Source organism: Bufo gargarizans, chromosome 3 (assembly GCF_014858855.1).
Source record: "Bufo gargarizans isolate SCDJY-AF-19 chromosome 3, ASM1485885v1, whole genome shotgun sequence".
In the NCBI taxonomy this organism is placed as follows: Eukaryota; Metazoa; Chordata; class Amphibia; order Anura; family Bufonidae; genus Bufo; species Bufo gargarizans.
In genome coordinates, this window is record NC_058082.1 from 101,170,366 (window position 1) to 101,727,260 (window position 556,895).

General features: G+C 44.1%; 2 protein-coding genes across 2 annotated transcripts; one reads left to right on the forward strand and one right to left on the reverse strand.

Annotated features, from left to right (window-relative positions):
- Window positions 1-80,543: 80,543 nt before the first annotated feature.
- NCKAP1L (NCK associated protein 1 like) lies at window positions 80,544-424,796 on the reverse strand. The gene is made up of 31 exons (XM_044285109.1): window positions 424,483-424,796; window positions 376,995-377,105; window positions 375,219-375,311; window positions 371,836-371,892; window positions 371,076-371,218; window positions 367,791-367,881; window positions 365,806-365,943; window positions 363,643-363,691; window positions 347,727-347,883; window positions 347,075-347,131; window positions 346,590-346,686; window positions 346,390-346,499; window positions 345,053-345,185; window positions 344,709-344,790; window positions 340,232-340,290; window positions 334,110-334,255; window positions 330,309-330,441; window positions 327,907-328,026; window positions 326,703-326,842; window positions 318,675-318,806; window positions 316,173-316,391; window positions 314,973-315,109; window positions 308,337-308,434; window positions 275,609-275,702; window positions 273,836-273,918; window positions 271,110-271,190; window positions 195,595-195,688; window positions 180,579-180,695; window positions 180,311-180,420; window positions 106,617-106,706; window positions 80,544-81,251 (listed from the first exon to the last, which is right to left on the reverse strand). Exons 1-31 carry the CDS (start codon window positions 424,582-424,584, stop codon window positions 81,132-81,134), a joined length of 3,393 nt encoding a protein of 1,130 aa, XP_044141044.1. The 5' UTR covers window positions 424,585-424,796; the 3' UTR covers window positions 80,544-81,131.
- A 38,259-nt stretch (window positions 424,797-463,055) lies between these two features.
- Window positions 463,056-506,657, forward strand: LOC122932904 (protein D7-like). Its single transcript, XM_044287575.1, has 9 exons — window positions 463,056-463,143; window positions 467,675-467,772; window positions 470,371-470,497; window positions 485,429-485,503; window positions 485,590-485,683; window positions 497,539-497,612; window positions 497,983-498,043; window positions 500,296-500,354; window positions 506,525-506,657. Exons 1-8 carry the CDS (start codon window positions 463,065-463,067, stop codon window positions 500,333-500,335), a joined length of 648 nt encoding a protein of 215 aa, XP_044143510.1. The 5' UTR covers window positions 463,056-463,064; the 3' UTR covers window positions 500,336-500,354; window positions 506,525-506,657.
- The last annotated feature ends 50,238 nt before the right edge of the window (window positions 506,658-556,895 follow it).

Genomic DNA, 556,895 nt, shown 5'->3' on the forward strand with positions numbered 1-556,895 from the left:
CCGGGTAACTGCCACCAGCTTCTCATTTGATTTAAGCCTGGTCCGCTAACGGGATTATATAGGGTGAGAAACCAACCCGCGGTAGCTTATAACTAGGCCAAAACACGGACGTGGGGATTTGTGATCGAGATACAAGATAACACTAGATTGAATTGTATATTTAATCGCCTTAAGGGCACACTAGATGACACAATATATACAGAGAATATATACAGTGGTCTAAGGTTACAGATACAGGTGATATAGGTACAACAAGGTTAAGCAGAACAATAAGTCAGTTTACCAGATATATGAGTCCTTTGGGTAGTGTTGAGTTCTTAACTGTATTCACGTCAGAGGCAGTGATGTCAGCCGGTTGCAGGTCCCTCCAAACACATTGCACGATGTGACCACCTTTCAGAGAAAAGACCCGCCAGCTTGCTAGCACAAGCCTTTTAACCTGTAGCCGGCCCCTCCCCTCCCGACCTTTGGGAGGGGTCTACCCCCCCTCTGCTGGACTGGGTGCAAATGACCCATACTTTAGGGTTTATAGCTCCAGTTTAAAAGGTCACAGGGAGATGGTTCTGGGACTAACAGAATCCGCCTGGGTTCCGGCTACAACTTGAGTCCAAACATGGTGCCGCTATTGGGTTTCTGTGGGGAGATATGGATATATCCCTTCCCTGGCATCCCACCCTCAAACAAAGACCATGGGCATGTTCATCGTGGCCACCAGGAAAAAAATATGTATCTGGTTTGCGCCTGCCATGGCCGGGCGATTCATAATTCCTTATGAAATGTAGATGCCAACATGTCTTGGAGGTATCATTGATCCTGGCAAGGGCTGATACCTCCTGCTGGGGGTTTTCCTGCAGGATCCGTGCTGTCTGACTAGAGGTGTATAATGTAACCAAATTTGGCCTGCTAGGAGTTTTCTGCTATCTGGCTGCGACTTTGAAGCAAGGCCCCCCTGTGGAGCTTGATTTCCTCTGCCATCTTTCAGCAAATGGTGGGTGTGAGGACATGGCTGACAGTAAATATTAATCCATATTACTCACACACATATGGGAGTTTCTCCTGACCAGTGATAACCAAGGGCTATAAATAGGGATGTGCAAACCCATGGAAGTTCGGGTTCACCAGGATCAGCCGAACTTCCGGTCAAAGTTCAGTTCAGGACCCGAACATGACCCCAAATCCAAACCACCTTAAAGTCAATGGGAACCCAAACTTTACTTTATTATTTTCCGATACAACATGGTTATATCGGAAAATAATATCATTCTTAAGACAGAATGCAAAACAATATGGGCATTTAGGGGGTTAAAAAAAACTCATGGTCAGGAACAGGCTGAGGGCAGGGCAGGCAGAATTTGTGCATATCTCAAAACAAATCTGAGGTCAGGGCAGGCAGCAGAAGATCAGAGTTGGTAAATAGGCAGAGAGTTCATACATGGGCAGACACACAGCAAAAGCACACCCTTACTAGGGCTAGCAAACACTAGAATACCTAAAGCTCTGGCAAAGGGGTGGAACCACATCCAAGCATAAATAGAATAGAATTGATCAGCACTTTGGTCAGCAGGTGGACATGGAGCAAGCTGGAAGATTAACTTTATAGTTTATAAGGCCAAAAAAAAAGACATCTGTCCATTGAGATGTCTGCTCACTTCTTAGGGTAGAGACACATAATGAAGGCACAGAAAATAATGCACTATAGTAATAGATACAAACATGACATATGGACTAAGCCCTCACTCTAATGTTAAAATCTGAGACTATTAGCCAATACATTTTGATCAAAACACATCTAAGCCCACCTATCCAGCGCCAAGGTGGTCTCAGTTCAGGCAAATCCTATGCTAAACCTACCTGTGCCGTTATGCATTAACTGAGACCACCTTGGCCCTAGGTAGGTGGGCACAGATGTGTTTTGATCAAAATGTATCGGCTAAGGCCTCTTTCACATGAGAGTGACGGATTAGATTCGGATGCGCTCAGGAAAACTTACACGATTTTGCAAGCAAGTTTAGTCAGTTTTGACTGCAATTGCATTCAGTTGTTCATTTTTTTCCACGCAGGTGCAATGCGTTTTGATGCACCTGCAACTTCTCTTAGCTACCATCAGTGAAAAACACATTGCATCTGCACTTGCTTCCGGATGCAATATGTTTTTCACTGAGGCCCCATACACATCTACAGGGCCAGGGCTGCGTGAAGAACACAGAATATAGAACATGCTGCGTTTTTCACGCAATGCAGAACTGAACAAAAACAGTCATGTAAACACAACAGCCATTGAAATGAATCAGTCAGGATTTAGTGCGGGTGCTATGCTTTCATGTCACGCATCGCACCCGCGCGGAAAACTTGCTCGTGTTTGAAAGAGGCCTAAGAGTCTTAGATTTTAACATTAGAGTGAGGATTTAGTCCATATGTTATGTTTGCATCTATTACTACAGGTGAAACTGAACTTTGCATGATATTCTAATTTTTCGAGTTTCACCTGTATAGTGCATTATTTTCTGTGACTTTATACTGTAAATGTAGCTATGCACATCCGCATATTTACTATCATATCGTGCAGGATGATCTCTATGTTTTTTCCGTGATTTGTTTAATTTGTCTTGAGGGAGTGGCACCTTCAGGTGTGAATGCGCTCCTTTTCTGGGAGTAGCATTCATGTGTACTTTTGCCCTACCTATCTAAAAGGCGACCTTGATTATGGTGGTAGTGTTGATCACGAATATTCGAATTGCAAATTTTTATCGCGAATATAGGTACTTCGAAAATTCACAAATATTTAGAATATAGTGATATATATTCGTAATTTCGAATATTCAAGATATTTTATTGCGAATTTTTATAATGCTAATTTTTATTGCAAATTTTTCAATTGCCGAGCAAAAACATGATTCCTCCCTGCTTCTTGCTTGTGGGCCAATGAGTCATAGCACTATATCGAATATATTTGTTTTTTCAAATATTCGTAATATTCTAAAACAAGAATATATCGCAATATAGCGAATATTCCCCAAAAAAGAATATAGACAAATTTAGCTAATATAGTGCTATAATCTTTTTTTCAATAGTAGAGATTCTTTTTCAATCTGAACTTCAGATGAGAAAAAAATTACAACTATTAGACAAAGAAGATTATAGCACTATGTTAGCTAAATTGCCGAGCAAAAACATGATTCCTCCCTGCTTCTTGCTTGTGGGCCATTCTAAAAAACTAAAATATAGCACTATATCGAATATATTAGTTTTTTCAAAAATTTGTAATATTCTAAAACAAGAATATATAGCAATATAGCGAATGTTCCTAAAAAAACGAATATAGAGCAATTTAGCCATCTGAACTTCAGATGAGAAAAAAATTACAACTATTAGACAAAGAAGATTATAGCACTATATTAGCTAAATTGCTCTATATTCGTTTTTTTTGAATATTCACTATATTGCTATATATTTTTGTTCTAGAATATTCGAAAAAACAAATATATCCTTTTTTTCGAAAATTCTTAATATTCTAAAACAAGAATATATAGCAATATAGCGAATATTCAAAAAAAATAAACGAATGTAGAGAAATTTAGCTAGTATAGTGCTATAGTCTTTTTTTTCAATAGTTGAAATTTTTTTCCAATCTGAACTTCAGATGGCTAAATTGCCCTATATTCGTTTTTTTTTTATATTCGCTATATTGCTATATATTCTTGTTTTAGAATATTATGAATTTTTGAAAAAAACAAATATATTCGATATAGTTCTATATATTAGTTTTTTTAGAATATTTATAATTTTTCCCATTTAAAGTTATGATTCCTCCCTGCTTCTTTTTTTGTGGGCCAATGAGTCATTGGCCCACAAGCAAGAAGCAGGGAGGAATCATGTTTTTGCTCGGCAATTGAAAAATTTGCGATAAAAATTAGAATTACGAAAATTCGTATAACGAAGATTTGCATATTACACGATCATTACCTTGTCGATTTTTCCAGTAAGAAAAACATAGAATATAACGAATATTAGAATTCACAAATATTCGGTGAATATTCTACAAAATATTCGCGAAATATTGCGAATTCGAGTATGACCCCTTCCGCTCATCACTATAAGGTGGTACATATAGGTGTGTGTGCTCCTCCTCCCACCGGTTGCTGATTAACATAGAAGTAACTATGGCCTCTTTCACACGAGCGTGTCGGATTAGGTCCAGATGCGCTCATTTTGCAAGCAAGTGAAACTCGCACTATTTTGCAAGCAAGTTCAGTCAGTTTTGTCTGCGATTGCGTTCAGTTGTTTATTTTTTTCTGCGCGGGTGCAATGCGTTTTGATGCGTTTTTCACGCGCGTGATAAAAAACTGAAGGTTTACAAACAACATCTCCTAGCAACCATCAGTGAAAAGCGCATCGCACCGCACATGCTTGCGGATGCAATGCGTTTTTCACGCAGCCCTATTCACTTCTTTGGGGCCAGGGCTGCGTGAAAAACGCAGAATATAGAACATGCTGCGATTTTTACGCAACGCAGAACTGATGCGTGAAAAACAACGCTTATGTACACAGACCCATTGAAATGAATGGGTCAGGATTCAGTGCAGGTGCTATGCGTTCACATCAAGCATTGCACCCACGCGGAAAACTCGCTCGTGTGAAAGGGGCCTATATGTGTGGGGTCTGCACTCCTGAACATAAATGCATAACAGCATAGGTAGGTTTAGCGTAGGGCCTGCCTAACTGAGACCACCTTGGCGCTGGGTAGGTGGGCTTAGATGTGTTTTGATCAAAATGTATTTGCTAAGAGTCTCAGATTTTAACATTAGAGTGAGGGCTTAGTCCATATGTTATGTTTGCATCTATTACTATAGTGCATTATTTTCTGTGACTATAAATGTAGCCATGCACATCCACATATTTACTATCATATCGTGCAGGATGCTCTGTGTCTTTTTTCCATGATTGGAGACACACAATGGCCATAGGTGGCCTAGGTGCAGCAACAATGCATCAAAAAAACATGTGATATACAGTTTTATGTAAACTGGTTTGGTTTTTAGATTGCCAGCGATCGTGCAGTTTGTGGATAATATGATGGTTTATCCACAAAACCTTGTAGCTATTAAAAAAATCAACCACATGTCATGGCAGTTCTGGCTCTTTCGTAGCTGCACCTAGGCCGCGCTGTGATGCCTATGTGTTTCTCTACTCAAAAACCAAGACTATATGTAACACTTTTTACTTCTCTATGTTTGCCAAGCACGACACCACTTTGTAGCAAAGACTGAAGTGTTCCTGTCATTGTATCAGTAATCTTTACTTATGTATTACAGAGCTTGGAGCTACATAAAGTTCTGCTTTCAAAATGTATAATAAAGGAAACAGACATCTTATGCAAAAATCATCCAAATTGTTGCAATTTAATCGCTTTTAACTTCTAACAGACACATTCAGCAATAATTGCAGCCTGTCATCATAAAACTGCTTTCACAATGCATCTCAGGATTCACGTTCACGCCATATCCATGAAGACAACATTATTTCCTCAAATGAAGTGTTTCAGTAAACCCTGTGCTACCTGGACTTTTTACGTGCCTCAACTGCTGTCAGATGAATTTCACCGCATAGATGGAAATGGTTAAATTTCCAGAATCGGCTCACAATTTGTAATTGCTTTTCCTGGAGCATTTTACAAAAGAGGTGAAACTTGGAGGGCAGAGCTGGCAATACTTAGCCTCCAGGCGAGCTCACACAAGTGGCCAGTATCCAGGCTCATGTTTACATCTACAGACTAGTATAAGAAGGAATGTAGAAGGAAATAAAATTGTAGAAAAATCTGTAGTAAATAAAATGAGCAGCATTACCCTGCGGGGTAATCATGGTGGGCACCGTTTGCTGCTGTTTAGACTGTCTAACAACTGGACTGTTGCATTTGTAATAAGATACATATGTTCATTATTTTCTTGAATCTTAACACTTTATATTTGAAATAGATGATAGGTAGATAGATAGTAGATGGAAAGATAGAAAATAAAAAAGTTGCAACACTCCAAATTGAGATCAAATATGGTGGTGTTCCTTGCTCCATGTACATGCAACGTTTCATCTTTGATAAGAGCTTTTCTCAAGCAAAGTGCTGCTAACTTATAGAGATAGATAGATAGACTCATAGATAGATAGATAGAATTTCTTAGTACCATCCAGTGAAGCATACATGTAAGGTGGTCTATACACGAGATACCCATAGGCTGTCTCTTCCATTCCCCACATATACATGCATGGTCGGCCTTAAAGAGTTTTTCCGGGATTTTAATACTGATGATGACTTATCATCTGGATAGACCTTCAGTATCTGATTGATAGAGGCTGACACCCAGGACCCTGGCAAATCAACTGTTAGGGAAGGCAGCAGCGCTCCTGAGAGTGTCGCAGCCTTCTTGCAGATTTCCCTAGGGCAGTGAGAACACGTTCAACAGTCACGTGGCCTAGGTGTAGGTCAACCCCATAGAAGTGAATGGTGCTGAAAGCGATACCAAGCACAGCCGCTATATAATGTAGGCGCTGTGCTTGGTAAGCACAGAGAAGACCATGAAGCTGTCATAAGCACCACTGCCTTCTCAAGCAGATGATCGGTGGGGGTCCCGGGTGTCGGACCCCTACCAATCAGATACTGATGACCTATCCAGAGGATGGACGAACATCGGCCGGGATGATTCGCGAACGTGATCAGATGTTTTTCTAACCGCAAGTTTGCGGCGGGCCCCATTCACTTTAATGGCAGGCAAACCTGAAAAACCAACAGGTCATTATTGAAGCCACCAAATACTTACAAGAAGTGCACAAATCTTTTCACAACATGGACAGTGACATACCAGAGGGGGATCAATGGCAAAAATTCCCACAAAAAAAATGTATTTTATGCGTCTTAAGGGGAAACTGTCAAAAATGTAGCCTGCTGGAGCCTAGAAAAAATTTATTTTAGGCCAATGTAGTACAGGCTCCAAACATTAGGCATTCACCTGACAAAAAACATCAAGTGATTATGTGGCTAAAGGTATATTAGATGGTCATTGGATATCAACTTTACTGCAAGCCAGTACAAATAGATGTCAAATACATATGTTTAAAAGAACAAAAAATATAGCATTGGATTATAAACATGGCTGACGAAATCCCCCCTCTTGAAAAAAAAAACGAATGATAATAGTTGAAATTCGATAACACGTGGTCGTCGTCAACAGGTGTTGAATTCCTCCGAGGTCCCTCCGAGGCATTCACTGGACAGAAAAGAACAAGTAATTATGTGGCTGGAGGTATATAAAAAGGTCATTCAATATCAATTTTACTGCAGGCCAGTGTAGTACAGGCCCCAAACATTAGGCTTTCACCGGACAGAAAAGAACAATTGATAATGTGGCTGGAGGTACATTAGGCGGTCACCGTATAACAATTTTACTCTTGGCCAATTAGATTACAGGCCCCAAAAATTATGCATGCAACGTACATAAATGATTAAGTGATTATGTGGTTGGAAGTATATTAGACTGTCAATGGATATCAATTTTACTGCAGGCCAGTGGACTACAGGCCCCAAACATTAGGCTTTCACCGGACAGAAAAGAACAATTGACAATGTGGCTGGAGGTACATTAGGCGGTCCCCGTATAACAATTTTACTGTTTGCCAGTTAGATTACAGGCCCCAAAAATTATGCATTCACCGTACATAAATAATCAAGTGATTATATGGCTGGAGGTATATTAGACGGCCATTAAATATCAATTTTACTGCAGGCCAATGTAGTACAGGCCCCAAACATTAGGCAACCACGGCACTCGTTTTAGTAGTTTTGAAAATTTGGGTTGAACGGCACTCCTCTGGTGTCCTTTGGTACGGTGCTCAATGGTACTTGAGGTAATATAGTAAAAGGAAACCATGGCACTCGTTTTAGTAGTTTTGAAAATTTATATTTTCATTTCATTTCATTTTTCATTTCATCATTTATCATTTCATTTTTGTCAGCATCCAGGAATGAGATATGCACAGCGCATCCCACAGGCAACATGCAAGAAAAGACTAAGGCCGTGGTTTCCTTTTACTATATTACCTCAAGTACCATTGAGCACCGTACCAAAGGACACCAGAGGAGTGCGGTCCAACCCAAGCTATTCCAAACATTAGGCATTCACCAGACAGAAAAGAACAAGTAATTATGTGGCTGGAGGTATATTAGATGGTCATTAAATATCAATTTTACTGCAGGCCAATACAAATAGATGTCAAATACATATGTTTAAAAGAACAAAAAATATAAAATTGGATTAAAAACATGGGTAACGAAATCCCCCCTCTTGAAAAAAAAACAAATGATAATAGTTGAAATTCGATAACACATGGTCGTCACAGGTATTTGATTTTCTCCGAGGCCCCAAACATTAGGCATTCACCAGACAGAAAAGGCCCTTTTTATTGCTGTATTTACCTAAGACAGGGACCATTATTTGTTCTAGGTGGTCGCAGAAATGTATGGGCTGTCATGAGGAAATTCAATTAAACGTGGTCATCATAGGTGTTGAATTCCTCTGAGATCCATGCCTCATTCATTTTTAGAAATGTGAAGTAGTCCACACTGTCGTGAGCTAGGCGAGTGCACCTATCGGTCACGATCCCCCCTGCCGCGCTGAACGCCCTTTCAGACAGGACACTTGACGAGGGGCAAGCCAAGAGTTCCATGGCAAATTGTGCCAGCTCTGGCCACAGGTCAACCCTGCACAGCCAGTAGTCCAGGGGTTCCTCACTTCTCAGACCATCCACATCTGCCGTTAACCCGATCTAATCGGACACCTGTCAGTCTACACGTTTCCTAAGGCTGGATCCGGAGGGCGGCTTTCGATGGGTTGGCTGCAAGAATGATCTCATATCTGAAGTGACCAACACATCTTCAAACCACCCTCTTCTTGCTTGCGCTGTAAGATTGGTACTAGAAACTGTTTCTCTGTGGGTGGAAATTCCTCTGCCAGCGCCCGCAACAGCAGAAAGCAGCATCTCTCGCAGCAAGGCCTGGAAATGATGCATTCTGAAAGCCCTCTGTGATGCTGGTAACATGTCTGCCATTTTGTGTTTGTACCGGGGGTCTAAGTATGTTGCCACCCAGTATTGGTCCTTTCCCTTTATGCATTTTATACATGGATCCCTCTTCAAGCACTGGACCATGAAGGCCTCTATTTGCACTAAATTGGAAGCGGTGGAGCGTCCTGGCTCCTGCTCATCGCCCAGGAGAATGTCGTCCTTGGTCTCTTCCCCCCATCCACGAACAACACCAGGGATCTCAGAAAAGTTTAAAGCCTCCTCTTCAGACTCCTGCTTACTTGTCTTAGATGAAGTAGCCCCCCTGGGAATTCATTCAGCATTGCGACTTTCTCATCTTCCTGCTCCTGCGCCTCGACGGCTAGAATAATGACATGACACAATACATGCTCCAGAAGGAAGGCATAAGGTACGATGTCACTGATGGCGCCCTTGCTGCGACTGACCAGTTTGGTGATCTCATCAAATGGCTGCAGAAGTCTGCATGCGTCACGCATGAGCAGCCACTGGAAAAAAAACAAGCTCCCCAGAACCTGTCCTGCCGCAGAGTTCTTTGGGGGTGCACACAGAAGAGAGTAAGGAGGGTGCAGATACAGAGGATGAGGAGGGTGCAGAAGTGGAAGGCTGAGTGAGCCACTCAACCAACTCTGGTCCGTCCTTTGACGTGCACCTTCCCCAACTTCCCACTTAGGCTCCGGCCTGGTGCACCTGCCCGACCCCTACCACCCCGGTGGAATGGCCGGCCTCTTCCTCTGCCTGTCATTTTCAAAATGACCCTGTGACAAAGTCCCTATAGAAGAGAAGTATTTGTGGAAGCAGGTATATAGAACCGCTTAATGATTATTTGCTGGAAGCAGGTATATCAATGGGGCAACTGGTATATCACACCAGTTTAAATTATTTGTTCCAATAGCGTTTGTCCCTCTTTATAGCTGTGGTATCTCAGCAGAACCGCAAACAACTACTGCACAATACAAATGCACTATATGGAAAGTATATTATAGGTATATCACACCGCTGCCTCAATCAGTTTTTTGGGGGGGGCAACTGGTATATCACACCAGTTGCAATTAGTTATTCCAATAGCGTTTGTCCCTCTGTTTAGCTGGAGTATCGCAGCAGAACTGCACACAACTGCTGGTCAATAGAAATGCACTAAAATATACTTTCTATGTTAGAAAGTATATCATAAGTATATCACACCCCTCAGTATGTCACACCTATCAATAGCTCACCTATACCAGTCCTTAAAAGGACTTTTGTGGCCAAGTTAGCTAGCATTTGGTGTCTCTATACTCTCTAACAGTCTGTCCCTGTTCCACTCAGCAACCTCTCCCTACACTGGAAAAACACTAAATGTAAAATGGCGGCCACATCGGGTTTATTTATAGGGTAAGGGGTGTGTCCATGTGCTGAAATGTCTCAATTGGCTGTCCTGTCCCACCTGATGGATGTGTCATGGGTCAAAATTCGGCGCTATGCAAAAAAATATGGCGCATGTTCGGCGAATCATGAACGAGCAAAGTTCACTGCAAAACGATCGCCGGGCGAACCGCAAGGCTATGTCTAATCCCCAAACATCTACCATTGGGGAACATTCAGAAGGCCCCCATACACATCAGATGGTCAGCCGCTATATATGGATCTAATAATAATGGCTTAGTTTTTTTTCCACTGTTTCTGCATTTAACCTGTTCACGCACACTGATCTGCTGACTAGTCCATATCGGTCAAAACAATAAATAGTAATTTTAAATAGAATTCTGTGCTATTCCCTGCAGTCAGATTGTATCTACATATCATACATAAAACACCGCACCCAGTGTTGCTAGGTTAAAACATTTGGTGCCTGGGCCCCTGATGTTTTGTCCCAGGCCCTGAATGTACTGCCTGCCAGATAGATCGAACTGTATTGCTATCCTCAGGATGGCAATACAATTGAATCTAATACCCAGCAAGATCTGAAGGACCTGTGATGACATCACAGTCCATGTGATCAGTTCTGAATGCAGTAGCTTAAAAGGACCTGCGATGATGTCACCATCAAGTGACCAGTGCAGGAAAGGATGGCTCAGCAGTGAAGAGAAGTCCTGGGAAGAAGGTAGATTACTCAGTGTGAGAGGCAGAGCAATGTTGGGAGTTGTAATCATTTAACTGGGACTGTATGTTAGGGTTGAAGGGAGGGAAGTTATTTACGTAGGACAGTGGGGTGGAGTGATGTTATTTACATGGGACTAAAAGTTGAGGGGGCAATGTTATTTACATGGGAATGCATGTTGGAGGTGGTTGGAGCAGGGTGATGTTTTTTACATGGGACTGAAAGCGGCTGTGGGAGGGAGTGATATTATTTACATGGGACTGAATGTTGTGGGGTAATGTTATTTACATGGGACTGCATGTTGAAGGTGGCTGGGGAAGGGGGGATTTTATTTACATGGGACTGTATGTAGAAGGTGTCTGGGGAAGGGAGTGATGTTATTTACATGGGACTGAATATTGAGGGGGTGATGTTATTTACATGGGACTGTATGTTGAAGGCGGCTGGGGAGTGGGTGATGTTATTTACGTGGGACTGTATATTGGAGGGGGCAGGAGAGATGGTGTGAAGTTATTTACATGGGACTGTATTTTGGAGGGGCTGAGGAATTATATTGAGGACAGTAAACTGAGGAATATAACTACAGGGGGCACTGCAGGGGGCACTGCAGGGGGCATTATAAATACTGGGGGTGCTTCAGGGTGTTCATTATAACAGTAGGGGCAATATAAAAACTGGGAGCACTTCAGGGTGAGCATTATAACAGTAGGAGGCAATATAAATACTGGGGGCACTGTGGGGGGGCACTATAACAGTAAGGGGTGATATAAATACTGGGACACTTCAGGGTGAGCATTATAACAGTAGGGGTCATAAAAAAATATTGGGAGCAATGTGGGGGGCATTTTAAATCCAGGGGACATTAGGAGTTCTTATTACTACTGGGGGCTCTATAGGAGGGACTTATAGATCTGAATTATTTCTACTAAGAGCACTATGGTAGGCCTTATTACTACTGAGGGGTCTGCAGAGAGCTTTATTACCACTGGGGGAACAATAGGGGGCCTTATTTCTACTGGGGACTCTGTAAGGGCATTATTAATATTGGAGGGCTTTTCTACTAATGGAGGCATTCTTGGGGAGCACTATCACTGTTGGGAGCACTGTAGGGGGCAGTATTACTAATAAGGGCACTCTAGAAGGGAGTTCCTATTGGTGGGACTATGAGGAGTACTGTTACTATGGGGGGCACTCATTTTTCTTTAGAATAGTATTTGGGGGTACAGAAAAGTGAGGAAGCTAAGATGTCTGTGTGTCACACTCTTCAGAGACGAGGCACGGCTGAGAGAAGTTGTACAGACAGAATGGAGAAGATGATGAAAGAGAAGATCTACATCAGAGGAAATGTCACCTGGTAGGCACTGAGTGTGAGAGGTACGTGCTGCTGTATAGCTGTATAGAAAGTACAGTAAAATATCTTCAGTGCTAGTGTTTGGGGCGTTCGGTCAACTTAGAGAATTGGGCCATATGCATTGGGGCTGGGGCCCTGGATCTTTGGAGACTCTAGCAATGCCCATGCACCCAACATCAGCTACCTGCTAGCAGCAGCCTAGACATCATGTGATTGGGACTGATATGGTAGAGTACAGAAGCAGTGAAAAAGTCTGAAAACCATGCCCTGAATATGCATGGATACGAGTTTATGGACCAGAACCACATGTCATCAATTTACAATAGTACTTACGTGACTGGTTAAGTCCAAAATGCTTTATCCTTTGTTCTGATAGAAGATAATCTTCTGATAAAAGGTGCCTGGGAGCTCCCCACTGAAATAAGCTTGCATGGTGAGCAAGCATGCAGTTTTATGGGGAGGTCAGGGGCGATAGCTGTTAGCTGAATTCGTGTATAACCAGCTTTACCCAGTGCACATTCCATTAACTGTGCTTCCGTCATACAAAGGTCCACATTTTCTGGTTTCCAATGAATGACTTTGTTGCGGCTGTCATCCCTTTGACAGCCAAGTTGATATTTCCTCATTGGTTTGGTTTATTTGTGGTTGGAAGGGCTGTTTTGCAATTTAATTTTTAACCTACTGGATAGGTCATCAGAATCTGATCGGTTCCGAAATCCAGGACCACTGCCGATTAGCTGTTTTGAGAAGGCAGCGGTGCTTCTGTAAGCTCCAGCTCACCAAACACAGTGCTGTACTTTGTATAGCGGTTGTGCTTGGTATCGTGCTCAGCGCCATTCACTTGAATGGGGCTGTGAGGCTCCTAGGCCACGTGAACAATGAACGTGACGTCGCTGGCCTAGGAAACACTGGCTCACAGGACCGCTGCTGCCTTCTGCAACAGCTGAACAGCGGGGGTCCCGGGTGTTGTTCCCCCACAGATCAGATACTGATGATAGGTTATCGGTATAAAAATAAAACTCTTTCAATTGTCTGAGCAACATAGCTTAGATCCTATCTTGTTCCCATATAAATGACAGGAATATAGCCAATATTTCACCAGTGATGGGCACCGTTCTGAAGGGCTCTCAACTTTCTCATCTGTTTCCTTCAAAACTGCTCTATTATTGTAGGTGAACAGCAATTTTTCCAGAATGCAATTTCAGGTTATTTGTATAATATTCTAAGGTTGGCTCTGAAAATTGCACTTTATAAGTGGCCAAAGGCCATGTTCACTGGAGGTTATCATCTAGCCAGATTCTCCTATATTGTAGAACAATTGTTGGTCCCATTCATATGGTAATGACTATGATTGGTTATCATTTTGGGACTAGCCACATTTTTACCCACTTTAGCATGAAATAACTGATAACAGCTAAGTTACTGGATACTCGGCTGTTAGACCATGGCAGTCACCTTGAAGCTAAAAGATTCAGATTAAGTCCATGCTGTTTCACTTACTGTATATTAAACCTGCTGCAATAAAGCAAGAACACATCACAAACACTTTCTCATGATTAGATGTTTCCTCTCAGTTCACCACTATTAGATGTTTCCTCCCAAGTTCCGACTCTTATTTCTCTAATGCAGTCCGGATGTTTCATGCAAGGATATTGAAGGTCCTCTTTCTTATGCAGAACGAGTGATAATGTCATCACACCTCATCAGAATGGATAGTGTGTTAATGTCATGGTTAGATTTTATATCACTTTGTGAAGCCGGGAAACAAATACAATCAGTTCTTATCACTGAACATTCAAGTTTTTTTCCATCAGTCCATTGACCAATGTGCTGCTGTTTCTGGGGAAAAAAATATATGGCCAACCCCCTCAATCCTTCATGTAATTCCTTGTACAATGTATTTCTAATGAACATTAAAGGGGTTGTCACAGTTCAGCAAATGGCATTTATCATGTAGGCAAAGTAAATACAAGGCACTTACTAATGTGTGGTGATTGTCCATATTGCCTCCTTTGCTGGCTTGATTAATTCTTCCATCACATTATACATTGCTCATATCCAGGGGTTACGACCACCCTGCAATCCAGCAGTGGTGGCCTTGCTTGCACACTCTAGGAAAAAGCTCTATGCACACTCTCACTGTAAATTGTGAGTGTTATATATTTTTTTGGGGGGTGTAGAAATAGGAAAAATAAATAAAAAAATAAATGTCATAATTGGCATTCAGTGGTGAAATTATATTGTACTACAGCCATTTATGTGGTGTAGAAAAATGAAATATACGTACGTCCCATTAGCCGTTCTGAATTTGATTGTTAGATTTCTTTTTTTGGGGTGTAGTTATAGGAAAAAGAATACGTCTTAATTGACCTTCTGTGGTGAATTGTGATTATTATAATTTTTTTTTGGGGGGGGGAGTTTATTAATTATAAAAAAATATATATGTCTTAATTGCCATTCAGCAGTGAAGTCACATTGTCCTACAGCCATTTACGTGGTGTAGAAAAAGGAAATATATGTAGTCCTGATAGAGATGTGGACTACATTCTTTGATTCAGCTAAGAAAGCTCCCACATATTTTAGCTCTCAGACAACACCTTATCTTCTCCAGAGCACAAAGGTTCCATTGTACCCAAAATAACACGCCTCCTTGCTACGTCATATGTGCTTTTTCTGCTGTTAGAGAACTCCATTACAAGATGGCGCCTATAGCTAGATATTTACATAGTTCACATACCACAGTTAGTAAAACAATGCACAATGGGCAGATGCTAAGTGTTATCTCATTTCTTATTTTGATATGTTAGCCAATGTAATAATGCCACATGCCTCAGGGGGAATGCTCCTTTGATGACTTTATAAACCGCTGTACTTCCTGAAATAAATGAGAATTTGCTTTGACTCCAGTGTGTGTGTCATAGTTTTTTTCTTCCATGCACATAAAACCCTTGGGTTACTACTAATTTGCAGTAGAGCAAACGTGATCGGCCCTGATTAGGGGCAGCTTTATCAGTTAGCGCCCAACGTTGGGCTTGGGAGAAGTAACGTCCCTAGCCGAAGTTTGGGGTTCCCAGAGCCCGGTGGACCATGCTTGAGGAGGAGGACTGCAGCCTCAGAGACAAGGTGAGAAAATGTGGTTACCTTATCTGCCTCTTGCTGTGCTCCACTGTGCTGTGGTAATCTGTTCTGCTATTGAGATTATGTACGTAGTAGAAACTTCAGTTGATGTAAAATCCTGAGTTCCTAGGATCCAAATTTTGAGTTTGCTCTCCTGTGTTTGTGTTTTGTCTGAGGGTGTTTTGACAGAGGGTGCAGCCCCAGGGTGCTCCGCGATGGGGCTTGATTTAGGGGCTACTGATTTATCTGTCCTAGTGACGGAGGGTGGGACCCCGGGTAGCCCGGATGGGACTCAAATTAGGGGCCACTAAATTATCCTAAAGACGGAGGGTGTGGCCCCGGGGAGTTCCCAGGAGGACTATAAATTATCTACCTGGAGTGGCGGAGGGTTAGTCCTGAACTGGCGGACCAGACGTGGTAGCCAGGGAATTCACAGTTAATTACCTGCACAGGAGTGAGCCCTTCTTGGGAATTTGAAAAAGAAGGTGCCTGCTTTTGTCTTGATTATAAATGTTAAATCCATGGGGCAGTCGTGGTCACTGCCAGAGGGTGAGTATACAGCTCATCAGCTAGTAGCCCAAGAAGAGTAAGCATATCAAACATTACAAAAAGCTGATGAAGATAGCTGGTGGTCATGAAAATGAAAAGTCAAATTATGTAATGTGGAGGAAAGTTTTGGCTCAGTGCCGTGGAAAATTGTGTGATGAAGGCTTACTGAGTGCTGCGCATGCTCTTGGCAGCGAATAGCAGACCGCCTGGCTGCTAACGGAGGATCAGAGAGATGGGATGAAGGTCTGAAAATGTATGTCTTTATAATGACCCTATAATGGCGCCGGTGGAGCAGTATCTGGTGATTTGCACTCTGAGAGGCCCTGCCCACCGAGTGGGTGACAATGAGGGGACCAGCAGGATGGACGTACATACATTGTATTCAGCAGAATCCTGATGCCCGAGATATGTGTCTTGCTTGTGGTGCCTCCCGACCCCACACTTCCAGAAGTGGGAGGGCCTTGGTGATAACCCAGCTCCGGTCCGTAGACACAAAATCCCTGTTCAGACAGTCCTCTGCCCTGTCCAGCCCCACAGCAGGGTGACAGACAGTCCACTCCGAGTTTCCCCGGCCCTCCGTTTATAACATTTGATGAGACAGTGCAGCCCTGTGAAAGACACAGCCAGACAGACTACAGGGACAATGCTGCAGCCAGTACTCAGCCAACTCCCTTGTATACTGTGCTGAATCCAGATGGCACATATTATGTGCCAGGGAGTTAGGTTGCCCATTCTGCTGCACCCCTAAATACCTTCAATGTGCTCATCATGATAGGAGTGGAGACGCGGGGACACAAAGAGCAGAAAGAGCAGCAGGAGGAGGAAGAGACTAAACCTTCACAAAACCCAGCAGTCAGCACTCCTGTTAGCCCCCCTTCCTTCATGCACCTGTGTCACAGTAGGGAGTGGGGAAAACCCCCCACTGTATAATGGAAACTGTTACTAGGCCAGACAACAATAAAGGGAGCAGGCCACAAACTACAGCCGCCCTAATCCTGACCCTGATCTCCTGACCGCATGAACAAACCCTGAAGGTGGGAGGGTTCATGCACTGGAACCTGGATCCTGCTGACCCTGACGGTCCCTGGCATAGGGGTCAGGAATAGGAGACAACCGTTTCCTCAGGGACTCAGACGAACCGGAGTCTCCAGCTTCCTAGTAACAGATGGAAGGGAAATGACCATATGCAGCATCTGGATCGGCAGGTAAGAACACCGGAAAACTCACTTACCTGCCACAGCCACCACGACTGGAACCCGAGCATAGGTACAGGTGCCCACACACCAAACAGGACACCGTACAGACAACACACACAGGTATCCAGCACTCCTGATACTGCCTGGACCCCATGCCGCAAAGAGCACGGCAGCCCCAGGCAGCACTGCATACAGACTAATGGTTAACCCCTCCGGGAAACCAGCCCCCTCACGGAGGTATCAACATACCGGGTGACGTATAGCATACATGCAGGGACCAACACCAACAAAAGCCCAGACATTTAAAAACCAACAAAACTCTAAACACACCCAGAAAATAAACCCACACCACATAGCCAACAACTGAGGGTAAAGGTACAAGGAGGGTACAAAAGGGAGGACAATTTATGTTCCATAAGATGGCCCTCAAGGACTGGGCAGAAACACCCAGGCAAGGAGCAAAGCTCCAACACCAAGCAAGGCTGTAGTACAACCGCACCCAGCCAGCAAGCCACAGGTTTATATCAAGCTTGCTGCCACACCCAGGAAACACCTTAATCACCACAAGCTAGAAGATTAAACCCTTGCTCACCAAACAGCAGAAAGGCACACCTTAAAGAGGAAGTGCACGTGCAAACCACAAACTACCCATTGCCCCTGGCAACCTATCTGCACAGCAACCGCGTCACGGTTAAACACCAATATGACCGTGACAACCTGCCTGGAGAAGCAGCGGAGAGTGGAGAGGCAGGGGCGGTGTGGAGTGTAGAGAGGGAGGGCGGATGGAGAGAGAGAGAAAGAAACCTGAAGGTGGCCAGGTTAGCTGGGCAAATAGAGGTCCTGACCAGACAAGCTCAGATCCCTAAGCCTCCCCTGAAATGAGTCATCAGGGGAGATACGTGACTTTCAACCCTACACAGGCTACCAATCTGGTGAACTCTCTCCCCGACCCGAACAACATCCCATGCCCTTCAATAGGGCATTAGAACAGATCAGAAAAACGCATTCTGCCACATGGCGAGACCTCTCTGGACTTACTCAAATTAAGGCAGGGGATTATTTTTGGCCAACTATGACTAAGAAGCTGCCAGCCCCGAACCATGGGGATGAAGTATACCAAAAACCCTACCAATCTGGAGTGCATTTCTGTGAATTATTACAGACCTGGGCTAGGACCAGACTAGCCGATCAGGCGATCCAAGTTCAGGATATGAAACAAGATAAGGCAGAGCCAGTGGAAAAATTTGCAAACCGAATGGAACAAATGTTTAAGGACCTGGGGTTCTCTAAACAGGACCCAGTGCAAAACAGAATGCTGTCTAGTGCCTTTGCTGATGGATTAAAACCAAACCTCATATCCCAAAAATCTCTAAAGACTGCTCGCTCATAGTATTGTACTGTTTCTCTTGGCACGTTAACCACGGTGGCTAAGGGGATAGAGGCAGCTCCCAGGGCTAGTGTAATGCTCTCAGCTGAGGGTTACCGCGCCCAAGAGGCGATACCAGACCTGCTCGTCCCTGCTATAGGTGTGGCCAGCCTGGACATTTCAGAAGAGAGTGCTCGCATAACCCCCCTCAGCGAGGAAGAAGGGGGCTGCCCCATGTGTTTACATGGGCTCCCCCTACTTCCCCTCCTCCTCCACCGCAACAGGGAGGGGAGGGGTACCACGCTCCTTAGGACAGGGGCTAGCCAGATCCACACGTTGGAGGAGCCAACCACACCATGGCCCTCCTCCCGCCCCACTGTGGACCTACACCTACAGTGCAGATGCAGATAGGGGGAGACGTACACACTTTTCTTGTGGATACTGGTGCAGCCAGAAGTGTAATCCGACGTGATGAGATCCCCGACCTCTCCTTCCTGGACAATATTACTCTGCAGTGCGTTGGCATTGATGGCCATGCACGATCCTCTCCCTTAACAAAACCGCTCAGTGTTTCTTTTGGACCGCAGCCATCCAAATTAAGTGCTTTCACAGTTTGTAGTCTCCACTTAACCTTTTGGGTGCAGATCTGTTACAGAAAATGAAAGACACTATATAGTTTCAGCCCGATGGTACAGTCACCCTTTCCACTCCCCTTCAGCCAGAAGAGACAGTCATGTTGGCCGCTCTTATGTCCCTAGAAGACTGTCCACCTGAAGGTTCACTTCCAGCTGCTGTTTTATCTGTCATACCTTAGACGCTGTGGGCAAAAGGACCACAGGATGTAGGCAGGCTACGAGTGCAGCCTGTGATGGTACACCTAAAAACAAGGTTCTGTTCTCCCTCGCAAACCACAGTATTCTCTGTCTGTAGCGCAGATGAACACTGTCATTCTACAGTTATGGCTTTCTTAAAACCTGGTGCCATAATTCACACCACCTCTCCATGTAACATGCCCCTTTTCCCAGTGAGGAAGAAAGATAAAAAAGGACACCCTGACACTTACAGGATGGTTTATGATCTTCGGGCTGTGAATAAAGCAACCGTCTTGGAAACTCTGATTGTACCAAACCCTCACCAAAACCTCTCTACCCCTTTCAAAGGATCCAGATTGACTACATATAGGTGCTCCCCACACAGGGATTCCAGTATGCTCTAGTGGTCATAGACATGTTCTCTGGATGGCCTGAAGCCTATCCCGTGAAATATCAGACAGCGAAGACAACAGTGAAGAAGCTGTTAAATGAGATTGTCTGCAGATTTGGGGTACCTGAAGTGAAGAGAGTGATCAAGGAACTGCCTTCACAGCTGAAGTGGCCCAGGAGATATGGGACGCACTGGGGACTCACCTTGTCTTTCATACCGCGTACAGACCACAAAGTAGCGGCAAAGTCAAAAGACGGAACGGCACAATGAAACTAAAAATGCTGAAAATGGCTCAAGAGACTGGTAAACCATGGCCAGAGACTCTTCCAATTGCCATATCCAGTGTCAGACATACTCTTAGGGCGAAGGAAAAGCTATCCCCTTTTGAGATTTTGTTTAGGAGTGCCCCCAAGTTAGGACAGTATTTTCCCCAATAACTTGCTTTGCAATATGATTGCTTGTCTGCCTATGTATCTGCTCTGTGTAAACACCTGACTGATCTACATTTTCGAGTATTCTCTTCACTTCCAGATCCCAGACAGATTCCTGGAAGTCATACCCTTCATCCAGGAGATTGGGTTGTGGTGAAAAGGCATGTCAGAAAGACTCTGGAGCCCAAATTTGATGGCCCATTCCAGGTTCTGCTAACTACTCCTACGTCTGTGAAACTCGAGGGGAAGACGTCCTGGATACACGTTTCACACTGTAAGAAGGTTCCAGCCCCCCACCCGGAGGACTGCTGAGAATGATGTCCTTTCTGGTTTTCCTGTTGGGAGGGGGTGTGGGTCTTGCGGGAGCGTATACGGCCCAAAGTTCATACTGGGTCTCAGATGCCTCGAGTGGCACATGGGTCTTCTGGGTAAATACCACAGAGCCAATAGAGGTCTTTGAATTTGACTTCTGTGATGTTGCTGATGCAGACGTCATGACAGTTCAATGTTTGATTTTGCTTCAATGCAATACTAGGTATGTGTCACCAGGACCAATAATGAGTACTGTGCAGCCTGGTCCGATGTACTCATTAATACAGGAGTCAGCTGGGGATTCAAACCAGCTGAGGAGATGCAAAGAAAGGATAAAAGAGGAAAATCTCTTGTAACCAGAATGTATTTAAATACCAAGAATATGGGAAAAACTTAGCTCAGAACATGTCAAAAATATCTCACAGATCAAGGGGGCCCCTGGGTTGTCATCCATTGATACTGACAATATAATCCCCCCCAACCAACAGACTTGGGAATGTACGTTTTGAGAAAATATCCACCTGATAATTATGGGCCTTGGGAACAGTTCCACCTTAAGGAGACATTGGCAGTGGAAACAGGATTTTCTGATCGTAATTTTTGGATGAAATGGATGAAGTACACGGCATTACAGGTAAACAGATCTGGGTGTATCACCTGTGCCACAGCCAGACCACACTTAGGAACTATGCCCTTTCACCTGTCCCAGCCAATATTCATGCTTTACAAGGATTTATGTGAATCAGACTGCCAACATGACTGAATGCAAGGATTTGGAAAATAAGTTCCCAATCTTAAGAGAAACCCCTGAATGTGGGGGAGGGATAACCATATACAAAGGGAATTACACCTGTTTCGAGATAGAGGGAAAAAAAGGGAAAAACATGGGCAGGTTTCTTGAAGGATATTGTGGAACTGTGGTGAATACCACCGGTGAACCCTATCAAAGTAATTTGATGAACCAGACTCAAGCATTAGGGCAGGCATCCTCAAAGTGTGGCCCTCCAGCTGTTGTAAAACTACAACTTCCACAATGCCCTGCTGTAGGCTGATACCTGTAGGCTGTTCGGGCATGCTGGGAGTTGTAGTTTTGCAACAGCTGGACGGCCGCAGTTTGAGGATGCCTGCATTAGGGGATGTGATCTGGCTGTGTGCAGATATGGAACTGAGGACAAAGTTCACAATTGTCTGGCATGGGCAATGTGCCTTAACCCTAGTATTGATGCCATTCCATGTATTTAATCCCCTTGACTGGGAGAAAACCATTGAGAAAATAAGCCCGGGGTTAGGATTTGGTTATGCCCAAGGAGAGACACTGGTGAGGAGAAGGCGGGATACCAGCCCAGGAGGCAGCCTAGATTCCCACGTCTATATACATGCTATAGGAGTGCCCAGGGGGGTCCCAGATGAGTTCAAAGCCAGAAGTCAAGTGATATCAGGGTTTGAATCTTTAATCCCTATAGTTACTATAAACAAAAATGAGGATTGGATCAACTACATCATTTAAACTCAGCAGAGATTTGTGAATTACACCAGAGATGCATTAATGGGTATAGTGGAGCAACTGGGGCCCTCTAGTGTTATGGCATTCCAAAATAGAATAGCCCTGGACATGCTACTAGCAGAAAAAGATGGTGTGTGCAAAATGATTGGTGAAGCCTGCTGAACTGTAATTCCTGATAACTTAGGACCAAATGGTCAGGTCATGAATGCCCTGAAGGGATTTACTTCTCTTTCAGAAGAGTTAAAGAGAAATTCTGGGGTGGATAATTCATGGGAAAATTGGTTTGAAAACTGGATCAAGAATTGGAAGCAGACTTTGTTACAAATTGGAATGGTTATAATCATGGTATTATTGATCCTTGCAGTAATTGGTTGTTGTGTCATCCCCTGCATTAGGAGGCTTCTGCTCAAAGCTGAGGCTACCCCGGAGATAATCATGACGATGGGAGACAAAGTCCACTCAGCTCTGTTGGTTCCCCCCCTGCTTACGACGCCACCTGGAGATCATCGACCATAGGGACTGACATGTCACTTTCCCATGCTAAGTCCAGTGTCATGGGAGTCTATACACTAGGCTAGGTTGTCATGGAAGCTGGGGAAGAGAATTCGAAGCATGGGGACAGATGTGCTAGGCTTTCGTTAGGGAAAGAATGAGGTCCAAGGGGGGGGGGGGACTGATAGAGATGTGGACTACATTCTTTGATTCAGCTAACAAAGCTCCCACATATTGTAGCTCTCAAAAACATCTTCTCCAGAGCACAAAGGTTCCATCCTACCCAAAAGAACACGCCTCCTTGCTACATCATATATGCTTTTTATGCTGTTAGAGAACTCCATTACAAGATGGCGCCTATAGCTAGATATTTACATAGTTCACATACCACAGTTAGTAAAACAATGCACAATGGACAGATGCTAAGTGTTATCTCGTTTCTTATTTTGATATGTTAGCCAATGTAACAATGCCACATGCCTCATGGGAAATGCCCCTCTGATGACTTTATAAACTGCTGTACTTCCTGTAATAAATTTGAATTTGCTTTGACTCCAGTGTGTGTGTCATAGTTATTTTCTTCCCCTTGGGTTACTACTAGGGATGAGCGAACTCGAACTGTATAGTTCGGGTTCGTACCGAATTTTGGGGTGTCCGTGACACGGACCCGAACCCGGACATTTTCGTAAAAGTCCGGGTTCGGGTTCGGTGTTCGTCGCTTTCTTCGCGCTTTTGTGACGCTTTCTTGGCGCTTTTTGAAAGGCTGCAAAGCAGCCAATCAACAAGCGTCATACTACTTGCCCCAAGAGGCCATCACAGCCATGCCTACTATTGGCATGGCTGTGATTGGCCAGAGCACCATGTGACCCAGCCTCTATTTAAGCTGGAGTCACATAGCGCCGCCCGTCACTCTGCTCTGATTAGCGTAGGGAGAGGTTGCGGCTGCGACAGTAGGGCGAGATTAGGCAGATTAACTCCTCCAAAGGACTTGATTAACTGATCGATCTGCAGCTGTGGATCATTGAGCTGCTGATCCTCAATTGCTCACTGTTTTTAGGCTCCACAGACCGTTTGTCAGTCTCATTTTTCTGGGGTGATCGGCGGCCATTTTGTGTCTTGTGGTGCGCCAGCACAAGCTGCGACCAAGTGCATTTAACCCTCAATGGTGTGGTTGTTTTTTGGCTAAAGCCTACATCAGGGTGAAGCTGTCACACCAAGTGCATTTAACCAGCAATAGTCTGTTCATTTTTTGGCCATATACAAAATCAGGGGCAAGCTGCGCCTGTCACCAAGTGCATTTAACCCTCAATGGTGTGGTTGTTTTTTGGCTAAAGCCTACATCAGGGTGAAGCTGTCACACCAAGTGCATTTAACCAGCAATAGTCTGTTCATTTTTTGGCCATATACTAAATCAGGGGCAAGCTGCGCCTGTCACCAAGTGCATTTAACCCTCAATGGTGTGGTTGTTTTTTGGCTAAAGCCTACATCAGGGTGAAGCTGTCACACCAAGTGCATTTAACCAGCAATAGTCTGTTTATTTTTTGGCCATATCCCAGTCTAATTCTGTCACTAAATCCATACCGGTCACCCAGCGCCTAAATACTAGGCCTCAAATTTATATCCCGCTAAATCTGTCCTTAGTGCTGTAGCTGGGCGAGTTATTTAGTGTCCGTTCAAGCACATTTCTTGTTCTGGGTTGAAATACAATTCCCAATTTAGCAATTTCATAATTTAGTGGTTTCTGCTATATCAGAGCTATTTGAAATCTATCCCTAAAAGGGTATATAATATTCAAGGTGCACATTGGGTCATTCAGAATAACTTCACACACACCCGCTACTGTGTATTTCCAAGTCTAATTCTGGCACTAAACCCATACCTGTCACCCAGCGCCTAAATACTAGGCCTCAAATTTATATCCTGCTAAATCTCTCGTTACCGCTGTCCTGTTGTGGCTGGGAAAGTTATTTAGTGTCCGTCAAAGCACATTTTTTGTTCTGGGTTGAAATACAATTCCCAATTTAGCAATTTCATAATTTAGTGGTTTCTGCTATATCAGAGCTATTTGAAATCTATCCCTAAAAGGGTATATAATATTCAAGGTGCACATTGGGTCATTCAGAATAACTTCACACACACACGCTTCTGTGCATTTCCAAGTCTAATTCTGTCACTAAATCCATACCGGTCACCCAGCGCCTAAATACTAGGCCTCAAATTTATATCCCGCTGAATTTGAATACAATACATTGGGCCAAATAATATATTTGTTGTTGTGGTGAACCATAACAATGAGAAAAACATCTAGTAAGGGACGCGGACGTGGACATGGTCGTGGACATGGTCGGACATGGTGGGTGACGTGAAGCCTCATTCTCTGCTATGACATGCAGACTGATTCTCTGCTGTCATGAAGCCAGATTGTCTGTTACGGGACCTCTCTGCTCTGCCTGTGTGCTAGGCCTAAATATATGCCAATGGACTGTTGCAGTGGTGGCTGACGTGAAGCCTCATTCTCTGCTATGACATGCAGACTAATTCTCTGCTGACATGAAGACAGATTCTCTGTTACGGGACCTCTCTCCTCTGCCTGTGTGCTAGGCCTAAATATATGCCAATGGACTGTTGCAGTGGTGGCTGACGTGAAGCCTCATTCTCTGCTATGACATGCAGACTAATTCTCTGCTGACATGAAGCCAGATTGTCTGTTACGGGACCTCTCTCCTCTGCCTGGGTGCTGGGCCTAAATTTATGACAATGGACTGTTGCAGTGGTGGCTGACGTGAAGCCTGATTCTCTGCTATGACATGCAGACTGATTCTCTGCTGACATGAAGCCAGATCCTCTGTTACGGGACCTCTCTCCTCTGCCTGTGTGTGTGCTGGGCCTAAATATATGCCAATGGACTGTTGCAGTGGTGGCTGACGTGAAGCCTCATTCTCTGCTATGACATGCAGACTGATTCTCTGCTGACATGAAGCCAGATTCTCTGTTACGGGACCTCTCTCCTCTGCCTGTGTGTGTGCTGGGCCTAAATATATGCCAATGGACTGTTGCAGTGGTGGCTGACGTGAAGCCTCATTCTCTGCTATGACATGCAGACTAATTCTCTGCTGACATGAAGACAGATTCTCTGTTACGGGACCTCCCTCCTCTGCCTGGGTGCTGGGCCTAAATATATGCCAATGGACTGTTGCAGTGGTGGCTGACGTGAAGCCTCATTCTCTGCTATGACATGCAGACTAATTCTCTGCTGACATGAAGACAGATTCTCTGTTACGGGACCTCTCTCCTCTGCCTGGGTGCCGGGGCCTAAATATCTGAGAATGGACTGTTCCAGTGGTGGGTGACGGGAAGCCAGATTCTCTGCTATGGAACCTCTCTCCAATTGATTTTGGTTAATTTTTATTTATTTAATTTTTATTTTAATTCATTTCCCTATCCACATTTGTTTGCAGGGGATTTACCTACATGTTGCTGCCTTTTGCAGCCCTCTAGCTCTTTCCTGGGCTGTTTTACAGCCTTTTTAGTGCCGAAAAGTTCGGGTCCCCATTGACTTCAATGGGGTTCGGGTTCGGGACGAAGTTCGGATCGGGTTCGGATCCCGAACCCGAACATTTCCGGGATGTTCGGCCGAACTTCTCGAACCCGAACATCCAGGTGTTCGCTCAACTCTAGTTACTACTAATTTGGAGCAGTAGAGCAAACGTGATCGGCCCTGATTAGGGGCATCTTTATCACTCCAATTTGCAGTTCGGCGGTGAATTGTGATTGTTATATTTCTTTGTTTCGGATGTAGAAATAGGAAAAAATATATGTCATAATTGGCATTCAGCGGTGAAGTTACATTGTTCTACAGCAATTTACGTGGTGTAGAAAAAGGAAATATACATATGTCCTTTTAGCCGTTCTGCAGTGAATTGTGGTTGTTAGATTTTGTTTTTTGGGGTGTAATTCTAGGAAAAAGAATACGTTTTAGTTGACCTTCTGCAGTGAATTTTTTTTTTTGGGGGGGGGAGCTTATTAATCAGAAAATATATATATATATATATATCTTAATTGCCATTCAGTGGTAAAGTAACTTTGTCCTACCGCCATTTACGTGGTGTAGAAAAAGGAAATATACGTGAGTCCCATTAGTCATTCGACAGAGAATCATTTTTTTGGGGTGTAGAAATAGGAAAAAAAAGGAAAAAATATACATGACATATATTTGCCATTTAGGGGGTGTATTAATAGGAAAGATACGCACGTCCTACTAGCCGCCCTGCGTTGTTATTACATTGTTTTACTTATTTTTTGGGGGGAGGGGTGTATCAATAGGAAAAAAAGGGAAACATATATGTCATAATTGCCGTTCGGCGGTGAAGTTACATTGTACTACAGTTATTTAACCTCTTCAGGACATATGACGTACCGGTATGGCAGTTTGTCCTGGTACTTAAGGACACCTTGGCTAGATGCGCCGGGAGGTCCTGTGACCCCCCCATGTCGGCAATCACAGCAAACCGCAGGTCAATTCAGACCTGCGGTTTGCTGCGTTTCCGGGTTATTTGGGTCTCTGAGGACCCGATAACCCGGAACAGGATCGTGATCGGTGTTGTGATTTTACACCACCAATCACCATCCTGCGATCCTGAGAGGTGATGTGACATCACCTCTCAAGATCGCCCCTGATTGGTAGGTGGGCGGGAGATTCAAATCTTGGCAGCGCTCCTCTCCTCCTCCTTTTGTGTCCGGGGAGCAGAGGAGAGCGGAGAGCTGCCTGCACATTGTCGGATCTCAGCCAGCATCACCCCATCTGTGCCCCAGCACCCATCCTTGCCCCAGGACCCGATCTGTGCCCCAGCACCCCCCATCTGATCAGCCAGGTAATTAGGGAAAGGCTAGGGAAAGGTTGGGCTAGGCAGGGATATAAAAGGGAAAGTTAGTGGAAAAAAAAAGTTTGATTGCATCACCCTAAGTAGGGTGTCTGGGGTCCACAGCACTGTGTGACCCTAGACCCCCCAGGGGTACTGCCACTTGCCCCTGCCCCCCCTCCCACAACTTTTTTGCGGCGCAGGCATTTTTTTTGTGTGCGTACGCTGACTGTGGCTGACACTCTTAGCGCATCGCACACCCCACAGCTGATCAACTTCGGACGGTTGATCAGCGGTTTTGAATATTTTTTTAATTTCTTTTTTTCTGTTAGTTTTAGGGATAAGTCCGCAAACACCCGTGCCCCCACACACACGCACACCAAATAAAGATTTACACGCACGCACATACACACGCAGACACACACTCACCTATGGCCTGCCGGATGTTCTCGGTCGAGGAGGCACACGCCCAGCTTGCCTCCAAGTCCGAGAGTCCCAGTAAGGACGAGGATGACCCCACTTTCCTGTTGTCATCCACGTCCTCCTCATCATCTAGCGATGATGATGACCCTCCAAGCTCTGGGGCTCGTAGTAGTTTTCCGGCCCACCAGTTAAATCCACCAGAGCACCCTGCCGGTGAATTTTGTAGGCCAACCAGGAATCCAGATTTTCACAGTGGGCTTCACTGAATAAGACTTTTTTAGTCATTTTTTCAGTGACCAACTGGTAAATCTAATGGTGGAGCAGACGAACCTGTACGCCCAACAGTTCGTTGCTCCACACCCGGGCTAGGCCCGGTGGCTGAACGCCGGTCAGTGCAGCCGAGATGAGGACATTTTGGGGCCTCGTGCTGCATATGGGCCTAGTCAAGAAACCTAGTGCCAGGCATTACTGGAGTGGGGACGTCCTCTACCAGACCCCACTTTACAGTACGGCCATGACATGCTCCCTGTTTGAGGCCACCCGGTTTGAGGCAGAAAAATCAATGCGGCCTCCCTGCCCGCCCCCTCCAGGTACCTATCCCCAGGGGTGAGACCCGTGCCCTTACCACTGGAAACCTGTTACTGGTCAGATATAAGGACAAGAGGGATGTCCTTGTACTGTTCAAAATTCATGGTAACGGCATCACCCCGTCCCTGAGCGAGGTACCGATGCAACGGTCCTCAAGCCCGATTGTATCGTCGACTACAATCGGTATATGGGAGGAGTTGATCTCTCTGAGCTTTGGCAATGGCACGGGATTAAGTGGAGAGCCTTATATTATTTAGCCACTAAGCTAACCTTTGGGTCTAGAAGCAGTCCCTGGATTTTTGATCAGTTGGCAAAAGCGTTACACTGGATTCTCGAGAACAAGTTCGGCTGCGAGTATGTCATACATTACCTAGACGATTTCCTACTGATCGAATCTCTCCAGGGCATCCAGGAAGATTTACAGAACCTCTTAGCCTGTTTTGCACAGTTAGGGGTTCCAGTTTCTCCTAAGAAGGTGGATGGTCCTTCTACCACCATTACCTTCCCAGGCATCGTTTTAGATACCCGGAGCATGTCCGCCAGATTGCCGGTAGAGAAATCAGTAAGGGTCAAGGAAGTCATTCACCAATTTACAGTTGGTAGGGTCACCACTAAGGTCGAGTTACAGTCACTATTAGGCATGCTCAATTTTGCCATGCGCGTCATTCCTCAGGGTAGGTCTTTTGTGGCACGTTTATTACAACTCCTCTCTGAAGCTCCCTGTCAAGATAGTCCTGTGTTCCTGGATAATCAAGCACAAGCAGATCTAGTCATGTAGGATCCGTTTTTGAGTCACTAGAACGGCGTATCCATGTTCATTCCAGCAGTTTCGACGAACTCCCCCATTATTTTTTCTAAAGGTTTGGTCAGTACTGGTTTTGCTGTCATTTTTGGCCCCCATTGGCTGAACGGGACATGGCCAGTAAAGATATTGAATTATATCCCATGGTGGCTGCAGCTTATGATTGGGGTAGTTCTTGGGCAGACCATACCATTGTATTTGCTTCTGATAGTCCCATCATCATTAGTATTTTAAGCAGTGGTAAATCCAAATCACAACTTGCAATGTCATTCATGAGGCGTCTTGTTCAATTATCGTTAGTGAATCATTTCCATTTTTGTGGCACCCTTGTACATGACTCTCAGATGGTAGCAGTTGACCATTAGCTAAAGATGATTCCTCTCTGTTTTTTCAGGTTTACCCCGAAGCCGATGCCTCAAGAACACCGTCTCCTCATCTTGCCTCACTAATATTGGGTTAGATAAATATTTAGCCACTGCCCATGTTTTATTTGCCAGGTCACTCTCAGCCAACACAGCTAGAGCCTATAACACCGGTTGGCGTTTGTTCCTTAGGTTCCAACAGGCACATTCACGAGGCGATTTAAGTCTAATAGACTACATATTGTCCTTCATCGGATATTGCCATGTACAAATTAACCTCTCTTATACTACTGTCAGAACTATCTTGCTGGTGTCCAACCTCATTTGTCAATCACACATCCGGAGAGAAGGTCATTGTTCTCAGTTCATGTTGTCAAGGCTACTTTGCAGAATAGTAGTCCAGGTTCTAGCTCCCGTAGACAACCCATTTCCGGCACGGTATTTAGAGGCATGTCCGACTTACTGGATAGGAGCCCCTTCGGTGTACTATCATCAAAGCTGCCATTTACTTGGCTTTTTACGGGTTCATGAGGCCGGGGGAGTTCACTCGTTCATCACCTAAAAGCAATTTTCTTGCCCTTTCATCCTGTCCTTACCGGTAACCAAAACTTCTCAGTCAGGTCCTCCCACACAGATCAAATTTTTTCGCACCACGCACCAATGGTGTCCAGTTCAGGTGTTGCAGAAGTTGTCATGCTCGTTGGCTGGCCGCAGTGCAGATAGTGCTTTGTTACCCTTCGGCTCGGCGCCTCTATCCACCTCCCAATTTGTATCTCATGTGCGTGTTTTGGCCTTAAATTTAGGTATCAACCCGGTTATCAGCTGCTTTCAAGAATCGAGTCCCTGCGCATATTATTCATAAATTGGGCCGCTGGCGCTCATCATGTTTTAATAGGTATATTCCTAACCCTGGCCATGAAATTTCATGTGCCTTCCAGAGTTTGGTGTTGTAATGTCATAATAAATGTGTTTGAACTTCATGCTGTTTTTTTTGCCTCTTTCAGGTGTACCTTCGACGAGAACGGTTATGGCACAACTCAAACCGTTAGTAGTATCTTTTAGGAAAAAGGGGGGAGGGTGGGTTCTTGTGACAAACTCCCCTCTTTTGAGGTTGCCACAAGTGCTTGGAGAGGACTACTTGCCAGCCTCTTACCATGTGACTACGGTCCCATGTTGTATGCACCGGTTTTATGCAATAGCGGCATAGTTATATAAGTTCATGTATTTTTCTGTCTTTGGAATTGTATTGTATGTTATGTGAGGGTACCCAGATAGCTAATTTTAGTGTATTCGTGTAGTCTGAGTGCCATTCACCTAATAATATGCACTCAGACTTCAGCTATCTGGGGATATGTTAAATGTCTGTGTTTACTGTAAGGGTTGTGACATTGTATGTTTAAATGGTGATTTCTTTCCTGTTGTCTCCACATGTGTATTGGCGATTTCCCTTTGTCCTGAGAGATAATTGAATTGCTCCTCGGGTGTCTCCAGAGCAGAGAGGAGGAAACCATGATGCATTTTGGGGATGTATTGTGTCTGTGTATCCTGAATTGCTGCATATCTGTCCTGTGTCACAGTCTTTCTTCTGGTCCCCTAGGGGCGTGTCCACCAGATGGGGACCTGCATAAATACAGGGGTTGGTAGCCCTCAATAAAGAGTTCCTGTTTTACCCTTTACCATGTTGAGGCTAGTGTTTGAGTAACTGATCGACACTGGGGGATTGCTATACGCTGGAGATTTGCTATACTCCCCTGGCATAACTACTAGCTCTTGTAAGAGCTGTTCCTGCTCTCTGGATGTAGGAGAGGTTTACCCACTGGAGCCTGGAGCCTTGTCGTAGGTCCAGGGTAGGTAGGAGACTGTGAGACCTCAACCACGCTTCGGCGGTTCGTGGGGTCTGCAGCGCTTACGGTGTCAAGTGGAGTGCTTGGAGTCCTCGGGAAGCACTAGGAGCATCATTCGACGGAGGTACCCAGTCGGGGTGCCAGGAGTTCCGTTACAGTTCTTTTACTGGTAGCCCCGACCACAAGTATAAAGGCCGATTTATTGGCCTGAATATGTGGAAGGGGCGCCCTGACGCTTTTATTAGCTGCTGGCTTACCACACGGATCACGGACGTCATCAGCGCTCCCTCCCTGCCCACCCTCATTCTCTCTATTCTCCTACAGGGTATACCCTCTTTCAGGTGTACCTTCGACGAGAATGGTTATGGCACAACTCAAACCATTGGTAGTATCTTTAAGGAAAAAGGGGGGAGGGTGGGTTCTTTTACTGGTAGCCCCGACCACAACCATATTTAGCAACAACTCTATGATGCCACAAGTTTTATTGGGTTTGTTGGTAGAGCTTTACTGGGGACAGCAAGCAATTATAATGTCTGTAAATCACTGCGGAATGCGTTAGCGCTATATAAGTGAGTAAAATAAAATAAAAATGTATTGATGGATGTTTTTTTTACTTTTTATTGTGTACCTTTAATTTTACTTTTGAGTATTCTAATACTATACCTTTACTATTTACATTTACAAGAGATTTCCTACAATACACATCTATCTATATAATACATGTGGCGGACTGGGCTGCCATGAATGGGTTGAAGTCTGCTTTCTTGTCTCTCTTCATTTCGTTGTTTAATAAAACTAGGAAACTCATTCGGAAAATCTCATTATTCTTCATATTTACTGCCGTTCAGACTATACAGTGCACTTACAGAACACCTGATGAACCTATGGTTGCTACCTTCTGGCCCCTGTCTGCATACTGTATCCACCTGTCACTCAGTAAAGGATGAGGTGTATTAGCCATGGTGCATTCTTGCTGCATAGGCTGTTTGATTCTTCATCAGCTAATCCTTCTTTATTACCTGCTCTTTCACACTGGGAAACTAATCCCGGATTATCTGTAATTAGTACACCTCACTGTTCACCATTAAAACAATATTAAGCTTTACAAAGATTTGGAACCCCTGATGGCTTTCATGTAATTTATAGCAACTAATTTATAGCCCCTCACCCTTTAAGTCAAAGGAAATAAACTGCATACCAAGCAACTGCCAGCGTTGACCATTGCCCCATGTTTGCCACATGGTGTTTAGCCTAGATTTTGTGGTCATACAAAGAATACAGAATCGAGACTGCTGTAGGTTTTGTGGTTAATCAGTTTAATGTGTGATCCAACCCACATGTAGGTGGCAGAGAGTCTTCAATGACATTGCATTCAAAGTTTGTAGAAAATTGTGGTGTCTTGTACGTTTAGTATTTGTACCAAGACTAAGGTATTTTAGGTCTTGGTGCTACACTGTAAAGCAGATCCAGACTGTTCTTTGTCTATTAGTTGTATCCATTTTCTTTAACACCTATATGGCTCCACAGAGATCACACATTTCTGTATGTGAACGTGTCCCACTTCTGTTTACGAACAGTTTAATGGATTGCTGAGTGTCCAATTCTGAAAGGCCCAAGGCTACCATGAAAAGAAAAATAACAGTGGTCCCTGCTGTCTATAAGATCACAATAAAGCCTATCCCAGGAATGCATATACAATAACTGTTAGATCATTCAAAATATCAATTGGATTTTTTAAATAACTGCTGTTACATACTTGTTTTAGCGAAATCACCTCAAAACATCCCCCTAATACTGGTGGTCACACATGCTCAGTAGCTCAGTCAGACCACCTGGATCCTCTTGTACATGAACGGTGGAGTGATACCTGCAATTGTGCAGGCCAGCCAGTAAGAATCGTCGCACTAGAAGTGGTTTCTTCTCATTGATACTGGACACATTAGGTGGACATTATGAGAGGTAATCAAAGGAACAGCAGGGGGTGCCATAAAATGTATGTAACAGCAATATCTAGTCACAGGAGCAATTTTATAAAATGATTACAATTGAAAATGTATGCGTTACAGGTTCTTACAGAATAAAATAATATGTAATCAAGGGAAAACCCCTTTAGATATCTATGCATGACTTACAATCACTGGAGGACTGGTACAATAGTTGTCAGAGGATTAATGAATAACATGGAAATCAAAGAGCTCATATATTGTTTTTGCGCAGGGATTCTCTGTTGTTGGTGTCTGCCATTGGACAAGCTACTGTATTGTAAAATGTTTTAGTTTGGAATGCTGATCTGACATCTATCACAAGTGCCATCCTGTTAAGTAACTGCTATGAGATCACAAATGTTTTTCTGTCAGATAACTGCTGTGACATCACAAGTGTTTACCTGTTAGGTAACTGCTGTGATATCGCAAATGTCTTTCTGCTAAGTAACTGCTGTGAAACTGTAGCTTTATTTAAAAGATCGGTTTGGATCGAAGTTGCTCCAATTGCCCTGAAAGTTGGAATATGACCTCCTCTAGCCTCCTAGGACTGATGATGTTGACGAAAACTTATCTCTTTTTCTTCATTTTTTTTATGAATTCCCCTACCCCCTTCTTATCTCCCCAAGCTCTGGAGCGCAATGACAGCAATAGTAAATGATGTCTGAGTAACTCTGACATACATAGCTATGGGTAAACAATTTTTTTATGACAATAACATACCGCATATTTAAAAACATACTGTGCCAGCACATGTGTAATGCTTTTTCATATTCCAAAGCTTCCAAAAATTGTGCATTATCAGAGGCAGATGATATTTAAACACACACAGTGTCATGAGAAAAAATAAAATAAAAAAAGTGTACAAAAATGATGCCTTGACAGTGTCAGAAGGCCTGCCCATATGGCACACACAAGTGTTGATTGTCAGAAGAAAAAGTGGTTTGTTGTGAACAAACCTAAAAAAAAGATCTCTTTTAATTGGGAGCAGCTTGGATGTGAAAAAGGAAGGTATGGTACAGATATAGTGGCATGCGGCTGCAATAATAGTGGCAGCAGGATCAGCATAGCCTGGAACATGCAAGGCTGTCTATGGGTAGTAGTGGCAATAGTAGTAGTGATAGTGGGGGTAGATGCTTGAGATAATAGTGGTGGCAGTAGGGTGGCTAAATAGTTGCCATAGTAAGTCGGTGATTGTTTAGCAGTGTCTTTAAATCTGTGGAGGTCTCACCCACATATAGTAACTTGCAGGGACATGTTAGTATATAAATAACAAAATTCAAATTGCATGTAAGATGGAAGCAAATCGGGTATATCACTCCCGTATCTGGATGTATAAACCTACTGCCCTTGCAACTATAACGACAATTGACACAGCACAGGCACGGAAAACTTCCTAAGCCCGGCTGTGTCATTGTGGTTTGTGTAATTTCCTTCTTGGGGCCAATATCGGCCCTCATCAGCTGGTCACGTAGATTTCTCGAACGATTAAATGAGAACAGTGGGGGAGAATTTAAATTCTGCAATATTGCCCAGACACCCTTGCAATATCCCCAATGGCGTCTGATGATCCAATTAATGTCCATACTACATTCCGTGTACGTAGAAATAAACGGAATTCTAGTATGCATTTGTCTAGATTGTTTATTGGTTAATGGGTCCTTCCTTTCAATTTTTCGTACCTTTTCCATTTGTGTTCTCAATAGATCACGTGGATATCCTCTTTTCCTAAACCTTTCATCCATGATATCCAATGTGTTATCAAGTGTATTAGGTTCTAAAACTATACGCTTTGCCCTTAAAAACTGTGAGTATGGAAGATGCTTCACCATACTCCTAGGATGGTTATTGTCAAAATGTAAAGTCATATTTTTGTCTGTAGGTTTAGTATACAATTGAGTATACAATCTCCTCCTCAGACTTTAGTGTACTCAAAGAATGCTCAATGTCTGTCAGATCAACATTATTAATAGATAATTCATGTTGCAGATATTCTATATTGAGAAGGATAAAATCCAAAGAATACCTGTTAGAGAGTGTCTCAAACCTCTTGCAGAATACCGGATTACCTGAAAACAAGTTAGGGTGTAGATGTGACCTCATCCCACGTGGTATCCGTTGCGCTTTATGGTATTCTCCAAGGGTGGTCATATGCTAATGTTGATCTGACAGACATTGAGCTTTTCTTGATAGAAATTCATATTTCTTCTTTAACTCTTTAACCGAAGGAGTGTTCAGAAAGGTGGCATCTCCCTCAAAGCCCTGTAAAATGCACTCCGTTTCCTTCTGAGTATGCTCAGTTACTGAGCATTTTTTGACTACACTAATGTCTGAGGAGGACATTAAACATTTCAAGGACAATTTAATCACACAATTGCAGAAATTCCAGAGGGAATCTGAAGAAGTGAAACGTTCCAAATGGAATAGGGACTTGGATGATTATAAAAAGGGCAATGTGTATATATGGCAATCGGACAGTAGTAACACAAAGGGATGCTAGAGAGCGGAAAAGGAATATCCCGCCATCTACATCTGAACAGGTTCCTTTTTTAGGCAAAAGATCCAACAAAACATTCAGAGACAAACTCGGACCAGAAGGGGCGGCCGCAGATATCGAAGAAAATTGAGGAACAACATAATACGCACAGCAGTCAGCAAACCCCAGGCATCCAGGAAGAAATTGCAGTGGTCAATCTGTCCTCTAGGATACTTACATGTACATATATATATATATATATATATATATATTATATATATACAGCTTAATTAAATTGAACACTCCCTACAAAAAAAAAAGAAATTATTGCAACATGTGGACAATGAATATTCGTAAACAGACGATTGAGGCTTGGCGCTCAATTTTACCTTAAAGGGGTTCTCCAGGAATTAAGAAAATGAAAATTCTTAAATATTACTTTATTATAAATATATTCCCAAATACTTTTTAATTAGTTATAATGGCTCATTTTGTCTGCGGGGAAAACATCAAGGGATATAAAATGGCCGCCGTCCTATTAGTACACACACAACCTGTCCTAATCACACAGCAGGACAAGTTACTGCCTCATCCTCCTCTCTGCTCTGCTTGTCAGGGGTTGTGATCCTGATTACAGCTAATAAGATCTTCAGCTGAATCTCTGTAGGAATGGAGTTCATGAGGAGACATGAAGTACAGAGAGGACAGACAGGACAGACTGTGGTAATGGAGACTGCATAAAAGAGCTGCTGCTCATTAGTCACACCCCACCTCCTCTCTGTACTTCATATGTCCTCTTATCAGCGTATTTGGGATCATAATCCCTGACGAGCAGAGCAGAAAGGAGGATGAGGCAGCTCTTTAGCTCTGTGTTGTAAAGTAACTTGTCCTCCTGTGTGATTAGGACAGGTTTTGTGGGCACTAATAGGACAGCGGCCATTTTATGCTGCAGTAATCACGTATATATGCAGCTTAATTAAATTGAACTCCCTCCCAAAAAAGCATTTCTGTAAAAATGGGGGGGGGGGGGATGACGGTATTTGCTTGCAGTTAGAGACGTATTGGAATAGGCAGCTCTACCTATATCCTAATGGATGGATTGGTGCTCACTAGAGTTGAGCGAACACCTGGATGTTCGGGTTCGAGAAGTTCGGCCGAACATCCCGGAAATGTTCGGGTTCGGGATCCGAACCCGATCCGAACTTCGTCCCGAACCCGAACCCCATTGAAGTCAATGGGGACCCGAACTTTTCGGCACTAAAACGGCTGTAAAACAGCCCAGGAAAGGGCTAGAGGGCTGCAAAAGGCAGCAACATGTAGGTAAATCCCCTGCAAACAAATGTGGATAGGGAAATTAATTAAAATAAAAATTAAATAAATAAAAATTAACCAAAATCAATTGGAGAGAGGTTCCATAGCAGAGAATCTGGCTTCCCGTCACCCACCACTGGAACAGTCCATTCTCAGATATTTAGGCCCCGGCACCCAGGCAGAGGAGAGAGGTCCCGTAACAGAGAATCTGTCTTCATGTCAGCAGAGAATTAGTCTGCATGTCATAGCAGAGAATGAGGCTTCACGTCAGCCACCACTGCAACAGTCCATTGGCATATATTTAGGCCTAGCACACAGGCAGAGGAGAGAGGTCCCGTAACAGAGAATCTGGCTTCATGTCAGCAGAGAATCAGTCTGCATGTCATAGCAGAGAATGAGGCTTCACGTCAGCCACCACTGCAACAGTCCATTGGCATATATTTAGGCCCAGCACACACACAGGCAGAGGAGAGAGGTCCCGTAACAGAGAATCTGTCTTCATGTCAGCAGAGAATTAGTCTGCATGTCATAGCAGAGAATGAGGCTTCACGTCACCCACCACTGCAACAGTCCATTGGCATATATTTAGGCCTAGCACACAGGCAGAGCAGAGAGGTCCCGTAACAGACAATCTGGCTTCATGACAGCAGAGAATCAGTCTGCATGTCATAGCAGAGAATGAGGCTTCACGTCACCCACCACTGCAACAGTCCATTGGCATATATTTAGGCCTAGCACACAGGCAGAGGAGAGAGGTCCCGTAACAGAGAATCTGTCTTCATGTCAGCAGAGAATCAGTCTGCATGTCATAGCAGAGAATGAGGCTTCACGTCAGCCACCACTGCAACAGTCCATTGGCATATATTTAGGCCCAGCACCCAGGCAGAGGAGGGAGGTCCCGTAACAGAGAATCTGTCTTCATGTCAGCAGAGAATTAGTCTGCATGTCATAGCAGAGAATGAGGCTTCACGTCAGCCACCACTGCAACAGTCCATTGGCATATATTTAGGCCCAGCACACACACAGGCAGAGGAGAGAGGTCCCGTAACAGAGAATCTGGCTTCATGTCAGCAGAGAATCAGTCTGCATGTCATAGCAGAGAATGAGGCTTCACGTCAGCCACCACTGCAACAGTCCATTGGCATATATTTAGGCCCAGCACACACACAGGCAGAGGAGAGAGGTCCCGTAACAGAGAATCTGGCTTCATGTCAGCAGAGAATCAGTCTGCATGTCATAGCAGAGAATGAGGCTTCACGTCAGCCACCACTGCAACAGTCCATTGGCATATATTTAGGCCCAGCACACACACAGGCAGAGGAGAGAGGTCCCGTAACAGAGAATCTGGCTTCATGTCAGCAGAGAATCAGTCTGCATGTCATAGCAGAGAATGAGGCTTCACGTCAGCCACCACTGCAACAGTCCATTGGCATATATTTAGGCCCAGCACACACACAGGCAGAGGAGAGAGGTCCCGTAACAGAAAATCTGTCTTCATGTCAGCAGAGAATTAGTCTGCATGTCATAGCAGAGAATGAGGCTTCACGTCACCCACCACTGCAACAGTCCATTGGCATATATTTAGGCCTAGCACACAGGCAGAGCAGAGAGGTCCCGTAACAGACAATCTGGCTTCATGACAGCAGAGAATCAGTCTGCATGTCATAGCAGAGAATGAGGCTTCACGTCACCCACCACTGCAACAGTCCATTGGCATATATTTAGGCCTAGCACACAGGCAGAGCAGAGAGGTCCCGTAACAGACAATCTGGCTTCATGTCAGCAGAGAATCAGTCTGCATGTCATAGCAGAGAATGAGGCTTCACGTCACCCACCACTGCAACAGTCCATTGGCATATATTTAGGCCTAGCACACAGGCAGAGCAGAGAGGTCCCGTAACAGACAATCTGGCTTCATGACAGCAGAGAATCAGTCTGCATGTCATAGCAGAGAATGAGGCTTCACGTCACCCACCACTGCAACAGTCCATTGGCATATATTTAGGCCTAGCACACAGGCAGAGCAGAGAGGTCCCGTAACAGACAATCTGGCTTCATGTCAGCAGAGAATCAGTCTGCATGTCATAGCAGAGAATGAGGCTTCACGTCACCCACCACTGCAACAGTCCATTGGCATATATTTAGGCCTAGCACACAGGCAGAGCAGAGAGGTCCCGTAACAGACAATCTGGCTTCATGACAGCAGAGAATCAGTCTGCATGTCATAGCAGAGAATGAGGCTTCACGTCACCCACCACTGCAACAGTCCATTGGCATATATTTAGGCCTAGCACACAGGCAGAGCAGAGAGGTCCCGTAACAGACAATCTGGCTTCATGTCAGCAGAGAATCAGTCTGCATGTCATAGCAGAGAATGAGGCTTCACGTCACCCACCACTGCAACAGTCCATTGGCATATATTTAAGCCTAGCACACAGGCAGAGCAGAGAGGTCCCGTAACAGACGATCTGGCTTCATGTCAGCAGAGAATCAGTCTGCATGTCATAGCAGAGAATCAGGCTTCACGTCAGCCACCACTGCAACAGTCCATTGTCATAAATTTAGGCCCAGCACCCAGGCAGAGGAGAGAGGTCCCGTAACAGACAATCTGGCTTCATGTCAGCAGAGAATTAGTCTGCATGTCATAGCAGAGAATCAGGCTTCATGTCAGCCACCACTGCAACAGTCCATTGGCATATATTTAGGCCTAGCACACAGGCAGAGGAGAGGTTCATTCAACTTTGGGTAGCATCGCAATATAATGGTAAAATGAAAATAAAAATAGGATTGAATGAGGAAGTGCCCTGGAGTCCAATAATATATGGTTATGGGGAGGTAGTTAATGTCTAATCTGGACAAGGGACGGACAGGTCCTGTGGGATCCATGCCTGGTTCATTTTTATGAACGTCAGCTTGTCCACATTGGCTGTAGACAGGCGGCTGCGTTTGTCTGTAATGACGCCCCCTGCCGTGCTGAATACACGTTCAGACAAAACGCTGGCTGCCGGGCAGGCCAGCACCTCCAAGGCATAAAAGGCTAGCTCTGGCCACGTGGACAATTTAGAGACCCAGAAGTTGAATGGGGCCGAACCATCAGTCAGTACGTGGAGGGGTGTGCACACGTACTGTTCCACCATGTTAGTGAAATGTTGCCTCCTGCTAACACGTTGCGTATCAGGTGGTGGTGCAGTTAGCTGTGGCGTGTTGACAAAAGTTTTCCACATCTCTGCCATGCTAACCCTGCCCTCAGAGGAGCTGGCCGTGACACAGCTGCCTTGGCGACCTCTTGCTCCTCCTCTGCCTTGGCCTTGGGCTTCCACTTGTTCCCCTGTGACATTTGGGAATGCTCTCAGTAGCGCGTCTACCAACGTGCGCTTGTACTCGCGCATCTTCCTATCACGCTCCAGTGCAGGAAGTAAGGTGGGCACATTGTCTTTGTAGCGTGGATCCAGCAGGGTGGCAACCCAGTAGTCCGCACAGGTTAAAATGTGGGCAACTCTGCTGTCGTTGCGCAGGCACTGCAGCATGTAGTCGCTCATGTGTGCCAGGCTGCCCAGGGGTAAGGACAAGCTGTCCTCTGTGGGAGGCGTATCGTCATCGTCCTGCCTTTCCCCCCAGCCACGCACCAGTGATGGACCCGAGCTGCGTTGGGTGCCACCCCGCTGTGACCATGCTTCATCCTCATCCTCCTCCACCTCCTCCTCATCCTCGTCCTCCTCGTCCTCCAGTAGTGGGCCCTGGCTGGCCACATTTGTACCTGGCCTCTGCTGTTGCAAAAAACCTCCCTCTGAGTCACTTCGAAGAGACTGGCCTGAAAGTGCTAAAAATGACCCCTCTTCCTCATCCTCCTCCTCCTCCTCCTGGGCCACCTCCTGTTCCATCATCGCCCTAAGTGTTTTCTCAAGGAGACATAGAAGTGGTATTGTAACGCTGATAACGGTGTCATCGCCACTGGCCATGTTGGTGGAGTACTCGAAACAGCGCAACAGGGCACACAGGTCTCGCATGGAGGCCCAGTCATTGGTGGTGAAGTGGTGCTGTTCTGTAGTGCGACTGACCCGTGCGTGCTGCAGCTGAAACTCCACTATGGCCTGCTGCTGCTCGCACAGTCTGTCCAGCATGTGCAAGGTGGAGTTCCACCTGGTGGGCACGTCGCATATGAGGCGGTGAGCGGGAAGGCCGAAGTTACGCTGTAGCGCAGACAGGCGAGCAGCGGCAGGATGTGAACGCCGGAAGCGCGAACAGACGGCCCGCACTTTATGCAGCAGCTCTGACATGTCGGGGTAGTTGTGAATGAACTTCTGCACCACCAAATTCAGCACATGCGCCAAGCAAGGGATGTGCGTCAAATTGGCTAGTCCCAGAGCTGCAACGAGATTTCGCCCATTATCACACACCACCAGGCCGGGCTTGAGGCTCACCGGCAGCAACCACTCGTCGGTCTGTTGTTCAATACCCCGCCACAACTCCTGTGCGGTGTGGGGCCTGTCCCCCAAACATATGAGTTTCAGAATGGCCTGCTGACGTTTACCCCGGGCTGTGCTGAAGTTGGTGGTGAAGGTGTGTGGCTGACTGGATGAGCAGGTGGAAGAAGAGGAGGAGGAAGCCGAGAAGGAGGAGGTGGCAACAGGAGGCAAAGAATGTTGCCCTGCGATCCTTGGCGGCGGCAGGACGTGCGCCAAACAGCTCTCCGCCTGGGGCCCAGCTGCCACTACATTTACCCAGTGTGCAGTTAGGGAGATATAGCGTCCCTGGCCGTGCTTACTGGTCCACGTATCTGTGGTTAGGTGGACCTTGCTACAGATGGCGTTGCGCAGTGCACACTTGATTTTATCGGATACTTGGTTGTGCAGGGAAGGCACGGCTCTCTTGGAGAAGTAGTGCCGGCTGGGAACAACATACTGTGGGACAGCAAGCGACATGAGCTGTTTGAAGCTGTCTGTGTCCACCAGCCTAAATGACAGCATTTCATAGGCCAGTAGTTTAGAAATGCTGGCATTCAGGGCCAGGGATCGAGGGTGGCTAGGTGGGAATTTACGCTTTCTATCAAATGTTTGTGAGATGGAGAGCTGAACGCTGGCGTGTGACATGGTTGAGACGCTTGGTGACGGAGGTGGTGGTGGTGGTGTTGGTGGTACATCCCCTGTTTGCTGGGCGGCAGGTGCCAACGTTCCTCCAGAGGCGGAGGAAGAGGCCGAGGCGGCAGCAGCAGAATAGGCCGAGGCGGCAGCAGCAGAAGAGGTAGCAGGGGGAGCCTGAGTGACTTCCTTGGTTTTAAGGTGTTTACTCCACTGCAGTTCATGCTTTGCATGCAGGTGCCTGGTCATGCAGGTTGTGCTCAGGTTCAGAACGTTAATGCCTCGCTTCAGGCTCTGATGGCACAGCGTGCAAACCACTCGGGTCTTGTCGTCAGCACATTGTTTGAAGAAGTGCCATGCCAGGGAACTCCTTGAAGCTGCCTTTGGGGTGCTCGGTCCCAGATGGCGGCGGTCAGTAGCAGGCGGAGTCTCTTGGCGGCGGGTGTTCTGCTTTTGCCCACTGCTCCCTCTTTTGCTACGCTGTTGGCTCGGTCTCACCACTGCCTCTTCCTCCGAACTGTGAAAGTCAGTGGCACGACCTTCATTCCATGTGGGGTCTAGGACCTCATCGTCCCCTGCATCGTCTTCCACCCAGTCTTGATCCCTGACCTCCTGTTCAGTCTGCACACTGCAGAAAGACGCAGCAGTTGGCACCTGTGTTTCGTCATCATCAGAGACATGCTGAGGTGGTATTCCCATGTCCTCATCATCAGGAAACATAAGTGGTTGTGCGTCAGTGCATTCTATGTCTTTCACCGCTGGGGAAGGGCTAGGTGGATGCCCTTGGGAAACCCTGCCAGCGGAGTCTTCAAACAGCATAAGAGACTGCTGCATAACTTGAGGCTGAGACAGTTTCCCTGGTATGCATGGGGGTGATGTGACAGACTGATGGGGTTGGTTTTCAGGCGCCATCTGTGCGCTTTCTGCAGAAGACTGGGTGGGAGATAATGTGAACGTGCTGGATCCACTGTCGGCCACCCAATTGACTAATGCCTGTACCTGCTCAGGCCTTACCATCCTTAGAACGGCATTGGGCCCCACCATATATCGCTGTAAATTCTGGCGGCTACTGGGACCTGAGGTAGTTGGTACACTAGGACGTGTGGATGTGGCAGAACGGCCACGTCCTCTCCCAGCACCAGAGGGTCCACTAACACCACCACGACCATGTCCACGTCCGCGTCCCTTACTAGATGTTTTTCTCATTGTTATGGTTCACCACAACAACAAATATATTATTTGGCCCAATGTATTGTATTCAAATTCAGCGGGATATAAATTTGAGGCCTAGTATTTAGGCGCTGGGTGACCGGTATGGATTTAGTGACAGAATTAGACTTGGAAATGCACAGAAGCGTGTGTGTGAAGTTATTCTGAATGACCCAATGTGCACCTTGAATATTATATACCCTTTTTGGGATAGATTTCAAATAGCTCTGATATAGCAGGAACCACTAAATTATGAAATTGCTAAATTGGGAATTGTACTTCAACCCAGAACAAAAAATGTGCTTTGACGGGCACTAAATAACTTTCCCAGCTACAACAGTACAGCGGTAACGAGAGATTTAGAGGGATTTAAATTTGAGGCCTAGTATTTAGGCGCTGGGTGACAGGTATGGGTTTAGTGACAGAATTAGACTTGGAAATACACAGTAGCGGGTGTGTGTGAAGTTATTCTGAATGACCCAATGTGCACCTTCAATATTATATACCCTTTTTGGGATAGATTTCAAATAGCTCTGATATAGCAGGAACCACTAAATTATGAAATTGCTAAATTGGGAATTGTACTTCAACCCAGAACAAAAAATGTGCTTTGACGGACACTAAATATCTTGCCCAGCAACAACAGTACAGCGGTGGGTAACGAGAGATTTAGAGGGATTTAAATTTGAGGCCTAGTATTTAGGCGCTGGGTCACCGGTATGGATTTAGTGACAGAATTAGACTTGGAAATGCACAGAAGCGTGTGTGTGAAGTTATTCTGAATGACCCTATGTGCACCTTCAATATTATATACCCTTTTAGGGATAGATTTCAAATAGCTCTGATATAGCAGAAACCACTAAATTATGAAATTGCTAAATTGGGAATTGTACTTCAACCCAGAACAAAAAATGTGCTTTGACGGACACTAAATATCTTGCCCAGCAACAACAGTACAGCGGTGGGTAACGAGAGATTTAGAGGGATTTAAATTTGAGGCCTAGTATTTAGGCGCTGGGTGACAGGTATGGGTTTAGTGACAGAATTAGACTTGGAAATACACAGTAGCGGGTGTGTGTGAAGTTATTCTGAATGACCCAATGTGCACCTTCAATATTATATACCCTTTTTGGGATAGATTTCAAATAGCTCTGATATAGCAGGAACCACTAAATTATGAAATTGCTAAATTGGGAATTGTACTTCAACCCAGAACAAAAAATGTGCTTTGACGGACACTAAATATCTTGCCCAGCAACAACAGTACAGTGGTGGGTAACGAGAGATTTAGAGGGATTTAAATTTGAGGCCTAGTATTTAGGCGCTGGGTCACCGGTATGGATTTAGTGACAGAATTAGACTTGGAAATGCACAGAAGCGTGTGTGTGAAGTTATTCTGAATGACCCTATGTGCACCTTCAATATTATATACCCTTTTAGGGATAGATTTCAAATAGCTCTGATATAGCAGAAACCACTAAATTATGAAATTGCTAAATTGGGAATTGTACTTCAACCCAGAACAAAAAATGTGCTTTGACGGACACTAAATATCTTGCCCAGCAACAACAGTACAGCGGTGGGTAACGAGAGATTTAGAGGGATTTAAATTTGAGGCCTAGTATTTAGGCGCTGGGTCACCGGTATGGATTTAGTGACAGAATTAGACTTGGAAATGCACAGAAGCGTGTGTGTGAAGTTATTCTGAATGACCCTATGTGCACCTTCAATATTATATACCCTTTTAGGGATAGATTTCAAATAGCTCTGATATAGCAGAAACCACTAAATTATGAAATTGCTAAATTGGGAATTGTACTTCAACCCAGAACAAAAAATGTGCTTTGACGGACACTAAATATCTTGCCCAGCAACAACAGTACAGCGGTGGGTAACGAGAGATTTAGAGGGATTTAAATTTGAGGCCTAGTATTTAGGCGCTGGGTGACAGGTATGGGTTTAGTGACAGAATTAGACTTGGAAATACACAGTAGCGGGTGTGTGTGAAGTTATTCTGAATGACCCAATGTGCACCTTCAATATTATATACCCTTTTTGGGATAGATTTCAAATAGCTCTGATATAGCAGGAACCACTAAATTATGAAATTGCTAAATTGGGAATTGTATTTCAACCCAGAACAAGAAATGTGCTTGAACGGACACTAAATAACTCGCCCAGCTACAGCACTAGGGACAGATTTAGCTGGATATAAATTTGAGGCCTAGTATTTAGGCGCTGGGTGACCGGTATGGATTTAGTGACAGAATTAGACTGGGATATGGCCAAAAAATGAACAGACTATTGCTGGTTAAATGCACTTGGTGTGACAGCTTCACCCTGATGTAGGCTTTAGCCAAAAAACAACCACACCATTGAGGGTTAAATGCACTTGGTGACAGGCGCAGCTTGCCCCTGATTTTGTATATGGCCAAAAAATGAACAGACTATTGCTGGTTAAATGCACTTGGTGTGACAGCTTCACCCTGATGTAGGCTTTAGCCAAAAAACAACCACACCATTGAGGGTTAAATGCACTTGGTGACAGGCGCAGCTTGCCCCTGATTTTGTATATGGCCAAAAAATGAACAGACTATTGCTGGTTAAATGCACTTGGTGTGACAGCTTCACCCTGATGTAGGCTTTAGCCAAAAAACAACCACACCATTGAGGGTTAAATGCACTTGGTCGCAGCTTGTGCTGGCGCACCACAAGACACAAAATGGCCGCCGATCACCCCAGAAAAATGAGACTGACAAACGGTCTGTGCAGCCTAAAAACAGTGAGCAATTGAGGATCAGCAGCTCAATGATCCACAGCTGCAGATCGATCAGTTAATCAAGTCCTTTGGAGGAGTTAATCTGCCTAATCTCGCCCTACTGTCGCAGCCGCAACCTCTCCCTACGCTAATCAGAGCAGAGTGACGGGCGGCGCTATGTGACTCCAGCTTAAATAGAGGCTGGGTCACATGGTGCTCTGGCCAATCACAGCCATGCCAATAGTAGGCATGGCTGTGATGGCCTCTTGGGGCAAGTAGTATGACGCTTGTTGATTGGCTGCTTTGCAGCCTTTCAAAAAGCGCCAAGAAAGCGTCACAAAAGCGCGAAGAAAGCGACGAACACCGAACCCAAACCCGGACTTTTACGAAAATGTCCGGGTTCGGGTCCGTGTCACGGACACCCCAAAATTCGGTACGAACCCGAACTATACAGTTCGAGTTCGCTCATCCCTAGTGCTCACCTTTCGATACCCCCAATACCGTGGATCATGAATAGCAGTAAAATGTAATAAAGATTAAGGGGGCACTTTACACCCAGAAATGCATGGAATGTGATAGATAGAAAATACACCTTTATTCAGCAGACAGCGATATCAAAATTCCATATCATAATGATATGGCATTTTGATATCGCTGTCCGCTGAATAAAGGTGTATTTTTTATCTATCACATTCCATGCATTTCTGGGTGTAGAGTGACCCTCATCTTTATTATAATTTTCTTGCAGTTAGCTGCTTTTGAGGTCTGCTACACTGCAGGATTTGCAATTCTGATAGCAGGCACAGCCAGCCACATCCCCTGTCTTCCCTCTCCCTGTCTGTCCGCTGCCCTGCTTGTCTTGTCCATATTCTACATAACACAAAATTCTTCTTTGAAATCCTAGCCTTTCCCTTCACTTTCCCTGGTAATAAGCTTGATTGATTTCTGACTGTTCCTGATTGATTTTTAACTCTTCCTGACTCCCTAAGATTGTGCGACGGCCCGGTTAAGCATCTTGGGTATCCCTCACCCCTTAGGAGGTTTCTACGAAATATGTCCCTCTTATACAGCAAGTAAACGTGATGCCAGCTGCGGTTAAGCAGCGGAAGCTCAGGGCTCCCTTTATAGATGGTAATGTTAGTACCCAGAGGTAGGATTGCCAGAGTGGTGCAGGGTGGCTACAGTATCTGTAGATGTTATGTAAACATGTCGCAGTGTTCCTACCTGGATATCCGTTGATCCCAGATGTGATGTGGTCCAAAGCAGTGTAAAAAGGGTAGTTGAACTTGGATGATGAGTAAGTAGAATAAATGGAGTCCAGACCTTGTAGTAGCATTGAACATTTGTTTTTACTTGGTAATAAATGGTATTCCATACAGTTTCCAGACTTTATCTTGGTCATCAGCAGGTATTAGCTTAACTTTGGCAGGCAAATACTTCTCTGCAACAATCTCAGCACTCTTATGCGGTAGCTCTCTAAGCTCTGCTATGCTTGGCTGGATAAATAGGAAACTCTTCCTCTTCTGCCCACAAATGTCCTCAATTCCCGAACATTGGTAGGCTCAGTCAGCCTAGCAACTGCCTTCTTACGATATGGTGTTATGTGTTTTGTCTGTTGAGAAATACAATGTCCCAAAAACACCACTTTAAATCTAGCAACTTGCAGTTTATCTTTTAAAACTCTACATCCTGTTTGGGGCTGCCTAATTCCTAATCACTTAATTTTTTGTCTACTGAGGCTAACTGGATTTGTGTACTGTTAAGATTCTTTGGGTTGCTTTGGTTATTTTGCAGTTTAGAGGGATAATCCCTCTTTATGTGCCCTTGATCCCCACATCCAAAACATAATTCTTTCCTCCTGAACTTCTTTACATTCATATTTATTCAGTTCCTGGTTTCATAAGCTCTTACTTTTTCATTTCCTCTCCTCTGTGTCTGTCCCCCTACTTGCACAGCCTGCTGCTGGTCAGTATACACCATTATAGGGATAACTGCCTGTTTTGTTGCATACTTCTTTTTCCTCTTATTTAACTGTTCTTCTATGCTGCAAACAACAATCAGTGATTGATCAAGAGGGGTATGCACATATTCTGGATGGATTTTCAACTCTGTTCTTAATTCATCCCTCAATCCCTTAATAAAACAAGTCCTGAGTATCTGCCCATCCTTTTTCAAGAACATATCTCCTGATTTCTTTACCCTTGCATCAGTATCCCTTGTGATATCTTCTATCTCATCACTAGTTAAACCTTTCTTTATCTATTCTACAAAAGGGGCACCTGCTGCTGCACTATGGAGTTCATTCAGGTCATCCCAAACTGCATCATAATTTCTTTGAATCTTTGTCAAAGCCTTATCAAACCCTACCTGCTACGTAGTTATGACTGGATTGCCCTGCTCGTTGCAAGCCAAAATAACTTGAGTTACTACCGGATAAGTCCCAAATGTAGGGGTAGGCACTACTTTAGGTATAACTGCCCAACATTTTGCACATCCTGGACTGTCATTGTGCCTGTTAGAACCCCACATTTACAAATCCATATGGCCAATCGTAAGTTCGTAGTTAGTCTCTCTACATCTGGTTCCTCCCTTACTGCTCGCCACTGACTCCCTCTTCCTTTACCCAGGTTCTAACTTTCACTGTATACTGGGGAGTACTATGAGCAGGAGTACATAGAACCATTCTGTGGAGAGCTGGGCAGAATACCCAGAGATGAGTCTACAGACGTTGCTCCCCTCCAGCAATTCCTTGAAAACTCACTTCGAGGAGTATTGCAGTTCTCACAGAGATTTATATTCAAGGGATTACATTGGCTACAATATTTACATTGACAGCCATCCTCACCCTCCCTCACAGAGGGAGTCGATGGAGTTAATGGCTGAGAAGATCTCCACTGCTTTGTGCTGGTATATGTCGGTGGTCCAGTATATGTTTTTTCTAATCTTGTCATATCAGCATATTCAGTACTACTACTGGGCATTGTCAATTCTGACTCTGGCAGATCTGGATAAAGTCTGCTTTGTGTACTTGATATGGGTGAAGAAGCAGTCGCCGCAGGAGAAGTATCAACACTAAAACTTCCTCTCCTGAGAACCTGCCTTATTATCCCCCCACCCCTGTATTCCTCCCCATCCTCATTTGTATTATATAGGGTATCATGCCTCATTCAAGTAGTCAAGCATGCATTCACCTGGGCTTCATAAATATGTTTCTCTATCCACTCCTTTTCGTCTACCAAAAATTTCCTCCATCTAGTGGCATTTAGGCAGCCAGCCTTTGGTATCCCTGCTTTCTTAAGAATAGCAGCAGCATCTTTAATTGCCCATTTCCCATTTCTACCTTTATCAAGTCCTTCATCATATCTAGGGAATAACCTCTTCTTCCCTTCCTGGCCTGGTAAACATAGTTCCCATAGCAACCTGATCAGGGTGGTGATCACTGAATGTTTTGGTTAATCTGCTATGTATAATCCTTTAGGTTAACAGATTCTTTAGTTTGGTTAGGCTAGATATATGTGAACATCACATAGGAAATGAGCGGAACTGCAGAATGAGGAGCTTCTCTCTCTTGCTGACAAATTCTATACCATAATATATGCACACAAAGACATATAAGGACAACCCAATACTAACTCCTATATACTCTTCAGAGTTGTTTAGTAGTAGATTTAAGACAAACAACAAAAACTGGATCCTGACCCAATGCCCCCTTTTAAGGTTTAACGCCGGGAACTGCAGGATCCCTATCCAGACTCACATGGATCTCTTCTGTTTTCCAGGAGCTGCCACTTCACTCACACACTGCTCAGAGTTTACTGTAATCAGTTAACCCTTCATAGGATGACAAGACAAAACACGTCGTCAAACACATACCTTCTACAGTTTGTGCAAGTTAGTAGCAAAATCATATACACAATAACAATACAATGACATTTCAAATCATTTAAAACATTGACTTAAATCAATTAACCATAATTCAATTAATTACAATCTACCTTAAATGATATTGGAACCTCACAAGTTGGACCAATCCTAAAGCACCTACAGCTTCTGGAAAGCAGTGAGTCAATGGCTTACTTACCTAGGACCTGTGGGTACTGCTCCCCTGTGGTTCAGTCCTGTGCAAGCAAAGATTGTATATATCGCTGGGGCCTCCAAAATGTCAGAGTAGTTCGATTTTCAGGTACAAAGCAATTAAGTCGGCCGACGCATAGACATAGACACAATGCGGTATCTATAGAGATCTGAATGATCCCTCCCAAATATTTTTATTAATATACCTGTAAAGGATTTCCCGCCACCCCGACCGCGTACCTCCGTTGATGGATGCTCCCAGTGCCTCCCGAGGACTCCAAGCACTCTGCTCAACACCAATACCACCACAGGAACCAGGAACAGGAACAGCTCTTACAAGAGCTAGAAGTAATGGCCAGGGGAGTATACACGTATAGCAATCCCCACACACATGAGACGAGGCTCTATGTTGAATGTAATGCAGCAACTCTTTTTGAACACACAGCATTGATTTTTACACATCTTACAACAAGGTTACCACCCACAGGGTTTTGTAAAAACAGCCAATCACATGCATTTACAGTATTGACACCTTCCCAGCAATTGTACACAAAACCCCCTTCTCTCTGTCTGTAACGCAATCAACTAAATACAATGAGCATTGTCTTTGACGCAATTAACTGGCATTGTCTGAGATGCAATTAATTAACACACTGGCATTGTCTGAGACGCAATCAACAAAATACAATTACCAAACGTAATGGGCTACCTTAATCACTCACAGACAGAAACCACACATTTTTCCCATAATGTAACACTGAAAAAAACTCAAAACCCCACATATCCCCATAATGTATACATCCATCGATAGCTCTGATCTGGGTGAACAACATATCCAAAAATCACCCAGATCCAAGTAGGGGTTCCCGAATTCCATGGATGTCACATTTGGCCGGCTGCAAGCATGGCTTTCCTGCCCAAAACATTTCCACAGATTTAAGCTGTGCCGCCGGACTCTCTTCTCCTTCAAAGTTAGTATGGGCCATAATCCTGAGGCAAGAGGCTGGCAACCAGGCCCCTCCAAAACCCAGTGGCGAGGTTGGTTTCGCCACCATACCTTTATGATAATGGGAGTAACTGGGTGTTTCTGGGCGGTTACAATACTTAATAATTAAACGTGGAACATTACATAATTGCACGTGATAACATATTGGCAATATCTTGCAGTCCTAAAACTGGGTAAAAGTTCATTTCCAGATTCTGGGAAATATTTGGACACGTACACTCACCTAAAGAATTATTAGGAACACCTGTTCTATTTCTCATTGATGCGATTATCTAGTCAACCAATCACATGGCAGTTGCTTCAATGCATGTAGGGTTGTGGTCCTGGTCAAGACAATCTCCTGAACTCCAAACTGAATGTCAGAATGGGAAAGAAAGATGATTTAAGCAATTTTGAGCGTGGCATGTTTGTTGGTGACAGACGGGCCGGTCTAAGTATTTCACAATCTGTTCAGTTACTGGGATTTTCACGCACAACCATTTCTAGGGTTTACAAAGAATGGTGTGAAAAGGGAAAAACATCCAGTATGCGGCAGTCCTCTGGGCGAAAATGCATTGTTGATGCTAGAGGTCAGAGGAAAATGGGCCGACTGATTCAAGCTGATAGAAGAGCAACGTTGACTGAAATAACCACTCGTTATAACCAAGGTATGCAGCAAAGCATTTGTGAAGCCACAACACGCACAACCTTGAGGCGGATGGGCTACAACAGCAGAAGACCCCACCGGGTACCACTCATCTCCACTACAAATAGGAAAAAGAGGCTACATTTTGCACAAGCTCACCAAAATTGGACTGTTGAAGACTGGAAAAATGTTGCCTTGTCTGATGAGTCTCGATTTCTGTTGAGACATTCAAATGGTAGAGTCCGAATTTGGCGTAAACAGAATGAGAACATGTATCCATCATGCTTTGTTACCACTGTGCAGGATGGTGGTGGTGTAATGGTGTGGGGGATGTTTTCTGGGCACACTTTAGGCCCCTTAGTGCCAATTGGCCATCGTTTAAATGCCACGGGCTACCTGAGCATTGTTTCTGACCATGTCCATCCCTTCATGACCACTATGTACCCATCCTCTGATGGCTACTTCCAGCAGGATAATGCACCATGTACCAAAGCTCAAATCATTTCAAATTGGTTTCTTGAACATGACAATGAGTTCACTGTACTAAAATGGCCCCCACAGTCACCAGATCTCAACCCAATAGAGCATCTTTGGGATGTGGTGGAACGCGAGCTTCGTACCCTGGATGTGCATCCCTCAAATCTCCATCAACTGCAAGATGCTATCCTATCAATATGGGCCAACATTTCTAAAGAATGCTATCAGCACCTAGTTGAATCAATGCCACGTAGAATTAAGGCAGTTCTGAAGGCAAAAGGGGGTCCAACACCGTATTAGTATGGTGTTCCTAATAATTCTTTAGGTGAGTGTATACCAAAAACATTTCCCAGAATTTCTGAGACCATAGATAGATATCTGCTCACATCACCTACAGTATTTCTCAACCTCCTCCAACCATGGTCATTGTGTCCCAAATTGGATGAAATACTCATGTCAAAGCACAATTTACCAGCAGAATTACAGATGTGTCAGCACAATTACAGATGGCCTTCAGAACATGTTCTAAGGCCTAGAAATTATGAACAGTGGAATAAATGATAAACTTTACAGTGAATATAATTTTGCAGAAATGGTTTACCTATATAAATATATATGCATCATATAATCATTCATGTTATAGAGAATTTCTGACAATGACCTCATTACTCTCACACACGCAAGCAGGGTTTACTATTAAGACTGGTGTAAGAGACACCAATCTTAATACATCTCTCATGTCTACTGTGCCCTTAAGGACACTAACAACATAATGTCTTCACATTTGTCTATTTGTGTAAAGGAAATATTTACAAAAGTGGTGTACAGCACGAGTTGAATTTAGGACAAACTATCACATTCTGACTTTTTTCACCTCTCACAGCTTCACCAGGTCAGGAGTGGAGTGCAGTTGAGAGAATTTTTGGGGACTTTCCGTATTCATAGTAGAGACAAAAACAATATGCTCCATAGGAACATCCACAAAACAGGTGGATTTCTGAAACTGACTTAGCAGATATTAAAAATAACTTTGACCTGTCATAGGCTATTAATACATTTGTTGCACTGCACTGTGATATACATGTGTATGCAAGCAATGTGAAACTTCTGAACTATATATGTATATGTTGTAAGTAACACTGTGGTTAGGCTGCCATCCAGTCTCCAATTGTGGCCTTGCTGGTGGATAATATACTGACCTTTTAATCACATGATCTAATTGGCCCTGATAAGCCATAATGAGAGCACCTGAAATGAAATGATAAACAAACAGTAAGCCTTAAAGTGAGTGGCACATGAGAGTGAGAGAGAGAGAAAGAGAGAAGGCTGGGAGACACTTTGTTGTTGGAGAGAGAGAAAACCACCATAAGCCTGCATTTTAGTTATCTGGCAAGTGGAGGTGTGTTGAGAAAAGCTAATTATGAATATAAAGACCAGCCAGCTTGAAGTAAGAACATCACAAATGTAAATTGTAGTGTATGAACTGTGTATGTATAGTGTGTCATTAGGAGAGAGATACCGCAACTGCATTTTATATGTTGTCATTGTTTGACTTAAAGAAGCGAATCCTTGAGCCATAATTAATTTATCATTGCTAAATTTAGGCATGTAGTGTAAAAACTATCTCTGTATTCTACACCCCTAACACCCACAAGAACATATGGACTTTCCTGGTTGGATTTCCATGTCACAGCCCCTCAGTGTAATCACTGATTGGTGGTGCAGACACGGCAAGAAATGTTGGGAGTGGAGGCAGATGCAAAGTCACGAACAAAGACTGGGGACATCACCTGGGGAGCAATCAGGATGAGACAAAAATGTATGTAATCAGAAGATAGGGAAGAAAACATTAATGTCCGGAATCCAATACTTTGGTGCTGCAGGATCTGAGAATTAGGCCACCTTCACCGAAAACAAGTTAAAATTTTCAGATCTACGCTGCCAATATCAGGTACATAAAAATCCAAAGAAGCAATGTGGACTCTGTTCATCTTCCTTTCTGCTCCACACAATCACACACATAATCACTGTAGATGGACTTCAATGCTTTCCACACTCCCAATCTCTTCCAAGAAACACAACAGAGGGAATCCAAATAGTGAATCAGCCAAGGTAACTTATTATACTCACAAAAGATGTATAAAATCACGCATGTCGTAAAAGCCAGTTGTCCCGGCAAGCCCGACCCAAGTTTCGCCTCCCATTTTCAAGGGCATAAACTCTATATATATTGTTCAATCTTAAATACCGCCCTTTATTTGGGTGTGTCTTACATTTATCCTTATAATATCAAAATGTATATCAAATAAATATATCAAACACTCCTATCTCAAGTGGTTCATAATATGATGTAAAATCCAGTCATTATATAAAAACTTCACTATAAGGTTCCAATAGACCAACATTTAAAACTTCACTGCTACATCATTTCTTTAACTAGTCAGGTAATATATGCAACCACTCCTCTTCAGGGTTCCTTCTTTAGTTCTTGCTGCCTTATTAGGTCTTACACATAGACACGTCCCCCTCACCATTCATTCATTCAACTGTAGATCAGTTATTTGATGCATTGCTGCAAAAAATTGTTTTAGTTGTAAAAGGTGAATGAAAGATCACCTGTAATTCATGAAAAAGGCTCTTGGTAGGTTATCAGGAATTAGAGGTCACTGGATCATCAAGGATAACAATGTCCCTAGAGAGTAGGAATCATCATTCTATAATTAGTTTCACCATGCTGCAGTATTAGAGAGCATTGCAACTAGAGAGAAATAAATCTCCAAAATATTGTGCTATATGGAGGCATCATACAGCACCTTCAAGAGTTCCTGTGGTTTCACAGAGTGGCCCCATACATGGACCTTATGACATGATGTAATCACTAGTGATGAATGGCAGGGGCTATATTCGAATTTGCAATATTTCACAAATATTTGGGCAAATATTCGTCATACATTCGCAAATTCAAGATTATTTTCTTGATTGCGAAAAATCGGCAATGTAATATTCGCGTAATGCGCGCAAAATACAGGCGTGAGTCACTTTTGCTACATTTTTCAAGCTGCTAGAAGTTTCCTGAGACTGGAGAAAATGGTTGGCACGGCAGAACATTAAAAATGGCTTTATATGCAGTTAGGGGGCTCCTATATATTTACAATTGCGCTAATTGCCACCAATGATGCGAATATTTTGGCGCAATATGTGAAACTTCACATTTTAGCAGGTCTGCATGTATGTATGGACAGCAGAACCTACCTAAGTAACACCTTGCACTGCAACATCTACACCAAGCATGCTCAACCTGCGGCCTTCCAGCTGTTGCAAAACTACAACTCCCAGCATGCCCGAACAGTCTATAGCTATCAGCATACAGCAAGGCATTGTGGGAGTTGTAGTTTTACAACAGCTGGAGGGCCGCAGGTTGAGCATGCCTGATTCTACACTCTATCAGGATATAACCTACACTGACTATCTCCCACTATCTGTATTATATATATATAAGCTAACTAGCTATCTAATGTAGTGTGGAAAGCACAGAGCATAGCAATGACACGGTGGTCTCTCTCTCTCTCTCTCTCTCTCTCTCTCAGAACTTTAAAAAAACTGTAGAAAATGGCTGCTGGGAGGTTCTTATATAATAAGGGGTAGGCAGCTTTCCTATTGGTTGCTAGGGATGTTGCTAAGCTCAGACAATGACATTGCAGCCTTCTCATTGGCCCACAAGCAAGAAGGGAGTGATCCACTTTCAAATATAGCATAAACAAAATGGGAGTACTCAAAATATCAATACATAACCAAGAAACAAATGAGTAACATCATATCCCTTTAAAAATATTACTTTATTTAAATAATCATAAAATATATCAAATATATACAGTAGGGAGTCAATAGTAAGGTGCCACCTCATTTCTACTGGTATACATACATAAACTGATAATGGGCTCAATATATTTAGATCCTGACAAATCTATATAATAAATGAACCAATGACCGCTGTCGCTAATCTGACGGCGCAGGTGTACATAAATTAAATAACAGGGTGTTGGATGCGTCCCCCTATTAGCTATAAACACTGGGCCTAATGAAAAGGACTGGACAGTGGCCTATGTGAATAACATACAAGAGCAGGATCAAACACACCATATAATAAGAGCCTAAACTGACATTACCTCTAAATAATGGAAGAGATACAGATGGCTCCTTTCCCTCTTGGTTATGTATTGATGAAAAAATACATTTAGAATATTCGAAATTACGAATATATATCACTATATTCCAAATATGTGCCGATATTCACGATTAATATTCGTCTTTTACTTCCTTCCAGTACAGCACAAGTCAGAATGGGGTACCACTCCATCATGACCACCTTTAGCTGCAGAAAATGAAAAGCTTATCATTATACCGTTATTCATTCCGTCATAATAGAAGTCTATGGCCTGTATAACGGATCGGTCCGGTTTACGTTATGCAGGAGAGGACTTTAGCATAACGTAAACCGGACGGATCCGTTATGCAGCCCATAGACTTCTATTATGACGGAATGAATAACGGAATGCCTCTAAAGACACTTCCGTTATGCATTCCATCATGGAATTGCCTTATGGTCCGTGGCAACGGAGTCCATAACACCATTCAGTAAATACCTCAACACAAACTTCACAATATGAAATTCGCTCATCCCTAGCAGTGATGTCACAGCACAAGAATATTAAAGTAATGCCACAGAGAAGGGTTAATGCCCTCAGCAGGGGTAACCATGAGGCATGGCCACTTCTGCACTAATCACTAGCTCCAACATATGTCTAAGTGGAAAAGGCCTTTTAAGTTGTTGGGCCTCATGACAACAGATATGTCTACACATATCCCGGCAGTTATGCCCAGGCTTCCTTCCTCTTTCATGCCCAGATTCCCCCCCCCCCCTCTGATTTGCATGTTATCCCCATGAAGCACAGAAACTAGTTGTGTCTATAATACTGAATAACATAAGCTGCATAAATAATCGTGTTGAACTTTTGACATTTGCTCTGACATTTGGATAGGGGGCCTTTCGGGATTATACCACAAGTTCTATAATTGACTTATAATAATTTCTTTACTCAGTTGAGATCCGTGCCAACGGGGACTTAACTTTTAATGAAGACACTAATTGCAATCATTTTTATTTTTATTGGAGAACATTTAGAATGTGAAAATGTTACACAGTTTTGATTTTTATGTCTAAAATATTGTGAAATTGAAAAAGTGAAAGATTCCCATAGACATGCTTCATGTGCCTATGACAATAATGGAAATGCGAGTTTCTCTCCAGAGATATCGCAGGTCATTTCTATTCTTGGGGTGGAAGCGCTGTCATACATTTTTCTCAGGTGTAATAAGAAAGAAAAAAATATTTTTCATGCGCTGTTAACTTTAAACTTGAAGCAGGTTTTCTATGGGGATATCTCTGTAAAGACTAACCCTTCTTGCTGCTGCCAAGCCCTTGCATTAATTCTTCTTACATGACATGGCGTACATAGAGAAAGACTGGCAGGACTTTCGTCAGGTTTGGATTAGGATTACAGTATTTCCATTCTGATATAATACTAATCTATAACGTGGAAATAATGGGGTCATTTATCAAACTGGTGTAAAATAGAACTGGCTTAGGTGCCCATAGCAACCAATCAGATTCCACCTTTCATTTTGGACACTGCCTTTGGAAAAGGAAAGATCTAATCTGATTGGTTGCTATGGGCAACTAAGCCAGTTTTGCTTTACACCAGCTTGATAAATGACCCCAATGAGTGTTTGTAACACCTGTGTAGTCATCTGCTCCATAACTGACTCTGCCAACACTTAAAGTATGTTTACACTATTTTTTTATGACGCTAAATTGAGATCCGCTTCTGAAGTAGTGGGGTGTTACTTCTTAGAAGTAGATTGCTAGTGGATTTTTGTGTTGAAGTCAAAGGGGAAGCAGAAAATAACACTAGCGGTTTTAGAAGCGTTGACACCACCAAAAATGCTGCTGAGTTTTAAATCTCATCCAAAAGGGGTGTTAGCTCCACAGGCTCCATTTTGAGAGGAACGGCCAACTCTGTTATAATTCATTTCAATGCACTCAACAGTACTGTTGTTTGCTGTATGGTTGATGCATACTGTAGTTATATGCATTTTGCAAACCTTATCACACCTGATTACATCATATTTAAAGGAGTTGTCCCACAAAAAATATTCTACAATTTTCAAACCAGCACCTGAATCTGAATACTTTAGCAATTACATGTAATTAAAATTTAGCATAGCCACTGAGTTATTCAATAAAATGTATCTGTATAGCGCAACCTGCAGTTGGATTTTTTCTTATTTCTTTGACCTGCTCACTGAGATGGCCGCACATGCTCAGTTTCATCCTTCAGCTGCCTCCTCAGCCGTGATAGGGAGAGCATGGACACGCCTCCTGAGCTGCAGCAGAAAATACACTCCCCTTAAGCTTTCAGCTTGATATAAATCTAGCAGAGCAATAAATTGGGAGATCTCTGGATCCATGTGAGGTACAGGGCTGGTTAGAAAGAGGCTGTCATGTCCTACATGATGTCTGATCTTAATTTTTCACATTTGTCATTGGATAACCCCTTTAACCCCTTATGGACCCGCAACATACATGTACGGTGCAGCTGGACGTGACTTAAGGACCAGCACCGTACATATACGGTGCAAGGTCTGCTGGGTTCTGGGGGAGGATCTCAGGGGAACCGGGGCAAGATGGCTGCTCTTACTAGCAGGCATCCATGCCGGGTAAGGGCAGCATCGTGTATTTCCGCCCGCCTGCAGCTTCAAGCGCTGCAATTGGCCGGTCAGTGAAGACTAGCACATCGCAGCATCATAAGCAGTATGGAGCTGCAGGGGGGCCAGGGGGGGGGTCATGTGGAGGTGACCGGTGCTGAACTAGTCAGCATCTGTCTCTTCTGAGGTCAGGCAGGGGACTCCAGTGTTTGGCATCCCCTGCCATCTCTGCGATTGACTGGAACAACACTACAGCCAATGGCAGCGCTACTGCAGCAGAGGGAAACTGAAGAATCCCTCTGCATGCTGTAATTCTAGTTGGCGACTGCATGCAGAGTGGACCTGTGCCCTTCTGTACTGTAAATCTGCTTGCTGGGACTTGTGGGGCACCACCACAGCTTTCTACTACCTGTGAAAAGAAGATCATCTGGAACATCTGCTGCAGTGATTTTTTATTTTTTGAGCAGCAGCAGAAGTTCCAGAATGCTAATCCACCCCCCCTTCCCAAACCCTAATTCCTGTCCCTATCCCCCGACCCCCCGTCCGATTTTGCCTACGGCAAACAAATTGTGACTTATGTCACTTTTTTATCCGGCTTTTTTTTTTTGCTCTGCACCACTTTTTCTGTGTGCGAGCTGTGAACGCCAAGCGCTGATCAGTCCGTACTTCACTGTTTAGCACCTGGGCTAATTTTTTGGGTATTTTTCTCTAGTTTGAATTTTTTTTTTCATCTGTGCCTTTTTTTTAAGAAGTAATAGTTAGAATCTTATATATCTATAAGTAAATTTTTAGGTAGTGTTTTTTTTTTGTATCTGCAGTAAATTTTTATACTGCAGTGTCTGCACGGACGCACCAAACGTCAGCTTGTGTGCGTCCTGCAACCCTGAGCACCAATAAGTACCATTTTTTTTACTGGTCTTTTTTGGGCTGTTTTCTTTCTTTTTTGGTCTATTTTGTGTTACATAGAAATCAATTTTAGGTAGTGTTAGCGTAGATTTTTGCACACACATAATATCTGTGTGCGTGGGTGTGTCCTGCACGTGTTGAGCGCTGATCAGAAAAATCTGCTCAGTTTACAGTTATGGCCAGACTGGAGGGGGAGCCTTAGGGGAGGCCAGCATGACGGGGGGTTGGGTTCAGGGAGACCCCCTTCCCCCCCCTTTCTTCCTTTTTCCCTTCCTTCTTTTCCCTGGGGGGTTAGGGATAGGATTATTAGCTAGTGGGGTGGGCCTGAGGTGTTTTTCAAGGGGGATAGGAATTAGCCGAGTTGAATTTAAGGGGTGGAGGACAAGGGGTTAAAAGGATGCATCTGGGTGAAGAAGGGTGCCATTTTGGAGAAAATCGGGAAAGAGTACCTGAGTGTGCTTACGGAGGAAAACTTAGAAGATGCTATTAGGAGGCTGAGAGATGCTGCAGAAGTTCGGTCCTCGGCGTGGGAGGAATCCGGTAAGCAGGCGGAGCCCTCAAGGTGGCCGGGCCCGGTCACCTCGTTCTACTTACGGATGCGGCGGGGGATCTGGAGCAGGTACAGTGGGCACCTTCCTGAGTCCTGGGGAAGGGGGGGCCCCCCAGTGTGATCAGGAGGTCGAGAGGAACGGGTCTGCTGCAAGTCCAGGAGAGCCGGGCATCAGGCCCCCATCACCAGCTTCAAGACTGCAGTCAGAAGCAAGCTCCTACCCCTCTGTCCACTCCATGGTGGAAAGCAGCAATAACGTTCCTGGCAGGAGCGCAGCCGGGCAACAGCACGGGGAGCAGTTCTGGTCGGAACCTGGAGGATCATCGCAGAGGACCGAACGTCTGGATCCAGGACCTTCGGTTGATGGGGTCACAGCACCCAGGCAGCCAGGTGAGATTTCTTGTGGACCCTTAGCGCAGTTAGTTGGCGTGCAATGGGGGAAGCGGGAGGGCCCCAAGTGAATTTAGGTAGGGGTTTGAGGCCCCTTTTGGGGGGTTCATCTGGTCTTTTAGCGGCTTGGAGCACGGGTGGAACGTCCCCGTTCCCGGCTTGGAGTGGTGGGGGGCCAGGTGGGGTCTAATTTGGCGAGGGGGGGTAGTTTGGGGATGGGGAGTTCAGTTGCGTCAGTACAAACGCAGGTGGGAGGGGCTGCGGAGTAAGAAACGGTGCAGTTAGATGACAGAGCGAAAGGGGAGGTGTACGTGTGTTTTGAGGGAGTGTTAGGAGCCCACTTGAAACAGGAGGTGAGGAAACGTATATGGAAAGGGAAATATGTAGAGATTTTTTTGCTGCTCCGCTGGACAGATTTAATTTGGATGCGGCTCGGTAGGAGGAGGGAAAAAAAAGAGAAAGAGAAATGTAGATATCACCTAATACCAAGAACTTTTCAGAATTGGTTGCAGGCGTTTGCAATATTGGCAAGTGTAATTGGGGAGAAACTGTTGCTAGGCGCTGTTTTGTTATTTAGATGCGTATCAGGTTTTTGGGGGATTGCATGGCTGCGGAATGACAAGCAGTTCAGGTAGCGTAAAGTGGTACGCCCAGAGATGAGGTGGGATCACAAGGAGACAGCCTTGTGGTTGAAAGTGTCTGCGCCCGTTAGGCCGGGGCAGTCCTTTCGGGGGGACTCAGGAAGCGGGAACGAATCCAATGTCACAGTCGCGTCCGCTAGGGGTTTGTGCTTCTTATTTAATGATGGGAACTGTAAATTTGGAGTCAAGTACAAATTCAAGCACGAATGCTCCGATTGTGGGGGATCTCATGGTGCCGCACAATGTTTTAAGGGGAATAGGCAAAAAGGGGGAGATGGTAAAAGATAGGGGCCCTGGCTAGATAGGTATCCGGATGAGGCTGCGGCGTTTTTGTTGCGGGAGGGTTTTTCACAAGGTTTTAAAATTCAGTTTATACCAGGGGATGCAGTATTGGTGGAGAAGAATTTAAAGTCGGCCAGGGAACACCCGGACGTGGTGGCGAAAAAACTTAAAAAGGAGGTAGGGCTAGGCAGAATGGCAGCGCATTTAGTGCTATGGTCTGTGGGTGGGTGGGTGGCTAGGTATTTGCGCTTGCGTTCAAATGCCTGGGAGTAAGGACATTTGTACGTTGCGCTGGGACACAGAAGTGGATGTGGTCACTGATAGTGCTTGCAAAGGTACAGGTGCAGGGTGGGAGGCATCCGGGCCTGCGCCTTCAACAGGAAATCGGCCAGCATGTAACACAGGGGAAGAGGAGGCAGTGGTGTGACCCGCAGACACAGATTATGGACCCAGGCGTTCAGCCCACCTATTACGTTACTTTGATGCCATGTGGCGGATCATGCTCGTGGTGGTGAAGTTGCTAGTGTTCATGCCCCTGCTCATTTTTGTATGGCACAGTTTGCAAATTACAATTCTTCTGTCATCCGCACTTTCCTCAAAAAAGCACCAGACTGGTAAACAGCGCCGGGGCCTGTTTGATGTGGCCCGCCTTCTCCCTTTTGCCACCCTACTGCCTCTTCCAGCCTGTTGTGGTGCATCAGATCCCTTTCCCTCTGTACTGCTGTCCTCACTCTGCTTTCCACCTTCCCAGTTTGGGTCAGTGACTTCATCATCCACCACCTCCTCTTCTACTTCCTCACTCTTCTCATCCTCCTGACTTGTTGACCTAACCACTACTTCAGTGATTGACAACTGTGTCTCATCCTCGTCCTCAACCTCTTGAGAAAGTAATTGCCATTGAGTTATTGGCAACTGTGTCTCATCATCATCCACCACATTAAACAGTAATTGCCGTTCCCCACCGTCATCTTCTTGTGATTGTGGATGCTCAAGAGTTTGGAAATCAGGGCAACAAATCTGTCCCTCTTCAAGCGTGCTAGCGAGAGGGCCAAATCAAGAAATGGCGCTGAAAAGAGCTCCTCGGAATATCCGAGTGTGGGATCACTTGTTTGCACAGACTCTCCACGGTGGGAGGAAGGAGAATCAGGGTGAGGATTGTGTTGAGCAGACTCTTGGCTGAGACTGGACCTTGTAGAAGACAGGGTGGTGCTTAACCGGCTAGAAGTATTATCTGCTGCAATCCAACCGACCACCTGGTCGCACTGGTCTGACTTCAAGAGTGGTGTCCTGCACCACCCTGCAAACTGGGACATGAAGCTAGGTCCCACCAACAGCATCACGGCCACTGACTGCTCACCTTCTTCATATTAAATGTTATATATGATTAAAAGTCTGTCATACGTACAGTAGCGTAGTATTTGGAAGTGTATGCGCAAAAAAAATTAAAAAGATATTTGGGATGTGGAAACATCACACAGGAGATACTGTATCCCGCAGATAATGTCAATGCTGTCACCAGTGGCTAATGAAAAATTTCAGGGAATGTCATAAGTATTTGGAATGAGGAAATGTTATACAGGAGAGGTACCATCGGTAATGTCACTGTACGCAGCGTCTACGCAAAAAAGTACACTGTATGTCACAGATACATTTTTTCTGCGCACACGTCTATTGAAAAAGTACACTGTATGTCACAGATATTTTTTGGATGCGCACACTTTACACAAGAGATGTGGCGCAGCTAATGTCACTGTCAACAGCGGACACCGTCTATGGAAAAAGTACACTGTATGTCACAGATACATTTTAGAAGTGCACACGTTACACTGCAGATGTGCCGCTGGTAATGTCACTGTCATAAGTGGACACCGTCTATTCAAAAAGTACACTGTATGTCACAGATACATTTTTTAAGTGGACATGTTACACTCCAGATGTGGCACTGGCAGGGGCGTTGCTAGTTTAAAACATTGGGGGTTTGGGCCCCTGATGTTTTGTCCCAGGCCCTGAATGTCCTGCCTGTCTGTGACCAGTAAAACAGTCATTGTTTGAGAAGGACCTGCGATGATGTCACCATCATGTGACCAGTGTAGGAGAGGGTGGCAGTAAAGAGGGGAAGAAGCTGAGGTGATGTCTGCTACATCAGGAGAGGTAAGTGAAGGGAGTGGCAGAGCAATGATGGGAGTTGTGGTTGTTTAACTGGCACTGTACTGTTAGGGCTGAAGGGAGGGATGTTATTTACATGGAACTGTGTGTTGGAGGTGGCTGGAGAAGGGGCCATGTTGTTTACATGGGACTGTATGTTGATAGTGGCTGTAGGAGGGAGTGATGTTATTTACATGGGACTGTATATTTGAGGGGGCTGGGGTAGGGTGATGCTATTTACATGGGACTGTATGTTGAAAGCGGCTGTGGTAGGGGATTATGTTATTTACATGGGACTGTATGTTGGAGGGTGCTGGGGCAGGGGGATATTATTTACATGGGACTGTGTGTTGGAGACGGCTGTGGGAGGGAGGGATGTAATTTACATGGGATTGTATGTTGGAAGGGGCTGTGGGAGGCAGTTATATTACTTAACTGGGACTGTATGTTGATGGCCGCTTTGGGATGGAATGATGTTATTTACATGGGACTGAATGTTACAGGGGTCTGAGGGAGTGATGTTATTAACAAGGGACTGAATGTTCAGGGGGGGGCGGTTATTTACGTGTGACTGTATGTTGAAGGCGGCTGGTGGGGTGAATGATGTTATTTACATGGGACTGAATGTTGAGGGGCTGATGTTTACATGGGAATGCATGTTGGAGGCATCTGGGGAGGGGGTGAAATTATTTACTTGGGACTGTATATTGAAGGCGACTGGGTAGGAGGTAATGTTATTTACATGGGACTGTATTTTGGAGGGTGCTGTAGATAGAGAGGGATGTTATTTATATGGGACTGTATATTAGAGAGGGCTGTAGAGATGGTGTGATGTTATTTACATGGGACTGTATGGCGGAGGGAGGGAAATAGTGTTATTTACATGGGACTATATGTTGGAGGGAGTGAAGGGAGGGGTGTGATGCTATTTACATAGGACTGTATTTTGGAGGGGGCAGAAGAGATGGTTGTCTCGGCAAGTTGGGATAAGAGGAACACCACGAAAACAAACAGCAACAGGTAAACAGACTAGGTCCCAAAGGTAGGGAAGAGGGAATGGTAACCTCCTAACAATTCCTGAGCCTCTCCCTGATTGCGTTCGCGGCGGGCCCCAATGACTTTAATGGTAGGTGAACCTGAAGAACCTTCAGGTCATATTTGCAGCCAACAAATAAACCAAAAAAAGGGCAGTGACATAACAGAGGGGGATCATTGGCAAAAATTTCCACAAAAAATATGTATTTTATTCAGGGGACATTTTTATGCGTCTTAAAGGGAAAATCTAAAAAATGTGCCCTGCTGGAGTCTAGAATTTTTTTATTTTAGGCCATGGGAGTACAGGCCACAAAAATTAGGCATTCAACCAACAGAAAATAACTTGTGATGATGTGGCTGAAGGTACATTTGGCGGTCACTGGATAAAAATGTTACTGTAGGCCAGTACAGGCCTCAAAAATTAGACATTCATCTGACAGAAAAGAACAAGTGATGATGTGGCTAGAGGTACATTAGGCGGTCACTGGATACAAATTTTACTGTCGGCCAGTACAGGCCCCCAAAATTAGGCATTCCCTTAACAGAAAAGAACTTGTGATGATGTGGCTGGAGGTACATTAAGTGGTATTCTACAGGCCAATACAGGCCGCAAAAATTAGGCATTCACCTGACAGAAAAGAACTTGTGATGATGTGGCTGGAGGTACATTAGGCGGTCACTGGATACAAATTTTACTGTTGAGCAGTACAGGCCCCAAAAATTAGGCATTCACCTGACAGAAAAAGGTATTTTAGGCCGCTGTATATACATAAGACAAAGACTATTCTTTGTTCTGGGTGGTGGTGGATATGTGTGGGCTGGCATGAGGAAATTCAATTACACGTGGTCGTCACAGGTGTTGAATTCCTCAGATATCCATGCCTCATTCATTTTTAGAAATATGAGGTAGTCCACACTGTCGTGAGCTAGGCGAGTACGCTTATCGGTCACGATCCCCTCTGCTGCGCTGAACGTCCTTTCAGACAGGACACTCGACGAGGCGCAAGCCAAGAGTTCCATGGCAAATTGTGCCAGCTCTGGCCACAGGTCAAGCCTCCACACCCTGTAGTCTAGGGTTCCTCGCTTCTCAGAGCATTCAGATCGGACGTTAACACGATGTAGTCGGACACCTGTTGGTCCATGGGTTCCCTGAGGCTGGATCCAGAGTGCGGCTGTCGATGGGTTGGTTGAAAGAATGATCTCATAACCGAAATGAACAACAAATCTTTAAACCGCCCCCTTCTTGCAGGTGCAGTAGGATCGGTACCCGCACCTGTTTCGCTGTGGGTGGAAATTCCTCTGCCAGTTCTCGCAATGCAGCAATACCTGGAAATGCTGCATTCTGCCAACCCTCTGTGATGCTGGTAACATGTCCACCATTTTGTGTTTGTATTGGGGGTGTAAGTACGTTGCCCTTGCCCTTTATGATTTTTATACGGGGGTCCCTTTTTAAACACTGGAGCATGAAGGACCCCATTTGCACTAAAGCGCCATGGCTCCTACTCATCGCCCAGGAGAATGTCGACCTCAGTCTCCTCCCCCAGACACAGACAACACAAGCTATCCCAGAAAAGTTTAAAGTCCCCCTCAAAGCCTGCTCTTCTTGTTCCTCCTCCTCCTCCCCCCAGCCACCATCCTCCTCTGACTCCTCTTCTCACTCCTGCTGACTTGTCTCAGATGGAGTAGCCCCCCTGGAAATTCATTCAGCATTGCGACTTCGTCATCTTCCAGCTCCTGCTCCTCGACGGCTTGATCAATGACAAGATGCAATGCATGCTCCAGAAAGAAGGTGTAAGGTTAGATGTCACTGATGGTGCCCTGGCTGCGACTGACCAGTTTGGTCATCTCATCAAATAACCGCAGAAGTCTGCATGCGTTGTGCATAAGCAGCCACTGGCGCGGTGAAAAGAAACCAAGCTCCCCAGAACTTGTCCTGCTGCAGAGTTAGTGCAGGTAGTTGTTAACGGCCCGTTGCTGCTGGAGCAGCCTATCAAGCATATAGAAGGTGGAGTTCCAACGCGTCAGACTATCACAGATAAGACATCTGACGGGCAGGTGGTGTCGTTGCTGAACGTCAGCAAGGCGAGTCATAACCGTGTAGATCTTCTAAAATGGCCAGAGCTTTTCCTGGCCTGCAGCAAGATGTCCTGGACCTCGGGGTATTTGGCAATGAATCACTGCACGACTAAGTTCAGGACATTTGGCATGCATTCCCTGTTTCAGTGCGCTCTGCAGATTGGCACCGTTGTCGCACACCACTTTACCAACTGTCAAATTGAGTGGGGTTAGCCAATGATCGGCCTGTGACCGCAGAGCTGAAAGCAGTGCAGGACTGGTGTGGCTCTTGGCTTCCAGGCACAACAGCTACAGCACAGCATGGCAACATCTCACCTGGCAGGTAGAATAGGTTCTTGGGAGCTTGGGGGGAGCAGCGGAAGAGGCGTTAGCAGTGTAAAAGGAGGAGTCAAACTAGGAGGAGACGGAGGATGGAGTAGGAGGAGAAGAAAAGGCAGGCCTGCATGCAATCCGTGGCGGTAAGACTAAATCCACATGGGAGACACGAGTTACATGCTTGACGGCCGTCAGAAGGTTCACCCAGTGGGCAGTAAAAGTTATGTACATTTTTGCTAGACCACGTGTCTGTGGTCAGATGTATATTGGCACCCACACTGTGTGCCAGAGATATATTCACTTGCCGTTGAACGTGACCATATAGCTCTGGGGTGCCCTTCTGGGAGAAATATTTTCTTCTGGGGACGTTCCATTGCAGTGTGCAGTTTCTTAAGGCCTCCAAGTCCACCAGTTTATATGGAAGTATATATTGGTGGGCTAGCAGTTCCGACAAGCCAGCAATCAGCCTTTGGGCAAGAATGTCATCAACATTTGAGCCACGGAAGCCTGCCTTGTGCCAGATGAACGCGAAAATGGCACGGTGGAAGGTGGAGTGGAGGACAAATGGGAAAAGAAGGAGAAGAGGCAGGATGTGGAGCACCGGGAGTGTGGCTTTGTGGATTCTGACGGCGTTGCTACCACTGGGCTCGGTGATGGGAGGCCTGGTTCCTTCTTAAGGTGGTCGTTCCTATGTGAGTGTTGCGCTTACCGCAACTTATGCGATGACAGCACAGGCTGCAAATGTGGCAACACTATTGTCAGCAGCTGACATGGTAAAAAAAAGCCCATACTGTGGAGCCATGTGTCGGCGTCCTGGGAGAGCCAGATGATCATGCATGGTGGATGGCTCGCTCCAGATACATTTGCAGTCTGCTTTTTGCCTCCTGTGCCCTGCGAGCTCTGGCTGCTTCTCCTCCTTCTCCTCCCTCTCTGCTGCCCCATCTCTCCCTCTAAGCTCCCCTCCTTTTCCTCTCTTGTGGGCACCCACGAGAAGTCCATCGACACGTCATCATAGTCACCTTTACCACCAATGACATTTGAGATCTCAGCTGATCTGGGTACTGTCGTTAGATGGCTGGGAGGCGGCCGTTGCTACTTCCTCTTCCTCATCCAATGTCAAAAATGGCTGCGCATCGGTAAGGTCTGGGAATGTATGGAAAAATAATTCCTCCTCTAAATCCTGACTCGAGTGGAGGGTCTATGGTGGTGGTGGTGTCTTTGGGAATGCACACAGCAGAGAGTGAGGAGGGTGCAGATACAGAGGATGAGGAGGGTGCAGAAGCGGAAGGCTGAATGAGCCACTCAGCCAACTCTGGTGTGTCATTTGAAGTAATCGCACGCGTCTTCTCCAACTTCCCACTGGTGCACCTGCCCGACCCTCGCCACCCCTGCCGAAAGGCCTGCTTCTTCCTCTGCCTGTCATTTTCAAAATGGCCCTCTGCCTAAGTCCCTTTAGAAGAGCAGTATTTGTGGAAGCAGGCATATCGCAGGCCTCAATCAATATTTGGTGGAAACAGGCATATCAAACACTTTAATCAGTATTTAGTGGAATCAGGTATATCGCAGCCCTCAATCAGTATTTTGTGGAAGCAGGTATATCAGTATTTTGTGGAAGCAGGTATATCGCACCCCTTAATTAGTATTTTGTAAAAGCAGGTATATCAATCCCCTTAATCAGTATTTTGTAGAAGCAGGTATATCGCAGGTCTCAATCAATATTTGGTGGGAACAGGTATATTAATTCCCTTAATTAGTATTTTGTGGAAGCAGGTATATCGCAGCCCTCAATCATTATTTTGTGGAAGCAGGTATATCCGTATTTTGTGGAAGCAGGTATATTGCAGTCCTCAATCAGTATTTTGTAGAAGCAGGTATATCAATCCCCTTAATCATTATTTTGTGAAAGCAGGTATATCGCAGGCCTCAATAAATATTTGGTGGAAGCAGGTATATCAATCCCCTTAATCAGTATTTTGTGGAAGCAGGTATATCACAGCCCTCAATCAGTATTTTGTGGAAGCAGGTATATCAGTATTTTGTGGAAGCAGGTAAATCACAGCCCTCAATCAGTATTTTGTAGAAGCAGGTATATCAATCCCCTTAATCATTATTTTGTGGAAGCAGGTATATTGCAGGCCTCAATCAGTATTTTGTGGAAGCAGTTATATCAATCCCCTTAATCAGTATTTTGTGGAAGCAAGTATATTGCAGGCCTCAATCAATATTTTGTGGAAACAAGTATATCACACCCTTTAATTAGTATTTTGTGGAAGCAGGTATCTTGCAGGCCTCAATCAATATTTGGTGGAAGCAGGTATATCAATCCCCTTAATTAGTATTTCGTGGAAGCAGGTATATCACAGTCCTCAATCAATATTTGGTGGAAACAGGCATATCAAACTCCTTAATCAGTATTTTGTGGAAGCAGGTTTATCGCAGGCCTCAATCAATATTTTTAGGAAGCAGGTATATCAATCCACTTAATCAGTATATTGTGGAAGCAGGTATATTGTAGCCCTCAATCAGTATTTTGTGGAAGCAGGTATATAAATTCCCTTAATTAGTATTTTGTGAAAGCAGGTATATCAAACCCCTCAATTATTATTTTTTTGCCACAACAGTTATATCACACCACCCTGTTTATTTGGGGCAACAGGTATATCCTAGCCCTGAATTAGTATTTTGTGGAAGAAGATATATCACACCGCTCAATCAATTTTTTGGGGGCAACAGGTATATTACACCTATTGCAAATAGTTGTTCCAATAGCGTTTGTCCATCTGTATAGCTGCGGTATCGCAGCAGAACCGCATACAACTGCTGCACAATACAAATGCACTATATTCTTTCTATTTTAGAAAGTATATTATAGGTATATCACACCCCTCAATTAGTTTTTTTGGGGGCAACAGGTATATCACACCCATTGCAATTAGTTGTTCCAATAGCATTTGTCCCTCTGTATAGCTGCGGTATCGCAGCAGAACCGCACACAACTGCTACACAATACAAATGCACTATAATAACATTCTATGTTAGAAAGTATATTATAAGTATATCACACCTCTCAGTATATCACCCCTATCGATTGCACACCTATACCAGTCTTTAAAATGACTTTTGTGGCCCTATTTGCTAGCATTTGGTGTCCCTAACAGCCTGTCCCTGCTCCACAAAGCAATCTGTCCTTACACTGGCAAAACACAGAATGAAAAGTGGCTACCAGATCGGGTTCTGTGATAGGGTGGGGGTGTGTCCATGTGCTGAAACATCTCAATTGGCTGTCATGTCCCACCTGATGGATGTTTCATGGGTCAAAGTACGGCACAGTGCAAAAGAATATGGTGGCAGCAGACATCGCCATAAGTTTGCATGTTCGGCGAATCGCGAATGCGCAAAGTTCGCCACGAAACGACCGCCAGGCGAACCGCAAGGCCATTTCTATTCATCTCTATGTCCCCTTATTTGAATTTACAGATATTTTGATGATACAGTGATATATTGGGGAATATACTTCAACACCACATGATCAGACAATGTGTTTGATAATTATATACTATTAGTAGGCAATACAGTTTGGAGGTGGCAGCAGCATCAGGAGACCACAGAGTGGCAAGGTGACATAGTGTGGAGGTGGAAGCAGCATCAGGAGACCACAAAGTGGCAAGCTGACATAGTGTGGAGGTAGAAGCAGCATCAGGAGACCACAGAGTGGCAAGGTGACATAGTGTGGAGGTGGCAGCAGCAGCAAGAGACCACAGAGTGATCCGGTGACAGAGTGGGGAGGTGGGTGGCACTAACAGCACCCACTGACGATGGTGGGTGTAAGAAGGAGCACTTGGCATCAGATGTGTGGCATCAGGCGGGTGGCAGCATCAGAATAGTAGTCGAGGCAGGAAGCCAGAAGAAACCAGTCTCTTTTATCAAGGTTTGGGTGAGGCAGCATGGATGATCTAATCTTATGCATCAGGCATTGGTGGGTGGAAATCCTGGCTCATCCATGCCTGATTAATCTTGACAAAAGTCAGTTTCTCCACAATTTGGGTGGACAGGCGAGTTATCCTTGGGGTAACTATAGCCACCGCTGCCCTAAACACCCGCTCTGATGCCACACTACTGGCTGGGCAGGACAGCTTTTCCAGGGTAAACTCAGCCAGTTGTGGCCAAAAATCCTGTGTGGCTGCCCAGTAGTCCAGCGGATCTTCAATGACAGCTGGCACTCCTAGTATGCCACCACCTGCTGGTTCAGATTCTGCTCTATGTCTAGCTGCTGGTGAGTAGTTTCTTCACTATGCAGGTGAAGAAAGCTGCTCATCAGCGACTCTAGACTCAGGCTGCTGCTGATTGATCTGGTATTGCTCCTGCTACCCCCCTCCCCCAGCAGCTATGGCAGTGGAACTTGAGCGCAGAGGGTCCACCCGAACCTGCGAGATGATGGACGATGGCGCAGATAGGCAGCGGCCAACTGAATACATAGGATGTCTCTATAGTAGTTCAGCTTATCCTCCCTCTCAGCAGGTGTAAAAAAAGGCCCCCATTTTAGACCGGTAGTGAGGGTCTAACATGGTGGAGAGCCAGTAGTCATCCCTCTGCCAAATGGTGACAATTCAGGCTGTCACTACGCAAGCAAGTGAGCATGCAGCGGGCCATTTGCGCAAGTGACTTGGAGAGACTCCCTGCCTCCATCTCCACTGCAAATTGCCACGGTGTGTCTGGGTCATCTGCCTAGTCTTTCTCATCTCCCTCTTGCTCCTCCGGCTGCTTATGATCCTCCTCTCCTGTCACCTGTGTAGAAAAACCACCCATTTCACTACACATTGATTGTGATCCAATGTCCTCCTCCTCCTCCTTTTCCAGTTCAGCCACCACAGGGCTCATGTGGCCGTAAGATGTAGGCGACACGTCTCCAGTCCCTTGACCAGCCATATTTACCAACATTTTTTTTCAGGATATGAATCAGTGGAATGATGTTGTTCATCCTGTAGTCCTGGTGACTGACAAATAAAGTGGCCTCCTCAAAGGGCCTGAGCAAACGGCAGGTGTCTCACATGAGCTGCCACTGGCTAACATCAAAGTTACACAGGGGAGTACCTCTTTCTGCTTGTATCAATAAGAAATCATTTATGGCCTTTCTCTGTTCGTACATTCGGTCCAATGTATGGAGAGTGGCATTACAATGGGTGGAAATGTCGCATATCAGCCTATGTTGGGGGACGCAGTTCTGCCACTGTAGCCCAAGGAGGGTGTGCTTGGCAGTGTACGAGTGGCTGAAGTGCATGCAAAGTTTCCTGGCCATTTTTAGGATGTCTTGCAGATAGGTGGAAGACTTCAGGAAACGCTTGACAACCAGATTGAACAAGTGCGCCATGCAGGACGCATGGCTCAGCCCTCCTTGATGCAGCGCTGACACCATGTTTTTCCCATTGTCGGCAACCATGGTTCCGATTCTGAGTTGTCGCCAAGAAAGCCAGGATTTTATTTCTTGATGAATGACGTGGAACAGTTTCTCCCCTGTGTGACTCTGTTCTCCCAGGCAAACTAGGTGCAGAACTGACTGACACAGGCATTTCCTGCACATGTGTTATGCTGGTGGGGCACTGTGAATTGTCCCTGCAGTGGAGGCTGAGTACAAGATTGAGGATGAGGATGCAGAGGTGGACATTGTCGCAGGATCAACGGCGTGAGAAAGTGGAGGCGGAAGCGGCATCACCTGGCCAATTTGCTGGTTTGGCTAGGCAGGAACCACATTTACCCAGTGGGCCATAAAGGACATATAGTTTCCTTGACTGTAGCTACAACTCCACATTTCGGCACTGCTGTGCACTTTGGCAGACACCGACAGGCTCAAGGACTGGCCCACCTTCTGTTCTGCATATGTATGGAGGGCTGGTACTGCCTTTTTGGAAAAGAAATGACGGCTTGGGACTCCACCTCGGCTCGGCACAAGCCATCAGTTCCCTGAAAGGTGCAAAATCCACCTCTTGGAAAGGGAGGTACTGTAGTACCAGCAACTTTGCCAGGAGCATGTTCAGCTTCTGCACCGTTGGATGAGTGCACGCATACTGTTGTCTCTTGGCAATCACTTCAGTGATTGATTGCTGACGGAATGACTGACTAGAAGGAGGAGCAGGAGCATCAGGACCAGCAGATGATGGTAAGGACAGACAGCTTCCTTTGCCTGAGGTGGTGGAGCCTTGAATGCCTGAAATCGAGTGTGTGCCACTGGGTGATGCAGCGGTTCCTGCGGCAGGCTGGACCACCACATCTGAGCCATGGTTCTCCCAGGCCACTTTATGTCGATGCTGCATATGTTGACGCAGGGCCATGGTGCCAACTTTAGCACCCTGGCCACGCTTCATTTTCTGCCCACAGATTTGACAAATGGCCATGTTCACCTCCCCCGGTGGCTTAACAAAAAACTGCCACCTTGCTGAGTAGGTGATTTTACCCCAACACTCCACACTGATTGACTGCTACTGCCACTGCCTCCGTGAACCCCTGCACCACCCTGGGCCCGTTTGGTTCACAATCTCCCACTGCTGCCACCCTGCTGACTCCCAGCCACACTACCGACTTGCTGGCTCCGCCGCTGCCTCACGGGAAAGCTGCCACCCTCTTCGCCCGATAATAATGAAGCCCCTAATTCACCCGGCTTCTAAGTGTGATTGGCTACATCATCATGGAGTACTGTCTCCACGTCACTGATGTTCTCCTCAACAGTCTCTGAGCTAGGAGCCTGACCGCTCGCAACACCAGCTCCCACGCCACTCTCCTCACCACTACTTACCCACCTACCTGAGGATCTTTTCCGGATCTTGGCTGAGCTGTAGCTGCTGACTGTCCTCTAGTAGCTCGTCCTCGCTGTATAGTGGAGCTGAGCCCACAGCATATAGTACTTCTCTGGCTAAGGGAAGAGAAAAGGACAGAGGCAGGTTGAAGGACAGATGAGGGCACAGGGCCTGCTCCCAGGTCATGCCAACTAAGGGTTGTGTCTGACGAACCCACCGACTCTTGGCAATGGTTGTCTGATGTCACTTGTGATGAAGTCAAAGATAGAGTCAACCATTCAAGAACTGCTGGGTTGCTGGTCAAGACACAACCGCTAGCTGACACTGGGAGCTCAGGCCTCTCAAAGTGACCCCTGCTTCCACGCCCCCCTTACTCTGCTGCGACCTGTGACTGCGCCATAAACATTTAGGCCTGTGCCCCTCCCCTGTGCAGTGCCTGTCACTTCTATGTCTGACATACTGTTAGATCAAACAAGTAAATAAAAAGGAAATTAACAAATGTCAAAAAGGGCTGTAATTTTCTCACTTTAGCACACAACGGCTAATAAGCCAATTTTTTTCCCCATTAATACACGCCCAAAAAATGCTTTAGAACATATATCTGCGGCCGTGAACGGCAAATAAAGGTTTTTTTTGCCACTAATACACGCCAAAAAGGGCTTTAATCTTTTCACTTCACCACACAACGGCTAATAAGCCCCCTTTTTTCCACCACTAATACATGCAAAAAAAAAAGGCTTTAGAACATATAAATGTGGCCGTGAACGGCAAATAAAGTATTTGTTTGCCACTAATACATGCCAAAAAGGGCTTTCTTTTTCTCAGTTCACTACACAACAACTGATAAGCCTTTTTTTTCCCCCACTAATACACGCCAAAAAAGAGGCTTTAGATTAGAACATATACTGTAACTGCGGCCGTGAAGGGCAAATAATATATATTTTTTGCCACTAATACACGCCAAAAAGGGCTTTAGAACATATAACTGTGGCCATGAACGGCAAATAATACTTTTTTTTGCTACTAATACACAACACCAAAAAGGTCTTTATTTTTTTCACTTCATCACACAATGTCTAATTAGCCCTTATTCTTTTTACCCACTAATACATGCCAAAAAATGACTTTAGAACATATAACTGCAGCCGTGAATGGAAAATATATATATATACTTTTTTGCCACTAATACAGATATAGCAGGGTTAACACTCAAACTCTTAACTCAAATTTCTTAACTCATCGTGTTATCTTGAAACAAACGCCATTGAAAAGCAATTGAAGGTGTTTAACGCTTAAACGCATTTAGTTTAGATAACACATCTCATAAAGTATGAGTGTTAACTCTACTACATCTGTGCACGACAAAAAGGGCTGTAATTTTCTCAGTTCACCACACAACGGCTAATAAGCCCCTTTTTCCCCCCACTAATACACGACAAAAAAAGGCTTTAGAACATATAACTGCGGCCATGAACTGCAAATAATCCTGTTTTTTGCCACTAATACACGCCAAAAAGGGCTGTAATTTTTTCTCTTCACCAAACATCGGCTAATAAGCCCTTATTCTTTTTCCCCACTAATACATGCCAAAAAAAGGCCTTAGAACATATAACTGTGGCTGTGAACGGCAAATAAAGTAATTTTTTTTGCCACTAATACACGCCAAAAAGGGCTGTAATTTTTCTCACTTCAACACACAACGGCTAATAAGCTCTTCTTTTCCCCCACTAATACACAACAACAAAAAGGCTTTAAAGCATATATATATAACTGCACCGCACAAGGGCTAATAAGACCCCAATAACAAGAATGGTTTGCTGTAATTACAGAGCTGTATAATGGCAATTTGGATCGACAGTCAGTGCAGCAAAGTGTAATAGGATTGTTCCTATTACCCAGGCTGTAAACACCCCTATTGAACCCTGTTCTGCTTCAATACTGTGGAATAATTCCTCCCTGTCTTTTCCCTACACTTCTAATGCTCTTTCCCTGAACTTCTATTGAGCAAAATAAAAGCTTTCAAGGTTTTAAAATTTTGACTTTGAAGCTCCATATCTAACCATCCACTACAGACTATTTTATAGACAATCATCTTGGCTATCTCATACATAAATTGGGCTTGCAAATATTTAGCATATGATTAGTTATGCCAAATTCTTGTCATGTAACTGCATTGTTACTGTTTTGCTCCTAAATTTGAAATTTTTATTATTTTTGGCTTTCAACCTGAATCCTTCTGGGCATGCTCTCGACTGAAATCTGTTCCCAGGTCTCTTCTACACGTTCCCAATGTTGGCGCATACTGGTCGACTCGCTTGGTTACGAATACAACTTTTGGATTGGGTTGAGGTCTGGGGGGGCAATCCAGCACCTCTACTTCATTGTCATTCAAACATTTATTCTCCTTCCTAAGCATATGCTTCGGGTCATTGTCCTGCTGGAACACTATGTTATCCTTTTCATACCCATAGTACTCAAATGTACAAAGGATCTCATCTTGAGACCACCATTGATCCTGGTCAAGTACCCAATGCCTTTAGCTGTGAAACAACCCCATATCATCAGGCTTCCTCCACCAAACTTGACAGTTCCTTTAATTTCTCAATCCATTAGCCCCCTTTTCCCTAGTTTATTCCAGACATATTTGCACCCATTAGAGCCCAGTCTATTGACTTTCATATCATCACTCCAAATCACCCATCTCTAATTTTCTACTGTCCACTGTTCGTACTTTTTTGCAAACTCAAGCCGACACTTCTTATGACGATATTGAAGTCAAGACTTCTTCACATTTTGTCGGGACTCGGGTAAGGCATATTGGACAGTGCTTGCATGGACGTCTGTGATCTCACTATTGCACAAAAAATGCCAACACAGACTGCAAAGCTGACATTAAAAAGTCCCCATATGTCCCCTGTGTGTGAAGGAAGCCTATATGTATGCCACATGTCCCAATCACATGAAAAGAGGTTGGAGATATTTCATAGACATACATTGAAATGTAAAGAACAGATATTTGCAACAAATCTCATCTTTGGGATGCTTTTATGCAAAGTCAGTAGGTTGTGAGAGGAAAGTGAATAATACATTATTGTGGAATATTTAGAAGCTACGGAAATAAAGGGTAATCATCAAATCATAGTATCAGTGGTAGCTACTAATAAAGACTGTGCAGGAATTAATTGTAGAATCCAGGATTGAGGTTCCTAAATACCCTGCAATCCAGCTATTCTCTGCAGCTTCAGCTTTCTGCTCTTTTCTTTCTACACAGTGTTCAATCTAACATTTATAGAACGCCAAACAGATTTCGTATTGGAATTGGAGAATCAATTGTTTATACCACATGCTGTTAAGACATGAAAAGATTGTTTCTCCGTGAATGCAGGGATCTCTTTATGTGGCTGAGACCTGGCTCTTTCAGAAAATAAGTATCCACTGCAGGGAAAAACCCAAGAACTGATAAGCGCTGGTGTATAGAGCAGCAATATTATTAATTATATTATTCTGAGATATGTAGGGCATTGATAAAACACTGCAACATGTATTAGATATTAAGGATAGATAGATAGATAGATAGATAGATAGATAGATAGATACACTAGATTATAGTTTTTAGATTATAGTTTTCCCCCATCATTCTGTACTCAGTACCCTATAATGTCAAAGTAAACAAAGTGCTCTGTCAGGTTGGATTGGGACCCTTGGTGGACAGCCATTTCCAGGTCTCTCCAGAGATGTTTGATTGGGTTAAACAAGTCAGTCCTCTGGCTGGGCCACTCAAGGACATTTACAGAATTGTCCCTAAGCTACTCCTGTGTTACCTAGGCGATGTGCTTAGGGTCATTGTCTTGTTGGCAGGTAAACCTTTGGCTCTGTCTGAAGTTTAGAGCACTCTGGATCAGGTTTACATTAATAATATCTCTGTACTTTGCTCCATTCAGCTTTCCTTTAATCCTAATCACTGACCCTGTACCAGCCACTGACGTTCAGAGCACTCTGGATATAGTTTTCATTAATATCTCTGTTCTTTGCTCCATTCAGCTTTCCCTCAATCCTAATCAGTCACCCTGTCCCACAGACTGAACATCCCCACAGCATGATGCTGCCACCACCATGCTTGACTGTAGGGATGGTATTGGGCAATTGATGATCAGTGCCTGTTTTCCTCCAGACATGGCGCTTAGAATTGTTGCCACAAAGTTGTTTGACAAAGTCTGAAAGTCCTTTAGGTGCTTTTTTGCAATGTCAGACAGGCTTTTATGTGTCTTTTACATTTTTCTTTCTGGCCACTCTGTCATCTGTTATAGCGATTAAGTTGAATAGTGATGAGTGGCAAGGGCAATATTCGAATTCACAATATTTCGCAAATATTTGGGCGAATATTCATCATATATTCGTGAATTTGCAATTATTTTCTTGATTGCGAAAATCGGCAATGTAATATGCACGTATTGCGTGCGCAATACGGGTGTGGGTCACTGTTGCTACATTTTTCAAGCTGCTAGAAGTTTCCTGAGACTGGAGAAAATGGTTGGCACGGCCGAACATTACAATAGTTTTATATGCAGATAAAAGGCTCCTATATACTCGCGATTGCGCAAATCGGCAATTAATGATGCGCATATTTTGGCGCAATACATGCAACTTCCCATTTTGGCAGGTCTGACTTCATATTACTGATTGGTGCACTAAGTATTGTTGTGAACTTGTGACATCACAGTACTATGTCTGTAACATGTATGTACAGACACCGGAACCTTTCACACTACCTAACACCCTGCACTGGAACCTATCAGCCACACTATATCACGATCTAACCTACACTGACTATTCTCCCACTGACTATCTGTATTATATATTTAAGCTATCTAACTAACTATCTAATGTAATGAAACAGCAAAGCACAGATCACAGCAATGACTCTGCTTTCTCTCCCAGAACTCCATAAAACTACAGAAAATGCCTCCTGGGGAGGTTCTTATATAGTAAGGGGTAGGCAACTGTCCTATTGGTTGCTAAGCTCAGACAAAGACATTGCAGCCTTCTCATTGGCCCACAAGCAATAAGGGAGGTTACTGATGAAAAAAAAAAATCTAGAATATTCGAGAATACGAATATATAGCACTATATTCTAAATGTAAGCGAATTCTCAAAGTGGCGATATTCGCAATTAAAATTTGTGATTCGAATATTCGCGCCCAACTCTAATGTTGATTGGCTTATCTTGTTCTTATTTCGATTTTATTGAAAGACATACTTTGATTATCAGTATTTAAATGGTGTGTGGTAGATTTTTAAAAGAGTCTCAGTAGTAGCAGCACTGTGGACATTTGGTATTTGATACAGATGCATTATTTTTGGTCCCAAATATGTGGGAATTGTCTTTCCTTATGGCCATTTACTAGTATCAGTTTGGTATTACTACAAGAATATAATCTGATTCGCACACATTATTGCCTCCATTCCTGTATTGTTTGTTTTTTGGAGATTTTTTTTGTTATATGTGGTCCCCTGATGAACTGACCCCAGAGAACGGTTCAGAGAAACGCATTGGGACAAAATTTGCATTCCTTTACATTTGGTATGTACTCCTTTCTTTTCCACTGGTGATCAAAACCTGGACGCCAATGGTTTATTTGGGAGCATATATGTATAATGTGCGATTATTTTTGTTGTAACTTTATTATTTTCTGATACTTGCATTGAATTATGACATTACTATTGGACTGTAGTCATATTGGGTCTCTTCTCGGGTGGCGGTATCTATCCCTTGTCAGGGACATATATGGCCTACCAGGAGGTTCCTGACACGGAATCGCCCTTATCGGGGCGGCCATTCTGTTTTGCTAGGCAGGGCCTATAGCTTGATAGGGCAAGTGTGAGGGTGAGGCAATTTTCCTTTCCTTGTCCTGCCTAGCCTGTGTCAGTGACTGACAACCTTCCCTGAATGATTTTGTCTCTGGATGACCCACTGGACTCCTATGCCTAATGAGCAGAGATTTTTAAAGTTATGCAGAATATTTTCCCACAATATTATCAGTCTGCTCAGCTCCTTCTGATCTATAAAATACTACTCACATATACAATAGAGTTGCATGTTCAATGTGACAAGTTCACTTTAACTTATCTGCAGAGCGGATATATGCAAACAGATTACAAAACAGCAAAAACAAATAATAATGCCTCTTTACAGCTCATCAATCCATTGATCTTACAAGTACCTTTGCTCAGCTAGTACAATTTATATTGTTTTAATACACGTAACTCTGTGTATCAGATTTCAGTGAAGTGTCCAGAAAAACAAATGAGCAGACAGAAAAACAATGACAACTTTGACATTTTAAAAGCGATGCAGTGTGTGATTTACGCTGGCTGCAGGCAACAATAATTGGCAGCAGAATCCTTTGTGTTTTGTTCTGTTGTTATGCTGTTGCCTTCGCTTTCTCTGAAAACGTTGGTTTGGTTACTTTATTATTAAAAGTAATGTATAAAAATATCTCACAGCGGGAGTTATTTGAAAATGATAACATTATTCTGCACACTGTGTAAAATAAAAACATTGTCCTATAGCTTTACTGATCATTGATGAGCACTGATGGTCCTACAAGCTTGAAAACTGTATGGTGGACACCTCTTGTAAGCATACATATATAATAAGAGGCACACAAATTTAAGTTAATCAGGCTGACATGATGGCAGGCGAGGTTCGTTGGACTTCATGATAGGCGTTCCGGAGCAACACGTAAGGAAAGCAGGATTCCAGCATGTCTACAGTGAGGAACGAAGACTCCTCTACAATCTGAAATACAAGTAATCACAAAGGTAGTTAGAAGTAACAATATAAAATTCAATGTCTGTAGCATGCTTCTAAAAGCCCTTTTGCACGGTCTGACATAGAAGGTAATTATTGTGAATTATCCATTTGTTCCCAATAATTGCCTGCTCATCAGAGGAGGTGGGAGCTGTCTTGCAGCAATTATCTGCTTTTTATGGAGACGAGTGATCACTATTTCTTTTATTCGTCACCACAGAGAATCGTTGCTTCGGGGCAGAGATCCCTGTTTAGACAGCACAATTTGTTCCCCAAAAATAATGATTTAGGTGACCCTCTCAGCAATCAAGTGCTACTGAATAAGCAAGTTTGACTGATCGGGGTGATCAGAAGCACCTTTACACTGAATTATTATTGGAAACAAGCATTTATAAGAGCACTCCTTCCCAATATTTGCCCAAATCATTGGCATGTGTACGAGGGCCTTAAAAATTATTTTCATGTGTAAGAGGGCCTTAAGAATTATTTTTTGTTTTGTTGAAGAACTGTGAAGACCATAGTTGTATCTTATGTATTTACTGTCATAGCTCACCTGGTCTTCAAAGGGCCTGTCTAACAGACACCACAGCAGTACCTCTTTGTATTGTTATATAGAGGCTCTTATTGTACAGTTTCATCAATGGAAATTATGATCACAGTCAGATATTTTAACCCCTACTGTTTAGCACAGGGTTTCTCAATCAGTGGATTAGGAGCAGCATGTGGCTCTTTTGGCCTCTTACATGTAAATCTTTACCTGTTGATAGAGATTGGTACTGTTGTGTACCAATTACAATGGGATGTTACAGAATTAACAAAACCAAGTTAGAATCATATGACCAACAGTTGGCACCAGGATGAGAACCATACAAACACTGGTAAAGCGGTTGTATTGGATTTTAAAAACATGTCTGCTTTCCGCTTGAAACAGTGCCTGTCCATGGATTTGCAAGAGGTATTGCAGCTCAGCTCCACTAAAGTGGATGAGCTGAGTAGTAATACCACACCTTGGTGCTGGATTTTTATATGGAGCACCGTATATGTACGGAGAGGAATTAAACCTTCTGCAATCTAGCAATCGGGTCCTGGTCTGTCAGTACGTTTATTAACGCTCTCAGGACCTAAACTAGGCAAAACATAGAATAACAGCTTTTCCTGGAGTGCTTCTTTAATTTATTGCTATAATGTTAGTAAGAGGAGAATCTATGTCAGGAGTATCTACAGAAAAGTTTTAAAAATTTGAATTACAAATTTACGGTAAGGATTAAAAATGTTATTGAACTGTAGCATGTATGTGGCTAGGGTTATGACAGTCTGTTGATGTGCTCATGTTAACCCTTTGAGGACCATAAGATTACCGTCATCAATATAAAAATAATTATATTTTTTACCCTTTAAGAATGTATTTGAACAATAAATAAAGTTTTTAAGTTCTTAATCAGATGATACAGGCAATTAAAAACATGGGTCAAATACGTCCCTTGGTCCTCAAAGGGTGCATCCAATATTGAACATGTAAAACCTTACATTAAAGAGACTCTGTCGCCAGGATCAACCCTATTAAACTATTAAACCAGACATACTGCCTAGTAGGGCTCATCATGTTGGAACCAAAGATCTCAAATTTGGCCCATCAGACCAAAGCACAGATTTCCACTGGTCTAATGTCCATTCCTTGTGTTCTTTAGCCCAAACAAGTCTCTTCTGCTTGTTGCCTGTCCTTAGCAGTGGTTTCCTAGCAGATATTCTACCATGAAGGCCTGATTCACACAGTCTCCTCTTAACAGTTGTTCTAGAGATGTGTCTGCTGCTAGAACTCTGTGTGGCACTGACCTGGTCTCTAATCTGAGCTGCTGTTAACCTGCGATTTCTGAGGCTGGTGACTCGGATGAACTTATCCTCCGCAGCAGAGGTGACTCTTGGTCTTCGTTTCCTGGGGCGGTCCGCATGTGAGCCAGTTTCTTTGTAGCGCTTGATGGTTTTTGTGACTGCACTTGGGGACACTTTCAAAGTTTTCCCAATTTTTCGGACGGTAATGATGGCCACTCGTTTTTCTTTACTTAGCTGCTTTTTTCTTGCCATAATACAAATTCTAACAGTCTATTCAGTAGGACTATCAGCTGTGTATCCATCTGATTTCTCCACAACGCAACTGATGGTCCCAACCCCATTTATAAGGCAAGAAATCCCACTTATTAAACCTGACAGGGCACACCTGTGAAGTGAAAACCATTTCAGATGACTACCTCTTGAATCTCATCAGGAGAATGCCAAGAGTGTGCAAAGCAGTAATCAAAGCAAAAGGTGGCTACTTTGAAGAACCTAGAATAAGACACATTTTCAGTTATTTCATACTTTTTTGATAAGTATATAATTCCACATGTGTTAATTCATAGTTTTGATGCCTTCAGTGTGAATCTACAATTTTCATAGTCATGAAAATAAAGAAAACTCTTTGAATGAGAAGGTGTGTCCAAACTTTTGGTCTGTACTGTACATATTACCAGCACAATTGATTATAAAGACCCAGAGCACAGGGGGTGTAACAAAGCAGGATTCCGTCCTGCCTTCTAGTGCTCGAATGTCTCATTTGCATATGAATAAAAACACAGATTTCTCTGCAGCTGTTTATTGTACAGACAAAAGAAAGGTATAGTTTTAATCAACATGATGAGCCCTATCAGGTAGTGTGTCTGGTCTAACCCCTTCTACCCCGGGCCAGTTTTCACCTTCCTGCCCAGGCCATTTTTTGGAAATCTGTCACTTTATGTGGTATAATAACTTTGGAACACTTTTATTTATCCAAGCCATTCTGAGATTGTTTTCCCGTGACACATTGACACTTTTAAACAGAAAGTGATACCTCCTAAAATATTTATTACTTAACATTCCCTATATGTCTTCTTTATGTTTGCATCATTTTGTAAATGTCATTTTATTTCTTGGGGACGTTAGAAGGCTTAGAATTTTAGAAGCAATTCTAAAAAAAAATAAGAAAATTTCCAAAACCCACTTTTTAAGGACCAGTTCAGGTCTGAAGTCGCTTTGTGGGGCCTACATAATAGAAACCCCTCATAAATGACCCCATTGTAGAAACTACACCTCTGAAGTTACTCAAAACTGATTTTACAAACTTTGTTAACACTTTAGGTGTTACACAAGAATTAAAGGAAAATGGAGATTAAATTTATACATTTCAATTTTGGCAGATTTTCCATTTTAATCCATTTTTTATTTATTTATTTATTTTATTTATTCTACACATTGAGGGTTAACAGCCAAACAAACTCAATATTTATTACCCTGATTCTGAGGTTTACAGAAACACCCCACATGTGATCGTAAACTGATGTAAGAGTTGACTTTTTTATTGGTACCATTTTTGGGTACATATGATTATTTGATCATTATTACACTTTATAAGGCAAGCTGGGCTTCCTCACCCGCCGCAAATCCCTTCTATGCCGCGGTCAGCGCTGATCCTGGCATAGAAGTGGTTAATCCACCGGCATCGGCTTGTACAGCGATACCGGCGGATACATTAGGGGCATGGCTACCAGGGACTGCCGGGCCCCTGCAGTGATCAGGCGCGCACCTCTCCGGTGCCCGCCTGATCACCATGACGTAATAGTACGTCAAAATGCGGGAACGCACCTGCCGCCATGAGGTACTATTACGTCATATGTCGGGAAGGGGTTAATAGGGTTGATCCTTGTGACAGAGCCCCTTTAAGTTGTTACAAGCAACCAAAATGTCCTATATACAAAATCTGTTAAAATGAGTGCATATACATTTTTTCCTAGCTTACAGATCACGATGCTGACTCTAAGTAACACATAATAATAAGACAGTTACAGTGCATGGTTTCATACATGTGAATATTGATATGCTTCATGGATTTACAGATATGCCAGTATTGTCTATAATATGAATATACAGTATTCAGTTCCATATAATGAAGGTGATCAAGGTTTGTCACCTTTGCTACTGTACCAGCGTTATGCAGACGCATGGTCCAAACATAAAAAATACTATTCATAAGAATCATAACACATCTATACTCATGAGTTACGACAAATGCAACTCAGGCACTCAGGTCTTCTACATCTGTAAAAATGACCACGCTTGTCATAAAGAAACCACAGTATTTCATTACAATAACGCACTTGACACCTTAGTGTGTTACACACCAATAAGTTGATGGTGTAACATTCTGCAGATAATATAATATCTTTGATCCGTACCACAAGGTTGTAGAAAATATATTAATAGAAAAAAGAAAGAAAATAAGGAGATTGAAAAGCATTGCAGAAGTTTGACATGTGCTGGGAATACTGCGTAATGGAAGTATGGAACAATGATCATTGCTATGTGGACGAGAATGTGCTTAATATATAACCCCTGCTGTGCATTGATGAGAAGTTGCTTGCTATATTTCCCTCTGGACTATGCATAGTCCCCGGTAAATGGGTAATATGAATTATCAGTGTCTACATAGACAAATGAAGCAAAGTTTGGTAAATGCATGTATTGATTTAGACAGCTTTGGTCACTCTCATCCCCACTGTGATAATATAGAGCTGCTAAGGAACTAGCCCAAACTTCATTAAGTCTGTCACAGCGAGTGCACATCAGCGCTCAGTGCAGGAAAACACCCTCATGGAATTAGCTACATAATTGGCTTTGCTGAATAAATCTAACCATGCAAACAGAAAATAGTGAAATTATTTAACTTTATTAGAAATTGTTATTTTTCTTAGATGTTATCAGATTTATTTGTTCTGATAATACATTTGGCTAAGGCAGCTTAGCAATACCTTCCCTTAACTGGAGCTAAATGTGGGTTCATATTTACCTACTGGGGATATATGGCTGCTGTTACCTGCAATATTGCCTAAAGTGATTTCCTATCAATGTGTCTGACTTGCAGCTGCTCAATACACCTCCCTCCATGGAGGTAATGTGGATAGTGAGTCTAGCACACTAGGGGAATTGATGTATTAAAAGTGTCATCCTATGAAGTTTTATTGTAATACACATGCAATGGAAATATAGTTTTTTTTTCTGTACATTACATTTTCCTCTCTGGTAGCGCCCGATGCTGTTTATCCTTGTGGTCTACCTTCTCCTGCATTTAGTGGTGGACTAATATGCTCAGTAGTCAGTACTATGCACTGTTATTTAATCCTGGTTACTGTTGAGCGAAGTAAAGCATTTAAAGCGGAATTCGGTCTGAAGTTTACAAAAACTTCAATTTGCAACAAATACGAATTTTCTCACACCTCATGGTAATGATAATTTCCTAAAATGGAAGCTGCACGTGTTACCATGCGAAATGGAGTGTAGAGTGTAGAAATTAAGAAAATCCCGGGAACGCAAGATCACCCATAATGGCGAGCATATAGTCATCCCCGTCATTTCATAGCCCTATAAAAGCCTGTATGGCCTCCCACATTGTCCTTTGAGCTGAGCATAGGGAGAGACATGTCAAGCGCTCATGTGCTAGGGATAGTGTTGCTGAAAATGATTAATAGAGGAATATTGGAGAGAAAGCGTGCAGGGGAGAGCGTAGGGAGAGTGCAGGTAGAGTGCAGGGACAGTGCAGGTAGAGTGCAGGGACAGCGTAGGTAGAGTGCAGGGAGACTGCTTCAGTTTTATTTATTCCTCCATTTACTTATTCCTACATCAGCTGTAAACTAAGATATTTATTCAATACAAATAAGATGGAACTCTATTATTCCACTGATAGCATGCCAACCAATACCATCCAGTCTGCCCCCCTAAGGGGGGCTAGGTCTTAAAGAGGTATTCCCATGGCGCCTTTTCATACTTACCTGCTGCCAGCGCACCATTCACTTCCTGGATTCTGGCTGGGGACAGGCTTCATCTTGATTGATGTCTTCTCCCGGCCGGGCCACGGGCTGGACTGAATGCGCATGCCTGGCCAGTATAGTAAAGAGCTGGCGTGCGCGTTCGCGGCTCTGTACTATTCTGGCCAGGAAGAAGTCACGATGATGCATGCGCGGTGGCGTGCGCGCTCAGGACAGCGAGCGGCCCGGCCGAGAGAAAAGAAGGAGTCTTCTGCGCAAGTGTAGCCACATGGATTCTGGAGAAGAGCGGTGGCCGTAACCAGGGGAGACTGAATGACAACAATGAGGTAAGTGGGGATGAATTTTCTCCTATAGGGTGGTAATTGGTTAATCAAATATATTTACAAAAATGATCACTGTCAAATGATTAACAGATTTAACAGTGATCATTATGATGGGAATATCCCTTTAACCACTTCAACCCCCCTAGCTAAAACCCCCTTCATGACCAGGCCACTTTTTACACTTCTGCACTACACTACTTTCACCGTTTATCGCTCGGTCATGCAACTTACCACCCAAATGAATTTTACCTCCTTTTCTTCTCACTAATAGAGCTTTCATTTGGTGGTATTTCATTGCTGCTGACATTTTTACTATTTTTTGTTATTAATCGAAATTTAACGATTTTTTTGCAAAAAAATGTCATTTTTCACTTTCAGCTGTAAAATTTTGCAAAAAAAACGACATCCTTATATAAATTTTTCGCTAAATTTATTGTTCTACATGTCTGATAAAAAAAAAATGTTTGCGCAAAAAAAAAATGGTTTGGGTAAAAGTTATAGCGTTTACAAACTATGGTACAAAAATGTGAATTTCCGCTTTTTGAAGCAGCTCTGACTTTCTGAGCACCTGTCATGTTTCCTGAGGTTCTACAATGCCTAGACAGTAGAAAACCCCCACAAATGACCCCATTTCGGAAAGTAGACACCCTAAGGTATTCGCTGATGGGCATAGTGAGTTCATAGAACTTTTTATTTTTTGTCACAAGTTAGCGGAAAATGATGATTTTTATGAAAAAAAATTTTTTTCTTACAAAGTCTCATATTCCACTAACTTGCGACAAAAAATAAAAAATTCTAGGAACTCGCCATGCCCCTCACGGAATACCTTGGGGTGTCTTCTTTCCAAAATGGGGTCACTTGTGGGGTAGTTATACTGCCCTGGCAATTTAGGGGCCCAAATGTGTGAGAAGTACTTTGCAATCAAAATGTGTAAAAAATGGCCTGCGAAATCCGAAAGGTGCACTTTGGAATATGTGCCCCTTTGCCCACCTTGGCTGCAAAAAAGTGTCACACATCTGGTATCGCCGTACTCAGGAGAAGTTGGGGAATGTGTTTTGGGGTGTCATTTTACATATACCCATGCTGGGTGAGAGAAATATCTTGGCAAAAGACAACTTTTCCAATTTTTTTATACAAAGTTGGCATTTGACCAAGATATTTTTCTCACCCAGCATGGGTATATGTAAAATGACACCTCAAAACACATTCCCCAACTTCTCCTGAGTACGGTGAAACCAGATGTGTGACACTTTTTTGCAGCCAAGGTGGGCAAAGGGGCACATATTCCAAAGTGCACCTTTCGGATTTCGCAGGCCATTTTTTACACATTTTGATTGCAAAGTTCTTCTCACACATTTGGGCCCCTAAATTGCCAGGGCAGTATAACTACCCTACATGTGACCCCACTTTGGAAAGAAGACACCCCAAGGTATCCAATGAGGGGCATGGCGAGTTCATAGAAATTATTTTTTTTTGCATAAGTTAGCGGAAATTGATATATATTTTTTTTCTCACAAAGTCTCCCTTTCCGCTAACTTGGGACAAAAATGTGCCCCTCACGGAATACCTTGGGGTGTCTTCTTTCCGAAATGGGGTCACATGTGGGGTATTTATACTGCCCTGGCTTTTTAGGGGCCCTAAAGCGTGAGAAGAAGTCTGGAATATAAATGTCTAAAAATGTTTACGCATTTGGATTCCGTGAGGGGTATGGTGAGTTCATGTGAGATTTCATTTTTTGACACAAGTTAGTGGAATATGAGACTTTGTAAGAAAAAACAAACAAAAAAATATATATATTTCCGCTAACTTGGGCCAAAAAAATGTCTAAATGGAGCCTTACAGGGGGTGATCAATGACAGGGGGTGATCAGGGAGTGTATATGGGTGATCACCCGCCTGTCCTTGATCACCCCTCTGTAAGGCTCCATTCAGACGTCCGCATGTGTTTTGCGGATCCGATCCATGTATCCATGGATCCGTAAAAATCATACGGACGTCTGAATAGAGCCTTACAGGGGGGTGATCAATGACAGGGGGGTGATCAATGACAGGGAAGTGATCAGGGAATCTATATGGGTGATCACCCGCCTGTCATCGATCACCCCCCTGTAAGGCTCCATTCAGACGTCTGTATGATTTTTACGGATACATGGATACATGGATCGGATCCGCAAAACACATGCGGACGTCTGAATGGAGCCTTACAGGGGGGTGATCAATGACAGGGGGTGTTCAGGGAGTGTATATGGGTGATCACCCCCCTGTCATTGATCACCCCCCTGTAAGGCTCCATTCAGACGTCCGTATGATTTTTACGGATCCATGGATACATGGATCGGATCCGCAAAACACATGTGGACGTCTGAATGGAGCCTTACAGGGGGGTGATCATTGACAGGGGGTGATCAGGGAGTGTATATGGGTGATCACCCCCCTGTCATTGATCACCCCCCTGTAAGGCTCCATTCAGATGTCCGCATGTGTTTTGCGGATCCGATCCATGTATACATGGATCCGTAAAAATCATATGGACGTCTGAATGGAGCCTTACAGGGGGGTGATCAATGACAGGGGGGTGATCAATGACAGGGAAGTGATCAGGGAATCTATATGGGTGATCACTCGCCTGTCATTGATCACCCCCCTGTAAGGCTCCATTCAGACGTCCGTATGTGTTTTGCGGATCCGATCCATGTATCCGTGGATCCGTAAAAATCATACGGACGTCTGAACGGAGCCTGACAGGGGGGTGATCAATGACAGGGGGGTGATCAATGACAGGGGGGTGATCATGGAGTTTATATGGGGTGATCATGGGTGATCAGGGGTTCATAAGGGGTTAATAAGTGACGGGGGGGTGTAGTGTGGTGTTTGGTGTGACTTTACTGACCTACCTGTGTCCTCTGGTGGTCGATCCTAACAAAAGGGACCACCAGAGGACCAGGTAGCAGGTATATTATACGCTGTTATCAAAACAGCGTCTAATATACCTGTTAGGGGTTAAAAAAAATCACATCTCCAGCCTGCCAGCGAGCGATCGCCGCTGGCAGGCTGGAGATCCACTCGCTTACCTTCTGTTCCTGTGAGCGTGCGCGCCTGTGTGCGCGCGTTCACAGGAAATCTCGTCTGCGTTAGGCGGTCCGGAGGCGGTTAATGATGACCATCCTTCAAAGTCTCTAAGACCTAGAAAAGTCATTAAGATGCAGAGAGAGGAGGAGCTGGATGTTCCTGAAGACATATTGTCATTGATGTTAGATGATATGGAAAAGGAGGAAAAGCAGATGTCAGAAGAAGGGTTCCCACCTGTAGGGCAGGAGAGCGATGGGGGTTGGAGAAGTGGGTACAGCTCCTGTTTAAAGGTGCATTAAAGGTTCCATGCGGCCATTAACAATGAAGACCGACTGTACAGTAAGGTCTTCATCATTAAATGAAAGGCAGCTGCGGGCTATTTGGCTGTGCGGTTCGTCACCGCAGCATGGTCGCAACCCACGCACAGCGCGTCCTCCATGTGGTCGTACACTAAGGAAGAGTGGCCTGGGTATACCTGATTTATAGTGATTCGAGACAAATTAATTTGTTACAAATGGAATTTCTTGTGAATTTTCGGTGAAGCTGCCGAAACTAATTTTTAAAAACATCACTCATCTCTAATCCTGGTATGACAAAAAGGCTGTCAATCGTGTATTTTGTACATATTATAAAAGCAGCTTTTGCAGCTTCTATGGTGCTTTTTTAGATTAGGCCCTTAGCAGAGCTTTTTCTTTGTCAAGAGTGGCGTGACCCTCATGATGTACCCTCAGCAAGGACACGGCAACATTTGCAAGTAAGTAGAGCAAAACCAGCATGAGTTGTGTTGCAATTCACTATTACAATTTACAAGAGGATGGGAGAGATGGGTAAAATTGATGTTTAGTAGCATTAACTAGAAAAGGAGCTCTTTATTGACTTTTGGTGGGCCTAACTTTCCTCCATGTACATCACATAGAGAGGTTATACATATTAGATGTACAAAATATTGTTCACAGTTAGTGAGGAATAAAAAAGTATTTAGGGCTTTAAATGGTCACAAACTTAAATCAGTAGTACAGGTGAATATAAAAAACATTGCAATATATCTTATCAGAGAAAAGGGAGATGTTGCTACAAGGGAGATGTCATGCAGTTAAACACTGAAGAGGATGCGGCATGTTCATGAAAGCAACGACCCATTAAAACAGCTGATCAGTGGGGATGATGGGAGTTGGACCCCCACTAATCTGATATTGATGACATGTTCTAAAAATTTGATTTACAGCGAATTACGTAATAAAAACAGCTATTTCCTAGCTGCTGAGAGGCCTTATAGTGGTGTAGAACACTGTGCCTTGTAGTAACACGCATAGGGAGTCTGCTTTGATAGTGAAATAATACTGTGAGTCAGTATGACATGCAGATAACAGGGGTTGCTCTTAGAATCACTGCACACTTCACTTATTTGGGCAGTCATGGGGCCAAAGATGACCAAATACCCTCAAGTATGAACTCAGCCTTACAGGTCCATGTTAGCGCTAAGAAGAATCACACTCCTTTTACACCGTTGCCAGCTGAATAGTAGAGCCCCCCTGACATAGTGGAGACAGTGTCAGTAGTAAGTTTGTGTTGACATCACTGATTAATTTGCCCTTCCTCTGATCCTTTAGAACAATAACCCACAAAAAATGGATCCTGTCTGTGGAGCATACGCTTTTACTTGGTCAGCATTTGCTTAATAATCCATCAGCATTGCTAAAGCAAAAAAAAAAACAGGAGTGGATGTAAAACAGAAGTGAATAGAATATTTGCATGTCTTCTGTGTTTTGTACCTTCTCCTGCTTTTGGCTACCAAATCATAAGCCAATTCTGATGGGACCATACAGGCCTTACAGCTGCTACACAGACAAGATCCATTGTGCATCTAATTTTTCCTTCCTTCTGACAGATCAGAAGAAAGGTCAAATAAATAATGATGTCAGCCAGGCCGAAAGCCAAAAAAGTGGACCAGTCATGAAGTGGGGAGGATGGGAACAGCATGAGAAGTCCACAGAATGGACCTATGACATAGTGGTGAGGTGGAAGCAGCATGCGGAGACCAAAGAGTGGCAAGGTGACATAGTGTGGTTATGGTAGCAGCAGAAGGAGACCACAGAGTGGCAAGGTGACATAGTGTGGAGATGGCAGCAGCAGGAGGAGGCAACAGAGTGGCAAGGTGACTTAGTGTGGATATGGCAGCAGCATGAGGACACCACAGAGTGGCAAGGTGACATAATGTGGAGATGGCAGCAGCAGGAGGAGACCACAGAGTGGCAAGGTGACATAGTGTGGTAATGGCAGCAGCAGAAGGAGACCACAGAGTGGCAAGGTGACATAGTGTGGAGATGGCAGCAGCAGGAGGAGGCAACATAGTGGCAAGGTGACATAGTATGGATATAGCAGCAGCAGGAGGAGACCACAGAGTGGCAAGGTGACATAGTGTGACTATAACAGCAGCAGGAGGAGACCACAGAGTGCCAGGGTGACATAATGTGGAGATGGCAGCAGCATGAGGACACCACTGAGTGGCAAGGTGACCTAATGTGGAGATGGCAGCAGCAGGAGGAGACAACAGAGTCGCAAGGTAGCATAATGTAGAGATGGCAGCAGCATGAGGACACCACAGACTGGTAAGGTGGCATAGTGTGCATATGGAAGCAGCAGCAAAAATACACCACAGAGAGGCAAGGTGATATAGTGTGGATATGGCAGCAGCAGGAGGAGACCACAGAGTGGCAAGGTGACATAGTGTGGAAGATGGCAGCAGCATGAGGACACCACAGAGTGGCAAGGTGACATAGTGTGGAGATGGCAGCAGCAGGAGGATACCACAGAGTGGCAAGGTGACATAGTGTGGAGATGGCAGCAGCAGAAGGAGACCACAGAGTGACAAGGTGACATAGTTTGGAGATGGCAGCAGCAGGAGGAGGCAACAGAGTGGCAAGGTGACATAATGTGGAGATGGCAGCAGCAGGAGGAGGCAACAGAGTGGCAAGGTATTTTAGTGTGGATATGGCAGCAGCATGGGGACACCACAAAGTGGCAAGGTGACATAGTGTGGATATGGCAGCAGCAGAAGAAGACCACAGAGTGGCAAGGTGACATAGTGTGGAGATGGCAGCAGCAGGAGGAGGCAACAGAGTGGCAAGGTGACATAGTGTGGATATGGCAGCAGCAGGAGGAGACCACAGAGTGGCAAGGTGACATAGTGTGGATATAACAGCAGCAGGAGGAGACCACAGAGTGCCAAGGTGACATAATATGGAGATGGCAGCAGAATGAGGACACCACAGAGTGGCAAGGTGACATAGTGTGGGGATGGCAGCAGGATGAGGACACCACAGAGTGGCAAGGTGACATAGCGTGCAGATGGAAGCAGCAGCATGAGGACACCACAGAGTGGCAAGGTGACATAGTGTGGAGATGGCAGCAGCAGGAGGAGACAACAGAGTGGTAAGATGACAGTGTGGAGATGGCAGCAGCACCAGCATCAGGATACCACAGAGTAGAAAGGTGACATAGTGTGGATATGGCTGCAGCATGTGGATATGGCAGCAGCAGGAGGAGACCACAGAGTGGCAAGGTGACATAGTGTGGATATGGCAGCAGCAGGAGGAGGATAACACAGAGTGGCAATGTGACATAATGTGGATATGGCAGCAGCAGGAGTATACCACAGAGTGGCAAGGTGACATAGTGCGGAGATGGCAGCAGCAGCAGAAGGATACCACAGAGTGGCAAGGTGACTTAGTGTGGATATGGCAGCAGCAGGAGGACACCACAGAGTGGCAAGGTGACAGAGTCTGGAGATGACAGCAGCAGCTGCATCAGGAGACCACAAAGTGACCCGGCAACACAGTGGAGCGGTGGGTGGCAATACTAGTAGGTGGGTGAAATAAGGAGCAGTTGGCATCAGATGTGTGGCATCAGGCGGGTTGCAGCATCAAAGTGGTAGCTGAAGCAGGTAATAAGAATAAACCGGTCTCTTGTATCAAAGTGTTTGTGTGGCACCATGGATAATCTAGTCTGATGCATCAGGAATTGGTGGCTGGAAATTATGGCTGATCCACGTCTGATTAATCTTGACAACGGTCAGTCTCTCCACATTTTGGGTAGACAGGTGAGTTCTCCTTGGGGTAACTATGGCCCCCGCCGCACTAAACACCCGCTCTGATGCCACACTACTGGCCGGGCAGGACAGCTTTCCAGGGCAAACTCTGCTAATTGCGGCCACAAATCCAGTCTGGCTACCCAGTAGTCCAGCGGATCTTCAATGTGGGGTGGCAGGGTGCTGTCCAAGTATGCCACCACCCGCTGGTTCAAGTCCTACTTCAGGTCTACCTGCTGCTGCTGCTGGTGAGTAGTTTCTTCACTATGGGGGTGAAGAAAGGTACTCATCAGCGACTGTAGTCTCAGGCTGCTGCTGATTGAGCTGGTACTGCTCCTGCCACCCCACCCCTCTCCATAAACATAGAAACATAGAATGTGTCGGCAGATAAGAATCATTTGGCCTAACTAGTCTGCCCAATATACTGAATACTATGAATAGCCCTTGGCCCTATCTTATATGAAGGATGGCCTTATGCCTATCCCATGCATGCTTAAACTCCTTCACTGTATTTGCAGCTACCACTTCTGCAGGAAGGCTATTCCATGCATCCACTACTCTCTCAGTAAAGTAATACTTCCTGATATTACTTTTAAACCCTTGCCACTCTAATTTAAAACTATGTCCTCTTGTAGCAGTTATTCTTCTTTTAAATATTCTCTCCTCTTTTACCTATATTGATTCCCTTTATATATCCCCTCTGTCTCGTCTTTCTTCCAAGCTATACATGTTAAGGCTCTATAATCTTTCCTGGTAAGTTTTATCCTGCAATCCATGTACTTCTCTGAACTCAATCCAAAGTATCAATATCCTTCTGGAGATATAGTCTCCAGTACTGCGCACAATACTCCGAATGAGGTCTCACTAGTGCTCTGTAGAGCGGCATGAGCACCTCCCTCTTTCTACTGATAATGCCTCTCCCTATACACCCAAGCATTCTGCTCACATTTCCTGCTGCTCTATGACATTGTCTGCCTACCTTTGAGTCTTCTGAAATAATGACCCCTAAATCCCTCTCCTCAGATACTGAGGTTAGGACTGTATCACAGATTTTATATTCTGCTCTTGGGTTTTTACGCCCCAGGTGCATTATCTTGCACTTATCAACATAAAATTTTAGTTGCCAGATTTTTGACCATTTCTCTAGTTAAGCCATGGCAGTGGAACATGAGCACAGAGGGCCCCCCGGTCAGACCTGCGAGAGTATGGACGATGGCGCAGATACTGTAGGAAGCGGCCAACTGAATACGTAGGATTTCTCTGTAGTAGTTCAGTTTGTACTGCCTTTTGGTGGGTTTAAAAAAGGCCCCCATTCTGGACCAGTAGCGAGGGTCCAACAAGGTGTAGAGTCAGAAGTAATCCCTCTGCCGAATGGTGACAATTCGGCTGGTGCTACGCAAACAAGTGAGCATGCATCGTGCTATTTGTGCAAGTGACTCGGGGTGACTCCCTGCCTCCATCTCCACTGCATACTGCCATGGTGTGTCTGGTTCTTCTGTCTCGTCTTCCTCATCGCCCTGTAGCTCCTCTGGCTGCTCCTGCTCTTCCTGTCATGTCAGCTGAGTAGAAAAACTACCCATTTGGCTACATATTGCTTGTGCTCCAATGTCCTTCTCCCCCTCCTCTTCCAGTTCAGCCCTTACAGGGCTTATGTGGCCATGAGATCAAGGTGCCACATCTCCTATCCCCTGACTAGCCATTGTTACCAGTATCTGTTCCAGGACATGAAGCAGTGTAATGACGTTGTTCATCCTGTAGTTCTGGCGACTGACAAATAACGTGGCATCCTCAAAGGGCCTGAGCAAATGGCAGGTGTCACACATGAGATGCAACTGGCTGACATCAAAGTTACACAGTGAAGTACTCCTACAAGAAATCGTTGGTGGCCTTTCTATGTTAGTATAGTCGGTCCAACATATGGAGGGTGGAATTCCAACAGGTAGAACCTTTGCATATCAGCCTATGTTGGTGGATGTCGTTCTGCCGCTGCAGCTCAAGGAGGGTGTGCTTTGCGGTATATGAGTGGCTGAAGTGCATGGAAAGTTTCCTGCCCATTTTTAGGATGTCTTGCAGATGGATGGAAGACTTCAGGAACCGCTTGACAACCAGATTGAACACGTGTGCCATGCAGGGCGCATGACTCAGCCTTCCTTGATGCAGCGCCGACACCATGTTCTTTCCGTTGTCGGTCAACATGGTTCCGATTGTGAGTTGTCGCGGAGAAAGCTAGGATTCGATTTCTTGATGCATCACACAAAGCAGTTCCTCCCCTGTTTGACTCCGTTCGCCAAGGCAAACCAGGTGCAGAACAGTGTGACACCGTCGAGCCCTGCACATGTGGTATGCTGGAGGGGCACTGTAACTTGTCCCTGCAGTGGAGGCTAAAGACATGGTGGAAGATGGGAAGGCAGAGGCAGACATTGTCGCAGGACCAACGGCGTGACGTGGAGGCGGAAGCGGCGTGACCTGTCCAAGTTGCTGGTGTGGCTGTGCAGGAATCACATTTACCCAGTGGGCGGTAAAGGAAATGCATTGTCCCTGACCGTAGTTACAGCTCCCCAGTCGGAGCTGGCGTGCACTTTGGCAGACACAGACAGGCTCAAGGACTGTCCCACCTTCTGTTCTACATGTGTGTGCAGGGCTGGTACTGCCTTTTTCGCAAAGAAATGACGGCTTGGGACTCTTCACCTCGGCTCGGCACAAGCCATCAGTTCTCTGAAAGGTGCAGAGTCCACCACTTGGAAATGGAGGGACTGAAGCACCAGCAACTTGGACAGGAGCACGTTCAGCTTCTGCGCCGTTAGATGCGTGCACGCATACTGTTGTCTCTTGGCAATCACTTCGGTGATCGATTGCTGATGGAATGACTGACGAGAAGTATGGGCAGGAGCATCTGGACCAGCAGAGGATGGGATTGACAGACAGCTCTGTCCAGCTGGGTTGCTGGTCAAGACACGACCGCTAGATGACACCGCGAGCTCAGGCATCTCTCGCTACAACTACTGCTGCCACCACCCCTTACTCTGCTGTGACCTCTGCTTGTGCCAGAAACATTCAGGCCTATGCCACTCCTCTGTGCATGGCCTGGCACTTCTCTGCATAGTTGTATCTGAAATAAACCAATGAAATGGAAATTAAAATACCCCTAAAAGCAACTTTTTGTACTGAAATAGGCCACTAAAACGCTTTCACCACAGTTAACAGCGGAAATGCACTGAGAACATATTTTTCTTGATGTACTAAAATATGACCCTATCCACTTTGACCAGAAAAAAAGTAAAGATTGAAGTGCATATATATATATTTCTTGAAGTACTGAAATACGCCCCTAAAAGCTTTCACCAAAAATCACTACAGCAGTACAATGAGAATATATATTTCTTGTTGGACTGAATTAGGCCACTATACGCTTTGCAGTCACAGACTACCACCCCTAAAACATAGCATTTACTATATATCATTAAAATAAAAAATAACCCTAGTGATAACATAAAGACAACAATGAAAGAAAAAAAATGATGATTTAAATTAGTCAATCCTCTACACTTAGGGACACGGATAGGCAGGTGCAGGCCAAATATAATATCCTATGGGCTCTGACCCTCAAACTGGCCCTGACTCTATAATGCCCTGCATAAGAACGGAATGGCCGCCCTGATAGGGGCGATCCCGTATCAGGAACCTCCTGAACGTCCTAGGATGGCCCTGAATAGAGAAAAAGTTAGCAGCTAGTATATGCTAACTGAAAACATTTCACTACCACGATTAGTAGCTCAATATACTCTCAAAAGTAAAAATAAAGAATATACACAGAAAATAATAAATTGATGAAATAAATAAAAGAGTCAAAGTTTGTATATCACTACTGTAATCCGATCCTGATTATAGATAGCTGTAAAATTGATATTATAGCAAAACATGCCGTGTTAGTTTATCACGTCATCATCCCGACGCGTTTCACCCATACATAGTTGTCTCATCAGGGACCCTTTGGGTAGATACCTGACCTGGCCATATTTCAGCTTAAGGACCAGGCCATTTTTAGCAAACCAGTGTCACTTTATGTGTGAATAACTTTAAAACGCTTTTACTTATCCAGGCCATTCTGAGATTTTGCCATTTTATTTTTTGGTGACGTTACAAGGCTTAGACGTTTAGAAGCAAATCTTGAAATTTTTCCGAAAATTTCTAAAACCTACTTTTTCAGGACCAGTTCAGGTCTGAAGTTTCTGAGGCTTACATAATAGAAACCACCCAAAAATGACCACATTTTACAAACTACACCCCTCAAGGTATTCAAAACTGATTTTACAAACTTTGTTAACCCTTAAGGCGTTCCACAAGAATTCATGGAAAATAGAGATAAAATTTCAAAATTTCACTTTTTGGGCAGATTTTCCATTTAAATCAATTTTTTTCAGTTACAAAGCAAAGGTTAACAGCAAAATAAAACAAAATATTTATGGCCCTGATTCTGTAGTTTACAGAAACACCCCATATGTGGTCGTTAACTGCTGTACGGGCACACGGCAGGGCGCAGAAAGAAAGGAATGCCAAATGAAGAAAACATAATTGTGACCAAACAATTACATTTTTGTTTCATCTGATTATTACACAGAAGACCAGAAGTCTTCTTCCTTGTCCAGATGAGCTTTTGCAAAGGCCAAGCAAGCTTTTGTGTGCCTTATCTGGAGAAGTGGCGTCCTCCTTGGTCTGCATTGTGCAGTGTCCGTTGGATTGTCTGCCTTGAGACATTGCCACCAGCAGAGCCAAGATTCACCAGGATTCACATCTCTAACTATCCTCCTAGCCAGCACAGGTGTCACTTTTGGCTTCCGACCACATCCTCTGAGATTTTCACAGTGCGGAACAGCTTGTATTTTTTGCTTAATTGTAAATGATAAATTTTATACAATAATGCCTCTTGTACATCGTCTTATTATCTTTTGGGAGACACCTATGTCATTTCCCATAAAAAAATTACTTGCTGGTTTAATAAAAGTAACTTTAAGTCAAAATTTGCCAGGTGTATGAATAATTACGGGCAGCACTGTACTAGCTGTTAGCTATTAGACTATTCAGGGCCATCCTAGGGCGCTCAGGAGGTTCCTGATACGGGATTGCCCCTATCGGGGTGGCCATTCTGTTCTTAAGCAGGGCATTATAGAGTCAGGGCCAGTTTAAGGGTCAGAGCCCATAGGATATTATATTTGGCCTGCACCTGCCTATCCGTGTCCCTAAGTGCAGAGGATTGACTCATTTAAATCATCTTTTTTTTTTTCTTTCATTGTTTTCTTTATGTTATCACTAGGGTTATTTGTTTATTTTATTTTAATGATATATAATAAAGGCTATGTTTTAGGGGGTGGTAGTCTGTGACTGCTGATAATTATATATACCACCTGTCATAATATTATACCAACAGACGGGTTTCTGTCTGATCTGTGAGTCCTACTATACGCTTTGACCAGAAAAAATTAAAGAGTGAAGTGCTTATATATATTTCTTGCAGTACTGAAATATGCCACTATACACTTTCACCAGAAATAACTGCAGAAGTGACCTGACAATATATATTTCATGTTGGACTGAAATAGGCCACTAATGCTTTAACCAGAAAACAATTAAATAGTGAAGCTCATTTATATTTTTCTGGTAGTACTGAAATATGCCCCTATATGCTTTCACCAGAAGAAATGCAGTGTGTATATACTGTATTTGTCTTTTTTTTTTTACAGAAAAACGTCCCTGTATGCTTTCAACAGAAATAACTGCAAAATTGCAGCGCGTATATATTTTTCTTTTTTTAATGAAATACGCCCCTATACGCTTTGACCAGAAATAACTGCAACAGTACAGTGCGTATATATTTGTCGTTTTTTACAGAAATACACCCCTATACCCTTTAATTGAATTAACTGCAACAGTGTAGTGCATAAATATTTTTCATTTTTTTACTGAAATACGCCCCTATACGCTTTCACCAGAAATCACTGCAGCAGAGCACTGAGAATATATATTTTTTTGTTGGACTGAATTAGGCCACTATACGCTTTGACCAGAAAAATATTAGAGAGCAAAGTACTTATATATATTTTTTGCAGTACTGAATTACGCCACAATACCCTTTTACCTGAAATAACTGCAACAGTGCAGTGCATATATTTTTGTCTTTTTTTACTAAAATATGCCCCTATACGTTTTCAACAGAAATAACTGCAACAGTACAGTGTGTATATATTTTTCTTATTTTACTGAAATACGCCCCTATCTGCTTTCACCAGAAATAACTGCAACAGTGAAGTGCGTATTGTAGGAAGGCGCAAGGGGCCGTCATTGATGGAATGTATGTGTCACCGGGAATTCCTGGCCTCGGTGATGTAAGAGCCGGTAGTTTTAAGTGTCAGCGGCAGCTAGTGCTGACTGACACTGTTTGTTGTTAGTATGGCTGTAAAGCCGATCCGGGCCGGCTCTCACTAGGGAGTAGCCAAAGTGCTGGGCGGGTGGCTTCTCCCCAAGCTCCAGGCCGGGTCTTTTTGGACTATATAAAACCCAGCCAGCAGTCTCAGCTGGGGGTGGTTTATCCTCCATCTGACAGAGAAGCTGGGGAGTCTCTGTGTTTTGGGACCTGTGAATTTGTGCCGTGCTAAAGGGCTGAGAGCCGCATGCTGGGAAACAGGTCCCTAAAGCCTGCTGTGGACTGCGAGTGGAAAACTGCTAACCAGGTGAAGATTTTGTTCTATGGACATTGCATGGTGTGAACAAACACCAAGACAGTTAACGGTCATTTTGTTTTTCTTTATGTATAAATAAACACCGAACTGTTTAAGTTAAAGACTTTGTGATTGCCTCTATAGTGCGTCTGCTAGCCTGTCTACCAGAGCAAAACCCCACAGTATATATGTTTCTTTTTTTACTGTAATATGCCTCTATATGCTTTGACCATAAATAACTGCAGAAGTGAAATGCGTATATATTTTTCTTGTACTGTAATACGCCCCTATACGCTTTCAACAGAAATAACTGCAGAAGTGAAATGTGTATATATTTTTCTTGTCGTACTGAATAGGATACTAAGATATAAGCCACTAAAGGCTTTCCAGCATAACACTTGCAGCCCAATAACAAAAAGCTGGAATGACAGAGCTGTCTAATGACTATTTGGATCCCCAAATAATCTATCCCTGCACTTGTAAATCTCTTTCCTATCAAAGTCTATCCCTGCACTAAGATGCTGTGAAATGATTCCTCCCTATCCTTTTCCTGCACTTATAAATCCCTTTTTTAGTTTTTTTTTGTTAAACATAGAGGTTTTGCCATTAGCTGTCCCTGCACTCTGAACAGCTGGAAAATGGTAGAATCTAAAATGGCTGCCATATTTATAGGGCTGTGACATCACAGGGCTGGCTGGCTGCATGCAGGCATGTCAATCTGGGTGATCCAGCCTTCCCATAGTTCCATGTCCTCAGTCCTCACAAGTGTAGCCGCGAATCAAGTTTTTCCAGAAATTCTAAATGAATTCCACTTCATCAGCTTCGATTCGCTCATCTCTAATCCTAAGGATAGGTCATCAATATTAGGCCACTCCACAACCCCTTTAACTGTTGCCCACCAATTATTTTCCCATTAGAAAAGCCCTTTAACATGATAGCCTTCAAACACCCAGATTACTTTGCATTGCAGGTGCTAATTGTCCGTTTTTCAGCTACTACAGAGAAAATTTTGTATTGCATGCGGTTATTCAAATTGCTTGTACATGTATAGACAAGGTCTACCAGAAAGTACGGAGGGAGTTGGTGAGATGAGACCTTCCCTTTCATTTAACATAGGAGCAATGGATATGTACAGAGCTGAAACAATGGAATATTGGTGCCATAGCTTAAAAGTACCCCATACACAGACCTGTGTGTGCCCTAGCAATCTTGTCTTGGCAATGTCTCAGAGTGCTCCATGGATTCCTATGCAATGCAAGTGTTCAATGTTCCTAATTATAGTATATAATTCTCTGCTGATAATGAAATGTGCATGTTATTTTCTTCAGCACAGCACATTTTCCTTCTGTCTCCTAGCAGCATCCTGGATACTCAGGAAGAAATGTCAATGTATTTTCAAATATCTGATTCATGTTCAGTTCTATGAAGAATTTAACCTTCTCTTGTCTGAATATATTTCCCTAGTATGGTAGAAGGATGGGATATCTGAAGAGCTGGGTCATAAATAACGATTTATCCCATTTACAAGGTGACAGCGATCAGACTGTGAACAGCTGGAAAATTGTCAAATTGCCAAAATGCTTCAGAAATTGAATGCAATGAAGTAATTTTTATAAAAAAAAAAAAAAAGTTTTAGTCCCTCTTACGTTTTTTGGCAGGAGAAAATACCGCAGCATGCTGCAGTTTTCTCTCTGGCCAAAAATCCTGAACACTTGCCGGAATGCAAAAAAAATGCAAAAAAAAAGAAAGGAAGAAAAAAAAATAAAAAAATAAATGGATCAGTTTTTCCAGATGACACCAGAGAGACGGATCCGGTATTTCAATGCATTTGTCAGACGGATCCGCATCCGGATCCGTCTGACAAATGCCATCCGTTTGCGTCAGGATTGACGGAACTGCCTGCCGGAATCCTCTGCTGCAAGTGTGAAAGTACCCTAAGGCTACATGCAGGCCAATAGCAGGCAGTGATGGGGACGAACCTTCCTAGCACTGCAGGTGACGCTAGGGAAGCTGGTCACCGTCATGCCCTGCTATTTGCCGACTCCTCCTGCCGCTGGATGTTTTGATCCACGGGATGTGGAGATGCAGCAGCGGCCGTGCGGACATCAGAAGCGAGGTGGGTGCCGGGGATCAGGGTAAGTACAACCTGTGTGAGGGGTCCGGGCATTAGAAGTGGCATTACTCCTTTAAAAGACCTTGAAATGGGTTGGATACAGTCCTACAAGATCCAACATTGCCATTCAAGACTCCTCAGGGCAATCTGAAAACTTTTGATTTGGGTGGAATTAATTTGCCAACAGAATCGGACCCGAAACAAATTTAAATAAAATTGACTCAACTCTACCAACAACCCCCAAGCGCTACATCTCAACAGCATTTGCACCCATCTAATGTCAATAGCCACTTACAATAAATATGAAATATATAAAAAAAAGAACTGGTTTGTGATTGTTTTGCTGCCAATAACGCATATACATATACGACATACAGCATATCCAGGGCACTGCAACTGCCACACCACCCACAGGCTATAAGATTGTTTCTGTGCTCGTATCTGTTGAATATTACTGATAATATACCTTGTGTTCATGTTTGGCATTCCCTATTAATCCCAGTTTATAACAACACAATGTACTGGTGGCCCATTCCGCCACGCTAGGTTTTAAGACATCTGGCAGGAGAGATTAAGGGCCCTCTGCCTCTTACCATTTTCCTAAGCATGGCTGAGGGGCCGAGCACATTAGTTCTTAACCTTGTGCTACCTCCTACAGTATCAGCGCTGTCCACTCTCATTAAAGGCACCGACCCTCTGCAAGCATTTGCATTTAAATTGCTTTTGCCTGTAAATCTCTATACACTTTCCGAATAAAAATCTGGAAAGCTAGAAGTGATATAGGAAAATTCAGAGTGGACAGAGCAGACAAGGCATAAATCATGGGAGGAAAGAGTAAATCACCGCTACTATGTAACATTCATTTACAGCATGTACCAATGTTAATTAAATACTGTACCAGCTACTGACTAGGTTATAATTAAATGTATATATGGCTTCATTAATGGATGTACTAACAGTTTTCATGGCACATTGGCTGTGTCTCTATTCATTGTAGACCAAGTCCTCATGAGAGGGACCAAGTTCTATTATTTAAAGGATTTTTATATTAATGGAATATCCCCAAAATAGGTCATCAATATCAGATCGTGGGGGGGGATTTGAGTCTTGACATGATCAGCTGTTGGAAGAGGCTGCAGTGCCACATGAGCGCTTAGGCCTCTTCCTAGGCCAGTGACATCACTTTTATCGGTCACTGCCGAGGCGCAGTCCAGTCCTATTCAAGTGAATGAGGCTGAGCTGCAATACCAAGCACAGCTGCTGCTATCCAATGGACGGCAGTGTGCTTGGTAAGCTGCTAGGTGGCTGCAGCGCTCACTGGTGCTCTAGTGCGTGCTGCATCCTTTTAAAAAATCTGATCGGGTGGGTGCTGGAAGTCAGGCAACAACCAATTGAATACTGATTACCTGTTCTAGAGATAGTCCATAAATATCAAAATCTTGGATAACCCCTTTAACACCCATAGAAACAGGGCTACAAGTACATTAGAGTAGCTACAGATTACTTTGACTCCCAAATGTACGGGCATGAAAACGGAAAGGAAAAGGATTCCAAAGACTTTGAATGACTCCCAGAATGCATAAAATCATATAATTTGATAAACAGTACAAAATTTGCCATAGCATTGAAAATCTGCTAGTTAACACCTAAAAGGGTCCTGACTCCCGACTATAGATGAACACTTTTTTCATCCAATTTAAGTTCTTCTTGTTTATAAAGTATTAGGGCTGTCATTTTGATATTGGTGATAGGCAAATCCATTATGCTGTAATATTCTATGGGCTATCAAATTAGCAAAACAATATGCTCATCCTCAGTCCTGACATAACCGAGAACAATAGGATGTTTTCAGCAGGTGTCCACTACTAATGAATGGTAATGCTTTGGCTAAGTCCACTTTGCATTTTTCATCTCCCTTCTGTGCATATGCTGCGATATTCTAGGATTTTAACAGATACATTGCCCATATGATTTGCCAAAAGAGTGTCCTTAAGGAATAAGTTTGTTTGGTATATGCTTCACCCCAGGGGCATAGCTAAAGGCTCATGAGCCCTGGTGCAAGAGTTCAGCTTGGGACCCCCTTCCCTTAGTGCTTTTTGGCCAGGGGCAGGGAAGCACATAGCCTTTGTGCTGTCTTAGGCGAAAAATTTGCCAAGTTCTTGACCTAACCCTTTCCTTCAAGCCAGACGTATAACTTGACCTGAATGCACTTTCTATAATACCAGTGTCTTCTTTTGAGGCACAAGGGTCTTTGTGCCCCCTCAGGCTCCTGGGCCCAGTAGCGGCTGCTACCTCTGCACCCCCTATATCTATGCCCCTGCTTCAGCCATAAGGAAGTTTACCGTGTGTATATATATATATACACACATAACAAGGAAAAATGGCAGCACCGACTGGAAAAAATGAAAAAAGAAGGTGAAAAGCCCAATGGGAATAAGCTTACCCAATATACAGAAGACAAAAAGCGGGCAGCACTCCAATTTGTAAAATAGTGAACTCAAACTTTCGTCTCAATACCTGAGCCTTTCTCAAGCAAAGATACAGGACAAAATGACCAGTATACAAGTGAAACTCGAAAAAAAATGTATATCGTGCAAAAGTCAATTTATTTCAGTAATGCAAATTAAAAGGAATTGCATTAATGCAGCTTAAAATTAGAGTTTAGCGAAAAGGTTCAATATTCTAGGCTCAATGTGTCACACTGTAGTCAGCTAATTAGTCCATACCCTCTGAGCAAAGGGTACCTGAGATTGTGACTTTGGGGTTTCATAAGCTGTAAGACATAATCATCCAAATTATAACAAATAAAGGCTTGAAATATCTCGCTTTGCAGTGTAATGAGTCTCTCATATGTTAGTTTCACCTTTTAAGTTGCATTACTGAAATAAATGAACTTTGCACGATATTGCAATTTGTCGAGTTTCACCTGTATGTGACCTTTTATCAGCAAGACAATTCATTCCATGAGCAAAAGCATTTTCTTCCTGACTGTTTCAGCTAATCCTATGATTAAGGAGATGGTGTTTTCCTCGTTGTGATTTTGTGAAAGTTAAAATAAAATAACCTAATCTTTTCCTCATTGGCGGAACGCTAGTAAACAAACTCCTGTAGTGCCTTGTTACTGTGACAGCTGCATGAAGCATCTTGATGCGGGATGTTGTTGCAGATTAAGTGCACTGCCTGCCAATAGGGTGCAGGCCAAGCAGTATAATACTTACAAGATGAAGGAGAAGTAAAACAGACTCTCGGTTCCTGGCTTTTAGTTTGTCTGTTTCTTCCCCGAGGTGCAGCAGGCTCCCTGATGCCATCTGGAAAAGGGAACACACAAGAAGAATGAAGGAAGATTGCACTCCGCCAATCACTTACATAAAAACTATTTATGAAAATGATTTCTTATTTTAGATGATGCATGTATCTTTATGGACATCAAATCAATGTGTACAGCAATTTAGGGTAATTGTGGACAGAATTTAAAGCTCTCCCTGTACTGAGAAGATTAGAGCTATAACAGGATGTTCCTCATATGTTGTGTATATGTGAAAGGCTTGAACTGGTCCTATGCTCAGCAATAGGAGAAATACTGTATTTTTCAGATTATAGGACACACCAGGTTTTAGACAACAGAATCTAGGAAAAAAATATTTCATACTACACCTTCCCTGGTTGTTTAAGATAGTGAAAGAGTTGACATCACTAACTGGTATAGGGTAGTGTTTAGGGTAGGTTCAGGGTTAAAATGATATTATAGTCTGCAGAGGTAAAGCCACCAGTCTTCCTGTTAATATACAGTAGCAGTAGCAGATGTATAGGTGACTGGAATAAGTGACATCAGCAGTAGTCCTAACCAGTGGTATCAGTGGTTTAGTTATTAATAGTGATGACATCATTAAACTCTGTCGGATATATATGCATTAAAGGGTTTCTGTCACCTAAAAAATGGGTATTAAGCTGGCTGACATTAGCGATGTGCTAATGTCATCTGAACATAACTATATTAGTGCCATCTCACTGCCTGCCGCCGTTATTGATAAAAATTAACTTTTATAATATGCTAATTCGCCTCTAGGAGTAGGGGAGGGCGTTGCCCCTGCTCCTAGAGGCTCTGTTCTCCCACCTCTGACCTTCACTCACTGCTCCTGCACCGAATACTGAACGGCACGAGATTTACACTGCAGACAGAGCCGGAGGTAGGAGACCAACAATGCTTGCACCTGTCAATCTTGTGTAGCAGGGCGTGGCCAGAGGTGGGAGAACGGAGCCTCTAGGGGCAGGTGCAACGCCCTCCCCTACTCCTAGAGGCGAATTAGCATATTATAAAAGTTAATTTTTATCAATAACGGCGGCAGGCAGTGAGATGGCACTAATATAGTTATGTTCAGCTGACATTAGCACATCGCTAATGTCAGCCAGCTTAATACCCATTTTTCAGGTGACAAAAACCCTTTAATATGTGATATGTTATTGCACACATTATTATTGTATTGAGACACAGTTTAGCTTAGTAGTGATCTTCTGATGAGCATCAAATTGGGTAACAGGCTGGAAACAAACAATCAGGGGAAGAGAGGGGTATAGCAGCCAGCACTGGGAGGAGACCCTCACTCGCATGGGGGTAAGTGACTGTCTCCTTTGGAGCTCTGTAGTATGCCACAAGTGCTGTCCAGTATTATGGCTGAAGACACTTGGCAGCATTGGCCTTTTTCATGTTGGTCTTAGATGAGTAACGAAGTTGCAAGGTGAACAGTGAAAACCAACTGTACTGCTGGGCTGGAGTGAGACCCTGTCTTGACTGCTCTTTACTATGACACCTGTGAGCAGACAAAAGGAGGGTCTGTTATGAGATCGGGGATTTTACATGATTTCCTCTTAGCTCCAATAACATTGAATCATCCTGTCACCTTCAACACTGAAGACACACAATAAACAGCATTCACAGAGAAATCTGGGAAACTGCTCTACAATGCCTGCTTCAGCGGCACTAAAAAGAATGTTAAGGCAGTTGAAACATTATATTGTATGTTATACGAGCACTGTAGTCCAAGTGTGAGCTCAGAATTATGCCAGATCATTAAGGAAGTGCTCAGGGGGTCATGATCTGCAAGGTCCCCTTGACTTTGGACTTTAAGACGTAAGATTTTTTCTAGCTACAAAGGGCATCACATAGCACTATTAGAGATGAGTCAATTTCAAAAAAATTTGATTCAGTCGGTTCGCGAAATTTTCCAAAAAGATTTGATCAGAATTTATTTGTGGCGAATCGCGTTAAAAACAGCAATTTCCTGGCTGCAGAGAACAGTAACATACATAGGGAGTCTGCTGTGGTAGTGAAACAATACTGTGAGTCAGTCTGATACACACATGACAGCCGTCGCTCTTATAATCACTTCAAACTTCCCTTATTTGGGCAGTTACAGGGCCAAAACTGACCAAATAACTCAAGCGTGAACTCAGCCTTAAAGGTCAATGTTAGCGTCAAGAAGAAGCGCACTCCTTTTACACCATTGTCAGCTGATTCCACATAGATGTCTACAGAACCTGTTCTATTAGACGCTTATACAAGTAGAGCCCCCCGACAGAGTGGAGAGGATGTCAGCAGTAAGTTTGTGTTGATGTCACTGATTATTTTGCCCTTCCTCTGATCAGTCAGAACAATAACCCCCAAAATACGGATCCTGTATGTTGAGCATCTGCCTTCCCTTGGTCAGCATTTGGTCAGTAATCCATCAGTATTGCTAAAAAAAAAAAAAAAGCAGGTGTGGATCCAAAACAGAGACACGTGAATAGAATATTTGCATGTCTTCTGGGTTTTGCACCAACTCCTGCATTTGGATACCAAATCATAAGCCAATTCTGATGCAAAATAGGGACCATATCATGCAGGCCTTACAGCTGCTATATAGACAGGATCCGTTGTGCGTCTCATTTTTCCTCGCTTCTGACAGATCAGAATAAGGGTCAAATAAATGATGATGTCAACCAGGCCAAACAGTCAAAATAGTGTCCCAGTCCGGGAGTGGGGAGGATGGGAACAGCATAAGTAGTCCACAGAGTGGCCCAGTGACATAGTGGTTAGGTGGCAGCAGCATGAGGAGACCACAGAGTAGTGTTGTTGCAGTAGCATGAGGAGACCACAGAGTGGTGAGGTGGCAGCAACAAGAGGAGACCACAGAGTGGTGAAGTGGCAGCAGCATGAGGAGACCACAGAGTGGTGATTTGGCAGCAGCATGAGGAGACCACAGAGTGGTGAAGTGGCAGCAGCATGAGGAGACCACAGAGTGGCACAATCACAGAGTGTGGAGGTGGCAACAGCAGCATGTGAAGGCCACAAACTGGCAAGGTGACATAGTGTGGAGGTGGCAGCAGCAGTAGCATGAGGAGGCCACAGAGTGGCCCAGAGACAGAGGTGTTACTTGGCAGCAGCATGAGGAGACCACAGAGTGGCAAGGTGACATAGTGTAGAGGTGGCAGCAGCTTGAGGAGGCCACAGAGTGGTAAAATAACAGGGTGTGCAGGTGGCAGAAGCATGAGGATACCACAGAGTGGGCCAGAGACAGAAGTGTGAGTTGGAAGCAGCATGGGGAGACCACAGAGTGGTGATTTGGCAGCAGCATGAGGAGACCACAGAGAGATGAACTGGCAGCAGCAGCATGAGGAAGCCACAGACTGGCAAGGTGACAAAGTGTGGAGGGGGCAGCAGCAGCAGCGTGAGGAGGCCCACTGTCACGGGGTAGTGTCACTGGTATAAAGATAGAGTGGGGGTGCACCCCCTGGGTGACAGTCCCTGACCTGAGTAAGTGCAAGCAGAGAGATAGAGATGGCAGGGAAGCGAACAGCCAATGAGAGGTAGCACAAGAGTGGAAAGAGAGGTGGAACAAGCAAGGTACCACCAAAAACAGAAGGGCGAGGCGGTTCAACTAGCCGGGGTCAGTCCAGGAGCTCACGTCAGTACAATAGAAGAGGCAAAGACAAAATACAAAAGCAAGCGGAGGTCAAAAAAGGTAGCGTCAAGGTTCAGGGAGCAGGCAGAAGAGGTGTCAGGAAGCAGATCAAGGGTCAAATCCAAAGGTAAGCTAAATAACAATAATACACAGACTAAGGGACCAAAATCACAGATGACTTGTAGCCAGCAGATTGCCTGTATTTATAGTGGGGAGTGAGGGTCATGTGACGTGGCCAGCGTCACATGACCGACAGACAAACAAGTCGAGCACCGAGCGATCAGCTCGGCGCTCAAGGCAGACCTAGGAGCAGGGAGCCTCCCAGCTAGCAAAAGCCGCCCTGGGAACGAGGCTGGACACAGAAGATCCTCGCTCCCAAAGCTAAGCAGCATGAGGAGACCACAGAGTGGCACAATGACAGAGTGTGGAGGTGGTAGGAGCATCAGCAGCATGAAGAGACCACAGAGTTGCCCAATGACAGAGTGTGGAGGTGGCAGCGGCAGCAGCACGAGGAGACCACAGAGTGTCCCAGAGACAGAGTTGTGAGTTGTCAGCAACATGAGGAGACCACAGAGTAGCAAGGTGACATAGTGTGGAGGTGGCAGCAGCATGAGGAGACAATAGAGTGGCACAATAACAGATTGTGGAGATGGCAGCAGCAGCATGAAGAGACCACAGAGTGGCCCAGAGACAGAGTTATGAGTTGGCAGCAGCATGAGGAGACCACAGAGTGGCAAGGTAACATACTGTGGAGGTGGCAGCAGCATGAGAAGACCACAGAGTGGCAAGGTGACATACTGTGGAGATGGCAGCAGCATCAGGAGGCAACAGAGTGGCACAATGACAGAGTGTGGAGGCGGCAGCAGCATCAGCAGCATGAGGAGAACACAGAGTGGCACAATGACATAGTGTGGAGGTGGCAACAGCAGCATAAGGAGACCTGAGTGGTGAGATGGCAGCAGCATGAGAAGACCACAGAGTGACCTGGTGACAGAGTGCGGAGGTGGGTGGCAATAACAGTACCCGCTGACGATGGTGGTTGTAAGAAGGAGCACTTGGCATCAGATGTGTGACATCAGGTCGGTGGCAGCATCAGAATAGTAGCTGAGGCAGGTAGCCAGAAGTAACTGGTCTCTTTTGTCAAGGTTTGGGTGAGGCAGCATGGAGGATCTAATCTGATGCATCAGGCATTTGTGGGTGGAAATTCTGGCTGATCCACGCCTGATTCATCTTGACAAAGGTCAGTCTATCCACATTTTGGGTGGACAGGGGAGTTCTCCTAGGGGCAACTATGGCCCCCGCCACACTAAACACCCACTCTGATGCCACACTACTGGCCGGGCAAAAATCCAGTTTGGCTGCCCAGTAGTCCAGTGATCTTCAATGTGGGGTGGCAGGGTGCTGTCCAAGTATGCCACCATTTGCTAGTTTAAGTTCTGCTCCAGGTCTAACTCCTGCTGCTGGTGAGTAGTTTCTTCACTAGGGGGGTTCAGAAAGCTGCTCATCATCGACTCTAGACTCAAGCTGCTGCTGATGGAGCTGGTACTGCTCCTACCTGTCCACCCAGCCACAGCAGCCATGGCAGTGGAACGAGAGCGCATAGGGCCCCCCCAGTCAGACTTGCGAGAGGATGGACGATGGTGCAGATAGGCAGCGGCAAATTGACTACATAGGATGTCTCTATAGTAGTTCAGTTTGTCCTCCCTCTCAGCTGGTGTAAAAAAGGCCCCCATTTTGGACCAGTAGTGAGGGTCCAATAAGGTGGAGAACCAGTAGTCATCCCTCTGCAGAATGGTGACAATTCGGCAGTGCCCTGTGAGAGGCCGCTGGACTAAAAAGTTGGACATGCAGTACTTTAAGTCCGGCGGCCTTTCACCATGCACTGCCGTCCTGCGCCGGAGATCCGCCCCCGTCCCTTTATAGTCAATGGGGACGGAGCGGCGGTCCAGCGGTATGGCGAAATAGCAGCAGGATGGATACGACAGGGTGAACAGCCTGTCGGATCCGTCCTGCCTCTATTCTGAAAGTAGCCTTATCAGGAACCTGATCAGTAAGAAAAATGCATTGCAATATCCGTTTTTCCAGTGTTATCCGGCAAAACTGATCCAGCATTTATTTTTTTTCACATTTTTAAAGGTCTGCACATGCGCAGACCGGAATACCGGATCCATAAATACGGCACTAATACATTCCTTTGGGAAAAATGACGGATCCGGCATTCAGGCAAGTGTTCAGTTTTTTGGGCCGGAGATAAAACCGCAGCATACTTCCGTTGCCTGAACTGCCTGCCACATGCTGCGGTATTATCTCCATCCAGAAAAGTCAAAAAGACTGAACTGAAGACATCCTGATGCATCCTGACCTGATTGCTCTCCATTCAGAATGCATTAGGATAAAATTGATCAGTTCTTTTCCGGTATAGAGCCCCTAGGACGGAACTCTATGCCGGAAAAGAAAAACGCTAGTGTGAAAGTACCCTTACAAGTCTTTTTTTCCCACTAATACACCACAAAAAAGGCTTTAAAACATATAACTGCACCACTGAACGGCAAATAAGACTTTTTTTCCACTAATGCACCCCAAAAAAGGCTGTTATTTTGTAATTTCACCGTACAACGGCTAATAAGACTTTTTTTCCACTTATACACCCCAAAAATGGCTATCATTTTGTGACTTCACTGCACCAAGGCTAATAAACCCTTTTTTTTTCAATAATACATCCGGAAAAAAAAGGCTTCAGAACATATAACTGCACCACTTAACGGCTAATAAGACTTTTTTCCACTAATATACCCCAAAAAAGGCTTTAGAACATATAACTGCACTGCTGAACGGCAAATAAGCCCTTTATTTTCCACTAATACACCCCAAAAAAGGCTTTAGAACATATAACTGCACCACTGAACGGCTAATAAGACAATTTTTTCCACTAATACACCCCAAAAAAGGCTTTAGAACATATAACTGCACCGCTGAACGGCTAATACGACTTTTTTTCCACTAATACACCCCAAAAAAGGCTTTACAACATATAACTGCACCGCTGAACGGCAAATAAGCCCTTTCCTTTCCACTAATACACCCCAAAAAAGGCTTTAGAACATATAGCTGCACCGCTGAACGGCTAATAAGACTTTATTTTTTTCACTAATACACCCCAAAAAAGGCTTTAGAACATATAACTGCACAGCTGAATGGCAAATAAGCCCTTTTTTCCACTAATACACCACAAAAAAGGCTTTAAAACATATAACTGCACTGCTTAACGGCTAATAAGACTTTTTTTTCACTAATACACCCCAAAAAAGGCTGTAATTTTGTCACTTCACCGCACAAAGGCTATTAAGACTTTTTTTCCCCACTAATACACCCCAAAAAGACTTTAGAACATATAACTGCACAGCTGAATGCAAATAATCCCTTTTTTCCACTAATACACACCAAAAAAGGCTTCAGAACATATAATTGCACCGCTGAACGGATAATACTTTTTTTTTCCACTAATGCACCCCAAAAAAGGCTGTAATTAGTAATGGACGAACATCGTCCAGGATGTTTCACAAACGCGAGTTCGCAATCAAATGTTCGCGAACCGCGCGTTCGCGGCGGGCCCTAATCACTTTAATGGCATGCGAACCTGAAAAACCTTCAGGTCATATTTGCACGCACCAAATAATTTCTAGAAGTGCAAAAATAGTCCCACAACATGGACAGTGACATACCAGAGGGGGATCAATGGCAAAAATTCCCACAAAAAATATGTATTTTATTCAGGGGCCATTTTTATGTGTCATAAAGGGAAACTCTCAAAAATGTGCCCTTCTGGAGCCTAGAAACATTTTATTTTAGGCCACGGGAGTACAGGCCCCAAAAATTTGGTATTCACCTGACAGAAAGGAACAAGTGATTATGTGGCTGGAGGTACATTAGGCGGTCACTGAATAAAAATTTTACTGTAGGCCAGTGGAATACAGGCCCCAAAAATTAGGCATTCACCTGACAGAAAAGAGCAAGTGATTATGTGGCTGGGGGTATATTAGACGGTCAGTGGATACCAATTTTACTGTAGGCCAGTACAGGCCCCAAAAATTAGGCATTCACCTGACAGAAAAGAACAAGTGATTATGTGGCTGGAGGTACATTAGGCGGTCATTGAATAACAATTTTACTGTAGGCCAGTGGAATACATGCCCCAAAAATTAGGCATTCACCTGACAGAAAAGAGCAAGTGATTATGTGGCTTGGGGCATATTAGACGGTCAGTGGATAACAATTTTACTGTAGGCCAGTACAGGCCCCAAAAATTAGGCATTCACCTGACAGAAAAGAACAAGTGATGATATGGCTGGAGGTATTATTTTTTACAAAGATCACAGCAGATAAGTGAGATGTTCTTTGTGTTTTTCTTTTTATTTTGTTTCAAAGTAAAGTATAGTGACATACGGCAGTACGTGTGTAAATGTTTTTCGGCTATGCAAAGCCTTCCTCAGAGACTGTGCCGCAGTGTGATGTGGGTATGGTGAAAAGAGGGTAATAGTTATGCCAATAGAAATGGAGCTGTGCTCCAAATACACCAAAGATATGGCTGGAGGTACATTAGACAGTCACCGGCTAAAAATTTTACTGTAGGCCAAAAATTAAGCGGCATTCACCTGACAGAAAATAACTTGTGATGATGCGGCTGGAGGTACATTAGGCGGTCACCGGATAACAATGTTACTGTAGGCCAGTACAGGCCCAAAAAATAACTAGTGATTATGTGTCTGGAGGTACATTAGGCGGTCACTAGATAAAAATTATACTATAGGCCACTGGAGTAGAGGCCCCAAAAATTAGGCATTCACCTGACAGAAAAGTCCTTTTATGCCGCTGTATATACATAAGACAAGGACCATTCTTTGTTCTGAGTGGTGGCGGATATGTGTGGGCCGGCATGAAGAAATTCAATTACACATGGTCGTCACAGGTGTTGAATTCCTCCGAGATCCATGCCTCATGCATTTTTAGAAATGTGAGGTAGTCCACACTGTCGTGAGCTAGGCGAGTGTGTTTCTCGGTCACAATCCCCCCTGCTGCGCTGACCGTCCTTTCGGACAGGACACTCGACGAGGGGCAAGCCAAGAGTTCCATGGCAAATTGTGCCAGCTCTGGCCACAGGTCAAGCCTGCACACCCAGTAGTCCAGGGGTTCTTTGCTTCTCAGAGAGTCTACATCGGCCGTTAACCCGATGTTGTCAGACACCTGTCGGTCTAGGCATTCCCTGAGGCTATATGGGTTGGCTGCAAGAATGATCTTGTATCCGAAGTGACCAACATATCTTCAAACCGCCCTCCTCTTGCAGGCGCGGTAGGATTGGTACCTGCACCTGTTTTGCTGTGGGTGGAAATTCCTCTGCCAGCGCCCGCAACAGCAGAATGCAGCATCTCTCACAGCAAGGCCTGGAAATGCTGCATTCTCCAGCCCTCTGTGACGCTGGTAACATGTCCACCATTTTGTGTTTGTACCGGGGGTCTAAGTACACTGCCACCCAATACTGGTCCTTGCCCTTTATGCTTTTTTTTACGGGGGTCCGTCTTCAAACACTGGAGCATGAAGACCCCCATTTGCACTAAATTGAAATGGTGGAGCGCCCTGGCTCCTGCTCATCGCCCAGGAGAATGTCATCCTCGGTCTCCTCCCCCCAGCCACAGACAACACAAGGGATCCCCAAAAAGTTTAAAGTCCCCATCAAAGCCTGCTGTTCTTTCTCCTCCTCCTCCTCCTCCCCCCAGCCACCATCCTCCTCTGACTCTTCTTCACACTCCTGTTGACTCGTCTCAGATGGAGTAGCCCCCCGGGAATTCATTCAGCATTGCGACTTTCTCATCTTCCAGCTCCTGCTCCTCGATGGCTTGATATGACGTAATGCACACTCCAGAAAGAAGGCGTAAAGTATGATGTCACTGATGGTGCCCTGGCTGCGACTGACCAGTTTGGTGATCTCATCAAATGGCCGCAGAAGTCTGCATGCGTCGGGCATGAGCAGCCACTGGCGCGGTGAAAAGAAACCAAGCTCCCCAGAACCTGTCAGCTGAAGAGTTCGTAGTCAGTAACAGCACGCTGCTACTGGAGCAGCCTATCAAGCATATAAAAGGTGGAGTTCCAGCACGTCGGGCTGTCACAAATCAGACACCTGACAGGCAGGTGGTGTTGCCGCTGAACGTCAGCAAGGCGAGCCATGGCCGTGTAAGATCTTCTAAAATGGCCAGAGCTTTTCCTGGCCTGCTGCAAGACATCCTGGACCCAAGGTATTTGACAACGAATCACTGCACGACTAAGTTCAGTACGTGTGCCATGCACGGCACATGTCTCAGTTTGTCTCAACCAGTATTTTGTGGAAGCAGGTATATCACAGGCCACCAAGGTGTATACAAGTCTCAAAGGAAGAGAAAAACCGCAGCATACAATCTGCGGATCATCTGCGAACTTTTAGAGCGCTCCCAAATGTCTTATAGGAATAAGAAAGAGTCCAGCCGTGTCTAGAACAAATAGACACGAGGTAACGCTGATTACTAAAGAGAGTCTAACCATCTACAGACCCCGGCATCTAGCGGACTGTTCCTAACCTTAAAAGCTTCTTCACTCACCTTAGAGCAAATCGGAGGTAAGACTTTCTGTGCCGCAACACGTGGGACACCACGCTAGGCACGAAAACCTAGAAACACTATTGCCTCAAACAGTTAGTAATTTAGCCTGAATTAACTTTGGTGTAGTAGCAGATGATTATGATATAGCTACGAATACACATCTAACAAATTGAGAGAAAATCATCCTCATTTGTAAAGTATCAGTTATACCGGAACTTTTTACACTGACAAGTCGCTGCAAAAAAACGCAGACATAAATGGGAACCACGCATATCATAAGCGCATTAAAACCAGAGATCTAACAAAATAACATATTGGCCACGGTCCGGCAGCAACCTATAAGACTGTTGGTAACCATATCCAACTACGGCATCATAATTGTGCACATTTTCTATTTCCTAGATTGGTTACATTAATTTTAGAAGTTATTAACTTATGTATACAGTGTTATATTATTGTTATTTTATGTGATATTTTATAGAGGTACCGTCAACTTGATTTTTATGGTTATATGCAACAATAAACAATTCAGCAGTATCAATAGCTAGTGCTCTGTTTTTTCCGGATGCAGGTGTGCCCCTCTAACTAATTCTTTCAATTTGTTTTCTTTTAAGATTGGGGTATATCTTTTTTAGGGGGAGCACCCATTCCTTGTTAGTTGGAGGGATAGCCATCCCAACCCATTATAACAGGTATATAGAACCCCTTAATCAATATTTAGTGGAAGGAGGTATATAGCAACCCTCAATCTGTATTTTGTGGAAGCAGGTATATCACACCCCTCAATCAGTATTTTGTGAAAGCAGGTATATCAATCCCCTTAATCAGTATTTTGTGGAAGCAGGTATATCGCACCCCTCAATCAGTATTTTGTGGAAGCAGGTATATAAAAAACCCTTAATCAGTATTTTGTGGAAGCAGGTATATCGCACCCCTCAATCTGTATTCTGTGGAAGCAGGTATAGCGCAGGCCTCAATCAATATTTGGTGGAAGCAGGTATATCGCACCCCTCAATCAGTATTTTGTGGAAGCAGGTATATCACACCCCTCAATCAGTATTTTGTGGAAGCAGGTATATCGCAGGCCTCAATCAATATTTGGTGGAAGCAGGTATATCGCACCTCTTAATCAGTATTTTGTATAAGCAGGTATATTGCACCCCTCAATCAGTTTCTTTTGGGGCAACTGATATATCACACCCATTGCAAATAGTTTTTCCAATAGCGCTTGTCCCTCTAGATACCTGTGGTATCGCAGCAGAACCGCACACAACTGCTGCACAATACAAATGCACTGTATATTTTCTATGTTAGAAAGTATATTATAGGTAGATCATACCCCTCAGTATATCACAGCTATCAATAGCACACCTATACCAGTCCTTAAAAGGACTTTTGTGGCCCTATTAGCTAGCGTTTGGTGTCCCTAACAGTCTGTCCCTGCTCCACAAAGCAACCTTTCCCTACACTGGCAAAACGCAGTCTGTAAAATGGCTGCCAGATCAGGTTCTGTTATAGGGTGGGGGTGTGTCCATGTGCTGAAACATCTCAATTGGCTGTCCTGTCCCACCTGATGGATGTGTCATGGGTCAAAGTTCGGAGCAATGCAAAAAAATATGGCTCATGCGAAAATCGCCATATGTTTGCATGTTCGGAAAATCGCGAACGCGTAAAGTCCGCCGTGAAACGAGCGCCAAGGGAACAGCAAGGCCATCTCTAGCTGTAATTTTGTTACTTCACCACACTATAGCAAATAAGCCCTTTTTTCCCCACTAATGCACCACTAAAAAGGCTTTAAAACATATACAGGTCCTTCTAAAAAAAATTAGCATATTGTGGTAAAGTTCATTATTTTCTGTAATGTCCTGATAAACATTAGACTTTCATATATTTTAGATTCATTACACACAACTGAAGTAGTTCAAGCCTTTTATTGTTTTAATATTGATGATTTTGGCATACAGCTCATGAAAACCCAAAATTCCTATCTAAAAAAATTTGCATATCATGAAAAGGTTCTCTAAACAAGCTATTAACCTAATCATCCGAATCAACAAATTAACTCTAAACACCTACAAAAGATTCCTGAGGCTTTTAAAAACTCCCAGCCTGGTTCATTACTCAAAACCGCAATCATGGGTAAGACTGCCGACCTGACTGCTGTCCAGAAGGCCATCATTGACACCCTCAAGCAAGAGGGTAAGACACAGAAAGAAATTTCTGAACGAATAGGCTGTTCCCAGAGTGCTGTATCAAGGCACCTCAGTGGGAAGTCTGTGGGAAGGAAAAAGTGTGACAGAAAACGCTGCACAACGAGAAGAGGTGACCGGACCCTGAGGAAGATTGTGGAGAAGGACCGATTCCAGACCTTGGAGGACCTGCGGAAGCAGTGGACTGAGTCTGGAGTAGAAATGGGCTACAGGTGCCGCATTCCCCAGGTCAAGCCACTTTTGAACCAGAAACAGCGGCAGAAGCGCCTGACCTGGGCTACAGAGAAGCAGCACTGGACTGTTGCTCAGTGGTCTAAAGTACTTTTTTCGGATGAAAGCAAATTTTGCATGTCATTCGGAAATCAAGGTGCCAGAGTGTAGAGGAAGACTGGGGAGAGGGAAATGCCAAAATGCCTGAAGTCCAGTGTCAAGTACCCACAGTCAGTGATGGTCTGGGGTGCCATGTCAGCTGCTGGTGTTGGTCCACTGTGTTTTATCAAGGGCAGGGTCAATGCAGCTAGCTATCAGGAGATTTTGGAGCACTTCATGCTTCCATCTGCTGAAAAGCTTTATGGAGATGAAGATTTCATTTTTCAGCACGACCTGGCCCCTGCTCACAGTGCCAAAACCACTGGTAAATGGTTTACTGACCATGGTATTACTGTGCTTAATTGGCCTGCCAACTCTCCTGACCTGAACCCTATAGAGAATCTGTGGGATATTGGGAAGAGAAAGTTGAGAGACGCAAGACCCAACACTCTCGATGAGCTTAAGGCCGCTATCGAAGCATCCTGGGCCTCCATAACACCTCAGCAGTGCCACAGGCTCATTGCCTCCATGCCACGCCGCATTGAAGCAGTCATTTCTGCAAAAGGATTCCCGACCAAGTATTGAGTGCATAACTGAACATAATTATTTGAAGGTTGACTTTTTTTGTATTAAAAACACTTTTCTTTTTTTGGTCGGATGAAATATGCTAATTTTTTTAGATAGGAATTTGGGGTTTTCATGAGCTGTATGCCAAAATCATCAATATTATAACAATAAAAGGCTTGAACTACTTCAGTTGTGTGTAATGAATCTAAAATATATGAAAGTCTAATGTTTATCAGTACATTACAGAAAATAATGAACTTTATCACAATATGCTAATTTTTTTAGAAGGACCTGTAACTGCACCTCTAAACGGCGAATAAGCCCTTTTTTCACCACTAATACACCCCAAAAAATGTTTTAGAACATATAACTGCACCACAGAAGGGCTAATAAGACATACAAATATTTCCTAGTAATACACCCTATTAATGGCTGTATCACACAACACTTTCACCCCAATAACAAGCAATGTTTGCTGGAATTACAGAGGTATCATTTATTGCAAACCTGAAAGCAGCAGGATAATGGCAATTTGGATCCCCAGTCAGTGCAGCAATGTGCAATAGGATTGTTCCTATTACCCAGGCTGTACACTCACCTATTGGACCCTGTTCTCCTTTTATAGTGTGGAATAATTCCTCCCTATCCTTTCCCTACTCTTCTTATGATCTTTCCCTGAACTTCTATTCATCAAAATAAAAGTGTGGGTGGGTGATCCCTTGTTCATATTCTGGGCCCCCTATGCTGAATATACTTACCCGGGTCCCCACTCCCTGCGCCACTCCTGGTCCCTGCACCGCCACTGCTGCTTATCCCCATGCACGGATGAAAACATCCGGTGTCAGGGGGGAACAGCCAATGGCGGGCGGGAAGGGGACGAGCCTCCCTAGCATCGGTGCAAAGGGAGAAGCAGCTGCGGCGGTGCGGGGACCAGGAGCGGTGCACGGACTGGGAACCTGGGTAAGTATATTCAGAGTGGGGGTCCGGCATATGGGGGGGATTTTTGGGGGATTGGATAACCCCCTTAAAAGCAACATGACATGTGTAAACCAATCCATCAAAATCTGTACTGTAAAATCCAAAAGGTGGTCTTCACTTGTGAACCCTGCAGGGTACCAAAGAAGCAGTTAATGTCCACATGTATGGCATTTCCGTACAAGTTAAAGGGTGTGGTGTGTCACAGATGACACCAGGTGGGAAAAAGATATTGGGCACTGAAATGCCATATCTGAGGAAAACTTGCAATTTTCACATTGCATAGTCCGCTGTGCATTCATTCCTGCAAAATAACTGTGGTGTCAAAATTATCACTCCCCCCCCCCCCCCCCCATCACCACATTGGGCCTCATATTGTGCTTGTTGCTCCTGTACACCTGAAGCCTCTCATATGTTCAGTTAAAAAATAGGGCCACATGAAGGAAGCAGGAAGTACACTATAATAATAAGTGGGCTGACTTTTTACACTGGCACACTATGGGCACACTATGGGCACAAGATATTGGGCACTAAAATTGTATATCTATGGAAAACTTGCAATGTGCAATTTGCAATTTTCACTTTGCACCATCTGCTGGGCATTTATTTGTGCAAATCACCTGTGGGGTTAAAATGCTCATAAAACCCATTGAAAGTTTTCACTGTAGGGGTACCTCAGGGTCTCTTCATATGCAACATGCTGCCCATAAAAATCATTCCAGCAAAATCTGCCCTCCAAAAGCTAAATGGTGCTCCTTCCATTCTCAGCAGTTTATGACCACATTTAGGGTATTGCCATATTCAGGACAGAATGGGTAAAAAAATGTGGGTACTTTTTCTCCTGTTATCCATTTTCAAACTTGGGTGGGGGGACAAACTAACATTTTATTGGAAAAAATGTAATTTTTCATTTTTACAGCCAATCGCAACCATAAAGTCTGTTTTTAACAATTTCTGAGATGTTTTTTCTAAAATGGGCAGATATGAGGTGGGCAATATGGAAGCTGCTGTGCATGTGCACTCCCACAGTCCTGGCCACCAGAGAGGCTCGTGCTTGTTCCTTCAGTGTGCAAGCACCGTCACTGTTGCTGGTCGACATAGTCCATAGAAACAAGCAGTGTATAATGTGATAGAAAAATTTATAAAGCCAGCAATGTGAACAATCACAATACATTATTAAGTGCCTTGTATTCACTTTGTCTACATGATAAATGCCATTTGCTGAAGTGAGACAACCCCTTTAAGGTGAAAAATGGCTGGGTCCTAAAGGGGTTAAAACAGTAAATCACTTACAAACAAGACGCAGTCTCTATGTACATCTCTCTGCCTGTCTGCAGCAGCCCCTCCCTTCTCCCCCTTCTCCCCTCTCCATAGGCTTCTATGAAATCTAATCCTTCAGTGAGCAGGCAGATTTCTTATGTTTGTCTTTACTAACCATTTATGAAAAATCGGAGTAACAACAGTTACTCTTTAAAGAATATTGTATTCATACACAAACTACCGGGTGGATTATGACTGAGCTGCTTGGTAGGCATATTGTCACTGTTCGGTGCAATTAGCATTTGTAATATTTCCTATGCATGTGGTTAGCCAGCTCAGGTGTCAACTGCGGCCTAGTAGAGGAGAGTGGAGGGTAAATTAAATTTTTGAGGCAACGAGAGCTCAATTAGTCTGGCTATAAATGCTAATAAAGAGAGAGCATTTGCAGAGTGCATAGTTTATTAGCAACTGAACTTCTTCATGTACTTCATAGCAGGGGCTTTGCTAGGGTCTCAAAAGATCGGGTGCCCAAGCCCCAATGCATATTGACCAATTCTCTAAGTCGACCAACCGACCCCAACCCCCATCACCGTAAACACTAGCACTGAAGACATTTTAGTGTACTTGCTATACAGCTATACCTCTCACATCCAACGCCTCCCAGGTGACGTCTCCTCTCATGTAGATCTTCTCTGTCATCTTCTCCATTCGGTCCGGACAACTTCTCTCAGCCACCTAGTCTCTGCAGAGTGTGACACATGGACATCTTAGGTTCCTCATTTTTCGGTACCCCCAAATACTATTCAGAAGAAAAATGAGTGCCCTCCATAATAAGTGTTCCTCATAGTCCCACCAAAAGTAATTCCCTTCTAGAATGCCCTCATTATTAATACTGCTCCCTACAATGCCCCCAACAGTTATAGTGTTCCCAAGAGTGCCCCCATTAGTAGAAGAATCCTCCAGTATTAATAATACCCTCACAGAGCCCCCAATAGAAATAATGCCTCCTATTGTTCCCCCAGTGGTAATAAAGCTAGCTAAAGAAACCTTAGTAGTAATAAGGCCCCCACAGTGCTCTTAGTAGAAATAATGCGGATCTCCTATAGAACCCCCAGCAGTAATAAGAACGCCTAATGTCCCCTCCCCTGGATTTAAAATGCCCCCACAGTGCCCCCATATTTATATAGCCCCCTACTGTTATAATGCTCACCCTGAAGTGCCCCAGTATTTATATGGCCCCCCTATTGTTATAATGCCCCTACAGTGCCCCCAGTATTCATATCGCCCCCTAATGTTATAATGCTCACCCTGACGTGCCCCAGTATTTATATCGCCGCCTACTGTTATAATGCCCCTAAAGTGCCCCCAGTAATTATACTGCCCCCTACTGTTATAATGTTCACCCTTAAGCACCCCAGTATTTATAATGCCCCCTGCAGTGCCCCCTGTAGTTATATTCCTCAGTTTAGTGTCCTCAGAAATTATAATTCCTCAGCCCGTCCACCATACAGTCCCATGTAAATAACATTATTTCCCTCCCTCCATCATAGAGTCCCATGTAAATACCATCACACCACCTCTCTAGCCCCCTCCAATATACAGTCACATGTAAATAACACCCCTCTCTATCTACTGCCCCCTCCAAAAAACAGTTCCATGTAAATAGCATCACACCTTCTCTCCTGCCCCCTCCAATATGCAGTCCCATGTAAATAGCATCACACCCTTCTGAGCCACCTTCAACATAGCATCACCCCCTTCTGAGCCGCCTTCAACATACAGTTCCATGTAAAGAACATCACCCCCTCCCCAGCTGCCTTTAACATACAGCCCCATGTAAATAACATTACCCCTCAACATTCAGTCCCGTGTAAATAATATCACTCCCGTCCACAGCCGTCTTCAACATATAGTCCCATGTAAATAACATCACCCTGCCCTAGCAACCTCCAACATGCATTCCGATGTAAATAACATCACCCCCTCAATTTCAGTCCCATGTAAATAACTTCCCTCCCTTCAGCCCTAACATACAGTCCCAGTTAAATAACCACAACTCCCAGTATTGCTCTGCCTCTCCATTCACTTACCTTTCCTCATGTAGCAGACCTCACCACAGCTTCTTCCCAGGACTTCTCTTCACTGCTGAGCCGTCCTCCCCTGCACTGGTCACATGATTGTAACATCATCGCAGGTCCTTTTCAGCTACTGCATTTAGAGCTGATCACATGACCTGTGATGTCACCACAGGTCCTTTAGCTCTTGCAGGGCATTAGATTCAATTGTATTTCTGTCCTGAGGATGGCAATAGAGTTGTATCTATCTGGCAGGCAGGACATTCGGGGCCTGGGACAAAACATCAGGGGCCCAGGCCCTGAATGTTTTAACCTAGCAACGACCCTGCTTCAAAGTCTGTAGTAGAAACAGAATTTTTCAAACACACACCTTTTTCAATGTAATACAAATAAGAGTAATCATCCACAAAAGTATAATGACTTCTACACTGTCTTATTATAAGAACATTAAAAGTTCTTTTATAATGTTTTGTAGCTGAAAAATATTAATCTGCTTCACTTGTTACAAATGTCATAGAATAATTCATTCAAACACAATAATGCGTGAATTAAGACAGCATTATTCCACCAATAGAAGGCTTCATCAAGCAGAAAAAAAGCCAGATTTTAGGCACAAATTATTGCCAGGAAATTTATTACAACTATTATTGTTCTGCCACTGTAATCAAAAATTCTAGCAGGAGATTAGAAATTGATGTAATTGATTCTCAGCTGTGAGCTTATTGTTTCGTGGGAACTTGTCAGCTCAATATTTCATTAAAAAAACTTTTTTGTATCTAATGTGGAAGGGAATGTATTAGAATTAACTAGATATTAACTAGTAAAAATGAATTTCAGCAATGATAATAACTATTCTTTATAAAAATGCTTGTGTTCGGTGTTCATTCAAATACAGTCTGACTCTCAACAAGATTAATTCCTTTATATTATATATTGTCAGTGGTTGGACAGGATTTTCAGTAGTATTGATCGAGCACCAAAGTGCTTGGGTGCTCTGGCCGAACACATAAGGATGCTCGAGCACCCGAGTATAAGGGAAGTCAATGGGAGAACCCGAGCATTAAACCAGGCACCCCCTGCTCTGAAGAGGGGAGGGTGCCTGGTTCATAGGAAAAGGTCAGAAATTGATGGAAACACCACCAAAATGGTTCAGGAACAGCATGGGGAGAATGTCTGGATGCATCTTGGACTCCCAGGTCGCTGCTGGGAACGATGTTGTCTGAGTAGTACGCCACTTTTACAGACTGACACAAAACCGAAGATAAAATCGATTTTAGAGGAAAAATTGATAGGAAACATTCTTTCCTGTATATTTACATGTATATAAAGTGCAAGTGCTACCAAAAAGTACAAGGAAGAGGCACTCCAATACAACCTGTATATCACATAAAGGAGGGAGTCATTCACATTGTGGTACAATTGTTCATGTAGTGGGACTACTACACTCATAAAGCCTATGCACTAAATGAAAGGGCTGCCAAAAATTACAAGGAACACTGCAATACACCCCTTGTTATGAAGGAGGGCATCATACACAGCTTTGAAAAATTATGATTAATGGCCTACTGGTGGCCCACAAAAACATTATGGGTAAGGGCCTGCTGCCGCTTTGGTGACTCTAGATAACCTGAGGCCGATCGCAAGTCCCCGTGACAGCGACAATCCATTCGGTTGTCTCCCCTATCAACTTTCAATGGTGACCACGGGTTACGGTGAATCAGTGTTTGATTCCAGAGAGGGAGACTGAGAAACGGCTACGTCTATCACATCCAAGCAAAGCAGCATGCGCGCAAATTACCTATCAGTTATAATTAGGTGCGGGCCTGCAGGTGAGTTGACCCTGTAAAAGATTTTAGGTGCGGGACTGCAGGTGAGCTGACCCTCTAAAAGGTTGTAGGTGAGGGTCTGCACGTGAGCTGACACTCTAAAACATTACATGTGAGGGCCTGCAGATGAGCTGACCCTGTAAAATATTGTAGGTGAAGGCCTGCAGGTGAGCTGACCCTGTAAAAAATTATATGAGAGGGCCTGCTGGTGAAACTGACCCTGTTAAACATTATATGCAAGGGCCTGCTGGTGAGCTGACCCTGTAAAATATTTGAGGTGTGGGCCTGCTGGTGAGCTGACCCTGTAAAATATTTTAGGTACGGGCCTGCTTGTGAGCTGACCCTGTAAAAGATTGTAGGTGAGGGCCTGCTGGTGAGCTGACCCTGTAAAAAATTATATGTGAGGGCCTGCTGGTGAGCTGACCCTCTAAAAGGTTGTAGGTTAGGGCCTGCAGGGGAGCTGACCCTCCAAAAAATTATATGTGAGGGCCTTCAGGTAAGTTGACCCTATAAAAGATTGTAGGTGAAGGCCTGCTGGTGAGCTGACCTTATAAAAAAATTATATGCGAGGGCCTGCTAGTCAGCTGACCCTGTAAAACATTGTAGGTGAGGGCTTGCTGGTGAGATGACCCTCTAAAACATTATATGCGAAGGGCATATATGCGAGGTCATTATATGCGACAAATAAGCATGTTGATATGTTGGGAAAGGAGAAGGAGGATGAGAAAAGGAAGATTCAACCATATACTCTTGTTTGTGGTGGAAGGGGTGCATGGGAATACAGTGTATTCAGTACATTATAAACAACACATTTAAAGTGCCTTTATGTTCATCAGCTTTCTTCTGGTGGATCCGAGAAGTCATGGTCAATCCAGGCCTTGTTCATTTTTATAAGAGTCAACCTGTCAGCATTTTCATTTGACAGGTGGATACGCTTATTTGCTATAATGCTACCAGCAGTACTAAATACTCACTCAGACAAAACGCTGGCGGCAGGGCAGGCCAGCACCTCCAAGGCATAGAGTTTGTGCCAACCGTTTAGCTTGAACACGCAGTAGTTGTAAGGCACTGAGGGATCATTGAGGATGCTGACACGGTCTGCTATGTATTCCTTTATCATCTTCCAAAATGTTTTCTTCCTTGTGACACTAGGCCGCGCATCAGGATGAGGCTTTGGAGAGTGTTGCCCTGCCTCTGTTGGAACTGCTGTGTGTTCCCCTTGTCTCCCCTCCTCGGTTGGCCAAGGAACTACGGACTCTGCCGCCAGCGTTGTCAGATGGAAATTTTTGGAGCAATTTTTCAACATGGATCTTCTTGTATTGCACCGTTTTGCTCGTCCTCTCCACCAGAGGAGTGATAGATGAGAAGTTCTCTTTGTAGCGTGGGTCGAGAAGGGTGAACAACCAGTAATCGGTGTTGTCTAAAATGCGTATTACACACGGGTCGCGGGAAGGGCAGCCTAACATGAAGTCAGCCATGTGTGCCAGAGTACCAACAGGCAAGACTTCGCTATCGTCATCAGCAGGATCACTCTCAATCTCCTCTTCCTCCTCTTCTGCCAACCCACGCAGAACAGGTGGAATTAAACTTCCATGGATTCTACCCTCTGTAGAGTAGGCAACCATCTCCTGCTCCTCCTCCTCATCGTCCAACTCACACTGAGAAGATGAACTGAGGGTGGTCTGGCTATAACCTATTTAATGTCTTCCCCCATTTCCACCTCTTTTACATGCAAAGCATCTTCCTTAATTGTGAGCAGCGAGTGTTTGAGTAGACACAGAAGTGGGATGGTTACACTGAGAATAGCGTTATCGCCGCTCACCATCTGTGTTGAATCCTCAAAGTTACTTAAAACCTCACAGAGGTCAGACATCGATGCCCACTCCTCGCTTGTGAATAGCAAGTGGAAAGGCGATGACCATGTTGCAGCTGGTATTCCACTACTGCCCTCTGCTGCTCACAAAGCCTGGCTAACATGTGGAACGTAGAGTTTGAGGGCGTGCTCATGTCGCACAACAGCCGGTGAGCTGGCAATTTCAAGTGCTGCTGCAGCGTTGACAGACCAGCTGAAGCTGTCAATGACTTTTGGAAATGTGCACACACGCGGCGCACCTTCACCAGTAGTTCAGGCAAATTGGGGTAGGTTTCGAGAACCACTAAGTTTAAGACGTGGGCTAGGCATGGGATGTGTCTGAGCTTGCCGAGCTCCAAAGCCGCCACCAAGTTACAGCCATTATCAGACACAACCATGCCTGGTTCTAGGATGAGTGGCGAGAGCCACAGCTCAGTCTGGTCTCTTATCCCCTGCCACAGCTCTGCGGCAGTGTGCTCTTTGTCCCCTAAGCATATCCTAGGCCTGTTGCCGCTTCCCCACTGCAGTGCTACACTGCTTCCAGCTACCGACTGATGACTGACTGGTGCTCCACGCGGATAATTCGGAGGTGGAAGTGAAGGAGGAGGCGGAGGAGGAGAAGTGCGGGTTGGAGGCAATAACGTAGGTGGTGGCTGAAACCCTGATGGAATTAGGGCCCTCAATCCTTGGCGTCAGTAGCACCTGTGCCATCCCAGGGTACGACTCACTTCTGGCCTCCACAACATTCATCTAGTGTGTCATCAGGGAAATGTAGCTTCCCTGGCCAAATGCACTTGTCCATGTGTCCGTGGTTAAGTGGACCTTCCCAGTAGTGTTGAGTGAGCATGCTCAGCCGAATACCTGTTCGGCTCGAGCATCGCTATGCTCGGCACATGGCGGTACTCAGCCGAGTACCACATGTGCTCGAGCGCCATGCTCGAGTCTCCTCCCTGCTAAGCCGCCAATAAACGTGCAGGTAAGTACTGCTATCACTGTAATGCCAGTAGCTATGTTGGCTACTGGCATTACAGTGATTGGCTGTCCGGAACGCATCATCGGGTGATATATATGCCTATAAATGGTGTCTGCAGTAAATTGTCACATCTGCGCTGCAATAGCTTGTGTCAGGGCCAGATATTGGGAAAAATATTAGCGAAAACAATTATATTTTTTCCATAATTTATCCACACTTTGCCTATAAACGGTGTCTGCAGTGAATTGTCATATCTGCGCTGCGATAGAGTGTGTCAGGGCCAGATATTGGGAAAAATATCACTGACGACATATTTTTTCCATAATTTATCCACACTTTGCCTATAAACGATGTCTGTAGTGAATTGTCACATCTGCGCTGCAATAGCGTGATTCAGGGCCAGATATTGGGAAAAATATTACTGACGACATTTATATTTTTTCTATAATTTATCCACACGTTGCCTATAAACGGTGTCTGCATTGAATTATCACATCTGCGCTGCAATAGCGTGTTTGGGCCAGATATTGGGAAAAATATTAGCGAAAACAACTATATTTTTTCCAAAAAAAAACCATACTGCGGAACACCTACCCCTTGACATGGGTGATTTCCGCAAGGGGGTGATCCGTGGAACAGTTGCGGGCCTGTTTGGTGTGACCACCTTCTCCCTCTTGCCACCCCACTGCCTCTTCCAGCCTGTTGCAGTGCAGAAGACCCCCCCCCCTCTGCACTGCTGTACTCACTCGGCTTTCCACCTTCCCAGGTTGGGTCAGTGACTTCATCGTCCAGCACCTTCTCTTCCACTTCCTCACTCTGCTCATTCTCCTGACTTGTTGACCTAATCACTACCTCAGTTATTGACAACTGTGTCTCATCCTCATCATCAACCTCTTAAGACACTAATTGCCGTTGACTTATTGGCAACTGTGTCTCATCATCATCCACTTCATCCACGCTTAACTGACTGGAAGCATTATATGCTGCAATCCAACCGACCACCTGGTCGCACTGGCCTGACTTCAAGAGAGGTGTCCTGCGCCGCCCTGCAAACTGGGACATGAAGCTAGGTATCGTGGATGATTGTTTTTCTTCTGCTCTGGCAGCAGGCACAGTTTCACCGCACCCAGGGCCACGGCCTCTGCGTGCACCATCAGCATCACGGCCACTGCCATGTCCCTTACTGCTCGCTTTGTACATATTAAATGCTATATATAAAAGTCACACGTACAGTAGCGTAGGATTTGGAAATGTATGTGCAAACAAATTTAAAAAGGTATTTGGGATGTGGAAACGTCACACAGGAGATATACCGCCGAAAATGTCAATGCTGTCACCAGCGGCTAATTAAAAATTACAGGGAATGTCACAGGTATTTGGGATGAGTAAACGTTATACAGGAGAGGTACCACCGGTAATATCACTGTCCACAGCGTCTATGCAAAAAAGTACACTGTATGTCACAGATACATTTTTTAAGCGCACACATTACACTGCAGATGTGGCCCTGGTAATGTCTCTGTCAGAAGCGGACACCGTCTATTGACAAAGTACACTGTATGTTGCAGATATTTTTGGGATGTGCACACTTTGCACTGGAGATGTGGCGCAGCTAATGTCACTGTCCACAGAGGACACTGTCTACGGAAAAAGGACACTGTATGTCACAGATACATTTTTTCTGCGCACATGTTACAATGCAGATGTGGCACTGGTTATGTCACTGTCTGAAGCAGACACCGTCTATTGAAAAAGTACACTGTATGTCACAGATATTATTGGGAAGCGCACACTTTACACTGGAAATGTGGAGCAGCTAATGTAACTGTCTGCAGTGGATACCGTTAATGGAAAAAGTACACTGGATGTCAGATATTTTTTGGATGTGCACACTTTACACTGGAGATGTGGCGCAGATAATGTCACTGTCCGCAGTGGACACTGTCTACGGAAAAAGTACACTGGATGTCACAGATTATTTTGGAAGCGCACACTTTACACAGGTGATGTGGCGCAGCTAATGTCACTGTCCGTAGTGGACACAGTCAATGGAAAAAGTACACTGGATGTCACAGATATTTTTTGGATGTGCACACTTTACACTGGAGATGTGGCGCAGCTAATGTCGCTGTCTGCAGCAACCTAACTATTGCACGCTATTTAACGCAGGATGCGCTAAAAATAGATATTGCTGCCACACACAATAGTCCTTAGAAGGACTTTTGGGTCTGTAAAGTTTTAGCAATTTAGCGCAGGTTGCGCTAAAATATAGGTTGCTGCTGCCACACACAAGGTTACTGCTGCCACACACAATAACCTGAGCTTGAGAAAGGCTCCTGCATAGAGTCGAAACGTTGCATGTCCCATATGGGTAAATAAAGCATTTTATGCATTTTTACTTCCTGGAGTGCTGCCCTTTTTTGCTATTTTTATATATAAATATATATATATATATATCCAGAAAATGGCAGGGCAGCGCTCCTAGCTTCAAGTGATTCTGGTGCCAGCGTTTTCCCCTTGGTCCTGGGGTCCAAACACAATCAAAATACATGTAACGCAGCACTCCTTGGATAAAAATTGAAAAAATACGATATTAATTTAACACATATTGATACAGGCAACGTTTCAGCTCTCTCACAGAGCCATTATCAAACCAATGCTGTGCTGTGCACGCCTATGATTGGCACCTTCTCCTGCTAGCTGACTGCTGGAAACTGTGCCTTGCCAGTCCATCAAACCAAGACCCAAATGTACACAGGTTCAAAGTTATTTTGTTATTTTGTCTATCAGAAGTGATATATGATCAGTAACCTGGATGAAGGGAGAAGAGATCCAGCTAAAGTGTCCACTACTGACTGTCTGTCACAACCAGACATCTGAGAAGCTCTGACAGATGCCTTTCAGAACCTCCTCCTTGAGCTTTCTTTGTGTTGGTTTTTAGTTCCTCATCTCGTTAGCCTTTCTCAGCTGTCTTGTAGTTGGACTGATTGCATCCCTTTAAATTCCTCCCCATAATGCATTAGTGTGCGGCTTATACAACTTCCTGGAGTGTGTGTGCATGCTGATCCTATTTCCCTGTCTTCTACAAGATAAGTGTTACATTCATTTGTGATTTTATGTTTGCTGGATCCCAGGTGACCCTGACTCCCTCCGTGTCTAGTGTAGGGAGCCGGTGGTCGTGTCCCCTCACTATTATAGGGTGTTCAGGTGTTATACAGTCGAGGTACGAGGATATGCGATCATCTACCATTGGGATCTTCGCATAGGCTGAGCACTCAGGGAGAGTGCCAGGTCTTATGCAGGGGTCTCCCTTTTGTTCCTTAGTTTTGGATCCAGTGAGTCATATCTTCATTTTGTATTGTCTTGTTTCCTGTACACCTTCCGTGACATTATAAGCCGCCAAAACCGTCTCAAGCATGGATCTGGTTTCACTTTTGACTGAACGCTTTCAGGGTCTTTCATTGGAGGTAGCTGATCTCCGTAAGACTTTTTCTCAGTTTCTAGTGACCGGTTCAGCTTGCATTCATGGAGTTTGTTCTGAGCCTAAGATCTCGCTCCCGGATACGTTCTCCGGGGGTAGTGAGAATTTTGTGCGTTTCAGAGAGGCTTGCAAACTCCATTTTCGCCTTCTTCCCCATTCCTCTGGTGATGAGGAACGGAGGGTGGGGATCATTATATCGCTGCTCAGGGGTAACGCTCAGTCGTGGGCCCTTTCGCTGCCGGTGGGGGCACGGCCCCTCCGTTCAGTGGATGATTTCTTTTTAGCCCTGGGTCAGATATATGATGATCCGGATCGTATTGCTTTGGCTGAGTCTAGACTACGTCTCTTATGCCAGGGCAAACAATCCGCAGAGATATACTGCTCAGAATTTCGGAGATGGGCAGCTGATACTGGTTGGAATGATACTGCACTCTGAAGTCAATTTTGCCATGGTCTTTTAGAGGGATTGAAAGATGCATTTGCCTTTCATGAGAGGCCTATCTCCTTGGACTCTGCTATGTCTCAGGCCGTTCGTATTGACAGGCGTCTTAGAGAGAGAGGAGAGAGCACTCCTTCCTGTCAAACTCAATCCCAGGACAGTGCAGCGGTCTCATTCTGTGCGCAGGGGTCTCAGTCGCTGTCAGTCCCTTCTGAGCAGGAGCCCATGCAGCTGGGTTTGATTGCCTTTGACAATAGAAGATTCAGCCCGCATGGGAAAGTTTGTTTTTGTTGTGAAGGTATAAATCATTTGGCAAATGTTTGTCCCTCTAGGAGATACAGGCAGTTTTTTTGGGAGTAATAAAGAAACAAAAAAGAAAAAAATCTTTTAAAAATGTTCCATCTGTTACTATTGGCAGGGTTGAGGCGGAGATTGAGGGTTTTCCGTTTGCTTGTAGTTCACGTTTTGTCGTGCCTGCCAGGGTGGCGCTAGAGAGCAAGAACATTTTTTGTGAGATTTTTGTAGATAGTGGAGCAGCTGTCAATCTCATTGATAATCAATTTGTGATAACTCATGGTTTCCAGGTATGCACTTTGGGAAAGGATATTCCTGTTTTTGCTATTGATTCCGCTCCACTTTCTCAGAAATCATTAAAGGGCATAGTTCACAATATCCGTTTAATTGTGAGTGATGCTCATGTTGAGGATGTGTCATGTTTTGTCCTTAGCGGATTACCTACTCCTCTTGTGTTGGGGCTACCCTGGCTCACTAAACATAACCCCACCATTGATTGGCAAGCGAGGCAAATAAATGGTCGGAGTGACTTTTGCAGAGAGAATTGCCTCATGACATCTGTTTCTGAGGTTTCTACTAAGACTGTACCACCTTTTCTCTCTGAATTTTCAGATGTCTTCTCTGAGAGTGGAGTTCAGGATTTGCCCCCGCACAGGGAGTACGATTGCCCTATTAATCTCATCCCAGGCGCCAAGCTGCCTAAATCTCGTTTATACAATCTTTCCCAACCTGAAAGGGTCGCTATGCGTGCTTATATCTTGGAGAGTCTGAGAAAAGGACACATACGACCCTTGAAGTCACCTGTTGCCGCTGTTTTTTTCTTTGTTAAGAAAAAAGATGGTTCTTTAAGACCTTGTCTGGATTTCAGGGAGCTGAACAGTATCACTATTCGTGACCCTTATCCGCTTCCTCTGATCCCGGACCTGTTTAACCAGATTGTTGGGGCTAAAGTCTTTTCCAAATTAGATCTAAGAGGGGCATACAACCTGGTCAGGGTCAGAGAAGGAGACGAATGGAAGATGGCCTTCAATACCACTGAGGGCCATTTTGAGAATTTGGTTATGCCTTTTGGTTTGATGAATGCCCCAGCCGTTTTTCAGCATTTTGTGAACAGCATTTTTTATCATTTAATGGGAAAATTTGTATTAGTGTATTTGGATGCCATTTTGATTTTTTCTCCTGATTTCAAAACTCATAAGAAACACTTACGTCAGGTCTTGCTCATTCTGCGGGAGAATAAATTATATGCGAAACTGGAAAAATGTGTGTTTGCGGTTCCAGAAATTCAATTTCTGGGGTTTCTTCTCTCCGCTTCTGGTTTTCGCATGGACCCCGAGAAGGTCCGCGCTGTGCTTGAGTGGGAGCTTCCTGAGAATCAGAAGGCGCTGATGCGTTTTTTGGGCTTTGCCAATTATTACAGGAAGTTTATTTTGAATTATTCCTCTGTTGTTAAACCACTCACTGATATGACCAGAAAGGGGGTAGATTTTTCGTCCTGGTCGGTAGAGGCGCGTAAGGCCTTTTCTAATATCAAGGAGAGTTTTGCTTCCGCTCCCATCTTGGTACAACCTGATATTTCTCTACCCTTCATAGTTGAGGTTGATGCTTCTGAGGTGGGTGTGGGTGCGGTCTTGTCTCAGGGTTCCTCTCCTGCCAAATGGCGACTGTGTGCCTTTTTCTCGAAGAAACTCTTCTCCGCAGAGAGAAATTACGATGTGGGAGATAGGGAGTTGTTGGCCATCAAATTGGCTTTTGAGGAATGGCGCCATTGGCTAGAGGGAGCCAGACACCCTATTACCGTGTTTACTGACCATAAAAATCTGGCCTACTTGGAGTCAGCCAAGCGTCTGAACCCGAGACAGGCCAGATGGTCTTTGTTCTTTTCAAGGTTTAATTTCATTGTCACGTTCCGCCCTGGGGTTAAGAATGTGAAGGCAGATGCCCTGTCACGTTGTTTCCCGGGAGGTGGGAATTTTGAAGACCCGGGTCCCATTTTGGCTGAAGGTGTGGTGGTCTCTGCTCTTGTTCCTGAATTGGAGGCAGAGGTGCAGGTAGCCCAGTCAGAGGCTCCTGATCTTTGTCCTCCTGGGAGGTTGTTTGTGCCTCTCGCTTTAAGACACAAGATTTTTAAGGAACACCACGATACTGTCCTTGCTGGGCACCCGGGGGCAAGAGCCACAGTGGATCTCATCGCTCGGAGATTCTGGTGGCCTGCGCTTCGTAAGTCGGTTGAGAGTTTTGTGGCTGCTTGCGAGACTTGCGCTCGTGCCAAAGTCCCTCATTCATGGGCATAAGGTCGGTTGAGAGTTTTGTGGCTGCTTGCGAGACTTGCGCTCGTGCCAAAGTCCCTCATTCATGGGCATAAGGTCCTTCCCTTACCCATTCCTTCCCGTCCTTGGTCTCATCTGTCCATGGACTTCATAACGGACCTGCCTCGTTCCTCGGGGAAGACTGTGATTCTGGTGGTGGTGGACCGTTTTATCAAAATGGTGCATTTCATCCCTTTTCCTGGTTTGCCCAATGCTAAGACGCTGGTGCAGGCATTTATTGATCATATTGTCAAATTGCATGGTATTCCTTCAGACATAGTCTCTGATAGGGGCATGCAGTTTGTTTCCAGATCCTGGAAGGCTTTCTGTTCTCGCTTGGGGGTTCGGTTGTCATTCTCTTCTGCTTTCCACCCGCAGTCGAATGGCCAGACAGAGCGCGTCAATCAGAATCTGGAGACATATCTGCGCTGTTTTGTGGCGGAGAATCAGGAGGATTGGTGTTCTTTTTTGTCCCTTGCTGAGTTTGCTTTAAATAACCGTCGTCAGGAGTCCTCTGATAAGTCGCCATCTTTTGGTGCATATGGGTTTCATCCGCAGTTTGGGACATTCTCGGGAGAGGGTTCTTCTGGTTTACCTGATGAGGACAGATTCTCCTCATCTTTGTCATTGATTTGGCAAAAGATTCAGGATAATCTAAAGAGCATGAGTGAGAGATATAAGCGTGTGGCAGATAAGAGACGTGTGCCTGGTCCGGACCTGAATGTTGGTGATCTGGTGTGGTTGTCTACCAAGAATATCAAATTGAAGGTTCCCTCCTGGAAGTTGGGTCCTAAGTTTATTGGGCCTTATAAAATCCTGTCTGTCATCAATCCTGTTGCCTACCGTCTTGATCTTCCTCAGACTTGGAAGATCCATAATGTTTTTCATAAGTCCTTATGTTCAACCCATTGTACCCTCGCCTTTGCCTCCTCCTCCAATTATGGTTGATGGTAATTTTGAATTTCAGGTCTCTAGGATTGTGGATTCTCGTGTTGTCCGCGGTTCTCTCCAGTACCTCGTTCATTGGGAGGGTTATGGTCCTGAGGAGAGGATGTGGGTCCCAGTGACGGACATTAAGTCCACTCGTCTCATCAGGGCTTTCCATAGGTCCCATCCTGAGAAGGTGGGCTCTGAGTGTCCGGAGTCCACTCGTAGAGGGAGGGGTACTGTCACAACCAGACATCTGAGAAGCTCCTACAGATGCCTTTCAGAACCTCCTCCTTGAGCTTTCTTTGTGTTGGTTTTCAGTTCCTCATCTCGTTAGCCTCTCTCAGCTGTCTTGTAGTTGGACTGATTGTATCCCTTTAAATTCCTCCCAATAATGCATTAGTGTGCGGCTTATACAACTTCCTGGAGTGTGTGTGCATGCTGATCCTATTTTCCTGTCTTCTACAAGATAAGTGTTACATTCATTTGTGATTTTATGTTTGCTGGATCCCAGGTGACCCTGACTCCCTCTATGTCTAGTGTAGGGAGCCGGTGGTCGTGTCCCCTCACTATTATAGGGTGTTCAGGTGTTATACAGTCGAGGTACGAGGATATGCGATTATCTACCATTGGGATCTTCGCATGGTAGATGAGCAGTCAGGGAGAGTGCCAGGTCTTATGCAGGGGTCTCCCTTTTGTTCCTTAGTTTTGGATCCAGTGAGTCATATATTTATTTTGTATTGTCTTGTTTCCTGTACACCTTCCGTGACACTGTCCTTGCAATTTCGGACCATATTGCTTGTTTTACTGCTACAACACTTCAATACACACTACACTACATTCTGCTCTTTCTGCTCTAAGCTAGACACACCCCAAGCTATATAAATGAGTGCCACCAGTACCACCTAGGGGCGAATGGGTGTAATGACATTGCCAGACTGATAAATAGGAAATACCATACATTGCAAATACATAGGCAGATGTTTAAGGTGTACCTTTTACACATATATGTGGGATGCTGCATATACCTCTAACTAAATGCAAGCAGGGTATTCAGACCTGCACAGCCTGGCTTTGGCAAGTCTAAGTCCTATTGTAAGAACATAGATACCGCGCAATCAGTGGTATACCTTCAATGGAAGAAGACCACATGACATCTAAGGGGGGTAGCCAGGTGTTTAAAGGGATTTTCCATTATATTTTTATTGATGACCGAACCCCTGCCGATAAGCTGGTTGAAGAGAAGACCATGCACCGTGTCAGCGCCGCCTTCCCTTCATTGTTTACCTGCTCGCAGTCGACATCACTTAATTGGGATGCCTCATTCCTGCACACTGAAGTGAATGGGATGTAGTCTTGTAATTACACCTGCTCAGCGCTGTGATGTCAACAGCGAGCAAGTAAACAATGAATGGAAGTCTGTCCTGGCTCGGTGTGTAGCCTTCTCTTCAACCAGCTGCCCAACGGGAGTGCCGGGTGTGAGATCCCCGCTGATCTGACATTGACGTCGTGAGAATAGGTCATTAATAGAGATGAGTGAATCGAAGTTGACGAAGTGGAATTCGATCCAAATTTCAGGAAAAATTCAATTTGCACCGTATCCGAATTTCATCACGTATGGAGCAAGGAACTCTGTGAACGAGGGATCACCCACAATGCCATGCATGCGGTCTATCAGCAGTCAGCCAGCCCTGTGATGTCACAGCCCTATAAATAGCTTCAGCCACCTTGAATTCAGCCATTGTCCAGTGTGCAGGGAGAGACGTGAGCAGGTGCTAGGGACAGTGGTAGAAAAGACTTTAAAACTTTTATTTTGCTGTATAGATAGTATTCAATGATGATGATGTAGCTGATCGCACTTGAGAACCGGGTGACGAAGGGGCTTCATCATCATCGGGAGAAGAGGGTGGCAGCTTGCAGTGAGGCAGCGGCGGAACCAGCAAGTTGCTAGCGTGGCTGGGAGTCAGCAGGGTGGAAGTAGTGGTAGGTCAGGAGCCTACCTGCCTGGAAAGTAGTGGTGCAGGGGTTCACGGAAGCAGCAGTGGTAGCAGTCAGTCAGTGCGGAGTGTTGGGGGTAAAATCATCTACTTGGAGGTGTAGCAGTTTTTTGTTAAGCTCCCGGAAGAGGTGAACATGGCCATTTGTAGAATCTCTGGGCAGAAGGTGAAGAGTGGAAAGGGTGCCAATGTTGGCACCACGGCCCTGCATTAACATATGCAGCGTCACCATAAAATGGCCTGGGAGAACTGTGGATCCGATGTGGTGGTCCAATCTGCCGCAGCAACCGCTGTATCACCCAGTGGCAGGCACCTGATTTAAGGCAGTCAAAGCTCCACCACCTCAGCCAAAGTGAGCTGTCTGTCCTTCCCATCATCTGCTGGTCCTGATGCTCCTGCTCCTCCTCCTCGTCAGTCATTCCATCAGCAATCGATCGCCGAAGCGATTGCAAAGAGACAACAGTATGCATGCACTCATCCAACGGCGCAGAAGCTATATGTGCTCCTGGCCAAGTTGCTGGTGCTGCAGTCCCTCCCATTCCAAGTGGTGGACTCTGTACCTTTCAGAGAACTAATGGCTTGTGCCGAGCCGAGGTGGAGAGTCCCAAGCCGTTATTTCTTTGCCAAAAAAGGCAGTCCCAACCCTGCACTAGTATGTAGAACAGAAGGTGGGCCAGTCCTTGAGCCTGTAGGTGTCTGCCAAAGTGCATGGCAGCGCCGAAGTGTGCACCCATAACTACAGTCAGGGACAATACATGCCCTTTATGGCCCACTGGGTAAATGTGGTTCCTGTGCAGCCACACCAGCAACTTGGCCAGGTGACGCCGCTTCTGCCCCCACGTTCTCGCGCTGTTGTTCCTGCGACAATGTCCGCCTCTGCCTCCTCATCCTCCACCGTGTCCTCAGCCTCCACTGTAGGGAGAATTCACAGTGCCCCTCCAGCATACCACATGTGCAGGGCACGGCAGTGTCATGCTGTTTTGCACCTCGTTTGCCTGGGCGAACAACGTCACACACGGGAGGAATTGCTCCGTGTCCTTCATCAAGAAATTGAATCTTGGCTTTCTCCGCGACAACTCAAAATCGGAACCTTGGTGACCAACACCTGGAAGAACATGCTGTCGGCGCTGCGTCAAGGAGGGCTGGCGCACGTGTTCAATATGGTTGTCAAGCAGTTCCTGAAGTCTTCCAACCATTGGCAAGACATCCTAAAAATGGCCAGGAAACTTTGCATGCACTTCAGTCACTCGTACACTACCAAGCACACCCTCCTTGAGCTGCAGCGGCAGAATGGCATCCAGCAATAAGGCTGATATTCCACCCGTTAGATATTCACCCTCCATATATTGGACCGAATGTACGAACAAAGAAAGGCCTTAAACGATTTCTTGATGATCCAAGCGGACAGGAGTACTCCCCTATGTAACTTCGATGTCAGCCAGTGGCAGCTCACGCGTGACACCTGCTGTTTGCTCAGGCCCTTTGAGGAGGCCACGTTATTTATCAGTCGCAAGGACAATGGGATGGACAATGTCATTCCACAGCTTCATGTCATTGAACAGATGCTGGTAAATCTGGCTGGTCAGGGGACTAGAGACATGGTGCCTAGATCTCATGGCCACATGAGCCCAAGAAGAACTCGCCTGTCCACCCAAAATGTGAGGAGACTGACCTTTGTCAAGATGAATTAGGCGTGGATCAGCCAGGATTTCCGACCCACCAATGCCTGATGCATCAGACTAGATCATCCATGGTACTACACCAACACTTTGACAAAAGAGACCGGCTTCTTCTGGCTACCAACCTCAGCTACTTTTCTGATGCTGCCACCCACCTGATGTCACACATATGTTGCCAAGTGCTCCTTCTTTCACCCACCATATTCAGCTGATACTGGTATTGCCACCCACCTCCCCACTCTGTCACTGGGTTACTCTGTGGTCTCCTGATGCTGCTGCCACCTCCACACTATGTCACCTTGCCTCTCTGTGGTCTCCTGATGCTGCTGCTACCTCCACACTATGTCACCTTGCCAGTGGTGTACATAGAGAAGTAAGGGCCCCATAGCTAGGATCAAACCAGGCCCCCCACACAAGACAGAAGGGTTTCTGCCTAAACACTTTTCAATGACCCTTGGGCCATTTTCCACTTCATTTGCTAGAGGGTAGAGCAGGGATCAGCAACCTTCAGCACTCCAGCTGCTGTGAAACTACAACTCCCAGCATTCAAACTTACTTGCGTCTTCTTGTAATTCCCAAAGAAGTGAAAGGAGGATTCTGGGAAATGTTTCAGAACATCTGGAGTGCTGGAGGTTGCTGATCCCTGGGGTAGAGGCCTGACCAAGCTTTCACCCCCAGTAGAAGAGGGGATAATCCCAGCTAAGACTGGGCCCCCTCTTGCCCTAGGCTCCATAGCAGTCGCATGGTCTGCCGCTAAAGTAGTTACGCCCCTGCACCTTGCCACTCTGTGGTCTCCTGATGCTGCTTCCACCTCCACACTATGTGATCTTGCCACTCTGTGGTCTCCTGATGCTGCTGCTTTCTCAACACTATGTCACCTTGCACTCTGTGTCCTCCTGATTCTGCTGCTGCCACCTCCACACTGTCATTGTGCCATCCTGTGGCCTCCTCCTGATGCTGCTGCCACCTCTACACTCTTTCATTGTGCCACTCTGTGATCTCCTAATGCTACTGCTGCCACCTCCACAGTGTCATTGTGCCACCCTGTGGCCTCCTCCTGATGCTGCTGCTTCTGCCACCTCCACACTTTGTCATTGTGCCTTTCTGTGGCCTCCTGATGCTGCCGCCACCTCCACACTGTCATTGTGCCACTCTGTGGTCCTTCTGATGCTCCTGCCACCTCCACGCTCTGTCATTGTGCCACTCTGTGGCCTCCTGATGCTGCCGCCACCTCCACACTGTCATTGTGCCACTCTGTGGTCTCCTGATGCTGCCGCCACCTCCACACTGTCATTGTGCCACTCTGTGGCCTCCTGATGCTGCTTCCACCGCACCACTATGTCACTGGGCCACTCTGTGGACTTCTCATGCTGTTCCCATCCTCCCCACTCCATGACTGGGCCACTATTTTACCTGTTTGGCCTGGTTGACATCATAATTTATTTGACCCTTATTCTGATCTGTCAGAAGGAAGGAATAATGAGACACACAACAGATCCTTTCTATGTAACAGCTGTAAGGCCTGCATAACATAGTCCCTATTTTGCATCAGGATTCGCTTATGATTTGGTAGGCAGAAGCAGGAGTGGGTACAAAACACAGAAGACATGCAAATATTCCATTCACGTGTCATCTCTGTTTCGGATCCAATCCTGTTTAATTTTTTGCTTTAGTAATACTGATGGATTACTGACCAAATGCTGACCAAGTGAAGGCGGATGCTTCACAGACAGGATCCGTTTTTTGGGGTTTATTGTTCTGACGGATCAGAGGAAGGGCAACACAAACTTACTGCTGACACCCTCTCCACTTTGTCACGGGAGCTCTACTTGTATAAGCGTTTAATAGAACAGATTCTGTAGACATCTATGTGGAATCAGCTGCCGACAGTGTAAAGGAGTGCTCTTCTTCTTGACGCTAACATTGACCTGTAAGGCTGAGTTCACACTTGAATTATTTGGTCAGTTTTGGCCCCGTAACTGCCCAAATAAGTGAAGTGTGCAGTGATTCTAAGAGTGACGCATGTCATCTGCATGTCATACTGACTACAGTATTGTTTCACTACCACAGCAGACTCCCTATGCATATTACTGCAAGGCACAGTGTTCTACACCACTATAAAGGCTCTTTGCGGCCAGTAAATAGCAGTTTTTAACGCCAATCGCCACGAAGAAATTCGGATTGAACCGAATTTTTTCGAAAAATTCTGCGAATCGACCAAATCAAATTTTTTTGAAATTCACTCATCTCTAGACATTAATAGAAATATCTCAGGCAACCTTTTTAACTCATATTCATGCAGCCCCCACACTAGGGAGCTCAGGGCAAACAAGATTACAGCTTCAATTTCAGTCAATCATAACTGCATAAATTCCTATGCAGTGAGCTCCCCTTAGTTGTTGCAGCAGACAGCTAGCTTTGTAATAGAAGAGCCAGTTGTTTGGTGTAAATACACTAAGACATATGGTGGTAAGAATCAGAACCATATTTATGAAGCATCTGTTCCACTTTACTGACATAGAAGTTAGTCACGGTGACTGAAGCCAGGTGTAACTTTTTTGTAAAAAAAAAAGTAAATTCATCAGAAGTAGAGTTGAGCGGACACCAGGTTCGACGGGTTCGGCCGAACTTCACAAAAAAGTTTGAGTTCGGAACCCGAACTTGAAGTCAATGGGGACCCAAACTTTTGAGCACTAAAATGTCTGTAAAAATGTCATGAAAAGGGCTAGAGGGCTGCAAATGCCAGCAAAATGTGGTTACGAGCATGGCAAGTGCTCTGCAAACAAATGTAGATAGGGAAATTACTTCAAATAACATAAAATACGTAAAAATAAAAAATTATAATCTTGATCTAGGAGGACGAGGTCCATATGGAGTAGGAGGTTGAGGAGGCAGTGGATGTAGCGGTGTAGGTGGAAGTGGCGGTGGAGGAAGAGGTAGCCTACACTGGTTTTTGGTTTTAAATTTTATTTTTTAAATTAGGGTACACCCCAAAACATTGGGAAATATAACCTGTGATAACCCCCTCCAGCCGTGCTAAACAAACGTTCAGACAATACACTGGCTGCCGGGCAGGCCAGCACCTCCAAGGCGTAAAGGGCAAACTTAGGCCATGTGCCCAATTTGGAGACCAAGAAGTTGCAGGGGGCAGACCCATCAGTCAGTTTGTGTAGGCGTGTGCACACATACTGCCCCACCATGTCGCATGTCCCCGTGAGGTTCACGATCCAATTTGATATCTGCTCTATCAACTTTCAATGTTCTTTTCTGCGCCTACAATGTTGATCACGGTTAGCGGCAAATCAGGGTTCCACGCCGGAGAGGGAGAGTGAGAAAGGGATAGCACATCCAAGGGAGATCAATGGATGAAATTTAATTGTGATCGAGTGGAAATGTGGGAGTTATTAATTGTTATTAAAGGGAGTCTTTCACGCCGATTGACCCTATTAGCCTATTAACACACTTATGTCCACGGCATCCCCCCTATTAAAACTGTTCTTACCGTTAGTTCCCTGCTAGCATTGTTTGTCCCAAAAACACTTTTATTCCGTATGCAAATGAGGCTGTGGTCATTTTCATACCAATTCACTCCCCCTCCTCCGCGTCTGCCCGGCCATCCGCCGCATTTGCCCGCCCTTGGTCTCTTCTCTATCTTTCCTCCTACTGTACGTAATCCCGCGCATGCGCTGATGACCGCAATATCAATGCATGCGCATTGAATGACCACAGTCTGGCCGGGGCATCACAGTTTACTGTGCGCATGCGCCGGCCTGGGCCTAACTTACGTTCTTGCCATGATGCTGTGATCACGGCAAGAACGTAAGTTAGGCCGGGGCCGGTGCATGCGCACGGTAAACTGTGATGCCCCGGCCAGACTGTGGTCATTCAATGCTCACGCGCCGATATCGTGGTCATCGGCGCATGCGCGGGATTACGGACAGTAGGAGGAAAGATAGAGAAGAGACCAAGGGCGGGCAGATGCGGCGGATGGGCGGGCAGACGCGGAGGAGGGGGAGTGAATTGGTATGAAAATGACCCAGGGGCCTGGGCAACGGCCGTTGTAAGGCCGCCCCTGGGCACCTTCACAGCCTCATTTGCATATGGAGTAAAAGTGTTTTTTGGACGAACGATGCTAGCAGGGAACTAACGGTAAGAACAGTTTTAATAGGGGGGATGCCGTGGACATAAGTGTGTTAATAGGTTAATAGGGTCGATCGGCGTGAAAGACTCCCTTTAAAACGGAAGAATCAAATGAAAAGGAAAGGGCGCACTCCCGACTTGGGGAGGTAGTGACGATAAATAAAAATACAGGACTCTTAAGATACCCTGTTATTGAAATGATTAATAAAAATCATAGGGAATGTCACTGGGGTACGGATGTAGTAGAGTTAACACTCCTGTTTTCTGAGATTTCTGAGTTGTGTTATTGTGTTATCTAATCTAAGCAAACACCTTCAATTGCTTTTCAATTGCTTTTGTCTCAAGATAACACGATGAGTTAAGAAATTTGAGTTAAGAGCTGGAGTGCTAACCCTGCTACATCTGTATTTAGGATTTGGAAAAGTTAGAAAGGAGAGACCCTGCTGCCGCTTTGTTGACTCTAGATAACTTCTGCTTGATCGCACGTCACCGTGACGTCCACGATCCATTTGGATATCTTCTCTATCAACTTTCGATGTTCTTTTCTGATCCTACCATATTGATCACGGTTATCGGCAAATCAGGTTTCCACACCGGAGAGGGATCGTGAGAAAGAGAGACCACATACAAGGGAGGTAAAATTTTTTAATTAAATACGATCGAGCGGAAAAGTGGGACAAATTATTGAAGCGCAAATGTGGGACAAGTTGTTAAAGTTTAAGCATTGAATGAAAGGAGGGGGCGCGCATCAATTAAAAAATATTTTTGAAATTTAATTCCCTGGCTGTCACCTATGCAGAGCAGGGGTTTGTATACGGCAAAATTGGTAAAATGTCACCTGACAATGTAACATACGATTTTTTGAAATTTATGTCCCTATCACCTATGCAGAGCAGGGGTTTAATCACGGCAAAAATGGTCAAATGTCACCCAAGAATGTAACAGACAAATTAGTGAAATTTGTTTACCTGTCTACTAGGTACAGCAGGGGTATATCACACCCAAAAATTGGTGAATTTCACCCGAATATGTAACAGACAAATTAATGAAATTTATTTACCTGTCTACTAGGTATAGCAGTGGTATATCACACCTAAAAATGTGTGAATTTCACCCGAAAATGTAACAGACAAATTAGTGAAATGTTTTTACCTGTCTACTAGGTACAGCCGGGTTATATCACACCCAAAAATTGGTGAATTTGAATGATCTTGAATAGAATGTGAGCAACTCGGCGGTCGCTGCGGAGACACTGCAGCATGTAATCACTCATGTGTGCCAAGCTGCCCAGAGGCAACGAAAAGCTGTCCTCTGTGGGAGGTGTATCGCCTGTGTCCTCTGTATCCCCCCAGCCACGCACCAGTGATGGCCATGAGCTGGTTTGGGTGCCACCCTGCTGTGAACACGGTTCCTCCTCCTCCATCTCCTCCTCCACCTAGTCATCCTCCAGAACTGTGCCTTGGCTGGACAATTGTGTAACTGGCGTTTGTGGGTGCAGGAACCCACCCTCGGAGCCACTTCTGAATGTACTGGCCGGAAACCCTATGAAATGATCCCTCTTCCTCCTCCTCCTCCTCCTGTGCAAGGAGGCATAGAAGTGGAATAGTAACGCTAAGAATGACGTTATCGGCACTGGCCATGTTGGTGGAGTACTCGAAACAGCGCAACAAGGAACACAGGTCTCGCATGGAGGCACAGTCATTGGTGGTGAAGTGGTGCTGTTCCGCAGAGCGACTCACCCGTGCGTGCTGCAGCTGAAACTCCACTATCGCCTGCTGCTGCTCGCACAGTCTGGCCAGCATGTGCAAGGTGGAGTTCCACCTTGTGGGCACGTCGCATATGAGGCGGTGAGCGGGAAGGCCGAAGTTACGCTGCAGCGCTGACAGGCGAGCAGCAGCAGGGTAAGAATGCTGAAAGCGCCCACAGACGGCCCGCACTTTATGCAGCAGCTCTGACATATCGGGCTAGTCCCAGAGCTAGTACGATATTTTGCCCATTATCGTAGTCCACCAGGCCGGGCTTGAGGCTCACTGGCACCAACCACTCATCGGTCTGTTGTTCAAGGCCCATTCACAGCTCCTGTGCGGTGTGGGTTTTTTCCCCCAAACAGATAAGTTTTAAAACTGCCTGCTGTCGTTTACCCCTGGCTGTGCTGAAGTTGGTGGTGAAGGTGTTACGCTGACCGGATGAGGAGCCGGTAGAGGATGAGGAAGTGGAGTAGGAGGAGGAAGCAACAGGAGGCAAACTGAAGCGCCCTGCAATCCTGGGTGGTGGAAGGACATGCTCCAAACTGCTATCCGCCTCAGGCCCAGCCCCCACTGCATTTAACCAGTGTGCTGTTATGGAGATATAACGTCCCTGACCGTGGTTACTGGTCCACGTATCCGTAGTTAGCTGATTTTGTCCCCCACTTGGTTGTGCAGGGAAGGGATGGCATGCCTGGAAAAGTAGTGGCAGCTGGGCAAGACGTACTGTAGGACAGCCACCGCCATAAGGCTTTTAAAACTCTCCATCTCCACTAGACGGAATGACAGCATTTCAAAGGACAGTAATTTTGAAATGCTGGCATTCAGGGCCAGGGATCGCAGGTGGGTAGGGGGGTACTTCCTCTTCCGCTCCAGTGTTTGGGAGATGGAGAGCTGAACGCTTCCATGGGACATTGTGAAGATGCTTGGTGACACAGGTGGTGGTGTTGCTGGCAGATCCTCTGTTTGCGGGTGGCAGGTGGCACTATCAGTCCAGAGGTGGATGAAGAGGCTGAGACTGCAGCAGAAGAGGAAGCAGGAGGAGCAAGAGACCTTTCTTGGTTTTTGAGGTGTCTACTCCACTACAGCTCGTGATTTGCACTTAGATGACTGGTCATGCAGGTTGTGTTCAGGTTGAGAACATTTATGCCTCGCTTCAGGCTCTGATTGCACAGCATGCAAACCACTCGTGTCTTGTCGTCAGCGCATTGTTTGAAGAACTGCCATGCCAGGGAACTCCTTGGAGCTGGCTTTGGTGTGCTCGGTCCCTTGCTGCGGTGGGCAGTAGCAGGCATACTGTCTAGGGGACGGCCGCTCCGCTTTTGCACCCTGCTCCCTCTTCTGCTGTGCTGGTGGCTCTGTGCGACCACTGCCTCTTCCTCCGAACTACACAGGTCACTCGCATGACCTTGATTCCATGTGGGGTCGAGGACCTCATCGTCCTCCACATCATCTTCCACCCAGTCTTCACCCCTGCCCTCCTTGTCGGTCTGCACACTTTCAAAAGCCACAGCAGTTGGCACCTATGTTTCGTCATCATCTGAGACGTGCTGCAGTGGTCCTCCCATGTACTCATCTTGAAACATAAGTGGTTGGTCATCGGTGCACTCAATCTCTTCCACTTCTGGGGCAGGGCTAGGTGGATGGCCCTGGGAAACCCTGCTAGCAAAGTCATCAGAAAGCAGAAGAGACTGCTGAATGACTTGGGGCTCAGACTGCTTGGCTGATTTGCAAGGGGGTGAGGTGAAAGACTGATGGACATCGGCTGCAGGTGCCAACTCTGATCTTTCAGCAGGAGACTGGGTGGGAGACAATGTAAAGGAACTGGAGGCACTGACAGCAACCCAATCTACTATCGCCTGTACTTGTTCTGGCCTCACCATTCATAGAGCCGCATTAGGCCCGACCAAATTCCGCTGAAGGTTCTGTCGCCTACTCGCACCTGAGAAAGGTGTTTCACTTGTGCGTTTAGCTGGCACAGATCGACCACGTCCTCCCCCTGCAACAGGAGCTCCACCAGCAGCACCACGACCAGGGCCACGTCACTTATTTGCCACTCTCCTCATATTTCTCAAATTTAGGATCTTGCCCAAAATGGGTGTTTTTTTTATATTATAATAGAACAACAGTATCTAAAGGGTGTATCTCACAATGACAGATGCAGCAAAGGCTGTAAAATTACGTACGTTTTTTCCCCAAAATAGGTGTTTTTTAATAGCATTATAGAACAACAGTATCTAACGGGTGTATCTCACAATGACAGATGCAGCAAAGGCTGCAAAATTACGTACGTTTTTTCCCCAAAATAGGTGTTTTTTTAATTGCAGAATAGAACAACATTATCTAATGGGTGTATCTCACACTGACAGATGCAGACAAGGCCGCAAATTTAGTTTTCTGTCCAAAATGGGTGTTTTTTTTAAATAACAGAATAGAACAGCAGTATCTAATTCATGTATCTCACATTGACAGATGCAACAAAGGCTGCAAATTTTGTTTTTTGCCCAAAATGGGTGTTTTTTTTATAGCAGAATAGAACACCAGTATCTAACGCGTGTATCTCACAATGACAAATGCAGCAAGGGCGGAAATATTAAGTACTTTGGCCAAAATATGTGTTTTTTAAACACAGAATATTATTGCTGTATTTCAAGCTTGTATCTCACACTGACAGATGCAGACAATGCCACAAATTTTGTTTTTTGCCCAAAATGGGTGTTTTTTTAATAACAGAATATGACAGCAGTATATAACGCTTGAATTTCACTGACAATTGCAGCAAGGGCAGAAATATTAAGTACTTTGCCCAAAATGTTTTTTTTTTTTAAAACCCAGAATATTATTGCTGCATTTCAAGATTGTATCTCACACTGACAGATGCAGACAATGCCGCAAATTTAGTTTTTTTTTATAAAGTTACATGCTTGAAAGCAATAAATAAATAATTATATTATAGATAGCTCATCATCACAGATGTCTGTATCCTACTGAGGCCCATAGAAGAGACCAACAGATTTGTCAGTTAGGACAACTGCAGCATGAACGATGTCATACCCTTGATATTTATCTCACAGCAGACGCTCACGCTGATTAAATAGCTTACATGTCTTGTTGGCAGCCATGTAGCTGTTGAGGACCCACACAGAGAAAGTCCCAAGTGGAGTGGAGGATGAGCAGCTGCCACTGAAGGAAAAGGAGGTGAAGGTGATGTAGGAGCAGGAGGATGATGATGACAAGAACACCGGCCATGATGACTACAGATGAGTGAATTTTTCAAAAATTTTTGAAAAAATTTGGTTCGACCAGAATTTATTTGCCGCAAATTTAGTTAAAAAACTGCTATTTCCTGTAGAGAGCCTTTATAGTGGTGTAGAACACTGTGCCTTGCAGTAACATGCATAGGGAGTCTGCTCTGGTAGTGAAATAATACTGAGTCGGTAAGACTTGCGGATGAAAGGCGTCGCTCTTAGAATCACTGCACACTTGACTTATTTGGGCACTCACGGGCCAAAACTGACCAAATAACTCAAGTATGAACTTAGCCTTACTGGTTGATGTTAGCGCCAAGAAGAAGTGCACTCCTTTTACACTGTCGTCAGCTGATTCCACATAGACAAAACCTGTTCTATTAAACGCTTATACAAGTAGAGCGCCCGACAGAGTGGACAGGGTGTCAGCAGTAAGTTTGTGTTGACGTCACTAATTATTTTGCTCTTCCTTTGATCCGTCAGAGCAATAACCCCCAAAAAACTGATTCTGTCTGTTGAGCATCCGCCCTTACTCGGTCAGCATTTGATCAGTAATCCATCAGTATTGCTAATGCCCAAAAAAACTGGAGTGGATCAGAGATAACACGTGAATGGAATATTTGCATGTCACAAGCCAATTCTGATAGGACTATGCAGGCCTGACAGCTGCTACACAGACAGGATGCGTTGTGTGTCTCATTTTTCCTTCCATGGCACTCTAAGTTCTGTTACTTGAACTTCTTATTTTATTTTGTTGACATTTTTTTGTAATCCATCTATAGGAGATAATATTAGGTCACTGGCCAACGTTTCGGTCCAACCTAGACCTTGTTCACGGCCTTAGACATGTGGAATGGTGGTGTGCAGGGTCTAGGTTGGACCGAAACGTTGGCCAGTGACCTAATATTATTTCTTATGGATGGATTACAAAAAAATGTTAACAAAATAAAATAAAATAAAAAGTTTAAGTAACAGAACTTAGAGTGTGGTGGTTTATTCTGAAAATTACGAAGATTTGAAGTACCACTGAGCACGACCCTTAACTTGGAGGTGTGCCAGTCAACCCTTTCAACTAAACTCATTTTTCCTTACTTCTGACAGATCAGAAGAAGGGTCAAATAAATGATGATGTCAGCCAGGCCAAAAGTCAAAATAGTGGCCCAGTCATAAAGTGGGGAAGGTGGGAACAGCATGAGAAGTCCACAGAGTGGCCCTATGACATAGTGGTGAGGTGGAAGCAGCAAGAGGAGACCACATAGGGGCCCAATGACAGATTCTGGAGGTGGCAGCAGCATCAGGACGAGGCCACAGAGTGGCACAATGACAGTGTGGAGGTGACGGCAGCATCAGAAGACCACAGAGTGGCACAATGACAGAGTGTGGAGGTGGAGGCAGCAGCACCATCAGGAGGAGGCCACAGAGTGGTACAATGAAATTACAGAGGTGGTGGCAGCATTAGAAGGCCACAGACTGGCAAGGTGACATAATGTGGAGGCAGCAGCGGCATCAGGAGACCACAGAGTAACCCGTTGACAGACTGGGTGAAAGAAGGTACACTTGGTATCAGATTTGTGGCAGCAAGCGGGGGGCAGCATCAGAATAGTAGCTGAGGCAAGGAGCCAGAATAAACCAGTCTCTTTTGTGTTGGTGTGGTACCATGAATGATCTAGTCTGATGCATCAGGCTTTGGTGGGTGGAAATCCTGGCTGATCCACGCCTGATCCATGCCTGATTCATCGTGACAAAGGTCAGTCTCTCCACATTTTGGGTGGACAGGCGAGTTCTTCTTGGGGTAACTATGGCCCCCACCGCACTAAACACCCACTCTGATGCCACACTACTGGCCAGGCAGGACAGCTTTTCCATTTGCAGCCACAAATCCTGTTTGGCTGCCCAGTAGTCCAGCGGATCTTCAATGTGGAGTGGCAGGGTGATATCCAGGTCTAGATGCTGCTGGTGAGTAGTTTCTTCACTAGGCTAGTAAAAAAAGCGTCTCTAGACTCAAGTTGCTGCTGATGGAGCTGGTACTGCTCCTATCCCCCCACCCTACCACAGCAGCAATGGCAGAGGAATGTGGGCGCAGAGGGCCCCCCGGTCAAACCTGCGAGAGGATGGATGATAGCGCAGATAGGCAGTGGCCAACTGACTACATAGGATGTCTATAGTAGTTCATGGCTGACATCGAAGTTACACAGGGGAGTACTCCTATCCGCTTTATTGCCTTTCTTTGTTCGTACAGTCGGTCCAACATATGGAGGGTGGAAACGTCACATATCAGCCTATGTTGTGGGATGCCATTCTGCCGCTGCAGCTCAAGGAGGATGTGCTAGATGGTGTATGAGTGGATGAAATGCATGCAAAGTTTCCTGGCCATTTTAAGGATGTTTTGCCGATGGGTGGAAGACTTCTGGAACCGCATGACAACCAGATTGAACACGTGTGCCATGCAGTGCGCATGGCTCAGCCCTCCTTGACGCAGCGCCGACATCATGTTCTTCCCGTTGTTGGTCACCATGGTTCCGATTTTGAGTTGTCGCGGAGAAAGCCAAGATTCGATTTCTTAATAAAGGACACGGAGCAATTTCTCCCGTGTGTGACTCCATTCTCCCAGGCAAATGAGGTGCAGAACAGCATGACACTGCCGTGCCCTGCACATGTGGTATGTTCGAGGGGCACTGTGAATTGTCCCTGCAGTGGAGGCTGAGGACACAGTAGAGGATGAGGAGGAAGATGCGGACATTGTCGCAGGACCAACAGCGTAATGACGTGGAGGCAGAATCGGCGTCACCTGGCCAAGTTGCTGGTGTGGCTGTACAGGAACCACATTCATCCAGTGGGCCGTAAAGGACATGTATTGTCCCTGACTGTAGTTCCAGCTCCACATGTCTGCGCTGCACGTGCACTTTGGCAGACACTGACAGGCTCAAGGACTAGCCCACCTTCTGTTCTACATGTGTGTGCAGGGCTGGTACTGCCTTTTTGGCAAAGAAATGACGGCTTGGGACTCTCCACCTTGGCTCGGCACAAGCCATCAGTTCTCTGAAAAGTGCAGAGTCCACCACTTGGAAAGGGAGGGACTGCAGCACCAGTAACTTGGACAGGAGCAAGTTCAGCTTCTGTGCTGTTGGATGAATGCACGCTTACTATTTTCTCTTGGCAATCAGTGATCGATTGCTGATGGAATGACTGATGAGTAGGGATGAGCGAACTCGAACTGTATAGTTCGGGTTCGTACCGAATTTTGGGGTGTCCGTGACACGGACCCGAACCCGGACATTTTCGTAAAAGTCCGGGTTCGGGTTCGGTGTTCGTCGCTTTCTTGGCGCTTTTGTGACGCTTTCTTGGCGCTTTTTGAAAGGCTGCAAAGCAGCCAATCAACAAGCGTCATACTACTTGCCCCAAGAGGCCGTCACAGCCATGCCTACTATTGGCATGGCTGTGATTGGCCAGAGCACCATGTGACCCAGCCTCTATTTAAGCTGGAGTCACATAGCGCCGCCCGTCACTCTGCTCTGATTAGCGTAGGGAGAGGTTGCGGATGCGACAGTAGGGCGAGATTAGGCAGATTAACTCCTCCAAAGGACTTCACTTGATTAATCGATCGATCTGCAGCTGTGCATCATTGAGCTGCTGAAATTCAAATGCTCACTCACTGTTTTTAGGCTGCCCAGACCGTTTGTCAGTCACTTTTTTCTGGGGTGATCGGCGGCCATTTTGTGTCTTGTGCGGTGCTGCGACCAAGTGCATCCAAGCTGCGACCAAGTGCATTTAACCCTCAATGGTGTGGTTGTTTTTTGGCTAATGCCTACATCAGGGTGAAGCTGTCACACCAAGTGCATTTAACCAGCAATAGTCTGTTCATTTTTTGGCCATATACAAAATCAGGGGCAAGCTGCGCCTGTCACCAAGTGCATTTAACCCTCAATGGTGTGGTTGTTTTTTGGCTAAAGCCTACATCAGGGTGAAGCTGTCACACCAAGTGCATTTAACCAGCAATAGTCTGTTCATTTTTTGGCCATATACTACATCAGGGGCAAGCTGCGCCCGTCACCAAGTGCATTTAACCCTCAGTAGTGTGGTGCGTCAAGCTGTGACACCAAGTGCATTTAACCAGCAATAGTCTGTTCATTTTTTGGCCATATACTAAATCAGGGGCAAGCTGCGCCCGTCACCAAGTGCATTTAACCAGCAATAGTGTGGTTATTTTTTGGCCATATCCCAGTCTAAGTCTGTCACTAAATCCATACCGGTCACCCAGCGCCTAAATACTAGGCCTCAAATTTATATCCCGCTAAATCTCTCGTTACCGCTGTCCTGTTGTGGCTGGGAAAGTTATTTAGTGTCCGTCAAAGCACATTTTTTGTTCTGGGTTGAAGTACAATTCCCAATTTAGCAATTTCATAATTTAGTGGTTCCTGCTATATCAGAGCTATTTGAAATCTATCCCTAAAAGGGTATATAATATTCAAGGTGCACATTGGGTCATTCAGAATAACTTCACACACACCCGCTACTGTGTATTTCCAAGTCTAATTCTGTCACTAAACCCATACCTGTCACCCAGCGCCTAAATACTAGGCCTCAAATTTATATCCTGCTAAATCTCTCGTTACCGCTGTCCTGTTGTGGCTGGGAAAGTTATTTAGTGTCCGTCAAAGCACATTTTTTGTTCTGGGTTGAAATACAATTCCCAATTTAGCAATTTCATAATTTAGTGGTTCCTGCTATATCAGAGCTATTTGAAATCTATCCCTAAAAGGGTATATAATATTCAAGGTGCACATTGGGTCATTCAGAATAACTTCACACACACCCGCTACTGTGTATTTCCAAGTCTAATTCTGTCACTAAACCCATACCTGTCACCCAGCGCCTAAATACTAGGCCTCAAATTTATATCCTGCTAAATCTCTCGTTACCGCTGTCCTGTTGTGGCTGGGAAAGTTATTTAGTGTCCGTCAAAGCACATTTTTTGTTCTGGGTTGAAATACAATTCCCAATTTAGCAATTTCATAATTTAGTGGTTTCTGCTATATCAGAGCTATTTGAAATCTATCCCTAAAAGGGTATATAATATTCAAGGTGCACATTGGGTCATTCAGAATAACTTCACACACACCCGCTACTGTGTATTTCTAAGTCTAATTCTGTCACTAAACCCATACCTGTCACCCAGCGCCTAAATACTAGGCCTCAAATTTATATCCTGCTAAATCTCTCGTTAACGCTGTCCTGTTGTGGCTGGGAAAGTTATTTAGTGTCCGTCAAAGCACATTTTTTGTTCTGGGTTTAAATACAATTCCCAATTTAACAATTTCATAATTTAGTGGTTTCTGCTATATCAGAGCTATTTGAAATCTATCCCTAAAAGGGTATATAATATTCAAGGTGCACATTGGGTCATTCAGAATAACTTCACACACACCCGCTACTGTGTATTTCCAAGTCTAATTCTGTCACTAAACCCATACCTGTCACCCAGCGCCTAAATACTAGGCCTCAAATTTATATCCTGCTAAATCTCTCGTTACCGCTGTCCTGTTGTGGCTGGGAAAGTTATTTAGTGTCCGTCAAAGCACATTTTTTGTTCTGGGTTTAAATACAATTCCCAATTTAGCAATTTCATAATTTAGTGGTTTCTGCTATATCAGAGCTATTTGAAATCTATCCCTAAAAGGGTATATAATATTCAAGGTGCACATTGGGTCATTCAGAATAACTTCACACACACCCGCTACTGTGTATTTCTAAGTCTAATTCTGTCACTAAACCCATACCTGTCACCCAGCGCCTAAATACTAGGCCTCAAATTTATATCCTGCTAAATCTCTCGTTAACGCTGTCCTGTTGTGGCTGGGAAAGTTATTTAGTGTCCGTCAAAGCACATTTTTTGTTCTGGGTTTAAATACAATTCCCAATTTAACAATTTCATAATTTAGTGGTTTCTGCTATATCAGAGCTATTTGAAATCTATCCCTAAAAGGGTATATAATATTCAAGGTGCACATTGGGTCATTCAGAATAACTTCACACACACCCGCTACTGTGTATTTCCAAGTCTAATTCTGTCACTAAACCCATACCTGTCACCCAGCGCCTAAATACTAGGCCTCAAATTTATATCCTGCTAAATCTCTCGTTACCGCTGTCCTGTTGTGGCTGGGAAAGTTATTTAGTGTCCGTCAAAGCACATTTTTTGTTCTGGGTTGAAATACAATTCCCAATTTAGCAATTTCATAATTTAGTGGTTTCTGCTATATCAGAGCTATTTGAAATCTATCCCTAAAAGGGTATATAATATTCAAGGTGCACATTGGGTCATTCAGAATAACTTCACACACACCCGCTACTGTGTATTTCTAAGTCTAATTCTGTCACTAAACCCATACCTGTCACCCAGCGCCTAAATACTAGGCCTCAAATTTATATCCTGCTAAATCTCTCGTTAACGCTGTCCTGTTGTGGCTGGGAAAGTTATTTAGTGTCCGTCAAAGCACATTTTTTGTTCTGGGTTTAAATACAATTCCCAATTTAACAATTTCATAATTTAGTGGTTTCTGCTATATCAGAGCTATTTGAAATCTATCCCTAAAAGGGTATATAATATTCAAGGTGCACATTGGGTCATTCAGAATAACTTCACACACACCCGCTACTGTGTATTTCCAAGTCTAATTCTGTCACTAAACCCATACCTGTCACCCAGCGCCTAAATACTAGGCCTCAAATTTATATCCTGCTAAATCTCTCGTTAACGCTGTCCTGTTGTGGCTGGGAAAGTTATTTAGTGTCCGTCAAAGCACATTTTTTGTTCTGGGTTTAAATACAATTCCCAATTTAACAATTTCATAATTTAGTGGTTTCTGCTATATCAGAGCTATTTGAAATCTATCCCTAAAAGGGTATATAATATTCAAGGTGCACATTGGGTCATTCAGAATAACTTCACACACACCCGCTACTGTGTATTTCTAAGTCTAATTCTGTCACTAAACCCATACCTGTCACCCAGCGCCTAAATACTAGGCCTCAAATTTATATCCTGCTAAATCTCTCGTTAACGCTGTCCTGTTGTGGCTGGGAAAGTTATTTAGTGTCCGTCAAAGCACATTTTTTGTTCTGGGTTGAAATACAATTCCCAATTTAGCAATTTCATAATTTAGTGGTTTCTGCTATATCAGAGCTATTTGAAATCTATCCCTAAAAGGGTATATAATATTCAAGGTGCACATTGGGTCATTCAGAATAACTTCACACACACCCGCTACTGTGTATTTCCAAGTCTAATTCTGTCACTAAACCCATACCTGTCACCCAGCGCCTAAATACTAGGCCTCAAATTTATATCCTGCTAAATCTCTCGTTAACGCTGTCCTGTTGTGGCTGGGAAAGTTATTTAGTGTCCGTCAAAGCACATTTTTTGTTCTGGGTTTAAATACAATTCCCAATTTAACAATTTCATAATTTAGTGGTTTCTGCTATATCAGAGCTATTTGAAATCTATCCCTAAAAGGGTATATAATATTCAAGGTGCACATTGGGTCATTCAGAATAACTTCACACACACCCGCTACTGTGTATTTCCAAGTCTAATTCTGTCACTAAACCCATACCTGTCACCCAGCGCCTAAATACTAGGCCTCAAATTTATATCCTGCTAAATCTCTCGTTAACGCTGTCCTGTTGTGGCTGGGAAAGTTATTTAGTGTCCGTCAAAGCACATTTTTTGTTCTGGGTTGAAATACAATTCCCAATTTAGCAATTTCATAATTTAGTGGTTTCTGCTATATCAGAGCTATTTGAAATCTATCCCTAAAAGGGTATATAATATTCAAGGTGCACATTGGGTCATTCAGAATAACTTCACACACACCCGCTACTGTGTATTTCTAAGTCTAATTCTGTCACTAAACCCATACCTGTCACCCAGCGCCTAAATACTAGGCCTCAAATTTATATCCTGCTAAATCTCTCGTTAACGCTGTCCTGTTGTGGCTGGGAAAGTTATTTAGTGTCCGTCAAAGCACATTTTTTGTTCTGGGTTGAAATACAATTCCCAATTTAGCAATTTCATAATTTAGTGGTTTCTGCTATATCAGAGCTATTTGAAATCTATCCCTAAAAGGGTATATAATATTCAAGGTGCACATTGGGTCATTCAGAATAACTTCACACACACCCGCTACTGTGTATTTCCAAGTCTAATTCTGTCACTAAACCCATACCTGTCACCCAGCGCCTAAATACTAGGCCTCAAATTTATATCCTGCTAAATCTCTCGTTAACGCTGTCCTGTTGTGGCTGGGAAAGTTATTTAGTGTCCGTCAAAGCACATTTTTTGTTCTGGGTTTAAATACAATTCCCAATTTAACAATTTCATAATTTAGTGGTTTCTGCTATATCAGAGCTATTTGAAATCTATCCCTAAAAGGGTATATAATATTCAAGGTGCACATTGGGTCATTCAGAATAACTTCACACACACCCGCTACTGTGTATTTCCTAAGTCTAATTCTGTCACTAAACCCATACCTGTCACCCAGCGCCTAAATACTAGGCCTCAAATTTATATCCTGCTAAATCTCTCGTTAACGCTGTCCTGTTGTGGCTGGGAAAGTTATTTAGTGTCCGTCAAAGCACATTTTTTGTTCTGGGTTTAAATACAATTCCCAATTTAACAATTTCATAATTTAGTGGTTTCTGCTATATCAGAGCTATTTGAAATCTATCCCTAAAAGGGTATATAATATTCAAGGTGCACATTGGGTCATTCAGAATAACTTCACACACACACGCTTCTGTGCATTTCCAAGTCTAATTCTGTCACTAAATCCATACCGGTCACCCAGCGCCTAAATACTAGGCCTCAAATTTATATCCCGCTGAATTTGAATACAATACATTGGGCCAAATAATATATTTGTTGTTGTGGTGAACCATAACAATGAGAAAAACATCTAGTAAGGGACGCGGACGTGGACATGGTCGTGGTGGTGTTAGTGGACCCTCTGGTGCTGGGAGAGGACGTGGCCGTTCTGCCACATCCACACGTCCTAGTGTACCAACTACCTCAGGTCCCAGTAGCCGCCAGAATTTACAGCGATATATGGTGGGGCCCAATGCCGTTCTAAGGATGGTAAGGCCTGAGCAGGTACAGGCATTAGTCAATTGGGTGGCCGACAGTGGATCCAGCACGTTCACATTATCTCCCACCCAGTCTTCTGCAGAAAGCGCACAGATGGCGCCTGAAAACCAACCCCATCAGTCTGTCACATCACCCCCATGCATACCAGGGAAACTGTCTCAGCCTCAAGTTATGCAGCAGTCTCTTATGCTGTTTGAAGACTCCGCTGGCAGGGTTTCCCAAGGGCATCCACCTAGCCCTTCCCCAGCGGTGAAAGACATAGAATGCACTGACGCACAACCACTTATGTTTCCTGATGATGAGGACATGGGAATACCACCTCAGCATGTCTCTGATGATGACGAAACACAGGTGCCAACTGCTGCGTCTTTCTGCAGTGTGCAGACTGAACAGGAGGTCAGGGATCAAGACTGGGTGGAAGACGATGCAGGGGACGATGAGGTCCTAGACCCCACATGGAATGAAGGTCGTGCCACTGACTTTCACAGTTCGGAGGAAGAGGCAGTGGTGAGACCGAGCCAACAGCGTAGCAAAAGAGGGAGCAGTGGGCAAAAGCAGAACACCCGCCGCCAAGAGACTCCGCCTGCTACTGACCGCCGCCATCTGGGACCGAGCACCCCAAAGGCAGCTTCAAGGAGTTCCCTGGCATGGCACTTCTTCAAACAATGTGCTGACGACAAGACCCGAGTGGTTTGCACGCTGTGCCATCAGAGCCTGAAGCGAGGCATTAACGTTCTGAACCTGAGCACAACCTGCATGACCAGGCACCTGCATGCAAAGCATGAACTGCAGTGGAGTAAACACCTTAAAACCAAGGAAGTCACTCAGGCTCCCCCTGCTACCTCTTCTGCTGCTGCCGCCTCGGCCTATTCTGCTGCTGCCGCCTCGGCCTCTTCCTCCGCCTCTGGAGGAACGTTGGCACCTGCCGCCCAGCAAACAGGGGATGTACCACCAACACCACCACCACCACCTCCGTCACCAAGCGTCTCAACCATGTCACACGCCAGCGTTCAGCTCTCCATCTCACAAACATTTGATAGAAAGCGTAAATTCCCACCTAGCCACCCTCGATCCCTGGCCCTGAATGCCAGCATTTCTAAACTACTGGCCTATGAAATGCTGTCATTTAGGCTGGTGGACACAGACAGCTTCAAACAGCTCATGTCGCTTGCTGTCCCACAGTATGTTGTTCCCAGCCGGCACTACTTCTCCAAGAGAGCCGTGCCTTCCCTGCACAACCAAGTATCCGATAAAATCAAGTGTGCACTGCGCAACGCCATCTGTAGCAAGGTCCACCTAACCACAGATACGTGGACCAGTAAGCACGGCCAGGGACGCTATATCTCCCTAACTGCACACTGGGTAAATGTAGTGGCAGCTGGGCCCCAGGCGGAGAGCTGTTTGGCGCACGTCCTTCCGCCGCCAAGGATCGCAGGGCAACATTCTTTGCCTCCTGTTGCCACCTCCTCCTTCTCGGCTTCCTCCTCCTCTTCTTCCACCTGCTCATCCAGTCAGCCACACACCTTCACCACCAACTTCAGCACAGCCCGGGGTAAACGTCAGCAGGCCATTCTGAAACTCATATGTTTGGGGGACAGGCCCCACACCGCACAGGAGTTGTGGCGGGGTATTGAACAACAGACCGACGAGTGGTTGCTGCCGGTGAGCCTCAAGCCCGGCCTGGTGGTGTGTGATAATGGGCGAAATCTCGTTGCAGCTCTGGGACTAGCCAATTTGACGCACATCCCTTGCTTGGCGCATGTGCTGAATTTGGTGGTGCAGAAGTTCATTCACAACTACCCCGACATGTCAGAGCTGCTGCATAAAGTGCGGGCCGTCTGTTCGCGCTTCCGGCGTTCACATCCTGCTGCTGCTCGCCTGTCTGCGCTACAGCGTAACTTCGGCCTTCCCGCTCACCGCCTCATATGCGACGTGCCCACCAGGTGGAACTCCACCTTGCACATGCTGGACAGACTGTGCGAGCAGCAGCAGGCCATAGTGGAGTTTCAGCTGCAGCACGCACGGGTCAGTCGCACTACAGAACAGCACCACTTCACCACCAATGACTGGGCCTCCATGCGAGACCTGTGTGCCCTGTTGCGCTGTTTCGAGTACTCCACCAACATGGCCAGTGGCGATGACACCGTTATCAGCGTTACAATACCACTTCTATGTCTCCTTGAGAAAACACTTAGGGCGATGATGGAAGAGGAGGTGGCCCAGGAGGAGGAGGAGGAGGAGGAGGAGGAAGAGGGGTCATTTTTAGCACTTTCAGGCCAGTCTCTTCGAAGTGACTCAGAGGGAGGTTTTTGGCAACAGCAGAGGCCAGGTACAAATGTGGCCAGCCAGGGCCCACTACTGGAGGACGAGGAGGACGAGGATGAGGAGGAGGTGGAGGAGGATGAGGATGAAGCATGGTCACAGCGGGGTGGCACCCAACGCAGCTCGGGTCCATCACTGGTGCGTGGCTGGGGGGAAAGGCAGGACGATGACGATACGCCTCCCACAGAGGACAGCTTGTCCTTACCCCTGGGCAGCCTGGCACACATGAGCGACTACATGCTGCAGTGCCTGCGCAACGACAGCAGAGTTGCCCACATTTTAACCTGTGCGGACTACTGGGTTGCCACCCTGCTGGATCCACGCTACAAAGACAATGTGCCCACCTTACTTCCTGCACTGGAGCGTGATAGGAAGATGCGCGAGTACAAGCGCACGTTGGTAGACGCGCTACTGAGAGCATTCCCAAATGTCACAGGGGAACAAGTGGAAGCCCAAGGCCAAGGCAGAGGAGGAGCAAGAGGTCGCCAAGGCAGCTGTGTCACGGCCAGCTCCTCTGAGGGCAGGGTTAGCATGGCAGAGATGTGGAAAACTTTTGTCAACACGCCACAGCTAACTGCACCACCACCTGATACGCAACGTGTTAGCAGGAGGCAACATTTCACTAACATGGTGGAACAGTACGTGTGCACACCCCTCCACGTACTGACTGATGGTTCGGCCCCATTCAACTTCTGGGTCTCTAAATTGTCCACGTGGCCAGAGCTAGCCTTTTATGCCTTGGAGGTGCTGGCCTGCCCGGCAGCCAGCGTTTTGTCTGAACGTGTATTCAGCACGGCAGGGGGCGTCATTACAGACAAACGCAGCCGCCTGTCTACAGCCAATGTGGACAAGCTGACGTTCATAAAAATGAACCAGGCATGGATCCCACAGGACCTGTCCGTCCCTTGTCCAGATTAGACATTAACTACCTCCCCATAACCATATATTATTGGACTCCAGGGCACTTCCTCATTCAATCCTATTTTTATTTTCATTTTACCATTATATTGCGAGGCTACCCAAAGTTGAATGAACCTCTCCTCTGCCTGTGTGCTAGGCCTAAATATATGCCAATGGACTGTTGCAGTGGTGGCTGACATGAAGCCTGATTCTCTGCTATGACATGCAGACTAATTCTCTGCTGACATGAAGCCAGATTGTCTGTTACGGGACCTCTCTCCTCTGCCTGGGTGCTGGGCCTAAATTTATGACAATGGACTGTTGCAGTGGTGGCTGACGTGAAGCCTGATTCTCTGCTATGACATGCAGACTGATTCTCTGCTGACATGAAGCCAGATTGTCTGTTACGGGACCTCTCTGCTCTGCCTGTGTGCTAGGCCTAAATATATGCCAATGGACTGTTGCAGTGGTGGGTGACGTGAAGCCTCATTCTCTGCTATGACATGCAGACTGATTCTCTGCTGACATGAAGCCAGATCGTCTGTTACGGGACCTCTCTGCTCTGCCTGTGTGCTAGGCCTAAATATATGCCAATGGACTGTTGCAGTGGTGGGTGACGTGAAGCCTCATTCTCTGCTATGACATGCAGACTGATTCTCTGCTGACATGAAGCCAGATTGTCTGTTACGGGACCTCTCTGCTCTGCCTGTGTGCTAGGCCTAAATATATGCCAATGGACTGTTGCAGTGGTGGGTGACGTGAAGCCTCATTCTCTGCTATGACATGCAGACTGATTCTCTGCTGACATGAAGCCAGATCGTCTGTTACGGGACCTCTCTGCTCTGCCTGTGTGCTAGGCCTAAATATATGCCAATGGACTGTTGCAGTGGTGGGTGACGTGAAGCCTCATTCTCTGCTATGACATGCAGACTGATTCTCTGCTGACATGAAGCCAGATTGTCTGTTACGGGACCTCTCTGCTCTGCCTGTGTGCTAGGCCTAAATATATGCCAATGGACTGTTGCAGTGGTGGGTGACGTGAAGCCTCATTCTCTGCTATGACATGCAGACTGATTCTCTGCTGACATGAAGCCAGATTGTCTGTTACGGGACCTCTCTCCTCTGCCTGTGTGCTAGGCCTAAATATATGCCAATGGACTGTTGCAGTGGTGGGTGACGTGAAGCCTCATTCTCTGCTATGACATGCAGACTGATTCTCTGCTGACATGAAGCCAGATCGTCTGTTACGGGACCTCTCTGCTCTGCCTGTGTGCTAGGCCTAAATATATGCCAATGGACTGTTGCAGTGGTGGGTGACGTGAAGCCTCATTCTCTGCTATGACATGCAGACTGATTCTCTGCTGACATGAAGCCAGATTGTCTGTTACGGGACCTCTCTGCTCTGCCTGTGTGCTAGGCCTAAATATATGCCAATGGACTGTTGCAGTGGTGGGTGACGTGAAGCCTCATTCTCTGCTATGACATGCAGACTGATTCTCTGCTGACATGAAGCCAGATTGTCTGTTACGGGACCTCTCTGCTCTGCCTGTGTGCTAGGCCTAAATATATGCCAATGGACTGTTGCAGTGGTGGGTGACGTGAAGCCTCATTCTCTGCTATGACATGCAGACTGATTCTCTGCTGTCATGAAGCCAGATTGTCTGTTACGGGACCTCTCTGCCTCTGCCTGTGTGCTAGGCCTAAATATATGCCAATGGACTGTTGCAGTGGTGGGTGACGTGAAGCCTCATTCTCTGCTATGACATGCAGACTGATTCTCTGCTGACATGAAGCCAGATCGTCTGTTACGGGACCTCTCTGCTCTGCCTGTGTGCTAGGCCTAAATATATGCCAATGGACTGTTGCAGTGGTGGGTGACGTGAAGCCTCATTCTCTGCTATGACATGCAGACTGATTCTCTGCTGACATGAAGCCAGATTGTCTGTTACGGGACCTCTCTGCTCTGCCTGTGTGCTAGGCCTAAATATATGCCAATGGACTGTTGCAGTGGTGGGTGACGTGAAGCCTCATTCTCTGCTATGACATGCAGACTGATTCTCTGCTGTCATGAAGCCAGATTGTCTGTTACGGGACCTCTCTGCTCTGCCTGTGTGCTAGGCCTAAATATATGCCAATGGACTGTTGCAGTGGTGGGTGACGTGAAGCCTCATTCTCTGCTATGACATGCAGACTGATTCTCTGCTGACATGAAGCCAGATTGTCTGTTACGGGACCTCTCTCCTCTGCCTGTGTGCTAGGCCTAAATATATGCCAATGGACTGTTGCAGTGGTGGCTGACGTGAAGCCTCATTCTCTGCTATGACATGCAGACTAATTCTCTGCTGACATGAAGCCAGATTGTCTGTTACGGGACCTCTCTCCTCTGCCTGGGTGCTGGGCCTAAATTTATGACAATGGACTGTTGCAGTGGTGGCTGACGTGAAGCCTGATTCTCTGCTATGACATGCAGACTGATTCTCTGCTGACATGAAGCCAGATCCTCTGTTACGGGACCTCTCTCCTCTGCCTGGGTGCTGGGCCTAAATTTATGACAATGGACTGTTGCAGTGGTGGCTGACGTGAAGCCTGATTCTCTGCTATGACATGCAGACTGATTCTCTGCTGACATGAAGCCAGATCCTCTGTTACGGGACCTCTCTCCTCTGCCTGGGTGCTGGGCCTAAATTTATGAAAATGGACTCTTACAGTGGTGGGTGACGTGAAGCCTGATTCTCTGCTATGACATGAAGACTGATTCTCTGCTGACATGAAGCCAGATTGTCTGTTACGGGACCTCTCTCCTCTGCCTGGGTGCCGGGGCCTAAATATCTGAGAATGGACTGTTCCAGTGGTGGGTGACGGGAAGCCAGATTCTCTGCTATGGAACCTCTCTCCAATTGATTTTGGTTAATTTTTATTTATTTAATTTTTATTTTAATTAATTTCCCTATCCACATTTGTTTGCAGGGGATTTACCTACATGTTGCTGCCTTTTGCAGCCCTCTAGCCCTTTCCTGGGCTGTTTTACAGCCGTTTTAGTGCCGAAAAGTTCGGGTCCCCATTGACTTCAATGGGGTTCGGGTTCGGGACGAAGTTCGGATCGGGTTCGGATCCCGAACCCGAACATTTCCGGGATGTTCGGCCGAACTTCTCGAACCCGAACATCCAGGTGTTCGCTCAACTCTACTGATGAGGAGTATGAGGGCAAGGAGCAGGAGCATCAGGACAGCAGATAATGGGAAAGACAGACAGCTCCCTTCAGCTGAGGTGGTGGAGCCTTGACTGCCTGAAACCGGGTGCAAGCCACAGGATGATGCAGCAGTTGCTGCGGCAGGCTGGACCACCACATCAGAGCCACAGTTCTCCCAGGCCTACACCGCTACTTCCCGGACAGATAGGCTCCTGCGAAGCGGGTGGTCTACTCCGGGCATGTTTGGCTCCCGACTTCCCACTGCGGCCACCCTGCTAACTCCCGGCCACGCTAGCGACTTGCTGGCTCCGCTGCCTCACAGGCAAGATGCCACCCTCTTCTCCCGATGATTATGAAGCCCCTTCATCACCCAGCTCCCAAATGTAATCAGCAACATAATTATCATTGAGAACTCTCTGCATGTTACTGATGTCCTCCTCAACCGTCTCTGGGTCAGGAGCCTGACCGCTCGCAACACCAGCTCCCAAGCCAGTCTTCTCATCACTACTGGCCCGCCTAGTGGAGGAAGGGTCGGATGTCTCCTCCACAACTTGGCTGGCCAGTGGCTGCTGACTGTCTTCTAGTAGCACGTCCCCCCTGTATAGTTGAGCTGAGCCCACAGCATACAATACTTCTCTGGCTGAGGGAACAGAAAAGGACAGAGGCAGTTTGAGGTCAGGTGAGGGCACAGGGTCTGCTCCCAGGCCATGCCAACTAAGGGTTGTGTCTGATGAACCTGACTCTTGGGTCAGATGTCACTTGCAACAAAGTCTAAGATCTAGTCAACTATTCAATAACTGCTGGGTTGCTGGTCACGACACAACCGCTAGCTGATACCGAGAACTCAGGCCTCTTGCTGCAACTCCTACTTCCACATCCCCTTACTCTGCTGCAACCTGTGCCTGTGCCAGAAACATTTAGGCCTTTGCCACTCCCCTGTGCAGGGCCTGTAATTTCTCTGTCTGAAATAATGTTAGATCTAATAAATAAATAAAAAGGAAATTAAAACACCCCAAAAAAGTCTGTAATTTTCTAATTACACCACACAACGGCTAATAAGCCCTATCTTCTTCCAATAATACACACAAAAAAGGGCTTTAAAACATATAACTGCACCGGTGAACGGCAATTATATTTTTCTTTTGCAACTTATACACACCACAAAAGGCTTTAGAACATATAACTGCACTGGTGAATGGCAAATATATTTGACTTTTGCCAATAATACACGCCATAAAAGGCTTTGTAACATATAACTGCACCGCTGAACGGCAAATATATATTTTCTTTTTCCACTAATACACGCCACAAAAGGATTTAGAACCTATAACTGCACCACTAAACGGCAAATATATTTTTCTTTTGCCACTAATACATGCCACAAAAGGCTTTAGAACATATAACTGCACCGCTGAACGGCAAATGTATTTTTTATTTTTCCATTAATTTATGCCATAAAAATTTTTAGAATATATAACTGCACTGCTGAACGGCAAATATATTTTACTTTTGCCACTAATACACACCACAATAGGCTTTAGAACATATAACTGCAATGCTGAACGGCAAATATATTTTTCTTTTTCCACTAATACACGCCATAAAAGGCTTTGTAACATTTTCTGTTTCAGGCTTTAGAACATATAACTGCACCGCTGAACGTCAAATATATTTATTCTTTTTCCACTAATAGACTCAACAAAAGGCTTTAGAACATATAACTGCACTGCTGAACGGCAAATATATTTTTTCTTTTTAAACTAATACATGCCACAAAAGGCTTTAGAACATATAACTGCACTGCTAAACGGCAAATATACTTTTTCTTTTCCACTAATACAAGCCACAAAAGGCTTTAGAACATATACTGCACCGCTAAACCGCAAATACATTTTTTCTTTCTCCAATAATAAACGTCACAAAAGACATTAGAACATATATAACTGCACCGCTGAACGGCAAATATATATATATTTTTTAAACTAATACATGCCACAAAAGACTTTAGAACATATACCGTAACTGCACCGCTAAACCGCAAATACATTTTTTCTTTCTCCAATAATAAACACCACAAAAGACTTTAGAACATATATCTGCACCGCTGAACGGCAAATATATTTTTTCTTTTTAAACTAATACATGCCACAAAAGACTTTAGAACATATAACTGCACTGCTGAACGGCAAATATATTTTTCTTTTGCCCTTAATACACGCCACAAAAGGCTTTAGAACTTATAACTGCACCGCTGAACTGGCAAATATATATATTTTTTCCACTAATACACACCACAAAAGACTTTAGAACATATAACTGCACTGCTGTATGTCAAATATATTTTTTCTTTTTACACTAATATATGCCACAAAAGGCTTCAGAACAAATAACTGCACTGCTGAATGGCAAATATATATTTTTCTTTTTCCACTAATACACGCCATAAAAGGATTTAGAAAGTATAATTGCACGGCTGAACGGCAAATATATATTTTTTTCACTAATACACGCCACAAAAGCCCTTAGAACATATAACTGCACCCCTGAACAGCAAAAATACTTTTTCTTTTCCACTAATACAAGCCACAAAAGGCTTTAGAACATATAACTGCATCACCAAACCGCGAATAAATTTTTTCTTTTTACACTAATACACGCCACAAAAGGCTTTAGAACATATAACACACTGCTGTACGGCAAATATATATTTTCTTTTTACACTAATACACGCCACAAAAGGCTTTAGAACAAATAACTGCACCGCTGAATGGCAAATATATTTTATTCTTTTTCCACTAATACACACCATAAAAGGCATTAGAACATATAACTGCACCGCTAAATGGCAAATATATTTAACTTTTCCACAAATAAACGCCACAAAAGGCTTTAGAACATATCACTGCAGCGCTGAATAGCAAATATATTGTTTCTTTTTCCACTAATACACACGACAAAAGGCTTTAGAACATATAACTGCCTCGCTGAACCGCAAATATTTTTTTTCTTTTTGCACTAATACACACCACAAAAAGCTTTAGAATATATAACTGCACTGCTGAACGGCAACTATATAATTTTTTTGCCCCTAATACACACCACAAAAGGCTTTAGAACATATAAATGCACCGCTGAACAGCAAATATATATTTTTTTCACTAATACACGCCAGAAAAGGCTTTAGAACATATAACTGCACTGCTGAACAGCAAATATATTTATCTTTTGCCACTAATACACCCCACAAAAGGCTTTAGAACATATAACTGCACCGCTGAATGGCAAACATACAGTATCTTTCTTTTGCCACTAAAACACACCACAAAATGCTTTAGAACATATAACTGCACCGCTGAATGGCAAATATATTTTTTATTTTTTCACTAATACACACCACAAACACTATATAACATATAACTGCACTGCTGAACAGCAAATGTATTTATTCATTTTCCACTAATACACTCCACACAAGGCTTTATAACATATAACTGCACCACTGAACGGCAAATATATATATTTTTGTTACACTAATATGTGCCACAAAAGGCTTCAGAACATATAACTGCACCGCTGAACGGCAATTTTTGTTTTCCACTAATACACGCCACAAAAGCCTAGAGAACATAAAACTGCACAGTTGTCCAGCAAATATATTTAATCTTTTTCTACTAATACACACCATAAAAGGCTTTAGAACATATAATTGCACGGCTGAATAGCAAATATATATTTGTTTCCACTAATACACGCCACAAAAACCTTTAGAACATATAACTGCCCCGCTGAATGGCAAATATATTTTTTCTTTTTCCACTAATACACGCCACAAAAGGCTTTAGAACATATAACTGCACAGCTGAGCCACAAGTATATTTTACTTTTGCCACTAATACATGCCACAAAAGGCTTTAGAAGATATAACTGCACTGCTAAATGGCAAATACATTTTATCTTTTTTCACTAATACACAGGGGTTTAGAACATATAAGGTATATGTTCTAAAGCCTTTTGTGGCGTGTATAAGTGGAAAAAGAAAAAAATTATTTGCCGTTTAACGGTGCAGTTATATGTTCTAAAGCCTTTTGTGGCTTGTATTAGTGGAAAAAGAAAAAATATATTTGCCGTTCAGCGGTGCAGTTATATGCCCTGAAGCCTTTTGTGGCATGTATTAGTGGCAAAAGTAAAATATACTTGTGGCTCAGCTGTGCAGTTATATGTTCTAAAGCCTTTTTTGGTGTGTATTAGTGGAAAAAGAAAAAATATATTTGCCATTCAGTGGTGCAGTTATATGTTCTAAAACCTTTTATGGCGTGTATTAGTAGAAAAATATAAAATATATTTGCTGGTCAGCTGTGCAGTTATATGTTCCAAAGGCTTTTGTGGCGTGTATTAGTGTAAAAAGAAAAAATATATTTGCTGTTCAGCGAGGCAGTTATATGTTCTAGAGCCTTTTGTGGCGTGTATTAGTGGAAAAAGAAAAAAATATATTTGCCGTTCAATGGTGCAGTTATTTGTTCTAAAGCCTTTTGTGCCGCGTATAAGTGTAAAAAGAAAAAATGTATTTGCCGTACAGCAGTGCGTTATATGATATAACGCACTGCTGTACGGCAAATATATATTTTCTTTTTACACTAATACACGCCACAAAAGGCATTAGAACAAATAACTGCACCATTGAACGACAAATATATATTTTTTCTTTTTCCACTAATACATGTCATAAAAGGCTTTAGAACATATAACTACACCGCTGAATGGCAAATACATATTACTTTTGCCACTAATACACGCCACAAAAGGTTTTAGAATATATAACTGCACCACTGAACGGCAAATATATTTTTTCTTTTTCCACTAATACATGCCACAAAAGGCTTTAGAACATATAACTGCACCTCTGAATGGCAAATATATTTTACTTTTGCCACGAATACACAACAAAAAGTGCTGTATCTTTTTCAGTTCACTACACAACGGCTAATAAGCCTTTTTTCCCACTAATACAAGCCAAAAAATGCTTTAGAACATATAACTGCACCGCAAAAGGGCAAATAAGACATTGAAATATTTCCTTGCAATAAACCCTGTTAATGGCTGTAACACCCCAATAACAAGAACGGTTTGCTGGAATTATAGATCTGTATAATGGCAATTTGGGTCCCCAGTCAGTGCAGCAAGGTGTAATAGGATTGTTCCTATTACATATCACTGCAGCGCTGAATGGCAAATATATTTTTTCTTTTTCCACTAACACACGCCACAAAACAATTTAGAACATATAACTGCCTTGCTGAACTGCAAATATATTTTTTATTTTTACACTAATACACACCACAAAAAGCTTTAGAATATATGACTGCACTGCTGAATGGCAAATATATAAAACAATTTTGCCCCTTATACACACCACAAAAGGCTTTAGAACATATAACTGCACGTGAACAGCAAATATATTTTTTTCTTTTTCCACTAATACACGCCAGAAAAGGCTTTAGAACATATAACTGCACTGCTGAACAGCAAATATATTTTTCTTTTGCCACTAAAACACGCCACAAATGGCTTTAGAACATATAACTGCACTGCTGTATGGCAAATATATTTTTTCTTTTTACACTAATACACTCCACAAAAGTCTTTAGAACAAAAAACTGCACCACTGAACAGCAAATATATTTTTTTTGTCCACTAATACACGCCATAAAAAGCTTTAGAATATATGACTGCACTGCTGAACGGCAAATATATAAAACAATTTTGCCCCTTATACACACCACAAAAGGCTTTAGAACATATAACTGCACGTGAACAGCAAATATATATTTTTCTTTTTCCACTAATACACACCAGAAAAGGCTTTAGAACATATAACTGCACTGCTGAACAGCAAATATATTTTTCTTTTGCCACTAAAACACGCCACAAATGGCTTTAGAACATATAACTGCACTGCTGTATGGCAAATATATTTTTTCTTTTTACACTAATACAGTCCACAAAAGTCTTTAGAACAAATAACTGCACCGCTGAACAGCAAATATATTTTCTTTGTCCACTAATACACGCTATAAAAAGGCTTTAGAACATATAACTGCACCGCTGAATGGCAAATATATTTTACTTTTGCCACTAATACACGCCACAAAATGCTTTAGAACATAACTGCATTGCTGAACGGCAAATATATTTCTTCTTTTTACACTAATACATGCCTCAATAGGCTTTAGAATATATAACTGCACTGCTGACCGGCAAATACATATATATATTTTTTGCCCCTAACACACTCCACAAAAGGCTTTAGAACATAATTGCACCGCTGAACGGCAAATATATTTTACTTTTGCCACTAATACACACCACAAAGGGCTTTAGAATATATAACTGCACCACTGAATAGCAAATATATTTTGCTTTTGCCCTTAATACACACCAGAAAAAGCTTTAAAATATATAACTTCACCGCTGAACAGCAAATATATTTTTTCTTTTTCCACTAATACACACCACAAAAGGATATAAAACATATAACTGAAATGCTAAACCGCAAATATATTTTACTTTTGCCACTAATACATGCCACAAAAGGCTTTAGAACATATAACTGCACCTCTGAATGGCAAATATATTTTACTTTTGCCACGAATACACAACAAAAAGTGCTGTATCTTTTTCAGTTCACTACACAACGGCTAATAAGCCCTTTTTCCCACTAATACAAGCCCAAAAATGCTTTAGAACATATAACTGCACCGCAAAAGGGCAAATAAGACATTGAAATATTTCCTTGCAATAAACCCTGTTAATGGCTGTAACACCCCAATAACAAGAACGGTTTGCTGGAATTATAGATCTGTATAATGGCAATTTGGGTCCCCAGTCAGTGCAGCAAGGTGTAATAGGATTGTTCCTATTTCCCAGGCTGTAACCTCCCCTACTAAACCCTTTTCAACATAGATGCTGTGCAATGATTCCTTCCTATCCTTTCCTTACTCTTTGAATAATCTTTCCCTGCACTTGTAAATAGTTTTTTTACTCAAACTGGGTTACATATTCTGACGATTATAGACCTGACTCTGGGCTTGCTGAGCTGCCTCCATATTCTCCCTAGCAAAAGGCAACACTGTCTCTATCCGATCTTGCATCTGGGTAACATACTCAATGACACTTTTATGTGAAGTGGGTTGTTGTTCCCATGCCTCTTTGGCCACGTCCAAGAGACTGCGAGGGTGTCTGCCATATTGCAGTTCAAAGTGCGAGAACCTAGTAGAGGCCTGGGGTAACTCTCGCACTGCAAATATGAGATAGGGGCGAAGGAGGTCCCAGTCCTTCCCATCTTTAGACACCACCTTTTTCAACATATTTTATAATGTTTGGTTAAACCTTTCTACCAGACCGTCCATTTGCAGATGGTAAACAGATGTCCGTAGTTTGTATATAAAAGGTACTGCGCAACGTATACCCCCTTAGTTTTCCCTGCCTCTCGGCACTTGAAAGATCAGCAGTGTATATATACAGAAGCTTGCAGATTTTAGAATACCTTATCTTGGGTTTTCATCTGTGAGGGCTGTTTCTCCTGCGTCTTTCTTGATTTTCTGGATCTTCTTTTTTTTCCTTATTCTTTAGTGCCGTTCGGGATGGGGAAAGGTGTAGGGGGCTGGACCCTAGTAGTTATTAGATATTTTTTTGTTAATTGTATGTAGACTTCAGAGCTTGCCCCGGCCGGTGGCAAAGCTCGCTGTTTGAAAAAAACGCTTTCTCGCGCTCGCATGGAGCGCTGCGTGACGTCACGGCAGAAGCTACGGTAGGCTAGGAGGACCAGAGTTTCTCCAACGCATTTCGATTAGTTCGCTAATCTTCGTCAGGGATGCTGCTACTGGTACCTGATGCTACTTTTAAAGGTCCGTATCTCCTCCCTTCATTAACCCCTTCATTCCTGGCATTTTAGTTTATTGAAAGGCGAATAATTCTATCTCTGAGTTTAGTCCAGAGGGTACCAGAGTGTTTAAATTAAATATCCACCTGCTTTCTGTTCTAGACATTTTTTTGATATAGTCTCCTCCCCTTGTGTCTTTTTTAACCATTTCTATTCCACAAACGATGGTGCCGCTATGATTTCCCCCATGTTTTTCTTTGTAGTGTCTAGAGAGTGGGTGACCCTCGTATTTTCTTCCTATATTACTAGATGTCCGTAGTTGTTTTATGTGCAGCAACTTACAGAGTTCCCTCATCACCTTGGACATAAAAGGGGTCCCTTGGTCGGTCACAACCTCTTTAGGTAGTCCTACTCAAGAGAACATCTCCATTAACTCATTAGCTATGAGTTTGGCTGAGATATGTCGCAGTGGCACCGCATCCGAGTACCGAGTGGCGTAGTCTAGAATGACTAAGATGTGTTGATATAATATAATGTAAAGCGAAGGAGAGAAGAGAAAGGCAGCGCCAATTGTGTAGTACAGTATATAATGATAACAGTAATGAAAAAGTAATGCGCTTACCAGATTCTGTTGTGAAGAGTCACAACGCCTTTGACGAGCCTGGCTGGTAAATGGACCAGCGGCCAAGGGTGCCTTGCTGCAGCCTAAGTTCCATGGCGCATTTAAGAATTAAATGCGAAAACGAAGTAGGATAAACCAAAAAGAAGGAAAAACTGGAACTGCAAATAATATTTGCTTTTGGGCGCTGTTCGGCTGAATATATAACGCAGGAGGTGAATAACTTTTTTCTTTTTATTCACCTCCTGCGTTACATATTCAGCCGAACAGCGCCCAAAAGCAAATACTATTTGCAGTTCCAGTTTTTCCTTCTTTTTGGTTTATCCTAAGATGTGTTGATGCCCTCTGGCGGACTTCAGTACTGGGCCTATGAGGTCCATAACTATTCAGTCAAACAGTACTTCTATAATCAGGAGAGCTACTAATGGACTACGGAAATGTGGCTGGGGGCTAGTTATCTGGCAGGTCGGGCAAGACTTACAAAACTCTTCCACTTCTTTGTCTATGCAAAGTTTTTTGCAGCCCCAGGTGACCCCCGAGAATGTGTTGGTGGGCTAGATCTAACAAGATTGCGATAAGCCTTGGGGACCACCAACTGTTCAATAGGCTCACCCTGTAGTTGGTTTACCCGATACAACATATCCTGATGAACCACAAAATGGTGTTGTGGTTCACCATCACTACTCCCACCATCACACGTAGCGGGGTTGTCTCCCCCTCTTCTACAGAAGTGTCGGTCACCCCTACCGCTGGCCCTTTGGTCTCAGATTCCAAGGGTTCTGTTCTCCCCCCCTGAGCCGGGCCATTCTGCTAGGGTTACCCCTGTCTCATGGGTATCAGTCACTCTCATAGCAGACCACAGTGTCGGGAAGCCCGGGAAGTCTCTCTGTATTTTAAGTTTGTAGTGTAAATTTTGGGGGAAATGCCACTTTGTGAGTCTATATGCCAGCCTCTGTGGCTAGAGACAACAGGGCGGTGGGATAGTCTTTTACATCTCCATGGATGCACATGACCCCGACTTTCCAGCCAGTATACGCTGACCGTACCAGGGGAGCCCTTACTAGGGACACCAGACTCCCTGAGTCCAGCAGAGCCTCTGCTGGAGTGTCTCCTACCTCCACCTGGCACAGGTGGATTAGAGGTTTTGTGGTACCTGCTGCACACAGCTTCTTGGCATATACCGACTGATAGTAGTCATAGTTAGTATTCATGGGTTCCACCTGATGGGGATAGTCAGCCTCTACATGGTCCGGCTCCTGACACTACCAGCAGACTATCAGTGCCAGGTCCGTAGAGGGCACACCCCAAGTGGGCTTGGTTGGTACAAGTCGCCGGGTCTGGGATGGAGATTTATGGGTGTGACTGCCCCCCTCCCAAAAGAACTCCCTGTAACAGTCTTAGTAGCCTCATAGCGGTCCAGCAGGTCCACCATTTCTAGGGGGCATTGCAAAGAGACCCCTGGCCGATCCAGTGTTGGAGAGGGGGTGGCAGATCCCTCCAGAACGTATCAGTCAATAGTCTATCCAGCATGGTTTTTGGAAGGCAGATTTTGCTGGACTGGTTTATTTACACCATGTCCCATTTGAAGCCCCCCTGATGCACCCCTAGAGTAGAAACTCCATAAAAGTGACCCCATCTAAGAAACTACACCCCTCAAGGTATTCAAAACTGATTTTACAAACTTTGTTAACCCTTTAGGTGTTCCGCAAGAGTTATTGGCAAATGGAGATGAAATTTCAGAATTTAATTTTTTGGGCACATTTTCTATTTTAATCCATTGTTTCCAGTAACAAAGCAAGGTTTAACAGGCAAACAAAACTCTATATTTTTGCCCTGATTCTTTAGTTTGCAGAAACAACCCATATGTGGCTGTAAACTACTGTACAGACACACGGTAGGGAATAGAGGGAAAGGTGCGCCGTGTGGTTTTTGGAAGGCAGATTTTGCTGGACTGGTTTATTTACACCATGTCCCATTTGAAGCCACCCTGATGCACCAATAGAGTAGAAACTCGATAAAAGTGTCCCCATTTTGGAAATTACGGGATAAGGTGGCAGTTTAGTTGGGACTTTTGGTTGCTCTATATTACATTTTTGTGAGGCAAGGTTACCAAAAATAGAAATTCTGAAATTTATCTCCATTTGCCGTAAACTGTTGAGGAACACCTAAAGGGTTAATAAAGTTTGTAAAATCAGTTTTGAATATCTTGAGGGGTGCAGTTTTCTTAGATGGGGTCCCTTTTATGGAGTTTCTACTCTAGGGGTGCATCAGGGGTTCTTCTAATGGGACATGGTGCAAAAAAAAAGGCCATCAGAAATCCAGAAATCATATGGCGTTCCTTTCCTTCTGTGCCCTGCTGTTTGGTCATACAGCAGTTTACGACCACATATGGGGATTTTCTGTAAACTGCAGAATCAGGGTAATAAATATTACGTTTTGTTTGGCTGTTAACCCTTGCTTTGTTACTGGAAAAAACGGTTTAAAATGGAAAATTTGCCCCAAAATTGGCACAGTTTTTAATTTAAAAAAAAATTGACCTAGGGGTTAGGTCATGGGGTATTATAGAGCAGATTCTTACGGACGCAGCGATACCTAATATGTCTCCTTTTTTACTTATTTTAGTTTTACAAAATAATATTTTAGAATTTTTTTTTTCTTTTAGTGTCTTTTTTAAAATTTATTTAGGTTTTACACTATATTATCCTTTTTTAAACAAAAAAAAACATTTTAGTATCTCCATAGTCTAAGAGTCAGTTTATTTTTTATTTTTTAGCCGATTATCTTAGGTAGGGTCTCATTTTTTGCGGGATGAGAGGACGGTTTTATTGGCACTATTTTGGGGGGCATATGACTTTTTGATCGCTTGCCATTACACTTTATGTGATGTAAGGTGACCAAAAAATACCTTTTTTGGTTTTGATTGAATTTTTTTGAGGGGTTAGGACATGGGGTAGAGCAGATTCTTATGGACGCAGCGATACCTAATATGTCTCCTTTTTTTTTTAGGCTACTTTCACACTTGTGGCAGGACGGATCCGACAGGCTGTTCACCATGTCGGATCCGTCCTGCGGCTATTTCACCGTGCTGCTGGACCACCGGACCGCCGTTCCGTCCCTATTGACTATAATGGGGATGGGGGTGGAGCTCCGGCGCAGCACGGCGGTGCACGGCGAAAGGCCGCCGGACTAAAATTACTGCATGTCAGGCATTTTAGTCCGGCGGCTTTCGCCGTGCACCGCCGTGCTGCACCGAAAGCTCCGCCCCGTCCCCATTATAGTCAATTGGGACGGAGCGGCGGTCCAGCGAAATAGCCGCAGGACGGATCCGACATGGTGAACAGCCTGTCGGATCCGTCCTGCCGCAAGTGTGAAAGTTGCCTTAGTTTTACAAAATAATATTTTAGAAAAAAAAAATATTCCTTTAGTGTCTCAAGTCTGAGAACCATAGTTTTTTTTTCAATTGTCAGTGGCTAAATGGAATTAAAATTGGGCAAGGGGATTATAAATTTAGTACTCCATGGAAGTGTGGTACTCCCTGACGCAACCAATAATGCAGAGGCCCGGATGATCGGGGCACGTGTCACACTGAGTGGTGGTGTCCTTTTGTATCCCCCTCCTGTGACACATTCTGCACCTTTTTTGGGTCCGTCCCTTCTTTCCAGTATGGGGGACCACACCTGGAAAGTGTTGGCCAGGGACGATCCGTGCGCCTCCAGTTCCTGAGGTACTCCGGCTTGCTCTTTCCCAGTCAGAAAAGATCAGGGCCTTGAGGACTGCCTCATAGAACTGGAGGAATTTCCCTGTGTTCCCTGTGTACCAAGTAGACCGGGTTTTGCGCATGGCATTATATGGCTTGAGGACTTGATCAGAGACATCAACTCCTCCCATATACCAACTGTAGTCGATGATACAATCGGCTTGAGGACCGGTGCCACAGTACCTCGCACAGGGACAGGGGTGATGCCGTTACCGTGAATTATGGACAATACAAGGACATCCCTCTAGTCCTTATATCTGACCAGCAACAGGTTTCCACTGGTGAGGGCATGGGTCGCACCCCTGGTGATAGGTACCTGAAGGGGGTAAGTAGGGAGGCCGCGTTGATTTTTCCGCACGGTCCCACAAGCGGACGTGGATCTGGCGGCGAGGGACTGGAACATGGGGATACTAGTATAAAAGTTATCCACGTACAGGTTGTAACCCTTATCTAGCAGTGGGTGCATAAGGTCCCACACAAGTTTCCCGCTAACACCCAGAGTGGGGGGACATTCGTACACACGAAACTTGTAAGTGTACCCTGAGGTACTCTCACAAAGTTTGTACAGCTTCACACCATACCTCGCCCACTTAGAGGGAACATACTGGCGGAAAATGAGTCTCCCCTTGAAAGCAATGAGAGACTTATCAACCGCGACCTCCCTCCCAAAGTGATCGATGACCGGCCTGATTTTGTACAGGCGGTCATAGGCAGAATTACTTTGGGGGGGACATGCTGCATTATCTTCATAATGCAGGCATTTCCGGATGGCCTTAAACCTGGTATGTGTCATGGCCGTACTGTAAAGTGGGGTCTGGTAAAGGATGTCCCCACTCCAGTAATGCCTAACACAGTTTTTTTTTACTAGGCCCATGTGCAGCACGAGGCCCCAAAATGTCCTCATCTCGGCTACACTGACCGGAGTCCAGCCACCGGCCCTAGCCAAAAAGGAGCCCAGGTGTTGAGCAATGAACTGTTGGGCGAACACGTTCGGATGTTCCACCATCAGATTCACAAAGTGGTCACTGAAAAAAAAACCTAAAATAGTCATATTCAGTGAATCCCACTGTGTGAATCTGAATTCCTGGTTGGCCAACAAGGAATCAGGAATCGCAGGCTCAAAATGCTCTGGGGTACACCATGCAAGTTCACCGGTTGGGGGCTGCGGTGGACTTAACTGGTGGGCCAGAAAACTAGTATGAGCCCCAGAGCTGCTCGTACTAGTGTAGGCCACAGGGTCCCTGGCATGGCGGTCCCCTTGCTCCACCTGGCGGCGTCTCCGCCGCCTTGGGGGCTCATCATCATCGCTAGATGATGAGGAGGACATGGATGACAAAAGGAAAGTGGGGTCATCCTCGTCCTCACAACCTTGGTGTCCTTGCAAGCTGGGCGTATGCCTCCTTGACCAAGAACATCCGGCGGGCCTTAGGGGAGTGTGTGTGTGTGGAAATCTTTATTTAGTGTGCGTGTGTGTGGGGGCAGGGGTGTTCGCATACTTATCCCTAAAAAAATAACTAAATAAAAAAAGCCCCAAAAATTGAAAAAAAAAAAACTCGCTGATCAGCCGTCCGAAGCTGATCAGCAGTGGGGTGTGCGATACGCTAACAGTGGCCGGACACTAAGAGTGTCGGCCACAGTCGGCATACGCAGAAAAAAATAAACTGCTTGCTCCCCAAAAATTTGTGTGTGGGGGGGCAAGCTGCAGCACCCCTGGGGGGTCTAGGGTCGCACATTGTTGCATAACCCGTGTAGGGTGATGCAACAATCAAACTTTCCCCCCCCCCCTAAACTTTCCTTGAATATCCCTGCCTAACCTAACCTGTCCCTAACCTTTCCCTAAGTACCTTTTAGTGCCAGATGTGGAGGGTCAGAAGGGGGGTGCTGCGCACAGATGGGGGTGCTGGGCACAGATCCGATTGCAGGCTCCTCTCTCCTCGCTCCCGGACACAGAAAGGAAGAGGAGAGAGGAGCTGCAGCAAGTTAAACCTCCCGCACACCCTGCAGCCAATCAGAAGCGATCCTGAGAGGTGATGCCACCATCACCTCTCAGGATCGCAGGATGGTGATTGGTGGTGTATTATCACACCACCGATCACCATCCTGTTCCGGGTTATCGGTTCATAAGAGACCCGAATAACCCGGAAACGCAGCAAACGGCAGGTCTGAATTAACCTGCGGTTTGCCGCGATCGTCGATACAGGGGGGGTCACAGGACATTGATTTCAACAGGCACCCAGTTCCGATAACCGCCCGTCGCGTGGCGGTGATCGGAAATACACATGACGTAACAGTAAGTCATGTGTCCTTAAGTACCAGGACATCATGACATACCGGTAAGTCATGTGTCCCCAACAGGTTAAAAACAGGGTGCCACATGTAAAGGAGCTAAAACTCCTAAACTCTTCATCCAATTTTAATGTGGATACCCTCAAATAAAAGCTAAAAGTCTGGACTTTATGTCTATTATATAACTATAACTTGAATATATTTTAGTAAACAGGTAATAATCAGGGGCGTAGCTAAAGGCTTACGGGCCCTGGTGCAAGAGTTCAGCTTGGGCCCCCCTTCCATCAGTGCTGTTTGGCCAGGGGCAAGGAAGCACATAACCTTTGTGCTGCCTAAGGAAAAAATTGATACGCCCCCCCCCCCCACATGCCAAATTCTTGACCTAACCCCCTTCCCTCCAGCCAGAGGTGCAACTTGACCAGCATGTACTTTCTATAATACAGGTCTTCTCATGTGACACAAGGGTCTTTGGGCCCCCTCAGGCTCCTGGGCCCAGTAGCGACTGCTACCTCTGCACCCCCTATAGCTATGCCCCTGGTAATAATAACAACATTTATGTCAGTGTCCACATATATATGGATCTAACTGTATTCTAACCTAAAGTTCTTCTTCTTCCACTCAACATGAGATAAAAACTGCAAATGAAAACTGAAATGCATCTTGAGAACATACTCATCTAATAGACTGAATAGGGCATATTAATGTCACACTTAAAGGGCTTGTCTAGGATATAGATATTGAATGGAAGCTGTGCTGCAATAATATGTCACAACCACTGCACAGTGGATGGAGCTGTGCTTCCAACTCCATCAAATGTGTTATTCCTGGCACCCTGGTGAGGCTTTTAAGAACAGCTGATTGGGGATTGCCAGGTGTCATAACCTGAACAACCCCATTCATTTATAAGAAGAGATTTGCAATGAGAAGCTATAGTATCTGCTTACCAGTAGGAATTCCTTGAGATGGGTCTCTATGTTCTTGTGGTAGATAGTAAAAAAGGCAGCAGATACTTGAATGATAGCCTTGGCCAGACAATGAATATTGTTATTATAACCTGCAAAGGAAAGTACAGCTTCATAAGCATTTATTTTGCTTTTATAGTAACTACTATACCATTTGTCATTGGACAAATTAAATTATTTCAGGCACACTAGAATGTGTTTGAAGGACTTGGGTAATTTAGTATCTTAGTATGTTGAGAATAATTCTTACCATCATTCTGAATGTTGTAAACCGAAAGGGAATCAGCAGCTAGGAGTGGGAGGGAGACAGCTATAAACACTTGAAGAAGACAGGCCAACTTGTATTCTTCCTCCAGCGATGAGCTTTCTGTCAAATAAAGAATGTAAATGCAATTGTTGGGGCACAATATCTCATCAAGAAAACTGAAAGAAAACTTAGAAATAAATGTGGAGAAGCAGCATATAATTCAGGTAATTAAATTAACATACAGTTTTGGGAGTACTCAATTACCTTCCCTTCCAGATATCCAAGATTATCCCATATTTGCCACAGCAAATTGTTTCTAAATCCAGAGGAAAAAAGCAGTCTGTTTTGAAGCTGTTTGGGAGCTGCACTTATACAAGCAGGCAAACAACGTGAGTTTGTGAGTGTTCGCATGTTTGATTTCTAGTGTGTGTTTGTATTAAGTGTGTGACTTTAGATTACGTGACTTGAGATTCAGGGACTTTAGGAGGGGACTACAGTAAATCAGTTTCTTATCACTGCACTGTATTGTATTTTTTCTCTTTTCTTGCGCAATCCTCATTAGTATGTGTTCCATTATTGACAGCGCAGTCCAGTGCACATCTTGTCTGATGTATGCAGTCCTGGAACAGAATTACTGGGATAGGCTGGAGAAGATCCAGCATCCATGGTCCATATCAGAACCAATTACAAAGTTAGAGGTAGGTGGAGCGTCTTTAAAAATTATTTTAGGGATTTCGGTCACAAGCTTAGGGCTTAGGTCGTGTTTTCCGAAATACTACCTGTACCACGAGCCACACAAGAAAGTCAGCGGGAGATTAGGGAGGTTAACAAGCGGCTCAAGAACTGGTGTAGGAAAGAGGGGTTATGGTTCCTGGAGAACTGGGCCAACTTTTCTGTCGGCTACAGGGTCTATCGTAGGGATGGGCTGCACCTCAATGGGAAAGGGAGTTTTTGGGAAGAGGATGGCTAGAAGGTTGGAAGAGTCTTTAAACTCAGGACTGTGGGTAGGGTAATTATGTTATAGGAGGGGAAGATAGTGCAGATAGAAACCTGGGGGAGGAATGGAAGGAGGGACTAGAACAGTTCATAAGGAAAGGTATAGGGTAACAAATACACATAAACCTCTTAATTGTATGTACTGTATACTAATGCCAGAAGCCTGACTAATAAAACTGGTGAACTGGAATTAGTGATGTGTGAGGAGGACTATGACTGGGTGGGAATAACTGAGACATGGCTGAATGATATCTATGACTGGGTGGTTAATGTACAGGGCTGCAGTTTGTTTAGAAAGGATCGCTTAAACCTGAGAAGGGGAGAGGTTTGCCTTTATGTAAAGTCCTGTCTAAAGCCCACACTCTGGGAAGATATAAGTGAGGGACATGAACATGTGGAGTCACTGTGGGTAGAATTACATGGAGGAAAAAACGATAATAAAATACTAATAAGAGTTTTTTATAAGCCACCTGATATACCAGAGTCCACAGAAAATCTACTTCTAAATTATATAGATGAGGCAGCAAATCAAAATGAGGTCATTTTTATGGGGGGACTTCAACTACCCAGATATAGACTGGGAAACTCAAACATGTACATCTCATAAAAGAAACAGGTTCTTGGCAATAACCAAAAGCAATTACCTTTCCCAACTGATTCAGGACCCAACTAGAGGGATTGCCACACTGGACTTAGCATTAACCAATAGACCTGACAGAACAACAGATGTGCAGGTTGGGGGACACCTGGGAAATAGTGACTATAAAGTAACAACCTTCCAATTGTCATTTAAAAGAGTGTTTTTTCAGGGAGGAGCAAAAATACCAGACTTCAAAAAAGCTAAATTTAGCCAACTAAGAGAGGCCATAGGCCTAACTAACTGGGACAAAGTGCTCAAAAATTAAAATACAGCCACAAAATGGGATATAAGGTTCATACCTTATGGGAATAAAAGGTTAAGGAACAAAAAAAATATATGGATAAATAAAAATGTGAAGAAAGTAATACATGACAAAAAGAAAGCATTTAAATCACAAAAACAGGAGGGTAGCAAGGAACCATTAAAAAAAATTAAAAGACAAATAAAAGCAGCCAAACTAGAGACCGAGAGATTAATTGCCAAAGAGAGTAAAACTAACCCTAAAATGTTCTTCAATTATATAAATAGTAAAAAGTATAAATCTGAAGGTGTCAGCCCTTAAAAGAGTAATGAGGAGGGAGTTGCAGAGAGCGATGAGGAGAAAGCAAAGCTATTAAATATATATTTTTTTTCTCCATGGTATTCACCAGGAAAATAAACTGTCAGATGAAATGCAGAATATAAAAGTAAATTCTCCATTAAAAGTGCCCTGTCTGACCCAGGAAGAAGTACAGCGGTGCCTTAAAAAGATTAAAATAGACAAATTGCCAGGACCAGATGGCATACACCCCGTATCCTAAGAGAATTAAGTAATGTCACAGCCAGACCCTTATTTCTGGATTGGCGAATAGCAAATGTGGGCCAATATAAAAAAAAGGGTCCAAAAACAAAGCCTGGAACTATAGGCCAGTAAGTTTAACATCTGTCATGGGTAAACTGTTTGAAGATTTTCAATAAGATGCTATCTTGGAGTACATCAATGAAAATAAGCAAATAATGCCATATCAGCATGACTTCATGAGGGATTGGTCATGTCAAACTAATTTAATCAGTTTCTATGAGGAGGTAAGTTCCAGACTTGACTGCGGCAAATCAATGGATGTTGTCTATCTGGACTTCTCAAAAGCATTTAAAACTGTACCACATAAAAGGTTGGTATATAAAATGAGAATGTTGGACTGGGGGAAAATGTCTGTATGTGGGTAAGTAACTGGCTCAGTGATAGAAAACAGAGGGTGGTTATAAAGGGTACACACTCAGATTGGGTCACTGTCACTAGTGGGGTACCACAGGGGTCAGTATTGGGCCCTATTCTCTTCAATATATTTATTAATGATCTTGTAGAAGGCTTGAACAGTAAAATATCAATTTTTGCAGATGACACTAAACTGTGTAAAGTAATCAACACAGAAGAGGACAGTACTTCTACAGGTGGATCTGGATAGATTGGAGGCTTGGGCAGAGAAGTATCAGATGAGGTAACACTGACAAATGTAAGTTTATGCACATGGGAAGGAATAATGCAAGTCACCGATAAATACTTAATGGTAAAAAACTGGGTAACACTGAAATGGAAAAGGATCTAGGAATTTTAGTGAACAGCAAACTAAGCTGTAGAAACCAGTGTCAGGCAGCTGCTGCCAAGGCCAATAAGATAATGGGTTATATCAAAAGGGGCATATATTCCCGTGAGGAGAACATAGTCCTGCCACTTTACAAATCACTAGTCAGACCACACATGGAGTACTGTGTACAGTTCTGGGCTCCTGTGAACAAGGCAGACATAGCAGAGCTGGAGAGGGTTCAGAGGAGGGCAACTAAAGTAATAACTGGAATGGGTGGACTACAGTACCCTGAAAGATTATCAAAATTAGGGTTATTCACTTTAGTAAAAAAGACAAATCTGGGGAGAAACTATGTATAAATATATCAGGGGTCCGTACAGAGATCTCTCCAATAATCTATTTATCCCCAGGACTGTGACTGTGACGAGGGGACATCCTCTGCGTCTGGAGGAAGGAAGGTTTGTACACAAACATAGAAGAGGATTCTTTACGGTAAGAGCAGTGAGACTATGGAACTCTCTGCCTGAGGAGTAGGTGATGGTGAGTTCACTAAAAGAGTTCAAGAGGGGTCTGGATGTATTTCTAGAGTGTAATAATATTACAGGTTATAGTTACTAGAGAGGGGTCGTTGATCCAGGGAGTTATTCTGATTGCCTGATTGGAGTCGGAAAATAAATCCCCCCCCCCCTAAAGTGGAGAAAATTGGCTTCTACCTCACAGGGTTTTTATTGCCATCCTCTGGATCAACTTGCAGGATAACAGGCTGAACTGGATGGACAGATGTCTTTTTTCAGCCTTATAAACTATGTTACTATGATATTGAACAAACACACAATATACTTTTTTTTTTTTACTAGCACATTTATTTGAAAAGTTGTCTTCTCTAGGCAGTTATTTTTTGTTATAAAGTTTCCTTTCCCTAATAAGTTATATGCACCCAAAAATAGTGACTATAACTCAGGATATAAAATTATGGATATTGGAATGCTGTTCTGCAAAAAAACTGGGTCATGAACGCCCAAGACAGAGATATCTAAGTTACACTATGCCTTTGGCTGATTACTATATGTTGTATTTTGTATTCTGGCTTTTCTAGAAAGCCCACTTTTAAACCTGCAAGATTAGAGCTGTGTGGGCATTTTCTGATGGTCTTTCTCTTGCCCCCTCCATAGTCTGTGTTCTTTTATCTCGTGCCCCTGCAGCGGGCCCTCTGTGGGAGAGCCAGTGGTTGATGTGGCACTGGTAGGAGTGGTGGTTGTTCATGGTAGCTGGAGGGGTGCAACCATTCGTCCCTTCAGGGTACACCCTGGTATTGGAGCTCCTGCATGATGGTGGCTGAGGCGACTTTGATATGGTTAGAAGTCTGTGATAATGGGGTGCAAGGGAGAAGGCCTGGGCCATATGATGGCTGATGGCAGCGCAAGACATTAACCAGGCCATATTTGACAAATCCAAGGCACTTTACATAGGTAGTTTTGACAGTTCATAAACAAAGTCACTGACAGTAATAAGTTCAGTTCTCCAGAGTACACAAACCAAGTTTCCAAGGCTGAATATGGGATAGCAGGATGTAAGACGGCTGCGTCACAAACTTACCTGTCCGGGCTCCAGCACTACGGTCTCTGGCTTTGGAGCAGATGCGCTGCCGGGGCAAACCCCTTGTGATGCGCTGCATCACCACGCCTGATGTGACTCGACAGTGTCCTTAGCAACAGGAGCGGTGTACTGGAGGAAACTAGCAGTGGGCTGATTGCTCAGATGATCTATTCCTGTGTGCTAGTGTTCTGTCTAATGGAGTGCCAAGTCATATTGTATGAAGTTCTGATCCTGATAGTTTGCGACTCCCTAGGTGTGCTGCCGGTCCCAGTACTTTTTTGCATTGCTCATATTATTGACCTCAGTTTGCTTTTGACCACTCTGTCTCGTGTTTCTGGTACTGTGTCTCCAGTTCGGTTCTGATCTTGGCTTGGCCACAATGCGGTGTTCTGGGAAGCGGGGACGGCGGGGCGCGCTCGCGTCATCAGCGCGCCCGGCGTCGTCTGTTCCCATGACAACTGCAATAGGGCTGAGCGCCAAGCTGATCACTCGGCGCTCGGCTGCATCAGAACTCAGGAGTCATGTGACGCTGGCCATGTCACATGACTCCACCAGCGCTCTTTTATTTGACTATTATTGAGGTCCTTTCTGCATGATACTCACCTGGTTTGTTTGTTCCTGCTTGGCTTCCGATTTCTCATCCGTCTCATCCTCTGGTCTTGGCGTGCTCTCCTGGTTTGACTTCGGCTTGTCCTGACGATTCTCTGCTTGCCCCTCCGGTACCTTTTCTGCTCTCTTGGTTTTGACACGACTTGTTTGACCTTTCTGTTTATGTGTTGTTTGTCTTTCCTGCACTATCCTAGCTAAGGGTTTATCGACCCTTGCGAGGCAAGTAGGCAGGGACAGGGGTGAGGGTGGAGTTCAGTGGTCACTACCCCACCCCTTTTGTGTGTGACAGGTACTGTATCATCTTCCTGGTTCTGACCCATTCCTATATGACTCTGATTTTGTGTGGTTTTGTCTCTGTGTTCATTTGTCTTTCACCTTACTAAGGTAGGGAACTTCAACCAGTTGTACTTGCCACCGAGTGCTTGCACTGCACATAGGCAGGGAAAGTGGGCAGGGTTCCAGTTAGGACTCACTATCCGTGTCTTCCATACCGACTGCTGTAACAGTATCACTGGCCCTAGTTTTTTCTCAGTGACTTTAGTTATGGACGCCATTGGCAGCATTGGTTAATCAGATTTAGAGGATTGCCCAATTGGTTCATGACCTAGCAGAGAGGGTACAGCAGCAAGAGTCCCACACCCTAGTTATTTCAGCTCCTTCACAAGTGGAACCTACAGTGAAGCTTCCTGACCATTTCTCTGGTGATCAAAATACATTTGTTACATTTCGGGAGACCCGTAGATTGTATTTCCACCTGAGGCCTCACTCATTTGAAACAAGGCTCAGAAGGAGGGCATTATTAGGTCGCTACTTCAGGGGGACCTACAGGAGTGGGCATTTTCCCTGTCGCCCAATATCCCTGAATTTATTTTCGGTGGATTGTTTTTGTTACAGGCCCCTGTATGATGAGCCAGACAGGGCGGACTATGCAGAGAGCCAGCTTTTATCTTTGTGCCAGGGCAAATGACCGGTGGAAGAGTACTGTTCAGAATTCTGCAATGGGTGGAATGACCCAGGTCTTCGGTCACAATTTAGACTAGGCCTTTTTAACATGCTGAAAGATCTTCTAGTTAGCCATCCTACCTCTGATCCCCTTGACAAGAGATATTTGACTCTTAGGGAATGTAAAAGAGAGTTCTGTCTATGTCCGTCCCTCTTCTGTTTACTCTGTCCCTAAACTTTCTGTATCCAAGGCCCCTGAGGAGACCATGCAAGTTAGTGCCATGTCATCTTAGCAGAGGAAATAACATCACCTGAATAATGGATTGTTCTTCTACTACGACAGCCCTGCTCATCAATTGCGGTTCTGTCCTACTAGACCAAAGGCAGCAAACTTCAGCATCCGAGTGACGATCGAGGATGCACAGGTACCGATGTAGTAGAGTTAACACTCCTGCTTTCTGAGAGTTCTGAGATGTGTTATCCAAACTAAGCAAACACCTTCAATTGCTTTTCAATGGCTTTTGTTTCAAGATAACACAATGGTTTAAGAAATTTGAGTTAAGAGTTTGAGTGCTAATCCTGCTACATCTGTATTTCCTGAAAGATATGATAGAATTCTCTTGCCTTCACAGGGAAGTTCTGTGTCGGTCGGCCTTTTGCTGATTTGGGGTCCGTGGCAAATTTTGTTAATTTTGTATCTACTTTGGGCCTCCTGGTCTGTAAATTATCTGAGCCCATTCCAGTGTCTGGGGTGGATACCACTCTATTAGCCAGGGGGTTTATTGAATATCAAACTATTGATTTGGTTATGATGGTTGGGTCTGTTGCTGGTCTGGGCTTACCTTAGTTTAGAAAACATTGTCCAGTTTTTGATTGGAGTTCTGTAGAATTAACTAAGAGGGGTCCTCCGTTCTCTAATCATTTCTTGTCTGGACAGCTCTCTGGTCTAGATCTGGAAGAGGGTCCTATTCCTGGGTTCATTAGGAAGTTCCAGGATGTATTCTCCAAGGAGGCTTCTGAAGGTTTACCTCCACATCGGAAATATGATTGCACCATTGAGCTGGTGCCTGATGCTAAACTGCCCAAGAGATTAATCTTTCTGGGCCTGAAAGTCAGGCTATAAAAGACTATATTTAGTGCAGTCTAAAAAAAAGGGCATATCCAACTGTCTATATCTCCAGGGATCTCAATAAAATTACTGTCCAGAACCATTACCCCTTCCTCTCATTTCTGAGTTATTTAATCAAATTGTCGGGGCTTAATGGTTCTTCAAAATTGAGCCTACAATTTGATCAGAATCAGGGAGAGGGATAAATGGAAGACCGCATTCAACACCCTCGAAGGGCACTTTGAATAACTGGTGATGCCCTTTAGGCTGTGTAATGCCCCAGCTGTTTTCCAGAACTTTGTTAACAACATTTTCCAAAAGTTCTTGGGTGAGTTTCTAGTTTCTTGATGATATGCTAGTGCTCTCTCCAGATTGGCCATCTCATGTTTTGCATGTAAAGACGGTCCTGCAAAAACTGAGGGACTATAAATTGTTTGCAAATTTAACCAAATGTAAACTTGGATTAAGAGCGGTCTCATTTTTGGGTTATATCCTGTCATCCGAAACATTCTGTATGGATCCCACTAAGGTGCGAGGCATTGTTGATTGGGCCAGGCCTACCCCTCTCAAGACTCTTCAACGGTTTCTTGGCTTTGCAAATTATTATAGAAAATTAATTAAACATTTTTCTGTTATTGCCAAACCATTGACTGACTTAACCAGGAAGGGGGCTGACCTTATCCATTGGTCTCCTGAGGCTCTGTCCGCGTTTGATACATTGAAACAAAGTTTAGTTAAGGCACTTGTACTCATCCACCAGACATAACTCAACCTTTCATCACTGAGATGGATGCCTCTGAGGTTGGAGTAGGTGCTGTACTATATTAGGTGTCGTCTTCCTTAACTAGTTTGAAACTCTGCGCCTGTTTCTCTAGAAGATTCTCCTCTGCTGAGAGGAATTATGATATCGGCAACCGTGAACTGTTGGCCAATAAGTGGGCCTTTGAGGAGTGGCACCACTTTTTAGAGGCAGCTTAGCACCAAATCACTGTGTTTATGGATTACTGTGTTAATGTGTTTAGATACTGCCAAGCATTTAAATCCCCGGCATGGGTGATGGGCACTGTTATTTACACGGTTTAACTTTGTAGTCTGGTAACATGAAGGGTCCTAGTAACCCTCCCTCTGATAAATTGTTTGTGCCTCCAAACTTTCACCTTAAAGTTTTGGAGGAATATCATTGCTCTGTTCTGATAGGTCATCTGGTTATTGTGGGGTCTAACATCTTGTCTCGCGGACCTATTAGTGACCTACTTTGTCACACGATGTGGGTGCCTTTGTCCCTGGGTGTGATGTGTGTGCTAGGGCCAAGGTACCCAGGAGACGTCCTGCAGGTTTACCTTGTCCTTTGCTAATTCCACTGAGATCTTGGACCCACATTTTATGGACTTTATTACAGACCTTCCGCCTTCCCAGGGTAGGACGTGTTATTAAAGAAACTTTCTAACACAAAAGGTGTGCCATGCAATCTAAGGACAACATCCTTAGATTGCATGGCACTCCTGAGTCCATTGTCACAAAGGTGTTCAGTTTGTCTTGAGATTCTGGAGAGAGTTTAACAACAAACTTGGGATCAAACTCTCCTTCTCATCTACGTTCCATCCCAAGACTAATGAATAAATGGAAAGGGTCAACCAGGTCTTGGAGCAGTTTTTAAGGTGTTTTGTTTCTGACTGCCAAAATAAATGAGTTTGCTATTAACAACCGTGTCAGCTCCTCTAGTGGCATCTCACCGTTGTATTGTAATTATGATTTTAATCAGTTTTTCTTCTGTTTCTGGGTCCAGTTCTGTGAATCCTGCAGTAGATGCTATCATTGACGATCTGTTCACAGTTTGGGCCCAGGCTCACAAGAGCCTGGAAAAAGCTCAAAGCATCCAATGTAAACAAGCTGATAGGAAGTGGTCTGTAGGTCCAAACTTTGTGTTGGGTGAGCTCGTCTGGCTTTCTAAAAATAATTTGCATCTGAGTGCATCATATGACAAACTTGCACCTAAGTATATCGGACAATATAAAATCATATCTATGATTAACCAGTATATTTTCGTCTACAGTTGCCTTCCACGCTCAGGATACATGATGTCTTCCATAAGTTATTGGTTAAAAAATATTTCCCTCCTGTAGTAATTTCTCCACCAAAACCTCCTGATACAATGGCAATTCTGGGTAAGCTTGAGTACGAAGTGGAGAAAATTCTTGACTCACGGAAAGTTCAAGGTTTAGTGCAGTACTTAATCCATTGGAAGGGGCATTTTGGAGAAAAAAGTCTCCTAAGGAATATATACCATGGTGTATGTGAAATGAATATAGTACTGATGTGCCCAGATGTCAACAGTAAGAATAAGAACGCAAAAGTATTGGAGAAAACTGCTGCAGGTTGGTCAACTGGACAGCAAAAAATGTATTGACAAACTGAAAATATATTTCACTGTTTAAAATGTTAAACCTATCTGTAACCAAAATGATGTCTATCACTAGCATGTCAAATGTATTTTCTGTAGCATAATACTGGTTACAGCTTACACAATTACCAAATCCAATTTCAAATTGACAGATTACAGTTTATAATGTGCATGGATATGTACATTTCTCATATTTATGTGAACCTCCTCCTAAATATCCACTTGCCCGTCGTATATGTGTTATGGATCAGTATGTGTGAATCCACTGTGACAACTAACCGGTTTAGTGTAGGGCTAACCCTAAGGGTGTTATTCTGATGCTTCCCCGGTATGCACTCTTTAACCCCTATATGAGGATTTGGACTTCGCTGCAGGTTAGCAACCAGGTTGCTACCTTCTGGGATAGCCCCAGTGTAGTTGACAGCTGACCCACTGGGGTCAGGGACTCCGGTGAAAGCACTGGGAGCTTTGCATAAAGAAAACACACCAAAAACTCAAGAAAAGTGCAAGTACAGTCTGAACAGACACCAACAATTGAATGTTGGTTTTAGAGATCCAGGCAGTGTACAACTAACATAAGACTTGCGAGCAGGGTGAAATGAGGCAAAAACAAGGCAGGCAGGCGGGGAACTTGACTGGGGCACAGGCAGAGAATACAGACTGGGTTAACTTAAACACAAACTGAACAGAAATTGGACTTGAAAGTGTAGGAGCACACACTTAGGATAGAAACAGAATTTTGAGCATGGCTGGAACAGAGGCAGGAAATAATGCTGGATAAACGCAGGTAGATTGCAATAGCACTTTGCTGGTCAACAGGGAACCTAAAGTTTTTCCTAAGCTATCTGACTTATATACACGTATAACTTAATCACTTTATTATTTATTTTAGGTTTTCTAATTTGTCCATAAAATTGTTGGCTGCTATCCAGAAACTGTGAAAAAGAAAATTCACAACCCTAGTAATGGGATAGATAGATAGATAGATAGATAGATAGATACAGTGCCTTGCAAAAGTATTCACCCCTCTTGACTTTTTTCGTATTTTGTTACATTACAGCCTTAAGTTCAATGTTTTGTTAATCTGAATTTTATGTGATGGATCAGAACACAATAGTCTAAATTGGTGAAGTGAAATGAGAAACATATATAAATAAAACTATTGTTTCGGAAATAGAAAACAGAAAATTGGCATGTGCCTATGTATTCACCCCCTTTGTAAGCAAGCCCATAAAAAGCTCTGGTGCAACCAATTACCGTCAGAAGTCACATAATTAGTGAAATGATGTCCACCTGTGTGCAATCTAAGTGTCACATGATTTGTCATTACATTTAACCGCCTCCGAACCATGTAACGCACGCATGCATCCTGGAGGCGGTCGATTCATTCCTCCTGGACACATCCGTGCGTCATCTCGCGAGACGCGAGATTTCCTGTGAACACGCGCACACAGGCGCGCGCGTTCACAGGATCGGAAGGTAAGCGAGTGGATCTCCAGCCTGCCAGCGGCGATCGTTCGCTGGCAGGCTAGAGATGCGATTTTTTTAACCCCTAACAGGTATATTAGACGCTGTTTTAATAACAGCGTCTAATATACCTGCTACCTGGTCCTCTGGTGGTCCCTTTTGCTTGGATCGACCACCAGAGGACACAGGCAGCTCAGTAATAAGTAGCACCAAACACCACTACACTACACCCCCCCCTGTCACTTATTAACCCCTTATTAACCCCTGATCACACCTGATCACACCATATAGACTCCCTGATCACCCCCTGTCATTGATCACCCCCCTGTCATTGATCACCCCCCTGTAAAGCTCTATTTAGAAGTCTGTATGATTTTTACGTATCCACGGATACATGGATTGGATCCGCAAAACACATACGGACGTCTGAATGGAGCCTTACAGGGGGGTGATCAATGACAGGGGGGTGATCACCCATATAGACTCCCTGATCACCCCCCTGTCATTGATCACCCCCCTATAAGGCTCCATTCAGACGTCCGTATGATTTTTACAGATCCACGGATACATGGATCGGATCCGCAAAACACATATGGACGTTTGAATGGAGCCTTACAGGGGGGTGATCAATGACAGGGGGGTGATCAGCCCATATAGACTCCCTGATCACTTCCCTGTCATTGATCACCCCCCTGTAAGGCTCCATTCAGACATTTTTTTGGCACAAGATAGCGGAATTTTTATTTATTTTTTTTCTTACAAAGTCTCATATTCCACTAACTTGTGTCAAAAAATAAAATCTCACCATACCAATCACGGAATCCAAATGCGTAAATTTTTTTAGACATCTATATTCCAGACTTCTCCTCACGCTTTAGGGCCCCTAAAATGCCAGGGCAGTATAAATACCCCACATGTGACCCCATTTCGGAAAGAAGACACCCCAAGGTATTCTGTGAGGGGCATATTGAGTCCATGAAAGATTGAAATTTTTGTCCCAAGTTAGCGGAAAGGGAGACTTTGTGAGAAAAAAAAAACTAACTTGTGCCAAAAAAAATAAAAAATTCTATGAACTCGCCATGCCCCTCATTGAATACCTTGGGGTGTCTTCTTTCCAAAATGGGGTCATATTTATACTGCCCTGGCATTTTAGGGGCCCGAAAGCGTGAGAAGAAGTCTGGGATCCAAATGTCTAAAAATGCCCTCCTAAAAGGAATTTGGGCCGCTTTGCGCATCTAGGCTGCAAAAAAGTGTCACACATGTGGTATCGCCGTACTCAGGAGAAGTTGGGTAATGTGTTTTGGGGTGTCTTTTTACATATACCCATGCTGGGTGAGATAAATATCTTGGTCAAATGCCAACTTTCTATAAAAAAATGGGAAAAGTTGTCTTTTGCCAAGATATTTCTCTCACCCAGCATGGGTATATGTAAAATTACACCCCAAAACACATTCCCCAACTTCTCCTGAGTACGGCGATACCAGATGTGTGACACTTTTTTGCCGCCTAGGTGGGCAAAGGGGCCCACATTCCAAAGAGCACCTTTCAGATTTCACCGGTAATTTTTTACAGATTTTGATTTCAAACTACTTTGCACGCATTTGGGCCCCTAAAATGCCAGGGCAGTATAAATACCCCACAAGTGATCCCATTTTGGAAAGAAGACACCCCAAGGTATTTCGTGATGGGCATAGTGAGTTCATGGAAGTTTTTATTTTTTGTCACAGGTTAGTGGAATATGAGACTTTGTAAGAAAAAAAAAAAAAAAGTCATCATTTTCCGCTAACTTGTGACAAAAAATAAAAATTGTATGAACTCACTATGCCCATCAGTGAATACCTTAGAGTGTCTACTTTCCGAAATGGGGTCATTTGTGGGGTGTTTGTACTGTCTGGGCATTGTAGAACCTCAGGAAACATGACAGGTGCTCAGAAAGTCAGAGATGCTTCAAAAAGCGGAAATTCACATTTTTGTACCATAGTTTGTAAACGCTATAACTTTTACCCAAACATTTTTTTTTAATCAAAGACATGTAGAACAATAAATTTAGCAAAAAATTTATATATGGATGTCGTTTTATTTGCAAAATTTTACAACTGAAAGTGAAAAATGTCATTTTTTTGCAGAAAAAAATGTTAAATTTCGATTATTAACAAAAAAATTAAAAATGTCAGCAGCAAAGAAATACCACCAAATGAAAGCTCTATTAGTGAGAAGAAAAGGAGGTAAAATTGATTTGGGTGGTAAGTTGCATGACCGAGCAATAAACTGTGAAAGTAGTGTAGTGCAGAAGTGTAAAAAGTGGCCTGGTCATTAAGGGTGTTTCAGCTAGGGGGGTTGAAGTGGTTAATCACCTTTTTTGAAAGGCCCAAGAGGCTAAAAAACCTAAGCAAGAGGCATCACTAACCAAACACTGCCATGAAGACCAAGGAACTCTCCAAAAAGTAAGGGACAATGTTGTTGAGAAGTACAAGTCAGTGTTAGGTTATACAAAAATATCCAAATCTTTGATGATCCCCAGGAGCACCATCAAATCTATCATAACCAAATGAAAAGAACATGGCACAACAGCAAACCTGCCAAGTGACGGCCGCCCACCAAAACTCACAGACCGGACAAAGAGGGCATTAATCAGAGAGGCAGCACAGAGACCTAAGGTAACCCTGGAGAAGCTGCAGAGTTCCACAGCAGAGACTGGAGTATCTGTACATAGGACAACAATAAGCCGTTTGCTCCATAGAGTTGGGCTTTATGGCAGAGTGGCCAGAAGAAAGCCATTACTTTCAGCAAAAAACAAAAAGGCATGTTGCGAGTTTGCAAAAAAGGCATGTGGGAGACTCCCAAAATATATGAAGGAAGGTGCTCTGGTCTGATGAGACTAAAATTGAACTTGCTATGTCTGGTGCAAACCTAACACATCACATCACCCAAAGAACACCATCCCCACAGTGAAACATGGTAGTGGCAGCATCATGCTGTGGGGATGGGACTGGGAAACTGGTCAGAGTTAAGGGAAAAATGTATGGTGCTAAATACAGGGATATTCTTGAACAAAACCTGTCCCACTCTGTGCGTTATTTGAGGCTAGGACGGAGGTTCACCATCCAGCAGGACAATGACCCCAAACACACTGCTACAGCAACACTTGAGTGGTTTAAAAGGAAACATGTAAATGTGTTGGAATGGCCTAGTCAAATCCCAGATCTCAATCCAATAGAAAATTTGTGGTCAGACTTAAAGATTGCTGTTCACCAGCACAAACCATCCAACTTGAAGGAGCTGGAGCAGTTTTGCAAAGAGGAATGGGCAAAAATCCCAAGCTCATAGAGACTTATCCAAAGTGACTTGGAGCTGTGATTGCTGCAAAAAGTGGCTCTACAAAGTATTGACTTTAGGGGGTGAATAGTTATGCACATTGACTTTTTCTGTTATTTTGTCCTATTTGTTGTTTGCTTCACAATAAAAAAATAATAAACATCTTCAACGTTGTGGGCATGTTCTGTAAATTAAATGATGCAAATCCTCAAACAATCCATGTTACTTCCAGGTTGTGAGGCACCAAAGTACGAAAAAAGTCAAGGGGGTGAATACTTTTGCAAGGCACTGTAGATATACACAAAACACGGATTTGTGCATATAATGTATGCGCAGTAATAACATGATGTGATCATAGTCTATAGAAGTATTTTTATTACCTGTTTTCATGTTTGACAGAGCTGCCACCAGACTGGGATCAACATCACATGGGATACCGGCTGAGGTTGCCAACTCAAATATACTGAGAGTGACCTGGGAGATGGAATGCACCATTTTACTGACATATAAATGACATTTTATGCTTCAATGTCTCACTGGTTAAGAAAGTAGTATTTATATTTCCACAGCCGAAAACATATAAATAAAACACAAATTGCAAAAAAGAACCCTACCCCAGGAGGCTGTGAACTAATTGCTTAGTGGTAACTGCTGTAGTCAGCTGGGGATGGAAAATCACACTGTGCCATTGTTTTTACTCAAACATATAATAGGCTGGAATAACATGAGACTCAGTAAAACAGGTCAGTCCTAATGTGCCACATGGGTTTTTTTTTTTTCCTCCTGCCTTGTGGAAAATGAGTTCATTACTATTAACTGACAGCCCACATTTAATTACCCATTAATGCCTTACGACTGAGCATTTGTTTTTTAGTCCCTCAAGCAATGATGCTACAAAATTATGGAAATAAAGGACAATATAATGGAAAATAAGTGGCTTTTCCAAGCAAGTAGTTATTTTCTGTTCTATATTATGTAGCAGCATTTTGCTTTGGTTTTCAAATAGCATCTAACGCCAAACTAATTCTATCATTGCTACCAAACATGGACATTTAGATGAAAGGGAAATGTGAGAAAGGCTTGACACTTGACTCATTCTGAAAGCATTTAGGAATGGAGTATATCAATGTCCAGTATATGTCAAACACAGCCTTTTTATTATTCATTTTCAACAAAACTTTGGTTATTCAAAGAATTCCATGGACAAAACCTAGCCAAGGACTACCTCTCTTTAGAGCTGGAGAAGCACAAGTATGAGGAGTCCTAATTCTATTTGGTCCCATTCCTCTTCCACTTCCTTTCCAGGGCACCACACCATTAAAGGGATTCTGTCACCTCTCATAACACAAATTCAGATTTTAAACCAGTCATGCTCCACAGATTACCTTGAATCGGCTTTGCTGTTCTATACTGTAATCCGTCCAGTAGTTTTGGAAAAACGACTTTTATAATTATGCTAAATAATCCTGAAGGTGCCCAGAGGGGCGTTATGTTGCACTTTGTGTGCCCAGTAACGCCCCCCGCAGTGCCCAAAACGCCTTCCTCCTGAATCCCCAACCGCCCACAGCGTCTCATCCCTCTCCTCCCCCTCCCTGACGGCCGAGCGAAGTCTCGCGCAGACGCAGTACCCACTGAGGGCTGCGCCAGTGCGATTTGCTGGAGACTGAGGGAAGAGCGAGCATTTGACGTCACTGGGCTCGGCGCATACCCAGGGATGAGGTGACGTTTTCATTGTTACCATTTTGGGGTACATAAGATTTTTTGATCGCTTGATATTACACTTTTTGTGAGGCAAGGTGACAAAAAATTGCTGTTTTGGCATAGTTTAAAATATTATTTTTTTTTTACAGCATTCACCTGAGGGGACATATCATGTGATATTTTTTATAAAGCAGGTTGTTACGGATGTGGTGATACCTAATATGTTTTTGTGTTGCCATTTTCTGAGAGCCATATATATTTTTGTTTTGGGTGATTGTCTTAGGTAGGGGCTCATTTTTTGCGGGATGAGATGGCAGTATGATTAGTACCACTTTGGGGTACGGGTACATAAGACTTTTTAATCACTTGGTGTTACACTTTTTGTGAGGCAAGGTGACGAAAAATGGCTGTTGTGGCACATTTTTTTGTTATTTTTTTTTACAGCAATCACCTGAGAGGGCATCTCATATGATATTTTTATAGAGAAGGTTGTTATGGATGCGAAATACCCAATGTGTCTATTATTTTTATTTTTGTTAAGTTTTACACAGTAAATGCCTTTTTGAACACAATAAAATCTTTTCTGAGAGCCATATTATTTTATTTTTTGAGCAATTGTCTTAGGTAAGGGCTCATTTTTTGTGGGATGAGATCATGGATTTATTGGTACCATTTTGGGCTACATACGCTTTTTTGATCACTTGGTATTACACTTTTTATGAGACAAGGTGACCAGAAAATAGCTGTTTTGGCACAGTTTTTTTTATGGCATTCACCTGACAGGGTGGATCATGTGATATTTTTATAGAGCTGGTCGATTGGGACGTGGTGATACCTAATATGTCTATTTTTGTTTAGACACAGTCTCCTGCGCCGTACATGTACTGTATGGGTTAACACTGAGGGTCTGGTCTAAGGTCTGATTGGTAACATAGTAACATAGTACATAAGGCCGAAAAAAGACATTTGTCTATCCAGTTCGGCCTGTTATCCTGCAAGTTGATCCAGAGGAAGGCAAAAAGAAACCTGTGAGGTAGAAGCAAATTTTCCCCACTATAGGGGAATAAAAAATTCCTTCCCGACTCCAATCAGGCAATCAGAATAACTCCCTGGATCAGCGACCCCTCTCTAGTAGCTATAGCCTGTAAATATTATTACGCTCCAGAAATACATCCAGGCCCCTCTTGAATTCCTTTATTGTACTCACCATCACCACCTCCTCAGGCAGAGAGTTCCATAGTCTCACTGCTCTTACCGTAAAGAATCCTCTTCTATGTTTGTGTACAAACCTTCTTTCCTCCAGACGCAGAGGATGTCCTCTCGTCACAGTCACAGTCCTGGTGGATTTGGTGGATTTATTAACATAAGGGGACTGATCTGAGGTCTGATTGGGTAACTTATTAACATTGGGAGACTGATCTGAGGTCTATATATCTTGAATATCTGTAGAACTAAATTTGATTTTTTTTTAAATGTCAGTTTGGATATAGATTCAACTGATCAGGCATTCCACTTTGATATACTGTATACAAGTGCCATTTGTCATGCTGAGGTTTACCACAGGTTTGTCACTAGGCGACTGATACTCTATATAGTTGGTTTGATTTGTGCAATAGTTACTTCTTCATGTAAAAGGAGATTTCAGTGAGCTGCAGAACCTAGCTTGTTGATATGTCTTGTCAGTTATTACTTAATACTATCCCTATAAACTTCAGGGGAGAAAAAGCTGCCAGTGCACATCTTCACTAGGGATGCTCTCCTCAAAGAAGCTTAGCATAAGGCAAGAGAAGCTGCTTAGTATTCTTTCAAACCCTAGCCCTTGAAAAGACATGTCTGCTATCTCTTAGTCACGTCAAGTTTAGAGTTGAGCGAACACCTGGATGTTCGGGTTCGAGAAGTTCGGCCGAACATCCCGGAAATGTTCGGGTTCGGGATCCGAACCCGATCCGAACTTCGTCCCGAACCCGAACCCCATTGAAGTCAATGGGGACCCGAACTTTTCGGCACTAAAACGGCTGTAAAACAGCCCAGGAAAGGGCTAGAGGGCTGCAAAAGGCAGCAACATGTAGGTAAATCCCCTGCAAACAAATGTGGATAGGGAAATTAATTAAAATAAAAATTAAATAAATAAAAATTAACCAAAATCAATTGGAGAGAGGTTCCATAGCAGAGAATCTGGCTTCCCGTCACCCACCACTGGAACAGTCCATTCTCAGATATTTAGGCCCCGGCACCCAGGCAGAGGAGAGAGGTCCCGTAACAGAGAATCTGTCTTCATGTCAGCAGAGAATTAGTCTGCATGTCATAGCAGAGAATGAGGCTTCACGTCAGCCACCACTGCAACAGTCCATTGGCATATATTTAGGCCCAGCACACAGGCAGAGGAGAGAGGTCCCGTAACAGAGAATCTGGCTTCATGTCAGCAGAGAATCAGTCTGCATGTCATAGCAGAGAATGAGGCTTCACGTCAGCCACCACTGCAACAGTCCATTGGCATATATTTAGGCCCAGCACACACACAGGCAGAGGAGAGAGGTCCCGTAACAGAGAATCTGGCTTCATGTCAGCAGAGAATCAGTCTGCATGTCATAGCAGAGAATGAGGCTTCACGTCAGCCACCACTGCAACAGTCCATTGGCATATATTTAGGCCCAGCACACACACAGGCAGAGGAGAGAGGTCCCGTAACAGAGAATCTGGCTTCATGTCAGCAGAGAATCAGTCTGCATGTCATAGCAGAGAATGAGGCTTCACGTCAGCCACCACTGCAACAGTCCATTGGCATATATTTAGGCCCAGCACACACACAGGCAGAGGAGAGAGGTCCCGTAACAGAGAATCTGGCTTCATGTCAGCAGAGAATCAGTCTGCATGTCATAGCAGAGAATGAGGCTTCACGTCAGCCACCACTGCAACAGTCCATTGGCATATATTTAGGCCCAGCACACACACAGGCAGAGGAGAGAGGTCCCGTAACAGAGAATCTGTCTTCATGTCAGCAGAGAATTAGTCTGCATGTCATAGCAGAGAATGAGGCTTCACGTCACCCACCACTGCAACAGTCCATTGGCATATATTTAGGCCTAGCACACAGGCAGAGCAGAGAGGTCCCGTAACAGACAATCTGGCTTCATGACAGCAGAGAATCAGTCTGCATGTCATAGCAGAGAATGAGGCTTCACGTCACCCACCACTGCAACAGTCCATTGGCATATATTTAGGCCTAGCACACAGGCAGAGCAGAGAGGTCCCGTAACAGACAATCTGGCTTCATGTCAGCAGAGAATCAGTCTGCATGTCATAGCAGAGAATGAGGCTTCACGTCACCCACCACTGCAACAGTCCATTGGCATATATTTAGGCCTAGCACACAGGCAGAGCAGAGAGGTCCCGTAACAGACAATCTGGCTTCATGACAGCAGAGAATCAGTCTGCATGTCATAGCAGAGAATGAGGCTTCACGTCACCCACCACTGCAACAGTCCATTGGCATATATTTAGGCCTAGCACACAGGCAGAGCAGAGAGGTCCCGTAACAGACAATCTGGCTTCATGTCAGCAGAGAATCAGTCTGCATGTCATAGCAGAGAATGAGGCTTCACGTCACCCACCACTGCAACAGTCCATTGGCATATATTTAGGCCTAGCACACAGGCAGAGCAGAGAGGTCCCGTAACAGACGATCTGGCTTCATGTCAGCAGAGAATCAGTCTGCATGTCATAGCAGAGAATCAGGCTTCACGTCAGCCACCACTGCAACAGTCCATTGTCATAAATTTAGGCCCAGCACCCAGGCAGAGGAGAGAGGTCCCGTAACAGACAATCTGGCTTCATGTCAGCAGAGAATTAGTCTGCATGTCATAGCAGAGAATCAGGCTTCATGTCAGCCACCACTGCAACAGTCCATTGGCATATATTTAGGCCTAGCACACAGGCAGAGGAGAGGTTCATTCAACTTTGGGTAGCATCGCAATATAATGGTAAAATGAAAATAAAAATAGGATTGAATGAGGAAGTGCCCTGGAGTCCAATAATATATGGTTATGGGGAGGTAGTTAATGTCTAATCTGGACAAGGGACGGACAGGTCCTGTGGGATCCATGCCTGGTTCATTTTTATGAACGTCAGCTTGTCCACATTGGCTGTAGACAGGCGGCTGCGTTTGTCTGTAATGACGCCCCCTGCCGTGCTGAATACACGTTCAGACAAAACGCTGGCTGCCGGGCAGGCCAGCACCTCCAAGGCATAAAAGGCTAGCTCTGGCCACGTGGACAATTTAGAGACCCAGAAGTTGAATGGGGCCGAACCATCAGTCAGTACGTGGAGGGGTGTGCACACGTACTGTTCCACCATGTTAGTGAAATGTTGCCTCCTGCTAACACGTTGCGTATCAGGTGGTGGTGCAGTTAGCTGTGGCGTGTTGACAAAAGTTTTCCACATCTCTGCCATGCTAACCCTGCCCTCAGAGGAGCTGGCCGTGACACAGCTGCCTTGGCGACCTCTTGCTCCTCCTCTGCCTTGGCCTTGGGCTTCCACTTGTTCCCCTGTGACATTTGGGAATGCTCTCAGTAGCGCGTCTACCAACGTGCGCTTGTACTCGCGCATCTTCCTATCACGCTCCAGTGCAGGAAGTAAGGTGGGCACATTGTCTTTGTAGCGTGGATCCAGCAGGGTGGCAACCCAGTAGTCCGCACAGGTTAAAATGTGGGCAACTCTGCTGTCGTTGCGCAGGCACTGCAGCATGTAGTCGCTCATGTGTGCCAGGCTGCCCAGGGGTAAGGACAAGCTGTCCTCTGTGGGAGGCGTATCGTCATCGTCCTGCCTTTCCCCCCAGCCACGCACCAGTGATGGACCCGAGCTGCGTTGGGTGCCACCCCGCTGTGACCATGCTTCATCCTCATCCTCCTCCACCTCCTCCTCATCCTCGTCCTCCTCGTCCTCCAGTAGTGGGCCCTGGCTGGCCACATTTGTACCTGGCCTCTGCTGTTGCCAAAAACCTCCCTCTGAGTCACTTCGAAGAGACTGGCCTGAAAGTGCTAAAAATGACCCCTCTTCCTCCTCCTCCTCCTCCTCCTCCTGGGCCACCTCCTGTTCCATCATCGCCCTAAGTGTTTTCTCAAGGAGACATAGAAGTGGTATTGTAACGCTGATAACGGTGTCATCGCCACTGGCCATGTTGGTGGAGTACTCGAAACAGCGCAACAGGGCACACAGGTCTCGCATGGAGGCCCAGTCATTGGTGGTGAAGTGGTGCTGTTCTGTAGTGCGACTGACCCGTGCGTGCTGCAGCTGAAACTCCACTATGGCCTGCTGCTGCTCGCACAGTCTGTCCAGCATGTGCAAGGTGGAGTTCCACCTGGTGGGCACGTCGCATATGAGGCGGTGAGCGGGAAGGCCGAAGTTACGCTGTAGCGCAGACAGGCGAGCAGCGGCAGGATGTGAACGCCGGAAGCGCGAACAGACGGCCCGCACTTTATGCAGCAGCTCTGACATGTCGGGGTAGTTGTGAATGAACTTCTGCACCACCAAATTCAGCACATGCGCCAAGCAAGGGATGTGCGTCAAATTGGCTAGTCCCAGAGCTGCAACGAGATTTCGCCCATTATCACACACCACCAGGCCGGGCTTGAGGCTCACCGGCAGCAACCACTCGTCGGTCTGTTGTTCAATACCCCGCCACAACTCCTGTGCGGTGTGGGGCCTGTCCCCCAAACATATGAGTTTCAGAATGGCCTGCTGACGTTTACCCCGGGCTGTGCTGAAGTTGGTGGTGAAGGTGTGTGGCTGACTGGATGAGCAGGTGGAAGAAGAGGAGGAGGAAGCCGAGAAGGAGGAGGTGGCAACAGGAGGCAAAGAATGTTGCCCTGCGATCCTTGGCGGCGGCAGGACGTGCGCCAAACAGCTCTCCGCCTGGGGCCCAGCTGCCACTACATTTACCCAGTGTGCAGTTAGGGAGATATAGCGTCCCTGGCCGTGCTTACTGGTCCACGTATCTGTGGTTAGGTGGACCTTGCTACAGATGGCGTTGCGCAGTGCACACTTGATTTTATCGGATACTTGGTTGTGCAGGGAAGGCACGGCTCTCTTGGAGAAGTAGTGCCGGCTGGGAACAACATACTGTGGGACAGCAAGCGACATGAGCTGTTTGAAGCTGTCTGTGTCCACCAGCCTAAATGACAGCATTTCATAGGCCAGTAGTTTAGAAATGCTGGCATTCAGGGCCAGGGATCGAGGGTGGCTAGGTGGGAATTTACGCTTTCTATCAAATGTTTGTGAGATGGAGAGCTGAACGCTGGCGTGTGACATGGTTGAGACGCTTGGTGACGGAGGTGGTGGTGGTGGTGTTGGTGGTACATCCCCTGTTTGCTGGGCGGCAGGTGCCAACGTTCCTCCAGAGGCGGAGGAAGAGGCCGAGGCGGCAGCAGCAGAATAGGCCGAGGCGGCAGCAGCAGAAGAGGTAGCAGGGGGAGCCTGAGTGACTTCCTTGGTTTTAAGGTGTTTACTCCACTGCAGTTCATGCTTTGCATGCAGGTGCCTGGTCATGCAGGTTGTGCTCAGGTTCAGAACGTTAATGCCTCGCTTCAGGCTCTGATGGCACAGCGTGCAAACCACTCGGGTCTTGTCGTCAGCACATTGTTTGAAGAAGTGCCATGCCAGGGAACTCCTTGAAGCTGCCTTTGGGGTGCTCGGTCCCAGATGGCGGCGGTCAGTAGCAGGCGGAGTCTCTTGGCGGCGGGTGTTCTGCTTTTGCCCACTGCTCCCTCTTTTGCTACGCTGTTGGCTCGGTCTCACCACTGCCTCTTCCTCCGAACTGTGAAAGTCAGTGGCACGACCTTCATTCCATGTGGGGTCTAGGACCTCATCGTCCCCTGCATCGTCTTCCACCCAGTCTTGATCCCTGACCTCCTGTTCAGTCTGCACACTGCAGAAAGACGCAGCAGTTGGCACCTGTGTTTCGTCATCATCAGAGACATGCTGAGGTGGTATTCCCATGTCCTCATCATCAGGAAACATAAGTGGTTGTGCGTCAGTGCATTCTATGTCTTTCACCGCTGGGGAAGGGCTAGGTGGATGCCCTTGGGAAACCCTGCCAGCGGAGTCTTCAAACAGCATAAGAGACTGCTGCATAACTTGAGGCTGAGACAGTTTCCCTGGTATGCATGGGGGTGATGTGACAGACTGATGGGGTTGGTTTTCAGGCGCCATCTGTGCGCTTTCTGCATAAGACTGGGTGGGAGATAATGTGAACGTGCTGGATCCACTGTCGGCCACCCAATTGACTAATGCCTGTACCTGCTCAGGCCTTACCATCCTTAGAACGGCATTGGGCCCCACCATATATCGCTGTAAATTCTGGCGGCTACTGGGACCTGAGGTAGTTGGTACACTAGGACGTGTGGATGTGGCAGAACGGCCACGTCCTCTCCCAGCACCAGAGGGTCCACTAACACCACCACGACCATGTCCACGTCCGCGTCCCTTACTAGATGTTTTTCTCATTGTTATGGTTCACCACAACAACAAATATATTATTTGGCCCAATGTATTGTATTCAAATTCAGCGGGATATAAATTTGAGGCCTAGTATTTAGGCGCTGGGTGACCGGTATGGATTTAGTGACAGAATTAGACTTGGAAATGCACAGAAGCGTGTGTGTGAAGTTATTCTGAATGACCCAATGTGCACCTTGAATATTATATACCCTTTTTGGGATAGATTTCAAATAGCTCTGATATAGCAGGAACCACTAAATTATGAAATTGCTAAATTGGGAATTGTACTTCAACCCAGAACAAAAAATGTGCTTTGACGGGCACTAAATAACTTTCCCAGCTACAACAGTACAGCGGTAACGAGAGATTTAGAGGGATTTAAATTTGAGGCCTAGTATTTAGGCGCTGGGTGACAGGTATGGGTTTAGTGACAGAATTAGACTTGGAAATACACAGTAGCGGGTGTGTGTGAAGTTATTCTGAATGACCCAATGTGCACCTTCAATATTATATACCCTTTTTGGGATAGATTTCAAATAGCTCTGATATAGCAGGAACCACTAAATTATGAAATTGCTAAATTGGGAATTGTACTTCAACCCAGAACAAAAAATGTGCTTTGACGGACACTAAATATCTTGCCCAGCAACAACAGTACAGCGGTGGGTAACGAGAGATTTAGAGGGATTTAAATTTGAGGCCTAGTATTTAGGCGCTGGGTCACCGGTATGGATTTAGTGACAGAATTAGACTTGGAAATGCACAGAAGCGTGTGTGTGAAGTTATTCTGAATGACCCTATGTGCACCTTCAATATTATATACCCTTTTAGGGATAGATTTCAAATAGCTCTGATATAGCAGAAACCACTAAATTATGAAATTGCTAAATTGGGAATTGTACTTCAACCCAGAACAAAAAATGTGCTTTGACGGACACTAAATATCTTGCCCAGCAACAACAGTACAGCGGTGGGTAACGAGAGATTTAGAGGGATTTAAATTTGAGGCCTAGTATTTAGGCGCTGGGTGACAGGTATGGGTTTAGTGACAGAATTAGACTTGGAAATACACAGTAGCGGGTGTGTGTGAAGTTATTCTGAATGACCCAATGTGCACCTTCAATATTATATACCCTTTTTGGGATAGATTTCAAATAGCTCTGATATAGCAGGAACCACTAAATTATGAAATTGCTAAATTGGGAATTGTACTTCAACCCAGAACAAAAAATGTGCTTTGACGGACACTAAATATCTTGCCCAGCAACAACAGTACAGCGGTGGGTAACGAGAGATTTAGAGGGATTTAAATTTGAGGCCTAGTATTTAGGCGCTGGGTCACCGGTATGGATTTAGTGACAGAATTAGACTTGGAAATGCACAGAAGCGTGTGTGTGAAGTTATTCTGAATGACCCTATGTGCACCTTCAATATTATATACCCTTTTAGGGATAGATTTCAAATAGCTCTGATATAGCAGAAACCACTAAATTATGAAATTGCTAAATTGGGAATTGTACTTCAACCCAGAACAAAAAATGTGCTTTGACGGACACTAAATATCTTGCCCAGCAACAACAGTACAGCGGTGGGTAACGAGAGATTTAGAGGGATTTAAATTTGAGGCCTAGTATTTAGGCGCTGGGTCACCGGTATGGATTTAGTGACAGAATTAGACTTGGAAATGCACAGAAGCGTGTGTGTGAAGTTATTCTGAATGACCCTATGTGCACCTTCAATATTATATACCCTTTTAGGGATAGATTTCAAATAGCTCTGATATAGCAGAAACCACTAAATTATGAAATTGCTAAATTGGGAATTGTACTTCAACCCAGAACAAAAAATGTGCTTTGACGGACACTAAATATCTTGCCCAGCAACAACAGTACAGTGGTGGGTAACGAGAGATTTAGAGGGATTTAAATTTGAGGCCTAGTATTTAGGCGCTGGGTCACCGGTATGGATTTAGTGACAGAATTAGACTTGGAAATGCACAGAAGCGTGTGTGTGAAGTTATTCTGAATGACCCTATGTGCACCTTCAATATTATATACCCTTTTAGGGATAGATTTCAAATAGCTCTGATATAGCAGAAACCACTAAATTATGAAATTGCTAAATTGGGAATTGTACTTCAACCCAGAACAAAAAATGTGCTTTGACGGACACTAAATATCTTGCCCAGCAACAACAGTACAGCGGTGGGTAACGAGAGATTTAGAGGGATTTAAATTTGAGGCCTAGTATTTAGGCGCTGGGTGACAGGTATGGGTTTAGTGACAGAATTAGACTTGGAAATACACAGTAGCGGGTGTGTGTGAAGTTATTCTGAATGACCCAATGTGCACCTTCAATATTATATACCCTTTTTGGGATAGATTTCAAATAGCTCTGATATAGCAGGAACCACTAAATTATGAAATTGCTAAATTGGGAATTGTATTTCAACCCAGAACAAGAAATGTGCTTGAACGGACACTAAATAACTCGCCCAGCTACAGCACTAGGGACAGATTTAGCTGGATATAAATTTGAGGCCTAGTATTTAGGCGCTGGGTGACCGGTATGGATTTAGTGACAGAATTAGACTGGGATATGGCCAAAAAATGAACAGACTATTGCTGGTTAAATGCACTTGGTGTGACAGCTTCACCCTGATGTAGGCTTTAGCCAAAAAACAACCACACCATTGAGGGTTAAATGCACTTGGTGACAGGCGCAGCTTGCCCCTGATTTTGTATATGGCCAAAAAATGAACAGACTATTGCTGGTTAAATGCACTTGGTGTGACAGCTTCACCCTGATGTAGGCTTTAGCCAAAAAACAACCACACCATTGAGGGTTAAATGCACTTGGTGACAGGCGCAGCTTGCCCCTGATTTTGTATATGGCCAAAAAATGAACAGACTATTGCTGGTTAAATGCACTTGGTGTGACAGCTTCACCCTGATGTAGGCTTTAGCCAAAAAACAACCACACCATTGAGGGTTAAATGCACTTGGTGACAGGCGCAGCTTGCCCCTGATTTTGTATATGGCCAAAAAATGAACAGACTATTGCTGGTTAAATGCACTTGGTGTGACAGCTTCACCCTGATGTAGGCTTTAGCCAAAAAACAACCACACCATTGAGGGTTAAATGCACTTGGTCGCAGCTTGTGCTGGCGCACCACAAGACACAAAATGGCCGCCGATCACCCCAGAAAAATGAGACTGACAAACGGTCTGTGCAGCCTAAAAACAGTGAGCAATTGAGGATCAGCAGCTCAATGATCCACAGCTGCAGATCGATCAGTTAATCAAGTCCTTTGGAGGAGTTAATCTGCCTAATCTCGCCCTACTGTCGCAGCCGCAACCTCTCCCTACGCTAATCAGAGCAGAGTGACGGGCGGCGCTATGTGACTCCAGCTTAAATAGAGGCTGGGTCACATGGTGCTCTGGCCAATCACAGCCATGCCAATAGTAGGCATGGCTGTGATGGCCTCTTGGGGCAAGTAGTATGACGCTTGTTGATTGGCTGCTTTGCAGCCTTTCAAAAAGCGCCAAGAAAGCGTCACAAAAGCGCGAAGAAAGCGACGAACACCGAACCCGGACTTTTACGAAAATGTCCGGGTTCGGGTCCGTGTCACGGACACCCCAAAATTCGGTACGAACCCGAACTATACAGTTCGAGTTCGCTCATCCCTAGTCAAGTTCTCTTTCAGTGCAACGCATCGCCAGGCAGCACGCAGCATGGTATCACACAATGCAGGCTCCACAGACAAGCCTGATGACAGAGGTCCAGAACACTACAGCTGGACGTTCCGTTCTTTCCTCGGCGGATAGTATAAAATTTGCCACAAATTTGTCGAGAGCCGCTACATGCCTGTTCTAATTAAGAACAGGGTTTGAATCAAGGTCAAGGGGTGATATCTGTAGGGTCAATGTAAATATGGCATTTATATAATAAGTTCTACTCACCTTTTTAATTAGTTTAATGTATGCCCAAAATCTGTGCACAGTACTCTCATGCTGAAATAAAGAGTCAAGGATAATTTCCCAAAATCTATATTCTCATGGTGTCTTACTGTTTTTTCCATTATCTCTTATAAGTATGTGTTGATATTTTATAGCCATTTTAAAGATAAGTTGTTTCTGGCACAATGTCCCTCATGGACATAGTAACTCATTGACCTTGGTTGACATATTTCCTAACATCTGATTTTAATACACAAAAAAAGAAATTCAAGTGTTTGTGGCTGTTAAAGTGCATCTCCACCCAAACCCTGAAGCCACTTTCACACAGTCAGTATTTGGTCAGTATTTGGAAGGGCTCATGCACAAAGCCGTTGACGTTTTTGCAGTCCACAAATTGTGGATACCGGCTGTGTGCATTCCGCATGCAGACCAGAACATCCTGCCCTCTATAGAACTATCCTATCCTTGTCTGTAAAACGGACAAGAATAGGTCATGTTCTATTTTTTTGCGGGGCCTCAAAATGGATATATGGATGCAGACAGCACCCAGTGTTCTGTCCGCATCTTTTGTGGCATCACTGAAGCGAATGGGTCCCCATTTGACTTGCAAAGAATGCAGAGCAGATGTGGACCATAAATGCATTCATGTGCATGAGCCCTAAGGAAGAGTTCACATCACCATTTCATTTTCAGTTCTTCTGATCCGTTAGACGAACACGAAAAAAAACCTGTACTTTTTTCTGGCTAAAAAAAAAACGGATCTCAGACGGAAATGCCTCCTCAGACAGATGTCAAATGTACATAAATGATGCACAGGATCTTTTTTTTTTGTTTTTTTTTGTTTTTTTTACAGGATCAGTTTTTTTTCTTTATTTTTCTGTTCTTCTGATGGATTCTGGTGATATAAACGTTCCCTAAGCCAAAACCAGGAGTGGAACCTGCAGAGAAAAAGGATAAAGGAAAGATTTGTTCCTCTTCTGTGATTTGAACTCATGAAATTAGATAATTTCATTTTTTTGCCAAATTTTCCATTTTAACCCATTTTTTCCACTAACAAAGCAAGGGTTAACAGCCAAACAAGACTGTATCTTTATTGCCCTGACTCTGCCGTTTACAGAAACACCCCATATGTGGTCGTACATTACTGTACGGCCACACAGAGGGGCATAGAGGGAAAGGTGTGCCGTTTGGTTTTTGGAGGGCTGATTTTTATGGACCGGTTTATTTACACCGTGTCCTGTTTCATCCCCCCTGATGCAACCCTGGAGTAGAAACTCCCTAAAAGTGACAAAATTTTAGAAACTACGGGATAAGGTGGCGGTTTTGTTGAGATTATTTTTAGGGTACATATGATTTTTGGTTGCTCTATATTATATTTTTGTGATGCAAGGTTACCACAAATTTTAATTCAGAAATTTCATCTCCATTTGCCATTAACTGTTCAGGAACACCTAAAGGGTTAATAAAGTTTGTAAAATCATTTTTGAATACCTTGAGGGGTGTAGTTTCTTAGATGGGTCACTTTTGTGGAGTTTTTACTCTAGGGGGCATCAGGGGGCTTCAAAAGGGACATGGTGTCAATAAGAAAGGCCATCAAAATCGACCTTCCAGAAACCATGTCGGTCCTTTCCTTTTGCGCCCTCCCTTTTACTGATACAGCAGTTTACGACCACAAATGTGGCGTTTCTGTAAACTGCAGTATCAGGGTAATAAATATAAAGTTTTGTTTGGTTGTTAACCCTTGCTTTGTTACCGGAAAAAAATAATTGAAATGGAAAAGTGCCAAAATTAGCAGTTTTGGCACCGTTTTTTTTTTCTTTCTACCGTGTTAATCTGGGGGGGTTAAGTCATGGGGTATTTTTATAGAGGAGATTCTTACGGACGTGGCGATACCTAATAAGTCTTCTATTTTTACAATTATTTAGGTTTTAGACTATATTATCCTTTTTGATACAAAAAAAAATGTTTTTCTATCTTTAAAGTCTAAGAGTCATTTTTTTTTTTGCTGTTTGTCTTATGTAGGGGCTCATTTTTTGTGGGATGAGAACGGTTTTATTGGCACTATTTTGGGGGCTATAGGACTTTTTGATCGCTTGCTATTAAAATTTTTGTTGTGTAAGGTGACAAAAAAAGTTTTTTGCACCGTTTTTTTTTTTTTTGGACCGTGTTAATCTGGGGGGTTAGGTAATGGGGTATTTTTATAGAGGAGATTATTACCGACGTAGCGATACCTAATTTGTATACTTTTTAAAAATTATTTTAGTTTTTCTGAAATCTGAGAACCAGTTTTTTTATCCGATGTCAGTGGCTAAATTGGGATATAAATTTAGTACTCCATGGAAGTGCGATACTCCCTGAAGCAACCGTCAATGCAGAGGCCCGGATGATCGGGGCACGTGTCGCACTGAGTAGTGGTGTCCTTCAGTATCCCCCTCCTGCGACACACTCTGCACTTTTTTTGGGGGTTCGTCCCTTCTTTCCAGTATGGGGGGACCACACCTGGAAAGTGTTGGCCAGGGACGATCCGAGCGCCTCCAGTTCCCGAAATACTCCGGCCTGCTCTTTCCCGGTCCGAAAAGATAAAGGCCTTGAGGACTGCGTCATAGAACTGAAAGAATGTCCCTGTGCTGCCAGCGCTTCAGGATAGTGCAAAAGAGTTGTAAAAGGCAACCTGCACCAAATAGACCGGAACTTTTTTGTACCATGCCCAGGTTTTGCGCATGGCGTTAAATGGCTTGAGGACTTGATCAGAGAGATCAACTCCTCCCATATACCGATTGTAGTCGACAATACAATCGGGCATGAGGACCGTTGCCACGGTACCTCGCACAGGGACAGGGGTGATGCCGTTACCATGAATTGTGGACAGTACAAGGACATCCCTCTTGTCCTTATATCTGACCAGCAACAGGTTTCTACTGGTAAGGGCACGGGTCGCACGCCTGGGTATAGGTACCTGGAGGGGGTGGGCAGGGAGACCGCGTTGATTTTTCCGCACGGTCCCACAAGCGGATGTGGATCTGGCGGCAAGGGACTGGAACAAGGGGATACTAGTATAAAAGTTATCCACGTAAAGGTGGTAACCCTTATCTAGCAGTGGGTACATGAGGTCCCACACAAGTTTCCCACTAATACCCAGAGTGGGGGGACATTCTGGGGGTTGAATACGGGAATCTCGCCACTCGTATACACGAAACTTGTAAGTGTACCCTGAGGTACTCTCACAAAGTTTGTATAGCTTCACGCCATACCTCGCCCACTTGGAGGGCACATACTGGCGGAAAATGAGTCTCCCATTGAACGCAATGAGAGACTCATCAACCACGACCTCCCTTCCAGGTACATAGGCCTGTACAAATTTGTCCCCAAAATGATCGATGACCAGCCGTATCTTATACAGACGGTCATAGGCAGGATCACCTTGGGGGGGACATGCTGCATTATCTGAATAATGCAGACATTTCCGGATGGCCTCAAACCGGGAGCGTGTCATGGCCGTACTGTAAAGTGTGAGGACGTCCCCACTCCAGTAATGCCTGACACTAGGTTTCTTGACCAGGCCCATATGCAGCACGAGGCCCCAAAATGTCCTCATTTCGGCTGCACTGACCGGTGTCCAGTCACTGGGCCTGGCCAAAAAGGAGCCCGGGTGTTGAGCAACGAACTGTTGGGCGTACAGGTTCGTCTGCTCCACCATTCCTGATTGGCCTACAAAATCAGGAATCACGGGCACATATCGCTCTGGGGTACACCAGACAGGTTCACCGGCAGGGTGCTCCGGTGGATTTAACTGGTGGGCCGGAAAACTAGTACGAGCCCCAGAGCTGCTCGTACTAGTGTGGGCCACAGGGTCCCTAGCATGCCGGTCCCCTTGCTCCGCCTGGTGGCGTCTCTGCCGCCTTGGGGGCTCATCATTATCGCTAGATGATGAGGAGGACGCAGATGAAAACAGGAAAGTGGGGTCATCCTCGTCCTCACTGGGACTCTCGGAGTCGGAGGCAAGCTGGGCGTATGCCTGCTCGGCCGAGAACGTCCGGCGGTCCATAGGGGGTTGTGTGTGTCTGCGTGTGGATGTGCGTGTGTGTAAATCTTTATTTGGTGTGCATGTGTGTGGGGGCACGGGTGTTCGCGGACTTATCCCTAAAACTAACAGAAAAAAAAAGATTAACTAAAAAAAGGGGGAAAAATGTGAGCAGCAGTACCCCTGGGGGGTCTAGGGTCACACAGCTGTGAGCAGGCACCAGGTTCCGATCACCGCCTGCCGCACGGCGGTGATCGAAAATACACAGGGCGTACAGTTACGCCCTGTGTCCTTAAGTACCAGGACATAAGGGTGTACCTGTACGCCCTATGTCCGGAAGAGGTTAAACGCCTTTGCAAAATCCAGAAACACTATATCCACAGCCGCCCTCTGTCCAGGCTACTACTTACTTCCTCATAAAAACAAATCAGGTTAGTCTGACAACTTCTGTCCTTGGCAAACCCATGTTGGTTGTCACTTATAATATTATTTACAGGCACATACTCCTGTATATAGTCCCTTAAGAGTCCTTCAAACATTCTTCCCGCAACAGAAGTTAAACTAACTGGTCTATAATCCTGTGGAGGACCTAGATCTTGAAAATGGGCACCACATTTGCTTTGCGCCAATCACTTGGCACTGTACCTGATAAACACAGGCACAGCAATGACTGAACTGAGCTCTTTATGCACTCTTGGGTGTAATTCATCTGGACCCGGAACCTTGTTCACATTTACCTTATTTAACTTATCTTGGACCATATCTACAGTTAGCCAATTGAGTATATCACTGGATGGACTAACAACCCCAGCACCACAGATATCAGCTCCTTTCTCTTCTTTTGTATACACAGAGCTAAAAAAAAAAACATTTAGTAACTCTGCCTTTTCCTTATCTTCAGTGACTGCTTCCCCTTTACTATTATTTAGGGGGCCTACCTGCTTGGACCTTGGTTTTTTAGCATTCATATATTTAAAGAATTTTGGGGATTTGTTTTTCTCTCTTTTGCCACCTGCTGTTCTTTTTACAGATTTGATTAAGCCCTTTGTAATCTTCAAACGCTACAGCTGACCCCTCAGATTTGTATATTTTAAAACATTTGGGGCCTGGGCCCCTGATGTTTTGTCCCAGGCCCCGAATATCCTGCCTGCCTGCTAGATACAACTGTATTGCCATCTTCAGGATTGCAATACCATTGAATCCAATGCACTGGAAGATCTCAAGGACCTGTGATGACATCACAGGTAGAGTTGAGCGAACACCTGGATGTTCGGGTTCGAGAAGTTCGGCCGAACTTCCCGGAAATGTTCGGGTTCGGGATCCGAACCCGATCCGAACTTCGTCCCGAACCCGAACCCCATTGAAGTCAATGGGGACCCGAACTTTTCGGCACTAAAACGGCTGTAAAACAGCCCAGGAAAGGGCTAGAGGGCTGCAAAAGGCAGCAACATGTAGGTAAATCCCCTGCAAACAAATGTGGATAGGGAAATGAATTAAAATAAAAATTAAATAAATACAAATTAACCAAAATCAATTGGAGAGAGGTCCCATAGCAGAGAATCTGGCTTCCCGTCACCCACCACTGGAACAGTCCATTCTCAGATATTTAGGCCCCGGCACCCAGGCAGAGGAGAGAGGTCCCGTAACAGAGAATCTGGCTTCATGTCAGCAGAGAATCAGTCTTCATATCATAGCAGAGAATCAGGCTTCACGTCACCCACCACTGCAACAGTCCATTTTCATAAATTTAGGCCCAGCACCCAGGCAGAGGAGAGAGGTCCCGTAACAGAGGATCTGGCTTCATGTCAGCAGAGAATCAGTCTGCATGTCATAGCAGAGAATCAGGCTTCACGTCAGCCACCACTGCAACAGTCCATTGGCATATATTTAGGCCCAGCACCCAGGCAGAGGAGAGAGGTCCCGTAACAGACAATCTGGCTTCATGTCAGCAGAGAATCAGTCTGCATGTCATAGCAGAGAATGAGGCTTCACGTCACCCACCACTGCAACAGTCCATTTTCATAAATTTAGGCCCAGCACCCAGGCAGAGGAGAGAGGTCCCGTAACAGACAATCTGGCTTCATGTCAGCAGAGAATTAGTCTGCATGTCATAGCAGAGAATGAGGCTTCACGTCAGCCACCACTGCAACAGTCCTTGGAGAAGTAGTGGCGGCTGGGAACAACATACTGTGGGACAGCAAGCGACATGAGCTGTTTGAAGCTGTCTGTGTCCACCAGCCTAAATGACAGCATTTCATAGGCCAGTAGTTTAGAAATGCTGGCATTCAGGGCCAGGGATCGAGGGTGGCTAGGTGGGAATTTACGCTTTCTCTCAAATGTTTGTGAGATGGAGAGCTGAACGCTGCCGTGTGACATGGTTGAGACGCTTGGTGACGGAGGTGGTGGTGGTGGTGTTGGTGGTACATCCCCTGTTTGCTGGGCGGCAGGTGCCAACGTTCCTCCAGAGGCGGAGGAAGAGGCCGAGGCGGCAGCAGCAGAAGAGGCCGAGGCGGCAGCAGCAGAAGAGGTAGCAGGGGGAGCCTGAGTGACTTCCTTGGTTTTAAGGTGTTTACTCCACTGCAGTTCATGCTTTGCATGCAGGTGCCTGGTCATGCAGGTTGTGCTCAGGTTCAGAACGTTAATGCCTCGCTTAAGGCTCTGATGGCACAGCGTGCAAACCACTCGGGTCTTGTCGTCAGCACATTGTTTGAAGAAGTGCCATGCCAGGGAACTCCTTGAAGCTGCCTTTGGGGTGCTCGGTCCCAGATGGCGGCGGGCAATAGCAGGCGGAGTCTCTTGGCGGCGGGTGTTCTGCTTTTGCCCACTGCTCCCTCTTTTGCTACGCTGTTGGCTCGGTCTCACCACTGCCTCTTTCTCCGAACTGTGAAAGTCAGTGGCACGACCTTCATTCCATGTGGGGTCTAGGACCTCATCATCCCCTGCATCGTCTTCCACCCAGTCTTGATACCTGACCTCCTGTTCAGTCTGCACACTGCAGAAAGACGCAGCAGTTGGCACCTGTGTTTCGTCATCATCAGAGACATGCTGAGGTGGTATTCCCATGTCCTCATCATCAGGAAACATAAGTGGTTGTGCGTCAGTGCATTCTATATCTTTCACCGCTGGGGAAGGGCTAGGTGGATGCCCTTGGGAAACCCTGCCAGCGGAGTCTTCAAACAGCATAAGAGACTGCTGCATAACTTGAGGCTGAGACAGTTTCCCTGGTATGCATGGGGGTGATGTGACAGACTGATGGGGTTGGTTTTCAGGCGCCATCTGTGCGCTTTCTGCAGAAGACTGGGTGGGAGATAATGTGAACGTGCTGGATCCACTGTCGGCCACCCAATTGACTAATGCCTGTACCTGCTCAGGCCTTACCATCCTTAGAACGGCATTGGGCCCCACCATATATCGCTGTAAATTCTGGCGGCTACTGGGACCTGAGGTAGTTGGTACACTAGGACGTGTGGATGTGGCAGAACGGCCACGTCCTCTCCCAGCACCAGAGGGTCCACTAACACCACCACGACCATGTCCACGTCCGCGTCCCTTACTAGATGTTTTTCTCATTGTTATGGTTCACCACAACAACAAAAATATTATTTGGCCCAATGTATTGTATTCAAATTCAGCGGGATATAAATTTGAGGCCTAGTATTTAGGCGCTGGGTGACCGGTATGGATTTAGCGACAGAATTAGACTTGGAAATGCACAGTAGCATGTGTGTGAAGTTATTCTGAATGACCCTATGTGCACCTTGAATATTATATACCCTTTTAGGGATAGATTTCAAATAGCTCTGATATAGCAGGAACCACTAAATTATGAAATTGCTAAATTGGGAATTGTACTTCAACCCAGAACAAAAAATGTGCTTTGACGGACACTTTTCCCAGCCACAACAGGACAGCGGTAACGAGAGATTTAGCGGGATATAAATTTGAGGCCTAGTATTTAGGCGCTGGGTGACCGGTATGGATTTAGTGACAGAATTAGACTGGGATATGGCCAAAAAATAACCACACTATTGCTGGTTAAATGCACTTGGTGACGGGCGCAGCTTGCCCCTGATGTAGTATATGGCCAAAAAATGAACAGACTATTGCTGGTTAAATGCACTTGGTGTCACAGCTTGACCAACCACACTACTGAGGGTTAAATGCACTTGGTGACGGGCGCAGCTTGCCCCTGATGTAGTATATGGCCAAAAAATAAACAGACTATTGCTGGTTAAATGCACTTGGTGTGACAGCTTCACCCTGATGTAGGCTTTAGCCAAAAAACAACCACACCATTGAGGGTTAAATGCACTTGGTCGCAGCTTGGATGCACTTGGTCGCAGCACCGCACAAGACACAAAATGGCCGCCGATCACCCCAGAAAAAAGTGACTGACAAACGGTCTGGGCAGCCTAAAAACAGTGAGTGAGCATTTGAATTTCAGCAGCTCAATGATGCACAGCTGCAGATCGATCGATTAATCAAGTGAAGTCCTTTGGAGGAGTTAATCTGCCTAATCTCGCCCTACTGTCGCATCCGCAACCTCTCCCTACGCTAATCAGAGCAGAGTGACGGGCGGCGCTATGTGACTCCAGCTTAAATAGAGGCTGGGTCACATGGTGCTCTGGCCAATCACAGCCATGCCAATAGTAGGCATGGCTGTGACGGCCTCTTGGGGCAAGTAGTATGACGCTTGTTGATTGGCTGCTTTGCAGCCTTTCAAAAAGCGCCAAGAAAGCGTCACAAAAGCGCCAAGAAAGCGACGAACACCGAACCCGAACCCGGACTTTTACGAAAATGTCCGGGTTCGGGTCCGTGTCACGGACACCCCAAAATTCGGTACGAACCCGAACTATACAGTTCGAGTTCGCTCATCCCTAATCACAGGTCATGTGACCAGTAAAACAGGCAGTGGTTGAGAAGGACCTGCGGTGAAGTCACCATCATGTGACCAGTGCAGGAGAGGATGGCAGTGAAGAGGAGAAATATGGGGAAGAAGCTGTGGTGATGTCTGTTACATAAGGAGAGGTAAGTGAAGGGAGAGGCAGAGCAATGCTGTGCTTATTTAACTGGGACTGTATGTTAAGGCTAAAAGGAGGGATGTTATTTACATGGAACTGAATGTTGGAGGTGGCTGGGGAGGGGGTGGTGTTATTTACATGGGACTGTATGTTGATGGTGACTGTAGGAGGGAGCGATGTTATTTACATGGGACTGTATGTTGGAGGGGTCTGGATGAGGGAGTGATGTTATTTACATGGGACTATACACTCACCTAAAGAATTATTAGGAACACCTGTTCTATTTCTCATTAATGCGATTATCTAGTCAACCAATCACATTGCAGTTGCTTCAATGCATGTAGGGTTGTGGTCCTGGTCAAGACAATCTCCTGAATTCCAAACTGAATGTCAGAATGGGAAAGAAAGGTGATTTAAGCAATTTTGAGCGTGGCATGGTTGTTGGTGCCAGATGGGCCGGTCTGAGTATTTCACAATCTGCTCAGTTACTGGGATTTTCACACACAACCCTTTCTAGGGTTTACAAAGAATGGTGTGAAAAGGGAAAAACATCCAGTATGCGGCAGTCCTGTTGATGCTAGAGGTCAGAGGAGAATGGGCCGACTGATTCAAGCTGATAGAAGAGCAACGTTGACTGAAATAACTACTCATTACAACCGAGGTATGCAGCAAAGCATTTGTGAAGCCACAACACGCACAACCTTGAGGCGGATGGGCTACAACAGCAGAAGACCCCACCGAGTACCACTCATCTCCACTACAAATAGGAAAAAGAGGCAACAATTTGCACGAGCTTACCAAAATTGGACTGTTGAAAACTGGAAAAATGTTGCCTGGTCTGATGAGTCTCGATTTCTGTTGAGACATTCAAATGGTAGAGTCCGAATTTGGCGTAAACAGAATGAGAACATGTATCCATCATGCCTTGCTACCACTGTGCAGGCTGGTGGTGGTGGTGTAATGGTGTGGGGGATGTTTTCTGTGCACACTTTAGGCCCCTTAGTGCCAATTGGCCATCGTTTAAATGCCACAGGCTACCTGAGCATTGTTTCTGACCATGTCCATCCCTTCATGACTACCATGTACCCATCCTCTGATGGCACTTCCAGCAGGATAATGCACCATGTCACACAGCTCGAATCATTTCAAATTGGTTTCTTGAACATGACAATGAGTTCACTGTACTAAAATGGCCCCCACAGTCACCAGATCTCAACCCAATAGAGCATCTTTGGGATGTGGTGGAACGGGAGCTTCGTGCCCTGGGTGTGCATCCCTCAAATCTCCATCAACTGCAAGATTCTATCCTATCAATATGGGCCAACATTTCTAAAGAATGCTATCAGCACCTTGTTGAATCAATGCCACGTAGAATTAAGGCAGTTCTGAAGGCAAAAGGGGGTCCAACACCATATTAGTATGGTGTTCCTAATAATTCTTTAGGTGAGTGTATGTTGATGGTGGCTGTGGGAGGGTGTGATGTTATTTACATGGAACTGAATGTTAAAGGGGGCTGGGGCAGGCTGATGTTATTTACATGAGACTGTATCTTAAAGCCGGCTGTGGGAGGGGATTATGTTATTTACATGGGACTGTATGTCAGATGGGGTTGTGGGAGGGAGTGATGTTATTTACATGGGACTAAATGTAACAGGGGTCTGAGGGAGTGCTGTTATTTACATGGGACTGAATGTTGAGGGGACGATGTTATTTACACGGGACTGTATGTTGAAGGTGGCTGGTGGGGGAAAATATGTTATTTACATGGTACTTAATGTTGAGGGGTGATGTTTACATGGGATTGTATGTTGGAGGCAGCTGAGGAGGGGGTGATATTATTTACTTGGGATTGTATGTTGAAGGTGGCTGGGGAGGGGGTGATGTTATTAACATGGGACTGTATTTTGGAGAGGGCTGTAGATAGAGAGGGCTGTTATTTACATGGGACTGTATATTGGAGGGAGCTGAAGAGATTATGTGATGTTATTTAAATGGGACTCTATGGGGGAAGGAGGAATATAACTACAGGGGGCCCTGCAGGGGCATTATAAATACTGGGGGCACTTCAGGGTGAGCATTATAACAGTAGGGGGCAGTATAAATACTGGAGGCACTGTACGGGTATTATAAATCATGGGGGCATTATAGGTGTTCTTATTACTACTGTGGACTCTATAGGAGGGACTTGTAGATCTGCCTTATTACTACTGGGGGGTCTGTAAAGAGCTTTATTACCACTGGGCGAAAAATAGGGGGCCTTATTTCTACTGGGGGCTCTGTGAGGGTATTATTAATACTGAAGGGGTTATTCGACTAATGGGGGTACTCTTGGGGAGCATTGTCACAGTTGGGGGCACTGTAGGGGGCAGTGTTACTAATGGGGGCATTTTTGGGGAGCATTATCACAATTGGGGGCACTATAGGGGGCAGTATTACTAATGAGGGCCTTCTAGAAGGGAATTATTATTGGTGGGACTATGAGGAGCACTTATTACTATGGTGGCATGGATATTTCTTCAAGATAGCATTTGGGGGTAACGGGGGGGGGGGGCACAGCGAGCAGCAGGATAACACTGTGGGAACTCCAGATGGGAGATGATGAAAGAAAAGTGAAGAAGCTAAGATATCTGTGTGTCACACTCTGCAGAGACGAGGCAGCTGAAAGAAGTTGGACGGAACAAATGGAGAAGTTGATGACAGAGAAGATCTACATCGGAGGAGACGTCACCCGGAAGGCACTGGGTGTGACAGGTATGTGCTGCTGTATAGCAAGTACAGCATAATGCGGTGTGCGGGGGGCGACTTAGAGAACTGAGCCATATTCTTTGGGGCTTGGGCCCTGGATCTTTTGAGACCCTAGCAACGCCCCTGGTAGGCGGCATGTGGCGTATTCTAGGGCCATAAGGGTTAAGTCCTGTGTGGGGAGCTTTATGAGGTCTAAGTCTGTGAAGGAGGGCCGGAATCAATGGAATGTGACTGTATTGTAAGTACATTATTACAAGATTTGGGGTCCCACTTCTGATTTTGCCCAGGGCCACATTTTGTCAAAAAGCGTCCCTGTGAGCACTGCATCCTGTTCAGTATTTACCTGCACACTGTCTAGACTGTAGCAGTGGTGCAGTGTAATTATAACTGTTCATGCCACTCAAGTGAATGGGAGAGGAAGCTGTAATTACACTGTACCACTGCTGCAGTGGAGACAGTGTGCAGGTACACATCAAACACACTAGCGCCGTGCAGCTTCAAACAGCCAGGAGTTGTGGGTTTTTTCCTTTTTTATTAAGCTGACCATTGGTCAATGTGCATCTTATTAAGTTCCTTGGTTCATTTATGTGCACACATTGGTATCCATTACTGTTAATTATTAGGAAATCTATTCTTCTGAGATATTGCTGTTGCAAATCCATTCTGTGAATCTTTCCTAGACCTCACTGATCCTTAAGTCTACTACTTACTTGGTAACCAGTTAATAATTCAAAGACTGAGTAATCCTTTGTCAATCAGAGTTAATTCACTTTCTATAATATTGCATATTAACTACTGGAAAAGAGAAAGATGTGGTCTAAAACCGATAATAAAGCTACATAGACAAAACTGGTATTACTGCAATTGTGTGCATCTGGGCAGTTTGTAGCAATTGGGACTTACTGGATAATTGCTGGATCCTTGGAATTCGGGCAGTACGCTCCTCGGCTGGGTCAGTAAATACTATTATCATCACATATAATTTCTATTATAGGCTTTGCATAGGTTGTCGCCGTCCCCATTGTTTGTATCGGTGGGCGGTAAATATTTACAACAATATATGTGCATGTTGCGCCATCTTAGCCACAATATATGTATTGTTAACAATGAATTTGTATTCAATACTAGTTTCTTATGTCTAGAGTGTTTATTTTTCGTCACATTCCAGCTTCTCCATATTTTGCTACTATATGTATTTTATGACAATTGATTATTGTTATTTCTGTGTATGTGTACCTGTCAATAAATTATGAATTTTTTTATTTTGTTGCATGGAGGTTTTTGATTTGGTTAGGTGTTGTACTATGGGCCCATGCAAGATATATATGTTGTTTACAATTTGGTGTTTAATCTTTGGAATTTATATACATAATTTTGAGCACCATAAAATTTGATTCAGCTGAATTGCCCGATCGATTTGTTTTGGGTATGATTAAGTTCAACCCAAATCAAAAGTGTCCCAACTGCATGGAAAACTCTTCTTCCCTACCTCTTTCTCTCTCTCTTATCACTTTTCTTTCTTGTCCTTGATTCTCCTGAATAGAATCAGGCAAAACTTGAATTTGTTAGAATCCGGAAAAGTCAAATTTTTCAATTTTAGAATTGATTTGCTCAGCTCTACTGACACTCCCATCGGTGGATTCAGTGTCATGCTGATAAAGGTTTCAATGTAGTACAAAGCTGGTATTCATAGTATGAAATGTAGAAATCTGGAAGTGTAATGTGTATTACAGGGGATATACGCAGAATCTCTAAATCATCATAAACTTGTGGGCACTAACATAGGAAACCTCAAGCAACCTCATTTGTTACCACTGCATAGTAAACAATGGATGCAGGTAAACAATGGATGGAGGTGGCCACCATGTCCACAGCAACCAGGATGGCAGGGGTCACATACAGGTTCTCCAGTAACTTGTGCTAAATACATGTGCTGCCTGCAACATTCTACAGATGGAAGACAGCGTGGGGCCGGGGAAAGGCATTATCAAGTATTATACAGTATGTGCACAGCATGCAGAAAAGGGTCAAAAAGAAGAGGTGCTGTATGGAAGCAAAGTATGGGGAGCACAGAGATAAGCAGACAGCATGAGGTGCAATACCCAACCATAGGATAAGTGCAAATTGTTTCTTGTCGTATAATGTTAATATGTATTGTATAACCCAGTAAATCTCTGTAAGGATCAGTCAGGGTTAATAATACTCTGCCTCTGTAGAAGGCTAGGTGATAGAATTAGGTCCACCCTAGTTCAGTAAAACAGTAGTGTGCTAGCTGTGGAAGTGAGAGAAGCTCACAGAGAATCACTATCTCTGAGAGAGCCACAGAGAGAAAACCAGAGAGCCTCTAAAGAAAGAGAGAGAGAGAGGAAGAACTAAAAAGCCCAGAATCTATAAGGATCTATCAGTAAGTTATTCACTGTTACAGGCTAATAAAGACTTTACTGCAGTAAGAGGAATTTTGCTAAAACAGCTCTTCCACATTTTGATAAACAAGTTTGCAAGAACCTTATTAGCCTTAGATTCTGCAGAGAGAGACTTTGTAAAGATAGTGGAAGTACTACAACACCCATCCCTACGGTACTTATATCCATACATTGCTGTCGGAGAAGATTTGCCCTGTAAATTGTTTGGAACTGTGCTTGATACTGTTGGGTGTACTACAACTCCCATTCTGCACTTTTGTAAAGAGAGACATCTATTTTCTACTACTGGCTTCATTACTGACTGAAAGGGTGAACCCCCTATAACTGCCCGGCCCTAGGGAGCATCAGTGTGAGGATTGCCACAGTGAATATGTTCTGCCCAGCAGGGTTAGAAATGATTGTAGCTCATTCTGCCAGAGTCTTAGTATTTTTCAAGTGGTTAGTGTGGTTATAGCAACATGTAGCGGTGTTAAGTTGTATTATACTTTGTTTTTCTGTTACAAAGAGCACTGCATTGTGGGAGTGAAAAGCATCCTGGGAAAGAGAAGCCTCCAGAGCACATCGGCAGAGCTGGTCTTTTGCATATCTCCTTCTTAAACTCCACCATCCTTGTATAATCATATCTGGTGAGAGATCTACCTTTGTTTCAGGGACATGATGTTATGCAGAGCTGTTCAGATAGTTGTAATTGTTACTCAGGTAGTTGTTACTACTGCCTTTCAATGTAAGTCAAAACAGATCCGTTTGCATTATCATAAACAAAAAAAATATTATTTTTTGTTTTTTTTGTTTATCGTAATGCAAACGGATCCGTTCTGAACGGATACAAGTGTTTACATTATAGGTGCGGATCCGTCTGTGCAGATACCAGACGGATCCGCACCTAAATGCAGGTGTGAAAGTAGCCTTAGCTGAACTAATAATAACAGGAATGAACCTGGAAATCGAGAAAGTTGAGTTTTACACGGACAGCAAGGTAGTCCTAGGATATATTTGCAATGAAACCAGATGCTTTTATGTCTACGTCTGCAATCTGGTGCTAAGGATCAGGAGATGCACTTGTCCTAAACAGTGGCACTACGTGCCTACACAGCATAATCCTGCGGACCACGTGACTAGATCCGTGGCACCAAGCCACCTTAAGGACACAACATGGTTTATTGGTCCTGCGTTCCTGTACCATTCAATGTCTCGCAGCATCGGATCCGACACATTTGAATTGGTAGACCCAGATGCGATGAAGAAATCCGACCTGAAGTTTCTGTTCTACGTACGGTGGCACCAACTTAAATCTCATCGTTTCGACAGGTTTTCCAACTGGATGTCGCTTGTTCGTGCTATAGCCTGTCTAGTTCATATAGTTCAGTCTCACAAATCGACAATACCTATGAGCCAGAAGCCCTGCAAAGGTTGGCATTACTGCAAACACGCCTTTACCGCTGCTAATCTGGAAAAGTCTAAAAACAAAATTGTGATGCTTCGCGATCTCAGCAATACGAAGAAATCGCGAATGCGTCCGGTTTTAAAATCACAAGAGCCCTCTCCTGCACACAAAGAGTTACAATCTTTTTTCAACCCACAAGCAATTCACCTTGCTAGCATTGCTCAGAGATCAGAGTAAATTTAGGATTCGCACTTAATTTTCAGTTTTTGTATGCAAAATACACTATTTTACAGCCCTAGCTGCATCTGCACGTGTGAAATTCAATCGTAATATACAGCTTTCATATTCTGTTATTTTAAAAAAACAACCTTTTTTTGCAAAATACCTAATATTGCAGCCCTTCCTGCATCTGTGATTGTTAAAAACAAGTTTTAAAAAATGTAATAATTTTCTGGCTTTGAAAAAACACACATTTTTGCTAATATCCAACATCTGGTGCCTTTGCAGGATTAGTCAGTGTGCAATTTAAGCTAAAAATAGAGCCATCATTTTCAGGGTTTTTAAAAACACCCTTTTTTGGCAAAATACTAAATTTTACAACCCTTGCTGCATCAGCAGATGTGAAATTCAAGGGTTAAATACTGCTGTCATATTCAGTTATTAAACAAACACCCGTTTTGGGCAAAAAACTTAAATTGCGGCCTAGTCTGGATCTGTACGTGTGAGATACACACTTTAGATACTGTGGTTCTATTCAGATATATTTTTAAAACAACCATTTGGGGCAAAAAACTTTAATTGCGACCTAGTCTGGATCAGGACGTGTGAGATACACCCTTTAGATACTGTGGTTCTATTAATGTTATTTGAAAAACAACCATTTTGGGCAAAAAACTTTAATTGCGGCCTAGTCTGGATCAGTCCGTGTGAGATACACACTTTAGATACTGTGGTTATATTCTTATATTAATAAAACACCCTTTTTGGGCAAAATACACAATTTTACAGAACTTGAAGCATCAGCACATGTGAAATTCTAGGGTTATATACTGCTGTCATATTCAGTTATTAAACAAACACTCATTTTGGGCAAAAAAACTTAATTTTGCAGCTTTTTCTGCATATGTAATTGTGAGATACACCATTTAGATACTGTGGTTCTATTCAGTTATTTGAAAAACAACCATTTTGGGCCAAAAACTTTAATTGCGGCCTAGTCTGGATCAGTCTGTGTGAGATACACCCTTTAGATACTGAGGTCCTATTCAGTTATTTGAAAAACAACCATTTGGGGCAAAAAACTTTAATTGCGGCCTAATCTGGATCTGTACCTGTGAGATACACACTTTAGATACTGTGGTTATATTCTTCTATTAATAAAACACCCCTATTGGGCAAAAAACTTTAATTGTGGCCTAGTCTGCATCTGTACGTGGGAGATACAACCTTTACACACTGTCGTTCTATTCTGCTATTAATTAAACACCCATTTAGGGCAAGATCCTAAATTTGAGAAATATGAGGAGAGCGTCAAATAAGGGACGTTGCCCAGGTCGTGATGCTGCTGGTGGAGCTCCTGTTGCAGGGAGAGGATGTGGTCGATCTGTGCCAGCTACATGCACAAGTGAAACCCCTTCCTCAGGTGCGAGTAGGCGACAGAAGCTGCAGCGGTATTTGGTTAGGCCTAATGCGGCTCTACGAATGGTGAGGTCAGAACAAGTACAGGAGATAGGAGATTGGGTTGCTGACAGTGCCTCCAGTTCCTTCACATTGTCTCCCACCCAGTCTCCTGCTGAAAGATCAGAGTTGGAACCTGCAGCCACTGTCCATCAGTCTTTCACCTCACCCCCTTACAAATCAGCCAAGCAGTCTGAGCCCCAAGTCATGCAGCAGTCTCTTCTGCTTTTTGATAACTCTGTTAGCAGGGTTTTCCAGGGCCATCCACCTATCCCTGCCCTAGAAGTGGAAGAGATTGAGTGCACCAATGCCCAACCCCTTATGTTTCAAGTTTAGTACATGGGAGGACCATCACAGCACGTCTCGGATAATGACAAAACAGGTGCCAACTGCTGGGGCTTTCGAAAGTGTGCTGACTGACAAGGAGGGCAGGGGTGAAGACTGTGTGGAAGATGATGTGGAGGACGATGAGGTCCTCGACCCCACATTGAACCAAGTTCATGCGAGTGACCTATGTAGTTCGGAGGAAGAGGCGGTGGTCACACAGAGCCACCAGCACAGCAGAAGAGGGAGCAGGGTGCAAAAGCGGAGCGGCCGTCCCCTAGACAGTACGCCTGCTACTGCCCACCTCAGCAAGGGACCGAGCACACCAAAGCCAGCTCCAAGGATTTCCCTGGTGTGACAGTTCTTCAGACAATGTGCTGATGACAAGACACGAGTGGTGTGCAATCAGAGCCTGAAGCGAGGCATAAACATTCTCAACCTGAGCACAACCTGCATGACCAGGCATTTAAGTGCAAAGCACGAGCTGCAGTGGAGTAGACACCTCTGGAGTGACAGTGCCACCTGCCACCCAGCAAACAGAGGATCTGCCAGAAATACCACCACCTGAGTCACCAAGCATATCCACAATGTCCCACGTTCAGCTTTCCATCTCCCAAACACTGGAGGGGAAGAGGAAGTACCCCCCTACCCACCTGCGATCCCTAGCCCTGAATGCAGGATTTCTAAATTACTGGCCTTTGAAATGCTGTCATTCCATCTGGTGGGGACGGAGAGTTTTAAAGGCCTTATGGCGGTGGCTGTACCACCGTTACAGCGCACTGGGTAAATGCAGTGGCGGCTGGGCCTGAGGCGGATAGCAGTTTGGCGCATGTCCTTCCACCACCTAGGATTGCAGAGCTTCAGTTTGCCTCCTATTGCTTCCTACTCCGCTTCCTCATCCTCTACCGGCTCCTCATCCGGTCAGTGTAACACCTTCACCTCCAACTTCAGCACAGCCAGGGGTAAATGACAGCAGGCAGTTTTAAAACTGATCTGTTTGGGGGACAAACCCCACACCGCGCAGGAGCTGTGGATGGGCCTTGAACAACAGACCGATAAGAGGTCGGTGCAAGTGAGCCTCAAGCCCGGCCTGGTAGTGTGCGATAATGGGCGAAATCTCGTAGGAGCTCTGGGACTAGCCAGTTTGATGCACATCCCTTGCCTGGCGCATGTGCTGAATTTGGTGGTGCAGAGATTCCTTAAAAATTACCCCCGATATGTCAGAGCTGCTGCATAAAGTGCGGGCCGTCTGTGCGTGCTCTCAGCGTTCTCACCCTGCTGCTGCTCGCCTGTCAGCGCTGCAGCGTAACTTCGGCCTTCCCGCTCACCGCCTCATATGCAATGTGCCCACAAGGTGGAACTCTACCTTGCACATGCTGGCCAGACTGTGTGAGTAGCAGCAGGCGATAGTAGAGTTTCAGCTGCAGCACGCACGGGTGAGTCGCTCTGTGGAACAGCACTACTTCACCACCAATGACTGGGCCTGCATGCGAGACCTGTGTTCCTTGTTGCGCTGTTTCGAGTACTCCACCAACATGGCCAGTGCCGATAACGGCGTTCTCAGTGTTACTATCTTACTTCAATGCCTCCTTGAAAAAACGCTGCTGGCGATGATGGAAGAGGATGTGGCACAGTAGGAGGAGGAGGAATAGGGATCATTTTGTAGGGTTTCCGGCCAGTCATTCACAAGTGGCTCAGAGGGTGGGTTCCTGCACCCACAAACGGCAGGTACACAATTGTCCAGCCAGCACAGTTCTGGAGGATGACGAGGTGGAGGATGAGGAGAAGGAGATAGAGGAGGAGGAACCATGTTCACAGCAGGGTGGCACCCAGACCAGCTCATGGCCATCAATGGTGCGTGGATGGGGGGATACAGAGGACACAGATAATACACCTCCCACAGAGGACAGCTATTTGTTGCCTCTGGGCAGCCTGGCACACATGAGCGATTACATGCTGCAGTGTCTCCGCAACGACTGCCGAGTTGCCCACATTCAAACATGTGCTGATTACTGTGTGGCAACACTGCTAGATCCCAGTTACAAGGACAACGTACTGTCCTTAATTCCCTCACTGGAGTGTGATCGTAAGATGCGCGAGTACAGGCGCACGCTGGTAGATGCGCTGCTGGTGGCATTCCCACCTTACAGCGGAGGCACAGTGGAAGCACAAGGCGAAGGCAGAGGAGGAGGAAGAGGTCGCCACCACAGCTGGGGCACCGCCAGCACCTCAGAAGGCAGGGTTACCATGGCCGAAATGTGGAAAAGCTTTGTCAGCACACCACAACAACCAGCACCACCAGCTGATATGGAATGTCTTAGCGGGAGGCAGCATTTCACCAACATGGTGAGGCAGTATGTGTGCACACGCCTACACGTACTGAATGATGGGTCTGCCCCCTTCAACTTCTGGGTCTCCAAATTGGGCACATGGCCTGAGCTTGCCCTTTACGCCTTGGAGGTGCTGGACTGCCCTGCAGCCAGTTTATTGTCTGGACGTATGTTTAGCACGACTGCAGGGGGTTATCACAGGTTATATTTCCCAATGTTTTGGGGTGTACCCAAATTTTAAAAAATATAAATAAATTTAAAACAAAAAAACTGTGTAGGCTACCTCCTCCTCCACTGCCGCTTCAACCTACACCGCCACATCCACCGCCTCCTCAACCTCCAACTCCATATGGACCTTGTCCTGCTAGATCAAGAATATTATTTATTATTTTTACGTATTTTATGTTATTTAAAGTCATTTCCCTATCCACTTTTGTTTGCAGAGCACTTGCCATGCTCTTAACCACATTTTGCTGGCATTTGCAGCCCTCTAGCCCTTTCAATGACATTTTTACAGCCATTTTAGTGCTCAAAAGTTCAGGTCCCCATTGACTTCAATAGGTTCGGGGTCAAGTTTGGGTCCCGAACTTGAACTTTTTTGTGAAGTTCGGCTGTACCCGTTGAACCCGAACATCGAGGTGTCCGCTCAACTCTAAAGATGACCTGAAAGTCGCCTCCAAACCATAGACTTCATATTTTTCCCATATTTTCCTCATATTTCATGGGATAGGAAAATATGAAAGGAACCATCTCTTCAGACGTTGTTCGGGTTATTCGAACACACCTTCCTGGAAATCCGCAAACAAAACTGAAAATTTTCTCAGGCACTCTGTATTGTCTTCCAGTCATATTTGATATCAGATGATGCGCTAAATTGTCCTGATTATAAATATGAACTTTATTTCATAATTTGGAAGTATACAGCGGCTCACCCCACCTCTTACAAGGATCTGGTGCTCACTCCGCGGATTCACCCAAATCCGTTCAGAAAAATGCAAATATATAAAATAGTTGGAGGGCACTGAAATATCTGACAACATCCACGGCAGGATATCAATAATCCTAATTTATTTGCATGAAGCTAATACGTTTGCATAAAACTAATAAAACTTACATACATATAATAATATAAAACATATACATGTGTCCATGTGGCCAAATGCTGTAATATTCAGTCAGCCCTGTGACCATATATAATCGCCAGATAGGCGTGTGAGTCACTTGTAAATGTCCACACTAGATCGCCCGTTCAGGCGTCCGCATACAATAGGAATCACTCATGTAATATCTTCAAAAGAGCCCCATAGGGCAAAGTACTTTACCCCTCTTCCGTTCCCGTGGACTAATCCAGCAGCAGCCGCTTAGACTCACCCGGCGTCCCGAGCGGTCTACAAGTCTCAAACGCGGCATTCCACATGACCTGGCTGCATCTCACGTAATGAACACCGCTCTGTGGAAGGTTGGTGAGTACGCTGGGTCCTGGAGTCCTGACCGTATGTTGGTCTCTGTATCGGATCTCATTCACTGTTGATGTTGGCACCTCAAGATTCCATAGTAGAGTCCTGTGCAGTCATATTTTGACCTACGGGTAAGGAGAAACTGGCAAAGCAATGATGCTGCCAGACTTTCTCCCTCTCAGGGCAAGAACTGCCTCTCTTCCAATTACACAAGGCTGGACTTGTGCATGTCACAGTCACTCCCAGCTCCAGAATGGGTAAAACACAATGACCCACGCAGATCCTAGTCCTTCATCTACCATCTGACATTTCTTCCCTTTAGGATTAGCTAGCTGGGGTCTCTTCACTCCAATTCAATACAAAGAGTGGTGGCAGCAAATTAATTTGATTTCCAGTGCGAAATTAATCATTTTATTTTACCGATTGAACATACAATTGCGATTGTATCATGTATGGGCACACCAACAAATCTTAAACGTCTACTGTGCTCACAGTGGATTCGCCTCCAGAAGTCTCTAGTGGACGAGACCTGTATGGCAACTGTGGCATAGTACGACGGGATTGGCGGGTGATTGTCACATTGGTTGGCAGAAGTCAGCTTTTGGGAGATCATAGCACAAAGAACTGACAAGTGCAGTTTTTTGTGCAATCAGAACAATAGGACAGCGGTTACTTAGTATCCTGTCCTGCGGGAACTTGAGTTCCAGGAGCAAAAATTTTACACATTGATAGTGAATAGATTCTTTTACTCTTCTCTTCTGAATGTCTGATTCAGTTCCAAATTACCTAAGTTGGTCTGTCGCCGACTTACAAGCCTTATGCGAGTCGCAAGGCATTGCCATTCATAACAAAAATCACAGTCGATCAAAGCTTTGCCATTCATAACCAAAATCACAGCTGATCAAAGCTTTGACGGAGAGAGACGGCCAAGTGATGGAGGATTCCAATCTTGTGTGGGAGGCTTTGCTGCCCCTTCGTTCAACGTCACCCAGCACCATCAGCTATTAGAGTGCTGATGTTGCCACTTCAGCTCCGGGTGATGTGTATACCCTGGATTACACTATGTCCACAGCTCCTGCTAACCCTCAGCAAGGAACAAGCAGCCCTGGACTGAACTTCACTGCCTTGGGCCCTATGAGCCAGCAGTTGTTACTGGGCCTGACTGTCACGGATTTACATTTTTACCTGGAGATGTAGCGACAGCAGCAAAGAGAGGAGATGGAGCGACAGCAGCAAAGAGAAGAGATGCAGCGACAGCAGCAAAGAGAGGAGCGGCAGTTCCAGCTTCAGAGAGAAGCACTGCAACACCAGCATGCACTAGAACTGGCCCAAATGAGACAGACCAAGCTGTTGTCCTCTCCTAACACTCCTGATGCAGGAGGCATACCTCTACCCGTGTTCCCCAAAGCAAGGTTTCCAGTTATGGAGAATAACGGGGACATTGACTTGTATTTACACTCATTTGAGAGAGTTCTGCATCCCTGAGGATCAGTAGGCTCTACACCTGAAGCCTCAGCTGACTGGTAAAGCCCTGGATGCTTTTGCAGAGCTACCTACAGACTGCGATTATCAGACTATCAAGGGTGCCATAATCGCTATGTTCCAGTTAACCCCTGAGGTTTACTAAAGAAAGTTCCGTGCCATCCAGAAAGGGTCCACAGACTCTTACGCGGATGTGGCTAGCTGCTTATGCACCACATTCCGTCAATGGACTCAAACCCTTAAGGAAAAGACTTATGCTAACCTTGAGGATTTGATGATCCATGACCAGCTCCTTGCTGTATGCCCTACAGACATGAGACAGTTTGTGCTGTGGCGCAAGCCCCAGTCTGCCAAAGAAACAGCTGAGCTGGCAGACATGTTTGTCGCAACCTAGGTGCGGGATGTTCGCAAACCTGTGGTGGCGGACGTTCGCAGACCTATGGTATCAGACATCCGCAAGCCCCTGGTACCTGACAGCTGCAGAACTCCAGTATCTGACAAGGACAGAGCCATGTCCCAGAACTAGAGAGAAGGCAGGCCCGCTGGCCCTGTGAACCTTGAGACAACCAGGCCCTGGTGTGAGCTGTGTTGTAGGCCCGGTCACACCAAGCAAACCTATTACGCAGGGAAGCCGGCCCAACCACTTAGCCAGGCAGCTAGCACCGCGACGATGCCAAGCCCTAAGGGGGCCAACGCCTCCACACCTGCCTCATCTGCTATATTGCTGGGCGGAGGATCCGATGTGCACAGCGGATCCTAGAATCACCAGTCCGTCACTGTGAACGGCCAGACTGTCATCGGATTCCGAGACACCGGTGCAGATGTCACCTTGGTCCGTTCACATCTTGTTACGGAAATGGGTATCCTTCCAGGAAAGTACCTCACTCTGACTGGAGTTGGGGGCATTTGCACTCATATGGCCCAAGCCCAAGTCACCATCGATTGAGGAATGCCTCATTTGCTGTTCGCTTACAGAGAAGTGCCACAGGAGTCCACTGGGTTCTCACCCTTTGAACTTCTATATGGACGAGATGTCCGAGGGCCTTTAAAATTGATTCGGGAGACCTTTATACTGGACTTTACCATGGTAATTCTGAAGTTACAGACATTCTATTCCCTTTCACCTCTTACCTATTTCTATCCAACCAATCTGTTCGACTTGCAGGTATATTTATCTGTCAGTTTTAATGTATTTAATGTAGATTTTTTTGTGTATAGTTTTTAGAATAAAACTAACGATTTAATCATTCCAGTTTTTCCCTTGTTACTTGATTATCTGGTCTATGCTAAGAACTCTATCCTCAGAAGAGACATACTACCACATTTTCTTATTTCTATAAATTGTTAATTGGTTAGCTAGGTTGCAAATAACTGTTTCTTCGCCCCCGATTCAATACGGAGAGTGGTGGCAGCAAATTAATTTGATTTTCAGCACAAAATCAATCATTTTATTTTACCGATTGTACATACAATCTCGATTGAATCATGTATGGGCACACCAACCAATCTTAAACGTCTACTGTGCTCACAGTGGATTCGCCTCCAGAAATCTCTAGTGGAAAAGACCTGTATGGCAACTATGGCATAGTACGACGGGATTGGCGGGTAGTTGTCACACATAATAATTTGCACGATACAACATGAATGTCATGCTAAGGAAATAGACTACCTTAGCAAAGGTAAAACAGTTTCTAAGGATAGCGCTTTGAAGAAGCTTGATCCCATCATTGACCAAAATGGGTTGCTAATAATGAAGGATTTATTAGTGCCGTCTCTTGACACCAGACGGTGATAGTTCTGCCCTGCAGGGTTAGAAAATGATTCTAGTTCATTCTGCCAAAGTCTTGGTATATCTCAAGTGGTTAGTGTGGTTATAGCACCATCTAGCGGAGTTGTATTACACTTTGTTTTCTGTTACAAAGAGCACTGCATTGTGGGAGTGAAAAGCATCCTGGGAAAGAGAAGTCTCCAATCTGCAGGACATATCAGCAGAGCTGTGTTTTTGCATATCTCCTTCTTAAACTCCAACATCCTTGTATAAGCATATCTGGTGAGAGATCTACCTTTGTTTCAGGGACATGATGTTATCCAGAGCTTTTGAGCTAGCTGTAATTGTTACTTAGGGAGATGTTACTACTGTTAGCTAGACATGTAATCCTATGTCTAGGCAGCCATATTACCATGTGCTGCAGTGTTAATGCAAATGTTATAGTACATGCTATCTATACTTTATACTTATACTTGCTATTTATATTCTTGTAGTTTTACCAATCAAACAATCCTGTTTTAAAAATAAACAAGTTAGATTACAAAGAACAGTCCTCCTATTTGGAAGACAGGAATTGTTTATGCTGAATGTCAGACTTCACTCTGTGTGAACGTGTATGAAGACAGAACAGAATAACTGTTGCAGCCAGGGTTATTAACACTCCCATCCTGTGCTACTCTCATGGGAAGACTGGGAACTTAAAGTGGCCCTGAAATAAACCTTAAAGTGGCCCCATGTTATAGGTGGGTCCAAACTGACAGAAGGCAGGGCAACACAAGTAGGCAGGGTCCACATATGTAGGCATGGACAACAGAAGTAGGCAGGGCCAATAATACCATAGTGCATAACAATATAGCAGCCCAGCAGAACCAAATACAACAGCACGAAATACTGCCACCTGCGCTACAGTATTCAACTGTATTGCTGTCCTAAGGATGGCAATACAGTTGAATTTAGTAGGGCACCTGCGGCCACTAGTCAGATGCATGGGGAATCAGACTGGGCATCAGCCAAACAGGAAATTTCCCTGTAAGGTCTATGGCCAATCCGCCCCTGGCTACACTCCTCCGGGACTGCAGCAAAGGCACTATCTATAGGTGGCATTAGAGGCATGTGTTGGAAAAGTTGATAACATGGTTGGCATTTTTTGCAAAGACAAGTCGTAGCCAGGAGAAAAGAAAAGCAAATAAATAGATGAGATGTCACCTGTAAATGTTTATTCTGCCACTGACTGTGCCTGATCAGTTTTGTAGCCTCAGGTATGGTCTACAGAGCAATGATGGGTGGTAGCTTTGTCCTTTGTGAAACAATTCCAAACATATCTTTCCAACTCTTAAAGGTGTTTTTCAGACTTTTAATATTGATGACCTATCCTCAGGATAAGTCATAAATACCAGATCGTCGGGGCTCTCGACACCTGGCACTCCCAACAATTAGCTGTGCATCCACCGCCAGTCTAAATCTACACAAGATTCCTTGCTGGCGTAGATCTAGAACATTTTCTACGCCAAAAACAGGAGTAAAAATTAATAAATGACACCCTTTCCCCGCCCGTGCCATGCCCCTTTGGCATAAGTGGGAAAAGTTGCAGATTGTGGCGCAAATAATCGTTGCGCCACAATCTGCCACAGATATACACCAGAAACCTGGTGTATATCAGTTAGTAAATGACCGCCATAATTCTGAGTATATCCACCTGGAGATTTATCGATTCCAATCCATCCTAGGTACTGCAGGCTGCACATGGAGCTTCTTATGGTCATATACTTGAATTTGGCACAGCATGAAGTCAGTTGAAACCATTTTTCTATTCCAAAGACCATATAATTGTTTCTAGATAACATAGTATTCTCCCAAAGAAACCTGACATTGGGACCACACTGATCAGCTCAATTACAGATGTTATTTCTGCATATAATTACTTAAGTGAATACGAAGAGAACATAATGACCATTCTTGCTTTACATTATATTAGTGGCTATAATTGAGCTTGATGAATCTGGGCACTCGGTGGGCAGAGGTGCTCTTTGCACTATTTAGGTGCATGTATAAGAGTGCAATGCTCTCTTGTGGATGAACAGTAGATTACATTGCTGATACAAAAAGAAAGTATACAACGGAGGAGATGGATTTTTTAATGGAAAGATACTTTACATATTCATATTTAGGGTCTCTGGCATTATACAAATGGAAAACTTAGTGACTTTTCTGTCAGCCTATAAAACACATATGGGGCCATTTATAAATACCAGCGTTTTAGACTCCGGTGTTAATAAAGCCCCTGCACTGGCGGTAGATTGTCGTTATGAAAAGGCACCGGCCTCTCTAAAACTTTGGCGTATCCAGCGCTGCTTCTAAATGTAGGCCAGCTTTCTAGCTGGCTTACATGTAGACCACTTCTACACCTAAAACAGGCATAGAAAATGATGAATGAGATGAGCCTGCCAGCCTGTCCCCTTCCCCACCCACTCCCACTTTTTTACACCTAGCTTGAGCAGGGAAAAGTCTCAGATTGCATGCACCACAACTAACCATTGCGCCGCAATCTGCACCTGAAATACGCCTAATATAGGCGTATTTCAGGTTAATAAATGATTCTCATAGTTTTCTTCAGATATGGCAAGAGAAGCAAGCTGACCAACCTAAATGCCATTACTGATAAAGATGTCCATTCATTCGAAGAGTTGATAATCGGTAATGGTTCTGTTGTCGAGCTTATAGCTATAGATAATTCCCCTATGAGTAGCGGTGCAGCTTATCAGTCAGATTTATATACAGATTTATATACAGTATTTTCAGAAGTCAAGTTTAAAACTCATGGGCTCTGTTCAAAATATTATTGAACTAGTTTCCTCATCTCATTGCTCATGCAGTCACTGGCATGGTATAAAATGATTAGTTTGCAGGATGACTTCACAGTAGGATCTATGTAAGCAAAACCCTCATTCATTTGATGAGCTTGTTGGCTTGTATAATGTTATTATGCCAGTAAGATCTCACAAAACAAATTAATACAATCTTGTGAAATGTTAGCAAAACCATCAAAGACAGCTATGCACATTATAACCACTGAGTGGCCACAATCAGGTAGGCATAGCATATACATCTCCTGACCAATCTCATATCTCATCTCATATCTGGTAATTTGCCCCACACATCTTGGGATATCTTAAGCAGGGGTGTAACTACCATAGCAGACCATACGACTGCTATGGGGCCCAAGGCAAGAAGGGGCCCAGTCTTAGTTGAGATTATCTTCTCTTCTACTGGAAGTGAAAACTGGGTCAGGACTCTACCCTCTAAAGGAATAACTTTTAGCAAATGAGACAGTGGAAAATGGTCCAAGGGTCATTGAAAAGGGTTTAGGCAGAAACCCTTCTGTCCTGTGTGGGGGGCCTAGTTTGATCCTTGCTATGGGGCCCTTACTTCTCTATGTATGCCATTGATCTTAAGCCAAGTGGTAAGGAAGGACACATCTGTACTAGAGCTGTTATTTTCATGTAGTACAGATTGAACTTGCACCCTAAGCACCTCCCCTAGGAATAGAGTTCCGGGTGGGATTGTATCCTTTGCACCTTGAATAGCTATGGCAAAGCATATCGACAATTGTGGGTAAATTAGGTAACATTCCTGAGGTGCCGAATCGAGCATCATGCAGGACAATCAAGGCCAGTATAAATATTATTATGGTGACTGTGTAGCAAAGTATTTTAGTGGTTCTTTCCCTTTAATTACTTGTAATGTAGTTGTTTAGTGTTACCTGGTCACGTTCCTGAGGTCTTAAGTAACTGTTCTTGTGTACTGCATACTGAAGACCTTTAGGGAGGCTAGGAGGGGCAAGGGAGCTAGAAAACATCTAGCTATGTAACAAAGAGCTTAGCTTTGCTGAAGATATCATCAGGTTAAGATGCTTGTTGTACTACTACTTCTCTTTGTATCATATGGATATGGGCAATATGGGCATTGGTCAGGTTCGATGTTGGGGAGCTCGCCGATTTGTTCACGGCTTTGGTGACTGTTACTTTACTCTGTTATCTTTTGTATATATATATATATATACTGTATATTAGCATAATTCAGTAAACATTTTTATGCACCTAAATCATGTTAAGATTATTTATTTCTGAATCTCAGAATTCATGGTAATACAGTGACTCACAATTTTAGTGGATAAATGTGGAGGAGGATTGCGCTGCAGGAAAAAAATCTTCTTGTAAATGTAAGCTCCTTATGGAAGTCCTAAACCATTGGGATCACAAACCAACTTTACAACCTTCACTGGTATGGAAATCTGTGGTATAGAAAACGCACTATGGTGTAGCGAGTTCAGACATCAAACGCACCATGTGAACAGGATATACTCACAAGATTCCAGATGGGTAAGTGCACGTAGAGATCTAAACGATGTTTCCTATAGGGCTCTGCTGGAAGGAAAACACTATGGTGTAGTAGGAAAGGACACGGTGCACGCCTGCAAGACAATTGTACTTACAGAACTTCTCTGGAGAAATGCAAAAGGGATCCTGACAGAATCTTCACAAGCGGCCGGGCAGATCGAAAGGACGGAAGTCCAGAGACGTCAGCATAGGATTTTTCAATCGACCGATTGAATACTCCTTTGCAAGATTCCAGATGGGTAAGTGCACGTAGAGATCTAAACGATGTTTCCTATAGGGCTCTGCTGGAAGGAAAACACTATGGTGTAGTAGGAAAGGCTTTCGATCTGCCCGGCCGCTTGTGAAGATTCTGTCAGGATCCCTTTTGCATTTCTCCAGAGAAGTTCTGTAAGTACAATTGTCTTGCAGGCGTGCACCGTGTCCTTTCCTACTACACCATAGTGTTTTCCTTCCAGCAGAGCCCTATAGGAAACATCGTTTAGATCTCTACGTGCACTTACCCATCTGGAATCTTGCAAAGGAGTATTCAATCGGTCGATTGAAAAATCCTATGCTGACGTCTCTGGACTTCCGTCCTTTCGATCTGCCCGGCCGCTTGTGAAGATTCTGTCAGGATCCCTTTTGCATTTCTCCAGAGAAGTTCTGTGAGTACAATTGTCTTGCAGGCGTGCACCGTGTCCTTTCCTACTACACCATAGTGTTTTCCTTCCAGCAGAGCCCTATAGGAAACATCGTTTAGATCTCTACGTGCACTTACCCATCTGGAATCTTGTGAGTATATCCTGTTCACATGGTGCGTTTGATGTCTGAACTCGCTACACCATAGTGCGTTTTCTATACCACAGATTTCCATACCAGTGAAGGTTGTAAAGTTGGTTTGTGATCCCAATGGTTTAGGACTTCCATAAGGAGCTTACATTTACAAGAAGATTTTTTTCCTGCAGCGCAATCCTCCTCCACATTTATCTACATAGCGGACTTTTCCCACATCGTCTTTTGGATTTGCAGCGCTAGAGAGAACAAGTATTTCAAACAGAGACTCATATCTTTTTATTTCTCACAATTTTAGTGGGCTCTAACCAAACAGTCATTTCTAACATTCCTCTGTTACAAATGTTTACAGTATGCTCAATAACACTTCTGTCTTCTTCCAATGGCATTAAAGTTCATGTTTAAAGTTTTGCTCTTCGAGGGTCCAGGTGATGACACCCCACTGCTCACTAGAATAAAAGGATGTTCAGCTGAGAGTTGAGCCCATTTGACTAGCATTGGCTGTAAGATGGGTGTCAGGAGCCACCATAAATCTGGTACCACTCTACCAGAGATGCAAGCAATGGTGTATATGGTATATAGTCTGTCTTGTTTTAATTAAGTTGTTATGTTTTTTAATGATGAACTAATAAAGATGAAATTATTTAAGCTTTTTTTACGGCAATGTGTGCTGAAGCATTGCTCTGACATGTAATAAAAATTTTTAGTATTAGGCTTTATCTGCTACAGTTAAAACCAGAAGTTTACATACACTATATCAAAATACACTTATGCATTTTTTTCTCAATATCTGACATGAAATCAGAATAAACTTTTCCTGTTTTTGGTGAATTAGAATTACTATAATTATTATTATTATTTGCCTAATGCCAGAATAATGAGAGAGAGAGAGAAAATGTGTTAAGGCATTTTATTACTTTCTGCAGAGTCAAAAGTTTACATACATTTCATTAATATTCGGTACCATTGCCCTTAAACTGTATGACTTGGGTCAAACGTTTTGGATATCCTTCAACAAGCTTCTCACAATAATTGGTCGGAATTTTGGGCCCATTCCTCCTGACAAAACTGGTGTAACTGAGCCATATTTGTTGGTCGCCTTGCTCGCACCTGACTTTTCAGCTTTGCCCATACATTTTTAAATAGGATTGAGATAAGGCTTGTGATGGCCACTCCAAAACATTGACTTTGTTATCCTTAAGCCACTTTGTAACCAGTTTGGCAGTATGCTTCGGGTAATTGTTAGTGCACACATCAGGATGCTCGGGTGCTCTACCGAGCACCCGAGTATAATGGACATCAATGGGAGAACCCGAGCATTAAACCAGGCAACCACTGCTCTGAAGAGGGGAGGGTGCCTGGTTCATAGGAAAAGGTCAGAAATTGATGAAAACACCACCAAAATGGTTGGGGAACCGCATGGGGAGGATGTCTGGTTGCATCTTGGACTCCCAGGTTGCTGCTGGGAACGATGTTGTCTGAGTAGTGCGCCACTTTTACAGACTGATAATATTACGCACAAAACCAAAGATAAAAAATTGTTAGGAAACATTCTTTCCTGTATAGTTACTTGTATATAAAGTGCAAATGCTGCCAAAAATTACAAGGAAGATGCACTCCGATACAACCTGTATATCACATAAAGGAGGGCCTCATTCACATTGTGGTACAATTGTTCATGTAGTGGGACTGCTACACTCATAAAGCCTATGCACTAAGTGAAAGGGCTGCCAAAATTTACAAGGAACTGGCACTCCAATACACTCTTTGTTATAAATAAAGGCGGGCATCATACACAGCCTTAAAGAATTATGATTGATGGCCTACTCGTGACCCTCAAAAACATTTGGAGTAAGGGCCTGCTGATCTGACCATCTAAAACATTATAGGTGAGGTCCTGCTGCCGCTTTGGTGAGTCTAGATAACCTGGAGCTGATCGCACGTCCTCGTGACGGCGACGATCCATTCGGATGTCTGCCCTATCAACTTTCGATGTTATTTTCAGCGCAAATCATGGAGACCACGGGTAACGGAGAATCATGGTTCGATTGCGGAGAGGGAGCCTGAAAATCAGCTACGGCTACCACATCCAAGCAAGGCAGCATGCGCGCAAATTACCTATTAGGTCTAATTAGGTGAGGGCCTGCAGGTGAGCTGACCCTGTAAAAGGTTTTAGGTGCGTCCCTGCAGGTGATCTGACCCTGTAAAAGATTTTAGCTGCGGACCTGCAGGTAAGCTGACCCGGTAAAAGATTTTAGGTGCGGGCCTGCTGGTCAGCTGACCCTCTAAAAAATTATATGCGAGGGCTTGCTGGTGAGTTGACCCTATAAAACATTGTAGGTGAGGGACTTCAGGTGAGCTGACTCTATAAAAGATTGTAGTTGAAGGCCTGCTGGTGAGCTGACCCTGTAAAAAATTATATGCGAGGGACTGCTTATGAGCTGACCCTATAAAACATTATATGCGAGGGCCTGCTGGTGAGCTGACCCTGTAAAACATTGTAGGTGAGGGCATGCTGGTGAGCTGACCCTCTAAAAAATTATATGCGAGGGCCTTCAGGTGAGCTGACCCTGTAAAAGATTGTGGGTAAAGGCCTGCTGGTGAGCTGATCCTGTAAAACCTTATACAAACCGGATTCCAAAAAAGTTGGGACACTATACAAATCGTGAATAAAAACTGAATGCAATGATGTGGAGGTGCCAACTTCTAATATTTTATTCAGAATAGAACATAAATCACGGAACAAAAGTTTAAACTGAGAAAATGTACCATTTTAAGGGGAAAATATGTTGAATCGGAATTTCATGGTGTCAACAAATCCCCAAAAAGTTGGGACAAGGCCATTTTCACTACTGTGTGGCATCTCCCCTTCTTCTTACAACACTCAACAGACGTCTGGGGACCGAGGAGACCAGTTTCTCAAGTTTAGAAATAGCAATGCTCTCCCATTCTTGTCTAATACAGGCCTCTAACTGTTCAATCGTCTTGGGCCTTCTTTGTTGCACCTTCCTCTTTATGATGCGCCAAATGTTCTCTATAGGTGAAAGATCTGGACTGCAGACTGGCCATTTCAGTACCCGGATCCTTCTCCTACGCAGCCATGATGTTGTGATTGATGCAGAATGTGGTCTGGCATTATCTTGTTGAAAAATGCAGGGTCTTCCCTGAAAGAGATGACGTCTGGATGGGAGCATATGTTATTCTAGAACCTGAATATATATTTCTGCATTGATTGTGCCTTTCCAGACATGCAAGCTGCCCATGCCACACGCACTCATGCAACCCCATACCATCAGAGATGCAGGCTTCTGAACTGAGCGTTGATAACAACTTGGGTTGTCCTTGTCCTCTTTGGTCCGAATGACATGGCGTCCCAGATTTCCCAAAAAAACTTCGAATCGTGACTCGTCTGACCACAGAACAGTCTTCCATTTTGCCACACTCTATTTTAAATGATCCCTGGCCCAGTGAAAACGCCTGAGCTTGTGGATCTTGCTTAGAAATGGCTTCTTCTTTGCACTGTAGAGTTTCAGCTGGCAACGGAAGACTGTGTTCACTGACAATGGTTTCTGGAAGTATTCCTGAGCCCATTCTTTGATTTCCTTTACAGTAGCATTCCTGTTTGTGGTGCAGTGTCGTTTAAGGGCCCGGAGATCACAGGCATCCAGTATGGTTTTACGGCCTTGACCCTTACGCACAGAGATTGTTCCAGATTCTCTGAATCTTCGGATGATGTTATGCACAGTTGATGATGATAGATGCAAAGTCTTTGCAATTTTTCGCTGGGTAACACCTTTCTGATATTGCTCCACTATCTTTCTGCGCAACATTGTGGGAATTGGTGATCCTCTACCCATCTTGGCTTCTGAGAGACACTGCCACTCTGAGAAGCTCTTTTTATACCCAATCATGTTGCCAATTGACCTAATTAGTGTTAATTGGTCTTCCAGCTCTTCGTTATGCTCAAATTTACTTTTTCCAGCCTCTTATTGCTACTTGTCCCAACTTTTTGGGGATTTGTTGACACCGTGAAAATTTGAATCAACGTATTTTTCCTTTAAAATGATACATTTACTCGGATTAAACGTTTGATCTGTCATCTACATTCTATTACAAATTAAATATTGACATTTGCCATCTCCACATCATTGCATTCAGTTTTTATTCACAATTTGTTTAGTGTCCCAACATTTTTGGAATCCGGTTTGTATGTGAGGGCCTGCTGGTGAGCTAACCCTCTTAAAAATTATATGCGAGGGCCTGCTGGGGAGCTGACCTTGTAAAACATTGTAGGTGAGGGCCTGCTGGTGAGCTGACCATCTAAAAAATTAAATACGAGGGCCTGCAGCTGAGCTGACCCTGTAAAACATTATATGCAAAAGCATGTTGATGGCAGAGGCACAGTTTCACAGCACCCAGGGCCACGGCCTCTGCGTGCACCATCAGCCTCACGGCCACTGTCCCTTACTGCTTGCCTTCTTCATATTAAATGTTATATATGATTGAAAGTCTGTCACCCATACAGTAGTGTAGGATTTGGAAGTGTATGCGCAAACAAATGAAAAAAGGCATTTGGGATGTGGAAACGTCCCACACAAGATATATTCCGCAGATAATGTCAATGCTGTCACCAGCGGCTATTAAAAAATTACAGGGAATGTCACAGGTATTTGGGATGAGGAAACGTTATACAGGAGAGGTACCGCCGGTAATGTCACTCTCCGAAGCATCTACGCAAAAATGTACACTGTATGTCACAGATACATTTTTGAAGCACACACGTTACACTGCAGATGTGGCGCTAGTAATGTCACTGTCCGCAGCAGACACTGTCTACGGAAAAAGTACACTGTATGTCACAGATAAAAACTTTCAGCACACACATTACACTGCAGATGTGGCACTGGTTATGTCACTGTCAGAAGCGGACACCGTCTATTGAAAAAGTACACTGTATGTCACACAGATATTTTTGGGATGCGCACACTTTACACAGGAGTTGTGGCGCAGCTAATGTCACTATCCGCAGCGGACAACGTCTACGGAAAAAGTACCCTGGATGTCACAGATTTTTTGGGGATGTGCACACTTTACAATAGAGATGTGGCGCAGCTAATGTCGCAGTCTGCAGCGGCCTAACTATTGTATGCTATTTAGCGCAGGATGCGCTAAAAATAGATATTGATATCACACACAATAGTCCTTAAAAGGACTTTTGGGTCTGTAAAGTTTTAGCTATTTAGCGCAATTTTCACACAAAAAAAGCCATTGCTGCTGGTGCCACACACAATAGTCCTTAAAAGGACTTGTGGGTCTGTTATACTTTAGTAATTTAGCGCAGGTTGCGCTAAAAATATATCTTGCTGCTGCCACACACAACAATAGTCCTTAAAAGGACTTTCGGGTCTCTGAAAAGTTTTTCTAATAGAAATTTTCCTATTTCACTCCCTACACTGTCTGTCCCTTCCTCAGCACAGCTCTCTCTGTCTAAGAATGAGCCGAATATAGCACCCGATGACACGTTCCGGCCAGCCAATCACTGTAATGCCAGCATCCAACATGGCTACAGCATTACAGTGAGGGCAGTACTTAACTGCACGTTTATTGCCTGTGTAGCAGCCAAGAAATGTGTGGCAGGTGCAGCACTATGAAGTGCCTTTTGCGCTGTGGCATTAGAAGAATTTTGATATGTCTGTCCTTCTAGTCTAACCAGACTGTCTATTACTCTGTAATTCCTCTAGCGCCATTCTATGGAAACAGTAGGTTTAAAGAGCACACCAAATGCTTGAAATGCTTTTAAAACACGTGTTAAATAAAGTATCATAAAATGGCGGTATGCATGAGATGGTGGTTCAACTGTTCAATCTTGTCATTCAACATAAAATAGTGGATATATTTCTCTCCTCAGCATCTTTACTCTCACTTTAAGTTATTTAAGCACTTTATAATCTCTCTGAGAGGTATATCTGAGGTTTAAGTAATAGTTCTACTTGATGAATTTGGTCGCAATTTGCAGTATGCAGTTAGCAGTAACTATTTGCAGATTGGTTGAGTATGATCTGGTATGGTTGTATGCAATTTGAATTGCAATATGGAATTTGAATTTGCAATTGGTGGGACTATTTTGGACTCCATAAAACACAGCTTTCAGTGGAGTGAATGTCTGTTCATCTCCTCTCCTCTGGTGTAATCTATTACCTTTTGCTAGGCAGATTTCCCATACAGGCTGTGTGTGGGGCTGGCTGTGATTGGTAAAAAATCCTGCTGTTTGTGAGGCTGGCTGTGATTGGTCTATACTCCTGCCCAGCAACAACAGTCTATGCTGTATGTTGTTTCTGCTGTGTCATTGAGCTTACCTCACATTATATAATTAATCTTAAAGGCATATTATTTTTTCTGCACAATATATAACAGTTTTATACATCCAAACATGAAGTCGCTGTAAATAACTCTAATTCTGTCTTTAACACACAAACATAGGAACTGTATTAAGGTTATTGGCAAGTTTAGCTGTATAAACATATAAGCTATATTAGCAACCGAGGACAGGTCTTAGCTGGCCAGCTACACTCCCACCAAAATTACCTATAATTCTATGTTCTTAGTGGTAGGACTTGAACATGAATTTAAGTAATTTTCCATCAGGTTCTCAACTTCCAAGTGTCTTTTATCACTCTCAAGTAGAACAACTAACTTCTGTATAGGACATTCCAATTTGAGTGGAGTAGTGAGACGTTTTACTTTTTCGTCAAGTTTTGAGTCTCCTATTTGTAACAACACTCTTCTTACAAGTATATCTTCATCCTTTTGAACTTCTAGAACTTTGGCCAATTTCCATTGACTTCTAGGTAAATCTTCTTCTTTCACTAATACTATGTCACCAACTTGAACATTTCTTCTGGGTGTTTGCCATTTACTTCTTAGCATCAGATTGGCTAAGTACTCTTTCCTCTATCTATTCCAAAACTGTTCTTATAGATATTGAACTCTTCGCCATCTCCTTTTGGCATATAAATCCTTTTTGGTTAACTTGCCAGGTGGTGGCTGTATGTAATCAGACTTAAGGTGAAGTAGATGGTTGGGAGTTAAAGGGTCCAAACTTGTTGGATCGTTGATGTTATCAACTATAAGTGGACAACTGTTAACAATAGACATTACTTCATAGAGTAGGGTCCAAAGTGAAGCATCATATATTCTTCCGGCGTTCTTTTTCAACACTGAACTTAACACATTTCTTACAGCTCTGATTTGTCTTTCCCAAACTCCTTCTGTATGGCTTGCATGTGGAGCATTCATTTGAAAATCACACTGTTTCTCTAACAAATACTCTTTTTCTTTATCAATCTCTTTTAGAGCTTTCTTCAATTCATTCTTTTCTCCGACAAAATTAGATCCTTGGTCACATCTAAGCTCTCTGACAGTACCTCTAATCGCTATAAAACATCGCAAGGTGTTGATGAATGCGTCAGTTGACAGAACTTTTAAAATTTTCAGGTGAAAAAATAATTGAAATTACCTTAATCCACTTGTTCGGGCAGCCCGGCTTCTCTTCTGTCTTCTTCTTTGAGGAATAAGACCTTTGATGACGTCACTGCGCTCAACACATGGTCCATCACATGATCTTTTCCCATGGTGAGGGATCATGTGACGGACCATGTGATGAGCATAGTGAGGTCACCACAGGTCCTTTTCCTGTGCACAGCAAAGATGAAGACAGAAGAGATGCCGGGCTGCGCGAACAAGTGGATTAAGGTGAGTTAAATTTTTTTTTATTTTTTTTATCTCCCTCCAGCCCTATTGTACTATGCATTCTGTATTAAGAATGCTATTATTTTGCCTTATGACCATCTTATAAGGGAAAATAATAATGATCAGGTCTCCATCCCGATCGTCTCCTAGCAACCATGCGTGAAAATTGCACCGCATCCGCACTTGCTTGCTGATGCTTGCGATTTTCACGCAGCCCCGTTTACTTCTATGGGGCCTGAGTTGCGTGGAAAATGCACAAAGAGGAGCATGCTGTGATTTTCACGCAATGCACAAGTGATACGTGAAAATCACCGCTCATGTGCACAGCCCCATAGAAATGAATGGGTCCGGATTCAGTGCGGGTGCAATGCGTTCACCTCGCGTATTGCACCCGAGCGGAAATCTCGCCCGTGTGAAAGGGGCCTAAGCTTGTACAATGGCTGGTTGTTGGGAAGCCTTTTAGGTTCTTGACTAAGTCTCTTCAACTCTTCACTGTAGAATCTTTTTTTAATGAGTCTTATGACTGTTTCTTCAGCTTTCATTCTTTCCTCTACATTCAATGAATCCTTTCTGATTCCCTTTGCCAAACATTGAATTCAAGCTACTACATTTATGACTGTATTCCATTTTGAACATCTGGCTAGTTTTTCAAGTATGTTATCTTTAAACTTGGCAGCAGTGCTCAATGTTTCTACAACTTTTACTTCTGGATCACCCATAGATAATTCTGTGTAACCTTTACTGGGTGTGATTTCCTTTTCCCAAAGGAACTCTGGGCCTGTGAACCAGTTTGAATTCTTCAATTCTGTTACATTCAGGCCTCTTGAAGCATGATCTGCTGGGTTATGTGTCAATGTGATGCCAATGTTCTGGATTTGTTATTTCCCGAATTTTCTCAACTCTTTAACAACAAAGATATGGAATTTTCGAGCTTCGTTGTTTATGTATACTAGGACAACTTGTGAGTCTGTCCAAAAAATATTCTTCATCTATTTTCAACTCCAATTCTTTTCTCAGAAACGTGCTTACTGATGCTGAAACAACAGCTGCTATCAGTTCAAGTCTTGGTATTGTCTAAATACTGGTAGGAGCAACTCTGGCGTTTCCAATAACCAGGAAACAGTGTCTCTTTCTTCTTCTATCACTCTGATGTAGGAGCACTGACCATAACCCTAACTGCTGGCATCTGAAAAGTGATGAAGTTCTATTTTCTTGTACTTTCCGAAATCACGAGGTACAAAACATCTGGGTATCCGAACTTCTCTCAAGTTTTGCAAGTCTCTTATCCAACTCTCTGACCTTGGCCTCAAATTTTCAGGTATGGGCTCGTCCCATCCCAACTTCTGTCTGCATAATTCTTGTAGTATTTATTTTGCTCTGAAGATTACTTGGGCCAAGAATCCTAATGGATCATATATAGAAGCCACTGCGGAAAGAATGGAACATCTAGTTGCAACTTTCTCTTCAATAGATACTTCAAAGAAGAACTTGTTGTTCTCTACATTCCATCCCAATCCAAGTACGTTCTGAACTGGAAGGTGATCATAATTTAGATCTACATTCTTCATTGATGCTGCATGTTCAGAGTCACTGATGGATTCAAGTACCTCTTTGTTGTTTGAGATAAATTTGTAAAGGCGCAGGTTTCCTCTTGCGCATAACTCTTGGCTTTCTTTCACTAGTTTGATTGCAGATTCTCTGGACTCTAGACTTATAAGACCATCATCTACATACAAGTTTTTCCTTCAGAAAATTTGCTGCGGATGGGCAATCCTTTTCATTCTGATTGGCCAGGTACTTCATACCATAATTTGCACAACCTGAAGACGATGCTGATCCAAACAAGTGTACTTTCATTCTGTATTCTGCTGGCTCTGTTTCTGTATCTCCATTCTCCCACCATAGGAACCTCAGAAAGTCTCTATCTTTATTCTTCACATGAAACTTGTGGAACATCTTTTCAACTTCACACATGACCGCTACGGGATACTTTCTGAATCTACAGAGTACTCCAGGCAGAGTGCTTGTAAGATCTGGTCCTTTTAATATATGATCGTTCAGTATGTAGCACACTTCTCCTTCTTTAGGTTGGTTGTTAACTTTCTCTGCATCTCCTTTTTCGAGGATGCCTTCCATGAATTTCAAATAATCATTCTTGAGTTTGGGATCTCCATCCTTTTCTTCAAACATTTCAATCTTGCTAGGGCAAGATTTCTGTTATTTGGAAGACTAGGTCGTTCTCTAAAGGGTAAGGGCATTTCAAGATGACCTCGTTGATTCTGCTGAATACTTTCTTCTAGAGTGTGTACGAACTTTATGTATTCTTGGGATGCACTCTTTACTTTAGAACTTATGTCTGCAAAATCAGATTCAAGGATCTTGATTACTTTTGCTGGACTTACAGTAGGTAACTCTTGGACAGATATTCGATGACGTAATCCTTTCACCTGTCTTGAATTTGCGATCTGCTGGTTTCCTCCAACAACTCCCCATCCTAGATCAGTTTGAACAGCATAGGGTTCACCCTTTCCTCCCGTGATTACTTTTCGTGGTACCAAGGCTTTGGGACAATCGTAGCCTATCAACAGTTCAACACTAAACTCCTTCAGCGAGGACATTTCATTAGATATAAACAGATAGGTGCTCCCATTTATTGGCTGTTTCACAGGTAGCTATGTGATCTCGATCTAGAGGTATATCGTCTTTTGTATAAGCTGGAGGTAGATCTAATGTGAAGTTTGAATAAAGTCCTCTAACTCTCAGTCCTTTGACCCTTTGACTGTTCACTAATGTGGCTCTCCCTGTCATTGTGGTGAGTTTGAGCTACACTGGTTCTGTAGACACTTGTAATTTCTTGCAGATTTCTTGATCAATGAAGGTGACATCACTCTGGGCATCCAGTAGCGCATAGGCATATACCTTCTTGTTCCTCCTTTTAGGATTTGAAATGCACACTGGTACAACCATTGATGTGCCATTGCTTTCTCCTTCCCTCACTCTGCAAGAGAATACTGATACTTTCTTTCCTTCCTCAGTATCTTTAGGTACTGAGGATTTATCTTTCTTTGGACGTTCTTCATGTAGTGGTGTAGGATGGCGTCCTTTGCAAATGCTGCATGTCGCCTTTTTCTTACACTCCTTAGTAACATGGCCTTTTCTTAGGCATCCGAAACACAGTTGGTTCTCAAGTACAAACCTCTTCTTTTCATCTGGGGACTTCTCCTTCAATTGTTGGCACTTGTGTATGGAATTCTCTCCACAGAACATACATTTTAAGGTAGTCTGAAGATTTGTCGGTTCTGTCTCTCTACTGATCACAGTAGTGACATTGGACTTGCTCTCGTAGGTATCTGGACCTTTAGCTGCTATGTTGGTTGCAAAGCTAGTTGCTCTTGTGCGTCTTATATTCCTCACAGGCCTTTCTTCTAAAGATTTTAAGACGTAAGATGCTGTTACTGGATTATATGCTATCCGTGCCTCCTCATTGACGAAATCAGCGAACTCTTTAAAACTTGGGAAGTTCTTACCTAAATATAACTGTTTAGTCACATAGCGATTCCATCTAGAAACCATTTCTTCAGGTAGCTTAGATAGCATCCTGTGGTTTTCTAAAGAGTCGTTCAATACTTCCAGTCCTTGAATATGTGGGATGGCATTGGTGCATGCTTGCAGGAAATCACCATACTTTTGGAGTTTGAACTGTTCTTTAGAATCTATTTTATGCCAGTTATTAAATTTCTCTCTAAAGGCTCTTTGTACTAAGAAAAGATAACTATATCTTGCATTCAATTTTCCCAAGCTTGCTTGTAGGCTTCTTCGTCTTTTTTTTATAGAAGTTACCTTCAAGAACTTCCTTGGCTTCTCCACCAACATATATCTGAAGGTAGAATAACTTTTCAACTGGACTGAAGCAATGATGCTCAATGATCATCTCAAAACTTGCCTTCCACTCTATGAACTTCAGTACGTCTCCTGAAAATACAGTAGGTTCCGGAATGGGAAGTCTAGAGAGGACTGTTCTCTGTTGTCTTGGTGGGAAATGGTTGTAACATTCTCCTGACCATTGCAATGACATCTAGGAATAGAATCATCCAGTTCTCTTTTCTCACTTAGTTCTGAATTAGGCGAGTCCCCTTCTTTATTTTTTCCGTTAGAGATAGAAGGTAATTTCACACACCTTTTTCCTAACACTGGACTAGGCCTCTCTTTGTCAATCTGTGCAGGGATGGAAGGATAATTACTTATTTCCTCACTAAGTGCTGGAGATTTCCTTCCATTCTCCTAGGAGTATGTAGGAAAGTAGGAGTCTGCCTCTTTACTTAGTACAGATTTAAACCTATGAGTCTGACTACTCTGACTTATATCCTCCTCGTGTCTGGCTTCTATGATCTTAACTTTCTGCCTTTCCAAACTTTTCATCTGTTGGCGCTGTGCTTCCATTTTAGCTTCCATCTGATAGCGTTGTGCATCCTTTTCAGTTTCCTTTTTAGCCATCAGTTGGTGCTGCGCCTCGATAGCAGCTTCCATTTCAATTTCTGCTCTCTTGACAGCAAGTTGTTTAGCTAATGCCTTTCTTTTGGCTGAAGTATTTGAGGACTCTGATATGTGGGTGGAACTTCTGCAAGCAAAGGAAGTCACACTTGAGATTGTCGTTCCACCTAAGGGATGGAAGGATAATTACTAGCATAGTCTCTCATATAAAGCTCATTCATTCTACTTCTTGCTTTAACTTCATCATAGTTTTTTGCAGATGATAGTTCTCTCATAAGCTTTACCAAATCTTTAGTGACCGCAGTACATGTGTCCATGTTCCTTACAATATCCTGGGAAGGTGTTGTAAACGACAGCAGGTTGACATATGCTGCCATAAGCTCTGATTCAGATTCTTCTACCGTCTCTACCATATCACTCAAGTTCCTTATTATACTTTCTTGCTTTAGCTTTCTATGCGGGCAAACTTTTTCTCTTTTAATGCTGCTTCTTGTTCCAAATTTTCCAGCATCATTGAGGTCGGTTTTCTGGCACGTGATGAACATCTTAATTCATCTGTTTGGGCTATATTTGTTTGAGGCAAGACTAATGCTGCATTAGAATCTTCTACCTCAGACAAGTTCCCTTGTTCTTCAACTTCTACCCTATCTATCTTTGTATCCTCTAACAGTGTCATGGTAATACTAGGCTCAGACAATTTACTTTAAATGCAATGCTGACAATCAATATGAATAACAAGATGCCTTTCACTTTAAATGCAATATTGACAAATGCAGAAATAAATTACTTTCACTTTAAATGTAACAGCGATAAATGAAGGCAATAAATGACTTTCTGTCACGGAAGGTGTACAGAAAACTAGAAGACACAAAATGAAGATCCGACTGACTGGATCCAAAACTAAGGAACCAAAGGGATAGCCCTGCAACACACCTGGCTCTCTCCCAAACTGCTCAGTCTATGCAAAAATCTCAATGGTAGATGATCGCATATAGTCCAGCAAGAGTACCCTGTTTATCCATTAAGTAACTAAATTTAATAGGTAAGTTCAGAATTTACATATATACAGACAAAACAGTTCTATGCAAATGATCCATGTAGAGGCCAGAATATGGATACCTAAGATACAGGTATACACAGGCGGGAGGCCGGGGAAAGTTATCCCTAGCACTGATTCCCTGATCTGGTCCTCTGCCCAGGGACGTCTCCTGATGGTGGGGGCGCCCTGTCCCCGTACCTGAACTCCAACTCCTAATTATCCCTGGTGAGGTGAGTGATGGAGTGGGACGATATACGTGGTGTCTAACATGGAAAACAAGCACAGATAGGAAAGGATAGGTTACAAAGGTGTCCACTGTATACTGCCCTCGTGGCGTAACCAGGAGGTACAGGGCCCACCTAGAAGATAAAATATACTAACAAAACGCACAATTGGGTATAGATATATTAAGATAATTATAGATGACCTACAAACCCCGACGCGTTTCACCCAAACGGAGGGTTCATCAGGGGGTTACGTGTAGTAGGTATGCAAAGATAATGGGACCATTGCCAATGGTTATGGCCGCCCCAGTTCAGTGATGCGTGCGTGCATATACAGACGTGGACAAAATTGTTGGTACCCTTTGGTCAATGAAAGAAAAAGTCACAATGGTCACAGAAATAACTTTAATCTGACAAAAGTAATAATAAATTAAAATTCTATAAATGTTAACCAATGAAAGTCAGACATTGTTTTTCAACCATGCTTCAACAGAATTATGTAAAAAAATAAACTCATGAAACAGGCATGGACAAAAATGATGGTACCCCTAGAAAACACAGAACATAATGTGACCAAAGGGACATGTTAATTCAAGGTGTGTCCACTAATTAGCATCACAGGTGTCTACAACCTTGTAATCAGCCATTGGGCCTATATATATGGCTCCAGGTAATCACTGTGTTGTTTGGTGATATGGTGTGTACCACACTCGACATGGACCAGAGGAAGCAAAGGAAAGAGCTGTCTCAAGAGATCAGAAAGAAAATTATAGACAAGCATGTTAAAGGTAAAGGCTATAAGACCATCTCCAAGCAACTAGATGTTCCTGTGAGTACAGTTGCACATATTATTCATAAGTTTAAGATCCATGGGACTGTAGCCAACCTCCCTGGACGTGGCCGCAGGAGGAAAATTGATGACAAATCTAAGAGACGGATAATCCGAATGGTAACAAAAGAGCCTAGAAAGACTTCTAAAGAGATTCAAGGTGAACTTCATGCTCAAGGAACATCAGTGTCAGATCGCACCATCCGTCGTTGTTTGAGCCAAAGTGGACTACATGGGAGACGACCAAGGAGGACACCATTGTTGAAAACGAATCATAAAAAAGCAAGACTGGAATATGCCAAACTACATGTTGACAAGCCACAAAGCTTCTGGGAGAATGTCCTGTGGACAGATGAGACAAAAATCGAAGTTTTTGCCAAGGCACATCAGCTGTATGTTCACAGACGAAAAAATGAAGCATATCAAGAAAAGAACACTGTCCCTACTGTGAAACATGGAGGAGGCTCTGTTATGTTCTGGGGCTGCTTTGCTGCGTCTGGCACAGGGTGTCTTGAATCTGTGCAGGGTACAATGAAATCTCAAGACTATCAAGGAATTCTAGAGAGAAATGTACTAGCCAGTGTCAGAAAGCTTGGTCTCAGTCGCAGGTCATGGGTCTTGCAACAGGACAATGACCCAAAACACACCGCTAAAAACACCCAAGAATGGCTAAGAGGAAAAAATTGGACTATTCTAAAGTGGCCTTCTATGAGCCCTGACCTCAATCCTATTGAGCATCTTTGGAAGGAGCTGAAACATGCAGTCTGGAAAAGGCACCCTTCAAACCGGACACAACTGGAGCAGTTTGCTCATGAGGAGTGGGCCAAAATACCTGCTGAGAGGTGCAGATGTCTCATTGACAGTTACAGGAAGCGTTTGATTGCAGTGATTGCCTCAAAAGGTTGCGCAACAAAATATTAAGTTAGGGGTACCATCATTTTTGTCCATGCCTGTTTCATGAGTTTATTTTTTTACATAATTCTGTTGAAGCATGGTTGAAAAACAATGTCTGACTTTCATTGGTTAACATTTATAGAATTTTAATTTATTATTACTTTTGTCAGATTAAAGTTATTTCTGTGACCATTGTGACTTTTTCTTTCATTGACCAAAGGGTACCAACAATTTTGTCCACGTCTGTATAACAGGAATAGACAATCCTTTATGACACTGCAGACCCACAGTAATGAAACGATTGCCAAATGGCAGTTTACATACGTTTTTGGCAGCGTGGTGAGTGAACTCGACTACCAACATACACACTGAGGTTGGCAATAATATATTGCAAACAAGGTCGTTCCTGAGGAGGCTCATAGATAAGAGCATATGCACCTGACTGAAGTGCAGCACGAAAGATATGCGTGCCCCAGTTTAGTCACCCAGGATGTCTCAGACCCATTATTCCACACCACTGACCACACCATGTATCCTCTGGGTGGGTAACCCGGCATCCTGGGTGACTAAACTGGGGCACGCATATCTTTCGTGCTGCACTTCAGTCAGGTGCATATGTCAGGTGCATATGCTCTTATCTATGAGCCTCCTCAGGAACGACCTTGTTTGCAATATATTATTGCCAACCTCAGTGTGTATGTTGGTAGTCGAGTTCACTCACCACGCTGCCAAAAACGTATGTAAACTGCCATTTGGCAATCGTTTCATTACTGTGGGTCTGCAGTGTCATAAAGGATTGTCTATTCCTGTTATATATGCACACACGCATCACTGAACTGGGGCGGCCATAACCATTGGCAATGGTCCCATTATCTTTGCATACCTACTACACGTAACCCCCTGATGAACCCTCCGTTTGGGTGAAACGCGTCAGGGTTTGTAGGTCATCTATAATTATCTTAATATATCTATACCCAATTGTGCGTTTTGTTAGTATATTTTATCTTCTAGGTGGGCCCTGTACCTCCTGGTTACGCCACGAGGGCAGTATACAATGGACACCTTTGTAACCTATCCTTTCCTATCTGTGCTTGTTTTCCATGTTAGACACCACGTATATCGTCCCACTCCATCACTCACCTCACCAGGGATAATTAGGAGTTGGAGTTCAGGTACGGGGACAGGGCGCCCCCACCATCAGGAGACGTCCCTGGGCAGAGGACCAGATCAGGGAATCAGTGCTAGGGATAACTTTCCCCGGCCTCCCGCCTGTGTATACCTGTATCTTAGGTATCCATATTCTGGCCTCTACATGGATCATTTGCATAGAATTGTTTTGTCTGTATATATGTAAATTCTGAACTTACCTATTAAATTTAGTTACTTAATGGATAAACAGGGTACTCTTGCTGGACTAACTGTTGATACATATTGATACCCCGTCTTAGTATAAGCTCGCTATCTGTATTGCTGGACTTTTAGATGATCGCATATCCTCGTTCCTCGACTATATAACACCTGAACACCCTATAATAGTGAGGGGACACGACCACCGGCTCCCTACACTTGATACAGAGGGAGTCAGGGTCACCTGGGATCCAGCAAACAGGAAAATACAAATGAATGAACAAAACTTATCTGTAGAAGACTCAGTAGTAGCATCCAACATGCACACACTCCAGGAAGTTGTATAAACCGCAAAGTGATGCAGTATGGGAAGGGATTTAAAGGGATGCAATCAGTGCAACTACATGACAGCTGAGAAAGGCTAACGAGATGAGAAAATGAAAGCAAAACAAAAAGAACCTCAAGGAGGAGGTTCTGAAGGACGTCTGTCAGAGCTTCTCAGATGTCTGGTGGTGACACTTTCACTTTAAATGCAATAGAGTCTTTGTATTACAAACTGTCCTTTGTCTTTTACTCCTGTACACGAAAATGTCTCTTCATACCAAAACCTATGTGCAATGATAAGTAATAAAAGGAAAGCACTGCGATGACTTGCGATGCTCTGCGATGACTTGCGATGCTCTGTGATGACTTGCAATGCTTTTTGATGACTTGCGACGGTCTGTGCAGACTTGCGATGCTCTGCGCTAACTTGCAATGCTTTGTGCTGACTTGCGATTCTCTGGCTTGGATATGCTGCTGCAGGCTTTGGGCCTAATGGCAGGAAACTAGCTGGCTGCAGTATGTGGCCTCTTTGTGGATAGCGGTTCTGGCACTCTCTCTCTGGATTTTGGCCTCCCACCATGCGTCTCTTTCTTTCTCAAGGGATTGCAAGAGGGTTGGCGCTGTTTCTCAGTCTCTCTTGCCTTTGCCGTTCTGCCACTTTAACAGTCGGCTGCAGTTTGACTAATGCACAGGTTCTATGGCCTCTATGGTAGCTCCACTGAGGTGTCTTTGCTTGCTCACTGAGGGAACAGTTGCTGCACGGCGGTATATGCTGGCGCACTGCTGCTCTAATGTGCTCTTTACTGTGCAAGTTGAGGAGCGCTATCACTTCGCCCTCTGAGGGTAATAGTTCCACTATGGCAGGCGCAGCACTATGAAGTGCCTTTTGCGATGTGGCATTAGAAGAATTTTGATATCTCTGTCCTTTTAGTCTAACCAGACTGTCTATTACTCTGTAATTTCTATAGCGCCTCCGCAGCAGATAGTCCGTGTACAAAACACGTTTTGAATAAAGTATCATAAAATGGCAGTATGCATAAGATGGTAGTTCAACTGTTCAATTTTGTCATTCAACATAAAATGGTGGATATATTTCTCTCTTCAGCATCTGTACTCTCACTTTATGTTATTTAAGCACTTTATGATCTCTCTGAGAGGTGTATTTGAGGTTTAACTAATAGTTCTACTTGCTGAATTTGGTCGCAATTTGCAGTATGCAGCTAGCAGTAACTATTTGCAGATTGGTTGAGTATGATCTGGTATGGTTGTATGCAATTTGGATTGCAATATGAAATTTGAATTTGCAATTGGTGGAACTATTTTGGACTCTCTGCTTCCATAAAACACAGCTCTTAATGGAGTGAATGTCTGTTCAGCTCCTCTCCTCTGGTGTAATGAATCTAGCAGCTCCTGTTAGGGGGATTTCCCACACAGGCTGTGTGTGTGTGATTGGTAAAAACTTCTGCTGTGTGTGAGCATGACTGTGATTGGTCTAGACTCCTGCCCAGCAACAACAGTTTAACTCTATGCTTTCTGTTGTTTCTGCTGTGTCATTGAGCCTACCTCACATTATATAATGAATCTTAAAGGCATATTATCTTTTCTGCTTCTGTGAAAACAATATATAGCAGTTTTATGACATCCAAACATGAAGTCCCTGTAAATAACTTTGCTTTTGTCTTCAACACACAAACATGAGAACTGTATTAAGGTTATTGTCAGGTTTAGCTGTATAAACATATAAGCTATATTAGGAACCTGGGACAGGTCTTAGCTGGCCAGCTACAAAACATGCGGGGCAGAGACTCGAACATTGCGCTCGAGCCATACCGCCATGTGCCGAGCATCGAGATGCTCAAGCCGAACAGGTGTTCGGCCGAGCATGCTCGATTATCACTAGTCATTGTCCATTTGGAAGACCTATTTCGGCCCAAGTTTTAACTTCCTGGCTGATGTCTTGAGATGTTGCTTCAGTATTTCCACATAATCTTCTTTTCTCATGATGCCATCTATTTTGTGAAGTGCACCAGTCCCTCCTGCAGCAAAACAACCCCACAAAATGATGCTGCCACCGCCGTGTTTCACAGTTGGGATTGTGTTCTTAGGCTTCTCGCTTTTTCCTCCAAACATAAAGATGGTCATTATGGCCAAAAAGTTAAATTTTAGTTTTGTCAGATCACAGGACATGTCTCCAAAAATGTAGATCTTTGTTCCAGGGTGCATTTGCAAATATTAATCTAGCTTTTTTATGTTTCTTTTGGAGTAATGGCTTCTTCCTGGCAGAGTGGCCTTTCAGCCCATGTTGATACAGCACTCATTTAAATGCGGATATTGACACAATTTTACTAGCTTCCGCCATAATCTTCATAAGATCTTTTGCTTATGCTCTTGGGTTGATATGCACATGCTGGACCAAAGTGCGTTCATCTCTGGGACACAGAACCTGTCTCGTTCCTGAGCGGTATGATGGCTGGACATTCCCATCTTGTTTGTACTTCCATATAATTGTTTGAACAGATGAACGGGGCAACTTCAGGTATCTTGAAATTGCACCCAAGGTTGAGCTAGACTTGTGCAAGTCCACAATTCTCTTCCTAATATCTTGGCTGATTTCTTTAGATTTCCCCATGATGCTACACAAAGAAGCAGTGTGTTTTAGGTGTGCATTTAAAAACATCCACAGGTGTGCCTCTAATTAACTCAGATGTTGCCAATAAACCTAACAGAATATTCCAAACACATGACATCATCATATGGGCAGTCCAGAATTTTTTAAAGGTATAGTAATATTAGTGTATGTAAACTTTTGACATTGCAGAAAGTAATAAAAATGCCTTAAAATATTCTCTCTCTCATTATTCTGGCATAATTATGGTAATCCTAATTGACCAAAAACAGTAAAGGTTTATTCTGATTTCATGTCAGATATTGAGAAAAACATGCATACTGTATGTGTCTTTTTATATAGTGTATGTAAACTTCTGGTTTCAACTGTAGATGTGCTGTGGAGCCTCAACTGGACAAATACTGTATGCTCTATTTTTGGCCTAGAGAGGCATAGCAGAGACTGAAAGAAAATGCTATGCCCCATTTTGCATGAACAGTGGTGCCTAGTGCATCACCCACTTGGAAGAGGAAATGAAGAGCTCTATAAAATGGCATCAGGGCCCCAATATAGTCATTGCAGCCCTGAGCTGCATGTAATCTCAACCCACATGCTGGGGGTGAGCGCTAAATAAAGGCCTGCTGAAGTGACTGATGAAGCAGGTTAAGAATGATAAGCCTTTTCAGAGGGGAACATCTCTATCCTAGGAGTGTGACTCCTTGTGTCAGCATGTGTCCTTTAAAGTGGTAACATAGTAACATAGTAACATAGTAACATAGTACATAAGGCCGAAAAAAGACATTTGTCCATCCAGTTCGGCCTGTTATCCCGCAAGTTGATCCAGAGGAAGGCAAAAAAAATAAAAAAAATAAAAACCCTGTGAGGTAGAAGCCAATTTTCTCCACTTTAGGGGACTATAAACTTCCTTCCCGACTCCAATCAGGCCATCAGAATAACTCCCTGGATCAACGACCCCTCTCTAGTAGCTATAGCCTGTAATATTATTAAGCTCCAGAAATACATCCAGGCCCCTCTTGAACTCTTTTAGTGAACTCCCCATCACCACCTCCTCAGGCAGAGAGTTCCATATTCTCACTGCTCTTACCGTAAAGAATCCTTTTCTATGTTTGTGTACAAACCTTCTTTTCCTCCAGACGCAGAGGATGTCCCCTCGTCACAGTCACAGTCCTGGGGATAAATAGCTGATGGGATAGATCTCTGTACTGACCCCTGATATATTTATACATATTAATTAGATCTCCCCTCAGTCGTCTTTTTTCTAAAGTGAATAACCCTAATTTTTATAATCTTTCAGGGTACTGTAGTTACCCCATTCCAGTTATTACTTTAGATGCCCTCCTCTGGACCTTCTCCAGCTCTGCTATGTCTGCCTTGTTTACAGGAGCCCAGAACTGTACACAGTACTCCATGTGTGGTCTGACTAGCGATTTGTGGTAGGACTATGTTCTTATCACGGGAATCTATGCCCCTTCTGATGCAAACCATTATCTTGTTGGCCTTGGCAGCAGCTGCCTGACACTGGTTTTTGCAGCTTAGTTTGCTGTTTATTAAAATTCCTAGATCCTTTTCCATGTCAGTGTTACCGAGTGTTTTACCATTTAGTATGTACGGGTGACTTGCATTTTTCCTTCCCATGAGCATAACTTTACATTTATCAGTGTTAAACCCCATCTGCCACTTATCTGCCCAAGCCTCCAATCTATCCAGATCCCTCTGTAGTAGTATACTGTCCTCATCAGTGTAAATTACTTTACACAGTTTAGTGTCATCTGCGAAAATTGATACTTTACTATGCAAGCCTTCTACAAGATCATTAATAAATATATTGAAGAGAATAGGGCCCAATACTGACCCCTGAGGTACCCCACTAGTGACAGTGACCCAATGGTGCAGTAGCTCTAGTCACCATGTGCATCCTCCAGTTGGGGGCTACAAGATGAAGGTTTGCAAACCAAGAGCGGCAGTATAGGCCACAGATCAGGCATTATCAAGTCCTTGGTTATGGATTCAGAGAGGCATAAGGGATGGTCCACAGAGCTGTGGTAAAGTAGGATAGGGGTTCTTACTGCTTTATGAGACAGATGCAGTGAGGTGGGATGCTGATGAGATGGGTCCAGATATGACTGGCTGCTGTGACAATGAAAGTAACCAAAGTGTCAGGTAAAAAGCTGGGGCCCTTAGAGTAGAGGCAGTTGGGTTAGTGCCTTCAGTCTCTATATGAGCCAATGGGTTGTTCTAGCAAGATTGAAATTATACCTTGTTGCCATTGCTTGTTACAGGGGTCTAAGGGTGGCATTGTCATTGTCTAGTCCTAGTTTTTAATGTGCTGTACTTTACCTAGTCCTGTAGTCTCGGTTTCTGCAAACTATTTGTTTAGAACACAGCTATAACCTTAACATCTAGTGACAATCTAATAATTAGTTCTTAGTTTTCTAATACTCAGACACCTACTGCTCCTTTAGATCACTCCTGCAAAAATAATATCTGAATTCATATTACTGTTCCTGTCTTTTTCCTAACATCTACCTTTCAAATTGTTTTTCACTGCAGCCCTGTGACCCAAACATAATAAAACTATTCATTGTTCATCAAGGCTGAGGGGTAGAGACAATGGGGGAGATTTATCATTAGGGGAATTTTTAAAGGAGTGCATGTTGCTGTCACTGGAGTCAAATTTATGAAATTTTTATTCTAAGTCCCTTTTAGAGACCCTCGGGATATTATTTGCAATTCAGAAATGGTCAGTAGGAACAACAATCCCTTTAGGGGTCCCTAACTGATATTTAAAATCTTATCTTTATTCAATTCATTTAAGACGTACACACAAAAAGAAAACCCATTAAAAAAAAAAAAAGTGTTCAGTGAGGTATGGGATGGCTATTTGTGTTATTACTGGTTGCGACCAGCAACCTAATATTTACTCCTTAATGCCTTTAGGGTGCATAGATTGGAGTATATTCCAATTTAGACTATGGTGGTATATAGTATAATTTGCTCTGTGGGGCCCCCTAGTTGGTTGATGTCATCAACCTTTATTTATGGGGTTAATATTTGTCACTTTATTTGCTATGTTCCTAACCGTCTATCGTGGAGTCCCCTTGTTTGAGGCACAACCACCTGTGTAACAATTGTGTCAATCTAGCAGAGCAACTCCTGTATTTAGTCCCTTAACAAGGGTTACATTTGTAGCGACAGCTCACTGTCTCTTCAAGTTGCTACTGGTTGCGCCGCAACCGCAGGTCGACACTAGGCACAGGGGTGTGCGTCAGTATCCTACTGTTGGCTATAATGGAGCCCTTAATGAAACTTGATAGGGATCGGTGTAGCAATTCACAGTAACTTTGTCCCTCACTGCATGTCCACTATAGCTATCTATGCCGCTGGTGGCGTTCCCTAAACTCCTCACTGATCCTGCCTAAAATTTGCACTGCACTAATACACCCCTCCCAAGGGGCTCTGTGGCGGTCACTGTTAAGGGGCGGGTTATTGTGTAAATCACTGTTAAGTAGACTGGGTACTGTGCAGGTCATTAATAAAGGGGTGGCCGCTGTGGAGGTCACTGTTAAATAGGAGGGTGCTGTGGATGTTACTGTTAAGGAGGCAGGCCACTGTGGAGGTCAATGGCAAAGGGGAGGGCACTGTGGAGATCACTGTTAAGGGAGGAGGGGATTGTGGAGGCCATTAATAAAGGGGAAGTGGTGTACAGTGAGGTTACTGTTAAAGAGGACCTTTCACCTGGAAAAACATTGTGAACTAAGTATCATGACATATACAGTGGCGCCCTGGGATCTCACTGCACTTACTATTATCCCTGGGCGCCGCTCCGTTCGGCCGCAATGTCCTCCGGTATCTTCGCTCACTTGGTTATAGTAGGCGGAGACTTAGGGGACTTGGTTATAGTAGGCGGAGTCTGCCCTTGTTCTGCTGGGCGTCTCCTCCTCCTAGACTGTAGCGCTGGCCAATCGCAGCGCAGAGCTCACAGCCTGGGAGTTTTTTTTGTCCCAGGCTGTGAGCTCTGCGCTGCGATTGGCCAGCACTACAGCATGGGAGAAGGAGACGCTCAGCAGAACAAGGGCAGTCTCCGCCTACTATAACCAAGTGAGCGAAGATACCAGAGGGCACAGCGGCCGAATGGAGTGGCGCCCAGGGATAATAGTAAGTGCAGTGAGATCCCTGGGCGCCGCTGTATATGTCATGATACTTAGTTCACAATGTTTTTCCAGGTGAAAGGTCCTGTGGTACCCTGCTGTACTGGTACAGCAGGGTACTGTGAGGTTACTGTTAAGGGAGCAGGGTACTGTGGCAGTCACTGTTAAAGGGTCAGTCGCTGTGGAGCTCTCTGTTAAAGGGGTTACCCTTTATACCCTTATTTTCACCCAGGCAGCACCCCTGATGTTGACATCGGAGAAGCTCATGCTCTGATGCACTCCCTTGCCCTGCGCTAGATCGTGCAGAGTACAGGCTCTTTTGTTTACAATAACACACTAACGGGCAGAAGCTTCCGCCCGGCAGTGCGTTCGATGACGTCACCAGCTCTAATGGGCCACCAGATCTTTGAAAAGTTCTGATAGACGTTCTTCAGTACTTCCTGCATGATCTTCTTTTGTTTTGCTTTCGTTTTGACATATCTCCTCCCTCTCCCAGCTGTCATCTATTAGCAGTGATTGCCTCCCTATATATCTCCTTCCCATACTGCCTCACCTTGCGGTTTATACAACTTCCTGGACTGTGCTGATGCTACTGCTGCATCCACAAGATAAGTATATTCTTTTATTTCTGTTTTCCTGTGGTCTTGATCCTAGGTGACCCTGACTCCCTCGGTATTTAGTGTAGGGAGTCGGCGGTCGTGTCCCCTCACTATTATAGGGTGTTCAGGTGTCATACAGTCGAGGAACGAGGATATGCAATTATCTATCATAGAGATTTTTGCATAGGCTGAGCAGTCAGGGAGAGTGCTAGGGCTGTTAAAGGGCTTACCCTCTTGTTCCTTAGTTTTGGATCAAGTCAGTCGGATCTTCATTTGTGTCTTCTAGTTTTCTGCAACACCATCCATGACAGCTTCCTGGAAGCCCCATGGAGAGCCCGGTACGTCACCGGAACTCTTGAAAATGCCTTTGCCCTGCGCGATTTAGCGCAGGGCATAGGAGAGCATCGGAGCATGAACTGCTCCAATGCTCAAGTCAGAGGGGCCGCCTGGGTGAAAATGGAGGTATGTCCTTATTCAGCTCTGAACCCGGACAACCCCTTTAAGGGGGCCGGTAATGGTGGAGGTCACAGTTAAGGGGACTGTAACCTATGGTCAGTGTTAAGAGGCAGGTGCTGTAGAGGTCACTGTTAAGGGGGCGGGCCTCTATGGACGTCACTGTCAAGGGGGCCGAGTGCTGTGGAACTCACTGTTAAAGCGGCTGCTGTGAAGGTTAAAGTTAAGGGGGTGGGCTGGTGTGGAGTCTGCAACTTTCATGGAAATCAGGCATCAAAGTACTTCACTGCATGGCTAGCCAGATGAGTTAATTAATGCTGAGACCATCAAATCGTTATGTACATATCTGGCTAGCAGCAGTGAGGTGGGCTCGAGCGGCCTCCTCGGTATCATTCCACCACCCTATCTACAGGATAGGGAATAGCTTTTAGATAATGCGGGATATTATCACTGAGACCCCCATCAATCATGAGAACAGAAGTAGTGGCAGGCTGGACATGATAATCTTTATGGGAGTCCCATAGTTTAGCTATTTCTGTCATGTCCTACAGAGATTAATGGAGCAGCAGTGTGCCCCCCCCCCATCCCCCCATAGTGTAAGGATTCTTACTATTCTGCTATACGAATGCACACTATTTCTAAACATAAGCCCTGTTCCAATATCTGAGGCATTCTGCAAACATTTGAGATCAAGCAGTGCATAGTATTGCTCTGAAATGTCACCGCTGGCAGCGGCACAGGGCTCAGTATGGAAAACACATTTATGCAATCCATTTGGAAGAGCTGATTATGTACAACAGCAGGTGGCTCAGTGCATAAAACCAAACTATAAGCCCTATTATAAATAAATAGGCTGGAAGAGGTAAGAGGCATTGTATGATGTTCTAATATGCATTTCTGTGGTGGCCAGATTGTTAGGAGCATCAAAGTACAGTTTTGTTGCAAATGTTCTATTGTGCCTGTCACTAGAGTAAATGCTGCTTGATTCATGGGATAAATATTTCCATTCTATTACCAGGCAATAGATGGTGAGCAATGAATAATGAGAAAGTCAATATTCATTGGCTAATTGGTCATCACAATCATTCCAATTCTTCAGCACAGTTTGGATGTTCAGGCTGCATTTTAATGAATGTGTCTGTCTTGTATTATAAGAAACAATGGGCAGATTTACTAATTCTAATATTTAGACAGTAAAAAATGTTTGTTCGAGTCTGCATTGGTTTACTTTGTACCAAATGTATCAAACTCCACACATGTTTGTTAAATTTGAGCTTTAAACCTAACGCTATTGTCTAGAAATGCTACACCAGTTTCATTACCTGCCGCCCCCTCCCACTGGAGTGAGTTTACAACTTATCGAATAAACATAAGGGGAAAACATATAAAGAAGTGCAGAAAATGATAGGCTGCTCAGCTAAAATGATCGCAAATGCTTTAAAATGGCAACCAAAATCTGAAAGACGTGGAAGAAAGCGAAAAACTACCATTCGAATGGATAGAGGAATAGCCAAAATGGCAAGGACTCAGCCAACAATCAGCTCCAGGAAGATCAAAGAAGGTCTAAAGTTACCTGTGAGTACTGTTACTGTTACAATTAGAAGACGCCTATGTGAAGCCAAGCTATCTGCAAAAAGCCCCCGCAAAGTCCCACTGTTGAAAAAAAGACATGTGCTTAAGAGGTTACAAGAGCACATTGACTGGCCTAAAGAGACATTTTGTGGACTAATGAAAGTAAGATTGTTATTTTTGTGTCTAGTGGCCGGAGACAGGTGGTCAGACGACCCCCAAACACTGAATTTAAGCCACAGTACACTGTGAAGCATGGTGGCGCAAGCATCATGATATGGGGATGTTTCTCATACTACGGTGTTGGGCCTATTTATCACATACCAGGGATCATGGATCAGTTTGAATACATCAGAATACTTGAAGAGGTCATGCTGCCTTATGCTGAAGAGGAAATACCCTTGAAATGTGTGTTCCAACAAGACAACGACCCCAAACACACCAGTAAACGTGCAACATCTTGGTTCCAGACCAACAAGATTGACGTTATGGAGTGGTCAGCCCAATCCCCGGATCTTAATCCAATAGGAAACTTGTGGGGTGACATCAAAAATGCAGTTTCTGAAGCAAAACCAAGAAATAGAGGAGAACTGTGGAATGTAGTCCAATCATCCTGGGCTGGAATACCTGTTCACAGGGGCCAGAAGTTGTCTGACTCCATGCAACACAGATGTACAGCAGTTCTCAGAAACAGTGGATATACAACTAAATATTGGTGAAGTGATTCAAAGTAAAGCAAAATCTTTAAACATTTTTCAGTTTATATAGTGAATGTTTGCGTTTATAAAGAAGTATACAAACACTGCCATTTTATTGAACAGTCTAATATCTACTTTTATTCAATTCTTTTAGAGGAACAACACGCATTTTATATATTTTTCTTCATGTTTTGATTTGGAATAGAATGTGTAGTGTTCCCAATGCATCTGTGCATATGGAAATAAAAGCTATTAGAAGGATTTTGAGCGTTATTCACTTTTTTTTAAACACACTGCTATTATTTTGAACACAACTGTACAATGAAATGGTTTAGAATAGATCAAATGATAATCATGTGTTATAATGGCCCAGTGAAGGTCCAGACCTAAATCCCATTGAGAATCTGTGTCAAGACTTGAAAATTGCTGTTCACAGATACTCTAATCTGATTGAGCTTAGGCTATTTTGCAAAGAAGAATGGGCAAAAATTTCAACCTCTAGATGTGCAAAGCTGGTAGAGACATACCCCAATAGACTTGTAGCTGTAATTGCAGTAAATAGTGGTCCTACAAACTATTGAGTCAAGGTGGTTGAATACAAATGTATACCAAACTTTCCAGATTTTTATTTATAAAAAAAATTGAAAACCATGTATCATTTTCTTTTAACTTAACACAGAATTGCTACTTTGTGTTGGTCTTAGAGCATCCCAATAAAACATTTGTTTGTGGGTATAATGTAAAAAAATGTGGAAAAGCTCAAGGAGTACGAATACTTTTTTTAAGGCACTGTACACCACAAACATGGTGTAAACAGAGTTGTATACATGACATTGGGCTATAATAGTACAAGTATGAAATCATTTAGTTGTGGTAGGTTAAATGAGGGAGGTTATATGTGGGAGACAGGCAATGAAACCAGATTTGTAAAATGTCTTGCTAATCATTGTTACTATAGAAACTAAATGATTTGAAGTATATTGCATATATGACATACAGTTGCATGCCAATGCATTTTTTTAACCAGTTCAAGACCAAGTCATTTACCCTCCCCCTCCTTTCTGACACATATTTTATTTCTTATTTTTAGTACATTTGGGTTAGAAAGCCATAACCTGTATTTTATTCAGTTATTTGAACCTTTTTTGTGACACATGGGGCTTTATATTTTATCCCATTTTGATTTTTATTATAGCATTTTTGTGTTTTTTATGTTTTTTTCCCAAATTTTTTAAAAGTGCCAATTTTTAATCATGTCCTATTTCCATTACACTCATTATAATTTGTTTTGTCATTATTAACCATTACAGGAGTATTTACTCACCCCACCCTTCCTTACCAAGCCCATTTTCAGTTTTACTAATGGGCCTAACCGCAAATAACTAATTTCTGAGCCAAACTGCATACATTTAAAATCATTTTTACAGGATACCTTAGAACTTTCTTTTGTGTCATTAGATGACAAAGTTAATGGTTAAAAAAAAATATTTTAGGAAAAACAGTGAAAATTTTGAAAAATTTATATTCTTTCCTTTCTTATCAATTTTTTTCTGATACAATTGATTTCAAGACAAAACATTTCTAACCATTCTGTATGTGTGCATTGTGAAAATAGTTGCTATTTGTGTAATTTATCTAATGGCTTGGCTCACTACAAGACTTCAATAGAACATATTTTGGATTTTGGTGGCCTATTTTTCTATTACTGATTCTATGGCACCGTGCTGCCAGTACAGATGTTGTATAGATCTAAAACATTAGAAGCTCCTTCAAAGTGACATTTTTATGTTTCCCCCCTAAGGTATTCATCTTGGGAAGATTTGGACATTTTAATTATAAAAAAAAAAATTTATAGATAAAAAATTTATGAGTGCGTTTGTATATTTTTGGCAGAAAAAAACCCACTATATTAAATTTAGGTAAAATGAATATCTATATTTTTACATTTCTTTAAGCAAAAAATAAAATAAAATGTGTGTACAGTTGTATATTTTACACACAAAATCTGCTCTACTATTGCTAAAACTAATAAATATTTATTTTATTAAATTTTTTATGAATGAAAAAGGGTGTGTGTGTGAATGTACTTAGTCTGCTATACTATTGCTAAAACTAGTAAATATAGCTATACATTTATTTTTTCTTATTTATTTATTTACCTATTTAATTTTTTGTAACTTTAAAAAAATAAAAGTAAATTAACCCCTTCCTGCCACAAGTCACAAAGGGGTTAATTTAGAGACTGCAGGCTCACAATTAATTTTACAACTAGCACGGGGTGCTTTCACTTCAAGAAAAGTGCTCCCCTGCCAGCTTTTTCACTTTACACTGTAATGGATCATTGTAGCATCATGCTAAAATAAATATTGACCACTTAGACATACTGTATATTAAAGGTTTCAAGTAAAAAAAACGTAATTTTGTCACCTTACATCACTAAAATCTGCTCTATAGAAATATCACATGACGTCATTTTCCCCAAATAAAGTTTAAAACAAATGGGGAAAAAAAGAAAAGTAGACATATTAGGTATCACCACGTCCGTATCGACCGGCTATATAAACATATCACCCCTCAGATAATCACCGTAAAAAAAAAATGTATGTCCTAAATAAGCAATTTTTTTGTCACCTTACATCACTAAAACTACAACACCAAGCGATCAAAAAGGCTTATGCCCGCCAAAATAGTACCAATCTAACCGTCACCTCATTCCGCAAAAAATGAGCCCCTACCTAAGACAATCGCCCAAAAAATAAAAAATAACTATGGCTCAGAATATGGAGACACTAAAACATTGTTTTATTTTTGTTTTGAAAATGCTGTTAAAGTTTAAAACTTAAGTAAATAAAAAAATATATATATTAGGTATCGCCGTGTCCGTAAGAATCTGCTCTATAGAAATATCACATGACCTAACCCCTAAGGTGAACACTGTAAAAAATAAAAAATAAAAACTGTGTAAAAAAAAGCCTTTTTTTGTCACCTACGTCACAAAAAGTGTAATAGCAAGCGATCAAAAAGTCATATGCACACCAAAATAGTGCCAATCAAACAGTCATCTCATCCCGCAAAAATGGTAACCTACCTAAGATAATCGCCCAAAAACTGAAAAAAACTATGGCTCTCAGAATATGGAGACACTAAAACATCATTTTTTTCTTGTTTCAAAAATGAAATTATTGTGTGAAACTTAAATAAATAAAAAAAGTATATACCGTATTTTCCGCCCTATAAGACTCACTTATCCCAGTGAAATCTGCTTTCAAAAACCATATGGCGTTCCTTTCCTTCTGCGCAATGCCATGTGCCCGTACAGCAGTTTACGACCATATATGGGGTGTTTCTGTAAACTACAGAATCAGGGCAATAAATATTGAGTTCTGTTTGGCTGTTAACCTTTGTTTTGTTAGTGCCAAAAAATTTATTAAAATAGAAAATCTGCCAAAAAAGTGAAATTCTGAATTTTCATCTCTATTTTTCATTAATTCTCGTGGAACACCTAAAGGGTTAACAAAGTTTGTAAAATCAGTTTTGTATACCTTGAGGGGTGTAGTTTCTAAAACGGGGTCACTTTTTGGGAGTTTTTACTCTAGGTGTGCATCAGGGGGTCTTCAAATGTGACATGGCAGCTTAAAATTATCCCAGTGAAATCTGCCTTCAAAAAACCGCATGGCATTCCTTTCATTCTGCTCCCTGCCGTGTGCCCGTACAGCAGTTTATGACCACATATGGGTGTTTCTGTAAACTAAATAATCAGGGCCATAAATATTGAGGGCCATAAAAAAAATGGTTAATCTGCCAAAAAAGTGAAATGTTAAAATGTTCTCTCTATTTTCCATTAATTCTTGTGGAACACCTAAAGGCTTAACAAAGTTTGTAAATCAGTTTTGAATACCTTGAGGGGTGTAGTTTGTAAAATGGGGTCATTTTTGGGTGGTTTCTATTATGTAAGCCTCACAAAGTGAATTAAGACCTGAACTGGTCCTGAAAAAGTAAGTGTTAGAAATTTTCTGAAAAATTTCAAGATTTGCTTCTACACTTCTAAGCCTTCTAACGTCCCCAAAAAATAAAATTGCATTCACAAAATGATCCAAACATGAAGTAGACATATGGGGAATGTAAAATAATAACTATTTTTGGAGGTATTACTATCTATTATAAAAGTAGAGATATTGACATTTTGAAATTTGCAAATTTTTCTAAAGTTTTGGTAAATTTGAAATTTTTCTATAAATAAAAATTAATTTTTTGAATTCATGAAGTACAATATGTGACGAGAAAACAATCTCAGAATGGCCTGGATAAGCAGTAGCGTTTTAAAGTTATCACATAAAGTGAAACATGACAGATTTTAAAAAAATGGCCTCGTCCTTAAGGTGAAAAATTGCCCTTTAGGGGTTAACATAAACTTGCTGGCTGCTGGCAGCCCTCGCTAGGGGGAGCTCAGAAACTTACTGCACACTGGGTTATTGAGTTGAATGCATAAGCAGTAAGCAGTAGGCTCCTAAGCTCCCTCTGGTGGCAGCCACAGGTGGCCAGCATTGTCCTCTGACAGCTATGAGAATATTAAACAGTGAAGAATATAGCTGACAAGATTAAAATAGTGGCTCATGATGGATAATACATTTAGAATGTCTTTGCACTGCCTAAAGGTTGGCTTACTTTGCACTAAAATATGGGCGGAACTTTTGTGCAGGTTGGCACATCTTCAGCCAAATCTCTTACCCATTAAGCCACACCCTAATTGTCAAGCAATATTGGAGTTGAATATTGATGGCCTATCCTCAGGATAGATCATCAATATCTAAATGCTGGAGGTCTGACATTTGGCACCAATCAGTTGTCTTCTTATGCTAGTGATGTCATACTCTTCGGTCATATGGTCTATGTGAAGCTCAGTCTCATTCAAGTGAATGCTGTGATACAAAGCATAGCCACTAGACAATGGATGGCACTGCATTGTGCTGTGCAGTGAGGAGGCTGCAGTGCTCAACGGTGTGCCACACCCTCTTCAAACAGCTGATCAGCGAGGGTGCCAGGAATCAGACCCCCATTGATCTGATATTGATGACCTGTCCTGAGTATAGGCCATCAATATTGTACTCCCAGAAAACCCCTCTAATGAAATTAGAGTTGAGCATGCACAGGACTTAAGTGTCTATGTCTATTTTTGTAGAAAGATCATTAATTACTACAATTTTTTAATTAAAGCAAGAACATACAAGAGCTAAAACATACAACAAGAAAACAGCAAATACGTCTAAAAAATGCATAACTATTATGATTTTCTTTTAAGAGAAAGTGTCACCAATACTTTTTTTTGCTAGTTAAATTTAGATAGTAATATACGTCCTTTTTTCTAATCTGTTTTCATTTTCTCATAGCAAATTTTGTTATTTTATTTCCTGAGCATGATGACCACATTGAGTGCTCTGCCCAACTTTAAAAGACTTGAGGTGTTCTTTCTTCTAGTCTCTTATAGAACACTGTGGTATCTTTAATATAACTGTGTTCTGTGTTTTCTACATATGTATTTTGCCAAAAACAAGAAAAATCTCTGATTTTTTTATACAGTTTTATGTTTTCCTTTTGTGGTGTCAAGTTCTTTTTTTTTTTTTTGTGGTGTCCGACTGGTTCCATAAAGAAAATCTGACCATGAATATAGCTGTGTAAAAAAGTCACATGAGTATGTGTCTACCCATGCTCCCTTTCCTGGCTGAAAGTGATGAGCAGCCCTTTGATAGAGATGGGACCATTTGATGGGTAGACTATCAATGGCATAGGTTATCCGCAAGGGCACCACCCTTTTAGAAACTTCAGCACCAGTATGTTTGGACAGCTCCCCAATGTCTTTATTGAAGAGTGGTACCTCAGAGCATAGTTTACTCATTTGTATTTTCTTGATACAATATAGAATCAGACTATGTAAAGACAGGAGCTCTGCATACCTGAATGTCAAGATCAGGAGTAACACAGTCCTTAAGGAATTCAATTGGACCCATCATGAAAGGACAGTGGTTGGTGAAAACCTGCAATAATAACACAAGTTGTGCTGTTACATATGTACACACTTAAGTAGGACAGTCACAACAATGCAATGAAATGTTAGATTCATAGCTTTGTCATGTACAATATGCTTGTGAAACGGAGAACATAAAAAATATTTACGTTTCAACCTGCAGCTCTGCAATATACATCTGATTACATTTAATGACCCCTCTTCCTTGATTGTTACAATACATGTGTGATAAAAAAGTGCACTTTGATGAATGAGCAGAGCTGCATTGTAAAGCATAGTTGGGGGACAGAGCAGGACCCTGAGCCGTTGATGTGACAGAAGTAATTCAGACTAGCTCAAACTCCTAGAAAAGGCAGCTACACTGTAGTCACTAAAGTCAAGCTGGACCCCTTCAAACAGTCCTTTACATCAGGTTACGTGCCCATCAGGGATTTTGTGTTCACCGGCTGAAGGGTGGCTGTGACTGATGATCACAATCCTGCCCCAATCACCAAGATTGGAGAATATTCCAAACATGTCCTTTACCCCTCGTCTGCATCAAAATCCGTTTAAATGCGCATAAAGGTGGGAGGTCTCTTTTTATAAGCGTCAGCCCCAGCATTGTGATCCCAGGGGCTAACAGATAGATGTCTGTGCATATTACTGAATATGTACAGGAAATAATGTCATGTAGAAACATGACATTACATTCTACTTAAAAGCCACGCTACATCAGAGCAGCTATCTCAGCATTAATAGTACCTTTATTTCAGTAGTATTCTGTTCTATTACTATTCTACATCTATACTACTTGAATTTCTGTGTCCTAGCATTCTATCTGCACCTGTGGCCTAGTATTTTACAGCTTGTCTGCATGTTCCAGTAATTCTTATGACTGCACCTGGTATGCGTCCCTCATTTTCATTATATTATCTGGGTTCCAGTACTATATTGAATGTAATTGTTGTTAAAGTATTGTAGTACTACACTGCATGCAACATATATTTTATATTCATGTGCCTTTCTTTCTTCACACGTGCCATTTAGGTATACCACAGTAAGAAATGGAGGTGCACAGGTACCATATATTGTTCAAATACAATGCAAACAACATTCTTCTTACACAAAATACATGATTACAAAATAGATAAACTAATTTTTGACTCACTATATGAATGAATGCTAGGTTTGTTGCAGATACAGTTTGATCAAACTAATTTGTGCCCGTCTACTATGGCAAGGTGACCTACACTGGACGGGAACCTATGCCACATGTTATCTTTTCTGGTGCCAATCAGCCTCCAATGAGTTCATGGCAAGCAGATTCTACATGCAGTATATACTGGACCCACATTGTATGTCACCTGAATTCACTGTAGGCCGAATGGCACCAGAAAAGGTAGCATTTACCATTCGTTCCCGTCCTGTAGAGGTCACATTGCCGAGGTGGATGGGCACAAATACGTTTGATCAAAATATATTTGCTAAAAACCTCACATTCATTTATATGGTAAGTATAGCATTAGTTTATATATTTTGTGATCATATACTTTGTGTAAGCAGAGTGCTGTTGCATTGTATTTGATTTAGTATTTTCATCCATGGCGAGGCGCACCTGCGTCTTAGGACGTGCTGACTCATTTTTGTTTTTGTCTTTACCATCTTTACTATATATTATTAATTTTCTATAATCAGAGGCATAGCAATAAGCATTGTGAAGGTGGCCATCACACCCTGCTTCTTAGGGGCCCCAAACGCCTTCAGTATTATAAATGATACAACATGGTTGATAGAGGATCCTGTACATTGTGCCCATGAGGTTAACATTTTATCTCTACCTATAATGCAGCGAATGTGATCTGGATGGATGGAGTTTGTGACTGCTGAAGTTTTTCCCTCTTGACCTTTCTATTTCATAATACAGAGTAGGCAGACGAGTGGTAAAATATTCCAGTATTATGCAAGGTTGAGTATTTAGTTTTCTATAATATGGGAGTTTACACAGAGCAATTGTCGGGCGGATTATTGGGAATAGACATTAGTAATTATGAACGCTTGCTCCTGATAATTGTGTAAAGGTGCTGCTGATCACCCAATAAATGAACAAAACATTCATCCATCAGATTAAATGTTGGTTCATGCAGACACCTCAATCATAGTTTCTGGGCAGCAGATCGTGCTATGTGAACAGCGATCTGCTGCCCAAAAACAATGAATCCGTATAAGAGAAAGCTATAGCAGTAGCCATCACTTATCCTCATGCATAGAAACATAGAATGTGTCGGCAGATGAGAACCATTTGGCCCATCTAGTCTGCCCAATATACTGAATACTATGAATAGTCCCTGGCCCTATCTTATATGAAGGATGGCCTTATGCCTATCCCATGCATGCTTAAACTCCTTCACTGTATTTGCAACTACCACTTCTGCAGGAAGGCTATTCCATGAATCCACTACACTCTCAATAAAGTAATACTTCCTGATATTACTTTTAAACCTTTGCCCCTCTAATTTAAAACTATGACCTCATACTGTGGAGGTGATCTCTGTATGTAAATGCAGCTCTTTCTTCCACCGACAAGCAGGCAATTATCAGGAAGTAACGGTCCCTTCCTGATAACTGCCTGCTCGGTCAGCGCATGGACGGTAAATGTGCCTTTATTCTGAGACTTACCTCTCTAAGGCCATCCAAAGCCAGAGAACGGAAGGACAAAATGACTCCAATAATGGTCATTCTTTTCAGCAAGCTTTCTGGAGCTAGAGAGGAGCAGGTAGGAAGCAGAATGGTTATTCCACAGGATGCCAGCATGAGGATGTCATCCGACTGTATAAACAGTATTCATTCAATTGAAACATAGAAAATGCAAATGTTCCTCCTTGACTGACTGTTCAACATGATAATACTATTTATTACCCTCTGTGTTTCCAACTATATTTGCATGTTGTTTGAGTTGTGGGTCTCTCTGGTGGGAAAATGACAGAAATGTGGCCATGGGGTTGGATATCTGTTTATAAAACTTTCCCAAAAAGACACATTCCTTATATCTGTCACTTATTGTCTGTGCAGTAGGAAACTGGGCAGCTCAGGTATCGATCTATGGTCGTTGGCATACTGGTTAGGATTTATATGTAAAGGCTACAGACACCTTTTGGGGTAATTTGTATAACTGCCTTTTTATCATTTTGGCCGAAAATGTATATATATTTTTGCACTTTTAGTGTTTCTGCAGACTGTTACTTTCTGCTTTACATTGAACCGTCATTGATCTGTGGCCCTTATCTTTACTTTCCTAGCAGCTCATAAATACTCACTATAGCTAAAGTCTTATCAGGGGCTGCCATCTTGCCTGAGCTGTTGTTAACAGCATTTAGGGCTATGCTTTACAGCAACCACATGGTTAATAATTGACTGGAGGACGCTTATAGACTTCCATGGAAGAGTTTTCTAGGCATGCTCTGTGACCTGTGCAGGTCAGGAGGAGGTACATATACTGTGATACCACCTATTGTGAATGGTCGATCCCGTGTTATCTATACAGAGGTGATATCTCTCGTAGTAATCCTACCCAGATATAGGTGATATCTGTTATTGTAATTCCACCTGTTATGACAATAATATAACTGCTGAAAAGTGATCAAGAAGTGGTGCCTATAGTGGCCAGTGCGAATACTGCAGGAATTTTTTTTTTATATATATATATTTATATATATAGATAGTTACATGAAAAATTAAAAATGACATCACCTAGAATTATTCAAAAATATATTTAACATAAAAATGTGATTTACACAATAGATCATTTTCTGATGATAGATTCTCTTTAAAAATTAACAATCTGACTTTATGAGAGGTTCCTAATGTATTACTAGAAAAGGCCAAGGCCCACAGCCATGGGAATGTCAGGAAAGGAGCAACTAGTCATGTATCCCTATACTGTACTTCATTTATAATTCCACTTTTTCACTTGCAAGTTACATAATAAGTTCTTTGCAAATATTTTTATGGCTTTTGTATCAACTTTTAGCCAATATGTGATGCCAGTTCCTTGTCCTAAATTTAAGCAACCCCACATTTAACAGTGCAGAAAGTGGAAGCTCAACTATAACCAATAGAGGAATTGATTGTGCACAATGTGTAATTAGCAGACGAGGCAATGTGAGCATGTTTGTTGTGTGTTCTGCAGAATACATTCGGACAATTACTTATTGATTACAGCTACATCTCTATCATTGTCTGCTCTGCCCTTGGTTATTCTATGTGCTTTTATCATTGCATCACTGTCACTTTGCAGCACATCTTTTTGGAGTTACTGCCAGTCAATTGACTAGAAAGCTTTTCTAGATAAAAAAAATGTCATGTCAGCTTGATAAAAGATGCAATGTATAGGGACGTCTGTTGTGATGAGTCCCTTGTTACCAGAAACATCCAAGTATAATAGTGACTTACAATTCAGCTTGGCTAGCAGAGATGGCATCAGCTCCACATTGCTGAAGTTGGATCTGATTTGTACTAATGTGTCCATGTTCTCCACAACAAGTTTCTGGAAGTAAAATAAAAGATTCACTCATGAGACATTCTTAATACAGTTTATTGCAAATTATAAATGTAATTCTGCATACACTTCTGTATACACTTATAGACACATATCAAGGGCAATTGCACAAAGGCATATTACAGGTCCATGCATCCTGCTTTGTATGGAGTCATAACACAGCACCTATAAATGTCTATTATTCCATTCTGTACCTCTGTATGTCCATTCTGTACCTCTGTATGTGTGAAGATGGTACTGTTAATGGAACAGAATCCATCCACCATACAAAGGTACCACACAGTGACAAAAGTATACACGACAATTTTTCGAAGTATGTAAGTGACATCGGTATATGTTGCTTATATATTTTGTGTCAGTTTCTTACAACTTTCAAGATCTTTCATTGCTTTTAGTAAATGGAAAGCTATAAGGCAAAATGTTCTTTTCACATATCTGCATAGTTTAGTTGGCAACATGATGTCAGCCAACAGCAATTCCAGCCAATCGCCATCTACACATGCATGCTGGGTTCAGCAGAGCATTCATGCGTTCTCAAAGGGGAAAGGGGAATACGTCTCTGTCAGACACCTCTGGCGGTGGCTTATATCCACTGGGAAGAAAGAATTGGGCATGTTGTGTGCATAGTCCTTTTTTCCTCCAATATCAAACAGATGTGGGGGTAGAATTCAGGCACCACCATACCTATCACCTGAATTTCCAGTCCCGATGAAAGTGACAGATTCGGTCAATATTTCTCTAATGTGCAGCATGCAGAAATGTCCACCTTTTGTTAGGAGAGAGAACTCTCATAAGTTTTGCCACATTTGTGTGTGTGCTACCTGGTATTGATCAGAACAGGTGGTCCACTGGTGGTCCAGTTCAACCTTCTACTGGCAGCTTGATGGTTCTTACATTCATTGAATGTAAAAGAAGCCTTTGTGGCAAATTTTCTACATCATTGACCAATTAAAGTATAATAGACTGAGAAATATAAGATATCTACCTACTTTTAAAGTAATATCTTTCTATTCATAATATTGCAACAAAAAAAAAGCCCTTGAGTTTACTTTTTTCTCAAGTTGTATACAATTCTATACAGGTGTTTTTTGGGATAAAAACTAACACCGAGGCTATACAGGGAGTGCAGAATTATTAGGCAAGTTGTATTTTTGAGTATTAATTTTATTATTGAACAACAACCATGTTCTCAATGAACCCAAAAAACTCATTAATATCAAAGCTGAATATTTTTGGAAGTAGTTTTTAGTTTGTTTTTAGTTTTAGCTATTTTAGGCGGATATCCGTGTGTGCAGGTGACTATTACTGTACATAATTATTAGGCAACTTAACAAAAAACAAATATATACCCATTTCAATTATTTATTTTTACCAGTGAAACCAATATAACATCTCAACATTCACAAATATACATTTCTGACATTCAAAAACAAAACAAAAACAAATCAGTGACCAATATAGCCACCTTTCTTTGCAAGGACACTCAAAAGCCTGCCATCCATGGATTCTGTCAGTGTTTTGATCTGTTCACCATCAACATTGCGTGCAGCAGCAACCACAGCCTCCCAGACACTGTTCAGAGAGGTGTACTGTTTTCCCTCCTTGTAAATCTCACATTTGATGATGGACCACAGGTTCTCAATGGGGTTCAGATCAGGTGAACAAGGAGGCCATGTCATTAGATTTTCTTCTTTTATACCCTTTCTTGCCAGCCACGCTGTGGAGTACTTGGACGCGTGTGATGGAGCATTGTCCTGCATGAAAATCATGTTTTTCTTACCTTGCAGACTTCTTCCTGTACCACTGCTTGAAGAAGGTGTCTTCCAGAAACTGGCAGTAGGACTGGGAGTTGAGCTTGACTCCATCCTCAACCCAAAAAGGCCCCACAAGCTCATCTTTGATGATACCAGCCCAAACCAGTACTCCACCTCCACCTTGCTGGCGTCTGAGTCGGACTGGAGCTCTCTGCCCTTTACCAATCTAGCCATCTGGCCCATCAAGACTCATTCTCATTTCATCAGTCCATAAAACCTTAGAAAAATCAGTCTTGAGATATTTCTTGGCCCAGTCTTGACGTTTCAGCTTGTGTGTCTTGTTCAGTGGTGGTCGTCTTTCAGCCTTTCTTACCTTTACCATGTCTCTGAGTATTGCACACAGTGTGCTTTTGGGCACTCCAGTGATGTTGCAGCTCTGAAATATGGCCAAACTGGTGGCAAGTGGCATCTTGGCAGCTGCACGCTTGACTTTTCTCAGTTCATGGGCAGTTATTTTGCGCCTTGGTTTTTCCACACGCTTCTTGCGACCCTGTTGACTATTTTGAATGAAACGCTTGATTGTTCGATGATCACGCTTCAGAAGCTTTGCAATTTTAAGAGTGCTGCATCCCTCTGCAAGATATCTCACTATTTTTGACTTTTCTGAGCCTGTCAAGTCCTTCTTTTGACCCATTTTTCCAAAGGAAAGGAAGTTGCCTAATAATTATGCACACCTGATATAGGGTGTTGATGTCATTAGACCACACCCCTTCTCATTACAGAGATGCACATCACCTAATATGCTTAATTGGTAGTAGGCTTTCGAGCCTATACAGCTTGGAGTAAGACAACATGCATAAAGAGGATGATGTGGTCAAAATACTCATTTGCCTAATAATTCTGCACGTAGTGTATAACTGCCTACAGGGATTTTCACCAGCTTTTTCAGACTTTTTGCAACTAAGCTTAGTTTCACACTAGCATTAAATTCTTCTGGCAGGCTGTACTGGCAGAGGAACAATAATACCAGAGTTCATTGTATCCGGCATAGAAGCCAAAGGACCAGCGCACTGCCAGGCCCCATTGATTATAATGGGACCTAGCATGGATCCATGCATTAGAGCCGGGATTCGGCAGACAAAAAACACCAGTTTTTGTCCAGTCGATTCCTGGCATGAATGCTTGAAACAGGCCAGATCCCCTTTATGGTCAATGAGCCGCATAGAGGATGTCATAAACCAGCGGGCGTGGATCCACTGTGCCACATGACCGACCGCTTCTAAGGGCATTGTCTAAGTGAAACCCTTGTTCTTCACAGTACCCCTGATGAAGGGGATAGATTTTCCAGAGGAGAACACCAGGTCACTACCTCTTGAGGAGGGTTGGAACATGAGGTACCAGAGCAAGGTACCAGAGGTACAGACGTAGTCATCAGGCCGAGTCGTAACCAGGAGCAACAGTGCACGACCGAAGGATGAGGCAGAGGCGAAGTCATACAAGGAACAGTTCAGGGCAGGTGGCACAGGTACAGGTCAGGCAGTTTGGGTCAGCAACAGGAGAGTTGAGATGGAGCAGGCAAGTATCAGACAGGTAGTGGAATCCAGACGACAAGCACAGATCAGAAGTTTAGGAACACAAGCACATACGAATGCAACCTTAGCAGGGCACAAGGACATTTAATGCTCAGGCATCTGTGAGGAGGGCTGGACCACTTATACAGGTGCAGGAAGGCTGGGAGTGGTCAGAAGATCAGTACAGGACACATTTGCTTAACCCTTAAATCACAGGAAATGACACGCGCTGGCCCTTAAACAATGTGTCACAAGGAAAAGGCTGGAAGACGTGCTGCTCCCACGGCATTTAGCTTGTTTTTGCCATCATAGAAAGTGATGGCTTTTCAGAAATATATCCTATCACTTTGTCATGGGTAAGCCCACGGATATGCCATCACTTTCTTTGATAGTAAAACTGCTTTAAATAAGGTTGTCCCATTACAACTCCTGCCCTATCCGGATAGAGGATTAGTGTCTGACTGGCAGAGGCTCAACTGCCGGGCCCAGCTGGTTACTAAAACAAAGGGTTGTGCTCCCTATTTCAATAGACTAACAGACATGCATTTGTGCCCGCCGCTGCATTCAACGCTATGGAACTGCTGAACATAGCCAAGCACTTGGACTCTGCTATCTCTGGCAGATCTATATAGTTGAATATAGTGGTGGACAGGTGTGTCTGCCACTTCATTCTAATGGGGAAAACGGGCCCATGTTCTAGCGATCGGTGGGGGGCAAGTGATAAGTTGGAATAGGACAACCCTTTTAAGACCTAAGAAAACTAGGTGACAAACCTTATGGAAACTGTAACAGCAGCCATAGTGTCACTTAGTTTACCCAGATACAAAATGGATGGATCGAACACATGGTCTTATTTTCACAGTTCTTTTAGATTTTAGTGTAAAATGCTCTTAACACAAAAGCTTGTACATACTGTAAAAGGACCCATTTATTCAATCAATACATGTAGAAATGCCTGGGAACTTTAGCACAATCGACATTCATGCTGTGAATTGCTACGGGCTAGGTGTTACAAGCATATCCTTAATTTCAACCACTGAAGAAGTCAAAGTTCTAAACTGAGGGAACAATTATGTTCAGCAAAGTGTGAAACAAGCTCACTTTACCGATGTGTTTGTACTTTTATGTAGTTGAATTGAAGCTTCCAACTCTGATGCTGAGAGTGGGAAGTCATCCAAGAAGCAATTACTTCTACATATTTATCCAAACCTACACATCTAGTTGTCTGCAATTCTGTATTATAAAGCTAAAGCTGCTCTGTAGATGATCAGTAACTGCTTACTGCCTGGTAAGAAGTAGCATTAGTAGATAAAAAAAAAATGTATATATATATATATATATATATATATATATATACAGACGTGGACAAAATTGTTGGTACCCTTTGGTCAATGAAAGAAAAAGTCACAATGGTCACAGAAATAACTTTAATCTGACAAAAGTAATAATAAATTAAAATTCTATAAATGTTAACCAATGAAAGTCAGACATTGTTTTTCAACCATGCTTCAACAGAATTATGTAAAAAAATAAACTCATGAAACAGGCATGGACAAAAATGATGGTACCCCTAGAAAACACAGAACATAATGTGACCAAAGGGACATGTTAATTCAAGGTGTGTCCACTAATTAGCATCACAGGTGTCTACAACCTTGTAATCAGCCATTGGGCCTATATATATGGCTCCAGGTAATCACTGTGTTGTTTGGTGATATGGTGTGTACCACACTCGACATGGACCAGAGGAAGCAAAGGAAAGAGCTGTCTCAAGAGATCAGAAAGAAAATTATAGACAAGCATGTTAAAGGTAAAGGCTATAAGACCATCTCCAAGCAACTAGATGTTCCTGTGAGTACAGTTGGGTTAAAACAAGAGAGAAAAAAACAGGAGGCAGCGCCTCGTGTGTAAAACCGTGTGGTATTTTTATAACACCACCAAAAGCACTGATTGCGCTTACCGTGTACGGTTGTGAGAAGGCACAACTCCTCTGGATCGCTTTAGCTGGTATTAAGGCCCGTCCAGCTTGCGGGGGTAACTGCTGCTGCTGCCTAGGTCCTTGCCGGTAGCCGTGGGGTACGGTGTCCGGAATTGGGTAGTGGTAGAAGGTGATAAAAAATATATATATATGTGTATATATATTGAACCTTAACGGCGCTGCTGCAGAAGACAGGACTCAGATGTATAAAATAAAGTTGGTTCTTTATTTGATAAAAGGTCTACGCGTTTCTGGGGCGGACTGCCCCCTTCATCAGGACAATGGTTCTGTTCTATGGGGATTTTTTACTGTGCTTTTTATTAGGGTTTTTGGCGCAAAAAAACGGGATTCTGTGGGCGTTAGAGCGCCGGCGGGGGGCGTGTCTGCACGTGCTTTTGTTGTTAAACGTTGCTATGGCGCTTGCTGGCAAGTTCTTGGTTAGGTATTACTGGTCAGTTGTTGAAGGACCTGTTGAAGGACCTGGCGTGGGCGGGGTGGTGATGTAACATTCCTGGTTGTCTGGGCTGGCTTAGATGTGCTGACGTTTTTTAGGGGGCGGTCGGACTGTGGTGCTTAAGCTTCTCTTATTGGAGCGTGGGCCGGCTGTCCGTGCGTCATCTGGGAGGGCTTAGGTGACGTATTTAGTGGGCGGTGCGCTTGTTCTCGTGATGCTCTGTTGGCGTCCTCGCTTGCTTGGTATGTCAGTTCTTGTAGTAGGCGTGGCTCAGGTAGCGCTGGTCTTCTGTGTTCTGTTTTATACAGGACTGAGTTGTGTGCTCCGGTGCTGTATTAGGATCATCTGTCAGACTTAAAAGTAGTTATTAGTATTTCCCAGTAATGTGTGGTTTTTTTAGATAATAGATGTCTAAGGGGTATACACGATTGTCGGCTTGGATTCATATGAATATATTACATGTCGCAGCATGTGTAGGCATATATGGGGTGGGGGGGGGGGGTTTATTAATGTAGCAGGGGTATGGGCTGGTCTTTATATATATACACCGCATGTAGGCGGGGCGAGAGGTTTATACAACAAATGGTCATAGGGAGATAAATGTGTGCGCAGGGTTGTAGTGTGGGTGGAGAAAAAAGGATGATGGTATGGATGATGGAAATGGAGAAAAAAAGGGAAAAGTAAATAAAACCCATAAAAGTTAAAATTAAAAAAAACTTCTATTAAAATTTTTTTTAAAAATTATAAAAAAGTATAATAATGAATATAAACAGATAAAAATAGATAGGCATAAGTAAAGATACGAATGAGTATGGACGGGGATAAACATAATTATCTGTATGTTGTGAGGGTAAATTGTAGGACTGTGTTTTCCTATTGGCGGGGGCGAGAAGATAAGGTGGTGCAGGTACTAGGTAAGTATGGAGTCTTGGAGTGGTCAACATACATATGTGCCCATGAATGTGCTTGATGTAAAGTAAGCTACGTGGTTGGTGCGTGTGGGCGTACCGATGTGTGTCTGTAGTTATTGTCGGGTGAGAGTGTAGTGTGGAGTTACAAGATGGTTTCACTAATCTCATTTAAACCGAAAGGGGTTAGGGTGTCCAGTTGAAATATCCAAAATACTTCTCGTCTCTGTAGGCTGGTGAATCTGTTGTAGGGGTTTGGTGGTATGTAGTCAATGGGTGTGATTTGTATTGCGTGTTTGTCTTTTTCTATTGTGGTCATGCAATGTCTGGAGATGCTGTGTTTCATGCTCTGTTTCCGTATATTATATCTGTGCTGGTTTAATCTACAATGTAATGGCTGTGTGGTGCGGCCCACATATTGGAGGCCGCATTGACATTCGATCAGGTAGATAACATAGCTGCTTTTGCACGTGAGGTTATGTTTAATTTTGAAAGTGGCACCGTTTTTTGTTGATGTGAAGGTTGTGCTTTTGTTTGTGATGGTATTACAACAAAGGCAGCGTCTTTCGTTACATCTATAGCTGCCTGTTATTTTTTGTGTTGTGTGTTTTTTATTATCTCCCGTGTCTTGTTTTAATTTGTTTGGGGCCACGGTACTTTTGATTGTGGGGGCTCTTCTGTATGTAATAATTGGTTTGTTAGGTAAATATTTTTTGAGATAAGGGTCTTGTTTCAGAATGTGCCAGTGTTTTGTTAATATTATGCGTATGTCATTATTGGATGTATTGTATTGTGTGATGAGGTTGAGATGTCGTTCTGTCTGTGTTACATTTTTCTCTGTCATTTTTTTGGTCAGGCAATCTTTTTGCGTATTTTCAATACTTCTTTTATATGCGTCTGTAACAAGACTTTTTGGATACCCTTTTTCCATGAAACGTTTTTGTAGGATCTTAGCTTGTTTTTTGAAATCTGTGTCCTCTGTGCAGTTGCGTCTGACTCGTTTGTATTGACTGTATGGAACGTTCTGTAACCATTTTTTGTGGTGGAAGCTTTTGTAATGTATGTAGCTGTTTGTGTCTACCTGTTTGAAGAAAGTTTTTGTGATGATGGTGTTGTTAGTGATGGTGATTGAGATGTCTAAAAAATCTATATGGCTTCTGTTAAAATTTGGGGTTAGGGTAATCCCCCAGTTGGTTCTGTTTAGGTTTTCACAAAAATCTATTGATGCAGCTTCGTTTCCGTCCCAGATAATGAAGATGTCGTCTATGTATCTTTTGTAATATATGATTTCTCTCCTATTGCTTTCATAGACGTGCATTTTTTCAAAATGGCCCATAAAAATATTAGCATAAGTAATGTGAGTACAGTTGCACATATTATTCATAAGTTTAAGATCCATGGGACTGTAGCCAACCTCCCTGGACGTGGCCGCAGGAGGAAAATTGATGACAAATCTAAGAGACGGATAATCCGAATGGTAACAAAAGAGCCTAGAAAGACTTCTAAAGAGATTCAAGGTGAACTTCATGCTCAAGGAACATCAGTGTCAGATCGCACCATCCGTCGTTGTTTGAGCCAAAGTGGACTACATGGGAGACGACCAAGGAGGACACCATTGTTGAAAACGAATCATAAAAAAGCAAGACTGGAATATGCCAAACTACATGTTGACAAGCCACAAAGCTTCTGGGAGAATGTCCTGTGGACAGATGAGACAAAAATCGAAGTTTTTGCCAAGGCACATCAGCTGTATGTTCACAGACGAAAAAATGAAGCATATCAAGAAAAGAACACTGTCCCTACTGTGAAACATGGAGGAGGCTCTGTTATGTTCTGGGGCTGCTTTGCTGCGTCTGGCACAGGGTGTCTTGAATCTGTGCAGGGTACAATGAAATCTCAAGACTATCAAGGAATTCTAGAGAGAAATGTACTAGCCAGTGTCAGAAAGCTTGGTCTCAGTCGCAGGTCATGGGTCTTGCAACAGGACAATGACCCAAAACACACCGCTAAAAACACCCAAGAATGGCTAAGAGGAAAAAATTGGACTATTCTAAAGTGGCCTTCTATGAGCCCTGACCTCAATCCTATTGAGCATCTTTGGAAGGAGCTGAAACATGCAGTCTGGAAAAGGCACCCTTCAAACCGGACACAACTGGAGCAGTTTGCTCATGAGGAGTGGGCCAAAATACCTGCTGAGAGGTGCAGATGTCTCATTGACAGTTACAGGAAGCGTTTGATTGCAGTGATTGCCTCAAAAGGTTGCGCAACAAAATATTAAGTTAGGGGTACCATCATTTTTGTCCATGCCTGTTTCATGAGTTTATTTTTTTACATAATTCTGTTGAAGCATGGTTGAAAAACAATGTCTGACTTTCATTGGTTAACATTTATAGAATTTTAATTTATTATTACTTTTGTCAGATTAAAGTTATTTCTGTGACCATTGTGACTTTTTCTTTCATTGACCAAAGGGTACCAACAATTTTGTCCACGTCTGTATATATATAAGGTACATGAAGAGCTCTGAAATGTGTACTAAAATACAACGGCATGCCAAAGGGGGAGTAAGGGGGGGGGGTGTTTGGTTCACCTGTGAGGAGCATCTGCGGGTCGATTGCTACTTGTGTGCACTGCTTGCTCCCACGCAGTTATCACTGACAGCCTGGCCTGATGTGCTGAAGAGGAGAGGGGACCTTCAGTGCCACATCTTGTGCATCAGTGAGTCTGACTCAGACTCGGGCCTCACTGCTGGCAAGCAACTTGTGCCCACTCTGAATACAGGCCACAGGCGTGATGAGGTCATCACACTGCGCCTGTCAGCTGTTACCTAAGGATCATCATCCGATCTCCTATCTGATGGTCTTCTAGACCATCAGAAGAATAAACAGAAAGTCACACAGCACAGGTGACTACAAGTCACAAACACCAACATGTGCCTCCCTGCCTCCTCTATAATCATTAAAGGGGTTTTCCAACATTTTTTTTTCCCCATTGCACATGCTGCATGTGGGGTTAATAACAGATCCATGATTACAGATGATCCATGGATGCAAAACGGACAGTTTTTTGCAGACTGTGGATCCGTATTTGCACACAGTAAAAACACTATGGTCATATAGGGCCTGTGAACACACTTCCGAACATTTATCCCTGTGCTTTCCTGAAAGCCGCTACCCCACAAAAATCACCTAAAATAAAGTGGTGTTTGCTATACACCACTATAACCCGCAAAGGCTCACCAATAGCCTCACCAATTGCCTAAATAATAACACCTGGGAGGATTCTGCTTAAACCCGCAACAAAACAAACTGTCAGATCGAGTCACGTGCAGCAATTCTGACAGATCTCCTCAGAACACCCACAGGGCAGGGCATGACAGCGGGAGTGATGACGTCATTGCGCGCCTGTGTCGGGAAGTGTGCACGCCTGTCTCATCCCGCCTTCCTCTGCGAGCAAGTGCCTGGCCCTGGACATAGGTGAGTGTTTAGCTTTAATTTTAATTTTATTTTTATGTGCCTACTTTGGGGGACATGGGGGAGGGGACACACAGGAGGACATATTAGTGAAAAGACATTGAGTACATCGGGGGGTGGAAATTACTATATTGGGGCTTCTGTATGAGGGAAAATTACAATGTGAGGTAGTGTGGTGGAAATTACTATGTGGGGCAGTGTGGGGGAAACTACTGTGTTGGGGAAGTGTGGGGGAAATTACTATGTGGGGGCGGTGTTGGGGAAATTACTATATTGGGGCAGTGTGGGGGAAATTACTAAATGGGTCAGTGTTGGGGAAATTACAATATTGGGGCAGTGTGGGGGAAATTACTATGTGGGGGAAATTACTATGTGGGGGAAATTACTGTGTGGGGGCAAACTACTATATGAGGGCAGTGTGGGGGAAATTACTGTGTAGGGGAAAATTACTATGGGGGATTACTATGTGGGGGCAGTGTGGGGTGTTGCTATTGTGGATGCACTGTAGGGGCAATTCTATTATTTTTGCGGACACTATACAGGGATTATTACCTGGAGCACAATATAGGGTGTTATCATTACTGGGGGTACTCTAGGGGACATTATAACTGCTGTAGACACTATAGGGACATTTGGGGTAATTTATCAAACTGGTGTAAAGTACTGGCTTAGTTGCCCATAGCAACCAATCAGATTCCACCTTTTATTTTTGACAGCTCTTTTGGAAATCCAGTTCTACTTTACAACAGTTTGATAAATGACCCCAATTATGTCTATTAGGGTCACTATTTTTTCAGCAGTATAGTACCTGGGGCATTGGGGAGAACAATGGGCACAGTATTGGGAGTAGGGATGAGCAAATTTCATATTTTGAAGTTCGCGTGTGGGTTCATGTGGTGGTATTTACTAAATTGCATTATGGACTCCGTTGCCACAGACCATAAGGCAATTCCATGACGGAATGCATAACGGAGTGCCTTTAGAGGCATTCCATTATTCATTCCGCCATAATAGAAGTCTTTGTGCTGCATAACGGATCCATCTGGTTTACGTTATGCTGGAGTCCTCTCCTGCATAACGTAGACCGGACGGATCCGTTATGCAGCCCAAATACTTCTATTATGACGGAGCAAATAACAGAATGCCTCTGAAGGTTGAAGCTGATTGGTTGCTACTAGCTTTACTTTTTGTCCTTGCACTGTGGATGTTTACTCAATGTGCTCAATAAAACACATGAACAGTACACCTGTGTGTGCATTATTAGTACATTGGGTCTATAATTGTGATAACAATCAGACTACAGTTTAGTAGCAATCATTGCAGTTCATTTACTTTTTCTTGCAACTGTGGATATATTTGTCGAGTGGATATCACAAGCTATGCTAGGGACTTTTTGCTGCAAACGCCAATATGAAGTGAATTCAACCCAGTAGATTCCAACAAAGATGAAAAAGGCAAGAGAACAGGTGGTTCAAGCAATGTCTGGATCAATTTTGAAGTTTATGACACCTTTAACATCAAGTACAATAGAAGATTACAATAGAAGGAAGTCTGAAGGGCAAATAAAGGAGCACCTTCACAAGAGGATTCAAATGAGAGAGAGCAAGAATCAGAGAATGACAATCCATCTACTAAAAACAATGAAACTGAAGACAACGAAGCAGGGTCCACAGAAGCCTGACTCTTGTGAAGAAGAGGAGATAGACAGACTTTTAATTAATTTTGATGTCGCTGATTGACCAATTGCAGTTCCAAATTACTCGAGAGGTAATCTAATTAGGGGGGAAGTGAACCCTTCCAAAATTTCCAAGGTGCTGTCAGTGCAGTTCAAAGAAAAGGAGAGAAATTCAAAGGAAAAAGTCAGTAGCTGACTACAGCATAGTTCTATAAGGCTTTGCCGAATGGCCATAAAGAAAGTTTGTTTTGTTTTTGCTGCAGGATCTTTGCTCTAGATGACAAAGGAACAACGGGAACATTTAGCTTTGTCACTGGGTTTCAAGCGTGGTAGAAGCTAAATCCAAAGGTGTCTGAGCATGAAGCTCCAACCACAGGTACACACAACAAATAAACTCTGTGTAGTCTAATCCTGCGGTCATTCTACATTTCTCACCTACTTCTCACTAACCTACCAAATGGAAAGGAGTAACCATAGAGACGTATAGGACTGCACAGAATCAGTGGAACTAAAATAAGACATTTTTTATTGTTTGCAAAGTTATTTATATTTTAGATGCCCTGGAGAAATTAAAATACTGTAAATTGCTGCCAGTCCTGACCTCCCTCATTGCATGATGTTAGCATGCCCTTTGACTGGGCTTCGCCTGTCCCTTTCGTGCCACGCACCAGATTCTCCTGACCCACCTGGGTCAGCAATCTAAGGACTGCAACAATTCCTAGAACAGGGATCAGCAACATTCGGCACTCCAGTTGCTGTGACACTACAACTCCCAGCACGCAAACAGGCTTAGCTGTTCTTCTAACTCCCATAGAAGTGAATGGAGCATTCTGGTAGTTGTAGTTTCAGAGCAGCTGTCCTAGAGGTAGTGGTCTGGGGGCCTCTTCAGCAAAATCCAGATCCACATAGAGGGTACACTGTACATTGTATAACACTACTACTATTGCATTGTACTCATTTTGCTCAAAAAGTATTTTTTTAAATTGGTCTTTATTAAAAAATATGACATACTTTTTTCTTTCCTGAGCTGACATGCTCTAGAAGCACCCTTTGGATTTTCTGTCTTTTCCACACTGACTCCTTATCACTGACTAGAGATGGCCTTGCGGTTTGCCTGGCGGTCATTTTGCGGCGAACTTTGCTCGTTCACGGTTCGCTGAACAGGTGAACATTTGCAGATGTCCGCCGGCGCCATATTCTTTTGCATTGTGCCGAACTTTGACCCATGACACCTCCATCAGGTGGGACAGGACAGCCAATTGAGACATTTCAGCACATGGACAAACCCCCTACCCTATAAATAAACCCAATCTGGCCACCATTTTACATTCAGTCATTTGCCAGTGTAGGTAGATGTTGCTGTGTGGAGCAGGGACAGGCTGTTAGAGACACCAAACGCTAGCTAATAGTGCCACAAAGTGGTATAGGTGTGCAATCGATAGGTGTGACATACTGAGGGGTGTGATATACTTATAATATACTTTCTAACATAGAAAGTATATTATAGTGCATTTGTATTGTGCAGCAGTTGTGTGCGGTTCTGCTGCGATACCGCTTTTATACAAAAGGACAAACGCTACTGGAACCACTAATTTTAACTGGTGTGATATACCAGTTGCCCCACAAAAAAATTGATTAAAGCAGGGGTTTGACATACCTATAATATAATTTATATATAGTGCATTTGTATTGTGCAGCAGTTGTGTGCGGTTCTGCTGAGATACCTAAGCTATACAGAGGGACAAAGGCTATTGGAACAACTAATTGCAACTGTTGTGATATACCAGTTGCCCCCCCAAAAAACTGATTGAGGCAGGGGTGTGATATACCTATAATATAATTTAAATATAGTGCATGTGCAGCAGTTGTGTCCGGTTCTGCTGAGATACCGCAGCTATACAGAGGGACAAACGCTATTGGCAACTAATTTCAACTGGTGTGATATACCAGTTTCCTCCCAAAAAAACTGATTGAGGCAGGGGTGTGATATACCTATAATATAATTTATATATAGTGCATTTGTATTGTGCAGCATTTGTGTGCAGTTCTGCTGAGATACCGCAGCTATACAGAGGGACAAACGCTATTGGAACCACTAATTGCAAATGTTGTCATATACCAATTGCCCCCCCAAAAAAACTGATTGAGGCAGGGGTGTGATATACCTATAATATAATTTATATATAGTGCATGTGCAGAATTTGTCTGTGGTTCTGCTGAGATACCGCAGCTATACAGAGGGAAAAATGCTATTGGAACAACTAATTGCAACTGGTGTGATATACCTGTTGTTGCCCCAAAATAAACTGATTAAGGGGTTTTATATACCTGCTTCCAGCAAATACTCATTAAGGGGTTCTATATACCTGCTTCCACAAATACTGCTTTTCTATAGGGACTTTGTCACAGGGTAATTTTGAAAATGACAGGCAGAGGAATAGGAAGGCAATTCCGCAGGGGTGGTAAGGAAGGTGCACCAGGCTGGAGCCTAAGTGGGAAGTTGGAGAAGGTGTGTGTGATTACTTCAAAGGATGCATCAGAGTTGGTTGAGTGGCTCACTCACTCTTCCGCTTCTGCGCCCTCCTCATCCTCTGTATCAGCACCCTTCTCACTCTCTGCTGTGTGCACCCCCAAAGACACCACCACCACCACCATAGCCCCTCCACTTGAGTCAGAGGAATTATTTTCCCATCCATTCCCAGACCTTATCGATGCGCAGCCATTCTTGGCATTGGATGGGAAAGAGGAGGTAGCAAGGGCCGCCACCCAGTGGACTGACGACAGTACCCAGATCAGCCCAAGGAGGGTGGTCCCCACTGTTGCTGCCTACACCCGAGATATCTAATGTCAGTGGTGGTGAAGGTAGCAATGATGACGTGTCGATGGACGTCATGTGGGTGCCCACAAGAGAGGAAGAGGAGGGGAGTTTAGAGGGAGAGATGAAGCAGCAGATAGGGAGGAGAAGGAGGAGAAGCAGGCAGAACTCGCAGTGCACAGGAGGCAAAAAGCAGACTGCAAATGTATCTGAAGCGAGCCATCCACCATGCAAGGTCATATCTGGTGCTCCCAGGACGCTGGCACATGTCTCCGCAGTGTGGGCTTTTTTTTAACTTGTCAGCTGCTGAGAATAGTGTTGCCATCTGCAGCCTGTGCTGTCAACGCATAAGTCGCAGTAAGCACAACATTCACCTAGGGACGACCACCTTAAGAAGGCCCCTGGCCTCCCATCACCGAGCCCAGTGGGAGCAACAGCATCAGAACCCACAAAGCCACACTCCCGGTGCTCCACGTCCTGCCTCTATTCCTTCTCCTCTCTCCTACCATTTGTCCTCCACTCCACCTTTCACCATGCCGTCGTCACGTTCATCTGGCAGAAGGCAGGCTTCTGTGGCCCAAATGTTCGAACGTAAAAAGTTGATGAGGCCAGATAACCCTCTTGCCCAACGACTTACCACCGGCTTGTCGAAACTGCTAGCCCGCCAACTACTGCCATATAAACCGGTGGACTCAGAGGTCTTTAGAAGATTTGTGGCCATTGGCACACCGCAATGGAAGGTCCCCGGAAAGAAATATTTCTCCCAGAAGGGCATCCCAGAGCTATATGGCCATGTTCAGCGGCAAGTAAATGTATCTCTGGCACACAGTGTCATTGCCAAGATACATCTGGCCACAGACACGTGGTCTAGCAAACATGGGCAGGGAAGGTACATACAGTAACTGTTACTGCCCACTGGGTAAACCTTCTGACGGCCGTCAAGCATGTAACTCGTGGCACCTGTGTGGATTTGGTGTTACCGCCACAGATTGCATGCAGGCCTGCCTCTTCATCTCCTCTTTCTACTCTATTCTCCGTCTCCTCCTCGGCTAACTCCTCCTTTTCCACTGCTACCGCCTCTTTCGCTGCACCCCCCAAGCTTCCCAGAACCTATTCGACGTGCCAGGTGAGACGTTGCCATGCTGTGCTGTGGCTGTTGTGCCTGGAAGCCAAGAGCCACACCGGTCCTGCACTCCTTTCAGCTCTGCGGTCACAGGCCGATCAGTGGCTAACCCCGCTCAATTTGACACTTGGTAAAGTGGTGTGCGACAATGTGGCCAATCTGCTGAGGGCACTGAAACACGGCAAAATGACACACGTGCCGTGCATGGCACATGTCCTGAACTTAGTCATGCACCGATTCGTTGCCAAATACCCCGGGGTCCAGTATGTCTTTCGGCAGGGCAGGAAAATCTTTGGCCATTTTAGAAAATCTTACACGGCCATGGGTCGCCTTGCTGACGTTCAGCGGTGACACCACCTGCCCATCAGACGTCTGATTTGTGACTGCCCGACGCACTGGGACTCCACCTTGTATATGCTTGATAGAATGCTCCCGCAGAAATGTGCCATTAACGACTACCTGTATGAACTCTGCAGCAGGACAGGTTCTGGGGAGTTTTTTTTTCACCACGCCAGTGGCTGCTCATGCGAGACACATGCGAGACTTCTGTGGCCATTTGATGAGATCTCCAAACTAGTCAGTCGCAGCCAGGGTGCCATCAGTGACACTGTACCTTACGCCTTCTTACGGAGCGTGCATTACGTCGTGTCATTGATCAAGCTGTCAAAAAGCAGGATCAGGAAGATGAGGAAGTCGCAATGCTGAATGAATTCCCAGGGGGGCCTACTTCATTTGAGACAAGTCAGCAGGAGTCTGAAGAGGAGTCAGAGGAGGATGGTGCCTGGGGGGGAGGAGGAGGAGGAGCAAGAAGAGCAGGCTTTAAACTTTCTGGGATACCTGGTGTTGTTCGTAGAATGGGGGAGGAGACCGAGGACGACATTCTCCTGGGAGATGAGCAGGAGACAGGGTGCTCTAACGCTTCCAATTTAGTGCAAATGGGGGCCTTCATGCTCCAGTGTTTGAAGAGGGACCCCAGTATAAAAAGCATAAAGCGCAAGGACCAGTACTGGGTGGTAACGTACTTAGACCCCTGGTACAAACACAAAATGGCGGACATGTTACCAGCATCACAGAGGGCTGTCAGAATGCAGCATTTCCAGGCCTTGCTTCGAGAGATGCTGCATTCTTCTGTTGCGGGTGCTGGCAGAGGAATTTCCGCCCACAAAGAAACAGTTGCGAGTATCAATCCTATAGCGCATGCAGGAAGAGGGCGGTTTGAAGATGTGTTGGTCACTTTGGATATGAGATCATTCTTTCAACCAACCCATCAACAGTAACCCTCTGGATCCAGCCTCAGGGAGCGCATAGACCAACAGGTGTCCGACTACATTCGGTTAATGGCTGATGTGGACGCTCTGAGAAGCGAGGAACCCCTGGACTACCGGGTGTGCAGGATTGACTTGTTGGCTTTCCCCTCGTCGAGTGTCCTGTCCGAAAGGACGTTCAGTGCAGAAGGGGGGATCGTGACCGATAAGCGCACTCGCCTAGCTCACGACAGTGTGGACTATCTCACATTTCTAAAAATGAATGATGCATGGATCTCAGAGGAATTCAATACCTGTGACAACCACGTTTAATTGAATTTACTCATGAAAGCCCACACATATCCGCCACCATCCAGAACAACTAATGGTCCTTGTCTTATGTAAATATAGCGGCATAAAAGGCCTTTTCTGCCCGGTGAATGGCTAATGTTTGGGACCTTGGAGGAATTCAACACCTGTGATGACCACGTGTTATCGAATTTCAACTGTTATCACTTGGGGGGTTTTCAAGAGGGGGGATTTCGTTAGCCATGTTTTTAATCCAATTTTATATTTTTTGTTCTTTTAAACATATGTATTTGACATGTATTTGTACCGCCAGCCACATTATCAATTGTTCTTTTCTGTCCGGTGAATGAATAATTTTTTGGGCCTGTAGTCCACTGGCCTGCAGTAAAATTGATATCCATTGACTGTCTAATATACCTCCGACCACATAATCACTTGATCTTTTATGTACGGTCAATGCATAATTTTTGGGGCCTGTAATTTAACTGGCCAACAGTAAAATTGTTATACGGTGACTGCCTAATGTACCTCAGCCACATTATGAATTGTTCTTATCTGTACGGTGAATGAAAACGTTTTGGGGCCTGTAGTCCACTGACCTGCAGTAAAATTGATATCTATTGACCGTCTAATATACCTCCGGCCACATAAACACTTGATCTTTTTGGTACGGTGAATGCCTAATTGTGGGGCCTCAGAGGAATTCAACACCACGTGTTATCGAATGCAACCTATTATCATTTGAGGTTTATTCAAGAGGGAGGATTTCGTTAGCCATGTTTTTAATCAAATTTAATATTTTTAGTTCTTTTAAACATATGTATTTGACATGTATTTGTACTGGCCTGCAGTACAATTGATATCCAATCACCATCTACTATACCTCCGGCCACATAATTGCTTGTTCTTTTCTGTATATTGAATGAATAATTTTTGGGGCCTGTACTCCACTGGCCTGCAGTAATATTGATATCCAATGACCTTTTAATATACCTCCAGCCACATAATCCCTTGATATTTTCTGTCTGGTGAATGCCTATTGTTTGGGTTCTGTACTCCTGTGGTCTAAAATAAAAAATTTCTAGGCTCCAGAAGGGCACACTTTTAAGAGTTTCCCTTTTAAGATGCATAAAAATGGCCCCTGATTAAAATACATATTTTTTGTGGGAATTTTTGCCATTGATCCTCCTCTGGTATGTGACTGTCCATGTTGTGGGACTATTTGTCCACTTCTTGTAAGTATTTAGTGGCTGCAAATATGACCTGAAGGTTTTTTAGGTTCGCCTGCCATTAGCGTAAATTTGCGGTTCGCAAATATTTGACCGCGTTCGCACGGTCACGTTTGCGAATTGTCCCAGCCCATGTTCGTCCATATCACTGTATCTGACATTATAAACACTTATTATGGCTCAGTTCTTATCTTACTGATAAGAATGTGGCTTAAATAAGTGTTTATGACCTTTCAGTAGTTTTGAGAGGTTTATTAGATAACCGGCACAAAGTGAAAGTACCAGTCACACAGTTAGAAAACCAGTTAATCCTTTGTGACATAACAGCTCAATATTTTTAATAAAGCCCAATTTAAAAAAAGATTTTTAGCAAAAAATGAGTAACATGCAATCAAAAAAATAATTGCCTCTGAAGGTGTAAATAGCCTTTAAATTACATCCGGCTGAGCTTAGCCCTACAAGGCATTATGCCTGGTTTAGGCCTCATGCACACGACCATTGTGTGCATCCGTGGCCGTTGTGCCGTTTTCCGTTTTTTTTCCTGTCCGTCAAAAAAATAGGACCTGTCCTATTTTTTTGACGGACAACGGTTTACGGACCCATTCAAGTCAATGGGTCCGTGAAAAAACACGGATGCACACAAGATTGGCATCCGCGTCCGTGGTCCGCGGCCGTAGGCTATTTTTACACAGACGGATCAGCAGATCCGTCTGCATAAAAGCTTTTTCAGAGCTGAGTTTTCACTTCGTGAAAACTCAGATCCGACAGTATATTCTAACACAGAGGCGTTCCCATAGTGATGGGGACGCTTCAGGTTAGAATATACTAAAAGAACTGTGTACATGACTGCCCCCTGCTGCCTGGCAGGTGCTGCCAGGCAGCAGGGGGCAGACCCCCACCCCTCCCCCTGTAGTTAACACATTCGTGGCCAGTGCGGCCGGCCCCCCCTCCCTCCCCCTGTAGTTAACTAATTGGTGGCCAGTGGGCCCCCCTCCCTCCCCTATAGTTAACTCAGTGGTAGCCAGTGGGCCCCCCTCCCTCCCCTGTAGTTAACTCATTGGTAGCCAGTGGGCCCCCCTCCCTCCCCTGTAGTTAACTCGTTGGTGGCCAGCCCCCCTCCCTCCCCTGTAGTTAACTTGTTGGTGGCCAGTGGGGCCCCCCCCTCCCTCCCCCTCCTAATTAAAATCTCCCCCCCCCTATCATTGGTGGCAGTGGAGAGTACCGATCGGAGTGTAATCGCTGGGGCTCCGATCGGTAACCATGGCAACCAGGACGCTACTGCAGTCCCGGTTGCCATGGTTATTTAGCAATTTGTAGAAGCATTATACTTACCTGCGAGCAGCGATGTCTGTGTCCGGCCGGGAGCTCCTCCTACTGGTAAGTGACAGGTCTGTGTGGCGCATGGTGATGGGGACGCTTCAAGTTAAAATATACCATCGGATTGGAGAAAACTCCGATCCGATAGTATAAAAGGGACTCCTGACTTTACATTGAAAGTCAATGGGGGACGGATCCGTTTGCAATTGCACCATATTGTGTCAACGTCAAACGGATCCGTCCCCATTGACTTGCATTGTAATTCAGGACGGATCTGTTTGGCTCCGCACGGCCAGGCGGACACCAAAACAACTTTTTTTTCATGTCCATGGATCCTCCAAAAATCAAGGAAGACCCACGGACGAAAAAACTGTCACGGATCACGGACCTACGGACCCTGTTTTTGCGGACCGTGAAAAAAAACTGTCGTGTGCATGAGGCCTTAACTGTGAATTTTCTGGTGAGAGATTCCTTTTAAGTTTTCATAGGACTGGTAGCTTTATCTAAAAGCACACTGCTTTTACAACAGCAAAAAAATAAATAAATGACATTTTCTCAGATGAAGTATCAAATAATAAAGCCGTGCAAATAACACTGACAAAACTTATAGATTTTCCTTTTCTACTCATAGTAAATTGAAACATTTTATTGATCTGCCATTTGTGATCAGGAGAAACTGCGGCAGCCTATTGATGTTTCATTGTGCTCACTGGGATGTTTACAGCCTATTGATCTGCTGCTTGTGCTTGGAGACATTGCCACGTTCAGTTGCAGCACAGCTTTGACTTTTGTATCACGTCTATTATTCTGAGAATGGGTGTATCACACGAAAGGAAGATAATCACTGGGAACGAGGAGAAAATCTAGGTTTGTAATACTGCTTTATATGTTCAATGCTGACAATTTAACAGTTCTCAAAATGTATTAAAGGGTAACTGTCATATTTATTTTTTATTTGCTAGTTTATTAGAGCTAGGCATGTATACCTGAGTTAGTCCATCAATGATTGTCAAAAGATCTGTAATTACCTTATAATAACAGCTTTCATTAATGTCTACTGTCCCTTTCCACTACTCCCTTAAAAGACAGTTGCTATGGCTTATCTGTCTCCAGCTAAGAAGACAGCAAGACGGAGGGGTGGTCCTTCACACTGCATGCCTGCATTAGGCTTCAGAGTCAGGAGGCGTGTCTCTCAGTAATCCAATCTGATTGGCTGGCAGGGAGCTGCTGGAAGTGAGGGAAAGCAGTTTTGGCCTCAGAGAACTGGCAGAGGAGCCATCTTGAGAAGGTCCTCATATTGTTATGTTTAAACAGCCGTAACTAAGGGAAAAACTCAAGGAAAACAGTGTTATGTGAAGAAACAAAAAATTGCTTTATGCATAATGCTGCTGCAGCAGTAGCATGCTAAAATTGATTTTTGATGAAAACATGACAGTCAGTTACCCTTTAAGTAAAAATAGAAGGACGGCACTCAAGGGGGGACGTGTCACATAAACAGAAATATGCATTAAATAAGATTGATATATTATATCACAGATGAATCTGCACTAAAAATATAAGAAAAAATATTAAAGGAGCATTTAGTCAGTGGTGATGGAGACATGACCGCTTGTTCCACTAGGCATAACACAGTGTATTAGTTTAGGCTGTGTTCACATCTGCGTCAGAAGCTCCATTCTTTGCCTCCGTGATAGATTCCGTGAAAGAGAGGGGACAAAAAAGTCCTGCATGCAGGACTGTTTTTTTTCTGGCAGCAAAACAATGTCCTGAATAGAAACCAGATGGACCCCATTTAGTCAATGGGGTCTGTTTGTTGCCATTATGTGCAGTTATGTGCTGAATCAGGCACTTTTGTCATTTTCTTTATTCTGCTCCTAGAACGGAGCAGAACAATGGAAATGACTAGTGATCCCAGCCTTAACTGGACTGTTCCTTTAATTAGTTATAGGCATGGATAACCAGGGTGACAGACTATCAAATTTCTAAACTTTTTTTGTTTCCAATAAAATCCAGTTTAGTAGAAAATAACTTATGGCTGATGCAAGGGGCAATTACATGGTTAAAACCACCCACTTTTAAGAGTACTTTCACACTAGCGTTTTTCTTTTCAGGTATTGAGTTCCGTCACAGATCAGTTCCGATCAGTTTTATCCTAATGCATTCTGAATGGAAAGCATTCCGTTCACTATGCATCAGGATGCATTAGTTCAGTCCCTCTTATGTTTTTTGGCTGGAGAAAATCCTGCAGCATGCTGCCGTTTTCTCTCCGGCCAAAAATCCTGAACACTTTGCGGAATGCTGGATCCGGCATTAATTTCCATTGAAATGTATTAGTGCTGGATTCGGCATTAAAATTGCCTCATTGACGGATCAGTTCTTCCGGTCCACGCATGCGGAGACCTTTAAATCTGTGAAAAAAGAAATACCGGATCCGTTTTTCCGGATGACACCGGATAGATGGATCCGGTATTTCAGTGCATTTTTCAGACGGATCCGGATCCGTCTGACAAATGCATCAGTTTGTGTCCAGATCCGGCAAGTAGTTCCGGCGACGGAACTGCCTGCTGGAATCTTCTGCCGCAAGTGTGAAGGTACACTAAGGCCCCTTGCAGACGAGTGTGTCCGGATTAGGTCACTCGCGCGATTAGGTAAGCAATTGCAGTCAGTTTTGACTGCGATTGCGTTCCGTTGTTCAGTTTTTATCGTGCGGGTGCAATGCGTTTTGCACGCGCGTGATAAAAAACTGACTGTGTGGTACCCAGACCCGAACTTCTTCACAGAAGTTCAGGTTTGGGTTAGTTGTAGTGTAGATTGTATTATTTCCCCTTATAACATGGTTATAACGGAAAATAATAGCATTCTGAATACAGAATGCATAGTAAAATAGGGCTGGAGGGGTTAAAAAAATAAAATAATAATTTAACTCACCTTAATCCACTTGTTCGCACAGCCGGCATCTCTTCTGTCTTCATCTGTGAGCAATAGGACCTTTGATGACGTCACTGCGTTTATTACATGGTCCATCACATGATCCATCACCATGGTGATGGATCATGTGAAGAGCGTAGTGACGTCATCAAAGGTCCTATTGCTCACAGATGAAGACAGAAGAGATGTCGGCTGCGCGAACAAGTGGATTAAGGTGAGTAAAAAAATGTTTTATATTTTTTTAACCCCTTCAGCCCTATTTTACTATGCATTCTGTAATCAGAATGCTATTATTTTCCCTTATAACCATCCCAATCGTCACCTAGCAACCATGCGTGAAAATCGCACCGCATCCGCACTTGCTTGCAGATGCTTGCGATTTTAACGCAACCCCATTAATTTCTATGGGGTGAAAAACGCACAAAGAGGAGCATGCTGCGATTTTCACGCAACGCACAAGTGATGAGTGAAAATCACTGCTCGTGTACACAGACCCATAGAAATGAATGGGTCAGGATTCGGTGCGGGTGCAATGCGTTCAACTCACGCATTGCATCCGTGCAGAATACTCGCCTGTGTGAAAGGGGCCTAACTGTATCTGCTCAGGCTGCTGTAGAAAGAGCTATGTGAACAGAGGGAAATGCAGTGTGCGTAGTGCTCCTAGTTGACAAAAGCTTAATAAAAAATATATATTTTAATTATCCGTTCCAACCCCCACCTTCGCATATGCCCCTGAGTATCACACCTGTCAGGGCAATTAACCCCTTAAAGCCTCTTTCACACGGGCGAGTTTTCCACGCGGGTGCAATGCGTGAGTTGAACGCATTGCACCCGCACTGAATCCGGACCCATTCATTTCCATGAGGCTGTGCACATAAGCGGTGATTTTCACGCATCACTTGAGCGTTGCATGAAAATCGCAGCATGCTCTATATTGTTTTTCCATGCAACGTAGGCCCATAGAAGTTAATGGGGCTGCGTGAAAATCGCAAGCATCTGCAAGCAAGTGCAGATGCGGTGCGATTTTCACGCATGGTTGCTATGTGACAGTCTATTCACTGTATTATTTTCCCTTATAACATGGTTATAAGGGAAAATAATAGCATTCTTTAATACAGAATGCTTAGTAGAAGGTCAATTGAGGGTTAAAAACTAAAAACATTAACTCACCTCCTCCTCTTGATCGCATAGTTGCCGATCTCTTCTTACTTCTTTAATCATGAGCTGCCGGCTAAAGGACCTGTGGTGACGTAACATCACATGGTCCAATCACATGGTCCATCACCACTCACGTCATCACAGGTCCTTAGACAGGTCCTAAAGAAAGAACAGGAGACCGGCAGCTACGCGATCAATTGGAGGAGGTGAGTTAATTTTTATTTAATTTTTTTAACCCTCAATTGACCTTGTACTAAGCATTCTGTATTAAAGAATGCTATTATTTTCCCTGATAACCATGTTACATCTACACAACACCAAACCCAAACCTGAACTTCAGTGAAGAAGTTCGGGTCTGGGTACCACATTCAGTTTTTTATCACGCGCGTGCAAAACTCATTGCACCCGTGCGATAAAAACTGAACAACGGAACGCAATCGCAGTCAAAACTGACTGCAATTGCGTACCTACCCGGGCGGATATAAAAAAAATAATCAAACAAGTCTTTAAAAATATGTTTAACATGAAAAACAAATATAACTAATCATGGTCATGGTCTTTTTCTGATGATACTGTACATTCCCTTTAGTTAGGTGATTTTTTTTTTTCTTTCTGGCTTCTTTTCAAAATAGATGGTCTATGTGATTGCTTTTTACCTTCTTGTTACATGTGTTTTTATGCACTTGGATTGGTGCCTATGCAAGTACATGACATTTATTATGTAATAGGAACAATTGCCCACTACTATTTATGATGTTGGTATGACACGCTGTTTGAAAAAAAATGGAAGAAAAACTGCCACATAAAAATGAGGCAAAAAAAACACAGTGGCCATCACCTGCTGCTTCTGTTCCAATGCCGGTGGTTTCTACTTCCTGGTCACACGGCAAGACCAGTAAGTAAAGACCAACGATGGGCAAAGTCAGAATGTGGGCAGGGAAAAGTATACGTTCCATTACTATTTAGCCACCAATGTTCTTTCTACTGCAAAGCCCTTTACTCTGGGTTCAGACCTGAGCGTTCGCGATGGAGCGCTCTGTATGCGCGATTGTACGGGCGTTTGCAATCACGCATACAGAGACAAGCGAACGTCCATTGTCGCTCGCTCCCTCTAAAGTCTATGTACGGGAACGCGCGACTTCTTGGGGCGTCGGGCGTTTTACAGCACGATTGTACGTGCTGTAAAACGCTCAGGTGAGAACCATTCCCATGGGAAATCATTGGTTCTTGCCTGTTGAGCGTTTTACAGTGCGTAGGAACGTGCTGTAAAACGCTCAGGTCTGAACCCAGCCTTAAAGGCTGTAGATGTTACTGATTTTACTCACCTACTGCTCATTCTGATAAGTGTCTATCCTATGTTTCCCAACCAGGTTCAAGATATGTCAGTTTTACTGTATTAATGGGAAAAGTGACTTCAGCCTCTTAGATGCTTAGCATGAGGCTAAGCGAAGCAGTGAATAAACCTTCAGGAGAGGGTAGAATGATAGACTGTATGGGAGCAGGCGTTCTCTCTTGATAATAGGGATGGAAAAGTCAATGGGCTGTGCAAGCTAGACCAGCAACTGCAGTGCCACTTGCTAAGCAAAGAATGAACTATTCAATACAACACCGGGAAAATTGGATTCAATAAACCACTCTGATATTTCAATTATAATCAGAGGAATGCCCAGCCATTATAGCTCATTGTGCTCATATAAGCATTAATATTCATCCGAAATGAAGATACATTAGAGACTAAATAGATGTTTGCAATCATTTTGATTGCATCAATTCATCTAAAATAAACTAAAATACACCTTTGTAAATAGTCTTGATTGTTTTTAGTTTTTTTTTCTATTACCATTATATGTACACAATTTACACGCAGTCCTATATGTCTTCAATATTACACTCTACAAACCAGGTGCTTTAATCAGATCCTGTGCCCCTCTTATTGCTATTCTGAAGAATGTAGAAGAGGGGATAAAGGAGGTATAATCTTGGTCCTATTTAAATAAAAAGAACTGGAGGGTCACAGGTTGCAGATCCCTGGTTTAAATGGTTTATTCAACGAGTCAAAAATCCTCTTCAACATATTTAAAACACTGAGGAATAAAAAATGACTTATAGAATGTTATCAGCAAGGATCCCCTATTCTGCCAAATGATACCAAAAATTATGTTGCATTTTTCTGTCGCATGACGACACAATGCCAATAACACATGACTGAAAGGACCGCAGGCTGCATCATGTCTGATGTCGTCATTGCCATTATCTAAAGGGGCTGTACTTGTGAGAAAACCTGGATGCGGGGAAGGAGTATGCTGGAGCACCACTCTCTGGATCTCATTTAAGTAAATAATAATGGGGTGTCTATTACAGAGGAGATGGAAGCAGGGCAAGGAAGATTGTGAAAGTGCTGCCTCGAGAATGGGATAATGTAGGAGATCATTTCTGCAGGGAAAATGCTACAAATGTTATGGGACAATTACTAATATTGCAAGGATGGGTCTGGATGGAAGCTTTTTTCTTATTTCAGAGGCTCCCTGGATAACCACTTTAAATGTGATATATATAAATTTTTTATGGTATGTTGAACTGACCCTCACTCTGATTTGCAGGATCTATATACAGTCAGTTCCATAAATATTGGGACATTGACACAACATTTTTGGCTCTATACACCACCACAATGGATTTGAAATTAAACAACAGCTTTAATTTGAGGGTATTTACATCCAAATCAGGTGAACGGTGTAGGAATTACAACAGTTTGCATATGTGCCTCCCACTTGTTAAGGGACCAAAAGTAATAGGACATAATAATAATCATAAATCAAACTTTCACTTTTTAATACTTGGTTGCAAATCCTTTGCAGTCAATTACAGGCTGAGGTCTGGAACGCATAGACATCACCAGACGCTCGGTTTTATCCCTGGTGATGCTCTGCCAGGCGTCTACTGCAACTTCAGTTCCTGCTTGTTCTTGGGGCATTTTCCCTTCAGTTTTGTCTTTAGCAAGTGAAATGCATGCTCAATTGGATTCAGGTCAGGTGATTGACTTGGCCATTGCATAACATTCCACTTCTTTCCCTTAAAAAACTCTTTGGTTGCTTTTGCAGTATGCTTTGGGTTATTGTCCATCTGCACTGTGAAGCGCCGTCCAATGAGTTCTGAAGCATTTGGCTGAATATGAGCAGATAATATTGCCCGAAAAACTTCAGAAATCATCCTGATGCTTTTGTCTGCAGTCGAATCATCAATAAATACAAGAGAACCCATACATGCCCACGCCATGACACTACCACCACCATGCTTCACTGATGAGGTGGTATGCTTAGGATCATGAGCAATTCCTTTCCTTCTCCATACTCTTCGCTTCCCATAACTCTGGTACCAGTTGATCTTGGTCTCATCTGTCCATAGGATGTTGTTCCAGAACTGTGAAGGCTTTTTTAGATGTTGTTTGGCAAACTCTAATCTGGCCTTCCTGTTTTTGAGGCTGACCAATGGTTTACATCTTGTGGCAAACCCTCTGTATTCACTCTAGTGAAGTCTTCTCTTGATTGTTGACTTTGACACACATTACACCTACCTCTTGGAGAGTGTTCTTGATCTGGCCAACTGTTGTGAAGGGCGTTTTATTCACCAGTGAAAGAATTCTTCGGTCATCCACCACAGTTGATTACGGTCTTCCGGGTCTTTTGGTGTTGCTGAGCTCACCAGTGCGTTCCTTCTTTTTAAGAATGTTCCAAACAGTTGTTTTGGCCATGCCTAATGTTTTTGCTATCTCTCTGATGGGTTTTTGTTTTTTCAGCCTAATGATAGCTTGCTTCACTGATAGTGACAGCTCTTTGGATCTCAGCTCTTTGAGAGTTGACAGCAACAGATTCCAAATGCAAATAGCACACTTGAAATGAACTCTGGACCTTTTATCTGCTCATTGTAATTGGTATAATGAGGGAATAACACACATCTGGCCATGGAACAGCTGAGAAACCAATTGTCCTATTACTTTTGGCCCCTTAACAAGTGGGAGGCACATATGCAAACTGTTGTAATTCCTACACCGTTCACCTGACTTGGATGTAAATACCCTCAAATTAAAGCTGACAGTTTGCAGTTAAAGCACATCTTGTTTGTTTCATTTCAAATCCATTGTGGTGGTGTATAGAGCCAAAAATTTTAGAATTGTGTTGATGTCCCAATATTTATGGACCTGACTGTACCTTTACAAGACACATAAGCCAGAGCTGTCTAGCTACTGTTATATGTGCAAACATGTTCTGCACAGTGAGATTCATGGAAGACATAAAGGTTGTCAGGGAGAATTGAGAAAGTGAAGGGTGGGAGAGAGAAATCAGGTCCTTTCTTTGGGTATTTCACAATAACATTTTATTGTGTTATGCCTGAAGAAGGAACTAGTGCAGTCCTGAAACATGTTGCTGTTTACACTGTCAATAAAAGGTAAAAGAGACCTCGCTTCCAGACCTTTCATCAGTCCACCAGAGTTCTTGGATTAAATCTTGGGCTGCAGCCCAACCTCATAAAGTGAGCATACAGTACTCTATCTCTCACTTATTTATACATTTTTGGGGATAGTGCCCTACTGGCAACGGTGGCCTCTTCAAGCTCAAATGGATGAGGTAAGTATGATTTTTTATTTATTTTTTACCGCCATTTCAGGGAAAATCGATTTGTTATCACAAAGCACAAGGAAATTCCCTCTGTGGCAAATAATTTTTTTCCTGAGATTCGGATCAAAGTCCACTTCGCTAACCTTGATTTGTTAAACACTAGTAAATAAAAAATGCCGTGAATTGCACTTCTTGAACATGTCTCAATAATAATCATAATAAAAATCATCTTTATATAGCGCCATCATATTCCGCAGCGCTTTAAAATTCAGAGGGTTCATGTACAAAACAAAAGACTTTACAAAATTACAGGCTAATATACAACCGATACACTAGGAGTGAGGGCTCTGCTCGCAAGATTGTTGATTGTTATATGAAGTGGTCCAGCCATCTTTGTATTAAAGGAATGGTGCAGGCTGAGCTGTGTGAGCTAGTGCTTTGGGTGTGGGGATTACTGTCAGAAGATGGCTTTCAGTTCTGAAAATAAGGGTTGGCAGGAGTTAGTTTAGGGAAGCCTATAAGATGTGGTTTTAAGGTAAGTTGGGAATTAACCTCATTGTCCAGGGCAGAGTATTCCAGAGAGTTGGCGCAGCTCGAAAAAAGTTTCGAAGATGAGAGTAACAGGTACGAATTAAGGGGGATGTTAATCTTAGATCGTTGGCAGAACGAAGAGCACAGGTAGGGTGGTAAACAGAAATGAAGGAGGATATGTACAGAGATCCAGCACTGTGGAGAGCTTTGTGGGGAAGGGTGAGATGTTTGAACTGTATTCTGTGGTGGGTGGCCAACTAGTAAAGTGACTGTCACAGCCTAGAGGCATCGGTGTAGCAGGTTAAGAGATAAATAAGCCTGGCTGCTGCATTTAGGACAGACTGAAGGGGGAAGTGTAGATGAGATGTTCCAGGAATTTAGAGATAAAGGGGAGGTTAAAAACAGGTCGGTAGTTAGCAGCACAGTTTGAGTCAAGAGATGTTTTTTTTTAGAAGTGAGGTTATAACAGAATGTATGAATGAGGACAGAAAGATACCAGAAGAAAGAGAGAGAGAGGTTAAATATTGCAGTGGTGAATAATGACAGCCGGGAAGAGGGATTGGAGGAGGTGTAGGGCATAGGCTCACTGCTGCAGGTCATGGGTTGAAATGAAGAGAGAAGCCTGGAGACTACTTCTTCCGTTACAAGGTCGAAAGAGGACACAAGGAAGTGTTGGAGGAAAGAGGATCGAAGCTGGATGGGGACTGGGAGATTATTTCCTGCTGGATGTTACCAATCTTATCTCTGAAGTAAGTGACCAGGTCTTTACCACAGAGGTCAGTGATGGCACATGCACTTTAGGGCTTAGAAGTGAGTGGAAAGTATCAAAGAGTTAGGCTACTTTCACACTTGCGTTCGGGGCTCCGCTTGTGAGTTCCGTTTGAAGGCTCTCACCAGCGGCCCCGAACGGATACGTCCAGCCCTAATGCATTCTGAGTGGATGCGGATCCGCTCAGAATGCATCAGTCTGGCACCGTTTGTCCTCCGCTCCGCTCAGCAGGCAGACACCCGAACGCTGCTTGCAGCGTTCGGGTGTCCGCCTGGCCGTGCGGAGGCAAACGGATCCGTCCAGACTTACAATGTAAGTCAATAGGGACGGATCCGTTTGAAGTTGACACACTATGGCTCAATTTTCAAACGGATCCGTCCCCCATTGACTTTCAATGTAAAGTCAAAACGGATCCGTTTGCACTATCATGAACAAAAAACATGGTAATGCAAACGGATCCGTTCTGAACGGATCTAAGCGTTTGCATTATAGGTGCGGATCCGTCTGTGCAGACACCAGACAGATCCGCTCCGAACGCAAGTGTGAAAGTAGCCTTACTTTGGGTTATTTGAGAGTGAGGAAATGATAAAGGTGAAATAGTTCTGCTTGGCAAGGTGTAGGATAGAATTGTAGGTTTTAAGCATACATTTATAATGGAGGAAATCTGCAGGTACTGTATTTGTGGTTTTGTCCATGTTCTATGTCAGGAAGGTCGGATTGCAATTGAAGCTGCTTCATCCAAGGTGGTTTTGAGGGTATGGTTGTAATGATTGGCAGCCAGATCAAGACAAGAGAACGAAGAGATTGGGGCGAGAGATAACTGTAGTGTATCAATGAGTTGCTAGGGATTAATGGTGTGTAGAATTCTGTATGTGTGAAAGGTAGGAATGTCATGAGAAGCATGGGAGACCTTTATAGTAAAGGAAATAAGATTGTGGCCAGAAAGCAGGAAGGGGGAGTTAATAAAGTCTTAGACTGAGCAAAGGCAGAAGAAGACTAGATCAAGCGTATTGCGATCTTTGTGCGTTGCAGATGAAGACAGTTGTGAGAGGCTGAGAGAGTAAGGTTTGGAAAGAAAAAAAGACCCTGATAGAGAGACAGGATAATGGGGATATTAAAATTGTGGTGTATGTGATCCGCTGCCGACATCCTCCATTGTATGCATTTTTGCTCGGGATTGCCGTTAGCAACAGATCACATGCGGAGGAATTGCTCCCCTGGTTATAAACATGCCACAGTGTTTGGGGTTTTTGAGCATTTTCTCCCATTTAGGCCACTTTATTTCAGTTATTTGTCTTGATATGTTTAGAATATGCCATTGCGTACTGCTGGTAGCATTCTGTTGCCCCTGGTAGCCTGTGTCACATGGCCTGTTATAGGCTTACAGCCTTATCATCTCTCCCACTACCTGAGTGATCTCACTATGGAGGTATGTGGGAGCTTGTCTGTAAGTTGTATCTTTCACCGTGTTCACACTCCGTACGTAGTCTAGTGGTAGGAACCCATGCCACTCTGAGATACGTTGACGGTGGTGCAAAATGGCTCCGGTGTGTTCCTGATAGGAATACATTGGCTAAAGTCTCAGTTCTTAACATCAGCTTGAGGGATTAGCCTGTGTTGTCATTTGCATATCATTGTGGTACACCTTTCGCAGGGATATTAAAATTACCCATAATAAGAGTTGGTGATTCGGATGATAGGAAGTGAGGAAGCCAAACAGCAAAGTGATCCAGGAACTGCTGGGGGAGCTTGGGGGGCAATAGCCATTAGCAACTCACAGGGGGAATGGGCAGAAGAATCTGATGGTATGGACCACAAAACAGGGGAATGTCAGAGAGGGTATGGGGAATGACCTGAAACGTGCACTGTGGAGAAAGTTGTATGCCCACTCCTCCTCCATGCCTGTTATTACACCTGGGAGTATGGGAAAAGTGTAGCCCACATAAGATAGAGCAGTAGGGGAAGCAGTGTCGGAAGGTTGAAGCCATGTTTATAGAATGTGTCGGCCAGTAAGTTCAGAGATTGTGAGAGGAAAAAGTAATGGATTGTGACAGGAGAAGACATAGAGTGAATATTAATAATGTTTCCAGGGTTTCTCTCTGTGCCAGGTGAGAAGCTGAAATTAGCAATAGTGGTGAAGGGGGAATGGGGGCAGGGTTTGGTGAAAATTTACTACACTGAAAAAGCATCTAAAAAAATTCCACTTTTCTAGTGCAAAGCCTTTCATACAGTACATTACCCCTAAATCTTCTGTCTTGAAATGCTATTCCAATTTTTTAAAGTTGTAGTTGATCATTCTAGCTTAATCAGCTTGACAAGATAACATGCCCATTTTAGAAATCTAGAATGAGTGGTAAAAAAATGCAAAATGTTGCATAATTTTTTGCGTAAATAAGGCCAAAAAGTCGCAAAGCCATGTAACTGTCCACACAGTTGCAACAAATAAGGGTTCAGAAGCACTGCCGCAATTTAATTGTGGGTTTTAACTGCACTCTTTAGAACAGTAATATGTTTCTGTTGTTTTAGCCAATTTATTTAGTTGCTGCTTAACAGACATTTTAGTTGCATGTGATTTTGTTAGACTCCCAATGCAAAATACATGGAACTGAAAATGTTGTCCTGCGGTAACATGTCATCTGTAATGTGGGCAGTGTGATTCCTATGCATGTAATGTCTGAATGTGTGGCACAACTAGAGTAGTTGTAATTTTCCATTTTAACATATTCATAATGCATGATTGAGAAAATTTGACACATTCAAATATATTTACCTTTAACTCTACAATTTGAGATGTCACATGCCACATAAGGTTCTCACTCAGAAACTTCATCCCATATGGACCAAGCATCTCAGCTAAAGCCTTTATCTCTAAAGATTTAAATAAAATCAGGGGTAAGAAATACACATACAAATATAGTAGAATAGATAAGTGACTTTGTGTTGGCAATGTTGAATTTATATATAGGGGTTGGCTCACTACAGACATTGGTGTCATACTACTCCCACAAATGGACAATTGGGTTGGTCTGACTGCTGTGATCCTGGCTAAAAATTAGGATGCAAGAACCACAAAGTTCTCCACAATGCTGATCTGTCTTACATATTTGCTTTCTTGTCCATCTAGCAAACAACTTATGCTCTTTACTTAACTAATGACAACTCTCACTCCCCACTCCAGTCCTCTCAGTCTTGTGTGAAGGACTTTTCCAACCTGCGCAAATTCTGTAGAACTCACTGCCCTGGACAATTGGACCTGCTCCTTTATTTGCTTTGCTTCTCCAAGTTTTAAGGAGGTCTACATCACATGACCATAGTCTATGGCCTACAACCTGACCTCACAGAAAGCTCTACTCAATCTGGTCCACAACTAGTTTCCCCTTTATTGGCCTGATTAACTGATTTATGCAGCTTTAGGGTCCATTCACACGTCCGCAAAAGGGTCCGCACCCGTTCCGCAATTTTGCGGAACGGATGCAGACCTATTCATTCTCTATGGGCCCGGACGTGAAGCGGAGAGCACACTATGTGCTCTCCGCTTCCGCATTTGAGGAGCGCGGCCCCGAACTTCTGGGTTTCGGCTCCGAACTTCCGGTCCGCAGCTTCGCAAAAGATAGAACATGTCCTATTCTTGTCCGCAGCTGCGGACAAGAATAGGCATTTCTATAGCGGGTGCCGGCCAGGTGTGTTGCGGATCCGCAATTTGCGGGTCTGCAACACACCACGGACGTGTGAATGGACCCTTAATTATATTATCAATGCCAACATACAGGACTGCCGCCTGGACTATATTAGTGCCATGTTCCTATGGAATCTCTCCTCCCTTTTCATTTAGATTATGAGATTTCCTTCTGTCTCAGTGATTGCTCATTGTTTTGATTACTTGTCATTTTACTTGTTTGTAAGGCATTGCAGAATATGGTGTGTGCTATGTATAAAGATTATTATTTGTGCCACTTCTATCTTTTTAACACTTTAGTTGGTTGTAAAGTAAACATTTTAACTAATTCTGAATATTGCTTCCATTGCTTAATAACAGTGGGTTCATCGATATATTTTACAAACATTTTTTTTGTGTCAGGAGCCATTAGCCTTTATTTCATTCTGGTCTTGTGCTCCTTATAATAGGTTATACAGAAGATTTAGATTAGAAAAGAGAGACACAGCAAAAAAGACAATTAAATCAAAGCAAATGCATTTCCCATCAGGACTCGCTATATACAAGTGGTTACAATGTGACAGTTGTAATAAGTATTTGGACACAAGGTCAATACCAAGCGCACTATTCTCGGTAAAAGGAGGAGACTACAGCACTTGCTTACATTTCTGCAGCAAAGTCATTGAAGGACATTGTCAAAAGGTTCCGACTGATTTTCTGTGTTCAGAAATACATATTGTTAACCATGATGCTTTTTCACAATAATGACATGTAGGACACCATTAGCTGCGAACAATATGCATTCTTTGAACCAAAAATGATTTCCGATGGCAAAAATTCATTGAAAGTTTTATTTTGTGAACACCACATGTCGTCATGAGTGAGCTGAGCTGTCACATTCAAGGTTAACAGCAGATTAACAGGACAGAAACATTTGTTTTTGGCCATATTGTACAAAACCCCTTTATACATGCATAAAGTGAAACAAAAACAACAAAAAAGGGGGAGTTCTTAGACAGTGATTCCCAAGGGCTGGATAGGCCTTTAATTAATCCCTGTACTGGGTCACCCTTAGATTAAATAAAACTAGAGATGAGCGAATCGAGGTTGACGAAGTGGAATTCGATCCGAATTTCAGGAAAAATTCGATTTGCACCAAATCCAAATTTCCTCACACTTCCTGGCAACGAATCGTGTTTTTTCCTAAAATGGCTGCTGCACATGTGAGGACATGGAGCAAGGAACTCTGGGAAGGCGCGATCACCCATAATGCCATGCATGCAGTCAATCAGCAGCCAGACAGCCCTGTGATGTCACAGCCCTATAAATAGCCTCAGCCATCTTGGATTCTGCCATTTTCCAGTGTACTTAGTGCAGGAAGAGACGTCAGCAAGCGCTAGGGATGTTAGAAAAACGTCATTATACAGCTCTGTAATTCCAGCAAACCGTTCTTGTTATTGGGGTGCAAGTGCTGTTTGATACAGCCATTAACAGGGTTTATTACAAGGAAATATTTATATGTCTTATTTGCCCATGTGTAGTTATACAGGGAGTGCAGAATTATTAGGCAAATTAGTATTTTGACCACATCATCCTCTTTATGCATGTTGTCTTACTCCAAGCTGTATAGGCTCGAAAGCAGGAAGCTCAAATGCTGCTCCATCATAGGGTCCCTGGGCCTAGGATGATCCAGCACTCGGATGAACTATTCCTACAGTTTCATCTTCTGCTGCAGGGGATCTTACGGCCCTTCTTCATCAGAAGTAGCGTGACTCTGGCCACATCCTATCAACTGCTACACCAGACAGTGACTGGCTGCGCACTTGAGCCACCTATATCTCTTCAATTACTTCTTGAGTTTCTGGGTTACCACCCCATATCATGGCCAACCAGTTAGGCTTCAGTCTTCTGTCCGCTGGCCAGGGAAGAGGCGACAGTGCTCACCGGAGCACCATGGCCTCTTTAAACAGCTGATCGGCGGGTTTGCCAGGAGTCGGATCCTCACTGATCAGATACTGATGACCTATTTTGAGGACAGTTTATCAGTAAAAAACACTCAGACAACCCCTTATTGATCAGATTGTCATATTGCAGTATCAGACACTGCATAGAAAGCAGCCCATCACTGAGTGCTATGACTCAACACTTATCCCCTGGCCAGCTCATTCATAGCTCTTAATAAAAACTCAATTTTTCTTCATTTTAAAAGCTTTGAAATAGCAAATTGATTTTGGGAAAACTAATTTGACTGCATTCCTTGAACAAAACACTTGTTTACTGCTGATAACCTGACGGTATTACGGAAACATAAACTTCTACTATATTTCAATCATTCCACATAACTGCATCGCACAAATCAATAATTAAAATGGGTGTTCGGGGGAACCCGATGGTTGGTGATCTCTGAAATACAATTCTCTGCTCGGTGATAGAGTAGCAGGAATTACTGCTCCCCCATCACATGTAAGAGTCTAATAACTGATGACAAGAATTAAAACTCTGAAAAAGATGGGAGGGACGAGTCATTGCCATGGCAACACGCTTCAGGGGATGCGGCTCACATACACGACTGCAGCATCCCAAGTTCTTGCCTGTCTGCTCGCTTATCAACAGTGGGGGTAGGGAGACGTCTGTGACTGTTATCTTCTGCAAAAAAAGCTGTCCAAACCGCTAATGGGTTAATGATGCCTGAGGAGGACACTTCAGCTCAGCTTCCTTCTTAAAGATAAATACTTAAAGATTTTAAGTAGCAGTTGTCTACAGTTACCATTCACCCATTGTTTGCCAGAACTATCACACAAGAGGTGCAGAAAGTCAGTTCTAATGAGTAGGATGGTACAGGGAAAATACTGAAAATTACTATTAATTACCTACTCACCATGTAGGAAATAATATCCAAATAAAAGATAGATAGATATTAGATAGATAGATAGAACATACTACAATCAGAGTAAAAACAGAAACCCTTTTTACTGACTTCAATAGAGGACGATAAGAGGAAAACAAATGTTCTATTTTACACTGAGCAGCCCTCCACCTGGCACACACAGCCTGTGCAGATTATAAGAGCATCACAAAGTGAGCCATCAATGATGACTGAAAAATCTTATTAAAAGATTTACTAAATGATGAAGAGGACGTTGCACTTAGCATCAACCTATACAACAATGGCACCACAGTGATACAAGGCAATGGGGCAACCAAGACCTATTTGAGGAACCCTTTGCTCATATTAAAGTCCAGGCCCAAATCTACAAAGAACAAACTCCAGCAACTAAGAGCGGTGACAGACCTAACTCTACAGAAACAACCACCAGAAACCCCCCTTCCACTTCATGTCCTAATGATTCACATCCCTCAACAGAGACCTTCAGAGATGGTCTGTCTCAGATAGAAAGGGACTTCATACAGTTTAAAGAACAGCTGCAAAAAATCTTGGTGAATACAAAAATAACTCACAAGAATATTATGGAGGATGAATCACCAGAAATCATATATGTACTGAAAAGGTGACCACTCATAAATGGGAGAGCACATTAAAACTTAAATTTTAATATTTATCTCTCCTAAAACGGATATCTACCATGGATACCTGAAGGACACAGGAACATGCTTTTGCTGTGGTAGGACACCTGGTTCTTTATAATCTAGTGCTGGTTGGCTGCCACGGATTTTGAATAATTGATATTAAGGGGGTAATGTTGGGTTCAGATAATTATTTTATACGAGATATATATTACGTTTTAATGTGCTAAAAAAATCTTGATGACAAAAATGAAAATGACCAAGTAACTAAAGAAATAAACATCCTGAAGTCTGAACAGGCATCAGCCCTGGAGGAAATAAGAGGTAAACTGCAAGAACTGCTTTAAGAAAACGAAGAGCTGAGGCAAGAGATGGCAAAATTAAAGTCCCCAACACAACCCCTAATCCGGGAGGTGGACTCAGGGAAAGAAAGGGGGTGTGCAGACAAAATGAAAGAAAAGCCAAGCAGCTGAGCAGCAGACAGGACACTGACATCAGACAACATGGGAACAATAAGTGACAATGTCCTGATACTGTCCTGATTAGACTCAAATGGCAAGGCGACTCTTGCCAGGAAAAATAGTCTAGAAAAATCCACTGCTCAGTTATAAAAAAAAGCAACATCTGTCATCAATAATCCATATTTCACCAACCCCAACCACATTATCATACATACAGGCACCAACTACCTCCAGGACCAGCAACAGCAGATAGGAGAACAATTAAGCCAGCTAGCAAAGATGAGTTAAATCAAAAGGGAGTAAATCTTGCAGTAAGAGACCTAAACACAAACAAGAGGCCAAGAAGGCAAAACAGTTGGTTTGGCAGGGAGTGTAAAGCTATAAGGCAGGCTGTAAGAATGGCCTCAAATAAAAAAAAATTCAAATAAATAATAACTCTGGTTTGAGGGAAGCCTATTATACTGTACAAAGGCAATCAGCATGGTCAAAAATAAAAATAAATGCCACATCTCGAACAAACCCGTCCAACTCCAAGACTTCCTCTAAGACAAATCTTTCTAGGAACTATAGAACCACATTGGCACAAACTGTAAAAACAACAACAACTGGCTCCAGTACTTCAAGGACATTTACAAAGACATCACAAAAGAGGACCAAAGCCCAGAAAAAGAGACTGAGAAGAAAACTGAAGGACATGGAAGAAAAAAAATCTAAGATTTCCAAAACCCTTTGGATACACCAATCACACTGCAGGAGATAACACAAATGATCTCATTGATAAAGGGTAAAAAAGTAGCCTAGATAGGATCCTCCCAGAAATAATAAAATACAGCACGCAGGTATCCAGGCCGCAATAGCTTCAATCAAGACTGAAGCTCTTCAATGTTGTTCTGAGTGCTGTAGCTACTTCCCCCAGAGCTGAAAACAAAGCCTCATAACCCCATGCACAAAAGCAGAGACAGGTACGACCCAGCCGACTACCAAGGGATGTATGTCAGCAGCAACCTGGTAACTGTTTAACAGCGTCTTGAATAAAAGGATCTTCAACTTCCTCACCCGTACAATGTCCTCAGCAAAAGCCAAGCAGGCTTCATTCCAAACCACTGGACCATGGACCACATCCACATCCGGCACAGCCTAATTTAAAGCTAAACCAACCCAGACAGGCCAAAGTGGATTCTGGCCCAACAGAAATTTTTCAGGTGGAAATCTGCAAGCAGAGCTGGGAACCTAGCTGAACCTAGGCCATGTGACCAATTACATCACTGGCCTAAGAAGAGGCCGCAGCACTCACTGGAACACTGCAGCTTCTTAAAACAGCTGATTGTCAGGGGTCAGACCCCACCAATCAGATATTGATGACCTATCCTCGAGATAGGTCATTAATATTCTACTCCCAGAAAACTCCATTAAATAAAATTAAAAACATACTATCCTCACCCTTTTTTCCAGCAGCATTCTCAACAATGTTAGTCTGGTACTTCTGCTGCTACATACAAGCTGAGGCCTATGATTGGTTGCAGCAGTCCCATGCCGAATTCACACAGGTTATCACTGCACCTGTGCCGGACCAGCACAGAAGATAATGGCACTTGAGAAATGGGTGAGTATATCATGGTTTTTATTTTAAGCAATTGGGGTTGTCTGAGATTTATCGCAGTTGGGTTATTTAGAGAATATCTTAAGATTGTGCAATAAGGGATAAAAGTAACACAAAACATGGCTATTACTTGCATTTATGTAAATGTATTCTAGTTTTACACACCTGAGGCATCTGTGTATTCATCTGCATTGAGTCCTTGCTCCCCACTCATCTCTGTCGGTATATCAACAAAGCACTTCATTGTTGGAGAATACAAGACTAGCCCCGCACTAGCCTGACGAAGAAGACACTCCAAGTACCTTTGTGTAAAACAAAACAAAAAAAAAAAATCTAACTACATCTGAAGGTGTTCAAACAGATACATTTGCTTGAATTACTACAAGCAATACATTTTTGTTTGGTTTTTAAGTGAATCTACAGTGTAATAGCGATAATTGGTTCAATGTCACTAGAACATATAGGGGAGAAGAAGGGAAAAAAGTCAAATAAATCAATCGATCTTTGGTGGGACCGGCCAACTGTCTTCTAAGTAAAGATAGCCAAAGGAATGTCAGCCAAAACCAGAGAATTTCAGCAGGACTAGCCGACCATCTACTGTGTATAGGGATGTCCTGGCTCCCTTGATGGAAGATGTCAGGGGAAGAAGGATTTGGCATGTTGTATTATAATTTGCCAGATTCTTTGTTCCAAGTGTTAGGGTAAGCAGCTACTGAAGGAATCGAGCAGTGTCTTATTCCCCTTTCCCAAATGAAAATAAATGCAAGCTCAACTAGACTGGCCTGCATGTCAGTGGGAGGGTCAGGTAGAAAGTATTCGGCCAGCAATCTACATGGCCCAACAGTTAGTGGAACAAACCACTCATTCCCAATAATTGCTTGGTCATGAGCAGAGGTGAGGCCATCATTTACATGTACAAAATCACTTCCACTGTATGGGTACAAGCGATCACTACTGCGATTGATCACCAACTACCGTCACCCCAGGAGGATTCTGGGAGTTGTAGTTTCAAAACAGCCATAGGTCTGGAGGTGACTGATTCTTGCCATAGTGAATCAGTCCAGGCAGAGAGCTCTTCACACAGAACAATCTGCTGCTCAGAAACTATGATTTTTGGTAGCACATCAGCAATGCTGTCACTGGATGAAAAAGCATGTGAACACTCATCAGGTGACTGGCGGCACCTTTACACTGGGCCAATTATCAGGAACGAGTATTTGCACAATAATTCCTTCCCAATAATCGGCCCAACAATCATAAAGTGTAAAAAAGCCTTGAGAAATATGGTCACCTTTATTTTATGGGATTGGACCGAAGCATGTGTTCAAATGCCCACTGGACAGTCTCATGTAAAATGGCACTTACCAGTTGGTATAGATTGCAGTAATGGTCTGCTCCCCATTTGCATCCATTGCCTGTGTTTGTTGCAGAAGGGTATTCCGAATAGTACGGGTGACATCAATATTTACGAGGTGAGCAATGGACTGCAGAGTGCTGAGAAAAGACCGCATTGCGCTCAGGACTTCTGAAGGACGCTGGATCTCCCGAGTATTTGGCTTCCAGTTCACCAAAGAAACCAAGGCTCTAAAACATGCATTTGTAATTGATATTTAAAGCAAACTTATTATTAAAATGCTGTTTGTGTAATATCATTTATTAAAATAAACTGGTATTTCCTCAAATTTCAGCAGTCTACAGTTCCCTGTTCCCTGCCTGCAGGGTATTTGTGAGCATTCAGAAACCTCATCTATCAGTAAAAAAACTGGCCTTTATTAACTCAGTCACCGAAAACAAGGAGGGGAGAAGAGGAGACCTGGACAGTCCAATCTTACACCCGCTCCACGGTATTATGTGGGCTTCATATTGAGTATTATGTGGATATTGGATAGAGTACAGTAATTATTTAGGCATTCTAAGGCAGTATTTTTTGGTCCCAGGTTAACTGCAGCATTACCTCCACAGTGTCTGCATCAAAATTCTGGGGCCAAAATGCACTATGTAATTGGCACCTAAAAGTGTTTTGTTACATCAGGCTCTCTAAAAATCTATGTTTTCTCATTTCTGGTCTACAGTGAAAAAAAAAACTACAGTAACAGATCTACAGATCATAATAGGAGACAAAATGCCTAAGTGGCATGATTTCTTTGTACAGAACAGATGTCTATGGCATATTCAATTTTGAAATCAGGGCTGCATTTACAATATAATATTACATAATTTTTATTTTAATATTACAGTAATTATTGATTAGGGATTACACATGGCAAATTTGCTTATATAGTAAATACAGCCCCATATGAAATGACAAACAATATATATAGTATATCATGCATATTGCATAACTGTGTGCACTGAGACTGCATGTTCTGTTCCAGAGTCATGGGCATTCCAGGTGTCACTGTATGACAACATACAGAATACAGTATATGCTCCACTAGAAGCAATGCTTTTAGGGGAGAATGCCTCTTATTACAGTATAAGATAGTGCACATATTTCTCTAAAAGATGAAAGACTCCACGTGAATCCATATACAGTGGTATGCAAATGTTTGGGCACCTCTGGTCAAAATTAATGTTACTGTGAACAGTTAGGCAAGTTGAAGATGAAATGATCTCCAAAAGGCATAAAGTTAAAGATGACACATTCCTGTTGTATTTTAGCGCTTTCCCGACCAGCCAGGACTTTAAAGATAGCGCCCGCTTTCAAGCGGGTATCATTGCCCCGGGTGCCCACTGTTTTGAACAGCAGGCACACAGGACTAATGTCAGTAATGCCGATTGCGGACATTTAACCCTTCAGATGCCGTGGTCAAACATAACCATGGCATCCGAGTGAGCAAAAACCCAGAAGCATGCAAATCTGGGTGTGTTCTGGCTTCCCCTGGCGAGGATCAGGGGATCCGGATACAATGTGGGGCAGCTTCTGTCCTTCTGAATGAACAGAAGCTGCCGCACATTAGTTCTTATTGAGGTCCTGTTGGTGGCAGGGTTCCATAGGAACATAGTGGGTCATTTATTAAGACTGGCATTTTTGTGGTGCGGATGCAAGAGAGGTTTTCCTCTGATAACTCTTCAAGGCCATATTTGTGCAGTTGTCGATGAACAGTAGAACAATGTACCACAATTCCAGAGTCTGCTAAATCTTCCTGAAGTTCTTTTGCAGTCAAGAGGGGGTTCTTATTTTCCTTTCTAGCAATCCTACAAGCAGCTGTCTCTGAAATGTTTCTTGGTCTTCCAGAATTTCTCTTGAGCTCCACTGTTCCTGTTAACTACCATTTCTTAATTACATTTCGAACTGAGGAAGTGTCGACCTGAAAACACTTTGCTATCTTCTTATAGCTGTTGCCTGCTTTGTGAGCTTCCACCATTTTCATTTTCAGATTGTTAGGCAGCTGCTTAGAAGAACCCATGCCTGCAGTTTTTTGGGACAAGGTTACAGGAGTCTGGGTATTTATAACGATTAAAAATTTGCATCACCTGGCCTTTCCTAATGCTGATTGTGAGCAATCCTTAACTCTTACAGGCTATTTAAGGTCTGAGACCTCAGCCAAAGTTATCTGAGCGCTCAAATCTCTTTGGGTTCCCATACTTTTAAAGGGTACTTCTTTCCTTTTTTTACTCTAAAATTGTACAAAACCAAAATAATACACCGATATTGCTTAAAATGTTGAAACATTAGTTTTTAACTTTTGGAGATCATTTCATCTTCAACTTACTCAACTGTTTACAGTAACAGTAGTTTTGACCAGGGGTGTCCAAATTTTTGCATGCCACTGTAACTATATATAATCCTATAATCTGCTACTCTAAGTGCATATATTAGTATAACAGTATCTAATGATTATTTATGACATTACCACGACATACCGGCCAAATTTGTTCTCTATGTTTGAGCTCAGGTACTCAATTGGCGTTACCACATGATCAAATATCATGATTTTCTGCACATGATTTAAAGACATGCAGAGTTCACAGAGTGTAAGGTGAAGCTTGTCCATGCTGAAAAAAAATACAGAAAAATGTATATAATCCCAACTTATACATCAATGCAGTAATACAGCTCCATCTTGAAAAAAGAAAACAAATAACAAATCTACCTTTGCATTTACATGCAGCAATCATCCCCACTGAATGGCTGCATGTATCACTGTGATTGTTTGTCCCCATATAGATTCAATGTTTTCCGGCAGCAGACTCGTGTTTACACAGGACAATCTGCTGCCAGCAAATGATGATTTTACATGCCACATAAGTATAATCACCAACAGATACTCATTTGTTGGGTGATCAGTGGCACATTTTGATAGGAAAAATATCATATGCTCATCCACGATAATTGCCCTGTTCCTTGGTTGGTGTAAAAGGGCCTTAAAGGGGTATTCCCATTACAGACAATGGGGGCATATCGCTAGGATATGTTCCCATTGTCTGATAGGTGTGGATCCCACCTCTGGGACCCGCACCTACAATGAGAACGGAGTGGGGAAATAAATGGAGGGCATACTGCCATTCGTTTCTATGGGGCCACCAAAAATAGCCGAGCCAGCTGGCTCTGCTATTTTCGTCTGCCCCATAGAAATGAATGGGAGCAGGAACCACTTGTGTGCAGTGCACTCCAATTTACTTCTATGGGAGCAGCGCTTGGTGGTGGACGGACCCCGGAAAATCTGGGGTCCTCCAGCCACAGCTCTCCCCGCTTCGTTCTCGTTCGTTCTCAGAGGTGGGACCCGCACCTATCAGACAATGGGGGCATATCCTAGCAATATGCCCCCATTGTCTGTGATGGTGATACCCCATTAAACTTCTTTATTCACTTGCGGTAGATAAGATTCTGTCTTGGTGCACAAGTAAAAGGAGTGCTCCGAGGGGTCTAGCACTGATTTACCCCTTTCCTACAGATTTTATCCATAATCAATAAACTGTCAGGGAAGTAACTAGTGCAGACCAATGTTATGCTATATTATGTTGTGCATACTGTATGTGCTGTTGATACACACTTTTCAGAGGAATGTATTGGTGGTCAGAGCTGTAACATTCCACAGCACTGGTAGCTCAGAATGCCTCCTGGTTAAGCCTCATTCACACGTCAGTGTTTGGTCAGTGATTTCCATCAGTGATTTTGAGCCAAAACCAGGAGTGCAGCCTCCACAGACATAAGGTATAATGGAAAGATCTGCACCTGTTCTGTATTTAGAGCCACACCTGGTATTGGCTCACAACCACTGATGGAAATCACTGATCAAAACATTGATGTGTGAATGAGGCATTAGTCAGTGATGGAGTGTCTTGGGCAGACAGCTGCAGAGCCACAGCACAACTTGAGCTAGTGAGCAGTAACGTAGATCTGTGGTTGAAGTTGAGAGGACTAGTGACCCTGAAATACAGTACTTCTGACCATGCTGTGAACCTGCTCTGGAATGCAATTAGTGATGTACGGACATCGGCCAGGATGATTCATGAATGCGCATTCACGATCAAATGTTCGCGAACCGCGCGTTCGCAGTGGGCCCCATTCACTTTAATGGCAGGCGAACCTGAAAAACCTTCAGGTCATATTTGCAGCCAGCAAACACTTACTAGAAGTACACAAATAGTCCCACAACTTGGACAGTCATATACCAGAGGGGGGTCATTGGCAAAAGTCTCACAAAAAATATGTATTTTAATCAGGGGCCATTTTTATGCATCTTAAAGGGAAACTCTCAAAAATGTGCCCTGCTGGAGCCTAGAAATTTTTTATTTTCTATCAGTTTGATGTATACAAATGTGCAGCACTCCACGTTTTTGTATCCTGCAAAGTACATTAAAAAAAAGCATACGTTAAGGTAAATTTGTTTTCTACCATGGAACTGAATGGTGAATGGACGCCACTGTACGGCATCAGTCTGAGGCATCTGTTAAAGCATACATTTTTGGTATGCATTAAATGGATGGACAAAATAGGATGTGAACCCAGCCCTAGTGTCAGAATAAGCACCAGTACAAAGCGGAGCAGCGTGGCGGAGAGGGGAGCCCGTCATGTACTAGTGGTCAGGGATGAGGACTGTGTTTCCCAAGGATCATTTTCTACTGGGAAATACAGGGCACAGTATAATACACTAGAATCTATATAATATAAAGATATTAGTCCTACCCCCAAATAATAATACAATTAGGTGATCTTTTATTATATAGAAATATGTCTATGTTAGGCGTATTTCTGACACAGATTCTGGCGCAAAGGTCCTTAGCGCCGCAATCTGCATATTTTTCCCGCTCCTGCCAGGTCTAAAAAAGGATGATGTGGGCAGGAAAATGGATACAGTTATGGCCATCCAGTTATTGGATACCACCGCCATACATAGATCCAAAAAACACCTCTGTACAGTGATCAGATAACACCGCCATACCGTGACCAGATAAAAGGGTATGAGAGGGCACAGTACATGGAATGACTAGGGGCCCTGCACAGGGTGTGGTAAGAGGGCACAATGCAGGGTATAAGGGGGCACAGTACAGGGTGAGGGGCACAGTACGGGGTGAGGGACACAGTAACATGACCCTGTGACATTAGAAGGTCCTTATGGTGAATGCTGTTCATACGCGACCATAATGAGAGGCAGAGGAGTGAGACAGGAGTGTGATTATGTGGCTAAAGATAAAAAATTTAACTGTTGGCCAGTACAGGCCCCAAAAATTAGGCAATAGTCATTCACATGACCGCAAAGAACTTTGGATTCTGTGGCTGGAGGTACATTAGGCGGTCACAGAATAAATATGTAACTCCGCAAAGAACTTTGGATTCTGTGGCTGGAGGTACATTAGGCGGTCACAGAATAAATATGTAACTCCGCAAAGAACTTTGGATTCTGTGGCTGGAGGTACATTAGGCGGTCACAGAATAAATATGTAACTGTCAGCCAGTGCAGGCCCTCAAAATTAGGCAATAGGCATTCACCTGATAGCAAAGAACTTTGGATTCTGTGGCTGAAGGTACATTAGGGTACTTTTACACTTGTGGTAGGACGGATCCAACCCTGTCGGATACGTCCTTCCGCTATTTCGCCGTGCTGCCGGACCGCCACTGCGTCCTCATTGACTATAATGGGGACGGGACCGAGCTCTGGCGCAACACGGCAGTTTGCAGTGAGAGGCTGTCGGACTAAAAAGTCGGACATGCAGGACTTTTAGTCTGGCTGCCTTTTGCCGTACACTGCCATGCTGTGCCAGAGCTCCGCCCCGTCCCCATTATAGTCAATGGGGACTGAGTGGTGGCCCGGCGGCACAGCAAAAAGCGGAAGGACGGATCCGACAGGGTGAACAGCCTTAGGCTACTTTCACACTAGCGTTCGTCGGTCCGCTCGTGAGCTCCGTTTAAAGGAGCTCACGAGCGGACCCGAACGCAGCCGTCCAGCCCTGATGCAGTCTGAATGGAGCGGATCTGCTCAGACTGCATCAGTCTGGCGGCGTTCAGCCTCCGCTCCGCTCGCCTCCGCACGGACAGGCGGACAGCTGAACGCTGCTTGCAGCGTTCGGGTGTCCGCCTGGCCGTGCGGAGGCGTGCGGATCCGTCCAGACTTACAATGTAAGTCAATGGGGACGGATCCGTTTGAAGATTCCACAATATGGCTCAATCTTCAGGCGGATCCGTCCCCCATTGACTTTACATTGAAAGTCTGGACGGATCCGTACGAGGCTATTTTCACACTTAGCTGTTATATGCTAAAAATAATGCAGACGGATCCGTTCTGAACGGAGCCTCCGTCTGCATTATTATGATCGGATCCGTTCAGAACGGATCCGATCGAACGCTAGTGTGAAAGTAGCCTTAGGCGGTCACAGGATAAATATGTAATGCTGGTAACATGTCCGCCATTTTGTGTTTAAACCAGGGGTCTAAGTACGTTGCCACCCAGTACAGGTCCTTGACTGTTATGCTTTTTATACTGGGGTCCCTCTTCAAACACTGGAGCATGAAGGCCCCCATTTGCACTAAATTGGAAGCGGTGAATCGCCCTGGCTCCTGCTAATCGCCCAGGAGAATGTCGTACTCTGTCTCCTCCCCCCAGCCACAGACAACACCAGAGATCCCCGAAAAGTTTAAAACCTGCTTTTCTTGCTCCTCCTCCTTCTCCTCCCCCCAGCCATCATCCTCCTCTGACTCCTCTTCATACTCCTGCTGACTTGTCTCAGATGAAGTAGCCCCCCCCCCCCCGGGAATTCATTCAGCATTGTGACTTCCTCATCTTCCAGCTCCTGCTCCGCGACGGCTTGATCAATGACACGACGCAATGCACACTCCAGAAAGAAGGCGTAAGGTACGATGTCACTGATGGCGCCCTGGCTGCGACTGACCAGTTTGGTGATCTCATCAAATGGGCGCAGAAGTCTGCATGTGTCGTGCTTGATCAGCCACTGGCGCGATGAAAAAAAAACAAGCTCCCGAGAACCTGTCTTGCCGCAGAGTTCGTACAGGTAGTCGTTTGACAGCACGTTTCTTCTGGAGCAGCCTATGAAGCATATACAAGGTGGAGTTCCAGCGCATCGGGCAGTCACAAATCAGATGTCTGACGGGCAAGTGGTGTCGCCGCTGAACATCAGCAAGGCGAGCCATGGCTGTGTAAGATCTTCTAAAATGGACAGAGATTTTCCTGGCCTGCCGCAAGACGTCCTGGACCCTGGGTATTTGGCAATGAATTGCTGCACGACTAAGTTCAGGATGTGTGCCATGCACAACACGTGTGTAATTTTGCCCTGTTTCAGCGCACTCAGCAGATTGGCAACGTTGTCGCACACCACTTTACCAATTGTCAAATTGAGTGGGGTTAGCCACTGATCTGCCTGTGACCGCAGAGCTGAAAGGAGTGTGGCTCTTGGCTTCCAGGAACAACAGCCATAGCACAGCATGGCAACGTCTCACCTGGCACGTCGAATAGGTTCTGGGGAGCTTGGGGGGTGCAGCGGAATAGGCGGTAGCAGTGGAAAAGGAGGAGTCAGCTGAGGAGAAGAACAGAGGATGAAGTAGGAGGAGGAGAAGAAGAGGCAGTCCTGCATGCAATCCATGGTGGGAACACCAAATCCACACAGGTGCCACGGGTTACATGCTTGATGGCCGTCAGAAGATTCACCCAGTGGGCAGTAAAGTTATGTACCTTCCCTGCCCGTGTTTTCTAGACCACGTGTCTGTGGCCATATAGCTCTGGGATGCCCTTCTGAGGAAAATATTTCCTTCCGGGGACCTTCCATTGCAGTGTGCCAATGGCCACAAATTTTCTAAAGGCCTCCGAGTCCACCAATTTATATGTAGTAGTAGTAGGCAAGAGGATTATACCCGGCGTCATCATTTTTTTACGCTCGAACATTTGGGCCATGGAAGCCTGCCCTGTGCCAGATGAACGCGACGACGGCATGGTCGAAGGTGGAGTGAAGGACAAATGGGAGGAGAAGGAGAAGAGGCAGGGCGTGTAGCCTGTGAGTGTGGCTTTGTGTGTTCTGACGGCGTTGCTCCCACTGGGCTCAGTGAAGGGAGGCCAGGTGCCTTCTTAAGGCGGTTGTCCCTTGGTGAGTGTTGGGCTTAACGCGACTTATGCGTTGACAGCACAGGCTGCAGATAGCAACACTATTGTCAGCAGCTAACACGTTAAAAAAGGGCCACACTGCGGAGCCATGTGCCGGCATCCTGGGAGCGCAAGATGTGACCGTGCATGATGGATACTCCAGATACATTTGCAGTCTGCTTTTTGCCTCCTGTGCACTGCAAGTTCTGCCTGCTTCTCCTCCTTCTCCTCCCTATCTGCTGCTCCGTCTCTCCCTCTAAAATCCCCCCCTCTTCCTCTCTTGTGGGCACCCATGTGACGTCCATCGACACAGCATTATCATCACCTTCACCACCACTGACATTAGAGATCTCGGAGTAGGCAGCAACAGCGGGGACCACCCTCCTTGGGCTAATCTGGGTACTGTCATCAGACTGCTGGGTGGTGGCCGTTGCTACCTCCTCTTCCTCATCCGATGCCAAGAATGGCTGAGCATCGGTAAGGTCTGGGAATGGATGGGAACATAATTCCTCTGACTCGAGTGGAGGGGCTATGGTGGTGGTGATGGTGTCTTTAGGGGTGCACACAGCAGAGAGTGAGGAGGGAGCAGATACAGAGGATGAGGAGGGTGCAGAAGTGGAAGGCTGAGTGAGCCACTCAACCAACTCTAGTGCGTCCTTTGACATAATCGCACGCACCTTCTCCAACTTCCCACTTAGGCTACGGCCTGGTGCACCTGCCCGACCGCTACCACCCCTGCAGAAAGGCCTGCCTCTTTTTATTTTGCCACTATTACTCGTCAAAAAGGGCTTTAGAACATATAACTGCACCGCTGAACGGCAAATAGGCCCTTAATTTTTTACACTTATACACGCCACAGAAGGCTTTAGAACATATAAATGCACCGCTGATATTTTTTTCTTTTGCCACTAATACACAACAAAAATGGCAGTAAATTTTGCACTTCACCCCACAACGGCTAATAAGTCCTTTTGTTTCCCACTAATACAAGCACAAGGTCAAATAAGACGTAGAAATATTTCCTTGTAATAAACCCTGTTAATGCCTGTATCAAACACCACTTGCACCCTAATATGAACAGTTTGCTGGAATTACAGAGCTGTATAATGGCAATTTGGATCCTCAGTCAGTGCAGCAAGGTGTAACCGGATTGTTCCTATTACCCAGGCTGTAACCTCCCCTACTGAACACTGTTCAATATAAATATTGTGGAATAATTCCTCCCTCCCTTTACCTACACCTTGAATATTCTTTCCCTGCACTTGTAAATTGTTTTTTTTTTTTACCACAATGATGATTTTTCTATTAGTGTCCCTACCGCCCGCAGACACGTCTCTCCCTGCACTAAGTACGCTGGTGAATGGAAGAATTTAAGTTGGTTAACACTATTAATAGGGCTGTGACTTTACAGGGGCTGGCTGGTTGCTGATTGGCTGCATACATGGCATTGTGTGGTGATCCCGCCTTCCCAGAGTTTCTTTCTCTATGTCCTCACACGTGCAGCAGCTATTTTAGGAAAAAATGTGATTCGTTACCACAGAGCGTTAGGAAATTCGGATTCGGTGCGAATCGAATTTTTCCTGAAATTCGGATTGAATTCCACTTCGTCAACTTCGATTTGCTCATCTCTAGTTACAGTACATCACAAGAACTGACCTTCTTTCACACTTTGTTGAAGATTTGAAAATATACAGGTGAAACTCGAAAAATGTGAATATCGTGAAAAGTTCATTTATTTCAGTAATGCAACTTTAAAGGTGAAACTAACACATGAGAGACTCATTACATGCAAAGCGAGAAATTTCAAGCCTTTACTTGTTATAATTTGGATGATTATGGCTTACAGCTTATGAAACCCCAAAGTCACAATTTTGAGGTACCCTTTGCTCAGGGGGTATGGATTAATTAGCTGACTACAGTGTGACACTTTGAGCCTAGAATACTGAACCTTTTCACAAAACTCTAATTTCAAGCTGCATTAATGCAATTCCTTTTAATTTGCATTGCTGAAATAAATGGACTTTTGCACAATATGTGTCTTGAAAAATCTCCAGTTTACATCCACACAGATTCTTTGTATAGTGTGTGGTAGGTGAAAATCCTATTCGCCTGCATTTCATCATGCAATTAACAAACTTTATTTACATAAAGGTTCATGCACATGACGTGCACAAGGCATGCTGTCTGCGTCTTTTGCGTCCCCATTGAAGTGTATGGGTCCGACCCACAATAAATGTGGATTAGGTGTGGAAAGAAAAATATGTGTGCATGAGCCCTAAACCAGAACCCCCTTCCCCATTGAAATTTACAGTTATGTACAGTATACGGGCTGTTGTTTGGAAAGCTAACAAATACACACTTTGTTGTTACACTGCGATCTTTCCGTTGACTTTCGGTCCCTGGTTTTTCTCTTTCCGGCTCTGCTTTCTTAGGTGGTGTTTTTTTCCGTCTCTTGTTTCTGGCTTTGGTGATGGTTGCTGCACAATGTTTTGGTAGCAACTGGAAAACAACATGCCTGGTGTTAATTTAATTATATTATTATCACATTTTCAGATATCGAATGAGACACATGGCCTCCCTTATGTTATTTTCCACCTACATAAAGATCATGAAGATATATCTTTAAAATAGATGTTTAAGATCGGAGAAACAAGTTTGTCACAGGATGCATCTGGTAATGCAGCTCAACCCCCTCACTTTATTGGGGCTGAACTGTTATACTAGACTTGACCTATGAATAGAAGTGGCGCTGTTTCAGGGCAATAAGTAGACCCTTTTTTCTAATCCTTCACATCCCTTTTAACCACGGTTTATAGCAATCAGACTCTAGTGGGAACTTTAATCTATCAATAGCTGTGTCTCAAGTACCATTGGTCTTACATTTTGGTTGTGGTAAAAGGCAGCAGGATCTTGGTAAGTAAAATGCTCAGTGTATACTTCTCCAGGCATAAGCCTTGGCAAACGGGAACTATATATGTTATGGCTCATGCACATGGCCGTTGGTCGGCCATTCCATGCAGTGGGGACCTCAATTTGCGGTCCCCAATGCACAGGCAACATTCAGCAGATGGATTCAGACCCATTCAACTTGAATGGGTCCATGATCCGTCCGCACCGCAAAAAAATAGAACATGTTCTATTGTTTTGCGGTGTGGAGGCACAGAGAGAAACCCCATAGAAGCACTCCGTAGTGCTTCCGTGGGGTACCGTGCCTCCATTCTGCACTGGACCTTCCTGATTGCGGACCCATTTAAGTGAATGGGTACGCATCCGTGATGCGGTATGTACAGGGCTGGTGCCCGCATATTGCAGACCCATTGCCCGACCGTGTGCTTGAGCCCTTACACTGGAATTGCACATTATTTTGGGTGAATTCACTGAACTGTGGTAGTCATGGCTAGTTTGGTTAGTGCTCATTGCACGGGTACAGGTAGGACAGTTTCATGGTCCTTAAGTATAGTTAACTTTCTGCTAAGAGGATTCTTATTTAAATTTTATTAATATTTTTTTTTTTTGCTTTAATGTAATTTTTGTAGCCTTTCCTTTTTTTTCTAGAGACATACCTTTTCACTGAGGTTACTTTGCTCAGCACAGATGTCTATGATACAGTTACTGGCCTGCTTGCTAATTTCATCGAGAAAGCTGTTACACAGCCCAAGGCTGCAATTCAGCAGATGAGGCACCTGCAATTAAATCATCAAATAAGTTCATTCGACAACAGAAAACATAAAAGGAAAGGTTATTTAGCAGAGAGGGAACTTCAAGTTCCTGGGTTCTGATGCAAAAGCATTAACAGAGGCGCTCAACTCTTCATCAAATTGACAGTACCAGTATCGTCTTACAGCACATGGCAGAAGCACCTCAAGAATCAGTTCCCATGTGCACCTGCAAGCTCATTTACTTATGCCTTTGAAGATGCTTCAAAAACTGCGCCTCAAACTGCAACACAAACTTCATGTGTTTTCATCCAAATGGAGCATGTATCATATGTGTATCTCATGCCTACTGACATCCTGCTCCTCTGGGCGGGCTCGGGTGCCGCTCTACTCACCCTGTGTCTTTGCAGTACCCATCCTTCGGCAACGGGTCTGTGTGCCTTGGTCCTTTGTGTCTTTTGGAGATATTCCTTATTGAACTTCCCCTCATTCTGCTGTATTGCAAGACGTTCTGTGTGCTGCTTCTAGTGTTTCAATTAGCTCTGTTATATATGCTGTGCTGTTTGTCTCACTGTCTGCCTGAGCAATAGATTTACTAATTTGATAGATCTGGCAAAGGTGCTATAGTCTGCTTTTCTGCTCATGTACCATCTTCTGCTTGATTCCTAGATTCTGACGCTCTGACACCTGACATGACCCGTGCCTGTGCACTGTACTGATTCTTAGCTGCCAGCCCTGACCTGCAGACTTGTTTCAAGGATTTGCACGATCTCTGCCTGCTCTGACCTCAGCCTGTTACTGACTAGAAGACTCTGTGCCCTGCACTGTAATCTCTGACCCCTGTGTGTCAGCTGTCAACCACACCAGGACTACTCCAGGAGATAGTGGCCTGCTGGCTCCTGTGCAGTGAAGTCCAGATTCCTGTATAGGGTATAAAGAATGAATACTAGGGCACTAGTTTAGCCCAAATTCAAACCAGTTGGTTGACACAGTGGTTACACACCCACTGATTGTAACAGTATGTGTGTTTAGGTCACTCCCTGTCACTTGGGAGCCACTTTTATTAAGCTCTGCAGTCCATGCTGCGACCATGTATTGCCTGTTCACTTCAATGGGCGCCATGTAATACTACACTTGTGTGCACAGCAGCAACAGTTACCACAGTCATTGGTGTGTCAACAGGACAGCAACCACACTATAGGTTTCTTCACATGTTGAGGAATTGCATATGCAAATTTTGCTGTGAATCCAAAAAACTCAGGATTTGTGACGCAGGTTTTCAATGACATACTTATATGCATATTGTTTGCTGCTTGGCAGTCTCCATCTTTAATTGTCAGATTTCCCTGACCTCAGTTCCAGAGTGTGTGCAGACTAGATACTATGATATCTCCCATACTCAGCACACGGATAAGAGGAGATCCTCTGTAACACACCTTTAGAAGCAGCAGCAGCCTGGAGGACAGTAGACAGCAGTAATTAGCAGTGTAGCTGTCAATCTAGTTCTGGGCTGAGACACTGTAACCTAAAGAGTGCATATGCAGCTTTCTCTCCGCAGCAGCTCACTCCTCCCCTTCCTGCTACACAGATTTCCATGGGCAGCATGTACCCTGATCGCTCAATGAGCTGATATTCCCCCTAGTCTCTTGTCACCTTTAAGAAGTGCTGTTATATTTCCTTACAGGTATGGATGCATTTGTTTAAAATGCATTGAAGATAGATGAGATCACTTTTACCCTGTATCTCAACTAAATCCGAGGCATTTTTGTAGTCATTTTTAGTCATATGAATGATTTTACAGTTTTTTTTAAGTTTTTTAGTTTTTTCATTCTTTAAAGCATTCCTATATTTTCCACATAGGAGAATATGGTTTTACAATGCACAATGCAATTACTGAGTAAATTAACATGCAGCAGTTATTATTTTAGTATTTGCTAGCCTCCAAATTCATATGGGTGACTCCAATTGCACAACAGAGTAATGTTTCTTCCCTTCCTTGGTTCCCTATTACTCCCTGCTGACCTTCATTACCAACAAATCAACAATTAATGTTCTATGTTTCACCACAAGACCACAGGTGACAATGAGCGGGCTATGAGAAAGAACTGAATAGACACACTATTTTAAAGAGCTGAAATTCAATTCCGCCTGCAGCTTTTAGAAGCCGAAAGGATTTATGTATAATTGATAAGATAACTGGGCTTGAACAATAACATGTAGAGATTAACACAATGTGGTCTAAACAGCAGAAGATGATGCTAAAGTCAATAGGGCTATTCTGTTACCTTCAGTGTAGTGTTGTATCTTACCTCCTCTGGGCACATTTCATGAGTGCTATTTAAGAAGTGAGCACACACCAATGGAAAGGAAATGGAGAAACGCACAGCTGACGGCTCTTCCATTGTTAATAGGAACATCTTCTCAAATGTGCGCACATGAAAACTACAATGGAAGCAAGATAATGCATGTAAAGTGACATAACTGGCATGATAACATTATAGGAAATCACTCACATAAATAAAATGTATAATGGGGGTCATTGAATGGCTCAGATTTACTAATATGTATGGACCAAAAATCAGGCACAATTGGTGCAATTTGGTGCATCTAGGGTTTCCACACTCCGTTCTGACATGCTCGACAAGGGGTGGGGCTTTGTGGGAAGTGGGTGGCCCTAAGGTGCATCATTTTGGGCTATAATTGTGCAATAATTCTGGCTTAAAAATCTGTCTGATAGTAAGTTAACTGCTAACAATTTTTCCTGCTATCCCACTGACTTCAATACAAAATCCACTAACAATCCACTTCCAAGAGGTAAGATGCGACTTGACAGGCGGATCTCAATTTAGCGGCGTGTGCACATAGTGACGTTTTTTCCATTGACATCAATTAAAAGTTACTGATGTCGTTTTAATGGCGGATTTCCCAGCTGAAAACTGCAGTTTTCTGCAAAGAAATGCTCTGCGGATTTTACTTATGAACATAGCCTGCTAAATCTGCCAGAGGTCTAGACAGTCTAAGCTTACATCATCTTTATGATGAGTAAATATGGCCCAATGCGTGAGCCAGTCATTAGCAAAATGATTTTTCATGGAAAATATACATTGCGAGGAGCATTCATGCGATCTTAATGGGGAGAGGGGCGTAAACCCTGCCAGACGCATCTTGCCTCAGTATATCGCCTTTGAAATTCAACATGTCCAGTCTTGTTTTCCCTGAAAAGGGCCAAATAAAAGTCAGATTAACATTCAATATAGAAGGTTGGCCAGTCCTACCAATATTGGGTTTGCCTGCCCTTAGTCTAATGTGCTGTAACAAAAGCTATACTGTAGTATACATTTAGATATGACTTAGGCTTCTATATTATGGCAAGGAGCTACAGACATTCTGGGGGCAGCCGCATAGTGCCTTTGTGTAGCATTATATTCTCCTATAATACAGGACACTGTGATATTTTTTTTTTTTCTCACAAAATCTGAGGCTTGTGGAGCTACAGTATGGGCTTATAATATGGATGTGCCTATGATATGAAGCCTTAAAGGAAAACCTAACATAGTTTTATAACATAGTTTATAAAGCTGAAAAAAGACATCTGTCCATCCAGTTCAGCCTGCTACATTGAATATGTTAATCTGCAGGCAATATGCAATAGAGCAGGAGGGGCAAAGCAGATGTATATATATACATACAGTTGCAAGAAAAAGTATGTAAACCCTTTGGATTGATATGGATTTCTGCACAAATTGGTCATAAAATGTGATCTGATCTTCATCTAAGTCACAACAATAGACAATCACAGTCTGCTTAAACTAATAACACACAAAGAATTAAATGTTACCATGTTTTTATTGAACACACCATGTAAGCATTCACAGTGCAGGTGGAAAAAGTATGTGAACCCCTAGACTAATGACATCTTCAAGAGCTAATTGGAGTGAGGTGTCAGCCAGCTGGAGTCCAATCAATGAGATGAGATTGGAGGTGTTTGTTACAGCTGCCCTGCCCTATGAAAAACACACACCAGTTCTGGGTTTGCTTTTCACAAGAAGCATTGCCTGATGTGAATGATGCCTCACACAAAAGAGCTCTCAGAAGACATACGATTAAGAATTTTTTACTTGCATGAAGCTGGAAAGGGTTATTAAAGTATCTCCAAATCTTTTTTTATATATATATATATATATATATTGTGAGGGATTAGCTCTATCTCCAGGGTCTTAGTCGCAATATTCTCACTGACAACCGTGTGGAATGTCCAAACAGTGCATTTATTTAACATCAGCAAACACAAAACAATACAAATGAACACCTAGGCTCTAACTAAACATTAACAAAGTATCCCTGACTCACCTATAAGACATAGTTCATACACGGAGCCAGATGCAGCTTTCCCAGACAGTCAGTCTAACAGCCTCCTAGCTGTAACAAGCTCAATGTCTCTTGTGGGGGATTGAGGCTCAGTAGTCCGCCTGACTATGGCCCGGCGACCCACCCCCCAGGTGTCGCTTTGTCCCCCAACTCCAGGCTATCGTCCAGCCTCATGGTCTCTCAGCCAATCCCGGCTGAAACCACACATCCAGAGCCTCACCCGGCCTGTGTTTGCAACCATGCCCCCAACTGACAGTCTGGCTGGGATGGGCTTTTATTCCCCAGTAATGATCATCCCTCACGATAGGGAAAACCTGCCCTGGAATGGGAGGGGTGGATTGGGAGATCCCACTACCAACCTAGCTCCCAATCCAAGTAAAATCCAGCACTAATATACAAAACAAAATAGCTCCAGCAACTATGCCTTGCTAAAGCTAGCACCACTATGGAACTTTACTTATCTCACCCAGTTGAGGAACCTGGGTGAGATAGACCTCTCTTCCAGGATCCTTATACACTTTAGCGTTCACATCATAACTATATATATATATATATATATATATATATACACACATGTAATATTCACATTAGAAAGAGTTATCTCCAGCAACTGGTTTTATGGGAAAATATTCAGTTAAAATTGTATATTCATTATTTATATTAGAAAAAGTTATCCCCTATCCTCTAGATAACTGTCAGATTGCTGGAGATCCAACCACGGAGACCCTCACTGATAATGAGAACAGGGGAGCCGTGTCTCAGATTTGAATAGTTGAATGGTGTGCCAGTCGAGCATGCCACCATTGCTCTATTCAAGATCTATGGGACAGCTGGAGATAGCCTAGTGCACTGTACTCATCTATCTCCAGCAATCTTATGCTCACACTTGACCAGCGCTCCATTCAAACAGAGGACACGTGTCCCCTTTTCTCATGATCAAGATTGTGATCCGGTTACAACCAGTTTTTCCATACCCACTAAATAAGGAATAATTGTTATATCGTTGGGGGCCCCAGCAGGGAATAAATTGTTTAAACCAGAATACCCATTTAAATCCCTACTTTTTCTATGCTTAGGAGTCTAGCGGGTAGTCCTACTCAGTAACTGACTTCCTTCTCTGAATGATAGTGCACACAGAGATGGCTGTCAATCACTGAGTAGGGCTATCCACTGCACTACTCAGAAAAGAAATAGTAGAGGTGTAAAGAGAGCCTGTCACCAGGAAATAAACCAGATGAATTCCGTGAAATGAAATACAGATTTAATCCGTATGAAGTTCAGCAGTTAAGTGCACCAAGAGCATGCCCAAGCCACTTTGTGCACTCTTACCCTCCTACATTCATTTGCATATGGACTAGGAGTACTCCAGAATGAAGTGACGGATCACTAATTGAAAGGTATCATCCCATTTAGTGAGCTAGGCCTACAAGGCACTGTACCTGGTTTAACAATGAATGTCCTCATTAAATACTATATCACTGTATATCACTGTATATCACTAACAATACTGCTCAGATTTTTGGTCACAGAAATTTCTGCATCATATCTGCCACTTGTGAACATACCCTATAATGATAATCTTCCAAATTTTGATCCATGGCTGCTATCCCCACAATTATCTGGTTATGGCAGGTTGTGCAACTTCCTATATAGCATGATCCAGTTCACTGTTATATTATACAATCATTGTGGTGTACATAAGACAGGACAACTCTATTAAGACAAAAAAGCAAACTACTTACCAGAAGATGGATAGGTCAGAGGTCTCCGTAATCAGCTCCTCCACAGAATCCAGCATCCAGGTGTGAAACAGTATCAGATTCATCACTTTGCCGAGGTCTTGATTTTCACGAAGAGACAGTGGGGCCTTTGCTACACTGGTGTAAGCCTAAAACAGGAGACAGGTGACAAATGAACCCCAAAAGTTCATGTACTGAGGATTTCCTGAAAGGTAATATTAAGCATAAACTGACCTTTAGTTTAAATAAAGCTTTATGTTAAACATTTAATTTATATTTTGCTATTTTTTTTTTAATTTTCCATCTCACTATATAATATATAAAAATCTTGAAATATTGTGATAAGAAGTGGGCACCTTAAAGCATGTTTGGTGGGGGTATGAGGGAATACAGGGGTTCTGGCTTTCTATTAAACATTTGTTTTGCAAAGTAATGCAAGTACCAATTCCATGGGGTCCCGAGGTTGCTTTATCATCTTTGCACTTTGCCATAATATCACACATACTTACAGTTACTAGAACTTTAGTATTCAAACATTGGAAAATTGTGGAGAGAGTAAACTACAACTTTAGCATGATGGAACTCATTTCTAGATGCCTAAATAAAGCTTCAAAATAGGAGAAGTGGATTATTTTCAAACAGCATTGTGTTATGTTCATTACGATTTAAAGGGGTTATCCAATATCTAAAATATCCTCCCAATACCTGAGCCCTTTGTATGGATTATACTTACCTGTTTCCCTGCACGGCCGCTTGGGGGCTCATCCGGGTGTTTTGATCCACACAATGGGGAGACACAGTGGTGGCTATGCAGGGACCGGAGCAACGTGGGTGCCGGGGAGCAGGTAAGTGTAATCCATACAAGAGGCCCAGGCACTGGGGGGGATATTTTAGATATCGGATAACCCCTTTAAGGAGGTTAATGAAGATTTAAAGAATTCTGGTGTCTTGGAAACTTTTCTGAACTCAATTATTGCACCAAAGGAAGCAGGGAACCATGAACAAGTGGTACTGAAGGTCCATGTTGTTTGCCACAGTTTTCACACTGGACACTGAGCCTCAGAGTAGACTGACACTTCCTGTTTTGTAGGAATCACTTGTACTGTATTCATCATATTACATCACAGGCAGAGATAACACAGGATCCACCTGAGAGCAGGCGATGGTCACAGCTCATCTCTTCCACCTCCCTACTAAGATGTGTTTAGTAACAAAAAGGTAAACTGCATGGTATACATTTTTAAACATGGGCATCAATTGTCCATTTAACAAATGTGTCAAGGGCTTTCCCAGTTCATAAGATAAATTGACTCAAAAGACAAACGGCCCTGGTTTATAAAGGTCACTGTGTGCTATGCCTGCGCTGCCAGAGGAGGCATATATTTTGTGATGAGGCGCAGGCTTTGTCATAAATTATTTGCCACCTCTAGCTTTCTATGTGCCAGAATTAGCCAGGACCAATGTTCCTGTCCTCACAACACCCTCACTGTGAGTTGGCCTTACCCACTTTTCGTAGACTTGGCAAGAGCGGCGTAAAATGAAGATAGCGACTAGAAAAGTCACAAATACATTGAAAAGTCGCAAATCTGCGACTTTTCTATGCCAAAAAGAGGAGCACGGGGTGTAATAAATTCCCTTCTAAGTGTGAATTCCTGCACTAAATTCCTGCACTAAATTGAATTCCTGCACTGTATTATTATATATTCTTTCACTAGGTTGTTACCAATGTATTGTTCTCTGCTGCCATCTGCTGGCCGGAATTCGTATGCTGCACGCCTTGTTTCTTGTCTATAAAGTTTTACTCGGATGGGCGTGTTTTTAGCAGCCTTGGTCCTTGTCACTTCCTGTAGCCATTTTCAGTGCTGCACTCCTTGTGACTGGAGACTCACACCTTGGCTTTTGAAGGCATCAGTTTTTGACCAGCAGTTGCCTCAGCAGTTAGCCTCAGGAAAGACATCCACATCACAGCATCTACTGCATCACTGTATTGCATCACTGTATGTCACTGCTCTGGATCAAATAAACCCACGTTTGATTGCATCCTCATGTCTACGTCTGGATCCATCTAACCTGAGCATCTGCCGGTCCGGTCTGCTCCACTGCTTGGATACGAAGGTAGGACAGTCACAAGGTCATTATCAGTTACACCTTCATTCGCCTTCATGTGGGGACAGAACACTAAGTGTGAAAATACCCTTACATGCTGATTTGTTGTGGATTTGGCTGTAGATGTGCTGGGGATGTCACCCTATGCATTGCAATGGGAGAAATCCTTGATAGAAATCCCCAGCATAAATTTACATGCTATGGATTTAAAATTAAAAAAGGTCAATTTCAAAAAGTATATTTTTGTTGTGGAAAATCTGCAGTGTATCTGTCCAATTGGAACATACCTCTACAGTATTGGACTGAATATGTTATCTCCAAATACTATTATGGATTGTAGGACTGGACTATTGGATGCCATAGTATTCTGTAGGTAACAAAGGTAGGTAGAAGTACACAGTACCAGTCTCTAAAATAAAAAAAAATACATTTTAAAAGGAGTCTGTCACCAGGAAATTCAATGATAACCAAGGCACAGTGTCTTGTAGGTCTAGCTGAGCTGAATGTAATGAAACCATCACTTAGTGATGTGTTGCTTCATTCTGGAGAAAAGGTGCTTTTAATCTGCAAATGAGCAGTTCAATGCACTAAGGGCAGACCCAAGCCACTCTCCTCCTGCTTCCTCTGCCACCCGCTCCCTCTCTTTCTCAGTTGACACTGCCAGGTTCCTGCATAACCATCTCTCCTTGCTCTGTCAAAAAGGAAGGAGAGGAGGGGATGGCAGAGAAACCAGGAGGAGCAAGAGCGCACAGAGTGGCTTGTGGCCCATACTCAGTGCACTTAACTACTCATTTGTGCAGCAACACAAGGGGAGGTCAGTCCATCTCAAATTGTTGCAGGTGCCAAAGCAATTTACCCTTTCTACCACAGCAAAGTTTTTAATGCCATAAACGAGCGGTACCTTACTGATGTTAATTTGCACTGCCTTGATGATTCAGAACATTCTAAGGCTACTTTAACACCTGCGTTAGGTGCGGATCCATCTGGTATATGCACAGACGGATCCACACCTATAATGCAAACACTTGTATCCGTTCAGAACGGACCCATTTGCATTATTCTTTTTAAAAAAAGTCGTTTTCAACTGCACCATATTGGGTCAGTGAAAAGGGATCCATTCCCATTGACTTAAATTGTGAGTCAGGACGGATCCGTTTGGCTCCGCATCGCCAGGCGGACACCAAAACGCTGCAAGCTGCATTTTGTGGTCCACATCCAAAGCGGAATGGAGATGTGTAGTGTACGGGAGAGTAATACCCCGTCACTACAGAAGGGTCACTTGGGTACTGTCGTTCCCCCTGTATTTATGGGGAGGTTGGTATAAAATATCTTGTTAATGTAATGCTATGTACTTCCTGTTACTGTGAAATGTGCATGTGCAGGCCGGCTAGGGTGTCATTCCAGCTCTTAGTCACTAGAGGGAGCTAGGGAACCCTAGTTTATATAAGGCCCAGTCAGGAAGTAGTAGTAGGTCAGACAGTGGGAAGAGGAGTCAGAAATGATCCTGTGTCTGAGTCAAGGCCAGGCTATGGGCCTGTGAGAGTAGAGCAGGCCTGAAGCCTGCTGACTAGGAGAGGGTAGTAAGCCCTGTAACCGGGTTCCGGATCCAAGGAAAAGGTTCCCCTCCTGAGTCATCATCCGTTTAGCTGAAACATCATAAGCAAGCAACCAGCCGGGACACAGAATACTACAGAGGCCGATCAGATAAAGCAAGAGGTACTCAAGATAACAGAGGAGGTACTAGCCGCCTGTACTGCATCTCCTGTAATTCACACTCTGTAAAGAACATTGCTAAGACCGGCCATTCTGTACTTCTAAGAACCAGCTGTATTCAAATAGAAACCAACTGTCTTCCATGGAACTGCGCTTCCAACTGCGTCCATGTGTAATTATCACTGACATTCAGTAAAGTTCCAGTTTTGGTTGGCTAACCCGTGGTTGCTTCATTCTTCTACACTACCTTACACGGCGTGTCACCGTTTAATTGACACTGGCGTCACGAACATTAAATACCTGCCTGTTCCAGTATTTGCCCCGATTGAAGACGACAGTGGATCCCAGGTTAGTGGGTTAATCTGCACTACAAAGCCCAGCATACACTACTGACCCCCTGGGACACTGCAGATGGAATGGAGCCAAACTGATGCATTCTGAGCGGATCCTTATCTATTCAGAATGCATTGGGGCTAAACTGATCCGTTTTGAACCGTTTGTGAGATCCCTGTAACGGATCTCACAAACGGAATTCAAAACGCCAGTGTGAAAGTAGCCTAAGATGTCTGGTCTCTCTCTTTCATGGGCAATCTGATGATAAAGTTTCTCTGGACTCTGGTCTAGTTTGCATGAGCGTGCACGTGTAGGCCTTGTCAGTAGGTCTACTTTGCTAAAACTGTCCTAAGTAACTAAAGTCCATCACCCTGGTAACCTAACCATGTTTGCCAGTGTTAACTATATACTGCTCAATCATTACTGTTAGGTATATACAGTACAATAAGAAAGAGGTGCTTTAAAAACAAATCACAACATTTAACTCAGCAACATTAAATGAACCCTTTTAGCAATAATGAACCTTTCACGGTGTTCCACTAGAGCACTGCAGCAATGGATTGCTCGGTGAAAGGTATCACGATATTTATCTGAGCTAGCCCTACAAGGCTTTGCATCTGGTTTAACATCGAATTTCATGGTGACAGGTTTCCTTTAATTACTAAGGCTATCTTCACTTCTATGGTGCATTTTCAGTTTCTTTATTTTGTTCTGGGGTAGCTGGATCTGGGATATGACGAACACAAACATACCCCATTGACTATAATAGGGTCCATTGGGTTTCCATTATGGTTTCTGTCATTATTCAGGACAAAATGCTTATACATCTTGCCAGAATCTGTGGCGAAGACTCCTAACAGAACTTCCACCACAGACATTAACCTAAAAGGAATGTGGATACAAAGATTCATAGGAAATCAATGGTGTTAAGCGAGCATCCGCGACCGAACACCAGTTTGGCTCGAGCATCGCTATGCTTGGCACATCGCGGAGTTCAGCCGAACACCACGTGTGCTCGAGTCAGTGTATTTACCGTAAATCCAATTTAGCCTCTATTTCTATGCAGAAGATCGCTGTAGAGTGAGGGAATCCCTCAGTGTGAGTCCACAGCTTAGGAGTCCCTGCTCTGACTCCATATATGGCTATATCCATATATGGAGTCAGTGCTTGGGGACACCACATTGTATTGAAATCTAATTTAGCCTGTATTTCAGAAAAGTTCTGCCGGGATTCAAACTCGCAACCTTTTGCATTAGAGGCAAGGCTATAATAACTGCATAGCCAGTTACTAAAAAAAAAAAAAATATGAGACTGCTACTGTACTGTACTGTACTTCTACTGAGACTTATACAGTAGAAGTCTCATATTTTATTTCTCTTTAGTGACTGGCTATGCAGCTATATAGTGTAGTGGTTTAAGTTCTGGGCTATGATGCTTTGAATCTTCAGAGAAGGGGGTGCCTGCGGTTCTCCCATTGACTTCCATTGTGCTTGGTAGAACACCCAAGCATCGCAAAGTAACGAGCACTTTAGTGCTCGCTCAAGACTAGAAATTAGTATTTGCAGAGTAATGGAAAAAGGAAGTAATTCCAAACCATGTTCCAGACCTGACTTGTCACAGCCTGTCTCACTTTGGGGACTGTAATTGGTAAGCCAAGATGTATTAATGTATGAGTTATTTATTTCCATCATGGGAATATAGCAGGTTTGCAGTTTTTAATGACGATGATGTCAAATATTGTGGAAGAGCTGTTTAATTGTTCATGTATAAGTCCTATTACAATCATTGGTAGACACAATACACCATGCATCATACGTGCTATGTCGGTGACCTCCAGTGGTCAGTAGCATTATTGCACACTGAAAGCACACTGGCATATTATACACCAGTACACTGTGAAATATTGTACAGTGAATCGTGTAGATTTGTTTTTCTCAGTAGTCTGCCTTAGATGCATTTCTCAGCTTCATTACCTGCAGACGGAACCAGTCAAGTCTTAAAGCTCTAAAATCAAATGGCTTCTTGTCTTCAACTGCAGAAAACAGAAATGAAAAAAACTTCAAATACAATTTAATAGAAATAAGCAAATTGAATCTATATGAATCTAATTTGTTCTAAATCTGACGTTTTTGGGATTCTTCCACGCACATAGCTCAAAATGGAATCCAAACTTTTATATATCAAGATGAAGAGAAGATGAAGATGGAGGGAAACACAACCCTGTCCCGGAAGGTTTACCCATAATGCCTTACAGTCAGCATCAGCCAATCAAGAGGGCCAATAGTTGTGATGTCAGTGGGCGTGTCATAGGCACTATATATGATCCCAGAATGGATCCTACATGTTCTTCTAGGTGTGTACATTGGAGTACCTCTGTTACATAGAGCAAAGAAATCTTGACAGAATACAGCTAGTTTTGGGTCAATTATTCAGGGATAGTGCATCTGTTAGATAGAGGAAAGAGATCTCAAAACACAGAATACAGTAGTGTAAGGTCGGAGAAGTTATTTCATAGTGAAGCAAAGACAATGGCCAGTTAGATTTCTAATTATTTCACATGGAGATAGGTTTTAGAGATAGAAGTCAGTGTATCATGTTGTGTAACTTATTCAGGCAGCCTCAGGGGGGCTGGTAGTTTCAGCTATTTTAGCCTGTCTGTGGTAGTGTGCAGTGTTTAAAATTATAATACTCAGTTTATTATTAACGTGAATGAGCGCAATCTTTATCACATAATTATATCATCACATAACAAACACAATCGCATACAGTCAGGCTGCCTCAGGGACTTTTGCAATCATGATGTTATTTAAAGTTACAGGCATCATTTGAAGCTATACAACTCCATTTATTGTCTATGTGAATCACCACAATCTTTATCACATAATCCATAATCAACATCAATCTTTCACAATATTAATCCTGGTGCTAATAGTGCGCCACCTAACGTATCATTGTGTCACAGTTACCTACAGTATATTGTAGTAGACTCTGTTCAGTTCACCTATTTTCTAGAATTAGGCATGGATCCATGGGGATTTTCACACACCTCCAGCTGATGCCAATAAATAGTTCTGCCACTGCTGAGAATAGGGACTAGCTATTTATCACCAGCCCAATGATGCTATTGCTGCCGTCTTCCTGTCCATCATGTTTCATGCAGGACAGCTGTTGCCACTACTACTACACCTACACATCCACACATCTCCTTCCTTGTTTATCATGTTCTATGCTGTGCTGTTGTTGCCGCTACTACTACCGCTACACATCTCGTGCCCTGTGTATGTTCCATACTGTACTGCTGCTGCTGGGAATGTACCCTGCACAGTAAAAAAAAACTCTGAAACTGCTCCCAAAACTGGGATATTTTTCAATGGCTTTTGCAAAAAGCTATGGCCTTTTCTCTCTCCATGTTGAAGTTCCTAGAAAACCCCAGAGTGTCACACATGACTTTCCAGGGCAATTGGGCCACTTTTCATTCAGACTGATGGCCGTTTTGGAACCAAAATAAATTTCAGTAAATTCGTTCATCCCTAGATTTTAAAGATTCTGGGATAATCAGGGTCTCAAAATCTAGAAATTATTGCTAAACGTAAACAAGAAATAGAGTTGTCGTCACTGTTTGTCAGTCTGCAGCAATTTCTACATGATCCTGACACAGGTGCTCATATAGAAATCCTGCAGAGAACACGGGTGTTAATTCCTGCTTAACCTGCTGATCTGCTCTATCTTTGGCTGCAGAATAACTGACAATGCCAGTATTAGCCAAGGATGAGGGTGTAATGATGCTTTTTTGCTATGGGAAACAGGTCACATAGAATGTGTCGGCAGATAAGAACCATTTGGCCCATCTAGTCTGCCCAATATACTGAATACTATGGATAGCCCCTGGCCCTATCTTATATGAAGGATGGCCTTATGCCTATCCCATGCATGCTTAAACTCCTTCACTGTATTTGCAGCTACCACTTCTGCAGGAAGGCTATTCCATGCATCCACTACTCTCTCAGTAAAATAATACTTCCCGATATTACTTTTAAACCTTTGCCCCTCTAATTTAAAACTATGTCCTCTTGTAGGGAGGCTCCTGCTCCAGTCACTTCTCTTACAGATTATTACAGGACAGTAAGGAGAAGGAGGACTGGTGACATGGATGACTTCCTGGGACACAGAGAAAAAGTTTCTTTATATATTTCTCAGTTTTAACAGTGATAACAGATAAAAGAGGACTGAGGAAAGGAAGAGATGAAGGGAAGATTATTTTTCTGTGTTGTGTTTCTCTAGATGGTTCAATATAGTAATACAGGCAAATATGTCTAAAATAACAGTAACAATGTCTAAAATAACAGTATATATACAGATACTTCCTTAACTTGGCTCTTGGCTTGCAATATCCCAAGATGATTGGACCTCAGAGTAACGCAAACTTTTTTTCAAGGCTTGGACTACAACTATAGGATACTTTTCTGCATGTAAGTAACTAATCAATGTTAAATTAGGAATGCTTATATCTAATCCAACATTTTGCCATATAAATAACAAGATAATATCCAAGTCCTTTGTTGTGTGCATTTTAGGCCATCTGATGATGGATAAAAGCTATGGACACCTTTGGTGGCATTTTTATTATTATTGCATTCTACTTATTTAAGGCTGAAATCAACTTTCAACTGGCTTCTATTAAAACTTGTCAACAGTTTTTCCTCTACAGATTTCAGATTCACTGCATCTGCAGACTCTCTCCTCCATCAGGGTGCTGCTCTGACGTCTCAGATGGCTTTCACACATAATACAATATCGGTATTAAACAGATCCGTTTTGATTTTAAACATCAGGAGGCATACTTTCAATTAGGATGCGGTTGTGTGAAATCAAAACAGAAAAAAAAACGGATCCATCACTAAATACATTGAAAGTCTGAGACATTGAAATAGGTGATGGATCCAGTATTTTAGGCCTCTAACAAAACTGTTCAGTCACCATTGACTTACATTGTTTTCAGTGCCGGAACCATTTTTTCCCGTTTTTATGACCGGACAGAAAATAGTTAAATAAATATATAGCAAGGTTTCAAAAATTGCAGCTTGGAAATCCTTTTGTTGAAATGTCTCTTATTATTACAGTAAATCTATAGAGAATCATCTGCATTTGTACCAAATCCACAGCAGAAAACTCTTATCCTTAGCTTATTTTAGATGAAACATTGTGAGTATATTCTAAGGATGTAATCGGTGGAGTACCTACAATAGAGGCAGGGCCCGGGCGGGGGTCCGGCATGAAACTTGTTCTTTTCTCTTCCTCAAATGAAAACACTGCATTTTCATGCAGCCATCACTAGGGGAAACTCAATGCAAAGAGATAATCACAGCTTCCATGGTAGTTGTATTAACTTCTATGCACTGAGCTCTTCCTAGCTAGTTTTGTAATAGAAGAAAGGCAGAAGATTTATCAAAGTGTTTATGACAGTTTTCTGATGTAAATACATTAAGAAATGTGGTGTTCAGAATAAAACACCTGTTCCACTTTTTCCAACATAAAAGGTTTAAAAATACAACTTTTTTTGTTACAATTTGAATTTAATTACTATTTCTTCCACTTGATTAAAAAACTTAAATTGGTCAGAAATCTCGGGTGTTGTGCATATTCTGCATTATTCTGGGAGTGAATGATAACTGTACACTGGGAAACTAGGTGCAGGGGGCCCGTACTGAGTTTTTCTATGGGTACCTATGAGATCTGTGTACGTCTCTGGATGTAACCCATGAAGTTGTTTTGAGAACTGTGAGTGGGCATAAGTTGGGTAAGCAGAGAGTGGTAAATTCACCTCCTCAACTACAACCAATGGGAATAGTTGGTGAGAATGTTTTATTCCAGCCCAAGCAACTATGTTAATATTACATTTTCCTGTGGATCCCCTCTGTTCCACTGAAGTATACCATGTTTGTTTTCAACTTCTGCAAGACTGCTTCTCTCACCTATGGTATATCACTGGTCCCTATGAGAATGCCTGTTTCTTCTTCATTACCTGACAAAAACTAAAATAAACCATGAATCAAATTGTTGGCACATTTATACAATAAGGTAGAGATTTATCAAGTCCTGCACTCTATAATTCTGGCTTCAAAAAGTTGCAAAATAGGGCTTTTTTGTTTTTGGGATTTTTTGGCACAACAATTTTGAAACATTTTGCATCATTTACCCCAGTTCTGAAAAGTGGGTGGCAAAATGGGTGTGTTTAGCCTGTCAAGCGAATACAGTAAAAAGCTGATTTATCAAACAAGACTTTTTGAAATGTCTAAAAATGTGGCATAGGAAGTGGAGTAACAGAAGATGCTAATTTATAAAACATTGTGTGACATTTGATACATTTGGTGCAAATTACGGCAATGCAGATGCCCACGGAACTGACTTTAAAGATTCTCCTCATAATAAATTTCCCCCTAAGTGTGTTACCTTGCTTTATCTTCAGAGCAGTCAATGTGTTTACAAATGATGACATGATCACAGATTCTTCTTCTGGGCAAACTGTCAGATTCTAGAAGTAACATTCGGAGAATATTAGGATATATTCAAAATCATGAAGACAAATGTGTGAAATAGGCAGACCGAAAGTGATTGTGGAAAAAAAAAAAGGTACTATATTTTTATAGGTCTATCAGACAAATATAAATGTTGCTAATTTAGTAGTTTCATTTGTCAATGCTTAGAAGGCCTATGATACATTGTAATGTAGGGCATAGGAAGAATAGTACAATTTAAGCAAGGCATTATAAATGAATATACACTATGTTACTTACCTGTATAATGTCACTGAGGACCAAAGCATCAAATTTAGCCAGGTACTGTAGATGATAACGCTGAATGATAGGCAGATTCTTCCTCAGCAGTACCCGGAGCTCTTCAATCACAAACATCAACTGAGCTATATGTCTATAAAAACATGGAAAAAAAAAAAATCTAAGCTGCTAAGCTTTCAGATATACTGCATTGAAGCACAGTGAAATCCGTATCCATTAATGATCCTGAAAGTAGTCAATATCTCTAACGTTCATATTAACATTCATAACAACTGAGCATCAGGTTAAAGCTTCCATACATGGAAGGCATTGTCAGCCAAATCTTTTAAGAATAAGGTATGATGAACTTAAAATGATACAAAAAACAACAAAGTTTCAATCAACATGATTAATATGAAGGTGTTTACTTGGTGGCATATCATTTTCACAAGCTTGGCCTCCAGTTTTCATATATGGTGGGAATATCAATGAGTGTGTAGACTTTGTATCCAAATTTATATAGTAACATTTATCAGATTTCACAAAACCCTCTCTCAAAGGGGTATTCCGGTTGTTAGAAGTCCACATGATAGGGGATATCCACATGATAGGGGATAACTATTAGATCGGTTGGGGTTCCACCGATCATGATAATGGGGTATATCCCCTTTAGCCTCCGTGAAATGAACAGAGTGGCCAGTCGCACATGCGCTTGGCTGCTCCATTCATTTCTATAGGAGTTCTGGAAATAGCCAAGTACAGCGCTTGTCTATCCCAAGAGTTGCCATAGAAATGAATAGAGGGGGCACGCACATGCCCAACCGGCTGCGCCGTTAATTTCGGGGCGCTACAGGGAGTATGGGGCCCTGGTTCTCATGATCGGTGAGGGTCCCAGTAGTAAGACCCCCAGCAATCTAATAGTTATCCCCTATCTTGTGGAAAGGGGATAACTTCTAGCAACCAGAATACCTCTTTAAGGCTCTTCCTTAATCACTGGTTTTAGGACATAGTAAACTAAGCAATTGCTCAGGGACCCTCTTTCCTTGGAGAGTTCCTTGAACAGAAACTGCAGAAGCAAACTAATACCACCAAGTATTATTTAGTTCTAAAGATAGGCTGTTAATATTTATGCCCTATAGAACCATTTAACAGTGTTCTCACCATCTCTTTTTAGTTGCACAGAAATAGATAAAAATAGTAGTACCATCATGACTGTGCACACAAGATCCAAAATGAGAGTAGGCCCAAATAAACCAGCTTTCTAAAACATTCAGCAAATGGTGAGCCCAGTAAAGTTTACTGAAATTTCTGAAATGTCTGATACATGGCATGAAAAAATAGGTTTGAGGTCATCTTACACATCTATGTAGTCTTCTGGGGTCTTGGTTTTGGTGACATTCTCAGCATGGCGTACCAGCCAGTTAATTTCATCACGACAAAAGGATAAAGCCATAAATGCAAACAGAGCCTGAAAAAAATAATAACTTAGTATTATTAGAAGTTATACATACTATGTATTATAATGTGAATTTCTTAAGAACTATTCTAGAATCATTACCTTGGGACCCAAGAGGCCTGGTTCCTCAGCTAAAATAGTCTCCAGTTCCTTCACAGCACTTCTGAGGAACACACGTCTTGCACGGTGAAATTGGCCACTTTGGAGATAAGTTAGTCCTTACTCATTACATAAACCATGCTTTTGCAAAGAATGTCTACAGTAATATCTTATTATCTTTTGCAGATTACATTAAGGGCTATTTACATAGTGAAGACAGGGCAGCACCTTCTTTTATACACTTATCAAAATTTTGTGCAATTAGGTCATATCCCCAACCAAAGCTGAGGTTTCAGTATTCAGCTGGAGAGTAACTTTTACATACATTGTATTGTTGTTTGATTTTTTTTTTCCATAGTCAGCAATGCTTGTCAAAGTGTTATGTTATCAAATATGTCTACATTACACAGGTTTAAAAAAAATCACCTCCATCTCCCAGAAATAGCTTTTAAAAAGTTTCCTCACAATATTGTGCTAGCAAGACTGACCTGTGTGTCATGAAATGTTCTTTGCATTCCTTCACATCCGCTACTCGTTTGCCATACCTAATCAGAAGAGATGACAACAGGATTGTTAATTGTGCAAAATACATTGTATATATTACAAATTGTTTAAATCTTCTATTATGGTTCCCAAGATTAACACATTGCAAAGAAGTGCTATGCTATATCAGTATTTGTACATTCTAAAACAAGCCCTGAAATTAAAGGAACAGTCAGGACATTTAAGCAATAAGAAGGTGAAACTTATTCCATTTGCCTCCACTACCCTGGTTGAAATTTCCAAATGTAGCTATGAGATAACATGAGACAGCTGAAGGTAAGGTAAAATGAAATGGAGTGAGCAGGCAAGTGCACACAAGCACAGTGTCAACGACAACAGGGCAGTCACAAGACACAATGCATCAATAGTAAATAATTTAATATTGGAAGGAGTCGTTCCAAGTTTATTATTTATAACAGTACCCAGAAAAAAGTCCACATGAAAAATGTACAGAAATACATTTATAAACTTACATGGGAAATGAATCGTTATCTATATGGTTATTTAGAATTATAAACATTATGAACATCTATAGGACTTTTCAAGTGGGTTTTTTAATGTAAGCTTATGTTATAGAACCATTTATACGTAACATACCCTTTTATGCTCCCAAAGAAATCCTCAGTAACGCGGTGTATTAGCAGAATGTCATCACGGATCAGTGTGATACAGTGGGAACCCTGAAGTGCCAATTTCCAAAGCTCTAAGCTTGCCTGGTGTGAATTCAGTGCACTGTGTGACAGCAGAAAACCAACTAGAAATAGAGATATTCAAACATTACTATAAGGCCAAGTGGTTGCAGCTTTAGATGATTTAAAAAACATTAAAGTTGGGTTTCGACATTCAGCCCTCCTGATACAGTGTTTGATGCCAAAACTAGGAGTGGATAAAAAAAAAAGAGATGAGATGGTATCTGTCTGTTATACGTGATACCCCTTTACCAGAGATGAGCGAACTTCTTAAAAATTTGATTCGGCTGAATTGCAGACTTTTATTTATATGTGATGAATCGTGTTAAAAAACAGCTATTTCCTGGCTGCAGAGAGCCTTTATAGTGGTGTAGAACACTGTGCCTTGCAGTAACACGCATAGGGAGTCTGCTGTGGTAGTGAAACAATACTGTGAGCCAGTATGACATGCACTTATTTGGGCAGTTACGGGGCCAAAACTGACCAAATAACTCATTGGGGAACTCAGCCTTACAGGTCAATGTTAGCATCAAGAAGAAGCGCACTCCTTTTACACCGTCAGCAGCTGATTCCACATAGAAGTCTACAGAACCTTTTCTATTAGGCGCTTATACAAATAAGGCCCCCCCCCCAACAGAGTGGAGAGGGTGTCAGCAGTAAGTTTGTGTTGACGTCACTGATTATTTTGCCCTTCCTCTGATCCGTCAAAACAATAACCCCCAAAAAACTAATCCTGTCTGTGGAGCATCCGCCTTCACTCGATCAGCATTTGGTCAGTAATCCATCAGCAGGGCCGGCGTCAGAACCCGGCAAACCCGGGCAAGTGCCGGGGCCCACTGTAAGTTAGGGGGCCCACTCGTCTCCGCGGCGGCCCCTTTAAAATGTTTGCCAGAAATATTTGCGCAGCGCAGCGCAGCGCAGCGCAGCGCCTGCTCGCCGTCCGAGCCATAATTATTCATGTTGCGCAGCGCAGCGCCCGCCCCCTCTCTCACGTGATCCTCTTCTCTTCTGACTCCGAGTCCAGGCACCGCACGCCGCACAGATCAACGAATCCAGCGATGATCCTCATTTGAGTCTGACTCACTGTAAGCCCGCCCCCAGCCAGCAGCAGGCCTGATAGCCGAGCCCAGAGGAAACCTGGCGCCCAGCCCAGAGGAAACCTGGAGGAGCTGAATGCTGCTGCTGGACTCGTTTTAAATTTAGAATTAAGGTGAACTAATAACAGTCACATACCAAGACCAGTTCATGAATTTTTGCCAATAAACTGTATAATTGATTTCATGTGTTCTGGTATTTTCTTATAGGAGTTTATATTGTGTTTTAGGCCGAATGCACACGTCCGCATTCCACGGCTGTGAGCAGTCCGTGGTATCCCGGCCTGGCATCCTGCTGAGAGCAGGAGCGCACGGCGTCATTGGTTTCTGCTATGACGCCGTGCGCTTCATGCCGCCGCTGCACTACAGTAATACACTCGTATGATCTATACGAGTGTATTACTGTAGTGCAGCGGCGGCATGAAGCGCATGGCGTCATAGCAGAAACCAATGACGCCGTGCGCTCCTGCTCTCAGCAGGATGCCAGGCCGGGATACCACGGACCGCTCACAGCCGTGGAACGCGGACGTGTGCATTCGGCCTAAAACACAATATAAACTCCTATAAGAAAATACCAGAACACATGAAATCAATTATACAGTTTATTGGCAAAACTTCATAAGAGGAAATTTTCCTCTTATGAATTTTTGACAATAAAGTGTATTATTGATTATCATTTTCTTATAGGAGTTTGTTTTAAGCCTCATTCACACGGCCGTTGTGTGTCCATGGCTGTATTGCGGCCCGCATACGGCAGGTCCGCAACGCAATACACGGGCACCGGCCCATGTGCACTCCGCATCACAGATGCGGACCCATTCACTTGAATGGGTCCGCAATCACAGAGATGCAGAACGAACGCATGGATTGGAACCCCATGGAAGCACTATGGAGTGCTTCCGTGGTATTTCTGGCCATGCCTCCGCACCCCAATAAAATAGAACTTATTCAATTTTTTTGCGGGGGGCGGACGGTTAACGGACCCATTCAAGTTGAATGGGTCCGGATTCGTCCCGGCCACTGCATGGACGTTGCCCGTGCATTGGGGACCGCAACGGATGCACAACGGCCGTGTGCATGAGGCCTAAGGGCTCTTTCATACGAGCGGATGCCGTGCGGGTAATCCGCTGCGTGAAAGAGTGCCAAGCCCCGTCCAGGACAGCAGAGACACGGAGCAGTAACATGATTGATAATGCTCTTTGCCTCTCTCTGACATTTTTACTACAAAATGACAGTGAGATACAGTTGTCACTGTGATTTTGTAGTAAAATTATCACAGAGAGGCAAAGAGCATTATCAATCATGTTACTGCTCCGTGTCTCTGCTGTCCTAGACGGGGCTTGGCACTCTTTCACGCAGCGGATTACCCGCACGGCATCCGCTCGTATGAAAGAGCCCTTATGCCCCTTGCAGACTAGCGTTCCTCCCGCAGCAAGTCCACATTGCAGCACCCGGCCCAACCTCCCAGCGCTGCCAGAGGTCACATAGCATTATATTGATTGATCTAACCCTTAAAGTTCTGGAATGTATTGGATAACTGGCATAATGCTGTTAGTGTCATCTAATACATTCCAGGACTATAAGGGTTACATAGCATCATAAATCAATATAATGCTATGTGAATCCCATCAGTGCTGGGAGGTCAGGCCGGGTGCTGCGATGCGGACTCGCTGCGGGAGGAACGCTTGTCTGCAAGGGGCCTTAGCACAGGGGGGCCCACTGAGGCTTTATCGCCCAAGGGCCCACATGAACCTGGAGCCGGCCCTGTCCATCAGTATTGCTAATGACACAAAAAACAGGAGTGGATCCAAAACAGAGATGACACGTGAATGGAATATTTGCATGTCTTCTGTGTTTTGTACCCACTCCTGCTTTTGGCTACTAAATCATAAGCCAAATCTGATGCAAAATAGGACCATGTCATGCAGGCCTTACAGCTGATACATAGACAGGATCCATTGTGCGTCTCATTTTTCCTTCCTTCTGACAGATCAGAAGAAGGGTGAAATAAATGATGATGCCAGCCAGGCCAAAAGGCAAAATAGTAGCCCAGTCATAAAGTGGGGAGGATGGGAACAGCATGAGTAGTCCACAGAGTGGCCTTATGACATAGTGGTGTGGCGGAAGCAGCATGAGGAGACCACAGAGTGGCCCAATGACAGAGTCTGGAGGTGGCAGCAGCATCAGGAGGAGGCCACCAGGTGGCACAATGACATTGTGGAGGTGGCAGCAGGAGCATCATGAGTCCACAGAGTGGCACAATGACAGTGTGGAGGTGGCGGCAGCATCAGGATGCCACAGAGTGGCACAATGACAGAGTGTGGAGGCGGTGGCAGCATCAGGAGGAGGCCACAGGGTGGCATAATGAGAGTATGGAGGTGACAGCAGCATCAAGAGGCCACAGAGTGGCACAAAGACAGAGTGTCGAGGCAGCAGCAGCATCAGGAGAAGGCCACAGGGTGGCACAATGAAATTGTGGAGGTGGCAGCAGCAGCATGAGGAGACCAAAGAGTAACACAGTGACAGAGTGTGGAGGTGGCAGCAGCATTAGGAGGAGGCCACAGGATTGCACAATGGAAGGTAGCAGAAGCAGCATCAGGAGACCACAGAGTGGCAGGGTGACAGTGTTGAGGTCGCACCAGCATGAGGAGACCACAGAGTGGCAAGGTGACATAGTGTGGAGGTGGCAGCAGCATCGGGAGACCACAGAGTGGAAAGGTGACATAATGTGAAGGTGGCAGCAGCATCAGGAGACCACAGAGCATCAAGGTGACAGTATGGAGGTGGCAGCAGCATCAGGAGACCACATAGTGGCAAGATGACATAGTGTGAAGGTGGCACCAGCATCAGGAGACCACAGAGTGGCAAGGGGACAAAGTGTGGAGGTGGCAGCAACATCAGGAGACCACAGAGTGACCCGGTGACAGAGTGGGGAGGTGGGTGGCAATACCATTACCAGCTGAATATGGTGGGTGAAAGAAGGAGCATCAGATGTGTGGCATCAGGTGGGTAACAACATCAGAATAGTATCTGAGGCAGGTAGCTAAAAGAAACCAGTCTCTTTTGTCAAAGTGTTGGTGTGGCACCATGGATGATCTAGTCTGATGCATCAGGCATTGGTGGGTGGAAATCCTGGTTGATCCATGCCTGATTCAACGTGACAAAATTCAGCCTCTCCACATTTTGGGTGGACAGGTGAATTCTTCATGGGGTAACTATGGCCCCCGCCGCACTTAACACCCGCTCTGATGGCAGACTACTGGCCGGGCAGGACAGCTTTTCCTGGGCAAACTCTGCCAATTGCGGCCACAAATAGAATTTGGCTGCCCAGTAGTCAAGTGTATCTTCAATGTGGGGTGGCAGGGTGCTGTCCAAGTATGTCACCACTAGGCAGGTGAAGAAAGCTGCTCATCAGCATCTCTAGACTCAAGTTGATGCTGATGGAGCTGAAACTGCTCCTACCCCCCACCCTGCCACAGCAGCCATAGCAGAGGAACATGAGCACAGAGGGCCCCCCCCCCTGCGAGATGGTGGATGATGGGGCAGATAGGCAGTGGCCAACTGACTACATGTCTCTATAGTAGTTTAGTTTGTCCTCCCTCTCAGCAGGTGTAAAAAAGGCCCCCATTTTGGATCAGTAGCAAATGTCCAACAAGGTGGAGAGCCAGAAGTCATCCCTCTGTTGAATGGTGACAATTCAGCTGTCACTACGCAAGCAAGTGAGCATGCATCAGGCCATTTGTGCAAGTGACTCAGAGGGACTCCCTGCCTCGATCTCCACTGCATACTGCCACGGTGTGTCTGGGTCCTCTGCCTCATCTTCCTCATCACCCTGTAGCTACTCTGGCTGCTCCTGCTCCTCCTCTCCTGTCACCTGTGTAGAAAAACCACCCATTTCGCTACAAATTCCCTGTGCTCCAATGTCCTCCTCCCCCTCCTCCTCCTCCTCCAGTTCAGCCCCCACAGTGCTGATGTGGCTATGAGATCTATGCGCCACATCTCCAGTCCCCTGACCAGCCAGAATTACCAGCATCTGTTCCAGGACATGAAGCAGTGAAATTACATTATTTATCCCGTAGTTCTGGCGACTGACAAATAACGTGGCCTCCTCAAAGGCCCTAAGCAAACGCCAGGTATTACGCATGAGCTGCCACTGGCTGACATCAAAGTTACACAGGGGAGTACTCCTGTCCGCTTGGATCATCAAGAAATTGTTTATGACCTTTCTCTGTTCGTATAGTCGGTCCAACATATGAAGGGTGGAATTCCAACGGGTGGAAACATTGCAAATCAGCCTATGTTGGGGGATGCGGTTCTGCCGCTCAAGGAGGGTGTGCTTTGCAGTGTACGAGTGGCTGAAGTGCATGCAAAGAGACGGAAATTATCGCAGGACCAACAGCGTGAGAACGTTGAGTCAGAAGCGGCTTCACCTAGCCAAGTTACTGGTGTGGCTGTGCAGGAACCACATTCACCCAGTGGGTCGCAAAAGACATGTATTTTTCCTGGCCGCAGTTACAGCTCCACACGTCGGCGCTGCCATGCACTTTGGCAGACACCGACAGGCTCAAGGACTGGCCCACCTTCTGTTCTTCATACATGCGCAGGGCTGGTACTGCCTTTTTGGCAAATAAATGACAGCTTGGGACTCTCCATCTCGGCTTGGCACAAGCTATCAGTTCTCTGAAAGGTGCAGAGTCCACCACTTGGAAAGGGAGGGAATGCAGCACCAGCAACTTGGCCAGGAGCACATTCAGCTTCTGCGCTGTTGGGTGAGTGCACATGCCCTAGTGAGTGCACGTGCCCTAGGAGTAGAAGGAGGAGCAGGAGCATCAGGACCAGCAGATGATGGAAAGGACAGACAGCTCCCTTCGGCTGAGGTGGTGGAGCCTTGACTGCCTGAAATTGGGTGTGTGCCGCAGTTTCTGCTGCAGGCTGGACCACCACATCGAAGTCACGGTTCTCCCAGGCCACTATGGTGACGCTGCATATGTTGACGCAACATTGTCACCCTAGCCACGCTTCACCTTCTGCCCATAGATTCTACAAATGGCCATGTGGTGGCTTAACAAAAAAACGGCCACACTGACGAGTAGGTGATTTTACCCTTAACACTCCGCACTGACTGACTGCTACCGCCACTGCTTCCATGAACCCCTGCACCACTACTTTCCGGGCACGTATGCTCCTGCGAAGCGGGTGGTCTACCCCGGGCACGTTTGGCTCCCGACCTCCCACTCCTGCCATCCTGCTGACTCCCGGCCATGCTAGCGACTTGCTGGCTGCACCGCCGCCCTATGGGCAAGCTGCCACCCTATTTTCCTGATGATGATGATGATGAAGCCCCTAATTTACCCGGCTTCCAAGTGCAATCAGCTACATCATCATCATTGAGTACTGTCTGCACGTCACTGATGTTCTCAACGGTCTCTGGGTCAGGAGCCTGACTGCCCGCAACACCAGCTCCCACGCCACTCTCCTTACCACTACTTTCCCGCCTACCAGAGGAAGCGGCTGATGTTTCCTCCACATCTTGGGTTGCCAGTAGCTGCTGACTGTCGTCTAGTAGCTCGTCCTCGCTGTATAGTGGAGCTGAGCCCACAGCATATAATACTTCATTTATTAAACGTTCATTTATTTCAGCAATGCAACTTAAAAGGAGTTGCATTAATGCAACTTAAAATTAGAATATTGTGAAAAGGTTCAATATTCTAGGCTCAAATTGTCGCACTCTAGTCAGCTCATTAATCCATACCCCGGAGCAAAGGGTACCTGAGATTGTGACTTTGGGGTTTTCATAAACTGTAAGCCATAATCATCCAAATTATAACAAATAAACCAACCAACCAACCAAACCGACCGACTTACAGACTACACTTGGAAGCCTCCTTTGACGAAATATCTCTGCTACAAACATCACTGCAGTTTCTCCACCAACAGATTGAGATCTGGTGGACCTGGCAGTTCAATTCAACAGAAACACAGAGTCGTCTAGGTAAACCTCTTGATACATTGTGTCACAGACACTTCTGAGGAGAGGCGAGGACTCAAAGTTTAAAGTCTGGAGAACCTTCGGTTGATATAAGGTAAATCTTACTTGCAAGTAATTTTATAGCGGGACGCCGCTATCCACTTCATGTTCAGCGGGACGCTGCTGTAATTGGAAGTGGGACATAATAATATTCGATTGGACTGCACCAATACCCAGATGTTTATACCAAATTTGGACTGAATAATTGAATTTGAGATTTTATTTTATTTTATGATTGTTGATATTTGCACTATATTGTTCTGAGCCCTTGTGTAAATCGATTATTTTTATTTAATATTATCAAATATTTTATTCAATGATATGAAATATTTCATTGATTCATCTATTGATTATTACAATTGATTGGTTTGAGCAACATTATTCACAATAGTAATAAAGATATTAAATTGTACCACATGGTCAGGATTTCTTGAGTGCCCTGTTACACTATTCAAATTATAACAAATAAAGACTTGAAAATTTTCCCAGTTCATCACACAAATATTTTTTTTTGTTCCACTAATACACACCAGAAAGGGCTGTCATTTTCTCACTTCACCACACCAGAAGGGCTTTAGAACATATAACTGCACCGCTGAACAGCAAATAATATATATTTTTTTGCCACTAATACACACCAAAAAGGACTTTAGAACACATAACTGCACTGGTGAACGGCAAATAATATATTTTTTCTTGCCACTAATACACGCCAAAAAGGGCTTTAGAACATATAACTGCACCGCTGAACGGCAAATATATTTTTTAGCCACTAATACACACTAAAAAGGGCTGTCATTTTCTCACTTCACCACACAACGGTAAATACTTTTTTGTGTGCCACTAATACATGCAAAAAACGGCTTTAGAACATATAACTGCACCGCTGAACGGAAAATAATATATATTTTTTTGCCACTAATACACGCCAAAAAGGGCTTTAGGAAATTTAACTGCACCGCTGAACGGCAAATAGGCTCCTATTTTTTTCCACTAATACATGCCACAAAAGGCTTTACAACATATAACTGCACCGCTGAACAGCAAATAAAAAGAACATTTTTGCCACTAATACAAGCCAAAAAGGGCTTTAGAACATACATGTATAACTGCACCGATGAACGGCAAATAATATACAGGGTGGGCCAGTTATATGGATACACCTTAATAAAATGGGAATGGTTGGTGATATTAACTTCCTGTTTGTGGCACATTAGTATATATGAGGGGGGGGAACTTTTCAAGATGGGTGGTGACCATGGCGGCCATTTTGAATTCGGCCATTTTGAATCCAACTTTTGTTTTTTCAATAGGAAGAGGGTCATGTGACACATCAAACTTTTTGGGAATTTCACAAGAAAAACAATGGTGTGCTTGGTTTTAACGTAACTTTATTCTTTCATGAGTTATTTACACGTTTCTGACCACTTATAAAATGTGTTCAATGTGCTGCCTATTGTGTTGGATTGTCAATGTAACCCTCTTCTCCCACTCTTCACACACTGATAGCAACACCGCAGGAGAAATGCTAGCACAGGCTTCCAGTATCCGTAGTTTCAGGTGCTGCACATCTCGTTTCTTCACAGCAATTGTCTGTGAAGATACGAGATGTGCAGCACCTGAAACTATGGATACTGGAATATAAAATAAAGTAGAAAAAAGTCAGTCCTGTGTCCCAAAACACGGACAGTTACTTGCGCTGCAGGTTCCGATGTAGTGTGGTGGGTAATTCACACTGGGAAGTCATATAGCAAAAGTTTGAAACCGCGCTGCTTGAGATTTTGTCATCCGATACACAGGTGAATGAATCAGGGTATAGGCCTCTATCTTCCACTCTCAAAGGGTTCGATCCTCCTCAGACCGCCTCCTCTGCAGGGTTAGACAATCGGCATATAGTGACGTACCCTCTTAGTTGTTATTATAAAAAGGTTTTATTCTACTCACAGACAATGGTAGACAATAAGCGTTTCACAGTAATAAAAGCAATAGCGTTCCTGCCCGACCCGGGTTTCGCTCTCTGGCTTCCTCAGTTGTTGCCCCTGAGGAAGCCAGAGAGCGAAACCCGGGTCGGGCAGGAACGCTAGAGGCCTATACCCTGATTCATTCACCTGTGTATCGGATGACAAAATCTCAAGAAGCGCGGTTTCAAACTTTTGCTACGGATACTGGAAGCCTGTGCTAGCATTTCTCCTGCGGTGTTGCTATTAGTGTGTGAAGAGTGGGAGAAGAGGGTTACATTGACAATCCAACACAATAGGCAGCACATTGAACACATTTTATAAGTGGTCAGAAACGTGTAAATAACTCATGAAAGAAGAAAGTTACGTTAAAACCAAGCACACCATTGTTTTTCTTGTGACATTCCCAATAAGTTTGATGTGTCACATGACCCTCTTCCTATTGAAAAAACAAAAGTTGGATTCAAAATGGCCAACTTCAAAATGGCCGCCATGGTCACCACCCATCTTGAAAAGTTTCCCCCCTCACATATACTAATGTGCCACAAACAGGAAGTTAATATCACCAACCATTCCCATTTTATTAAGGTGTATCCATATAAATGGCCCACCCTGTATATTTTTTACCACTAATACACGCCAAAAAGTGCTTTAGAACAAATGACTGCACCGCACAAGGGCAAATAAGACATATGAATGTTTTCTTGTAATAAACCCTGTTAATGGCTGTATCAAATAGCACTTGCACCCCAATAACAAGTTTGCTGGAATTACAGAGCTGTATAATGGCAATTTGGATCTGCAGTCATTGCAGCAAGGTGTAATAGGATTGTTCCTATTGCCCAGACTGTAAACTCCCCTACTGAACCCTGTTATGCTTCAATACTATGGAATGACTCCTCCCCATCCTTTCCCTGAACTCCTATACAGCAAAATAAAAGTACACTGGAAAATGGCTAAATCCAAGATGGCTTAGGCTATTTATAGAGCTGTGACATCACAGGGCTGCCTGGCTGCTGATTGGCTGCATGCATGGCATTGTGGGTGACCTGTCGTTCCCAGAGTTCCTTGCTCCATGTCCTAACACGTGCAGCAGCCATTTTAGGAAAAAATGTGATTCTCTACCACGAAGCGTGAGAAGGATTCGGTGCAAATCAAATTTTTCCACTTTGTCAATTTTGATTCGCTCATCTCTACCCTTTACCTGTTTGCTGACTGAGCAGGCAATAAGCAGAATGAACTGTTTGTTCCCAATAATTGCCTACTCATTAGAGGAGGTGAGAACTGCATTTACATGCAGCAATCACCTCCGCTATATAGTTACAGGTGATTGCTACAGTGATAACTCTTTCCTATACAAGATTCATTGTTTCTGAGCAGGACACCACCGTTTACACAGAATAATCTTCTTCCCAGAAACAATAATTTTTATGTCCGCATCAATGATGAAATTACCCAATGAAGGAGTGTTGCTCGTTCATCAGGTGATTGGTAGAACCTTTACTTAGGAACGCTACTTCCCAATAATTGCCAAAGATGTCTCCAGCTTAAACAAATAATTCCTATTACTTTGCAAGGCTATTTGTGGTACCCTTGGTATTGTGAGTTTGGTGCAGGTGCAAGGCAGGAGCTGTAGGTGGTGTGGCCAGCGAATGGTGCAGGAGTCAGTAATCAGGCCAGATGTAATGATGGAATAAACATCTCTTTACTGAAGAGCAGAATTGTGGTGGTAGCACAATCTAACCATACCAAAACACAGTTCCCACAATATACAGTGTAAATCTCCGCAGATCGTTTTGTACGGATTTGAGCAAAGATGGGAATTATGGTACTTTTTCCTCTCCCTTTCCAAAGTCTCTCTCTACAGAATCTATGACTGGCAATATTACTTTTATAATGGTAGTTGTAATACACAACTGAGGCATACAGGTTTGAGATATAAGTGGCCAGGCCATGTCTAAGTGTGAAGGATGTCTTAGGGGGTTACCCTATGTCACTGCTGCATCAGTGCCACCGCCATCAATTGGTGGCTATTTTGCAGACTGACACAGGAGTCGGATGAAAAAAGTCCATACCTCGATGAGGTTGGTTAAGAATAAAGATTCTTCATACTCTGTGCTTCAGTCTAGCTAGTGCTGAACAAGTTTTGGATTACAGATTACACTCCCCCAGCGAGAAACATAACACAAGTATCATACAATTCATTAATCATTTAGAGGGAGATTTATAAAAAAAAAATGTAAACAAAAACTGACTTTAGTTGATCATAGCAACCAATCAGATTCCACCTTTCATTTTCCAAAGGAGCTTTGAAAAATGGAATGTGGAATCTGGTTGGTTCTATGGACCAGTGAGCCATCTTTTCTTTACACTAGTTTTGCTAAATATAAAGATCTTAGGCTAAGAAGAACTTTTAGCCAGCGATCTATAGATTGTGTGAAATGTAGGGTGTATATTTTTTGGCAACAGGAAAAACTTGTAGGATCCACTTGTATTCTCCTACAAGGTATGTTTGGCATAATCTGTATGTTGGGAGAAAAGGACCATTGTACAGAATAACACCAGGCTACACCTTATTTTGTCCAAAGGGTAGTAAGAGTGGCCTATAAATAATCAGTACACCAATACACAGGGTAGGGAAACAATTTACCTGTGAGTGATAACGTGAAATTAAGCATCAGGCCTGGCCCTAAATCATCCATTTTCATTTATTTATTATCCACCAGGCAGAAATTTTTATTTCTTGTTCAGTTTAATTAAACCATCATATAGGTGATCAGTACACCAATACAAAGGGTAGGGCAACAATTTACCTATGAATGATAATGTGAAATTGAGCATCAGGACTGGTCCTTAATCATCTGATATAGTTTATTTAATATCCACATGATTGGAATTTTTTGTTTTAGGGATTGTTCAATTTAATTAAACCAACATATAGGTGATCAGTACACCAATACACAGGGTAGGGCAGCAATTTACCTGTGAGTGATAATGTGACATTAAACGTCAGGCCTGGCCCTAAATTATCAGTTTTTGTTTATTTTAATATCCACATTGCTGGAATTTTATTTTTTGGGGGTTATTCAATTTCATTAATCCAGCATAAAATACAGAGTAGATCAGAAATGTATCTGTGAGTGATAATGAATTTAGGCCTAAATCCATTTCCCTTTATTTCTGTCTCCACACGCTTCCAATCAGTTGTTTGTTTGTTTTATTGGGGGGAGGGGGGGGTTTGTTGATTGTATTCAAACCAGCATATACATGATTACTACACCAATACACAGGGTAGCACACAATATTATCTGAGAGGCCCAAATATGTTAGGGCAACAGAAGGGTTCCAAATAAAAGACCCAGAGCCAGAATGTGAGTAATAGCAGCACCAGCTATCCAGTCAGAAGTGGTAGTAGTAGGCCGCAGTTGTCCCTGCTGGCTTCGGAAAGGCAGGGAGGGTGAGGACTCCAATGACGATTGTGTGCTGGACAGGACCTGGGAGCTGGATGGGGGTGCTAAGAAGGAGGCAACATCACTGGAGAAGGGTGGTGGCTGCAGAAATAAGGAGCAGAGGCGACATACCTCCCAAAGAACAGCCAGGGCCACATCTGCTTCAGGTTCTGGTGATGCCGCTGACACTATGGGACCAAAACGTGCCAGAGCTGAGCCCAGCTTGGCTGCCTGTAGCTCAGTGGGAGCAACTCCCATATGGCCTTTTTTTCTCCACAAGGCAGGCACACAAAACCACAGTGGTGTGCAAGATCTGCAGGATTTTAATAAACCATGGCCATTCAAACACACTCATAGCTACCAGAGGTCTGTTGCAGGATATGAGGTGGCATCAACGGATCCTTTGGGGAAATATCCTTTGACCTCGCCCCCATCCCCCCAAGATTATATCGGTCTGGCTCCCACAGCAAGAACTAATCCGCCGCCTCCTCCTCCTCTATGGACACAGCATAGTTCAGAACGGCTGCAGGGCACAGCCTCGCTCATACTACCCCCTCCTTCCTATCACTTGTGTCAAATCATGTGTTGCCACGTCGTGTAGGAGATAATCGGCGGACAGTAGCCACACCGATGAGTAGTTGCAGCTAAAGTACATCAAGCAGCAAATATCCAGCTGGCTGTCACCCCGCTGACTCCAACTGGACAAGGTGGTCAGTGACAATGGGCGCAACATTCTGGCAGCCCTGAACCTGCGGGAAATAACACATGCTCCCTGCATGGCCTTTTAATAAAATGCACTGGCTTGCGCTAGGTGCTGGCAATATCCAAGAGACTGTCCCTCTTTTCAGTAATTTTCACATGGTGAGGAACACTCTCCTGGACTTGCAGCATCTGCAGTGCTCTGCAGATACACCTCATAATCTGCAGTTTCAACTTTCAACTTATTAGAATTCAGCATTGCACATGTTCGAGAGTCTGTACGAGCAGCGGAAAGCTGTGAACGATTTGGTCATGCACCAAACTGCCTCACCAGAAAGCATGGGTTGTTTCTAGGTCAGGCAGTGGCAACTCATGCCGTTAAGGCTGCAGTTATCCCTCATCCCTCCTTATATGTATTTTTGAAGAGACGATGACGCTCATGCAATACGTGGCAACGAAGGAGGAGGAAGAAGAACATCTAACGCATCTTGCTGTCCTCCCTGTAGCTGTTGAAACTCTCATGGGTGAGAAGTAGGAGGTGCTGCCACTTGAGGAGGAGGAAGAGGAGTCGGAGTTGGAGGAGCAAGAGGATTATAATGATAACAGTGACACAGTCCACAACACCCAATCGTGTTGTGGACCCAGTGGAGGGGCGGAGGTGTAAAGAACTAGCTCCTCGGACATGCTGGCCAGGATGGTGATCTGTATGCTCGCTTGCTTATGCAGTGACAGACGGATCGTAGATATCAAGCAGTCTGATGATTTCTGGATAGCCATGCTTTTAGCAAAATGGGGAAATGTTTTTCTCCCTCCTAAAACAAAATGGGGGAATGTTTTTCTCCCTCCTAAAACAAAATGGGGGAATGTTTTTCTCCCTCCTAAAGGGAGGATAAATTACATTATAACCAAGAGATACTATGTACACAGATTGCTGCAGCTTACAGCGAGCAGATGCCTGCTGCCAGCAAGTCTGAAAGGGAGGCCCCTCCCCCGCAGCATCACCCCCCTCCCACCACAAGCAGCAGAAGCCACAGCAGCAGCCATTTCAGTCTCCTCATCATGAAGCAGCAGTTTTTACACAGGCCGCGCCAGGCTGAGGCCAGTCAAAAAGTCAACAGCTCCCACCTCAACTCCGAGGTTCAGGCCTACCTGAACTCTGGCCAGTCTCTGGCGCATACCCTATTCCATGACCCCATGGACTTCTGATTAGGCAGACTAGAACAGTGGCCTGAACTGGCACAGTATACTCTCTTTCTTCTTTCTTGCCAAGCCTCCAGTGTCATCTAAGAGAGGGTTTTTAGCTGCACAGGGTCGTGGTGACAACCAAATGGACCAAGTTGTCCTCCACCAGTGTCCAAAACATCGGTTTTGTCAAAATCAAACAAGCCTGGATTTGGGAGGTTTTTCAGGCTAATGAAAAGATCTAGCCTTGCTGGTGGTGCCCCATTTTTCTACTGCCAACCATCATGTTCTGTACAGCTGCTGCTGTCTCCAGCATGTCACTGCTGCAACCTGCCAACCATCATGTTCTGTATGGCTGCTTCTGCTGCCTCCATCATGCCACCACCGCCATCATGCTACTGCTGCGGCCTGCTGACTATAATCTTCCATAAGGCTGCTGCTGCCTCCATCATGCTGCTGCCTGCCAACATGTGCCATATGGCTGCTGCAGCCGCCGCTTCCTCAGCTGCCGTTGTTCCTCGCTGCTAATCCCCTACAGCCATCGCTATTAACGCAAAGCATCTGCCACTACTACCACTACTACTACTACTACCCATAGACAGCATTGTATTTTCCATGATATGCTGCTTCTGCTGCTGCTACTATTACGGCCGCATGTCACTATATCTGTACCGTACCGTTTCCACATCTACACTGCACTGCTGATGCTCCCAATTAAAAGGGATAATTTTTTTAGGCTCATTCACAACTACTCAAGCCACTTTTTCTTCTGACAATCAACACTTGTGCGTTTCATATGGCAGGCATTCTGACCGTGTCAATGCATAATTTTTTAAAAATTGTTCCCCCAAACCATTTTTTTTATCCCATAAAACTGTGTGTATTTAAAATTCATCTGCTCCCAATAAGGGACAATTCTTGGAAGCTTTGGAATATGAAAAAGCATAACATGCCACAGCTCAGTGTGTTTTTAAACACATTGTATGTTAATGTCATCAAACATGCATTTACCCACAGCTATGTATGTCAGAGTGACTCAGACATCATTTACTATTGCAGAATTTGGGAACCTTGGGGGTTAAGAGTGGAAAACAAAAAAATCCTAAAAAATAAATGAAAAGAGATAAGTTTTCCTAGAAGACAGATAAAAGGTTATATACCAATTTATAGGGCAGTTGGAGCAACTTCGGTTCCAGAATAATCGGTTCGGGTCCAAACCGAACTTTTTCAAAAATGTGGCAAAACTGAACCGAACTTATTCTTGAGTAGTTTGTTAATCTCTAGTATACAGTAATGAGATGGAGATTTTTTTTATTTTCTTTGTGATGTTTGTGCTCTAGCAAGACATCATTCAAAGTGTATAGTACAAGAGACACGTTAATGATATTGTTGAATGAAAAGACATGAAACTTACTCAGGATCCATCGTTCCATTGTCTCAACAGACAAATATTCACAAGGCATCTGAAAAAAATGCATTAGTATTTAGACACTATAATTTATGCCAGCTTGGGAATTGCCTGCAGGATTTAACCAAACACGTATTCTGTTGTTTTGGATGAAAGGATGAGAGCATTATTTACAGAATTAAATGCTGTTTGTTTCCATGATTAGTAATGTACTAAATGTGGTACTACTTATCTCCCGTGATTTAGGCCATGGATGCACAGTCTTTTATTGTCGAAGGGCTGCATTGTCATATTCAACCATTCTCAAGGGCCCCAATAAAACATCAAAGGGTATTATTACCATCTGAGATTTTAGTGGCATATAAAAAACATATGCCATAAATGTCTGCTAGGCAGCAGTTCCACTTCATGACTCTCAATAGATGAGAGTCCAATTCTCCCCAGTTTGCACTCCAACTATAATGAAGACAGCTACATGCATGCATGGACACCTCTCCACTTCACCTACTCCATTCTGGAGTGCCAGAGAAAAATCTGAAGACTCCTATTCTGCTGAATATTTGGGTCCCAGAGATGGCCACACCGAGCAACATCAATACTTACCCATTAAGTAACAAATTTAAATCTTCCTTTTTTATCATTAAAAAAACACTAGTGTATTGTCAGCTTAAGATCGTGAAAACCATGACCATAATTAGGACAAAGATTAATTTAATTAGGCATATTCATAAAGTAGTGTATTAAATGAGGATAAATTTGCAAACGTGACTGCACACACTTGTCTCCTCTGTAGCAGTTAGAGAGTCATGCAGGTCATGATAGGTCAGTTTATGGTCATGGTAGACTGTCTTGAGCTGAGGGATTCTTGAATGAATGTTAGGCTTCACTGAAGGTTGATTGCAATGGTATTTAATTTAGGAGCAGGTACTGGAGTAAAGATTGTGATTATAAAGCCCCAAATGTATTCTAACTGTGCTATAATTACATGCAAGAAGGCTACACTGGCTCTGAAGGCTCATTATTGGTAATTTCATCCATGGGCAGCTCAGTACTGTGTGAGGATTGTTTGAGCTTGGATTATTCTGTTTTGTAGATATTACAACTTGAAGTTCGGATGAGACTGTAATGCAGCTGGTGTGGACCCACTGTGTCACTGAATGGATTTGACTTAGGACTATTCCTAAGGGTGTTATTTAAGTTATCCCCTGGTTTTCACCCCTTTAACCCTATAAAAGGATCTGGTCTTCACTATAGGGGAACCAAGAGGTCGTTACCTCCATTTGGTGATAACTGATACAGGCAAAAAACTATTTAGCAAGAAGCGGACAGACAACAGTATGGGCAGTGGACAAACCGAAGTAAGGACAGGTGGAGTCCATACAGTATGGTAGTTAGGCAATACAATATGTCAAGGCTGGTGGCACATGGTCAATACTAAGATTAGGCAGGGGTCAGGGCAGGGAGCACAGGGTCAGGGACCTTTGCAGTACGAGACACGCTAGAAACCTACATCTCAGGCAACTACCAATAAGGGGCAAAGCACCCTATATACCACTGAGAACACTGCAGTTGGATGGGGACATATTACTCCTTTATAATCTAGAAAGAGCGTCAATGCCTCAAAGGGGTTGGCCCACCTCAGGCTTTGATAGCATATTGTTAGAATATGCCATAAAAGTCCTATAGGTGAGGGTTTTATCTCTGGAACCCACTGATATCTCCAGAAGGGGCCCCTAAAGTGAATGACAGCACACCACGCATGCGTAGGTGCTCTCCATTCACTGCTATGGGAGTTCAAAAAATAGCACACTTGGCTATTTTCATAAGTCCTATGGCAGTAAATGGAGAGCTCATAGAGCATGCATACCCGCCTTTCCATTCACCTCTATGGGACTGCCAGAAATAGAGCCCGCATTTTCGGAATTCTCTTAGTGGTGAATGGAGGGTAGCCACATTTGTGTGAAATGCTCTCCTTCACTTTGTTGGGCACTTTCTGGAGATATTAGATCCTAGTGATAGGCGATCAATGTCTGAGATAAGACAAATCCTTTAAGGGAGAACGCAGAATCACAAAGACTATGGTTCCCATAAATTCATGTATTCAATCTTTTGGATTCTGAGATGCAGAACTACTAGATACACTAAATAATGAACATTTTCTTATCTTACAGTGTCTGAAGTACATGGAGAAATCATTGCTGCAGGATTGCTGAGGAGGCTTAACAGCTGGGCCCCTCTCCACTGCTCTGCTGACTGAGACCTCCGACAGAATAAGAAGTGCAGGGACATCAAGGCATCAGTAACCGTCTATAGAAGAAAAGAACAAACAGCAAGACATAATAAAAACGTACTATAAAAAAAAACAGAATATAGGATCTTCTGTGGATATACAGTACAGATCAAAAGTTTGGACACACCTTCTCATTCAAAGAGTTTTCTTTATTTTCATGACTATGAAAATTGTTGATTCACACTGAAGGCATCAAAACTATGAATTAACACATGTGGAATTATATACATAACAAAAAAGTGTGAAACAACTGAAAATATGTAATATTCTAGGTTCTTCAAAGTAGCCACCTTTTGCTTTGATTACTGCTTTGCACACTCTTGGCATTCTCTTGATGAGCTTCAAGAGGTAGTCACTTGAAATGGTTTTCACTTCACAGGTGTGCCCTGTCAGGTTTAATAAGTGCAATTTCTTGCCTTATAAATGGGGTTGGGACCATCAGTTGCGTTGTGGAGAAGTCAGGTGGATACACAGCTGATAGTCCTACTGAATAGACTGTTAGAATTTGTATTATGGCAAGAAAACAGCAGCTAAGTAAAGAAAAACGAGTGGCCATCATTACTTTAAGAAATTAAGGTCAGTCAGTTTGAAAAATTGGGAAAACTTTGAAAGTAAGAGCTATTTGACCATGAAGGAGAGTGATGAGGTGCTGCGCCAGATGACCTGGCCTCCACAGTCACCGGACCTGAACCCAATGGAGATGGTTTGGGGTGAGCTGGACCGCAGAGTGAAGGCAAAAGGGCCAACAAGTGCTAAGCATCTCTGCGAACTCCTTCAAGACTGTTGGAAGACCATTTCAGGTGACTACCTCTTGAAGCTCATCAAGAGAATGCCAAGAGTGTGCAAAGCAGAAATCAAAGCAAAAGGTGGCTACTTTGAAGAACCTAGAATATGACATATTTTCAGTTGTTTCACACTTTTTTGTTATGTATATAATTCCACATGTGTTAATTCATAGTTTTGATGCCTTCAGTGTGAATCTACAATTTTCATAGTCATGAAAATAAAGAAAACTCTTTGAATGAGAAGGTGTGTCCAAACTTTTGGTCTGTACTGTACCTCAGAAATCATATGTACTACATGATAGTTATGTATCATAAACATTTACTAATCACTTTATATTTAAAGGGATAGGCCACTTTTTGGCTACCTGTTACCAATGTGTATGGAAGATGACAATATGGCACTTACTAATATAGCCTTTGTTGAAATGATGTGCCATTTTCCATATTCCATAAGGTATGTCCCCTTGTATATTAGATCTTTGTTCTGTCTCACAGAGGTCCTGTCCATAAGATGGCAGGGGCAGTGTATTTGAATAGAGAAGACCTCACATGGAGAAGATTTGCCTGGTCATATGACCTTCCATCTGCAGCCATTTTATGAACAAAACTTGGCAAACAAGGGGGCATGGCTTAAGAAATATAGAAAGGTTATATTAGTAAGTGTCATATAGTCATGTTTCAAACACAATGATTAACAGTAACAAAAAAGTGGCCAACTCCTTTAAAGCAGAATTAAAAAAAAGAATATGTTACTTATTAAAGTTTGTGTAATAATCTATCCCTGGTTATGTGGTAGTATCATTGTTTCTAGGTTTTAGTTATGGTAAATGAACAGGCAAGTCTTTCACACAAGAGAAGAAAGACGTATAGAAGGCTTAAGTATTATTTATACACCAATATCATGCTGTTATGGTCAACAGGATGCAATCATGACACATTCTTTGTGGAATGACAAGTCTTATTTATAGGATTAGGCAGTGTTTCAATCATCTAGAATATACTTTTATAGTAAAATATTACCTTGTTTTATTTATTTAAAGGAAAACATCAAAATAACAAATACCATTGACTCCTCCCACCTTAGTATGAGGTCCAAATTCCTCACTCAGCTTTCTCAAGGGGTTATCATACTCCACTAACATCTGACCAAGACGGGCATATGATGGGTCACTGTAAAGCAAAATAAATACTGCAAATCCAGCCACATCAACATAAAATGCATCTGCGAGCGCAGTATTCTCCCCAACAATTCTGTTCTCTTTTTTCACATCATAAGAGTAAAAACCTCTGTGTACCAACTATGGGGGTCATTTACTAACCAGAAATACACCTATACATAACTCTACATAACTCCAGCAGATCCACTGCTAGCTGTAGAGGATATTAAGAGTGGCGTCTAAAACTATGGGGCTCATTTACTATACTGAAATACGCCTAAATTAGGTGCATTTCAGGCGCAGATGGCAATGCAATGGTTAGCCCCACTCCCGGCAGATCTAAAATTGTAGGAACAGACCCATCTCATTCATCATTATCTATGCCTGGTTTAGGATACTTTCACACTTGTGGCAGGACGGATCCGACAGGCTGTTCACCATGTCGGATCCGTCCTGCGGCTATTTCGCCGTGCCGCCAGACCGCCGCTCTGTCCCCATTGACTATAATGGGGATGGGGGCGGAGCTCCGGCGCAGCACTGGGGTGCACGGCGAAAGGCCGCCGGACCAAAATTACTGCATGTCAGGCTTTTTAGTCCGGCGGCTTTCGCCGTGCTGTGCCGGAGCTCCGTCCCCGTCCCCATTATAGTCAATGGGGACGGAGCGGCGGTCCGGCGGCACGGCAAAATAGCCGCAGGACGGATCCGACATGGTGAACAGCCTGTCGGATCCGTCCTGCCGCAAGTGTGAAAGTACCCTTAGGCCTCATGCACACAACAGTTTTTTTTCACGGTCCGCAAAAACGGGGTTCGTAGGTCCGTGATCCGTGACCGTTTTTTCGTCCGTGGGTCTTCCTTGATTTTTGGAGGATCCACAGACATGAAAAAAAAGGCCGTGCGGAGCCAAACGGATCCGTCCTGAATTACAATGCAAGTCAATGGGGACGGATCCGTTTGACGTTGACACAATATGGTGCAATTGCAATGTAAAGTCAGGAGTCCCTTTACTTTCACACTTGCGTTCATATAATGCAGACGGTGGCTCCGTTCAGAACGGATCCGTCTGCATTATATTGTTAAAACATTTCTAAGTGTGAAAGTAGCCTCAGATGGATCCGTCCAGACTTTACATTGAAAGTCAATGGGGGACGGATCCGTTTGAAAATTGAGCCACAGTGTGTCATCTTCAAACGGATCCGTCCCCATTGACTTACATTGTAAGTCTGGACGGATCCGCTTGCCTCCGCACGGCCAGGCGGACACCCGAACATTTTAACTTGAAGCGTCGCGTCCCCATCACCATGGGAACGCCTCTATGTTAGAATATACTGTCGGATATGAGCTACATCGTGAAACTCAGATCCGACAGTATATTCTAACACAGAGGCGTTCCTATGGTGATGGGGACGCTTCAGGTTAGAATATACTGAAAAACTGTGTACATGACTGCCCCTTGCTGCCCCTTGCTCCTGGCCGGTCACAGACATCGCTGCTCGCAGGTAAGTATGAAGCTTCTACAAATTGCTAAGTAACCATGGCAACCGGGACTGCAGTAGCGTCTCGGTTGCCATGGTTACCGATCGGAGCCCCAGCGATAACACTGGGACTCCGATCGGTACTCTCCACTGCCACCAATGAAAGGGGGGGCGAATTTAATTAGGAGGGGGAGGGAGGGGAGAGGGCCCACTGGCCACCAATGAGTTATCTACAGCGGAGGGAGGGGGGCCCACTGGACACCAATGAGTTAACTACAGGGGAGGGAGGGGGGGCCCACTGGACACCAATGAGTTAACTACAGGGGAGGGAGGGGGGGGCGGCCTCACTGGCCACCAATGAGTTAAAAACAGGGGGGGGGGGGGGTCTGCCCCCTGCTGCCTGGCAGCACCTGCCAGGCAGCAAGGGGCAGTCATGTACACAGTTTTTCAGTATATTCTAACCTGAAGCATCCCCATCACCATGGGAACGCCTCTGTGTTAGAATATACTGTCGGATCTTCGGATCCGTCTGTATGAAAGTAACCTACGGCCACGGATCACGGACACGGATGCCAATCTTGTGTGCATCCGTGTTCTTTCACGGACCTATTGACTTGAATGGGTCCGTGAACCGTTGTCCGTCAAAAAAATAGGACAGGTCATATTTTTTTGACGGACAGGAAACACGGATCACGGTCTCGGCTGCAAAACGGAAAACGGCACAACGGCCACGGATGCACACAACGGTCGTGTGCATGAGGCCTAAGGCGTAGAAAATTGTCTAAATGCAAGACTGCTCGGAAATTGTCTTATATTCAGAACTGGCGCTGGATGTGCCGAAGTTATAGAGAGGCTTGCGCCTCTTCATAACTTTGGAGGATCAACCGCCAACACAGAGCCTTTATTAACACCTGTGTCTAAAATGCCGGTCCTATGAATGTTAAATACTGGGGAAATCAAATTACTGACATACAGTATAGAGCATTTCAATCAAGGGTAACAAGAAATTTTTTAATAAATATCATTATTTTAAAATTTTGCATGAAAGAAACTTGAAAATAATAAACGAAAAGTGATAGTAAATTGCTATATACAATCATAGTCTCCAAAATACTGTCCACATCTGCGTCAGGCATTCTGATATTTTCTTCTGGCAGAGGAACAGAATACCGTAATTGTCGTATCACACTTAGCTGGACATGACCAGGGCCCAACGGATTCCATTCACTATAATGGGGTCCGCCAGGTTTCCGGCATTAATACCAGCTGGCAGCGTTTTTTTGTTCTGGCAGAATTCATGATAGAAACCAAGCAGACCCCATTATAATGAATGGGATCTGTTGGGTCCTGACAGAGTCTGGCTATGACAGATACAGCAATTCCAGTATTCTGTTGCTCTGCCAGAAAAGAATACCGGAATGCCTGCTGCAGATGTGAAAGTAGCCCTAATGTGACATTAAACCATTATGGAAAAAATACCACAGTCCTGACAGAGGCCAGAGGGAAACAGTCACACATGACGTATGAAGAACATTAATAGGGACAAATAAAATACTATTCCTTTATACCAGGGATGGCCAACATGAGACTCTCCAGCTGTTGTTAAACTACAACTCCCAGCATGCCCAGACTGCCTACAGCTATCAGTCTACAGAAGGGCATGGTGGGAGATGTAGTTTTAAAACAGCTGGAGAGCCTCAGGTTGGCCATGCCTGCTTTATACTGTGCCACCTACCTTTGGCCTTGTAGCATCTCAAAAGCACAGTTGTATAGAGCAATAAGTGTTTTTCTGTCTTCAATCCGAGACATTAGAAGAATTACAGAGAAGTATGTCACTATCAGGTCTAGATAATTCTTTGTAAAGATGTAATTTATATTCTGCAAGATCATGAGAAAAAAAAATCAGTGCAAAACTAATGGTTACCGCAATATACAGTAGTATAGAAAAGTGTTCACTCTAACAATTACTGCAACTAACTTGACAAGTCCACGTCTAGAGAGGCATGGGTACTCTAGTTGTCACAACATGAAGTCTCCTTGTGGCACCATATTGTCTACTAGAAGCCAGTCATATACAGTACACATCTCTGAAGTGTGACTGGCTTGACTTTGGCTGCATCTAAAGTCAGCATTAAACATTCAAGCAACAAAAATATAAAGAATGAAATGGTGTGCAAATTGAAACGTGAGCTGTTATGATATAATGTTTGTGTGCAGCAGCTTGAGTTGTGAGTTTAAAAACTTTAGAACATTAAGCAGCAATTGCAGCCATTTCTGATATTCACACAGCATGACTTGGTGTTGATCATACACTGTGAATTTTACCTGCACCCCGCAGTTCCGTAAATGCAGCTTGATTCCCTTGCATGCCAGGAAAAGCGACAAATACTCTCAGCTCCATTTTAGAAAATTACATCATTATTTTAAATTAGGAGCTCTTATATAATCATCCTTAATGGTGCTGCTTATGAAAAACTAGAAAAACTTGTACTTACGATGTCAAAATAACACTGGCAAGCATCCATTGTATTCAACATCTCATATACATGGTCCTGCAGGTAGAGAACAATTAGTATTAGGGTACCTGCACACGGTGCAGACTTGTATGTAGAAAATCACATTAAATCTGCACCAAAACCGCACAAAAAAAGCACATAAATCCACACTATTTTTCACAGTTTCGGTGCAGTTTTTATAAAGTTTTTGTTGCAGATTTTGGTGCACATTTTCTGTTTATGTTAACAACCCCATTTAAGTCTATGGAGAAAACGTCTCTACAGAAGGTGCGATATTCATTTGGTGATCTGCGGCACCCTTACATGGGCCTATTATCATGAAAAGTGTTTGTACTTATGTTCGTTTCCGATAATCGGCCCGAAAATTGTGTGGTATGAATCCGCCATTAGACTGCAACTTCAAACCTCAACATTATCTTCATTATCATTATTATTTAAATTCTAATCTTCACACTGAACACGTAAAGGCTATCTTCAAATAAAATAAAATAACCCAATAATGTTAAGGAAGAGTTTGATGAAAAATATCTGAATATGAGTTCATTAGCTAAAAGAAACATTTTTTTAATATCTTATTAGGGAATTCTTAGCTAAAAGATTTGGTCTCGCAGTCAGGACGCTTATCTATAAGTCTAAGTGGATGCTGACTACCGAGAATGTTTTTTGCTCTGGAGGAACCTGCACCTCAGTGCATTACAAGGAGAGCCCATTGATTCTAATGCCAGTTATGTAATGCTCCATTTCTCATGACCGCTGACAGCCTATGATGAGTTTATTGCCAGGGACCTTTCTAAAGGAAAAAAGGGGATTGTTCAAAGCAGAAAACTTCTTACCAAACAGTCAGATGTGAATTTCATTTTATAGGGGTTATATGGGTTCAGCAAATTGGAATAAGTGATCAAAATAAAACGTAACTTTTAATAAATCAAAAATTAGAAAAAATTGGCCCCAAGATAATTGGAGAATGTACACATGTAATACAATATAGAAGCAAGGTAGGTCACCCCACAGATAATTGTGGCACTGGGTGGCCAGAACATACTTAAATTGAACAAGGTGCTCGGCGGCACCAAAAATTGTGTAACCAGGTGGTCCTACTGCTCCGATGAAATGCTCCTTGGTGCAACGATTGCCTCACCAGTGTTAGATGATGTCTATACACAGAGGCTGAAAACAGTTGCTGAACACAGGGTTAGGGATACTAGGCTAGCTCGCCCTAACAATGCCCTACAGCAGGGATGGCCAACCTGTGGCTCTCCAGCTGCTGTAAAACTACAACTCCCACCATGCCCTGCTGTAGGCTGATAGCTGAAGGCAGTCTGGGGATGCTGGGAGTTGTAGTTTTGCAACAGCTGGAGAGCTTCAGGTTGGCCACCCCTGCCCTACAGGGACCTACACTGGCCTAGGTGACCCGATCACAGACCCCCGTGACCAGGCACAATCAGGAACCTAACCCTGGAATTGATGCGCCCTAGTGAGCCCTCTCCTGCCTAGTCTCTATATGCATGTTTTGCTTAAAGAGGAGTATAAAGCTCATCATGGGAAACACAAGGGAGCTTGGGCTATCTGGCTGAGCGGGGCACACAGACAATGATACTGGCTGTGTCCCCTGGACAGCAAGGTAATATGTCCACGATCCTGGTGTGGCTTCAAATAGACATACTGGCAGTATAGAAGGAAGAGGACCACTGATAAATCGACCCCCCTCCTCCTACCAAAATTACCAGTGCATGGACCTGATGTAGTTATATGGGTTCAGAATATTGATGGTCAATCCTCAGGATAGGCCATCAATATCAGATCATTGAGGGGGTCTAACTCCTGACATCCATGTCGATCAGCCATTTGAAGGGGCCACAATGCTTGTGCAAGCATTGTTGCCTCTTCATTGTTTGCATCAGTCCATCTACCTGCAGGCTGTCTACTTATAGGCAGCCATGCAGGAAATTGTAGTTTCATTACATTCAAGTGAGCGCATACCTTATTCTCCATGTTATTATTATAGTTCAGCCTACGTTTGCACAACTTCAAACAGCGAGCACCCATTTGTCTTCTGGCCACAGCAGTTTTAGACCGTGTCATTTTCTCTTTTCTAAAACCAACAGTTGCACTTACATACAATTGATACTGATTTTAACTGGGCTACAAACTAACTAAGGTCATTTTGTGCAAGCCTAGGGGATGTGATATTGCATGATTTCAGCTCCTGAGAAAAATTCTGCTAATGCAGTTGGCAATTAGTCTATATTGTAGTAATGTGCAAATGCTGATAGAGACATATCAAAAGTTTTGATCAGTCGAGGTCTGAGTGATGAGACTCCCACTGATTGCTAGAACACGAAGAGAGAGAAGCGCTCGCATATCATGCTCTCTCTCCAACAGTGTGATTTGCAAATGCATCTCTCTCCTTGTTCTAGTGATCAGTGGGGGTCTTAGCACTTAGGTCCCCATCAGCCAAAATCTTTGATATGTATTGGTGGCATAGCAAAAGTTTTATGAAAACACTGACACTTTATAAGAAGGGTGTTGAGTTAAACATAGTATCCGACCTGCAGGCAGCATGTTATAGAGAAGGAGGAGCTGAACAGATTGATATATAGTTTTGTGGGAAAAGAAACGATGTATCAATTTAAACCTCTGCTCTTTCTATGTTTAGGAGTCCAGTGGGCGGTCCTACTTTATGCTCTTCTGTGTGACTGTGCAGACACTGATAGGAGTGGTCTGCTCCTCCTGCTCTATACCATGCAGCCTGCAGATGGCACACCACCCAATGTGACTAGTTTCTTTTTAATAAGGTGTGGCATTCCAAATAGGGTAGATTTTTATTTTATGTTTATTCCTAACAGGGATAGTATCACTTTTCTTTGTGGGTCATTTTTGGGTTTGTGTTTGTATGTGGTTGAGCTGCAACACAAAGCACAACCTATGGGCAGTGGAGCTGTTTCTAGAAGTAAACAACAGACCATTTTCCAATGTCATATAACCCCTTTCTTGTACAACCAAAACAACCAAACTGAGAAGTAAGGAATACAAACAAACATTTTCTGCCGATATTATTATAAAGAGGAAACAACGTAACAAAAAAATCTTTGAATTGTTGAGAAATACTAATAATGATCCATAATTATACTGCATGTCGGGAAGGTATGATGTGGCCAAACAGAACGTTATCCCGTAAACACAAATAAATATTACTCCAAAGCAGAACTCTGTTCGCATAAGGAAATGTGACACAAAGTTGTCAGCCAAGGTAGAAGCAATCTTTGTTATGGTAATAGAACAGTATACTTAACCAAAGATCTAAAACACTTTATTTTTATTTATTTTTTAAAGCCCCCATGTACATATCAGTCAGTACTTACCCTAAATTCCATCACATCCAAAAATGTCACATAATAACCAGTCAAGTATTTCACAATCTCAACTTTATCTTTGTGCACCGGTCCAAGATGTTGCTGGATTCAGGAAAGAAAACAGATATAAATTATTATTGCTTACAGACAATGTAACCACATTTTTCAATTAGGAAGCAATGCAATGTTATCTAGTGCTGTGATTGCTATTTCTATCATTATTCTGACCACTAATACAAAGGTATTCCTTACAGTGGACATGCTACCACTCCTGATACTGTATACTGCAAACTCTGACACTGTCCAATCAGTGCTGATAGTATCAGACTATGTAGTGACACACCGCTTTCACAAGTGGAATAGTAACACCCGATTGTCATTTTATTCATAAACCTCTAACAGGAATAACAGAGGGATAGGATAGCTTAATGTAGAGTTCTAAGAAAGAATGTCACACAAATGCTATTTCATGGGGTATACAAGGCAGCATTTATTAAGACAGGCATATCAGGAGAGGTGACAGGTCCTCTTGATGTCTATTGTACTGGTTACAAAGTACTGTATTTTTATCTGCATGAGATGAATCATTTTCCATGGTGACAACAGTCCATGCATATCTGCCAACAGGCCCATGAATCAGAAAATAGATTTTTTTTAAATTTGCATACCAACAGAGTTGTCATCAGAAGCATCTTGGCCCCATATAATCAAATAGTCAGGGCCCTCAAACTCCACACTATGTCCATTTTGTACCATATGGAGTGCATTTTATCGGCATCTGAATAAGGCTGGGGTAAGAAGGGTAATATGATTTTATGTAGCCCCTCACATGTATGCCACATATTTAGTGCGTCCATGAAGAAGGGGAACAAAATACTAATTTGGGTCTGTGGATGTGGATTTAAAAACATGTGGATTTAAAAAACACTACGGTGGGTACCAGGTTTGTATATCACTGCCTATTAATATGACCCATCAATTTTATATGTAAAACTTCAAAGCCCTCATGCAGCAATTGGAGGGTGGTGGGTGTGTGGAAGCCTGTAGGTTCGTTTGGGTCCCGGAAATCAGCACCATCTGTATTGTCCTGATGGTGGCACTGACTGTGGGGAACTGATTATTATTATTTTTTCTTTAAAGAGAACCTGTCACCATGAAAATGTAGCGCAATCTGCAGGGAACATGTTATAGAGCAGGAGGAGCTGAGTATACTTATATATAGTTTTATTAGAAAAGATTCTTCAAAGCTTGTAATTTATTCATTTCTCTCAAGTCTTTCTATGCTTAGGAGTCATGTAGGTGGTCTTTTCAGTGACTGACAGCTAACTGCATGCCTAAGCATACAGGAAAGGCTGTCAGTCCGTGAGTAGGACCACCTACATGACTCCTAAGCACAGAAAAAGCTGAGGTTTGAATATATAATTTACAAGTCTGGTTGAATCTTTTCCCATAAAACTATATATCCATCTGCTCAGCTCTTTCTGCTCTATGACATGCTGCATGCAGATAGAACTGCATTGCCATGGTTTCCTTTAAGAAAAGTCCTTCTAGAACTTAATAAGAGAATTCTGATGGTTTACCCTTGGGATTCATACAGCTCGGTCTTGTGTTTGTTTTCTTTCTCTTTCATGACTACTATGGCATGTTTTGGGCATTTATACAGTATGTGTGAAATTAAGATCAGAGCCCTCCATTATTAGTATGGTATATAACATTCATGTGAAGGTGGCTGAGCTTGGACTAAACTGCAGTACTAGAGAATAGACAATATCACTAGGTAATTACCGTGCTGCTGCGAACATCAATGTTTGGAAACTTCTTGCTGATGTATTTTATAGAAGATTCCATTGATTTATCTGTGAAAAATGGAGGTTTTGTCTTGGCATCTGAGCATGTCTGTAAAAGATACAAAACATTTATGTTCAATAAATAAAAACATATGGATATATATGGAGAGATGGTTAAAATCTTCACCAGCAGTGCAGTATAACATGACAAAATATATCAAATAATAGTTTCAAAGTTGAAATAGCCTTTTCTAGCCCAAGCAGCAGATTTGTTGTTTTATTACACTGATGGACTCAGGCCAGAACATATAATTAGGGGAGTCTCCATCCCCTTTCCTGAACTTTTAGGCTAGGTCTAGATGACGACATGTGTCAAGTGACAATAAGTTGACACATAGGGCACAACTACACTGCAACATTTGTCACACAACATTTTGTCGCACCAATGTCGCACGACAATTTTTATAATGGTAGTCTATGGTGTCGCACTGCGACATGCAACATGCTGGGGCTGCGACTTGACAGTCGCAGAAAAATCCATCTCGAATAGATTTTTTGCGACTGTCGCAGTCGCATGTCGCAGTGCGACACCATACTTAGCCCTATTACTTTTGGGATATAGGGCAGACTAATGTAAGTGTACCATTAGTAGACTAAACCAATCAATATTGGTAGGTATATAACCCAAAAATATCCCAACGCAGCGTTTCCCCAGTCAGTGATACAGAGACCGGTTTGTCAGGGGATTTTATATACTTAACTAGAGTCTCACGATATAGACTCTCACATTGGTGCTCATCAATCAGGACCAACTTGGAGACTTGAGCCAGGGTGCAGGCTTCTGGGACGTCAGGTGTCAGGATGTCAGGTGTCTCACAAAAAAAGTATTTTGTGGAAGAAGGCATATGGCACCCCTCAATCAGTATTTGGCGGAAACAGGTATATAGCACCCTTCAATCAGTATTTGGCGGAGACAGGTATAAAGCACCCCTCAATCAGTATTTGCCAGAAACAGGTATATCGCACCCTCAATCAGTATTTTATGGAAGCAGGTGTATTGCAGCCCTCAATCAGTATTTGGCAGAAACAGGTATATAGCACACCTCAATCAGTATTTGGCAGAAACAGGAATATAGAACCCCTTAATCAGTATTTTGTGAAAGTAGGTGTATCTCAGCCCTCAATCAGTATTTGGCGGAAGAAGGTATATAGCAATAGCACCCCTCAATTAGTATTTTGTGGAAGAAGGTATATGGCACCCCTCAATCAGAATTTGGCAGAAACAGGTATATAGCACCCCTCAATCAGTATTTGGCGGAAACAGGTATATAGCACCCCTCAATCAGTATTTGGCGGAAACAGGTATATGGCACTCCTCAATCAGGATTTTGTGGAAGCAGGTGTATCGCAGCCCTCAATCAGTATTTGGTGGAAGAAGGTATATAGCAATAGCACCCCTCAATCAGTATTTTGTGGATGAAGATATATGGCACCCCTCAATCAGTATTTTTTTGCGGAAACAGGTATATAGCACCCCTCAATCAGTATTTGGTGAAAACTGGTATATAGCACCCCTCAATCAGTATTTGGCGTAAACAGGTATATAGCACCCCTCAATCAGGATTTTGTGGAAGAAGGTATATCGCAGCCCTCAAGCAGTTTTTTGGGGGGCAACAGGTATATCACACCCATTGCAATTTCTGTGGTATCGCATCAGAACCACACACAACTGCTGCACAATGCAAATACACTATAATATAATTTCTATATTAGAAAGTATAAAATAAGTATATCACACCCCTCTATATCACATCTATCAATAGCACAACTATACCAGTCCTTAAAAGGACTTTTGTGGCCCTATTAGCTAGCGTTTGGTGTCCCTAACTGTCCCTGCTCCAAAATGCAATCTCTCCCTAAAACAAAAACACATAATGTAAAATGGGTGCCAGATTGGGTTTTGTTATAGGTTTGGAGGTGTGTCCATGTGCTGAAACGTCTCAGTTGGCTGTCCTGTCCCAACTGATGGATGTGTCATGGGTAAAAGTTCAGCGCTATGCAAAAAAATATGGCGTGTGCAAATATCGCCATGTGTTCCCATGTTCGGCGAATGCGTAAAGTTAGCCGCTAAACGACCGCCAGGCGAACCTCAAGGCAATCTCTAGTAGTGAACAAAACCACTAAGGGAGATGATCACAAAGACGGCTATCCCGAGACCCTCCTCACCCTTCCCCCATGGAAAGGAAGGGAGGGGGAGACAACGGGCAACAATAGCCAAATACCACCCAAGTGGTTGAGTAATATAGTGAATGACTGAACCTGGATGCGTTGTGGGAGATCACTACACTGCGGCACCCAGGCATGTGGGGACTGCAGCGTGATCATATCCCACAGATTTGTGCTGTTTCCCTAAGGAGGATGTTGTCCCACTTTGGTTCATCTTGGACTAGTGCTATGTAGGTGCAAGATCTTATAGACCTTTAATGCTGGATATCGCCAAACATGCAAATGGTACCCTTATACACTTGCAACGTCTGTCCTCTCGTGAGATTTGGGGTGCCATCTTGCATAATTCTCCTAGGAGCGTGCATCATGTCGGTCTCGCGTGCTGCAGGTGTAATGAGGTAATTACAGGTGCACTTGATTGATTATTTGATTTTATGGATATATATATTTTTTTTATTTATTTATTATTATTTTTCTATTCAGCTGACGAAGCTATTGGCGAAACACAATGGATGAGTGAGGGCTTCTCATACAGACTACCTTATGCTCTTTTTCCTACTAATCTATCTTATGTGGCTTGTATTGCTGGAAACTAGGGAAGTGTCACGGACGGTGTACAGGAAACAAGACAATGCAACATGCATATATGACTCACTGGATCCAAAGCTAAGGAACCAAAAGGGAGACCCCTGCACAAGAGCTGGCACTTTCCCTGGCTGCTCAGCCTATACAAAAATCCCAAAGGTGGATGGTTGCATATCCACGTACCTCGACTATATAACACCTGAACACCCTACAATAGTGAGGGGACACGACCACCGGCTCCCTACACCAGACACGGAGGGAGTCAGGGTCACCTGGGATCCAGCAAACAGAAAATAACAGATAAATGTACAGCACTTAACTTAGTAGCAGACTGGGAAATTGGATCAGCATGCACACACACTCCAGGAAGAAGTATAAGCTGTCCAGTAAAGCATTATGGGGAGGAATTTAAAGGGAAGCAATCAGTCCAACTACAACTACATGACAGCTGAGAGAGGCTAACGAGATGAGGAACTGAATACCACAACAAAGAAAACTCAAGGAGGAGGTTCTGAAAGGCCTCTGTCAGAGCTTCTCAGCTGTCTGGTTGTGACAGTACCCCTCCCTCTACGAGTGGACTCCGGACACTCAGAACCCACCTTCTCAGGATGGGACCTATGGAAAGCCCTGATGAGACGAGAGGCCTTAATGTCCGTCACTGGGACCCACATCCTCTCCTCAGGACCATAACCCTCCCAATGAACAAGGTACTGAAGAGAACCGCGGACAAGACGAGAATCCACAAACCTAGAGACCTGAAATTCAAGATTCCCATCAACCATAATCGGAGGAGGAGGCAAAGGCGAGGGTACAATGGGTTGAACATAAGGTTTCAATAAGGACTTATGAAAAACATTATGGATCTTCCAAGTCTGAGGAAGATCAAGACGGTAGGCAACAGGATTGATGACAGACAGGATTTTGTAAGGCCCAATAAACCTAGGACCCAACTTCCAGGAGGGAACCTTCAATTTGATATTCTTGGTAGACAACCACACCAGATCACCAACATTCAGGTCCGGACCAAGCACACGTCTCTTATCTGCCACACGCTTATATCTCTCACTCATGCTCTTTAGATTATCCTGAATCTTTTGCCAAATAGATGACAAAGACGAGGAGAATCTGTCCTCATCAGGTAAACCAGAAGAACCCTCTCCCGAGAAAGTCCCAAACTGCGGATGAAACCCATATGCACCAAAAAATGGTGACTTATCAGAGGACTCCTGACGACGGTTATTTAAAGCAAACTCAGCAAGGGACAAAAAAGAACACCAATCCTCTTGATTCTCCTTCACAAAACAGCGCAGATATGTCTCCAGATTCAGATTGACGCGCTCTGTCTGACCATTCGACTGCGGGTGGAAAGCAGAAGAGAATGACAACCGAACCCCCAAGCGAGAATAGAAAGCCTTCCAGAATCTGGAAACAAACTGCGTGCCCCTATCAGAGACTATGTCTGAAGGAATACCGTGCAATTTGACAATGTGATCAATAAATGCCTGCGCCAGCGTCTTAGCATTGGGCAAACCAGGAAAAGGGATGAAATGCACCATTTTGCTAAAACGGTCCACCACCACCAGAATCACAGTCTTCCCCGAGGAACGAGGCAGGTCCGTTATGAAGTCCATGGACAGATGTGTCCAAGGACGGGAAGGAATGGGTAAGGGAAGGAGAGGACCTGATGGCCGTGAATGAGGGACTTTGGCACGAGCGCAAGTCTCGCAGGCTGCCACAAAACCCTCAACCGACTTACGAAGCGCAGGCCACCAGAATCTCTGAGCGATGAGATCCAGTGTGGCTCTTGCCCCCGGGTGCCCAGCAAGGACCGTATCGTGGTGTTCCTTAAAAATCTTGTGTCTTAAAGCGAGAGGCACAAACAACCTCCCAGGAGGACAAAGATCAGGAGCCTCTGACTGGGCTGCCTGCACCTCTGCCTCCAATTCAGAAAAAAGAGCAGAGACCACCACACCTTCAGTCAAATTAGGACCCGGGTCTTCAAAATTCCCGCCTCCCGGAAAACAACGTGACAGGGCATCTGCCTTCACATTCTTAACTCCAGGGCGGAACGTGACAACAAAATTAAACCTAGAAAAGAACAAAGACCATCTGGCCTGTCTCGGGTTCAGACGCTTGGCTGACTCCAAGTAGGCCAGATTTTTATGGTCAGTAAATACGGTAATAGGGTGTCTGGCTCCCTCTAGCCAATGGCGCCATTCCTCAAAAGCCAACTTGATGGCCAACAATTCCCTATCTCCCACATCGTAATTTCTCTCTGCGGAGGAGAGTTTTTTCGAGAAAAAGGCACACAGTCGCCATTTGGCAGGAGAGGAACCCTGAGACAAAACCACACCACACCCACCTCAGAAGCATTAACCTCAACTATGAAGGGTAAAGAAATATCAGGTTGCACCAAGATGAGAGCGGAAGCAAAAATCTCCTTGATATTAGAAAAAGCCTTACGCGCCTCTACTGACCAAGAAGAAAAATCTACCCCCTTTCTAGTCATATCAGTGAGTGGTTTAACAATAGAGGAATAATTCAAAATAAACTTCCTGTAATAATTGGCAAAGCCCAAAAAATGCATCAGCACCTTCTGATTCTCAGGAAGCTCCCACTCAAGCACAGCGCGGACCTTCTCGGGGTCCATGCGAAAACCAGAAGCGGAGAGAAGAAACCCCAGAAATTGAATTTCTGGAACCGCAAACACACATTTTTCCAGTTTCGCATATAATTTATTCTCCCGCAGGATGAGCAAGACCTGACGTAAATGTTCCTTATGAGTTTTGAAATCAGGAGAAAAAATCAAAATGTCATCCAAATACACTAATACAAATTTTTCTATTAAATTATAAAAAATGCTGTTCACGAAATGCTGAAAAACGGCTGGGGCATTCATCAAACCAAAAGGCATAACCAAATTCTCAAAATGGCCCTCAGGGGTATTGAAGGCCGTCTTCCATTCGTCTCCTTCTCTGACCCTGACCAGGTTGTATGCCCCTCTTAGATCTAATTTGGAAAAGACTTTAGCCCCAACAACCTGGTTAAACAGGTCCGGGATCAGAGGAAGCGGATAAGGGTCACGAATAGTGATACTGTTCAGCTCCCTGAAATCCAGACAAGGTCTTAAAGAACCATCTTTTTTCTTAACAAAGAAAAAAACAGCGGCAACAGGTGACTTCGAGGGTCGTATGTGTCCTTTTCTCAGACTCTCAGAGATATAAGCACGCATAGCGATCCTCTCAGGTTGGGAAATATTGTATAAACGAGATTTAGGCAGCTTGGCGCCTGGGATGAGATTAATAGGGCAATCGTACTCCCTGTGCGGGGGCAAATCCTGAACTCCACTCTCAGAGAAGACATCCGAAAATTCAGAGAGAAAAGATGGCACAGTCTTAGTAGCAACCTCAGAAACAGATGTCGTGAGGCAATTCTCTCTGCAAAAGTCACTCCAACCATTTATTTGCCTCGCTTGCCAATCAATGGTGGGGTTATGTTTAGTGAGCCAGGGTAGCCCCAACACTAGAGGAGTAGGCAAACCGCTAAGGACGAAACATGACACATCCTCAACATGAGCATCACTCACAAATAAACGGATATTGTGAACTATGCCCTTTAATGATTTCTGAGAAAGTGGAGCAGAATCAATAGCAAAAACAGGAATATCCTTTCCCAAAGTGCGCACCTGGAAACCATGAGTTATCACAAATTGATTATCAATGAGATTGACAGCTGCTCCACTATCCACAAAAATCTCACAAAAAATGCTCTTCCTCTCTAGCACCATCCTAGCAGGCAGGACAAAAAACATGAACTACAAGCAAACGGAAAACCTTCAATTTCCGCCTCAACCCTGCCAATAGTAACAGATGGAACATTTTGTAAAGATTGTTTCCTGTTTGTTTCTTTATTACTCGCAGAAAACTGCCTGAATCTCCTAGAGGGATAAACATTTGCCAAATGATTTATACCTCCACAACAAAAACAAACCCTCCCATGTGAGCTGAATCTTCTATTGTCAGAAGCAATCAACCCCAGCTGCATGGGCTCCTGCTCAGAAGGGGCTGACAGCGACCGAGACCCCTGCGCACAGAATGAGACCGCTGCACTGTCCTGGGACTGAGTATGACAGGAAGGAGATATCTCTCCTCTCTCTCTAAGACGCCTGTCAATACGAACGGCCTGAGACATAGCAGAGTCCAAGGAAATAGGCCTCTCATGAAAAGCAAATGCATCTTTCAATCCCTCTGAAAGACCATAGCAAAATTGACTTCGGAGTGCAGCATCATTCCAACCAGTATCAGCTGCCCATCTCCGAAATTCTGAGCAGTATATCTCTGCGGATTGTTTACCCTGGCATAATAGACGTAGTCTAGACTCAGCCAGAGCAATACGATCCGGATCATCATATATCTGACCCAGGGCTAAAAAGAATTCATCCACTAAACAGAGAGGCCATGCCCCCTCCGGCAGCGAAAAGGCCCAAGACTGAGCGTTACCCCTGAGCAGCGATATAATGATCCCCACCCTTCGTTCCTCATCACCAGAGGAATGGGGAAGAAGGCGAAAATGGAGTTTGCAAGCCTCTCTAAAACACACAAAATTCTCACTACCCCCGGAGAACGTATCCGGGAGCGAGATCTTAGGCTCAGAACAAACTCCATGAACACAAGCTGAACCGGTCACTTGAAGCTGAGGAAAAGTCTTACGGAGATCAGCTACCTCCAATGAAAGACCCTGGAAGCGTTCAGCCAAAAGTGAAACCGGATCCATGCTTGAGACGGTTTTGGCGGCTTCTAATGTCACGGACGGTGTACAGGAAACAAGACAATGCAACATGCATATATGACTCACTGGATCCAAAGCTAAGGAACCAAAAGGGAGACCCCTGCACAAGAGCTGGCACTTTCCCTGGCTGCTCAGCCTATGCAAAAATCCCAAAGGTGGATGGTTGCATAGCCACGTACCTCGACTATATAACACCTGAATACCCTACAATAGTGAGGGGACACGACCACCGGCTCCCTACACCAGACACGGAGGGAGTCAGGGTCACCTGGGATCCAGCAGACAGAAAATAACAGATAAATGTACAGCACTTAACTTAGTAGCAGACTGGGAAATTGGATCAGCATGCACACACACTCCAGGAAGAAGTATAAGCCGCCCAGTAAAGCATTATGGGGAGGAATTTAAAGGGAAGCAATCAGTCCAACTACATGACAGCTGAGAGAGGCTAACGAGATGAGGAACTGAATACCACAACCCATCGACAGCCGTCCTCCGGATCCAGCCTCAGGGAACACCTAGACCGACAGGTATCCGACTACATTGAGTTAACGGCCGATGTGGATGCTCTGAGAAGCGATGAACCCCTGGACTACTGGGTGTACAGGCTTGCCATGTGGCAAGAGCTGGCATAATTTGCCATGGAACTGTTGGCTTGCCCCTCGTCCAGTGTCCTGTGCGAAAGGACGTTCAGCGCAGCAGGGGGGATCGTGACCAATAAGCGCACTCGCCTAGCTAACGACAGTGTGGACTACCTCACATTTCTTAAAATGAATGAGGCATGGATCTCGGAGGAATTCAACACATGTGACGAGTCGACCATGCTTGATTGAATTTCCTCATGACAAAGTTCTTTGCTGTCAGGTGAATGCCTATCAGGGCCGGCGCAACCATATAGGTTTCTCCTAGGGCGCCGGCCTGCTGGGGGCCTTCCTGGTGGGCTCCCCCTGACTGGGGCTGCAGCCCTGGGCGACAGGGCGAGCGGCTCTTGAGCTGCCCCCAGTGCCGTTACAGGGGGGCCAGGAGATGGAGGTCCTTCTTAAATATGGCAGAGCAGGCATCTGCTTACCCTTATGGCAGGTGCCTGCTCTGCCAGTAAATTACCGGAGGAGAGGAGGCGGGCAGCAAGGGAGGCTGTTCTAGCAGCTCGCCACTCCTCCTTCGTGCGCCCTCTGTGTTGCCGAAATATGACGTTATGCCGGCCCCGGCATACTAAACGGCACGCTGGAGGACTGAGGAGCTGCACCACACAGGACCTCAGGGAGGTGAGTGTTTAACTGAGTGAGTGTCTGCCTGTGTATTTATGTCAGTGAGTGAGTGTATATATGTCTGTCTTTCTGTCAGCAAATGTATGTGTGTCTGTCATTGAGTGTCTGTGTGTCAGTAAGTGAGTGTATGTGAGTGAGTGTGGATGTCTATCAGTCAGTAAGTGTCTGTGTGCTTGTCAGTGAGTATGTGTATGTTTTTCAGTGAGTATATGTGTGTGTTTGTCTGCCAGTGAGTGAGTGTCTGTCAGTGAGTTTCCGTGTGTGTGTGTGTTTCAGTGGGTAGGTGTATGTCTGTCAGTTAGTGTCTGTCAGTGAGTGTGTGTGTCTGTCTGTCAGTGAGTGTATGTGTGTCTGTCAGTGAGTATGTCTGTCAGTGAGTTTCTGTGTATGTCATTCAGTGAGTGTCTGAGTGTGTGTCTGTCTGTCTGTCAGTGAGTGTATGTATGTCTGTCAGTGAGTGTATGTGTGTCTGTCAGTGAGTGTATGTGTTTCTGTCAGTGAGTGTATGTATATGTCATTCAATGAGTGTCTGAGTGCGTGTCTGTCTGTCAGTGTGTGTGTGTGTCTGTCAGTGAGTGAGTGACATTGCACCAGCCCTGACGCCTATTTGCTAATTATTGGGGCCTGTACTGGCCGACAGTTATATTTTTATCCTGTGACCGCCTAATGTACCTCCAGCCACAGAATCCAAAGTTCTTTGCTGTCAGGTGAACGCCTAGAAATGCTATTATTGTGTAAAACTTAAATAAATAAGAAAAAGTATACATATTGGGTATTGCCACGTCCGTAACGATCTTCTCTATAAAACTGTCATGACCTAACCCCTCAGATGAACGCTGTAAAAAAAATAAAAAATAAACTGTTCCAAAACAGCCAACAGCCTTGTCCCATAAAGTGTAATAATGAATGATCAAAAAATCCTATGTACCCAAAAATGGTACCAATAAAAACCTCAACTCTTTCTGCAAAATATGAGCCCCTGCACAAGACGATTGGTAGAAAAATAAAAAACATATGGCGTTCAGAAAACCAATCCAGCAAAATCTGCCTTCCAAAAACCATACAGTGTTCCTTTCCTTCTGCGCCCTGCCGTGCGCCCTTACATCAGTTTACGACCACATGTGGGGTGTTTCTGTAAACCGCAGAATCAGAGTAATAAATATTGAGTTTTGTTTGGCTGTTAACCCTTAATGTGTTAAAGAAAAAAATGTAATAAAATAGAAAATCTGCTAAAAAAGTGAAATTTAGAAATTTCATCTCCATTTTCCTTTAATTCTTGTGGAACACCTAAAGGGTTAATAACGTTTGTAAAATTGTTTTTAAGTAACTTGAGGGGTGTAGTTTCTACAATGGGGTCATTTATGGGGGGTTTCCACTATGTAAGCCCCACAAAGTAACTTCAGACCTGAACTAGTCCTTAAAAAGTGAGTTTTGGAAATTTTCTTAAAAATTTTAAGAATTGCTTCTAAACTTCTAAGCCTTGTAACGACCTAAAAAAAGAAAATAACATTTCCAAAATGATGCCAACATAAAGTAGACATGTGGGGAATGTTATGTAATAAATATTTTATGAGGTATCACTTTCTGTTTTAGAAGCAGAGAAATTGAAATTTAGAAAATGGCAAATTTTTTAAATTTCTGGGTAAATTTGGGATTTTTTCATAAAAAAGGTGATATATATTGACTCAAATTTATGACTGTCATGAAGTACAATGTGTCACGAGAAAACAATCTCAGAATGGCGTGGATAAGTAAAAGTGTTCCAAAGCTATTACCACTTAAAATGGCGCATGTCAGATTTGTAAATTTTGACCTGGACACTGGGGCATCAATGACGTTTGGTCATGAAAGGGTTAAATAGGGTCTCTGTGTCAGGCCACAAGTGTTTATATTGTTCATTGCAAGGTCTCCATAATTTAAAGGGACATTTCACACCGGAGAGCTGATAAACGTCCCCACAAACTCAAGACAGGCTGGCATTTTGCTCAGGAGGAATACTCAGGCACATGCTACAACACCAGTTATGGGAGGGGGAACCTGTAGAGCTTTGTAAGATTGAAAGCTGTTGTGCTGCACCGCAGGCTAGCCTGTACCACACACCCATACAGTTATTCTTGTTTTTTTAGGGTAATAACAGGTAGGGTGTGGCAGTTTAGTTGTGTCCGCTAGTAGGTAAATTACCACGCTTTCTTTCTGCATCCATCAGGTTGCGCCGCGCTGTGCAGCACAAGGGTCTCACCCTTCAGGCTGGGTGTATGTAAATTTATTGTATGTTCCCAGCATTTGTGGTTGTGTTCATTACCACGTTTTAGTAAAATTCTGTTTTAGCAACAGCTGGTGGTGGAGTTGTTTTCCTCGTTCATGACTTCGCTCTTATCCTGGGGAGCCCACCCGTAACACGGCTTGCAGTACTGCAGTCCATTTTTGGATGTGTTTACATCTGATCCCCTGACTATATATGTCCAGCATTTTCACTTTATACTATGTGTTTACTTGTCTGCATTGAGTTTGTCCCTCACATGAATTTCTTTCCCTACTCTTGTATGGATTCTTCAAATTTTTAAACTTCCATATATGTATTTTTAATTGCATTCAATAAAGTAAATTAATTTTTATACTCTATGGCTGTTTCTGTTTTGGGTATTTGCACCTTTGCTTGTTGTAGTTTTATTAGTATTTATTTTTGAGTGTGCCCTTGTGATAGGTCTAGTTATTGTTAGGTTGTCTATCTGTATGTAGTACAATCAGTGTACTGTTCTGTGCGTCAGTTGTACAGAGGGTGGTGGACTAGGGACACACCTTGGTTCAGGGCTCACTGGAGGATTCACCTGTTACTCTGTGGGCCAGTCCAAGCCTGGTCCCTACCTATTTGCAAGATCTGCCCTAAATGACTAATGCCCTAACTTAGCTAAGTGCAGGGACCTAACCTAGAGGGTTAAAGAGAAGTAAGGCAGAAAGAGGTCAGAGCCAGACAGGCAAAACCAGGACCGGATCAGAATCCAAATACTAAAGTCAAATACACAGCAGCGTGAAACCAGAAGATATAAATAGCCCACCATCAGGAAGCATGTGACATCAGCACGAAGCCTGATTGGTCCATAGTGCTGCCGGACTCACAGGAGCACAAACAGGTAAGTACATGACACTTGACTTGAATTCCACACAAGTCCATTGTGGCCTTATCCCATCATTTATGTAAATTACTCCTTAGAATGGCAAAAATAAATTATTTCAATTACTGAACTTTTTGCATTATTTGACTAATCTGTACAGGGCTTTCTGAGAGGTGTGTCATCTATATTTTGTCAACAGTCCATACTTTAGGAACATGAAATGGTATGGCCGTTACATAGATGACCTCCTCCTCATAGGGCATCAGCATACTGACAATTTGTGTGATTTTGGTACCTAATGATATCAACTTGAGTTTCACTATGCAATATTATAATATCACTATCTTTTTTACTGTAGATGTATTTATGAAAATACAGGAAATCGACCAGTGGGAACCCCCTCCTACATGCATCTAGCTGTGACTCGTCTCATGTACAAAATTTGCCTATAAGGGAGTAGGTAAAAGGAGCATGCTCCACAAATGCATCCTATGAGAGAGAATGTATATATGGTTAAAAGATTGATTCAATGTGGATACTGATGTGATTTATTGCAATGAGTGTGTGTGATTGCTGACAGTAGAACCCCCTATGAATATTTGCAAGGAAATAGGAATCTAAATATGTATGCAACTAGTCCTTTTTCTATTCCCTTTTGTGCAGAATATCAAGACCAGAACCATAATTCATAATGCAAAGACGTGGTTTAAACAGAAATGGTTTAATAAATGTGACTGATCCCAATACAATGTACATTGATAGAGGAAGCACTATTTTTCTCCATCTGCATCAGAGCAGAAAGTTTTTCCTATTAAATAGGTTATAAACTGTAGTTCCACTTATGTGATTTACACATTGAAATGTACAATGTGCAACTTAGGGCACTGTAAGTAGATTGTGCTACTCGAAAACTGAAGATTTGAACATATTACTGGATCTCAGGCCAATGACCGACATTGGAAACATTATCTGGTGTGTCCTGTCATTCTTTTAAAAAACACAATAGTGATGTAAGGGGTATATGGTTGTAAACTTCAGGACAGTCTTAATGTATTTATTTTAGGAGACTTGAAACGCAATTGTTTGCAGTATTGCTATGTATTATTTATGGAGAACTGTGTGTTTTTTGTAGTTGTTTTTCTTTTCAGCTTATACTCTATGTTTAGAAATATCAATGATAGATATGTAATATAATCTATGCCCGAGTACCTAGTATTAATTATGCTGGGTTCCCATCACATTTTTCACCATCTGTTTAATGTACACAAAAAACGTATATATGTTAACAGATGCCACAAACAGATGCATGGGCGTCCGTTCACCATAGAGTTCCATTGTAAAAAAAAAAAGGTATACATATAGGATAGAAAAGCATAGTGTGCTACGCTATTTTATCCTTTTTTCCCAATGCATTTGTTAAAAGGATGGCAAAATCGTGATGTGAACCCACCCTTAGATGCATTGATGCAGCCAATTAGAGGGAGGACTGTTTTTCATATCTTCATGTTACTGTGGAAGTATTATTGCTAGCCTTTTCACTTAAAACACATAAGCAGGATGCTAGCTACCGGTGGATGTGCACTTTGACATTTTTAATGTGGATTTAAATAAATTTGGATTTTAATCTTCCTCTATAGCTGAATGGAAATCTTAGTTCCTATAATTCTACCCAAGAACCGGCCTAGTGTTCCTCTTTACTCTGCGCTGGGATTCATCTACTGATACTGGACTGGTAACCACATTCCTATTCACATAAATGTTGGTGAGCTGACTTATTGCTGTTCTACGTATCCTAATGTTCAAAGTCCTAAATTGGCTGAAAAGGCTGTCTGTGAACGCTCAATGGCTGACAACTATCTCTCAGTCAGATGTGTTAATCTAAATAAGACATGGTTTGCATTGCATGGAAACGTAATACAGCACCCGTAGACTGGGCCCATAACATACTTATGCTTGCTCCAGTGCTCCCCAGGCTACACAGGCAGTGAGTGGAGGGGTGCAACCTTCCTGGACAGAGCTAGAGTGACCTTGATGCTAGGCAAGCAGTGGGGTGCAAGGCACGAGAACATGGCCATTCTGTCTCAGAAGTATGACAGGTGCAATATAACTCAAACCATGTGCAGTTTAGTCTACAGCTATATGCGTGTTACCTTTGCTGTCTTTGTCCCTTTATTGTCATCAAACTTATGAAAAAATTCAATTGTCATGGGACGCCGACGAGGAACACGCTCTCCTCAGCGCCGTCGGCGTCCCGACCCTGTGCAGGAGTCTTCTAGGTGACGGACCGGCCGCGCACATCTCCTCAGCTCGGCCGTCGTCCTCAGTTGCCACGGCAACCAGGGGAGGTCTGAGCTCCGAGTTGAGCACTCGGTGCTCAGCTGTATTAACCAGCGTGGGTCATGTGGCGCTGGCCACGTCACATGACCCCAGCTAGTCAGTATTTAACAGGCAGCCTGCTGGCCACAGTTTGCCTGTTAATTAGATTCATTTGCGATTCTGTTACCTGGCATACTTACCTGTTCCTGTGTTCCCTGACGATCCTCTGCCCGCTCCTCCTGTACTTCGCTGCTCTCCTGGTATTCTGACTACCTGACGATTCTCTGCGGACTCCTGTGGTACTTTATTACTCTCCTGGTATTTGACCCCGGCTTCTCCAGACTATTTTCTGCTTACTTCATTTGTACTTCGTTGCTCTCTTGGTATTGACTCGGTCCGTTCATTATCTGTTATTTGTCTTGTCTGTCCTCCCAGCGCGTATTCTAAGCTAGGGACTGCCGTCCAGGTGTCCCCTGTCATCAGGACTTGCGAGGCAAGTAGGCAGGGCCAGGGGTGAGGGTGGAGCGCAGTGGTCACTATCCTGCCCCCTCTGTGTGTGTGTACGTGACCGTTACATCAATGCTTCTTTCCCTCAGAGGTTGGTTCTTAGCAAAGCTGCTTTTCTGGCAGCTTTTTATTCACAGGGATGGTGTCTCCCTCAGAAGTGTGGTGAGCACCAGAAGCAACATATCCTAAACCACATGCAGTAAAGTCTACAGCTGTATGCGTGCTGGACTTTGCTGTCTTTGTCCAAGAACTGTCCCTTTATGGTGCTCAACCTTCAGAAAAAATTCAATGCTTCTTTCCCTCAGAGGTTGGTTCTTAACAAAGTTTCTTTTCTGGCAGTTTTTCATTCACATAGATGGTGTCACCCTGGAGAAGAATCTTTTCTGGCCTACACAATAACACAGAATCTTGTCTGGCCTACACAATAACAGCAGTATACACAGTCAGGGAAAAGAGCGGCCATCCCACCACCGGGCAACTGTTACTAAGGACTGAAAAAAAATTCAATGCTTCCTTCCCTAAGAGGTTGGTTCTTAGCAAAGCTGATTTTCTGGCAGCTTTTTATTCACAGGGATGGTTTCTCCCTCAGAAGCGTGGTGCGCTCTAGAAGCAACATATCCCAAACCACATGCAGTAAAGTCTACAGCTGTATGCGTGCTGGACTTTGCTGTCTTTGTCCAAGAACTGTCCCTTTATGGTGCTTAACCTTCAGAAAAAAATGTAATACTTTTTTCCCTCAGAGGTTAGTTCTTAACAAAGTTGCTTTTCTGGCAGCTTTTCATCCACAGAGATGGTGTCACCCTGGAGAAGAATATTTTTCTCCTGCTTCAGCTTCTCTGGCTTACACAATAACAGCAGTATACACAGCCAGGGAAAAGAGGGGCTATTCCACCACCTGGCAATTGTTACCAAGGACTGCCAGTTAACAGTTTCCTTCCCATACTCTGCTTTCTGGAATACATAGTACATAGTAAAGTCACATTAACCATTTGTAGCACTGTACCTGCATAGTTAGTATCACAGTAAACATCCTAACAATTTTAAAAGTTAACCATATCATTAACCCTTTAGCAGTCAACTACATGATACTTTAACAGTGAACTACCGGGTCACTGCATATGAAACAAAGAAGCACAGGATCCCATCAAAAACATGCTCTTTCCAGGTTAGGGTGCAATGTCATGACATCAAGGAATCCCTCTTGTACCACAAACCAAGTAAAAAAAAATAATAATGATAATGGCATCCAACCGGATGTACAAAATTATAAGTGTTTTTTAGTCCTCCTTCTCAAGCAAGACCCCTTCATGGGTTAAAATGTTGCATTTATTGGTATGCTGGAGGAAAGAAAACCACTTGGGTTATTCTATTATCAGTTGAAAGCTGGTCTACTAGACAAAGTGTTCATTATATAGATATATGCTGTAGTCAGTGAAATCTGTGGGTATGTATTTACATTGTGCCATCCTGGCATCGTTTATAGTGACAACACCGGGGCTTCAACTGTCATTTAAACTGTCTACTAGAGGCATATCCACAGTTAGAAACCTATCTGCCTCTATGGCACAGCCATGAACCACTCATCTGTTTGACAGACAGAGAATTTGAAGGTTTTGTAAAATTTTGAGGACTACATGACAGGTACATAGCTCTGAATACATCAGTTCTACTAGGTAACAGACTAATATGCTGCCTCATGTCCCAGTTCAATATTCAGTTTTTTTTCCAGAGATGCTTAAAAGAGTATCTGCAGAACTGACATTTATACCTATCCCGTGAATAGGGGATAAATGTCGATTATGGAAATACCCCTTTGACTTAAAAAATAAATGTGCATTGTAATGGAAGAAAACCACAGAAATAAGATAATAATGCACTTATTAAAGCAGATGCAAGCACTATATATGGACTAAGTCCTCATTCTGATATGATAATGTCTGAGACACTTAGTCAATATATTTTGATCAAAACACATCTAAGCCCGCCTACCGAGCGTCAAGGTGGTCTCAGGTCAGGCGGGTCCTACGCTAAACCTACCTAAGCCGTTGGGCTTCTATGTTCAGGAGCGCAGACGCCGCACATATGGTGTGCTGCTCCTAGTAACCTCCATGTGCATCAAGCAACCAATGGGAGGAGGAGCAAGCACAGCCATATGTACCACCTAATTAAGGCGCTCATTGGATAGGGGAGGGGGGCAAAAGTGCAGAGGAATGCTACTCCCAAGATACTAGGTGCGCATTCACACTTGAAGGTGCCACTCCCTCAAGCAAACACTACTTAAACAAAAAAATCACAGAAAAAACTAAGATAAAAACATCCTGCACGATATGATACAAATTTGCGGATGTCCCTGGCCATATTATTGAAGAAAACCACAGAAATAAGATAATAATGCACTTATTAAAGCAGATGCAAGCACTATATATGGACTAAGTCCTCATTCTGATATGATAATGTCTGAGACACTTAGTCAATATATTTTGATCAAAACACATCTAAGCCCGCCTACCGAGCGTCAAGGTGGTCTCAGGTCAGGCGGGTCCTACGCTAAACCTACCTAAGCCGTTGGGCTTCTATGTTCAGGAGCGCAGACGCCGCACATATGGTGTGCTGCTCCTAGTAACCTCCATGTGCATCAAGCAACCAATGGGAGGAGGAGCAAGCACAGCCATATGTACCACCTAATTAAGGCGCTCATTGGATAGTGGAGGGGGGCAAAAGTGCAGAGGAATGCTACTCCCAAGATACTAGGTGCGCATTCACACTTGAAGGTGCCACTCCCTCAAGCAAACACTACTTAAACAAAAAAATCACAGAAAAAACTAAGATAAAAACATCCTGCACGATATGATACAAATTTGCGGATGTCCCTGGCCATATTATTGAAGAAAACCACAGAAATAAGATAATAATGCACTTATTAAAGCAGATGCAAGCACTATATATGGACTAAGTCCTCATTCTGATATGATAATGTCCATTGTAATGGAAGCATCATCTCATTATTTGATAATTCCTTGAGCCTTAAAGGGGTTGTCCGGGTTCAGAGCTGAACCCCGACATCCCTTCATTTTCACCCCTGCAGCCCCCCTGACAGGAGCATCGGAGTAGTTCATGCTCCGATGTTCTCTTTTGCCCTGCTTTAAATCGCGCAGGGCAAAGGCATTTTTTGGAGATACGGTGATGTACCAGGCTCTCCATGGGACTGCCAGGAACCCCGGTGACATCACTGGCACTGATGGGTGGGATTTAGCGCTGCCCTAGCCAGTAAAAGGGCTAGGGCAGCGCTAGAGCCCGCCCATCAGAGCCGGTGATGTCACCGAACACACTGCCGGGTGGAGGTATCCGCCCGGCAGTGTGTTATTGAAAACAAAAGAGCCCGTGCCCTGCGTGATCTAGCGCAGGGCAAGGGAGCGCATCGGAGCATGAGATGCTCCGATGCTATCCTCAGGGGGGCTGCCGGGGTGAAAATAAGGGTATGTCCGGTTTCAGCTCTGAACCCGGACAACCCCTTTAAGTATGACGGGGGGGGTTGTGAAGAAATAAAACAAATAGCTGTTTTCTTCCAAAAACAGTCCCACACCTGTCAATAGGTTGTGTGTGGCATTGCAGATAACCTATTTAATTTCAATGGAGCTGGGCTGCAGTATCAGACACAAACCAATGGCAGATGTGGAAACTTTTGGGGTCATTTATCAAACTGGAGTAAAGCAGAACTGGCTTAGTTGCCCATAGCAGCCAATTAGATTCCACCTTTCATTTTCCAAAGGAGCTGTCAAAAATTAAAGGTGGAATCTGATTGGTTGCTATGGGCAACTAAGCCAGGTCTACTTTACACCAGATTGATAAATGACCCCATTTGTTCCTGGAAAATAAAACTTTTAGTATTTCTGTGCAACCCTTTAAACCAGTTGTAGCATTTCCTGTAGCTTTCTAATGCAGGAAGGTTTCACTACAGTAAGCAGGATGTCAGATTGCACATGCTTGTTCCTCCCTGCTACACACAATGGGGGAGATTTATCAAAGCTGGTGCAAAGGAAAACTGGCTTAGTTGCCCCGAGCAACCAATTAGATTGATCCTTTCATTTTCCAACGGAGTTCTGAAAAATAAAAGGTGGTATATGATTGGTTGCCATGGGCAACTAAATCAGTCTTCCTTTGCACCAGTTTTGATTAATCTCCCCATTATACATTACACTATAAAAAGGAGCTGTTATAGTTGTAATCAATAACATTGTTGCTGGCGCTATGTATATTGATACACACTGGCACATCAGAGAGCAAGATGACTGACACTCTACAGTGCTAGGTCACTGATAAGAAGACAAGTAACTTTAAAGGGGTTCTTCGCCTATTCATACTGATAATCTATCCTTCTGATAGGTCATCAGTATCTGATCTGCAGGAGTCCGACACCCGGGACCCCCGCCGATCAGCAGTTTGAGAAGGCAACGGTGCTCACAGTAGCACTGCGGCCTTCTCGCTGCTTCCCGCAAGACAGTGACATCACGTCTCTGTCACATGGCCAGGGCGCAGCTCACCCCAATTCAATTCAATGGGGCTGAGCTGCACCCAGGCAACTGGCCTGTGGGAAGCAGCGTGAAGGCCACAGCGCTACTATGAGCGCCGCTACCTTATCAAACAGCTGATTGGCGGGGGTTTCAGGTGTTGGACCCCTGCCAATCAGATGCTGATGACCTATGCAAAGGATAGATTATCAGTAAGAAAAGCAGAGAACCATCCTGGATCCCGTGGAACAGTCCCATATTTCTGCAGTGGCCCCAATTTCAACAGTATTTGTGTCCTCAGGACACAGATGTAGTTACATACAATGCTGAAGCTGGGGGCCATCAGCTGCCTAGTCCATTATTCACTGGCCAGTGCTCTTCGCAGGCAGAGATAATGCAGTGACATTAGCATACCTGCTAAATAGAGCAAGCACAAACAGAGGAGTGTCATGCTCCATTCTCTGGGGGAATGGGGCAAGGTAAGTATTACTTTTTTTATATATACAGTGCCTTGCAAAAGTATTCACCCCCTTGACTTTTTTCGTATTTTGGTGCCTCACAGCCTGGAATTAAAATGGATTGTTTGAGGATTTGAACATTTAATTTACAGAACATGCCCACAACTTTAAAGATTTTTTATTTATTTATTTATTGTGAAGCAAACAACAAATAGGACAAAATAACAGAAAAAGTCAATGTGCAGAACTATTCCACCCTAAAGTCAATCCTTTGTAGAGCCACATTTTGCGGCAATCACAGCTCCAAGTTGCTTTGGATAAGTCTCTATGAGCTTCCCACATCTTACCACTGGGATTTTTGCCCATTCCTCCTTGCAAAACTGCTCCAGCTCCTTCAAGTTGGATGGTTTGCGCTTGTGAACAGCAATCTTTAAGCCTGACCACAGATTTTCTATTGGATTGAGATTTGGGCTTTGACTAGGCCATTCCAACACATTTACATGTTTCCCCTTAAACCACTAAAGTTTTGCTTTAGCCGTGTGTTTGGGGTCATTGTCCTGCTGGATGGTGAACCTCCGTCCTATCCTCAAATCACGCACAGAGTGGTGTAGGTTTTGCTCAAGAATATCCCTGTATTTAGCACCATCCATCTTTTCCTCATCTCTGACCAGTTTCCCAGTCCCGGCAGCTGAAAAAAATGCCCACAACATGATGCTGCCACCACCATGCCTCACTGGGAATTGTGTTCTGTGGGTGAAGTGATGTGTTGGGTTTGCGCCAGACATAGCGTTTGCTTTGATGGCCAAAAAGTCAAATTTTAGTCTCATCAGACCAGAGCACCTTCTTCCATACATTTTGGTTGTCTCCCACATGCCTTTTCGCAAACTCACAACGTTGAAGCCCCGGTGTTGTCACTATATGACAGTTGAATCCCCGGTGTTGTCGCTATAAATGTAATAAACCAAAATCCGAAAAACGTCAAGGGGGTGAATACTTTTGCAAGGCATTGTAACTATGGGAGTTTACTAAGGGGGCAACACTATTTTGAGGGAACAACAAGGGGGCATTCTTACTATGAGAGGGACATTAAGGGAACCTTTCTACTGTGTGGAGTGCACTAAGGAAGCATAACTACAATTAGGGGACACTAAAGGGTCATTGTGACGGGGCCCTAAGGAGGCATTCCTTCTGTGAGGAGTACCTAAGGAGGCATTCTTCCTGTCAGGGGGCACTAAGTGGGCATATCTCATGTGTGAGAGCACTAAGGGGGCAGCTTTTTTACAAACACCACAGCATGGGTGGACAGGTGGTGGTAATCATACTTAGCTGATCCCCACAGCTAGGTTCCAGCATCATCGCTCCCCACCGACTCTGCAGGTCCCTGGTCTCCCTGCGTCAACATCTGGTTTGACTCCAGATCACGTGACAGCTGCAGCCAATGACTTGCTGCAGCGTTAACATGTCACCCATGCAGCATGTGACCAGTGATGTGCTGCAGTCACATGATCCAGCATCAAACTGGATGTTGACACAGGGAGACCAGGGACCTGCAAAGCCAGTGGGGCAGTGATGAAGCTGGAACGATGCAGTGGGGATAAGTTAAGTACAAAGGTGAACAACCCCTTTAAGGGATATCATTACTCTAATTAGGCACAACAGAGGCATAATCACTGTGTCAATCACCATATCATTGTCAAATCATGTGGGGCATAAAGAGGCACTAATACTAAGTGGGGGCACAACAGAGACTAAGCAGGATTGGGTGTGCATTGAGAAAAATGCTGCTGCTCTGCCATGTTGGGCAGGCATGGGTGCTGCTCCACTCATCCACCTGCTGTGTTTTGGTGGTCCGGACCTGGCGGTCTCCCATAGCTTCCTTGTGGCGGTTCTGGCCACCAAAGTCCTTTTCTATCTCATCCCTGGCAGATCGCAGCCTACACTTGTTGGCTAGGCTTCTTACTTCTGCCCATAGGGGAGTGCTCCCCTCAGGCCAGCTCGTGTGCATCCTAATTTTCACCAACTAATGACTGCCAATCCTGGGGTTCTTTAGTCACTTTCCCCATTGGGGCGGGGGGGGGTGCCTAAGCAATAGATTTCCTAGCTTGCTAGTTCATTCAACGGTGTGCTGTACCTGTTTGTCTGCCTGTGTATTGACCTTTGCCTGATATCTGGATTCTGACCCTTTGCGGCCTGATTAACCTGTGCCTGACGTCCGCTTTGACTCTTCATTGCCTGCCCTGATCTCTGACTTTATTGTGTTGCTTGCACTCTGCCTGCCCTGACTTCGGTCTGTCTCTATGGTTACGCCTAAACCCTTGGGGCTCTTCACAGGAGTCTCTAATCCCTGTGCAGCAGCTGTCAATAAGACAGAGATTACTCCAGGAGGTAGCGGCCTGGTGGCTCCCCTGCAGTGAAGTCCAGATTCCTGTATGAGGTTAAAGGGTGAATACCACGGGACTACCATGATATTGCCCTTAAAGTTCTCCCAAAGCCAAATCTAACGGCTGATGCAGTGGTTCCAACACCCATTGCTATAACAAGCAGATCTAGAGGCATGACTTAACATTAAAGGGGTTGTCCAAGTTATATTTATTGATGACCTATCCTCAGGATAGGTCATCAATATCAGATCGGAGGGGGTCCGACACCCGGCACCCCCTCTGATCAGCTGTTTGAAGAGAAGCCGCGCGCGGTGTCAGCGCTGCCTCCTCTTCACTGTTTACCTTCTAGCCGTTGCATCTGCAGTGGTGAGCAGGTGTAATTACACCCAAGCCGTCCCATTCATTTCAATAGAAAGGCTTGGGTGTAATTACACCTGCTCACCACTGCAGATGCAACGGCTAGAAGGTAAACAGTGAAGAGGAGGCAGCGCTGACACCGCGCACACCTTCTCTTCAAACAGCTGATCAGAGGGGGTGCCGGGTGTCGGACCCCCACCGATCTGATATTGATAACCTATCCTGAGGATAGGTCATCAATAAATATAACTTGGACAACCCCTTTAAAATAAAAATGCCACAAAATGTGTCCCTCTTTTTTTTCATTTAAATTTGAGAAGTATAAAGTCAGTCCAACAAGTAAGCATTATCAAAGTTTACAAAATTATCCCAAATGCTGCAAATATGGAGAGTTCACGTTCATTACAAGTTAACTTCAGGGTTGTAGAGGTAGTCACACACAAGTGCTAGAGTCTGAAAGGTCAGAGATCACCAGTATAATAAATAGCACATGGTAGGTGGCTAAGGTCTATTACAGATTTTGTATTTAAACCCAGTAGGTTAAAGTTACCACTCAGCATTTGCGTACCTTAAAGGGGTTGTGTCACTTCAGCAAATAGCACTTTCTAATGTATTGTGATTGTCCATATTGCCTCCTTTTCTGGCTGGATTCATTTTTCCATCACATTATACACTGCTCGTTTCCATGTTCACGACCACCTTGCAATCCATCAGCATTGGTAATGCTTGCACACTATAGGAAAAAGCACCAACCTATGTGAGCTCCCACGGTCCCGTGTACCAGAAAGGCCGGCACTTTTTCCTATATTGTGCAAGCACATCTACCACTGATGGATTGCAGGGTGGTCATAACCATGTGTGGGGAATTAGCTCGTTTTTCGGGGGTCATTCTCACAATTAGGTTCACCACAGCCGGATTGCAGGTCCAAACATGAGATTTATTTTCACAGCAACAACAAAACAGTACAACATAAAAGCATGCCCGCCTGGGCTCTACCTAAACATAACATAGTCACTGACTTAACTACAGTTTGCAGTTCATACCTGGCATCAGGTTCGGCTTTCCCAATCTAACAGTTCACCAGCCTCCAGTCTGTACAAGTGCGAGTCTCTTTGGGGAATTGGGATCCAGCAGTCCTCCCGACTCTGAACTAGTGACCCTAGTACCACAGGCGTCACTGCGTCCCCTAAAGTCCAGGCTATCACCTAGCCTCGAGGCCCCTCAGCCAGCCCGGCTGAGACCACTCTTACAGAGCCTCCAGCAGGACTCTGTTGCACAAAGAATCTTTCCCTGACTGACAGTCTGCGCTGGCCTCTTATCCCAGACTGATTGTGGCACCTGGTGCTGCCTCAGAACTGATGACTGACGGGGAAGACATGGAAACTCCTTCCATGAATCTCCCCTAGCCGCCATGAGGCCCGTCACTACCTCACACATAGAAACAAGCCATGTATAATGTAATGGAAAAATGAACCCAGCCAGCAAAGGAAGCAATGTGGATAATAACAATACATTAGTAAGTGCCTTGTATTAACTTTCTCTACCTGATAAATGCCACTTGGTGAAGTGACACAAGCCCTTTAAATGAAGGCAGACCATGCAACTTCTTTGGTGCCCAGGTAGAGTTGGGCCCATCGTTGAATTCCTTCTTCTCTCCCCGGTATGAAAACACTGCATTTTTATGCAGCCGCCACTAGGGGAAGTCCTGTGTAAACAGATTATTATAGTTTCTAATTCAGTCATTTGTAACTGCATAAAATTCCTATGCACTGAGCTCCCCCTAGTGGTGGCTGCAGGGCGCTAGGTTTGTAATAGAAGGGAAGCAGACGATTTATCCACATATTTATGCCAGTTGTCTTGTGTAGATACACTGAATATTTATGAAACACTTTTTCTGCTTTTTAGATAAAGTAGATGAGGCCAGGTGTGATTTTTTATTTTTTTTATTAAAGTTTCTTCCACTCAAAAAATAAATAAATTCATCAGAAATCTAGGACATTGTGGGGCTTTACATCCTGCACTGTCTAAGGCTCCATTCACTTATCCGCATTCCATTCTGCATTTTGCGAAACGGAATTGCGGACCCATCCATTTCGATGGGGCCGCACGATGTGCGGCCCCGATCCGGAATTGCGGACCCGCGCATCCGGGTCTGCAATTCCGATCCTGAAAAAAATAATACATGTCCTATTCTCTTAGTGCCGGCAATGTGCGGAGCCGCAAAACACACACGGATGTGTGAATGGACCCTAAGTGGGAAACTGGGTGGGGCAGGGGGACCATACTCAGCTTTTCTGTGGGGCCCTATGAGATCTGTGTACACACCTGCCGCTCAGTTACAGTAACTTTATATTTCCTTTCTGTTGTTACTGAATCCTTATTTTTGTGGTACTAGTCGTGTAGTCACACACATTTATGAGAACAGTATCTGAATTAAACAGGGCTTGTAACTTCCTCCTAACCAAGTTTAGCATTTAACTGACAGGAAGTGAGAGTTTCTATCGCAGTCACACAGCAGGGTGGTGCAGTGGGGCCATCTCACAGCTCAGTTATTACATTTTCCCTAGAAAGAAATATGGAGTGTACAGTAGAATGCAAACAAAAATAAGCATTTCTAGCCGACACATTGTATTTTCTAAAATGAATGTGCAAATCTAGAGAGTTTTAGGCACTGTATTGTTTTTATGAGTATCCTTGGTGGGTAACGTATACTGATTTTGTTCAATTTTAATTTCTTACTAGGATATAATATCCAGCTATCAGCCATAGCATTAAACTAGCCTGCCTAATATTGTGTAGGTCTCCTTCATGCCTCAGTCCGCTGAGGTTTAGACTCCACAAGACCTAGTCTGAAGTTCTCCTGTGGTGTCTGGCCAACAGTAGATTCTTAATTGGGTTAACAAATAGCAGGGGCGGATTGGGAACTTAAAGTGGCCCTGGAAAAAAACTAAAAGTGGCCCTGTGTTGTAGGCAGGTCCAAATTGACAGAATTCAGGCCTACAGAAGCAGGCAGAGACAAGTAGGTGGGGCCAGCAACACCATAGACCAGCACAAAATACTACTCCAGAAGAACCTAAGACCACCTGCTGGTCAGGTGCATAAGTACCTGATGCTCCTAAATGTATTAATGGCGAGAGCATCAGATCTTTATGCACTCAACCGACAGCAAGGAGGCAGACTTGGGCAGCCCCCTAGGCATCGGCCCACCAGATAATTTCCCTGTTAGGTCTATGGCCAGTCCACCTCTGACGAATAGATGATTACTTACCTGACTGATCCCACTCTGCCACTTTGGTTCTACCAGCAGGACTCTGCTTTTCTGGCTGCAGCAGTGACGTCACATGGGAAACATGTGACCAGTGCAGCCAATCACTGGCATCTTCAGTCACCACTGAGGCCAGTAATTAACTTTAGTGTTCATGTGTTGTTGACGTGATGTCACCATTGCAGCTGAGAAATCAGAACCCTGCTAGGAGAACTGGGGCAGCAGCATGGGATCTGTCAGGTAAGTAATCATGTATTCTTTATTAAAGGGCTTTCCCATGAATTGCCCTTTTAAAACCAGACAGCCCCTGTGAGTCTCCATAGATCAGACTTGTTATCCAGCACAAACCACAGATGCTGGATTAGATTAAGGTATGGGAAATTTGGAGGCGAAGTTGACACCTAGAACTTTTGTCATGTTTTTCAAATTATCTCTGCACAACTTTTGCAGTGTGCCTTATCTAACAGGAAGAGGCTACTGCCATTAGGGAATATCACTCACATGAAGGGGCAAACTGGGAACTTAAAGGTTAACTGTCATGTTTTCATAAAAAAATCTATTTTAGCATATATAACTGCTGCAGCAGCATTATGCATAAGGCAATCTTTAGTTTTTTCACATACCACTGTTTTCGTTGAGTTTTTCCCTTAGTTACGGCTGTTTAAACATTTACAATATGAGGACCTTCTCAAGATGGCTCCTCTGCCAGTTCTCTGAGGCCAATACTGCTTTCCCTCGCTTCCCATACACACTTGCTGTAGCCAGCAGCGCCCTGCCAGCCAATCAGATTGGATTACTGAGAGACACGCCTCCTCACTCTGAAGCCTAATGCAGGCATGCAGTGTGAAGGACCACCAGTCTTCCTGTCTCCTTAGCCACAGACAGACAAGCCATAGCAACTGTCTTTTAAGGGAGCAGTGGAAAGGGACAGAGGACATTAATGAAAGCTGTTATTATAAGGTAATTACAGATCTTTTGACAATCATTGACAGACTAACTCAGGTATAAAGTAGTAGGCAAGGTCTACACAAGTAGGCGGGTCAGCACAGTGCAGCACAAAATACTGCCTCAGCAGAACCAAACACCACAGTACAAACTATTACTCCAGCAGCTAAAAATATCCCCCCAAAAGTTGCCCTTCTGTGGTGGCCATCAATAACTGCCATATTTTGTCCTCCTCATCCTCCAATTTTCTCAAAGATATGGAGCAGGTGGCTTAGGAGGTGAGATGCAGGCCACAGCACCAATGCAGCCCTACCTGCAGCATGCTGCCTGGACTGCCCTAGTAATGACTCCTATAGTGTCCCAAGTGTCCATGGAAATAAGACAAAAATAAAATGCCTCAGTCTTGTTCCAAGACACCATCTTCAGTGCAGGCCACAGGCCTCGTCCAGCCTGCAGCCTGAGCAGCTTGCATCACTGTGCTATTTGTATCATACAGTAGCTTGTGTCCAATTAGGATGAACATCACAGCAGAGAGCCATAGGCTCCCATACCTGGCAGCAGTATTCAACTGTATCACCGTCCTGTGGACAGCAATACAATTGAATTCAGGAGGGCACCTGTGGCCGCCAGCCATGTACATAAGTACCTGATGCTCCCATTCCCAGCTGTAATTAAAGGGGTTTCCTCACTTCAGTAAGTGGCATTTATCATGTAGAGAAAGTTAATACAAGCCACTTACTAATATATTGTTATTATCCATATTGCTTCCTTTGCTGGCTTGATTCATTTTTCCATCTCATTATGCACTGCTTGCTTCCATGGTTACAGACCACCCTGCAATCCATCAGCGGTGGGCGTGCTTGCACAATATAGGAAAAAGCACTAGCCTATGTGCACTCCCATGGTCCCAGCCACCAGAGAGGCCAGTGCTTTTTCCTATAGTCTGCAAGCATGACCACCACTGATGGTCTGTAACCATGGAAGCGAGCAGTGTATATTGTGATGGAAAAACGAAACCAGCCAGCAAAGGAAACAATATGGGTAATAACAATACATTAGTAAGTGGCTAGTATTACCTTTCTCTACATGATAAATGCCACTTACTAAAGGGAGACAACCCCTTTAACACTGAGACCATGAGATAATCATGTACCCAGCCAGCAGCAGTGAGGAGGGCTCAGGTGGACATAACTTTACTTGGGATTCCAGAAATGTAAACATTAGGGTCCATTCACACGTCCGTAGTGTATTGCGGATCCACAATAAAAAATGCAGATGTGGACAGCACACTCTGTGCTGTCCGCCTCCTTTCCTGCCCCATAGAGAATTAATTAGTCCGCCCCCGTTCTGCAATTTGCTGAACGGATGCGGACCCATTCTACGGACGTGTGAATGGACCCTTAAGCTATAGTAGCTCTTCTGTGGAATCAGACCAGATGGACTTGCCTTGCTTTCTATGGAAAAGCCTTAGGCCTGTTTCACATTTGCGGTAAACCAATACAGAAGCCAGGTTGCGGCCAGATCTTTGCCGGTCCCCATTATAGTTAATGGAGTTAGACGATATCTTGGCAGCGCACAGTAGCGCCTGGTATTCACGGATTGGGCAAGCTGTTTACCGCAAATGTGAAACAGGCCTTAGGCATCCATGGTCCTGTCACCAGTTCTGAGATTATTCTTCCTTCTTGACAAGCGCCATTGCTACCAGCTAATGTTGTTATTAACTTTACCTGTCAGTGAAAAAATGCATGGATGGGCCAAGGTCAAGAGTGTTCTGGCCCACAGAGTTGCTATCACATGTGTTGTCAAAAATAGGTATGTGCATCCCTGGCATTACAGGTACTATGGCAGTGGCATACCGCGCGACTGCTATGGGGCTGGGGTGAGGCAGAGGCCCAGCACTGAACTCCTCCTGTTCCTTACAAAGCTTCTCTACATATTCCTACAACTGCCACTAGGGGAAGTCTAGTGCTAATAAATTATTTATACCTTCCATTGTGTTCAATACCTATGAACTGAGCTCCCAATAATGGTTGCTGCAGGCGGACAGTTTTATATATACTGTGTGAAGGGAAGCAGGAGAATTATCACTGTATTCATACAATACAAATTTACAACAGACTACTCTGTCGGCTACATGATCTATTGTAGGGATGGGCTGCACCTCAATGGGTACGGTGCAGCTGTTTTGGGGAAGAAAATAGCGAAAAGGTAGGAGGAGTGTTTAAACTATGGTCAGAGGGGAGGGTAATTACATTATTGGAGGGGAAGATAGAGCAGATAGAGACCTGCAGCGAGGTAATGGAACTGGGGTGGAATGGAGGGAGGGACCAGAACAGTTCATAAGAAAAGGTGTAGAGTAAAAAATATCCAAAAGCATCTTAATTGTATGTATACTAATGCCAGAAGTCTGACTAATAAAACTGGTGAACTGGAATTAGTGATGTGTGAGGAGAACTATGACATAGTGAGAATAACTGAGACATGGCTGGATGATAGCTATGACTGGGCGGTTAATGTACAGGGTTACATTCTGCTTAGGAAGGACCGTGAAAACTGGAGAGGGGGAGGGGTCTGCCTTTCCCAACTGGTTCAAGACCCGACTAGAGGGGCGGCCAAACTGGACCTAGTACTAACCTGACATTACAACAGATGTGCAGGTTGGGGGACACCTGGGGAATAGTGACCATAGAATAATAACTTTCCATTCAAAAGAGTGTTTCTTTAGGGAGGCACAAAAATATCAAACTTCAAAAAAGAAAAATTTTAACAGCTAAGAATGGCCATTGGCCTAACTACAGTAACTGGGACAAAGTCGTCAAAAATAAACATGCAGCCACAAAATGGATATTTTTAAAAGCATCCTAAACTGTAATTGTGAGAGGTACATACCTTATAGGAATAAAAGGGTACAAGTAAAAACCAATGTGGATAAATAGAAATGTAAAGAAAGCAATAAATGGCAAAAAGAAAGCATTTAAATCAGTAAACCAGGAAGATGGCGAGAAAGCATTGTAAGCCTTAGGCCCCTTTCACACGGACGAGTTTTCCGTGCGGGTACGATGCGTGAGGTGAACGTATTGCACCCGCACTGAATCCTGACCCATTCAGTTCTATGGGGCTGTTCATATGAGCGGTGATTTTCACGCATCACTTGTGCGTTGAGTGAAAATCGCAGCATGTTCTATATTCTGCGTTTTTCACGTAACGCAGGCCCCATAGAAATGAATGGGGTTGCGTGAAAATCGCGTAGCATCCGCAAGCAAGTGCGGATGCGGTGCGATTTTCACGCATGGTTGCTAGGTGACAGTCAATTCACTGTATTATTTTCCCTTAGAACATGGTTATAAGGGAAAATAATAGCATTCTGAATACAGAATGCATAGTATAATAGTGCTGGAGGGGTTAAAAAAAAATAAAAAAAAGTTAACTCACCTTCTCCTCTTGATCGCGTAGTTCCTGGTCTCTTTATTTCTTTTTTTTTCTTTTTTTATTATTTTTATTTATCATTTTCTTCTTCTCATTAAAATATGACATAGATAGGGAATAGACATTACAATTATACAAATATATCATGAGTTACAAAGGTGTACCATAACAGTTTTTCCCCAACCAATTTACTTTTGCTTCGCAATTAATACAAAGACCCAAAGAAAAAAGAGACCTCCCCCCCCCCTCCCCGCCACCCTCCCCTCCACACCCCCCCCCGCCACACCCCCCCCGCCACCCTTTTTCCCTGACCCTTTTTAGAAGAGGCTCAATATTAAGTTCTAGATACTCCTGTATCCTCGAACTAACCTTAATACCCAGGTATTCAAACAACTCCGTGGGTTTCAAAACTTTAACATTAATTTCCTCCGGCCCAATTTCCTGGCCAATTGGGAGCAATACCGACTTTGTCCAGTTCACCCTAAAGGCGGAGATATGGCCAAACTTATTTACTATTTCCATCAGGTGCAGTACCATTGGTACCCCCCCCCGCCCACAAAAAACAAAATATCATCAGCGTAAAGGCATATCTTATCCAGTGCACCATTTCCCCCAAACCCCCTTATTTTTTCATCTGCTCGAACCTTACAAGCCAACGGCTCAACAAATATGGCGAACAATAATGGGGAGAGTGGGCACCCCTGGCGGGTTCCCCTCTGCAAGGGTATTGAGTCTGATATTACTCCATTAATTTTTACCCTAACTTTCGAATTATTATATAGGAGCTGTACCCATCTAATAAATTTTTCTCCCAAATTAAACTCATACATAACCTTCCAGAGGTATGCCCATTCCACCCTGTCAAACGCTTTCTCAGCGTCCAGAGACAGGATGGAATGAGCACCCTCCCCACCCATCTGCATGTTAAGTAATGTCCGTCGAATATTCGTCTGAGCCTGGCGTTTGGGTACAAACCCTGATTGATCCGGGTGTATTAACTTTTCAATAACTTTTCTTAGGCAGTTTGCAAGTAATTTTGCACATATTTTAAAATCAGTGTTGAGGAGAGAGATGGGGCGATACGAATCCACCTTTTTCTCGTCCTTACCCTTTTTACCTATCAGACTTATTACAGCTTCCGAGAGGGAGGACGGGAGTTCGCCACTGTCCATTGACTCGTTTAAGACCTGCACTAACACTGGAAGAATGACATCTCCATATCTTCTGTATATCTCAAAAGGGAGGCCATCCAACCCAGGACTGGAGTTCCCCTGAATAGTTTTCAATGTCTCCCGTAATTCCTCCACTTCAATAGGGCCGTTCAACCAGTCCCTCTCCTCCTCCGTGAGTCTGGGGATTGGTACTCCCTCCAGGAAGAGTCTGAATTCTTCTTTACTTCTTTACTTCTTTAATGATGAGCTGTGGGCTAAAGGACCTGTGGTGACGTCAGATCACATGCTCCATCACCACGGTGATGGACCATGTGATCTGATGTCACCACAGGTCATTTAGCCCACAGCTGATCATTCAAGAAGTAAAGAAGAGACCGGGAACTACGCGATCAAGAGGAGAAGGTGAGTTAACTTCTTTTTTTTTTTTTTTAACCCCTCCAGCACTATTATACTATGCATTCTGTATTCAGAATGCTATTATTTTCCCTTATTACCATGTTATAAGGGAAAATAATACAATCTTCAGAACATCAATCCCAAGCCCGAACTTCTGTGAAGAAGTTCGGGTTTGGGTACAAAACATGCGCGATTTTTCTCACGCGAGTGCAAAACGCATTACAATGTTTTGCACTCGCGCAGAAAAATCGTGCATTTTCCCGCAACGCACCCGCCTCTTATCCGGGCCAAAAATAAGACGCCCGTGTGAAAGAGGCCTTAGGGCTCATGCACATGACCGTATGTATTTTGCGGTCCGCAAAAAAACAGATCTGCAAAAAATACGGATGACATCCATGTGCATTCCGTATTTTGCGGAACAAAACAGCTGGCCCTTCATAAAACAGCACTATCCTTGTCCGTAATGCAGGCAATAATAGGACATGTTCTATTTTTTTGCGGAAAGGAAATACGGACATACGGAAACGGAATACACACGGAGTAAATTCAGTATTTTTGGCGGACCCATTGAAGTGAATGGTTCCGCATACGGTCCGCAAAAGAAACAGAACGGACACGGAAAGAAAATATGTTCGTGTGCATGAGCCCTTATAGTTATTAGATTTCTGGAAAAGGGTCGTTGATCCAGGGAAACATTCTGATTACCTGATTGGAGTTGGGAAGGAATTTTTTCCTGTAAAATTGGCATCTACCTCACATGTTTTTTTTTTTTTGCATTACTCTGGATCAACTGTATGCATTTACTATGTTACTAGAAATATGGTGTTCAGAATGAGGTGAACCCAGCTGACACAGAACCCACCGTATATCACCACCGTGGGTCAGCCACTCTGGGGGGTCTTCATTAACCCCTTAGTGATCAGCCTGTTTTGGGCCTTACTGACCAAGCGTTTTTCTTCCTTTTTTCATCATCGCCTTCCAAGAGCTATAACGTTTTAATTTTTTCGTCTATGTAGCTGTATGAGGGCTTGTTTTTTATGGGACAGGTTGTAGTTTTGAATGGTGTTTTGGGATACACATCATTTTCTGATTAACTTTTATTAACTCTTTCTGGGAGGAAGATGGGGAAAAAACAGCAATACTGCCAATTAATTTTTACACCATAAATTATACGGCATTCATTTTTCGGTATAAATAACATAATATTTTTATTCTCTGGGTCAGTACAATTACAGCGATACCAAAAACATATAGTTTTTTTACGTTTTACTAAGGAAGAAAATCTTTTTTTCATATCTGCTTCCCAAGATCCATAACCTTTTTTTTCTTTCTATGGAGTTGTTTGGGGGCTTGATGTTTGCAAGACAAGTTGTAGTTTTCATTGGTATCATTTTGGGGTAAATTGCGCTTTTTGATCACTTGTTACTACGTTTTTTCAGTGGCGACTAAGTATAAATTAGCAATTCTATTCCATATTTTTTTTTATGGCCTTAACCGTAGGGGATAATTTACATGATATGTGTGTGGTGCGGGTCATTACAGACACAGCAATGCCAAACATGTGGGGTAGATTTTATTTTTGCTATTTTTTTCATTTAAAAAAGTAAAAAGCGTATTTATTTTATATTAGAATTATTTTTATTTATTTTTTTATTTGTTTTTTTTTTGTTTTACCACTTAATAGTCCCACAAGGGGACTATTACAGGCAATATTTTGATTGCTTTTAAAATACAATGCACTATCCCTATAGTGCATTGCATTTTAATGTTAGTGCTATACTGACACTGACCAGCAGGCTGTACCACAGAGGTACAGTCTGTTTGAAAGCACTCAAGGCTGGCTTGGGACCTATACCAGGCCCCAGCCAGCCAATCACATTTGACTGCAGCATGTAAGGGGTTAAACAGCCCAGATCGGCACTCCTGCCGGTCCAGGCTGTTAGAGCAGGAGAGTAGCTATCAAGTGAGACCTGAGCCCCCGCTCTCCACTTAGACCGGGCCGCCATGAAAAGTCCCTAAGGCCCCGTGCAAAGGCCCTAGTGGCAGGCGTAAGAAGGCATTTTGGTGGTCACTAAAGGGTTAAAGGGGTTCTGCAATTTGTTTAAACTGATGATCTATCCTCTAGATAGACTATCAGCATCTGATCAGCGGGGTTCCGACACCGGGGATCCCCGCCGATCAGCTGTTTGAGAAGACAGCGGCGCTCCAGCAGCGCCGCGACCTTCTCACTGTTTACCGCCGGCCCAGTGACGTTACGATTAGTATCAACTTGCCTAGGTGGGGCTAAGCTCTGGTCACTTGAATGGAGCTTAGCCCCGCCCAGGCAAGTTGATACTAGTCGTGACGTCACTGGGCTGGCGGTAAACAGTGAGAAGGCTGCGGCGCTGCTGGAGCGCCGGTGCCTTCTCAAACAGCTGATCGGCGGGGATCCCCGGTGTCGGACCCCCGCCGATCAGATGCTGATGATCTATCTAAAGGATAGATCTTCAGTTTAAACAAAGTGCAGAACCTCTTTAATCTTGGATAACCCTTTTAATGAAAAAAACATATCATCATAAACGTGGAGAGTCATGTCTTCCATTCTGCATTGACTGGGAATGTTTTGTCCCACACATACTGGGCAACTCAATGGGGATGGGGCCATATATCTGATGTTTTGGGCACCTCCACACTGAGCTGATTTAAATACTGTAATACAGATTTGATTTATAACAATTCCTACATAGCCTAGACCAGGGATCAGCAACCTCCGGCACTCTAGCTGTTCAGAAACTCTCAGAATGCTTCATTCACTTCTATGGAATTTAGAAGAACAGCAAGCATGTTTACATGCAAGTTGTAGTTTCACAGCAGTTGTAATGCCTAATGTTGCTGATCCCTGCCCTTGACACTCATTGTCATATGCAGTTACATAACACTTGGGCTTAAGTCCACATGGTATGTAATTCGAACTGAAAAAAACATCATTGATTCTCCCATGGAATTTTCAGCAAAATTGTCATGGCTTTGACAATGGTTTGACCCTATGCTTTGTAAAGGGTGAAAATCTGCAACGTGAAAGGGGTGCAAATCTGCTGATTTAAAGGGCATCTATCAGCACATTGAACTATGTTAAAAGGTCAGCAGCTGTCCATCCACGCTTGTAAGAAGAGTCCCAGTATGTCTCTGGCATATTCCATCATTCCTCTAAAAAAAAGGCTTTTTACAATATACAAATTATTCCCTAGGTGCAACAAGGGTGGTGCAGTTGCGCCTCATTACACACAGAGGCTCCCCTCCCTGTCTTCTATGCCGCGCCCTCACCATTGTGATGGGACTCTTTTTACAAGCTGGTATGGACAGCTGCCTACCATTTCACAAAGTGGTATGTGGTGACAGATGCCCTTTAAAATTTGTGAAAATCTCATCCACTTGCTGGTACTGTAATATGCAGTAGATTTTCCATCCACAAATGCGGTACGTCTACACTAGAGATGAGAGAATCGAAGCTGACAAAGTGAAATTCGATCTGAATTTCAGGAAAAATTTGATTTGCAACAAATGCAAATTTCCTAGAGCTTCATGGTAACGGTTGAGGAGGACATCAACAATCTGCAGACAGTATTCGATGATGTCGATTCAGCTGATCGCACTTGGGAGCCGGATGACGAAGGGGCTTCATCATCATCAGGAGAAAAGGGTGGAAGCTTGCTCGTGAGGCAGCAGCAGAGCCAGCAAGAGCTAGCGTGGCCGGGAGTCAGCATGGTGGCAGCAGTGGAAGGTCGGGAACAAAACAGGCCCGGGGTAGACCACCCGCTTTGCGGTAAGTAGTGGTGCAGGGGTTCATGGAAGCAGCGGTGGTAGCAGTCATTCAGTCATTCAGTGCGTAGTGTTGGAGGTAAAATCACCTACTCGGCGGTGTGGCAGTTTTTGTGGCCATATATAGAATCTGTGGGCAGAAGGTAAAGCATGGCCAGGGTGCCAATGTTGGCACTACGGCCCTGCGTCAACATATGCAGCGTCGCCATACAGTGGCCTGGGAGAACCGTGGCTCCAATGTGGTGGTCCAGCCTGCCACAGCAACTGCTGCATCATCCAGTGGCCAGTTTCAGGAAGTCAATGATCCACCACCTCAGCCGAAGGGAGCTGTCTGTCCTTACCATCATCTGCTGGTCCTGATGCTCCTGTACCTCCTACTCCTTGTCAGTCATTCCATCAGCAATTGATAAGTGCGGCGATTACCAAGAGACAACTGTATGCGTGCACTCATCCAACGGCGCAAAAGCTGAATGCGCTCCTGTCCAAGTTGCTGGTGCTGCAGTCCCTCACTTTCCAAGTGGTGGACTCTGCACCTTTCAGAGAACTGATGGCTTGTGCCGAGCCGAGGTGGAGAGTCCTAAGCTGTAATTTTTTTGCCAAAAAGGCAGTACCAGCCCTGCACACACATGTATAACAGAAGGTGGGCCAGTCCTTGAGCCTGTCGGTGTGTGTCAAAGTGCACGTGCAGCGCCGACGCGTGGAGCTGTAACTACGGTCAGGGACAATACATGTCCTTTACGGTCCACTGGGTAAATGTGGTTCCTGCACAGCCACACCAGCCACTTGGCCAGGTGACGCAGCTTCCACCTCCACGTTCTCACACCGTTGGTCCTGCGACAATGTCCACCTCTGCCTCCTCCTCCTCCACCGTGTCCTAAGCCTCCACTGCAAGGACAATTCACAGTGCCGCTCATGTGCAGGGGACGGCGGTGTCACACTGTTCTGCACCTCGCTTGCCTGGGCGAACGGAGTCACACAGGGGAGGAGCTGCTCTGTGTCCTTCAGCAAGATATTGAATCTTGGCTTTCTCCGCGACAACTGAAAATTGAAAACCTGGTGACCGACAATGAAAAGAACATTGTGTCGAAGCTGCGTCAAGGAGGGCTGAGCCATGCGCCCTGCATGGCACACGTGTTCAATCTGGTTGTCAACCGGTTCCTGAAGTCTTCCGCCCATCTGCAAGACATCCTAAAAATGGCCAGGAAACTTTGCATGCACTTCAGCCACTCGTACACCACAAAGAATACCCTCCTTGAGCTGCAGCGGCAAAACGGCATCCCCCAACATAGGCTGATATGCGACGTTTTCACCCCGTTGGAATTCCACCCTCCATATGTTGGACTGACTATATGAACAGAGAAAGGCCATAAACGATTTCCTGATGATCCAAGCGGACAGGAGTACTCCCCTGTGTAACTTCGATATCAGCCAGTGGCAGCTCATGCGTGACACCTGCAGTTTGCTCAGGCCCTTTGAGGAAGCCACCTTATTTGTCAGGACTACGGGATGAATGTCATTCCAATGCTTCATATCCTGGAACAGATTCTGGTAAATCTGGCTAGTCAGGGGACTGGAGATGTGGCGCCTAGATCTCACGACCACATGAGCCCTGTGGGGGCTGAAGCGGAGGAGGAGGAGGACATTGGAGCACAAGCAATGTGTGGCGAAATGGGTGGCTTTTCTACACTGGGGACAGTAGAGGAGGAGCAGGAGCAGCCAGATGAGCTAGAGGGCAATGAGGAGTACGAGGCAGAGGACCCAGACACACCGTGGCAGTATGCAGTGGAGATGGAGGCAGGGAGTCCCTCTGAGTCACTTGTGCAAATGGCCTGCTGCATGCTCACTTGCTTAAGTAGTGACAGCAGAATTGTCACCATTCGGGCAGAGGGATGACTTCTGGCTCTCCACCTTGTTGGACCCTCGCTACCGGTCCAAAATAGGGGCCTTTTTTACACCCGCTGAGAGGGAGGACAAACTGAACTACTATAGAGACATCCTATGTAGGTAGTTGGCGGCTTCCAATCTGCGCCATCGTCCATCCTCTCGCAGGGCTGACCGGGGGGGCCCTCTGCGCTCACGTTCCACAGCCATGGCTGCTGGGAAGGGGTGGGGTGGGTGGAGCAGTACCAGCTCCATCAGCAGCCTGAGACTAGAGTGGCTGATGAGCAGCTTTCTTCCCCCGCCTAGTGAAGAAACTACTCACCAGCAGCAGCATCTAGACCTGGAGCAGAACCTGAACCAGCAGGTGGTGGCATACTTGGAGTGCACCCTGCCAGCTGTCATTGAAGATTCGCTGGACTACTTGGCAGACAAACTGGATTTGTGGCCACAACTGGCCGAGTTTGCCCTGGAAAAGCTGTCCTGTCCGGCCAGTAGTGTGGTGTCAAAGCGGGTGTTTTTAGTGCGGCCGGGGCCACAGTTACCCCAAGAAGAACTGTGGAGAGACTGACCTTTGTCAAGATAAATCAGGCGTGGATCAGCCAGGATTTCCACCCACCAATTCCTTATGCCTCAGACTAGATCATCCATAGTGCCACATCAACATGTCATGGATGTAGTAGGGGAGAACACCAAAAGACAACAAGAAGGAAGAGAAAAGACACTAGGCCTCACCGCTAGGGAAGGAAAAGGGTCACCACCTATAAAACCCTGCTCCTGGCCTTAACTCCTATCTGTATGGGCACCTCTCGATGGTAGAGATGCCCCTACACAGGAACCTGGAAAACCCTGGTAACCCTCGGATGCCCTAAAGGTAATGATAGGGCAGAGACAACACATTCCTTCCCTGGTGAGGAAAGCAGCGTCTCCCTGAGGCCTAGTAAACAATCGGGGGGGGAAGGGAAATACAAAACACAACAAGCAGAACTCTTAACTTCTGAGGATGATGGATGAACAGGACTTCAACAAGAACCACACTCCAGCTCTTCCAAAACCATATGAAGCTATCCAGAGCAAGGAGTGATGGGTAAAGTCAGACTAAATAGGAAGAGGTAAAGGTCACATGATCCACACCTGAACAGGAGGTGTGGACATACCAGCAACACACCAAGTGAAACCAAAAGAGGCTGTCAGATCACTCATGTGCAGTTAGTCTTTCAGACCTTCTAACACCTGTCAGAGGTGTGACACAACACTTTGACAAAAGAGACTCAGATACTATTCAGATGCTGCCACCCACCTGATGCCACACACATCTGATGCCAAGTGCTCCTTCTTTCACCCAATATCTTCAGAGGGTACTGGTATTGCCATCCACCTTCACACTATGCAACCTTGCCACTCTGTGGCCTCCTGATGCTGCTGCCACCTCCAGACTCTGTCATTGTGCCACCTCCAAACTCTGCCATTATGCCAATCTGTGGTCTCCTCATGCTGCTGCCACCTCCAGACTCTAATTGTGCCACTTTGCAGCCTCCTCATGCTGCTGCCACCTCTACACTATCTCACCTTGCCACTCTGTGGCCTCCTGATGCTGCCGCCACCTCCAGACTCTGTCATTGTGCCACTCTGTAGTCTCCTCATGCTGCTGCCACCTCCAGACTCTGTCATTGGGCCACTCTGCAGCCTCCTGATGCTGTCACCACCTCCAGACTCTGTAATTGTGCTACTCAGCGTCCTCCTCATGTGGCTGCCACCTCCACACTCTGTCATTGTGCCGCTCTGTGGTCTCCTCATGCTGCCACAATCTACAGATTCTGTCATTGGGCCACTCTGTGGTCTCCTCATGCTGCTGCCACCTCCACACTGTCATTGTGCCACTCTGTGTCCTCCTCATGCTGCTTCCACCTCACCACTATGTCATAGGTCCACTCTGTGGACTTCTCATGCTGTTCCCACCCTCCCCACTTCATGACTGGACAACTATTTTGCCTTTCGGCCTGGCTGACATTATCATTTATTTGACCCTTCTTCTGATCTGTCAGAAGGAAGGAAAAATGAGACGCACAACGGATTCTGTCTGTGTAGCAGCTGTAAGGCCTGTATGTACCATCAGAATTGGCTTGTGATTTGGTAGCCAAAAGCAGGAGTGGGTACAAAACACAGAAGACATGCAAATATTCCATTCACGTGTCATCTCTGTTTTGGATGCTCACCAGTTTTTTTGGGGCATTAGCAATACTGATGGATTACTGACCAAATGCTGACCGAGTGAAGGCAGATGCTTCACAGACAGGATCCATTTTTTGTGGGTTATTGTTCTGATGGATGAAAAGAAGGGTTAAATAATCAGTGATGTCAACACAAACTTACTGCTGATATGCTCTCCACTCTGTCGGGGGCTCTACTTATATAAGCATTTAATAGAACAGGTTCTGGAGACATCTATGTGGAATCTGCTGATGACGGTGTAAAAGGAGTGCGCTTCTTCTTGGCGCTAATATCGACCTGTAAGGCCTCATGCACACAACAGTATTTTTTCACGGTCCGCAAAACGGGGTTCCGTTGTTCCGTGATCTGTGTCAGTTTTGTCTTCCGTGTGTCTTCCTTGATTTTTGGAGGATCACCAGACCAGAAAAGTGAAAAAAAAAATCTAAGTCAAGTTTTCCTTGAAAATGATAGAAAAAAAACGGACACGGATCACGGACGCGGATGACAATCTTGTGTGCCTCCGTGTTTTTTCACGGACCCATTGACTTAAATGGGTCCGCAAACCGTTGTCTGTCAAAAAAATAGGACAGGTAATATTTTTTTGACCGACAGGAAACAAAGTCAATGGGTCCGCAGAAAATCACGGAACACCGGACACGGATACACACAACGGTCGTGTGCATGAGGCCTAAGGCTGAGTTCACACTTGAGTTATTTGGTCAGTTTTGGACCCGTGACTGCCCAAATAAGTGAAGTGTGCAGTGATTCTAAGAGCGACGCCTGTCATCTGCATGTCATACTGACTCACAGTATTATTTCACTACCACATTAGACTCCCTATGTGTGTTACTGCAAATTACAGTGTTCTGCACTGCTATAAAGGCTCTCTCCAGGAAATAGTCTTTTTTTTAATGCGATTCGTCGCAAATATATTTGGACCGGACCGAATTTCTCAAAAAAAATTGGCGAACCGGTGAATCGAATTTTTTAAAAATTCGCTCATCTCTAGTCTACACATACTCATATTTATTAGCAAGAAAATGAAACTTCACCAACAATATGAAAGTTTCCTTAATGTTCATTGCATTATTAAAATAGGTAAAGTGAGACTGAATAGGTGCTCTGTCCAGCACATTAATAGTCCACAGTATGCCTTTGACATGGTGATCTGATTCCTGAGGATCAATACATCAGTCTGCAGGATGCAAATATATTCAAATGTTACAATTAAATTGTGATAATTTAGAATTCTTGAGGCTGTCTTGAAACTGTACCAGATTATTAAGAATTCTATGAACTGAAAATGCCTTGCCATGATGGTGTGCTAAATTTACAACAGGACAACAGTCAGGAGGTGGTAATACAGCAGTAGTTCACTTGGATGGTTACAGAGACAACCGGTAACTACTAGGTAAGTAAAATACAATTATAGACAACCTCTTAAAAATGTAACTGCCTCCAAAATATTATACCTGCATGTGCACCTGCAAAGTGGCCTCCTAAGAGGACACACCTGCATGTGCACCTGCAAAGGGCCTCCTAAATAAGACATACTTGCAAACTCTCCCAAAACATCTGGAAGGCCTACACAAAAAGACCCCCTGAAAAGTTGGCAAATCTCCTGAGTCTTTCAGCTCCTCCCAGAGGGCTGCTCTAATTGTGTGTGGCGCCAGGATTTGAGACCTCAGAAGCAGTCCCAATGCCTAAACACACAATAGGCATGGGGGTGGGGCAAGGAAGTGGCAGTAAATCAGTAAAGAGATGGAGTGTATTAAAAAAGAGGCATGCTGTGTGAAATCAGCAGGGCTATGGCATGAAAAACAAATTGGTGCTGCCCACACTGCAACCTCTACCCTTCCAGATCACTAATCTGGAAAGTTGCCAAGTAAGTGGTCCTATCACCTAATTTTATTTAACTCCTTAATTCCAAATGAGGTAGAACTGGAAAGAAAACTTCAATTCCACCATGGTTTTATGGTGGTCTCCTATAAGGTAAAACGGACCTATTACCGTCATTCTACAGATCAATATAATTACAGCCATACCACATTTTTATAGTTTTTCTTGTGTTTTATTACTAAAAAAATAAAAATAAAACTTGTTTGTTTTTATTGCTTTGCCATATTCTGACCCCCATAACGTTTTTATATTTACATCTACGTAGATATGTAAGAGTTCATTTTTTACAGAGCAATCTGTAGTTTTTATTAATACAGTCTCGGAATGTCTATGACTGATTACTTTTAATTCAATGTAATACCTATGACTTTTTAGTGTTATTTATTTTTTATATGGACAAAGGGGGCGATTTGAAGGCTGTGATGGGCATTATCGCTGGTCAAGAACAAGGTCTCCAGGTGTCTGTTGTCTAAAGCAGCAGGCACCCGGCGGCTATGGCAGAAATATTTAAAGTACGGACAACAATTGTACAAGTAATCCAATCAAATTGGTTCACAGATTATGTGCTGCTTGAGCTTCACTTAATGTGGGTTTATACTGCTCTCTGAATTCAAAGAAAGCTGCAATTTAATAATTTAAAGGAGCTATCCGGCAATCAGTTAGGTTATATCACTATGATATACAATGCCTTAACATACTGTGTGTTGGGTCTAACATTTGAAGGCCCAAAAACACAAAAAATAAAATCAAATAAGCATCTTGATTGGCAAATGGCGTAGTGTAATTACAAATACTACCTTTTAAACAGCTGATCGATGGGGTGCTAGGGGTCAAATCCCTGCCGATCAGATATTGATGACCTATCCTGACAATGTCATCAATATAAATGGCAGTACAACCACTTTATCTTCATGCTCTGTCTTTAACCTCAGCAGTAAGCTTATCGTGGGAACAGGGCGTATACAGCATCAAAATTAATTTACTAAATATATAAAGCTCAAGGGATAATGAGATTTATGCTGATATGATGGAAACTTTATTGAGGGATCTAACACGTTCATGGACACAACTTTTATAAGGTGTCCAAATACATGAATTTACTATAGTTTAGTGAAACCTCTGTGACAGCCACTCGAAGGTAGATTCAAAAGTAGTCTTCCTTAAGGGTGGTCTCAAAACAGATGGCAGTATGCATAATATAGGGTAGAACTGAAAATATGTTACATGAATCTGCTCTGGATAAAGTGGCGGTCTTCTCAAAGAGGTGGTCTTTTCTAGAGGTTTCACTGTATTTTGACTGATAAATGCTTTGCATGAGTGCACATATTAGGAGGCATTCTACTAGATATACATTATAATATGGAGTGAACTTGATTATATTGAACTCCAGTAAGAGGCAGATGTCTACAGTTTTTTTTTTTTTTAAATAAATTTCTTTATTTATTTTCTCTAGAACAATACAACATACAAATATATACAAGAGGGATGAGCACAATGCATATATATATATATATATATATATATACATATTACATCTTCAAGTGTGTAATTTAGGGGGTATACATATTGAAAGGCTTCCGGCCTGACTCATTTGTCTGCCGGTCCAATCGGCACACAGGCGCCGCCCAAAATAGACACTCGTCTCCCTCCTTCCATAGAGGAGCAAATCCGAACTGTACGGACATACCATTATCCCCATATGTACGAGATTTTTTCCGCGTGGGTTTGTTTTTATAATTTATCAGTTATTTATCAATTCCACTCCAGCCCTACATCTTCCAATTATGTCTTAGTTTCTCCCCTTTACATTTAATATGCTCGAATTCCTTTAGTCTGTTCAGTAATCTTTCCCACTCTAATAGAGTAGGGGCCTTATCCTTCACCCAATTCCTCAGAATTAGTACCTTGGCCACCAAGAGTCCCTTTAACCATCGGCTCTGTTCACTTTTTGATACTTTAGGCTTAAACTCCGGGGGGACTATACCAAGTATGGCAAATTCGATGGTAAAAGGAGGGCTATTATCTGTGCCTAGCTCCATGCCCTGAAGTATACTGTCCCAAAAAATCTTTATAGCCGGACAGCTCCATAACATATGGACATATCCGGCATCGGGACAAAGGCATTTCAAACAGCAAACTTATTTTTCTTTGTAACCGTACATTTTGGACAGGAGGCTCGGGGTGAGAGATAACCGATGTAATATTTTAAATTGAGTCAGCCGATGCTGGCGCGAAGGGGTGGCCTTCTTTATATTTTGGTATGCCTCCCGCCACTGCAATGGGTTATCTACCCCTATATCCGCTTCCCATTTCACAACACTTTTGAATTCGAGAACAGTGCTTAATTCCTTTCTAAATCTAGTGTAAATCTGTGAAAGCCTAACTTTTTTCCCATAAGAAATGTAGCAAAAGCCTAATAATGCGTGCGTCACTGGAGTTTGAAGAATTTTATTTCGCGTGTGTGCAAGTGCATGCTTAAGTTGAGCATATCTATAGTGATTTAATGCCGTAATTGGCGTCTCATAAAATATTTTCCCAATAGGTTTTAATTTACCACCCTTGCAAATATGTGAGAGCATCGTGATCCCTCTCCGGGTCCAATAATTTTTGTCGTTGAGGGCTAGAAATTAGTTTAAAGCGGGGTTATCCCATAGCGGGGTGAACTCCTGGGCGTGGGAAACCTGCAGAATGTATTTGATCTTATTCCATACTTTCTGTATCATTGAACTTATAGGGCAGGTATACTCACTACGACCCAGAAGTCCGGTCTCCAATGTACTAAATATATTCAGTATAGGACACTTCTGTTGTTTAGTAAGGTAAGCTATCAGTGGACCGTCCCGTGCATTGATACACCATTGTAGTTGAGAGCACAGGCCACCCTCAGTTTCGGTCAAGCATAGGTATCGTAACCCTTCTGCCCCATATTAGATTGTTGATCAGCCTATCAATCCAGTTAAAAAGACCATCCTCGATCCATATTGGGCAGGGGCCGATCACGTACAGTATCCAGGGCAACAAGACCATTTTGATCAATGTGATTCTGTTAATCTGGGAAAGGGGGAGTTTCTGCCAGACCCTAACCCTCTTCTTTACTCTCTTTACCATAGGGATAATGTTTAACTTATTGTAGTCCCTCACAGAGCTGCCAATCTTTATCCCTAAATATTCCAAATGGTCGGATGGCGATATTACTTTTACTTTTACCCCTGGCTCGTTTTGTGGGGGTGCGCGATTCAGAGGAAGGAGGACAGACTTGGACCAGTTTATCTCATACCCGGCCACTCGGCCGAACTCATCTATGTTTTGCATGATACGTGGAACATTTCTCCATCCATCATTTAAATAAAGTAATACGTAATCCGCATATAGACTGATCTTGTCCGCATCCCCCCTTCCTCCGAATCCCACAATTCCCTCATCTGCTCTAATCCTACAGGCCAAAGGCTCCATGAAGATTGCAAAGAGCAATGGATAGAGTGGACAGCCCTGTCGAGTACCGCACTGCAGGCAAATGGCAGGGGAGATTACCCTGTTGATATTAATTCTGGCCACTGGGTCATTGTATAACATTCTGACCCATCCAATAAAATTTTCCCCCAAATTCATTTTATACATGGTCTGCCAGAGGAAGGGCCACTCCACCCTGTCAAAGGCCTTAGCCGCGTCCAAGGACAGGATGGAGCGGTCCCCCCCCCCCCCTCACCTGCACATTCAAAAAGGTGCGCCGTATGTTTGTCTGGATTTGTCGCCCGGGGATAAAGCCCGTCTGATCTATATGTACTAGCCCCGTTATTACCTTTTTTAATCTGTTTGCGAGGACTTTTGCAACAATCTTATAATCAGAATTGAGTAATGATATAGGTTGATAGGCCTCTACTTTATTTCCGTCCTTCCCTTTCTTTAAAATCATGTAATGATTGCCTACCTTAGGGACGGGGGCGATTTCCCAATGGTATAGGATTCATTCAGTACCTCCAGTAACCGAGGCAGGAGGATCCCCGCGTGGCTCTTGTATATGCCAAACGGAAGCCCATCCGACCCGGGGACTGGAGAGCCCTGAATTCCCTTTATGACCTCTTGCAGTTCTCCTAAAAGAATAGAGGAGCTCAGACAAGCTGAGTCCGATTCACGACAATGCTGGAATTCTGATTAGTTGTAAGAAGTCTTCTATGGGGATCTCTGAGTCGTCTGATTCAGAGCGATAGAGATTATTGAAGTATTTTACGAATTCTCCCTCAATCTCCTCTGGTCTATATAGTTTGCGGCCATCACTGGTTTGGATTTGTCTGATCTTTTGAGGGGCCTTTTGGTTCGCTACCATAGAGGCTAGAAATTTACCTGGGGTTCCTGCCTCACAAAAATGATCATATCCTTGAAAGAACAGTTTATTCTGTGCCTTTTTCGTCATATAGTTTATATAGCTGTCGTTGGCTGTTTTGAGCTTAGCGCGCGTATCCGTGTCATTATGCATTATAATCATACCTTCTAGATCTTTTACATTTTCTTGCAGTCTTTTTTCCTCTGAAAAACTCTGTTCTTTTTGCTTTAATTATCCCATAATATAATCCACGGAGAAATGCCTTCATAGCATCCCACACAAAGTGGATATGTGTTGTACCAACATCTTCTCGCCAAAATAGGGAGAGTTCCTTATTTATTCCCTCTTGACCTTTTATAATGTTTAGCCAGTGTGCATTCAGTCTGAAGGGTCTAACAGCGATTGGGTGTCCCCCTATCTTGATGGACACTAAAATAGGCGAGTGGTCTGAGACTCCGTGGACCTCATATTTCATTTTTAAAATTAGGGCAATCATCTCACTGTTAGCCAAGGCAATATCAATTCTGGACATGGCGCTGTATGTCTTACTAAAACATGAGAACACCTGTTTGTTGCCATACAGCGCCCGCCAGATATCAATTAGCCCTGTTTCCTCACAGAACCCTCGGAGTATCAGATGTTTACTCGGCTTATATTTTACAGCATTGGATATTCTATCCAACTCGGGATCCAGCACGCAATTAAAGTCCCCGGTTACCAACACTGGGCACCGCTCTCTACTGTAGAGGAACGTGGCAAAGTGGTTCAGGACTGTCATGGCAAATGGAGGAGGGATGTACACGAAGGCCAGTATACAATTTTGTCCATTCCATCGGCCATAGAGAAAGATGTATCTGCCGTCTACATCAATCCGATGTTCCAAAGGAACATAGTCAACATTTTTGTGGACATATACACTGATCCCACGGGAGTATGACGAGTAGCTGGAGTGGAACTGGTGTCCCACCCATTTTTTCGTTAAATAGTCAGGGATCTCTGGAGCTGCGTGTGTTTCCAATAATGCTACTATTGCGGGAAGGTGTCGAGAGATCAAATCGAAGACTGTAACCCGTTTTGTTCTATCCCCAAGCCCGCATACATTTAATGTTAAAACTTTGTCATTTATTACGTATTATAGCTATGGTAACATCGTCCGACGCCCCTTGCTGACAACCGCGGCCGTGCCCAGAACCAACCCTTCCCACCCCCCACCACCACCACCCTCCCCCAACCCACTCCCCCATCCTGGTTCACTGGTGAGATCACCCTGTCAACCTCTAACATTACACCCATCCGCTACTGGGCGCCTCACCCACCCCCCCATCCCAGGCCCCCCAACAGATGTCTACAGTTATGTACATAATTATAGAAAACTGGTAAACAAACAAAGAGCTGATGGTCTCTCAGGCATTGTTTTCAAGTAGTATACTTCCTCAGGCCCTAAAACATGAACTACGATATATAGAACTGCTTCTACACACATTTTGCCACTGGGACATAAAGTCCAAAAAGCCTCCAAATCATCAGTTATATAAACAGGATTATGTAATGTTGTCAGTTGTCACATTAGCTACTATCACCTTAAATTTGTCTCACAGGGTTCTACATTTCCCCATACAATAGGAAAATTTTACCTAGCAGCAATGCCTCCAACATTCAATTCTTACCTTTTTAATGTTATAGATACGGATCAGTACTCCTTTGCCTCTTTCATTTAGTATCATGAGCTTTTCAGCGAGTTTGTGTTGGTATGTTGAACCCAGAGCCATCTTATGCTGCCAGAGATAGGTGTCTCTGAGAAATCCAATAAACAACTATAAGTCCAGTGATCACTGCAGTCGGCACCTGCCCGGACACATATATAATAGATTCACTGAGAAGCCACAAGAGTGCTAATGGCCAGTGAACATCTGTGAAGCAACTTCTCCTTCCTATATGAAATTCCGCACTTGTGATAGAGGCATGAGCACATAACACTAGAGACGCCCACAGATATTTAGGCTGAAACACACAAAATATAGAAGCTGATGTAGTGCTTCTTCATCAAGCCCACTTCCTCTTTGTGTCTGCCCAATTGTGCTGCATCTTCTGTAAAACTTTTTAAGCTTCCTGATCTAGAGCTGTGTGGTTTATGTTGCCTTCTTCCCTGAACTAGCGATTTGCAACATGAAAATAGTTTATTTTCTAGAATAATCTCAGTTGCAATTAATGTATGTGTGGGGATGTGCTCGTGGTAGGCAACGGTAGCGGCGGCAGTATTGAGGTAATCACAGACATTCTTTGTGATACACAGTGACTTTATTCACACCAAAGGCATAACAGGCAATTTGCAGGCCACACAAGTGCATATCCACATAGTGCAGAGTCACCTTGTTTCTGGACAGACCACACCGGTCCCGCAGGCTTCTAGGCTACCTGCCTTTGTCTCCCTCAGGCCAGAGCCCCTTCGGCTAGTAGCACCACAGGTCCCAAGGCTATGCTTCAATGTGTGCTGAGACTCTCCTTCAGCAGCACTGACTGTCTGTGAAAATCTCCAGCACAGCAAGACACACCCCACCCTGCTCTTTAGCAGGCTGGTTCTTCAAAGGCCCAGCTCCACCAAAAACCTGGGCTGGCCGTGGGGAGCAGGAACCCACACTGCTCTTTACCTGTTCCCAGTAAGAATCGGCTCGGACACGCTGCGCCAGCAACATTCGTCGCTGTACCCGCAATGATCCGGTTTTTACTCCACCAAGGCCAGGACCTCTGGTGGCACGTATCGTCCGTCCATTATTATCCCAGGGACTCTCCTACATATCCCCCCCTTTGTTCACCCCTGAGGGCTTGAACATACTGTTCAAGCCTGAGGGGGTGAACATATGCACAGCAGTGTACCCGGGACAGGGCATCTGCATTCCCCTGTAAGCGGCCGGCCCTGTGCTCAACAGTGAACCACGGGTGCTCTTCCCTGTTGAGCTCCTGGGAAAGCATAGCCCCTAGTCCTACTCCTGAGGCATCTGTTTGAACTACAAACTCCCGCTTGAAGTCAGGCGTCACCAGAACCAGGGACTCACATAGGGCCCACTTCAAACGGGAGAACGCCTTCTCCTCCTTCTCCCCCCAGCGAACCATCACCGACTTTCTACCCTTCAAGAGTCCCCGCTGAACCTTATGTAATACCCAATCAGGCCCAAAAATGACCGTACTTGCTTGGACGTACGATGCCTGGGCCAATTCCAGATTGCTTTGACTTTATTCACTTGGGGCCTAATGACTCTGCGTCCAATCACATACCCCAAATAGCGAGCTTCCTCTAGTCCCACCGAGTGAATCTATCACTGCCTGAAGTTTTGACAAATTACCCTCCCAGTCCGGGCCGAACACGACTATATCATCCAGATACGCGAAGGTATACTGGTGATGGGGCTTGAGGACGACATCCATCAGACGCTGGAACGTAGCCGGTGCGCCATGCAACCCAAAAGGCAACACCCTATACTGAAAAAGCCCCTCTGGGGTGACAAAGGCCGCCTTCTCCTTTGCCGCCTCCGTCAGAGGTACCTGCCAGTAGCGTTTCGTGAGATCTAGGATCAAAAAATACCTGGCTTTTCCCAGCCGCTCTATCAACTCGTCCACCCGAGGCATGGGATAGGCGTCAAATTTTGATACCTCATTTAATTTCCTAAAATCATTACAGAACCGAAATGAACCATTTGGTTTGAGAATAAGGACAATCGGGCTAGCCCACTGACTCTTCTATGACCCCTAGACGTAGCATCGATCTTACCTCCTGCGAAATGGCCTGTCGCCGAGCCTCCGGTACTCGATATGGTCTTAGGCGGACTTTCACCCGGGGCTCGGTGACAATGTCATGCTCGATCAAGGTGGTACGTCCAGGAAGGTCAGAGAATACGTCCCTATTCCGACTAACAAATTCTCTCAACTCTTATGCCTGTTTGGTCGACAGTCCGTCCCCTATCGTCACCCCAGCGGCGTTCTCCGGAACCCCTGGTGACCCCGGGTCACTCCATGCCGTCCAGACAGAGGGCGGGCTGTCTCCAAACAAATTCTCTCTGTCTCTCCAAGGTTTTAGTAGATTCACATGATATACCTGTTCGGGCTTCCGCCGTCCTGGCTGGTATATCCTGTAATCAACTGGGCCCACTTTCTCCTTAACTTCATAGGGTCCTTGCCACCGGGCCAAGAATTTACTCTCGACCATGGGCACGAGTATAAGAACTCGGTCACCCGGGTGAAATGTCCTTACCCGGGCGGATCCGTTATATACCCGACTCTGGGCAGATGTGCCGCTTCCATGTGCTCACGGACGATCGGCAACACAACCCCTATTCGGTCCTGCATTTTTCCTATGTGCTCTATTACACTTTTATGAGGCGTAGGCTGTTGCTCCCATGCCTCCTTAGCGATATCCAGTAGCCCACGGGGATGTCGCCCATATAACAACTCGAAGGGCAAGAACCCCGTGGATGTCTGGGGCACTTCCCGTACCGCAAAGAAAACATAGGGCAACAGTAAGTCCCAATCTCTCCCGTCCTTAGCCATGACTCTTTTTAACATGGACTTCAGGGTCTTATTAAACCGCTCTACTAACCCATGGGTTTGGGGATGGTAGACGGACGTGTGAGGTGTTTAATATTTAATAGCTTACACAATTCCTTTGTTATTTTGGGCATAAAGGGTATCCCCTGGTCCGTCAGAATCTCCTTTGGTATCCCCACCCGGGCGAACATACTCATGAGCTCTTTAGCTATTACCTTGGCTGACGTATGGCGCAATGGGACCGCCTCTGGATACAGCGTGGCATAGTCTAACACTACCAGGATGTGTTGGTGACCTCGGGCTGATTTAATAATGGGGCCTACCAGATCCATGGCGGTAGACACAGTCGGGGTTGTCGCGGTTGAAACTCCTTGCAGGGATGTTTGCACCGACTCTTGCATGGCTACCAGCTGCTGCATTAGGAGATTGTTCATCTGCTGCTGTGCACACATAGCCTCCTCATGTCTTTTTTGCTGTAGGTCATTACTTTCCCTCTGACCCTGCAAAGCCTGTTGCTGCTGTAAATGAAACCTCATCTGCCACTTATCTGCCCAAGCCTCAAATCTATCCAGATCCCTCTGTAGCAGTATACTGTGATCTTCCGTATTAATTACATTACACAGTTTAGTGTCATCTGCAAAAAATTATATTGTACTGTGCAAGCCTTCTACAAGATCATTAATCAATATATTTAAGAGAATAGGGCCCAATACTGACACCTGAGGTACTACACTAGTGACAGTGACCAAATCTGAGTGTGTACCATTAATAACCACCCACTGTTTTCTATCACTGAGCCAGTTACTTACCCATATACAGACATTTTCTCCCAGTCCAAGCATTCTCATTTTATATAATAACCTTTCATAGGGTACAGTGTCAAATGCTTTGATTCGCTGCGGTCAAGTCTAGAACTTACCTCCTCATAGAAACTGATTAAATTAGTTTGACATGACCAGGGCTTTTTTTCTCAGAGGAAAGGTGGTGGAACTCACCCCGCCTCCCTGGCCACGCCCCTACCCACCCCTAGGACCGCCCCTTTAGAGAACAGGGATGCAAGAAAAATTTGGGGGGGCTATAAAAGTCCAGCCCAGCAAAGAAACCCCCCAGATGGGGATGGCACTGTTAATGGGGGATCTGGGGATGGCACTGATATGGGGTGGAGGATCTGTGGATGGCACTGTTATGGGGGATCTGTGGATGGCATCCACAGATCCCCCATCCTATAACAGTACCATGCACAGACCCCCCCATCCTATAACAGTGCCATCCACAGACCCCCCACCCCATAACAGTGCCATACACAGACCCCCCCTTAACAGTGCCATCCACAGACCCCCCCACCCCATAACAGTGCCATCCACAGACCCCCCCTTAACAGTGCCATCCGCAGACCCCCCCTTAACAGTGCCATCCACAGACCCCCCCATAACAGTACCATCCACAGACCCTCCACCCCATAACAGTGCCATCCACAGACCCCCCCTAACAGTGCCATCCACAGACCCCCCCCTTAACAGTGCCATCCACAGACCCCCCCTTAACAGTGCCATCCACAGACCCCCCCACCCCATAACAGTGCCATCCACAGACCTTCCCCCCCCACCCCTTAACAGTGTCATCCACAGACCCCCCCATTGCCGCTCCAGTACAGTTATACAATGCGTAATTCAATTAATAATGATTCATGCTGCCCCCTCTGTAGTATAACATTCAATATATCCTACTCACAGGGCTACTGTTTCATCGTAATGCAGGCCGGCCGGGCAGACGAGCGGCAGCGTGACTGACTGACGTCATGTGCCTGCGCCGCCTGCTTCATTCATAAAGTAGGCCGGGCAGGCACGTGACGTCAGTCAGTGACGCTGCTGCTCGCCTGCCCGGCCGGCCTGCATTACGATGAAACAGTGGCCCTGTGAGTAGGATATATTGAATGTTATACTACAGAGGGGGCAGCATGAATCATTATTAATTGAATTACACATTTTATAACTGTACTGGAGCGGCGGGGCCGGAGCACAGTGAACGCACCGGCCCCCAGCTCCTCCTCCCAGTCCCTCCCCGCTGATACATCGCAGCTTGCGATGCTGAAGCATGGCAGGCTGCGATGTCAAAAGGTGGCGGAACGCCGTTCCGGTGCGTTCTGCCAGAAAAAAAGCCCTGGACATGACCAATCCCTCGTGAAGCCATGCTGATATGGCGTTATTTGCTTATTTTCATTTAGGTACTACAAGATAGCAGCTCCTTGAAAACCTTTAAACAGTTTACCCATGGAAGATGTTAAACTTACAGGCCTATAGTTTCCGGGCTCTGTTTTTGGACCCTTTTTGAATATTGGCACCACATTTGTTATGCGCCAATCCTATGGAACACTCCCTGTCAGTATAGAGTCCTAAAATATCAGAAATAAGGGTCTGGCTATGACATTAGTTAATTCTCTTAGGATACGGGGGTGTATGCCATCTGGTCCTGGCGATTTGTCTATTTTAATATTTTTAAGACGCCGCTGTACTTCTCCCTGGGTCAGACAGGGCACATTTAATGGGGAATTTACTTTTACATTCTGCATTTCACCTGACAGTTTATTTTCCTCATTGGATACAGTGGAGAAAAAAATATTTAATAGCTTTGCTTTCTCCTCATCACTCTCTGCAACTTCCCCCTCATTACTCTGTAGAGGGCCGACACCTTCAGATTTATACTTTTTACCATTTATATAATTGAAGAACATTTTAGGGTTAGTTTTGCTCTCTTTGGCAATTAATCTCTCGGTCTCTAGTTTGGCTGCTTTTATTTGTTTTTTACATATTCTATTTTTTTCCTTATAGATTTTCAGTGCTTCCTCGCTACCCTCCTGTTTTAGTGATTTAAATCACAATTTTTTTGTCATTTATTGTTTTTTTTACAGTTTTTTATCCACATCGTTTTTTTCTTGTTTCATTAACCTTTTATCCCCATTAGGTATGTACTTCTCACAATTAGAATTTAGGATGCTTTTAAAAATCTCCCATTTTGTGGCTGTATTTTTATTTTTTAGGACTTTGTCCCAGTTAGTTAGTTATGGCCTCTCTTAGTTGGCTAAATCTAGCTTTTTTGAAGTTTGGTATTTTTGTTCCTCCCTGAAGAAACACTCTTTTGAATGACAATTGGAAGGTTATTACTTTATGGTCACTATTTCCCAGGTGTCCCCAAACCTGCACATCTGTTGTTCTGTCAGGTCGATTGGTTAATACTAAGTCCAGTTTGGCTGCCCCTCTAGTCGGGTCCTGAACCAGTTGGGAAAGGTAATTGTCTTTGGCTATTAAAACCGACCAAAAAGGAGTGGGTCAATACAATACAAAAAACACTAATAGTACCAAGGTAATCCAAAAAAAGCATAATTTTATTAGAAAATCACAAAAACACATGATTGGCACAAATCACACAAAGACATTTAACACAGGTCACAATACACATTAAAAACCAAGAGGACCGATGGTGAACTGCTGGTATATATTAATAAAGTGCACGTGCAAAAATCTTGATTGGTCATCAGTAAGAAGTTGTATTACACCTAACCGGTTGTAATGACCGACATCACGCACAGGGAGGAACACAGGGAAAGCCCTGCCCAAGGGAGAGGGAAAGGTGGTGACCCCCAACTCACCTTGCGGCTGGCACCTGACTGCCCTGACGTCCCTAGATGGGTTCCTCACCCGTGCAGCGATCACGTGCCTAAACCCTGGCTTTCCCTGAAATGAGCCCTAGATAGTGAACGGGCCGGTGGGATCGCTAGTCCGCACCACTGCACTAAGAGGGAAACACCAGGGAGAGGACAGACAAATACAGACAAACACATACACCCAGGTGGGCGACCACAGCAGTCCACAAAGGTCCAACAGGGATCCGGAGGGTAGCGTTCTGAATCAACAATCCGAGAACGCAGCAACACAGCTCCAGTAGGTCAGAATAGATGTCCAGGCAGGAAGCTCTATCTCTGGCAACCAGAGAAGTGTGAGAGAGGAATATAAGGAGGTTTGGGAGTGCTGGACAAGTAACAGCTGAGGAGAAGGAGCTACGGATCCCTGAGTGAGCCAAAAGGGTTTGCAAAGCAAACCCAGAAAGCTACCATAAGAAAAACAGCCCTATCTTAAATAGAGCGTGCAGCCAACCGCTGCGACTTCCTGACCCCGGGTATAACGGAGTCAGGCGTGGTTCTTGATACCCTCGTGACACCGGTACCCCTTGTAGTACCCCTTGAAAAAGCTGAACGCGAAACGTGCGTTGGGGAGCGGACCAGTGGTGTTGCTGTGTGGTATACAATAGCTGCTTGGTCAGTATTCTCTATGTGCCTATTATAATTCTGTTCACCTTATTGCCTCAGTTAGCCTTTGTGTTGTGTATTATCACCCCCAAATTTTGGTATCTGTTGTACAATATATACATATGGGTTGTATCATGCAATGTGGAGCCATAGTGGTTAGGTGTAATAAACCTTCTTACTGATGACCAATCAAGATTTTTGCACGTACACTTTAATATATACCAGCAGTTCACCATCGGTCCTCTTGGTTTTTAATAAGTATTGTGACCTGTGTTAAATGTCTTTGTGTGATTTGTGCCAATCATGTGTTTTGTGATTTTCTAATAAAATTATGCTATTTTTGGATTACCTTGGTACTATTAGTGTTTTTTTATTGTATTGACCCACTCCTTTCGGTCGGTTTTCATGCTATAATCAGGGGTGGGCCCTGAACTTTGTTTGGGCTATATAAAGGTTCCCTGTCTTTGGTTATTGCCAAGAACCTGTTTCCTTTATGAGATCCATAGGTTTCAGTTTCCCAGTCTATATCTGGGTAGTTGAAGTCCCCCATAATAACGACCTCATTATGATCTGCCACCTTGACTATCTTGTTTAGAAGCAGATTTTCTATGGACTCTGGTATATTAGGTTGTTTATAATAAACTCCTATTAGTAATTTATTATTGCCTCCATGTATTTCTACCCACAGTGACTCCACATGTTCATGTCCTTCATTTATATCTTCTCAGACTGTGGGCTTTAGACAGGACTTTACATAAAAGCAGACCCCTTCCCTCTCCGTTTTTTGCGATCCTTTCCAAACAGACTGTAACCCTGTACATTAACCGCCCAGTCATCCAGCCATGTCTCAGTTTTTCCCACTATCTCATAGTCCTCCTCACACATCACTAATTCCAGTTCACCAGTTTTTTTAGTCCGTTTTCTGGTATTAGTATACATACAATTAAGAGGTTTATGTTTTTTTTGTACCCTGCACCTTTCCTTGTGAACTGTTCTAGTCCCTCCTTCCATTCATCCCCCAGTCCTATTACCTTGCCCCCAGTCTCTATCTGCACTATCTTCCCATCCTATAATGTAATTAACCTCACCCCCAGTCCCTAGTTTAAACACTCCTCCAACCTTCTAGCCATCTTCTCTCCCAATACAGCTGCCCCTTCCCTATTGAGGTGCAGCCCATCCCTATGATAGAACCCATAGCCGACAGAGAAGTAGGCCCAGTTCTCCAGGAACCCAAACCCCTCCTTCCTACACCAGTTCTTTAGCCACTTGTTAACCTCCCTAATCTCTTGCTGCCTTTCTTGTGTTACTCGTGTTACAGGTAGTATTTTGGAAAAGTTCTTGCCCTAAGATTGTGACCTAAATCCCTAAAATAATTTTTAAAGACGCTCCACCTACCTCTAACTTTGTCATTGGTTCCGATATGAACCATGACCGCTGGATCTTCTCCAACCCCTCCCAGTAATCTGTCAACCCGATCCGCGATGTGTCAAACCCGAGCGCCAGGAAGACAACACACCATTCGACGATCCCAGTCTTTGTGACAGATCGCCCTATCTGTACCCCTAATAATCGAGTCTCCCACCACCAGCACCTGTCTGGCCTTCTCTGCTCTCCTGGTCCCCTGCTTACTGGAGCTGACATTCCCCTGACTGGCAGAGGAAGGGTCTGGCTGCAGCAGTGCTCTCCCTAAACTGACATCCCCCTCATCTGCCAACCGTGCAAACTTGTTGGGGTGTGTCAAATCAGGGCTAGCCTCCCTGGCACTCTTCCCTCTACCCCGCTTTCTAACTGTTATCCAGCTAGCTTCCTCACTTTCCTGAGCTTCCTCACTACCACCCTCTGTCACATCTACCCCATAGAGTGCTTGCTCAGTGAGCACCAAACTCTTTTTCAAATTGTCAACGCTTCTCAGTGTTGAAACTCGCCCGGTTAGATACTCGATGTGCAATTCCAAACAAGCAATTTTCTCACATTTTGAACAAAGATATGCACCCTCAAATGGCTGTTCCAGGGCGGCATACATAAGACAAGATGTGCACTGGACTGCGCTGGCAATAATGGAACACATACTAAATGGGGATTACACAAGAAAAAAGAAAAAATACAATATGGTGCAGTGATAAGAACCTAACTTACTGTAGTCTCCTCCTAAAGCCCCTGAATCTCAAGTCACGTAATCTAAAGTCACACACTTAATACAAACACACACTGGAAATCAAACATGCGAACGAACACAAACTCGCGTTGTTTGTCTGCTTGTATAAGTTCATCTCTCAAACCAGACTGCTTTTTTTCCTCTGGATTCAAAGGACTGAGCTGCCCTCAAGACTGGCTATTTAACCTCTCCTAATTAGATAGCCACACCCTAATTACTCACCTGTGCAACACCATGGAGAAGGAAGAGAAAACAAAATGTAATCACAGTATACTCTCAGCTGCTCTGAAATAAACCTGGCAGAAAAATCAAATCACAGTGTATAAACTAGACTACACTACTCTGACTTGGTATAGAGTACAATAAAGTCATGCACAGCCACTCAGCAATGTACACAAATAATTTAGCTCTCACAGATACTCCCTCACGTAATCTAAAGTCCCACACTTAATACAAACACACACTTCAAATCAAACACGTAAGTACACACAAACTTGCGTTGTTTGTCTGCTTGTAAAAGTTCATCATTAAAAACCAAACTGCTTTTTTTCCCTCTGGATTCAAAGGACTGAGCTGCCCTCAAGACTGGATATTTAACTTCTCCTAATTAGATAGCCACACCCTAATTACTCACCTGTGCAACACCATGGAGAAGGAAGAGAAAACAAAATGTAATCACAGTATACTCTCAGCTGCTCTGAAATAAACCTGGCAGAAAAATCAAATCACAGTGTATAAACTAGACTACACTACTCTGACTTGGTATAGAGTACAATAAAGTCATGCACAGCCACTCAGCAATGTACACAAATAATTTAGCTCTCACAGATACTCCCTCACGTAATCTAAAGTCCCACACTTAATACAAACACACACTTCAAATCAAACACGTAAGTACACACAAACTTGCGTTGTTTGTCTGCTTGTAAAAGTTCATCATTAAAAACCAAACTGCTTTTTTTCCCTCTGGATTCAAAGGACTGAGCTGCCCTCAAGACTGGATATTTAACTTCTCCTAATTAGATAGCCACATCCTATTTACTCAACAGTGCAAAACCCTGAAGAAACACGGTCCCCCTGACGAAGGCACGCCGAAACGCGCGTTGGGGTAGCGCCATCCTGGTTTTCGTTCACATCTGGTCCTCTCCTGGTGAGTCTTAGATCATAGTCTCCCCGCCATGGTTTTATGCTGCCGATGTTGAGACTCCTCACTTGGCCTGTAATTGCCTGTTCATTGGCATATTGTTGGTGCATTTTTGTACTGCCAATGTCTTCTGTATTTTGTGCATTATAGCCATGGTGGGTTAGTTCCTTTGATCTTCACTCACCTTCTTTATACATATCTATTTCTCATACTGTGTTCATGAGTTGGTCATTGTACCACACACAGTTGTGTGTTCCTCATGTTTACAACAATACCTTTACTATTTGTCATACATATATTTTCTTGTGATCAGTGTGTTCTTCCAGGGTGGCGCTTCTTTTCCTTCCCCGTTCCCTTACCCTGTCCTTGGCATTCACTATATGTGTGCTTTTTTATCCTGAATTCAATAATAAAAATTTGTATTTTTCTAATTGTTAGTTTGGTACGTTGAGCTTCTTTCTTCTTTTTCTGCCATTACACTCAGAGCTTGTACCGAGTTACCCTCTGTCAGGTACCCCCTAACATCTATATGATATATATGTAGGCACTGTCCTTGTCATTTACGTTGGGGGTCACCTGGGGTCGTTCTTCTTTTTTTCTCTGATCGTTCTGTTCTTACTGACACACATGTTAAAGAATTGCTTTGAGTAGCAACGACTGAATAGAGGCCAGATTTGAAACACATTGTGAAAAACAAAGATTGCCAGAAGTCTCACTAAAGTTGTCTACATTACAGGTAGGAAAGGTGGTTTACATAAACTTTTAAATGTTTGAAAACTCAATTGCAGTAATACTGTCGTGTGCACGCATATTTGTGTAAAAGTATACTATAGCTTGTGGCTCCTGGCAGTCATACTTTTTTTTTTGTGGCTCTCTGTGTCTGTAAGGTTGGCCACCCCTGCTGTAAAACATTAGGGGCGAGGGCCTGCTGCTGATCTGACCATCTTAAACATTAGGGGTGAGGGTTTGCTGCTGAGCTGACCATCTAAAATATTAGAGGTGAGGGCCTGCTACCGAGGTGACCATCTAAACAAGTTTGTGGGCGAGGGCCTGCTGCCGAGCTGACCATCTAAAACATTAGGGGTGAAGGCCTGCTGCTAAGCTGGCCCTCTAAAACATTAGGGGTGAGGGCCTGCTGGTGACCCTCTAAAACATTAGGGGTGAAGGTCTGCTGCTGAGCTGACCCTCTAAAACATTAGAGGCGAGGGCCTGCTGCTGATCTGACCATCTAAAAAATTAGGGGTGAGGGTCTGCTGATGAGCTGACCATCTAAAAATTAGGGGTGAGGGTCTGCTGCTGATCTGACCATCTAAAACATTATGGGTGAGGGTCTGGTGCAGATCTGACCATCTGAAACATTAGGGGTGAGGGTCTGATACTGAGCTGACCATCTAAAACATTAGGGGTGAGGGCCTGCTGCTGAGGTGACCATCTAAAAAATTAGGGGTGAGGGTCTGCTGCTGAGCTGACCATCTAAAAAAATTCAGGGTGAGGGTCTGCTGCTGAGCTGGCCCTCTAAAACATTAGGGGTGAAGGCTTGCTGCTGAGCTGACCATCTAAAACATTATGGGCGAGGGCCTGCTGGTGACCCTCTAAAACATTAGGGGTGAGGGTCTGCTGCTGATCTGACCATCTAAAAAATTAGGGGTGAGGGTCTGATGCTGAGCTGACCATCTAAAAAAATTCAGGGTGAGGGTCTGCTGCTGAGCTGGCCCTCTAAAACATTAGGGGTGAAGGCTTGCTGCTGAGCTGACCATCTAAAACATTATGGGCGAGGGCCTGCTGGTGACCATCTAAAACATTAGGGGTGAGGGTCTGCTGCTGATCTGACCATCTAAAAAATTAGGGGTGAGGGTCTGATGCTGAGCTGACCATCTAAAACATTAGGGGTGAGGGCCTGCTGCTGAGGTGACCATCTACAAAATTAGGCGTGAGGGTCTGCTGCTGAGCTGACCATCTAAAAAAATTTGGGGTGAGGGTCTGCTGCTGATCTGACCTTCTAAAACATTAGGTGTGAGGGTCTGCTGCTGATTTGACTATCTAAATAATTAGGGGTGAGGGCCTGCTGCTAAGTTGACCATCTAAAACATTAGGAGTGAGGGTCTGCTGCTGATTTGACCTTCTAAAACATTAGGGGTGAGGGTCTGCTGCTGAGATGACCATCTAAAACATTAGGGGCGAGGGCCTGATATTTAGGATGGGCAAACGTTATACAGGAGATGTAGCACAGGTAATGTCGCTGTCACCAGCGGCGAAAAAAATCTGACTGAATGTCACTGATATTTAGGATACGCTAGCGTTATACTGGAGATGTAACGCAGGTAATGTCGCTGTCACCAGCGGCCAAACAATTGCACGCAATTTAGCGCAGTTTGCGCTAATAATATATATGGCAGCCTGATAAAACAATAGTCATTAAAAGGACTTTTGGGTCTCTAACACCTTTCACCAGTAAACCCTGCCTAAAAAACAAACAAATTTCTGTCCTTACACTATCTGTCCCTTCTGCTGCAGCTCAGCCTGACGAAGACTGAGCCGGACCATGTGTCATCGGGTGCTATATAGCACTCAATGACGCGTTCTGGCCAGCCAATCACTGTACCTCCAACTGGACGCAATCCCCATTTGGATAAATACATGGAGTCCTTCAGGCTGTAGTCAAATTCTATACTATATAAGAACCTCCCCAGCACCCATTTTCTACAGTTTTTTAAAGTTCTGAGAGAGAGAGAGCAGTGTCATTGCTGTGCTCTGTGCTTTCCACACTACAGTAGATAGTTAGATAGCTTATATATATATATACAGTACAGACCAAAAGTTTGGACACACCCTCTCATTCAAAGAGTTTTCTTTATTTTCATGACTATGAAAATTGTACATTCACACTGAAGGCATCAAAACTATGAATTAACACATGTGGAATTATATACATAACAAAAAAGTGTGAACAACTGAAAAACTGTCATATTCTTGGTTCTTCAAAGTAGCCACCTTTTGCTTTGATTACTGCTTTGCACACTCTTGGCATTCTCTTCATGAGCTTCAAAAGGTAGTCATCTGAAATGGTCTTCCAACAGTCTTGAAGGAGTTCCCAGAGATGCTTAGCACTTGTTGGCCCTTTTGCCTTCACTCTGCGGTCCAGCTCACCTCCTGTTGAAAAATAAATGATGGTCCAACTAAACGCAAACCGGATGGAATAGCATGCCGCTGCAAGATGCTGTGGTAGCCATGCTGGTTCAGTATGCATTCAATTTTGAAATAAATCCCCAACAGTGTCACCTGCAAAGCACCCCCACACCATCACAGCTCCTCCTCCATGCTTCATGGTGGGAACCAGGCATGTAGAGTCCATCCGTTCACCTTTTCTGCATCGCACAAAGACACGGTGGTTGGAACCAAAGATCTCAAATTTAGACTCATCAGACCAAAGCACAGATTTCCACTGGTCTAATGTCCATTCCTTGTGTTCTTTAGCCCAAACAAGTCTCTTCTGCTTGTTGCCTGTCCTTAGCAGTGGTTTCCTAGCAGATTTTCTACCATGAAGGCCTGATTCACACAGTCTCCTCTTAACAGTTGTTCTAGAGATGTGTCTGCTGCTAGAACTCTGTGTGGCATTGACCTGGTCTCTAATCTGAGCTGCTGTTAACCTGCGATTTCTAGGGCTGGTGACTCGGATGAACTTATCCTCTGCAGCATAGGTGACTCTTGGTCTTCCTTTCCTGGGGCGGTCCGCATGTGAGCCAGTTTCTTTGTAGCGCTTGATGGTTTTTGTGACTGCACTTGGGGACACTTTCAAAGTTTTCCCAATTTTTCGGACTGACTGACCTACATTTCTTAGCTGCTTTTTTCTTGCCATAATACAAATTCTAACAGTCTATTCAGTAGGACTATCAGCTGTGTATCCACCTGACTTCTCCACAACGCAACTGATGGTCCCAACCCCATTTATAAGGCAAGGAATCCCACTTTTTAAACCTGACAGGGCACACCTGTGAAATGAAAACCATTTCAGGTGACTACCTCTTGAAGCTTATCAAGAGAATGCCAAGAGTGTGCAAAGCAGTAATCAAAGCAAAAGGTGGCTACTTTGAAGAAGCTAGAATATGACATATTTTCAGTTGTTTCACACTTTTTTGTTATGTATATAATTCCACATGTGTTAATTCATAGTTTTGATGCCTTCAGTGTGAATCTACAATTTTTATAGTCATGAAAATAAACAAAACTATTTGAATGAGAAGGTGTGTCCAAACTTTTGGTCTGTCCTGTATATAAAATACAGATAGTGGGAAAAAGTTAGTGTAGGTTATATCGTTTAAGGATACTTTCACACTGGCGTTTCCGGGTCCGCTTGTGAGATCTATTTCAGGGCTCTCACAAGTGGCCCAAAACGGATCAATTCAGCCCCAAAGCATTCTGAAGGGCTAAGGATCCGTTCAGAATACATCAATTTGGTGCGTTTGGTCTCTGTTTGCGCAGCCAAACGGATCCGTCCTGACTTACAATGTAAGTCAATGGGGACGGATTCGGTTTTCACTGACACAATATGGCGCAATTGAATACAGATCCGTCCCCCATTGACTTTCAATGTAAGTCAAGACGGATCCGTTTTGACTTAGACTTTTTTTTTATGAATAATGCAAACGGATCCGTTATGAACGGATACAAGTGTTTGCATTATCAGTGCAGATCCGTCTGTGGAGATACAAGACGGATCCGCACCGAATGCCAGTGTGAAAGTAGCCTAAGAAGGTACAAGGAATCATCGTAGGTGATAGGTACGTGTCACCGAGGTTCCTGACTTCGGTGGAGTAAGAGCCGGTTTTTGTGTGTCAGCAGCAGTTGCTGTTTGACACCTTGGTGCTTGGTATGGCTGTATAGCTAATCCGGGACGGCTCTTACTGGGAGTAGTCAAAGTGCTAGGTGGATGACTACTCCCCATGTTCCAGGCTGGGTTTGGCCAGGCCTAAAAACCAGCCAGCACTGCCAGGGGAGGAGGATTACCTCAGTCTGACAGTGGAGCTCAGGAGGTGTGTGTGGTGGGATCTGAGGCTTGTGTTGTGCTGGAGGGCTGAGACCCGTCTGTAAGCCTGCTATGGACTGCTGGAGGCAGAACTGCCAAGAAGGTGAACTGCCAAGACTGCAAAGTGACGTTTTGTTTTTGCTTTATGTGTGAATAAACATGGAAGTTTGATTTAAGAACTGGTAGTTTGCCTCTGTACTGCGTCCGCACACCCTGTCTACCAGAGCGAATCCCCACACCTGATATAGTGTAGCTGTTGCAGTGCAGTGTGTTAGGTAGTGTGATAGGTTCTGCTGTACATACATACATGCAGACCTGCTAAAATGTGAAGTTTCACGTATTGCGCCAAAATATTTGCATAATTAGTGCCGATTTGCACAATTGCGAATATATAGGAGCACTCTAACTACATATAAAGCCATTTTTAATGTTCTGCCATGCCAACCATTTTCTCCAGTCTCAGGAAACTTCTAGCAGCTTGGAAAATGTAGCAAAAGTGACCCATGCCTGTATTTCGCACGCATTACGCAAATATTACATTGCCGATCTTTTGCAATTAAGAAAATAAACTCTAATTCGTGAATATATGACGAATATTCGCCCAAATATTCATGAAATATCGCAAATTCGAATTTACAGTCAGGTCCATAAATATTGGGACATCAACACAATTCTAACATTTTTGGCTCTATACACCAGCACAATGGATTTGAAATGAAACAAACAAAATGTGCTTTAATTGCAGACTGTCAGCTTTAATTTGAGGGTATTTTCATCCAAATCAGGTGAACGGTGTAGGAATTACAACAGTTTGCATATGTGCCTCCCACTTGTTAAGGGACCAAAAGTAATGGGACAGAATAATAATCATAAATCAAACTTTCACTTTTTAATACTTGGTTGCAAATTCTTTGCAGTCAATCACAGCCTGAAGTGTGGAACGCATAGACATCACCAGACGCTGGGTCTCATCCCTGGTGATGCTCTGTCAGGCCTTTACTTCTGAGAATCTGGAACAATCTCTGTGCGTAAGTGTCAAGGCCGTAAAACCATACTGGATGCCCGTGATCTCCAGGCCCTTAAACGACACTGCACCACAAACAGGAATGCTACTGTAAAGGAAATCACAGAATGGGCTCAGGAATACTTCCAGAAACCATTGTCAGTGAACACAATCCACCGTGCCATCCGCCGTTGCCAGCTGAAACTCTACAGTGCAAAGAAGAAGCCATTTCTAAGCAAGATCCACAAGCTCAGGCGTTTTCACTGGGCCAGGGATCATTTAAAATGGAGTGTGGCAAAATGGAAGACTGTTCTGTGGTCTGACGAGTCACGATTCAAAGTTCTTTTTGGAAATCTGGGACGCCATGTCACCCGGACCAAAGAGGACAAGGACAACCCAAGTTGTTATCAACGCTCAGTTCAAAAGCCTGCATCTCTGATGGTATGGGGTTGCATGAGTGCGTGTGGCATGGGCAGCTTGCATGTCTGGAAAGGCACCATCAATGCAGAAAAATATATTCAGGTTCTAGAACAACATATGCTCCCATCCAGACGTCATCTCTTTCAGGGAAGACCCTGCATTTTTTAACAAGATAATGCCAGACCACATTCTGCATCAATCACAACATCATGGCTGCGTAGGAGAAGGATCCGGGTACTGAAATGGCCAGTCTGCAGTCCAGATCTTTCACCTATAGAGAACATTTGGCGCATCATAATGAGGAAGGTGCAACAAAGAAGGCCCAAGACGATTGAACAGTTAGAGGCCTGTATTAGACAAGAATGGGAGAGCATTCATATTTCTAAACTTGATAAACTGGTTTCCCCAGACGTCTGTTGAGTGTTGTAAGAAGAAGGGGAGATGCCACACAGTGGTGAACATGGCCTTGTCCCAACTTTTTGGGGATTTGTTGACACCATGAAATTCTGATTCAACATATTTTTCCCTTAAAATGGTACATTTTCTCAGTTTAAACTTTTGTTCCGTGATTTATGTTCTATTCTGAATAAAATATTAGAAGTTGGCACCTCCACATCATTGCATTTAGTATTTATCCACGATTTGTATAGTGTCCCAACTTTTTGGGAATCCGGTTTGTATAAAAAATGGAGGGAGAAAAACATACACACGCTAAATGACTTAATAATAGGCCCAGATCATAAACTGATGTCATGGGAGCAATTAGTGAGCAAATAGCAACTTGATGCTTCACATCCATTACCATTCTATCAGCTTTCTGCTTATTGAAAGGTCCAATTGACTTCCATGGGGGAAGCTGACTTCACTTGCTGACTTATAGGCGTATCCAATAAACGAGTTTTATTGGCTTAGAGAAAAATGTTTTTGCACACTGGGAAAAGGACATCAACGTAGTAGACTTAGCCCTCAAAATGAGAGAAGGTTTGGAATATGTTAGGAAGGCAGCCCAAAGTGAACAGTGGCGAGAGACGCAATTCAGAATCCTGCATAAAGCAACATATGCTTTTAACCTTTCGTATTCCAATGCCCCGGCTCACTATCTTAGGGAGAGCCATAAATGCTCACAACCGAAAGCAGATCTCTTGCATGGTTTATGGAGTTGCACGCATATCAAGCTATTGTGGAACAACATAATTTTCTTTATTAGAGAGGTTTGGGAAGTAGAGGTGAAGGCAGAACCTCAGCAATGTATATTTCAATATATCCCGGTGGGACAAGATCACTCTCAGGGGAAAGGGGTTGCGGAACCTGGGATACATATTGTCCTCATGGCAGTTAAAAAATGTTTATTGCATCACTGGCTGTCTAGTACATATCCTACAAAGGATGAAGTTGTAGGTCTGGTAAAGAGGATACTTTATTTGGAGAGGCTGGAAGCGGGTAAAAGTGGGGAGAAGGCAGTGGCAAAATTCATTAAAAAATGGAGGAAGCAGGTCGAGGAATTGATGTCTCCTTTTGAGCAAACCAAATGGTATTTCGAAGCAAAAGTTAAGGGCTCCCTAGGTTTACTGGAGATTTAGGTGAACAGTCTCAGACAATATCACTGGAATAGGATTTCCGAGAAGGTGATTAACCGCCTCCGGACAGCCTAACGCAGGATTGCGGTCCGGAGGCGGACAGTTTGTTCCTCTTCGACGCGCCGGCGTGTCATCTCGCGAGACGCGAGATTTCCTGTGAACGCGCGCACACAGGAGCGCGCGTTCACAGGAAACGGCAGGTAAACAAGTGCATCTACAGCCTGCCAGCGATTGCATCTACAGCCTGCCAGCGATTTTTTAACCCTTGAAAGGTATATCAGACGCTGTTTTGCGTCCGTATGTGTTTTGCGGATCCGCGGATCCACAAAACACATACGAACATCTGAATGGAGCCTTACAGGGGGGTGATCACCCCATATAGACTCCCTGATCACCCCCCCTGTCATTGATCACTCCCCTGTAAGGCTCCATTCAGACGTCCGTATGTGTTTTGCGGATCCGCAAAACACGGACACCGCGGATCTTAAAAACACGAACACCGGCAATGTGCTTTCCGCATTTTGCGGATCCGCACATTGCCAGAACTATATAGAAAATGCCTTTCCTTGTCCGCAATTGCGGACAAGAATAGGACATGTTCTATAGGCTCTACAAAAATGCAGTGTTCGCCCGATCAGGCCTGACATTTGCGTTCAGTCCGCCCCACCGCAGTGACCGAATTATTTTTTTCTGATCACTGCAAAAACACCGTAAAATCGCTGCGGCGCTATAAAAAGATCATTTTTGAGAGGCATGGCGAGTTCATAGAAGAATGTGTTTTTTTTGGGCACAAGTTAGCGGAAATTTTTTATTTTTATTTTACAAAGTCTCATATTCCACTAACTTGTGCCAAAAAATTAAATCTCACATGAACTCACCATACCCCTCACGGAATCCAAATGTGTAAAAATTTTCACAAGTTAGCGGAAATATTTTATTTTTTTTTTACAAAGTCTCATATTCCACTAACTTGTGCCAAAAAATTAAATCTCACATGAACTCACCTTACCCCTCACGGAATCCAAATGTGTAAAATTTTTTAGACATTTATATTCCAGACTTCTTCTCACGCTTTAGGGCCCCTAAAATGCCAGGGCAGTATAAATACCCCACAAGTGACCCCATTTTGGAAAGAAGACACCCCAAGGTATTCAGTGAGGGGCATGGCGAGTTCCTAGAATATTTTTTCTTTTGGCACAAGTTAGGGGAAAATGATTATTTTATATTTTTTTTCTCTCTTACAAAATCATTTTCCACTAACTTGTGCCAAAAAAAAAAATATTCTAGGAACTCGCCATGCCCCTCACGGAATACCTTGGGGTGTCTTCTTTTCAAAATGGGGTCACTTGTGGGGTTTTTATACTGCCCTGGCATTTTAGGGGCCCTAAACCGTGAGAAGAAGTCTGGAATCCAAATGCCTAAAAATGCCCTCCTAAAAGGTACTCATTGGAATTTGTGCCCCTTTGCGCATCTTGGCTGCAAAAAAGGGTCACACATGTGGTATTGCCGTACTCGGGAGAAGTAGGGCAATGTGTTTTGGGGTGTATTTTTACATATTCCCATGCTGTCAAATGACAACTTTGTATAAAAAAAATGGGAAAAGTTGTCTTTTAGAGAGATATTTCTCTCACCCAGCATGGGTATATGTAAAAATACACCCCAAAACACATTGCCCTACTTCTTCTGAGTACGGCGATACAACATGTGTGACACTTTTTTGCAGCCAAGATGCGCAAAGGGGCCCAATTTCCAATGAGTACTTTCAGGATTTCACAGGGCATTTTTACGAATTTGGATTCCAAACTACTTCTCACGCTTTAGGGCCCCTAAAGGGCCCCTATAAATACCCCACATGTGACCACATTTTGGAAAGAAGACACCCCAAGGTATTCCGTGAGGGGTATGGTTAGTTCATGTAAAATTTTATTTTTTGTCACAAGTTAGTGGAATATGAGACTTTGTAAAAAAAAAAAAAAAAAACATTTTCCGCAAACTTGTGACAAAAAATAAAACCATGAACTCACTATGCCCATCAGCGAATACCTTAGGGTGTCTACTTTCCGAAATGGGGTCATTTGTGGGGTGTTTCTACTGTGTGGGCATTGTAGAACCTCAGGAAACATGACAGGTGCGGGGAGATTTTATTTTTGCATTTTTTTCACTGAAAAGTGTATTTTCAGTGGAAAAAAGTGTATTTTTCATTACCGCTTAATAGTCCCACAAGGGAACTATACCAGACTATATTCTGATTGCTTTTAAAATACAATGCACTATCCCTATAGTGCATTGTATTTTAATGTCAGTGCTATACTCACATTGACCACCAGGCCTATACCAGGCCCCAGCCAGCCTTTACACACATCGGCACCCCGCGATCACAATTGCGGGGTGCCGATGGAAGACAGAGGGAGTCCGATCCCTCTGTCACCGCTTACATGCGGCGGCGCCATTGCCCGCGGCATGTAAGGGGTTAAACAGCCCTGTCCAGGAGCCGAGCCCCCGTCTCCCGCTGCATGGGGGACCCGTGAAATTGCAGCAGCCCAGTCTAAGGCCCCTTAGTGACATCCGTAAAAACACATATTGATGGTCACTGAAGAGTTAAAGGTTTTGGGGGTCATTTAGTAAGACCAACTTTTTACACCGTTCTTAGATTTATACCTTCTGTTTCAATACTTTTTATTGAGTTTTCAGCGCATTGAAATGTATTGCATATTGTGTGTAGAAATATAATTTAAATCGTGAAATTGAACAGGCAGTTGCGATTACAGATGGCAGATCAAGTAGACATCCACTGTAAAGTAGGACAAAATGAAAAAAGTAAAACATCAAGTATGAACTGAATCAACAATTAATATCAATGAGTAAATGAAATAAAGAAATAAAGGAAATAAAGTACTGTCTCTGAGTCTTTGCTTATCTCTTCATCTATCCCTATTTGTATGAAGGGTGTGATGTCCACATATGCCACAATTTATCTACCTTACTATTATGCAGAAACCTATAGGAAAGTAGCTTTTCATAAGTATATGTAATGTTGAGTGATGCTACTACTTCTTTCAAATCCGGGGGTTTTATCTCCTTCCAGTGACGTACCACCACTAGTTTTGCAATCATTAGAACATACCCCACAATAGTTCAGGCAGTTAACGGGAATGAATCTATATTCAAGAAAAGGAGAGCAAGGCCTTGGGAAGGTTCTACTCTATAGTTCAGTATCTCGGATAAAAGTGAGAACACTGCATTCCAGTAAGAGAGGAGGATAGGGCATGACCACAAAGTGTGGAGTAGTGTACCTCTTTGGCCACATAAACGCCAGCAGTAAGGGAGTGAGTTTGGAAAAATGGTGTGTAGTCTGCTAGGCGTATAATACCAGCGGAAGAGAGTTTTCATAGCTGTCTCGTAATGAGTAGTACATCTAAAAGTTGTAGAGGAGAAAAAAAATGGCCTTACTCCCAACATCAGTTTCATATATTTTGCCCATCTCTCTTTCCCAAGATATGAACGGGGTTGTTTTCTCAAACGTTGTGGTATGCAATAGAGCTTCATGCAGGTCTCATTATTTTGACCTTAGGAGAAGTAATGTTGAAAAGAGTTAGAATATCAGCATGGAATAGTGGGGAGGATCTGTGTAGGGTTGTTAGCAAATGTCTGATCCTCAAGTATTTGTAAAATTCCCTATTTGGAATTCCATAGGCTTCATGCAGGTCTGTAAAGGATTGTAATGTCTCTTGGGAGTACAATTGTTGGATTGAGTTTATCCTATTCTGTGTCCAATTACGTAAGGACATATCATCCAATAACATTTCTAGGGTCTCTAAGGGGGCTGCTGTAATGCCTACTTAGGACAGTTTACCTACCAAGGAGTGAAGTTTGCGCCAAAGGTATAGGACGTGCGTTACCACGTGTGATTTACCAAGATTCATGGCAGGATCTAGTACAGAGCTAAACACTAAAGAGGACCTTTCATCAGGCTAGCTCTAGTCTAATTATTATCCTACCTTATAGGGCGGCCCCCACTGATGCCATGGCACTTTTTTTCTAAAGAACCCCCTGTTCGTCTGCTGATGGCCCCGTATATTTTGGCGCCTTATATTATAATGGGGCGGCTCGGTTATACTAGGCGGATACTTTTATTTTTCCTACGGGTGGTTATCTTCTCCCTCGCTGTGAGCGCATCCAATAAGAGCGCCCCACTCTTAGCCAGGGAGAATGAGCTCAAGCTCTCGCAAGAATCGCTCTGGATGTCTACACGCTCAAGTTCTCGCGATTCTCATGAGAACTTGAGCTCATTCTCCCTGGCTAAGAGCGGGGCACTCTTATTGGATGCGCTCACAGCCAGGGAGAAGATAACCACTCCCAGGGAAAATACAAGTCTCCGCCTAGTATAACCGAGTTGCTTTATTGTAATATAAGGCACCAAAATATACGGGGCCATCAGCGGACGAACGGGGGGTTCTTTAGAAAAAAAAAGTGCCATGGCATCAGTGGGGGCTGCCCTATAAGGTAGGATAATAATTAGACTAGAGCTAGCCTGATGAAAGGTCCTCTTTAAGGCTCTAAGGCTTTGGGTGGGGGCTACATTTTGTTCTATATGAACCCAATGCTTTCTAAGTGAAAAGAAGACTTTAGTACATGGAGGTTTTCTTGGGGTATGTTCAGGGGCAATATTTGAGATTTGGATGTATTAATCTTATAGTATGATAAGGAGCCATATTCAGATATAATATCTAGAGCCCCCTGTAATGAGCTATTCGGTTCCGTCAATGGAAATAAGGTGTCGTCTGCCCCCTATACTGATTGCTTTAATATTATCATTTAGGTGTAGGTGTTGTGCTAAAGGTTCAATGGTTAGTATAAACATCAGTGGAGACAAAGGGCATCCCTGACTTGTCCCATTGCGGATTTGAAAGAACTCTGAGATAGCTCCATTGGTAAAAACTCTAGCTGATAGAATGCTGTATAGGTTTTGTATAGCTGAAAATATTGTCCCCTTGAAGACCATATGCTGTAACACCGAGAATGCAAAGGACCAGTTAATACAGTCAAATGCCTTCTCGGCGTCTAACGTCACCACCACCATAGGGACTTTCTGTGTTTCAGCATAATCTAGTATATTCAGCACTCGTCTAGTGTTATCGAAGGCTTGTCTTCCCCTGACAAAACCAGTTTAGTCAGGCTTCACCAAGAGAGGCATGATTAAAGATAGTATGGAGACTAATATTTTGGCATTGTAACGGGGTTCCGAAGGTGCACTTGGTCTCCCATTAGCTGCAGACCTGCTGCTTAGCTTCGGGAGTGAGGATCTGTGCTTGACCTCGTTCCCAGGGCGGCTTTGCTAGCTGGGAGGTTCCCTGCTCCTAAGTCTGCCTTGAGCGCCGAGCTGATCACTCGGTGCTCGACTGGTTGGTCTGTCGGTCATTTGTGACGCTGGCCACGTCACATGACCCTCACTCCCCACTATAAATACAGGCAGCCTGCTGGCCACAGGTCGCCTGTTAATTTAGGTTCCACCTGTGATGTTGTATTTCCTGGCGTACTTACCTCCTGCTGTTTCCTGATGATCCTCTGCCTGCTCCTTGTGTACTTCACGGCTCTCCTGGTATTCTGACCCCGGCCTCCTCCTGACGATCCTCTGCTTACTCCTTTGGTACTTCACGACTCTCCTGGTCTTTATGACCCCGGCTTCTCCTGACTATTCTCTGCTTGCTCTATTTGTACTTTGTAGCTTTCCTGGTATTAACTCGGTCCCTTCACGTTCTGTTGTTTGTCTGTCATCCCTGCACTTAGTTCAGGCTAGGGATTACCGTCCAGTTGTCCCCTGTCATTAGGACTTGCGAGGCAAGTAGGCAGGGCCAAGGGTAAGGGTGGAGCGCAGTGGTCACTTCCCTCCCCCCTGTGTGTCTGTGTACGCGACTGTTACAGGCATATAGTTTAATATCAACTTTTTTTATTTTTTTATTAAGTAATTTTTATTTGCATTTTAATAATACAAACATAAGTCCCCGACACCCACATACCCTCCCCCCACAAACCATCATTATGATGCCCTCCATCTTCCATAACTTCCAACATTCGGCTACACCATCACAACCGCATAATAATTACAAATAATTACAGCATTCCCCACAGAACAATGATAGCAGAACTGCAATCTTATAAAGGAATATACATTTGTTATCAGACAGAACTTCCCCACATTACATTACATAGTGTAGAAACATTCCATATATCCTGCAAGAAATCGCCAACCACGGAGCCAGATATGCACAGCAAGCAATAGTACCCTCACACTAATCCCAGACGGTATCTCTGAAGTTCCCTGGACGCCAGCCTGGGGGCATCAATCCAAGGAGTCCATAGCTTTTCAAATTTGGCCATAGCACGCCTCTTCCTATAAACCCCTCGTTCCAAATTAAGTAACCAGTTAATCTTGACCATAAATTTGGTTTTACTAGGACTACCCTCATCCAGCCAAAGTGGAGCAATCAGCTTATGAGCCATATACAGCATTCTGGCCACTGCTATCTTCCTGGGCTCAGTGATTGGCAAGTCCTCCGCATATCCCAATATACAGACAAATGGGGTCACATCCAGTGTAACTTTATACAGAGAATCAATGAGATGCAGCACTGTTCCCCAAAAACCCTCCAGTGCCTAGCATGACCACAGCATGTGTAACATACCCGCATCTTTCTCCCCTTGCGGGCATTTGGAATCCAACCGGAGTCCAATATTAAACAGAAACTGAGGAGTTCTATAAACCCTATGAATTAGATAAAGGTGCGATGGTCCGTGGGCCTCGTTTAAGAGGGATATATACCTAACATTTTGGGGAACGTCTGCTGGTTTTCCCGGTTTAGGCAATGTTACAATCAGTGCAGAGAGCATCTCAGGCGGGAATGGAACACCCTGTGTGGCTTGTTAGTAAACTGATTCCAAGCATGGGGATATTAGTGTGGAGAGCTTCTTATGCGGGCCTGGGGATTTGCCAGTGGGTAGTGTTTTAATGGTGTTGAGGATCTCAGCTATAGTGATGGGGGCGCATATAGTATTTAAATGTTCCTCTGTCAGAGTTGGTAGTTGTGCTCCGATTTACAAATCTTGTATTGAAGCAGATATGCCACCGTGAGGATTGTTGATCTCCTATATTGTATAGAGCTTGATAGTATGATTTAAATTGTGCGGCAATATCCCTGGGATCTGTATATTTAGCCCCAGTGGCCGGGTCTTTAATATAATATAGGGGATTCTAAAGAGAGTATGTTGGGATTTTAATTTAGAAGCTAAGAGTTTGCCAGCCTTATTGTTTTGGGCATAATATCTGGTTTTAGTTTTAATCAGGGCCCTTTCATAATCATGTAGTAGTAAGTCTCTTAATTGGTTGCTTGTATTCCTTATGGATTGAGAAGTGTTAGTTGTTGGTTTCTGTTTGTTCAGCCTTTTAAGTTTGTCTATCTCAGCCAATAAGGTGGTTTGCTCATGTTCTCTGGCTCTCTTATCTTTATGGCCTATCTTTATAGGCTAGCCATTCGAAGTACACATTAGATGTCCCTGTGTTGAATTTGAAAAATTCTTCAGTGGCGGACTCTATTTCTTTTCCATATGTGGAATGGCCAAGGAGAAATGTATTATTTCTCCATATTCTATCAGGAGTTTTATCAGAGCTTTCTTGGACAGTGGGTGGTCTGACCATTTAATTAAGCCAATACTGGTTGCTTGACTCCTATATAATAATGCGTGGTCAATTATAAACCTATCAATACGAGAGTATATCCCATGCCTTTCAGAGAAGAGGGTGAAATCTTTCTCTGTACTATGGTGTGCTCTCCATACATGAAAGAGTTTCTCTGAGTGTACAAGGGACGCCAGCCTATTAGGGTTGCTGGAGTCCATAGATGGATCTATAATGTTGTTAAAATCCCCACAGATAAGTAGGCGGCCCTTTTTTACTTTATTGACTCTTTTTATTACCTTACGCAGGAACGAGAGTTGTCTACGGTTAGGTGTATAGAGGTTGACAATGGTGTAAGTGACATTGTTGAGGGAATATACTAAAATTACGTAGCTGCCTTGCGTGTCTGTTATTTGAGTAACCTGAGTAAAAGCAACCGTGTTCCAAACGGCTATCAAAACACCCTTTGTTTTATTTTCTGAATGTGACTGGATAATAACTGGGAAGGAATGGTGCTTCACCCTCTGTGCGTCTTTCCCCAATATATGTGTTTCTTGCGCACATATTACATCAGCATGATGCAGCAGCGCTTTCCTCCACAGATAAGCTTGTTTTTGTGGACAATTTAGACCCTTCACATTAAGTGACATAAAGATGAGCACCATTTAACCGGCATTGGAATGCCGGGTATACAGGTATACCCAGGACAGTATGCATAAATGCAAAGAAAATATATAATACTGGAAGACTGGCACTCTCAACACGTGGAGTCGTATGGTTTAAATGCAGATCACAAAATTGATTGATAAGTACATAAAAGATTAAAAAACTAAAAATGTGTTAATACATACACTAACAGTAAATTGTCACAGTATGGTACCAGTGATAGCAAAAATATCAAGATCATATATTTGATTGCTCTATGTGCCGGCATACATACATAATTCCTCTGGGTAGCCATCTTATATGCTTCTGGCCTATGTAAAAAACTGTGAACTCTCATCTTTCTGAAGCCTGGGTCGCCTATGATATAGATGGACACTTTTATTACCACTACTCTGTAAGGCCAGCAATAAAAGGTCATAAAGGCTATACCAGGCCCAGCTCATCCTATAAGATAAGATCAGCTCGCTGTCAAGCCTGGCTGGAGCGTGACGTCATTAATTTCCAGGTCTGGTTTGAGGAGAGCTAATAGCCCTTAATTAGCTCTGGGCATAAAACCAGTCCACTTTCATATTTCATTTAGGAATCAACTTATGCCCTTTCTGACACCAGATCCAGGCTCTACAGAGTATTGTGGTTAATTGGGTATCAAATATGACTAGAGGATGTGATTCCTTAGCTGACCTATGGGTGGTAGAAGAACTACAGGTCCCAGCATTACCGTGTGTGGTCTCATTCTGTAGGTAAATAAATAAGGATCGCAAATATGTATTCTGTATAAAAATATGCCGATGTATCAGGGAGATACGAGCTTAAGTATAATCCTCATTGTAGGAACTGAACTTTGATGGGGTCATAAAACACTTGGAGGCCAATCCCTAGGATTGACAGTCACTCTGCTGCCATTGGCTGACAGGAGTAAGTCTCCTGCCCATGGGAGAGTTCATAAAAACCCATGCACAAGGACAGAGGAGAGAGACCCATGGAACATCACCAGACACTTAATTGGACATTGACGGCATATCCCTGTATCAGAAGAACTTTGAGGGTATCCCCTGATACATACTGAAAAGGGGTTTGCAAGGATTCAAAAAGGACATATGAACGACCATCTGAAACCCTCCAGAGAAACTAAGTATTCTTTCAACTTTTTCCCTTTCATTTGAACTGTCGTGATTATTTATATTGTTATTATTATTCTGTAGATTTATAGTCATTTTCATTAGACTTGTATGCACTGCTTTTTACCGCTTATTAAAGATTATAAAATCTAAATAGCCAAGTCTTCCATATTCTAAGCTGCTGAACAACGTACCTTGCCTTTGAAGAGACGTTACCAGGTAGTTAGTTAAATTGCATTTAGGAATTGTAGCTGGGGGTGATTGACTGCGGTTGGTCAGTAAGTGATATCCGGTTCATCCACTGATCTGTGTGATAGTGCATGACCCGGATAGTCGGCTCGTGGACCTGGAACCCACGTGGTGGCAGTTACCGAAGTATAGTGGGGGGGGTGTTAGCCGAGTGGTAATACCCCGGTCACGTGAGGTCTCTGTGTGTGCGCAGACTCCGTCACAGACCACTACGTCAGAGCTGTGGGATCTGGAGCGATCGGATCCATAGTTCGTGACATTTTTCTGGTGGCAGCTTACGGGATTCTGTATGCTTAGAATATTAGTGCATGAAGTTATGTCCATAACTCTGTACTAAAGGATTGAAAAATTCTGGAAGACGAAGCACAGTGCATTAGTTTTGATAGAATAATAATTCACGACAGTACCCTCCCCTCTCTCTTGTTTTCTGTCCTATCTTTTATTTGGCAATAATGTCCGAATCCGTGAATTATGACGCCCTGAGCGTGGCTGATATCACAGCTCTGTGTGAGCACAAAGGCATCCAAGTATATGGGAAAAATAAGACTGTCCTTATCCAGGAGTTATGTGCACGGAGGAGTCAAGAGTCATCCCTGCAGGATTCAGAGAATGGAGGAGACTCTGGGGCCCCTGAGGCAGGTGACCCCTTCCAGAATGAGGATGATGAACTTGGAGGAGGACAGCCTGCTGGGGCTTGCAGTCCTCTAGCTGGACATAACTCTGTCTCTATGCCATCCCAAAATGGTCTGGACCAACTAATGCTCAGTAACCCGGACTTATATTTTCGGCTGCTGGAGGCACGTCGGGCAGAGCGCCAGGCTGAGCGCGAGGCTGCAGAGCGCAAGGCTGAGCGCGAGGCTGCAGAACGGGAAGCTGTCCGCAGGCATGAACTGGACATGGCCCGAGTACAGCTTCAGGGGTCCGACCGGCATGCCACATCCACAGGTCCATCCCTGATGGTCAAGCCAAAACTGCCTGTGATGGACTCTGAGAACTGTGACATTGATCTTTTCCTGCATGCTTTTGAAACCTCATGCCAGCAGTACCAGGTACCAGAGCCACAGTGGGCGGGACATCTAATGTCCGCACTGAAGGGCAAAGCTATGGAGGCCCTGGTCGGACTACCATTAGCAGAGTGTACCAGTTACGCGGTCATCAAAAAGGCTATTCTGGTCAAGTACCAGCTGACTCCAGAGACTTACCGTTTACGGTTCCGGTCCCTGCGGAGAGGGCCCGGAGATACTTTTATGGACCATCTGGGCAAGTTGCAGACCACCTTCCAACAGTGGTCTTATCCCCTCACAGAGGACACCAAGCAGTCCCTGGCGGATCTGATGGTCCGAGAACAGTTTGTCTCCAATTGCCCCACAGATGTGCAAAAATATGTATGTGAGCACAAGCCGAAGAGTGCGCGAGAGGCGGCCGAGCTAGCCGATGAATATGTCGCCATGCCCAGCACTCGGGCATTCAAAGACACTCTGTCCCGTCTGGGAGGAACCTCTTCATCTGCTTCTTCCTCCCGGCCAGCTTTGTCGGTTCCTGTCCAGCGACCCTTTCACAGGCCTGCACAAAGACCGGAAGGAGTCAAGCCAGCACCGACAGACGTGCGCAAGTGCTATGCGTGCGGCAAGCCAGGACACCTCAGCCACTCGTGCCCGGAGAAGAAGACAGCACCCCCTGGCAAGCTTGCCCGCAACCCATCATCTGTGCTGTTAGTGAATGGAGCTGCAAGACACACCGCAGACAACCTACAGTCGGTTACTGTGGGCAACCGATGCACCACAGGCTTCCGCGATACAGGAGCCGAAGTCACACTCGTTCGGCCTGAACTAGTGGATGACACAGACCTTATTCCCGGCAAAAGCCTCACCATCACGGGAGTTGGGGGGGTGAGCCCTAATGTTCCCCTAGCTCGTGTTTTCCTTGATTGGGGGGCTGGGAGTGGAGTAAGGGAGGTGGGAGTCTCTGCGGAGATCCCCACAAATGTTTTATTAGGCACTGACCTAGGACGATTGGTCTCGTGCTACGTGCCCCCTGGAAGCACACAGGACTCACCCGTCCCTATGGCGGTCCCTGGACATCCCGAGGTACTGTGCAAGGATGTTTGCGTAACATCAGATAACCTTGGGGATGGACCGCGGGAGGTGGGAGGTGGGGTGTGTGGGAGCAGTTCTCCTATGACAGGAGATGTAGAGGGGATGGCGGGTGTATGTACACAGGTAGCAAACATGTGTTTAACTGATTCAAGTTGTGCAAATGTTAAATGTGATGACATTATTGTGCCTGTGTTGCCCGTCACTCGCAGGGCTGCAAAAGCCGCAGCGGAACGCTCCATTGGGGAAGAGCAAGTGGAAGTGTCCCCTTCCACCGGTTCGGACCCCGTGGACTTAACCGCGTCAGAGCCTCAGCCACTGTCCCTGTTCGCCACAGGACAGCTGGCTGGGACTTGTAGTGCCGCCTTTGAGCAGGCCCTGCGAGATGACCCTACCTTGGAGCAGCTAAGAGGGTTAGCTGCCAGCCCTCCCACTGAGGGAGACAAATACCGAGTGTGTTGGGACAATGGGAAACTGTATAAGGAGGACATCTCCCACAGTGACAGTAGGGTGGGGCCACTCAAGAGGCAGCTCATTGTACCTGTGCAGTTCAGGGAACAATTACTGCAAGTGGCTCATGAGATCCCCTTAGCTGGTCACCTGGGAATAACCAAAACAAAGTCCCGGGTGATGCAGAATTTTTTCTGGCCTGGCCTCGGGGCAGATGTCGCCAAGTACTGCAGGTCCTGCGACACTTGTCAGCGAGTTGGCAAAGCAGGAGACCGTCACCGAGCTCCATTGAATCCCTTACCAATAATTGATGAACCCTTCAGGAGGGTGGCCGTGGACATCATTGGTCCACTGGCCATCCCCAGCAGTTCGGGTAAACGGTTCATATTAACCCTGGTGGATTACGCGACACGCTACCCGGAAGCAGTAGCGTTATCCTCCATTAGGGCGGACAAGGTTGCAGACGCCCTGCTGGGGATCTTCACGAGAGTGGGGTTCCCAGCTGGGCTTCTCAGCGACCAAGGACCTCAGTTCATGTCTGAACTAATGCAGGGGCTCTGTAGGAAAATACAGGTGAACCATATCGTAGCCAGCCTTTACCACCCACAAACAAACTGCCTCTGTGAGCGCTTCAACCGGACGTTGAAGCAGATGCTGAAGACGTTTGTGGAGGCGCAAGGGAAGGACTGGGAACGATATCTACCTCACCTGCTATTTGCCTACAGAGAGGTTCCCCAGGAGTCAACCGGGTTTTCGCCCTTTGAACTCCTGTATGGTCGACGAGTAAGAGGTCCCCTAGACCTAATCAGAGAGTCTTGGGAAGGCAAGGTTGCCGGAACTGAAGTCTCTGTAGTAGACTATGTTCTCAGGTTCCGAGACAAAATGGAGTCGCTGGTAGGTCTGGTACAGGAGAATATGGTACAGGCCCAAAGCAAACAGAAGCAGTGGTATAACCGCACTGCCCGAGAGAGAATCTACCAGGAGGGGCAGAAGGTCTATGTCCTGCTGCCAATGCGGCAAAACAAACTGAATGCCATCACAACCTCGGATGCTTACCCCATGCCCAGGATTGATGAACTGTTAGATAAGTTGGCAGGAGCCAGCTACCTGACAATCATGGACCTGAGCAGGGGGTATTGGCAGATTCCCCTGACCTCGGAGGCTCAGGAGAAGTCGGCCTTCATCACCCCTTTCGGCTTATACGAATTTACTATAATGCCGTTTGGGATGAAGAATGCGCCAGCCACCTTTCAAAGGCTTGTGAATGACTTGCTGGAAGGACTAGAAGAATGTGCTGTCGCCTATTTAGACGACATTGCTGTGTATAGCCCCACGTGGAAGGAGCATCTGGTGCACCTGTCGCAAGTACTGGACAAACTTGCTGCGGCTGGACTAACTGTTAAGCCTAGCAAGTGCCAGCTGGGCATGAATGAGGTCACTTACTTAGGCCACAGAGTAGGAGGAGGCACATTGAGGCCTGAAATAGAGAAGGTGAAAGCCATTACGAGATGGCCAACACCTCTCACCAAGAAGCAGGTCATGTCTTTCTTGGGAACAGCCGGGTACTATAGGAAGTTCATCCCGAACTATAGCGCCCTGGCCAAGCCTCTGACAGACTTGACCAAGAAGAAGCTGCCCAGGATGGTGTCATGGACGCCGGAATGCGAGCAAGGCTTCCAGGCCCTGAAGGATGCACTAGCCAGTGCTCCTGTGCTTCAGGCCCCAGATTTCACTCGGAAGTTTGTGGTCCACACGGATGCTTCCGCCTTTGGTCTGGGTGCAGTCCTGAGTCAGGTGAACCAGGCCGGGGAGGAGCATCCTGTACTATACCTGAGCTGTAAGTTACTGGCCAGGGAGACCAGCTACTCCACAATAGAGAAGGAGTGTTTAGCTATTGTGTGGTCCCTGCAAAAGCTACAACACTACCTGTATGGACGCAATTTCACAGTGGTCACTGATCACAATCCCCTCAGCTGGTTGGCACGTCTCGCAGGAGACAATGCGAAACTGCTGAGATGGAGCCTGATTTTGCAGCAGTACAACTTCACCGTGCAGCACAGAAAAGGTAGTTTACATGGAAATGCCAACGGGTTGTCGCGGCAGGGAGAATCGGCCGGAGACGGCTGGGTTGCTGTGGAATAGGCTTGTGGCCATTTCCCCAGGCAACCTTTTAAAAGAGGGAGGTGTGCCGGCATACATACATAATTCCTCTGGGTAGCCATCTTATATGCTTCTGGCCTATGTAAAAAACTGTGAACTCTCATCTTTCTGAAGCCTGGGTCGCCTATGATATAGATGGACACTTTTATTACCACTACTCTGTAAGGCCAGCAATAAAAGGTCATAAAGGCTATACCAGGCCCAGCTCATCCTATAAGATAAGATCAGCTCGCTGTCAAGCCTGGCTGGAGCGTGACGTCATTAATTTCCAGGTCTGGTTTGAGGAGAGCTAATAGCCCTTAATTAGCTCTGGGCATAAAACCAGTCCACTTTCATATTTCATTTAGGAATCAACTTATGCCCTTTCTGACACCAGATCCAGGCTCTACAGAGTATTGTGGTTAATTGGGTATCAAATATGACTAGAGGATGTGATTCCTTAGCTGACCTATGGGTGGTAGAAGAACTACAGGTCCCAGCATTACCGTGTGTGGTCTCATTCTGTAGGTAAATAAATAAGGATCGCAAATATGTATTCTGTATAAAAATATGCCGATGTATCAGGGAGATACGAGCTTAAGTATAATCCTCATTGTAGGAACTGAACTTTGATGGGGTCATAAAACACTTGGAGGCCAATCCCTAGGATTGACAGTCACTCTGCTGCCATTGGCTGACAGAAGTAAGTCTCCTGCCCATGGGAGAGTTCATAAAAACCCATGCACAAGGACAGAGGAGAGAGACCCATGGAACATCACCAGACACTTAATTGGACATTGACGGCATATCCCTGTATCAGAAGAACTTTGAGGGTCTCCCCTGATACATACTGAAAAGGGGTTTGCAAGGATTCAAAAAGGACATATGAACGACCATCTGAAACCCTCCAGAGAAACTAAGTATTCTTTCATCTTTTTCCCTTTCATTTGAACTGTCGTGATTATTTATATTGTTATTATTATTCTGTAGATTTATAGTCATTTTCATTAGACTTGTATGCACTGCTTTTTACCGCTTATTAAAGATTATAAAATCTAAATAGCCAAGTCTTCCATATTCTAAGCTGCTGAGCAACGTACCTTGCCTTTGAAGAGACGTTACCAGGTAGTTAGTTAAATTGCATTTAGGAATTGTAGCTGGGGGTGATTGACTGCGGTTGGTCAGTAAGTGATATCCGGTTCATCCACTGATCTGTGTGATAGTGCATGACCCGGATAGTCGGCTCGTGGACCGGGAACCCACGTGGTGGCAGTTACCGAAGTATAGTGGGGGGGTGTTAGCCGAGTGGTAATACCCCGGTCACGTGAGGTCTCTGTGTGTGCGCAGACTCCGTCACAGACCACTACGTCAGAGCTGTGGGATCTGGAGCGATCGGATCCATAGTTCGTGACATTTTTCTGGTGGCAGCGGTGGGATTTGAACCCACGCCTCCGAAGAGACTGGAAGAAAAATGTCACGAACTATGGATCCGATCGCTCCAGATCCCACAGCTCTGACGTAGTGGTCTGTGACGGAGTCTGCGCACACACAGAGACCTCACGTGACCGGGGTATTACCACTCGGCTAACACCCCCCCACTATACTTCGGTAACTGCCACCACGTGGGTTCCCGGTCCACGAGCCGACTATCCGGGTCATGCACTATCACACAGATCAGTGGATGAACCGGATATCACTTACTGACCAACCGCAGTCAATCACCCCCTGCTACAATTCCTAAATGCAATTTAACTAACTACCTAGTAACGTCTCTTCAAAGGCAAGGTACGTTGTTCAGCAGCTTAGAATATGGAAGACTTGGCTATTTAGATTTTATAATCTTTAATAAGCGGTAAAAAGCAGTGCATACAAGTCTAATGAAAATGACTATAAATCTACAGAATAATAATAACAATATAAATAATCACGACAGTTCAAATGAAAGGGAAAAAGATGAAAGAATACTTAGTTTCTCTGGAGGGTTTCAGATGGTCGTTCATATGTCCTTTTTGAATCCTTGCAAACCCCTTTTCAGTATGTATCAGGGGAGACCCTCAAAGTTCTTCTGATACAGGGATATGCCGTCAATGTCCAATTAAGTGTCTGGTGATGTTCCATGGGTCTCTCTCCTCTGTCCTTGTGCATGGGTTTTTATGAACTCTCCCATGGGCAGGAGACTTACTCCTGTCAGCCAATGGCAGCAGAGTGACTGTCAATCCTAGGGATTGGCCTCCAAGTGTTTTATGACCCCATCAAAGTTCAGTTCCTACAATGAGGATTATACTTAAGCTCGTATCTCCCTGATACATCGGCATATTTTTATACAGAATACATATTTGCGATCCTTATTTATTTACCTACAGAATGAGACCACACACGGTAATGCTGGGACCTGTAGTTCTTCTACCACCCATAGGTCAGCTAAGGAATCACATCCTCTAGTCATATTTGATACCCAATTAACCACAATACTCTGTAGAGCCTGGATCTGGTGTCAGAAAGGGCATAAGTTGATTCCTAAATGAAATATGAAAGTGGACTGGTTTTATGCCCAGAGCTAATTAAGGGCTATTAGCTCTCCTCAAACCAGACCTGGAAATTAATGACGTCACGCTCCAGCCAGGCTTGACAGCGAGCTGATCTTATCTTATAGGATGAGCTGGGCCTGGTATAGCCTTTATGACCTTTTATTGCTGGCCTTACAGAGTAGTGGTAATAAAAGTGTCCATCTATATCATAGGCGACCCAGGCTTCAGAAAGATGAGAGTTCACAGTTTTTTACATAGGCCAGAAGCATATAAGATGGCTACCCAGAGGAATTATGTATGTATGCCGACACACTCTATATCGCAGATCATTCCTTATAATAGTCCACAGTTAAATACCTATAAAGGAAAAATGGAAAGGGGAATAGAAAAAAGGAAAGTCCTCCTTCTTCTTCTCCTTAGCGAGAAAAAATGTCCACTGGCATAGAGTCAATAGTCCAGTTATAATAAACTTTAAGAATAATTTTTCTTTTTCTTTCTTATGCAGACTTTGTAATTTGGCAATTAGAATGTGCCTAGTAATAACCCACTATGTGGGCTTACCTTTCCTTCGTGCCGGTCAGTCACTCAGATGTTTCGGGGCCCGCTGAGAGCCGGCGTCCCGGCTGTTACTTGATCAGCGTCCCACGTGGATTCAGAGACGAGTTTGTCGCTCCGGAAGTGACGTATCGACACTCAGGATTTCGTTCGTTGGTTATTTCTTCCGATTTTCTTAGGCTCAAGCTTTAGTTGTTACAGCCATCGAATTTACAGTGCACTGTTTTCTCGCAAAATATAAGAGTTTTCTTCTTATAGATGGGTCATATTTAGATCTCTGATCGGATCACTGGAAACCAGACGCGTTTCGGGGACGCCTCTCCCCTTTTCTCAGTGGTAATGACCCTACTTCATATTTGATTGGTTTTTATACTCTTAGTTGGCAAATTCGAAAATCAGACATGGAATATATGCCAGTAATATATGTCTTTCGATTTTGGACATTTTAGAAGTGATTTTTTTTCTTTCTAACAGGTATCTTTTGTGTCTTTTTTCATTGGATTTTTCATATATTCAATTATTCTTTAATTTTTCCATTTGCGTTTTTGTTGTGTTTTAGATGCGTTTTTTATTTGACACATGCGTTTTTTTGCCAAAAGCTATAACTTTCCTCAGGTTATAAGGTCCATGAAGGATTTTTTTGCATCGACTTTAATTAAGCTTTTATGTTGTTTTTTATAATTATTTTCAAGGTGTGTTCCCTTCCTTGCCTCTAACCTGCGTGAGACCTGTCACCGTCTCACAATACTATAAAAAATAGTGACAGGCTAATCCACTACGTTGGTCTATTTCCACTCAAAGACTACATTCACATGTTGCGCAAATTGAGTATCCGCAAAACACGTATACCGTCTGGGTGCATTCCACAATTTGCGGACTGCACATGGCCTGCACGATGATAGAAATGCCTATTCTTGTCCGCAATTGTGGACAAGAATAGGACATGTTCTATCTTTTTTGTAGGGGCGCGGAACAGAACAACGAATGCGGACAGCACACGGTGTGCTGTCCACATCTTTTGCGGCCGCATTGAAATGAATGGGTCCGCACCCGCTCCCGCAAAATTGCTCCATGTGCATTCCGTTTCCGTATGTCCGCATATCCTTTCCGCAAAAAAGTAGAACATGTCCTCTTATTGTCCACATAACAGACAAGGATAGGACTGTTCTATTAGGTGCCAGCTGTTCCGTTGCGCAAAAAACGGAATGCACACGGATCTCATCAGTTTTTTTGTGGATCCGTCTTTTGTGGACCGTGACACATGTGCCCCAAGCTGGGTTCACACATGAATGATTAGCTGTGAATTTGCTGTTGCGGATTTTTGTGCAGCAAATCCTCTGCATTGTACAGTACCAGCAGAGTGGGTGAGAATTTCTGAATTCTCATCAACATTCATACCTCTCATAGTAATTTTTCCCCCCTTATGCAAAAACACAGTAACATCCCCCACATTATGCCCCTCACAGTAGCAATGCTCACAGTGTGCCCCTTACAGAAATCATGCACACATGTGTGCCCCTCACAGTAGTTATGCCCACATGTGCTCCCTTCACCAAAATCCAGGGTGGATCCAGGGTGGTTGTGAGGTATGCAAGTGCTGCGTTAAAAATATACAGCAGAAAAGCTGTGGTATTACAGATTAGAAATCTGCAGAATGTCAATTTAGGGTACTTTCACACTAGCGTTATTCTTTTCCGGCACTGAGTTCTGTCCTAGGGGCTCTATACCGGAAAAGAACTGATCAGTTTTATCCCCATATATTCTGAATGGAGAGTAATCCGTTCAGAATGCATCAGGATGTCTTCAGTTCAGTCTTTTTTCCTTTTCAGGACAGAGATAATACCGCAGCATGCTGCGGTTTTATCTCCGTCCAAAATTCTGGAACACTTGCCAGAATGCAGAGCATTAAAATGCATCCGGCCCCGAGTGTTCTGGCAAAACGGATCTGGCATAGCGGTCTGCACATGCTCAGACCGCAAAAGACGTGAAAATAAATTAATGCCGGATCCGTTTTTCCAGATGACACCGGAGAGTTGGATCCAGTTTGCATACGTTTTGACGGATCCGGAGGGCAGTTCCGGCGACGGAATTGCCTGCCTGAATCCTCTGCTGCAAGTGTGAAAGTACCCTTATACCGTGGATTTCATCTCATGTTTTTAACCTTTCCGCTATCAAGAATGACATTGCGTCTAATCCGGCAGTAGGGATAAGTTATGGTCCGTGGTAGCAGAATCCATAACGGAACTCTTAGATAATCCTAACCCGAACCTTGTACGCAAAACCTCAAAACAGAAGTTCGCTCAACACTAATCTGCTGCTTTTCTGCAATAAAATCTGCAGCATGTGCATGCACCCTTTGGTACAAGCATTATAAATGACCCCATTTATAGACCAAGTCATAAATATTCATTTGTATGTAGAAATATATATATTTTTTGTTAGCCAATAAAGGTATCACTGCCATAATACTTTTGTTATTTTTAACCCAGTACTTAACGTCACATATGTAGACAGTTATATACTGCCCTGAGTAAATACTACAAGAAATACGGTACAAGACACTTAACTGAGGGCTGGGGGATTAGTGTGAATTGTACTACGGCCAATCAGCAGGAATGTTGGAGTTTATAGCAGGCGGTCATTGCCTGGCTGCTCTTATAGTATCTTGTAGGACTGCAGTGCCCTGTTTGTTAGGTAAGCATGTTGTTGGGGGCTGAAGAAGGCTTGTGCCTTTCACACAATGAAGCTTAGTGGTGTGTGTGTTTTTTAGGAAGAATCCTTGCCCTTTGTTACAAAATTGACATGCTGTTTTCTTTTTTTAAGATCTAACCCTCCCCCACCCAGTTTCAGTAATAGTTTAGTCTCCCCCCTGCATTTTTCCTCCTTCCCTTCCTCCTAGGGATGCCTTGCTGCAGATTTTGTTGCAGAATTTTCTGCAACTTAAAACCAGTTCCATTCATTTGAGTGGAGCAGTGAGCGCATGGATTTCTGCAAGCCCCATTCAGGTGAATGGAACTCGCTTTGTCGCAGTAAGTTTTGCAACAAAATTTGCGGCGTGTAAAGGCACCCTAGGGCCCCCTGCACATGAGTGGGTGAATGCACATAAGATCTGCCCAAATTTCCGTGCGGTTTTATGTGCATTTCTGCACAAAAATCTGTAATGGAATTGTGTTTTTGGTGCAAACCTAACTGCATGCTATATAACTTGTAATCTGCATGGCAGGTGAATTTCTGCATGTAAAGTGTACGTGAGAGTAGTGTAATCTCCTACACTTTGCTGGTACTGTAATATGCTGTGGGTTTTCCCATTGGACTTCAATGGGTCTGCATTTTGCAGAGAAGTATAAGAATTGTCTTTTTTGAGAAGCTGACATACAGATGCAGAAAGCACATAGATCATTTTGTGTGTTGTGTCCCTATGTCTTTTTCACAAAAAAATGCCTGCAAAAGACAGGCCACAGACCTATTCAAGTCAGTGGGGCATATTTACTAGTGTTTCTGTTTTTAGTTAAAATTAGGGCTCATTCAAATGATGTATGTGTGAGTCTGCAATTCCGCCGTGTGCCCTCCACATCCGTAGTTCCATTCTGTGGCCCTGCAAACAGAGCGTGTCCAATTGCAGCCAAGAATAGGCATTTTCTATGATGGTAGCAGCCATGTGCAGTCTGCAAATTGTGGACCGCACACAGGCCGGTATCTGTGTTTTGCGGATCGACAAAACACTATGGTTGTGTGAATGTGCCCTTAGAGTCCATTCACACAATTTTACTCTACTCTGGGGCTGCCTTGCTATTATTCGAGCAGCATTAAAGGGAACCTGTGTATAGAGCTGAGGACATGGGTTTTTAGATGGCCGCTAGCACATCTGCAATACCCAGTCCCCATAGCTCTGTGTAAAAAAATAAAAAAAATAAAAAAAAAAAATTATTTGATACATATGCAAATTAACATGAGATGAGTCCTGTCCTGGACTCATCTAAGGTTCATTTGCATATGTATCATATATTTATTTTTTTTTTTTTACACAAAGCACACAGAGTTATGGGTATTGCGGATGTGCTAGCAACCCATGTCCTCTGCTCTATACACAAAATCCCGGTGACAGGTTCCCTTTAAGTCACACTTTCAGGGAGAAGTGACTTTTCTCTGCACGGATGTGACTATTTTTCATGTGCTAATAAACTAAACTAGTTTAAGTGAATATGAACAGATCAAGAACCAGAGGTCAGACTAAAACGCCTAGTCTAATTCATGAAGTGCTGTGTGAATTTTAATAAATACTAGGCAAAAAAACTGACAGCCTAATCAAAAACACCAGTCTAATTTTACACCTAAAAACAGGTGAACTTGATAAATGTGGATGTGATGGTACATGGACCGCATCCGTGGTTTGCAGGCCGCAAAACAGATATGGTTGTGTCCGTGAGGCCTTACAGAAACATTAAAGCCAGGTTTACACAGGATGTGTTTGAACCAGTCAAAAGTTTGTATGCAGATGGTGAGTGTATCTGTTTTCCAAAAACACCCTGGGGGTCACTTACTAAGACCGGCTTTTTACGCTCTGGCTGGAGTAGGTTTTTCACTAGGGTTGTTAGATTTGTCGGGGCTGGATTCATGGCCTTGTGATGGCCCCCAACATGCCCCAGTCCTGCTAAACATGGTGTAAAACTGCCTACTTGACTAAATATTGTTGCACAGCCAGTCATAAAAGGAATTGCAAAAATAGTCCTAATAGCCCCTAATATAGGGTAAAACTATTAGATCGGGTGGGGGTCCTACTGCTCACAAGAATGGGGTGGCCCCCCTACCCCATGGACCCCCCAAAATGAATGGAGCAGCTGGTGGTGGATAGGGGATAACTTAAAATAAACAGAATACCCTTTAATATTGAAGGTGTTGTAGTGCCACTAGAAAACAATTTTACCCTAGCCACAGGATAGGGGGAAAGGGTTTATTGTTGTGGGTCTAACGGCTGGTACCCCTAAGAGAGAGGCTCCAGAAGTGCCACCAAACTGCCCCATGAAAAGGGTGCTGTTTTATCCCTGTGCGTTCTGTGATCCATTCACTTCTATGGGACTTCTAAGTAAATCGCTCAATGCAGTCCCATAGAAGTGAATACACAGGCACAATACTGCTCCCTTCTCATTGGGATGTTCGCCGGCAGTTTAATACTCCATGAACATGGCCTTGATGGAACTGGTGTGCAATAGGCAGCTAGATAAATACATTGCACGGCCTGAACACCAATAGTTTCAATAGAATTGCAGCAATTCCCCCAGGGAGTTTGTGTCCTCCATAGTCTGTTTGCCACTTGGAGATGGGGATATATTGCTGTGACTGCAGTCATGGCTTTGTCCAACTTGTAGAAAAAATGTTTTTAAACCATTTTGGCCATAGAAAACTGCACCGGAATACTGCATGCAACTTCTAAAATGTTAATGGGAGGGAAATGATCCAGCCTCAAACTGGAGCCAAACGCTACATAAAAATATATTGTTGCGTGCAAATTTTGCAGCAGATGTGCATTCAGCCAAGGATTTAAATTGCATGGGGTCTTTAAAAACCAAAGTTCTAAAAGCATGCAGCATTTTTGAAAGTGAGCTGTATGCAAGTATAGTACATGCTAAGTTTGTGGGGTTTATGCTTTTCTGCCACACTTCCTATAACTTTTATGAACTAAAACTAGATGTGATGCAACATGTGCATTCAGCCTTAGACTGGGGAGATGCACTGCAGTTCATTCACGTGCAAGAAACCATGCATGCAGCATTTACAGTTCCTATGTAAGGCATACTGTAGATGTGCAGAGTGCCCCTCTAAGCAAGTCACTGACACAAGCCAGCCTGAAACTTGTGATGCACCTATAAATCTGTCTTGGTGTAACATGCTCTTCTGCACTTGTGTCTTATGTTAAAGAGGACATATCGCCAATCCTGATGTTGTTTTTTGTGAAGTAAATTCTTGTATCCCCCTTGTAGTAATTTTGGCGCATACATTCTTAAAGGGGTTATCAGTTATTTTTTTGTTCTTTCTATGTTCCTAACTAAGCAAATGTAACAGCTTTCCAATTAAGGCTACTTTCACACCTGCGTTCGATCGGATCCGCTCATATTAATGCAGACGGTGGCTCCGTTCAGAACAGATCCGTCTGCATTGGAACTTAGAAAAATTTTCTAAGTCTGAAAGTAGACTGAGCGGATCCGTTCCGACTTTACATTGAAAGTCAATGGGGGACGGATCTGCTTAAAGATTGAGCCATATGGTGTCATCTTCAAGCGGATCCGTCCCCATTGACTTGCATTGTAAGTCGGAACGGATCCGCTCGCCTCCGCGCGGCCAGGCGGACACCCGAACGCATATTGTTGTTATTTTTTTTTCCTTAAAACTTGCTTAGATCAGTTATGTATCAGATTTTCAGTGCTATATTTTTTTCATAACTGACAACCCCTTTAAACTGTCATTCATCTATTCCTGCTAGCAGTTATAAATTCAATGCCAGCAGTTTGCATCCCTGCACAGTCTGACACTATCCAATCAGTGCTGCCAGTGTCACTCTACAGGAACAAGTAATACCCAGATCAACCTTTGTTGCAAGTTGCAAATACTTATAAATGAATTATCAGGGATAATAAAGGAATTGCGCATTAGTCCTAAGAATAGATGTTACAGGGGGATGAAAGTAGTGGCTAGAAGAGACTAGTCAGGAGGGGTCGTCCGATCTGGAACACTTATGGCATATTGCTAGGATATGCCATAAAGATCAGACCCAGGTCCCACCTCTGGGACCTGCTATTGTCTCCAAAAGGAATCTAGTGTGAAGAGGGCACAAGCTGTGCAAGTGCGGCCCCCTCCACTCGACAGTATAGGAGTTCTGAGCATGGCACAGTATGCTCTCACCTATTTTTGTGAGTACCAGAGCAGTGAATGGACAGGACACTGCACATGTGCGTTGTGATCTCAGTTCACGGGGGGGAGGGGTGTACTGGGTTTGGATATGGGTAAGGATCTGAGGTGGGACCTGACATTTATGGCATATTATAACATGCCATAAATGTCCCAGATCGAATAACCCAATTAAAGGATATTTGATTTTGCACATCTGGTCAGTTTGTCACAATTGTGGAGAAAACTGCAGCAAAAAACACAATGTGAATGCACTCTAACTACATCATGTACAGTAGGTCATACTGTACACGAGAAAAAGCTTTATTTTTTTATTTTTTAGTGCTCATGGCTTCAGATGGTCTTCTCCAGTGCCCATATGATAAGAACCACCTGATTCGTCCAAGCAGGTTTCCATATCATCTTGTAAAATGCAGAGAGGTAAGTGCCATGAGACTTATTTGCTATTTGTGTTCAACTACACAAGGCGTGCTGCACTTGGGATGTGGCTGAATGCTGCTGTATGAATTGCATCTCAAAACCAGGCGGCCATTGTAAATGTAGACAGAAGAAATAATACGGTAATAGGATGCAGTTGTGACTTGTACAGCATTATGGTACGCAGGTGCATCTCAAACGTGACATTGCAGATCCCTGTTGTCACCCTCCTACTAGAGTAGCTCTGCATGAAAGCTAACATGTTTTCCAAACTTCTTAAAATCTAGTATGTGCAGGAGCCTATGACAGGCATGCTCAACCTGCGGCCCTCCAGCTGTTGCAAAACGACAACTCCCAGCATGGGACCCAATATGGATATAGTGTGCCTCCAATAGTATTGAACATGTCCATCTGGAGTTCCCTATTCATCGCTGTGAGTTGCGGGTCACCTGCGTTCCACTGGGTCGTGCGGTGCGCATGCGCTGCACGGCGCCATCTCGACGCGCTCCGTGATGTCTGCAAGCGCCGCGCATGCGCGGTGCGCAGACATGGACACGCTGAGAGGTGGCACCGTGGATCATGGTGTTCTCCGCGCCCGATTGTGTGGACCGCAGGTGCGTCGTATCCTGTCAATACTTCTCCATCATCCCACCTCTATTCAAGCCTATATATACCCTGCTTACTTACCATTTAGTACCTCCTGACGAAGCCACTAAGGTAAAACGCGTGTCGAGGTCTCGCGCTCAGGGTCTGACATCCACCTCACTACCATGTCTTCAGGTACGTCCTGTCATTAGTACAGCCCCACATTCCCTATAGGGTACCCCGGTATATATCCATAGTGGGTCCCTTGGATCTAGGTGCATGTTATCTTTGAGATTTAGACATTGATTCCTACCTTGGATTGATTATCATATTAGTCAGTCTCGGCGCCTATGTATTTTGACATGTGCGATGGCTCACGGGTTACCAGGTATGGTCTTTTGTACCTTGTGTACATAGCTCTATCAGGGCGACCTTCTCGTGTCATACTGTCCTGCCTATCCTTGAGCTTTTAGCCTTGATTCATTGGTTGTACTTACCTGTGCTTTACACTGCACAGATTTACTGGTAGTTTTTTGGTGTCATTGGCCCTGTGCTTCTCCGTATACTGTATACCATCCTGTTGTCTCTCCATACTTTGTATTTTATAATAAATGATATTTTGATACAATAATTCCACTTGTTTGTTTTGGTCTACAACTCCCAGCATGCCTGAACAGCCTACAGCAGGGCATTGTGGGAATTGTAGTTTTACAACAGTTGGAGGGCCGCAGGTTGAGCATGCCTGGCCTATGACATCCATGTATCACATATTTTATTACATTTAGTTGGTTGATTATTGCCACATACAGTAGCTCCCTTTTCCAATGCCCTTTGTAGAAAGGGACTGGGGAAATGGCAGGACTGAATTTACACCAGGTCCTTGCTGACATAGATTGAATTTTCTGGCGCATGAAACAACCAAAGAGTTTAAGGCTCCTTTCACACTGGCGTTTCTGGGTCCGCTTGTGAGATCCGTTTCAGGGCTCACAAGCGGCCCAAAACGGATCAGTTCAGCCCCAATGCATTCTGAATGGATAAGGATCCGTTCAGAATGCATAATTTGGCTGCGTTTGGTCTCCGTTGCCTTTTTTTAGACTGTCACTAAAACGCATCTTGCAGCGTTTTGGTGACTGACTATGCGGAGCCAAATGGATCCGTCCTGACTTACAATGAAAGTCAATGGGGACGGATCCATTTTTCACTGACACAATATGGTGCAATTGAAAACAGATCTGTCCCCCATTTGACTTTCAATGTAAGTCAAGACTGATATTTTTTTACTTTTTCTGAATGAATAATGCAAAATTTATTGCTATGCAAATGAGCCTCTAGGTGCTTTGGGGGCGTCTTTTCAGCACCGAGACCATCTACTCACCCTGTATTCCACCCCGCTTGTCCGTCAAGCCTGCCCATCTCCTCTAGATTGCCAGCCTTCATCTCATCCATCGGCCGAATTCTCGCACGTGTGCATCTGTATTCGATGCAGGCACAGTGACTGTCTGACCGCTCCCTGCGCCGGCATCTCCACTGCACCTGCGCAGATTACGTCAGTGCTCCGAGGAACAGACGACTGCTGGTCAGTCACTGCGCCGAATACAGACTCACGCGGCGCAGGCGCAAGAATTCGGCCGATGGAGGCTGGCATCTAGAGGAGATGGGCAGGCTTGACGGACGAGCGGGGCGGAATACAGGGTGAGTATACAGAGCCTCTAGGTGCTGAAAAGACACCCCCATAGCACCTAGAGGCTCACTTGCATAGCAATAAAAGTTGTTTTTTTAGTGTAATGGCTGCAAACAAAGGTCTTAGAATAGCATGGTTAGGTAGAGCAGATCGCTAGTGTCTGATAGCTAATTGGGTCCAAATGAGGTGGTAGAAACCCTTTAAGTTTTTTAAGATTGGTGCAAGAAATGCTGTCAGGTGTTGTTGTATGTGTGCCTTAAGTTGATTTGAAATCATAAGAAACTGCAAAACCCCAAATTTACTATTTTTTTTTTTTTTTTTTTTTTTTTTAACAGAATAATCAAGCTGTAGCAAAAGTGCTGGCCACTTGTCCATTTAATGCTCGTCATAGGGTGCCCAAGAAGGAGCTTGACTTGCACATGCAAAGCTGTGAGAGTAAATGTCCTCTGGAGCCACTCTCAGGTGAGTGACTTGTCTTCTCCATTAGGACTGGTTCCTGGACCAGGCATGGTCAATGTGTCTGCTGCATCTCTTGGACCAACTAAGGCTCCATTCACACATCCGCAAATGGGTCCACATCTGTTCTGCAATTTTGCGGAACGGGCATGGACCCATTCATTCTGAGGTCGGCATGAATGCAGACAGCACATCTGCATTTCCATAGCACGCTGCTGATCGTCTGGTCCGCGGCTCCGGGAAAAAAAAAATAGAACATGTTTTATTCTTGTCCACAATTGCGGACAACAATGGGCATTATATGGGGGTGCCGGCGGGCTGCTTCCCTAACACATTATGATGCAGTAAATTCTATCATGAGAACTGAAGGGCTCATGCACACAAATGTATTTTTGGTCTGCAATTGGTCGTCGTTTTTTTGCTGGTGGTATCTGGACACTCATACACACGACCATATGTATTTTTGCAGTCTGCAAAAAATACGGATGGTTTCTGTGTGAATTCCGTATTTTGCGGAACGGAACAGCTGGTGCCTAATAGAACAGTCCTATCCTTGTCCATAATGTGGACAATAATGGGACATACGGAAACGGAATGCACACAGAGAAACTTCCTTTTCTTTTTTTTTTTCGACCCATTGAAATGAATGGTACTGCATACAGTCTGCAAAAAAGAACATACACGGAAAGAAAAAATGTTCGTGTGCATGAGCCCTCACTTAAATGGGGCTGCAAAAGATGTGGACAGCACACTGTGTGCTGTCTGCATCCATAAGTCTGTTCTGTGGTCCGACAGTGGCCGTTCTGTGGCTGTTATCCGTGATTTGCAACAGCCGTGTGCATGAGCCCTAATTGTGAGTCTAAAGCCTTATTTACACTGGCCAAGCATTGGTCAGATAATTGCTAACAAGTGTTCGTAGGAATGCTTGTTAGAGTTGAGCGGACACCTGGAAGTTCGGGTTCGGCCAAACTTCGCAAAAGTTTGGGACCAGAACTTGACCCCGAACCCCATTGAAGTCCATGGGGACCCGAACTTTGGAGCGCTAAAATGGCTCTAAAGTCATGGAAAGGGCTAGAGGGCTGCAAAAGGCAGCAAAATGTGGTTAAGAGCATGGCAAGTGCTCTGCAAACAAATGTGGATCGGGAAATGACTTAAAATAACATAAAATACATAAAAATAAAAAATCAGATCTAGGAGGAGGAGGTCCATATGGAGTAGGAGGTTGAGAAGGCAGTGGACGTAGCGGTGTAAGTGGAAGCTGCTGTGGACGAGGTAGCCAACACTGTTTTTTGGCTTTGTTTTAATTTTTTGTTAAATTTGGGTAGACCCCAAAACAAATATATAAAAAATAAAACGCTGTGCTGGAGTACAACAATGGCTGGGTGAGGCTGGTATACTTGTCTATTCTGCACAAGGTACAGACAAGTCCTGTGGGATCCCTGCCTCGTTCATTTTAATGAACGTGAGCTTGTCAACATTGGCTGTAGACAGGCAGCTGAGCTTGTCTGTGATAACTCCCCCTGCCATGCTAAACAAATGTTCAGACAATACACTGGCTGCAGGGCAGGCCAGCACCTCCAAGGTGTAAAGGGCAAGCTCAGGCCATGTGCCCAATTTGGAGACCCAGAAGTTGAAGGGGACAGACCATCAGTCAGTACGTGTAGGCATGTGCACACATACTGCTCCACCATGTCACACATCCCCGTGACGTCCACAATCCAATTGGACATTTTTTCTATCAATTTTCAATTGTTCTTTTATGCACCTACCATGGTGATCATGGGGAATCGGGGTTCCATGCTGGAGAGGGGGCCTGAGAAAGAGGATCCACATCCAAGGGAGGTCAATGGCTGAAATCTGATTGGGTTGAGAGGGTGGGTCAAGTTATTAAATTCAGCACATGTGCCAGGCAAGGTATGTGCGTCAAACCGGCTAGGCCCAGAGCTGCTACGAGATTTCGCCCATTATTGCACACCACCAGGCTTGAGGCTCACTGGCACCAACCACTCATCAGTCTGTTCCATTCCCGTCCACAGCTCCTGTGTGGACGGTGTGGGGTTTGTCCCCCAAACAGGAAGTTTCAAAACTGCCTGCTGTCGTTTCCCCCTTGCTGTGGTGAAGGTGTTACGCTGACTGGGTGAGGAGGCGGTAGAGGAGGAAGCAACAGGAGGCAAAGGGACTCTCTGCAATCCTTGGTGATGGAAGGACATGTGCCAAACTGCTATCTGCCTCAGGCCCAGCTGCCACTGCATTTACCTAGTGTGTTAGGGAGTTATAACGTCCCTGACCATGCTTACTGGTCCACGTATCCGTAGTTATGTGGACCTTGCCACAGATGGCGTTGCATAGTGCACACCTGATTTTGTCCCCCACTTGGTGGTGCAGGGAAGGGATGGCTCGCCTGGAAAAGTAGTGGCGGTTAGGCACAACTTACTGTGGGACAGCCACCGCCATCAGATTCTTAAAACTGTCTGTGTCCAGCAGACAGAATGACAGCATTTCGAAGGCCAGGGATTTGGAAATGCTGGCATTCAGGGCCAGGGATCATAGGTGGGTAGGAGGGTACTTCCTCTTTTGCTCCAGTGTTTGAATGCTTCCATGGGACATTGTGGAGATGCTTGGTGACCAAGGTGGTGGCGTTGCTGTGTAAGAAACAGTCATGTAATGCCTCTAAGTTTCATTATCCTGGTAAACTGTTAAAATTTAATGTAAAATGTCTGCGGTATTCGTTTGGTCAGTAGATGGCAGCATAGGACCAATTTGCATTGGAGTTTACCATAGAGAGAGTGTATTACTGTGATACTGGCTCTTTAAGGCAGCAGCTAAGTGTTGAAGTGACACTCCCCTTATGTCAGCCTGCCTCAGTGTGAGCAGAAAGGAGGAAGAGACTTGAACTGCAGCTGCTGCCATATTGGCAAGATGGAAAACAAGTTCTGTGCTGTGTAAGACGTGTGTGGAGTTACTAAAGGACTTCCCTCTACAGCCAAGCTGTGTGAACTTCGGTCTAGAGATGGATGGAGTACAAAGAAACCGTGCATTTAGTGAAGCCAAGTTGAAAAGGACTGCATGCAGCAACTAACCTGTGGAGCAGACACTGGGCTGAGTGGATTGCCCCAAACAGTAAAGACTCAGTGCTGTTGAGGTACTGGACAGTAACTGTAAAATTCTAGATTATATTCAACTGGTTTTCCACTCTGCTGAAGAGGACTTCTTTGTTGCAGATCCTGTGCTGGTTAAAGGAAAAAGACGACATTGGGCCCCACCGTGCACTTCCACAAACTGTAAGCGCTGCGGTCCACTTGGACCACTGGGATAAGGGGGTGTGCACCCGCTTGAAAGTTGGGGTCAGTTAGGGACAGTTTCTGGGACTATTATTTCTTAGTGTCTGCATTGCGAATACAGATACAGCAAAGGTGAAAATTGTTGCAGTGTTTAACTTGTATTGTTTATACTAGTTTGAATATTTAGCTTGTCTTTACCTCTAACATCACTGTTAACCTGCTTTTATTAATTTATAGTAAATGCAATTTTCTTAATCTTGACTTCTGCATACGCATGCTTTTCTAGTGGCGGAGTCAAATCACCTGCCTTGTTCTCGGTTCACAGCTGCCAAATCCTCAGTTTTCAGGGTGGCAGGTGCCACTGTCACTCCAGAGGTGGACGAAGAGGCAGAGACGGAAGCAGGAGGAGCCAGAGACCTTTCTTGGTTTTTTGAGGTGTCTACTCCACTGCAGCTCGTGCTTTGCACTTAAATGCCTGGTCATGCAGGTTGTGCTCAGGTTTAGAACACTTATGCCTTGCTTCAGGCTCTGATTGCACAGCGTGCAAACCACTTGTGTCTTGTCGTCAGCACATTGTCTGAAGAACTGCCATGCCAGGGAACTCCTTGGAGCTGGCTTTGGTGTGCTTGGTCCCTTGGTGCTGTGGGCAGTAGCAGGCGTACTGTCTAGGGGACGGCCGCTCCACTTTTGCACCCTGCTCCCTCTTTTGCTGTGCTGGTGGCTCTGTGCGACAAACGCCTCTTCCTCCAAACTACACAGGTCACTTGCATGACCTTGATTTCATGTGGGGTCGAGGACCTCATTGTCCTCCACATCTTCCACTCAGTCTTCACACCTGCCCTCCTTGTCGGTCTGCACATGGCAGAAAGCCACAGCACCAGTTTTGTCATCTGAGACATGCTGCGATGGTCCTCCCATGTACTCGTCTTGACCCATAAGTGGTTGGGCATCGGTGCGCTCAATCTCGTCTTCTGGCGCAGGGCTATGTGGATGGCCCTGGGAAACCCTGCTAGCAGTCATCAAAAAGCAGAAGACTGCTGCATTACTTGGTGCTCAGACTGCTTGGCTGATTTGCAAGGGGGTGAGGTGAAAGACTGATGGCCATGGGCTGCAGGTGCCAACTGTCTCCCACCCAGTCCCCTGCTGAAAGATCAATGTGAAGGAACTGGAGGCACTGTCAGCCACACAATCTATTGCGTGTACTTGTCCTGGCCTCACAATTTGTAGAGCGGCATTCGGGCCTACCAAATAACTCTGAAGGTTCTGTTGCCTTCCTTCACCTGAGGAAGGTGTTTCACATGTGTGCGTGTATAGTTGGCACAGATGGAGCTCCTGTTGCAGGGAGAGGACGTGGTCAAACACCAGCAGCATCACAACAAGTGTTTGACGCTCTCATTTTTGCGGTTACCCACCAAAGTAACAGACGTTTTTACTAAATTAAGTTCCTTGTGAACAATGCAGAGCAGGGGTTTTTTGACGGCCAAAATGGGTTAGTCACCCAACAATGGATACTTTGGAAACACACTGCTAGGAAATTTACATTGTACGATTTGTAAATGGAGTCACAGCTGGAAGAAATGTTGTGAATAAGAGAACTGAAATTTATTGGCTATACGCTAAAATAGGGAGAGGTGTTCAGGTCCCTAAATAAAAATACAAAGATTGTATTTGGTCACTGGGCATTTGTAAGATCCGGTCAGACCCCACCAGTACCTATGGCTATGTACGTCGGGTGAGGAAGCACTTGCTGCATCAGCTAGTGACCAAACATGTATACAAATGCTGGGTGAGAAATGGTAACCTAGCGTGGATATAGCTCCTGTGAAACTACTGTGATGTGATAATCACAGGCTAATGTGTGCTATATCAAAAAAGGGTATACCATGTCTTTGACTATGCATTGCCAGGGGGAAGGGAACTATCAGCCTAACATGGGTAATCCTAATTGACTGAACCTTAGGTGAATTGTTGATCCCTGTATATCAGTCAATAGTCCGGACTAATCCAGCAAGCGGCTGTCTGCCCTGAACAGATCACGTATGGATGCGCTATGGCCGTGCCCTAAACCTAATTTTAGAGCTTGACGTTTCACCATATAGAGGCTCATCAGGAGCTATGTCAAGTACAGGAAAAACAAACCTAAAGGTGCCATATGCCTCGGGTGGTGAGGCGACAGCTTCGGCACTATGGTGGCTGTAATATGGCCACCCCTCTCTGCAGTTTAAATAGGAGAAGCCCCTCCCGTTGCTGGGCGGATCAAGCAGCAGCTGGCGGATCATGTGATGGTGGGTGTGAGTGTATACCCACCCTGACACACCGCAATCCTGCACTGAGTGTCAACACACCCATAGATATAATGCAGGGAACAATCGGCGATTAGGAATGTCAGGAAGGATAGATGGGGGGGGGAAAAGGAGAATAGCGCTATATCGAATACCGCACATAAGAGATGACCTACCGCAGCTGTATATACATATACAGAAAAACCCTATAGGCTATATTAACCCCATCCCGAGAAACCCTATAGGCTATATTCACCGTACATATGGACTAAAGTGACAAATAACTACGTCCACTTGAGACACACCTGGGGGGGGGGGGCGCAATACAGTGTGTTATAACAGTAGTATATTTATAGCCACGGTGTTGTGAAGAAATGGGGACCAATGTGTAGTTACAAGAAACAGACCTATGATATATTAACCCCTTAACCCCTGTCGGACAAAAGACAAGGAAACAAGACTGAAGAAAAATCTGACACGGACCACTGAAGCCAAATCACTGACAGTCGTGTGCATGAGGCCTAAAATGCATTGCACTATATGAATAGTGCAATATATGCAATTATTCAATTTATCCTATATGGTGAACGCCATAAAAAAACAAATCATCCTGTAAAAATAAAGCCCTTAGACAGTTCTGTAGAAAGTTATGGACCTTTTTGGGTAGTAAAACATTTTAAAAAAAACTATGTATTTGGTAATCGTACTGACTCAGAGAATAAATTTTGTTTGTAAAATGGCCACAGATAAATTAATAGCTTAAACGGAGTGGCAGTATTGCTGGGGTTTTTTTCCTATCAGGGACAGGAAAGAGAGAATGTTAGTCACCTGGCTCTCGAGATGAAGGTCAGGAGACATAACTCGCAGGGCGCCAAAGGTATCGGTCCAAATTAAAAAATAAATAATTGCAGTAATTTTACTCTGGATACTGGGTGAAAAAACTCTTTTGAGCAAATAAATTGAGAAGGCTGCCAATGAGGTGAGCTTGACTGGGATACGTACCCAGGCAAGAGAATGCAATCTGAGAATAGTGTAAAGTTTTTATCTCATAGGGGGGCGCCACTCTTTATTAAAATGATTTAAGAATGTGTTACCAGAGTCAATCCGTCTGACAAACTGGAACATTGATTGCACAGTATATAATCAATTTGTGCCAATATCATAAAACACATCTGGAAGGTGAAATAAAAGTGAAACAAATTTTGTACTCGCTTCACCCAGGAGGAGAGAGAGAGGATAAACTCAAGACACCCCCAAACCCTTCCTTCCTGCACCTGGTTCGCTTCTAGAATGTCAGGAAAATAACAGCAGTCCTGTAGCTGGTACGTCTTGTTAATTCCTTTAAGCATTCGGGGTAGGGTGAAGAGAAGGCCCAATGCGTTTTGGGGACATGTATAAAGCCCCTTCATCAGGAGCATACTTTCTTGGGGGGTCACTGTCTTATGTTTTCGGCACCAAAATCAGACTGTGTGACCTCACTTCCGGTCCGCGTGTGCATATGCGTTCCAGCATGAAACGCAAACCGGAAGTGAGGGGAGCCACAAGGACAAACGAATCAAAATAGAAATCGAAAATACATTATGCAATAATCTTCAAACAATAGTACAGACTGTAGTATGGTGCTTGACAATATATAAGAATATATAAACATACATGGCCCGAAGGTCTAAAGCACTTCAGAATCCTATCTTATTTCGCCGGCTGAGGAGGCGTAACCGGAAGTGATGTCACTTCTGGTTTGCGATACTAACAACCGGCTAACAAATTTGTAAATACTTTTAAATGCTAGAGTAAATCTAAAAGAAGGGTTGTTGCTTAGGTGTAACCCTGTCTTAGCAGATGGGGGATGGTTTGTGTTTAGCCACTGTCAAAAGGATGTGATGTCACATCCGGATCTCCGACTACTTCCGGGTATTGGAACGCAAGTGGCAGCCACATAACTGTTCTCTGTGCATGAGTAGGTGTGTGCATGGGGAAGGGGAGGGCAAAAGGGGTCTAAAGAAACTATGCCATAATAGAGGGATTTAAAACGAAGTACCTAAAGGGAATTTATATATAAAAGAAACCTGTGTTGAAAGTAAAGATCTGGATTGTATAGAATATAAAATTATATAGAGATATAAAACATATGCTTTTCTCAGTAGTAGGTTCTTAGTATGTGCATATAAGATTATATATAAAAGGATCATAAAGATATATAAAAATATACATATCTATATAAAGAGACTATATATCTTTATGCACACACAAATATAGTGTAAACTATATAAAAAACAAACCATCAAATGATTGTATAAGGAACGTAAACATATATATATATTATAATAAAATTCTGGTGCAACATAAAAAATGGAAATGTATGGATATCTATAGTATGGTAAGTGCGTCTGATCAGAGGCAAAGAAACAGAAGATCCGGTCTAAACAAAGGGCAATAATACTGAAACAACCCCTCACTTTCCAGGGCAGATATGTATAGATGGATATATAGCTATATTCTCTCTTCCCCCAATTGGAGAGACCCTAATTGATGGTGATTATGATTACATCGTATATACAGTAAGACTAAACTTTTTCTAAGCCTTACTGATATGGGATTAGGGGGTATGTATTTGTTAACATGTCCTATGGTCCACTGTTCATAGTAGCAGTACTGAATACTGGTGTCAATATCTTTGTATGAATATATCTGATTTTAGTTTAGTGTCAATAGTTGGTGTATTCTAATGTTTCGTTTAGCCCATGGGGAGATGGTGTGTTCAAGCGGAAAATCCAGTGCATTTATTTTCTGCACAGTGATTGGTAAGACTGCGTGATATGCTCTAAAGGGGTTACTTTTAGTAGAGCAGGATTGCTATTGTGTTTCTCCAAAAAATGTCTTGACACACTGTGTGGTAATTCCTTGCTTTATATTTGACCGATGTTCTGTCATCCTATCTCTTACTGCTTGGGTAGTTCCCCCTACATATCTTATGTTACATGGACAGGTTAATAGATAGATCACATTTTTAGTGTTGCAACTTATCTCTTGTCTGAATTTCCATACGTCGCTTGGTGTGATTGCTAGTTCAGTGGTCCCATGGTTAATCATCCTACAGCATTTGCATCTGGTAATCCTGCATCTATATATTCCTTGTGTGGTTTCTTTATCTCTTGAAGTTGAGGTGTTTTTAGTGGTAGTTGTTATTTTAGGACATGAGGGGGCTAACATATTTTTTTTACGTTTGTGCCCTCCTGAACATGATAGAAGTATTTGTTGGTAACACATCTTTGAGGATAGTGTCTTTCAATAGAATCCCCCAGTGTTTGTTCATGATTTTTCTGATTTCACCATGTTGGGTATTATATCTTGTGATCAAGTTATATTGGTAGGAATTTTTGTCGCTACTATTTGTTTTCGAAGTTGGCTTTAGGGCTGCTTTCTGATCCAAAATGAGTGTTCTTTCGGTGGATGATTTGATTAAATGTTTGGGATAACCCTCTTCAGTAAACCGGGTTTTTAAGACCTCTAGCTGTTTTTCTAAAATTTCGTTTTCCGAGCAGTTTCTTCCTACCCTTTTCATTTGACTAAATGGAATATTCTGTTTCCATTTGGAAAGATGACGACTGGAGAAATCTAAGTAGCTATTGGTGTCTACTTGTTTTAAAATGGGTGCTTGTGCGTATAGTGTTAGCGACGATTTCTAATTTGAGGTCTAGAAAAACAGCCTTTTTCTGATCATATTCCAGACTGAATTCTAGCCCCCAATCATTTTGGTTTAAGTTCTTGATAAACTCTAAAAGTTATTTTCTGCTATCACAGATCAAGATGATATAATCTATATACCTGTGGTAAAAAATGATTCTGGGATGGGATTAAAGACCTTGATGGGCTTCAAATAGTCCTACGAATAAGTTGGCGTATGAAGGGGCAAATTTTGTGCCCATTGCTGTACCTTTCGTTTGTACATAACTTTTCTTTTTAATGACAAATTTTATGATTAAGGATAAAATCAATAGACTTCATTAAATTCTTTTTGTATGGCAGGAAGTAGTGAGTCTTTGGTAAGAAAAAATTGTACCGAATTCAAGCCTAAATCATGACGGATGTTACTATATAGAGGTTACATCTAGAGTGACCCAGTAATATTCATCTTTCCAAATGACTGAATTGATCAGGTCCAAGGAATCGCGGAGGTAGGAGGGAAGCTCTTTCCCATAACTTTGAAGGAATCTATCGACTTAGGCGGAAATATTAGATGTGAGTGAGTCTATTCCAGAGATGATGGGTCTCCTTGGCAGATTTGTCAAGTTTTTATGTACTTTTGGTAGAAAATAACGGGCTGTAGTAGGATGGTTGTTGAATAAGAACAGTCTTTCTTTATCTAAAATATCCCATCACCCTCCCAGGAAGAGTTAAGTTAAATCTTGCGCATGCACAACATTTAATGTGAGCGCCCATGTGCTCTGAATTCTTGTGCTTGCATTTGCCTCAAACTGAACTGTGCATGCGTATTTCAGTTATTGAGACTGGTGCTGACACTAATTCAGAGCATGGATGCTCTCATTAGATGTTGTGCTTGACTGTACTCAGGGGCAGACTGGGAGCTTAACCTCTTCAGGACACGGCGTACAGAAACGCTCTTATGTCCTGGTACGCCCTGTGTATTTCTGATCACTGAAACAGCTTGTACCTCAGCGCACCCGCAGGTCAATTCAGACCTGCGGCTTTTTATTGTGCGGGTGGTGCCATGGGGCTGTGGGGAGGACCTGATGGCATGGAAGGCAGCGCAATGCCTTCCTGAGGCATCTGCGCTGTCTTCCGGTGACGAGCCTGTTAGATCCAGCCCCCTGGATCTCACAGGCCGGAAGCTGTATGAGTAATACTCGCTGTATTACTCATACAGCCAATGCATTCCAATACAGAAGTTTTGGAATGCATTGTAAAGGATCAGACTCCCAAAGTGGGACAAAAAATTAAGTGGGGGGGGAAATTAAGTTTAAAGTAAAAATAAAACATTTTCCCCAAATAAAGTTAAAAAAATTGGTAAATAGGGGTTAAAAATACATATTGGGGTATCGCCACGTGTATCAATCGGCTCTATAAACATATCACATGACCTAACCCCTCAGATGAACACCATAAAAAATAAACTCTGCTAAATAAACTATTTTTGTCACCTTTAAATCATAGTACAACAGAAAGCGATCAAAAAGGCGTATGCCCACTTAAATAGTACCAATCTAAGTCACCTCATCCCGCAAAAAATGAGCCCCCTACCTGAGACAATCGCCCAAAAACTGAAAAAGCTATGGCTCTCAGAATATGGAGACACTAAAACATTTTTTTTTTTTGTTTCAAATATGAAATCATTGTGTAAAACTTACCTATGTATACAATTTTTTTATTTTTTTTCTTGTGTATCGCCACATCCGTGACAACCTGCTCTATAAAAATACCACATGATCTAACCTGTCAGATGAATGTTGTAAATGACAAAAAAAAATTGTAGTTTCTTAAATGGGGTCACTTTTTTGGAGTTTCTACTCTAGGGGAGCATCAGGGGGGCTTCAAATGGGACATGGTATAAAAAAAGTCCCGCAAAATCTGCCTTCCAAAAACCGTATGGCATTCCTTTCCTTCCGCGCCCTGTCGTGTGCCTGTACAGCAGTTTACAACCACATATGGGGTGTTTCTGTAAACTACAGAATCGGGGCCATAAATATTGAGTTTTGTTTGGCTGTTAACCCTTGCTTTGTACCTGGAAAAAAATATATATTAAAATGAAAAATCTGCCAAAAAAAGTTAAATTTTGAAATTGTATCTATTTCCATTAATTCTTGTTAACCCTTTAGGTGTTCCACATTTGTAAAATCAGTTTTGAATACCTTGAGGTTTAGTTTCTAGAATGGGGTCATTTTGAAATTGAAACTTTGAAAATAGCAAATTTTTCCAAAGTTTTGGCAAATTATAATTTTTATAAATAAAAATCTATTTTTTTACTCTATTTTATCACTGTCATGAAGTACAATATGTGATGAAAAAACTCTCAGAATGGCCTGGAGAAGTCAAAGCGTTTTAACCACTTCCACCTCCTTTTCTTCTCACTAATGGCTTTCATTTGGTGGTATTTCATTGCTGCTGACATTTTACTTTTTTTTTATTAATCGAAATGTAATGCTTTTTTTTGCAAAAAACCCACATCCATATATAAATTTTCCGCTAAATTTATTGTTCTACATGTCTTTGATTAAAAAATAAAAAAAAATAAAAAAAAAATGGTTTGGGTAAAAGTTATAGCATTTACAAACTATGGTACAAAAATGTGAATTTCCACTTTTTGAAGCAGCTCTGGCTTTCTGAGCACCTGTCATGTCTCCTGAGGTTCTACAATGCCCAGACAGTACAAACACCCCACAAATGACCCCATTTCAGAAAGTAGACACCCTAAGGTATTCGCTGATGGGCATAGTGAGTTCATAGAACTTTTTATTTTTTGTCAAAGTTAGCGGAAAATGATTATTTTTATTTTTTCTTGCAAAGTCTCATATGCCACTAACTTGTGACAAAAAATAAAAACTTCCATGAACTCACTATGCCCATCACAAAATACCTTAGGGTGTCTTCTTTCCAAAATGGGGTCACTTGTGGGGTAGTTATACTGCCCTGGCATTTTAGGGGCCCAGATGCGTGAGAAGTTTGAAATCAAAATCTGTAAAAAAAAAAAAAAAAAAAAAGGTGAAATCCGAAAGGTGCTCTTTGGAATGTGGGCCCCTTTGCCCACCTAGGCTGCAAAAAAGTGTCACACAACTTTTCCAATTTTTTTTATACAAAGTTGGCATTTGACCAAGATATTATCTCACCCAGCATGGGTATATGTAAAATGACACCCCAAAACACATTCTCTAACTTCTCCCGAGTACGGCGATACCACATGTGACACTTTTTTGCAGCCTAGATGCGCAAAGCGGCCCAAATTCCTTTTAGGAGGGCATTTTTAGACATTTGGATCCCAGACTACTTCTGATGCTTTCGGGCCCCTAAAAAGCCAGGGCAGTATAAATACCCCATGTGACCCCATTTTGGAAAGAAGACACCCCAAGGTATTCAATGAGGGGCATGGCGAGTTCATCAAATTTTTATTTTTTTTGCCACAAGTTAGTGGAAATTTTTATTTTATTGTATTTTCTCAGTCTCCCTTTCCGCTAACTTGGGACAAAAATTTCAATCTTTCATGGACTCGACATGCCCCTCACGGAATACCTTGGGGTATCTTCTTTCCGAAATGGGGTCACATGTGGGGTGTTTATACTGCCCTGGCATTTTAGGGGCCCTAAAGCGTGAAGTCTGGAATATAAATGTCTAAAAAAAATTTACGCATTTGGATTCCGTGAGGGGTATGGTGAGTTCATGTAAGATTTTATTTTTTTGACACAAGTTAGTGGAATATGAGACTTTGTAAGAAGAAAAAAAAAATAATTTCCGCTAACTTGGGCCAAAAAAATGTCTAAATGGAGCCTGACAGGGGGGTGATCACGGAGTCTATATGGGTGATCACCCCCCTGTAAGGCTCCATTCAGACGTCCGTATGTGTTTTGCAGATCCAATCCATGTATCCGTGGATCCATAAAAATCATATGGATGTCTGAATGGAGCATGACAGGGGGGTGATCAGGGAGTCTATGGGGTGATCAGGGGTTAATAAGTGACAGGGGGGGTGTAGTGTAGTGGTGTTTGGTGGTACTTTACTGAGCTACCTGTGTCCTCTGGTCAATCCAAGCAAAAGGGACTACCAGAGGACCAGGTAGCAGGTATATTAGACGCTGTTATCAAAACAGCCTGTGTGCGCACGTTCACAGGAAATCTCGCCTCTCGCGAGATGACGGACGGATGCGTCCAGGAGGAATGAATCGACCGCCTCCCGGATGCATCCGTGCGTTCCGCGGTCGGGAGGCGGTTAAAGTTATCACCACTTAAAGTGACACTGGTCAAATTTGCAGAAAAATGGCCTGGTCCTTAAGGTGAAAAAAGGCTGTGTCCTTAAGGAGTTAAAGTGGCCCTGGAAAAATACTAAGTGGCAACATTTTGTAGTTGGGTTCAAATTGATGGAAGGCAGGACCAGCAATACCGTATTGTGGTACATTATACCACCCCAACAGAGCCAAATACCACAGTCAACCGCAATATACTGACAGCAGCACAAAATACATACCAAAAAACTTCCACTGGGAGGTTGTGGAAAGGGCCCAGGCAGCCCCCCGGGCATCAGCTCACTGAGAAATTTCCCTGTAAGGTCTATGGCGACTCCGCCCCAAATTGTACTGCTGCGGCAAGGTGACATCTGCAATGAAGATGAGGAAAGGATTAGGGCTTACTAAGAATAGGTGCAGCTGGGCTCCATGAATGGTACTGCCCCTTGTTGTGTGTGTTTTTTTTTTTGTTTTTTTCTCATTACCATATTTGGGGCGCACAAATATATTTATATTGCATATACAGGTATGGTTAGAAAGCCCTCTAGGAGACCTGCGGTGCCATATGAGCCGTTGTATATGCTCAATGGTGGTGACAGAATCCCTTTAAGGCCCAAAACTGGGGTTAAACAAGTGCTAAACCTGAGTAAAACGTAGCTAACCGTCCCCCACTTCCCAACCCACATATCAAAACTGGAGTGAACAGCAAAACATACTAGAAGTTGCAAATTTTTTATAGTATTTTTCAATTAACCCAAAAAAGTCCCAGAATTCTGGAGTGCAAGGCATTACTTCCCTCTGTATTAGTAGCAAGAATTAAGGGGTTGTCTCACTTAAGCAGGTGGAATTTATCATGTAAATTTAGTACAAAGCACTCACTAATGTATTGTTATCCATATTGCCTCCTTTGCTGGCTTGATTCATATATTTTTTTTTTTTTTAAATCATATTATACACTGCTTGTTTCCATGGTTACGACCACCATGCAATCCATTGGTGGTCATGCTTGCACACCATAGGAAAGCACTGGCCTCTCTGGTGGATGGGACTGTGGGAGTGCATATAGGCTAGTGCTTTCTCCTATAGTGTGCAAGCGTGACCACTGCTGATGGACTGCATGGTGGTTGTGACCATGGAAACGAGCCGTGTATAATGTGATGGGAAAATTAGTCCAGCCAGCAAAGGAGGCAATATGGACAATCACAATACATTAGTAAGTGTCTGGTATTAACTTCCTCTAATGCCACTTGCTGAAGTGAGACAACCCCTTTAAGCACAAGCATCTGAAAGTCTGGGCCTTGTGATCTGTGTCCCTACAACACGTTGATATCCCTGTTCATTCTGGATAAAATGTTTAATTCAGCCATATGTTCCTTTATCTCCACATTTTACTACTTGCACAAATTTGACTCCTTTTATTGACAGACGATGTAGTAATACAGAAAGCAGAGCGCGTCTCAAACTGGCAGAGCCCTCAATGTGAAGAAAACTGGGAGGATGGTATGTACCCTGATTATAAATGCTGGCCACATTTGACTATAAACGGCCTCACGTCATAACACAGTATTTTCTTTTATCCATAACAGATTCCTCTGCTTCTACTCCTTTTGTTTTAAACGAATTTGGAAACTCTCAGCCATACAGCTCACATGACACTGTACAAATGCAACTTCCTCCAAGGTCAGTGTGACTTGTCTGTGTGGTAAGAGGATATTCCAGGAATTTTATATCTTCAGAATAGGCCATCAATATCTCGTCGGCAGGAGTCGGACACTCGGCACCCCTGCGGATCAGCTGTTCCCAAGTAGCTCTGTAATGAGACCTAGCCTCTCCTCCATTGTGTAGTGAATGGAGCTTAGAGGGGTTGTCTTATTTCAGCAAGTGGCGTTTATCATGAACTAGCTGAAGGACCCGGCTTCGCACGGGTATATTTCATCTTTCATTTAATGTTTGTGTCGTTAAAAGGTATTGACAGTATCCACTAGAACAGTGACCTCTACAGCACCCCACCCCCTTGACACTGACCCCATCACAGTGCTGTAGTGCTGTCTCCAAAAAATGGGACCTCTACAGCACCTGCCCCTTAACACTGACCATAGGTTACAGTCCCCTTAACTGTGACCTCCACCATTCCCAGCCCCCTTAACAAGACCTCCACAGCGACTGATCCTTCAACAGTGACTGCTACAGTACCCTGCCCCCTTAACAGACCTCACAGTACCCCGCTGCCCCTTTAATAGTGGCCTCCACACTCCCCTCCTCCCTTAACAGTGATTTAAACCATAACCTGCCCCCTTAACAGTGACCTCCACAACCCCCGCCCCTTAACACTGACCTCCATAGCGGACTGTCCCCTTAACTGTGACCTCCACCCAGGGCTTCCCCCCCCCCCCCCCCCCCCCCTTGTGTAAACCCCACTCCTCAGGGGTATGGAGATTTCACGGTCTTTCTACTTGTCAAATCTCCATCTCGCCATGTGCAGGGAGGATAATAACTTAAAATGTTATTATCATCCCTGCACAGGGCAGGATGGAGATTTCACAAGTAGAAAGACCGTCAAAATCTCCATACCCCTGAGGGCGCATGCGCGGTTGGGTGCACTCGCTGTGTCCATGCGCGTAGGGGCGTGCGAACTGGAAGTCACGTGGCGGGGGTAGGAAAATGTTAAAATTTTGCAACACTGGCACAGCCTGGCTCCATCCTTCCCTCAAGTAGTGTGCTTGCCTGCCAGTGCCACTAATGAAACACCTGTTGAGTGAAGTGCTCACTACACCCCTCAACAATTCCTTGCGTGGTGTAATTTACAAAATGTGGTCACTTTTTTGGGGTTTTCACTGTGGGGATACCTTAGGGTCTCCAAATGCAACATGGTGCCCTAAGACCACTCCAGCAAAATCTGCCCTCCAAAAACCATTGCCTTCTGTGCCTTGCCGTGTGCCCAAACACATGTGCTACTTTCACACCTGCGTTTAGGTGCAGATCCGTCTGGTATCTGCAGACTGATCCGCACCTATAATGCAAAGCTGGTATCTGTTCAGAACGGATCTGTTTGCATTACTCTTTTAAAAAAAAAAAGTCTAAGTGTAAGTCAAACTGATCCGTCCTGACTTGCATTTAAAGTCAATGGGGGACAGATCTGTTTTCAATTTCACCATATTGTGTTGGTGAAAACGGATCCGTCCCTATTGACTTACATAGTTTGGCTCCGCATCGCCAGGCGTTTGGCCAGGCAGACACCAAAACTCTGCAAGCAGCGTTTTGGTGTCTGCCTCCAGAGCGGAATGGAGGTGGAACGGAGCCAAACTGATGCATTCTGAACGGATCCTTATCTATTCAGAATGCATTGGGGCTAAACTGATCAGTTTTGGGCTGCTTGTGAGATCAGTTTCAAGGCTCTCACAAGTGGACCCAGAAACTCCAGTGTGAAAGTAACCTAAACTGCAGACTCTGGGTAATAAATATTGAGGTTTGTTTTGTAACACTTGATGTGTTCTAGGAAAAAGTGATTAAAATGGAAAAATCTGCAAAAAAAGTGACATTTCAAAATTTCACCTTATTTTGCTTGAATTCCTATAGAATACCTAAAGGGTTAACAACATTTCTAAAAGCAGTTTTGAATAGTTTGAGGGGTGTTTTCTAAAATGGGGTCCTTTATGGGTTCATTCTATTATGTAAGCCCCACAAAGTGACTTCAGAACTGAACTGGTCCTTAAAGTTAACTTTAAGAAAATTTCCAAAGTTCAAAAATTGATTCTAAAACTTTTAACGTCCTAAAAAAATAAAATTGCATTACCAAAATGATGCTAACCTAAAGTAGACATATGGGTAATGGTAATTAATATTTTGAGGCATCACTATCTGTCTTAAAGCAGAGATTCAAATTTAGAAAACAGTGAATTTTCATAAAGGGAAAACATTGACTCAAATTTACCATTAATGTGAAGTACATTGTCACGAGAAAACAATCTCTGAATGGCTTGGATAACTAGAAGCGGTCTAAAGTTATTACCACAAAGTGACACATGTCAGATTTGCAAAATTAGGTCTGGTCAGGAAGGGGGTAAATGGCCCGGTCTGGAAGTGGTTAAAGGAAATCTGTCACCAGGATAATCGCTATTGGAGAATAGCCATAGCCTAATAGCACTTAGTACCTTATTTCTAGATGTGCCTTTTTTCAGCAATATATTTTAACCCCTTAAGGACTCAGGACGTACCTGTACGTCCTAAGTTTAAATAGTGATTGCGGTGCCCTGGGGGTTAATCTGAACAGGATGCGGCTAAAATCATTTAGCCAGCATCCTGTCACAACCGCAGGGATCAGAAACTTTAGAGTGCCTAAAATAAAGATTTTGAACCCCCCTGCACCCCTGCACGATTTTATGCCGGCAGGTGGTGCAGGGAGAAGGGGTTGAAGGGGTCCCCTTGAAAATTCGTTGGTGTACAGTGGTATTCCAGAGTGTCAGCACATTGCTGACACTCTGGTATAAGCGGCTGACATCTGTGCAGATGTCAGCCGTTTAACCCTTTCCATACCGCGGTCCGTACGGACCACGGTATGGAAAAGGTTAACTGTCAGGGTCAAGGGGCTCCCTCCCTCTCCCATCGGCGGGCTGCTGTGCCTTTGCAGCCCCCAGACAGGATGGGGTCACAGAGGGAGGGAGCCCCTGTCCTTACCCTTCCCAGTCTGCGCAGTTCTGGCCACTACTGAGCAGATGGGGAAGGTTCCCATGGCAACAGGACGCCTTCTCAGGCACCCTGCTGTCCATGGTGCTGAACAGATCTATGCTAAAGGCATAGATCTGTTCAGACAAAGTGTAAGTAATACAGTACAATATATATTGTACTGTATTATACAGACATCAGACCCACTGGATCTTCAAGAACCAAGTGGGTCTGGGTTAAAAAAATAAAGTGAAAGTTAAGATAAAAATAACTTATCACTGAATAAAAATAAAAAAATTAAATACACTACACGTATTAAGTATCGCCGCGTCCGTAACAACCTGATCTATAAAACAGTCATGTTACTTTCCCGCACGGTGAACGCCATAAAAATAAAAAAAATAAAAACTATGAGAATTTAAATTTTGCCCACCTTACTTCCCAAAAAAGGTAATAAAAGTTGCATGTACGGCAAAATAGTACCAATCAAACCATCATCTCATCCCGCAAAAATCATACCCTACCCAAGATAATTCCCCAAAAACTGAAAAAACTATGGCTTAGACTATGGAAACACTAAAACATGATTTTTTTGTTTGTTTCAAAAATGAAATTGTGTAAAACTTGCATAAAGTATACATATTGGGTATCGCCGCATCCGTATCGACTGGCTCTATAAAAATATCACATGACCTAACCCCTCAGGTGACCACCATAAAAAAATAAAAATAAAAACGGTGTAAAAGCCATTTTTTGTCATCTTGCGTCACAAAAAGTGTAATGGCAAGCGATCAGTCATATGCACCCCAAAATAGTGCCAATCAGTCATCTCATCCCGCAAAAAATGAGACCCTACTCAAGATAATCGCCCAAAAAATGAAAAAACTATGGCTCTTAGACTAACATAGTACATAAGGCCAAAAAAAGACATTTGTCCATCCAGTTCGACCTGTCATCCTGCAAGTTGATCCAGAGGAAGGCAAAAAAAACCTGTGAGGTAGAAGCCAATTTTCCTCACTTTAGGGGAATAAAAATTCCTTCCCGACTCCAATCAGGCAATCAGAATAATCCCTGGATCAACGATATCTCTCTAGTAGCTATAGCCTGTAATATTATTACGCTCCAGAAATACATCCAGGCCCCTCTTGAATTCCTTTATTGTACACACCATCACCACCTCCTCAGGCAGAGAGTTCCATAGTCTCACTGCTCTTACCGTAAAGAATCCTCTTCTATGTTTGTGTACAAACCTTCTTTCCTCCAGACGCATAGGATGTCCCCTCGTCACAGTCACCGTCCTGGGAATAAATAGATGACGGGATAGAGCTCTGTACTGACCCCTGATATATTTATACATATTAATTAGATCTCCTCTCAGTCGTCTTTTTTCTAAAGTGAATAACCCTAATTTTGATAATCTTTCAGGGTACTGTAGTTGCCCCATTCCAGTTATTACCTTAGTTGCCCTCCTCTGGACCCTCTCCAGCTCTGCTATGTCTGCTTTGTTCACTGGAGCCCAGAACTGTACACAGTACTCCATGTGTGGTCTGACTAATGATTTGTAAAGTGGTAGGACTATGTTCTCATCACGGGCATCTATGCCCCTTTTGATGCAACCCATTATCTTATTTGCCTTGGCAGCAGCTGCCTGACACTGTTTTTTGCAGCTTAGTTTGCTGTTTATTAAAATTCCTAGATCTTTTTCCATGTCTGTTACCGAGTGTTTTACCATTTAATAAGTACGGGTGACTTGCATTATTCCTTCCCATGTGCATAACTTTACATTTGTCAGTGTTAAACCTCATCTGCCACTTATCTGCCCAAGCCTCCAATCTATCCAGATCACTCTGTAGTAGTATATTATCCTCTTCAGTGTTAATTACTTTACACAGTTTAGTGTCATCTGCAAAAATTGATATTTTACTATGCAAGCCTTCTACAAGATCATTAATAAATATATTGAAGAGAATAGGGCCCAATACTGACCCCTGAGGTACTCCACTAGTGACAGTGACCCAATCTGAGTATTTACCATTAATAACCACCCTCTGTTTTCTATCACTGAGCCAGTTACTTACCCACTTACAGACGTTTTCTCCCAGTCCGAGCATTCTCATTTTATATACTAACCTTTTATGTGGTACAGTGTCAAATGCTTTGGAGAAGTCAAGATGCACGACATCCATTGATTCGCCGCTGTCAAGTCTAGAACTTACCTCCTCATAGAAACTGATTAAATTTGTTTGACATGATCGATCCCTCACGAAGCCATGCTGATATGGCGTTATTTGCTTATTTCCGTTAAGATGCTCTAACATAGCATCTCTCAGAAAACCTTCAAACAGTTTACCCACAACAGATGTTAAACTTACCGGCCTATAGTTTCCAGGCTCTGTTTTTGGACCCTTTTTGAATATTGGCACCACATTTGCCATGCGCCAATCCTGTGGGACATTCCCTGTCAATATAGAATCTGCAAATATCAGAAATAAGGGTCTGGCTATGACATTACTTAATTCCCTTAGGATACGAGAGTGTATGCCATCCGGTCCTGGCGATTTGTCTATTTTAATCTTTTTAAGTCGCTGATGTACTTCTTCCTGGGTCAGACAGGACACTTTTAATGGGGAATTTATTTCAACATTCAGCATGTCATCTGACAGTTTATTTTCCTCAGTGAATACATTGGAGAAAAAAATATTTAACAGCTTTGCTTTCTCCTCGTCGCTCTCTGCGACTCCCCCCTCATTACTCTTTAACGGGCCGACACCTTCAGATTTATACTTTTTAACATTTATATAATTGAACATTTTAGGGTTAGTTTTACTCTCTTTGGCAATTAATCTCTCAGTCTCTAGTTTGGCTGCTTTTATTTGTTTTTTACATGTTCTATTTTTTTTCCTTATAGTTTTTCAATGCTTCCGTGCTACCTTCATGTTTTAGTGTTTTTTATATGCTTTCTTTTTGTCATTTATTGCTTTCTTTACAGTTCTGTTTATCCACATTGGTTTCTTTTTGTTCCTTAACCTTTTATTCCCATACGGTATGTACCTCTCACAATGAGATTTTAGGATGCTTTTAAAGATATCCCATTTTGTGGCTGTATTTTTATTTGTGAGGACTTTATCCCAGTTAGTTAGGCCTATGGCCTCTCTTAGTTGGCTAAATTTTGCTTTTTTGAAGTTTGGTATTTTTATTCCTCCCTGTACAAACGCTCTCTTGAATGATAATTGGAAGGTTATTACTTTGTGGTCACTATTTCCCAGGTGTCCCCCGACCTGCACGTCTGTTGTTCTGTCAGGCCTATTGGTTAATACTAAGTCCAGTATGGCCATCCCTCTAGTCGGGTCCTGAACCAGTTGGGAGAGGTAATTGTCTTTGGTTATTGCCAAGAACCTGTTTCCTTTATGAGATACACAAGTTTCAGTTTCCCAGTCTATATCTGGGTAGTTAAAGTCCCCCATAATAACCACCTCATTATGATTTGCCGCCTCGTCTATCTCGTTTAGTAGTAGATTTTCTGTGGACTCTGGTATATTAGGTGGTTTATAGTAAACTCCTATTAGTAATTTATTATTGTTTTTATCGCCATGTATCTCTACCCACAGTGACTCCACATGTTCATGTCCCTCACTTATATCTTCACGGAGTGTGGGCTTTAGACAGGACTTTACATAAAGGCAGACCCCTCCCCCTCTCCGGTTTTGACGATCCTTTCTAAACAGGCTGTAACCCTGTACATTAACTGCCCAGTCATAGCTATCATCCAGCCATGTCTCAGTTATTCCCACTATGTCATAGTCCTCCTCACACATCACTAATTCCAGTTCACTAGTTTTATTAGTCAGGCTTCTGGCATTAGTATACATACATTTGAGAGGTTTATGTATCTTTTTTACTCTACACCTTTCCTTCTGAACTTTTCTAGTCCCTCCTTCCATTCCTCCCCCAGTCTCACTACCTTGCCCCCGGTCTCTATCTGCACTATCTTCCCATTCTATAACATAATTACCCTCCCCCCCAGTCCCTAGTTTAAACACTCCTCCAACCTTCTAGCCATCTTCTTCCCCAACACAGCTGCCCCTTTCCCCATTGAGGTGCAGCCCGTCCCTACGATAGAGCCTGTAGCCGATAGAGAAGTCGGCCCAGTTCTCCAGGAACCCAAACCCCTCCGTCCTACACCAGTTTTTGAGCCACTTGTTAATTTCCCTAATCTCCCGCTGCCTCTCTTGTGTGGCCCGTGGTACAGGTAGTATTTCGGAAAATACTACCTTTGAGGTCCTTGCCCTCAGCTTTTGACCTAAATCCCTGTAATCATTTTTAAGGACTCTCCACCTACCCCTAACTTTGTCATTGGTTCCGATATGGACCATGACCGCTGGATCTTCTCCAGCCCCTCCCAGTAATCTGTCAACCCGATCCGCGATGTGTCGAACTCTAGCGCCAGGAAGACAGCACACTGTTCGGCGATCACGGTCTTTGTGACAGATTTCCCTATCTGTTCCCCTAATAATTGAGTCTCCCACTACCAGCACCTGTCTGGCCTGCCCTGCTCTCCTGGGCCCCTGCTTACCGGAGCTGACATTCCCCTGACTGGCAGAGGAAGTGTCTGGCTGCAGCAGTGCCATCCCTGGACTGACATCCCCCTCATCTGCCAAACGTGCAAACTTGTTGGGGTGTGTCAGATCAGGGCTAGCCTCCCTGACACTCTTCCCTCTACCCCGCTTTCTTAATGTTACCCAGCTAGCTACCTCACTTTCCTCAGCCTCCTCTCTGTCACCCTCCCCCTCATCTACCCCAAAGAGTGCTTGCTCGGTGAGAAGCAAACTCTTTTTTGCAAATTGTCAATGCCTCTCAGTGTTGCAATTTGTCCATTTAGAGACTCGATTAGCGATTCCAAACGGGTAATTTGCTCACATCTTGAACAAAGATATGCACCCTTGAACTCCTGTTCCAGGACTGCATACATCATGCAAGATGTGCACTGGACTGCGTTGTCAATTGTGCAACACATACTAAATGGGGATTACACCAGCAAAGCAAAAAATACAATATAATGTAGTACTAAGAAACTGGATAATTACAGTCCCCCACTGAAGTCCCTGAATCTAAAGTCACTTAATCTTAAGTCACACACTTATGCAACCACACTTAAATCAACCACGCGTCGCGGTCAAACTCGCGTTATATATCTCCTTATATAACAAAATATAGATGCAGCTCACTACACCAGCCTGGTTTGTTTCCCCTCTGGAATCAGACTATGGAGACACAAACATTTTTTTGGGTTTTAAAAATGAAGTTATTGTATAAAACTTCCATAAATACCTAATATGTATACAATTTTATTTTATTGCCATGACAACCTGCTCTATAACATTACCACATGATCTAACCTGTCAGATGAATGATGTTGTAAATAACAAAAAAGTGCCAAAAAAGCTATTGTTACCTTGCCACACAAAGTGTAATATAGAGCAACCAAAAATCATATGTACCCTAAACTATTACCAACAATACTGCCACCCTATTCTGTAATTTCTAAAATGGGGGTCACTTTTTTGGAGTTTCTACTCTAGGGGTGCATCAGGGGGGCTTCAAATGGGACATGGTGTCAAAAAAACAGTCCCGCAAAATCTGCCTTCCAAAAACCGTATGGCATTCCTTTCCTTCTGCGCCCTGCTGTGTGCCCGTACAGCAGTTTACGACCACATATGGGGTGTTTCTGTAAACTACAGAATCGGGGCCATAAAGATAGTCTTGTTTAGCTGTTAACCCTTGCTTTGTTAGTGGAAAAAATGGAAAATTAGGCAAAAAAAATGAAATTATCAAATTTCATTCCCATTTGCCAATAACTCTTGTGGAACACCTAAAGGGTTAACAAAGTTTGTAAAATCAGTTTTGAATACCTTGAGGGGTGTAGTTTATAGAATGGGGTCATTTTGGGCGGTTTCTATTATGTAAGCCTCGCAAAGTGACTTCAGACCTATAGTGGTCCCTAAAAAATGGGTTTTTGTACATTTCAGAAACATTTCAAGATTTGCTTCTAAACTTCTAAGCCTTGTAACATCCCCAAAAAATAAAATGTCATTCCCAAAATAATTCAAACATGAAGTAGACATATGGGGAATGTTAAGTCATCACAATTTTTGGGGGTATTATGTATTACAGAAGTAGAGAAACTTAATTTGCAAATTTTTCTAAATTTTTGGTAAATTATGTATTTTATTATGCAAAAAAAATTATTTTTTACTTCATTTTACCAGTGTCATGAAGTACAATATGTGATGAAAAACAATCTCAGAATGGCCTGGATAAGTCAGTGTTTTAAAGTTATGAGCACCTAAAGTGACACTTGGGCCTCTTTCACACGACCGTTTTTTTTTTTCCGTTTTGCGGGCCGTTTTTTGCGGTCCGTATACGGTCCGTATACGGAACCATTCATTTCAATGGTTCCGCAAAAAAAACGGAATGTACTCCGTGTGCATTCCGTTTCCGTATTTCCGTTTTTCCGTTCCGTTTAAAGATAGAACATGTCCTATATTTGGCCGCAAATCACGTTCCGTGGCTCCATTAAAGTCTATGGGTCTGCAAAAAAACGGAATGCATACGGAAATGCATCCGTATGTCTTCCGTATCCGTTCCGTTTTTTGCGGAACCATCTATTGAAAATGTTATGCCCAGCCCAATTTTTTATATGAAATTACTGTATACTGTATTTGCCATACGGAAAAACGGAACGGAACAACGGAACGGAAACGGAACCACAACGGAAGCAAAAAACGGAACAACGGATCCGTGAAAAACGGACCGCAAAACACTGAAATGGACATACTGTCGTGTGAAAGAGGCCTTAAGGTGAAATGGGGCGGAGTCCTTAAGGGGTTAAATCTTCTGAAAATCCAGTTTATTTGGTATGCAAATGAGTCAGTAAGGTGCCCAGAGGGCGTCACAGGATGGAGCCCATTCATGCCTCCTGCTAGTACCCAAGCCTGCCCTCATGCTGGGAGCAGGGGAAAGGGGGGCAGAGTTATGGCTTCTATGTGATGTAGGAGGGGTGGGTGGACACATTGTGGCAGGAGGCGTGCCTGGGCTCCTTTCTGCAAGAGTGACGCCCTCTGGGCACCTAACTGGCTCATTTGCATACCAAACTATTTTCAGAGAATAAAAATATCTGTTGCTGGAACAAAGGCACATCTGGAAATAAGGTACTAAGTGCTCATAGGCTATGGCTTTACTTCAATGGCTATTTATTGTGGTGACAGATTTCCTTTTAAAGCTGACCTACTGCAGAAAAATGGCTGGGTTGTTGTGGAAACCTGGTGTAAAACTGTATGTGGAGACTAAGGGCCTGCGAGCTTCTATTGGCTGAGGGTCATGTGACCAGGCTTCTAATGGCTAATGCATTTTTTGGGAATCTCAGGAACTGTACGTGCTAGAGTTGAGACAAGTCTAAACCTTCCAGGTCATCTGATGTACTTGTGTGCCAAATTTTGTGATTGTAAATGCGACACTTACTAATGTATTGTGATTATCAATATTTCTTCCTTTGCTGGCCTGATTCCTTGTGTGCTTGCACACTATAGGAAAAAACACTAAGTGTTTCCTATAGTGTGTAAGCACGACCACCACTGATGGATTGCAGGGTGGTTGTAACCATGGAAACGAGCAGTGTATGTGATGGAAATATGAATCAAGTCAACAAAGGTAGCAATATGGCTAAGTGACTTGTATTAACTTTTTATCTACATAAATGCTATTTGCTAAAGCAAAATAACCGCTTTTGAGGACTGTATTACACTGGCTGATACTTGGTCAGATCGTCACTATCTAGCGTTAATAGAAATGCTCAATGATAATCTGGCAGTGTAATCCAGCCCTAAAAGTGCTGCCGATTTACCCGATGGACAAGCAAACACTTGTTAATCAGGCAATAGCAATTTTATATGCATGCTTAAAAATCATTGTTTCCTGATGGTGGATCATGCTGTCTAATCACAATCTGCTGCTGGCAGACAATGGGTCGGTGTATTGCCCTGGAGCATGTAATGGCAGCACTCTCCTCCACTAACAATCAGGCGATTTTGGTGGGAAGCAATGTTTTTCTTCCGACTATGTACTACATCACTAGGTCTAATACAGCCTTAAAGGGGTTATCCAACCCCCTATAATTCTCCCCCTAATGCCCAGGCCCCTCATACTAGTCACTTACCCCACTCCCCAGCACCTGTTTCGCTTCTGATGTGTGCATAGCCACCTCTGCAACTCCCTGTTGTGTGGGTCAAAAGATCGGGACAATGGGGTAGGGCAGCCAATAGCGGGCCACGACAGGAACGAGCCTCCCTAGCATCACCCGCATTGCTAGAGGCTCGTCCTAGTCGCGGCCTGCTATTGTCTGAACTTCCCCAGCTCCCTCATCCTGCCGTCGCCAGATGTTTTTGATCTGTGCCACAGGTGTGCGCACATCAGAAGTCACGTGGGTGTCGGGGAGTGGGATAAGTATGACCAGTGTGTGGGGCTGGGGCATTATAAGGGATAACCCTTTAAGTGGGGGCAGCCGTGCAGTAACAAGCGCTGTCTACTAAAGTGGACAGAGTTGGACTTCATTCACACGTCAATGATTTTAATCGTGATCGTCAGCCAAAACCAGGTGTGGCTCTAAACGGAGCAGGTGTAGATCTTTCTCTTATACCTTATCTCTGTGGAGGCTCCAATTCTGGTTTTGGCTCAAAATAACTGATGGGAATTGCTGACCAAAACACAGACGTGTGAATAAGGTATGAGTCTGGAACAGCTGATCTGATATTGATGGCCTAAGTGTTTTTTTTGTTTTTTTTCCCCCTAGTTTTAATCACCTGGTTAATTTGTTTTAGAGCTACAAGTTGGGAACCTAAAAGTGACTGGAAACCTGAAGTGTCAAAAGGCCATTCTTCACGCTACTACACAAGTATGTGTACTAGTATTTTTGGTATAGAACCCCTTCAATTTTCTTGAAGGGACAGTGAAATTACATTTTAGACTATTTGAAGAGTTTCTTAAGATTTGTATTATATCAAACACCTTTAAATATAATAGAGTGGATACCATACAGTGATAGCAATGAGTATTATATGGTGAAAGCTAATGCAGTGGTCTTATAGAGGGTATGGTAGATCAGCTGTGGGAAGTAAAGCCAGTAAGGTACTCTGCACTACCACACAACACATCTGACCTTTAAACCAAGACCCAATGAATCTTACAGGCATATGTACTACTGTATTACTAGGCCCCAACTACACTCTCCTATCTATTTTATTTTTTTCTGTTTCTTTTTAAAGGTGGCTCTAGAGAAGCCAACAATCAGGAACCTGTCTATCAAAATGATGAAGAATGGCCAAGGTTTGTACTGCAGAGAAGTAAATGTAAAACTCCATACATGCGACAGTGCTGGGCCTCATGTACACGGGAGTTGAGAACCTACCTCCTTTTTTGCAGGTTCAGGTTTTAACACAAGCAAATCTACATTTTGGTGCCCCCCCCCCCGTGCCAATATCATAGTGCCATCCTCTTCCCTGCCCCCTAATGTGCCAGTATCAAGTGCCTCTCTCCTCCCCCCTCCATGTGCCTGTTTTATGGCGCCCCCCCGTGGCAGTAAAGTAACAGTCCGCTATTTAAAAAAAAAAAACTTACTTCCATGTCAGCGATGCAGGCCTCTTCCTGTGTTCCCACCAGCCTCTAGTGTTGAAGATTTGGTGCTCTTGTTCTTATTTAGCCCGTCTTTCAGAAAAGTTTGATGGGACTTGAACCCATGACCTTCTGTATTAAAGGCAAATCACTTACCCACACAGCTATAAAAGCTGTATAGCCAGTTACTTAAACTTATACTGTAGATTACTTTGATACCTAGTGTACAACCATACACATGACAGTTGCCCCAACACACCCAGCCTGCTACATCCATACAGTCTGCTGGGGCAGCTGTCATGTGTATGTACACTAGGTATCAAAGTTATCTACAGTAGAAGTCTTATATTATTTTATATTATTTTTTTTTGGTAACTGGTTATACAGCTCTCATAGCTCTGTGGGTAAATGCCTTGCCTCTAATGTGAAAGGTAGAGAGTTCGAATCCCAGGAGAAACTTATCTGAAAGACATGCTCAGTGTCTGTTGCTGCAGCTGCTGCCTCAGCCTGTCAGCTGCGTACCGCTCTGTGACAGACGGTGAGGGCGGACGGGCTGCTCGGCACACAGGCTCAGCAGGGCAAGTGTAAGTTGTTAGCAAGTTAATTGTTTGCCGCCCCCCTTCTCTGCGCCCTCAAGCAGCCGCTTAGGCTGCCTTATAATAGAACCGGCCCTGTACAGACATGTGTTGCTAGATGGCTGCTAGCACATCTGCAATACCCAGTCCCCATAGCTGTGTGCTTTTATTGTGTAAAAAAAAAATAAAAAATTTGATACATATGCAAATTAACCTGAGATGAGCCCAGCACCGCCCCGCATCCTCAAGGTCCACCTTGCTCCCAGACGTCAGAAAGCTAGAGTGCCGTAATCTCGCGATATGCGAGCTAGCACATGCGTAGTTCCTTCCCTGAGGCTGATGCCAGCACAGGGAAAGAACACTATGACGACACTACGCAGGCGCTAGCTCATGGATCGCGAGATTACGGCGCTCTAGCTTTCTGACATCAGGGAGCAAGGATGAGATTCTCAGGATGCGGGGCGGTGCTGGGCTCCTTCACGCTGGACTCATCTCAGGTTAATTTGCATATGTATCAAATTGTTACACAATAAAAGCACACAGAGCTATGGGTATTGTGGATGTGTTAGTGGCAATCTAGCAACCCATGTCCTCCGCTCTATACACAAAATCCCGGTGACTAGTTCCCTTTAAGTGAATTATGTAATAGATTCTGTGACAATGGAATCAATCATGTAATTCAATGTCGGCATGCCGCATAAGTGTATGGCCAGCCCCGAGGGTTACATTCTGCTGGCCATACACTTGTATTATGATGGTATACAAAATGAAATTAAAGGAGTGAAGTACTGGCATGCCGGCATTGGATTACATTTTGTGTGCCTCAATCTTAAAATGGTGCACAAACTACTTTTTTGCAGTGCAGACCCCATTCAAGTGAATGGGTCTGTGTCCTGCACACTGTCTGTGCCTGTGCATTGCAATTTGCAGTACGCAGCACATGCACTGCTGGCACTTGGACGTGTGAATGTGGCCTTCTAGCAAAAAAATCCTATAAAACAATCCCCTAACCCATTTTGTCATAGTACTGAGCTGACCGTAAATCTACATAAAAAATTACTTTTTATAAACTTGGGGACATTTTTAACAACTTTTGTCTAGAGAAACTACTCCAGTACACCCCCCCCCCCCCCCCCCCTAACTTGGCTTAAGATTGTATGTGTGTTTTATAAATCTGCCATTCATTTAATTAACACGGCTTGCTATGTCATACTGGCATAAAATTACAAAATGTGTAAAAAAAAAAAATATATAGATTAAAAAAATGTCAGAACTGGCACAATTTAAATGAGAAATTACCTTCACACACCCCCATGTTGGCAAACAATTAGTGTATTTTGTGGGTTTACCTGGAATTAAAATATAATTATGTACTACCTTTATTTCATACAGGCTGGGCAGTAATACTAAAGCTAATCGGCACTGGAAGTAGCTTTGGGCCCTGGAAATAAGTACGATATATTTTTTTTAAATTTATTTTTTGTTTTCTAAATCATTGAATGTTTGTTTATGTAACTGCCAAAAGCTTAAAGGGGTTGTCTGGCCACTACTTCTCTATATTTAGGAATAACCTGTGGCAAAAAGATGTTTTACATAGTACTTGTCCGTAATGCAGCTGAACAGAAAGTGGCCACATCTGGTCAGGAGCTGGAAAGTGGAGTGAAGTACTGGTTAGTAGCAGGTAAAACATCTTCCACAAGTTATTACTAAATACAGATGAGAAGAAATGACTAGAGAACCTCTTTAAAGGGGTTATTTAACATTATAAGACTTTAGAGATGACAACCTGTGGTGGCAATTGGCTGTAGCAGGGATAAGAGACGGCCGTGGAGTGATGGAGACTAGTGTTTAGCGAGCATGCTCGGCCGAATACAAGTTCAGCACGAGCATCTCTATGCTGGGCACACGGCGGTATTCGGCAGAGTTCAGTTCAGCTTTACCCTCGCCGTCAAGGACAGCCGAAGAACTCGGCAATGTACCATTATAGTACTGTCTAAAAAATAGTGTACCTGGATCGAAGGGGACTATATCCTAAACCAAATATAGTAATACGATCCTGCTACTAACTACCTGCTGCTATCCACCTATTGTCCTTTCATCTGGATTCTGTCTACCATAACATTATGGGACATAGCAGGTTTGTGCAATATACACTCGCCTAAAGAATTATTAGGAACACCTGTTCTATTTCTCATTAATGCGATTATCTAGTCAACCAATCACATGGCAGTTGCTTCAATGCATGTAGGGTTGTGGTCCTGGTCAAGACAATCTCCTGAATGTCAGAATGGGAAAGAAAGGTCGGCTACAACAGCAGAAGACCCCACCGGGTTGTAATCAGTTGCACTATTGTCTTTTGTCTGGATCCTATCTAGCAGGTTTGTGCAATGTATAGTGGGCTTGTGCAATCAGGCAGCATATGTATATGGAGATTGTGGACAGATGAGACATTTGCACTTTGTCTGGTGTTTGATATTGCTGTGTGAATATATTTTATCATTGTTTTATTATTGTTTTATGTGGATATATTTATGTATTTATGCAGTTTTATTTGATTCCCATTTAGTAAGTGCCCCCCCCCCCCCCCCCCAATATCAATTTTACTTTGCTTTTCTTGGGACGGGTGAGTCCAGTGAAGTGTGCACACATTTTATTGTGCCCAATTGGAGAGCCACCAAATACACACAATTTTGTTAATGTTTGTAGCGCAACCTGTGCTAAATTGCTCAGGTTGGGAGAGCTGTGCATAGGAAGGGACAGACAGTGTAGGGAGTGTAATAGGAAGATTTTTATACAAAAACTTTTCAGAGACCCAAAAGTCCTTTTTAAGGATTTGTGTGTGACTGCAGCAATATATATTTTTAGCACATCCTGCGCTAAATACCGTGTAATAGGCTGCTGTGGACAGTTAAATTATCTGCACCACATCTCCTATTTAAAGTGTGCACATCCCTAAAATATCAGTGACATCCAGTGCACTTTTTCCATATACACTGCAAACAGTGACATTACCTGTGGTACTTGTCCTGTGTAACGTTTCCTCGTCACAAATACCTTTTTAGTAAATTTCTTTTTTTTGCGCATACACTTCCAAATCCAACGCTACTGTAAGTGCAACATATATGCTTGAAAGTATCGCATTTAAAGTGAAGGTGAGCAGTAAGGGACGGGAAGTGGAGAAAATGTGCCTGCTGCCAGAGCACAAGAAAAACAATCCTCCAAGATGCCTAGATTCATGTCCCAGTTTGCAGGGAAGCACAGGACACCACTCTAAGTCAGCACAGTGCGAGCAGGTGGTCGGTTGGATTGCAGCAGATAATGCATCCATTCAGTTAAGCACCACCTTGTCTTCCACAAAGTCCAACCTCAGTAGCCAGGAGTCTGGTTAACACAATCCTCACCCTGATCCTCCTTCCTCCTACCATTTACAGTCTGGCCAAACAAGTGATCCCACACTCGCATATTCCGAGGACCTCTATCGCCATTACTTGATTTTGGCCCTCTCGCCAAGTATGCTTTAAGAGTGACATGAGATCTTGTGCCCTGATTCCCAAACTCTTGAGCATCCACAGTCACAAGAACATGACAGTGGGGAACAGCAATTATGGTTTAATGAGGTGGATGATGACAGTTGCCAATGATTTAACCGCAATTACTGTCTCAAGAGGTTGAAGAGAATGAGACGGTTGGCAATCACTGAGGTTGAGGTTATGGTTAGGTCAACAAATCAGGAGGATGATCAGAGTGAGAAAGTGAAAGAGGAGGTGGTGGATGATTAGGTCACTGACCCAACCTGGGAACTTTAGCACCCCGAAATGCGTTGTCCTACGAATAAATTGAACACTGCCGTAACCGAAAACTTTGCCCACGACCGGTTGTTTTTGTGGTCCATACGCTCTACGTAAAGTTCAGTGTTTAACAGTAAAAAGGGGGAGGGATTTGCAGCACCACAACAGGCTGGAAGAGGCAGTGGGGTGCCAAAAGGGAGAAAGTGGGCCACACAAAACAGGCCTGGAACTGTTCAACAGAGCAACCCCTTGCGGAAATCTCCCTTGCCAAGGGGTAGATGTTCCACAGTATGGCGCTTTTTTGGAGGAAAGTGAGGACGAGTAAAAAGAATAGTAGTTTGCAACCTGTCCCATACAAAAATGAGCTGGGGCGTGAACACTAGCAACCTCACCAGCACCACCAGCATGATCCACCACATGGCATCCAAGCACCGTAATAAGGAGGAAGAAACCTCTGGGTCCACAATCGGTCTACGGGTCACACCACTGCCTCCTCTTCCTCTGTGTTGCATGCTGGTCAATTCCCTGTCAAAGGGTGGGAGGCATCCGGGCCTGCACCTGTCCACATCCACTTCAGTGTCCGAGTGCAGCATACAAATGTCCTTACCCCAGGCATTTGAACGCAAGTGCAAATACCCAGTCACCCACCCACAGGCCATAGCACTAAATGCGCAACTTTCCAAATGACTGGCCCTGGAAATGTTGCTATTTAGGCTTGTGGACACTGAGGCCTTCCGCAGCCTGATGTCGGCGGCCATCCCTTGTTACAGTTCCCAGCCGCCACTATTTTTCACGGTGTGTTGTGCCCCCCCTTACACCAACATGCGTCCCGTAACATCACACGTGCCCTGACTAACACAGTTACTGGGAAGGTCCACTTAACCATGAACACATGGACAAGTGCATTTGGCCAGGGATGCTATATTTCCCTGACTGCACCCTGGGTGAAGGTTGTGGAGACCGGGAGCGAGTCGTACACTGGGATGGCACAGGTGCTACTGACGCCAAGGATTGCTGGCCCTATGTTCAGGGTTTCGTCCAGCACCTACGTTGGTGGCTCCAACCCCCACTTCTCCGCCTCCACTTCCACCTCCAAATTATCTGCGTGCAGCACCAGTCAGTCATCAGTCAGTCAGTAGCTGGAAGCAGTGTAGCACTGCAGTGGGGAAGCAGAAACAGGCTGTGCTGAAGCTGATATGCTTGGGGGACAAACGGCACACTGCTGCAGAACTGTGGCAGGGGACAAGAGACCAGACTGAGCTGTGGCTCTCGCCACTCAACCTACAACCAGGCATGGTTGTCTGATAATGGCTGTAACTTGGTGGCGGCTTTGGAGCTCGGCAAGCTCACACATTCCATGCCTAGCCCACATGTTTAACCTTGTGGTTCAGTGGTTTCTCAAAACCTACCCCAGTTTGGCTGAGTTCCTTGTGAAGGTTCCATGTGTGTGCACATTTCCGCAAGTCGACTGCTTCAGCCGGTCTGTCAACACTGCAGCAGCGCTTGAAATTGCCATCTCACTGACTGTGACATGAGCACGTGCTGGGACTTGACGTTCCACATGTTGGCCAGGCTTTGTGAGCAACAGAGGGCAGTAATGGAATACCAGCAGATTCTGATTATATTCTAGGAAATGGAGATGTTCAAGTGCTTTGCCTCTCGTGAACCTGAAGTTTTTTTTTTATCCAATGAATAGTTGGTACTGTTTTTGGAAGAAGCTTTTAGGTTCTGTTCTGGACTTTGAGGAGAAGTATGTCGTTTTTATCCAATGATGGAAAATGGTTCCATTAGAAAAGTTAGCTTTTCATTTTACAACTTTTGCTAGAAAGCCCCTGATGGCAGCAAATGTTCAGTGTTCTTGCAGTGCTACCACGGCAAAAATTAAAGGTTTTACGATACTAATGGATAGGTCATTAGTATCTGATCAGTGGGGGGTCTGACACCCACAGACCCTGCCGATCAGCTGTTAAGAAGGTGGCTTCTTGCAGTAGCGAAACTACAGCAGTCGCCTGGCTTTTCCTAGGCCAGTGATGACAGGTTCATCAGTCACATGGCCTAGATGCAGCTCAGCCCCCCTAGAAGTGAATGGGACTAAGTGTGATACCAAGCACAGCCGCTATACTATGTACGGTGCAGTGCTTGGTGAGCACAAAGAAGGCTGCGGTGCACAGGAGCACTGGTGCCTTCTACAGCTGAACAGTGGGTCCCAGGTGTTGGACCCCCACCGATCATATACTGATGACCTATCCTGAGGGTATTTAAAGTCTTGGATAACCCTTTTAAGCATTACACCTATTGAAATCACTGTTCCCTCAATGAAATGTGGGTGCTCTAAACAAAGTACCCTACTTGCCCAAATTACCTTGAAGGTTGTGCTCAGACACCTTAACTGTGTATTAAAAACACTTCCTCTTTCCTGATTACTGCCCACTGTAATGTGGAGTTTAGAAAACCAATTTTCAGACCAGATTTAATTTTAATGAAAGACTATGGAGCATTTTGCTCATTTTAATGACTTTTCAATTTTTCTCTACAGCTTTCACATTCAGTGCATCTACAGGCTTCTGCTTTCTGTTCTATATTGACTCCAGAGTTGAGGGAGCTGCTCTGATGGCTCGATCTGTCTTCCTGACAGCTCTTAAGCACTCATTACGGCTAAACTTTCAGTTTGAATTTTTTTTTTTTTATGCGTGTTTGAGCGATCAGGAGTTTGGAGATGAGGGATACAGAGCAAGTCATCAGAGCAGCTGCCTGACCTCTGCCAGATTCGGTGTGAAAGATGGTAGTCTGCACTGAAAGTTGAAGCTGTAGAGGAAAAACTGTTGAATATATTTTAATAAACAGCTGTAGATGTGTGTGTGTGTGTGTATGTATGTATGTGTGTATATATAATATATATATTAGCCCAGAATCGGTGAAATGCAATTGTAACATTGTCACACACACATTATTGATACCTAGCCTTAGAATAAGTGAAGTGACATAAATATCTGATAGGTGGCATGACCACTGGGACATTCCCACCCCATGTTCTGGGAATGTGGGGTCCCACAGTCTCCTCCTTCAACGGAGCTCCAGTGCACCTGTCCACTGCTCTGTTCTCTTCTGGAGCAGAGTAACTGGCACTCCCTGTGTCTCGTAGAAGTGGGCAGACGTACTATATTCAGAGAGGGGACTCTAGGAACCCCACATTCTCCTGATTATGGGAAATCCCAGAGGTGATCTTTATTACCTATGCTGTGACTAGGTGAGAAGTATTTTTCCAGGGATAACCCCTTTTTAATGGACCATTGGTCAGACCCCCAGCTTTTGTACATTTATCACCTATTCTACTAGGCTTTTTTAATTTTTGAATGGGACATATTTGCTTCCTCTGGAAATCCACACTTCTGGGATCAAAAGGAGAATCTCATTGTTGCACAACAGACAGGAGGAAACTTTCCCTAAGTCTACGTTCAGACAAGCGAGTGTCACGCCGCACTGCTGGGGTCGCGTAGCATTATATTAGTTTATGATGCTATGTAACCCTTACAGCTCTGGAATTGATTAGATAACACTGACATAATGCTGTCAGCTATCCAATATCTTCCAGAACTGTAAGGGTTAAATAGCATCTTAAATCAATATATGCTATGCGACCCTGGCAGTGCTGGAAGTTCAGGGTGGGTGCTGTGCTGAGTCCGGAGCGTGACACCTGCTCATCTTAAAGGGGCCTAAAGAAAGTTGATCCAGTTTTTTATTTTTATTCATCAGATCTCTTGCTGTGGGTCTAAAATGGTCCTGATTTTGTACACTGTATTACTATTTATATTTCTATTACTATTTTCTTTTAGGCTTCTTGGTCACATGAGGATTGGCAACATTGCATGTTCTGAAGCGTTTTAGATCTCAAGACTTGCTGGTTTTAAGTCGTTTTAATGTTGGTGATATGCTTTTATAAATCTAATAAACATACATTTTAAAAAATGTTGTGATATTTCAGACTTGTCAATATGCCTAATGTCTTGTGTACCTAGTGGCCATATTTCCTTACAGAATTTTTATATTTTTGTCAGTGGTATGCTCTCCTCTCAAGGGTGGTGGGTGGAATTGTGGATGCAGTTAAAACTTAAGATGGCTTTTTCTTGATTCATGTGGTGTAACAAGCTTATGGTTACATCACAACCATCTGTGCAGTTTCTCACGCAAAAGGGATCCTTAACTTTTTTTTTTTCTTTTACAGTGCAAGTTTGCTAGGGCCCTGGTCCAACCTCTACCACTCCAACATCCTGTGTAGAACGTGACATAAAAACACCCATGAGACAAGTGTTGCATGGGCATTTAAAAAAGTTGCAAAATGGCGTAGTGTGACACTTTTATGATGGAGGCATGAAACGTAGTAAATGATTCCCAATATTTTTTGCAGGCTGGTCTGTCTTAGACTTGTCTTTTAGAGGTCATAGATTATTTCGGGATGCACGGACTAGGTGGCCTCTCGGCTCAGACTCCAAATCCTCCGTGGTATTGTGCTTCTATTGGCCTAGCAATTTTTCTGAGGTGTTGTACACTACTTTGCATTAGCAACTACTTTTGCTAGTTCCTACAGGAACAACACTGGGGGCCAGATTTATCATGACTGACAGCTCACTCCACTTTCACATATGGCTAAAGTCAGTTTTAGCCAAGTCAGATTTATGATCGGCCCTTTAAGACTGTAATAAATGTGGTTTCATGGTGGTCTCATAAGAGAAGCATGGTCCTCACTGAAATTGCAACTTTTTTGCGACTTTTTAAATAGTCCCAATAGTAAATCTGTCTAGAGATTCATTTACATAAGAAAACACGCCAACTTTCAGAAAACTGGCGAGCATAGTGCAGAGCAGAAAAGTCGCAAATCTGTGCGCAGATTTAGCGTTTGGGACTTTTTGGGGGACTTTTTCACTCCATTATTCTGACCTGAGCTATTGATAAATCTGGCCCTGGATTTTTACTCCGCAGAAGCTACTAACTGAAGCCAGAGACACATGAGCGAGTTCAATGCAACAAACTCTCTGCATGTAGCAGTGTGTTTCCATCCTGACCTCCCCTCTGACAGGATCCCTCAGCATTATGATTTATAAGGCCATGTACATGAGACTTGGAATCTATCTACATGCTTTCAGTACTTTCTTTCCCATTATACAGTAGATCATAGCTGGTGCAGACGTTGGATATCATTTCTGCTGGTTTCTGGTGAAGTTGTAGCAAATGTGGCAGCCCACGTGATGTCCTGCCTTATTTTCTTGTGGCAAGAAGCTTAAAAAGTTGCAAATTATGGGGCATATGGTATGGTTGCCATATTTGTCTTTTTGCCACAATTGTGGTAGACTTTTTACTGTCCCTCAGTACATGTACAGTCAGTGTTTCCCTTGTCTTCAGTGCAATGTCCATTCCATCCTATCAGTGGTGTACTGCAAATGGAGGCAGGATACGCCACTGCTATGGGGCCCGCGGCACCGGAGTGCTCGGAAGGCCCCGCCCCCTGCAACTGCACTCACAGCAGGCTCAGAGGCGGTCTGCCCACTTATAATTGGCTCCCAGCGCTGCCAATAATGCACACCCCCCTTCCTGTCTGACTTCTCATTGACTGTGCGCTCCCTAGGACCCAGCCGCACTTCCTCGGCTGGTGCGTCTGCTGCGCCTGCACTGCTTCACATACTGGGCCAATCGGCATTAGCAGTGTGCAAAGATCCTGCTGCTGATTGGCCCAGCCAGTGCAGGCAGCAGGTGCGCACCCAGCATGGAAGAACTTTAGAGAGTTGTGCTGCCTGCCCGCCCGCCAGTGCCACTCAAAACAGTCATCTCACAGCCAGTCTGGACCTGTGCCACTGCCAGCCCATCCACACAGTGGCTGGGGCAGTCCTACTATCTTTACAACCGGGATCATTAATGAGAAATCTGTACTAATAACAGTCTCTCTTAGCACTGGCGTAACTAGAAATGACTGGGCAGTGGGCCCCCAGCCAATTTTTGAATGCCACCCCCCCCCCCCCCCCCCCATCTTAGCTGTTTGGCACCTCTGACCGGCAGACACACTTGACTTCTTCCCCAATACAGTCCAAATTCCAATTATCGTTCAAAAGACAAGTCATGGAAATATATGTATACTGTAGTATATTTTGACAGTAAAGGTAAGAATAAAAGGTCTTCTGGTTAGTACAGTATACGTTCTATATTTCCATGACTTGTCTATTGGATAATAATTGGACTGTATTAGGGAAGTCAAGTGTCTCTGCTGGTCAGAGGTGCTGGACAGCTGGGAGGGGGGCAATTCAAAAATTTCCTGTGGGGCCCAGTTATTTCTAATTACGCTAGTGCTAATAGAGACTGTAGAAAATGTTCCAGCTCCAGAACTTCATGTATGGGACTTTCTGAGGGCAGCAGCAAGCAGACTTCCTGTGGGCGTGGGCGGTACTGTAGGCTCCTAGAGGACTCGGGACAGTGCCCCCCCCCCCCCATGAACTGATTGCTGTTAAAGGGAACCTGTCACCTCAAAAACACTAATAAAACCGCCAGCATTAGTCATCCCCAGTCTGTTCATAATTAGAGATGAGCAAATTTCATATTAAATTTCTTCACGCTTCGTTTGGTGGTAAAAGGTGAATTGCATTATGGATTCCGTTACCACAGACCATAATGCAATTCCATGACTGAATGTATAACTGAATGCCTTTATAGGCATTCAATTATTCATTCTGTCATAATAGAAGTCTAGGGCCTGCATAACGGATCCGTCCGGTTTGCGTTATGCTGCAGTCCTCAGTAGGTCATGTATACATTTCTTTATTGGCAAATGGGGGTGTGACAGGGGAGGAGCCAGGGCAGGAGGTGGGATGGGCCAAGGTAGTGGGTGGGGTTAGGGGGCCCAATTCAGATTCTTGCTATGGGGCCCAATGATTTCTATGTATGCCCCTGCATCCAATCCAAGCTATAGGACTTCCTTCATATTGTCAGTATGCTACCAGTCTACCTATGTCATCACTATAATTTCCTGCTATGGTCCCTGTAGTTGTAGGGAGTGTCACCCACAGTAATGCATTCACATTTTACCATTCTTCTGGTATTCTCAGTGGTTTAAACTTTAAAGGCTCAGTATATAGTAAATTACACCATTGCAACAAGGCATGTGACATTGGTGCAAGTGCTGGTAAATGTACTAGAATACATAAACACTAACAATGCTCAAAGTTCTAGCAACACTCGCATTAAACTGTTCTCACAATGGTTGAACTGTAATGGCACTTTATCCTGAACTTGGTGCTTGAGATGGGTCACAAACCAGTGACCATAGTAAGTTAGAGGCTCAGCACTCTGAGGGATAATTTGCAAGTTGTACATGGTTTGTGACAGTATTCCAGCAGCATAAATGTTTTTGGTGACAGGCCTTCATCAGATGGCACTAGATAAGGAGACCATAATGTGGAATAGTTAGTTAAAATAAAGGTGGCCCCGCGAATAGAAAGGGGCCTTGTGTGTCTGGCCTTTTCCAGAGCGACACCAGCAAGTTGAATGCTATAAAGTGAAGAGGTCCCATTCTGACCTCCCCCTCTTCTGACAGGATCATATGGCATTATAATGCCGTGTAACCCTGTGAGTCTTGAAATCCATTGTATTATACAGACAGAATTATGTCAGTGTAATTCCATACCTCCCAACTGTCCTGGATTTCAGTGGCTGTTCCATGGTCCTGGAACGGCTGGGGTATGTCCAGCTCTCACCTGTCGGTGTTCATAGGCCTCGGTAGGAGGAGCGGTGCAGGCCGTGAATCGGCCTGTTCTTGTACACAGCAAGCACTGTGTGACAGTATCCTGCTGGTTAGGGAGTGCCAGCAGCAGAGCTGTGATCATCAGGGAACTAGGTGAGTATTTAATGTTCTTTTTTTTTTTTTTTTTTTTTTTTTTTTTTTTTTTTACTTCCTGTGAAGGGGGAACATATCTGGGCATATCTACTGTGGAGGGGGGGCAATATGGGCATAGCTGCTATAAAGCAGACACTTGTGGGCATTATTACTGTGTGCTGGCACAAAGGGGAATAATTACCATGTAGGGTCATTAATAGGACTGCGTGTGTATAGTTATGCTTTGGGTAGAATTGGAGCCATGGCAATGTAAATAGATTTCTGGACTCTGGTGACACAGAATTATAAATCAGTATAAGGGCTCATGCACACAGCTGTAGCTGTTTTTACAGTCCACATATTGCAAATCTGCAAAACTGATATCTGCCGTGTGCCTTCTGCATTTTGCAGAACGTCTGGCCCATAATAGAATAGTCCTATCCTTGTGCATAATGTGGACAAGAATAGGACCTGTTCTGTTTATTGTTTTGGGGGTGGACACATTAGACCTGCAAAAAAAAATGCAGATCAGATGCTGACATAAATGTTTGCGTGCATGAGCCCTAGTGCTTTGTGATCCTGTTAGTGGAGCGGAGGCCAGAACGGGAGTTTTTCACGTTCAACTCTCTCGTGAGTCTATCCTAAGTCGTCAATGTTAGCACCAGTCAGCTCATGCGAACACTGTTCTGTTCATGGTTTATCAGCTCGCTGTCCACATTGGAGTAGAGACTAGATATAATTGCAGCTCCTCTGTCTCATTTACTTCAAAGGGATGGAGCAGTAACACCTGCCTGTTCCTTCCCATTAAAGTAAATGGGATGGAGGAGCTGCAAGGAAACCAGTGAAGAAAACTCGGGCTGCTGGGAGACTAACCCCTGGCAATTTGTTACTGATGACTTTGAAAGCTGACATTCCAAGCTTTCAGACAATACCAGAATGACAGCAATATGTTCAGTACAGGGGAAGATATCGCTAATTAGAAATCTGGATACTGTGAATGCAGGTGAAGGTAAAAGCAGGTTTTAGGCAACTTTCACACTTTGTGTTTTGGGTGGATCTGTCATGGAGCTGCAAAAAAAACTGATCCGTTACAATAATACAACCACTTGCATCCATCATGAATGGATCTGTTTGTATTTGTAACATCCAAGATGGATCAGTCATGAACTCCATTGAAAGTTAATGGAAGACTGATCTGTTTTCTATTGTGCCAGATTGTCAGAGAAAACGGATCCATCCCCATTGACTTGCATTGTGTGCCAGGACGGATCAGTTTGTCTTGGTTCCGTCAAGCAGACAGCAAAACGCTGCAGGCAATGTTTTGGTGTCCGCCTCCAAAGCGGAATGGAGACTGAAGATGACAAAAATAAAACACGATTTGCCATTTTTATCCCCCCCCCCCCCTTTTTACGGCAAGTAGTCATTTTTGGACATGGCAACATGTTTATTTTTTCTTTGTTAATATATTTTTATAGGGAAAAGTGGAAGGAAAATTTATTTATATTTTCTTAACTTTTTAACCACTTCAGCCCCGCTAGGTGAAACCCCCTTCATGACCAGGCCACTTTTTACACTTCGGCACTACACTCCTTTCACCGTTTATCGCTCGGTCATGCAACTTACCACCCAAATGAATTTTACCTCCTTTTCTTCTCACTAATGGAGCTTTCATTTGGTGGTATTTTATTGCTGCTGACATTTTTACTTTTTTTGTTATTAATCAAAATATAACGATTTTTTTTGCAAAAAAATGACCTTTTTCACTTTCAGCTGTGAAATTTTGCAAAAAAAACGACATCCATATATAAATTTTTCGCTAAATTTATAGTTCTACATGTCTTTGATAAAAAAAAAATGTTTGGGCAAAAAAAAATGGTTTGGGTAAAAGTTATAGCATTTACAAACTATGGTACAAAAATGTGAATTTCCGCTTTTTGAAACGGCTCTGATTTTCTGAGCACCTGTCATGTTTCCTGAGGTTCTACAATGCCCAAACAGTATAACTACCCCACAAATGACCCCATTTCGGAAAGTAGACACCCTAAGGTATTCGCTGATGGGCATAGTGAGTTCATAGAACTTTTTATTTTTTGTCACAAGTTAACGGAAAATGATGATGATTTTTATTTTTTTCTTACAAAGTCTCATATTCCACTAACTTGCGACAAAAAATAAAAAATTCTAGGAACTCACCATGCCCCTCACAGAATACCTTGGGGTGTCTTCTTTCCAAAATGGGGTCACTTGTGGGGTAGTTATACTGCCCTGGCAATTTAGGGGCCCATATGTGTGAGAAGTACTTTGCAATCAAAATCTGTAAAAAATGACCGGTGAAATACGAAAGGTGCACTTTGGAATATGCGCCCCTTTGCCCACCTTGGCATCAAAAAAGTGTCACATCTGGTATCGCCGTACTCAGGAGAAGTTGGGGAATGTGTTTTGGGGTGTCATTTTACATATACCCATGCTGGGTGAGAGAAATATCTTGGCAAACGACAACTTTTCCCATTTTTTTATACAAAGTTGGCATTTGACCAAGATATTTTTCTCACCCAGCATGGGTATATGTAAAATGACACCCCAAAACACATTCCCCAACTTCTCCTGAGTACGGCGATACCAGATGTGTCACACTTTTTTGCAGCCTAGATGCGCAAAGGGGCCCAAATTCCTTTTAGGAGGGCATTTTTAGACATTTGGATCCCAGACTTCTTCTCACGCTTTAGGGCCCCTAAAAAGCCAGGGCAGTATAAATACCCCACATGTGACCCCACTTTGGAAAGAAGACACCCCAAGGTATCCAATGAGGGGCCTGGCAAGTTCATAGAATTTTTTTTTCCGCATAAGTTAGCGGAAATTGATTGTGAGAAAAAAAAAAAAAAAAAAAAAAAAAAAAAATCAATTTCCGCTAACTTATGCGGAAAAAAAAATTCTATGAACTTGCCAGGCCCCTCATTGGATACCTTGGGGTGTCTTCTTTCCAAAGTGGGGTCACATGTGGGGTATTTATACTGCCCTGGCTTTTTAGGGGCCCTAAAGCGTGAGAAGAAGTCTGGGATCCAAATGTCTAAAAATGCCCTCCTAAAAGGAATTTGGGCCCCTTTGCGCATCTAGGCTGCAAAAAAGTGTGACACATCTGGTATCGCCGTACTCAGGAGAAGTTGGGGAATGTGTTTTGGGGTGTCATTTTACATATACCCATGCTGGGTGAGAAAAATATCTTGGTCAAATGCCAACTTTGTATAAAAAAAATGGGAAAAGTTGTCGTTTGCCAAGATATTTCTCTCACCCAGCATGGGTATATGTAAAATGACACCCCAAAACACATTCCCCAACTTCTCCTGAGTACGGCGATACCAGATGTGTCACACTTTTTTGCAGCCTAGATGCGCAAAGGGGCCCAAATTCCTTTTAGGAGGGCATTTTTAGACATTTGGATCCCAGACTTCTTCTCACGCTTTAGGGCCCCTAAAAAGCCAGGGCAGTATAAATACCCCACATGTGACCCCACTTTGGAAAGAAGACACCCCAAGGTATCCAATGAGGGGCCTGGCAAGTTCATAGAATTTTTTTTTCCGCATAAGTTAGCGGAAATTGATTTTTTTATTTTTTTTTTTTTTTTTTTTCTCACAAAGTCTCACTTTCCGCTAACTTAGGACAAAAATTTAAATCTTTCATGGACTCAATATGCCCCTCAGCAAATACCTTGGGGTGTCTTCTTTCCAAAATGGGGTCAGTTGTAGGGTGTTTGTACTGCCCTGGCATTTGAGGGTCTCCGCAATCATTACATGTATGGCCAGCATTAGGAGTTTCTGCTATTCTCCTTATATTGAGCATACAGGTAATGAGATTTTTTTTTTCCGTTCAGCCTCTGGGCTGAAAGAAAAAAATGAACGGCACAGATTTCTTCATTCGCATCGATCAATGTGGATGAAAAAATCTCTGCCAAAAAAAATGGAGGGGAAAGGTGTCTGCCAGGACATAGGAGCTCTGCCCTACATCCATACCCACTTAGCTCGTATGCCCTGGCAAACCAGATTTCTCCATTCGCATCAATCGATGTGGATGAATAAATCATTGCCAGGATTTTATATATATATATATATATATATATATATATATATATATATATATACATATATACAAAGTGCTTGCCAAAGCATAGGAACGCCGCCTCCTCCTCAGCTCGTATGCCTCGGCAAACGTATCTGTCACTGCAGAGGAGAAAATCCCGTCTTGCAGCGCCGCATACACCGACTTGCGTGTAATCTGACAGCAGCGCAATGCTTCTGTCAGAATGCACATCGGTGCTGCAGCTAGTAGATCGGTTGGTCCACCTGGAAGGTAAAAAGACAAAAAAAAAAAAAAAAAAACAGGCCACAACGCAATAATTTTATTAACTTTGGAACAGAACATGTAACTTTTAACTTTTGGAACTAAACATTAACCTGTTTGCTTACCTGTTTTTTTTTTTTGTTTTTTTACCTTTATAGAACAAACCTCTCCTTCCCCATGGGTCAATGTGCAAAGCGCAAATCGCCCAAAGATGTGGCGAAGTGCGTTATGCACTTTGTCCCATGTGAAAGGAGACGTTTGCAGCAGCTGTGAGTGAATGGGCCCTAATAGCCCTGTGTGCCTATCCTGGTGAGATGTGATCCCTATGCTAGGTGTACCTGTGTGTGGTACTTTCGGAAACACTCCCCTAAGCATAGGGCAGGGTGGTCGGGACAGTCAGGACAGAAATAGCGGGTGTCACGCCTTATTCCACTCCTGCTACAGACACGACATTTTTTTCGGGGTGGCGGTCGGTTTGAGGTACCAGCAACGACACTGGGGAAGTGTCGCTCGTGTAGACGGCTAACTACACTGGTGGATGGGGCCACGGAACCTCCTGGATACAGGAGGTTCGCGATGATCTCTTCCTGAAATTTGAGGAAGGATCCAGTTCTCCCAGCCTTACTGTAGAGAACAAAACTATTGTACAGAGCCAATTGAATTAAATATACAGACACCTTATACCAGCGTCTGGTGCGTCGGGAAACTAAATACGGAGCCAACATCTGGTCATTGAAGTCGACCCCTCCCATGTGGAGGTTATAGTCGTGGACTGAGAGGGGCTTTTCAATGACACGGGTTGCTTGCTCAATTTGTATTGTCGTGTCTGCGTGAATGGAGGAGAGCATGTAAACGTCACGCTTGTCTCTCCATTTCACCGCAAGCAGTTCTTCGTTACACAGTGCGGCCCTCTGCCCCCTTGCAAGACGGGTGCTAACGAGCCGTTGGGGGAAGCCCGTGCGACTAGTTCGTGCGGTACCACAGGCGCCAATCCGTTCTAGAAACAAATGCCTAAAGAGGGCCACACTTGTGTAGAAATTGTCCACATAAAGATGGTACCCCTTGCCGAATAAGGGTGACACCAAGTCCCAAACTGTCTTCCCACTGCTCCCCAGGTAGTCAGGGCAACCGACCGGCTCCAGGGTCTGATCTTTTCCCTCATAGACCCGAAATTTGTGGGTATAGCCTGTGGCCCTTTCACAGAGCTTATATAATTTGACCCCATACCGGACGCGCTTGCTTGGGATGTATTGTTTGAAGCCAAGGCGCCCGGTAAAATGTATTAGGGACTCGTCTATGCAGATGTTTTGCTCAGGGGTATACAAATCTGCAAATTTCTGGTTGAAATGGTCTAGGAGGGGCCGAATTTTGTGGAGCCGGTCAAAAGCAGGGTGGCCCCTGGGACAGGAGGCGGTGTTGTCGCTAAAGTGCAGGAAACGCAGGATGACCTCAAATCGTGTCCTGGACATAGCAGCAGAGAACATGGGCATGTGATGAATCGGGTTCGTTGACCAATATGACCTCAATTCATGCTTTTTTTTTTTGTCAGGCCCATGTTGAGGAGGAGGCCCAGAAAAGTTTTAAATTCGGAAACTTGGACTGGTTTCCACCGGAAAGGCTGGGCATAAAAGCTTTCCGGGTTAGCGGTGATAAATTGTGTGGCATACCTGTTTGTCTCTGCCACGACTAAGTCTAAAAGCTCCGCAGTCAAGAACAGCTCAAAAAAAAAATCCCAGGGCCGAATCGATCTGAGCTGTCTCAACCTGAACTCCAGACTGGGCAGTGAAAGGGAAAACTACGGGTGCGGCTGAAGTTGGGGACTGCCAATCAGGGTTTGCCAGCACCTCTGGGATTCTAGGGGCTCTATGGGCACGTCTTTGCGGTGGCTGCGATGGGGTCACTACTGCACGTGCCACCGTACCAGCTTCAACTGCCCTTCTGGTGCTCGCTACTTCACCAGGTTGTACGGCAGTGCTGGTACTAGGTCCAGGAAGGGCTGGGCTGCTGGTGTATTCCTCACCACGTAATCCGACAGCACCAGCCCCACTCTGCTGCTCTTGAAGCGGATCCTGCGCAACCTGCGGTCTAGCGACACGGGGCCGGGTACGCCTGGTGCTATCAGGGACCTCAGCCTCCTCGTCCGAACTTTGGGTCAGAGAGCCACTGCTTTCTACAGGTTCGTATTCTGACCCGCTGGATTCATCAGATGAGGGTTCCCACTCCTCATCCGACTGGGTCAGAAGCCTGTAGGCCTCTTCAGAGGAATACCCCCTGTTAGACATGTGGGCAACTAAATTTCGGGGTATTCCCTGAGACTACCCAAGAAAAAAAAAGCAAGCCTGTCTTACAAATGGGAGGCTAGCGACGTACCGGAGGCTGCTGCGGTTGATAAAAAATATCAAAACTGATTTTTTTTTTTTTTTTTTTTTTATCGCCGCAGTGCGTGTAAAGTGAATGTGCAGTGATAAAAAATAAATAAAAATTTTGTCACTGTGGTGGGGCGGGCAGTGGGCAAACGCACGTGTGGGCGACCGATCAGGCCTGATCGGGCAAACACTGCGTTTTGGGTGGAGGGCGAACTAAAGTGACACTAGTACTATTATAGATCTGACCGTGATCACTTTCAGATACTATAAAAGTACAAATGCTGATTAGCGATACGCTAATCAGCGAATAACGGACTGCGGTGCGGTGGGCTGGGCGCTAACTGATCGCTAACTACCTAACCAAGGGACCTAAACTATACCTAAAACCTAACGGTCAATAACAGTGAAAAAAAAAAGTGACAGTTTGCACTGATCACTTTTTTCCTTTCACTAGTGATTGACAGGGGGGGATAAAAGGGGTGATCAAAGGGTTAATTGGGGTGATCTGGGGGCTAAATGTGGTGTGGTGGGTACTCACAGTAATGATGTGCTCCTCTGCTGGAACCAACCGACCAAAAGAAGGAGCAGAGGAGCACAGCAGCCATATAACCCCATCATATTTACTAATATGTGGGGTTATATGGCTGCTGATTGGTTTTTAAAAAAACCAAGCAGCCTGCCAGCCAATGATCGTGGCTGGCAGGCTGCTGACGAAATACTCTTCTGCGAAATGCCGGCCCGCGATGCGCGGGCCGGCTGTGACGTAATCTCGCGTCTCGCGAGAGGACGCGCCGATTCGTCCAGGAGGAACTAAACAACCACCTCCCGGACGCATCGGTGCGTACAGCGGTCGGGAGGTGGTTAAAAAATGTTTAACCCCTTCCTGACCTGGCTGGGTCTTTAAAGATGTTCTCTATTGGAACTATAAAGTGTAAAAAAAAGCTTTTAAAAATTTAAATCTTACCCATTTATTTTGGGGAAAGGGGGGGCTGCTTTGCTGTTTGTTTGCTTTATTTCCCACAAAAAAAAAAAAAAAACTGATTTAAAAAGCCGTTCACGCCTCAAATAGTATCAATGATAAGTAAACATTGCCCCACAAAAGAAAAATGAACTCGTACAGATCAGTACACACAACTGCTAAAAAGTTATGGGGTCAGAATATGATGAAGAAAAAATACATTTTCCATCCAGTTTCTTTTACTAGTATCATAATGCAATAAAAAAAACACTATACATATACAGCTGCAAGAAAAAAAGTAGGTGAACCCTTTGGAATTATATGGATTTCTGCACATTTTGGTCATAAAATGTGATCTTCAGCTAAGTCACAACAATATACAACCACAGTCTGCTTAAACTAATAACACAAAGAATTAAATGTTACCATTAGAGTTGAGCGAACACCTGGATGTTCGGGTTCAAGATGTTCGGCCGAATTTCCTGGAAATGTTTGGGATCCGAACTTCGCCCCGAACCCCATTGAAGTCAATGGGGACCTGAACTTTTCGGCACTAAAAAGGCTGTAAAATAGCCCAGGAAAGGGCTAGAGGGCAGCAAAATGTAGGTAAATCCCCTGCAAACAAATGTGGATAGGGAAATGAATTAAAATAAAATAAATTAAAATGAACCAATATCAATTGGAGAGAGGTCTCATGGCAGAGAATCAGGCTTCATGTTGCCCACCACTGGAACAGGCCACTGTCAGATATTTAGGCCCCGGCACCCAGACAGAGGAGAGAGGTCCCATAGCAGAGAATCAGGCTTCATGTCGCCAACCACTGGAACAGGCCACTGTCCAGATATTTTTAGGTCCCGGCACCCAGACAGAGGAGAGGTTGATTCAACTTTGGGTTGCCCCGCAATATAATGGTAAAATGAAAAAAAAAAAGGATTGAATGAGGAAGTGCCCTGGAGTACAATAATATATGGTTAAGGGGAGGTAGTTAATGTCTAATCTGCACAAGGGATGGACAGGTCCTGTGGGATCCATGCTTGGTTCATTTTTATGAACGTCACCTTGTCCACATTGGCTGTAGACAGGCGGCTGCGTTTGTCTCTAATGACTCCCCCTGCCGTGCTGAATACACGTTCAGACAAAACGCTGGCCGCCGGGCAGGCCAGCACCTCCAAGGCATAAAAGGCTAGCTCTGGCCACGTGGACAATTTAGAGACCCAGAAGTTGAATGGGGCCGAACCATCAGTCAGTACGTGGAGGGGTGTGCACACGTACTGTTCCACCATGGTAGTGAAATGTTGCCTCCTGCTAACACGTTGCGTATCAGGTGGTGGTGCAGTTAGCTGTGGCGTGTTGACAAAAGTTTTCCACATCTCTGCCATGCTAACCCTGCCCTCAGAGGAGCTGGCCGTGACACAGCTGCGTTGGCGACCTCTTGCTCCTCCTCTGCCTTCGCCTTGGGCTTTCACTTGTTCCCCAGTAGCGCGTCTACCAACGTGCGCTTGTACTCGCGCATCTTCCTATCACGCTCCAGTGCAGGAAGTAAGGTGGGCACATTGTCTTTGTACTGGGGATCCAGCAGGGTGGCAACCCAGTAGTCCGCACACGTTAAAATGTGGGCAACTCTGCTGTCGTTGCGCAGGCACTGCAGCATGTAGTCGCTCATTTGTGCCAGGCTGTCCTCTGTGGGAGGCGTATCGTCATCGTCCTGCGTTTCCCCCCCAGCCATGCACCAGTGATGGGCCCGAGCTGCGTTGGGTGCCACCCCGCTGTGAACATGCTTCATCCTCCTCCTCGTCCTCCAGTAGTGGGCCCTGGCTGGCCACATTTGTACCTGGCCTCTGCTGTTGCAAAAAACCTCCCTCTGAGTCACTTCGAAGAGACTGGCCTGAAAGTGCTAAAAATGACCCCTCTTCCTCCTCCTCCTCCTGGGCCACCTCCTCTTCCATCATCGCCCTAAGTGTTTTCTCAAGGAGGCATAGAAGTGGTATTGTAACGCTGATAACGGCGTCATCGCCACTGGCCATGTTGGTGGAGTACTCTAAGCAGGGCACACAGGTCTCGCATGGAGGCCCAGTCATTGGTGGTGAAGTGGTACTGTTCCGCAGTGCGACTGACCCGTGCGTGCTGCAGCTGAAACTCCACTATGGCCTGCTGCTGATCGCACAGTCTGTCCAGCATGTGCAAGGTGGAGTTCCACAGGGTGGGCACGTCGCATATGAGGCGGTGAGCGGGAAGGCCGAAGTTACGCTGTAGCGCAGACAGGTGAGCAGCGGCAGGATGTGAACGCCGGAAGCGCGCACAGACGGCCCGCACTTTATGCAGCAGCTCTGACATGTCGGGGTAGTTGTGAATGAACTTCTGCACCACCAAATTCAGCATATGCGCCAGGCAAAGGATGTGCGTCAAACCGGCTAGTCCCAGAGCTGCAATGAGATTTCGCCCATTATCGCACACCACCAGGCCGGGCTTGAGGCTCACCGGCAGCAACCACTCGTCGGTCTGTTGTTAAATACCCCGCCACAACTCCTGTGCGGTGTGGGACCTGTCCCCCAAATATATGAGTTTCAGAATGGCCTGCTGACGTTTACCCCAGGCTGTACTGAAGTTGGTGGTGAAGGTGTGTGGCTGACTGGATGAGCAGGTGGAAGAAGAGGAGGAGGCTACAGGAGGCAAAGAATATTGCCCTGCGATCCTTGGCGGCGGAAGGACGTGCGCCAAACAGCTCTCCGCCTTGGGCCCAGCCGCTACTACATTTACCCAGTGTGCAGTTAGGGAGATATAGCGTCCCTGGCCGTGCTTACTGGTCCACGTATCTGTGGTTAGGTGGACCTTGCCACAGATGGCGTTGCGCAGTGCACACTTGATTTTATCGGATACTTGGTTGTGCAGGGAAGGCACGGCTCTCCTGGAGAAGTAGTGGCGGCTGGGAACGACGTACTGTGGGACAGCAAGCGACATGAGCTGTTTGAAGCTGTCTGTGTCCACCAGCCTGAATGATAGCATTTCATAGGCCAGTAGTTTAGAAATGCTGGCATTCAGGGCCAGGGATCGAGGGTGGCTAGGTGGGAATTTACGCTTTCTCTTAAATGTTTGTGAGATGGAGAGCTGAATGCTGGCGTGTGACATGGTTGAGATGCTTGGTGACAGAGGTGGTGGTGTTGGTGGTACATCCTCTGTTTGCTGGGCGGCAGGTGCCAACGTTCCTCCAGAGGCGGAGGAAGAGGCCGAGGCAGCAGCAGAAGAGGGAGCAGGGGGAGCCTCAGTGAGTTCCTTGTTTTTAAGGTGTTTACTCCACTGCAGTTCATGCTTTGCATGCAGGTTGTGCTAAGGTTCAGAACGTTAATGCCTCGCTTCAGGCTCTGATGGCACAGCATGCAAACCACTCGGGTCTTGTCATCAGCACATTGTTTGAAGAACTCCCACGCCAGGAAACTCCTTGAAGCTGCCTTTGGGGTGCTCGGTCCCAGATGGCGGCGGTCAGTAGCAGGCGGAGTCTCTTGGCGGCGGGTGTTCTGCTTTTGCCCACTGCTCCCTCTTTTGCTACGCTGTTGGCTCGGTCTCACCACTGCCTCTTCCTCCGAACTGTGAAAGTCAGTGGCACGACCTTCATTCCATGTGGGGTCTAGGACCTCATCATCCCCTGCATCGTCTTCCACCCAGTCTTGATCCCTGACCTCCTGTTCAGTCTGCACACTGCAGAAAGACGCAGCAGTTGGCACCTGTGTTTCGTCATCATCAGAGACGTGCTGAGGTGGTATTCCCATGTCCTCATCATCAGGAAACATAAGTGGTTGTGCGTCAGTGCATTCTATGTCTTCCACCACTGGGGAAGGGCTAGGTGGATGCCCTTGGGAAACCCTGCCAGCAGAGTCTTCAAACAGCATAAGAGACTGCTGCATAACTTGAGGCTCAGACAGTTTCCCTGATATGCATGGGGGTGATGTGACAGACTGATGGGCTTGGTTTTCAGGCGCCATCTGTGAGCTTTCTGCAGAAGACTGGGTGGGAGATAATGTGAACGTGCTGGATCCACTGTCGGCCACCCAATTGACTAATGCATGTACCTGCTCAGGCCTTACCATCCTTAGAACGGCATTGGGCCCCACCAAATATCGCTGTAAATTCTGGCGTCTACTGGGACCTGAGGTAGTTGGTACACTAGGACGTGTGGCTGTGGCAGAACGGCCATGTCCTCTCCCAGAACCAGAGGGTCCACTAACACCACCACGACCATGTCCGCGTCCCTTTCTAGATGTTTTCCTCATTGTTACCGTTCACAACAATAAGAAAAAAATTATTTGGCCCAATGTATTGAATTCAAATTCAGGCCTTTTTTTACAGGCACCTAACACTATCTGGCTATCTATTTAGGTACCGTATTACACTAATACAGGCACAGCAGTAACCACAGATTTAGCTGAATATAAATTGTAGGCCTAGTATTTAGGCCCTGGATGACAGGTAAACGTTTATGGACAGAATTAGACTTGGAAATGCATGGTAGCGTGTGAAGTTATTGAGGATGACCCTATCAGCACCTTCAATGTAATATACCCTTTTATGGATAGATTTAAACTTGGCCTGCTACAGCAGAAACCACTGATTTAGGGAATTGCTAAGTTGGGAATTGTATTTCAACCCAGAAAAAAGATATCCTTTGCCAGACAGCAGACAGTATTACAATTGGCTAGCCACAACTGAAACACCAGATTTAGGGTACTGCTATTTTGGCAATTGTATTTCACCCCTCAATAAAATGGTAAGCACAGCCAAGCCCCTGATATAGGATATAGCAAAAAAATAAAACACTATACAAGACACAAAATGGCCACCGATCACCCCAGAAAAAAGTGACAGAAAAACACTCTGGGCAGCCTAAAAACTGTAAGCATTTAAATAGCAGAGGTTGAATGATTCACAGCTGTAGATAGATCACTTCATTAAGTGTTTTGAAAGAGTAAATCCCTGCCTAATCTCGCCCTAACAGCAGCTGCATCCTATCCCTACACTGATCAGAACAGAGTGACGTGCGGCGTTACGTGACTCCAGCTTAAATAGAGGCTGGGTCACATGCTGCACTGGCCAATCACAGCCATGCCAATAGTAGGCATGACTGTGATGGCCTCTTGGGGCAAGTAGTATGGCGCTTGTTGATTGGCTGCTTTGCAGCCTTTCAAAATGCGCCAAACCCAGACTTTTACGAAAATGTTCGGGTCCGTGTCACGAACACCCCAAAATTCGGTACGAACCCGAACTATACAGTTCGGGTTCGCTCATCCCTAGTTACCATGTTTTTATTGAACACACCATATAAACATTCACAGTGCAGGTGGAACAAGTATGTGAACCCATAGACCAGTGATGGCTAACCTTGGCACTCCAGCTGTGGTAAAAATGCAACTCCCAAGATGCCCCCCTTGCTTGGCTGCTCTCAGAACTCTGTAGAAATAAATGGAGCATGCTGGGAGTTGTAGTTTCACCACAGCTGGAGTGCCAAGGTTAGCAATCACTGCCCTAGACTAATGACATCTCCAAGAGCTAATTGGAGTGAGGTGTCAGCCAACTGGAGTCCAATCAATGAGATTGGAGGTGTTGGTTACAGCTGCCCTGCCCTATAAAAAAAAAAAAAAACATTAGTTCTGGGTTTGCGTTTTCACAAGAAGCATTGCCTGATGTGAATGATGCCTCGCACAAAAGAGCTCTCAGAAGACCTACGATTAAGAATTGTTGACTTGCATAAAGCTGGAAAGAGTTATAAAAGTATCTCCAAAAGCCTTGCTGTTCATCAGTCCATGGTAAGACAAATTGTCTATAAAAGTTCAGCACTGCTGCTACTCTCCCTAGGAGTGGCCGTTCTGTAAAGATGACTGCAAGAGCACAGCGTAGACTGTTAATCTACGATACGTAAAACACTAAACAAGAATGGATTTCGTGGGAGGATACCACAGAGGAAGCCACTGCTGTCCAAAAAAACATTGCTGCACGTTTACAGTTTGCACAAGAGCACCTGGATGTTCCACAGCAGTACTGGCAAAATATTCTGTGGACAGATGAAACCAAAGTTGAGTTGTTTGGAAGAAACACAGAACAATATGTGTTGAAAACGAGGCACAGCACACCAACATCAAAACCTCATCCCAACTGTGAAGTATGGTGGTGGGGATATCATGGTTTGGGGCTGCTTTCCTGTGTCGGGGCCTGGACGGATTGCTATCATCGAAGGAAAAATGAATTCCCAAGTTTATCAAGACATTTTGCAGGAGAACTTACGGCCCCTGACGAAGCGTGGCGTGAAACCCAGGTTGGCCAGAGTTGTAAAGACAGCCTTGACTGCTTGTTTTATCTCATGTTGTTTGCGTGTGTGTGTGTTTTTTTTTCTTTTTTCTTTTTTCTTTTTTTTTGGTTTACAGACTTATGAGTATTATCCATCAGTTTCAAGCAGGAATTTCACAAATATCCCAACATGGGAAAAAGGTGAGACAATAGTAATCAGCTTACATGACTAAAGTCACTGAACAACTGGTTTCTTGCACCGGAACAATTAAACACATTCAAAATAGAACATATCACATCTCCAATATTGGGTGAATGGAAGTAGGATAAAGCGGGAAAGAGGGAGGTGGGGAGGGAGAGGGGATATACAGGTGTGTACCCTCTATACTCTGTATGAGACCGTCACCTCTCTAACAATTCTGTGCGGATGACTCAGATTTGCAGTATGGTGAAACCAACCATTCATTCCACATTGTGAGAAATCTGTGGTGAATTCAGTTAGCTCTACTGGACATCTCTTCAAATCTGCATATTTGGTGCATTTTTCCCAGCCAATCAGCTATCGTAGGAGGTGTGGTGTTTAGCCACTTTAGGGGGATCAGAGATTTAGCTGCAGCTAAAAAATGCGTAACTAAAGATGATGCGGATCTGGATGGTATTCAGAGGTAGGGCAGCCCAACAGCACAAGTGAGAGAGTTAGCGTTCGATTCATTCCTGTGACCTCTTTTGTTAGGAGTTCCACTTCAGACCAGAAGGGGCGTATTTTTGGGCATTCCCACCAAATGTGAGTGTGAGTGCCTACTTGTGAGTTACATCTCCAGCACAAATTGGTGGGAGAAAGACCTGTGCATGGAGGAATTCAGGAGTTTTGTACCATCTGGAAACAACTACTTTGTAATGAGATTCTTGTAGACGAATGCATCTTGAATAACTGTGGGAGTTTTGAAGAATATAGGTTATCTCAGACTCAGTAAGTGAGAGACCCAGTTCTTTCTCCCAAGAGGTAATGTATCCTGGATTATTCAAGTGATTCTCGCTTCTACATAATTTCAGCATCTTGGATAACTTCCCGATTTTAGGAGTTGGGGAGGATAAGTCGGACTCTAAGTCTGTTAAGTCTCTAAAAGGATAGTGGGTCAGGAGGAAGTCTTTACAGCAGTTAGAAAAGTGGGATAGGTGTAGAAATGTAAGTGGGAAATTTGGGATCAGCAGTTTTAAATCGGCTTGAGTGGGAATCCCCCCGCTTGGGAACATATTGAAGACTGGCACATGTGCGAGCTGGTCCCACATGGGTTTGAAATTCGGGGACTCCCTGCCCACGACCGCAAGTATTAGGCTAGAGGGAAGTAATGGGGAAAGAGTTGGGAATAAGGAAGGTGAGAGGAGAGCCCAGGTGTTAGATGCTCCTTTGAAGAGCAAGTTGGCGTTTGTAGATTTATGGGTTTTGTGGGGCAGCCACATGTCTCTCCTTAAGACACCCTTAAAGGACTTTGCCGCCCAGTGATTGGTAATTTGCTTGTCTTATAGGGAAGTGAGATTGATCCATCTTCTCAATTGGATCACTCTATATATTGTTTGGACATCCGGTAGACCGATGCCCCCTCTCTTGGCTGGTCTGGTCAGGAGTTTGTGTGCCACGCGGGGCACTTCTGCTTCCAAAGGTAACGTGAAGAAAAGAGAGCGCAGTGTGGAGAAAAAGACTTGTGGGAGTGCTATCGGTAGCATCTGAAGTTTGTATAAGACTTTGGGTAGGATATATGTTTGTATTACATTTTTCCTGCCAATCCAAGATATCAGGGGAATATCATACTCTGCCAGTGATTTTTGAATCTCATTAAGGAGAGGGCTAAAGTTTGTTGTATACTTTGGATATGGAGGTTGGTATTTGGACACCTAGTTCTTTTAAGTCTCAAGTGGCACTGTTTGGTGAGGGATACATTCAAGATCTCTGATTTTGTCACATCTGAGTCGGGTAAGGCTACTTTCACACTAGCGTTCTGCTGTCCGCTCGTGAGCTCCGTTTGAAGGAGCTCACGAGCGGAGCAGAACGCTTCCGTCCAGCCCTGATGCAGTCTGAATGGATGCGGATCCACTCAGACTGCATCAGTCTGGCGGCGTTCAGCCTCCGCTCCGCTCGCGGCGTTCAGCTGTCCGCCTGGCCGTGCCGAGGCGTGCGGATCCGTCCAGACTTACAATGTAAGTCAATGGGAACGGATCCGCTTGAAGATGACACCATATGGCTCAATCTTCAAGCGGATCCGTACTGAACGGAGCCTCCGTCTGCATTAATATGATCGGATCCGTTCAGAACGGATCCGATCAAACGCAAGTGTGAAAGTAGCCTAAGAGAAAAAGTAGATCGTCAGCAAAGGCTAGCGCTTTCAGTTCACCACTTGGTGTTGAGAAGCCCTTTATGTCTGGGTGCTGTTGAAGCAAAGTCTCCATGAAAAGCACGAACAGGGTAGGGAAGAGTGGGCATCCCTGCCTAGTCCCATTCGTTATCTCAAAGGGATGCGACGAATGGTCATTTAGTAAAATTGAGGCTGATGGTTGGGAATAAAGCGTGAAGATGGCTTTTATAAAGGAGGTGATTCAGAGGATCCTGCTCCGATTTTGGCTGATGGGGTGGTTGTTTCCGCACTGTACCCCGAGTTGGAGATGGAGGTATTGGGAGTCCAGGAGGCGGCTCTGGATTCTTGTCCCCAGGTAGGTTGTTTGTTCCTGCTAAATTGCGATACAAGGTATTCAAGGAACATCACGATACTGTTCTTGCAGGACATCCTGGTGGCAAGTCCACCTTTTGATTTGATTTCTCTGAGGTTCTGGTGGCCAGGTTACGTAAGAGTGTTGAGGATTACGTAGCAGCTTGTGAGACCTGTGCACGGGCAAAGGTTGCTCACACTCGACCTTCTGGTTCACTTCTTCCTTTGTCTATTCCATCTCGTCCTTGGATGCACTTGTCTATGGACTTTATTACTGATCTGCCGAGTTCCTCTGGGAAAACTGATTTTGGTGGTTGTTGACCGTTTCAGTAAAATGGCTCACTTTGTATCGTTAGCTAGTCTGCCCAATGCTAAGACTCTTGCTCAGGTTTTTTGTGGATAACATTGTAAAATTACATGGCATTCCCTCGGATGTGGTTTCTGATAGGGGCACGCAGTTTGTTTCCAGATTTTGGAGGGCGTTCTGCTCTCGTCTTGGTATCCAACTTTCGCTCTCTTCGGTTTTTCATCTGCAGTCGAATGGACAGACAGAGCGTACTAATCAAAACCTGGAGACCTACTTGAGGTGCTTTGTGGCTGAAAACCAGGAGGACTGGTCCTCATTATTATCACTAGCAGAGTTTGCTTTGAATAACCGTAGGCCGGAGTCTACGGGTAAGTTGCCATTTTTTTGGGCGCATATGGTTTTCATCCTCAGTTTGGTACCTTTTCTGAGACTAGTTCCTCTGGGATGCCAGAGGAGGAGAGATTTTCTTCTGCCTTGTCCTCTATCTGGCGGAAGATTCAAGTTAATTTGGAGAGGATGGGTGAGAGGTACAAGCAAATGGCTGACAAGAGACGTATGACTGGTCCGGACCTGTGTGTGGGTGATCTGGTGTGGTTATCTACTAAAAATATTAAACTGAAAGTACCATCTTGGAAACTGGGTCCAAGATTTATTGGACCTTACAAAATATCTGCGGTGATCAATCCAGTAGCGTTTCGTCTGGATCTTCCGCAGATCTGGGGGATCCACAATGTGTTCCACAGGTCTTTACTTAAGAAATATGTGAAACCGGTGGAACCATCGCCATTGCCTCCTCTCCCTGTTCTGGTTGATGGAAATTTAGAGTTCGAGATCTCTAGGGTTCTCGACCCACAGGTTCTTTGGGGTTCCCTTCAGTACCTGGTACACTGGAGGGGATACGGCCCTGAGGAGAGGATGTGGGTTCCGGCTGTGGATGTTAGTGCCAGCCGACTGGTGAGGGCTTTTCATAGATCCCATCCGGATAAAGTTGGGCCGGGGTGTCCGGAAGTCACCTGTAGAAGGCGGGGTACTGTCATGCCCTGCTCAGGTTATGTGCGGAGGTCTGCCAGGTTAGCAGCACGTGTGTAGTTTTTTGTTTTTGTTTTGGCGTTGAGCTGTATCCGCCTCCCTTCAGGTGCACTGGGTGGGGTCTTTGTATGAGTTTAAATTACGCCCCTTCCCAGTGTCCTGTGCGGGTTATAGCTTCTATCTTGTGCAGTGGAAGGAAGGAAGGAAGGAAAGAAGGATTTGCTGTATCTGCTCTGTAACAAGATAAGTTGGTTTTTGTTTTTTTTGTGTGTGTGTGTGTTTTCTGTCTAGGCTGTTAGAGAGACGCCTCCCTCCTCCAGGTCTGAGGAAGCAAGCTGTCTCTTTCCCCCTGTCACCATCTTAGGGATATTAGGGAATCTTCAGCATTAGGCACGTTTATTCCCACCTCTAGGGTCTGAACGTGGGCACAGAAGTCTAGGGAGAGCTGGCAGGGATTTGTAAGGAGGTGACCTTTTATCCCCAGCTTCTGGCCTAGACACTTGTTTGTGGATTTCTGTTGTATCTTGTATCCTGTCCAGCGTGACAAGCAGGCCGCATATAACATCACGGGGTGGCTCATTTGGCTTGGGTTTCGGGCGCAGAGCCCTATGTATGCGCTCAATCACAACTGCCATGGCCTGTTCCAAACCCAGTAAATATCTCCTGTGCCACTTTATGGAGAGCATCGCCCACCCAGGATTCAGGGATACCTTTTGAAGCGAATGTTTTTGCGTCTGCTTCTATTTTCCTGGTCTTCAATTAATGTGAAAGCTGTATTTACATGCGCCTCTAACTGTTCTGTTCTAGCAGCTAATGCTGAGGCATGGGAGGTCAGTTCTGAGCATGTCGTCTCTAAGGCCTCAGTCTGGAACCCCAGGGCATGTAAGTCTGTTTTTATATCGGCTAAGTCAGCTCTTGCCGGTTTCAGTGCTTGTGTAAGAGCTTTCTTCAACACTTCCGCGTTTCGTCTGGAGCTTGCTCCTCGTCGCTGCTTGAGCGGTGATTGTCTTCCGATTCCTTGTGAGGAGAAAGCTCCGGCGCCATCTTGGCCAAGTAAGCCGGCTGGTGCGTGTGTCTCTTAGCAAACAGTTTTGTGACCGCTTCTTGGTTAGTTTTCGTCCTAGTCGGACCTTCACCGTCTCTGGGCTGGTAGCGACCTATTTTGCCCATATTATAGGTGATATCAGGTGTATTTCAATGCTATGCGAGAGTACTTAGCAGGAGAGCTCCTTCTCACGCTGCCATCCAGTCCGCGGTCAAGCTCCGCCCCCTCTTTTATCTTATGTTTGAGTATATTAAAAACTTTTATATGCCAATCTTGTGAGCGGTGCTTCACTATTGGAGTAATCCTATGTTTTAGTGGTGGTGAAGACATTTGGAAAAAAAGAGAGCTGTGGAGCTTTATGATGTGCCTATATGTCAAGCTGCGCTTGTGAGTACTATCACACAATAAATTTTTGGTGATCTGCAGTGCTTTACTATATGTATATTTTCTGACATCCCGCAGGAGCCTTTAGTTTGGTGGCAGTGGGACCTGATTTACTTGCTTCTGTCTTTAAATATTGGATGATTCGAGATTGAAGAGGTGCAACTTTCTGGATAGGGAAACGTGCGGTCCCTCAAAAACGCACATTAAGGCCATCTGTCCACCAGCTGAAGCTCAACAGAAGATGGGTGTTGCAACAGGACAATGACCCAAAGCATAGAAGTAAATCAACAGAATGGCTTAAACAGAAGAAAATACGCCTTCTGGAGTGGGCCAGTCAGAGTCCTGACCTCAACCTGATTGAGATGCTGTGGCATGACCTCAAGAAAGCGATTTCACATCAGACATCCCAAGAATATAGCTGAAATGAAACTGAGTTCTGTAAAGAGGAATGGTCAAGAATTACTCCTGATCGTTGTGCACGTCTGATCTGCAACTACAGGAAATGTTTGGTTGAAGTTATTGCTGCCAAAGGAGGTTCAACCAGTTATTAAATCCAAGGGTTCACATACTTTTTCCACCTGCACTGTGAATGTTTACATGGTGTGTTCAATAAAACATGGTAACATTTAATTCTTTGTGTGTTATTAGTTTAAGCAGACTGTAATTGAATATAGTTGTGAGTTAGATGAAGATCAAATCAAATTTTATGACCAATTTGTGCAGAAATCCATATCATTCCAAAGGGTTCTTTTTTTCTTGCAACTGTAAGGCCCCTTTCACACGAACGAGTATTCCGCGCGGATGTGATGCGGGAGGTGAACGCATTGCACTCAATCCTGACCCATTCCTTTCTATGGGGCTGTGCACATGAGCATTGTTTTTCATGCGTCACTTGTGCGTTGCGCAGCATGCTCCTCTTTGTGCGTTTTCCACGCAACGCAGGCCCCATAAAAATGAATGGGGCTGCGTGAAAATCGTAGTGCATCCGGATGTCATGCGTTGCGTTTTTAACGCAAGTAACTTAGCAAATCAGAATGGATTTAAGACAGGAAGTTGAGTTGCTCAGTGTCTGGCTGAAGGCAGCACATGAGGCAGAAGTTGGTTTCATCAGCACACTCTGACAGCCCTTGCAGAGCTTTGATTTAATGGCAAAAGCCATGCCAAAGACACCACGGCCAATGGATGTCGGGAGTCTGATAGTCCTTGTGCAAGAGAGGCCATGCATCTGGGATACGCGCAGTAATGATTACCCCGATTGGTATAAGAAAGATCAGGCCTGGGTGGAAATTACCAAGGAGCTTTTTGCATCCATCTGGGAGAAAACACATGTCAAAAGCCGCCAGAATTTGGGTAAGTAGGCAATGTATACCTGTGTGATCCTTGCTGTCCTCCCTAGCATAGCACATGTTGTCTTTAATCCTCCCTAGCATAGCACATGTCATCTTTAATCCTCCCTAACAGGGACGTGTACAGATATTTTGAAGGGCAGGGGCTTTTAAGTCGAACCCCCCCCCCCCCCCCCCCCCACAAATCTAACTTTTTTTGAAAAATGATGTCATTACAAGACTCTACAGACTCTAATATGCAAAGGGACAAAGCACTACAACTATTGTTCCTTTGCATACTTGTTTTGTTCTTGGACTTAAAATGATATACAATATATTACCAGGGCGGCCACTGAGAGCAGACAGGCAGTAAAAGGAACTTAGGCAGCAGACGGAGTGACACAGGCCGGCGCTTGATCCCCCTGCATTAATTCCGCTGGGGGGGTCGCGTGTCGTTGCAGACATGCGTCACGCACGTCCGCTACCCAGGCAGCCCCTGCGCTATCCTTTTAAAGGACCCTGTCACCCTGATCCTGCACTAGTGAGCGTGCGGACTGGTGAATAAATTGTGCTTCCACCAGCGGAATGGATGGAGGCATTAAAGAGGCAGGGGCAGAAGGGGGCAGGGGCTCAAGCCCCCTTATATAGAGCCCTATATGTATGCACATCCCTGCTCCCTAGCTTAGCACATGTCGTATGTTATCATTTGTAGGACTGTTTATTTGGGTTAATGTGTTTTTGTTTTTTTTCAAAGTCGATGTCAAGAATCGTTGGCGGAGCTGCAGGGACCAGTTCCACAAGGAAGTGCATCAACATGCGAGGAGTGGTTCCGGGGCCACCAAAAAAAGGCCATATATGTTCCTTCCGGAACCAACTGATGTTCCTCCGTGAGGTCATGGAGCTGCGTCCGTAAGTTTATTCTACACAATGACCACTAGATGTTTATCCATATACACTGTTTCTAGACTATGTAGTTAAAGGGGTATTCCCATCTTAACACAATGGGGGCATATCACTAGGATATACCACCATTGTCTGATAGCAGCTATATCAAGAACACGCCCATCTACCTGGGACTTCTGAACAGAGTACGTTGGCAGCTGGTTCCTCCAGTGAATATTGTAGGATTAAAACGAAGTACAAAGTGAGGCAGTATATTTTTATAGTGTTAGTTATGGACCCATCTGCAGAAGCCACCTTGACGCCTGGTAGATTGGCACTACACATATGTGCGCTAAGAGCTTAAATTACTCATTTTTAGTCGGTATTGTATCACTTTTATCTAGAATGACCCCCATTTTTTAGCTCACTTGTTTGTATATCTAAAATGGTGTGCAGCCCTTTTTTTTTATTTATTTTTTATTTATTTTTATGTTTGCTTCACGTGTTAATTCTGAAGGTTCTAGTCAAAATTTTCAAGAACAGAGCGGGGATGGCTGTGGCTGGAGGAGGGCAGATTTGCCGGGGTACCTCCACCACCCTGCGCAAATCCCAGACTCTCCCATATAAATGAATGGACGGCAGCTGCACATACGCAGTGTACTCTGCTTCAGTTTTGGCTCTCCGTTCTCGATATAGGTGCTGGTTCCATTGGTGGGACCCCCACCTTTATGACAAATGGGGCATATCCAAGCAATATGCCTCTATTTTTTTGAGATGATAAAAACACTTTAAAGTTATATTGTTTTAAAAAAAAAATAATGTTTAAAATACATATTTGCAAATTTGCGCCGGCTGCCTTCAGAACGAGTTTTACGAACAAAAGCAGCTCTAAATATTGTTCTGGATGCAGCCACTCCCCCCAATGACCCAAATGTCATTTTTGTGGGCCTTGAAAATTGGCGACTCTATGGGAACTTGTTTGGCCCCCAGCAAATGCCAGTTTCCCAGCCCTCACAGCCTTCACTACCGGCTCCACCACAAATGCAACCTCCAAGGGGACATTATGGGCCACCTACTCGCCCATATGGGCAACATTATAATGTGGAGTCTGCTCAGCCTGGCACATCGCAGTACTCTGGCCCCCCTTCACAAACCCCCTACCCTGGGCCACAGTTTCAGGCCTCACCATCACCATTTGGCCATTATACAAATTTATAAAAGTTTAATGTATTTTTATTTCTGTACCAAAACAGTTTTATTTTAAAAAAAGTCGATATGACTCAGAAGTTTATGTTCTAATAAACCGAGTTTTATTTCACCAAGTTATATTGTTATTTATCTTTATTAAATACATAGCATATTTATATATCAGCAACACATACACAACATTAATAATAGTGTACTCTATAGTGTTGTATTGTTTTTTAATGAAATCCAATACTATAGTACTGTAAATATATGGTATTGTAAGATACTGTATAGTAATATACTATACAGTTATCTTAGCCAAATACAGTTAACGATATATATACACACATTGTGTAGATTGGTTGATAACAGTACCCAGACTCTTTCAAATGTATATTTCACCAAGATATTTAAGTTGAAACACTTTATTAAACCTATTTTAAATTCTTTTAGAGATATATACATAACATGGTCTCTAGAATGTAATGTCCTTTTAGACACACTATAGAAAACACAATACAGTTGGAGTTATGTGCCCTGACACATGTTAATGAGATTTTGGTGGGACATCAAAATGCAGCCAAATGAAACTTTATTAACTGAGGATGGGAAAGCATGCATACATGTGTTGTGCAATGTAAAAAATGTGTAGGAATGAGGTATTAGTACATATTTCACATACTGTGTTGAAAACAGTATCTATTTAAGCAAAATATGTAAGCTCGCAAACCACGTCAAGGGTCCTCATTATCTTGCGAGTCCCTAACTACCAAAAACAAAAGCTAACTAAAAAGATATCCATCCAGGTAAAAAATAAAATAAAATCCATGAGTCACGGTCTACATAAAATAATCAGAAAATAACTCCCGCACTCTGTCCAGCAGATCCATATCCTCCAAGTCGGAAAGTGTCTCTTCCTGATGGTGGACTGTAGACCACTACACGCCTTGATCACCATATTCACATTTTGTGGGGCCAGATGGATGGGCGACAGGAAAACACGCCATTTATGCGAAAAAAATGCCAAAGGCGCACTCCACAAACCTTCTAGCTCTACTTAAGCGAAAATTAAAATTGCGCCTCTTGGCATACAAACCTCGTTGAGGAAAGGGGCGCATGAGGTGGCTTGAAAGGTCAAAACCCTCATCCCCCTACAACCACATAAGGCGCTGGTAGCCCAGTAGAGCCAGGAAGGTTTGCTGGCTGTGGTACGTTCAGTTGGTTGGACTGAAGCCAGCGACCCATTCTGGAAGCCCTGAAGATGCGAGCATCTGCAGTACTTCCATAGGACCCAATATCTACAATTATAAACCTGTAGTTTGTGTCAGCCAAGGCCAACAAAACTACAGAGAAAAACTGCTTATAATTATAGTATCGGGACCCTGAGTTTGGTGGCTTCTTAACCCGTATGTGCTTCCCGTCAAGGGCACCAATACAATGTGGAAATTGAGCCCTCTCCTGGAAGCCCTGGGCTATATCAAGCCACTGCTGCCTGGTTGGAGGTGGCAGCACAGTGTCAACCAAATGGCGGCACGTGTAGCCTGTACCAGGCCAGCAATTGTGGAGGTCCGCATTCTAAAAACAAAATGTAAGGACGAAAAAGAATTTCCTGTCGCAAGATATCTGAAATGAGAATAAAAATATGAATACACTACTTAGCACAAGTGTTAAAATCTATTTATTTAATTGACCTTATTTGATTGCAATGTGTCTGGCAAGTTGAAATTTTATTAACCCATACCCCAAGATTATAAATCAATAGGATATATTCATACATACTTTAAAGAAAGTTAAGAACATTTAGCAAAATCAACTTCCAGACCATTACCAGATAGAAGTATCCTCATCATTACAGGCAAGATTTAATTTATTAACCTCCACGGAACATGAATCTTGTGACTATAATCAATTACTTGTTACTACACAAAGCAGAAACCAGTCTGCATAAAACTGCAATTTCACTATTCAGTTAAGATGGCCGCCACTGCCCTCACCCTGAGGCTAATCCCGCCTGCCCTCACTAGCCAGTAACAAGAGCCCCCCAAAAGTGTCATTAACCAGAGCCCTCCCCCTAAAGGGTTAATCTCCTGCAGCACAAAGGGGTCCTCTTACCACATGTTTCTTTCATTTATACACTGAGCAGATGGCAGATCTCCCTTCCCTGGTCTGCGTTGGTTCGGCTCTGCATTGTCCCAGTCTGCAGAGTGAGGGAGCGTCTGCCAAGCGCAGGGACAGGGAGAAGTGCACACAGACCAGGCACTATTATCAGCTACTGGGGAGAACCTGGCTTTAATCATTTACACAAAAGCACAAACATTTTTCTGAATAAAAAATACAATATATACAATAGTTTGGGACTACTATTAAATACCTATACATAGAAGATGTAAAATTCTGAAGACACAGGCCATAGATCAAACAGCTATGTATTGGCAAACAGTGGGTCATTCATGTATGAGACTGATAATATATAGTCTTACCTTAAAGTAATAAGGAGACGTTCCTCAGGTGGCACACTCCGCCGCATGTTAGTGTCCTGAAAAGTCAAGGAAGGCCTCAACTCCCCCAACAGCCGATCAAAGGTAGCCACCGACATACGGCAAAAATTTAAGAACTTTGCAGGGTGCGCACGGAGCTCTGAGTACAAGCCAACAAAGAGACCTTTGCTGGCCCACTGCGAAATTATAGGATGCACCCACATATGCTTCCTCCGCGGTTCCTCCTCAATCATTTCTGGTTCCTCTCCAAAATAGCAGGAGACCAGCCAGTGCAATAACACATAGTCAGTTGATGACAGGGTGAAAGTGGACATCCTGCAAAGGAAAGTCCAAAAGCAGACACAGACACATAACTACCACACGACAAACACTCCACCCAAAAATGGAGATGTCCAAGAAAACTATGCATGCTGGAGGTACTTGTATGTCTTTGCAGTCACAGGTGAATGTAGTGGACAGTTAATTTTTTTTACGCGCGTGAAAAACGCATGACATCCGCATGTCACACGCGTGGGAAAAACGCAATAACGCAACGCAATCACATACAAAACTGAAGCACTCGCAAGCAAAATCGCACGATTTTCCCTGAACGCATCTGGCCCAAAAACATGACGCTCGTGTGAAAGAGGCCTAAGGCATCACCAGACTTATAATGACCTGTAGAATGAAAGTAACTAGTCAGTTTTATTGCACATCGAATGTCATAAATAAAACCTGTAAAACTGTGGCAGAATTTTTATCCCCGCCGTCGTTGTCAAGAGCACACAGAATGGATATGGAGAGACTCATTTGTCTTATTTAAGAAAGGCCTCAAATATGGGACATGTGCAATGATGCCTATCACCATGCACTGCTGCCCAGAAAGTGGGAGAAGTGCATGGTGATAACGAGTTCAGCACCCAGGAGCTGCCCAGTCATCCAAAACACCATAAGGATTCTTCGGCTATGGAAGCAGTAGGACGCCAACCTTCTAGCCCTGATCCACAGTGCAGGCAGCCACAGCGGAAAATAGGGAGCTTGGGCCAATCCTTTATCTCGTTCAGATACTGGAGCTCTGCTTGATAGTCAGATGCTTGAGTAATTAAGCGAGAGAGGGAAGGAGAAGATTATGCTCCGTGGCCTAGCTCCCCTGATCCAAAACTGTCCCCAAGAAAAACTCCAGGTGTATGTTAATATAATGTCATCCATGGCCACTATAATGGAGTCCACCACAGATACCCTAGAACTGCTGTGTGTGGTGGACAACATGAAGCAGCGGGCTGTAGCCAGGTCTTTGGAGCCACAACTTTGGGTCCAGTATGCCCACAATGCATACCTGTCCCAGCCCCTATATTCACAGGACCGGGAATATGGGTTGCAGCATCAATCTAGGACCAAGCTCCGAGTACCATCCACCTGGTGATTTGGGTGATCATCCAGGCCAAGCGCCTAGACCTTTTACCCATGAACTTTGAGATGTGATTATCAAATTTTTCTTTGTTTTTAATTTAGGTTATGGCTGAATTTTAAGCCACAATTATGTTTTATATTTCATAAATATGCATTTTAAGTACAAATATTGTGTCGACCTCTTCATTACATATGGTAAACCTCTTTAGATATCACATGCAATTTTATGTTGGCATCAATGCTAGCATGTCAAAATCAAAAGACATGGGTTGTAATATTATATTATTTGCATGGTGTGTTGTATGTAGGGCAAAATCCGTGTCCAAATAGAAGTACGGTATATCGTTGACATTTTCTTCAGTGTGTGAACATCCAATCCAGGAACCTTGGACAGTGTCTTCAAATTTCATGCAGTCAAACCTAAGAGAAGACAAGGGCAGATTATCCACAAATTCTTAACTAAATTTTCCATTACACATACAAACCTTTACAAATACTAATCCTAAACACCCATACAAAAAGGTATTAGAAGGTTTATGTACTCAAGAAATTAGACACTTTGGCTGATAACATACTCAGGCGCATTTTCATTGTACTAAAAATATCGGGAACATTTGGTCTAAGGACTCTTTCACACGAGCGTGTACGGATCATGTCCGGATGCATTGCGGCAAACCCGCGCGAGTAGGTACCAAATTGCAGTCAGTTGTTCAGTTTTTATTGCGCGGGTGCAATGCGTTTTGCACGCTGTGGTACCCAGACCCGAACTTCTTCACAGAAGTTCAGGTTTGGGTTCAAGGTTGTGTAGATTGTATTATTTTCCCTTATAACATGGTTATAAGAATGCTAAGTAAAATAGGGCTGGAGGGGTTAAAAAAAAAAAATACATTTTTAACTCACCAATCCACTTGTTCGCGCAGCCGGCATCTCTTCTGTCTTCATCTGTGAGGAAAAGGACCTTTGATGACGTCACTGGTGATGGATCATGTGATGGACCATGTGATGAGCGTAGTGATGTCATCAAAGGTCCTATTCCTCACAGATGAAGACGGAAGAGATGCCGGCTGCGCTAACAAGTGGATTGGTGAGTTAAATTATTTATTTTATTTTTTTAACCCCTTCAGCCCTATTTTACTTAGCATTCTGTATTCAGAATGCTATTATTTTCCCTTATAACCATGTTATAAGGGAAAATAATAATGATCGGGTCCCCATCCCGATCGTCTCCTAGCAACCGTAAATGAAAATCGCACCGCATCCGCATTTGCTTGCGGATGCTTGCGATTTTCACGCAGCCCCATTCACTTCTATGAAAAAAAGCAGAATATAGAACATGCTGCGATTTTCACGCAACGCACAAGTGATGCGTGAAAATCACCGCTCATGTGCACAGCCCCATAGAAATGAATGGGTCCGGATTCAGTGCGGGTGCAATGCGTTCAACTCACGCATTGCACCTGCGCGGAAAACTCGCCCGTGTGAAAGGGGCCTAAGAGTTTTGACTACAATATACCCCAGCTTACAAATACAAAAAATACTAAAAAAATAAATGCTAAAATACCCAGATCACATCATAGGCTCCATTCACACTCGCGTTTCTTGCGGATCCGTCATGGATCTGCACAGACGGATCAGTTCAGATAATACAACAGTCTGCATCTGTTCAGAATGGATCCTTTTGTATTATCTTTAACATAGCCAAGACGGATCCGGAACACCATTGAAAGTCAATGGAGGACTGATCCATTTTCTATTGTGCCAGATTGCGTCAGTGAAAATGGATCCGTCCCCATTGACTTATATTGTGTGTCAGAACGGATCAGTTTGGCTCAATTTCGTCAGACGGACACCAAAACGCTGCAAGCAGCCTCCAAAGCGGAATGAAGACTGATCGGAGGCAAACTGATGCATTCTGAGCGGATCCTTTTCCATTCAGAATGCATTAGGGCAAAACTGATCCGTTTTGGACCGCTTGTGAGAGCCCTGAACGGATCTCACAGACGGAAAGCCAAAACGCCAGTGTGAAAGTAGCCATAGTCTGCCATGGTAATGCACCCTCAGAGCTGGTAAAGTAATTGGCTGCACAGGTGGTATGCTTTTTGCACACAGCAGCAGGGAAATTACCATGCCAGTCCTGGAAGGCTTCACAAGCATCCAGGCTGCAACTGATCGGAATCCTGTGATTTCATTGCGGAAGCTCCGATTGGAAGGCTGAGGGAGCCGCATCCCTCTGCCTTGCCTCACAGGTGCCGCGATCAGCGTTGATTGAGGCACCTAAAGGGTTAAATGATGGGGCCCGAAGGGATCGCCGTTCTCTGTCATTGCGGCCGGGTGCCTGTTGTATGATACAGCTGGGACCTGCCGCATATGTCACGGTGGTCGAAGGGGTTAAAGAGTACAACTTAAATGTCTGTCTTTTTACGCCATAAAGAAGATGCCTCTAATTAGAAAAAAAGCCACTAGGCCAAAAAACAAAAACAAAAAAAAACACACTTGTCTGCTCTGCATTTCATATTTTCCGCAGACTTTCAGCTTACTACAAAAACTGTATGAGAAGAGTTGCTGAAAATTTTCTGAAACAAAATCTGCTGTGTATGAAGGCATCATAAAAAGCTGTTCCAGCATCGATTGACAGGAAACAACACATTATCACTTACTAAGGCCTCATGCACACGACCGTATGTTTTAAGGTCCGCAAAACACGAATCCGCAAAAAATACGGATGACATGTGCATTCCGTATTTTGTGGAACGGAACAGATGGCCCCTAAGAGAACAGTTCTATCCTTGTCTCTAATGCGGACAATAATAGGACATGTTCTATTTTTTTTGCGGAACGGACCTTTCGGAAACTGAATGCACAAACTTCTGGGGGTTTTTTTGCGGACGCACTGAAATGAATGGTTCCGCGTATGGTCCGCAAAAAAACTGGAATGGACTCCGTTGCGGTAATGAGACCTTTTTTTGCTGTGTTGCATCCTTATACTGATGACATCATGTCAACATCTGAGGCATAGCTTGTAAGGCTGTGCCCTGACGACACAACATCATCAATGACCTTGCCTCTGAGGGCGATTTTCTGGCGGTGGGTCCACAATATACGGACACTGGGTCCGCAATCCATTAAATACAGCATAAGCATACTTTCCAACATTTGAGTTGGTAAAATTGGGATATGTAAGCCCTGCCCCAGACCCGCCCAAAAACAACTATTTATAGATAAGGTTTACATTAGCCCCACCTATTTTTGGCCCGGGGCAGTGCAAATTATCCCGGGACTGTCTCTGAAAATCAGGGACAGTCCTGGCACATTTGGCAGCTATGCAAAAGACAGGACATGTCCTATCTTTTGCGGAGCGGAGGCACGGATCAGAAGCCCACGGAGACACTATGAAGCGCCTCTGTGGGCTTTTAGGTCCGAGTCAACTGCGCATGTGCCGCACGGGCGCAGACTACAGTGTCCACTGTGCCTGCGCGAGACTATGGCACTGAGAAGAAATGACTTCAGGGCAAGTGGGGTGAATATATGAAGTGGTAGGCGGTGCTGGGCTCCGGATCGATGGGCGCGGCTGGGCTCCAACAGATCATGGGACAACCCCTTAGGCCTCTTCAACACTTGCGTTGTCCGGATCCGGCGTGTACTCCACTTGCCGGAATTACACGCCGGATCCGGAAAAACGCAAGTGTACTAAAAGCATTTGAAGACGGATCCGTCTTCAAAATGCTTTCAGTGTTACTATGGCACCCAGGACGCTATTAAAGTCCTGGTTGCATAGTAGGAGCGGGGAGCGGTATACTTACAGTCCGCGCGGCTCCCGGGGCGCTCCAGAGTGACGTCAGAGCGCCCCATGCGCATGGATGACGTGCCATGCGATCACGTGATCCATGCGCTTGGGGCGCCCTGACGTCACTCTGGAGCGCCCGGGAGCCGCACGGATGGTAAAGTATACTGCTCCCCGCTATACTTTACCATGGCTGCCAGGACTTTAGCGTCCCGGCAGCCATGGTAACCACTCTAAAAAAGCTAAAAGTCGGATCCGGCAATGCGCCGAAACGACGTTTAGCTTAAGGCCAGATCCGGATCAATGCCTTTCAATGGGCATTCATTCCGGATCCGGCCTTGCGGCAAATCTTCAGGATTTTTGGCCGGAGCAAAAAGCGCAGCATGCTGCGGTATTTTCTCTGGGCAAAAAACGTTCCGTTACGGAACTGAAGACATCCTGATGCATCCTGAACGGATTTCACTCCATTCAGAATGCATGGGGATAATCCTGATCAGCATTCTTCCGGCATAGAGCCCCGACGACGGAACTCTATGCCGGAAGACAAGAACGCAGGTGTGAAAGAGCCCTTAGGCTCCTGACAGAGGTGATTTACTTATCAATAAGATCGATTTTTATAAGAATCTAACACACACAGAGCAGTAACAGTGGGATCATTTTAAACACAGCAAGGAGACTGATGGGCACATATAAATATCGCTATAGTGTTAATCCTGGTGATAAAATCCCTTTAAAGGAAATGTGTCGCCAAAAATTTTATCTGCCAGTTAAAACCTGATAGGCTACACGCACACGACCGTGCCGTGCAGTCTGAAAATTGCGGATCGGTAAAACATGGATGCCGCATGTCCACGTGCGTTCCGCAATTTGCAAAACAGGTGGCCCATTATAGAAATGCAAGGCCAAGAGACGAAGCAATGGATGCGGACAGCACACAGACTGCTATCCGCATCTTTTGCAGCCCCATTTAAGTAAATTGGTCCGCATTCGAGCAGCAAAAAATATGGCGGACCAAAACAACGTTTGTGTGCATGAGGCCTAAGGGTGGGCCCACCTCACGTTTTTCCCACACGTTAAACAGATGCCTCAGGCTGATGCCGTACAGTGGCCTCCTTCACCATAGCGTTTCGTTGTAAAAAAAAAAATAATATATATACTTTTTTTTTACTGAACTCTGCAGGATACAAGAACCCCGAAGAAATGTGTCAGAATACTGACTGAATTGAGCCATTTTGATAACATTTCCACAATGTTTAGCTCATGTTCAGTCTCAGTTCTGGTGATAAACTATCACGAACATTACTCTGTGTGGTAATAAGCGATCAGTCACACACATGTACAGGGGAGGCCGCCATTTGCTTGCCTATATTATTTTGGCGCCACAGGCTGCGCGGCCTCCCCCTCCCCCAGTGGCGCGAAGTGGAGAGGGGCGGGGCGTAGAGGAGCGGAGCTGCAGCGCGGCACAGGAGAGCGAGACAAGACTGCGCACGGTACAGGCAAGTGTGGTAATGGCGTCGCCAGGCTGGAGGGGGCACTTACTAGTTATAATGCCGGGTTAGGGAAAATTTAGTAGCTTGTGCTGTAGCCCCCACCCGAAGAACGTTATACTGTATAGTAAATAGACGTCATGAGTGCTGGGACTTGTGGTCCCCCAGTGACGGAGACCTATAGGGTCACTGTATGTGGGGATGGGCGAGGGTTGTATCTCGGTGTTCCTATATTACATACATGTTAGAGGCTTTACTTTGGACCTGTGAAATCCATGGCTCCTGTGGGGATCAGCGGACACTCCTTGGTTGGGGGTCGTTTATGAACAGTTTTATAACAATTTTTGGCGTCAAGATGCCCCATTTTTAGACTTCTTAAATAGTGTGACAGTATTTTGTCACTTTTGCAGCCCTGACAGATTTACCCACCTTTCGGGCATAAATGTTGGGGAAAAAAAAAAAAAAAAACTACTTCAGCCAGGGTCAGGTCTGGATTTTCCACCAGGCACAGGGACTGCTGAAGGTGCGACGAATTTACGACGAGGTGCAGAGAGGCGCATCTTCTGCCAGCGTAAAAAGGGGTAAAAGACTAGGGCCTTGTAAAGGACCCTCATTGTATGATGTCTACCTGGAGCACCCAGTGTCTGAGGAGAGATAGAGGGGTACAGTGAGGACCACACGGGGTGGGTGAATCCTATATTTTCATCACTTTGTAAGACGGTTCACACGGAGCAGACGTGTGCTGCACATTCCTGTAAGTGTGTAGTAAAGTGATGGCGGTTAAATCTAAAGGGGAAGAATAAAAATAAAACTGGTTTTCTGCTTCCATGTGAATTTGCCATTTCTCTCTAAACAGGTCTCCTGTGCTCAAGCTCCAGCTGCGTTCATGCTACTGAAAGAAATGTTTTTGACTTTAAAGTGTTAACCGTCATGTTTTCATTAAAAAAAAATCTATTTTAGCATATGCTACTGATGCAGCAGCATTAGGCCTCATGTACATGGCCGTTGGGCGGCCGTGGCTGTATTGCGGCCTGCAAACGGTGGGTCGGCAATCCATGGCCGTGTGCACTATGCATCACAGATGCGGACCCATTCATGTGAATGCGTCCGCAATTCTGGAGATACGGAACACCGAAAGCACTACGGAGTGCTTCCATGGTGTTTCTTTCCTTTGTTCCGCACCGCAAATAAATGACATGTCATATTTTTTTGCGGTGCGGACAGCCCACGGACCCATTCAAGTTGAATGGGTTGGGCCCGCTGCACGGATGTTGCTCGTGCATTGGGGACCGCACAGGAGCTCAATACCGGAAAAAAACAGATCGGTTTTATCCTAATGCATTCTGAATGGAGAGCATTCTGTTCAGGATGCATCAGTTCAGTTCCTCTTACGTTTTTTGGACTGAGAAAATACCGCAGCATGCTGCAGTTCTCTCTCCGGCCAAAATTACTCAATACTTGCTGGAATGCCGGATCCAGCATTAATTTACATTGAAGTGTATTAGTGCTGGATCCGGCATCAAGTGTTCCAGCAAAACGGATCCGGCTTTCCGCATGCGCAGACCTTTAAAAATGCTAAAAAAAAAATTAATACCTGATCCGTTTTTCCAGATGACACCGGAGAGACGGGTCCGGTATTTCAATGCATTTGTCAGACTGATCCGCATCTGGATCCGTCTGACAAATGCCATCAGTTTGCATCCGGATTGCCTGACGGAATCATCTGCCGCAAGTGTGAAAGTATCCTTAGCCGGAGACAGATAAGCCATAGCAGCGGTCTTTTAAGGGAGCAGTGGAAAGGGACAGAGGACATTAATGAAAGCTGTTATTATAAGGTAATTGCAGATCTTTTGACAATCATTGACGGACTAACTCAGGTATACATGCCTAGCTCTAATAAACTAGCAAATAAAAAAAATATGACAGTTACACTTTAATACGCACTCCAGGTGTAGACAAAAAAAATAAAAAATGAAAAACATGTTTTCTACTTATCCCTCCCTGGTGGTTTAATGACGTGGAGGGGTCAAGGTCACCCGCTTTGGGGTCTAGCGTTCTGGCAGAGCATCTCAAAACCGGGCCAGAACGGATCATTTTTTTTTTCTTCTCCATTCATTGTCAATAGGGACAAAACTGATCAGGAGGCATTCCCTTCCGTTTTGTTGTGTTTTTGACCGGATGCAAAACCCTTTGCAAGCTGTGCTTTTGTGTCCTATCTGCGAAATAGAACAAACTAAATCCAGCATGAAAATCAATGTAAGTCAATGGTGCCAGATCAGTTTTTTTTTTTTTTTTTGTTCAGTTTAGATTTAATACAACCTGAGCCGGACAAATTGGATACATCCGGATGTATTAAAAGGCACAGATCCACTTAATTCCGGTTTTGAGATCCTCTGTCGGATCTCAAAACTGAAAAGTCACAACGCAAGTGCAAAACAGGCCTGGGGCAGTTCATAGTTTAGCTCTTGTTAACCCTAGTCTGTCATCTGTTGGGCCTTGAAGCAAATAGCAACAGCACATGTGGTCACCTCACAACCCCTTCTGACTGGCTCTTTAACCCCTTAAGCGACTGTGATGTACCAGTATGTCACAGTGGAGAAGGGGATATATGGAGCGGGCTTGCTTCATACACGGTGGGTGCCAGCTGTTTCTTACAACCAGCGCCCGCACTGACAGGAAGCGGTGATCACGCTGCCCCCGTCATCTAACCCCTCAGGTGCTGCAATCAACGCTGCTTTGATCGCGGCACCTGTGAGTGAAGGCAGAGTGATGCGGTTCTCTGCCTTCCGATCGGAGCCCACGCAGTGAAATCGCGGGGCTCTAATTGGTTGCCATGGCAACCCGGATGCTGCTGAAGCCTTCCAGACCTGCCATTGCACGAGGCACAGCTCAGAATGGAGGGAGTAAAAATTCTATTCACCCTAATAGCTCTCTTAGGGTGAATAGGAGAGGGGGTCAAAAGATCAGTTTCTAGCCCTCAAAGGGGGCTAATGGTTAAAAAATAAAAAGTGAAAAAAAAATATTAAAATATTAGTCTTAATCATCCCCCTTTCCCAATTTTACATCTAAAAACATATACAATTAAAAAATAAACATATTGGGTATCGCAACGTCTGACAATATCAGAACTATTAACCGCCTCCGGACCGCCTAACGCAGGATCGCGGTCCGGAGGCGGCATCTCTGCGCACAGTCACGCATATATGTGTCATCTCGCGAGACGCAAGATTTCCTGTGAACGCGCGCACACAGGATCGGAAGGTAAGAGAGTGGATCTCCAGCCTGCCAGCGGCGATCGTTCGCTGGCAGGCTGGAGATGCGATTTATTTATTTTTTTTAACCCCTAACAGGTATATTAGACACTGTTTTGATAACAGCGTCTAATATACCTGCTACCTGGTCCTCTGGTGGTCCCTTTTGTTGGATCGACCACCAGAGGACACGGGTAGCTGTGTAAAGTAGCACCAAACACCCCTACACTACACCCCCCTGTCACTTATTAACCCCTTATGAACCCCTGATCACCCCATATAGACTCCCTGATCACCCCCCTGTCATTGATCACCCCCCTGTAAGGCTCCATTCGGACGTCCGTATGATTTTTACGGATACATGGATCGGATCCGCAAAACACATACGGACGTCTGAATGGAGCCTTACAGGGGGGTGATCACCCATATAGACTCCCTGATCACCCCCTGTAAGGCTCCATTCTGACGTCTGTATGTGTTTTGTGGATCCGATCCATGTATCTGTGGATCCGTAAAAATCATACGGACGTCCGAATGGAGCCTTACAGGGGGGTGATCAGGGAGTCTATATGGGTGATCACCCCCCCTGTAAGGCTCCATTCAGACTTTTTTTTTTGGCCCAAGTTAGCGGATTTTTTATTTTTTTTTCTTACAAATTCTCATATTCCACTAACTTGTCAAAAAATAAAATCTCACATGAACTCTCCATACCCCTCACGGAATCCAAATGCGTAATTTGTTTTAGACATTTATATTCCAGACGCTTTAGGGCCCCTAAAATGCCAGGGCAGTATAAAAACCCCACATGTGACCCCATTTCGGAAAGAAGACACCCCAAGGTATTCCATGAGGGACATATTGAGTCCATGAAAGATTGAAATTTTTGTCCCCTCTCACTCCCCCTCTACAGCGGTGTTGCTGTCGGCTACGTGGGCACTTAGGGGGTTAATAACCAGACACAGCAGGTGGCCGAGCGCACCGCTGCGGACCGGGACCATGCACCGGTTGGACAGGCAGGGAAAGGAGCGGAGGCTCCCCACTCCAATATATGTAATACGCAGGTGAGGGAGCGCGCTGCCCTCTCGAGCACCGTTGTGTCTCCGGCCGGTCCCGCAGCTACCTCCACCGCTCCGGAAGGGTTAGTGAAAACTCCCGGCCGATGGGTATGAGCGGGCGCTTCCATCTCACTGTTCCAGGTCCCTCTGCGCCCCAACCGACAGGCTCCTGGTTGGCCGTGCGCATAAACCTAGGCCCCGGCTTCGCTGCTTACTAGGCCGCAGCTATATCCATGGGTGTGGGGGTTCTATCTCCAGTGCAATATGCCTTACGTTGAAGCAGTTAACCCCTTCCTGTCTCTCTGCCCACTTGACGCTGGGCATCCTAGTTTTCATAAAAAAAGAAAATGCGCGTTCTACGGGCCCCCCTCCCCTCCTCAGCCCTCATCACTGCCGGACCACCGTGTTTATGTGGTACCAGGCTGAGCACGTGTCCTATACCGGACAAGGGAGGACCTCTCATAGTTCCCAGTCTGCCCTGCAGGGTCGTTGGTTCATAATCATCCACCTGCGCAGATTCAGGGAGAACAGATGAAGTATTCCAATCCACCCTCTGGGTCGTGTGGTTGATAGTTCTCTAGCGCACTTCACAAGGACCTCTAGATTCCCAATCCGTCCTCTGGGGCCGTTTGGTTGACAATTCTCACCTGTGCGATCCAGTGCAGAACCTCTGGAAGTTCCCAATCCATCCTCTGGGGTCGTTTGGTTGATAAAGTTCCGTCTACGCAATCCGGTGGATAGACCTATAGTTCCCACTCCACCCTCTGGGTAGTTTGGTTGATATAGCCCTACCGGCGTAGCCTGCAACTGCCACAGGCAAGTTTCATAGAGATAGAACTGCACGCAAGCGTGCCAGAGCAGAACATATTTCACCTCTGCACCCCCACCTTTCCTCCCTAGGGTCTCGCTCAGACGCACCCTTCCATCCCTGAAGAGGTTCGGTCCGAGGGGGGGGGGGGGGGGGGAAATCAGTGATTCGGACTCTGACTTAAATCCTTTGCAATCTTCCAAGATTGTGTCCATGGTAGCCAGCAGTTCTTGTCGTCTGCATTACCCCCCCTTCATCAGGCGGACTATTGCACCACTACTGCATACAATGCTTACCTTAGGTAATACCTCCTTCCATAGGTGAACTAACTGCTAGAGCGCTGTTTTCAGTGTCGCCCATAGGCGTTCCCCCTTCCATAGGGGATGGAATTGCATTTCCACTGGGTACATTTTGTACTGTATGCATTAGCCTCTTGCATAGGTGGAGTAATTGCACAGTGTACTGGATTCGCCATATAATTACACTACTACGGGATTCAGTACTTTCCTTATATACAGGTCCTTTTAAAAAAATTAGCATATTGTGATAAAGTTCATTATTTTCTGTAATGTACTGATAAACATTAGACTTTCATATATTTTAGATTCATTACACACCAACTGAAGTAGTTCAAGCCTTTTATTGTTTTAATATTGATGATTTTGGCATACAGCTCATGTAAACCCAAATTTCCTATCTCAAAAAATTAGCATATTTCATCCGACCAATAAAAGAAAAGTGTTTTTAATACAAAAAATGTCAACCTTCAAATAATTATGTTCAGTTATGCACTCAATACTTGGTCGGGAATCCTTTTGCAGAAATGACTGCTTCAATGCGGCGTGGCATGGAGGCAATCAGCCTGTGGCACTGCTGAGGTGTTATGGAGGACCAGGATGCTTCGATAGCGGGCTTAAGCTCATCCAGAGTGTTGGGTCTTGCGTCTCTCAACTTTCTCTTCCCAATATCCCACAGATTCTCTATGGGGTTCAGGTCAGGAGAGTTGGCAGGCCAATTGAGCACAGTAATACCATGGTCAGTAAACCATTTACCAGTGGTTTTGGCACTGTGAGCAGGTGCCAGGTCGTGCTGAAAAATGACATCTTCATCTCCATAAAGCTTTTCAGCAGATGGAAGCATGAAGTGCTCCAAAATCTCCTGATAGCTAGCTGCATTGACCCTGCCCTTGATAAAACACAGTGGACCAACACCAGCAGCTGACATGGCACCCCAGACCATCACTGACTGTGGGTACTTGACACTGGACTTCAGGCATTTTGGCATTTCCCTCTCCCCAGTCTTCCTCCAGACTCTGGCACCTTGATTTCCGAATGACATGCAACAGTCCAGTGCTGCTTCTCTGTAGCCCAGGTCAGGCGCTTCTGCCGCTGTTTCTGGTTCAAAAGTGGCTTGACCTGGGGAATGCGGCACCTGTAGCCCATTTCCTGCACACGCCTGTACACGGTGGCTCTGGATGTTTCTACTCCAGACTCAGTCCACTGCTTCCGCAGGTCCCCCAAGGTCTGGAATCGGTCCTTCTCCACACTTTTCCTCAGGGTCCGGTCACCTCTTCTCGTTGTGCAGCGTTTTCTGCACACTTTTTCCTTCCCACAGACTTCCCACTGAGGTGCCTTGATACAGCACTCTGGGAACAGCCTATTCGTTCAGAAATTTCTTTCTGTGTCTTACCCTCTTGCTTGAGGGTGTCAATGATGGCCTTCTGGACAGCAGTCAGGTCGGCAGTCTTACCCATGATTGCGGTTTTGAGTAATGAACCAGGCTGGGAGTTTTTAAAAGCCTCAGGAATCTTTTGCAGGTGTTTAGAGTTAATTAGTTGATTCAGATGATTAGGTTAAAAGCTCGTTTAGAGAATGTTTTCATGATATGCTAATTTTTTGAGATAGGAATTTTGGGTTTTCATGAGCTGTATGCCAAAATCATCAATATTGAAACAATAAAAGGCTTGAACTACTTTAGTTGGTGTGTAATGAATCTAAAATATATGAAAGTCTAATGTTTATCAGTACATTACAGAAAATAATGAACTTTATCACAATATGCTAATTTTTTTTAGAAGGACCTGTATATTCCCCTGTGTAGGTGGACTAAGTACAGTTGCACTGGTTTTCAGTGCTGGACGTATGCATCCCCCCTTCGGTAGGTGGCGGCATTGCATCTCCACTGGGTTCTGTACCTGCCGTATGCATTAGCCTTTCTCCCATTACCGTGCTTCCTGTTGCATTACCCCCTTCCACAAGTGATCTGCTTACAGGGGAATGCCTAAGCATCTTTGGTTGCTGCAGTTCAACTATGCCATGGCTCTAGATGCCTTAGCTTCTTTCACACTGGGGCGGGACAACAGTCGATACCGCGGGTGCTGGTGCTCTGCATCTAGTGGCGTATGGGTAACGCCATTGGATACGGTAGCTGTTTCCACATTGTATCCTTCTTATCTTTCGGTGCTGGTTTGGAGCATGGTTGTGACATCCTCTGTCCTCCCAGAGGGGTTGCTGCAAAACTTGTGTGTCCTAGAGACCACCCATCTCCATGGGCCTCCTTGGTTCCAGTTGGTCATGACATTGTTCTCATCAATACACCATTGCACATAATATGGGGGGTACGTTCCTGCGAGTCGAGTGTTCACTGACTCTTGTAATCCCTCTCAGCTGGGGGTTCTACCCTGACTCTAGCTTGCTGTTGCTCCTGTTCAGAGCCCTTCCAAGGTAGAGTGTTTGAGGCTAGCTCTACTTAAATGAGGCAGTATGGTGCCATGGCTTCTATGGGATAGCCTTAGGCCTCCCCCTCAGTTTTGCGCCGACAGGGCAGGTGCTGGCTACTACTGGGGGAGTGGTATTTGCGTTACCACTAAATCAGGCATCCTCAAACTGTGGCCCTGCAGCTGTTGCAAAACTACAACTCCCAGCATGCCCAAACAGCCTACAGGTATCGGCCTACAGCAGGGCATTGTGGGAGTTGTAGTTTTACAACAGCTGGAGGGCCGCAGTTTGAGGATGCCTGCACTACATACTATGGTTCTTACTGCACAGCTCCTTCGTCAGGTGGCGGATTCTTCTAGCACTGAATTGGTGGCCCCTCCTCCGCTGGGGTATGGGCTATCGATACAGTTGTGGCTCCCTTTGCTTTCTTGCTCCTCAGGCAGAGTTTTTGGCACAGCCACTAAATCCCTGGTTGCATCTGCATTTGCACAGGGTATTGTTTTTGTGGCCTTCTATTTCAAGAGTTCCAGGCCCGGCTGGTAGGCTGTGGCGTACTCCACATCTCTCCTCCTACAGGTGGATCCTTTCCATTGGCCCTGGGTGTGCTACCAGTATCTACATTACCTCTCTTAAGACCTGACTAATGTCTAGGTCACGTCAGCCCTCTGGTGATCTTCCTTTCCACCGCCCATTCCGGGGGTAGACTACGAGACTCCCCGCACCACACACAGCGGGGTTGCTGTCTCGTCTTGCCACGCTGATAGACGTTCCATTCATGGAACGGAACACCCTTCTATTTCTTCTTCCTCCTCGAACAGAACAGTTGCCGGCCCCTCCCTTCTGTATTCCTAGACTGCGGAAGGTGTTTGAGGCGATCTGTCTTCTTTGGAAGACGCCCGGACGTGGACTTGATGGCCTCGAGACTCACTTGGAAGCAATCCACCTTTCTCTCCCGAGCAGGAGATCTGGAAGCTTGCGGCGTGGACGCCCTGATATCCCTTTGGCAAGGGTTCTCCCTCCTTTACGTTTTGCCCCTTCCCCCTCCTACCCAGGGTTCTACGGAAAATCAGGATGGAGGGTATTCAGACTGTCCTAGTCGCCCCGGGGATTGGCCGCCGTACGTGGTACGCGGACCTCATTCTCCTTTTAGGAGACGTCCTTAGTCACTGCCACTCAGAGGTTGCCTTCTTTCAGAGTCCTGTCGTCCTTCAGTATTGTAAGGTCTCTTCGTTTGACGGCGTGGCTATTAAAACCGCCACGATGTAGGCTTGCGGATATCATCCGCAAGCCTACATCGTCCGGGATCTCTTACGGGACCTGGAGGTCCTTCCTGGTTTTCTGTGAAAGCCGAAATTTTCCATCACTTGGTTTTTTCTCTCCCACGGTCCTGTCCTCTCTACAATCAGGGTTGGACCTTGGTCTGGCCCTTAGCTCTTTTGAAGGGTCAGGTGTCGGTGCTTCTATCCTTTTCCATCGCCCTATGGCCCCCTGGGGCCTGTAAGGACTTTTCTTCAGGGAGTGGCACATACGGTTCTTCCGTACCGTCCTCCTTACCGCCTTAGCATCTGAATTTAGACTCTCAGCACTCCAGGCTCCCCCTTGGTGCCCTTGCGGGAGATTTCTCTCCGACTCCTGTCCTGGAAAGTAGTTTTTCTGGTCGCTATCACTTCCATCATACGGGTGTCTGAGTTAGCGCTCTCTTGCAGAGAACCCTTCCTGGTTATTCATAGGGACAAGGTGGTTCTCCGGCCTGTCCCTTCTTTTCTTCCGAAGGTGGTCTTTGACTTCCATATTAACAAGGAAATTGTCTTCCCTCACTGTGTCCTTCTCCTTTACACCCTACGGGAAAGGAGTTACGCCATTTGGATGTTGTCAGAGCTCTGAAGTTCTATTTAGCCTCCCTTCCGCCGTACGGGCCCCTTTTTTGTCATTCCGAAGGGTCCTTAACCTCCTCAGGACCGCCGTAAGCAGGATTGCGTCCTGCCGGCGGCCCTGCTCTTCTGGGTGGACGCATATACGCGTCCTCCCGCGAGAGCCGAGATTTCCTGTGAACGCGCGCACACAGGCACGCGCGCTTACAGGAACGGAAGGTAAGCGAGTGGATCTCCAGCCTGCCAGCGGCGATCGCTCGCTGGCAGGCTGGAGATCTGATTTTTTTAACCCCTAACAGGTATATTAGACGCTGTTTTGATAACAGCGTCTAATATACCTGCTACCTGGTCCTCTGGTGGTCCCTTTTGTTAGGATCGACCATCAGAGGACACAGGTAGGTCAGTAAAGTCGCACCAAACACTACACTACACTACACCCCCCCCCCGTCACTTATTAACCCTTTATGAACCCTTGATCACCCCATATAAACTCCCTGATCACCCCCCTGTCATTGATCACCCCTCTGTCAGGCTCCGTTCAGACGTCCGTATGATTTTTACGGATACATGGATCGGATCCGCAAAACACATGCGGACGTCTGAATGGAGCCTTACAGGGGAGTGATCAATGACAGGCGGGTGATCACCCATATACACTCCCTGATCACCCCCCTGTCATTGATCACCCCCCTGTAAGGCTCCATTCAGACGTCCGCATGTGTTTTGCGGATCCGATCCATGTATCCATGGATCCGTAAAAATCATACGGACGTCTGAATGGAGCCTTACCAGGGGGGTGATCAATGACAGGGGGGTGATCAGGGAGTCTATATGGGTGATCACCTCCCCTGTCCAATCCAAATGCGTAAACATTTTTAGACATTTATATTCCAGACTTCTTCTCACGCTTTAGGGCCCCTAAAAAGCCAGGGCAGTATAAATACCCCACATGTGACCCCAGGGGTGTGGAATTCCTATCGCCCGACGCCCGGGACATGCAGTTCCGGGCGCCGGGCAGGTAGTTTGTGCAGGCAGCTTAGCCCTGCGGGCAAGTAGCAGGGCTAGGGTTGCGCCGTGTTTTCCTCTAATACACAGCCCGGTGCAGCAAGTCCGGGCTGCTTACCGCAGTGTTCACAGACAATGCAGACAGAGACGCTCACCTCACGCTGGCAGCAGGGAGCCTGAGGGAGGGATGGGGAGGAGCGTAATATGATCTTAGAGTGGAAGCTGGCTTCTGCCAGCCCCTCCCCTCCCCGCCCACCAACCAATCACCGACCAGAGCTAAGGGGGCAAGGCAAGCACACTGGCAGCTCTCTGAATCGAGTAGTCTGAGTCACACAAGTGCAGGGAGTCAGAATAGAAATGAATCGAATGAGTCACAAGTTAACCACTTCAGCCCCGCTAGGTGAAACCCCCTTCATGACCAGGCCACTTTTTACACTTCGGCACTACACTCCTTTCACCGTTTATCGCTCGGTCATGCAACTTACCACCCAAATGAATTTTACCTCCTTTTCTTCTCACTAATAGAGCTTTCATTTGGTGGTATTTTATTGCTGCTGAAATTTTTACTTTTTTTGTTATTAATCAAAATGTAACGATTTTTTTGCAAAAAAATGACATTTTTCACTTTCAGCTGTGAAATTTTGCAAAAAAAACGACATCCATAAATAAATTTTTCGCTAAATTTATAGTTCTACATGTCTTTGATAAAAAAAAAATGTTTGGGCAAAAAAAAATGGTTTGGGTAAAAGTTATAGCATTTACAAACTATGGTACAAAAATGTGAATTTCCGCTTTTTGAAACGGCTCTGATTTTCTGAGCACCTGTCATGTTTCCTGAGGTTCTACAATGCCCAGACAGTAGAAAACCCCCACAAATGACCCCATTTCGGAAAGTAGACACCCTAAGGTATTCGCTGATGGGCATAGTGAGTTCATAGAACTTTTTATTTTTTGTCACAAGTTAGCGGAAAATGATGATGATTTTTTTTATTTTATTTTTTTTTCTTACAAAGTCTCATATTGCACTAACTTGCGACAAAAAATAAAAAATTCTAGGAACTCACCATGCCCCTCACAGAATACCTTGGGGTGTCTTCTTTCCAAAATGGGGTCACTTGTGGGGTAGTTATACTGCCCTGGCAATTTAGGGGCCCAAATGTGTGAGAAGAACTTTGCAATCAAAATGTGTAAGAAATGACCGGTGAAATCCGAAAGGTGCACTTTGGAATATGCGCCCCTTTGCCCACCTTGGCAGCAAAAAAGTGTCACACATGTGGTATCGCCGTACTCAGGAGAAGTTGGGGAATGTGTTTTGGGGTGTCATTTTACATATACCCATGCTGGGTGAGAGAAATATCTTGGCAAACGACAACTTTTCCCATTTTTTTTATACAAAGTTGGCATTTGACCAAGATATTTTTCTCACCCAGCATGGGTATATGTAAAATGACACCCCAAAACACATTCCCCAACTTCTCCTGAGTACGGCGATACCAGATGTGTCACACTTTTTTGCTGCCAAGGTGGGCAAAGGGGCACATATTCCAAAGTGCACCTTTCGGATTTTGCAGGCCATTTTTTACACATTTTGATTGCAAAGTTCTTCTCACACATATGGGCCCCTAAATTGCCAGGGCAGTATAACTACGCCACAAGTGACCCCATTTTGGAAAGAAGACACCCTAAGGTATTCCGTGAGGGGCACTGCGAGTTCCTAGAAAAAAAAAATTTTTGTCACAAGTTAGCGGAAAATGATGATGTTTTTTTTTTTTGTTTTTTTTTCTTACAAAGTCTCATATTCCACTAACTTGCGACAAAAAATAAAAAATTCTAGGAACTCACCATGCCCCTCACAGAATACCTTGGGGTGTCTTCTTTCCAAAATGGGGTCACTTGTGGGGTAGTTATACTGCCCTGGCAATTTAGGGGCCCATATGTGTGAGAAGTACTTTGCAATCAAAATGTGTAAAAAATGGCCTGCAAAATCCGAAAGGTGCACTTTGGAATATGTGCCCCTTTGCCCACCTTGGCATCAAAAAAGTGTCACACATCTGGTATCGCCGTACTCAGGAGAAGTTGGGGAATGTGTTTTGGGGTGCCATTTTACATATACCCATGCTGGGTGAGAGAAATATGTTGGCACAAGACAACTTTTCCCATTTTTTTATACAAAGTTGGCATTTGACCAAGATATTTATCTCACCCAGCATGGGTATATGTAAAATGACACCCCAAAACACATTCCCCAACTTCTTCTGAGTACGGCGATACCAGATGTGTCACACTTTTTTGCAGCCTAGATGCGCAAAGGTGCCCAAATTCTTTTTAGGAGGGCATTTTTAGACATTTGGATCCCAGACTTCTTCTCACGCTTTAGGGCCCCTAAAAAGCCAGGGCAGTATAAATACCCCACATGTGACCCCACTTTGGAAAGAAGACACCCCAAGGTATCCAATGAGGGGCCTGGCAAGTTCATAGAATTTTTTTTTTTTTTCGCATAAGTTAGCGGAAATTTTTTTTTTTTTGTTTTTTCTCACAAAGTCTCACTTTCCGCTAACTTAGGACAAAAATGTAAATCTTTCATGGACTCAATATGCCCCTCAGCAAATACCTTGGGGTGTCTTCTTTCCAAAATGGGGTCAGTTGTGGGGTGTTTGTACTGCCCTGGCATTTGAGGGTCTCCGCAATCATTACATGTATGGCCAGCATTAGGAGTTTCTGCTATTCTCCTTATATTGAGCATACAGGTAATGAGATTTTTTTTTTCCGTTCAGCCTCTGGGCTGAAAGAAAAAAATGAACGGCACAGATTTCTTCATTCGCATCGATCAATGCGGATGAAAAAATCTCTGCCAAAAAAAAAAAAATGGAGGGGAAAGGCGTCTGCCAGGACATAGGAGCTCCGCCCTACATCCATACCCACTTAGCTCGTATGCCCTGGCAAACCAGATTTCTCCATTCGCATCAATCGATGTGGATGAATAAATCATTGCCGGGATTTTTTATATATATATATATATATATATATATTTTTATATATTTATACACACACAAAGTGTTTGCCAAAGCATAGGAACGCCGCCTCCTCCTCAGCTCGTATGCCTCGGCAAACGTATCTGTCACTGCAGAGGAGAAAATCCCGTCTTGCAGCGCCGCATACACCGACTTGCGTGTAATCTGACAGCAGCGCAATGCTTCTGTCAGAATGCACATCGGTGCTGCAGCTAGTAGATCGGTTGGTCCACCTGGAAGGTAAAAAAAGAAAAAAACCAGGCCACAACGCAATAATTTTATTAACTTTGGAACAGAACATGTAACTTTAACTTTTGGAACTAAACATTAACCTGTTTGCTTACCTGTTTTTTTTTGTTTTTTGTTTTTTTTTGTTTTGTTTTTTTGTTTTTTTACCTTTATAGAACAAACCTCTCCTTCCCCATGGGTCAATGTGCAAAGCGCAAATCGCCCAAAGATGTGGCGAAGTGCGTTATGCACTTTGTCCCATGTGAAAGGAGACGTTTGCAGCAGCAGTGAGTGAATGGGCCCTAATAGCCCTGTGTGCCTGTCCTGGTGAGATGATCCCTATGCTAATAGTGTACCTGTGAGTGGTACTTCCGGAAATACACTCCAAAGCATAGGGCAGGGTGGTCCGGACAGTCAGGACAGAAATAGCGGGTGTCACGCCTTATTCCACTCC

Bases quoted from the DNA above. Each gene is read 5' to 3' on its own strand.
- NCKAP1L (XM_044285109.1), bottom strand. From the start codon at position 424,584: ATGGCTCTGGGTTCAACATACCAACACAAACTCGCTGAAAAGCTCATG. The intron at 346,687-347,074 runs GTCAGTCTTGCT...TTATCTCCAAAG, and splicing joins GAACATTTCATGACACACAG to TGGCCAATTTCACCGTGCAA. The intron at 326,843-327,906 runs GTATGTCTCTAG...GTTGTTTTCCAG, and splicing joins AAAGTAACCTCAGTGAAAAG to TTGCTACCAAAACATTGTGC.
- LOC122932904 (XM_044287575.1), top strand. From the start codon at position 463,065: ATGTTGGAGTTTATAGCAGGCGGTCATTGCCTGGCTGCTCTTATAGTA. The intron at 467,773-470,370 runs GTAAGTGCCATG...TTTTTTTAACAG, and splicing joins ATCTTGTAAAATGCAGAGAG to AATAATCAAGCTGTAGCAAA. The intron at 470,498-485,428 runs GTGAGTGACTTG...TTTTATTGACAG, and splicing joins TCCTCTGGAGCCACTCTCAG to ACGATGTAGTAATACAGAAA.